The 530,000-nt window shown below is 37.6% G+C and overlaps 30 protein-coding genes and 2 long non-coding RNA genes across 79 annotated transcripts in view; 11 read left to right on the top strand and 21 right to left on the bottom strand.

Annotated features, from left to right (window-relative positions):
- mgat4a (alpha-1,3-mannosyl-glycoprotein 4-beta-N-acetylglucosaminyltransferase A) overlaps positions 1–16,198 on the bottom strand; it is an 18,177-nt gene extending 1,979 nt beyond the window's left edge. The window contains exons 1-11 of the mRNA XM_046845246.1: positions 15,906–16,198; positions 9,317–9,484; positions 8,940–9,080; positions 5,827–5,960; positions 5,333–5,379; positions 4,926–5,039; positions 4,050–4,125; positions 2,123–2,237; positions 1,901–2,031; positions 1,171–1,278; positions 674–867 (exon numbers count right to left, since the gene is read on the bottom strand). Coding sequence (XP_046701202.1) covers positions 674–867; positions 1,171–1,278; positions 1,901–2,031; positions 2,123–2,237; positions 4,050–4,125; positions 4,926–5,039; positions 5,333–5,379; positions 5,827–5,960; positions 8,940–9,080; positions 9,317–9,484; positions 15,906–15,999 — 1,322 coding nt within the window. The 5' untranslated portion in view covers positions 16,000–16,198. The remainder of the gene's footprint in view (positions 1–673; positions 868–1,170; positions 1,279–1,900; positions 2,032–2,122; positions 2,238–4,049; positions 4,126–4,925; positions 5,040–5,332; positions 5,380–5,826; positions 5,961–8,939; positions 9,081–9,316; positions 9,485–15,905) is intronic.
- On the bottom strand, positions 16,006–24,018 carry cracdla (cracd like a). The gene is made up of 9 exons (XM_046843268.1): positions 23,922–24,018; positions 20,060–20,124; positions 19,808–19,944; positions 19,527–19,656; positions 19,314–19,436; positions 18,880–19,092; positions 17,406–18,759; positions 16,377–16,418; positions 16,006–16,139 (listed from the first exon to the last, which is right to left on the bottom strand). Exons 3-9 carry the CDS (start codon positions 19,894–19,896, stop codon positions 16,006–16,008), a joined length of 2,085 nt encoding a protein of 694 aa, XP_046699224.1. The 5' UTR covers positions 19,897–19,944; positions 20,060–20,124; positions 23,922–24,018.
- A 15,036-nt stretch (positions 24,019–39,054) lies between these two features.
- Positions 39,055–46,662, bottom strand: LOC124382892. 4 transcript variants are annotated; one of them, XR_006925133.1, is made up of 10 exons: positions 46,626–46,662; positions 46,399–46,503; positions 46,258–46,287; positions 45,196–45,282; positions 45,040–45,096; positions 43,477–43,698; positions 43,193–43,263; positions 40,662–40,980; positions 40,380–40,534; positions 39,055–39,712 (listed from the first exon to the last, which is right to left on the bottom strand). It is a non-coding gene; the product is annotated as an uncharacterized LOC124382892 (long non-coding RNA). The 4 variants fall into 4 exon arrangements; XR_006925132.1 differs by lacking the exon at positions 40,380–40,534; XR_006925134.1 differs by lacking the exon at positions 40,380–40,534 and having other exon boundaries at positions 43,193–43,258; positions 43,575–43,698.
- A 1,134-nt stretch (positions 46,663–47,796) lies between these two features.
- Positions 47,797–71,196, bottom strand: LOC124382894. 6 transcript variants are annotated; one of them, XR_006925138.1, is made up of 16 exons: positions 71,018–71,196; positions 69,359–69,527; positions 69,076–69,208; positions 68,520–68,618; positions 67,472–67,541; positions 67,298–67,369; positions 66,926–67,157; positions 66,691–66,797; positions 65,420–65,528; positions 63,737–64,856; positions 63,509–63,620; positions 55,028–57,330; positions 54,685–54,812; positions 54,474–54,550; positions 52,122–52,225; positions 47,797–48,514 (listed from the first exon to the last, which is right to left on the bottom strand). It is a non-coding gene; the product is annotated as an uncharacterized LOC124382894 (long non-coding RNA). The 6 variants fall into 6 exon arrangements; XR_006925140.1 differs by lacking the exon at positions 68,520–68,618 and having other exon boundaries at positions 55,028–55,133; positions 55,874–57,330; XR_006925141.1 differs by lacking the exon at positions 68,520–68,618 and having other exon boundaries at positions 55,028–56,602; positions 57,165–57,330.
- Positions 71,197–75,040: 3,844 nt separating this feature from the next.
- Positions 75,041–77,919, bottom strand: mitd1 (MIT, microtubule interacting and transport, domain containing 1). Its single transcript, XM_046845437.1, has 7 exons — positions 77,379–77,919; positions 76,798–76,899; positions 76,468–76,604; positions 76,284–76,370; positions 76,075–76,187; positions 75,937–75,997; positions 75,041–75,834 (listed from the first exon to the last, which is right to left on the bottom strand). Exons 1-7 carry the CDS (start codon positions 77,521–77,523, stop codon positions 75,739–75,741), a joined length of 741 nt encoding a protein of 246 aa, XP_046701393.1. The 5' UTR covers positions 77,524–77,919; the 3' UTR covers positions 75,041–75,738.
- A 142-nt stretch (positions 77,920–78,061) lies between these two features.
- mrpl30 (mitochondrial ribosomal protein L30) lies at positions 78,062–80,706 on the top strand. Its single transcript, XM_046845438.1, has 5 exons — positions 78,062–78,325; positions 78,408–78,485; positions 79,378–79,524; positions 79,742–79,815; positions 80,530–80,706. Exons 1-5 carry the CDS (start codon positions 78,278–78,280, stop codon positions 80,657–80,659), a joined length of 477 nt encoding a protein of 158 aa, XP_046701394.1. The 5' UTR covers positions 78,062–78,277; the 3' UTR covers positions 80,660–80,706.
- A 203-nt stretch (positions 80,707–80,909) lies between these two features.
- txndc9 (thioredoxin domain containing 9) lies at positions 80,910–84,923 on the bottom strand. The gene is given in 6 exon segments (XM_046845436.1): positions 80,910–81,469; positions 81,472–81,488; positions 81,576–81,830; positions 81,913–82,031; positions 82,441–82,631; positions 84,777–84,923. Coding segments are annotated over 6 exon segments (783 nt in total). The 5' UTR covers positions 84,886–84,923; the 3' UTR covers positions 80,910–81,377.
- Positions 84,924–89,331: 4,408 nt separating this feature from the next.
- rev1 (REV1 DNA directed polymerase) lies at positions 89,332–103,757 on the bottom strand. The gene is made up of 22 exons (XM_046845618.1): positions 103,378–103,757; positions 101,141–101,207; positions 100,004–100,136; positions 97,028–97,196; positions 96,442–96,690; positions 95,634–96,322; positions 94,817–94,924; positions 94,570–94,686; positions 94,043–94,169; positions 93,817–93,945; positions 93,570–93,724; positions 93,347–93,466; positions 92,958–93,178; positions 92,619–92,791; positions 92,276–92,508; positions 92,018–92,193; positions 91,696–91,908; positions 91,488–91,578; positions 91,204–91,412; positions 90,843–90,993; positions 90,596–90,698; positions 89,332–90,484 (listed from the first exon to the last, which is right to left on the bottom strand). The coding sequence occupies exons 2-22, from the start codon at positions 101,195–101,197 to the stop codon at positions 90,373–90,375; spliced, it is 3,735 nt and encodes a 1,244-aa protein (XP_046701574.1). The 5' UTR covers positions 101,198–101,207; positions 103,378–103,757; the 3' UTR covers positions 89,332–90,372.
- A 34,748-nt stretch (positions 103,758–138,505) lies between these two features.
- sox1a (SRY-box transcription factor 1a) lies at positions 138,506–210,357 on the bottom strand. Of its 6 annotated transcripts, XR_006925229.1 has the most exons (4): positions 209,242–209,288; positions 209,090–209,152; positions 180,175–180,333; positions 138,506–141,643 (listed from the first exon to the last, which is right to left on the bottom strand). XR_006925229.1 is itself a non-coding variant. In XM_046845572.1 (2 exons), exons 1-2 carry the CDS (start codon positions 146,299–146,301, stop codon positions 141,632–141,634), a joined length of 861 nt encoding a protein of 286 aa, XP_046701528.1. In that variant the 5' UTR covers positions 146,302–148,000; the 3' UTR covers positions 138,506–141,631. The 6 variants fall into 6 exon arrangements, 1 of the variants encoding a protein (XP_046701528.1); XR_006925228.1 differs by lacking the exons at positions 180,175–180,333; positions 209,090–209,152; positions 209,242–209,288 and adding exons at positions 150,542–150,684; positions 150,776–150,874; XR_006925226.1 differs by lacking the exons at positions 180,175–180,333; positions 209,090–209,152; positions 209,242–209,288 and adding an exon at positions 145,453–148,000 and having other exon boundaries at positions 138,506–139,192; positions 141,451–141,643.
- A 2,778-nt stretch (positions 210,358–213,135) lies between these two features.
- On the bottom strand, positions 213,136–237,566 carry arhgef7a (Rho guanine nucleotide exchange factor (GEF) 7a). 5 transcript variants are annotated; one of them, XM_046845130.1, is made up of 22 exons: positions 236,861–237,566; positions 232,131–232,214; positions 226,382–226,466; positions 225,938–226,071; positions 224,773–224,974; positions 224,556–224,644; positions 222,003–222,097; positions 221,796–221,891; positions 221,205–221,327; positions 220,973–221,111; positions 220,829–220,888; positions 218,474–218,620; positions 217,708–217,794; positions 217,517–217,595; positions 217,260–217,399; positions 216,422–216,643; positions 215,908–216,001; positions 215,739–215,828; positions 215,215–215,385; positions 213,535–213,634; positions 213,371–213,425; positions 213,136–213,282 (listed from the first exon to the last, which is right to left on the bottom strand). In XM_046845130.1, exons 1-22 carry the CDS (start codon positions 237,023–237,025, stop codon positions 213,160–213,162), a joined length of 2,580 nt encoding a protein of 859 aa, XP_046701086.1. In that variant the 5' UTR covers positions 237,026–237,566; the 3' UTR covers positions 213,136–213,159. The 5 variants fall into 5 exon arrangements, with proteins under 5 accessions (XP_046701086.1, XP_046701082.1, XP_046701083.1 ...); XM_046845126.1 differs by lacking the exon at positions 215,215–215,385 and having other exon boundaries at positions 224,767–224,974; positions 236,861–237,565; XM_046845127.1 differs by lacking the exon at positions 215,215–215,385 and having other exon boundaries at positions 236,861–237,564.
- Positions 237,567–239,688: 2,122 nt separating this feature from the next.
- Positions 239,689–259,466, top strand: aff3 (AF4/FMR2 family, member 3). Of its 6 annotated transcripts, XM_046845116.1 has the most exons (21): positions 239,690–239,766; positions 239,864–240,250; positions 240,625–240,909; positions 244,608–244,808; positions 246,230–246,307; positions 246,434–246,467; positions 246,666–246,714; positions 248,150–248,201; positions 249,508–249,545; positions 249,798–249,981; positions 251,503–253,467; positions 253,560–253,681; positions 254,066–254,201; positions 255,218–255,351; positions 255,449–255,512; positions 255,673–255,809; positions 255,992–256,063; positions 256,338–256,431; positions 256,723–256,772; positions 256,912–257,108; positions 258,683–259,465. In XM_046845116.1, the coding sequence occupies exons 5-21, from the start codon at positions 246,233–246,235 to the stop codon at positions 258,802–258,804; spliced, it is 3,525 nt and encodes a 1,174-aa protein (XP_046701072.1). In that variant the 5' UTR covers positions 239,690–239,766; positions 239,864–240,250; positions 240,625–240,909; positions 244,608–244,808; positions 246,230–246,232; the 3' UTR covers positions 258,805–259,465. The 6 variants fall into 6 exon arrangements, with proteins under 6 accessions (XP_046701077.1, XP_046701072.1, XP_046701073.1 ...); XM_046845121.1 differs by lacking the exon at positions 244,608–244,808 and having other exon boundaries at positions 239,689–239,766; positions 255,221–255,351; positions 258,683–259,466; XM_046845117.1 differs by lacking the exon at positions 244,608–244,808 and having other exon boundaries at positions 239,691–239,766; positions 240,630–240,909.
- Positions 259,467–260,711: 1,245 nt separating this feature from the next.
- mphosph8 (M-phase phosphoprotein 8) lies at positions 260,712–270,133 on the top strand. Of its 4 annotated transcripts, none has more exons than XM_046845123.1 (14): positions 260,712–261,006; positions 263,675–263,824; positions 263,986–265,023; positions 265,104–265,179; positions 265,443–265,889; positions 266,642–266,764; positions 266,856–266,944; positions 267,568–267,708; positions 267,851–267,949; positions 268,075–268,229; positions 268,333–268,490; positions 268,590–268,714; positions 268,861–268,944; positions 269,043–270,133. In XM_046845123.1, exons 1-14 carry the CDS (start codon positions 260,905–260,907, stop codon positions 269,082–269,084), a joined length of 2,829 nt encoding a protein of 942 aa, XP_046701079.1. In that variant the 5' UTR covers positions 260,712–260,904; the 3' UTR covers positions 269,085–270,133. The 4 variants fall into 4 exon arrangements, with proteins under 4 accessions (XP_046701079.1, XP_046701078.1, XP_046701081.1 ...); XM_046845122.1 differs by having other exon boundaries at positions 260,713–261,006; positions 263,983–265,023; XM_046845125.1 differs by having other exon boundaries at positions 260,714–261,006; positions 267,863–267,949.
- Positions 270,134–272,006: 1,873 nt separating this feature from the next.
- On the top strand, positions 272,007–293,258 carry zmym2 (zinc finger, MYM-type 2). Of its 5 annotated transcripts, XM_046845112.1 has the most exons (24): positions 273,277–273,394; positions 276,646–276,684; positions 278,312–279,165; positions 280,910–281,198; positions 281,295–281,454; positions 281,609–281,821; positions 282,510–282,654; positions 283,771–283,886; positions 284,064–284,186; positions 284,279–284,429; positions 284,969–285,141; positions 285,341–285,506; positions 285,584–285,609; positions 285,777–285,918; positions 286,000–286,127; positions 286,237–286,387; positions 286,562–286,699; positions 286,842–286,942; positions 288,157–288,322; positions 288,758–288,909; positions 289,583–289,697; positions 289,897–290,139; positions 290,467–290,602; positions 291,834–293,258. In XM_046845112.1, the coding sequence occupies exons 3-24, from the start codon at positions 278,364–278,366 to the stop codon at positions 292,018–292,020; spliced, it is 4,023 nt and encodes a 1,340-aa protein (XP_046701068.1). In that variant the 5' UTR covers positions 273,277–273,394; positions 276,646–276,684; positions 278,312–278,363; the 3' UTR covers positions 292,021–293,258. The 5 variants fall into 5 exon arrangements, with proteins under 5 accessions (XP_046701067.1, XP_046701070.1, XP_046701066.1 ...); XM_046845111.1 differs by lacking the exons at positions 273,277–273,394; positions 276,646–276,684 and adding an exon at positions 272,007–272,127; XM_046845114.1 differs by lacking the exons at positions 273,277–273,394; positions 276,646–276,684 and adding an exon at positions 272,028–272,127 and having other exon boundaries at positions 278,345–279,165.
- An 8,522-nt stretch (positions 293,259–301,780) lies between these two features.
- gja3 (gap junction protein, alpha 3) lies at positions 301,781–308,978 on the bottom strand. 6 transcript variants are annotated; one of them, XM_046845778.1, is made up of 5 exons: positions 308,773–308,978; positions 308,014–308,076; positions 307,358–307,747; positions 306,935–307,005; positions 301,781–306,756 (listed from the first exon to the last, which is right to left on the bottom strand). In XM_046845778.1, the coding sequence occupies exon 5, from the start codon at positions 306,737–306,739 to the stop codon at positions 305,438–305,440; it is 1,302 nt and encodes a 433-aa protein (XP_046701734.1). In that variant the 5' UTR covers positions 306,740–306,756; positions 306,935–307,005; positions 307,358–307,747; positions 308,014–308,076; positions 308,773–308,978; the 3' UTR covers positions 301,781–305,437. The 6 variants fall into 6 exon arrangements, with proteins under 6 accessions (XP_046701734.1, XP_046701736.1, XP_046701732.1 ...); XM_046845780.1 differs by lacking the exons at positions 308,014–308,076; positions 308,773–308,978 and having other exon boundaries at positions 307,358–307,399; positions 307,730–307,747; XM_046845776.1 differs by lacking the exons at positions 307,358–307,747; positions 308,014–308,076 and having other exon boundaries at positions 301,781–306,774.
- Positions 308,979–309,662: 684 nt separating this feature from the next.
- Positions 309,663–313,539, bottom strand: gjb8 (gap junction protein beta 8). The gene is made up of 2 exons (XM_046841929.1): positions 312,941–313,539; positions 309,663–311,981 (listed from the first exon to the last, which is right to left on the bottom strand). Exon 2 carries the CDS (start codon positions 311,955–311,957, stop codon positions 311,157–311,159), a length of 801 nt encoding a protein of 266 aa, XP_046697885.1. The 5' UTR covers positions 311,958–311,981; positions 312,941–313,539; the 3' UTR covers positions 309,663–311,156.
- Positions 313,540–313,675: 136 nt separating this feature from the next.
- On the bottom strand, positions 313,676–326,928 carry cryl1 (crystallin, lambda 1). The gene is made up of 8 exons (XM_046841919.1): positions 326,772–326,928; positions 325,966–326,073; positions 325,263–325,389; positions 322,825–322,986; positions 322,120–322,314; positions 315,148–315,256; positions 314,077–314,183; positions 313,676–313,977 (listed from the first exon to the last, which is right to left on the bottom strand). Exons 1-8 carry the CDS (start codon positions 326,810–326,812, stop codon positions 313,879–313,881), a joined length of 948 nt encoding a protein of 315 aa, XP_046697875.1. The 5' UTR covers positions 326,813–326,928; the 3' UTR covers positions 313,676–313,878.
- A 122-nt stretch (positions 326,929–327,050) lies between these two features.
- ift88 (intraflagellar transport 88 homolog) lies at positions 327,051–340,894 on the top strand. Of its 2 annotated transcripts, XM_046841898.1 has the most exons (28): positions 327,051–327,239; positions 327,694–327,791; positions 327,877–327,939; positions 328,128–328,187; positions 328,720–328,773; positions 328,872–328,935; positions 329,059–329,128; positions 329,257–329,347; positions 329,499–329,603; positions 329,697–329,799; positions 330,072–330,186; positions 330,303–330,534; positions 330,655–330,725; positions 331,585–331,671; positions 331,863–331,962; positions 332,444–332,530; positions 333,301–333,487; positions 333,713–333,821; positions 333,985–334,135; positions 334,233–334,348; positions 336,497–336,549; positions 336,646–336,711; positions 336,797–336,903; positions 337,304–337,364; positions 337,473–337,529; positions 337,930–337,947; positions 339,133–339,246; positions 340,568–340,894. In XM_046841898.1, exons 2-28 carry the CDS (start codon positions 327,708–327,710, stop codon positions 340,687–340,689), a joined length of 2,547 nt encoding a protein of 848 aa, XP_046697854.1. In that variant the 5' UTR covers positions 327,051–327,239; positions 327,694–327,707; the 3' UTR covers positions 340,690–340,894. The 2 variants fall into 2 exon arrangements, with proteins under 2 accessions (XP_046697854.1, XP_046697864.1); XM_046841908.1 differs by lacking the exons at positions 337,473–337,529; positions 337,930–337,947.
- A 136-nt stretch (positions 340,895–341,030) lies between these two features.
- Positions 341,031–342,256, top strand: il17d (interleukin 17d). Its single transcript, XM_046841964.1, has 2 exons — positions 341,031–341,657; positions 341,736–342,256. Exons 1-2 carry the CDS (start codon positions 341,377–341,379, stop codon positions 342,049–342,051), a joined length of 597 nt encoding a protein of 198 aa, XP_046697920.1. The 5' UTR covers positions 341,031–341,376; the 3' UTR covers positions 342,052–342,256.
- eef1akmt1 (EEF1A lysine methyltransferase 1) lies at positions 342,110–345,123 on the bottom strand. Of its 2 annotated transcripts, XM_046841950.1 has the most exons (5): positions 344,718–345,123; positions 343,779–343,861; positions 343,556–343,680; positions 343,382–343,468; positions 342,110–343,277 (listed from the first exon to the last, which is right to left on the bottom strand). In XM_046841950.1, exons 1-5 carry the CDS (start codon positions 344,865–344,867, stop codon positions 343,150–343,152), a joined length of 573 nt encoding a protein of 190 aa, XP_046697906.1. In that variant the 5' UTR covers positions 344,868–345,123; the 3' UTR covers positions 342,110–343,149. The 2 variants fall into 2 exon arrangements, with proteins under 2 accessions (XP_046697906.1, XP_046697896.1); XM_046841940.1 differs by having other exon boundaries at positions 343,382–343,680; positions 344,718–345,122.
- A 1,875-nt stretch (positions 345,124–346,998) lies between these two features.
- Positions 346,999–373,693, bottom strand: xpo4 (exportin 4). 2 transcript variants are annotated; one of them, XM_046845512.1, is made up of 23 exons: positions 373,552–373,693; positions 367,811–367,916; positions 366,233–366,374; positions 365,981–366,119; positions 364,843–364,959; positions 364,596–364,749; positions 361,559–361,671; positions 357,546–357,703; positions 356,204–356,378; positions 355,716–355,892; positions 355,425–355,567; positions 355,200–355,345; positions 354,883–355,060; positions 352,655–352,814; positions 352,321–352,490; positions 351,628–351,802; positions 351,134–351,427; positions 350,529–350,709; positions 350,295–350,413; positions 350,020–350,150; positions 349,026–349,143; positions 348,847–348,939; positions 346,999–348,723 (listed from the first exon to the last, which is right to left on the bottom strand). In XM_046845512.1, the coding sequence occupies exons 1-23, from the start codon at positions 373,615–373,617 to the stop codon at positions 348,526–348,528; spliced, it is 3,453 nt and encodes a 1,150-aa protein (XP_046701468.1). In that variant the 5' UTR covers positions 373,618–373,693; the 3' UTR covers positions 346,999–348,525. The 2 variants fall into 2 exon arrangements, with proteins under 2 accessions (XP_046701468.1, XP_046701469.1); XM_046845513.1 differs by lacking the exon at positions 373,552–373,693 and adding an exon at positions 373,256–373,499.
- A 4,339-nt stretch (positions 373,694–378,032) lies between these two features.
- On the bottom strand, positions 378,033–394,511 carry lats2 (large tumor suppressor kinase 2). Of its 2 annotated transcripts, XM_046845180.1 has the most exons (9): positions 394,297–394,511; positions 391,120–391,245; positions 390,252–391,004; positions 384,454–384,586; positions 382,796–384,333; positions 382,088–382,670; positions 381,801–381,983; positions 381,610–381,716; positions 378,033–381,178 (listed from the first exon to the last, which is right to left on the bottom strand). In XM_046845180.1, exons 3-9 carry the CDS (start codon positions 390,606–390,608, stop codon positions 380,639–380,641), a joined length of 3,441 nt encoding a protein of 1,146 aa, XP_046701136.1. In that variant the 5' UTR covers positions 390,609–391,004; positions 391,120–391,245; positions 394,297–394,511; the 3' UTR covers positions 378,033–380,638. The 2 variants fall into 2 exon arrangements, with proteins under 2 accessions (XP_046701136.1, XP_046701134.1); XM_046845178.1 differs by lacking the exon at positions 391,120–391,245.
- A 3,361-nt stretch (positions 394,512–397,872) lies between these two features.
- On the bottom strand, positions 397,873–400,127 carry LOC124383076. The gene is made up of 2 exons (XM_046845446.1): positions 399,759–400,127; positions 397,873–399,562 (listed from the first exon to the last, which is right to left on the bottom strand). The coding sequence occupies exons 1-2, from the start codon at positions 399,934–399,936 to the stop codon at positions 398,241–398,243; spliced, it is 1,500 nt and encodes a 499-aa protein (XP_046701402.1). The 5' UTR covers positions 399,937–400,127; the 3' UTR covers positions 397,873–398,240.
- A 71-nt stretch (positions 400,128–400,198) lies between these two features.
- On the top strand, positions 400,199–401,902 carry sap18 (Sin3A-associated protein). The gene is made up of 4 exons (XM_046845447.1): positions 400,199–400,391; positions 400,670–400,779; positions 401,369–401,491; positions 401,582–401,902. The coding sequence occupies exons 1-4, from the start codon at positions 400,320–400,322 to the stop codon at positions 401,736–401,738; spliced, it is 462 nt and encodes a 153-aa protein (XP_046701403.1). The 5' UTR covers positions 400,199–400,319; the 3' UTR covers positions 401,739–401,902.
- Positions 401,903–403,889: 1,987 nt separating this feature from the next.
- On the bottom strand, positions 403,890–410,236 carry ska3 (spindle and kinetochore associated complex subunit 3). Its single transcript, XM_046845445.1, has 11 exons — positions 410,078–410,236; positions 409,770–409,914; positions 409,209–409,273; positions 408,948–409,116; positions 407,899–408,355; positions 406,288–406,367; positions 405,435–405,631; positions 405,100–405,282; positions 404,822–404,995; positions 404,428–404,521; positions 403,890–404,020 (listed from the first exon to the last, which is right to left on the bottom strand). Exons 2-10 carry the CDS (start codon positions 409,879–409,881, stop codon positions 404,456–404,458), a joined length of 1,503 nt encoding a protein of 500 aa, XP_046701401.1. The 5' UTR covers positions 409,882–409,914; positions 410,078–410,236; the 3' UTR covers positions 403,890–404,020; positions 404,428–404,455.
- Positions 410,237–410,777: 541 nt separating this feature from the next.
- On the top strand, positions 410,778–413,363 carry LOC124382930 (cytochrome c oxidase copper chaperone). 2 transcript variants are annotated; one of them, XM_046845276.1, is made up of 4 exons: positions 410,778–410,940; positions 411,487–411,609; positions 412,427–412,533; positions 413,212–413,363. In XM_046845276.1, the coding sequence occupies exons 2-3, from the start codon at positions 411,503–411,505 to the stop codon at positions 412,509–412,511; spliced, it is 192 nt and encodes a 63-aa protein (XP_046701232.1). In that variant the 5' UTR covers positions 410,778–410,940; positions 411,487–411,502; the 3' UTR covers positions 412,512–412,533; positions 413,212–413,363. The 2 variants fall into 2 exon arrangements, with proteins under 2 accessions (XP_046701232.1, XP_046701234.1); XM_046845278.1 differs by lacking the exon at positions 410,778–410,940 and adding an exon at positions 410,981–411,317.
- Positions 413,364–415,165: 1,802 nt separating this feature from the next.
- popdc2 (popeye domain containing 2) lies at positions 415,166–419,842 on the top strand. 4 transcript variants are annotated; one of them, XR_006924407.1, is made up of 4 exons: positions 415,166–416,015; positions 417,094–417,202; positions 417,348–417,931; positions 418,801–419,842. XR_006924407.1 is itself a non-coding variant. In XM_046839614.1 (4 exons), the coding sequence occupies exons 1-4, from the start codon at positions 415,522–415,524 to the stop codon at positions 418,871–418,873; spliced, it is 1,122 nt and encodes a 373-aa protein (XP_046695570.1). In that variant the 5' UTR covers positions 415,167–415,521; the 3' UTR covers positions 418,874–419,842. The 4 variants fall into 4 exon arrangements, 2 of the variants coding, with proteins under 2 accessions (XP_046695554.1, XP_046695570.1); XR_006924406.1 differs by having other exon boundaries at positions 418,797–419,842; XM_046839614.1 differs by having other exon boundaries at positions 415,167–416,015; positions 417,348–417,789; positions 418,797–419,842.
- On the bottom strand, positions 419,258–425,585 carry pla1a (phospholipase A1 member A). Of its 2 annotated transcripts, XM_046839576.1 has the most exons (12): positions 425,315–425,585; positions 425,112–425,208; positions 423,244–423,463; positions 422,960–423,137; positions 422,740–422,848; positions 422,334–422,435; positions 422,070–422,162; positions 421,657–421,842; positions 420,746–420,835; positions 420,439–420,547; positions 420,119–420,274; positions 419,258–420,021 (listed from the first exon to the last, which is right to left on the bottom strand). In XM_046839576.1, exons 2-12 carry the CDS (start codon positions 425,188–425,190, stop codon positions 419,940–419,942), a joined length of 1,404 nt encoding a protein of 467 aa, XP_046695532.1. In that variant the 5' UTR covers positions 425,191–425,208; positions 425,315–425,585; the 3' UTR covers positions 419,258–419,939. The 2 variants fall into 2 exon arrangements, with proteins under 2 accessions (XP_046695532.1, XP_046695539.1); XM_046839583.1 differs by having other exon boundaries at positions 421,657–421,824; positions 425,112–425,584.
- Positions 425,586–425,818: 233 nt separating this feature from the next.
- On the bottom strand, positions 425,819–428,565 carry hsd3b1 (hydroxy-delta-5-steroid dehydrogenase, 3 beta- and steroid delta-isomerase 1). The gene is made up of 3 exons (XM_046839628.1): positions 428,306–428,565; positions 427,821–427,985; positions 425,819–426,952 (listed from the first exon to the last, which is right to left on the bottom strand). Exons 1-3 carry the CDS (start codon positions 428,454–428,456, stop codon positions 426,144–426,146), a joined length of 1,125 nt encoding a protein of 374 aa, XP_046695584.1. The 5' UTR covers positions 428,457–428,565; the 3' UTR covers positions 425,819–426,143.
- A 367-nt stretch (positions 428,566–428,932) lies between these two features.
- On the bottom strand, positions 428,933–435,710 carry si:rp71-68n21.9 (kelch-like protein 9). The gene is made up of 8 exons (XM_046839566.1): positions 435,186–435,710; positions 434,747–434,861; positions 433,432–433,717; positions 433,181–433,313; positions 432,872–433,068; positions 431,930–432,773; positions 431,037–431,150; positions 428,933–430,460 (listed from the first exon to the last, which is right to left on the bottom strand). Exons 2-8 carry the CDS (start codon positions 434,749–434,751, stop codon positions 429,964–429,966), a joined length of 2,076 nt encoding a protein of 691 aa, XP_046695522.1. The 5' UTR covers positions 434,752–434,861; positions 435,186–435,710; the 3' UTR covers positions 428,933–429,963.
- Positions 435,711–435,840: 130 nt separating this feature from the next.
- Positions 435,841–450,109, bottom strand: hao2 (hydroxyacid oxidase 2 (long chain)). Of its 2 annotated transcripts, none has more exons than XM_046839642.1 (8): positions 449,952–450,109; positions 438,318–438,458; positions 437,975–438,126; positions 437,433–437,716; positions 437,063–437,281; positions 436,782–436,940; positions 436,581–436,650; positions 435,841–436,471 (listed from the first exon to the last, which is right to left on the bottom strand). In XM_046839642.1, the coding sequence occupies exons 2-8, from the start codon at positions 438,455–438,457 to the stop codon at positions 436,416–436,418; spliced, it is 1,080 nt and encodes a 359-aa protein (XP_046695598.1). In that variant the 5' UTR covers position 438,458; positions 449,952–450,109; the 3' UTR covers positions 435,841–436,415. The 2 variants fall into 2 exon arrangements, with proteins under 2 accessions (XP_046695598.1, XP_046695607.1); XM_046839651.1 differs by lacking the exon at positions 449,952–450,109 and adding an exon at positions 444,057–444,084.
- Positions 450,110–469,591: 19,482 nt separating this feature from the next.
- Positions 469,592–485,201, top strand: wars2 (tryptophanyl tRNA synthetase 2, mitochondrial). Of its 2 annotated transcripts, XM_046845816.1 has the most exons (6): positions 469,592–469,748; positions 480,389–480,646; positions 482,505–482,585; positions 483,153–483,235; positions 483,317–483,435; positions 484,321–485,201. In XM_046845816.1, exons 1-6 carry the CDS (start codon positions 469,644–469,646, stop codon positions 484,767–484,769), a joined length of 1,095 nt encoding a protein of 364 aa, XP_046701772.1. In that variant the 5' UTR covers positions 469,592–469,643; the 3' UTR covers positions 484,770–485,201. The 2 variants fall into 2 exon arrangements, with proteins under 2 accessions (XP_046701772.1, XP_046701773.1); XM_046845817.1 differs by lacking the exons at positions 469,592–469,748; positions 480,389–480,646 and adding an exon at positions 482,031–482,415.
- Positions 485,202–485,639: 438 nt separating this feature from the next.
- Positions 485,640–502,971, top strand: tbx15 (T-box transcription factor 15). Of its 3 annotated transcripts, XM_046845813.1 has the most exons (9): positions 485,703–485,777; positions 487,900–488,177; positions 492,791–492,977; positions 494,674–494,775; positions 496,836–497,007; positions 498,694–498,861; positions 499,017–499,081; positions 500,411–500,508; positions 502,083–502,971. In XM_046845813.1, exons 2-9 carry the CDS (start codon positions 487,976–487,978, stop codon positions 502,916–502,918), a joined length of 1,830 nt encoding a protein of 609 aa, XP_046701769.1. In that variant the 5' UTR covers positions 485,703–485,777; positions 487,900–487,975; the 3' UTR covers positions 502,919–502,971. The 3 variants fall into 3 exon arrangements, with proteins under 3 accessions (XP_046701770.1, XP_046701769.1, XP_046701771.1); XM_046845814.1 differs by lacking the exon at positions 487,900–488,177 and having other exon boundaries at positions 485,640–485,777; XM_046845815.1 differs by lacking the exons at positions 485,703–485,777; positions 487,900–488,177; positions 492,791–492,977 and adding an exon at positions 493,331–493,499.
- Positions 502,972–530,000: the final 27,029 nt, after the last annotated feature.

The raw sequence follows: 530,000 nt of genomic DNA, 5'->3' as shown, positions 1-530,000 counted from the left end.
GCACGCACGCACGCACGCACGCACGCACGCACACGTATAAATGCACATTTTTTAAAAATATAGCAATGAAATGTAGATATAATTAATTTATTACTTAAGTTACTAATTAGATATAGTCTCATGACTTTTTACCTCAACACTCAAACATGACATAATTTAGCTCCTGACTATAGAGTGCCTAAGAACACAAAACAAACATGCAATTCATTTGAGACAGTTGCTGTATCCCTGTCTGTATCCCTCTCATGCTCAGCAAACTCAGCAATAGCTTAGATTGTTTTTTCTTCCTTTTCTGCTGCCACAATACATTTCATTTCCAGCCTTTACTTCCTCTAAACATGATTCAGACCTTTTCACATGCGCTTCCTGTCTGTCTTCTTATCACTGTTTCAAGGCTGTGGGAGGCAGGTTCTTATTTTAGCAAACTATCATTCTCTGAGCCTGTTTCTCTACTGGGAACATTGCATGTCAGTCTGTGTGCACTAGTTTTCTTTATTAGATTTCTTAAAACAAGTGTGAAGCCTGCTTGAAGCATATGTAGAGCCTGCATGAGTATATGCTTCACTGGTCTCTGACTCAGAGTGAACAGAACAAATAAATCCAAAGGCATGTCAGAATTGCATGTGAGATTGCGCTATAAGAAGAGTACTGCAAGAGTGAGTCTCTAAATTACCGTTCTATGCTGACTGGACGGTCAAATTTGAAGAGCACATAGTCTCCTGCCATGGGGGTAATGGCCCAGAAGAAATCTTCTCCCATATAGGTCTTCTCCAGCGTGTGGCCCTGATACACCTTAAGAGAGGTGGACACTTCTGCTGGTGGATTAACATGGATCTTGTGGAGCAGTGGCTTCAGGAAGTCCTTGTCCTGAAACAGAGACACCAAGATAAATTACAAACTTTGCAGCACAATGGAAGGGCAGTGTCACTATGTTTTCTAAACCTAGTAAAAGGTTGATGGTGTATTACTAAACACATTTTACAGCCCATCACTAGCACCATCAGGTACTTAAGATTGTTACCTTAATCAACCAAAGAATCAGTTAATGTCAGGATTAAACAGAGCGAAGATTTTGTGTCTAATCACAAGATATAAAAATTTACATTGAAAAACAAGATGACAAGTGTATAATTCTATTATGCCTTTTTAATGTGTAAATGTGTGCGTTACCGTGAGTTTCTGGATTTTCCCTGGGAGTGAAGAGTGCAGGCCTACATGCTGAAATAAAGATGGCCTGAAGCGAATCCGCAGACTGGATTTCTGTCTCTCACAGTGTTTCTATAAAAGAAAAGATACAACAAGGCAAAGCACACACATACACACATACACACACACACACACACACATACACACACATACATACACATACACATACACATACACATACACATACACATATACACATCTCAATAAATTAGAATGTCGTTGAAAAGTTCATTTGTTTCAGTAATTCAACTCAAATTGTGAAACTCGTGTATTAAATAAATTCAATGCACACAGACTGGTCATTTAAGTCTTTGGCTTTTTTAATTGTGATGATTTTGGCTCACATTTAACAAAAAACGTTCTCTCAACAAATTTGAATATGGTGACATGCCATTTAGCTAATCAGCACAAAACACCTGCAAAGGTTTCCTGAGCCTTTAAAATGGTCTCTCACTTTTGCTCACTAGGCTACACTATCATGGGGAAGACTACTGATCTGACAGTTGTCCAGAAGACAATCATTGACACATAACATAAGACCATTTAAAAATATTTTGTAGTGAATTGTTGGCCTTCTGGAAAATATGTACTCTTTCAGGTATGTAAAACCTTTGGTAGATAATCATAACATACTCAGCACTTAGTAGTGTTTAATAGAAGAATATGGTTTGGAGAAAAAAAGAAAAAGACGTACAGCATCTTTTTCAGGGTTGCAAACTTTCACCCAGAGAATGTGGTCCAACAGCCAGTCAATAGGCTTCTCTTTATAGAACATAAATATGAATTCCACTATTAGATTCAGATCAGGAGCCTGGAACATCTTACCTAAGAGAAAAGAGAGTTTATTTAGCAGTCAAATAAAAACATAAAAAAGCTCAGAGTTTTATTATGTGTCATCTGTGCATCAAGGCCATACCGATGAAACCTAGCTGAGAGAACTCAAGGATCATCCAGTCTTCAGAAGCCAACTGCAGGGCAAAGTTCTTCATAGTGGCAAAGTAGTTGAGCTTTGCAACAATATCATCTTCTAACTGTGAGATAAAAAGCCAAGTGAATGCGATTTGCAAGTTAAAAAGCATTTATCAAGCTGGAACAATCCTATCTGGAGAGGTTCTACAACCATTTATGATTTTAGTCCAGTATGAATTCATAGTGTCGGGTTCTTACAAGTCACAAAAGCTTTCTTTTTTTCCCCCCTTGAGTTTACAGAATACAGAGTATGTATTCTGTCAAAAACAGTAGTAGCCCCCCTAGGCAGACATTCAATTTCACAATTCCTTTTTAATTGTAATAGTAGCAGAGTTTTCGTCATGTGATTTGGTCATAATCTTATTCGTTTGTGCAGTCTAATGTTTCAAAATAACAGTCTTCATTCATTTCTACAGAAATTACAAATGTTCTTTCATACTGTATCTTCCCAATTTCTCCAAGAATCACAGTACAGAACTTCTCCAGGTGAACTAATCCAGCTAATTCAAAATAAGCCACAATTCTGCAATTGAAAATACATTCCTTTAAATAAACAGACACACAGAAAATGGGTACTAACATCTCTCACATACAAATATACAATGCATAGAGCCTAAGGTGACCTAAGGTAAAGACAAAGCATGAAAGTGATACCTTTCCCCACTTGTAAGACAGCATGGCATGGGAGGAGAGGACAGAGAAATGGAGACACTAAACAGATTAACTATTTTGACAAATAAGACACAAAATCCAAAACTGGAAAGCTTGAAAGATAGAACAAAAAGATCAAATAGAACTGCGAAAGAGGAGATCAAAAGTAAAGACAAAAAAAAATAATAGTAATTAAATAATAAAAAGAAAAGAGAGAAGTGCATGGGAATAGAACTTGGACACTGATCAGCCATAACATTAAAACCTGCCTAGTAGTGTCCCCCCTTTAGCCACCAGAAATTGTGCCACAGTTATTTTAAATCTTGTAATTGTGAGATGAGGCCTCCATGGATCAGACTTATTGTCCAGCACATCCCTTTGATGCTTAATCAGATTGCAATCTCGAGAAAACTGGAGGCAGGGTCAACAGTGAGTCATCACATGTTCCACAAATGGTTCCTGAACAAGTTTTGCAGGTTGGTAGAAAGCATTATGCTGCTGAAAGTGGCCACTGCTATTAAAGATAAATTATTCTGTTTTTATAAAGAGGTCTCCCTGGTCTGCAACACTGTTTAGGTAAGTGGTACATGTGAAAGTAGCATACACATGAATGCCAAGACCCATGTTATTCCAGCAGAACATTACCCAGAGCATCACCTTGCCATTGGCTTAACTTTTTCCCCACAGTGAATCATGCTGCCACCCCTTCTTACAGGTAAGCAACACATATGCACCCGGCTATTCACACAATTTCAAACCAACTGATTCTTCAAACCAGAGCTTCCACTGCTCCATGGTCCAGTTCTGATGCTCACATGTGTAGGCTCTTTCAGTAGAGGACACTTTAACCAGTCTGTAGATATTCAATCCCATAGTCTCATCATCCTATTCATATTACAAACTGCACTGGCTAAACAGCTGCCTTGACCAGTTTTGGTCAGTGCTAACCACTGATATACCAGGAACACCCAATAAGATCAGTTTTTTCGGAGATGTTCTAACACACCAATTGTCACCAATTGGACACGATCAAGCTCGCTCAGATTCTTACACCGGCCCATTTTTTCCTGCTGTCAAAACAACTTTTGGAACTGACCGTTTACTTTCTACCTTTTGGCAGGTAATGAGATGATCAATGTTCATTTCAGTGGCTTTAATGTAATAGATGATCAGTTTATTGGTTTCGGGGATTAGACAAGAGTTGTTTTTCACACTGTTGTTACCTGGACATAGTATACTCCTTTGCTGACTGCATACATCATAAGAAATGAATAGTCCAAGTTCTGTTTTGTTCTCCATCTGTAAAAAAGTACAGAAAAACAGGTAAATCTATAAACTGCCTGAAATTGCCACTAATCATTTAATCCTAATAACAAGCATCATTAGCCGATACAGCTTCATGGGGTCAAACTTGAATATCATTAGTTAAACAGCACTCTAAGACAAAGGGAGTTATTAGTCTCATCAACCTAAGCAGGATGTAATTAATGTGTCTTCTGACCACCCAAACCCAAACAATAACCAGTGCTATAATTCTCTTGCTTCTGCATACATCAGAAATATGTACAGTAATGAGAACACATACTCGTGTGTTTTTTTTTTTTATTTTATTTTATTTTTTTTAAGTAGTTCCAATAACAGTTTGCTTCAGAGGGTTTTACTTGTACAATAGTACATTCTTAAGTAAGAAATATGTAGACGACGACTTCTTTCGGCTGCTCCCAGACTGTCATAGAAAATCAATGGTGGACAGACAGACCTTTAAAAGGATCAGGACTAAAATGTCATAGTAAGACAGGAAGACACTAACCCTGAACCCTTTACTTTTATTTTCAGTTTCCCTTTGAACACATATAAAGACAATATAACTAAATCAGAATACAAAAAGCAATGCCCTAGGCATCTTTGTGCATGTGTCTAGTACAAACAGAGGAACCGAATCTTGCTATCAATTTACCATATCGCTCAAACTTTTCAAAGAGAATTTTCCCCACACAGGGAAAAAAAAAGCAACAATGACAAGAAGCACAACAATACTTTAGACCACAGATTTGATTATACTGGATAATACAGATGCAGTAAACATGTATTACACTCACTTCACTCTCTCTTTGGAGTCCCCAAAGGTCTCTCTGAGGTTGTTGAGGTCTGGATAATAACTTGCAGGGGGAGAGATGACCTCCAGCAGCCCTGAATTCAGTTCTGTTGAAAACCTGATTTAAAAAAAATAAATATACACATAATATAACTTGTGGTATGTCAAATCACATTTATTTAAAATGTTCTATCGCTTGGATAATGGTAAACAAGTGCTCTGCAACTGCTTAATAGTCATTATTATTTATATAACAGCTCATTCAGTACAGACAGAATACAAAGAAGTCAAAGTAAAATGCATCAGTCTGTGTTTACTGTGATATATGTGTTGCTGGAGTAATTTATTTACTTTAGGTGTTGGTTTAATTTAAGCTGTCAGGAAGTGCATCATTGACCAATTACCACTCACTCTTTTTCAAGACCTGAGACCACACTATGCACATGATCCATGTCCGTCTAAAAATGAAAAAGAAGCAAAATGCATTACTGTAATAGACAACACTGGTAAACAAGAAACAATGTGCATATTCTTGCCATCTACAATACAACATTTAAAACATGATTTTTTTGTTTTTATTATTCCAATAGATATAAAACATAAATAAACTAAATGTTAACTGTAATTGTGCTTGGATAAGTGAGATGTACTATACTAATGCCCACTCCAGAGCAATCCAAAAACATACTTCTGTTTACATTTTCAGCATTGTTTTTAACTGTGTGTTGACTAGAAAATAAAAGCTCATTTGATTTACAAAACAAACAAATAAACAAACAAACAAATAAATAAATAAATAAAAACTAAATTTATATAACCTGAAAGCAAATTGACTTTGAAGTGGAACATTTACCCCTTCCCAGGATGAGCAAAACCTAGAGAGGCACACTGTTCATTTCACTCACCTCCCCTATGAAGACTATGATTACACAGTCAAGCTTCTCTTCAGGAGAGAGTTTGTCGATGAGTGAATGTAACGTCTCTGCCAGGTACGACTTCACTTTCCGTTTCACAGTAGGAATTCCCATTACAACTGAAACTGCAGAAAACAGGGTGTTAACAGGTAAAAGTAAGGACAGCCTTGATATTGCATTTCATCAAAACAAGTTATAAATTTACAAAAATACTGATATGTCTAAAAATATTAGTTCTTTTCTCTATTGGCTTAAAAGTAAAAAAGCCTAAATTTGGCAAATAAGCCACATTTCATTTTATTATACTCCCTTCCTCTAAATTCATCACACACTTCGTACACACCCATATCCATGATCCAGTCCCTAATGCAAATTCTTAAATATGCAAAAAATGCCAGTGTCCAGTGCAAACTGACAGAAGATGTGCCCTTGAACCGCACAGTTTCTTTCCTACCCGACACTAATAAACTTTATAAACAAGAGTGCTTTTAGGGAGCAGGGAGGAGAGCCCCCGAGGCAAACACATTACACTGACTCTATTATACAGTACTCTGCTGAAGATGGAGAGACAGAGGAGAGAGATGGAGTGAACAGAAGAACCACAGTGTAATGTATTTAGAGCACTCTGAGAAATGCTTGTGTGAGACCTTGGGCTGAGAAAACACAAGGCAGAGTGTATGTGGAGGAGTGTGTGGAGCTCAAATAAGGCAGTCAAAATAAAGAGATTCATTTCTCCTACAGCCTTGCAAAGCCATGACCTAGCTGAATCATACACACCTACATGCAAGGATAAACAGAGCACTCTCTCCTCTTCCACTTAGTCTCTCTCAAACAAATGCTGCTAATGACCATTAATGAGATCTGGAAAATTTTATATATACACACACACACACACACACACACACACACACACACACACACACACACACACACACACACACACACACACACACACACACACACACACACACACACATCCCATTACCTTGCACAGAATCATCTTAATGTTGTGCTAAATGAAAAAATGTAAGTAAATTCTGCATTAGGTGCAAGTGACAGTTTTCATGACTTCAGTGTGTGTGCCTGAAGTGTGATATGCTGACAGAAATATCATCTCACTTCATCAGCACTAAGAGGAAAATGAAAATATGCCCTCATTTCACATCATCTCCTACTGCAGAGGCAGGGACCAGACAAAGAACCGGTAAAGTAGGTCGAGGATGAAAGGATCCGAAAATGTTAAGAAGTTGGAAGAAGGAGCAAAAACAGCGATATGAGCACACTGAATAAGGAGATGTAGATGTCTCTGGAACATAAGTGATTGCCCAGCTGAAGTAACAATGATTTCTAATTCGCATAATTCTCCACACCACTCTTCCTCATCCTTCACCCTGGGAAAAAGTGTGCAAGATTGAATTTCTAGGGGGTGGACAAGTGATGTCCCAATTTACATATCCAAATTTAGCTCCTCCACAGCTAGGATCTAGTATAGAACTGAGGAAGGTGGGAAGTAAACGTTCTTACTGTGGGCGGGAGAGAGTGAAGAGAGCACACTAAGGTACACTGAGGAGAAACCATATGCATAAAAAAAAAGCAGAGATGTATTTCAGTAGCCCAGGACTTCATCTTATCAGGAGAAATAAGTGAATAATACACGCTCATAGTCATCAACTCTAACCCTAAAGAATAACACTATAAACCATTAAGATATGCACTGTACCATATTACACAACTAACGGAAATAATTTTCCCTCCTGGGTACAGTCATCAGTCATGGAAACAGTAAACACACAGTAATTCCACAGTATTAGCAGCAACATTGTGTTGTCATATGGTTTGTAGGTAATATCGTATTTCACAGGCACTTCATTTTAAATACTATTATATTTCTACAGGAGTCAATATATTGTTTATTTTTTTACTGTTAGTGATAAAATTGACAATGGCATCCGAAGCCACAATTTCTGCAAAAATCAACAATAAATTCTGGTATGACTGAGCAGTGTTTCAGAAGTAAAAACTGCTATGAATGTAATTTTTAGAAATAATGTGCAAAAACACTTTAGCAATGTGTAGTAGTGTTGCTTTCAGTTTTAGAGCAGAAGAGTTGAAGAAAAGAGTTTAGCAGGTTTATTTAGGAGGGGCAGGAATCATGAAGTCTACCAAAAGCACAGTTGCAACTTCTTCATTTGACATAAGCACAACATTAACATGTCTTCTGCACATTTACTCTGACAAGATTTGATTGTTATCAGCTTTTACTGTGTACCAAGTAACAATCGTAAAAGACTGGAAAACACTGGAGTGTCCCAGCATAAAAACAACTTAAATAACTTAAGCTAGTGCAAGGCAGTGAATTTGTGATCAATGACATAACTGAAGCTAAAATTAATCTCTAATAAACTCTATTGTAGTGTTTCCTAGTGGCTACAAAGGTCAACATGGTGGCCAGAGACCAAAATGCCCTTCATAGTCAAGTCATTTGTCCTACATTTCTGAAACATGATCCTCATCAAAGAATTCCCTACTGCTGAGCCATGTGTACCTACACTTATCCAGTCATGTTTTCAACGTTTCATATTGTGAAAGAAAACAAAGGAGTGGAGAGACGAACAGTGAGGATCTAAAAAATATAATATAATAAAGAAACAGAATTCATATTTCTGACCATTTAAATTTTCTCAAATAAAAAGCACAAAGCTTCTTGGGTAAACTAAGTATTTTGTAAAGAATATTTAATACCAAATTGGCAGAGAATGTTATATGGTTTACATCAAATAAACACCATTATGCTGTTATCACAGTCTTGAAAATGTTAAACCACTGAACGGAATAGTAATTATGGGTAATGGTTTCAGGCAGTATTGGTCACTGGTCAAATAGCAACGTATAACCACTTTAAACTAATGTGTCTATTTATAACCAAATGCTAGCTGCTTACCTAATCAGTTTATAAATTGGCTAATTAATTGCGCTAAAAGGTAGGATTTGAAAATTGTGCTAAATCACCTCGACTGTTGTTTTAAGCATTAGTGTGCAGCCATATATTAATATGTAACATGATTATGGTGTTGGGTGTCCGCTGCAGTGTTTACACATCTTACCTCCTGTCCGTCCCTGGCCCACCTGCACTGCAGGGTGCAGGCCACCCTCATTGTTTAGCAGGTGTGGCAAATGGTGGAAGATATTTGGCACTTGGAGGGGCTTCCTGTGTGCCAGGTCCTTCAACAGCTTCTGGGTTTCATCTGTGTGTTGGAAGTGGAGGGGTGGAGGTCATAGAGAGTGTTAATGAGAAGAAACAATGGCTTTTCTTGATTTGATTAACAAAATCAACATCAATGGGCCTTTACAGAATAAAGCAGTTGCTACAGGTGAATAAACAAATGTTTTAAATTATAAATCATTGACCTCCGGATGCAAACTTTTATAAAATACTGTATCTAGTGCTCACCTGAACCATTATTTGAATATATGAACTTGCCTGAGAAGTTGGTGAGGGCGTCCTTGCTGCCGTTGGTCTCTGCAATGGCACGTCTGAACTGTTCCAGGACGGTGTTGAGCTCAGAGGAGCGCTGCAGTGTTCGATGCTCAGCTGCACGCAGACGCTCACGCAGAGCATGAAACTCCCGCTGATATGCTACTAACTTCTCTACACAGCAAGAGAATAAAGAGAATAAAATGTAATTCTTCTGCAGGAGAACTAAAGTGTCTGTCAAAAGCCAAAGGCAGCACAGTGGATTTTTCTGGATTAGTGACAGGCCTGAATAACACTCCCATTACTTTAGGCGGCATTAGAAAAATGTCCCTGTCTCACTCCACACTACTGACAATTTAGGTATGTTATATAATCATTAATAAATCATGAAACAGATATTTGTGATAGAATTCAATTTAAATTTACATTTACATTTCTAAAATGCCTTGGAATGTGCCATATAATCAATCACTAATCGTTCAAATCGATAATAAAATTTATTGTCAGCGAATGGAGTTTTGATTTTGGTAAGATAACACCTGCACTTGAAAATGCAGAGTACAGGTCAAACAGCAGAAGGGAAAAAGTGTGCATTCCAAGTCACGGATGAAGGCGAAACATCAGCACAATATGCAAAAACTGTAGAATCCTCATCACGTGAAAATGGTGTAGTTTAATAAAGTGCTATTGTGTAAACTGTTTGTTTGTAACTTCAGGACAGTCGCACTGGATCTTGCGAGCATCAGGTTGCGTAATCAGCTCGCTCACGACATAGTGATGGATTCAATTAAAACGGTGCGAACAAACACTAAATCTAAAAGCAGCAGAGAAACCATTTTTAGTCACTGTGGTGGTTTTCATTTGTACACCAATGCATATTTTTTTCCTTTCTTTAATCGAGCCTGGTAGCTTGCTACGCGCATTCCTCTGTTCCATTCATTTTTTTATAGTATTTGTCTACTACAACAGTTAACGTATCTGTTTTAAAACGTGATTTACTGCAGCTGTACTACATTCAAATGCATGTTTTCAATGTTTGTATATTTAATTTATGCATACATCATTTCTTTATTATATAAAATTCAATTAAAAAAATAAATATATATATATATATATATATATATATATATATATATATATATATATATATATATATATATATTCTAGATGCTTATATCTTTAAAGTAATACAGACATAAACAAAAAAAAAATCTATTTTGTTATTTTTTGTAAACAAAAAATGTGAAAACAATGCTGCATTATATTTTATATTGATTATTTGAAGTATGGTTGTCAACTTGCCATCTATAATTATCATTAAAAACAACACACATGTTCATTTACACAAATTGCTTACCCATGCATACTCAAATGCTGTTTTGATGTTTGTTTGTATTTTTGTTAACAGAAACAACACAACATGGGGGAATTTGTTGAAAGGAGAAATCCCCCATACACTCCTCAACAAGCAGCTACTTTAAGCTTTAAAAATTGTCAAAATTGATTATAGTTAAACACAATGTCTTTTGCATTTTTTTAAAGTACACTTTTATACAGAAATACTCTGAATTAGGGTTTTATATAGTTATAAGAAGCAAAACATCAAATTAAAAGTTTTTTTTAATCGAATTATTCGATAGAGAGGGAGAGAAAGAGAGAGAAAATCGTCTAATTAATCGATTAATCAAAATATACAGTATATAGAAAATGGCTTCCTATATTATATTATATATTTCACAAATCACATACAGCACAGTGAAGACGAAGCAAATTATTGAAGGCCCATAGCAGATGTCTTGTTAGTGGTAAATGATGGAAAGGAAATTGAGGATGCTAACAACAGCTGCTCTTTCCCTAGAGGTCCTTAAACCTCGAACCACAAGAGGAGAGATGTGTTTTGACTCTCGCTGTCAGCCTTACTTTCATATATGCATGCAGACACAAACATCACTGAAAGAGGATTGTATTCAAATTCCTGGAATAAATATTATAATACTTAAATACCAAAATTAGAGTCATTTTATTACTTCCAAATACTCTCAAAGAGCATATATGGGGATTTGTCTAACCTTCAGGTTTTTTCGTTTGTTTCTTTGTTTTGTAACCTTACAAAAGAGGGTCAGAGAGTCTAAGATAAAAGGCCAGTCATGCATGAATGAGTATACATATTTTCTCCTCTGTTTCTTCTCTATTATTTTGACAGTTTTAAAACCAGAAGAAATTGAAGGCCAGCAACCCTTAAGGTGAATGTTTATAATACCTAGACAGCCTGGAGCTTTTGTAAAAACAGAACACAAGCTTTTGCACAGCTTCATAATCTTGTTATTGCTCCTCGCTTCTCTTACACCACTTGTGCTGGTCCAGGGACCTGGTGAAAATCCTAGATTAGGGTCCTAAACCAAGCAGACAGCTGACAGCGTCCAGATTTGGAACCAATCTAGTTTTTTTTTTGTTTGTTTGTTTTATAAATAAATAAATAAATAAGAATAAAAAACAGAGTACAGTATACTGTTAAAGACAATTTGTTTGTATAAAGAGGAGGCATTACATTTAATGTGTTCCATGTGTGAACACATTTGAATATTATGTAACAAGAAGATAAAAATACAGGTCATTAATTATGATTACTGTCAGTTAACTGCCATTATGAGAGGTCTGACCTAGCACACTAAGTAGGAAATTCTGAAATAATGATTAGGTCTCATGTGAGAAAGCATCATAAATAAAGTGGTTAGTGGTAAGAGTGCTTAAGAGTGTCATGACTGAAACAGGACAAACAAAGACTCCCTGACAGTGGTCCAGCTCTCTGGCCTAATATGGAGGAAGAATGTCAGAGAGGTGGGCAGTGCCTCTGTAAGCAATCTAGTGCAATTAATGACAAATGAACTCCTTTTATTTTGAAATGAGGAAATGGGAGAGAGGAAAGCAATACATTGGTGTAAGCCATTTAGCAAAGAGGTTATAACTTAACAAGCATCTAACATAGTTGTATCTTAATGCCCACTGAAAAGTCTATCCTTCCTGTGATCTCCTAAGAAACATAAAAAAAACCTTTCTACATCCTACTCTCACACTTCATGCTCTCCTCCCTCTCCTCCTAGCTAAATCTGTTTGATAAAATCTTTGTGCAAACTGGCACAATGGGAGGGTTTCAATAGAAGAAAAAAATATAAAGAAAAAAGGAACGAGATTAGCACCATTGCACTGGTGGTGGATTATATAAGGACTCATTAAAAATCTCAAAACACAAATATTCTTGCATCCCTTCAGTATTATTAAATTCCATATTAAAAATGATGACACTGTACTGCTTAAAAAATAAGACGTTAAAAACTCTCTCAAACTTGACTAGGAATGAATGGGCTGTTATGCCCTAATTTAACACAGCCAACACTTTAAACCACAGAGCAAAGTTAACGTCTTACTGTGCACTACACATTGGCCCGTACCTCCCTGTTGTCCAAAGGCATGCTTCTTATCAGTTTTTCTATTGGAAGGATAATAGCACGTTTAATCAGTCTGCTATTTTAGGCCCACCGTGTCTCACTCAACCAGGGGAGCGTTAAGGGCAGAGCTAATCGTTCTGCAGAGGAAAGGGTGGGGACCTCACTTGATTTCCTGTTTATCGTTTACAGCAGAACATGAGAGTGGGATCAGGTAACAGCACAGAAAGTGATATTTCATAAAGTAAGAACAACATTCTTAGTGCAGAACAAACACGAACCTGCAAAACGTGTATTCCTAAAATAAAAAAATTCTAAAAGGTGTTTAATCCAAAATAGAGAAAGATCAGTATTTCTTTACTAAGCTTCTTTCATGCCCGTGCCTAGCATGGGTTAAATGCTGTATCATTAAACAGAGGAGAAATGGAAAATGATGGCGATCTTAATAAACTCTAATCTTATCATACCATAAAAAGCAGCCTCACATCAAGTTGTTAATGTTTATCAGATGTTCAAGACAGGACAAGGAAACAATCATTCAGATGCAGAAGTTATTTTCCATTCATTGCATGTGTGTTATGTTAATCTTAAATTGATTGCCGAATCTCAACCATGTTAAACAGTCAAACAAAGGTCACGAGTGTCGGTGTTAACAGCATTGCCAATTCTGTTAGCTATGTCATAATTCTGGCTAACACTTACAAAAGTTCCTGCTGGTCAAAATACATGCTTTGCCTTTTTTCTTTTAAATGTCCCCAAGATGTAAAAGTAGTAATAGCATATATCTGTTAGCACACTGCTATTAGTAAATGCCTAAATGTAATCTCTAGCTTATTTTTATTTACACATGATTCTAAGGCGTTTGTGCAGTTGTTTGTCATTTCAAGACTGGACTACTGCCACATGTTCTGGGCAGGGCTGCCTTTTTTTGCCCCACCCTCTATAACAGATACAAAATGCAACTGAACAACTTGTTTTCGAACTTGGCATGTTCTTTAACAGCACTCCATTGACCACTGCTACACTTTCTCTACTGGCTTCCTTTAGCTGGGCACATACGATTTACACATCTACTTTAAAAGGACCTAATCACACCATACACACACCACAAACCCTTCAATCCTCGAGCACTGCTGCTGAAGTCACCTACAGTAGGTAGTGGACTGAGCTGATAAATAAATGACCATCATCAGTTTCTTGAAGTACTTAAATTAGTGTTATAAAATAAATAAATATAATTGTGTTGTCTGTGTGCTCTTCTTACTATATTACCTCAACAGGGTGGTTTTTTTGGACTAAGTTTTTTTGTTAATGATCTAGTGATCCAGTATCATAATGAATTTATTCATCAAGATTTGAAAACAACATTTTGACAAATGAGAAAAAAACGTAAACTTAATTACATTGCATGTAAAGGTTAGTGGACAGAATGCCTCTGTTGAGTTTTAAATAATGTTTATTTATAGTGACCCTGAACATTCTTCCAAAAATATCTGAAGAAAGCAGTTTTGTGTGTAATGGAACAGCTGTTCAAGCCTGACTTTAACCCATTTCCTCTGCCTTTGATGAAATAAAAGTTCTAAGCAAGTGTCCCAAGCTGCAACAGAAACTTCTGGAAATCCCAAAAGGAAGGAAATAAGGGTGTGTACATCTAACAAAGCTGATAAGAATTGTTTCTTTTTTAATGAAAGCATAAAAAGTTACTTTTTGTGTAGCACTGGTGCATATTTAATGTGCTAAAAAACACCAAAACTAGAAACCGGTAAATGCAGTAAAATCACTGATACTATTTTAATATTTTAGGATGAATATAAACTAATAATGTGCATAATAATGCACATGTGCAAATATCTAATTGATTATATTCCATGTGTAATCAGTAGTCAAGCACAAGGCACTACCAACAAAAGAATGTTTATTGACTTCTCAAACAACAGCAGATATCGTGGCACGACTATACAGTCGGCAGATCATTACACAAATAATGGTAAAAATGCCTCAAGACAGAGTGAATAAAGTCAATTAAAACTAGCTGTCCATTTAAAAACAAGCAAACCATCGTAATAGCAATCTAAAAAAGCTTTACAATATCTAAAACAGTCGTGCAAAACCCCTGCTGCGGAAACCGGAGCCAAAACAAATTGCAGTGAGACGACTAATTTTGTAATTACATTGGGAGTCTAGAGATCTCCAAACCCATTAGATGTTTATTATTACTATGATCCATTACATATCATGTATGTAAATGTATCATCCAGTATGGCTCAGTATTTCGACTGCAAGCCACACAGAAATGGATGTAATTTGAAGGGAAACAACAGCTGATCAATAGTCTCAGAAAGTGCACACTGCTGATTGATCTCAAACTAACATTGCAAGAGTCATCTTACACAACACAGACCAACCCAGAGCATCCAACCAACCGGAAATCAGAGGTTACTCAGACAGTTACTCAAAAACACCATTTCTGCCAGCTCTATAGATAAGATCATATGCATAATAAAGTTTAAGGAAAAAGCCTTTTTGAATGACTTCCATTAAAAATCTTAATTACCAAATATAATATGCAGCACTGTCCAATATCTATTTTGTTATGAAAAATCTGAGTGACATTTGTCACATGAAACGCATTTCTGCAACATGCAGTCCATGTTCACAATGCTGTTTGACTACCTGGGTGATTTTCTTTCACTTCTCACAGTCAATCTCACTTCGGGTCAATTACTCTACCCAGATCTTTCGCCTCTTTGCCATTTTCAAACATCTATTAAAGATCAGTGATTATCAGAGTCCCACCGCATCACGTAGCTGCATTATATTCTGGGCCTTTGTTATAAAGAAGACTAGGAGCATCAGTGCAAAACAGTGAGCGAGGTGCTTTTCATAACAAAAAAAAAAAAAGGAAGCTCTTGCTCTTCCACAGAAATGCCTTGAAACTCTTCTAGAAGTGTGTCGCCCAGTGACGTCAGAGTGGCACATCTCGAACGCATTACATAAATATAACACTGACAGTAGCAACAGCAACATCTCATCCCATATTTATACAGAAATCTATTTGACATGCTTCAGGGTGGAGTTCCTGTTTCCGTTCCCTTAGTCTATATGCAAAAAGATCCTCTGTGTGGTTAAAACTGTGGTCATCTGTCACTCACCCTTTCCGTTCTGCCAGGCGGTGTACCAGGACAGACTGAGAAAAGAGGTGAAGAAGATGAGGGCAGTGGCAACAGTTCCATTTCTGAGCCTCATCTCATTTCAGCGGCTGTCCGCGGCGGCCGTGGCTCTCCTCTCCCCTCCCGCCTTCACGCTCTCCTCCTCCAGCGTCTCTCCGAGCTTCAGCGTGCCCGAAACGTGCCTTGGCTGAGGCGAGCCATCATCTCTCCACACGACTGCGTAGTTAGAAGCTAAGCTCCTACAGGAAATAGCACGGCAGCTTCCTCTCCAACTTCTGCAACGAACCCAGACAAGAAACGTGACCTGGGAAGTCATGATCGAGCTTTTATGGCGACAGGATATGTCTTAATTACCGTATAGCACAAAAAACAGTAGTAAAGAAAAGCGAGCAGAGTGCCGGGTCTGTGGCGACAAGCAGCTGGAGATGCAGTGGAGCTAATGAGCTAATGTACTCCTAGTGATGTTAACAGGTGAACCTGCTGAAGCCTGAAAATCTGTAAAATAAAATGGCATTTAATATGTGCTTAATGTATATATATTCAAATTGCAGAAATGCACAAACGCACACACACACATTTATTATATATATATATATATATATATATATATATATATATATATATATATATATATATATATATATATATATATACATACATACACTTTTTTTTTTTAGGCAAACTGAAGGTTAAGACAATGTGATTTACTGTTCTTAAACAGACTCACAAACTCCAGAGTGCACTGGGAAATAGCTTCACTATCTGCAGTATGTTTGTATAGTTGATTAAGAACTAATATGAGCAGTGGAAACAATGAGTAAGGCAGTTTAATGTGAACTAAAGGACACAAATATGATAGGGCCAATGTCTGAATCACATTTGGCTCACACAAAGGACATTTTCACATTTGGCCGGAATACTCAAGTCTGTACCCTGGATAGATTAGGGGAAGAGCACTGAAGGTAAATAGACTGAAAAAAAGACTGAAATTCTATACTTCTTTGCTACTGTGCATGCAACGTTAAATTGTCTTATGAGTGAATGAGGTTGTAAATGCTTGTGTTTATGGTGCTCTGAAATGATCTGGCAACCCATCCAGATGCATTTCTTTGTCTTTTAGTCCAAACAGCTGGTTTTCAATTACCTCTCAAAATGAATTTTGAGTTTGTAACCAAATTAATTGTACTGAATTAAACACTCTATATGTCATTAAGAAAGTCATTTTATTTTTTGACTCTTACATGAAACAAATCCAGTCATTTGTAGGAGGCACTGAGATCAGTTCCTTGGATCACACTCATGTTAAAAATCAGTTTTCAGCTTTCAACTTGAATAAACACTTCACTGCAACACATTCTTACTGCAAATGATCTCTGGTCCAGAAAAAAGTTGGAAGTACAAGTTTGTACTTCCTGCTCCATCTGAGAAATATGTCATTATAAATATTTCTGAAAGGAGTTTTAAAAAACACTAAAGACTTACCAGGAAATCTAATTAGTTCAGCTTTCTCCTGGTCCATTCTGGCACTCTGAGGTCGAATACTGGGGAATACTGGACACTCAGCAACAATAAAGAGCTCATTGTTATATAGTGGAGGACTTCTGAGAACTGTGTAAGTTTCTCTTTCTGGCCCAACTTTGCTGTCATTCTGGCTTATAGCTGTATGAGTAGTAGATTCTGTCAGCCAAGGAGCAGTCTTGACCTTAGTGTTATGCTGTTTGACATTGATTTCTGCACTAATTTCCTCTTTCTGTTCTGCACTGACCTTGTTCATTTTCATCTCCTTATTTGCCTTATCTACCTCTTCAACTTCTCCTTGAGTCTCCACTGTCATGTTACAGGTTTTATTTTCTAGGCTATCACCACATTCTTGACCAGCAGACACAATTATTTTCAGATCTCTCGGTTTGGTTGATATCTCTGATGCGCCTGTCTGTGATGTAGCATTCCCTATAGCTTTTAATTGTGCATTCTTGTGTAGATCCAGTGTTTTTAGGTTTGTTGAAGGTTTTATGAGTGAAAGGACATGTTCTTTATTTCCTCCTGCTTGCTCCACCTGTTCATTAAAGCTTCTAGTTCTTTGCCTCTCGTGAATATTCTCTGAGGAAACAGAAAAACTTAAAGATCGTTGTTGGGTTGTGGACTCATGTAGGCAGCCCTCTCCACTAGAATGTTGCATTAAGGAGATTAGATGTATATTTCTGCCCTCATATTTGTTATCTAGAGGTAATGCATTTCTGTGCTGTAAAAGGGGTTTAATTGGCTGGCTTTGAAGTTGATGTTCCTGTATTGTGTCTTGGACTCTGCTTCGGTTCAATGCATTGCTCTTAGCATGAGTTGCTACTGTATTTTGTTCCTTGTCAATTTCAGGATGAGACTGCTGAGTACCTAATGAAATGAGGTGCGGAGTATATTCAGTCGACACAGCACTGCCTTCAACACCCTTAAGTTTGGAGCTATACAGACTTTCTTTATGGTTTTCATTCCCCTTAAGTCTGGTTGGCCCTGCTGAGTTAGGACGTTTAGCAGCCATTCCTACATCTGACTTCAGTATCTGTTTAGTTCCCACATCTGCAGAGATGCTCAGAGCAGACTCTTCCTTTTCCTTAGATTGACATACAGCATGTAGGTGATAATCATCAGCTCTCTTCAGTAATTTTAGTGGAGAAGTGGGACATTTGATTGCCGGAGTGGTAAAACCCTTTCCTGGCCTAATGATCTGTGAGGAGTAGGAGCGAGCATTGGGCATTTCCTTGGGGTCATCTATCCCATCCTCTATTTTACTCTCAGGCCTTTCCAGGATGATCATCCTCTCTGAGCAAGGTCTGCCTCCATCCTGTCCAGGGAGACAGGTGTAGGAGGTTTTTAGGCAAATGGAACTCAAACATTAATTAAACTGCTTCCTAAAAAATAGTTTAATTCGAATATTAAAATCATTGGAATGATTCAGACTTACTGAGGTGGGTATTCTTCTACTCTTAGTGCTGGCTCGCTGATTCCGCGGCTTAATGGACATCCGATGACGGGCAGCAGAGTTGTCCAGGCAAGGAATAAACTGAGGAAGGGTGTTGAAATCTACTCCAGGTGAAGGTGGAGAAGTACAAAACAGTGGCAGTATGGGGTTGATTGAAAGGGGTAAAACTCCCTGTGAGGAAGACTTCAGGTGGAACTGAATAGAAAAAATCATAAATAAAATGCAAATAGATGATTGTGTGCACTGGAAATGTGAATGAATGAATGAATGAATGAATGAATGAATGAATGAATACCACTTCCTATGAATACAAGTTTATTTGGTAAATATCAGTGTCTAAACTTAAATAGTTTTGACAATGAAGGTAAGAGTGCATTAGTTAACGGGCATATGGGTGGTCTGTGTATAAATGTTACCTTGTGTGGCAGGTTTTCCGACAATGTCAGGACTTTAGAGGGGTGTTGGTGGTCTTCCATTTGTTTAATAGCAATCACCAGAGGTGGTGGGCCTAGATGCATCTTTTGTGTCTGTAGCTTTTTCTAAAACCAAGGGACAGAGAAAGTAAGTGCTTTTTACTCTATTTTTTAAATTCAACTGTACATCTCGCTTTGTAACTGTAGCATACTCACTTGCAGTGCTTGGATTTTTCCATGGACATTCTCTTGGGAAAGAGCCCGTATTGGTTCAGAGTCTGATTGATGCTGTTCTGACAGAAAGTCATGTGACAATGACCTGGTTCTTAGTCTGCCCTGGAAGCAGCTAAGAGGAGGATTTACAAATTTGATAACAATGTGAATGGTTTTAAATTAATTACAAAATCAAAATACATTACAAAAAGTATCTAAATATAACTATATATCCACTTAATTTCTAAAACAAAACATGACATGTTAGTAGCATCATTTCTCACCAAATATCCTCTAGGTCCAGAATTCCTTGTGTAATGTCAATAGCTGACTTACTCTGCTTCATCACCCCTAAATACCCCTTTTTCTTCATTTTTCCAAACTGTGTTAACTTGAGTACCTTCTTCCTTGATAGTGAAATCTACAGAATTGTAAAACACATTAACACATTAGGTACCAGTTTATTTCATTTTATATTTAAAATAGATATATTTCAGTACTAACTAGAGTAAAAAATATTCTTGGGACATTCTGACCTCTTATATTTTCACTGTTCTTTCCCTCTCGATCCCATGTGGCCCACATATAATTTTATTCATAGCTATCAAAATTAAAAAAGAACAAAATTAGATAGGCAAGACAAGGTGTAAAACAGAGACATGCAGACATGTGATGTAGAAAAACAATTTCATAGAGAGTGTAGTTCTTTTACAGCATTGTTATATACTTATTGCCTGACAAGATATACTTTGTCATGTGTCAATATACCGCCAAAGTTTCTGTTGTAAATGCATTGCTTTCCATTTTTATAATAAAAAGAAGGGTTGCACTATTTTTTCTTGTTTTCTCCAGAATGCATTAAAACCAAGTAGATGTCTTTTTTCCAGGTGAAGATGTGAGCTGCAAGTTACTAATATCACAAACTTTATGTCTATCACAAATATGCCTGGTAATGGTACTCTTAATCATTCTTTTCCTTTTTGGTTACATCTTTGGTGTGCAGCTAAATGCAGCTCAATGCATCTCATTTGCTGGGAGATTAATTTATATTAAAGGCCATATTTTCATACAACCTAACTAGATTTCTAACATTTTCAACATGTAGGATGTTTGAAAGGTAACTTGGCACAAATCAATTGACTCTGTTCTGAAAAAGTGGGTCAGCACTCCAAAAGTGACACACTGTGATGTAACTCTATAATGCATTGTCTGTTCAAATGTGGTGAAGATTGGACCAACTACATACATAGACCTTGTCTCCTTAAAGAGTAAAGAGCTGCATGTGTCTCTAAATCAGGGGAGCCCAATACGTCAATCGCAATCTACCGGTCGATCGCAAAGGTAATGTGGGTAGATTGCATGACATTTAAAAAATAGATATTTATTTATGCATTTTTATAGTAGGTAGATCATTTTGACCATTTTTGGTCATTTTATAAGTAGCTCGCATGCTGAAAGTGTGTGCATCCCTGATCTAAATAGCTCATACTCCTATTCCATAACTGACATGAAACAGGTGTGTATCAAAATGCATGTCCAGATTGAATCAGGAACATATATACATTAATCTATTTATGATAAATCTCAACATATAAGAGCAGGCTTGTCTTATTTCCATAACTGTAATTGAATGTAAAAAGCTGCATTTACAGTAACAGTTTTTTTTCCTTTTACTAAATATTCATACACATATGGTCCATCTCTTTAATGTTTGTTTTAATAAAAAAAGAAATAATACATGCCTCGGTTAAAAGCACTGAATTCTAGTGCAGGAGAAGGCATTTTTTAATTGACAGGCAGCATGAATGACAGAGACAGAATGGTTAAATATTATTACTTTTTGGGAGCCACAGGACCTGGGGTTTATCCTCTGAATAAATATTGTATTGACTACAGATTTAAAATTGCTGCATTTATCTTTACCTGCTGGACCACATTACAAATGAAAAAGTCACCACCACACACACAAAAAAAAATTTAGAATTTAGAATGCATCCACACTCAAACCTTTTTCATTAATACTGACCAAATACTGACCAACAGACATAAGCTTCTTATGAATCACTAAACACATTTAGAGCACATGCATGGGCAAGATCATAGCAGCTCTTGTGGCTAAGGTGATAAATAGAGCATTATTTATAACTACTACAACACACTATATATATACAACAGCCAGGCATAACATTATGACCAACTGCCTAATATTGTGTTGGTCCTTTTTTTGCTACCAAAACAGTCTTGACCTATTGAGCATTAACAGCATTATCTTCTTTAGGAATTTAAACTACAGTAGCTGGTTTGTTAGATCAGACCCACACGGGCCAGCCTTCGCTACCCACATGCATCAATGAGCATTGGCCGCTTATAACGCTGTCCTCGGTTCAATACTGTTCCTTCCTTGCAGCACTTTTGATAGATATTGACCACTGCAGACTGAGAACAGCCCACAAGAGCTGCAGTTTTGGGGATGCTATGACCCAGTCATCTAGCAATCACAATTTGGCCCTTGTCAAACTCACTCAAATCCTTATGCTTACCATTTTTCCTGCTTCTAACACATTAGATTTAAGGACAAGATCTTCACTTGCTGCCTAATATATCCAACCCACTAACAGGTGCCATGATGAAGAGATAATCACTGTTATTCACTTCACCTGTTATAATGTTATAATGCCATGATATTATGCCTGATCGATGTATCACTTTACTTCTGAAGGACAGAGAGGTTAATTCAGCAGAAATAAGTTATTTAGCGTTGTGAGTTTTTTTACTTTCAACTTCTGGATTTTTTAACCCACTGTCTTAAATAAACACCACAATATGATATTATTAGTCAATAGGATTTTTTTAAGGTGCAAAGCATCCTTCTGTTTTTATTCACTATAGAAAAGGTTTTATTGAAATTCCATAAATGTAAAACCTCATATCCCATTTAATCAGAAAAGCTTCGTGAGCATAAATTAAATAATGTGTGTTTAATCACTGAATACATAAAGAGTCTTTTAGTATTTTATTTTATTAATTTTAGCAACATTTAAAAGCTTGCCAGTAGTGATTACACATATATTTCATGTTAGGATTTGATCTGTTGTTTCTCTAAATTTTGTTAATTTTCAAAGTAAGACTTATGATTATTCTAATTGGAATAATGATTAAGCACTTAATCTACTCTGTTAATTTAAATAGAATGAAACAATAAAAAAAAATAAAGAAGGATTTGGGTTAACACACAGGATTCCAGTGGGTTAAATACAAATACTAATGAGCAATTAGAATATTACACACATACCTTTTTTGACATTATGCAACCTATTCCAAAAAAGCAAAATACATAACCATAACATGCAAATAGTTAATCCATATAGCATAGACATGTGTTAACCTTTTACCAAAAAAGGTACTTGCTTTCTCGTTCACCTTTTTCTACAGGATGGAACATCTTATATTTTAAGCACGGCACAAAGCGCAGAGCGGCTTTGCCCCAGATACAAAGTAGAAATCTGTGCCATGATCAGGAGTCTGCAAATCCCCTGTTTTCTTTCTCCTACTAGACAAAAATTCAACCTGACATCTTGGTGACTTTCAGCTAACCTACATTACAAGCTGCCATTTTATTACATTTCACACTGAAGGTCCAGTTAATATGGACCAATATTCTTTATTATAATGACACACTTGTATTTAAGTAGGCTACCCTACTGGGAGCTCAGTCTCAAGCTTTAACTCTTTTCACAATCAGGCTTCCTACAAGTCGCTGAATACAAACAGTGTGCATAGCCTTTTTTCCCCTGTCTTTTTTTGGACATGACACCATAAGGATAAAGATATATCCTTATATAAAGAGCTTGTTTCAGCCTTTTAGTCTTAATTCGACATTGATGTATGTTTAATAGTAACATAACAGGGTTATTTGTTTGTTTGTTTGTGTTCTCTTTTCTGAATACGTGTAGCACGTGAGCTCTTCATTGCCCTTTAATACACTGACGAATAAAAAACAATCTGTGATGATGAGGAGTTGCAGAGATTAAAGGCGATTATAGACAGATTTAATCCTCTTCTAGGGACACTGGAGCAGTTATTTCCCTTTTTTTATTACAAAAGAGTTATGAGTTATAGCAGAAAGTGGGACATGGGGATTTCATGATTTATAAAGATTTAAAGAAAGCGTTTGTTTCCGTAAACTATAGGATTCTATAGACTGTAAATAAAAAATGACAAATTGAATTACATCACAACCCTGGTCGCATTCAAATTAATTAATTGTATTTAACCAGCCTTATGTCACACACACACACACACACACACACATACACACACACTCAACTGTGTGACTGATCTGTACAACGTCATCATTAGTACAATAATAAAACAGTTTGAAATGTTCAGATTACTCACGTCCACCCACTACAGCCGAACTTCTATCTAAATTCTGAAGTCTGGATCTCAGCTTTCAAGCTCTCTGCCTCAGCACCGCTGTATCAGTGGAGCTCCGCGTCCCAGATGTTGCTAATTGGAAACCAATGAGAACGAGCCGATGCTGTGTTACTCCGCCCACAACTTTCTTCTCAGGATGAACAGTATGTGTTTCTTCACCATAATGTCCACTAGATGGCGACTAAAAAGAGGAAAGACTTTAATATCCGAACACCTCAGAAACCAGCGCCCCGTTGTGTTGTTCAGGCACATATGCAGCCTTTTTTATTATTATTATTTTTTAAATAATAAATAAACAAATAAATACATTAATAAATTACTACTACTACTACTAATAATAATGTCATTGAGTAACGCAATTGTGCATGGCTTGGTGGAAACAAATTGTTTCACCAAGTAAAGTGACAAAAAGATTGATTATTCATTCTGAAGCATTTATTATTCATTCAAAACCTAATAAAATATAAAAACAACAAATTTCATTTCGCTTCTACATGCATATAATCCTTCATCATGATCACTTCAAGACCTTTAGGCCTTTTAGGCCTACAACCATCATCAAACATAACAATATACAAAGTCCAATTCCATCAATTCAACATAGAATATAACATAATAATATATTTATTTTTACGTTCTTCGTTCAACTTTGAGATGCTAATATTTCTCAGTGCTTGTTCAATAATATGTATATAAGCATCATTATCAGGTATATATGTAACAGCTTCCCCTCTCAGAATAATGTGTTAACATAGAATAAGGAGGAGTTGGAGTTTGATTAAAGTTATGCACAATTTCAAGTCAAGAAGTCAAGTCAAGAAGCTTTATAGTTATTTCAACCATATATATCTGACGCAGTACACAGTGAAATGAAACAACGTTCCTCCTGGTGCTACATAGACAACATAAAGCTACATAAAAGAAAACACAAGGCTAAGGACTAGTAAGTGTCCTCACCATATAAAGTGCATTGTGTGCAACCTGGTGCAAACAGTGCAAAACAGACAGTGCAAAGACAACACAAGACAGTGTAGGACAAACACACAAAACACAAAATAGTGCCACCAGTAAACATGCTGTATATTACACAGTGCGGGTGTAAAAGAGAACTGAGTACGAGAGTGAACATTGTAATTAAACAAAATTTATTTCTATAGCACTTTTCACATCAGAAATTGTCTTAAAGCAGCTTTACAGAATTTAACAGTTAAGGTGAACAATGTGTATTAATCCCTGATGAGCAAGCTGTGGCAACTGTGACAAAGAAAAACTCCCTTAGATGTTATGAGGAAGAAACCTTGAGAGGAACCAGACTTAAAAGGGGAACCCATCCTCATTTAGGTGACTGAGTGTGTGATTATAGTCTTTAAACAATACAGAACACGGGAGAGTGAGAACTAACATGAGCACTGGAATGTAAGATTATGAGTAATGTTCTTTCTACAGTCTTATACAGTCATTTGTGGTTATAAAACTAGGAGCTACTGATCAACTCATAAAATAGCTCAACATTTGCGATCATCGTAGATCCAACACCAGCTTCTCCATGCCAGAGCCTTTAAACACTCAAGGAGCTCAAAAATGGTTTGTGCAAAAAAGCAATAGCAGCATTCAAAAAAGATGTGCAAAAACAGCATGTAAACAGTTTGTAGTAATGAAGTGCTATAATATGGGCATGGATGTGTGAAGTGAGTACGAGTGTGTGTTTGGGTCCGGGTTGTACAGATCAGTCACACAGTTGAGTGTGTGTGTGTGTGTGTGTGTGTGTGTGTGTGTGTGTGTGAGTTTAAGTTCATTTCTGTGTTGAGAAGCCTGATGGCTTGAGGGAAGAAACTGTTGCACAGTCTGGATGTGACGGCCCGAATGCTTCAGAACCGCTTTCCTAATGGCAGAGGGTAAAGAGTGTGTGTGTGAGGGATGTGTGGGTTCGTCCACAATGCTGTTGGATTTTCTGGATGCAGCGTGTGGTGTAAATGTCCATGATAGAAGGGAGAGAGACTGTGTTGATCTTCTCAGCTGTCCTCACTATCCTTTTAACCTAAAAGGTTCTTCAATAAACATTTCAAATTCAATTAAAATGTTTATGGACACAAATTTTCCTATTTTTTCGTGTCACTCAGCACGACTGCCTCCATCGGGCTCTGGCTCCATAGCGACGAAGGCAGAGGATTATGGGTAATGCTGACAGAAATGCCAATGGTCATCTTTTTTCCACCCATTTTTAATCAGAGAATAAGGCAGAAAATGTACAATTAGGTTTAGGATTATGGTAAGGGTTAGGGTTATACTATAATAAATGTGTGTCTTTTATTAACACAGTCTTCTTAAACAAACGGGAGAATGTATTTACTGTATCTTGACTGGAGGGAACCACTGACAATGTCTCATAATAGCGAGTAGCTTACCAAATATAAAGCAGTAAATACAAGAATAAAATCTGCTGCTTAAATATTGAGTAAAAGTGCTTGAAGATTAAAATAACAATAACAAACGTGAAATAAAAAATACAGCGTCTGTGATATCCAGTGGCAGAAAACTATGGAAGAGGCACCAAAATACTTCCTACTAAAATACAGTGGAACCTCGGGATTCGAACATCCCCGAATACGTAAGATTCAGAATACGAATCGTCATTCGCCAAAATTTTACGTATCGGTTTACGCATAAAAATTCGGAGGGGACGTTGGTTCTTCCGTCACGCAACCCGCGCGTTTTCCCGCCTCAGAAAGTTTAGTTAGCATCTTGAATTCATTGTGAGAGCACCGTGTTACCGCTGTGTGTTTGTTTCGTTAATACTACAGTTCAGTAGTCATTACTGAACTGTATCATTCACACGTTTATATCGTCCGTCCAAATATTCTCCTCCAAACAATAATCCTCCTCCTCCAAACTGCATCTCCATCACGCCAGCATTCGCTCTTCTCAAAGGTAAAGTATAGAGTTAAGCTACTGTTTTCCTCTTTTAGAGTTAAGGCACCATAATTAAATGCTAAATACTAAATAATATTAGTCCATATTGGTTGTATTTTTATATTTATATTAGGGATGCACCGAAATGAAAATTCTTGGCCGAAACCGAAACACCGAAAGAAATTATGCTAATTATTATTACCATTGCATTTATGGCTATGACTGTGTACTAACCTTACTAAAATCAAGGCATTTCAATTGCATAAATTATTATAAAAGTGTCAAAGAATAAATCAATTACAAATTATGAAAATATTTATTTATAGTACATTGCAACAATGCACAGGATAAAATAAATTAAAATTCAGTCTTAAATGTTAAACTTAAATGCACTCATGTGTACATTAAATAATAATGTACAGGCCCTCTGGCATGCTGAAAGGTTGTACAATTAAACATGTTCTTTCAAGTGCAAGTGCATTCAGAACAAGTGCAACTGCTTAAAGATAGCAATATTTTCACTGTAGGCCTACAACATAATAGTGTATCAAAACAAAGACTGCCATAGCCCATATGTTAACTGTAGAACCTTAACAACAACAAATGCACCAAGAATTGCAGATGTGCAAAATGGATAATAAATATTTAAAAACTAGACAAGCCCATTCTACTTCTTGAGGTAAAGTGGCAGGTTTTTCTTGATGAAGAGTAGCTTCTCTGCTTTATCACAGTGAAGTCTGTTCCTCTTCTCATCGAGAACATGGGCTGCTGCACTGAACAGTCTCTCGCTGTCTGTGCTTGCAAATCGCTGTCCGTGGATCTTTCTCAGATATACTGAAAAACGTCCACACCGCAGACATGTTGCTTCAGACAAGCACGTGCAGGCCGCGGTTTCTGTTTGCGTCATTACAACAAACTGTTTCGGCCGTGTTTTTTCGGTGATTAAATTTCAGTGGCCGAATATTCGATGCATCCCTAATTTATATGAATATTTGGGGTGGTTCGGAACGCATTTTTGCTTCTTCTTCTTCCGGCTTCCCCCATCAGGGGTTGCCACAGCAGATCATCCGTCTCCATACCCTTCTGTCCTCTACATCTGCCTCTTTCAAACCAACTACCTGCATGTCTTCTCTCACCACATCTATAAACCTCCTCCTTGGCCTTCCTTTTTTCCTCCTTCCTGGTGGCTTCATCCTCAGCGTTCTCCTACCGATTTACCCCATGTCCCTCCTCTGCACATGTCCAAACCATCTCAATCTCGCCTTCCTCTCTTTGTCCCCAAAACGTCCTACATGCGCTGTCCCTCTAATAAACTAATTTCTAATTCTGTTCATCGTCGTCACTCCCAATGAAAATCTCAACATCTTCAGCTCTGCTACCTCTAGCTCCACCTCCTGTCTTAGTCAATGCCACTGTCTCTAAACCATACAACATTGCAGGTCTCACCACAGTCCTATAAACTTTCCCTTTCACTCTTGCAGATTCTCTTCTATCGCAATCGGATCCTTATGGGGAAATTCGTATTCGGTATACAAATTTTTCAGGGTGCGAATGGTGTTCCGGAACGAATTAAATTCGTAACCCGAGTTACTACTGTACATTACATAGAAAGTCAAGTCAAGTCAAGTCAAGTCAAGTTTATTTGTATAGCGCTTTTCACAACAGACATTGTCTCAAAGCAGCTTTACACAAATCAACAGTGATGGTGAATGGTGTGCATTTGTCCCTGATGAGCAAGCCGTGGCGACTGTGGCAAGGAAAAACTCCCTTAGATGTTATGAGGAAGAAACCTTGAGAGGAACCAGACTCAAAAGGGGAACCCATCCTCATCTGGGTGACATCAAGAGTTTGATCATAAATCTTTCAACAATACAGAACACTGGAGAGTGAGAACTAACATGATTACTGGAGTATAAGATTATAAGTAATGTTCTTTCTGCAGTCTTAAACAGTCTATATGGTTAGTAGCTCCGAGTTTTATAAGCTCAGCATTTGTGATCACCACAGATCCAGCATCAGCTTCTCCATGCCAGAGCCTTTAAACACTCCAGGAGGTCCAATGTCAAAACTCCACACATGTAGCGGGATCCAAATGGCACTGGTACGCCTCTAGATGGTTCAGGATGTTTGTGAGTTCGGCATCTACTTTAAAGGTCCGTAATCATCACGAGGTGGGAGGTGACTGAGCTGGAGCAACCTCAGGATGCCTCGGGATGGGGAGAGAAAGAGAAGCAGTGGAGAGGAATTAGCGTAGCTGCTGTTCATGATATTAACAGCACAAGTTGATAATGTGCATGTGATCAGATGTTCTGGAGCACAAGGTTATGATGTGATGTGTGTTATGTGTAGGCTTTGCTAAAAGATACGTTTTAATCTACACTTAAATTGGGTGAGTGTGTCTGAGCCCGAACACCGTCAGGAAGACTATTCCAGAGTTTAGGAGCTAAATGTGAAAATGCTCTACCACCTTTAGTGGACTTTGCTATTCTAGGAACTACTAGAAGCCCAGAGTTTTGAGATCTCAGGGAGCGTGGCGGATTGTAGCGTGTTAAAAGACTGGATAGATACACCGGAGCCAAACCATTTAGTGCTTTATAAGTGAGAAGTAATAGTTTGTAGTCTATTCGAAACTTAACAGGAAGCCAATGTAGGGACGATAAGATCGGGGTTAAGTCATCCTGAGTGACAAGAAAAAATGTTTTGAGACTGGACAGGTTGTACAGGTCAATGTATGTTACTTTTGGCACAAGTCAAACACAAATCCAACACTAGCTTGATTGTTTTTAGCTACATCAGCAATACAGTATAATGGGTTTATAGCGTTTATGACTTTGGCTTCGTTAATATGTAACTAAACTTGCCTAAAACTAGCCTTAATAGTGTTTTGGTGACGCATTATCATGGGATGTAGATTGTAGATTCTACACGATGGCAATCATGGGATTAATCGTGATTAAATGTTTTAATCGATTGACAGCCCTAATACTAATATAACGTTGAGGTCCAGTTACCAGTGTGACTCTAAAACAGGTAGTAGTAACTGCTACTTTTTTACTTAAGTACATGTCAGAGCCCAAACGTCTTTACTTTAACTTGAGTAAAAATGTATAGTCAGTGCTTAAATTTTTACCCAAGTATTTTAAAAGCTTCGCTCAGAAGATTTATTTCCTGATAATACAGAACATTTGCCTGATGAAGCAAAATTAGATGATGTTTGGTTTAATCCAGTGACACATAGGTGTAAAAAACAAAAAAAAAAGATCTTAATTTTCTTCCTAAAAGGTTCAAAGGCAAATTTGGAGTTGAGCTATGATAGAAACTTGTATGAGTCAGAGTAACAACAGGCAAAGGGTGAGTTACAGGACATGAAATTGGAACTGTATCTATTCCCCCAATAAATGCACTTTCTCTCCTCCTTGAGTTTTCATTGCTGAGGCTTAAATGCGCCACTTCGTGAAGGGCATAGCGGATTAAATAAATCAGGAGCATAGTAGAAACCTCTAGGTGCATATAAATCTTTAAGAAAATGAATGTACATGTTACATGCTTTCACTCCATCTTGCCAAATTATCTATCTATCTATCTATCTATCTATCTATCTATCTATCTATCTATCTATCTATCTATCTATCTATCTATCATCTATCTATCTATCTATCTATCTATCTATCTATCTATCTATCTATCTATCTATCGATCTATTTATATAAATGTGAAATATTGGGCAGGATGAATGTACGGTGTATATATAGATACACATACAGTACATATATGTGAAACATTAGTGATCTATGTAAGGCACAATATGTGTAGAGAATGGGGGGTGTATTAATTTACAATATGCAATACGTACATTGTATGTACAACTGTACAGAAGTTATACACAGTGTTCATATAATATTCTAATGGTCTAGTGTAGAGTTCAGTAGTGTGATGGTGGATGGAATCAAGCTAGCCCTGAATCCACTGGTTCTGGTGTGTATGTTCCTATATTTTTTTTCTTGATGCAAGTAGGTTAAACAGTTTGTGACTCTGCGCAGACATCTGCTGTGGTTTTGACCACCCTTTGCAGGGCTTTACGTTCACACACAGTGGAGCCTCCATACCATACAGTGATGGATTTTGTCATGATGATCTCCTATCCTAAACGCCGATTCTTTGTCGTTGCTGATCTAGCCAACCAGGTTGGTGTCATCAGGGTAGTGGGCTCAGAACACAGCCCTGTGGGATGGCGGTGTTTAGAATGAGGGCAGGATACCTTTTTGACCAACCTAACAGACTGAGGTCTGTTGGTGAGAGTCTAGAATCCATCTGCATGTGGAGGTGCAGATACTCAGGTCACTGAGCTTGGTGATCAGTACAGTGGGGATGACTGTACTGAATCAATGAACAGCATTCTAATGTATGTGTCTTTTTTTTTTTTATTCAGGTGGGCGAGGGCTGCATGAAGAGAAATAGAAACTGCATCCTTTGTTGACCTGTTCGGGCGATAGGCAAACTGGTGGGGGTCCAGTAGAAGTGGTAGGCCCGCTGTGTGGTTATTCCGAACCAGTTTTTCAAAGCACTTCATAACAATGGGGTAAGTGCAACCAGGCAAAAATCATTCAGGCATTCTGACATCCAGATCAACTGCCTTGTGTGCATCCAGTCTGCTTAATGCTGAATAGACATCTGTTGTGGAGAGTAATACTGGACTGTGATGGTCTGGATGCCTTTCCTGAAAGACCTCTTCTATGTGTAGTTTGTATGTGTGTTTGGCTCTGCTAATACCCCTTTTTAGGTTGGCCCTGGTTCTGTTGTAGCCTTCTGTGATGCCAGATTTAAAAGCAGCAACTCAAGCTTTCAGTAGGAGACGGATCTCAGAGTTCATCCACGGCTTCTGATTAGGAAGTATGCATATACAGTATGCTTCAGGTATGTTTGTGCCAAATTATATTTTTAAGCGGCACACAAGAATGAACTTTATATGAAATGAAAATGAATGAATAAATTAAATTTATAACATTTACTTCTAGTCATCCTGTCGTGTGTACATCTGCCATCTTTTTACAGCATGGCCTGGGAACTGAAGCGATCATATAGGCGGTGTTAAATTTTATTTTTAGCTCTTTCCTTTCTTTTTTGGCACACAGTCCGCAATCATGAGACACTGCAAGCGCTACCGGTGTTTTCTGTGGCACACTTTTCATGATTGTGATCACGAGCATTTTTATGCTTTTTTTATTGCCATGTTTTACGTACTGTTTTTTTTATTTTTTATTTTTTTTATTTTTATTTTTTATAAATGATTTGTTCCGGTAATTAAATCAGTTTTCTCCACACTTTCTCTGCCCGCTTTAGAGAAGAAGTCGCAAAACGGTTTCTGCGTCTCGTTATCATACCGCAGCAATGAAAACTCTTGAATCCAAGAAGTTTTTTTTTTAATGTTTGTGGCATTTTTATTTAGGTTTTCACTGACTGACAGAAAGATGGTCCTCGGTTTATTTGTCGTTCTGCCTTTCTCTAACGCTGGCACAACAGACCTCCACCCTTGCGCTTATCACTGCATCATGTTCACCCGGAACGCTGTGACCTCCGAGCTCAACGGCGCTGCTGGGAATGTTGAGCCGTGTTTCTGTAAAAATCATGACATTACATTCCTTAATCTAATTGCGTTACGTTATCCCGAGCAGCAGTTCATCTGCAAGAGACCGTGTATTAACAAGGAAGATGCTTGGGAGAGATGGTTGATGTGGGTTTAGCCTTAGCCTAGCCCTAATGTCACCTCGATTCCCCCTCTTTTGTTTATAGTCTCAGGGCAGACGCTGGAGTTTCACTGCCGGCTGAGCTGGATCAGCGGTCCACGGTGTTCGAAGGAATTTCCAGAGGGAGTTCAAAGTTCATTGAAAGTCCTGTTTCAGCAATATGAAAGGCTATTCTGAGTGAATAAACTTGCAGTTGGTGGAGAAATTACTACCAAAACACTGGTAGTAGGGCCACTCGGCCTCGCTTTGTGCACACGCCGCCGTCTTGGTCGCCATAATGTTATGTACACACAGAAAAATCAAGGTACAGTAATGTACCTAAAAGAGTACAAATGCTTTGTCGCCCCAGCTGTACCCTAGCAGTGTACAGAAATGTACCTCTGAACACTGGTAAATTTTTGTACCTTCTTGTTTGTACCTCTAAAAGCTAAAATTTTGCACCCTAAGTGATAGAAATGTATCTTTATGTTACCGTTTAAAATTACATCCTGGTATTCTCCCAGGGCCCTTCACTAATATCCAGCTGAACTGATTTGTCCTAAAAAAAAAAGAATAATAATAATAAAGGACACTTGCATGGATGGGGGGGAGACTCAATTCCAATTCATTCAGAAGCATTAGGCTTTGAGCATTTTGTTACCTGTTTAAATACAAAACAGAGGCAGTGCATTTTTCACATTTTTTTTTAAATCACAAACGAAACACATTTCTGAGTATAAAAGTACAGAACATTCTCAATTCAGTTTTATAACTCATACTGGATATTCTGTACCACACATTAACAATTCAATTACCATAGAATTTCAATTCCTTCAGAAATGGAAGCATCATGACCACTGAACAGTTATTTAATCAGTTTTATGTGCTAAACATAGATAGTGCATGTTTTACAAGCATTTAAACAAAATGTAACAATTCTTGAATAAAATACAAAACATTAGCAATTCAACTCATATACTGGATGTTCTGTATAAAACCGCTTAAAATATTTCAAATGAACATGTACAATGCATTTCAATTCCTTCAGAGCATAAACACATTAATTAGTTTTAAATACTAAACTCTAAAGCATTTTAACACATCCTGTCCTCGAGCTTTTGCAACTTATTATTTTTTTTTTTTTTACTTCTATCCCTCTTTAGACCAGCCATCGCTAATATATCAGTATTTTGAACATTAAAACCACATTTCTGACAATCTGGACAGAATACTTAAATTAAACAGACAGTTCACCCAAAAACTTAATTTCAATTAAAACTTAGTATGTTTCAGTTCCTTCAGAATGGGATATCATGCCCAATGAACAATTAATCAGTTTTGTGTGCTAAACACACATGTAGTTCATGTTTTACAAGTGTTATACAAAATACAACAATTCTTGTAGAAGTATAAATTACAAAACATTAGCAACTCAAATGTTACTCATATACTGGATATTCTGTATTAAACCTGTTAAAAATATTTCAAATGAACATGTACAATGCGTTTCAATTCCTTCAGAGCTTAAATACAAAACTGAAATCATCGGGCCCAATGAGCAGTTCATTAATCAGTTTTATACTAAACTCTCAAGCATTTTAACACATCCTATCCTCACTTTTGCAGACTTGTTTTTACTTTTGTCCCTGTTTAGACCAACCATCGCTGATTATCAGTATGTCAACTTGTATTTTGGACATTAAAACCACATATCTGATTAAAATCTGGACAGAAGACTTGCATTAAACAGACAGTTTACCCAAAAACTTAATTCTGTCATTTACTCATCCTCATGTAGTTCCAAACCTCTAATCAAATGAAGATATGTGGGTAGCCAGACAGTTAATGGTAGCCATTGACTTCCATATTAGAAAAACAATAAAAATACTACGCAAGTCAATGGCTACCAACAACTGTCTGGATACCAACATTCTTCAAAACATCTGTGTTCAATTGAAGAAAAAAATCATATAGGTTTGGAACAACATGAGGGTGAGTAAATGACAAGTTTCATTTTTGGTTGAACTATGACTGTAATGGCAGGTATAAAGGGGGGAATAATTCTCTTTATTAATACTTGTACACTAAGCATCCTCTTCATATGACCTTGCCAAAAACCTACAAGCATTTATACAAAATGTCTTAATCCAACATACAGATTACCATCAACTGTATATGTGTCAAGTGATGTGTGGTCAAACTCATCTCCATGTTTGAGCAAAATCCAGTCACTGTCTACTCTTACACGGTGCGTGCGTGTGTGTGTGTGTATGTATGTATGTGTATAATTATATATATATATATATATATATATATATATATATATATATATATATATATATATATATATATATATATATATATATATAGCCTCTGGTAAACAGGACGGACCACACTGTGATCGGACACTCCCAAAGACGAGATAACTGCCATACTATACATGTTTTTAAAAGTCTTTTTCATTCGTGTGAGACAGTGAACATAGTGATAATATGTGCCAAAACTCTTCTTAACATTACAGTTGTTAAAAGTCTACTGTTAGACTCAGATAGTGAGAGGCAGCTGTGCGCTTGATCAGGCACCAGCCTTGTTCTTCCGCAAACAGAGAGACTATGTAGAGTAAGATATAAGAATGTGTTTCATATTGGTCTTTCCTTTTGGTTTCTTAAAGTAATCCAGCCCTTTGCCAATCTTGATAATCCACCCGTTATCAAATCTGAGCAAATAAAAAAAAAAATGGCTGTTAATTTGTATTAAAGAAAAATCATAACACAATATTTCATATGATGTGTATTACTTGATCTCCCTGTCATGGATCTAGGGTTAGTATTTGACGTCGACACAAACACCCTGATTCAGCAAAGACTGGTGGATTTCTGTTAATGCATCCTCTTGCTGTGAGGAGCAATTCTACACAAATGACATATTGTGTTTAAATTTATTTACAGATTTATCATAATTACAGTATTGTATATCTCATACAGAAATTAATCAAAACTCACTTCATCTCGTGAGGTCAGGAGGTTTTTTTTTTTTTTTTTTAATCATACATTTTGCCTTTTGCAGGAAGTACAGTGGAACCCGGGTTATGTCGATGTCCTAGGGGGTCGCCAAAAAGCATCGAGGTAACCGATGATCGAGATAAACGAAAATCAATATGGCGGCAATATATTAACGTGCTTGAAATTTCTTTATGTACATGATGTGCGTTAATAAATGAGAATGTGCATGCACGTGTTTTTGGAGGGGTTTTTACACAACAGCATTGCCGCGATTTGTTTGATAAAGGCATACTATAAAAATGTACATACATGTTTGTTAACTGTCAGGAATCCACCTGCCACGCCCCCTTCAGCCGCTTTCTCTGAAGCTCCCGGCTTCAATCGCGCACATATGGTGCTCCTTTAGCATCATCACCAGCTCCTATTTAAACTTCCACACTCTCACCGTCCGTTATTGTTGGTATATGTTGGTTCACGGCGGTCGTTGTTATCGCTAATGCGTATCCCGGTACGTGCCTTCCCACGTTCTGTTCTGTGTGTGCTGTTCAGCGCCGCGCTTCTACTTTCGCCTCCCGTTCATCGCATAACATTTAACAACAAAAGGCATATGTGCACTAACTAACAGCAGAGATTCACCAGTATACAATACAACACCTGTAGCAGCTTTAAGCCTTGATTTTTCCGACACTTTCGCGAGTTCTTCTGCGGCTGCACCGAGATAACTGACGTTAAATGGCAATATCCCCCCCCTTGTGCTCGAGATATTAGGGTTCGGCGACATAAAAAAGTCGACATAACCAATTAAAAAATGCTTAGACAAAGCGAGATTTTGTCGGTTCCACTTCAAAAACGTCGACTTAATAGGGTTGTCGAGTTAACCGAGGGCGAGATAAGTGGGTTCCACTGTATATTCATACAATAATTAAAAAGAAACTTATTAGAATTTCAACGCTGGTTACATAGGCAGATAATAATAAATCATGTAATTTATACACTACTACAACACTAGTGTCAATACCAAAAAATGACATTATGGGTCAAGTGTTTTTTTTAGGTGCAAAGCATCTTTGTTATTATTCTCTTATTATATAAAAAGGTTTCAGTGAAATTTCATAAACGTAAAACCTCATGGCCTAGTTAATCAGTAAAGGTTTGTGAACAAAACGAACACGATCGTTCACCCGATCTCATTGACGAATGTAAAAAAGTGCTTGGTGCATGTATCAGAAAGAAAAATGTAAAAGGGTTTATCTGTTGACACAGAATTTTGCTTAACATTAGCACAAGAACACACTCAGCGTATTACTGAACTAGAAGAGCAACACAAGGAATTACGTGTTGGAGCATCTTCTTTCAATAAGAAGTTAGATCACAAAAAGGCTACAAACAAAGTTGATTTGAAAAACACCACAATATCAAATAGCCTATATCCTGGTTTACAGTCATTCTTTCATCCTGAAGGAGATTGTGCCGTTTGATGATGCTAATGAACCAATTGATCAGGCAGATAAAGCATTTAAAGTATGTTTTGCACCTCCCTTAATGCAAGTTCAAACAGTCATTAAAACATTAGGTCCTAAAGCAATAGAGACAGCCAAAAGATGTGTTGTATACGAACAGAATAATGGCGTCCCAGCAACAGTCACATGAGCAGCACAAACCCCAGCCCCACTAGGGCCTTTTCGGCATCTACAGGTAGACTACATCTCAATGTCTCCATGTAAAGGAAAGACTGATGTCTTAGTAGTTGTAGACAAATTCTCCAGCTGGCTTGAGGCTTATACTACAAAGCGAACCACTGCCACACACACTGCCAAAAGTGTAATTAATGATTTCATCCCTAGAGCGAGTTTGCCTGAGTCAGTTGACTCAGACCAAGGTACACATTTTACAGTAGAGGTAGTGAAGGAAGTAGCTAGAATGCTAATCAGCATCAGGTCAAGTAGAATGGGCAAACAGAAAGATTTTAATGAGGCTTAGCAAAATGCACCAGGAAGTTGTACCATGGGTGGAGGCCCTGCTAGTGGTATTATGTAGCATGAGGGCATACCCTAATCGGTCTATTAGACTAAGTCTACATGAATTCATTACAGGGCATGTAATCTCTCAATGTCAATGCCAGGTATAATTGATCTTGGTGCCAATATACACATAGCCTCGGATGCTCTAATAGCTTACTGTGAAAATCTTGCCAAACCAGTACAAAGTGCTAAAGACAAAATGCATGGACTCGTGTATCACACTGTAAAGTAGTTCCACCACCTACAGGGAAAGATTAGGACACACGGACCAGTGAGGAGCCCCGGGAAGAACCGAAGTGCAATAGGCCTCGGGGGCCAACCCTGGGGTGAAGATACCCTCATAGGTTTTCCCTTTTAAATAGCTTACCCCTACCTTAACTGGTCCATAGGTGTCAGACCTCTCTCTCTCTCTCTCTCTCTCTCCCTTTTTGTAGATTAGGGCTAGGAACTACTCCAATACATAAATATCCACTATACGATCAACTGAAGCAAAACTAAGCATCCTATATGTGAAACATGGCAGTCCTTTTCTCTTTTGTTTATTATTATTTTCCTTCTTTTCTACTTTTCTTCTTTTTTGTTCTTTTTTCTTTTGTGCCCACGTGTGCACACAAAGTGTCCCAAACCCATCATAGCAATGCTTGTGAGTTGAACTTCACCACCTACTTCTACAGAACAACCTATTCACTTTTCATTTTGTCACGCAATTTTTTTATCATCAACTGCTGCATACGGCAGGTTGCCACCCCTACTCACAAAGAAGTCATTGTAGATTCTATAGAAACAAAGAACTATTACCCGTAAAATCTCTTATCTAAACAGAACTGAAACAAAAATCATGCCTGTAAGTTAAAGTTACACGTCTACTTTGTTTAATTACATAGACAGGATTATTTTGTACGGAAAGTTTGAAATTTTGTATATAGTGTTGTGCTTACCTCAAAAATTACCATATTTTTGTGGGACTGCCCCACCCAAAATGTGTTCAAAGTTCTTAAAGTTGGACTTGATGACTAGGCTCGTCTGCAATAAAGACTATTGTCTTTAATTTCCATGTCTACTCGTCTTCGCTGGAAAAAAAAGGTTCACAGAACAACCTTTGGGACATTATACAAGCTATTCCAAAAGCTCATGTTCCTCAAAGCAAAATACATACATTTACATTTACAGCATTTAGCCGACGCCCTTATGTGTAATGTGTAGCATAAATGGCATATTATTTTCTTGTGGAAAAAACCCAAAACAATCACTGTGCACTAAAGCAGGCTGGTTTTGTAGTTACCTGTTGCTCATAGCGGATATAAGGGTCTTCAACCCAGACTTTATTCAGTTCTTCACTAATGTATGGCTCAAAAAGAGTCTCATGAAACATGTGTTGCTGTCAGCAATTTTAATTTGCTCATAGTAGTTCCCTTCTGAAAAAATTAAGAAAATCACATTGATTTTTCAAGAATTTATTTGCAAATTATGGTGGAAAATAAGTATTTGGTCAATAACAAAAGTTTCTCAATACTTGATAGCACATATCTAAGTCTTTTTCATTCGTGTGAGACAGTGAACATATGTGCCAATACTCTTCTTAACATTACAGTTGTTAAAAGTCTACTGTTAGACTCAGATGGTGAGAGGCAGCTGTGCGCTTGATCAGGCACCAGCCTTGTTCTTCCGCAAACAGAGAGACTATGTAGAGTAAGATAAGAATATGTGTTTCATATTGGTCTTTCCTTTTGGTTTCTTAAAGTAATCCAGCCCTCTGCCAATCTTAACTGTTATAATACTGTTATATTTTTTGTTAATTTTTTCTGTAAGTCTCCACAAGGTTTTTATACACTGTTACTAGTAGTTTGGCCTATTCCTCCTTGCAGATCTCCTCTAGAGCAGTGATGTTGATTACAGTTCATCATCAGAAATTTCAAAGTCACTGTCATAGTCTTCAGCTGACGATTTGTTTAAGAAGTTGATGTTCTCTGCTCCAAACAATACGTGCAGGTGACAGTCTCTTGCTTGCACCCTCATCTCTCTGATTTTACGTTGCTTTCTGTGGATGATGCTCTGCAGACTTTTCAAACCTTCTTCACTTAGGCCACATTGAGAATCTTAAAAGAAGAACAAAATAACATTAAACTTCCCTTCGATACTTTAAAAACAGTCATCATTGTTGTGTATGTTTATGGTTGCCTCCTAAAAGTAATGCAAAAATGTTTGTCAGAAGTTAGTTATATATAGTTATATACTCATTTGAATTGGTTGTACAGTTGCAGAAAAAAACAAACTCCACAGCACGTAGTGACACTCGCGTCCCTGTCGTTATTAGAGAGTAATTACATATTTGGGGTAGGAAATTCAAAATTGGAACACTGAAATAGTTTCAAGGACAACAAGCAAGATTGCAAAAAAAAACACTTACCAATTGGTGAAAGATTTGTGCAAAGTGTAATAATGGCTTATACAGCTACAGCCACTTGCGGTGCAATAAAGTATGTTTTAATTAATAGGCTACTTTTTACTTTAATGATTAGACAAGACACGTCCTCTATGTAGTTATAGGAACATGCACTTTAGTAAAAAATAAACTCTCTCTAACTAGTAAAATAAAAAATAGTCTGACAGTTGTGATGGCTGACATAACTTACTTATAACATTCTTTCTCACCCGTGGAACTGAAACTGTGTTTTGTTAGTTTATTTTCCAGAAAAAAATATTTCAGTTAGGAGCAGCCCTATGTTTATGCTTATGTTTGTGCCATATATTACAAATTCTTACTTTTTAGTCTCTCACTGGCAATCAAACCAGACAGTTCTCTAAGGGTCTCAGCACGAGTTGAAAGATATTTCTAATGGTGGTCCATTTCTGCAACAAGAATCGTCTCCTCCTGAAGTCGCCTTAGTGACATGATTTTGAATACCTTTCTTTTTGTCCTTAGATTGACAGCATCAGAAACGCATGAGAAAAACTTACATCATATGGGGTTGCAGATTGAACATTGTGGTATTGTGGGTAATGTGTCTTTATGTAAAAGAATTGTCAGAAGACTAGTGTACATACCACTGTGTGGTAGCTGCTATGGCCAAGCTGTCTCACCAGACAAAATGTACACAGTGGTAGCTGCTATGGCCAAGCTGTCTCACCAGACAAAATGGTTTACATGCACAGAGTTTCTGTGTTTGGAACCATTAAGTTGTATTTCTCTACAGCTGATGTCAGGATCCCCTTCTTTTTCCTGATCTTGTGGCGGATCCTGGCACGACCTTTGTTGCCATCTGTATCTTTATAGAGATGCTGGAACATCTCTTGATACTTGCCACCAGCACCTCAATTTTGCTGGCCATGGCATCAACATCATTTGTGGTGGTGGTTGTTGTTGCTGAGAAGAAATAAGTGGTACAAAATTACAAAGAGAGTAACAAGTACAATTATTCACAACTAAATGTATAACTACAGGGAGTGCAGAATTATTAGGCAAGTTGTATTTTTGAGGATTAATTTTATTTGAGGATTTAATTTGAACAACAACCATGTTCTCAATGAACACAAAAAACTCATTAATATCAAAGCTGAATATTTTTGGAAGTAGTTTTTAGTTTTAGCTATTTTAGGGGGATATCTGTGTGTGCAGGTGACTATTACTGTGCATAATTATTAGGCAACTTAACAAAAAACAAATTCATACCCATTTCAATTATTTATTTTTACCAGTGAAACCAATATAACATCTCAACATTCACAAATATACATTTCTGACATTCAAAACCAAACAAAACAAATCAGTGACCAATATAGCCACCTTTCTTTGCAAGGACACTCAAAAGCCTGCCATCCATGGATTCTGTCAGTGTTTTGATCTGTTCACCATCAACATTGCAGCAGCAACCACAGCCTCCCAGACACTGTTCAGAGAGGTGTACTGTTTTCCTCCTTGTAAATCGCACATTTGATGATGGACCACAGGTTCTCAATGGGGTTCAGATCAGGTGAACAAGGAGGCCATATCATTAGATTTTCTTCTTTATACCCTTTCTTGCCAGCCACGCTGTGGAGTACTTGGACGTGTGTGATGGAGCATTGTCCTGCATGAAAATCATGTTTTTCTTGAAGGATGCAGACTTCTTCCTGTACCACTGCTTGAAGAAGGTGTCTTCCAGAAACTGGCAGTAGGACTGGGAGTTCAGCTTGACTCCATCCTCAACCCGAAAAGGCCCCACAAGCTCATCTTTGATGATACCAGCCCAAACCAGTACTCCACCTCCACCTTGCTGGCGTCTGAGTCGGACTGGAGCTCTCTGCCCTTTACCAATCCAGCCACGGGCCCATCCATCTGGCCCATCAAGACTCACTCTCATTTCATCAGTCCATAAAACCTTAGAAAATCAGTCTTGAGATATTTCTTGGCCCAGTCTTGACGTTTCAGCTTGTGTGTCTTGTTCAGTGGTGGTCGACTTTCTGCCTTTCTTACCTTGGCCATGTCTCTGAGTATTGCACACCTTGTGCTTTTGGGCACTCAGTGATGTTGCAGCTCTGAAATATGGCCAAACTGGTGGCAAGTGGCATCTTGGCAGCTGCACGCTTGACTTTTCTCAGTTCACGGGCAGTTATTTTGCGCCTTGGTTTTTCCACACGCTTCTTGCGACCCTGTCGACTATTTTGAATGAAACGCTTGATTGTTCGATGATCACGCTTCAGAAGCTTGGCTATTTTAAGACTGCTGCATCCCTCTGCAATATATCTCACTATTTTTGACTTTTCTGAGCCTGTCAAGTCCTTCTTTTGACCCATTTTGCCAAAGGAAAGGAAGTTGCCTAATAATTATGCACACCTGATATAGGGTGTTGATGTCATTAGACCACACCCCTTCTCATTACAGAGATGCACATCACCTAATATGCTTAATTGGTAGTAGGCTTTCCAGCCTATACAGCTTGGAGTAAGACAACATGCATAACGAGGATGATGTGGTCAAAATACTCATTTGCCTAATAATTCTGCACTCCCTGTAGTAATATATTTCCAAAGGTTTTACAACTCTGAAAAATCCGGCATGACCAAATATAATTTATAATCACAAATATCACTTCAATTTAATAAAATTCTAAACTTTTTCAAAAAAGGATTTTGTCCCCTTGTGGGGCTCGATTTCTAGCGTGGTATCCTTGTGATGTCCACTTTCTCTCACTCACACACACACACACACACACACACACACACACACACACACACACACACACACACACACACACACACACACACACACACACACACCTGTTTTTGCTACTGGGTGGGGACACATGGCAAAATGCATGGCAAAATGACACATGGCAAAATGCAGCCTGGTGGGAACCACCCTTTATGAGTGGTCTACAGACAAGGCAGAAACTGATCCAGTGTCAATTTACAGCTGTTATAACGGCCATCACTTGTAAACTTGAGTCTGACCCCCATAAGACTGACCTGACATTTTACTAACTGCTGGGGACCCAGTCATGTAGAAGACCCTCCTGGGGGCCCGTGATGTAATGTTTTGATATGCTAATTAATGACGTAATTGTGTGTGTTTAAAAGGTTACCAATGGGGACCTCACCTCAAACTTCTTAAATCAGCATTCGGACACAGGTCAGCAGGTGCTCCCTGCTACCTCTAAACACAACTGTACTGCAAAATACATTAAAATTCAAATAAATTGTATTCAAATAAATTATTCTTTGGCAAAGTTAGTTCTGACAACTTTGTCATAGCTTTTGAACAAAGTTATGAAGTGCAACAGTTTTATTTAAATTTAAATGAAACATGGGTGTGGATGGACAAATGCATTTACATAATATCAGAACAATGTGAACAAGGAGTGCAAAACTTTTCCATGAACACCTTTATTTTCTTTTATCACACTCCCCTCTTGAGTGCTGTGATTTATGTAAAATTTCACGGCTTCCCAGGTTCTATTCTGGAGCAACACCAGAGCTGACCTGATGCAGTCTTCACACTCTCTTTTCCCTGGTACCCTGCTAGATGTGATGAAATGTAGAAGTTTGTTCTCCACCGCCTTCACCTCATCTTCAGTCCATTTCCTCTTTTGGTTTTTTGACACACCTAAAAATGTAAATAATTTTACCTCAACTTTCAAAGAGACAATCTTTCACCTCACTTTAAAAAGCTGAGTGCAGAGTACACCAGCAACCAATACCAAGTAGTACCAGACCATTACTACTGAGGCCTAGAATACTTTAATATTCAGTACATCTGCAGGAAACTAGACTCCATTTAATGCAGCTGCTGGCTAGGTCGCCATATGTCACTTTCAGGCTATGTGTTTGGTTTAAGTTATTTAAACAGGCACGATCACCTATTTCATCTGGACTTATGCAAAACATATCAAAAGAAATTTAAATATTTGATGTAGTTTTGATTTTATGAGTTGTAACTCCCAGTTCCCGTTGCCTGTTTAGGGTATAAAAAAGATTATCCACAGTATTGACAATGAATTGTGTTTCATGGTAAACTGGGCTCCCTGTACTGGTCATATTGCAAATTCTGGGGTGACTGACGGGTGAAAAGTCGGTTGTGGATGGTGGAGGGCCAGTAGACATCTCGTTCCAGGACCAGGGCCCCTAGGGAAGACCATTATAGGCCCTCCAGGCCTCTGGGCCCACTGCACACGGTCCCCCTTCTCAATCTATGTATTTTGAGTTAAAAAAAAGTTATGTTCACATGTAAAACTGATATTACTACTTTTTGTTGACTTTGTTGATCTTTGCATTTTTAACTACTTGCAGAGAATTTTTCTTCTTGCAACGCTGCAGGGTGGTAGCCCTCCAGGAGCAGGATTGGACACTCATGTTCTACCATAAAATGAGCATGTGTAACTCTGCAAGAAAATATCTAGTTAAAAATGCAAAGATTGTCAACAAAATATATAGATATAGAATATAGATTTACTTATCACAAAATCTGAATGTCCAGCACCAATGACGCCCATGTTGGGTTTAGGTCAGGCTGACTAATTGATCACAGAAAACTTTAAACGAATCATGTGACCAGCATACTCAAGACTGACCAGGTTATGATAAATGATACAAGGATTTAATGAAAACATCGTTCTTATGCCCCAAACAAGACACTAAAGAGTATGTAACTTGTGGTTCACATTGCCTGTTTTAGGGTTAAAGGTTATGTGGCAGTTGTAGTTGTTTATCAAGTCTAAAGGAAAGTAATTGTAAGGAATCGTATGAAGAGGAATTGGTTAACCTCAGAAATGCATAGAGACAAACATGTTAATGTTTGTTCTTGCGTTTCAGCACGCGTAACAGAATATATCCAAAATACCAAGAAATACTGTACATTTAAGTGGTCTCTAATAAGACTTTAAATGTAAAGTCGCAATAACTGTAACTAGGCAACTCAGTTATGAGCGGTGCGGTCCCGACTCTTTACCTGACTTTGAAGGCAACTCCTTCTCCTTTACTGACTTGTCGCCAAATGAAAGTTCTTCTGGAAGATAAAGCACTTCAACATTTTGGGGCACTGTAAGCAAATGCATCAATATGATGACTGTTTAAGATCATCCTCAGAGGACAGGTTTGACTTTACCTGTAGTTGTTGAAGGGGAATGATGTCGCTTCTTTGGCTGAGGCATGTCACTCTCCCCCGAAGACTTGCTGCCAACCGAAGATTCGTCTGAAGGACAGAAAATAAAAGGCTTTCACCGTACACCATAACCAAAAGCAAGCAATTAAAAAATACATATGAAATACAGGTTGTTCTAGGCAAGATAAGTCCAGACCAATCTATTCTCACATTGTATCGTTTATATAAACAGTCAAAGGCAGAGATAGCGATGGCCATGGTCTGAATTGGGCGGCATATTGACGTGGTCTGAGAAAGACAACTTGTCAGTCAGTCATGAGTCATGACACCCAGGTTTCTCACAACTGATTTGGATTCAAGTTGTCATTCTGTGAGAGGAATTCAGAGACCTGTTTAAAAACTGCTCTTTTCATAGCCTCAGATAAAAATGGGAAAAGTGAAATCAGACAATATTTTCTCAACTCAGCAGGACTGAAAGAAGGTTTGAGCAGGGAAGTTACCCAAGCCTGTTTGAATGTGGTATGAAATGTTCCAGAAGCCAGTGAAACGTGATTGTTGGCACAATAGTAAAAGTTATGGCTTTGATAAGGGTCAGTATGAATGGAGTCCATCAGAAATGCAGTATGATGGCCAAAAGTCAGTGAGCGAATGGTGGAAGTGACACGCACTTGACAGGGAAGGCAGGTTGTTTCCAAGTGGTTCAGAGAATTGGTTACTAATGGATTGGTTACTAGAATTCTGGCATTTTCTCTCAGCAGCTCTGAGATCAGTATGCATGTTTGATAGATAGAGGACACAACATGTCCAGACATGAGCTTAGTGTAGAGCAGAGAGACTCTATGGCATCATGGACCTCCAGTGAGGAAAATGTGTCGATGTAGAGTTAAGGTGACCAATGAGAAGTGGGTGGGAAACAAACAGGTTGCAGTAGAAATAGTGGTACCAGTAGTGGTGTAACAAAGAATGAAATTAACTGAATGAAACAGTGGTTCAGAGATGTGCAGAGGCGTGACCAGTAGGCATTCAGTGGAACAGCTTGAGTGAGAATGAGTTAAAGATCCTTACCTGCTTATAGCAAGTCAAAGGGCTGCAAACCTGTTTTATCAGGGACAGCCATACAAATTTTTATAATACAAATAGCTAAATCAATATTTTCTATCGTTCTTTATCCACCAGGAATTCACATCAGATCACAGCTGACCATACCTGTAGATGCTAAAGAGGAGTGACATCGTTTTTTCGGCTGGGGCATCTCACTCTCTTCATCCTCACTTTCAGACACATTACCATCACTACCTATGTTCACTTTCTCTGCAGAAAAGCGTGTAGAAAAGCATTTGTTGTCATGCACCATGTAGAGTTTCTTGTAAATGAACTAAATGTCAATATATAATACGTATAAGAGCAAACATTTTTATGCCACGTTTTCTTACCATAAGGCTCAAGGTGAATTTCATCAAGGTTTTTCCCCATGAATTCTGATACTCTGCCCTGTTCAAGGGCTATCAGCACCTTGCTGATCTTTGCTAACTGTAACGTCCCTTCAGGCAACCGGTAAAACTTTCCTATGGACTCTTATATCATGTCCCAGAAAATCTGCTAACTGTTCATCTTAGTATCTGTCAGATTAAGCACTTTAGATAAAGTTGCAATATGTTTCCACAGCTTTGTGGATGACAGATTCTTTGGATGTTTGGCTCCACACTGGTGGGCAACCTTCCTGATGCATTCTGTGCCATGGTAGAATGAGTTCTCAGTCATGGGCTTTGCAAAAAAAAAAAAAAAATTTCATCCAGTACACCACATGTTTGACGATTCTTTACAAGTAGCTCCATGGAGTCCATCATACTTGGGGTCAGGAGTATTGGCACCTTTCTGTATCCCTTGCCTCTAATTTCGATGCATTGGAAATGCTGACAGAGCTTCTGCTCAACTTCAGATAAAGCATCAGCGACATCGGAATGTAAAAGATGTTTCGGAGAAGATATGAATTCAACCTCATTTTTGAAACTTCTGCTCTCCTGCGATTAAACAGAATTACTTCACACAGAGTTATTTGGGCAAGAATTGACCAGTTCTTCTGACTTTTCTCAAGTTTGAGCTTTTCTTGGTACAGATTAGTTTGATTGCTGAGATGCATGTGCATTTTTTTTTTTAACATCCTCAGTAAAAGGGAGAAGTCTTCAAGGCTGAGGCTGACACACATTCATTCCATTTTGTGGCATACATTTGCTTAAACATTTTTACATGTTGGACATCATTTTCCTCTCCTGCGATCATTGCTTCACATTCTGCAATATCCGACATTTTTTTAAGGTTGTGGCCCAGTTTCAATGCCAAAGATGGAACTGTGAAGACCTCATCTTCATCTCGGAATCCTGAGGTATCTTTAACAGCCTTGATAACATGATAGAAGTTTGCAGGTATGAAAAAGTCTTTAATACTCTGTAGATGTCCCAGTTTCCTAGCACACACCAACAGCTTTCCAGCCTCACGCATTTTAGTTCTGATGTATTCGTGCTTGGTTTTGTTGCTCCCCATTTTGTTGCACAAGTGTTCTCCAAATTTGATGATACATGTATCAGTTTTAACCGCCTGTGTTACTTCATCTTGTGTCATGTCGCTGATCAGTTTTCATAATTTTTTTGTTACCCCTTCAGGAACAGGCTGTGCGTCAGCACAGAGTGCTTGAACTCTGGATCTACCTTGTTTTGTGACCTCGTACTTCTTAGCCAGGTTGCACCTTTTGCATATGCCTTCAAAGTGCTTTTCGTCTAAACAGCCCTTCGCAATTCAAACAGTGCATGTAGTCCTTGACATTCAAGTGTTTAGCTGTGAATTGCTGCCGTGGCACCAACACTCCTTTGCCAGCTTTTAGAACATGTGTGTTGTGTGCACGGTTCCCTTTATTCCTCAAAAGATCCAAATTAATCCTCCTTTCTTTAGAACCCTTTGGAAAAGAAAGAGCCTTTGCTACCTCCACCTCATTCTTATGAACTTGAGCCAAGTGTCTTGCCATTTTGCAGATTGGTTTGAAGCAGTAAAAGCAATACTGCTTTTTGTTGAACATTCTTTGGCCTTTTGCAGTCTTTTTCAGTTTCATCACTGAAACCTCTTGACTGCAGTCATTGTCTGAATGAGATGAGGAAGTACCAACATTCCCATCTAATGTCACATTGGGAGATGAGGGACTGGACGAAGGCTGTGGAAGGCTCTCTTCAGAACTGCTCTCAGATTCAGGCACGTAATCATCTTCGCTAATGTCAATGCTGCTAACTGTATCATCTGAAGTGGAAATGATGCTTAAGGATTTTTTGGTAAGCTGTAAATAAAAAACATAGCTTTAGTTAAACACCATAATCAAAGTGGATTTCTGTATGCAGGGTTGAATGGGAGTTCAGAGTATATCTAAGATTAAAATAAAATAAGCCTAAAAAAATGTACAATAAAACACTTTGTACCACCTTCACTTTTACAAACATAGGGGCCTTAATTAGTAGTAACTACTACATTCTAAAAAAAAAACAAACAAACAAAAAAAAAATGGACACACTGGACAAGCAAGCAGTATGGAGAGCGGGAGCAGCGCACGCCCATTGTGCTTTCAGACTGGCAGCATTTGCAACACACAGCTGAACTGTGACATGTGTACTGCAAATACAGAAGAGTATCGTCCATTCTAGGGCTGAAATGATTCCTCAATGATTCAAATCATTGAGGCAAAGTCATTTGCTTCAACACCTTGTTTAGTCCATTTAACTACACGCGGTCATGTTGCAGGAAGACACATTTTATGTCAGGATTAGGGGGGGGTAAAGTAATAAAAAGTAGCATTCCAAAAATTGTAGGGGGATCAGAGATGAATCATTAATTTGTTGATTTTAATAAAGACGCGGAACTTATTACATGGTAAAACGCAATGAATGAGTGTCATTCTTTAACTTTCAGCTCATTTCAAGATCTTCAGGATGCGACACTGCACATTTAAGTTTCTTTTGCGGCAGTTTGCACATCAGCTTAAGAGATACGAGCAACTCAATGAAGAAACCACAATGAATGGAGTTTGTACATGCATTACCATCTTGTAATGTGTATGCGAAATGTTTAATGGGACTTATATATATATATATATATATATACACTTGATATATCCGAAATACACCATTAAAATGTTAATAAAAGCTAATAGCGTAACAAATGGCAGAACGAGCTGTAACTGTGCGCGTGATGTGCAGCAGGTTCCTCACAATTCAATACGATAATGATTCATAGTCAGCGAAACAATACTTTCCAATACTTCAAAAAGGTCTGCAACCAAAATATGTAACATGAACATTTTTCAAAATTTCACATCCTGCATCCTGATAGTAAGTAGACATTGTATTTTAGGCTTATGTGCTAAAATGTTAAATGTCAAAAAACTAATAAACAGACATATGTACACATACATGTATATATTTTATAGGGGTTAAACAACTTCAGATTTTTTTAAGTTGACATTTACGTGATGAAATTTGAGTCGATTCGTCGCTGATGACATTAATGAACAAATAAGCCTGAGCTGTGATGCGAACACAGGTTTTTTTGTGCACAGGACAGCTGTAGCATACAAGACAGCAATACTCAACAGGTTATTACTCCTCCTAAATAACAGCTTTCAAAAATCTGTTCTTTTGTCTTTGGGTCGTTATATTTCTCACAGATTTCTGCTTGTTCTGAATCAGGTACAATAGAGAGCCATTGCATGTAAATTCCACCTTCTGTTAACATGGGCAGCGTAAAAAATATTCGCTGCTTACGCTCTGCCAACGCATGCGGTATGAACACAAGAAGCATTTTAAACATTATGTAAAATTAATGATACTAGGCTATTCATCATAAAATTGCTATAGAGTAGGCCTAATTAGGGAAAGTTGTTTACTATAATAGGTTATAAATTACCATAGTTGAGTATGATTTACTTATTGACTAGTGACAATAGTAAACAAAAATGCACTTGCATTTATCTGCACATTTACATACAGGAGCTTTCAGCATAGTGTTAATGTACACACACCTAAAGGAATTTTAGGAACACCTGTTCAATTTCTCATTAATACAATTATTTAATCAGCTTCAATGCATTTAGGGGTGTGGTCCTGGTCAACACAATCTCCTAAACTCCAAACTTAATGTCAGAATGGGAAATAAAGGTGATTTAAGCAATTTTGAGCGTGGCATGGTTGTTGGTGCCAGACGGGCCGGTCTGAGTATTTCACAATCTGCTCAGTTACTAGGATTTTCACACACAACCATTTCTAGGGTTTACAAAGAATGGTGTGAAAAGGGAAAAACATCCAGTATGCGGCAGTCCTGTGGGGGAAATGCCTTGTTGATGCTAGAGGTCAGAGGAGAATAGGCCGACTGATTCAAGCTGATAGAAGAGCAACTTTGACTGAAATAACCACTCGTTACAACCGAGGTATGCAGCAAAGCATTTGTGAAGCCACAACACACACAACCTTGAGGCGGATGGGCTACAACAGCAGAAGACCCCACCGGGTACCACTCATCTCCACTACAAATAGGAAAAAGAGGCTACAATTTGCAAGAGCTCACCAAAATTGGACAGTTGAAGACTGGAAAAATGTTGCCTGGTCTGATAAATCTCGATTTCTGTTGAGACATTCAGATGGTAGAGTCAGAATTTGGCGTAAACAGAATGAGAACATGGATCCATCATGCCTTGTTAAAACTGTGCAGGCTGGTGGTGGTGGTGTAATGGTGTGGGGGATGTTTTCTTGGCACACTTTAGGCCCCTTAGTGCCAATTGGGCATCATTTAAATACCACGGCCTACCTGAGCATTGTTTCTGACCATGTCCATCCCTTTATGACCACCATGTACCCATCCTCTGATGGCTACTTCCAGCAGGATAATGCACCATGTCACAAAGTTCGAATCATTTTAAATTGGTTTCTTGAACATGACAATGAGTTCACTGTACTAAAATGGCCCCCACTGTCACCAGATCTCAACCCAATAGAGCATCTTTGGGATGTGGTGAAACGGGAGCTTCGTGCCCTGGATGTGCATCCCACAAATCTCCATCAACTGCAAGATGCTATTCTATCAATATGGGCCAACATTTCTAAAGAATGCTTTCAGCAGCTTGTTGAATCAATGCTACGTAGAATTAAGGCAGTTCTGAAGGCCAAAACACAGTATTAGTATGGTGTTCCTAATAATCCTTTAGGTGAGTGTATAACTGGTCGTCTATTTTTAAGATATACACGTGCATAAAAAAAACTTCCAAAGCGTCATTGCCAAAAGTTTTTGCACAAACGTCAAAGATCTGTTTAAATGATTAAAACTACAGGCATAGCTTAACTTTAATGTTACTGTAATCATGTAAACTACCTATATACGGCATGTTATGCATGTGTGTTTGGGACAGAGGGGAACGACCGCATTTGCAGCAGATATACGCTGCCCACAATGAATCAAAGCAAGAGACATACTGGGGTCGGAGGAGAACACCGGAAAATATGACAGAATGGACAATATTCGTCTGTATTTGCAATACACTCGGCATGGATCAGCAGCGTGAGACAAACGCTGGCAGTGTGAATGCACCATGAGCGTTTGCGGCTCCCGCTCTCCACACACACACACACACAAACACACACACCTTTCGCCCTGTTGCCGCACTGCATGTGTCTGCAGTGTGAAACCGGTGTTACAGAGCAAACAAAGCACTGTTTTATTCAGCTTCTGTTTAAAGTACTCCCACACTTTTGAATGTCGCGGTCTGGCTTTATATGACACATTATCACTTTCACTGTGCCCGGAAGCAGAAGCTGCCATTATTCTAGAGAAATTTAAATAATGTGACGCGTCAACGCATTTCACGTACGTTGACATCGACTCGTTGTTGCAGCACTACTTACAAATACACTGTCTGTCCTCTTTAGCTCCGGCGATCACAGGCCCTTGGTGATAGAGAAGAACTGGTCAAATCAAGAATTACTGTCTCTGCATCACTGTCCGTGTCCTGGCAAAAGAGATAAATATAAATCAAACACATGTATGCGCAGATCAACAGTGGCTGCAAGGTATATACAGAAGTTGAATTTAAAACCTTTTACTACCCTTTTTTTTATACCTTCAAAATATTATTTTATACCAGCACAACTTCAAGCTGCAACTGTAGTGGCGTAAATGAATTATCTTTCCAAATGGAATAATATATTGCATCACAATGTAACACGGTCATTATAACTTAACATCAACACTGGACTCAAAAACCGCCCACAGAGAATAAAAATAAAGACAGAAGAGAAAGGAGACATCTTCATAGATCATTAGTTAGTAAGTCTGATGTGTGAGCAATTTAAAAAAGAATTGACCGTGAAGTAAGCATAGGTGTTATTAAAATAAATTTAGCTGATACATTTAAGTAAAGCAGAGGGATTAATCAAGATGTCACAATGTGCCTTTGTCCATAGTTTTTAATCAATGTCAAAAAGTAACAATTGCATAACAATGTTGGACATTTGAATGAACAGCTACGCATCAAAATTTGAACCAAATTTCCAAGTGGAAAATAAAAAGAGGAAAAATAAAACGTGGAAGCAACCAGATAATAATAAAGTGCAACTTTACACTGTAATTATGTAAGTATGTGACAGAATTCATTGCCTGTAACATTGGGCCTATGTTGAATGTCATTGGTTAATTCTGTTTTTGTCAGTGAAAACTTTATTAATTGACTGACTGATTGCATTATTAATATAATATGTCCTTACCAGATACTCTAATTTGTTAATATCTAATGTTGCTCAGTTTAAGCAAACTATGTCCCTCTGCAGCTAATTCTGAAAAGGCATTAGATACTAACAAATTATAGTCATCTTAATCATCTAACATTTTTGTAATAATCAGTAAAAGTTAAGTTGAAAGTAAGTACAGTGCACAGTATGAGTACACCTGACCACATCTGAACATATATATAAAAAAAAAAAAAAAAAAACTAAATGTAAGATATAAAAATTGATTTCTAAATTGAGTTTGATCATTCATGCTGTGTCCTGTAACTGCAACAGCAACCTTTCAGCGGGTTAAAGTGCTAAAAACACTTTATACTGTATTTCATAGAAAATATATTAACCACTCAAAACTGACAGTATGATAAAAAGCTTGCTTACTGATATGAACAAGTGATTTATCTATCATCCAAAGCCACATGAAGCAATATTAATTACATACAAATATTTAATGGACACTTGTCACATTTTCTCAAGTTCTCAGAACTGATATGATAGTGGCTCATTTCCCCCCAGTAGCTACAGCTAAATAAATAAAGCTTATATAGTATCTGGTAATGACATATTATATTAATAATGCAATCAATCAATCAATCAGTCAGTCAGTCAGTCAGTCAGTCAGTCAAAGTTTTCACTTGTATCCTGTCCTGGTGAAGCCATGTCTAATCATCCAACACAACTGAAAAACAGAATTACCCAATACATTTGAGGTCATAATGAAATAAGTAAAGTCCCGCCCCACGACTACCAAAAATAAAAAGTTTTACCGTGAGCAAAATAGAAGCTTGAGCGCGAGTGTGGGGAATGATGACGCACGTTGATTTGCATGCAGAGGAGATGTCATGGGCGCGTGCTGGTTTAAAATAAGCTTGCAAGCACCCGTTTCCTCGCGTGTAGATCTGTTCTCTCGCGGAAATGATTTATTGCGCACACAAGCATCAGTTGTGTGCTCGGTTATTAATGCCGTTAAAATGCCCCATGTTTTAATTACAGAATTGAAGCATATAAATAAACATATAAATAAATCTACACGAATTTTAGAAGAAAGGCCTGCACTTAACACAAATTGAAAATGTATGTAAAAAATTGGGCTCGAAAATGTAATACCTCATCCAATGACGTTTATTACTTTTTAATGCCCTTAATTTTGGCTAATTTCATTTACTACCTTTTACAAACCCCACGGACACCCTGGGCTGAGACTGCCAGCCACCAGCTCGCCACTGGCAGGTCACGTGATCTGCCAGAATCAGACTGCTAGCTGCCACCAGCCACTGACAGGTCACGTGACCACATCATATGGGATTTTGTGTAAAGGCGGCTCCTGCTAGCCAGTGTAAGTTTAAACCCCTACAGTCTCTCTGTCATCGCCTTTTGTGTTGTGCACACTGTAGCTCCACGAGATCTCTCTTTGTCTCTCTCAACAAATAATTATCATGAAAACATCTGTATAGATATTATAAAATGAATACTTACCACTGATTTCTTTGTAGACAATGACTGTTTCGTAGCATCTGAAGGCAGGAAATGTCCATATTTTCCATTGAATCCTCCTGGTCAGGTTGACAGTGTTTTGTCAAATTATTTTATTTATATATATATATATATATATATATATATATATATATATATATATATATATATATATATATATAAAATTTATTATTTTTAACATGCACAAACTTACCGAGGATTGTTTGCTGCACATCAACTGTAAGGCAAGGATGTCCTGCTTGAGGGGAGATTGGACCTGATCATCTGGGGTCTGGTGAGGCATGATTGGGCACTTGGTGTCTCCTCTGAACTTTCCTTAGCCTGAAATAAGTTAATATTTGATTTTATATTAATATTTAGTTTATACAGGCAATGTTTTTGTACTAATAATCCACTAGATTTCTATTCATTTTTAGGAGACACTCTTAACAGAATACAAGAACAATTTAACTACAATATTATACAGACTAATGAGTACAGTGATTTAGGCTACTTTAATTTCCATGCATGAAATTTCAACAAGAAAATAGGCCTACCTTCTGTCTCCTGGCACATTCATCATGATGCTTTCTCAGTCTTGTGATGCGACGTTCAAACCTGCCTTTGGTCTCCTTGCTAATCCTTTTGTTGGGTTTATTTGGTCTGTTAGAAAGGTGTAATATACTCAATAACTGTACACATACATCAAACAGTACACATGCTTTTACACAATGTCCAAACCGCAAGCCATCGTTGTCCCAGCTCATGAACTCACGGTATTACACGACAGGTGCGACATTCACCAAGATGCGGAAAATGGCTATCAAATTAAGTGAAAATATGTACTCTGTCGACACGGGATTTTATTGTCTTTTGGATCACGAATACGATGACTGACGAAATAATTAATGAGCCCTTGTTCCTATAACGTGCTGATACTGTAGTGCAGGCCTGAACTTGTGATTACCACCATCATTAACTTATCTCTCCAATGTTAAACTTTTCAATTATAAACAGGACACGTTTTTCTATTATTTTCCATCTGTTTTGAGGTAACATTAACGTTCAGAACAAGTGTCGTTAGGTTAATGCCCTCAAATAGGCCGTTAGACTAGCTATGTCCATTAAGTAGTAATGTGAAGACGATGTCCATTACTGTCTAAACTATAAATCACATTATATAATCAAGCAAATTCTTACCAAACTTAATTTAAGATGCAAACCAACAAGCTTGTTAGTTAGGCCTGCCTAAATCTATGTCCTTGCTACTTACAGCTAAATTACCTTTTAATTAAAAGCAATCGGTTTACTTGACGATATACCTCCTCATAGTACTAGTACGACTATAATTAGCCAGAATTAAGTTTACCATGGTATTTATGTTGTAAAACAAACAGTCTTACCTTTTTGTCCATGATGCGTCCATTAGAATGATGAGTCGTCACATGTCGTTGTCATCTCAAAATAGCTGTAAATGACTCCTGCATCTGCACTCCAATTAGTCTCTCCACATCGGACCAAACTTTTTACAAACTAAAATAGTGGCCGCAGCTGCGTGATGTTAATCTTAATAATTACGAAATATATATCCTTTAATAAAATTAACTATCTTCACAATGATGACTATATACTACTACTATTTCTACATTTTGTTTGAATGCATGTACTGAATTAAAAAAATGATTTATTAAATGGGGCAAAATATTTTTTCGTTTTATAAACTACCAATTTTGCCAAAATTATAAAATAAATAAATAAATAAAAACTAGTTTCACATGATGCATGTATATTAGAGGCCATATAATTTTAATATGTCGATAATCCTTTCATAATGATCTGAGCAAAATTAAAAGAAGGGGGGTAGTAATAGTAATTCCTTTGTTTTCAGCAGAACAAAGTAATGTATACAGGTTTGGAACTACGTGAGGCTGAGTAAATTATGAAACTATCCCTTTAAAAATACACACACAGTAGTTCCAGCATTGAACATAGAGGGTGCACTCTAAAACACAGTTTATACACACAAACACTTTTTGTTTGGTGAAACCTACCCCGTGGGGACCTGTGGCAGTTTCAGGGGTACCCTGCCAAACTTGTTAAATGGCTATTTCTATCATATGCAATGGATGTGCCTGGGTTCAGTTCCCCAAGGTTCAGGTCCCCACCGCGCATGAGGTCCCAACGGGTTTGTGTGCAGTCAGGTCCAAGTCCACACCGGGATATAAAAACAAGTACATACACACACACACACACACACACACACACACACACATTTCTAATTCTATCTGTTTTTATAGCTTAACAAGGACAACAGTTTATATCTGGAGATATTAATGGTTTCTATATTTTAAACTTGAATAATTCAAAGACTGAATCAGGGATTTCCATTGTTCTCTCTAAACACAATGCCACATGAAGTTTGAAGGACTTTAGTCATCGATTCTGCAGAAAGTTGGCCACTTCCCCACACAGTGTGCCTCAACATGCACTGACCCCATCCTGAAATTTAACCTGGCCAACCACTTTGTGGCCGAGTTGCTGTTGTTCCTAATTGCTTCCACGTTGTCATAATACCACTAGCTTTCAGAACAACCGTGAGAAATACAAAAAAAACAGAACATCAGTAACACTTTTGTTTTGTTACTGAAATGTTCTCCTGTGGGAAGAAATGTGGTTTTTAAAAAAATATTTTACCGCTTTCCAGTCTCCGCTTCCAAGGGCTTCAGGTTCTGCAGCAAGGCACTCCTGATAGTCTTTTTTTTACCTGGTACTTCATTCATCACCAAGAACCTTCTCAAATGCCTTTTAACTGCAGCACATTCCTCTGTTGCCCAGCTTCGTTTTGCAATAGGTTGTTTACCTGGGTAGGCAAAAAAAGAACATATTAACCCATTCTTGACTAACCACCAAAAATAGGCATGTAAGGTATTTTGTTCTGCAACATAATTTGCTGTGTAGACTGTGTGGGAGAGTGGTAGCTCAGTGGTTAAGGCTCTGGGTTACGGATCGAAAGGTCGTGGGTTCCCGAGATTTCCAAGCTGCCACTCTTAAGCCATTGAGCAAGGCCCTATAAACATTATAGTATTTATGCTGTAATTAAAAGAATCTTGATCATTATTATCGTTATTAAATTTTTCAACGCCAAAATTCAGATATAAACTTTTTGGAGTCTGTTGTTTTTTTATAAACTTGACATATGGATGATAAGAGAAATGTTTCTCAATATACATCCAGCCTATTAAATGAATGTGTAGCAAAAAGCACAATTACTAAATACATATTTACTTATAAAATGCACTGAAGAATAAATATGAAGTAGCAAAATAAATATATTTAAGTGATTTTTCATTATTCCAAATTTCCACCCATGATTTGAATATTTTTTCCTTGACGTACAGGAACAAAAAAAGAAAAAATTGGACAATGACAGTTATGTTTACTGGATTAGAAGGATTCAGGTGATTGATTCTGTATTTGTGCCTTCTAGGCATTTTATATAAACATCACTGGGGACAAAAGAGAGTGGAGTCCGGAAGGAACGGAACGCATAGAGTCCTGCATAAAACAATGAACACATACAATAACGGACAGGAAGTGAGTGTGAGTGAGGGGTTTATGTAGGAGCATACGCGTAAATTTCATTTAACAGTACGGGGGGACAATAAATATAAAATTTCTCATGAGCAATTTTTGAGGGGGGACACAAATAATACAGTCAAATTGTACTTATAAAGACACAGTGTCCCCACAGTGAAAAACTTTGCTTTTATCATTATTATTGTAGCATGGAGACTTTATGGTTATTTTTTCTCAGGTTCAATGACAAAGCAGATTTTTCTTCAAAAATATTTATTGCATTGTGTGTGTTGTTTACAGTTAAGCCATCAACATACAATAAAATTACTGTTATTGTGAAAAATATATATAAAAAAAGTAATGTTTTGTAACAAAATCAATTATTAAATAATCAATTTACAGTAACTGCTCTATGTATAAAAAACAACAAAAAAACCATCTGCAATTTAAAGCAAACTTACATTAATGAATAGACACTAAACAAAAGTACCAAATGTGTTTTTCCTGGTATCACTGGGCCCCACAAACTCTTGGCATATGTTGTTTATGTTAAGGTTGTCGAGCTTGTCTTTGTGCACATTGCAGACTACCAGACTGTTAAGTCTGTCTTGGCCCATAGTAGCCCTTAGCCACGTCTTTAGTCTCTGCAATGCACTGAAGCAACTCTCAAGCTTCACATGAGGACACTGGAACCACCAACAAAATTCTGACAAGGACCTCAACTTGGGTAAACATCCCACGCACCTCCACTGGCATTCCCCTTAGGACCTCTGCTGCCTCTCTACTGCTGCTATAGGAGAATTTCTAGTGAAAGAGAGGCAACTGTACTGCAAGAGTACCTCTGTGCAACTCTGGGTTAACAATACAGTCAAAAAAACATTCTCTAAGCTTTGCAGAGACTTTAGACTGTCTTGGTTAAAACGCTCACCAAACTGAACCTCCACACAATCCAATACTTTGAAGAACCCTGCCCTGTAATGGTCCACTGCTTTGCCAGCAAAACGCCTTGCATTTGCTGTCTCAATAGGGTCAACTAATTTCATGGAGTTTACCAATGATGTAGCTTTCTCAAATAATTCAAGATAGCTCTTGTCATTTCTCTTTCCCTGAAGGTAGGATCGTACACAATCTACTGCATCCTGCATACCAGAGACAGTCTGGGTCTTCTTCTTCAGTGATATGTTTAGGCACTCAAGTTCTCCAACAACAGCAGAAACAAGTGTAAGACCCAACACAGTCTTACTTTTACTAAAGTGCTCAAATAAGCCACTGGCAGTTGAAGCTGTCCTAGATGCACTTTTTGCCATCTCTTCTGGACTAACAGGGACCCGCTCATACTGCCCTAGCACAGCTATTATAGCAGAATTACGCACAGTCCACCTGGTTGGACATAGAGGTTTCAGTGTGGTGATGGGTTAATTTTCAGAGGTAACTATGTTTTCAAACATTCTCTTAAATTTTCCTGACTGGTTGAAATGGATGCCCAACTGATGGACCCAAGAAAGGCAGTCCCGGATTATTGGGGAGACTGAGCAGCCAGCCTGTATGATTAAATTGACAAAATGTGCCCCACAATGCACATAGAGGGCTGATGGCTGCTGCTTCCTCACTACTGCCTGTGCACCATTGTACTTTCCTGCCATGTTGGAGGCACCATCGTAACTTTGCCCACATGAAGCAGACATTGGCAGATTTAGCCTCAACAACACATCAGTAACCATTTTGGCAATGCCTTGGACTGTTGGCCAATAAACTCCTTGTGTGGTATAAGGTCATGGTCCACATAGCGCAGACAGACACTTTCCTGCTCAATACCAGAAATATCCTGGATGCCATCAACTATTACAGAAAGCTGAACAAGGGCTGGAGACCTAATCTCACTTGCAATCCCTCGGAATATTGTATTGCCCATAATGTTCAGGATTTCATTCTGCAATTTAGGGCTTACATATGCAGTGGCACGATCTGTTAACCATTTCAATAAAACTGGATCATCCTCTTCTGCCCTAAGTTTTATGAGCTGATACAGATTTCCACTTTCTTCAGTATGGCCTCTTAACGATTGTCCTTGCCTTGCCACATGCCGCATAGAGCTAACAATTTCTCAAGCAATGTCTTGCCACCTCCTGCTGTTTATGCCATGCACTAGATAACTGGGCGCTGACTGGGTTTGGCTGAGGTGCAGTGACAGTCACATAATGTCGGTGGGCTTGAGAGGTCTGGTGTGATGTAAATTTTTCAATGGCCTTCTTCCAATTTCTAAAGCGTGTACTAACGAAAGCAGCATCAGGTCTATGACCTAAAGAGGACTGGTTTGAAACACCTTTGTTGCAGTAAAAACATAAGACCCCTTTCACTGTTGGACTGTAATGTAGCCATGGAAAGTCTTGATACAATTTCTCTTGAAATGTCAATGACTTATTTGAAAGTATTTGTTTTTCGATACACTGGGGAGGTGGTTGGTAGGGCTTTGTGCAGGCACTAAGATGGAGACTAAAAACTGTGCTCCCTGTTCTGGTGCTGGCAATACCATCTCTTTGTTCTGCTGTCTCCGGCTCCATTCCTGGTTCTGAATCTGCCCCTTCCTCTACTCTCACTGTCGCAGAACAGACTGACTCCTGAAGCAGAAAAAATGCAGGAAAAGATGTTTTCCATACTCATAATAACTAACTTGTTTACATTACACTTGTTAAATTGACGGATCATACTGTAAATTAGTGAGCCTGTGATGTTCATCTGCTGGACAGCCACAACTCCGAAAACATTAAAGAAATGGTTCACCCCACAAAAAATTCTGTCATTATCCCTTCAATAAAAGCACAACACACTTACCTGACACTGTACATCTGATTGACCCTGCTCTACCTGTCCCTAAATAATTTTTGTCTCCTTAATTTTTGAATTGGGGGCATGTCCCCTCCGTTCCCCCGGGGATTTACGCCCATGAGTAGGAGCCGGGGATGAGTGTTTACGAGTCCCAGGTGTGTGTGATTGAAGCCGGGAGCTTTAATGAGAGAGCAGAGGCATGGCAGCCACCGAAGGGGGCGTGGCAGGTGGATACCTGACACAATCTTTTTCACTCTTCTAAACTCATCTCTTTTTCTTGATGACTTGGTCTTGTTTTGGACAGAGGAGGGAACTTCTGCCTGGGCACACTGGCACAGAAAATAGTTTACACAATACAAGATAGAAATGTTGGATACTATTTTAAAATGTTTTAAAAACAACATTGCAATTACTTAATAGTTTAATTATGCCATTTACCTAATAGTAATTGATTATTTATAATATTGATTAATAATAAGATACGTTATTAGTCATTACCAATCATCAAAAACTATCAAGTAATTATTAAGTCTTCTGTGTCCTGCCTCAATGACTATCGTCCCGTTGCACTCACACCCATCATGATGAAGTGCTTCGAGAGGCTTGTCATGAGGCACATAAAGACCCAGCTCCCACCCACACTGGACCCCATGCAGTTTGCGTATCGTCCAAACCGCTCCACGGACGATGCCATCTCCACAACCCTCCATCTGGCCCTCACCCATCTGGATAACAAGGACTCTTATGTAAGGATGCTGTTCATAGACTTCAGTTCAGCATTCAATACAATCATTCCCCAGCACCTGATCGAGAAGCTGAGCCTACTGGGCCTGAACACCTCTCTCTGCAACTGGATCCTGGACTTCCTGACCGAGAGACCTCAGTCAGTCCGGATCGGGAACAGCATCTCCAGCACCACCACACTGAGCACTGGAGCCCCTCAGGGCTGTGTGCTCAGTCCACTGCTGTTCACTCTGCTGACTCATGACTGTGCACCAATGCACAGCTCGAATCATATCATTAAGTTTGCTGATGACATGACCGTGGTGGGTCTAATCAGCAAGAACGGCGAGTCAGCATACAGAGAGGAGGTGCAACGGTTAACAGCCTGGTGTGGAGCCAACAACCTGTCTCTGAACGTGGACAAAACCAAAGAGATGGTTGTTGACTTCAGAAGAGCACAGAGTGACCATTCTCCACTGATCATCGATGGATCTTCAGTGGAGATCGTCAAGAGCACCAAATTCCTTGGTGTTCATCTGGCGGACAACCTCACCTGGTCACTTAACACCAGCTCCATCACCAAGAAAGCCCAGCAGCGTCTCTACTTCCTGAGAAGGCTGAGGAAAGCTCATCTCCCTCCCCCCATCCTGACCATGTTCTATAGAGGGACCATCGAGAGCATCCTGAGCAGCTGCATCACTGCCTGGTTTGGGAACTGCACCGTCTCGGATCGCAAGACCCTACAGAGGATAGTGAGGACAGCTGAGAAGATCATCGGAGTCTCTCTCCCCTCTATCATGGACATTTACACCACACACTGCATCCGCAAAGCACACAGCATTGTGGATGACCACACACACCCGTCACACACATACTTCACGCTCCTACCATCAGGAAAACGGTTCCGAAGCATTCGGGCCGTCACAACAAGACTGTGTAACAGTTTTTTCCCGCAAGCCGTCAGGCTCCTGAACAAACATCTGGACTGAACTCTCTCTCTCACACACACACGCGCACACACACACTTACACACACACACACACTTACACACAACTGAGTGACTGATCTGTACAACCGGACTCAACACACATACACTTCACTTCACACACCCAGGTTTCAGTACCATTCACACCTCTCATTATAGCAAAATGTTTACATGCCGTTTGTTGCTGATCTTCCGGGACTTGCTCTTTTTGCACAATATTCTGTCAATCCTTTGGTCACTGATCACTTTATTTTGATTGCTGCTATCATATTTTTATACTATTATAGAATTGCAAAATTCTGTTTACATTTCTGCTACTGTGCACCTTATCCTGTGACGACAGGTTTTACTGGCGGAGCTACTGCTATTTTTATATTTTGTGTATTGTCTTGCACTGTCTTGTGTTGTCTTTTGCACCGTCTTGTGTTGTCTTTTGCACTGTTTGCACCAGTTGCACACATGCACTTTATGTGGCGAGGATCTTAGTTCCTGGCCCTGTGTTCTTCTGTTCTGTGACTGTTGTTTTATGTTGTTTTATGTAGCACCTGGGTTCAGGAGAAACGTTGTTTCATTTCACTGTATACTGCATCAGCTATATATGGTTGAAATGACAATAAAAGCTTCTTGACTTGACTTGACTTTTGACTTGATTAAAAATCTTACTACAATCAACTATTAGTAGTTGACGGCTACTTTTCGATTTACTGCAGCTTTTTAATATGAAGTTTAAAATATGAAATTTTGTATTAACAAAGTGGCTTTAGAAAATAGGCTGGATGAAGATTATTTTGATGAATTACTTTTCTTCTTACTATAAAAGAAATCAATTTGCAGTGATCCAGAATATAGATTTTATAAGATTATAATTCAGTGTATTGCATGTATTACTATTTAATACACTGGTCACCAATCTACTTATTCCACTAACCTTTGATTTACTCTGATTTTGGGCAGAGTGTAGGTACCTTCTAGCAGGGGCAGCACTGTAGCCTCATCTCCTAATCCCTGTGCTTCTTGCATAACTACATTAGTAGGGAAACCTGCAGACAAAAACAAGGCACAAACAAAATTAATATGCAGTAGTAAGAATTATCATCCAATAACAGACCATTTAATCAATAACCAATAAAAAATAGATTTAAAAAAAGACACAAACCTTAAATAATATCTTGTGAATCCTCCTTGTCAACAGTCTCTAAAAGGGTAATTTATAGAATATCCTTATTCCAAAGCCAGAAGTACTTTAGTTATTTTCGCTATTTGAAGCATGCCTTCTGGAAGATAGTAGTGCTCTTTATGGACGTCAATGTTATGCCCAAAGAAATCTGCTAATTGATCGAGTTCATTGTTCTTGTGATTCAGAACGGTCGAGAGGGTTGCAATATGTTTCCTGAGCTTTGTAGAAGTTAAAACTCTTGGATTTTTTAGTTTTTTACATTCTCCCACAAACTCCTTGAGGCAAATGTAACCCCTGAAGCTGCTACGAGAATGTGGCAATGCAAATAAAATTATTTTTTCCTCAGAACCCCACATTCTTCTCGCTTCTTAGTCAACAGATCAAGCGATTCCCTCATGATTGGGGTGAAGAGAAGAGGAAATTTCCTTCCTCTCTATCCTAAAATGTTTGCACAGCTTCTGCTCCAGTGGTGTAAGAGCCAGGTTCTCCTCTTCTTGTGTTTCTGATGCGTCTCTAGATAAGTAAGCAGACAAGGAAATTCTGGATACTTCTCCTTCTCTCCGACGGTTGAAAAGGATAACTTGTGCCAGCGTCACTTTAGCGAGGTCTTTCCAGTTTGAGGGTGAAGTTTAGGATAATTAAGTATTGCTGCTGTTTTACAGATAAATGGAAATGAAGATTTTGAACATCCTGTGTTAATGGTAGCAGTTGAGGAGCATTCTATTTGGCTTGATTAAGCTGAGTTAGGGCCTGGCTCGCCATATAAAATTTCCAACTTTCTTTTAAAGCTGGATGAAATCATCAGCATCTTGGACAGTTTGTTTATCAAAACAGTTTGTTTATTTTCCTTGGACCCAAACTGGCTGGAAAATTTGAAGTGTGAGCTCTTTCTGGGAGACTTGCTTCTGCTCTTACCAGGAGACTTGCTTGCGCTCTGACCGGAAGACTTGCCTGTGCTCTTAATGGGAGACTTGCTTCTAGTCTGCGTAGCTATTTCCAAGTTGCTGTCACTGTCTGTGCTTTTGTCCTTGGGATTTGGAATATATTCCTTTCCACTATCCACACTTGAGTCATCTGATCCTACAAAGCTCATTTAAATCTAAATAAGATAAAAACAACAAATTACTCATGCAAATTGTTTGTTTTCTTACTTACTAACTGTTTTCTCAATAACTATATTGTGTGTAAGGATGGTGTGCATTCTACAAGGGACTGAGTAAAATTCATAGTACTCTCAGACTGTAAATTTAAAATAACTTAATTTTATTTTAATTGTATTACATTTAATTTATTGAACCTAATTTAAGTGTGTTAAATGATGAGCATAAAAAGGCACACTTTAGCATAAATCAACTAAAATATCTGGGGAAATATTACTGCAAGACTCAAAAAAGAAAAAAATTCAATAAAAGCCACAGAACACCACAGACGCTAAGTTTGCATGGTGCTATGCTTTAAGTTATAATATATATTAAAGAATAAAAATAAAGCTTACCGGACGGAAACAGTTTCGCCATTTTAGAATTCAAAGTGGAAATGTTCTCAGGATTGCCACTATTACTTGTATCGTACAACTTATCAAAGAAATAATTCTTTCTGCAAATAGTGAGTTACTTCAGTCTTTCAACTAATTATTGATATTAATAGTGTGAAGGGTCATACCAAAATGCTTTTGGTTCTTCTAAGCTTTAGAACATCATCATCTGTTTGCACACTGGTCTTTAACAGAATCTACTTCATCAGTATCATTATAAGCCCACTTATTTGTCACCTGAAATACAGAACAAAACTAAAAATGTACAATAAGCTAATAGTAATCATGAATGTGGAAATACATAGACAAAGTAAGCTCATGCAAAAACATTTCTGTGACTCGAGAACATGAGTTTATATAGTCTAATCTTTAATGAGCCACAGCTGTCGGCATTCAAGGGAGGCACGGGATAACGAGGCAGCGTGACTGCTACCGAGGGGGGCGTGGCAGAGTGAATACCTGACAGCTACCGAGGGGGGCGTGGCAGAGTGAATACCTGACACCAAGCCTGGCCAGCCTATACCATGATGAATCTGGTTGAATCCTGCTATTATTCTTGATAATTTAAAAAAAAAAAGGGTGGAAAGGACACAATTCGGTTATTAAACGTAATGTACCAAAAATTTTAAAGATAATGGTGGCAGACGAGGTAACAGTTGACAAACTGTTATATAGACTGTAAAAAAAAAAAGTGTATTAAAAGTCTGTTTTTCCTGTGACTTCCTGGAAAGGACTGTCTTTGTTTCTGCAGGCATAATGACATTCTTTAACATCACAACCCTGGATTCTGCATCTGGATAGTTAATTTCTGCAAACTTTCAGCTGAAATACTTTGCCATGCCTCCTGTAAAATTTGCCAAAGTGTTGTTCATCACAAATTAAAAATGTATTTCTTGTGGTAACTGGCCATGATAGATAACATTCCAGCCAACTGTTTTCTCTCTAAAAAATGATTACAGAGCTCGGTTCCAATAAGCCGCATTCCAGATGGAATAGCATGATGAAAATGTACGTTGGTATCCCCAACCCTCCATGCTCCAAAACCAGAACCCATTACAACTTCCATCTCCATGTTTGACTATGGAATTGAGACAGTCCACTATATTACATTTCCTGTTCTCTGTCTTACATAACATACAGCTGTTAAATACAAATATTTCACATTTGGACTATTCTGTCTACAGAACATGCTTTCAGCGATTCACTGTGAAATTCTTATGTGTTTGTGTTATTCACCTCTTTTGTTGAATTTAAACAAAAGGAACATGCATTCATCTAAAAAACATCAAGGCCTAGGTGTTTCCTGAATCTAAACAGGTACCATGTATAGAAAAACAAATTAATCTTATGTAATTTTTATGTTCTTATGTTTATTAACTGTTGTGGATGCATTCTTCACCTCCGTAAAGTGCCATTGAGCCTCTCCACCAATCCGTTGGTCTGAGGGTGGTATGGGGCACAAAGACTTATTTTTATGCCAAGCATTTTGCAGACCTCAGTGTTGATCTACAGAAGATATTTATTCATATTTATATAATATGTTAAAAACCGTTTTTTGTCATTTTATCTAAAAATGTTTACACAACAAAGAACATTCCATAAATAAAAATATTTGTGAAGCAGAATTTACTTACTGTGTTGACAAACTCTCTGCCTAGATCTGTCAAAATTCGTTTCAGCACTTCAAGTTGCTAAACAAATTTTTATATGGATTGTGTAACTTCTGCAGCAGACTTTGATTTAAGGGGATATGCCTGTGCCCATCTCGTGCAATAATCTATTATCACATATATACTGATTTTCCTGGTCAGATTCGGCCAACTTTCCAATTAAGTCCATTCCAACCAGTTCGAATGGAGTCTTGACCTGCAAAAACAGACATGAATTGAAAATGGTTATGATTATTAGGAAATTAAGATTTTACATATTTTATAAATATCAAGAAATAAAGTGTAAAAATTATTTTATTATATTATAATTTAATTTAAAAAGTTTGCTCTTCTTACCTTGATCAGTTTGCGGTCTGTTTTCAGCTTTATATCTTTCTTATGATTCTGGCACACTGTACACTGTGATACCTGGACATTTAAATTATATGAATTTCTTATTACTATATAATTAAAAAGGTATTGAATTTATGAAGTCAGTAAGGGAAATGTTGATACAGTGCATAAGCCTACCCATTTCTCTATGTCTGCTGACATGCCAGGCCAGTAGTTTGGATAGTACCGTATCCAAACAAATTGTCATCTGGGGGGAAAAAATTTATAATAATAATATAAATTATCATAATCGTAAGATCCTTTTTAATAAATAGTATGAAAAGTCAAACTCAATTAAATCCTTGTGCTTGCTGTTTTTTTTTATTTTATTCTAATACATCAACTTTGAGTACAAAATGTTCACTTGCCTAATACCTTATTTTCCGGACTATAAGCCGCTACTTTTTTCCCACGCTTCGAATCCTGCGGCTTAAACAACATAGCGGCTTATTTATGGATTTTTCCTGGGTTTTTCCCGGTTTCACAAACTTCAAGCCAAAAAACTGAACACCAAAACATTACACTAATGAAATTGCCGAACTGGTTCAGGTAAACCAATTAAACTCTTTATATTAAATCAGATGCGCTCCCACTGAATCGGGCCGCACCACTTCATAAATATGGATGCGGTTCCTCTGACGTTTGCCTGCCGCTCATTTGGACTGTCAACAGGAAATGAGAATTATTTGTCATGCTGAAAACAACCGGGCATTAAAAAACACTCTTCACCTGTGTTCTGAGCTGCACAGCATCGGGAGAAAAACTTCACCGATGGTGATTTTTAAACGCACGACGATGCCAAAAGAAAAACTCCCGAGAGAAATAATTGTGAAAGGAAGGAGGAAGACAGTGAACAATGACTTTCATGGTGGGCTACTGTTTAGTTACAAGCCGTTCTAACACGTTGAGTCTGGGTCTGCAGCTTATTTATGTTTAAAATAAAAATCTTTGTCAAATTCAGTGGGTGCGGCTTATACATGCGCTTAATAGTCCGGAAATTACGGTACTACAAACCTTTTTTTTTAATTAAGAATAAAGCCTTGGTCCAGTATGGAAAGTTCCCATTTTTTAACTGAAAAAAAACCCCTAACATTTTTAAACAGTAAAGAACTCAAAATAATTGGCTTCTTTAAAACAAGCATCAAATAAATAAAAGCAATGAAATAAAATAAAATAAAAAAACAACCTGCACTTAAAACCATCAATAGTGCCAACCAACAAAACACTTAAATTCCTTCCACGGGTTCTCCTAGTCCAACGCTGGCTCATATCATCCTCCTAGGGTCTAGAAAACATATATTTGTTGACAGATGATAGAGATGCTTTCTTCTTACCAAGATGGGTGTGCACAGTTTAACTGATCATCTGTCATTTTCTGTTATGTTTATTAATGCATGCCATTTTCGTAATGCTGGTTTTTACTTGATATGGTAGTGCCACAGGGGCAAAGTCATCAAATCCAAAGTGTTTGTGTTAAGGATCTTTGATAGCTGTTGCAATTTACAAAAGTAACACTGATGATAAATAATGGTGCACCTTTTATATATTTTACACATGTCGTCAACATTTAACATGTGATCTGTTCATTTATATAAATTACACTGTTAAAAGTACAGTATCCTATATTTAATAATATATTAAAAAATGTACTTGTGCCACTGCAGTGTCTACGCTGAGTGTTTATTTTTCAGTTATGTACAATAATGTAATAGAAGAAAGCAAAGTGACAATAAGCAACTTACCAACTAAAACCTCCATTTAAACTCAGAAATCCGGGTTAAAAGGGTCAGGACCTTCGGGTTCACTGCATTGCACTTTTTCTATTCCAGACGCTCAGTTTTGGAGCCCTTTTCAGGATTGATCTTAAATATGCACCTGTTTGTAAAGGAGTAGTACGAAATACAAAAATGTTTGATATCAACAAAACATCAACTCGCTGTAATACAAATAAAAAAAAACTGGGAAAAACAGAAGAATCTAGCTTAAAAAATATTCCCTATCACAAGAGACTTAGGGCACATTTACCTTTGAAGGAACTCCAGTGTGGACCCAAGTTCCACTGGGTAGTGCATGTTGAAAATGTAGTAGCAGATGAACATGCTAACCAATGCATCAGTGAAGCTTTTCAAATTTTCCATTATCACCACCTGGTCTGCTGCCACCATGAAAGCTGCTGCAGATACTGGACTCGTTCCTGTAGGGAAAAATAGTCACACAGGCAAATCCATTACTTTAAATGTTTCAGTTTTTGCATGTAATGCACACAAATACTATTGCCTCTAACTTATTACATACAATAATGCATGGTGTGGGTGGCAGTCTTTCAGTCTCCACCTCATTTGCAATGCATGCTTTGTCAACAATGTGGAACATTTTGTATGCTCCTCTTTGAAGTGTGAAAGTAGCATCAACACTGCCCCAGAGGGTCCACGACTAATTTGGATTTCAGCTCTGTCTTCTGCAGGCATAGCTAACTTCTTAATTGGACGAGACTGTAAGTAGTCAAGAACCTTTGAAAATGTAGTTGTCATGAAAAATGCCTTGTTTAGATGGACACCAGTTAAAAGTTTGAAGTGTTTCTTCATGCCAACAAGTGAGAATAGGTACGGCCATTCTTCTTTAAGGAGCTGTGTGTCTTTACCAGATTCTCTGAGATACCAAGGTGTCTGACATTAACGTCTTAATGTTTTTCATTCCTGTCATTTGTCATGAACATTTCTTGCATCTCTTTTTTTTCCCATCATCTGCACATCCATATTGACAGGCACAGATTCCAATATAATACAGCCATAGAAATCTTTTCGTTTCTTCTTATTTTCTGAAACAGTGCTTGTATCATCTGCAGAAGTACTGTTGCGCTTCAGCACTTTATTTCGCTTGTAATTATCAACTCTGCACTGAAGTTGTTTTGTGAAATGGGGGTGGGGCGGGGGGAAGGGGTGTTATGGGGAGTTATGCATCACTAGAATGAATATGGAGAACAATAATGAATTCCACTATATTATTCAGCAATTTATTACCGAATAACAATAATTCAAATGTTTTCCGAATTCACACACACTTTCATACATAATGTTAACATAATGAATAAAATAAAAATATATACACAATTAACAGTCTTAAGCATCCACATCTGACTACATTATATTAGCCTTAATTAATAAATAACTTTTAGGGTAGTTTTAAAAATAGCAGTCAAGAGAATAGCGAAGGCAAAAGCATTTGAATAGCTTTTTTTAAGTACTGTAAATGAGTCTTTTATGAACAGTTAATGGCGCATGCAACTGTTTCTTTGCAGCACGAGGGCACTGTTCTCCACGCGCGTTCAAGGTAACGTGCACAGCGCTAAGCGCGTTCTCGCAACAACATTTAATGAACAGGGGATGCCGATGTTTGCATTTACGCTGTTTGCGTAGCGAACTTCTCTAGACGATCTATTTTAAGCTGCATTTTAGCAACAGCGCCCTCTATGGTCACAACATACGATGGTCACAGAATCTGGTGTGCCATTAAACCGGTCCGTGGCGCAAAAAAAAGGTTGGGGACCTCTGATTTACTGCATCACGAAACTGCTACCTTGCACTTCTAAAGGTTCTAAACACAACTTTTTGACCTTAATAAACAGTTTTTGTTCCGTAAATTTAAGCATTGTTCCCATCTATATTAATGAACTGTTCTACTTACCGAGTGGAAAATCGCAATGGACCTTGGGATCTCCATACAACGACGTCATCGCCACTGATTAATTGATTTATTAATCAATGAATTAAAAAGTCGCAATAAATAAATAAATAAATAAATAAAGCAATCAATGTGGTGAGTGAAGACATGCAGGTAGTTGGCGTGAAAGAGGCAGATGTAGAGTGCAGGGTGGAGTGGAGCCTGATGATCCGCTCTAGCGACCCCTAACGGGAGCAGCCGAAACAAGGAGAAATATATAATTAATAGGTTGATTGCATCCCACTGCGCTGATTATTCACTGATTAACCAAACATATTTACAACACATTAAATACATTTATCAACATCAACAAGACTCCGAAAAAAAATACCAGTATTAGAGTGAGTTCTAGAAAGGTGACTTGGTGAACCTTTGCCTGTCTCTCATTTTTCCAGTTAGTTTGTTAGTGTTTAATGCATATTTTGTTTGTAAAGTGTTATTTATGTTCTGTTCCCCTTTCCCCCCAGATAACCATGGTTGATAAATGGTCAGTAGATAACACGTCATTTCAACTAAGTATAACTTTTTGTTTAGATCAGGCAAGTTTGCTGGCCAATCAAGCACATAAATACCATGGTCCTTAAACCAGGTATTAGTCTTTTTGGCAGTGTGGGCAGGTGCCAAGTCCTGTTGGAAATTGAAATCAGCATCTCCATAAAGCTGGTCAGCAGAGGGAAGCATGAAGTGCTCTAACACTTTCTGTTAGACGGCTGTACTGACCTTGGACCTGATAAAACACAGTGGACCAACACCAGCAGATGACATGACTCTCCAAACCACCACTGACTGTGCAAACTTTACACTGGACCTCAAGCAACTTGGATTATGTGCCTCTTCTCTCTTCCTCCAGACTCTGGGACCTTGATTTCCAAATGAAATGCAACATTTTCTTTCATCTAAAACAAGGACTTTGGCTTACTGAGCAACAGTCCAGTCCTTTTTGTCCTTTGCCCAGGTAAGACACCTCTGACATTGTCTCTGGTTCAGGAGTGGTTAGACACAAGAATGCATCAGTTGTAGCCCATGAACCAGACTGAGCTGCCATTTAAAGGCTCAGAAAACCTTGGAAGGTGTTTGGATTTAATTTGCTGATTAGAGTGTGATACTACAAGTCTCCAATATTGAACTTTTTCACAATATTAAAATTTTCTGAGATTATATTAGCTGTAAGCCATAATCATCAAAATAAAAGAAAAAAAAACACTTTAAATATATCAGTCTGTGTGTGATGAAACTATATAATGAGTTTCTCTTTTTGTATTGAATTACTAAAATAAATCTACTTTGCATATGAGTAGCATTTACATAAACATATCGATAATCACTTATTCGGTATTGTAGCAGCTGGACAGAATAACATTACGTCATTGAAATATCTTTAAGAACCCATAACACTGATTTACATCATTAAACATTTACATTATTTCAGAGTGCAAAATGTAGAAGAGAAACACTAGATATAATGGCATATAATGATTCTGCTTGTTCACATGAGGTATTTGGTTTAGTTTTCCTTAAGTTATAAATTAGTTTGATGTTTCAATCTTAAATATTTTATTCTGTGAATTCGATTAATCATGATGTACTGCACAATACCGTATTCCTTTCACAGATTGTGTTGGACCTGGAAGTAATAATGAGGATAAGACAAGTTTCCAAGAACACCTTAATGCCATCACCCTGGAGTTGTATAAAAGCAACCACAGGTAGCCTCTGAGGTCAAGAACCGGATAAAGGGCAATCTTTTCTAAAGAGTACAGATTATGAAGAGAGGCCTGCTAGCAGGTTCCTTTTCTTGGAATGCCACAGCTTGGGTGTAAACACTTTACATTTTGTTGCATTTTGTGCAAGTCAGATAAAAAAAATATTATACATCGCCTTCAGTTCATGCTGACTTTAGGAACTTGTTTGGCTGAAAGTGTGTAATTTGAATATATGCACCTGAAGTAAACAAATGTTTTGTATTTAAGATGCTGCATGAAATGACAATGATTTTTAACAGACTTGGCAATGACATGGAAACATATGTAAATGAAATGGCCCCAAACATCAGGATTCCAAAAGAAGAAATAAAAAAAAATCTCCACACCAGTCTCATTGGACCAGCAGAGGAAACCGCAGAAGGTAACTACACCATATATTTTTCCCCATCGCACCTTGCTATGCCCAGTGTAAAGTTCGTGTAAAGTCTTAATTGTCAATGTAAAGGTTTTAGCACCTATAAATTGTATTAGTAAAAACATGTATTAAAATAATGTTAGTATTAAAGGAAAAGTTTACAAAAAATTACAATTCTCTCATCATTTATTCACCTCTTGTCATTTCAAAACTGTATGACTTTCCTTTTTAGAACACACAAGATGATATTTTGACGAAGGAGGGTACAACGGTAGGATCCTTTGACCTGCATTGTTTTTTGTCCATACAATAGAAATGAATGGGTACCAGCAATGTTTGGTTACCAACATTCTTCAACTAAATATTTTTATGCTGTAGAAAGAAAACCATATAGGTATGTAATGACAAAAGAGTGAGTGAATGATTTAATTTTTGGGTAAACTATCCTGGTGGAGAGCAGTTTGGACTACTAGGTTTTGTGAGGTACTGGATAAGCAAACCCAGCTGAGTGTTGGTCTAAAAACTAATAATGAGGAGAGAGGTGACCAAGTTTAGACTGTGTATTGGCAGAGAAAAGTAGAGCCACAGAGGTACAGACAAATTTGTAGACTGTAGTCTGCAAAAATAAGTACAATAAGGAAATGGTTAAAAAAAATGTTTTTTAATAAATTGTGTACAAAAGCAAAAATTCACTGTACATAATGATGCCAAAATATTCCCAATTTATATCAGTGATATTTCTCTAATAACATACAGCTTAATGAAGGAAAGAATGTATTTCACAGAGAACTACAGGCCAGAAGGAGTTGCATTGTGTATTTGTAGATTTAGAGAAAGTGAACGACAGGGTGCCGAGAGAGGAGTTGTGGTATTGTATTAGGAGTCAGGTGTGTAAGAGAAGTATGTGAGGGTGGTGCAGGACATGAATGAGGACAGTGAGACAGCAGTGAAGTGTGCAGTAGGAACGACAGGCTGGTTTAAGGTGGAAGTTAAACTGAATCAAGGATCAGCTCTGAGCCCTTTCTTGTTTGCAGTGCGGATGGACAGGTTGACATACATGGTCAGATAAGGAGTCTCTGTGGACTATGATGTTTGCGAATGATATTGTTATTTGTTGTGAGAGTAGGGAGCAGGTTGAGAAGAGCCTGGAGAGGTGAAGGTATGTGCTGGAGAGAAGGGGAATGAAAGTCAGTAGGAGTAAAACAGAGTACATGTGGAGGAGGACAAGAAGAGGTGGAGAAGGTGGAGAAGTTCAGGTACCTGGGGTCAACAGTGCAAAGTAATAGAGAGTGTGTTAGAGAAGTGAAGAAAAGAGTGCAGGCAGGGTGGAGTGGGTGGAAAAGTTTATAGGACTGTTTTGACACCTGCAATGTTGTATGGTTTAGAGACAGTGGCAGTGACTAAAAGACAGGAGGCGGAGCTGGAGGTGGCAGAGCTGAAGATGTTGAGGTTTTCGTTGGGAGTGACGAGGATGGACAGGATTATAAATATGTTTATCAGAGAGCATGTAGGTCGTTTTGGAGGTGGAGGTGAAGAAGGCACAATTGAGATTGGTTTGGAAATGTGCAGAGGAGGGACATGGGATATATCGGCAGGAGAATGCTGAGGATGAAGCCACCAGGAAGGAGGAACAGAGGAAGTCCAAGGAGGAGGTTTATGGATGTGGTGAGGGAAACATTCAGGTAGTTGGTTTAAAAGAGGCAGAAGTAGAGGACAGGGGGGGTATGGAGACAGATGATCAGCTGTGGTGACCCCTGATGGGGGAAGCTGGAAGAAGAAGCAGCAGGGAAAATGCGTTCCGAACGACCCTAAATATTCATATAAATTAGGGATGATCATCTACAGGTTAATTCATTTTTGAGAAATTAATCACTGCATTTAGGCTTATTATTTTATTACAAATAAGGTAATGACATTGCATCATATCTTATATAAAAGTCCATAATGTAAGGCTTTATAGTAATTGAAGCTTTAAAAACAAAATTAATAATTATATACATGGCACTTTCAGAAACATGCATGAATGGTTTTAAGCTGATTCTCAAAAGAGCTAAAAAAAACCTTTGCAAACATAGTTACCTGAGATCACAGTGCATGGTCTCAACTTTGTGGTGTCTCCTATGTGTATAGGGTCACAGAAGATTTATTTATAATGAAGTGTTGGGCAGATCTATAAAATATTTACAAATAATTAAAAGTCTACAGATTTATTTTGACCATTTCGTTAGACTTCTTCCAGAGCCACATCCATCACACTTTTTTGTTGCACAGCATGGTCATGGTTTATGGCAAGAAATACAAAAATGCCCATTCTTCCTTATATTTATAATTATGAGCCTTTAAAATTGGGTTTTTGGCCGAAAAAGTGAGCTGTGCAATAGTAACTGTGGTGGTCAGTAAAATGCAAATTAATATATTAGGCACTTAGTGCTCAGCACTCTGAATAATTTATAAATAGCAAACCCTTAACAGAGTTTAAAATAAAATACAGGTATAAACCTTATAATCCAAGTAGTATATAGTATAGGGCAACTAAAATTCCCTAAATGCAAATGCATTTTTTTTGGTTATGTCTTCTTTGTGTGTTTTGAATGGAAGACATCCACTGTAGTCTCATGACATTCTCTCAGGTCATAATCACAGTAGCCAATGGGGAATCGACCCTTTAAAGAAAAAAAGATTTACATTACTATTTACCACAAGATACTAAAAAGAGAAACTATATAGAATAAGATATAGGAATATGTGTTTCATATAGGTCTTACCTTAGGTTTCTTGAAGTAATCCAGCCCTCTGCCAATCTTTATTATCCAACCGTTATCAAATCTGAGCAAATAAACAAATGCTTGTTAATTTGTATTAAATAAAAATCATAACATAGTGTTTCGTATGATCTGTATTACCTGATCTCCCTGTCATGAATAGTGGAGGAGTATTTAACGTCCAGACAAATATCCTGACACTGTAAAGACTGGCGGATTTCTGTTAGGGCATTCTCTTGCTGTGAGGAGCAATCCTACACAAATTACATATTGTGTTGAAAAGCATAACCTGTAATATTTCAGATTAATAGCATAATTACAGTCTCATACAGAAACTAATCAATACTCACTTCATCTTGTGAAGTCAGGAGGTTAATCTTCTTAACGTTACATTTGGCCTTTAGCAGCATTTCACAAAAACGCAGAAAGTTATACAGCTGCAAAGTAGAAACATAGAACGCTGCAATGTTATTTTCTTGATAAAAAAAATAAAACTAATTAATGTGCACTAAAGCAGGCTGGTTTTGCGGTTACCTGGTGCACATGGCGGATATAAGGGTCTTCAACCCAAACTTCAGTCAGTCCTTCTCTAATGTATGGCTTGAAAAGAGTCTCATAGCTGAAACCTGTGTCACTGTCAGCAATTTTAATCTGCTCATGGTATTTCCCTTCTGATAGAAAAAAATAAACAAAAAATATTATCAGTTGTTAAACAACAAACATTCAAAACAGTCCATGTGATGGTCTGCAATGAAATGGTTTACAATCTGCTTAAAACATACTACAGAACACCGTGGTCTCAGATAGCTTCTGAGACATGCTCGAAGCATGCATCTTTATTTTCTATTCATTTATTTATTTTACCTTCTTTCACTTTGTTTAGGTGAACTTTTATCTGCTCAGCTCGGTCCATGTAACCCTTTATCTTTTCTCTGTAGTGGACCTTTTTGGATTCATCCTTCATTGCTGGGGATAGGACATGTTTGATGAATGAAGGAAAAAAAAAAAAAAACATTTATCACACTCCTTCAATATATACTGTATTTGTGACTACTATAACAAATAGTTTCCCCCCCATGTCAATAATGAGCTACTATAACAAATATGGAGGATATAAAGATTCAAATGGTTTTCGCCATTTTAATTCCTTCCAATTGTATTTATTACATTTTAAATTAATTATGAATTAAATCAGTTACCAACACATAAATGGGTTTGTTTCTTTCTTTTACTGAAATCTGATCTGAATTTGTATTATAAGAGGACAGATTTCGATAGATTATGACACTTCATTCAGAAAACCCAACAGTTAGAACATATGACATAAAAATCAGTCTCACCATAGTTATAAATAAATACTCATACATTTGAGTAATTTAATGGGTTTTTACAAATGTTACTAATGTTTGGCGGATGTTTATGCTTTAAATGGGGATTTTGTTTACCTTTCAGCACGTCTATAAGTAGCTGAATGCCCTCCTGGTAGCACACGAGAGATTCCTGAAAGCGTGAACTCTGATCAAGCTCTACAGCTCTCTTTAATACAGACACGGCTGATGTTTCCATGCCAGGCAGAGTGTTCTGTGCCATGACTGTCTCTCTTCCTCACTTCTTTCCTGAATATCTGCCGCTTTATCTAATTAAAATCTACTTGGAAAAGATTCTCGAACTGAGCACTTCCTGATATTCATTTAGTCGTTAAGATCTCCTTCTTCTTCTATAAATTGAGGAGAAATTAACAACGCTATTGTATTTTAGCGCCACCTGCTGTGTTGTTTAATTTATTTGAACTTTCCGTTTCCTGTTTATTTGTTTATTAAATCTAATTTCGTAACGTAATCGTGAAAATGTAAAAAGTGTTTTGCTAATCCTGTGTGATTCGTATCACAGATCCTATAACAGATAGAATACTTAAGTATTTCTCTGGTCTTCTAGGTGTACTGTAAAATAACTTTCTTAAAATTACATTACCCTTAAAAGTACAGTTATCATGTAGATTGTAGTAGCAAATTAATATTTCGTATCGAATAAGTGTTTAATATAAATAAAAAGATATGTTTTTTTAAGCAACGGAACCCAAAATACTCAACGCGGACTCCTAATACATGTTATATGGAGGGACCGATTTCCGCTTCCGCTTCGTCTTGACGCACTTAATGTGTTTGATTTGTGCACTTGACAGTTTATAGTTTCTGTAATCTTGTTCATTAGTAGATTTAGGTGAAGTAAATCTTACGATATATTTGAATGCAGTGGATAGTTTCGTGTTTAATTTTCCGGGTAGCACAAGTGAAAACACTAATAACCTTGGTATACATGTGAGCCTCCATCATCCAGAGCAGAAATGGCAGGATTGGGTCGAGTCCTCATGTCTGTCAGTGCTTTGGCAAAGGTACAGATACAACTGTGTTTTCTTACATTGATTTTGCTCTTTTCTTCAGGTTAACAAATACACTGTCAACTTGTTATTGTAGAATGTGTCAGAAGCTACTACACTTCCAGTATACATGGTGTGCCGGAGCAAATTTACAAGATCTCGCATTCCTCCTCAGGTAGGTCTATAAAAAATCTATTGTTTATGCAGATTATTAAGCATTAGGTTCTTAATAGTATTTATAAATGATTATGTTAAACACTTCTACAGCACGATTTCTGAGCGTTGTATTCTGCATATAAATGTTTGTTTGTGACAAATACAAATATTGAATCTTGAGCTATATACACGCCAAACAGTTATCTAATTAGTCAGTCATCAGATTCGGGTGATGTTCACATCAGCCACCAGGATGGGGAGGTGAAAATCTGTGGTGATCTTAGTGTTTTTCACTATTAAACAAAAACATTGTGTGTAAAGAGTTTGCAGACTGAAGCATCTTGTTATTAAGAGAGGTAAGATGAAAATGTGCCAGAAAGACTTCATAACTCGAGTATGCAACCTTTACAACTGTGCTGAGCTCAAAAACATTGTGCATACACCAGAAAATAAGATGGATGGAAAACAACAGTCAACAACTGTCTAGTTTTGGTAAGTCTGTTCTCCCAATAGTCCTAAGATTCATGTTTTTATGGTAAAAAGGTTTAAAGTCACAGAGATCACATTTTTCATTCATTCTGGTGTATGTGAACATGAACTGAAGCTCTTTGCTTAAAACTGTAATTTTTAGTTCACAAAAGTTCCTATTGTGTATACGGATGAATGTCTATTGTACAACAAATATATAAATGAATACGTATTTATTATATAAGGCCGTTATTTACTCTGTATTAAAAGTATCATTTTCCATGCTTATTGTAGTTTAAAACCACAGTTTCCTGCCTTAGTGGGAAGTTCTGGGGAAACTAGAGCTAAATTATTCAGTTTATACTTCTGTGGTAAATGTTTAATTTGCAAAGATTCTTTGATCATGTTATTTTATCACCATTTTAAATGTCTCTACAATCTAGGTATTTGAAGAGTGTTCTAAGGAACATGAAATCTATGGAGGTGATCCAGAGCAACCACATAAACTCCACATTGTGACTCGGGTCAAGAGCACAAAGGGGCGACCTTACTGGGAGAAAAAGGTGGTGAAGAGTTTGGGTTTACTGAAGGTGAGCTACTTTACATCCAGGATTTTTTCAATTTTGCTTTAGGCAGCATAACCACATAAATAAAAGTTTAACTTTCTTGTGATTTCATTCCAGGACACTTTCCCAGAATTAATCTATTTATTTTATCACATATTTAGATATGTTTCCACTTTAAACTCAGAGGTATGAATGACTAATGCACACTTATTGTTAATTAATTTTTTTGCTGCTTCTGCAGTCTCATGAGCCCAGACTACATAAGAACACACCTTCAGTGAATAACCAACTGAAAATTATTAAACACCTGGTTAGGTGAGTTTTCTTACACTGTTTTAATGCATTCTTTAATTTATAATCAAAGGGTTTAGAGTAGTAGTGCATTTATATAATGTCTAGTATTACACAGAGCTTTTATATCACATAACTGCCATATATTTATATGAACCATATTGACATGTGAACAGACATCATAATCATATGATAAAAGCATGACTATAGGTAAAAAAGTATATATATAAAAACCCACTAAAAAAAGAATCAGACACTTTGGCAGTTACTGCAATAGCATGTTTCACTTGGCCAGAAGGATTTTTGTGCTGCTAAAGAGGTATTTTAACCACTCTGTAGTACCACTGTGGTACCTTGGTTTAGAAGTAGCCAGTTTAAGCAGCACAGATACACAATAGTGGAAACAGGTAGCTTGGTGCTGAAATAGGGACAACATGTGTAACTTGATTAACCTAGTTGCACTCTCCAGTTAAAAAAAGAAAGAACGAAAAACCAGAACTAAATGTATTCATTTTCAGAGCTGCAACACAGTTCAATGACAGAATTATTTAGCCAAATTAGCAGCCTTGGAATAAGAGTGAAAGCAAAGAGCACACTGCCTGTTTTAACACACTAGTGATACCATGTACCAAAGTTCGATAATTGCTTTAAAAAGACAATGAAAGATGATCATGTCTTCTTTTGCAGAAGGTCACATCAGTGATGCACTACTGATATTATTTTTACTTTGTTATGTAGGATCCAACCCTTGAAACTTCCTAATGGACTACCTTCAGAAGGAGAAATGGCAGGTTCATATCTGAACAGTAAAGGAGAGCTGGTCATAAAGCATCAAATGTCAGCAACACAAAAATCTGTAGAGTCTTAAGTCTTCTACTTTACTCTCATCTTGTTTAATAAACATTAAAAAACTGAGAATTTGTCTTCAAATTTTTTTTTTTCCACAACCATCCTATTAGTTGTGACTGTACGATGGTAAAATATCTAATAGGTTTTTCCTGTCAGTGCGTATAGGACCTGATATAATACTGTTAATAAAATAGCATTTTGAGTGTAAAAGATGTGTAAAAACAATATTGAGATTAAAAAAATGTAAAACAGGACAAGCTGCACAACAGTGATGAGTAAAGTTTCTTTTAATGAGTGCTACAAAAAAATCAAAAGTTTCTATTCACATGGATCATACAGTAGCAATTCTGGTAATGGTAGCTTCCTTGGCACTTGGGGATATTCATAAGTCCCTAGAGCTAAATTCTATGTTTTAGCAAATGTGAGGTTAATATTCAGAGGGGCATCTGAAAAGATGTAGTAAGTTAAATACATCAATCTAAGAACCAAATAGAATTAGTGTTTTTAGAACTATAAAAACACAAGTATTTCAAGAGTCCCATCTGTACTATCAGCCTGATAAATCTTTCACTTTTAATTTAAATAAACTCCCCCAATATGTGATCATTACTATTTCCAGAATTCAAGAAACTGAGTAAAACATCTGTGCTGATTGCTCTGATCTGTACATATGCAGTTAGTCATTTTTATGCTCGGTCTATTATGCTTATGTAATAAGACATGAGGAAAAACATATTCTAATCGTCATCAGATTCGGAGTCATAGTCTTTTCCTCTGATGGTCTTTTTCTCCACTCTGGTAAACATTGTCGATTTCTTACCAACTGCAGGGGCTCAAAGCGATTTCCACTAAAGGAAGGAAAGACAGCTTTTCAGACTTCAGCCACAAAATCATTTATCAATTACACAAATATATTTAGAGAATCTTTTGCCTACCTGTAGTTGATGATCTCTGAACAGCCCAGCCTCCACTCCAGCATTTCAGTTGTGAAGTCATCTGTGTTACCTAGATCAGTGAAGCCTACTACATAGTCCTTAGTCTTCCCATCTTTCACCAGTGCTAGTGTGGGAAGGACTTTAATCTTAAGCCTTTCTGTTAGGAATGGAGCCATCTCTGCATTTAGTTTGATGAATTTGGTCTCCAAATGCTTCTTTGCCAAGATACTTAAGTGTTTGTCCAGGATTTTGCATCTTAAACAAGAAATAATACAATTTGTTTATCATTTTAAGAAACAATGAGAGAACAAATGTCACCTATTAATACAAAATGTACCTTAAAGTGGTATCCCTGTAAAAATGACAAACCACATTCTTGACGTCTTTAACTTCAGCAAAGAAATCTTTCTCACTTGGAATCTCTCTGTATTCACCGTGGCCTTTAGAGATCCATTCCTAAGCAAAAAAACAATGAATGTTTACCTAGATGAGTTCATTCATATTCAGCCAGAATATTACAATGGGCCTAATAAAAGATTTTATGAAAATGATTTCACATATTCCTGTACATTGCTAATATACACTCTGGGGCAAAAAATGTAATCCAAGAAATTGTGTATTCTTTATTGAATCCAGACTGACTGCCAACCCCCCGATTAGCCAGACATTGTTCCATTCAATTAACAGCCTCCCACAAATACCACACATGCGGTGATGAAGTTTTATAAGACACAAATTGGGTTCAGACTCTGACTGAGATGCAACATTTGTTAGATAAAATAATCTTTCCACATTTTGCACTAGAGTATGAGACATACTTTAAAATGAGTGTATGGGTGGATATTTATACATTCTGAATGCCTACCTGCTTCTGTTTCTGGGATTTCTTGAGAGCCTCTAGCCTCCTCTCGTGGAGACGCTCGAGTTCATCCTCATCCAACCGCTCTAGCTTCTGCAGCTCAGAGTCTATCTTATCTTCAACAATTCGTGCTGTTTGCAGCATTTGCTGCTCCAGCACCTTTGCTACGATATCCATTGACTGATTTGCCATCTTTCCTTAAATGATGCAAAAGACAGATGAAAGTTTCATGAGACAGGCTGTTCCGATGCAAAAAGTGTTTAACGGTTTATGTGTTTTATATAATGAACGTAAGATGTTGACTCCAATTCCAAAAGCCAAGTGCTCGCCATCTCACTGCATATGTTTCACATGACCGATTAAGCGAAAAGCTGTAGGGTCACTGCTCTACAACATAAATGCACTTTTTGAGAATTAGGATGAATCATCTGACTAGATAAAAATATTCAGTTTTTTCCTGTATCTATTTATAGAGTTTATGCACCATAACACTATTATAATCACCTCTGTTTGTAGTCTATGGAATCTTCCTGCTTATATTCACATCCAACACTGACATTCTCATTCAAAAAACAGCTGTTACTTTAGTTATTGTCTCTTTTGAAAGCAGTCTTGTGCACAGTTTGCAACCATAGCTCCTGCCATCTGTTAACTTTGAGATAAACCTACTTATTTTTCAAGCAAAACCATTTTTACACAAAGGTAAATTTCAGTGTGCTTAGCCCTATTTTTCTACACTTTATTCAAAAAACGCTAACTACCACTAGCAACCACAAAGTCCTTAATTCAATTCAATTAATTTTTATTTGTATAGCACTTTTAACAATGAATATTGTTATTTATACATGAATATTGGCTTTACACAGATAATGTGGTGATTAAAAGTAAATATGTTCTTTATAAGTAAGTTTGTCCCTGATGAGCGAGCCAGTGGCGTCTGTGGCAAGGAAAAACTCCCCGAGATGGCATAAGGAAGAAACCTTGAGAGGAACCAGACTCAAGAGGGAACCCATCCTCATCTGGGTTGCACCAATACGATGTTGTGAGGTACAGTGATGATGATCAGAAGCGAAAAGTAGTCCTGCGTCAGCGTAGCAGACATTATTGTTGACATTAACTACAGTCCAATCCATCCTCAAAGCGCCCGTTACTGTATTGTTATGTTTTGTATCGGGTATGTTACTGTTTTTATAATAGTTTATAATATGTAACAAGCATTTTATACATGACAGACAGCACCTTAATAGGATTTTTCTTGCATCTAAATGTCATTTTCTGTCACAGGCCAAATTGTAATGTCTTTTATGCTTGGTCATCTATGTGCGTCTGGATGTGATATGGTGGTTGTACTAGTCTTTGTCTTCAAATATCATAACCATGTGCAATATACAACTTAGCCAACTCAACATTCACTGCACTATTATATCAGGCTAGTGTGTATTATCTTCTACATTTGGTTATTTAGTTGCGTTTCTTGTACTCATGTTATCACATTTTATTATTTCCGCCCAAAACTGATCTGCAGTTGCTGTATGTTAACTGTGCGATGATGGTTTACTCTAAACTGGACATAAACTCTTTGTATACTCGGGCATATTTTGGCCAATTAATTCTGATTCATTGTTAATTACAGTATCTCCCATGCAACCCACCCGTGCTGATTTACACCGTGTTGATCTAATATACGATTTGACCAGGGTGGAGTCTCATCCTGTCTGGATCAAACGTAACCATGGAAACCAACCAACAATAAAAACGCAGCGAGAAAGAAGAGGATCCACCCAAACCAGCCAGAACAATACAGCAGCGCTAGCGCCTTATCGCTGTTGCCGTGGTAACAGCGCGTCCAATTTTATCCTATATGCTACTCATTAGCAAGTAAAAATAATGTCTCAACAGCTCAACCATTTCAGAGGACAAATTATTATGTAGCAGAAAGACACCTCCCACAGTTGTCAGACAAATGCGTGTATTTTATTGAGTGCAGTGCCGCTGCCTTGCTCGCTAGCCTAGCCTAGCCGCCTGAAAAAAAAACGGCTAGAACAAAAGAAGATAGATAGCAATCATTAGCACAATGTTGATGTCCTTAGAGACCAAGACAGCAAACATTCACTCCAATATGTTTCAACTCAATCTGCCATTGCGCTAGCAAACCGAGACGAGATTTAGCCAAGATAGATTGCTAGGACATTTTATTTCTGGAAGAAAGATATGAAAGTGGATAGACAACATTTCCTGTCAATTGTGACAAATGCCAGAGTATAAAACCTGAAGATGTGTACAGTATAGTATTATACAGAAGAAAGATATCTTTATAAACGGAGTCGGTTAAGCTAACTTACCGGTGCGGTGCGTGTAAAGGCGGGACGCAGGCGTTGTGACGCAGCAACATCGACGATTCCCATAATGCCTCGCGCGGCACATGCGCGCAAAGGTAGTAGGGCGACACATTTTTGCCAAATAGTATGCGCTTAGTGGCAAAATAAAATAAATACATAAATAAACAACGCCAAGTACAGCAAGCGAATTCGGTTACTTTTCGGTTCATTGTTAGAGCCTCAAAGAAATATCAACTCTGTGTAACACCAGTGATTTGTGAAGTCTTTTATTACTGAATCCTGTTCAGTATTTTACTATCATCTCACTATTACTTAGTATTACTATTAATTGGGAAAAGATGAGATTCTGAAACTGGGTCTCTGTTTTTTCTGTTTTAGGTATGGTGGAAAATCTCAACCCACCTTATCAAAGTTAAATTTTTTTATAGTTTTATACATAGATAGATAGATAGATAGATAGATAGATAGATAGATAGATAGATAGATATATACATATGCCTTTATATACATATGCCTTTCGGAAGTGATGGAGAGGAGAAGCCTTTGTTACAAGAGGACGAGGCTGCACCCACATCCGTCAGGCATAACTCAAAGCTTCAAGACCTGGAGAAGATAGTTAGGCAACTGTATGAAAATCAAGTGGCCTTTCACGAGGAATTCCGACAATTTAAAACCCTTTGTAAGGATATGCAGAATTTAACAGTAAATCTAAGGCAGCTCTGCTAGCTCCTCTACTCCCTGCAGACCCCAAGTGCCACGTAGTAAGAGTCCCTTTAAGTCAGAAACAGATGCATGTGCCTGCGGGACAAGACCACAGTCCAATCTCGATCATAATCTACAATATCCTTCCTTGATGGGGCGGCTTCAGAGTGCTGTATCTCCCGACACATCATATAAGGGCCCGCATCCAACAATTCCATATTTCACCAGTCCAGACCCTAGAGAGTTCACTCATCTAAAGTTAGCCCTTGATAACATCCTTTCTCCCGATGCAACTAAACTCTTCAAGTATCAGATTCTCCTAGGACACCTCAAGTTTAAAGAGGCTCACCTAATAGCAGACTCATTCCTGAATTCCTCTCAGCCATACACAGACACTATGACTATGCTTAATGATAGATATGGACTACATTTTCAGTTAGCCCTAACTAAGATAGCAGAAGTCATGAATGCCCCTAATGAAGAGCCTGGAGATATAGCCAGTTTTAATTTGTTCGCCCTCCAAATTCAAGCTCTCGTGGGTCTCCTAAACTCATTAGGCTCAGAGGGAGATGGCGAACCACGGTGCGCCTCACATGCAGCACGCTTACTCACCAAGTTACCTCCGGATTTGTGTGTTTTATTCAAACAACACCTGCCTCATCAGAATTCCTACACTCTACCAGATCTGGCAGAGTGGCTCAAGCTTAAATCCCGGGGTCAAGACTGAGAACTCAAGTCAGAGAAAGGATCAGAGAAGTAAGATGGTGTGGCCCAAACCAGGCCCAGTGGCAAAGCATAAACTCACTTCTGTCCTGCATGGAGCTGACGGCCCCCCAGAAGCAGTTACTAGAGTGCTGACACCCTCACATCAGTCAGAGCCAGCACGGGGATCTGAACAGAGCAGACCTCTGTGCCCATACTGCCATAGTACCGAAGATTATTTAAGCCAGTGTACCACTTTCCAGGCGTTCAGTACAAATCAGATGATCAAGTGGATCAAAGACACTAAGCGTCGGAAATGTGGACGATCACACTTAGCTAAAGATTGTACCCTTAAGAAACCCCGTCGTCTGTGCGGTGGGAAACATCTTCAAATCCTTCATGAGGTTAATAGCCGACCTCAAAGGGAGCTTTGCTTAGCTGCAGCTAAGAAACTAGGGCTACAAGGACAGAAGGAAGCATACATTACCTACTACACCTACTACTGTACGGAAGGCATTTTTAATAGATCGGATCTCCCTTTTCCAGCTTCTACTAAAATTAGGTGGGTTGAACCGAAATTCAATCTTTTGTTTAGCAAGATGCCATTGAAGTTCCTGGCTGCAATTATTTAAGGCATCTTTTAACTCTCTCCACCCTGGAAGTTAGTGCCTCGGTCAGATATTAGTTCTGAGGGGGTGCCTCTGCGTGCTATAAATCTCCTCAGAGCCATGAGGAAGGAATCAGTGTCTATCAGTGTCAATGTGTACACATCGAGTTGTAAGACACAAAGATTATTCCCCATCTTTTCCCCAGGTGTCTGCCTATTTTGATTTGGAAAGTTCCAAAACAATCCATACCAGTACTGTAGAAGGGTGGTTTGTGAAGTTTTAAGCGTGCTGGAGGAAGATCAGCCATTTTAGGGTTCTCAGGATTAGCCTTCCACTTACGACTTTCAATGCAGTTATGTTGGGATTTCCGAATTGCTTCATGACCTCTTAGTATCCAGACACTCCTCCTAATTTCAGCAAATACTCGTTCTGGTCCTGGGTGACACAGCTTACTATCATAGTCTTAAATGAGTATTTTGGTGGCTCGATGATGAGGGTCTAGGACAATAGGGTGAACTGTTTGGAGTTCTAAGCCTTCGGCACGTCGTAGGCGTCCTCCTACCCGTATAAGCTGACTGGCTTTGTCGAATTCTGGAGCTAAAGTGAGTAATCTACTTGTAGTGGATACGGGTTTACCAGAGTTTAGTTGTTTGTATTCCTCTGGAAAACTGTCTTGTTGAATGTTAAGGAAAAGGAGATGTTCTGCTGTCACATAGTCCTTAGCTGTAGGTATACTAGGTTGATCCAAATCACTTTGGTGTTGAACTGTGGCTTCAACAAGGTCTTTCCAAGAATTGTACTCACTGGGATCTAAGGGCTTTGATGTTTGTGTGACACCGCAGAATATACTGGCTCTCCTTTCCACTTTATCTTCAGGGGTTTTAAGGGATGGCAGAATTGGCCAATCTGATTCATCTTGAAGTAAAAAGGGTGGACCTTGACTCCACCTGTTTGGTGTAGCAAGCTCTAGTCTCTCAATCTCTTCATTATATGCAACTGCCTTCATGGAATCCTTAGCCAACCGCCTCTCTATGCTTCTTAATTTGAGCATAACGGAGTTCTTAGAGGCACAGAGTTGTGGCATATTAGCTTTCCTCAAAGGAGGAGTTGCGTAATGATACACTCCATCTACCATCACCCTGGTTGTTCTGGTTCTGGTAGCGGTTGCTGAAGAAAGCGTGTTAGACCTTGTAATGTCCAGCCTGGTCTAGTTCTGATAGCTGCTGGACCTCCAGGGGGCCCTAGGCGTACAGGCATAACGGGTGTTATAAGGTGAGGATGGTCTGCTCCTATCAAAAGTAGGGGTTGTACTTTACCAATGGGCTGCAAAGGAATGTCTTTTAGGTGTTGGTATCTCTTCTAGAGTGTTGCAATGGGATAAGAGTGTTCAGACAAACCTTGTGTGTGCTTAGAGGTAAAGGCATTCTGTATCCAGTAACTCTGTTGGGTCTGCGATATAGAGCGTACTCTAAAGGAAACTGCTGCCCCATTGAGTTTCTTGATATCTTGTCGAATAGTTCTTAATGTTAAATCTTCCTTCTGTCCTTGTAGCCCTAGTTTCTTAGCTGCAGCTGGGAGTAACATAGTCCTTTCGGACCCATCATTGAGTACTGCATAAGTGTTCAGGGCTTGATTGTTGTGTTGTAATACAACAGGAATCACTTTCAGCAGAACACGCTTTGAACCTTCTGGCCTGTCTAGATACAGGGTTTTGTTCGTGGAACTCACTAGACAGGTACTCGCTCTTTGAGGTCGGCTATTAACCTCATGAAGGATTTGAAGATGTTTCCCACTGCACAATGGCAGTATGGGCACAGAGGTCTGCTCTGTTCAGATCTCCGTGCTGGCTCGGACTGATGTGAGGGCGTCAGCACTCGAGTAACTGCTTCTGGGGGGCGGTCAGCTCCATGCAGGACAAAAGAGAGTTTATGTTTCGCCACTGGGTCTGGTTTGGGCCACACCATCCTACTTCTCTGATCCTTTCTCTGATTCGAGTTCTCAGAGTCTTGACACCGGGATTCAAGCTTGAGCCACTCTGGTAGAGTGTAGGAATATTTAATTTTGAGGTTTTATAGTTATTAACCAGTTTGTCTGGTCACTTAAATGGAATAGATTTAATCCACCCAAACCCCAGTACCTCAATATGTGATGTCCCTGTAAGTAATGTCCAGGTGGACCTTATGTGTTAGTCATAAAAAAAAAAATATTCAGGAATAGAAAGCTCTGTGACTCAAACACCACTAAATATTACTGTACACATTTAAATAATAAGCCTAATATGTGATTTAATATTCATTATGTAAATTTGTGCTGAGTGAGTTCTGGGATTACTTCTACAGTTAAAATGGAGCCTGGCTGGAGGCTTGAGAGCCCCTGCTGTAAAATCTCAGGTTCTACCTGCATTAGAATGAATCAGCTACTGAAGGCTGGTGATAAAGTGCACATCTTTGTGAGGGCAAAAATAAGACATTTCTGTATTTGCTCTCCTACAATCATGGCACAAATGTTATTTAATTGTCAACAGTTAAATAAAAAACTTGCATGAATTAATAAGAGCAGATATCCAAGTTTATTAACAAATCTTTAAAAAAAAACATACAAATGGTGTCACAGCTTCAGGTCTTCAGGCACAGGTCAGTCATTTGAGACAGATTTTGCTGACCAAATAGATTTCCAGGCCTTCCCTTATGTATATTCGTGGCAGAATAAAAGATTACAACAGGTGCACTATGAGCAGATTAACTCTCATATAATTTTTGTGACAACAAGTCTTTTAAAAACATCCAAATCGGCTTAAATTACAGTGTTCTGGAGATGATAAATGCCTTTGTAGGCAACTCAAAACTCTATGCTGGCCTATGGGCTTATCATACAGATATATAATGAAATGGACTAAAAATCTGAAAAGGACTTTGGCAAATGATTAAGTACAATTATATTATTCTTCATTTCTCTCTCTTACACAAGACAAAATGTAAACATTATATACACAAAATAAAAGTTATCTACATACATGTATCTACATAATATACTTACAAAATCTGGCACTTGAGAGTTACAAAATGCTAGCTTTTTTGTCAAAACCTTGGGTTTGACGTATTTTAGAGGAAAAATCATGTCACCTTTTACTTTGCTATCATGTTTGCCATACATTTCTGGTGTTAATATAGCACTCATCGTGAAATGAATAGTCCCTCTGAAAGAGCATGTTGACCTGGATAGTTTTGAAGATCATATTATAACCAGGCTAAAATGTGGTGTCATTCTGTACTCAAACATACATCTTAAACTTCTCCTGATACATTATTCTTGCCATAAAACCATGCCATGTGTCTTGTTGCTACAAAAATAATCTGTTGCTGTACCAGTAGAAATTGCTGTTGAAAATGTAGTTTTCTACTACACACTGTATATATGTCCTTGAAAAAGGCTTAATACAAAGAAAAGGTTGCATTCATACAACAGCAACAGGGAGATGCATGGAGGCAGCCCCTAGTGCTGAATCTTGCTTCTATAATCACTCTGGGTGAGAGGGCAGGTTCGAGCTGTCACAGTGTCAGAAGCAGGAACATATCTCACAAATGCTTCTATGTGATTTTCAGGGTGCTGCCATAGGTCTGCTGCACCACCACCTGCACATTATCCAGTATAAAGTCAAAGGCCATGCTCCACACAGACTCCACTGACCGCTGCATCAACCTGAACAAAAAGCCAATATGTGATCATGCGCATATTGAGCCAAAGGTTCATTGAAATTCCCCTCATAAAATCAGACAGGTAAAGACAAAAAGCAGAGAAAATGAGTTTTACCTCTTCATGTATTTGATGACCAGATCAAGTTTCTCCAGGTCTTTGTCCTCTACTAGCTCTGTGCAATACTTCACTACCTGCAATATGTCCTCTTCCATAGGCTCTACAATGATACAATATTGACATCAGCAGTCCTCCATCTTAGCTACTCATGTCAGGCAGTTAAACAATATTGCTCTGATTAGCCAGAAATGTGATCCATGCATGTTAGAGCCAGGGAGTTGTGATGCATAATCCATTGCTTTACCTGAAATGGTTGTAACCCATTCCTGCAGCAGGGCTCTGACATCAGCAAGTTCAAAAGCCCCGGCCAGGGTGGGGACAGAGCGAGGAGTGGACTTGGATAGCACTTCATGGGCTTGATGGCTCAAAGAGGGTGCAGGTGGTCCATTTTCAATCTTATCACAGACATTTGGATTAATACCATAAAAACAAGTAGAATATGTAATAAATAGTATATTTGCTTGAAATCATAAATAAGTAGGTATTGTGACTTAAGTCCAAACAAAATATACATATTTAATGCAATTTACTGTAAAACACTACTGGGCCATTACACTGAGAAAATGTAATATGCAAAATTAAAAGGTCTTAAATTAAAGATCTACCTTGAAGCCAGAAAGGGCATCTTTGCCTTTTAATAAAAGAGGGATGGTTTTAGAGGGACTGGATTTGGCAGGACTGTTTCCTGATACAAGTCTCTTTAACGGACTAGCGCCTTTCTTGGCAGGACTGGCATTTTTCCTCTTGTAGCGCCGCTTTGTCTTGCTGACTGCAGTCTGCTTCAGGTGAAGAAGCGGGTTCCTATGCTCCACTCCTAACACAATTAAGTAAGTAATAAGTCGGTTTTCGTGTAAACGTTTATAATGCACGCTCTTTCATAACTCATTACCTTGAGCCTGAGTATTTTGCCTGCGTCTGTAAGCAGAACGTAGCTCCTCCTGTAATTCCCTGGGTAGTGCCGCAAAAACATCTGGATCGACCTGTCAAAGCAAACGATCAAAAATAGGTACTGCATACAAAGTCAGGCACACAATATTATTCCACTATGGGCGCCTAATCTGAGCATGAAATCCTGACACACGTCAGCTAAAAGATACCTGCGAGAAGTCTGGAAGTTCCAGTATGATGCCTGTGCTGCCTGCTTGCCCAGGCTGGTCAGAGAGGTGCAGCAGCACAGAGGGTGCTACAGTAAAGGTTTGCCGTGGTGTGGCTGGGTGAAATGAGGTATCTGGTACCAGTTTGTGGTTCCATGCTTGCTCTACCTGTTCTTTTAACTCTGAAGGTAAAGCATCCAACACAGATCGATCCACCTAAAAAAAGCAAGGCAAATTATTAAGAGTTCTTTTGAAAATAGACTCACTGTGGATGAATAGTGCCCTAGAGACATAATAAACTACAATTAGAATACAACGTTCTAACCTGAGATGGAGAGGGCACTTCTATGCTGAGGTTGAGGTCTGCTCGAGAGTGGCAGGGTGAGTGTATGGCATAAGGTCCCCCTTTACTTGTTCCAGGCATCGAATCTGAAAAAGTACAGGAGGTTGTGGCAGGAGAGGAAATCTCCTTTTGACTGGAAGACATTCTAGACAAATTATCTGAAAAAGAAGCCATTGATCATTTAAGGTCAGGTTTTTAAAAAAAAATCTAAATAAAGACATACATCCACAGCACCCAGACCTGCTTTTTGAGCATCTTTGCTATAGTTGAAGGTCGGCCGTCTACTTGTGAACAGTTCTCTAATAGTACGAGAGCGAGACTGGAGAGTGTCTGAGTGCGAGCTCTCCAGCAGATGCACCTGCAGTCCCACTCCTCTCATGTCTATAACAGCCAGTTTCATGGCACGGAAGAGCTTAATGACCTCAGCTGCTATGAGCTGCCCGCAGTCTGTGGGATGAGGTAGCAACATAGACCTGCAGCAGCAGAGCAGTAATACTTACAGACAACCCTCTTAAACAAATAAACCACAAAGATATATATATTTTTTTAAATGCAGAAAATGACAAAATTTGATTCAGGCCACCTTGCCAGGTTGTCACAGATGCCATGGCCCCCATACTTGGCAGGCTCCACAGGAGCACCTGCTTTGCGCATCATAACTTTCAGAGTAACCCGGCGGCCTCTAAGACCTGCCCCTTGCAATCTTTTTTGCAACTCCATAGACAGGTTTGTCAGAAATGTTTCTGCCTCCTCTACCTGAAAGGAATACATATAGAGTAGAGATTTACCACAAGTTTCAATAATGAGGCTTGAGATATCTTAAAAGAAAGATAGAGAGTAAATTAAATATCTAGGATACATGACAAGTAAAAATATATATGAAAGAATTTTACAGGTGGATAGACTTCATGTCTGATCTCACTTTTGTAAAGCGGATGTTGTAGTTCATCTCAGCAGACACGGACTTCCTTTCCTTCTCACTTCGTACAGGCCGGTCATCCAATCCTCTGCAGAAGCGGAAGAGTGTTTGTCCTGTCCGTGGGCCAAACTCCTTTTGCAGGCGCACTATGGACAACTGCTGCAGGTCCCCACAAGTACTTACTCCAAGAGAGTTTAGCTTACTGCTCATAGAGCGCCCACTCCTACACACACACACACACACACACACACACACACACACACACACACACACACACACACACACACACACACACACACACACACAGAAAGGAAACAAGGTTCCAATGATTGTCTATAATAAATTAAGATTAATTCAAGCAATGGAAATTCATATGTCCACATTGCATTTACCAGGCAGGCTAGTGACAGGCTGGTCTCTGATAAAGTCATCCACTTCCTCCGGTCTGAGAAAATATTGCCCATTTGGTTTTGCTTTTCGGGTTGCCATTCTAGCCAAAAGGATGTTTGAGCCTGATATGAGACACAAGGCATCATTTTAATTATGATTATTAATAGGGCATTAAAAATAAAGCAAACATGTTCAATCCTCATTTATTAAAAACAACTTGCTCACTCATGCCAATGGAGGCACAACAGCCAGTCTTCTCCCACACATCAGCACGGATGGCAGTGGCCAGTTCATCAGGAGTGATCCCCAGCTCTGCCAGGAGGGATGTGGCATCCAGTAAGGCCTCGTCACAACTTAGAGCCTCAATCTTATATGTATAACTACACAAACAGAGTCAGCATTTACTACAAGAAATCTACAACTGAATGCTGATATGTCAGAGATTAGCATGAGCTAGGTCAGTGTTGTATACCTGGCCAGAGTTTCATACATTGCCATTGCCACCTCTTTGTACTCATAGAAATCATAGGGAACTGACTGCAGTTCAGGACACAGCTGTTTAGCCTGACCAAAAAACATGCCATTCCTCACACCAGATTGCCTGTAAAAACAAAAAGATGTCCATCCTAATGTAATAAATTAACAAATAAATAGCAACAGCTACTTACAGCTGTATTCTTTATGGAACCATTCTTTACCTGGCCTCATAGCTGCAGGATGCAATCTCTGCCATAGAGAGAGCAGCCTGGTCATACTCCACTCCGTTACTGCTGATCTCCTCAGTCTCTGGCGAAGGGGTCAGCTCAATGTCATCACTGTTTTTTCCTAACAAATCAGACAGCAAAAGAATCATAAACACATCTTACACAATAAACATATGTAAATAAATAAATTAATTAATCAATCATTTAGCCTAATTTACCAAGCCCTGATTTCAGCATTTAATCCAATTTTCTTTATGACAAGCATCTACCAGTCTCTCCCCCTTTATTTCTGACTCCATTCTAATGATTCAATCAACTAAAGATCTGTTTTTGCATATTTTTGTTTGAATAAAAACAGCTATTTTCCAAAAGGAAAACAAAGGGTTCCTTTCAAACAAATGAAATCAATTAACCAAACTTTTGCTGATATTAAGATGTTATTGAGCTGCAATCTATTGTCTATATATATATTTGTATCCCTTTGCTAGTCACTGCTGAACTTGCACAAACAGGTTTGTCACCTGTTCTGTGCTGGTTCCGCTTCATCTTATAATATTGAAACTCCAGTTGGGGGTTGGTACCAGGACGCTGAGCAACAAATCCCCGGCCACGATTACTGGTCACAGCCACTGGTTTCCCTAGAGTGAGAAGAGTATAAATTAAATGTAGACTCGATGCAAAAAGGTAATTATAATTCCACAACATAATTAATACAAGTGCAGTTAATATACTCTGCTGCATTTGCTGATGTGTGTGTGTGATAGTTACCTCTAAGTTCAGGTCGATGTCTAATCCCCACAGATGCAAAGAAGCAGTCCATGTCCACATGCAGAATACAGGACTGACATACCTGAGGAGCAGGAAAAAATGATGTACCTAGAAAAAAAGCGCAAAATGATTTACTCAGCCCGGCCAAATATCCACTGCCTGACAGTGACTTTTCCTACAAATTGAATCACAACAGCATACAAGAGTCTACAAGAGAGCAGCAATGAATCAGTCACACATCAAGGCATTGAGATATAGAGGTATAAACTTTAGACTTACAAACAACCCAATTTAGATTTTTAATGCAACTGTGTGATATTTAACAGGAACACTATAATGTGATGCATTTTTGTAGCATCTGCTTAATATTAAAGCAAATCTGTTTATAATCCGGGCTAGGCCAGCAATGCAATGTTCTTTTGATAGCCATTGAGTATAATAAAGTTACAAACATGTTCGATGTGCAAGCAGAGTTGACAAAGCAAAATATTTTTATATGAAGTGAGTATGAAACATGGAGGTTGTGCAGTATTCACTTTGGGTCCAGAGAGATGGGGTTGTGAAATCCAACCACATTATGAGCTTTAACCAGACACAAATACAATAAAATAAACATTTAAAAAAGAACAGTCACACTAAACGAATTGTAATCAGTATTCTGAAAAATTCCAATCACAGACTGCGAATCAAACTAAGACATAAACAATAAGAAGTCTAGTCTGAGTAGATGCTGTTAAAATGAGAATGATAAAAGAAACAACACAGGCACAGTAAGCTGGTCACTTATGAACAAATTAAATATGTAAAGGACAATTACCTGCACAGTGGTCATTTCTAAGCTTCTTCAGCTTATCTTTTCCCGAGAACACAGCACCCCCAGCAGCCCGGCGCCTGCTCTGAAGGGTATTCACATACTCTGAGAACTCATTCCGCCATGTAGATATATGATGGAACCGTGAGTGAGAGAAGAACTCTGAAATAATTCCGGTCTCTGGGCCCTCTACTGACTGTTTGCCGGTTAGGGTGACATTGTTAGCAGTATGGTGACTCCCATTAAGTTTGACTTGGCCGAGCAACCTTTCTGAATCTACTTTCTTTTCCTGAATAGCTGTGATTGTGGCAGAGGGTGGCTCTAAAAGCTGGAAAGAATCAGAGATTCGCTCATGATGAATTGCCCTTGATGGACTGGGTGGTGGTGAGGTACTGGCTATGGATGCTGTAAAATCTGAAGCAAGAACACTAGAAGAACCACAACTGGATGTCTGTATTTCTTCAGACTTTGGTTGAGGGCAGCGGAACTCCAGTCCTTGATGTGTAAATTTTGAACAAGAAACATTGTCTTGATGTTTTAAGGCACCATTCAGATGATGAACATAGCCATTTTTTTGCAGATGATCCTTTGATGCTTTTAGAACAGGAAAAGAGGTACTGTTGCAAGTGTACCCATCATAAACCCCGTTAAGTTTGGGACCTTCCTCCTTCGAGTAATCTGTGTGTGAGCCATTCCTGTAGCAAAAAAGAAGAGTTTAGAAAGTGATAAAATATTCCACAGCCAAGAATACCGTACATAAATAAAGCCTCTCAAAGCATGCACATATATAATAGATATAAAAGTTTCTACTTACAATCTGTTTACCTGCCGACTGGTTTTCTCTGTAGATTTGGATGGCACGGACGGAGTAACTGCGAGAACTGGGTTTAAGATTTTATGGAGGTTGCTTGGTTGTGGCAGGTTCAGATTAAACTGGGATGACACTTGACCAGACCCAGCTTGCTCCTGCACTTGCCAAGGCCGCACACTGGTAAAATTTAGGCCCTTCTGCTTTGCATATAGCTGATATTGCACATATGAGAGCTGCCGCCCCGCCTTTATGCTAAAGATGAGACAGTATGACAAAAACAAGGCTTTAGTGTGTGCACGCACACACACACCCTAAATAGCAGGGCTCAAACACTACAACACTACAACAAGAACAGTAATAAAACGCTTATTTTATGACTTATTTAAGTAATAGACAAATAGACAAATAAAATGCCTATGTGTGGGTAGACATAACCAAGTAAGCAAAGTACTGGTTTTATACCCCAGGACATGCTCCTAAATGTGCCTAATGTACTTGGCTAGTTATCTAAAAAGCCACACACAGAGAAGCTGAAAGTTACACACAATTTAACAAGTTATTTGAGAAAAGAAGATGCATTTAACCACACCTGTCAGTGATCCACTCTGGCCGTACTACTTTCTCCCCTCGCAGTTCCTTTATTTTACAATTAGGCAGGTTGGTGGCGATGATGTGCGTAGTTTTGGCATGCGAGTAATACACATGAAACTGTCCACCATGTAGCATCATCAGTCTACGCAATTCATCTGCACTAGGGTCTGCACAAGAGAAAAATCTACGTGTTTCATAAGTGAGTCTGCAAAGTCTTGTAGGTTCAAAATTCACAGGCAAGTGTCAAAATAATTACTACATTAAGCAATAAAACCAGTAATTTAAATACTAAATAATTCTCTGCTACAATGTCATGCAGTTTTTTTTTTATTAAATTGGCATTAAGTTTGAAAATCAGTTTTTGCTATTTTTCTACAGGCACATAAAAGAACATTTGTTGCATTTAGGGCTGAAACGATTCCTCAAATAACTTGAGTAATTCAATTACAAAAAAAGGCAAATTATTATTAACCATTATTACTGCCGCACTACACGATAAACTTTTAAGCGCTCTGGACAGAAAACACAGGTGATGATGCAGAATGAAAAAAAATGGTGGAACGAGGACAAAACAGAGAGAAGAAAAAAAAAAAACAAAAAAAAAAAAAGAAAGTTTCTGAAGTTTGAGATCATTTCAAACTAAAACAAAGAAAACACTCTAAAGTGTGTTTACCTTTTTAAAGTAATTTGAAACAGATTTTTATATTTATGATTTTTTTATTTATACATTTCAATTTACAATTTGATGTTATATGGCAATTAAATCTACTAACTGGGTTCCGTTTTCACAGATATTCAGATATTCAACAAAAACGTAAATGTTTCTAAAAAGGAAACAAATTATTTATTTTTAAGAGACCTGGCTTATTTTCTCATATATTTAGTATTTCTCTTTAATAAAGATAAACTTAATTAATTACTTAATTAATCAATGGAATAATCGATAGAATTCTTGATTTTTAAATAATCGATAGCTGCAGCCCTAGTTACATTTATATAGTAATTTATAAATGACTTTTGCACAGTATGTATATATACACACAGGCATATGGCAGAACAAAATTCTCCACAGTCTTCTTAAAATAAACATTTTACCTCACAAAAAAGTCACACCAACAACATTAAGTGAAAACCAAATTAAAACATTTTAAGGAGAAAAAAAATAAATAAATAAAATCAATTTGGTTGCACTCTCATTTATACTGAGATATGCAAGTGTTCTCAGAATTAACCAATCACGTTCAAACTCATGTAGAAAAGTAATTATCATACAGATGTCAACAATTAAATGATTCTGATGAACCCCAAATAAAGATCGGCTGTTTCTGTTGGATAGTCTTGGTATGTTTTTGGTTTCCATTAACAAAAATATGACGTTCCACCAAAATCAACAAAAGGATAAGGATAAAACGTATCAGGGAGGCTGCCAAAAGACCTAAAGCAACTTGAACACAGATGCAGAAATGTATGCCAATTTGTAAATTTTCCACTTGGAGGGAGGGAGAAATGGATGGGTGGAAGAAAGTATGTATGTATGTTTGTACAGTGGTGTGAAAAAGTGTTTGCTACAAGACTTTTAGGAAAATACTCTGTGGACTGACGAGACAAAAGTTGAACTTTTGTTGAACACTGTTGAACACTACATTTCAGAAAAAGAACATCATACCAACAGTAATGTATGGTGGTGGTGGTGAAATGCTTTGGGGCTGTTTTGCTGCTTCAGGACCTGGAAGACTTGCTGTAATAAATGGAACAATGAATTCTGCTGTTTATCAAAAAATCCTGAAGGAGAATGTCCGGCCATCTGTTTGTGACCTCAAGCTGAAGCGAACTTGGGTTCTGCAGAAGGACAATGATCCAAAACACACCAGCAAGTTTACTTTTGAATGGGTGAAGAAAAACAACATGACTTTGGAGTGGCCTAGTCAAAGTCCTGACCTGAATCCTATTGAGATGCTGTAGCATGACCTTAAAAAGGCGGTTCATGCTCGAAACCCTCCAATGTGTCTGAAATATAACAATTCTGCATATATGAGTGGACCAAAATTCCTCCACAACGCTGTAACAGACTCATTGCAAGTTATCACAAACACTTGATTGCAGTTGTTGCTGCTAAGGGTGGCCTAACCAGGGATTAGGTTTCGGGGGCAAACACTTTTTCACACAGGGCCATGTAATTTTGGATTTTGTTTTCCCTCAATAATAAAAACCTTCATTTAAAAACTGCATGTTGTGTTCACTTGTGTTCACTTTTACTAATATTTAAATTAGTTTGATGATCTGAAACATCAAACATTAACAAGTGTGACAAACATGCAAACAAATAAGAAATCTTTACCACTGTTTGTGTGTGTATAGTAGTAAAAACAGGTCCACATACAAATTATTGTCATATGTAAAGGATGAGCAGTAAGGTTATTCAGTAATCAGCTTAATCTCACACAGAATCACAAAAAATAAATAAATAAATAAATAAATAAAATACTTATTGAAACATTTTATAATGTGTTTATTGCTATTTGAAAGGCTTCCCAGAAAAAACCTTTTATTAAATCTAACCACGAAAGTAAGTAACAGGAGTTTGCTACACAATACTTGAACTTTGACAAGAATCAGGTTTTTGTGCTGAGTTACAAAGGATTGTCCACAAGACAGAACTGAAGACCCTGGAGGATCTGGACAGATTGTGTATTGAGGCCTGTTCTCAGATTCCTTCCTCTGTATTGTTCAAACCTCACCAAACATTGCAGAAAAAAAACCCTGTGCTGTATGTTGGCGAGGGAGTTTGCACAATGTACTCACTTGTGGAGTGACTTTAAATATTTGTTTTATTTGGTTGTGTTTATTTGTTCATTTATTTAAATGCAGTTATATATATTTCTTTTATCTTTTTTTTTCCATTTCGTGACATGAAAATGCTTTACCCATCATTAATAAAGATGTCTTTTGGAAATTAAGCAGTGTTTTATCTGACCTGTGTATCCATTTACATAGATCGCCACTCCGCTGAAGATGCTTGACGAAATCCCCTGTTTTTCCTTCTCCCTGGGAGCATCCCTCATAAACTGCTCCTCCAGCTTAGTGACCTTAGCCGCCATGTAGCCCCCCTGAATCCATATACAAAGACACACATACACACGCTCATTCACTGAACAGTATCAACTGATACAAAAGCACTTGACAGTAGACATTAACCAAAACCCCTTCATGTTTAAAGAGAGACGTGCAAATCACAGCTCCAGAAACAATCTGGCTGAATCAGACAGAAATGCACACAATGAACAAACTGGGCAGTGTCTGGCTGACGAGCGTCTGATTACGCCTCACACATTCAACGCGCTTGGAAGCACGAGCCCGCTGGCACGGCGGCTCCATGTTGCTATGGTAACGGCAAGAACTCAGGGATTCAGGAGTTGAGTCTGAAGCAATAATAAACAGACAAAAGAGGGAAAAGCCCAACATTCAGAGGCAACCTCTGCCTGTACCACCACATTCATGTGGACATTTTGAAATATTCCATTATTTGCAGAAAAATGAGCACCTAAGAACAACAGCAGTCTCAAAATGAACTTAAAAACCATGCTTGATAAATACGTTTTATGTATAAACATGGTTTTATATGAACACAATTTACCATTACCCTGCATTACATTCTAAACAGGTAATGATTCTGGACGTATTTGAGACAGACAACAGAGACAAAACCTAAAATAACATTTTTTTAAAATAAAGAATTTAAAGAATGAGTGAAATCTTGTTATGACTCCAGACACAAGTACCCAATCCGCCTTCATGTTGGTTTTAATCCACAAAATCTAATTGTATTACATGTCCAGGATTTTAAAGTTTTAAAACCAGACACAAAAGTGAATTGAATTTCATCTAAATAAGTGACATTGTAAAAAGTCAGTGTGCGTTTTTGCTCTGCAGACTGCAGAATGGTTTTCTACTTTAATCGATGCTCCAAAAATGGATTTGAGCAGGCTATGTGGAAGTTGCTATTATGAGAATCATTTAGCAACACAATCTAGTTTAAAACATGGCAATTAAATGTGTAATACATTTACATAAAGCAACCTGTCTTTTCAGAAAATCTACAATGCAATCTTACCCCTCCTCCCCAACCATCATTTTCACTGGCTTTTTTCCTCCATCCATCTCGACTCATACTGAGGAACCTGACAGGTAAAGAAAGTAGAGTGGGTTAAGTGATCTTGAAGCAACTCCAAGAAACCAAAGAATATGACTTGTGTGTGTACCTGTCAAGCCACACACACACACACACACACACACACACACACACACACAGACACAGACACAGACACACACAGGCTTTTTCAATACAGTATATTAACTTTATTATACCATATGGTCTTGGACAAGTCACTGCTGAAACAGAATGAAGTAGTAATAGACATAGGCTCAGTTGAAGGTATTTTTTCTTACTTATATTTAATGCAGGAATAAAATTATTAAAAAGGATTAAAAAAATATGTTTTACTGTGCATGCACAACATTGAAATGGTGACTTTTTCGTTCTTCCTAATGCTGAAATAAAGATCCGTTCTAAAGTCCAAAATAATTTTAATCATTTGGTATATCTCAATGAAATTCCAATGAAATGCTTTTACACTCGCAACAAGAAGAATAAGCAGCATCTCATTCTTTCAGTTTATTCTCTTATAAATGCCTCTACATTAAGATTGTTCCATCTGCTAGTTTGGTGAGGGGGTGTTTAGCACACTGATCCCTGAAGCTCATTAACAAAGACACACAATGAGGTTATGCCAAAGGGGAAATTTCTCCATCTCTTTCATTTCATTAGTCTATATACTTTGATAAAAATATCATCATTTGCACTCACAGAAAAAAAAAACGTGCACACAAACAAAACTTAATTCACAACAGAAAACCTCTCTGACTGGCCTGCACACACAGAAGAGACAACTCTGTATAATCATTTATGAAAATACATCCCCTCTGTTCAATAAAATAGTACATCCCACCCTGACAAAGAGTCTGCCTCTCCATCAATCTGTTCTTTCCCACCAACACACTTATTGAACTTTTGCAGGAGATAAAACCCTGAAAGCAGGTGGAAGCAATTTATAAAGTGCCGGTCAAAGATGGTCATCTGTCAAGCATTTGTGAATGCCACATTTGCATTGCTAATACACAGAATAAGGTATTCATAAACTCTGACACACTCAACCTTAAAAGAGCAGTTTGTAAATTTGCAAGCTCTAAGCTGCCCACTAGGCGAATGTGAATCACAGTGAAAGCTTTGACACATTCACTTCTTCCTCTGGACAAACTGCAGTCTCTCTGGTGTTACAATTTTTGAACCTTTTAAGTAAAAAATAAATAAATAAATAAAAATTAAAAAGCTGGAACAGAGAGAACTACTTAGCCTGTAAAGCGTAAACAATAAAAGACTTCCAGCGCAAGACAACATTCTGAATTAAAGTTGTTAACACTTTAAACGTACATAATTATTCTTACAAATTACAGACTGCACCCTGGAGCATCCAGGCTGTACAAGCACAAACGAATAAAGATCTACAATCATCATACAGACCTCCAAGGGCTCCATGTCTAATGTAATTCATTCATGGGGTTTAAACAGGCCTCTGTGGCTCTGAAGGTTAAAGGTGAAAGTTGAAAGAACTGACATGATATCAGTGTGTAGGTCCATGTGGTTTGGCTCAATGCAAAATAATCCTCTACACACCACCATGCTACATGTGGGAAATATGATCAGGCCAGAAATCAGTGTGTTGATCTGCACTCCTCTGCAGCACCCAAGCAGCTCAACACTGCCACTTCTTACTGGGTCACTGAGGTCATCCAAGTTCACTCTCAAACAATTTGACACCTGGCACCATGATTTAGGGGCACGTTTTTACCACCAAGCCCAGAAGCACACGAATAAATAATACAGCACAATGGGTGAAAGCCTGGTGTGAGGTGGAGTGGTGAGTCTGGGCATGTTATCGTGTTCGCTTCCTGCAACATGCAGACATGTATTTATGAACGTGACATGAACGATAATAATGCAAACTAGCAAGAAGTAAAATGATGAAATAAACAAACAGCACAGAGAGCGATTAGGTTAGCTCGGTCATAATACTGTGGCATTACAAACTAAGCTCCAATCAAGCACTGCAGTAAACACGACTTACAGACATACAAAGAGAACAAAAAGCCCAGTTAAATCAACCTGGGGAAAAGATTTCCTTATTAAAAACACAATGATACATACACACTATTTTTGTGTGTGATCCACAGTGCGATAGCTGGGATTTTTTCCCCTCTTGGAAACCTTTGAAAGCGAAAATGACTGCTCACCTAATTCTCCCCCTCTTTTCTCTTACTAATGTTATGATCTGTCCAAACCAACGCGCCGTTTCTTCCAGAGATCAGCAGCGTCGTCCACTTTAATCCTCCCTACGTGTGTTTCAAATGATCACTAAAGGAACAGTGGTGCAAACAGCGTCTCTCGGTATCACCGACATGCTCTCGTGGCTCCACAATGATCCCTCTCCCTGTACCATCCCCTCTCTCCATTGCCATTCGCCCGTCCACCGTTCACTGGAAGCTCTTCTCCGAGTCTGTCACCACCCGAGTTGCGTCTCCTGCCCGCCACTTACCGCGCATGCGCACCACTTTCGCGCATGCGTCTCGGCCTACTTAGGCTGGCGCTCACCGCGCATGCGTATTGGAAAGATTTATTCAAGAAAAAAGAAAAGGAAAGACAAAAGAACTTGAACGCCTTCTAGCGGTCCAGTAAGAGCGCGCGAGTTTTAAATCCCCACATCTTAATTACACAGAAACGCTGCAAATTTCTGGAGTTAGTTAAATGAAGTGGTGGAGAGTGCACCAAGAAATAAACAGAGGTGATGAGGAGGTGATGGGATGAAGGATGAGCATAGGGTGATGTACAGTATAAGAGTGGAGGAAGGTGCACACAGGTGGACTATATACTATGCAGGAGATGCAACCTGAAGGAGATTGGAGACCGTAAGGTGTTTGCAGTGTGGCTAGAGAGCATCGGATGGTGGTCTGTAGGATGGTTTTGGAGGTGAAGAAGATTAGGGGGAGAGTGAGAACTAGTGGTGGAAACTAAAGGAGGAAGACTGTAGTGTGAGATTCAGGGTAGAGGTCAGACATAGGCTTGGTGGTGGTGAGGTGGTGCTGGAAGATTGGGCATTTACTGCAGAAGTGATAAGGAAGACAGCAAGAAAGATACATGGTGTGACATCTGGAAAGACAAAGGAAGATAAAGAGACATGGTGGTGGAATGAGGAAGTGCAAGAGAGTATAAGGAGAAAGAGGTTGGCAAAACAGAATGGAGAAGGCATTAGTACAAGAAGATGTGGCAGCAGGTGAAGAGGAATGTGGCCAAAGCAAAGGATAGGGCATATGAGGAGCTGTATGAGAAGTTGGAAACTAAGGAAGGAGAAAAGGATTTATACCAAGGCCTGTGGCATGTGTGTACAGTACAGACCACACCTTGTGTGTCCAAACTTTTGGTCTGTACTGTATATATATTATATATACCGTACAGACCAAAATTTATATATATTATATATACAGTACAGACCAAAAGTTTGGACACACCTGCTCATTCAAAGAGTTTTCTTTATTTTCATGACTATGAAAATTGTAGATTCACACTGAAGGCATCAAAACTATGAATTAACACGTGGAATTATATACATAACAAAAAAGTGAACTGAAAATATGTCATATTGTAGGTTCTTCAAAGTAGGCATCAAGAGAATGCCAAGAGTGTGCAAAGCAGTAATCTAAGCAAAAGGTGGCTACTTTGAAGAACCTACAATATGACATATTTTCAGTTGTTTCACACTTTTTTGTTATGTATATAATTCCATATGTGTTAATTCATAGTTTTGATGCCTTCAGTGTGACTCTACAATTTTCATAGTCATGAAAATAAAGAAAACTCCTTGAATGAGAAGGTGTGTCCAAACTTTTGGTCTGTACTGTATATGGCTGGGCAGAGGGTCCAAGCAGGTCAGAATGTGCTTCAAGTGAGAGAAATAGAATGTAGATAAAAATGGGTTGGCTAGTGAGGAGAGTGTGTTGAGAAGGTTGAGGAAGTATTTTGAGCAGCTGATGAATGAGAAAAATGAGAGAGAGAGAGAAGGGTGGATGATGTGGAGATGGTGAAGAAGAAAGTGGATAGAATTAATAAAGAGGAATTAATTGAGAGCAGTGATTAAGAGGATAAAGAGTGACAAGTCAGTTGGACCAGATGACATACCAGTAGTAGCATGGATTTTGAAAGGTGAGAGGATGCCTAAGGAATGGAGAAGAATTGTGCTGGTACCAATGTTTAAGAATAAGGGAGATGTGCAGACCTGCAGTACCTATATTACACCATGAAGTTATGGGAAAGAGTAGTGGAAGCCATGCTGAGAGAAGAGGTGACCATCTGTGAGCAACAGTATGGTTTCATGCCGAGGAAGAGCACCACAGACGCAATATTTGCTTTGAGAATGTTGACTGAGAAGTATAGAGAAGGTCAGATAGAGTTGCATTGTGTGTTGTGGATCTAGAGAAAGCGTAGCAGAATGCTGAGAAAGGAGTTGTGGTGTTGTATGAGGAAGTCTGGTGTGGCAGAGAAGTATGTAAGGCTGGTGCAGGACATGTATGAGGACAGCGTGACAGCAGTGAAGTGTGCAGTTGGAACGACAGACTGGTTCAAGGTGAAGGTGAAACTGCATTAAGGATTAGCTCTAGGCTCTTTCCTGTTCACTGTGGTGATGGACAGGTTGACGGACGAGATCAGAAAGGAGTCTCCATGGACTGATGTTTGCGTATGATATTGTGATTTGTGGTGAGAGTAGAAGTCAGAAGGAGTAAGACAGAGTATATGTGTGTGAATGAGAGGGAGGGCAGTGGAGTGGTGCGGTTGCAGGGAAAAGAGGTGGTGAAGGTGGAAGAGTGTAGGTACCAGCGGAAAGTAATGAAGAGTGTTTTAGAGAAGTGAAGAAAAAAGTGCAGGCAGGGTGGAGTGGCAGGAGTGACTTGTGATAGAAGAGTATCTACAAGAATGAAAGGGAAAGTTTATAGGACTGTGGTGAGACCTGTGATGTTGTATGGTCTAGAGACAGTGGTAATGAGTAAAAGACAAGAGGTGGAGTTGGAGGTAGCAGAGCTGAAGATGCTGAGATTTCATTGGAGTAACGAGAATGCAGGATTAGAAATGAGTTTATTAGAGTAACAGTGCATGTATGACGTTTTGGAGACAAGGTGAAGGAGGCGAGATTGAGGTGTTTTGAACATGTGCAGAAGAGGAACATGGAGTAGGGAGGTCAAATAATAATGAGGATTGAGCCACCAGGAAGGAAGAAAAATAGGAAGGCCAAGGAGGAGGTTTATGGATGTAAGGAAGGAAAACATGCAGGTAGTTGTTTTGATAGAGGCAGATGTAGAGGACAGGGGGATCCCTAACCATTTTTTTTTTCCTGCTGCCGGTTGACCTGTCCTGTCTGAAATTTTGCAAGTGTGTGTGTTATCTTGACATCATGATCACCCATAACTTGAGCAGCCCAACTAATAGATAACGACACTCGTTGACAACATGGAGGGGTCCTAAATTGTCATCGTAGGTGCATGTCCACTGTGAGAGACATAATCTAAAAAGAAGAGAATCCAGAAATCACAATATATGATTTTTAAACTATTTATTTGTATGATGCAGCTGCAAAAAAGTATTTGAACACCTGTCCATCAGCTAGAATTCTGACCCTCAAAGACCTGTTAGTCTGCCTTTAAAATGTCCACCTCCACTACATTTATTATCCTAAATTCGATGCACCTGTTTGAGGTCGATAGCTTCATAAAGACACCTGTCCACCCCATACAATCAGTAAGAATCTAACTACTAACATGGCCAAGACCAAAGAGCTGTCCAAAGACACTAGAGACAAAATTGTACACCTCCACAAGGCTGGAAATGGCTACGGGGAAATTGCCAAGCAGCTTGGTGAAAAAAGGTCCACTGCTGGAGCAATCATTAGAAAATGGAAGAAGCTAAACATGACTGTCAATCACCCTCGGACTGGGGCTCCATGCAAGATCTCACCTCGTGGGGTTTCAATGATCCTAAGGAAGGTAAGAAATCAGCCCAGAACTACACGGGAGGAGCTGGTCAATGACCTGAAAAGAGCTGGGACCACCGTTTCCAAGGTTACTGTTGGTAATACACTAAGACGTCATGGTTTGAAATCATGCATGGCACGGAAGGTTCCCCTGCTTAAACCAGCCCATGTCCAGGCATGTCTTACGTTTGCCAATGACCATTTGGATGATCCAGAGGAGTCATGGGAGAAAGTCATGTGGTCAGATGAGACCAAAATAGAACTTTTGGGTCATAATTCCACTAAACGTGTTTGGAGGAAGAAGAATGATGAGTTCCATCCCAAGAACACCATCCCTACTGTGAAGCATGGGAGTGGTAGCATCATGCTTTGGGGGTGTTTTTCTGCACATGGGACAGGGCGACTGCACTGTATTAAGGAGAGGATGACCGGGGCCATGTATTGCGAGATTTTGGGGAACAACCTCCTTCCCTCAGTTAGAGCATTAAAGATGGGTCGAGGCTGGGTCTTCCAACATGACAATGACCTGAAGCACACAGCCAGGATAACCAAGGAGTGGCTCTGTAAGAAGCATATCAAGGTTCTGGCGTGGCCTAGCCAGTCTCCAGACCTAAACCCAATAGAGAATCTTTGGAGGGAGCTCAAACTCCGTGTTTCTCAGCGACAAGCCAGAAACCTGACTGATCTAGAGAAAATCTGTTTGGAGAAGTGGGCCAAAATCCCTCCTGCAGTGTGTGCAAACCTGGTGAAAAACTACAGGAAACGTTTGACCTCTGTAATTGCAAACAAAGGCTACTGTACCAAATATTAACATTGACTTTCTCAGGTGTTCAAATACTTATTTGCAGCTGTATCATACAAATAAATAGTTAAAAAATCATACATTGTAATTTCTGGATTTTTTTTTTTAGATTATGTCTTTCACAGTGGACATGCACCTACAATGACAATTTCAGACCCCTCCATGATTTCTAAATGGGAGAACTTGCGCATATATATATATATATATATATACCAGTGTGAAATGTGAATACTTGGAATGTTTCACCCGGTCTTAAGATTTTGTGTATATATATATATATATATATATATATATATATATATATATATATATATATATACACACACACACACACACACACACACACACACACACACACACACACACACCTTGGTGCCAGAACAGAGAAGAGCCTTGACCTGGAGGTGAATCACCTGGGATGACCAGCAGTTCTGTTTTGCTGGGGTTGAATTTTAGTTGGTGAGCACTCATCCACGAAGATAGGATCTTTTGAAACTTGGCAGGATTGTTGAGCTGCACAAGCAAGGGCTCTCGCAATGCACTATTGCTGCAGAGGTAGGACGCAGTAAGACAGTCATCTAAAATTTCTTAAGAGATCCTGAATATTGAGACAATCAAGTGAAAAATATTTTACTTTCACTGAGCAGGAGGATCTGATGGGTTTTCTGTGAAGAGACAGGCTGAACCTCGACCCAAATAAGGACCCTTTCTGATGCTGATGTTGGAGCCCAATAACCATGAGACGGCATCTGCGAAAGATGGGCTTAAAGAACAAAAAACTTATTTGAAAGCTACGTCTCCTCCCACACCACAAACTTGCCCATTTGGAATTTGCAAGAGGGCACCAAACATGGGACATTGAAAGATGAATGAAAGTTACTTTCTTGCAAATACTTGGAATGTTTCCCCCAGTCTAAGGATTTTGCTCAGGAGTGTATATACACTGAACAAAATTATAAACGCAAGACTTTTGTTTTTTCCCCCATTTTTCACAAGCTGAACTTAAAGATCTTAGACTTTTTCTATGCACACAAAAGGCCTATTTCTCTCAAATATTGTTCACAAATCTGTCTAAATTTGTGTTAGTGAGCACTTCTAGAGTAAGCGCAGTGTTACTGTGGATACTCACTCTATAAAGAAAATAGGATTTGTTTTGCACATGCATAAAACGCTAAAGAATCCATAGCGCTAGGGTTAGCTGCTAACCAAAAAGAGGCTAATGTCTGACCCTAGAGCTATTGATTCGTTTGGGCTTTATGCCCAGATTTAAGAATTTCTCTTAAACGGAAATTCGGACAATTTCGCATATCCAGAGAGTCAATTAATGAACAATAGGAATTATGATATTGTTAAAGTATGCTAAAATAAGTAGAACATTTAAGATCATAGATCATATCTATAGAAAAATTAATATTAAATGTAAAATACACACACACACACACACACACACACACACACTTACATACACATCTATATGATGTGGTGTAATAGCAAATAGGGCATAACAAATGTAAACTATTTAATTAAATTTTGCCATTTATTTGATTTAATTTGTGCTAATTTAATTGATTACTCATTTTAATCAATATAATAAAAAAGTGTATTTCATTAATTGCATTATGTTTTATTTTTTATTAAACATTTACAAATATTATTTTATATATTATTTAACCAAGCAGGCATTTAAAAAATGTCAACTCTTCAAATGTTGATCACAAATGTTAATAATATTAAATTGCGTTAATAAAAAACGACAAGCAATTTTATGTTTTGCTAACTCTACCGAAATTAAACAGAAATAATACCTGGCTGCATCACAGACAGATATCTCATGCAGTGAGTTTGAATGCCATTACTAAAGCAAAAAAAAAAAAAAAACAATTAACACAATTCAACATGTCTCCTTTCACTCCAGTCACAGCTGGACCCACATACACCTCTAATAGAAGCATCAATATAACCTTATAAAATAAGACTGGATTTTTCCATGCATTTTTTTGTGCATTTTTTCTGTGAATTAGATTTTTTTCTTGGGGTATTAAAATTAAGTTAAATTCTGTGTTTTTGTCCAAATTCTACAGGAAAGAAAATGCAAAAGTATAAATGGTTAATTAAAAAGCTGTTTTGAACTGTGTTGGCTGACCTTTCCTCATGAAGTCCATTATGAAATGTGTATCTTATAAACGTTAGTATACGTATGTCTGCAACCAAATCCATTTCTTCTCCTCTGTCAGCCATTGTTTAATGAAAGAACAGCTATAGAATCCACATTAACATGTTTGAGCTTGAGCATTTTGCTACAGATGCGGGTTGAGAGTTTGATTAGTGCTCTCTCTGACCATCCAGTTAAAGGATGCGAAAATGCAGACAAGCCTGGCCACCAATTAAATGGCCTTTGTGTGCCCAAATTGCAATTTAATTGGTTAAAGCAACAGCTTCATGTGACATGGATTTTAATCTACCAAAAGCCCAATCTGTTCATTTCTGCTGGCCGTATGGCAAAATGTGATGTAATGGCTAAAATCTGATTGGATAGAAACTCAAACCGAAACTTTCACTCGGATACGCTGCTCCTGGCAGCAGTACACCTGAGAGAAATGCTATGAAATGAAAAGAATAGACTATTGGAAATAATTTAATACACATTCATGGACAAAAATATAATAAACCATAAGTCAGTAGTTCTGAAAGTGTTTAGGCCAGCAGAAAAGGTGTTTATGGCCCTGACAGCTTGGTACTGATATATACACTACCAGCCAAAAGACACTACCAGACACACCTTCTTGCTCAATGTTTTTTTCTAAATTTTTATTGTTTTCAACTCTGTAGTTTAATACTGAAGACATTGGAATTATGACAGAATAAATATGGAAATATATTGTCAACAAAATTGTGTTAAATATCAAATATCTTACATAACAAAGAAATGTATTTGGAGGTCATTGTCCTATTGGAAAAAAAATAATGGTCTCATTAAGTGCAAACCAGATGGGATGGCATGTATTTGCAAAATTCTGGTTAATTGTTCCTTTAATTTTTACTAAATCACCAACAGTGTCACTAGCAAAGCACCCCCACACCATCACACCTTCTTACCCATGCTTCAAAGTGGAACTGTCAGGAACACATTCAGGAGCCATCCGTTCACCTTCTGCACGTTCCGTGACAAAGATACGGAAGTTCGAACCAAAAATCTCAAATTAGGACTTAACAGAACAAAGGACAGTTTTTCACTGATCTGTTGATCTTGTGTTTCTTGACCCAAGCAAGTTAGGTTTTTATATTGTTTTTTTGAAGTAATGGTTTATTTGCCGCAATTCAACTATGAAGGCCTGACTCACACAGTCTCCTTTGGACAGTAGATGCAGAAATATGTCTGCCACTTGAACTTCGAGAAACATTTATATAAATCATTGGTGCTACTGCACACTAACCCTACCCATCACCTACTCATCACCTCTGTTCCCTTCACCAACATGGCCATTGAAGTTTTCCTCAATCACCAATTGTTCTTTCCTAAGTACACCTTCTACCACTTCATCTAACTCGCTCCAGAATTTTTCCTTCTCCCCTATCTCACAGACCACTTGTGGAGCATAAGCACTGATTACATTTATCATCACCCCTTCAACTTCCAGCTTCACGTTCATCACTCTTTCAGAAACTCTTTTCACCTCCACTACACTCTTACTAAACTCTCCGCACCACCAATGTTCCTGGCCTTATTTCCCTTCCACTTGGTCTCCTGAACATACAACATGTCTACCATTCTCCTCTCCATCATATTAGCTATCTTCCTCTCTTTACCAGTCATAGTACCAACATTTAAAGTACCAACCCTAACTTTCACTCTCCTACACTTCTCCTTTTCCTGCTGTCTTTGAAGATGTCTTCCTCCTCTCCTTTTCCTCCTTTTGCCAACAGTAGCCCAATTTCCACCGGTACCCTTTTGGCTAACGATACCTGTAGCGGTCGTTAATAGCCTGGGTCTCGACCGATCCAGTATGAAATTCTCAACCCTATTGGGCTGGTTTAATGTATAATGTTGCAAATTAAATGTAAAATAAAGTTTTTTTGTAGATGAAATTCTCATTCATGTTCTCATTCAGCATCTCCACAACTGCAGGTATTTGATTGGATTTAGTTCTAGGAAGGCCTGGAAAGAACTTGACCCACTATCATATTTATGTAACTAGTCTAAGATGGTCGTTGCTTTGTGACTGTAACATGAATGAAGAGATGGAAGGCAGGCTTAAAATGGCACACAGGTTCTTCATTTCTTTTGTTTCTCTTTACTTATCTTTTTAGCGACTTTTTTTTAATTAATACATACACATAGCTTTTCACTGCTGAGCTATCGCACTTATGGCATTCTTCTCTCTGTTCTTTTTTCCTGCTGCCGCTTACTGATACACAGAACATTCGCCATCCCAAATTACTTTCCTTACCTTTCCTGGCACTGCCCTCCATTTACAAACCGACACTAGCACTTTCAAAGTGACATTGTGCAATAGTCCTCATAATACTCAAATTGGTTGAAAAATTCATACAATGATTGATGGCCATCTGCCAGATTTTATGTTTTTTAATGCTGCTACATGAATGGCCGATTAGCTAAATGCACAAATGGACAGGTGTACAGGTTTCCCTAGTACTACTACTAGTATAGGTGTAAAGCAGAGATGAAGCTCATTTAAGTAACTGTGACTAAGCTTATCTCATTAGTGGGTCACCTACCTAGGTCATATAAGCTTTGGGCACAAGGGCTGAACTGCACCCAAAGACCTTTAGCAGGCTTAGTAATTCTATGAAAGCCCACAGAGTAAGACAATGGCAGATAGGTGCCAGTGGGGCACTTCACTGCCAAAGCATTGCACACAGACAGAAACCACCTCAGACCAATTGTCAACAATTTTGCAGGAATACAGGACCCACTTTTGCCAGCAGCCCTCCACCATTTTCAGAAATACAATAGCAAGAGTTTTACTCCCTCAAGGGCAAATTTTTCACACTTGTCCCTTGAGCACTAGGACAAATTTGACCCTATTGTTCAGGACCAGGAAAAAATTGACATATTTCATAATGGATGGTTCTGTTCAATTCCAGGTTTAAGAGGAATTAACCAGTTCTTACAAATTTGCCATTTAACATGAAATTATAAAATGTCATTATAGCAATGCAAACACAGCACTGGTTCACCTGTCAATCTTTTTAATGTTCCCATTTCTCGACAACGCAGACATTTTCGCAGATTGCTTTCTAAGGACAAGCATTCCAGGTAAAAGTTTTACACTTTAATTTCTTTCTAGCACAGACAATACAAAAGCTCTCTAACCTTGAGACAGACTGCACAGGTTATTGACGGGAAGCTAAAGAGAATGCTAGCTACCTTGACACTCAGGAAGAATAGAGACAGGGATTCTGATGACAAAACTACAGGGGTAAAAACTACAATTTGGCCATCAATCCAGCTTTTGTTGCCTAGGGGCAGCTAAAATCCAGCCTCATTAAGAAAACATTTATCCCAAGAAAGTAGTTTATTCCTCTGTGCAATAATAAGCATAGTTAGAACAATAGGTCCCATGTTCGGGCCAAGGTATTCTACTCCATATACTTCCAGAATTGCCCCTAATCTTAGATTTGAAAACCCATCTGTTTAATTGATACACGTACACTTGTCACAGTTCCTTCAGGATTGCCATTCCATGACTGGCATTTTAATGTCTTAACCTCTGTCTTTGCTAGGTGTTCAGGTAAGTAACTTAAAAAAAAAAAACTAAGCAAAAACAAACAATTAAATTCCATCATAGATTCTCAAAAGTCTTTAAATGTCACATTTACTTGTATGAATTAAGTTCAGAAATTAAGTTACTGAGTCAGAACGTAGTACCTAGACAATGTTTAAATAACTAAAGCAGGGGTCACTAATGTGGTGCCTGCGGGCCTTTTCTAAAAAAAATAGCTGTTTCCTACTTTGTTAAATCATTGTTGATAATTATTATGAGAAATCATTAACATGATCAGTGTCTTGAATAGCATTAATTATTAATAATAACATATAATAAATGGTAAATTGAGCAAATTTGTTATTTTAGATCAAACTGAAAACTGTGTATATCAAACTGGTAGCCCTTCACATTAATCAGTACCCAAGAAGTAGTTCTCAGTTTTAAAAAGGTTGGTGACCCCTGAACTAAAGTAACTGAGTAACTGTCAGGGAACCACTTCCCTGAACGCACCACACGCTCGTAGTAATTCACCATCATACTAATTACCTGCACCTGGCGCTCATCACTGTGCTACCCTATTTAAGACCTGCTCTGCTCCAGTGTCCTCGTCCATTCTACAGTTAACACTGGGGAACTCTCTCCGACTACCTTACATTGGATTTACCGGTCCACGGACGTTACCTTTCCTTAAGGATCACGCTCGTGTTCCATGGACTTTGCCTTTCCCTAGGACTATCTGGTTTTTATGGACTTTGGGGATTCTATTGTGGCTTTCTGTGTCGGACTCGTGTTTCTTTATTAAACTTTGTGCATCGTCACTTTGCTCTCCGGCTCTGTGCATCCGGCCTGACAGAAACTACATTCATCTATGAAATCTTAAGAACGCACGAATCAAATAATGCTAGTTTAAACCTAGACCGACGTTTTGTTATGTAATGAAGCGCAAAGGTGGATGCAAGTGTGCATAATTATAACAAGGTGCAATGATACACAACAGAAAACAAAGAAACATTATACAGAAAGTAACAAAAAAAAGCACAAAGATAAGGACCATAAACAAATAACAAACAACCAATCATTACAATCATGAGACAAAGAGTGTTGTGAAAGGTTAGTCTATATACAAGATCTAATGAGATGTGAATGTGATTCAAATGCACAATCATTTGACATTTATGTGTCTTTATGAGGTGCAGTGGCTGATGAGAAATATATTTCTAGTCCCACATTTTGACAAAACCCTGGGCATCCCAAGACAATGTCCCAGATCCTGTGTGGGTCCTTGGGAGCAAAACATCAATGGATGAAAATGAAAGCATGACTGTTCTTGCAAAATATGTAGAGGGACTGAAATTCAAGGTGGAACACAAACTGGAGAAATGCTTTCTGTAATGTGAGAGGGGGAGCGGCATTTTTTGTGATGCCAGAGGGGGGAGTGACATCAAGTGAATGTGATTCAGGTGTAAAAACAACTATGTGACATTATTAAGTAAGCTTCAGTGGCTTTGGGGAAACATAGTTCCAGCCTGTAATCCTTCTTCTTTCAAATTTCTTTATAACATCATTTATTTATTGTTACATTTATTTCAGTGAGTTAACAAAATTATTATTAAATTAAATGAGCAAATGTCCAGTTTCATAAAATCCCTTCTTTTTAAAAAAAGTTTCAGACAAGTGACAATAACACAACTGGTGGTTCAACAGTAAATAGATTGGCTAAGAAAAAATGGCCTCAAGATAAAGCAGTTACTGAGAGTGATTGAGCCATAACATAGTTTTATAAACTAAAGTGCATTTAAAATTGAGCATTAATAACTTATTTACTTCATTACCATTAACTTTTAGGTCATTTAGATTTTAGGTAAGTGTGACAAAGTATCATTTAATGACAATAAACTTTTAATTTGTTAGGTGTACTCAAAGCAATCAAGGCAAATGCTCCTGTGAATAAACCTGTTGTTCCCTGCTATCCAGAGACATATCTTGTTACATTGTGGACAAGTTGGCAAAAAAGTCTGCCTATTCTGGAAGAAACAAGTCCAGTAAACAATATTGCTTACCAGCAGAAGGCATTGTGATTCTAAGTCAGCAGATGAAAGACAGAATTTCACCTACTATATCCGAAGCTGAATGTGATTGCTTTGAGAAATGCAGATGTGGCCAGTTGGGGTAAGTATTGCCCTTCAGCACATAAGATGATCCACAGTCACACACAGCTGGGATATGACCCCAACATACCTCCTAACCTGCTGGGAATGCAGGCTTCCTCAACTAACACGTATCAATATTCCTACTTTAAGAAAGAAAGAAGTATGACCTTCAGGCTTTCGAGTCTGCACATTGATCCATAGCGCACACTGATGTACACATATATTAAGACTTTGAAGGCCAGTCTTGAATAACATTTGTGCTCTTTCATCACGCCACTTGAAGGATTTATCGCATGTTATAAAACTTCGATTTGTGCTCTTCTTTGATCAGGGGACAATTTCAATGGAGCTCAGTATGAGCACAAAGCAAGCATGTGCAGCTGGCCAATTTGTTTCCAGTGCAACCCACCTAGCACACCTCAATATGGCACTACATAGAAGCACAAGACCAAGTCAATCAAATATAAGATCGGTGCCACACGAGGACTGAAAAATGTATCAGGGGAAGTACAGTACTTCAGACAAGACCAACAGAAATAAAAATAATGTCAAAGTCATTGAGCTGTGTCAGCATATGTGGTTAATGTGAAGCCAGTAACTTTATGACGGGGTGGGCTGACTCTTTCCTCCCCCAGCATAAGACTAATATTACTTAGATAGTAGCAGGACAAGAGCTTTATTGTAGGTGACAAATTAGGTAACTGCTTTGTTATTGTGTGCATGGCAAGAAAAGAAAAACATTTATGGAGACAAAAAACATTTTAACCTGGCACACTGCCTAAAGAACAAATTATTTTGATTAGATTAGATTAGATTAGTTTTGATTAAATTCGATTCGATTCAACTTTATTATCATTGTGCAAGGTACATGTACAGAGCCAATTAAATGCAGTTAACCAGAAGTGCATAAGTGGCTTATGTACAATAAATAAATAGCAGTGTGAAAATAAGGGTATTACGGTCCATATGTACAGCGCTGAGGGTGAATAATGTACAGAAGGTGCAGTAGGTAATTATATATGTATATATACAGTAATATACAAAATACTGTGCAGAGATTGTGCATAGGTTTCAGGATAACATGCTTAAATAACATGATATAGTTTTGTACAAGTATGAATGTTGTATGATACAGTATATACAGAATAAATATGGGTGGAATATACAGTAGTAATAAACAAGTTAAGGATGGTGCAAAAATGCATAGTGTATAAGCAGTGCAAAAAAACCCCAGAAAGGGACAATGCAGTAGTGTATTTTGACATCGTATGATGATTAGCTGTTCAGTGCAGTAACAGCCACAGGAAAAATGCTATTCTTCAGTCTGTTTGTGCAGCTCTAAGGCACCAGTAGCGTCTGCCCAATGGGAGAAGGGTGAAAAGTCCATGATTGAGGTGAGAGGTATCTCTGATAATGCCCTTCGCCCTTTTTGTGAATGTTCCCCAAGGTGGGTAGCTGAGTGCCAATGATTCGTTTCGCAGTTTTCACCACCCTCTAAAGTGCTTTACAGTCTGATGTAGAGCAGCTAAGATGCTCTTAATGGTACAGCGGTAAATGTTCTCCAGTATCCTGTAGCACAGATGGTACTTTTTAAGTCTCCTCAGGAAATGCAGGCGTTGTTGTGCCTTTCTGCTCAGGATAGAAGAGTTCAGGGACCAGATGAGATCCTCAGAGATGTGGACTCCAGGAAACTTAAAGCTGGGTACACACTCAACAGCAGCTCCGTTGATGTGAACAAGAGCATGAGTGTGATTGCCGGCTCATCTAAAGTCCACAATTACCTCCTTTGTCTTCTTGGTGTTGAGTACCATCACACCATGCTAAAAGTATTTTTTCTCTTCAAAAATATATACTTTCTGTGCTGGAATAAAAATTATAAACAAAAATATTGTTTATGGATATTAACATTGCACATTTATAAAGATAAGATCTCAGTGTCAACGACTGAAGATTAAGACAGATGCAAGTGCAGAGAATTTTAATTACAAGGAAAGATGTAAACAAAGATTAGAAGTACATAATTAAAAAAGACAAGCATGGAACATACATGTACATGGCATGGATTTGACAACACAAACCCATGCTAATCACATTAAACCAAATGTCCAATACAAACTTAAACACTAATGCTTATTGTGTAGACACATGTTTCAGGTGTTGTGATCATGTCACTTAGTGAGTGACTTGTGCAGTGGCTGTAGTTCCGCACCATTATCGATGGCAAACTGACATTCAGGACAAACATTAATTTTAATGTTTGTTTGAATGATTTTTTAAATAAACAAATTTAACAAGCATAATTATTGGCTACTCAGCATATCCCTTAAACCAAAAGCCATATAGTGTGTTCATAAGGTATTAAGGATAAACTATTCCACCATCAGCAGCAATGGATACAACAACCTCAGAGCTTTTTTAACGTTCATAGTTTTCATGTCTGACATCTTCATTGTTGTGAGTTTTTACTTTAAACCACAAATAGAAAATATTTATCAGTTGTTCCATCAATCTTCCTTCTATGCAAACAAGCCTGTCTCGGCCAATTCTATGACTTTACACCTGTTGAAGAAAGTTATGTTGAATAACTACATATCAGTACCACCTGGAACTGATGCCTACTAAATAAATAAGAAGCTGTAACATTAAAATCACTTACCTTATATTGTATAGGTCTTCCTTGTTTCTTGCTAAATACATTTGACCCATAAAGGCATGGACTCCAGGACATCTGAACAGTGTTCTGGTATCTGGCACCAAGACATATCCTGCAGGTCCTTTAAGACCAGAAAGTTGTTATTGCACATTCTACAGATCCTTAAATGCTACTTGCATTTCAATGGCTCTGTACATGTACACTGCACAATTACAATAAAGTTGAATCTAATCTAATCTAATCTAATCTAATCTAATCTAATCTTGTTGTCTTCTTCAAACCATTCCTGACTAATCTTTCTGCAGTGTGACAGGGTGCATACATGCTGAAATCTTTCAGGGTACACTACAATCTGTGCTGCACTGTTTAGACACCTTTTAATTATAGCCAATATTTATTATTTCAGCAATTTGTGCTACAGAAGCTCTTCTGTGGGATTGGACCAGACAGATGAGCCTTCACTCACTACACGCATCACTGAGCAAATGGCATCCAACAATATAGTAGTTGTTGTAGTAGCAGCAGTAGCAGTAGTAATAGTAGTATAACAAAACTAAAAGGTATTGAGCATTAACCAGTAGTGGACAAAGTACACAAACCATGTAGTAAAGTAGAGATACACTATGTAAAATGTACTCCATTAAAAGTAAAAGTGTAAAAGTGCCCCACTTTATTTGAGTAAATATACAAAAGTATTTGCCTTCAAATGTACTTAAGCATCCAAAGTACTATGACATAAATATTTTTTAATAGATTATGAAAAAATAAATAAAATAATTGATTTATTATGGCTATAATGTCATATTATCATTTTTGTCGCAAGACTCTTTCTTAATAAACTAATTTTATGTGAAAAAACTCTTAGAACACCAATCTATTAATAAAATGATATTAATTAGTCAAACACTGATTGATATCTATTAAATTAGTCTTGAGCCCAAAATCTACTTAAAAAAGGAAATCACTCAAATAAGGTCACGGGTGTTGTGGCAAGTTAGAGTCAGGAGTTTCTTACATCATTTATTACTTTTTAATTGTTTTGCTTGCTGTTATACTGTATGTTGGTGATAAGTAGATATCAAGCGCCAATCAAAACGAGTTCAAAACCGAGCGCACTTTACACTGATTGGTGGCTTGCTGCGTGTTTTACCAGTTACGTTTTTATCCACTAAATAAAAAAGGAATCGCAAAATGTAGTTGAATTAAGATATTTCTTACTTAAACGTGTCCCCAAATAGAAATACTTCAGTAAAGATATGCGAAAAAGCTACTTACATATAATTATATTTACTTCGTTACTATCCACCAGTGGCATGAACATGAACAAAGAGTATACAAGTAGTAATTTTAAATGTTAGACATAATAGATAAGGAGGAGTTTAAAACAGAATACAAATGAAGTTAGTATGTAAAAAGCCCTTAATTGGATGACATTTGAAGTGACAAACTTTTACACTTCAAATGGTTACAATTTTGATTATAGTTAATATATATGAAAAATGTATGTAAAATAAGTTAGTAAATGAGAAAGTATGTAAACCAACAAACATAAAACAAAAGCATCAGCAATAAAAGACTGACTCTTCTATTTTAAATGATTCATGTGTCCATTAGATGGCAGCATTGTCCTGTAAAGTGAAGTCTTCTGTCTAGAGTCAAGAGTCCGGCCAGGTACCAGCCAAACCATGAATAAACCGTCAACTGGTACTTTTTAATAATAATTTATGAACTGTATAAGAATGTATGAGTTGTAATATGTATAAGTTAAGCACAAGTTAAAGAGATGGCAAGTGACTGGTTTAATAGTTAGTGCAGTATAAGAATGAAAATGGATATTGGTTGTTAACTGTTTGACATTAACGGCAAGGCCAAGATGTTGAGGAACCAGTGGCTGCTGGGGGTAAGCAGATTTTACATCAAATATAGGAGAATGAGAAAAACAGAAAGTAGAAAAGAATGCAAGGGAATGTGACAATAACTGATTCGGACAGGAAATTGAAGTGTCGCTTAAGTGATTGTTCATCAACTGGGAAGACAGCTGGTGTCTGACTGAGCTGAACTGGGGAAGTTGACATCATAGATGTGTTTCCTTAAAACATCTAGTATTTTTAACCACTATTATACTAGCAGTTACACATTCACAAACCAAACAGAGGATGGTTTTGATCTGCAGTGTGACTAATTTTCTACTCTACTAACTACTACTACTAACTACAACTACTAACTACAACTACTAACTACTACTAACTACTACTACTAACTACTACTACTAACTACTACTACTACTACTACCACCACTACCACTGCTGCTGCTACTACTACTGCTGCTACTACTACTGCTACTGCTACTGCTACTACTACCACCACCACCACCACAACACCACCACCACTGCTGCTGCTGCACCACTGCTGCTGCTGCACTGCTGCTGCTGCTGCCACCACTGCTGCACCACCACCACCAACAACCACCACCACCACCACTACCACCACTGCTACCACCACCACCACCACTGCACCACCACCACCACCACCACTGCACCACCACCACCAATCACCACCACCACCACTGCACCACCACCACCAACAACCACCACCACCACCACTGCTGCTACCACCACCACTGCTGCTGCTGCCACCACTGCTGCACTGCTGCTGCTGCTACCACTGCTGCTGCACCACCACCACCACCACTACCACTGCTGCTGCCACCACCACCACACCACCACCACCACTGCTGCTGCCACCACTGCTGCACCACCACTGCTACCACCACCACCACTGCTGCTGCTGCACCACTGCTGCTGCTGCTGCTGCTGCTACCACCACCACTACCACTGCTGCTACCACCACCACTGCTGCACCACCACCACTGCTGCTGCTGCTACCACCACCACTACCACCACTGCTACCACTGCTGCTGCACTGCTGCTGCTGCTGCTGCTGCTGCACCACTGCTGCTGCTACTACTGCTGCTACTACTACCACTACTACTACCACTACCACCACTGCTACTACTACTAACTGCTACTACTACCACCACTACCACCACCACTGCTACTACTGCTACTGCTGCTGCTGCTGCTGCTGCTGCTGCTGCTGCTACTACTACCACCACTGCTACTGCTACTACTACTACTACTACTACTACTACTAATAATAATAATAATAATAATAATAATAATAATAATACTTTTGGTATTATGTTTGTTTAAAAGAGGTGATTAAGTTGAATTGAAGTTCACTGTAAAATCCTTATTTATATTAAAACTAATTTATTTTACTACAAGGCTTTTTTTCCTTCATTTCTTATTGTCTCTATTGCCTAAGTCGGGTAACTTGGATTTACTTAATAGATTTGCATCACTAATTTTTACTGTTTGGAATTCAAGCAGTACATGCACATGTCCGTATCAAATGTTATGTTCTATTTGTCTTGCAAAAATGACCAAAAGAAACACAATGTTCGATCTTTGTTCAATTTGATCTAGAGGTAAACTATTGTAAATGATTCAAATATTTAATTATTAAATATAAAATTAAATGCAATTTCTTTAAACAAGCAAAACAGGCCAAGGAATGTAAAGAGCATATAGCATGCTTACAGTATTTTCAAAAGCTTTAGGAAAGGTACAGTTACATCAGAGACCACCACCAGACTTAGATTCCATTTCAATAGAGCACATATTTAGGGGTGAACAGACAACTTTAACATCATTAACCTTGGTCCTGATTGAGTAAATTGCCCAGAAATTCCATCGGTTGAGTCTGTGTGTCCTATTCATGTCCAGTTCAAAAATACAATGGCATGGGTATTTATCACTATGATGAAAATAGATTGACTTTATAAACTCTGACACTCCCTTCAACAAGAAAGGTACACACACATTTATCATGTCACGAATACTTGGATAATACACACATGTACACATTCATACAGCCGCACTTTAATTCCTGTGTCATGAGGGGGGAATGATGGTTGGTGAGCCAGGAGCACACTTAGAGACAAAGATAGAAAGAGGCCAAAACAAAAATAAAAGCCTTGAAAAGGGGACTGAATGAAAGAAAGAAAGAAAGAAAGAAAGAAAGAAAGAAAGAAAGAAAGAGACAGAGTCACAGATAGAAAGAGAGGGTGAGGGGGGTCTTTGCCAAGGATTGCCATCTTGTCACTCTCTCGGCATCTAATGGAGATGATTGATTTTCCTGCTTACTCTTGTTGAAGGGAACAGCCAGTGTCAATAATAACATGGTATCAGAGGCATGGACTCTCTCACCAGGAGTGAAGCGGACTGGGTGTAGGAGACACATAGCTCATTAGGACAGAGAACTGCAGAATGGAGTTTGCTTGCATTGGATTTGTGTGTGTGTCTTAATAAGTTATTATTAAACCAGAGATTACACACTTTGCTTTTGCGGTGCAATAAGGGCATGCTAGTATTAGGCTCTTCTTCAGTGTGGAATTCTTGCCTGCTTCTTAATTTTAAAGTCATCATCATGCGCAAACATTTCAGCAGAGCAGCAGGGAAAAGACCTAGAGGAAAATCTTTAAGAGTAATGCCATGAACTGGAGTGTGTTTCATTCATTTCTGTGTAATAATAATCCATGATTGGTGTAGCCTCTGTTCTCTGCATGAGAGGCACTGAGAAAGACGGAAATTACCATGTTTCTGAAATGTGGCTGAGCACAGAAAAGGATCTCTGTAATTGAATACTTTCACCAGACAGATTTCCCATTTTCCAATTTCCTGCCAAGCATGCTGGTAATTTTGCCATTTCATCTATGATTCTGTTATTCCAGAAAGCCACACATCCTGAGACGTAGTGCAATTCTTGGGAGGTAATTGGACAGTACAGGTGCAGGATTCATTTACATTCAGAACTTCTGCATAGCTGCACCACTCAGACTGGCTACACATATAGTATCAGAGTCACATGGAAACCAAAACATATGTGCTATAGATCATATAAAGAGAATACTTTTTTTTACAAAATAACTAATTTAAATGGCTCACTGAAGTGCTTTATGCTTAATAAGTTACAAAGAGCAAGAGAGAGAGAGAGAGAGAGAGAGAGAGAGAGAGAGAGAGAGAGAAAGAGAGAGAATATGAATTCTCTGTCTAATGTCTGATTTTTCTTGTTTAGTTTTTGCTGTCTGCTCAAACATCACATTTATTAAATATTGCAAATTGCATTATTTTCTCATCTATACTCTATACCTTCTATATTTCTGGCTACTCCAAACTTTTTCTATATCATTTTTTGTAGCCTGGGCTATTATAAAGGATGAGAATGTAAAATCCAGTCACCTAAATGTATGTATTTTCCTATACCCCTTGCAGCTCCCTTAATCTTAGCATGGTACATAAAAAAACCCTATCTATCTATCTATCTATCTATCTATCTATCTATCTATCTATCTATCTATCTATCTATCTATCTATCTATCTATCTATCTATCTATCTATCTATCTATCTATCTAGTATGCACATTTGTGTAAGAGACAAGATAAACATTAATGTGACTAATAGCTCCGACAGAATAAACAATATAGTCAATAAATCACTAAATACAATCATTACAGTCTTATAGTCTTTAATGGAAGGACTATTATTATATTGTCATTATATCCAGTCTATATCTATATCTATGTCTATATCTATATCTCTATTATTATTATTATTATTATTATTATTATTTTATCTGAAAAGTGAACACAGACATTTAAAAGATATATTTGCCTAATATTAATGGGACATCTGGATTTTATACAGAATTAACGTTTTTGATAGATTTTTTGAGGACATGAAAAGATTACTTTTGTAGTCACAAGATATTAAATCTAATACTGACCAAATGACATATTAAGGTGGACAAGATTAAGTTTAAGCCTGTCTGACTGTAATGGACTGTTAACAGCATTTTTATAGGCCAATTTAGAGCAGGTCACCCTGGCTATATAATGGACACATAGCTGGTACTCTCTGAGGAAGTAAAATAATATGGATGATAAATTAAATGAATGAACAATTTATATATACATATAGACACACACAAATATATATATATATATATAAATTTATTAAAAAAAATATTATTAAAAAAAAATCCTTTCCTTTGTCATAGATGATTATGAGAGAGCATAACAATGTAAGAATGTAAGACATCTGCTATTCTGCTATATTTTACAACCAGCAAAAATGTTCATATTACTGTTAGAATGAAATGATTTTTTTATTTATTAGATGAAGAATTATAAACATAGTTGTCCAAATCCTACACCGTATGACTTAATTTGATCCCCCACCCTCCACCCTAAAGCTCAAGACAGCTCACTGCTGGAACCCCTGGAGAGCAGGCATGTTGAAATACTTACCCATCCCGACTTGATAAAGTGTGCACAGACACACACAGACACACAGACACACACAGGCACACACAGACAGGCACACACACACACACACACACACACACACACACACACACACACACACACACACACACAGAGTTACCATGCAGTAACCAAACAGCACAAACACCCACCCACACATACACACACACACACACACACACACACACACACACACACATGCACACACATGCACACACAACACAACACAACTCACAAAGGCCATCTTTGTTCACCCTGCTGTGCTATGTGTCTTTTGAGATGGGTTGAAACTGCTCGTTAAAGTCTGTGACATCCATTGGGGAGATCGACCCCCTACTGATCATGGTTTACAGCTTTTTTTCTTCCTCAGAAAAGCAGAGCACAATCTGCCTTGTAAGAAAAAGGGCTAAGAATTCCTTGGAGAACGAGATGACTTTTTGAATGAGAGAGCTTTATTAACAGTCAGGTTTTGAGCGGACCTCCCTTGTGTAAGTTGACAGTCTCAGCAGTCTTTCTCAAGAGGAGCAAGCTCAGCACTGGAGATGTTCTCACTACTACCATCCATCAGAGCAGAGACTGAGAACCTCAGCATCATCCCATTCCCATGCCTGCACTGCCAATCAATGCATCAATCATCAAGTCAACTCGTTAACCAACAGGATCAAAGAAGGGTGACTGTTAATTCAGTGCCTCGTTAGGCATCTGGCAAGATTGTTATCAGGATCAATGAGGAAGGCTGTTGACCAATGCTGATTAACTCAACAATCAACTGCTAATGAGAAGCACAAAGATTGCTTCTTACATTGATTTCTATTCAACCTGTAAAAAAGCAGATTATCCTCCACTGAGAAACTGGTCTGCATTTCTTTAAACGACATGAACTATGCGCATCTGAATTGCCATGATCAGTACAGTTTGCTTTATAATCTATTCGTAAGGTGAAGCAGAGACAGAACTGTTGTAATGAAACCAGTGGGGTTTGCTTTAGTTTGGTTGTGAGGGGTGGCAACATGACACTGACATGTAATCAATGGTTAAGGTCTTTCTCTACTGCCATCAAAGTACTGTACATTTCCTAAAGGCAAATAGTGCTCTCATGCAGCACTTACAGCTAGACACTGGAGCACAAGGCTTTTGTCAGGAAGAGATGAGTTCAAATGAGGAAAAGGATGCGGTTAAGAGTAAGTCTGCTTTCGGCTATAGCTGATAGTCTATCAGAAAGAATTGAGGGAGAAGAAGGGAAAAAAAGAGCAAAAGAGGGAGAAGTCTGATGGAGAGACGGAGAAGCAAAGCAGGTGTCTCATGGGAGACCAAGAGCCCAGGGCACATGTACCTGGCTGACCACACCTTACTTGCTTCCTCCCCTCTGTCCTCCCTGCAGTCATCGGATACAACATGAAAGATTGCTCCTTGTCCTTAACAAGCAGGAAGAAAGAAAACACTTCCAAAGTTGGCAGAATAGACAGCTGTGGGTTAGGAAGAAATGAGGCTGAGTTACAAATAGCCTGCACTCATATCCACACTGGTATCAGCAGGTAAAAGGCATATAAACACACAAGGGACCATTGCAAGGGCTTAATTACATGTTGATACCTATAAAACATCAATAAGCATCCAGGATTCTATATACTGAGCACAGTTGGGTAAAAATGACTAACCTGGATATTATATGTCTTGGTTCAGCATCTTTTAAAATGCTTATTTTGGTATCTACAGTTAAAGCCATTGTAATGTAGTTGTGTTTGCTTCTCTTAAATTCCTTGCTGATGAATAATAAATATGAACACAGTAAAATTTCAGTTGGTGTCTACACTACACTAAAATATTCTTCACGTGTCTTTGTGAAATGTCTTCGCAACCTCAGAGGAAGAGTGGTACTGTTGTTGGCTTACTGTTGAGTGCAGGATTATTATACGATTAATGTTGTTATTTCCACTGAGAGCACATAATCAGTTTATTCATGCTCTGATCCCTTTAGACAAAGGATAGTGAGTTAACAGTCTCAACACCGAAACTGAGCAGGAACCATTTCTGAATGATTATTTGTAAACCTATAAGGGTTTGAGTGTTTGTCAGAGGGTTCTGGTGTGCAGGTAGGTGGGTTCGTGCTAAAGCAGCTACAAGAGAGTGGCAGCTCAGTTTTCCAGATGGTTCCTCTGGAGGCAGATTATCTGCACCATCGCGGAAAGCTGAACCTGAGACTGTTGAAGTGTGTTTCGGGGGGCTGTAAATACTGTGGGCACTTTGGTGCCACACTGATGCTCCCACCCTGCGGCCTGTAAGTGATCCTTGCCTGGCCTGTGTTAGCTATGAGGTAGACTTTCTGCCCCTCCATAGGCTTGGCTTTGGGAGAGGTCTGTTGCTTCCAACCCCCCTTAACTTCTCCAGCCTACCACAGGATTGACTTACTGACAGGCTTATGTGTTTCCAAGCTAACTAATGCACTAGGAGACTTAGGCAGATAAAGTTAGTACCATAACTGTGCAAAAGTGTTTTTTTTAAATGGATTATGGATATTGATGTAAAAAAAAAATCTGATAGCCCATTTACTGTTTTGGAGTTGCACAATAGACAAAATGAAGTTGAGCAGGTGCCTTTTTTTCAAGAATGCATTTTAGTGCCCTTATAAATGAATAACTAGTTTGTTGATTTGCAGTCTTGAATGCCTTATCTGACTCCCTGGAGTTCAATAATTACACAGCGTCTACAGTTACAGCGGCCATGTTTGATATGAGTTTATCTGAGCTGTCTGTCAGGCAATTAAGGTCAGCATTCAGTATTCTCCCAATAGCACAGTCACAGCCCGAGCAAGCAAGGGAGCGGATCAAAACCAACACAGATCAAATTAGGTCACTCAGTCTCAGTTTCCACCTTCAGCCCCCCTCCCCACCAAGGCAACAAACAATGCCTCTGATAAACCTTTTCCTAAATGACTCTTCACCCTGTGTGACCTATACATGTAACACCCACATTATCTGAGTTGTCTTGGAAAAATCTAGAATCTAAAGACAATTTAAAATAATTGTTGTTATTTCTCAGTGCAAAATACATTTAAATTTACATTTATGTACAGTATAGGGTATTTTGGGGCTGTGTTCGTGATTTTATAATCATTTTCTTGACCAAATAAAACTTGTTTGTTTTGCTGAATGAACTGCCACTGCTTACTGTAAGAGAAATAGACAGTACAAATAACTGAAACTTTATCCAGATGAAAGCATGCATCAGGCAGATCAGAGCAGTAAACAATAGAGATAGTAGACACTGAAGACTAACATGAGAAACTGGTCAGTTTCACTGTGTAAGAACCCACACCTGATACTTTGTAAATATGTGTCTTTGCATGCTGTGTGTGTGTGTGTGTGTGTGTGTGTGTGTGTGTGTGTGTGTGTGTGTGTGTGTGTGTGAAACCCACATGTGATCTGTGATATACTATACTGAACCACAGACTAACTGTTTGACACCATGATAGCTTGGTAAACATACAGTCGCCTTTTTTTTTAAGTCATTATTCCTCTGCCATTCAAACTACATTGTTAACAGGAACGTTTACAAATTTACAAATACACATTTAAAGTATTTGCAAAGAATGAACAAAAACATACAATGTGATTTTTTTCCTTTTATTTTTCTTTTACTAAATGTTGCTTATCCTCCTGTATCTAAAAACTAAATTTGTAGCAGCTCATTTAATTTCTAATTGTTATGTTATTCACACACTACTTTGTTATCAAGCTCTTTACCCACCTGTGGTTTGATTCTACTGATTTTGTTTGGTTTATAAAATAGCAGTGTATAATGCAACAAGCCACTCTGAACAATAACACGCCATGTGTGTAAGGGTGGAGGGACTGTTTGATATAAATAGTAAGGCTCCACAGTATGAATACCTCTGTCTGAAATACAAATTCCTGCACTTGTCCTCCATGATCTCATTCTCATTTTTTTGTGTTCCATAGATCTAGGACTCTAAACTGAACTCTGTTAGGAATTAGGGAGGAAGAGATTTGCTTAGAGCAGAGGATGAACAATCACACCCCTCCACTTCCACACATTTAGAGTTCTGAGAAAATCAACAACCTGAATAATAATGTATCAAATAGGGGAACATTGCAGGGAGCATGTTAAAAGCAAAGTTAATATTCAGAAAATAATAGACTAAAAAGCAAATGTCACCTCATGTGCCATGAGCACATGGTGTGAAGCTTAAATGAGCCTTGATTGCACAAGGCAGTTTGCATCTCAGCATAGCGCACAATTAAGCGGAGCGATTAGCATTGCCTATGACTTGTCCAGTTCTATGTCATGTCATAAGTCTTGGAGTGTGGCCTCATAGCAGGAGTCTGATTTGACCAAAGCCCTGGGCAGCAGCTTATATCACTAATGAGGCCTTCCACATTCAGCGTTCCACATATATGACTAATGGGGCCTTCAATACTCAGTAAGAACTTAGACCTGCAGGCAGCTGCACTGAACACAAGCTATCAACAGTGCAACTCAGACTACTTTAGCCATTTACTCCACATGAGCCTTTCCTGCTTCGCTTTTAAATATGAATGTAAAAGGATATTCCTTAATGAGAGTCCATACCTGAAAGCACCATGTAATCTGAATGAATACTGGTGTAAGTAATTATTTTTTCTAATTAGGAGATCTGTTTTCCGGTACTATTTATTGAACAGGTTGAATTTTGGGCATTATACTGCTGTAACAGTTATACATTAGACAATTACGTATTTCTTTGTTTTCCCACATAGACAACAAACTTTTATAATAGCCTACAAGTGTTGATTTTTGATTTCTATTAACCATATTGTGACATTTATTTAATATCACATTTGCTCTTATTTCCAACAGGCACTTAGGCATTAACAGAAGTCAATAAACGCTACAGTAGCTGCAGATGCAAAAAAACAGCTCTACACATCTTTCACTTTGTATGCTACTTTGTGTGTGTGTGTGTGTGTGTGTGTGTGTGTGTGTGTGTGTGTGCAGAAACTTGTGTGAAATGTCTCTAAATGTGTGTGCACATTGCAGAGAGTGAAGCAGTGTGCACTGCATCTCCTTCAAACGTCTTCCCAGTCAATGGCAAAAACAAAGGTCAGGACTTTGGAAATGTCATTCAGTCTTTGGCTTGGCACTTAGAGGGCCAAGGGAACCTGGGGGGGGGTTTGGCCTGGCTGCAGGTTCCGGGGGGACGGAATAATGTGTTGCGCAGTGGCTGCTGCTTCCTCTTCCCCTGGTGGCTGGGGGCAGGCAGCGAGGCGCAGTGGGGGCTCATTGTTCCGCTGCCTTTTCCATCAGCTGCCAGAAGGGTAGGGGGCCTGACTAAATGGGCACTCTAAAATAGAGCACAGCCGGGAGGGAGCCCTCCCAAGTATATAAAGTACACCTAGAAAGTGTGGAGAGAAATTTACAGCCCTAGTATTTAACCATACATATGACACATATATAGCATTTGAAACAGTCATGTTTTATTTCCGTTTCACACATATGCTATTGATCCCAAAGAGGCTACTTCAAGCATTGTGTAGGTTAAAAGCAAATTTGCCTTAGTCTCTTTCTGTTCTAATTAAAAAAGTTACAGAAAATCTGAGAGATTATTAGTAAGCAACATTAAAGATACGACCAGATCAAGAATGGTGTAAGTTACGGTTTTCAATTTTATTAAAGTAAAGTTCAGAAAACTTGCAGTACATTATAAGATACTCTTTTGTAATCTGATAATACACTATGATAGCATTGTTAATTACTGTACACCAGGGATGCACACACCTTTTCAGCATGCAAGCTACTTATAAAATGACCAAGTCAAAATCTACCTACTATAAAAAAAGCATTAATAAATATCTAATTTTTTTTTTTGTTTTATGAGATCTACCCACACTACCTTTGCGATCGACCGGTAGATTGCAATCGACATTTTGGGCAGTCCTGCTGTAGACATATTTATGAGTTTTGTAATGTAATGTTAGACTAAATCTAGTATTTATATATATATATATATATATATATATATATATATATATATATATATAGTCTAAATCTTGCATCATTTAAATATATTTAAATTTAGGTTTAGTCTAGTAAATCTAGCATCAGCACATGACTTTTCACACTTAGGGTATAGTTGACTTAAAGCCTTGTAGATACACAAGTAAAGAACCTCAGCAGTATCATTCAGTGTTCAATTCAGTGTGATATTTTAAGTTTTATATTGGGAAAGTTTATATATCACTTGTTACTGAATTAGTGGATTGCTATTTTAACTATTCAATTTAGATTTTTTATTTCTTTCACTTTGCACAGCTTAAATTCTTTTTTGCAAAGCAGTGTAAACACATTGTTTAAACCGGATGTAATACTATGTATACAGCACAATATATTGTTAGACTAAGCATGCAGGTAAGTTTGCTAGTTCTCTCAAATGTTAAAGAGATAAGCCATATAAGGGTTTTTTTTTGGACATCTTTTCTATGATATTCAGGATTGTGACCCACTGATTGTTCCACTATTTTGCTAATTTTGCTTAGTTTCTTACAATTTATTCTTAGTTTGATATCTCCTGATATTTGTGTTCTTATGTGAACTGAACTGAAATGAATACTCAGAAGGGGAGGGTGACTGATTGCTGATCAGATGATTATTTTAGGACAACTAGCTGAAACAGAGCCATGCTTGTCGCTGGCCTGTGGGTGATGAAGGCAAGAAGGGGAAAAGGAGGAGCCATGGCCCTGAGCACACCTCAGCTTGCATTACCTGCCATCTCTCAAGCAACATACTGAGAGCGTGGAAACCTGAGTGCAGTCATGGGAGGAAATCTGGCTGTCTGTCAAGTGCCTTTGTTTGTGGTTCTACGAACAGGTCAGATTGAGTTTCCCTGCACATGAAACAGGGCACCTAACCACGGACACGGCCAGGCAGCACACACAACGCCTACAGTATCTGTCAATACTACACCAATAACAATAACCTCCATAATACGTTTTCAGTAAAATATACTGTAACTAACAAATACAATAAAATATTGTTTACTTCTCATACTACAGGAATGTATCTGGATTTACTTTAAGTTTTTTTTGCCATGCTAAGAACTGGCAGCCATGTGTATCTTTTATATTTTGTTTTAAAAAAGGAAATAATCATTGTCAAATCTCAACTGAGTCAAAAATAAGGCAGAAGAAGCTGTCTGGATTTAGTTTTTATTTGTAATGTTAAATTCAAAAGGTGAACATAGAACACTACAACAGTATGCTTTCCTACCAAAGAGGCTTCTGGGTAGTGGTTCTTTAAGAAAATGTGTAGAAGACAAAAGACTAAAAAATAATGTAAGCTCAGTAACTACAATTTGCTGCTTCAGAACCACAGCAAAGATTTTCATGTTTTATTTAAGAAAAAGTTTTGCTAGACTAAATTGAGGCACACTAATAAATAGTTAATATGTATTTAATTCTTCACCATCTGAAAAAACATTGTAAGGCCATTAGAAGTTTACAGAAGCTTACACTTCACATTTTAACATCATCTTTAACTGAAACTATTTACACCTAAATTCAATAATGTACCATGTCTGTACATTAGCATGGATAGGCCAAGTAATATGTAAACACTCAAAGGAATATTTGGAGTACTGGGAATTTAAACCATACCAAAATCAGGATGCAATCTTACTACAATTTACACTCAGGTGTAAGAGTTTTTTATTCAGATTTTTTGTGAAATGACTTTATCAAGAGTGAGTGAGTGAATACATTATTATCGAGGGCCTTAGTTCCTTAGGCTTCTAATTAAAAAGTATGAGAAAATCAGGGTGTTTATTAGGGAACAACATCAAGGATAGAGTTGGATAGTAGTGAGCTTTTGAAGGGGTTGGATAATGGAATAGATAGCATGTGCACAGTAAATAAAGAGTTAAAGATTAAGAGATTAAGAAGGTATGTGTATATCTGATGTAATAGGCAAGATTTTTTAAAGTCCTTCTTCATGTGGGAACAACTTACTGTCATATATTTGCACATTTTCCCATCTTTTACTCTCTGAGGTCTTGTTTATACAACTTGTTATTGTGGCTTCCCTTCTTCCTCCCCATTTCTGTCTTCTGCTCCCCTCTTCTCTTTGTCTTTTCTTGCTTGAGGGAAATCTGCAAGACTGCCAGCAACAGTTAATCCTCTTCCAAAGCACCTTAACTATGCTGGGAATTCTGCAGATGCTGAAGAAAACAACAGGAACAGCCATGCACTTAACACTGGCTTACTCTGGCAGGGGTGTCTCTGTCTTCAGAGGCTGTGTTTTTTTAATAAGTAGTTCAAAACAATCTGCTGTTGTGTGATAAGTGTGTGTCTCTTGAGTGAGCAGGGAAAGGGGCCATGCTGAGTTCAACAGCAGCATCTCTATAATCCCATTACAGCGGTTCACCTGAGATTACACAGCCTTGAGTGGAAACAAGACCTTACCTGACAGGCTGCATAGAAAACACAATGACACTCAAAATATTACATAACTACTTTCATGATCAAATACAGCCTATCTTCCAAAGATATTAATTTAGCAAATAATAACATGGCAGAGCTTGGTGTAAAAGGAACCTTTTTTTTTTTTACAGAAAATCTTTATTCATATAAATCATTTTTGCCACTTTAATTTGAGGGATGGAAAAAACACAATTAAAATAAAAACTATAAGCCAAATTTAAATTATAGTCATATAAATTTGTTAGTTTTGGGATTTAACATTGACTCTGAATAAATAAATGCAGTATATTAATCAACAGTTTCTTCATGTAAAGAGTTTAGCAAGAATATAGTGTATAGCTAATTTATCAAAAGATTTGTGTAGATTTTTAATTTGAACTTAAGTGTCTTATTTAATTCAGTTTTACCCATGTTCAGAAACTGCCACCTAAAATCTTTACAACCAATCTCAATGACCTTAGATACTTGAATTACACATCTTTTCCTGGATATGGAGGAGACTTTGTAAACTACATAAAAATATCTCAACAACATACAAACAAGGTCTCAGCAATAGTTCTTTATTGCAATCAGCAAAATCAATCAAATAAGAAAATGACATGAGCTTTTTTAATGTGATTACATATTCCGTAAGAGCTCCAGTCGTTTTTTATATTTATCATTCCAGTCATACACTTATCTTATTCTTCTTAAAGAATGTAAGACACATCTTCCCTCAGAAATATAATGATTAGTCAAGACAGTTATTTTGAAATCAATAAGTTGTCATTAGCACACCTTAATGTAGATTGGGTTGGTGAAAAGAATGGTGAGCTCAGGTGGAGTTTCAATGCACTGTTCATTATGCCTGAATGGTGACCTTCAGGAGTGCACATCTCTGTAATCATTCTTCACTCTCCGTCTCTCTTGCTAAATGCTAACTGGATCTTTTCAAAGCAGCCACTGAAAGGCAAAATTGTACTATTGAAGAAGTTTATTAGAAATTGATTTACTCCTTTCAAGTAATGTAGCAGACAGAAGACTTCAGAAACTTCCATGGACATGAGACAATCTCAGCTTGGTTGTATTCATACTCATGGACATGCTTCGAGACGGAGACACTTTTGGAAGCCAATGAAGGGGAAACTGGGGTCAGTAGACTGAGCCATGGAAAAGGTGAATTATTGATGCCTTAGTGGCACGTGCTCACGGGTGAATATGGTGCTAATCTAGTGTTGGTAGTAGTCATGAAATAGTTTGGCAATAGAACCACTATGGATATCTGCATTATCCACGGTCATTTCCAATTTTCTTATCAACAAAATTTACTTGTAGATAAAAGAATGTACTAAAAATAGGTAAAGGAAAACATTATATATATATATATATATATATATATATATATATATATATATATATATATATATATATATATATATATATATACTGTATATATATATATATATATATATATATATATATATATATATATATATATATATATATATATACTGTATATATATATATACTTTAATTTGTTTTTTCTTTCATTCTATAATATTAAACTCTACAAAAAATATTAATGAGATGCATAGCACAGCATAACTGCAGATTAAGTTGGTTGGTAAGAAGTGCAGAGAGCAATTTCTAGGAGACGTTTTTACAAATCCATGGCAACAAGTGTATGACTGTCAGCAGAGTTTTTCCAATAGTTAACTCTGAAGCAATTTCTGTGTTGCAAAATGTTATGTTTTATAAGCCACAGAAAACATGTTTGTATTGTTCATTTTATTCTTGTCTATTTTGCGGGGAATTTATCTCTTGATACCTTGGCATAAGGTCATATACATTAGACTGCATGCCACTAGTGCCATCTGGACATACTGTACATTTGCATCCATTTATCTATACGATGCTTTTATTTACTGGTTTTTATACATAAGGAAATAGGCAGCATATTACTGAGCACTGCTGAAAAACTAAATACACCAACTGACCAAAGGCAAGTGCAATGTTAGGGAATGTAAGGGTTATAGGTATAGGTTTTTTTTGCAACTAAACTTTCAAATGATCTCTTTGCATAATTAGCATTCACATTTTACTCATTTCATTTCATGCATATCAATATGATCTTTTTCTCTATACTTTTATATTATTTTCAGTATTGTCACATCTCACCCCAAAACAGATTACACCTGACAATGATTATGTTTTTTTTCTGACTGGATAACTGTATTTGGCCAGAGATCATGTTGTACCAGATATTCTGTGTTGGTCTGGATGTTTTTTTTTTTTCAAAACACTAAGTAAAAAAATGTTACAATCAGTCCACCCTACCTCAAACACATAGACATATGACAATGAGACAATGAGACTAAGAGAGATAACTGTGTTTTGATACAAATGTGTCTTTTAGGATGGGCTAAGTATCCATGTGTTTCTTGCAGTTGGGGACTGAATCTGCTGATCACTGGGTGCATTTGCTGGTACTTTCCCCATGTTAAGTAGTGGCAAAACACAAAGGGTAATATTGAGCATTCATGTGCAGTATGACTACTAATATATATATAATTAGTAGTTTACAAAATATTACATTTACAAAATATTTTTGTAAATGTTTTAAAGTAATTACAGTGTTTTAGAATTATAAATTTTCAGGACACCAAATGGAACTTTTGCTATTTTTCCACAGAGAAAACTTTAATTGGCAGGTGTGTGCATCCTGGCAGATTTGGGTGCGTGATTTGAGACTTGGTGTTGTGAATATATGTGTGCTCCGTTGCTTTTTTTATATTTATTTATTTATATTTTTTTATAACAATGATCAATAAGAAATTTACAGTGCATTAATAACGAGTTACCAAAGTGTTCATTTTGACAGCCCTAATATATATATATAAATGTAAATAAATAATGTAGAATTAATGTAAAAAGAATTCATGTAAATTTACTTTTAGAAATGTGTTTTATAACTGTAATAGGCATTTCATCCCAAAAGCAAAGAACAATAATTTTAGTCACATTTAAATGCCTAATTTCAAATTTAATTGGCATCTTTCTCAACAAAAAGCATGAATGTTTAAAATAAAAGTGCATTTTTCAAAAATTCTCCATGAAGACTTTAAGAAAGCATTCAAGTAGAACCTTTTAAAGTAGAAGCCATAATTATTTAAAGAACCCTTAAAATCTTTGAAGAACCTTCATGTCTATTTAATAAATGTATATGATCAAATACTCCATTGACCACACTAATCTCTTTAAGCAGAAAATAACCCCTGATATTCTATAACTACTGATACAAATAGATTCTCTTTAGCTTTCAATTAGATAAATTTCTGCTCTCCATTACAAACCCAACCATGCCATAATTTAGCTTTCTAAAACCCTGTGTTTGCTGATCACACACTGTAAGTGAGGTCAGAGGTCAGCAGTAGTAAGTGACTATCAGTGACACCCAGAGGAAACAAGCCAGCTGTTTCTATCATCACCTCCTGACCTCTCATTTGCCTAATCTCGATTCAAAATAATAATTTACAACAAAGAAAGCAGCAGTCCAATGTTTGTTACTGTATGCCAGACAGATGTAAGATTGTGTTACGTTATTGAAGTATTTTCTTTGCAAAAGAAGCAATGTTAATAATGTTAATTTTATGGGTGTGTGCATCTGATCGGACCTGACCTGCCTCAGAAATACTGTCACATTAGCAGTTTGGGTTTCAGAAAAGCAACACAGCCTAGCAACACACCACAGCCAACCATATCACACCTGTCTTTGTGTTTATTGATGGTGACTTTTGCTGACACCAGCATCACTCAGCACTAGATCAATAAGCTGAAGCCCACTGAGCATTGAAAAAAGTTCCAAAAGGTCTGAAGTAAAAACCTTCATATCATATATCATATATATATATTTCGATCTGCAAAAATGATGTGTTGTTTTACATAAAGAAATCTGCATGTTTTATATTCTCATTATTAAGTATAGCTCAATCCTATCCTAAATTAACTGTCTACAAATTGATAACATGGAAAACATTTATTCTTTTATGTTTTGCATTATTATATATTATATTATATTATATTATATTATATTATATTATATTATATTACTTATAAATTGCATTTCATGTTTTACTGAAAGCTGATCAATTTAAAGTTGCTGTGACACAGAAATAATATTACCAAGTACAAAAAATTATATTGGTATATGATTCGATGACTGCAGTAAAAGTCCACTAGCACTGATGTTTAGGATTAGGGATAGGGTGCTATCTGAGATGCTACATTCGACATTCATCCATTAAAGTCATGTTAGATGTTCATCCTTTTAAAAGTCGATATCAGCTGTATTATATTTCTCATACTTGTGAATGCTATATTTCCTTTTGATATCAGAGATTTTCAAATACGTATCTTAAGCTATGTTGTAAAATTCACAAATGCATTTTTTGTTGTTGTTGTTGTTGCCAAGAAGCCTAGCACTTTGACAAAAGATTATTTTAATATATAATTGCAAAATTTGCATGCTTGCATTCCATGCTGTAAAAAATCATTGCAATTCCAAAAAGTAATTGTATACTGTATTATTGATTTATAAGGACAAACAAATTACTTAATTACATATGCAAATAAATGGAATAATAAAGGAAAAGAACAATTTGACAGAATACATATGTACAATAAATATTTCAATAATAACAATACTTCTAATACATACAATGAATAATACATACAATAATATAATAATACTTTTGGTTTTAGTGGACTAGCATTCGCTATTTGACAGTGGGGAATCTAGAAAGTGTCTTTTGCAGGCATAGAACCCCACATGCTCCTTTGCCTCATATGTGGACACTGTGAGACTGATTACTGGTCTGATTTGCATCAGGGTAAAGCTGTCTCTCAAACATTTTTGAATTTAAAAGAAAAGTGCCTAGCTGAGCTAATGATCCTTTGTGTATGAGTCCAAGGTGTCCCTCCACACATAAGGCCTGAAACAATTATGCAGGAAACTACTTATTACAAACAGCATGAATTTGGCCCTCACCAGGGCCTGGCTACTACAAACCAGGTTCTCTCTCTCTCTCTCTCTCTCTCTCTCTCTCTCTCTCTCTTTGCTCTCTCCCCTCTTGATTTCTCCTCACACACACACACACACACACACACACACACACACACACACACACACACACACACACACACACACACACACACACTCACACTTGTTGCTTAACTATACACTTTCTTGGTTATCTCCATGACAGATCCCCGAATTATAAAAAAAGTATAAAACAAACAGTGGGGAAATGAATCAAAATAATGGACACTAAAGTTTAAAAACATATTTCAGAATTTTCAGAATTTTAGTTATTGTCATGAACCCGGAATCACTAAAAGTATTTTAGCATAAATACTCCTAAGGATTAGACAGTATAAAAGAAGAAGAAGATGAAGAAGAAGAAGAAGAAGATGAAGAAGAAGAAGAGGAAGAAGAAGGGGAAGAAGTAGCGAAAGAAGAAGAAGACAGCGAGAGAGCAAGGGGAGGCTGAAGAGCTACAGGAGACAAAATGGGACAAAGATAAGCTGTAAAGCAAGAATACCTAGTTCCTTGCAAACAGGGCATAAAGTACCCTCCCATTACAATGTCATTTCATCCCAGCACAGTCTTTAAGTAATAACTCTCAGTGGGGTGTGCCATTATCACCCCAACCCCTCTGCCCTCCATCCGCCACACTGTCTTCAAGCAGGTGCTCCTGTTGTCAGCAACTGTCCATGCAGACTCCACTTCCCCTGTGCAACATCTCTTCTGATGGTCTGTGTGCTTTACTATTCCACCTTCCATGCACTCCTCCTTTCAAGAAAACTCACAAAAATGGACACCACAAAATCAATAATCAATCCATGAACATCAATTTTTTTGTTGTCGTTTCTCTCTATCTGTCTCCCTCTTTCAGATGTAAAAGCACAATGCAATCAAACACAAAGTTTATCCCCTATCAGAGAATAGAGGCACAGTGCATCCCTAAGAAAGCAAACAATTCAAAAATCCATTTGTGGACCCCCGCTGAGAAGTTTACAACAAACTATATGAGAGTAAACACGCACAGTTTTTAACCATCTATAGAGATGCGTGCAAGATCATTCCTAATGAACTTACACTGTTTTGACTTTTACATTTGCCCTTGTCCAGAGGCGTTACATTACAAACTTAACATAAGTCAGACTATAACTCTTGATTTTCACAAAGCAAACTTGGAAAGGGAAAGTTGAAGGGAAAGGTAGAGTTGACAACCAACACGGGGAGTGAAAATATTGTTTTGTGGTGGATTTAGAAGTGCAACAGCAAAAAATAACCCGATTGTGCAAGGTACAATTTTTGTAATTAAAACCCGGCAACCTGCCATTATCTATCTTAATACATGTTTTTTGTACGTTATGTAACTACATAGAGATTGTCCGTTAATTCGTATCTCAGCAAGAGCTAATAAGGTCAATAAACATTCTAACATAATTAATTTGACATATACACATGCACTAAATGTTTTCCACCTTTTTATTCTTGTTACCACCAGTGCTTTGTTTAGCCTCTCCTCGGATGTACACTTTGAGAGGGGTGTGTGGTGGGACGCATAGTTCCGAGTGCTGGTGGTTTCAGAACTAGGACAGCTCCTCAGAAGAGGATGAAATGACCTCGCGCGTTTGAAACTTGAATTCGACTTTCTCTAATATGTATCCTGAATTGTTCAGATGCTCAGAGATTAGAGGAATTGCAGTTGGAAAGGGAATGAGTATACAGAACAGAGGCGTTGCAGCTGCCCTGAGTTCTGAAGATCTCCGCAAAAAATCGGGATCAGTATTCGCAATTTACTTCAATTAGCATAGTCGGTCGCGCTTGAATAACGAGCCTGGGCGCTTTTGTCCCCTCATCACCCGAGAACGACGGGGGTGACAGGACCCAGGTGAAGCCAAAGTTACAATAGATTAACGGCTTTTTTAGTGGAAAGCTTGAATGCAAAAGCACGCACATAGGGCCGGGACCCCCAAAAGAAATCTCTGTTTGTGGAACTGAATTATCATAAATTATATATTATTTATAAAAGAAAATGCCGAAGAATGGGTTTACTGGCCTGCATACTTTGTAAGGATGGAAAAAAGTATAATCAATGTGTGTTCCGTTCTGACCCATCCATGGCCCTACGAAGTATGGGGACTTTGAAAAGTCGTATAAATTGGTATATTGTGTCCTTACTAAAACATAATCTAAACGCTGGCGGATGACGTTGACCCCACGTGTGGGAAAACTGCTTTCCAAACTCTTATAGAAACAAGACGTTTTACGTATCATAGATTTTAAGGCTCACTGGAGCTTCGGTTATTGCATTGTTTAAGAATAGTAGCTTATTATGATCACAGTTCAAATTGTTAATCAAGACAAATACAAACAGAGCGTCTTGCGTGAGAATTACGTTAGGGAAGTTGTGAATGAGAATATTCAGATACAGCAAATGAGGGTAGCGCAGGCAGATGCGGTTGATTATCATTGCCGGGTGTAGTGATGCCGTAATGAGCAAGCAGACCGACTGTTCGGGTGCTGATTAGCGGCCCTTAGGGAGCCTCTGTTTTTCTTGAGTAATTGATAGTTAGACTCTGCTTTAATTAAATACGCTGCCTGGTCCACTGATGTCATATTTTACGGAGCAGAGAAAATAAAAGAATGGATTAAGCAGCAAAGAGAGTGCGCTTTTGTATATGATTCACTCTCTATCACCACGACTTGCGTTAATAAGCTACATCATAAAAAAAAAAAAAGAAACACTAGTTGACAGCAGCTTATGAAATTTCCACGTGCAAATATTAATATGCCACACATTAGTAATTATGTGAACTATAACATGCAATGTATTTAGTACAGACAATAATCCAAATGAGTGGCTTTAATAAGGGTGTTATAGTGTGTCCCTCTGTGCACTCAGTGATGGGAGCGGGCAGCGTTTTTCCTCAGCTAACACTGTCTTTTCCCACCAAATTCCCGGGCCACTTTAGCTTTTTGTGTGGTCGTCCATACCCCCCACCCCCCCGCCCTGCCCAGCTCTGGAGGGCTGCCCCCTATCTAACGCACACCTGTGTGACTGGCCTGCTCCCTTCACGAACTCGCTGGGGCTTGTAATCAGCTTTGTGAAGCTATTGAGGCCACGGCTCAGTGCAAACTTCCCAACCACACAGCGCGCTCGACCACTGAATGGCAGCGCAGCGTGGGGGCGCCTCTCCAAACTCCGAGCCTGCCAAATTCCTGCAGAGTCTCTCACAACCACCCCTACACAGACAAAAAAAGTGAGGAGGAGGAGGAGGAGGAGAAGAAGAAGAAGAAGAAGAAGAAGAAGAAGAAGAAAGAAAAGAAGTTAGATGCGATCATTAAAAAATAACCCATATATCATAATAATATAATATTGTTAAAATAAATGTCAATTAATAATCATTCGCTTAGTGGAGAGAGATCAGGATTATTTGAAGTCAATTACAAGTTCAATTTTCCCTGATGTATTTGACTGCAGGTTTTAGTGAGGTGTTTCCCAAACAGTCTGTTGGAAAACCATTGCATATGAATGGCCCACAGACTGCAAGCAAGATGTAATTTTAAAGTTAAACACTTTAAAGCTGAGCACGTTAATTCAGCATGCAGGACCCACTAATAAAGGGCTATGCTAATATTGGCGTACACCGCAGAATCTGAACAGCAAAGAGCAAAACATTGGAAAAATAAAAACGTGAAACTAAGTTGATGTTAGGGGTGGTGGAGGGTGGGTGGGGGGCTAGTTTAGGGGAGCATTGAACGCCAAACCGCATTTTGCACCTCAAAGCCTGCTAGAGAGTCGCAAGCAGTAGAAATTGCGGCGCAGCAGCATCTCTCCTCTTGGAAGGGCGCAGGATTAAGAGGCCGCAAGATTGTTAAACATGTCAACGTGTAATTGCACGATAAGGCCCTCGCGAGGAATTTATTGGCCCAGTTGCTATTTCTATTCCCCCCTAATCTCGTTCAGCACATTCGTTCCGTGCAATCTGTCTCCGTAATCTTCTGCGACAGAGCAGCGACCAATAGCGGCATACCGGCTTTTTTTGGTGAAGGGGGAGAAATATGCAGAGGCGTGATAAAGTGATGCTAATTATCCCCATTTAGGACAGTGAGTGCGAGAGATCGGAGGGTGCACGAGAGAGACAGAGAGAGAGAGAGAGAGAGAGAGAGAGAGAGAGAGAATAGAGCCAGCAGCAGCCAAGGCTCTCCCAACGCAAAATATATCGGCGGTTACAAGATAAGGACATCGCGCCCTGAGACGATTTAATAGTCGGGGTTCACCGCCATAACCAGCAGCTCCACCACTTTTGCTCCCACTTCCAGCCCCATCCCAACGTTTTTTTCACGCACACCCACCCCACCGTTTTGGCGGAGGAGTAAATTATTTTGGTGAGATTTACCAGAACGCTTTGGCTTTAACCTGGCAACGTGCCCTAAATCGTACTCCGCCTCTGTGCTTTCAGCGCTAATCCGTGTCGCTTTTCGGGGGCACAATAAATACAAAGAGCTGCAGAGAGGGCAGTCCCTTAGCCCCCTTCTGCTACTCCACTACGCAGGAAAAAAGTGTAGGCCTATTAAGAATCAGAAGATTATACGGTCACCATGACCAGTCGTTATAAGAAACTGAATATGTATGTTTGTTGAGTAAGAAGTGAAATGCAGGAGAGGAAGAAGAAAAGAAGAAGAAGAAGAAGAAGAAGAAGAAGAAGAAGAAGAAGAAGAAGAAGAGGCAGAGGAGGAGGAGGAAGAAGAAGAAAAACGAAGAAGAGGAGGAAGAGGAAGAAATATCTAGATTTTACACAATATCTTTACATATAGAAAAGAGTAATAAAGTGTTTAATAATTGTTAACCATTTAGGCAACATTTATTTATTTACCTTCAGTTTCTTTCTTTTTCTTTCTTTTTTTTTTGTATATTGTAGTTAATTCACAATTTCTATTTTAACTAATAAAATAAGTATGCTTCAAAGGTGGTTAATAATTTTTTTTTAATGCCACCACCATTTATATACTGGACATTATTGTTATCCTTCAAACCTTGTGTATGCGATGCTGAAATGTCTGAGGGTCTGACACTTGTTGCTGAACTTCCTGCGGAGTAACAGGGAATAATAGACTCTGACCTGCCTCTGACCCAGAGGTCAGTGAGTCTGCTAGTTAATCCCACATTCTCTTACAAACTCCATCCAACTCGCTTTCTGTGACTCAGTACTCAAAAATACATGAGCACAAAATGGTCCACAAACTCGTCTCCCATTCAAATGATTGCATGTGACAAATAAAAACAACACCTATAAACTGAATATCACGTTGTCAAACTCAAATAATTAAAATCACATTATGCAATATAATTAAATGATAGTTTTCTAATAGAAACGCTGTCTGAAAGATTTATGGTTTTCAAATTGCTTTTTTCATGTCCAAGATGAAATTTAAGAGAACGATGTTTAGCACACTTATCTCAACATTTAGCACATTAAACCTTTTGCTTTATTGTAATTGTAATTCTAAATTATTTAAACAGTATAAATTGACTCAAAATGCCACAAAGTCATTCATAAACATTTTGGGCTTAGCTTTAAAGCCACGCATTCATATATTATATTAAACGCTTTTTTATTTTATTTTTATTTTTTTAAGTTAAATCGTTTAGACCTAAATTATGAAATAAGCTACAATGGTAGTTGCTAGATTTATGTTTGCCTTTATTTACCATAATCGATAGCATTTACACGTTTTTGTGCTATTTAATTAATTGTTTTTCGGTCTTTGATAAATGGGTCAAATGTGATATAAGAAAAAATCAAGAGTGCTGATCAGATTTGATAGATTATGGAAAGACAGCTGCCTGCTCCTGTTAGTGCATTAAGAAGGCAATAATAATAATAATAATAATAATAATAATAATAATAATAATAATAATAATAATAATAATAATAATAAATCATTAGTACGATGTATTTTCTATAATTGAAGAAATCTCCAGAGTGAATTTTCCCAAAATGTTTCCACAAGAAAAAACAAAACATATTTGTTCAAAACCAGATGTTGCCTAAGGCTGGTTGAATAACAACTAACGACTGAATTATAGGATGCAATTAAAGGTGGCCCTTTACACTGAGGAGCAAATAGGTGCACATTATTCTCCAATAAATATGTGAGAGTGCAACAATTACACAATGTCATGAACAAAGCAACAAAACTAAACACATTTTAGAACCATAATAACATTCTTCCAAATTTTATTAGACAATGAGTCAGCGCGAAGTGAGGATGTAAACTGGCAGGAATGCATTTCATAAATTATATACAGCAGCAGTAACGTGCCAGTATTTTCAAATATTAAAACTTATTCACAATTTACAAGAAATGTTACAGCATATTTCAGGTACATAGATTCACGTGTACAAATGTTTCAAATGTAATAAGCTATGCAAGAAACTCTTTATAAATTCCCAGAAACATTTTGTTTCAAGATATCCAAGTTATGCTAGACGTGATCTTAATAAACAAAACAAAACAAAAAAAAAAAAAATCAAATTGCACAAATAAATATGTGAACAGAAATAACAAGTTCAGTCAGTGGGAACATCGCGGGATTTTTTGGCATGGCCAGGAAGAATGTCAAATTAGAATTCATGAACAGTATAATTTATATAAAATAAAAAAAAAAAACATGTTTAGTCTAAGTGACATATCGGCTCTCGATTTCCTCTGAACTCAAACCGAAATGATACCTGTTTTTTATCTTAAATTACAAGGACATTTTTAAAACATTCTGTACAAAAGTAGTTAAATGGCCATCGAAAAGAGGTCAATATTTGGTGGTGTGTCTGATTCCCCCCTCCCTTTCTTCAACAATTTCAAATGTGCGTGAGCGGGACAGTCCCGTTTACTCCGGCCGTCGTGCTCTGATAGTGTTGCGGTAAAGCGTGCAGTCTGCTCTGAACAGACGGCTCTCCGGACTCTCCAGCCGGTAAATACATGCTAATCATCTCCCTCAAGTCTCCCTGGCACGGGCCTCTGGAGTGCGTGCTAACTGGAGGACTTACGTTCGGCTCGGACTTGACCAAAGAGCTCAGCGTGCCGATGGCGGCCGACGACGCAACACCTGCGTTTTGGTGCTGTGAATAGGAAATCCCTCCATAGCCGGTCGGCGACGCGCTCATGTAACTCTGAGAACTGGATATGGGGCTGTACTGCAGAGCGCTCATGTCGTAGCGGTGCATTGGCTGCGGGTTGTGTGGATGATGGTGATGGGCATGGGGGTGGTGGTGATGGTGTGCCCCGCTGCCAGGGTGCTGCCCGTAGGCGAGCTGCGCCTCCTGCATCATAGCAGCGGCGGCGGCGGCGGCAGCGACTTGCCCCGAATACGCGCCGTTTGCCCAACCGTTCATGTGCGAATAACCGGCGCCGGCTGAGCCCCCGTGACCTCCGGGGCTTTCTAACCTCTGGCCTACTCCGGCTGCACTCATGCCCACACCGAGCCCAACTCCCGCTCCCGCGGCCGCTCCGCCGAGCAGACCGCCAGCCAAAGAGTATTTGTCCTTTTTCAGCAGCGTCTTGGTTTTGCGCCTCGGTCGGTATTTGTAATCCGGATGCTCTTTCATGTGCATGGCGCGCAGCCTTTTTGCCTCGTCGATGAAGGGCCGCTTTTCAGCTTCTGACATCACCTTCCACTCTGCGCCGAGTCTCTTGCTGATCTCAGAGTTGTGCATTTTGGGGTTTTCCTGAGCCATTTTCCGCCGCTGGCCGCGGGACCACACCATAAAAGCGTTCATAGGGCGTTTGACGCGCTCTTGGTTGGCTTTGTTCCCCGTGTTCGGACCTGTCTGTCCCGGGTTTGTATTAGTCTGGGGTCCCGGGGAGTGCAAGTCCGTCTCCATCATCATGCTATACATTCAAGTGGTTTTAAAGACTTCTCAACCAATACGAAAAAGCATGAACTTTCGGTGCTGGTCCGCCGGACCAGGTGCAACACAAGCAAGGCAAAGGAGAACTCCGGAATCAAGTGGACTTTAATCCCAACAGTGGCTGTGAGTTTGAAGTTCTGGTGTTGCGGGGCTTTTTATTCGTTTATATCTTCCGGCAGCCTGTTTTGTCTTGTTCCCAACAGCGGTTTTACATCCACGCTAATTGAAAGCGCATTGGAGCTACTTTCCCTAGTGGAGCTGAGGACTTAGTTAAAGTGGCGGCCATATGACGGGTTTTGACAGCGATTAAACCGAGCCTGTGGCCAATGGCGTGCAAGAACACGACAGATTTGCATGGTGATCGGTGCAGTGACGTAGGAGCGAGGACAGACCCGGTAGGCGGGGTGCTGCAGGGGTCAAACACGCCCCTCTAACGGAAACCAGAGAGCGGGAGACCCTGACACGTTATGGAAGTCTCGTTTTTTTCCCCCAGTAAATTTTATAACATAAAAAAAAAAAAAACAACAAAAAAAAAACTTTATCCTATTTAAAAGTTGACATGCTTAATCGTGTTTAATATTCACTCGAAAAAAACTTTGGAAATAAAGTGTATATGAGCTCTAAAATAAATAGTTTTTAATAAGCGCGTTTTCTTGCTGTTTATATTTTATTGCAAGAAAGAGAAAAGGTGAGTTTAGACCTTTTTTTTGTGATTTTATGATCTAACTGATATGATGATGTGTACACAATTAAAACTTTAAAGCCTTACAAAATATATATGTGAAAATTGATGCATGCAAAAAAAGAAATGCTAAGAAAAAAGTGTTATAAGTAATAAGTAATTATTATTTGGATGCGCTTGTCCTCTACACACGTATAAAGCAGGACACGTGTGCGCACTTGGTTTAATCACACAAGCGTAACACACTCTACCTGTCGGCATCTATTCTATACAGGATCCCAGACGCCGGACATATTCACCAAATATTGACTATACGTATTCAGCAAATACGTTTAGTATAAAAAGGGGATTGCGATTCCCCTGACGTCTGAAGGAGTCTTAGTGCCGTCTGCTGGTAGTTCAGTGTTTGGAATATGTCATGGTTTTCCTGAAAACAGTTTGATATAGGACGCACGGAAACACACAAAAAAGCGCTTTACACTGAAAACAACGTATTTTTACTCGGTGCATTGTTCACAGGTCAGACTGAAGACGATTTCGAAACCAAGGGCATGTTACAATCTATTGCCAAGGGAAAAAATCTCACACTGTGCACAACGCAACACATGTGTAATTCGAATTTCACAGCTGACCTGCCCTGAAAACACCAATCAGCCCCTAATTGAAGGCAAAACAAAAATATTCCTGCCCCGCTGCGCAGCTAACGATGCCAAGCTGTATGGCTTTTAATTAGGTTAATACCGATGTGCATGGGAAGAAAAAAAAGTCACCGAACGTGAATCACACACCAAATTATGTAATTGTGCTTCACCATATGACAGTGGTAAATATCATATCTGTCAATGACTCCGAGATCATTTAAATGTCAGGTAAGAAGAATGAGGGGCTTGAAGAATATGAAGGATTTTCTCGGTGTGCCCCACTAATATTACACAATACCTGTGGAAAATGATACAGAGTTATAGTATTACTTCTAAATATTTGATGTTGTCGTGTACTCGCATCTCACAGCAAAGAGCGGGGCATTTTAAAGTTTTTTTTTCCATTGTTTATAAAGCAAGACGTAAGGATTTATTCTGATATGAAGATATATATTTTAGAATATATTACAATTTATGACAATATTCGACAATACATACGATTTTTTTTCTCAAAACGAAAGTTTCAATTAATCAATTATATTGTATGTATGTGTGTATTACAGTTTCTCATATTTTTCATTTAAATAAAAAAATGTATTTAATGTATACATTTATTATAATTGTTATATATATATATATATATATATATATATATATATATATATATATATATATATATATATATACGATTCTTAATTCATCTTATTTCATCTAAATATAATTATTTAAAAAATGCGTTACCTCGCAGTAGAATAATACAAACAGAACCATTTTTTTTTATTATTTCTACTTTATTATTATTGTTGTTATTATTAGTTTTTATTTATTATTATTTATTACCGTTGTGGGATTTTTATTTATTTATTTGTATTACCGTTGCTCATAAGGACAAGCCATACTTAGGTTGAACGCCGATTAATTTACAATTTATCTTTCCTTCAAATGTTTTCATAAAACTGCTTGACGAGAGGATTAGTAAGATTAGGCGTTTCCATTTCGCTTGGATTAAAGTCAATTGGAACACACCGTAACCCTCGTGGGACACATTTACTTTGTCCTTGTTATTTCTTGTCCCTTACTGCGCGCTTTGGAGAAGCGCAGACTGCGCCCGCGGGGGGACACTGGACGGGACGAGACAGGACGAGATGGCGGTGGTGCGCGCGCACGCGAGTGCAGGGGTCACATCATTTCCCCTGAACAAACAACGCTGACCCTCATAATTGTTCAAGGGTTCTTATTTGTTAGATTAAGATGGATGCGCTCTCTTTATGGAAACACAAAAAGATTTAGTACAGAGCCCACAATGGCACTATATAAATTAATAAGCTTTTTATTAGAGCTATACTTTGCTCTCAGGACCAGAAAGCAATAATATAGAAGTTAAAGCGTATAAGCGCATATTTGCGAGAAATGATGCGTAAATTAAATCACCAAACATAGAGCCGAGCTTTTTTTTTTTTTTTTCGAAAAACGGATTATAACCCCTCGGTTTATCCTCTCCCTCCCATTGCTAAACTCCCAAAACTGGAGAGTCTCTTGAACTTGTGAGCAGGCAGTTTAGCATCACCATCTGACAGGTGGAAGCGGCCGCACGCCTCAACAAACATAATTACGCAGTAGGCAGAGTGGAACAGTAAACATCTCCTGGCAGAGGGGGTTTGGGTCTTAGATAAAAGATATTTCATAATCTATAGGACAAATGTTCCAAATCCAAATGTCCACTAATTGAGTGAAAAAGTCTATAGACTCTACAGACTATAAGGTCTGTATACTTTCTGTTAACTGCCCCCACATGTGCATGATTCTGGTTCCGAAGCCTACATGTGTAAAATAGTGTCTGTCTGAATATATTAGGCACGTGCGTGTTAGCATATTAATATATGTCTTAAAAAAATATGATTCGTCAGGTTTAAAAACAAGATCGCATTTACAAAATCTATGACGACAAAACAAACTACACTGTCAATCCCCTTTGTTATTTGATGAGACGTTTCTATTTAACCTTGAATCTCGTGTCGTTGTTTAAGACCATTAACAGTGATTTGAAGCTACAGTTTTATTACATTTACTATTAAAACCTGATGGTTCACGTTTATATATATATATATATATTTAACAGAGGGCAATGCTACTCTGTAATTGTTGATTATTGGCTTTCAGGGTGGGTGTGAGTTGAAATTATGTTACCATTGCAAAACTGTGTGATACAATACTAAAGAAATCATGCAATCCAAATATACCTATATATAATGGATCGGAAGCATATTTATAAACTTTGATTCTACTGTAAACAATGACAGTATAACTAGCTACAGTTATTACTTATTTATAGTAACCTTAAACAACTTTTTTTTGTAAGTAATCTGTTCAGATTTGTATTTAGGAAATCTGTTACTCCTGTCTCGGTGGAATTAAGGACGCTTTCCTTCGTCGCGCGGTATCTTTGACATCCGATCTCTGATACAATAGCGTTAGAAATTCACACTGCAAAATGTGTATATCTATAATTCATACAATTTATCCGAAGACATTTAACTATATATATATATATATATATATATATATATATATATATATATATATATATATATATATATACACATATATATATATATATATATATATATATATATATATATATATATATATATATATAAAATCAGACTAAATATGATACTGTGGGCAGCGGTTTATCCGATATTTTTTTATTTTAATTTTTTTTATAATTTTTTTTTTTACAATGATTAGTCCTTTAACACAACGCGCGCTCGTATCTAAATAACACAATCTACTTTGCGATTGTCTTCGATTCGTGTAGTCTACAAGTTATCCGGTTTAATCCGAATTCCCCTCCCCTCTCTCTAAATGAATCCGAATCATTGCATTTCAGATCAAGTAAACTTACGCGAGTTCCACCGGTGCCGTTTTGCTGTGCTGGAGAAATTGTTGTTGCTCGAGACTATCGCTCCATCCCTCTTACCAAACTAGTTTAGTGCGCCAAAGCTGCGCGAGCGCGGCTCCCCATCCATCCCCACCACTCACTACACACTGAGCAGAGAAGCAAGAAAATGAAATTTATTATAGACTCGAAAGACAATTTCAAGTCATTGTTTCTCCCGGCGAAAGGGCTCCTTCTTACATAATGAAGCGCCTTTTGTGTAGCGCGAAACAATGGCAAACAAGTATTCTAATAAATAGCCACTTTTTTTGTTCCCTCTCGAGGATGAATGGAGTCGAGCAGTCGGGTTTGAAAGCAGCTGCGGCGCGCGCAGGAGACGCGTGGGGGCGGAGCCTCGGCGCGCGGCCACTCCGCTCTAAAGAAGCGGACTTGAGGAGCGGAAGCAGCAGCGGCAGCAGCAAGTCCGCAGCCTTGATCGCCTCAAAACTCTCAGCTACTAGAAGGCTCCGGAGAGCACTACAAAAATTATATAAAAGAGTCCCTAAACAGACATTTTGTCATTTTACTAGGCGCTCACAATACAGCACTTATGCGTATAGGCTCATTTGGACAATAAAAAGAAAATGTCTCAGTGGGTGCCTCTGAAAAAAAAAAAGAAAGAAAGGCTCAATAATAACCTCTCCTCCAAACTGGAAAATGAGGCACGCATCATCCAATTTCTCGCTTGTAGCCCACTACAAAAGTACGTCAATACACGGTACATTCAAGATTCATTACAGACCAGAAATGCCTGTTATATAATGAAGTAGTGCATACCACTTTAAAGTTTAGGAAACCAACAGCATTTTTCTACAGTTATCAACTCTTGATATGGATTGACATGGATCAGAACTTACACCTGGGACATATTCAGACTAAACCTGAAATACCCGTGTTAGATGGATTTTCTTCATAATGTTGTGAAAATCTTGTATGTGGCTGCTTACAGCTGGAACAGTTTTACCCACAACTCAAATTCACTACTACTCCTCCTTAAACTGGACCTCGTGTTTGTTTGTTTTGTTTTTAACATTTTCTTACATGTCACAGACGCTCATGATCAGCTAGGATCACCCTAATTGACACAGAGAAAAGGCCCAGTTTTGCTCTTTTGCTCATCAGGATTAAAACCGCAAAATGTTTCAGTTTATTAATCTGAAAGAAACGTCAAATCTCACTTTTATGTAGCATTTACCTCGAAGCACAAGTGAGTTAGAGCTACAAATGAAACCCAGTGAGTGAAGAGAAGCAGTTTGCTATGCTATAGGGAAAATGATCTCATGTGTACTGCAGTTGAGCTACTTTTTCACGGTGTGTTTCTTATTAGACTATATAACAATAAATGAGTGTGAGGAGTGAATATGTATCGCAAAATTTTAGTACGGGTCAATAACCACATTCTACCAGATAGCTGAACTAGCAATATTGCAGCATACTAGTCAAATGAACTGATATTGATGTCACCTTTGATGTATTACCTTGGCAGGGCTCTGAAAAATGCATTTTAATTCTTAACCTTTGAACAACCTTTGAATGTTTTAAAGTCACATCAAGTCAAGTCTGCTTTTATTGTCATTCATACTTTATACAGTTCAGTGCAAACTTTTATTGAAAAAAGAATAGCAGAAGACAGTGAGACAGTAAACACAGTAACACTGAAGCTCCAACCAGTATAGTACAGAAGATTTGTCTTAGTGCTGGTGGATATGTAATAAACTGTACTTGTAAACTCCAAATTTGTTTTAGCAACAATTTGCGCAAAACAGCAATTGCATGCGAACGACATTATACAGTTAATGACTATTATACATTAATATAATATTATAATATAGAAATATATATTATCCTCTAATACTACTATACAGTTATATATCAGTAATATATAATATATTATATTATAAATTAATATATTTTATAGTAATATAATATGAAATAATTTAATAATAATGATGTTTAATTATAATAATAAAAATTAAGACTATGATGATGACAACAATAATAATCATAATAAGCGATAAACGCACAGAACATATGCTGAACATTTGTTCTATAAAGTAGTCTCCATGAAAGATAATGTAATCAAATAATCCTAAATGCAGTTAGACAATAAAAACGTTTCCATGTGCAATATTTTGTATGTTATTCTTTAAATATCTACTATTGCTAAAAATAAATAAATAATCGTGCTGTATAGAACTCCTTTTTGCTAAGAGTGTACCATATGTCTTTGACAGTGTAATGAAGTGAAAGCCATTATACAACAGCTTTGGCAGGCCCAGTGGGAACCACATCATCTCCATCTGATACTTGATGCTTGCAGTATGTTGTCCATCTCCTTTGGATCAGTGGTGAATGAAGTACACAAACTATGTAGCCGAATTAAAGTAGAGATACACTAAGTAAAATATTACTCCAGTAAAAGTGCTCCCTTTAAACGTTTAATTAAGAAAAAAGAATTTTCCCCCAAATTTACTTAAGCATTCATTGTGATATGATTTATTATAGATTCAATGTCCTATTATTATTTTCATCACAAGACTCTTGCATATCAAACTCAGTTTATGTGAAAATACAGTACTGTTACTCTTAGCACACCAATTTATTAATAAAATGATTAGTATTAGTATTAAAATTGATTAGTTAAACACTGATTGATTCTATTAAAATGATTATGAGTTTAAAGCCCAAAGCTACTTAAAAAAAAATCAAAGCAATAAGGTGTTGTGGCAAGTTAGTGTCAGGAGTTTCTTTCATCATTTATTACTCTCAAAATATTCTGCCTTAATGGTTGCTGTTGAACTGATGCTGAACTGTATGTTAGTGATAAGTAGATACCACCAAGCAGCAATCAAAACAAGTTCAAAACAGAGCGTGCGCTTTACCCTGATTGGTTGCTTGCTCTGTGCTTGACCAGTTAAGTTTTTATCCATGCATAAATAAAAAGGAACAACTGATTTTGTAAAATGTAAAGTAAAAAGTCGAGTAAAAAGAAAGATATTTGACTCTGAAATGTAGTGAAGTTAAAGTAAAAGTCTTCCCAAATAAAAATACTTCAGTAATGTACAGATACGCAAAAAAGATACTTAAGTAAATTAACAAATTACATTTACTTTGGTACTGTCCACCACTGCTTTGGATCTGGGATCTGAAAAGTATCTGGAATAGCTCACAAACTCTCACTATAGATCAACACGATGATCAGTGTGATGATGATGATGATGATGGTGGTAGCTATGGTTGGTTTACACTACTTAGTTATTATATTTACTAGGTTTCTATATTTACTATAAAGGCTATACATTTGAAGTACCTATGTTAGATGAATACAGTAAAGAAGAAGAATATATTACAAGCATTCCAAAATAATTGATCTGTTCCTTGTGACAGGTAAAGATATATTGTACAAAGCAAAAAAGGCAAAAAAGTAAGAGAATGCCATTTATTACCAGAAAAAAATCTCTAAAGCCTACATGAACATGCAGAGGTTTAAGTGTGCATTGTAAGTTAGACTGAAACAGTTAAATGCACCGAAAGAAAATGCCATACACTGTTTAATATAATTCCTAATAAACTTTTAAAAACCTATCACATTCAAATATTATTGCATACAGAAATGGCCTTCTATATGAGAAATACATTTGCTAAACCATTCTTGTATACTCCCTTGCAATTAATCACACTCTCAGTCTGAATTCGTTAGTCACAAAAGACATGATTTTTACAGCTCTATGTGAAATACAAATAGCCTAGACAATTCAACTACCTTCATGTTTTGTGAGATGAGAGGAAACAAGAAAACTCCAAACAAACTTTAACCTGAGATTAATTTCAAGCAGGGACCCTATAGCTGTAAGGCATTAGGCATTGGTAGATGAGTAAAAAACGAATTATACCTAGCACCCAGTTCATATAATGGCCTTATGTTAATGCGGCAGTATTTAATCAAGCAATTAAAATATTAAAAAAGCTAAAAACAAACTGAATAATTGGTTATTATATCTGGCTTGAATGTGTTAAAATGTAGTTTGTTGGTGTGGTATAAATTCAAAGCTTTTTTCAAATTGCTTACTAAAAATGTTCTTTAAAAGCCATTTAAGTCATATCTACAATATTAGTTTAAATATGAACTGACTTAAATTTGACTACATGGTAGTCAGACTTATGAATAAAGCAACAGTGTATACAGTTCATCATGGGATCATTATCCCCAGCAGAGTCTTGTTGAACCCCATCATCATCAGGACTCTGAACCCGATCACTACACAGTTCATTAATCTCTTACTATGGCTGTTTGGGCTGCCAGTGGTTAAACATCTCTCAGGGTACAGCACTTCTTCAGCAGGATACCGCTGTGGTAATTTTCTCAATCTATTAGCAATGCTCAGCTAATCAAGTCCCCTCTCTCCAAAACCGGTGGGAGCCAAGGAGACATGAGCAGGTGTCAAGCCTGTCTCTGTCATTTACTGCTGCAATCTGTCTCCCAACTTTGTCTCAGTGGGATAATGGAGGGATCATATGCGATTGATTCTCTCACTGCTATTGTGCCCAATCTGGTGCATTAAACACTTGGCAGACATTCAATTACAAATAATCAAATCATTGTTTTCCCCTCCCACAGTTCATCACATGCACTCTCTCATAAACATAAACAAACAGAGTAACCTTTCCCTAGCAGGCCTCATTAGTAGCCTGTTACACTATACCACTGTTATTTACACTCTGAAGAACTCAATGTTCCAATAAGATTGAAGATCCACTCATCTGGGTGCAAGGAGAGGGTGGTAGACCTAAGGAGGAAGAGAACCCCTAACCAGCCATAGGTCAGGATGTTGGTCAGGATACCATCATAGGTTAGGATGCTGAGCTACATGACAGCTGTTGATACCTTGGTATCAATCTCAACAAGAAGTTGGATTGGAATATTAACACAGAGGTTAACACTCAAGGTTTCTTCCTCATAAAATCTAAGGGAGTTTTTCCTTGCCACAGTAGTAATGGCTTGCTCATCAGGGATAAATACACATCGTTCACCTTAACTCTTAACTTAAATTCTGTAAAGCTGCTTTGAGACAATGTCCGTTGTGAAAATAAACTTGACTTGACATGACTTGACTTGACTGTATAAAGAAACAGGATTAACAGACTCTGCTTTCTCATGGAGCTCAGTTTCTTTAATGTTTGCAGTAGGATGTTGGATAATTTCTACCAGTCTATGGTAGTCAGTGCAGTATTCTATGGAGCAGTATGTTTGGGAGGAAGCATCAGAGCTGGAGATGAAAAAAAAGCTCAAGAAGGCTGGCTCTGTCATGGGCCACCTACTCGATAGTTTAAAAGTAGTGATGTAACAGATACACTCAGTAAACTCACAGCCATTCTGGACAATAAATAGCATCCCTTCCTAACCTAATGAACGGCAATGTAGAAAGGAGCGTTGCTTGTACCAACAATGATCACACTGCACAACAGCTCAACACCAAGTTGGAAAATTACACTTCTTTGAGCCAGGCTTAAAATCAGTTCAGTGAGCGGTCTGTCTATCTAGATATCAGACTATTCCATATATATTTGATATATAAAACATTCAATTTAGTTCAACAAACCTTTTTCCATTCATGCGTTTTGTTGTTAAACAATTATAGAACCCTAGTAACTATTTATTTTAGGAATGTTGATTCGCATATTGTTCCAGCCAAGGACCCCGAAAATATGAAACAAATTCCTATGGACCCATTCAGTACAGTTTCAAATATTCTAATATCTTTTTCTTTATTTCAATGCACAAAAATTATTTGGGCTTTTTATTAGATACATAGAGTTTGTATTCCCTCCCACACCATTCCATTGCAATGCTGGGTCCACTGGCTTCCTTCAGCTGCCCACATCAGATTTAAAACTGATGCTTGCCTACAAAAGACAAAAATGAACCATAAAGCATCTATCACACCAAGCTCACTCCAAACCTCTAGCACTGCTTGATTTAACCCACCATCTCTCAGGCTACAAGGAAGATATAAGAAAGACATCAAAACTCTTGTCTGTCCTGAATGTCCTAGCATCCACATTGTGAAACAAGTGTTCCTTGGAAGTCTGAACAGTTGAGTCAATGCCAGTCTTCAACAATAAAAAAAATATGGTGTTTTCATAGACACACCTTAACAGGCCATTTTAATGGATGGTACCACTAGTCCCTGATCTGGTTATTAGGATGTGTTTAAAAATAGAGACTTAGAAACAGTTATTTGAGTCAACCTGAATAAGGTCTTATGCCAAACATCAGAAATGTAAACTTACAGTAAAGTCCTTTCAATTCGAGTGGCCAGTTATACAGGCTTATATGATAATGATAAAGAACTCTGATAATGGTGTATTGCGTTTTACAAAAATGTACCTAAATAAACTGTGCACTATGCCTCATAGACCTCACTTTAAAAACTATTTAATTTTTCTGTTAATTATCCTAATTAAATATATTTATTAAGTGCCATGGATTAATCAGTATCTAGTTTAAGGAATTAACTAGTAGCCACATCACATGTAGTCACTACCACAGCACGCATATTTAAAGCAATGCCTCTTATGTCTGTTTACAGATTCACATGGCATCACGGTTCTCCTGCAATCTGTTGATTTATGCATCATTAGCATAAATGCAAAATGTACTGAAAGGCTGAACACATTTCCATGTCGCTCTTTGTACTCAGATGAAACGGCAGTCACAACACTGCTTTGAAGGCTCCCCATATCTCTGTCCAGAGCTGTCTGCAGCCTCATATGTTTTAAAGACAACGAAAAGAGAGCAAGAGAGAAGATGGGCCAAAACGAGAAGTGTGAGGTCAAGTCTAAAAGCCTTGTGTTACATATGGACTCAAAGGCTTTAAAGCTCAAAGGGTTCTCCCCCTCCCACAAAACCTGCTTGGTTTCAAGCATCCAAACTTCAGCAGGCCTAATAAGCAAGCAAATCTTTCAAAAATAGAATAAATGTTAGGAAGGAACAGGGTATATTAAATTAATATCATACTTGTACCACCCCCTCCCCGTTTTAATGTAGCAAAGTGTAAAAAGGCTCATGACTGCATGGTAGGTTTTGAGAAGCCTGCAGATCTGAGTTTCATCTAGTGTGTTAAAATGAAATACATCAGTAGCAACAACAGATCCAATACTGAGAAACACTTTATAAGACAGTCCCAGAAATTTCCGTTGCATTAAATTGCACATATGACAGCGTCTAGTTTTGTAATGAATTTATGGTTTTACAGGAAAGTAAAAGAATATTTTTCATTTATTTTGAATAAATATCTTTGTGCAAAATATAACAACAAAATTTTTGCCAGTTAAAATAGTGCTTAGCAGTATTGCCAAATGAATGTAATAGTTTAGTTAAATTTTTTTAAATAATTCATCTGATTTTTTTTTTTTGACAGAATGAGGAGAAGCTTTGCTAAAGATAATTTCATTAAGACATGGTATATTCACTAAGACATAAATCATCCATTATGTAAGAAAATCTATCCATCATAGCAAGAGCACATATGACCATTATCCAGACATTGATGGGGTGTTTTTCTTATTTTCCTTTTTTACCCATCAATAACGGCAAGATTTTAAGCATTGTTCCCACTCCTCAATTAGCAGCAACACCTTTCCTTTGATTGATATATAATGAATGTAATGGTTTTAACAGTCCACAGACAGATCACTTAGAGCAGCTCTGTTAATGGCTGTGGCGGCTCCGGGGTTGGAATAATGTCAGCTTCTCCAGGCCCCAGCTAATTAGAGACTGTGTAGCTCATTACCCAGGTAATAAGCCCTAACGCTAATGGGTATCAGACAAGACCCCCAAACACTAGAGAAGGAGAGTGAGAGAAAGAGCAGGAGAGAGAAAGAGAGAGACAGACAGAGAAAGAGAGAGAGAGAGAGAGAGAGAGAGAGAGAGAGAGAGAGAGAGAGAGAGAGGAGCCAAAAAAAAGAAGGGGGGTGTAAGTGTTGAGGCGAGGAAAAAAAAATATTCAGGGAAAATTTAGGCAAAAGAAATAGCAGGAAAGGAAAGAAAATAGACAAAATGATGTGGAGGTTTTAGTGTATTGTAATTGAAATGCTATGCAATTTAATGTAGCAGCTTCACTGTTTAGGAAGAAGCAGGGTTTTTACTTTGGGCACAATGGTTGCTATGCACAAGGCAAAGCGAAGAGTGAAGGAGCAGGAAGAGGGGGAGGAAAAGGGCAAGCATGTGAGAGGGAGAGAGAGCGATGGTCTCCTTGTTAACCACTTTCCCACTTAGGCCTCGTTAGGACCAGAGCTCCCAGCTGCACCTATTATTGGGCTTGGATGCTATGCTTGAATTTACAAGGCTCACACAGATGCTCTACGCTCCAGAGAGCACATGCCAGTTTCTAGCTGAAGAGCATGTGAGGAGAATCAGCAGATGACGGAAAGCCAAGTGACACATCATACTAGACATTATTAGAGACTATAAAGACAACTGGGCCCAAAAAAAGTCCACAAAATGTATTCAATTTTTACTTTCTCTTGCTGTCCAATATGTCACATTTTTATTTATAGAATGCTCAAGAAATTTTCAATAATTTTCCTCTCATCTTCTCATTAAGTTATCCAAACTGTTGCAGTTTCTGGCTTTAGTCTGAGAGAAGCTATGGAGATAGAGAATGTCTGTGTGTGTGTGTGTGTGTGTGTGTGTGTGTGTGTGTGTGTGTGTCATGTGTAAAAAAAACTGTTTAGCATGCCCATGAGCTGAACAGCAGGGTCTGTAAACTGTGTAATCTCATTTAACCTCACTACACAGCACTAATTAGAGGTGACATGGTAACAACAAACACCAAAAAGCCTCTTGGCATAAAAAGTCAAAAGCACCCCCTGACCCAGTGCCCACAGTCCCTCCCTGTGCCCAAGTGGCTGGTCTTCTCAGAGAGGTGGCACAGCTCAAACCCAGGAGCTAGCATACAGCCACAGGGCAGCAGCCCTCCCGGAGCCAAATTAGCCTAAAAGCTTCTTTCGTCCCCCTGTCCGATCCCCCCTTTTTTTTTTTGGGATGAAGGGTCAATGAGGTACCCTGCTGATTAGTGTGTGTGTGTGTGTGTGTGTGTGTGAGAGAGAGAGAGAGAGAGAGAGAGAGAGAGAGAGAGAGAGAGAGAGAAAGAGAGAGAGAGAGAGAGAGAGAGAGAGAGAGAGAGAGAGAGAGAGTTGGTGGGCACTGGGCACCCCCTCTCACCCTATCCTGGCTCCCAGCATTCTAAATGAGGTCATGCTTTTAAAAGAGGTCTGAGTGGATCAAAGTCTCCAACCTACACCTGCCCTTTTCTTTCTTCGCTGCTCTCCCTCTCTCTCTTCTCCCCTCTCTCGTTTATGTCCTGAAGTTTCCTATTGACTAGCAGCTTCTAAGAAGCCCCCCGATGCCTTAAGATGCCCAGTCCTCAAAAGCTCCCCCTGAATTTTGCTTACTGCGGTATTTTCTGTCTATTGGTTAAAGCTGAAATTGTGGAGGGGAAAATCCACTAATTCACTTATATTCGATTACCTACTCGCCATTTTTAATGCATCTTTTTTTAAATGAAGCAGCCATTGACAGAAGTGATGAGACGGTCCATGTTGCCAGATAAGGCCTCTAATCAGCATATTTAACTTTGCTGTGCATTTTAAAACCACAAGCGCTTCGAGCAACAGAAATGCACATCCAATATCAGCCTGCATTCATGACAATAACATACCATTGTGATGCAAATCAAGGGGCCCATTAATGTTTAAATTCATTTCGGTCCTTTCCAGGAAAAAATACATCTATTTCCCGCAAACTCGTATAATTACTTCTCCCCAAATTGCATATTCCATTAACTCAGGTGAATATTGCTCATCAAATTCAGGTTTATTTCTTTATGATAATGCAATTTAAAGTTAAATGACATTCTGACCATTACAGAAGGACAAAATGAATGTTAAACAACAACCAATCCATAAATTACAAGCAAAAAAAAAAAAAAAGTAATACATTGTGAATTAAATTACCCAGGTATACTGTAGCTTTATAAGTAGTTGTCAAACATAAGTTACTGAGTCCCTATGAGTACACTTTCACTTAAACAGCTCACAGGAGCTTAACAGCATAAACCCTGTCAGACTTATTAATTCTAACACTGGACCAACATGACAGGTCAAAGGCTTGCTAATCTCTTCAGCCTTAAAACCACAGGGTGCTCTGTCATGCAAGAACTCCATATTACAGAACATCAGTCCCTTCCATAAAACACAAATCACAACCATTATATGCATAGTGGACATTGCAAATGTGGAGGAATTTCTATACAATATTACAAACTGCCAACACTAATGGCATGGCCAGAATGTATATATATATTACTTTTACATGGAAAAAAGAATATAGAAGCTCCCTAATGAAAACAAGTGTACTATAGTGTTAGTAGATAAAAATATGTGATCCTCAAACTTATTCTAGAAGCAATTCAATAGACTCAGATGACAACAAAAACAATTATGAGATCAATATATTGCATTTTTCGAAAAATCTGTTAAAATAAGTACATCCTATAATTAAGCATCACTAGGACCATCTTTAGGGCCATCAGTCTCCCACAAATTATTGGAGAAATTGTGGTCTACAACATTGCTTCAGTTCATTGATGTTTGAGAGGATACATTTATGTTCAGCTCTCTTATGATCCTGCCACAGCATCTCATTGGTGTTATTGTTCAGATATTGATTTCGTCATTCTAACACTTAGATTTTTTCTTTGTTGCCATTCAGATTTCGATTTGCTGGCATGCATGGAATCATTGTCCAGTTGCATGACCCTAGTTTGGCTTACCTTATTCTGCACAGATGGCCTCACATTTATCAAAAGGTTATTTTAATATAAAGTAAAGTTCATTATTATCTCAATGGCTGCAAGTTTCCCAGGAGCTTTTGCTGCAAAATAAGACAAAATCACCCCTCCTCCATCACCATGCTTCATGACAGTTGGCATGAGGTGTGGAGATTCTCTGTGATTGGTTTTCGCCTGACATGGCACTGTGCATAATGACCAGGCTTTTCCACCTGTATCTCATCAAGTCTTAAAACTTCTGTGTATTTTTCTGATGTAATTTAGCAAACCTAAATAATGCTATAATTTTCAAAAATGTAGGATAGTAAATAAATCTGAAAAAATTGTCTGACAAGGTTCCTTTCCTGTTTCATGTAAACGCATTTGGTACCTTTATTTACAATAAACTTTCTTTTTCTTTTTATATTTAATGTTTAATGTAAGTAATTGTTTGGTTGGCTGGTTGGTTTAGGTGATAAATTGATTTATTGATTTATTAGTTTATTGCTTTATTGATTAATACATTTATTTATTTATTTATTTATTTATTTATTTATTACTATGGAGTACAATTTTAAATACATTGAATTCTGAATAGCCTGAAATTGAATTGTTAACATTTTCACATTTTTTATGCAACAAATTTAACATGCAGGCCACAGCAAAACGCACATTCCCTATTCATGCATACACATCTACACACACACACACACACACACACACACACACACACACACACACACACACACACAGTATAAATACACAACACAGGAACTGCGGTCATCAGGATGGTAAATGCACTCATCACTGAGCCACACAGCCCTATGATTTGGAGGCAAAACCAGCAATCGAGCAATCATGGATGTAGGGCTCTCTAGACTCTCCACACAGAGCACGTACATTCATACATTCACACACACACACACACACACACACACACACACACACACACACACACACACACACACACATATACATACATACGCTTAAGCACTGAGATTCCATTACTTTGTGCTGTCTCACTGTTCCCAGAGATGCTCAGTAGAACCCAACACTCACCATTACGCTGATAAAGCAACAGTAACATTTATAATTTGCACAAATATCTCCAATGTATCACATATAAACAACCATGTTGTAGCTTGTTCTATTTCATAGAGACACAGCATGCAACACACACAATCATTCTCATTTAACTAACACAAACGTCCAGGATAAGGTCACTGAAAACCGATAGCAGCACAGTGGATGTTTCAGAATAGGCTGGCTGCATCAGCAATCCAATGACTGAACCGGCATTACCTACTGACATAATGCTACATGCACTCTCCCTCTCTCTCTCACACACAATGTGCAACCCAGCATAGTAATAAAAATTTAACTCCAGTTCTTTAAGCCAAGACATTAATTTAGCATGTAGCTCTAGAGCGCACAGCAAAACCCATTACATCAAATATCTCCATATTTCCCCAGCTCCACACTGTATCATCCTGTAATTATGAGCAGAGAGAGCAGTTTAATTAGCTGCTATGCCTCCACCTCTAACAGGGATTTAATTAACAAGGTGGCTGGCATAATTAGCTGGAGATGGGATGCTGATTCTCACACAACACCCTATGTTGACACTGTAACCTGCAAAACACACACACACACACACACACACACACACACACACACACACACACACACACACAAACATATATTGGCATTTCTATACTCTCTGTTTTGATCTCCTCTTTCCCACTCTCTCACACATATACATTAACACATACACACACCAACAACAACACAAACATACGCACACACAAACTGCCCGTGGTGACAGCGTAATGGATAGGATCTCTGTGGAGGCGACTGTCAAACCCGACCACCCTAATCAGAGAGGAAGATAAAGGAGAAAATAATGAGTGTCGGGTCGGGCCTTTCAAAGAGCAACAAAAGAGCTGAGGATCAGATAGGCCAGCACAATGTGGAGAGAAAAGGGGAGGGCACAAGAGGAGAGGAGAGGAGAGGAGAGGAGAGGAGAGGAGAGGAGAGGAGAGGAGAACTGGAAGGGAGGAGAGAAAAGTATATGAGATGAGAAAAAAGCAGTGGATATGAGAGTAGGAAGCAAGAAGTTGAGGAGAGATGAGGAGAATATATTAGAGAAGGAGAAAAGATTTGGAGAAGAGGAGAATATATCTGGGGATGAGAAAGGAAGAGAGTGGCAAGAACATGAAGTATTAATCTGAGAATCTAATCATTTTTTTTAAATGTGGCTCTAACATGACATTTTTGACTTTTGGACTACAAGAGAGTCCTTGCTAGGTTAGACATGTTCAAAGCATTTCCCCATGAGGCCCACTTCCAAAGTGTTTGGGGAACTTCTGCCCCCCTCTGTCACTATCATCAACAAAAACAAACTTGCCAGCATGCTACTTAAACTCCTGCAGTGTGTTGAAAATTAAGTCAGGACAAGTTACCAGTTTGGCTAAGGGCTTCCATTCCCTATTACTAACTTGTTAATAAAATAAAACAAAAACACAAAAAAGAGTCTTATAATACGCCAGATCTAGCAATCCAAGAATAAGGTACAATGTCTATTTCCACAAAAAAGCGAAGCAAACAAACTGTATTTTTAATATTTGCCAAATTATCATTACCATGCAGCAAGTGTAAAATTTGACCCAAATGTAAATAATTAAGCCATTTTGGTCATCCTTTGGTGAATTCCAAACATTCCCTATACCTCTGACAAAAAGTATGTCCCGTCAGTGCATCTTTCGAACACCACAATCACACAGATCAAAACATAACCAATGGAAAGTGGATGAAGGGTGGGGCTTCTAGAAAGTGTTAGTTAATATTTGTAAGTTAACTTTTCAGTTGTTGATGGGCTCATCTGATATTTACAAAATATAATAGTAATAGTATAATAGTAAAAAAAAAATAAAATAAGTGAATTGAAAGACAGCCCATTTAGTGCATTTTAAAGTACAGTACAGACCAAACACCTTGTGTGTCCAAACTTTTGGTCTGTACTGTATATATATTATATATACAGTACAGACCAAAAGTTATATATATTATATATACAGTACAGACCAAAAGTTTGGACACACCTGCTCATTCAAAGAAGCCAAGAGTGTGCAAAGCAGTAATCTAAGCAAAAGGTGGCTACTTTGAAGAACCTAGAATATGACATATTTTCAGTTGTTTCACACTTTTTTGTTATGTATATAATTCCATATGTGTTAATTCATAGTTTTGATGCCTTCAGTGTGACTCTACAATTTTCATAGTCATGAAAATAAAGAAAACTCTTTGAATGAGAAGGTGTGTCCAAACTTTTGGTCTGTACTGTATGTTCTCTTACAACGTTATTTAAATGCAAGTCAATATGAGGAAACAGTTTGCAGATCTGATCCAGACATTTAAACAGTTAAGATATTTTCCTTAACATGTGAATATTTACAGACTGAGTAATACAGTAAGCCACAATTTAATTATTTGTATTTCTGCAAGACAAAGTTGGCACCTTTGAATTAAGAGGGTATGTTTGTAATGATCTGACAATGTTATATAGAGGGCTATGCAGTTAACAAAAATTAATCAACAGAAAAAAGCAACTCACTGGTATACCAGCAAAATGCATAAAAAATACTCAGGCTCAGGTTTGTTTTGTTCTCAAAACTTTGACTTCCTTATAAGTGAGCATGAGCTGCGAGGAGCTGAGAATATGCCAGGGGTGAGCGGTGGCCAGAGGCTGCATGAACTCCAGATGAACAGCAGAGTGGCACTGTAAGCTGAGCTGATGGAAAATAACCCCTAATTAAATACATGACAGCCAGCACTATCATATTCAGCCACCTGCTTAATAATACACAAAAATTAAAGGGAATATGTACCACCTCTTCCCTTCTCTAATTCATATTTAATAACCTGTTCACTTCCCCTGGGAGGTTCGGCAAAGAGCTGGGGGGGTTAGAGGAGTAGTATGAACACCACACACTACTCTGCATCTGCTTATCAAATAATTCCATATTTGGGGCAAGAGAAGAGCAGAGCAGAGCAGAGCATAGAAGAGCAGAGCAGAGCAGAGCAGAGCAGAGAAGAGAAGAGAAGAGAAGAGAAGAGAAGAGAAGAGAAGAGAAGAGAGAAATGAAATTGGCAGCTATACACAAAAGCATTTAAACTCTCCAGCTTTCTCTTCTGACCGAGAAGGGTCATTATCTGATAGATTTCAGGGCCAGGCCCCTTATTATTGTTCGGAAAGACAGTAACAACCCTAGAACAGCCTGGGAACAGGACACACAACACCGCCACAATCATCCCTGAGAAAATGTTCAGAAGCATAGGACAACACTCCTAATCTCTCTCTATCATCCACTGAATCAGGTACAAACAGCTATTCAGCTACAGACTAGACATAAGAGATCATCATCTTTATTATTAATGTATCATTATCAGTCATGATTACATGAGTCAGTATTCATGCACACACTACTCACCTCAAAAAGGTGAAAAGATAAGCAGACCTTTTAGATCAGCACAGCTAACACATCCCTGAACAAACATGTCCCTGGTTAGAAAAATGGCACTGTGTATAACAGCATAGGCACAATATGCATATAATTATATGCGTAACATAATCATGCAAAAAGATAATATACAGGTCCCTCTGAAAGTATTGGTATTATAATGCTATTGCTTTGTTTTTGTTATACACTTTTTAATCATTTTCTAAACCACTCATCAGTACTTATCACCACTCTAATGTTTGGGAATCAGGATTAACCTATCCAGAATGATGTAAAGGCCAAAATGTGTAGAAAGAAAGGATCTGTTTATCAGCCAAAACAAACAAGCTAATTGCTCAAGCATGTTAGAGGTCATGTCATGGTTTGGGCTTACATGGTTGCTTCTTAATCTTTATTAGTCAGGTAAATCTTGATAGTAGCATCAAAATTATTTTGAAGTTGACAGAAACATTTTGTCTGCCAAATTTCTAACAAATGCATTTAATTTAATTAAGAGGAACTGTATTGTGACCCAGAACACACTGCCAAAGTCAAAGATCTTAGACTGGCCAAGTCTAACACCTTAACCTTTTACGTCTTAAAAAAGATGTCTGAAGGGGGAAACACCCTAAAACAAATAACAACTGAAAGAAACAGTGTTACAAGCCTGGAAAAGCATCCAAGCAGCCAAATATGAAGAGTTATTTAGTTGAATTCACTTTAAGACCATGTGTTCCAGTGTCTTTACTCACCTAAAATACCGTTGGTGTGTTCTGACACCAAAGGTGATGTATTGCATCATTTCCATCTATAACCCTATCTGGAAACTAAAGCTAAAAATGTGTATCTTTAGCAGTTATAAAAAAAAGTAAAAAAAAAAAATATATCAATAAATTCAAGTAAAAGACCTCCATGCAATAAAGACCAGACTTCACAATGTTATAACAGCTTTATCAACAAAAACAGCTGGTGGGTGAAAAATATAAAAGCTTCCCCAAAACAAGTTCAGAGTAAAAAAAATAATGATGTTTTAAAATGCAGGCAGTAAGAATTCATGATAAACTGAATAAATTATTTTCCTTTCTTCTTTGTTTTGCCTTAAGGGTATACATTAGCTGTTCAATTGTAAAATCAGACATATCTACAATGTAGCTAATGACATATGATAACAAGGGTACTAAGGGAGGGATTTGTTTCTGCTTTTCCTCAGTTGCAAAAATATGCATGCAGCCATTTCCTTTATATTACTGCTTTCTTTACTCATTAAGACCGGGCAGCAGATCTATAAAAAATAAAAAGGTAACCGAGGGAGCGTAAATGCAAAAAAAAAAAAAAAGAAAAAAACACCCACAAAACCACAACTGACACCTGATCTGCTTGGTGAGCAAAAAGTGACACTCAATACTAAGGACAGGCTGTTGACCCTTAACACTCACCTCACTAATACAAAGTAAATAGTTAATGAATTTCCATATATACACATTATATAACTGCAAATTGCATAGGTGTTTAATATATATATATTTTTAAACAAATTGGTCAGAAACATCCAAGTAATAAGTTACAAGTAAATCAAATTCCTAATAATGCATCAGAGCCAACAAAAGCAGGCCTCAGGTCACTACACAGCAGTGGCCTTCTCTGGCTTCTGTCTAGCTCAGTCATCCTTGAATGGCTTTATTAGCTGCAGACTTTGGACAACTGATTCTGCCTGTGCTCTGATGACTAATTGATTGCTGTTAATCTGTGACTAAATGAAATATTCAGATGATTCAGGGAAAGGCACACAGGTTCTGGTTGGTCATGTGACCCTTGAGGTCATGTGATAGGGCTGTGTGAGAGAACTCATTAGTTGGCCTGATGAGCAACGGGTGCCCGGCTCGTTAACCCTACACAGACTTGGTTTCACTCCCGACGTGACCTGGACATGATCCGCAGAAAAGGATTCTGGTAGCTAATTGTAGTAAAACAGAACATTTAGATTGCTACATTAGTTAAAATCACCACATTCAATTTCAACTATTAATATACAAAAAATGTTCATCAAAAGTGTGTAGGTAAGCTCCATTTGAAATTCCCTGTGTCAATAATAACTGTATGACCTCTGCCCCTCCTCCAGCACATATACACAGATATGTTGCTCTTCATCTCATCTACACAAATGGCCTTGTGCTCTGTAGCTGGGATGGAAATGCACTCTGGTCTTTCAAAAAAAAAACACCTTCACTCTGCTTTCCGTGCCAAAGCCTTTGAACTGCTGCTTTCAAAATACTGCCCTTGTACCTATGAATAATATTTGCTACGTGTCAGGGAGAGCAAGAGAAATAGTGCGAGAGCAAGAGAGACAGATAGAGTGTGAGTGAAATTGACAGAGGAGAGAGAGAGAGAGAGAGAGAGAGAGAGAGAGAGAGAGAGAGAGAGACAGACAGACAGAGAAGGACAGAGAAAGGGGGAGAGCCATCTTGGGTCTATTCTTGTGGTAAAGAGGGCAAAAAACCTTGTTAGCCTACATTTATTAGCTTCCCATCACACATGCATAAACATGCGCACACACACGAGTCACACTTATTACCTGAAGATGAAAGGTTTGGCTTTACACCATACCTTTAATTTTTATTTGAAAAGACAAGGTATAAGGAGGTGAATCAAATTTATAAATATGGAGGGAACTATGTGGTGCAAAACTCTGCATAAATAACTACAATATTCTTTAAAGACCATGTAACCAAATACTGTTACTTATGTGTTCTCTAATATGCTAGATGTTATTATCAAGAAAGAAAAAAAGAAAGAAAGAAAGAAAGAAAGAAAGAAAGAAAGAAAGAAAGAAAGAAAGAAAGAAAGAAAGAAAGAAAGAAAGAAAGAAAGAAAGAAAGAAAGAAAGAAATTTTAGTGGAATGGCCAAACCCTATTCAGTTCACCTCGCCTTAGTCTGTGTTTGCCAATTTTGTTGCAGAGCTGTATAGAGACCTTCTTCTCCTCTGATACAGGCTCAAGGTGTCTTTCATGAGCTAAACACAAATTGAAAGCTCAGGTGGTTTGAATGTGAATTCTGAGTGAGATGTCTTAATGGAGGTTGTCCTTGGGCCTGAGCTTCCAAAGACCAAGCAAAGGGTTGTGAAAGGTTGTGCCTGTGTGTACCCTCTGGTTGACGGTTTCAGCCAACACACACTTACAGTCATGTAGCCTTGACTAAATCTCCATTATTCATTAGCATGACCCTATAATGAGTTTCGAGCCCTGGCCTTGAGAGCAGTATGAACCACAATAAAGATGGCCATGGTTAAAAAACACTCCTGCTTCAGAGCGTGTCTTCCCCACCCACCCTTTCCTGCTCCTTTGGCACTGAGTCTACTGTGGCTGCTATTTTCCTCAGCACCATTCTACCCTGAAATACAAAGCTAGTCTTCAGAGAGTTTGAAAGGAGAGTAAAGGTGTTGGCCTCCTTTAGTGTGGACAAACACACCTATCTTAAACATGCCGACCCCAAAAATGTTTAGCCACTATCAGCCTGCCGGGTCTGCTGAGTCTGCCTCAGAGTCAAACAATAGAAAGAAGATAATTAATAGATCACGTAGCTACATTACAACCAGAACACCACTGCTATTTTCTGTCGCTTCTTTTCTCTCATATGCATGTGTGAATGCAAAGTTTCATTAAAATAAAAAGAGATCGATATTATGACTCAAAAATAGCATGATAAATACCAGATTCAGACATTTCTCATCTCTCGCTATTCATACAGACACAATGAAACCTTAGTGTTGAGCTCAGAGATGTAGCAAGGGAAGCTTTTGGTAATTCAGCTATTGTGAATAGTCATAATAGCGATGTTTATTCAAGATGAAATTGGACAAAATTGAGTGAAAACACAGACCTCACCAAATTAAACTGCTATCAAGCTATAGACTGTGTGCATGTGTGTGCGTGCATGTGTTTTTGCGTGTGTGTGTGTGTGTAAGTGTAAAACATGCCTATGTCTGTGCATATAATGCATATAACTTTAACAGTAAATATTTAATATACCTCTAATGACAATATATAAAATATAGACATTGAATATAAAACCTTTTTTTTTAAGATACCAAAAAGCTGATTTCAGTTACCACAATCATAATTTTTACAATGGGTTTAATAGGAGGCAGTGCTGGAGGTGTCAGGGTTTAAAATGTTGATATTTTCATTGGGAGTGACGACAATGTACAATATTAGAAACGAGTTTATTAGGGGTAACAGCGCATGTAGGATGTTTTGGGGACAAAAGGAGACTGATTGAGTTGGCTTGGACATGAGCAGAGGAGGGACATGTGGTATATCGGTAGAAGAATACTAAAGATGGACCTGCCAGGAAGGAGAAAAAGAGGAAGACCAAGGTGGAGGTTTATGGATGTGGTGAAGGAAGATATGCAGGTAGTTAATTTAGAAGAGGCAGATGTAGAGGACAGAGTAGTATGGAGACAGAGGATCCGCTTTGGTAACCCCTAACAGAAGCAGCCGAAAGAAGAAGAAGCAGAAAAAGAAGATGAAGAATATAAACCTTTTTTTTAAGTTACCAAAAAGCTGATTTCAGTTACCACAATAATTATTTTTACCATGGTTTTAAAAAAATAAATCCTCTCCAAGCACATATGTGCCTTAGACTAGCTTGAAATGATATTAATGTATATTTTAAAGAAGTTCCATTAATGAAAGTGGTTATTTCTGTCACAAACAGTAGCCAGATAAAATAATTCTATTGCATTAATGCACCAGTTCGCAAGACACTTAAATAGAGGAAACTGTATGAGCTGTGCCTGCAGTTGATCTTATGTTGCAAATAGCACTTACAAACCTACACAGTCAGTGATATAGCCAAAAAAAAAAGGGGCGGTAATGGAAACACGAGCGTGAAGGTTTTCAAAAGGATCTCAACAATCTTCATTTAAGATGGGTACGCAATGCAACTAAAATTTATGTCAAAGGTTATTTTCTCTCTTCTAGCATTCACTACCACTCATGCCTCACATTCTCCCCCCTTTTTACTTTCCCCTTATTCATTTTCTTTGAGATGCACCTGGTTCATAACCACATATGTTATTTTGATTTGCATTAGCTCTTAGACACTTGCTATCTTCCAGGCTCTGAATACTCTGCACAATAATGGAGCCTCTTCTTGGTACTGCATACCTTGTACTGCTGCACTAATTAAGGCTGGACAATTAGCTATATAGTATTCAGCACTGATGCTTCCTGAATGACATATGCAACTTATAAAGCTCAGGGGAAGTGGCTATTTTGCAATAATGATAAACAAAAAGCTCTTATTAGCAGTGCAACTCCTGAAATATTGCTACACTTACTGGTATTTTTTTTAAGACATGGAACTTTATCCATAACAAACAGCACAGAAGCAAACAAGTAAGTTCACTATGCTGGAGTAGAACACAACAGATGTCTTACTTAATTGGTCCAAAGGTGCACTAAAGAGCACAGGGGCTACTAATGCAATTTGTACAGAATGCCTTCAGGTTAAAGGTCTCAAGTAGACTGCTGGGCAACAGCAAAACAGATGACAACTGTGGAAACTAACTATGATAGATGAGAATTCAATTGACTGGCTGAGCCCAGACAGACCTCATGTCAGCAACCATGTTCTTAGATTCTATAAAATGACATAAAAAAAAAACACACATAATACATTCTGATTTAAACAGCATGCATTCACTGTTTGAGTGTGCTTATGTGGTATAACCAAAAACAGGAAATCATTTACACAGAACTTAAATAATTTTTTTATTTTAATTATTACATTAAAAAGTGCTTTTGATCTCTAAAACCTAACCAAGATTGAAAAGAGTTAGGGTTAGGGTTTATGGTAGCATTAGACAAGGACATTTTCCTCTGTATCTTTTGTATTGTCTCTTTTAAGAAATACTGCATGTGCATCTTAATGTAGCTCTACTAGAAATGAATGAATACACATACTTTCTTTTTGAAAAGATGCTCTTGTCTTGTTAAAGCTTAAATGACCTATGCTTTGTGGAAAAAATGTTCAGAAAACAATTAAAGACAAAATCCAATGAAATATCAGCTCGCTCTGCTTGGTACTCTGCATTAATAGCAGATGAGTGAGTTGAGAATTAAAAGAAGATTAAACAAATAGATAAAAAAAAATATATATATATATATATATATATATATATATATATATATATATATATATATATAAAATAATTATTTTATATACATAACAAAGAGTCTATTAAAACAATCGAAAAAAAAAAAAAAAAATTTCAGTGGAGTAAATTTTTTTTTAATATCTGGTTAAAGAAAGGATGTTGTGAAGAAATGTGTGTTGTGTTATTAAGCCATTAATTTCAACTGCACTATTATATATATATATATATATATATATAGATATAGATATAGATATAGATATAGATATAGATATAGATATATAATTATATAGTATAGTATATATATAATAGTTTTGATAATTTTTAACATCATGGAAAATATTCAATGCATACCAGATATCACCATTCTTATTTTATACTGGAAAGATACAACAACAATCAGTTGGAATGCTACCATATCATTTATATGTTCAATCATCAGCTAAAAACATTTCACACATCGCTGCTTGTTAATAATATTATTTAATTGATAGACGGCAGAATTACAGTTCACACAGATTCATTGGAAATGCAAGGTCCTGCAAATCCTGGATGCCTTTTACAAAACCAATGTCAAACCACTGTGAGAGTGTGAATAGAATGAAAACTGGAAGCATACTGAGAGTTGATGGGTTTTTTTCCCTCTATATATTTGCTGTGAGCCGAGAGTTTGAAGTCACTCAAGATGAGCATGCTTAGGTATTGTGTTCAAGGCCACATAACTGTTCTGCTGTGTGTTCTTCCAAAATTGTTCCACAAGAAGAGAACACACGTGCATTTGTCTTTTCAAAAGTTGAAAAAAGACATATTTTGTGCATTTACTCCCTCACTACGCTCCATAATGGCATAACATTATTTTGATGTTAGGTTATTGAAACTCGAGTTTCTGTAAGTGGTGGGAAATTGAGGTTTAGTAGAATCTCTTTTTTAAATTTCTCTGTGTTCTTTTGAAGTATAACCAATAGAAAATAAAAATGTACTGTAAAAACCGACATTTTCTATATATTATTTTGATAGTGAGGCACAGGAGCAGGGAAGAAAAGAAAATGAATTGAATAAAATAGAGGTCCACTTAAAGGGTTAAACGTAAGTCTCTGGCTATTATGCTATCATCCTTAGTTAAAGTGAAAGAGAAATTAACAGAAGAATTAGCAAAGCAATTACCACCATAAATTGGACTAATTCCTCTGCTCTTGTCACAGCTGTATTCCAAAATATGCATTTTTTTTTCTTCTTCATCCTGCACGCTGTTATTAATTTTTCTAATTTGAATCTCTCTTTTTCACCAAATGACACCTGGGGTTGCTGAGGGTGTGCTTCTGTCAGATTCCACTCATATTTCCCCCTTTGCTCCCCCTTTTTCAATTGCTCTCTCTTTCTTGCACACACTCTCTATCTCACTCTCTCTCTCCCTGCATGTACAGAATTTGTCTCTACATTCTTCATGCCATCTCTGTCTCTCTTGGTTTTTGTCTCCTTAATCTCACATTCTTTCTTCATCCCAATTTTTTTTTTACCTTACTCATATTTCTGTAAATGACATAACACTGATAATCAGTTGAGAAAATTATTATTAGTCCAGTACAACAAAAAAAATACATCTACAATAAAAAGAGACTAAAACCTTCATCTATCTGAAAGGGCATACACCAATTTGCACAAAACGATTAAAAGAAGGACATGTTGCATTTATGCAATGAATTATAAGCATATTGTCATTAACCTCGTATATACTGATCGACTTCTCCTAAGAGGGTTTGTGGTTTTGATACCTTTTGTCTGAAGTCCAGTGGAACAGGATTAGGACTGACAGCTTATTGTGTTTGCTGACTGAGTCTAGATCCATTCACTGTCTCTTGTTGTTCTTCTGTATATAACTAAATCAATCAGATTGATTAAGAGTGGTTTAGCCTGCTCAAGGAGGGAACAGAGCATCTGTCACTCCCATGATACTTAGCAGAAATGCAGCACATGCAGTTAAACATCAAGCAAGGTTACATGTACTGAAAACACTGATCATTAATTCCCTGCTGCATTTAGAAGTGTAATTACCATTGGACTGAACAACTTCCAATCAATCACTAAGAATAGACCGCTGTTTATATGTGTTGCCAATGGGACTATTTCCAACATGGTAACATACTCATAGTACACAAATGAATTAGATTTAATAATTTCTTCTCATAATAATTGATCATATATAAGCTATGTTGGTCCTTAAAACAAAAGAAACAACATCTGTGGCTTCCATTCCTTGTGCGCTGTAGTACTGTCAGCTGGAGGCTTGTTTGCCATTTTTTCAGATTAGCAAGGATTGCAATTTAATTCATTTATACCAAAAGACTGACTGACAGAGTTTGAATAAATATTAATTAATAACTTAGAGTGCAAGTTTTATCTGTCAAACACAAAGTATTAATTTAATTATTAATGTCTAGAAAAAGACCACCGTAATAAGTACAAAGAACCCATGGGCAATAATAATTCTTCTCAACAATCTAAACAGTTTCTTTAAGATATTTATCTCTATTAAAAATAAGTACCTGTTCTCTAAATTTCAAATGCTTTTGTGTGTATACACTGAAGCAAAACAATTACTTTTACAGTCATGAGAAACGAGTGCCTCTCAAGAGATCTACACCTACTACATTTACAGCATTTGGCAAACACGCTTATCCAGAGCAAATTACAATTATATCATTGATACAACTGAGCAGTTTAGTGTTAAGGGCTTAGTGGCCATTAGTGGCAGCTTGGTAGAGCTAAGATTGAAACACTGAACCTTCTGAGCAGGCCTCCAAAGTCTTAACAACTGAGTTTACTTACCTACTATAAAGCAAGTCTCATGCCACCTACAATCAGGTGCATGTGAATAAAATGGAGTTAACATGAAGAAACCTGGTCTCACAGTCAATTCGCAGACATTCAAATAGGAATAATGATTAAAGTGGGTTTAAAATCCCTTGCCTTAATTACTGTCTCTTATAATTGTAATAAATGTATGAATAATAATAATAATAATAATAATAATAATAATAATAATAATAATGATAATAATAATAATAATAATAATAATAATAATAATCAACAGTTTCTAAAAATAATAATATATTACACCTAAGGCTGTTGGAAATTTCTGGAATTTTTCAGTCTTGAGTTGTGTTACATTTACCTTTTAATGTGTAATCTGGTAGATAGAGTGATCAAATTATTATTTTTTTAGCTAGACCTGTTAGATAGACTGTCTAAATAATTAATTTTATTGTTTATAATCATGTAATCATAGCTAATATATACCAAAAGTGTGTGTGTGTGTGTGTGTGTGTGTGTGTGTGTGTGTGTGTGTGTGTTATGCTTTCTGTAATTATTATGCATAGGAGGCATATTATTTTGTGCTGTTCTTATATTTGGAGATGAGATTACACCTGCACACAAATGCCTTGAAACCCCCGCCACACACACACACACACACACACACACACACACACACACACTCTCTCTCTCTCTCTCTCTCTCTCTCTCTCTCTCTCTCTCTCACACTCACTTAGCATCACTCCCTTCATAGATTTTCTTAAAGAAAGCACCTGTGCATCTGCGATTACACTTGTACACAGACAGAGCTCACTGTGGGAGTACAAAAATACACCATGTGTCAATACAATAAAAGTTGAAGCTGTTGATGCACAGGATTAGTTCATCCTGAATTTTATAACTATGACTCTATTTGTGTGTTTGTGTGTATTTTATTTCCTTCACCCCGTTACAAAATTTTGTGAGGAGTGTGCTGGTGCAGAAGAGTGAACCGAGGGTATTTACTGTCAGATGGAGGGTGGGCACTATGTCATGCCTTTAACCTCTATTCCAAACGGAGACATGATTTGAAGTACAGGAAATGGAAAAAAACCTCTGACACAAGCACATGCACATACACACCCACCCAACTCACACACACACACACACACACACACACACACACACACACACACACACACACACACACACACACAAAATCAATAAGTGTACAGAGAGAGCCTGAAACGAAAAATGGAAATACTGAGGGGGGGAAAAACATTTGTAAAATATAGAGCTGCAAACCTCTCCTATGGCCTGAGTGATCTATCCTAGAGCGAATTCTCTGTGCCTCAGGAAGCTTATCAATTACAGAAGAGCATCTTAAAAGCTTACATGGCTCAGATGTGCCCACAGCTATGATCAAACACAGCATCATACAACAAAAGAAAATAAAAGATGGATTACTTTTTCCTGGCTTTTCCTAATTCCCTGTCAGCTTTCACTAAAGGTCCTGTAATGCTAATCTCTTTAGCTACAGAGGGAATATGTCAGTTACTCTAACCTCTTTATTTGAAATTGTACAGAAATCCAAACAAAAAAAACTTAGTCAGATAAGAGTCCATCTGCTCCTTCTTGGAAAGAACTTTCAGCTGTCTGTTTCCATATCTGTGAGGAAGATATTATAGTATCTGGACCAGTAGCAATCAAAACGATGTCCCACTCATTACAGCATATTGCCGAACCTTTTCTTGCTCTAACCTCTCAATCACGCTTTCTCGCTGCCTTTCTTTTCTAATTCCCATTCCATCTCTTGTCAGAGCAGAGGCTCCTGTCAGATAGCAGGAACTTACTGGACATGTTATCAGATGTCTCTGCTGATTTGGGATGGTTTCATTCAGTCCTCAGTATAGAGTAAAATGCCAGTGTCATAGGCAGACAGCAAAAAGATGATGGTGCAACACTGAATCTCACTCTCAAACTAATTCTGTCTCGTTCTCCCTCTAACACACACACACACACACACACACACACACACACACACATACACACACACTTACGCACTAAAATGCCACTCTTAAGTTTCAGATAGGGCAAGGATATTTTCCCCCTCTTTCTTTATCATAGTCAGATCTTAATTTATAGCTGAGTCCTCATTATCACGTATGTCAGCCTTGTTTAACCTCTCCTGATCTCTCATGATTCCTGGCCAGCTGACAGGCATGATTGCTTGCCTTCTGTCAGCTAGCTGATAGGAGCTGAGTGATTAGCCTGCCTCCTAAATCTAGACAATGATGCATAGGATTCAGGAGTCTGGACCCCATATTAATGAGAGTGGTTGTGGGACTTTGATAAGACAGTCGGGTTACACACTACAGGAACATTACAGAGGAGGTAGAATTACATTATTAAACATTTAGAAATTGCATGAAAAAACATACAATATACAAATAACAGAATTCCTTAAATAGGGACAACACAATGTGCCAGAAAAAAAGCCACATACACATTACACAATTGATGAAAAAAATTAAAATGTATTTAGAAAATACTTCCTTATCACCTTGGTTTACATAAACCAAACTGCACTTCCCATGTAGCTGGGTTAATAACATCAGGTTGGACCTAATATCTATTTGATTTGTAAATAATTTACAGTGCATAATATATGACCACTACTATTACATTTTTAACCAGTAAATGTAAAAAAAAACATGCACCCTCAATGATACAACTCAGAGACCCTGAAAAGTATATTTTATAATATTTCTAAAATTATTTTATGACTCTATGATGATGAGGCACCGAGCCACCACGAGATAAGTGGGTACTTATAAATTCCACAAATTGAGTTATGCCTTAAGAAAGTGAACAATGAGCAACAATCATAAGAAATCAAGAAATCGTCTACCCAACATTGGATAGCTGCTTATCTCTCCACTTAAAGGGGCTCTATTATATGTGAGAACTAAATAACAGGCTTGGGAGACAGTTTGCTTTGGATAAGGATTTCCCAAGCTCAGCTTTCCTCGTTCTACATGAGCCTAAATACTCTTACAGGTGTAACCTCAAATTATGTGTGCTTGTGTGCAAGCAGAGGGTAAGAAAGCAAAAGAGGGTAGACAAAATAAAGGAAGGAGAAATAGATTGTCCTCACAATTATGTCAAATGTCACATCAATCCACATCTAGAGAGAGGGTGGGTTGTGGCATTTAAGCAAGGGGGTCACTATGTTTCTGTGGGGCTTTTGGAGAGAGGTCAATATCTCTTCGCCATGGTCACCTGATGTACCTCCCTCCTTCATCAGCTCTCTTTTTCTACTTCTTTATGTGTTTATTGGAAGTCTGGAGAACAGGGTGCAGAGATCAATAAGAATTCAATTTATGATACAAACAAACTGGATCATCTCTGTCCAGTTCTCTCCTGGTTTATTCAGCTTCAATTGTGAAACTAAATCAAAATGTATTGCATGGCGCAACAGGACAAATCCATAAAAACAAGTCGGGGAGGAATCTATGCAACATATTTCTAGATCCTTTTCTTGTAAGTTAATATGGTAGTGATGACGTTTAATTTTTCAACAACAGCATGCTATTTTTTGTGTGATGCCTTTACCACATGCGATGAAGAACCTCCATGTTTACATAGTGAAGGGATGGCACTGGGTTGGATACCAACACAATCACAAACACATGTACACGCACACCTTCAACAGCCCCCTCATCCTCATCACGTTAGCAGGGCTGTATGGCAATGATTTCTTCCTACTTTTGTGTAGGCTCTAGTTAAACCCAGGCACTAATGGGCTTTTTTTTCCAGATAAGAAATTACCAGCGCAGGCCGCTCTTTTGTCTCTCCCTGGGAGCTCAATAGCCTTCGGTGTGGAGAAAGGCCTCGGTTACCAGAGAAACAGAGAGTGCGCTCCCCTCGTCTCCATGGTAAACAGCAGAGCATTTTGTCACAGCCTCCCGTTCAGACCCTGAACACGATTTAGCAGTTTGGTAACAATCTATTGCCTTCTAATAATTACAGAATAAACCGTCGCTGGCACGTGTATGTATATAAGGTAAGCACACATGACAATGGCAATCTAACATTCACAAATAGTGCAGTGTTTTATGCAATGTGAAAGAGATGAGACAATAATAATGTAAAAATTATTCATCATCTCCTTTTTCCTGTTGTCCAATTAAACTTGTTAGATTAGATTTACATAATAATAGCAATACTACTACTACTACTACTACTACTACTACTACTAATAATAATAATAATAATAATAGTTAGAAGAAGGAGAAATAAAGAGAAGGAGGCGAACAAAAAATATTATTCAAAGCTTTATTATTATTATTATTATTATTATTATTATTATTATTATCATTATCATTACTATTTTACTGCAGCATTGCATATTATTTTCCTGCAACACTGCATCATATTCAGTGTTCAGGTTCCACTTTGCATCACGTCTATTCTAACTTTTGAATTGAAAAGAATTGAATGAAACGGGAGGCGGAGGGGGGATACTTTTGTTGATAGAGAGAGAGAGAGAGAGAGAGAGAGAGAGAGAGAGAGCGCCAGTAGCCTCCATTTCACTTCAATCAGGACGAGGGAAACGGGCAAATTACAGCGCACACAAAGACACTGGCGTAGTAATTTCAGGGATAGACAAACCCTGCAATAAAATTACCCAAATTACTGGCGCGCTCAAACTTGCCGCCGGAACGCGCACGGGCACGCGCTCCAAAGCGCGCTCCGCTACCAGCGCTCCTGATACTGTACAGTGGTGTTCAACACAGCAAACTTCATCTAAAAAATGCAAATCCAATAGCCTCATCACACACACTCACACACACACACACACACACACACACACACACACAGTTATATATATATATATATATATATATATATATATATATATATATATATATATATATATATATATATATATATATATTGTATATGAAAGCAAAGGTCTGAAAAGAAAGATTGATTTCATTGGACAAGATATATTCCTTGGACGTCTACATAAAGGTCAATATACTGTACATACAATACATAAATTGGCAGTAATACAAAATAGAAACATTTATGTTATTACAGATATTGTCACTGTTATTTTCATATGCATTTAAATAATTTGATTAACTAATCATTAATCAATTAATCAGCTCTGCAGCAAGGTTTCTACCAGGTGTTACTTCAGTTCTTTAGGTTCTGACAGAAGTGGAATTTGATGATATGGTCTTTAGCTCCTAGCTTGCATCTAAGCTGTCCCAAAATTTGACATGTTGTGCATTCTGAGATGCTTTTCTGCTTACCATAATTGTACAGAGTGGTTACCATCAGAGTTACTGTCGTCTTTCTGTCAGCTTGATCCAGTCTGGCCATTTTTCGCTGATTTCTCTCATCAGAAAGGCATTCCCATCTGTCACTGGATGTCTTTCTTTGTTGCACCAGTAATTTTAGAGAGTAAACTCCTGAATGAAAAAGAAGGTCAGCAATTGTATAGAATTATAAATAGTTAAACTAACCTATATGACACCAGCAATCATGTCATGATCAAAATCACTGATTTTGATACTGATGTATTTTTTGTAAGCATTACCCGAAGCTGCCTGCATGCATCTGCATGATTTTATGCCCTGCTACCACACAATTAGCTGATTAGATAATTGCATGAAATAGTAGGTGTACAGGTGTTCTTAATAAAGTGCTCAGTGAATGGAGTGTTTTTGTAGTTGTGCATATTATTTCATATTATATATTACTTGTAACAAAGACATTAGTTCCACCACAAGCAGCCCCACAACAAGGATACATTTCTGAAGTTGTAAGCATGTAAACTTGGCTAATAGGGTAACTCGTGTCAATTTTAATTGGAGCAGAACTTTTTTAATTGGTATTTATTAGGAATTTCTGCTTGTTTTTATGTGTATAACTAAAAGCTGGTTAGACAGCAGAATGATAAATTGACTCCAGTGTTGTTCTTTATGAGATGGGTTGCAAAGTCAAATCATACTTTTCAAATGCATCACATTTTATTTTTCATTTTCTGTTAGATGCAGTTAGATGACCTTAAAGTAGAAAGCAACCAGTGTTTCAGATATTCACATGAATGAAACAAGAATTGCCGTTGTACAGAATTAATTGTTGTCTTATTCATTTTAATCTTGGAATTAAAGGAAGGAAAGATCTATTAATGAAATCAGTATTAACCATTTTTAAATATAACTTTGATTTATAATATATGCAAAAGAAATTCTCATACATTTTATGATGATATGATATAACACCGATGATCTGAAAGAATTTAATCTCTCCACCCACTTCTGATGCAGTGGGACAAGATTAACATCCACATGGTTTCTTCCCTTCCTGCTGGGGAACAGGATCTTTTCCAGTTGCCTCCAGCAGGAATTTACAGTAAAGCTAGCCACACAAAGGAAAGAGCTACAGAAAGAGGTTGCAGTGACACCATCTCTACCTCAGTATCTTATCCAACATACAGAATAGCTATTGACGTCTTATGACTGAGAAACTGGTACACATTATAAGACTAAGCTCAGAATAAAGAAATGTAGGCTGTACAGTATATGTCTTATATCATGCAGTGGTCCAATAGCCATGCACCATGTTCTTATGTATCCAACATGGAGTAAATACAGACGCCGTACAGTAAGCATAATTTTCCATAAACAGGCCATGAATTATGTGGTGTTCTGTAACCTGAGACCTTGTTTTTTTAGTTAGGCTGAGAGGTCAGGTTACTTCCTCTAATAATGAAGAGGCTACTGTGATCCTGCACCTGCAAAGATAACGTGCTCCAAATTTGATTTAATGAATTCAAGCAAAATTCACTAATCCTTAAGTCCCATACACTGGAAAACACGTCATACTGGTCTAATGCAATAGTTCTTTACTGTTTTTAACCTGTTTTTAAGTTCATATCATAGCATGAGTTGGGTGTCACAAAGGGATGCAAGTAATTGGAGTGTGTGAGTGTGTGTGTGTGTGTGTGTGTGTGTGTGTGTGTGTGTGTGTGTGTGTGTGTGTGTGTGTGTGTATGAACTCATGCCCAAGGCCTCACTGGCTGGCTGTAGGCTGGGTTTATTTGTTGAGGAGATACTGCAGAGCTGCACTAAGAGAGCTAATCACCAGGAGGGGGAGAGACCATGACACATACTGTGATTGACACACAATAGCCATGGATTCCCTCGCTCTGCTCATCTCCTCTCGCTCTTTCTAAAGAAAAGGGAGAATGGAGAGACAGGGAGGGAGGGAGGGAGGGAGGGAGGGAAGGAGGTAGAAAGGAGGGAGGAAGGAAGGGTGTGATGGAGGGAGGATGGAAACAATGGAGGGCAGAAGGGTGGAGGAGCGGGAGGAAGAGTTGAGATCAGCCAAATCTGTAACTTAAGCATGGCATGATACTGGTGTGGTGTTGCACGTGCATTCGTGTGCACACACAAACACAAACACAAATCAGAGACACACTAGGTAGCCTTTGACTTTTTCCCTTTCTATCAACCCTCCATGTACAGCAGCTCCAACTCTATGTCAGATCTCTAGCTGAGTTTAAAAAGACCACAGACATATCAGAAATGCGCCAGTAATGACATAGAAAAACTCTTCAGGATCTCTATCATTTCGATCACACTGTATGAGAGGAAGGCCAGAGTCAATGTGATGAAGATTACAGAGTACTTGAACAGGTGCTTGTCATGGTGCCCCATTTTCAGAGATTAGTATTCTAAAGCAGGCTAAAAGCTGCCTGGACCAGTAACGGTGAACTGACCTAGCAGGAAGAAGTGTACTGCAGAAATATGAAATTTAGCTGTGCTGAGCTCCAGCTGATTCACATTAACCAGCAACAAACACACACACACACACACACACCATACACAGAGAGCGAGAGATGCCTATACATATATACAGATTAGTTCTGAGCCAGAGTGTAAAGTTTCAGTGGTAGACCACACAAAGAAAAAAGCTACAGAAACAGGTTCTACTAACACCATCTTGTCACCTACATTTCATTCAGCAATTCAGTCACACAGCTTCTAAAGAAAAATGGTCCTCACCACAGACTAACTCCAACACTTAGCAGACATGAAAGGGTTTCTTTGCTTCACAACCAAAACATAAATTATTTCTATGTTACAAGAGCACACATTCCAAAACTAGCACAATAACCACTCCTATTACTACGAGGACAAACACATAAACCCAAACGGTACAGCACAACTGATTAAATAATTTACTGTTTCACTGCAGTGTGTTTTTGCAGCATATCATCAAATCTGGTTTCAGATCGTATAAATATTGCTTAAGATGGAGAGTTGGAGGGTTACAGAGCTCCCCCTGTTGATCAAATTGCCCAGCCTTCATTACATTCCACCTACTTGTTAATTTGTAAAGAAAATGTATTATATAGTGCAAGATTTTAATAACCATGGGAAACACAAACAAAGTTGAATACTTAATTTGATACAGAGATGATTAGTCCATGCTTAAATAGAGTAGAACAGGTAACTCCTCATCATCAATTAAGCATCAGGAGAACCATAAAAAAAACCTTGGTCAAGAATAAGTACAGATGTCGATCTCTTCCCTATCCAGACTCTCTCTCTCTCTCTCTCTCTCTCTCTCTCTCTCTCTCTCTCTCTCTCTCAGCTAATTAACCTGGTTGCTCTGTGGTAATGAGTTCTCTCTGGTGGCAGTCTAGTTGTGAAAAGGGAGGCACAGGGTACCGATCCTCTCTGGCCATATCATCAGAACATTGTCAGGCCAAACAATGGGCTTATCTGCCTGGTTTTCAGACCCCCCTGATTAACAGGGAGGAATGGGTGAGATGGAGAAAAGGGCATGTCCTTGCACAGGCCCAATAAATGTCAGCAAAAAGGCCATGAGACCAGTCATAGCCTTGAATACATAAAAATTTAGAACAAAGAATCCAGGTCAGTATAAACAAGACCAAAGGAGGGAAGAAACATGCCACATACATATTTAATCAGTTATCATGAAGAACACAGGTCAAGACCCAGGAAATAACATATTTGTCACATTGCTCATTAGTAAACCCCAAACAACAATAAAGCAACAACTTGTATAGAGAATAAACCATTTGCAGTACTTTCTTTTTTACTTTCAACAGAAGTTAGACTATTTTGGCTAAAATAAGTCTAAAATAAAAATTAACAGAATCGGTAGGTGAATTCTGAATGACTTAAATCATACTTCTCAAAAGTATTTCAGAAGTGTCACCACCTTTAATGAATCCAGCGTGTGTCCCTCATTCTTTTTTCTCTCTATTTTATGTCTTTCCCAATTTTTTCTAAAGCAAGTATGGCATAATGAGAGGGTGGGTCAATCTAAAGATCCAGAGTTCACCTCACTTCCTTCTTATGCCACATGAGAGGCCACTTAGAACTGCACTGACTGGGAGCACAGAAAGAGAGAGAGAGAGAGAGAGAGAGAGAGAGAGAGAGAGAGAGAGAGAGAGAGAGCAGAGTAAGAGGATGTAAGTAAAGTGGGCTTGGAGTGAGAAAATAGGACAAGAGGAGGAAGGATGAAAGAAATTAATTGTAGACAGATGGCATTCAGCTACTGTCTCAAATCTTGAAAACATTTTAGATAGACACACAACACATAGTAGGGTCTATTAGAAGAAGCGACAACTATGATGGCTGGGAATTTGGGAGGATGGGAGCATGAGGGAGGACAGCTATTGTAATAGGTTCTGTTTATTTCATTATCTGGTTGGAACTGAATGTGTCTTTCTACTTGCATTGGGACCACCCACAGATCTACAATTCAAACAAAGATGCCTCTGTCTGGGCCTCTGCCTGCTACCTCAGGTCTCCTTGAGTGGCTCAAGGTTCATAACAAACTTGCTAGACCTATTTACACATCTATATTCATTCAGTCAGATGAGCACACACATACACACATTATACACTATATGGCTTAAAGTATATTCACACCTGATAATCACAGCCATAAGTGAGCATTCCAAAAACTGTCTCCTCTAAATTGAAAGCACAATTATCTATAATTTCTCTGCATGCTATGGATTTAAGATTTCCTTTTACTGGAACTAAGGGCCCCATACTTAGGGCTTGTGTACTGAACATCTTTGTGATGAAATGAAGCACAAACTGTTCACCAGGACTCCTCACCTGACTTTAGAGCCAAACCTTACTAACAATCTTGGCTAAAGATAAATCCATGGAGCCTTCTTCTTCTTCTTCTTCTTTCAGCTGCTCCCATCCGTCTCCATACTTCTCTGTCCTCTACATCTGCCTCTTGCAAACCAACTACCTGCATGTCTTCCTTCACCACATCAATGCATAGTACCATCATTAAAAGTACCAACCCTAACCTCCACTCTCCTACATGTCTTCTTTTCCTGCTATCTCTGTAGATGTCTTCTCTCCTCTCCTTCTCCTCCTTCAGCCAACAGTAGCCCAGTTTCCACCGGTACCCTGTTGGCTAACAATACCTGTTGTGGTTGTTAGTAACCCGGGCCTCGACCAATCCGATATAAATTTCAGGTAGTTGGTCACTAAAAGTGCACTGGCTTGTGCAACCATAATGGCTGGGTTAAAGACAAATCAATGGAGTAAAAAAAAAAAGACCTTCCCAGAAAAGTGGAGACTGATGGAGAAGTAAAGGATAGATCAGCTTTGGAATAGTATGATTAACAAGTATATATTTGTATGATGGTATGGTGATTTTGGCTAAAAAGTGTAGGTTTGCTTGATAATTGTTAAACAAGTCTAATAACTAAACAAAAGTGAAATCCATTATTGTGTTTATGAGTACGATTCATTCTTTCATCTTTTGTAACCGCTTCATCCTGCTCAGGATCATATATATATATATATATATATATATATATATATATATATATATATATATATATATATATGGGTATATATATGGGTATATATGGGTATTTTGCATAACTAGTAGGTTTTTGAAAGTAAATGTAAATGTATTACATTTAAATGTAAATGTAAATGTATTACATAAATATCTACATTTACAGTAACCCAGACTCAGGACTGAACTAGAGACCCTGGAGCTGTGAGGATGAAGACAGTACCACTGTGCAACCCTGATACTATATGTTTTATGCTTCAAATAACATTTGAAGAAGAGATATTTAAAATTTGTGAAAGTGCTTTATTAAAATTAAATCCAACTATTCAGCCAGCCAGCCAGCTACCCCCACTTTCATGTTAACTAATAATAAAAAAAATAGGAATAACTTTCACAAAATAAACAAGAATACCCAAAAGATAAACTAATAAACATCTAAGAAATGACACTGTCCATACCTGAAAACATACGCAAAGTTAACACCACAGACATACCACAGTAAGACACATAAATCCAAACTTAAAATCTTTCAACCAAAAATAATCCTGTCAACTACAACAATTTCAGGATTTTTAATCTTTCAAAACAGCACCCTCTGTTCATCCCTCTTTCCTCACGACACACTCTCTCATGCACACTCGCATGCTCTCCCTCTCTTCACCTATTGGAGATTGAGTGTGCCTCTGAGGGATTGCTGTTCAGCGCTTGTCAGGCTAAATTGAAAAGATGATCCACTGAGCCATGGGGTAAACACTGAAGCCTTTTAATCTGAAGAGTCCACAGTTAAATAAATAGCGGAGTGTTCGCTCGCTGCCACCCAGCCCCTCAGGGCTTCATTAGGCTCCAATTACAGGTTCATTCAGCTGTGAAATACAGAAACGCAACAGCTGTATAAACCGCTTATGGAGTAGCAATTTGTGTGCCATCCATAAGGCTGATGTTATCACGCCCTAATACGACATAGCATTTACCGTTACATAATACTTACTGTGCTCATTAAAACAATTCAGGTAATTAATTTAAATTTGTTTTTTAAAGCTTTGCTGTGTGGATGCTTACTTCTGCGCTCCATAGTTCAAACTGACATCCTGCTCACATAGTAAATGTATACACCAATACAGTGGTGGGCAAACATCTATTTTAAGCTCATGTTTGTAATGCATATCTGTCAGGCTTCAAAGCACAGGTGGAGACAGGAGAGAAAAGAAAACTTAGAAGATTTCTGGCATTGATCTGAAAGAGCAAAAGACAGAGAATGAACTGAAGGAGGTTTAAAAGACAACATGTAGGGGACATGGAGTTTTGAAGAGGGTTTTCTTGAAAGCTGCTGTTGAAGATAGTGGAAAAGAGACAACAAGAGATTGGGGGAGGGGACTCTACAATGCACACACAGTCTTTCCAAAACGCACGAAACATTAGTGTGATTATCATACACATGCAAACACACACACACAAACACATCCCCTTGGACTAAGGAATAATGGTTGCATGAAAGTCATCAGCCACATCCTTCCCCCAGGAGTCTGTTTCATCATTTTAATTAATTTCTAATCAGGCGACACTAAACTAATCAGTGGCTGTGTGAAAACAGGAGCTGTTGTGCTTAGCTGTGGAGACGCCACAGTTCTGTGTCCTGCCGGGACTGAAAAAATCGTTTTTTATTGAGACTTGAGTGTAAATTATAGAATTTCATGTCTTAGGTTTAGCACAAAAAAAAGGCTAGTGCCATATAAGGACTTGTATGGTATAGTAAGGAAAGGTATGGTACAGTATGATACATTCAGGTTGTATAATCTAGCACATTGATCACCTAAAATACAATTTTAATTTTAATTTAATTTCAAGTAGCATTATGGTAAATATAATAATAAGGTGTCCAAAGAGAATTCATTATCAAATTATCAGAACACAATTAGAGTAAATTTTCTACAACCGCTTTATTAAATGTTGGCATTATTTCTGTTGTATTTTTTAAATTGTAAATATATTCACATTTGTATCCCATTAATACAAATCTATAAAAGGTGAAAAATCAATAAAAAACACAATACTTTGTGTAAGAGCCTATATGTCATGCTCTGTGGGTTATTCTTTTTTTCTAGTTTAAATATCAGGGCACTGAATGCATTTATCCAAAAATATAATTTAAATTTCTTTTTTTTTTTTTGTTTGATTGAGATCAGAAATCATATAAAATAATCATAATTTTAAAGTTTTCTAAGTTTTTCTGTTTTCTAAGTGTTTTTATGTAGAATTGCAGTTGCTTTAACTCTTGTTTAAAACCAGACACGTGGATACCAGTCCTATGAGGAAAGACTTATTTATGTCATACGATGCAAATTCCACATCCATTATCCTTAGTGGGCAATATGTATGAGTAATATATATGTAAAGCCAAACTAAAAAAGCAGCAGCATATGCACACTCTTGTAGATTCAACCCGAGTGGATTATAAACAAAATCTGTAATCTCTTTTAGACTGCTTGGATTAGAGTGCTCTCTCACTCTCTCTCTCTCTCTCTCTCTCTCTCTATGATCGGACATGTTTACCCACGGTGAGTATATTTAGACTCTAAATTCCACTGCTGCCTCATCTTCCCACTGGCTGGCACTGGTAGAGGCAGAGGAAGGAAGCCAAGACGCATATAATAATGCAGAATGAGAGGGAGGGAGGGAGAGAGAGAGAGAGAGAGAGAGAGAGAGAGAGAGAGAGAGAGAGAGAGAGAGAGAGAGAGAGAGAGAGAGAGAGAGAGAAAGAAAGAAAGAAAGAAAGAAAGAAAGAAAGAAAGGGATGAGAGACTCCCCTAAGCAGAAAGAGAAAGGGAGAAAGGAAAGAGGAGGATTAGGCTTCTCATCTCCCTATGGATCATCGACTCTCTTCACTGATGGTGTTCTCTGATAGCCAGCAGCATGGAGGGATGATCTCATTACACGCCAATGAACGCTCCAACACCAGTATATGCGTGTGCTGCAGTACACAACCAACCAAAACATAAAATGTGAATAGTGTTATTAATGCATATCAGAAAGTTGTTTATATCCTACAACATATATAATACAAAAAATAAAATCCATAGTTTACAACAACTACTAAACCACTAAAAAGTTATTAGTATAATAAACTGTATAAAGTTACTATAGAACAAGATTCACCAACTGTTGGAACACAGTGTGGATCAGAAGTCACCAAAGTATTTCAGCTGACTGAAAACTGTACTTAAGAATATATCCACTTCTAATTGGCTTATATATAAACATAAACTACACAATAATGCTTAAGCATAAAAGGTAACTTTTAGTCATGTTTAAATTAAGTCATATTCCTTATGTCCATATTCTGGACACTTTGTAAGCATAGAATTTTATATAACAAGTCCTTTATACATTTAGTTGAATACCTATGCTTCACAGCTTTAGAGTAAACTACCCAGAAAAAAATGTCTTTTAAACTTTTACAAATTTCTGGCTGCTGATTTCGTAATTGAATATACATTCATATAATCCGAGGCATTTTAAAAACCTATTCAAGATTGACCGACAACAGAAATAGCCTTTTCTGATGACAAGGCTATTTCTGTTGTCGTATTTCTGTTGCCATATTTCCCTTTTGATATTCTTAAACAATGTTTTATAGGAAACAAAATGTCTCAGTGATGCCTGGGGTGAGGGTGGAAAAGGGTGGGGATGCACTCAGCACAATCCTCGAACAGTAACAGGTGTAACTCAAGCTGACATTGCTCCTCCAACTGTCTCCATAATGCTCACTCTGAAGGGGCCCTTTAGGTAACGGATGACCTGAGACATAAACTTGAGATCACATATCAGCTTTACATCCTTCTCTCAATGATGAAAGAAAAATGACTGGTTAAGTTTCCTGACATCTAAGAAAGGAAATCATCCAAGAGCATGCAACGAACTGACCACTGAGCATCAAAGACTGTCTTAGATCATTATATTAGTAAAATAAGATCAGTAAAAAACAAATATATTCATACACAAGATACATTTTATATGATTATTAAATTCAGGTGTTTTAATCAGATCCATTGCCACAGGTGTATAAATTCAAACATCTAGCTATGCAGTCTGCATTTACAAACATATGTGTAAAAAAAAATAATGAAAAAGAGTTGTTCTTATAGGTTCATGTAAGTACATTGATAGGATTCCACAAGTCAGGTTCATTAAATTTCATCCCTGCTAGCTATTCCACAGTCAGCTGGGAAGTGAAAGAATTTAGGAACAGCAGCTATTCAGATAGCATGGGGAAGACCACAAAAAGTCACAGAGAGCAAGGGTCACCTGAGGCACATGGTATGTAAATGGTCAGTTGTCAATTGTCAATGGTCTGTTGTTTCCATACCTTCCAATTTCAAACTTCCAATTAATATCAGTACAAAAACTGTGTACAATGCCAAGCATCGGATGGAGTGGGGTAAAGCATATCGCTACTGGATTCTAAAGGGTCTGGAAATATGTTCTGGGAAGTGACAAATCACTCTTCTCTGTTTGTCAGTCTAAAGGGCAAATCTGTATTTGGCAGATAGCAGGAAAACATTACCTGCCAATTGTACTGTAAAGTTTGGTCGAATAACGGTATGGGGCTGTTTTTCAGGAATTGGGCTAAGCCCTATCCAGTGTAACTAAGTCTTAATGCTTTAGCATACCAACATATTTTGGACAATGCTATGCTTCCATATTGTGGGAAGTTTGGGTAAGGCCCTTGTCTAATTCAGCAAGACCGTGCCCAGCATTAAGGTATATGCATTTAGACAACTTTTTCATTACAGTCATTGTTGGTGTAATGGTCAAGTGTCCCAGTACTTTTGTCAACGCTTTGTAAGTGTAACTGGTCGTTATTTATTTTGTGTTTTTGGTGGAATAAATAAACAGACATTTGCTGACAGGTCGACTATTTAATCTTGTTTCATTTAATCTAAAAAGTAAGTATTAAAAAGTATTTTTTACATTGTGTGTATTTTTTTTATATAGTGTGTCCCATATAGATCTTCCATATAGTGCACTAGGCAAGAGAAAAAGCATTAAAGCAAAAAGTTCCTTTTTTTAACATTAGTAACAAAACAGCATACCTGATAAAACACGGTATTTTGTGTAAATTCACCCATTCCTGTGTAATGTGCAATGCAATTAGCACATGCTTCAAGTTCATCGAGGACAGAAAATCGGCAGAATACACAGAAAATAATTATTTGGATGAAGAATTTAAGCATAAAAGTTATTTTTAAGACAAAGATGTAATCTGATTAATTAGAGTTCATTAGCTCTCCCCTATAGACTAAAAGGGAAGAGGAGGTGCAAAGGCAGGAAATTAAGATTAACCCGCAGTCAGAAAATTAAAGGAGAAGTTGCACGCATACAGGTAGGCATATCAGATACACATTTAAATGTTTTTCACTTTTGTTTAATTCTACATATGCAATGAACATAACACCTGTTACATAAGCCATTTGTGAACTTTGCTTTAATTAATAAACTGATCTATAAACTGGTATATATTTTGCAAGTCTGACTTAGGAGCACACTAGAAAACAAACTTTTCTTGCACGACATATTACTTTGACATCATTCATTTTTTTTAAAACAAAAGTCTATATTTTTTTTTTTCAATCTTTTCCCACAAGCTGTACTGTATGTGAAAAGTATGCTAACTACAATAAATTCTTAATGGTCATCTGAATGCAACCCTGATATTTTGCCATGGATGTGGGAATCATAAAGTCATAAACTGAGCCAGTAATTAAAATCCAATAAATACTGCAGTCATTGAACCGTCAATTTTTTCACAACCGATTTTTTTCTTCTGAGTCACACTCACATTTGCACCATACCTGTTGACAGTGGTGGACGAAGCAAACAAACAATGTACTTGAGTTACAGTAGAGATACACTATGTAAAATATTACTCCAGTAAAAGTGCTCCCTTTAAACTTTAACTTGAGTAAAAGTGCAAAAGTATTTGCCTTCAAATGTACTTAAGAATCCAAAGTACTATGATTTCTTATGGCTATACTGTTCCTATTACCATTTTTGTCACAAAACTCTTGCTTAATCAACTTAGTTAATGTTAAAAGACTGAAATTTTACTCTTAGCACAACAATCTATTAATGGAATGATATAAAATTTTCAAACACTGATTGATATCTATAAATTATCTTGAGCCCACAATCTTCTTTTTAATACATTATATATATATGATATGTATAATGATATAGCTGTATATGAAAACAATGGAGCATTACCAGAAAGAAATCACGATTGTTTTATAACCATTATTCAATAGCAATCTATAACATAGGAGCACATTGCAAGAGATGCAGTTACAACTTCAATCAGCCTCTTCTTGAGCAAATTGTCTTGGATAGTAAAGCATGATATTGCCTGAAACCATTACAAAAATAAACTACTTGCTGCTGTGAAGTTTTTTCATAGTCATAAACAATGCAGGCTTCCTAAAACCACTGTCCTTACCAGCTGCAAATAGACTAAACACAACATTGGAGCCCAAAAATATAACAGCACAGCCATCCCAAAAATATTCATGGATCAATTTCCAACTAAGAGAAAAGCTGGAAATTAACAACTTACTGAGCAACCAACCAGCCCAGCTCATGCGCAAGGCAGCACAATGAACTAAGCCTTTCCAAAAAAAAATACCATTGGTCATTGATTCCAAAAGAATATATTGGTCTCGAATGCAAAACGTGTTTATGTTTAGAAAAGCAATAACCCAATTGTTACATTTTGTTTTTACTTCTGACGGTTTTATCGTGCTACTAAGCTACTAATGCGGAGGCAGAATATGGGCAACCATGAATCTTGCCTCCAGCATTTATGTAAAATGGAGAGAGAGAGAGCGAGAGAGAGAGAGAGAGAGAGAGAGGAGAGAGAAATACATGAAGCTGACCAAGGAAATCCTGTTCTTGAGATTAGCAAGCGTAGAATCAGCATTAGAATAAAAAGAAATAATAAAAAATGTTTAAGGGATTTGGGTTTTTACCAAATACAGCAAGCCTAGGAGGAACCGTAATTGTATGCTTCCTTTTTTTAATTCTTTAAAACTATTTTCACATACCTTTGCAATGAGAAGAGCCTGCAGGGTCAAATGTATTCGATAGGTAAGCATGTCACAGTTTCAGTTTAGTGGAAGAAACTGAGTACCAAAGGAAAGTCCACTCCCTTCAAATGAATTAACAGTCAATACCAAATTAACATGCAGCTTAAAAACCAGTCATACACTGATTCAGCATCAAACAACCTTAATTATTTTTCATATTCGCTACAACGTCATAAAACCATAAATGCTAAATATAACACTTCCTCAGCAATTATGTTGCATTTTCCATGGAACCAAATTCACTAATAAAGTCATGCGATAAAAAAATAAAAATGGCTTTTCATTAACTGAAATAAGCGACAAATTAATTAGAATTAGCATAGGCGACAAAAGTGAAAATTGTCAATGGCACAGTCAATTTTGCATGATACAACAGCATAATTGCACATTTTGCATCAAAACTCATGCTTTGCCAATCATAACCATAAGCATTAAAGCCTTATGAGATTCCAAATAGTTATTGCTAGTTTAAAAAGGAATGTAATAATGCAATTGTCAGCGAAAGAATCATCAGAACTTTTTTCCCCTAATGCTTCTACCCCACACACCATGCAATAAAAACCAAAAACAAGATTATTTTCTGTCTCTGCTGTAACATAGAACAGACATGGAAAAACCATCTCCTGTCCACTGCAGTCCACAATATTACAAATCTTTTCAACTTCACAACTAATATACTAAAAATATTGACAAGTAATTTCTGCATGAAACAGTATGGTGCTTTTCGAAGTTCGATGCCATTTGGCTTATCTCAGTCACAAAAATTTTTAGTTCTTTGGTGCAGCTCAGCAAATTATGACTTGCTTTTCTATGCTGTTCCATCAGCTGTATTGGTGAGAGAAATTAATTAAGTGCTACTAGGTCTATTGAGCCTCACACCATGAATGTCTGTTGAATTTCTTTAGAAATGGTACTGTTATGAAGTAGGCTTAATAAAAGCTTATTCAGGCATTTTATCTCACATATTAATTTTAGGATTTAGGCTGTGCATTGTGTTAGTATCAGTAGTTTCTCACCATTTTATGCATATGCTCACAGCATTATAAAACCTAATCAAATATTAGAGTATTCACTTGCACAATGCCTCACAGCCATTTCAAGTATGGAAAGCTTTATGAGGGGATCAATTCTTCAAAAATTTTCCTTGCTATTACGAAATTTGGCAATGGATGTCCGAACGACAACATTTACTGTTCTCCTGTGCATGTATATGTGCATATTCAGAATGATGTGCTTCTTAAAAATGCACAAGTCTTTAGAATGGTTGAATTCTGCTCATTATTGTGATTGTTCTAATTTGTATGGTAATTAACAAAATATCAAATGATCAACGCAAGAGCTACAGAATAATAAACTGTAAATATATACGCCAAAAAAGGGCACAAATGTGAACTAGATAATGAATGAGCATTACTTAATCAATGTGCTAAAATGTACCCCCTGCATATTGTTATGTGGAGTTACCATCATTATTTCCATTCATCCAAATAACAGATGATACAATTTAGAAAGGTACTAGATACTAAAACATAAAAAATATCTGATTTCGGTGTCTGGAATGGGAGAATGCCATCAGAATTTAGAATATATTTAAGAAACACAACCTAAAGCATCTTACCAATATTTGGCTCTATACTCATGCTATCTTAGTGAATGGAGAAAAATGGATATGGGCTGTCTTCCAAATTCCAAGTTCTTAATGTTCTTGGTTGCACAGGTCTAAGTATGGATTTATATAAATTAGAACATTTTAGATCACCAAGTCTGTTCTGTTCATCTCTTTAAATCCATGCCTGATTGGCATTTTGTGGAAGGGAATGTATATACTCCAGTTTAGCTTTTGTGGTGGAAAGCCTAAGAGATATTACAGAGGAAGCTCCCAGCCACCTGTCAATCTCCCTTTTCCTCCCCCTGGGTTACCCACCCATCACAGCTAAATTGCAGTTTAAAGCATGGGGGGGTGATAGAGTGTGTGTGTCTGCGCATGTGTGCTAGAGAGGCTCGAGGGACAGCACACAAAAGAGTAGAGAGCTGACCAACGCTCAGGTGAAATTGACTTGGAAATCTTCCATGACTCGTTAGCATAAGAAAGGAGCTTGTGGCTTTAGACAAAGACTTCTTTTCTCATGCAGAAAATCAATCTCTCCTGGGGCCCAGCCATTGTTCAGCACCACAGTACAGGTGTCCCTTCAATGGTCCTTAATCAAAAGTGTCAAAACAAAGTTAGAAGTTATCTCACCACTGCTGTCTTGGAGTGTGTGTGTGTGTGTGTGTGTGTGTGTGTGTGTGTGTGTGTGTGTGTGTGCGCGCATGTGAGTGCCAGCATGCCTAGGTTTGTGTATAAGTTGTTGGTATGCATGAAATATTTTTGGAATGTACAGGATTCATGTTAAGGTGAACTTCAACGAAGGTATGTGTACATTTAAGTGTGTAACAAATAGCTTGTATATGTTTAACTGCTGAGAATTTCTACCCTCCCCAGAACTGCATGCTGAGTTCTCAAACAAAAAGGATATACTTTTTTTGTCTGTATCCCATAAAAGGAGCCAAACAAGTATGAATACAAGTTCTTGTACACAATGAAACGAAGGTCTGTTAGAAAGCTTTCACACAAGCTTTAGCTGCTCCTGTATTGAGCCTTGCACTGCAGCTGGTGTAGTATCAAAGCTTTGTGCAATCTCACCACAAATCTAAAAATGTAATAAGTAACTTAGCAATGCATGTTATAAATCTCAAATTAAAATTGTACTGAAATATTCAATGTATTACTTAACATAAAAATGTAATTCAAAAATGACATTTATGTTTGCCATTTAGTCTATTCGTATTGACATTTTGAAGCCCTCTTCTCCATTCAGCGTGTTATGACTCTGTACTGATGAGCGGATTGACTGGTGACATACAGAAGAAAATTAATATCTAATCAGCTCCAAATGAACTTCCAAATCTGCTTTGCTGCTGAATCAACAGGAAAGGTGCTGCTTCTCTCTTTACCTTTAAAATTGGTCAAATTCTGTGTGAGGTCTTTGATATTTTGATTTCAGACAAATCAAATAAATGAGCTGCATATGAAGTGAAAGACATATCACTTACTGCTTTGAGAACATTGCAGCATTTTCTATTTCCACTATATTGAGTGAACTGAAATTTCAGAATGTAATAAACGAATAAAAAAAAAAAATAATAATAATAATAAATTCATAAAATAAGTGGAAATTCCTAATACAGGCTGGGCAATATTCCAAATCAAAATCATATTAATTTATGTCACAATACACTTTTTTGATATATTTGATTATGATTATTTTTTTTTTTTTGTCATACAGTCATTACTAATCTCTATTAGTAGCTTTCCAAAAGGCATGTTCTTCAGCCTGGGTCAACCTCTCCTCCCCAAGGTCCAGCACCCCAAACAAAACCTTTTCATCCCCAGGCTATCCATATGTAAACAGAGGGTTGATTAAGAATTACTTAGCAGAGCAGAGAAATAAAGCCATCTCATTTATTCAAAGCCCAGGGGAAGTCGACGCTAACCAACCCAAAAATGTAACAGATAACTGCAGATACACCACACGCATCATTGCTCAGTGATGTTTTAGCAACAGCTTGCTTTAGCTTTTTCACAAAGACAGTGGCATGTGGTTTATAATAGATAAGAGTGGAAATATGACAGTCTGGCTTTCTTGTAGTTCGAGATCTCAACAGAGGATTTAGGAAATCTATTAATGTATGTTACATTTGCTACCTTCTGCCATAGTCCACTGCACCAGGGTGAAATCTACTGCTATTTGAGGTGCAAAGAAGCTTTTATAAAGCAACTGACTAAAAATATGAATGGGAGAAGGTTTTCAGGATTTTTTTTTATTGAGGGGTGGGACAGGAGCTACCAATTAATCATTTAGGGATACTAAGTGCATATCTAAGTGCAACACCATTTCTCTATACTAACATGCCATTCATAACAGTTTGAAAAAGCTAGCAAGGCAACTTTCAGGCTAAATCCATAAGCACTTTAAAGAAATAACTTTGAAAAAATACAATTGTAGAATATAAATTTTTTAAGCCAAGTAGCACCTGTAAAATACGAAAAAATTAAAAAATATATATTAACTATTGTTAATTAAGTGAGACGTCTGAGTAGCTGCTGATCTGAATTGACACCGTTAGGGATAGATTAGCGAGTCACTGTGGCTTAGTGACAAGCAGCATGTGAGAGTGAGACAGGTGGGGTAATATGCAGCTGGAGATGACAGAGGGCCATGTTGTCTTGCTAAAGCCTCCAGACTGTCACTTTCAGATGGCAACACTGGTAAACATCCTACAGCACACTAGCACAGCAACATTTACACACACGAACACACACACATCTTTTTTTGACATTACTATTAATTACTGCTACAGTATATCTACACCGTTGGCTCTTTTAGTTATGTAAGTTTTTAAAAAATGATATAGGTACATGCTTAAAAAAAGAATTAGTAGGTTCCTCATGGGGACCAGCCAAATGTTTTCTCAAGGTCAAAAAAAGAGAAAAAAGACAGACAGACAGACACACAGAGAGAACTTACTGGACAATTACATGCTCTACGTACATTTAATTAATTCATTTCTCTTGAGCTTTTTTAAAATTGTATTTCATATTTTACATAATTATTGAAATGTATAATATTATAATATATTATAATATTGAATTTATTGTTTTGTCCTACATTGGCAACTTGAAATCTTGTCACTATTTTAATTATTTACATTTTGCATTTTTACTATTATTAAGTTTATTTTAATTTACTTCTTTAATTATTTTCTACTGATGATTTGGCACTATTGTATTTAAACATTTATGCCAGTAAAATACTTTGAAACTGAAATTTAGAGAGAGAGAGAGTGAGAGAGAGAGAGAGAGAGAGAGAGGGAGAGAAAAAATCTGTAAATGACCTGTGTTCACCTGTGTTTCTTAATTAGTTTTCTCAGTTATTGCTTTAGATTTGTTTAAAAATCCTATGAACAACAGTCTCACCCATATTAAGTGTCACTAGGAATACTTCAGGCGCCATGGGTGCGCAACTAAGCAGCCGTCAGTTGATTCAGCACCCAAATTTAGAGTCTTAATATCAATAAAGATGTGATCTGTTTTCCATTACACTCAGACATCTGACACAAAGCTCAGGGGGACACTTGAGAACAAAAAAAGGGATCAAGGGGCATGACAAAACCATAGTCTCACAATAATCCCTTAGGGAGCCTACTGGACAAGCCCTAAGCTGCATCTGAAGATGAAGAGTCTACTGTAGCACAGAAGGATTAAAACCTTCTATGTATGTCACCTTCCATCTCTGACTCCTGAGCCTAGAGGGCCATCTCTCAAACACCTCTGAGAGAAATGAGAGGTGCATCTTTTATGTGTCAGACAGTGTGCCCTCCATGTTATTTAAGCCAATTAGAGGTGAACAGGAGTCACCATCAGTGTCTGCCCTTCACTGCTGCACTGATTTCAAACTTACACTATTGGTGAAACCAGACTAGACACCATTACAAATGTCATTTCCTTAGAGGTCTTTCTCACAATGTGAGCCTATACAGATTAAACATATGTCTAGAATTTGGACAGGGCATGTACTCTAAAAAAAAAAAAAAAAAAAATATATATATATATATATATATACACACACCTGACCATAAGATTTGTATTTGCTTTTTGAACATCCCATACTACATTTAGTATCTTTAGTATAGTAACTTGATTTGATTGTGATTGTGGAGATTTAGTGGTCAGGTAGTAATGTAGGGTGACAATGCTGTGTTGTAGTCAGTGTTTTAATTTATCCCAAGGATGTCCAACTGGATTAAGTTCAGGGCACTACAATGGGCCACTCAAGATCAATTTTAATCCAACCTAGGTAAACCATATCTAAATAGAGTAAGCTTTGTGCACAGGGGCATTGTCAAGCTGGAACAGGTTTAGGTTTTCTAGTTCAAGTAAAAGGAAAATTTTTTCCTACCACATCCAAAAACATCCCATATTGTGTGCCTCCAGTTTAGTTGTAATATTTTTGGGAAATAACCACATTTGGGTGGAAAAGTCGTGTCCCAATATTTTAAAGTGACTCTTGGCACTACCGTAGAACAGGTATGAAGAAGAGAAAAAAGACATGCATTCGAAGAGACAGGGAAATTGACATTTGCAGCACAACCAGATGCACAGCATAGGATAATTGCATATCACTGCAGAGCATTTACACAGCATGAGATGGATTTTTCTTGAATGGAAGAGAGTCATAGAAAAGCTAATGCATGTGGTGGGACTTGTAAACAAATATTTACATATTTATAATTGGAGTAAATCAAATGTTTCAATTTCATCAACTGTTCTGGAGAGTCTAGCACAAAGATACACAAGTATATATATCTTAGCACATAAAGATATATTCAATACCGGAATATTCATGAAATATTTCTCATTATGAGATTTTAATTCAATACTAATAAAATTATCTCTTAGTTCTATTCATCTTATTATTTTTAACTATTTCACATTTCAAATCGTCTTGTCATATGGCATATAATTGAGTAATTTACAGCAAATAAAATACAATCGAAATAAATCTCTATAAATATTTTTAGACTCCACATACTTGAAACCTATAAAAACCTATATAATTTCTATAATAGATATTTATTATATTATTCACAATATATAAACTGTTAGTAGTGCTGCAATTAAAAGCAGTTTAAATGAGTTTAATGATGCCCTTAAAGTCTACAGAAAAACACTTTAGTCTTTAAATCTTTAACTCAGCTGCTTCAAATCAGTGAACAATAATACATGCTAGAAACTGATCTCACTATGCAGAAAAATATCAGAAAAGCATATTGTATAATTAATCACAATATAATTATCAATATCAGCCCTAGAACACTTAATATTCATTAACTATATACTTTTGTAGGTAGTACCTACATTTGTTTTACAATCATCTTTCAGAAACATATGTTCAGTACATCCACAGTAGGGACTCCTGCTACAGCTTCTACTACTGAAGAAAAAAAACTAAAATGCCTAACCAAAAAACATTCTGCTTCTAATTTCCATTTTCTGTGTAGAAACATCGTTTCTTGGTGTGTCCACTATTCAGACTACACCCACCTCTATGCAGATCAGACTGCAACCACAGAGTTCAAAATGGTTTCAGCACTGCATGCTTTTAAATGATTCATCTTCGTATCAGAAACACCCCACATTTCTCTAACGTGAACATGCTATTTGCATTAAAAGTTATGCAAAGTATCACCAACTTTAGGCATTAAGTTAGATGTGATATATTGCTGAACTTTTCCTCAATCTTCTAATGAAGCAGTGAAAGCGGCTCTAAACTAATAGCTGCACATCACATCATGTAGCAGTGTGCAGGAGAGGAGGGGAACAGAGCCTCACAGCCTGTTTGCTTTTCCTGATTATTCTCATGTCATATTGACATCTGAAATGACAACTTCACGGGTTGACATAGATAGACAGGCAGCTCTGACAGCACTACAACGTTCAACAGATGTCGAGTTCCCTCGGTCCTTTGAAACCAGCATGACTGACAGGCAACAAGTAGCAATGTGTTGTTTCCATTCACAGAACTTACAAAAGAACAGGAACAATGGGATAAAACTGTCAGATCCCAAAAAGCTCCCCCCAAAAAAAGCTCCCAGGAAAACATCTAGGGGTAGTAATCAAGGTAGCAAATGAGACAAAGGCAACAGTACATTTCGACAAAGCTAACGAAAGTGTTTATTATCTGCCCAAATGGGCAAGAACCTTTTCAGTTAAAGATTTGCAGTTGTATATAATGAGCTAGAAGCCTGCTGACCCTTGCATGACCTGTATTTCTTAAATCTGAACAGAGATATGGTGAATGCAAATACCACTTCCATGAACAGTAACTCAAGGTGAACAAGCCTCACGAGAAGGGTGTATCTATTGTAAAAGAGGAAAAGGGAAAGTCAGAGAGAGAGAGAGAGAGAGAGAGAGAGAGAGAGAGAGAGAGAGAGACAGGACAGGCAACTTCAGTCAATGTCAGAGGACAATGTTATGTCTCAAACACAACACACACCAGCATATAAAAAAGCTTCGGTATGACCACAAGCTGAGTGACAAACCATAAGCATGAGGAAGATGTAGAACACAATCACTAGTGTAAAAAGGAAATAAGGGCTGTAAGTGGTAGTAGGATGAAGGACAGAATGGCAGGAATCGCTGAAGAGAGTGGGTGGAGGTACAGAGGACAAGGAGGCAGAGACAATTAACTTCTGATAAGAATAGACAGGTGTGTTGGGGAAAACAGAATTCAATATGACTGTGACGGTGGGAAAAGACGGATAAAAGAGAGAGATGTGGGATTGAGAGATAGGGCTGATTTAAATGAAGATGGCCATGACTGTAAATGAGAGGCTCCTCTTGGGATTCCAACTAATTAAAGCGTCCTCTCTTGGAGAGACAGAGATCACATTGACAGGCAGCTGTTGGTAAATGCTCAGTGTCAGAGGAAATGTCCCACAATGCATTGCTTCCAGAGGGGCTCTGATCAGACCACTAATTACAGTCTGGCCCTGTCAATGTCATTTAGATTTGCTTCCACAAACTATAATGTAGCTTTAAAAACTCACAAGCATTCAGGCACACACATGCACACGCAAGCACACCATTCCAAATTCAGGCACATTGATAGTAGTGTACACAAGCCTTGTTCACCATGTTATGATTCTTCATCTTATTTTGCTGACCTTTGCATGGAGTGGGTTCAAAAGGACCTGCACACAATCTAGCCCAATCTCACAGTGCTGCACCAAGGGGGGAATTGGATCACCTCTGCACTGACCCAACCACAGTGACGCCCCACTCTCCGTGGCCTCTGGTGTTGGGGTGAGCATTCAGGACGTCCAATCCTGACCCTGCATTTCACCCCACTCCTCTTTGCTGTCTCTAGAATTTCCATAAGTCCCTGTCACGGTCTGTCCATTTTTCTCCCTTTCTTACAAATACAGGATGGACTAAACTGCCATTTTTCTGCTTCAAATACACATTAGATAACTGTAAGATGTAGATGTGTACTTGCACATACATTACGCTATTTTTTATTTATCATGGCTTACAGGCCAGCTTCATGCACTGTTTTGGCCATGTTATGCGTCTGTTCAGTGCTGATGAATTTTGAAAATAAATTTCTAGACATTTAGACATCTAGACATTTTAAATATAGAGAGGCACAACATATAAGGAAGCAGGTCACTTGTCTTCCACAGAGTGGTGCATTTTAGAAGACACCCTGCTGAGATGGTCATGCTCAAAGAAAAGAGACAGAAATGACTGATCACACATTTCTCATCCTGCTTTCACTCAGACTTAGAGTGATACTCCCCCCATGACCACCAACAGAAAAACTGTCAAACACAGAAATTATTCTGTAATATTTATTTTGAATAGCAAGAATAGAATAAAACAGCATGTGGTACAGGCAATACAGTAACCTTGGGGGTCAAAACACTGTTTTATTCTATATAACAACAAACCTTTCTGAATGACAGTGACCTAGAGAGAGGAAGAGAGAGAGAGAGAGAGAGAGAGAGAGAGAGAAGGGAGAAAGAGAAAGAGAAAGAAGGGAGGGGGGGCAAAAAAAGACGCATCTTGAGTTCAGTATTCATTTAAATGCCTATGAATGCAAGCTATTGATGAGAAATACACATCATTTTAAAAAGCCCAGCTAAAAACCAATTCTATTTTAAAAACAATTACAGCTTCGAATTCATGTTTCATGTCTGAGGTCGTACATGGTGCTCACCTCTCCATGGTTACTGTCCGCCTGTGTTGGAGTAATTATGGGCCGTTTTAGGCGAGACCCCCGTATTTGTGTAGCAGGCCACAGTCTGTGCATCTGCATGCTGCCATGGCTACCCTGGCGTTTTTGTCTTACTATGACCTGTATAATGAGTGTCACATTAGCAACACAACAAATCAAAACGCACAGCTGTCGACCATATCGTGTCATCCGATTTTAATTAATATGATAAGTAATGCTTATTAGACAAGCCTGCTTCTCTATCACTTTTCAATTTGCAAAAAATTTAGACTGGGATAAAAAAAAAAAAAAAAAAAAAGCGACGAGGGAGTTCTGTGAATAAAAATGAATATGAACTGATGTTACACACCATCCATTAGGCTTTATAAATAAAGAACACTTGCCAACATTAGCTCATATTCAGACCTTCCAGTCAAGTGAATCTTCCAATTTCCTGTAAATCGGGAAATTTTCTTCATGAACCAGGAAAAGTTCCTGGCACTAATCGCTGCTCTCTTTTTCTGGCTAACATCCTCACTTCTTTGAGGCAACGGAAATGCAATCATTGGCCTGTTTCACCTCCACATTGCCACCCAAACCTTGCCCTCTTGGAGGGGAGTAAAGAGTGAACCCCTACTGGCTGAAGCATATGAGCTTATGAGATTCTTTGATTAAGCTAACATTGCTAATCAATGGAACATTCAATGTGTTTCCTGTACCACCGCTTCTTCCCTGCTAGGTCCTAATTGGCCTATTCTCTAGTAAGTAAGAGGAATTCACTTCAGCAATTGCCAAAATCATCCATATCATACATACAAAAAACATACAAACAGATGTGTTCCTTCATTCACATGTGTACACACACAACTAGGAAGAAACAGATAGAAGGAAGAAAATTGTGTGCAGAAAAAAAGCTGCTTATAAAAAGGACATATTTCCTTTAACGACCAAATTGAATTTGATTGACTTAATGAAACTGAGGGCCAGTGAAAATAACTACATCTGCACAAACAATAGAGCGAATATATGATCCAGAGTAAGGACAAAAAACCCTGACTCGCATTAAGGTCTGCTCAAAATTAGATTTCAGTTGGTTGAGGGTTAGATTATGGTTTATAATAGAGGTAATTGTAAATGATTTTTCAAGCTAGAGTGAATACCACCTATACACACAAAATGAGAAATGCCTATCAATGCTAACAACAAAACTGCTGAATGTAGAAACACTTAAAGACAGGTAGTGCAACAGTGATCTACAGGAGGTGTTTATATCATGAAAGGTCTATAGAAAGCAGAGTTTATTTCAAAAAAGAAAAAAAAGAAGAAAAGAAAAAAAGCTACCACTGCAACAATTTTTTTATTTAAGTCTCTGGCTGCAGTTATGCCCAGTTTACAATCACTAGAGCATGCAAAAACAAATAAACTAATAAAAAACCCAGCCAAATCCTGTAAATTGTGATGACCATGTCCCGGTGACAGTGCTGACACATTTGTAAGTGTCATTCAATTGAAGAGAGCAGCACTTCTGCCGAAATAGACGCCATTACCAGCCTCTCCATGTAGCACTACTGACTTGGAGCATCCTCTTTGACAGGGTTGTGTGTGTGCATGTGTGTATTTGCTCTGACAGGTAGAGTGATCGCAGCACACACCTCCACTCCCTCTGTCAACAACACTCAGCACTCAAGAGCACACTAAAACACCACTGCAGATAAAGTACATAAATATTAGTGCAGCATAACGTGTGTGTGTATGTGCGCTAGCACGTGTGGGTGCCTAAATGAGCTTGTGTGCCAAAGTGTGATATAAATGTACTACAGTGCAGCAGAACAAAACACATTTGCTAAAATACAGCAACATCTCATTTCATGCTAGCAGTATACCTTAGTTAACACACACGGTCAATTGTTCACGTCTCTGACTGTGACATATCAGACAAGTGTCAAGAATTGCTTACTTTTACCACAACCTGAGCATTATGCAATATCAGCACCTCTGTTCCTGAAAAGTGGGTTTTAGATGCATGTATTTATTTTGCATACATTTTCAACCACATAAAATAAATCTGAAAAAACAAACCTTAGTTTGATCTGTCTACAAATATCTCCATTTTAAATACAGTGGACATACATTACACAAGGCTATATGTAAGTAATGTAATGCTACATATAATAATAAATTGATAATTTATTTTGCATTGCATTCATTGCAACTGTTCAGAGAAATTGGAGGACTAAAGGACTAAAAAAGAATAAAGAAATTAAAACTGGATGAATATGTATAATGAGTGAAAATGCCAAAAGGTCATGACAAAATGATCACAGAATGTGTAAATAATTACATTTAAAATAATTAAAAAAATAATAATTAAAAAAAAGATTGATTCAATCACAGACAAGTACATACATACATTTTTCACCCTGACCATTGATTTGGAGCCATAGATCACCATAGAAAGCTTTATCAGCGTCATTGACTGGTTTTAGCAATCATTAGCATCATTAAGAATAATTAATTTAGGGTTATTTAAAATCAATTAAAAGCAGATCCCACTGAAAATTAGAGCTTTTCCACCAGAGAACGTTTGTTCAAAATGTACCGATAATCTTTTTATTTTGTTAATATCCTACATCTTACGGCATCTTAAAACAGACACAGCTGTATATTAATTGCCTTCCACCAGCAGTTTTTAACACTGGTATATACATATGAGAACACAGTATAATTATAAAAATAAAAAAACACATAAATTCATAAAACATGAATGGATTAAATAAAGTGCCAAATTTCATTATCAATATCAGACAGATGACATTCATAACATAAAGATCACTGTGCTAGTTTAAGTCAATTCTTTTAGATAGAAAAACATTTTATTGTGGTAAATCTATATATCAATCTATATAGAGTATAGAGATTATATAATATGTTAGGCTTTTCATATACAAATATGATGTGAAGTAATATACAAAACCAGCTAACATTATAGTTCGTACTGCAAAGGTTGAAATGAAAACATTATAAGTTAGTCATTATGGAGCATAATACATATGAATAAAAAGCGAGAACATGACTTTTATTTACAATAACAGACACATCAGCTTTCAATGCTGGAACGATGCTTCATAACATCAGCATTTTTCCTGAAAACACACACAAGCTGAGGTAAAAGAGTAAAATTCCATTTTATTCACAAACTCACAAATAAAATAAAACAATCTCTCTGCCCAGTGTGCACACAAGAACTGCAGGTCTTATCACTAATCACTAGAATTAGATAAAACAATGGAGGTTAATGGTCCATGTGGCCCAGCAGCACATGAAGGATCTAGATAAGACTCAGGGCTCTGTATCATGGCCCTCAATAGAGCCATTACTCTCTCCTCCTATGAAAAAGAACAGATGGGAATAGCAAGAGGACAATCGATGCAAAAGAGAAACACTCCCTCACAGTTAAAGATGGAAAACTTATTGTAAAGTCGAAGACAGAAAGGGCGAAGATCTCGTTCTAAAACACAACCTTTTGTGCCCCCGTCACCTTCTCCACTGATGTATAATGGTCTATTACAAAAGTGTGAGGCCAAGTTCTATTCAATTAGCCTATCAAATTCTTAATGACCAGATCATGAATGGGTTATCAGCAACCGAGATAAAATGAATTTATAACCCTAATAATGATTCACAACAAAAGAGCTTGTGTGTGCTGAATATCTGGGTTTCTTTCATTATTGTCTACACTTTCAATAGAATACCCAGTAAAAAAGTACAATGAAAACAAATGTACGTTTTATTGTTGCAGTTGTTATTCTTATTGCAAACACTGCTAAATGTATGTTTTCTTTCTTTATTTATTTTTTTTCCTTTTTTTGGGGGGTGGGGAGAGAGAGAGAGAGAGAGAGAGAGAGAGAGAGAGAGAGAGAGAGAGAGAGAATATCCTGCATAATTTTAATTTAGAACCTGTGTAAGTTTAGTGCCTCACACACTTCCACTACTTTATTCTTTTTTTTTTTTAAATCAGGACCCCAGCTGGAGTGTATTCCTCGCTGAATAGACGCAGAGTAAGAACATGAAGGAATTTTAAATAACTGGCCAAACTGTTCAAACTATTTATTAAAAGAACATATGCATTATACCTAAGTAGACAAATGGATACTGGCATGCAAGCAGGCATACAAACAAGGCGAGTCTTAAAATTCAAATTCAGGCCACAGAACAGGATGTTCAAATACTAAATGACAAATAGACTGTGACGACTAGAAAATAGCACGCAATTTCCTTTTCACTAAAGCAGCCAATACAATGTACCAAGGATCGATACAAATGCACTGTGAGACTCTGACCATTACTCTGATTGAATCTCTGCTGTTATGCTCTCATATGACAGAAACTCAGGTAGAGCACTCTGGGATATAGGCTGCAGGGATGGATTAATACAGTCTTAAAGCTAAAACTGATGGCCTGCCATCTCTTCATTGGCCTCTATAAAGAGTGCCTGTCACTGGTAATGTGTATCAGTTAGAAAAGAGCACTGGATAAGTAAATGAATAAGCAAGTAATCAGGTCAGAAATAAAGTGGAAGAGAGAAGGCTGGCACATACACGCACTAAAACACATGAGTAGACCGAGGTCCTCTAATACACACGGAAAGTGAAAGGAAGTGGTCAAAAGAAGCGAATAAAGATTGCTTATAAAGGTGACATCTGGGCACCTGTCAGTCAAATACTCAATGGCTGAGTCTGAGAAAGGGCAATGGGAGGGTGGGGTGTCATCATGGATACAGCTCAGCCAAAAAAAAAAAAAAAAAAAAGCACAGTTTAAGACACATATGGCCTGATTTCTTATTTAGGTAGTTATTTAGAGTGTCCAGTCAGGACTCCTGTACATTACAGATTCCCAACCTGGGACCTGTAGTACCCCTGTCCTGCATACTTCATCTCCCTTCTCAACATTACACCCATTATAGATCCTGGGAACATTTCATCATTTAACATGTGTAACTCTTGTCTCTTCATCTAAATTTAAATGTACTTCAGCACAATCAACATAGAGGACAATGTATGACGTGAGAGCTGGTGCTTCTCTTATGATGCTTTATGTTTTACCTGGAAACATTGATGTTGTTTACTTTTATAATGATTTAAGGTACATAATTAAAAAAATACCGCCCTGTAACATTGAAAGATTTTTTTTTCCCCCATGAAATTGTTCCTAATTGCATTTTCCAAGCATACTTGTGTTTCTATAGAAAGTTCCACATTTTTTTAGGTAACCTTTAATATATATTTACTCCCTGACAAATAAAAGGGGTGTCACAAACGCATTTACATTATCGAGCAAACCCTCTTGAGCTCAAAAGTATGGCAAACATTTTTCATATGTATCTGGTCAAGGGATAAACTGGGATTACACTGGCAAAGGCAAACAATTACCAGGCTTTTCTAACCTCCATCAGCTTCATCCAAACATAAATCTTCACAATAGCATTAGACCACATGAACCTAATCATGATCTTCTGTGCTGGAATGTAAAGCAGTGTGTAAAATACACCAAACTGCCCAAAAACCTTTACCCTTTGCAAAATGATAGTAATAAGAAGGCTTTCATCCTTACTGTTTGTGAGTTTTAGTTGCAAGTGGATTTTATTAGGAGACCAAAATGTGTCCAAAATCAAATCACTGTCCTGCTGGAAAATGCACCAGGGACCGTGTTAAGTGTGTCAACAACGGGGGGGAAAATGCACCAACATCGCCATCTAGTGGTTCGTAATTTAAATATGGCGTTCACAATGAGATGTTTGGCAGCGGAAGTCAGTCAGTTACTCTATAACAATTGTTACAGTTACAAGTTTGTTTCTGTCACATTGTTTAAAAAGACACATATTGGTCCATTCTCGGGAAGACTGATTAAATAAAAATAAAGTTCTGTCCGTTTGTCACCTCGGTAGCCGGACATCATGTTTCCCAGTACAACTCTGCCCTCTGCTGTCCAAATATTCACATAACAGATTTGGATTTTTCTGCCCTGTGACTCCTGACATGATGGTTATTTAGAAAACACAATTTTCCTTCAGATTACTTACTCACAACAGACGTTAATACATTTTGCTGCCCTAAGAACCCCACCTGAAAAAACTGAAAAATCCATATCTCGTCTAACCAGATGCCAGAACAGGTTGGATGGTCAAGCAGGTAGAACATCAGTGCAGGCTGATAATTTGTTTAACATATTAGACCAAGCTTGACAAAAAAACACCTACATGTTTTGAGTTTTCATTGTATTACAATCTTAATATTAATTTATCCAAGAGGTAGAATTATTTGTTATAATTCGGAAACTGTCATTTGATTGCAGACCAGCTACTACTGGTGTAGATGGTCTGCTGGTTTGAGGAGCATTACCTGTGTTTTGCCAGATGGTAGCAGATCAAAGTGGATTTCATAGCAAGGAGAGCATCTTTGATACTGTTTTAACATGTCGAAAAGTAAGAAAGCGGTTCCGTACGTTTCATTAAGTAACAAATATAATCTGGAAATTTTTCAAGACTACTTACAGAGTCGTTTTAATTTTCTAATCTAGCAGTATGGTCTAAGAATCCGGATGTGAGAAATAACTTTCGTTGTGTTTGTTTGTTTTTTTACCATAAAAAGCGGCTGTGGAGGTCCCTGTCGACCCCTGGTGTAGACAATAAACCACATGCAAACATGCATTCAGATTTTCCAGACTCAGTCTAATGAACGTCTCAGTTACTGACCGAAATGAAGGTGAAATGACCGATGAGATCCATTAGCAAATGTTTCCTTGAAATCAATACACTCTGAAACGAGAAATTCTCACCTGATCCTAAACAACAGGAAACACACTCTCACTTACTTGTTTGCTGATTTATTGATGACATGTCACAGCCTGAAAAGAGATTTACTTCCAAGAAAAATGCTCCTGAGAATCTTAGATCTTCTTTATGGTGTAAACTATATTGTTTAGCAGATATGTGTACTAGTTGCTGGCTTCATAGAAGCACCAGAAAACTAAGGAAAAATTACTCCATATTAGGTGTTGATACTGATATACAGAAGAAGTATAATTTCCTTAGGTGGACTTCCACTCAACTTCATGCTTCCTCTTCTTATGTAAACAATATGGGAATTTTGACTGGAAACATAATTCCACTGGAGAAAGCTGCTAACTGGTCCCAATTTCCTGTCAAGTAGTTCCACCAGGTAATCACATACTAGTACAAAACTCTCTCAATAGAAAATAAATATCCTCAAGGTTTAATTCCATCTTCTTGCTTTCTTCTACACAGTCTGTTCCCTATGATCCATCTGCTCTGTGATGACAGGCATCAAATAATCCCTCAGGACACCAGTCACTCTTTCCACTTCTGCAGTCACATTAGTCCATTAGGATCCCTTAGGGAGGACAGATTAACAATTATGAGACAAATCCAGCACTACATCTAACAAAGTGAAAGAAAAATAAATGAAACAGGTCCTCTGACTTCCTGACTTCAAGAGAGAGTGGGAGGAGAGTTCAACGCAAGCTCCAATTTATAGACAAACTGCTGGAATGTAAAAGCAAAAAAAAAAAAATAATAATAATAATTATGAAGTGGGAGACAAGAGAAATACAGAAAGAACCTTGAGGGCAAGAAAAAAAAAAAAAAAGAAAGAAAAATATGGAAAGAAATCAAAGATAAGCCTGGGAGCCAAGTGAAGAGAAGCACTCACTGAGCAAGCTGTTTATAAAGTCCAGGAGTAATCCATCCCTCTTCTCTCCTCATGCACAGAGCCATAGTACTGCCTTCTAGCCTCTCCAGCGCATGAATATATTACTATGCACACAATGACACTGCTTATTGTTTATGAATTACTGGCCTCCCCGCCAACAAAGGCTATTTTCATAAGAAAACTAATTCATTTCAGTTCCTATTTGATTAGAGGCAGAGGAAAAGAAGCCCTTTGGTCAAAGCCCCAGAGGACTGTTTTTATTCAGTCCTTTTCAATAGGGCTTTATTGCTCTTCTTTTCAAAGCTGACGGGGAAAGGCTTTTAGAGTTAAACATTGACGAAAAATTATTGGGCGGCTGTTTTTTGTGCAATAACAAACCCTTTCAAAAGGACACTGAGCTCTTATCCATCCATCCATCCCTCACTCTCCTTTCTCTTTCTTTTTGGCAAATTGTAAAGCCTGGAAATTAATGACAGACAGTAGCAAAAGAGGGAGAGAGCAAAAGAGGAAGACAAGCTCAGCCACAATGCATGTCAAATCTAAATGATCACAAGCTACTGAATAGACCCAGGGAAAGAAAGGGTCTTAGAAGTGTGTGCGCGCGCAAAAGCGTGTGTATAGGTTGGTCAAAAGCTAATTGATTCAGTGTCCACAGAGTCCTGCTGTCCCTTTCACTCAGGCCTTCAAAGACAGCCATTATAGTTCACTGTCAGTAACAGTGCAGGAATTAATACCTGAAACTTAAGAGTCAAACCGAGCAACACCACACTCTACAGGTGTTACTAGCATTGTCCTCAACTGTCTGCTCTTCAGTCTACACCCTTAATCTTTAATGATGCTTAGACTAATGCTAAAGACTAAAACGACAGCTAAAATTTGTTTCGTTGCTGAGAAAAAGAAGTAAACACATCACATCTGCTGTGTTTTAAAAACAATAATTCTTGTTATTTAGTGTAGGAGACAGTTGTCTCATGAATAATACAAGCACACCACTGAAAGCTGTGGCTACATCAACTAAACTGAATAAAGTTAAAAAAAAAAAAAAAAAATGCATAAGAAAAGAAGTGAACAAAAAAATGAAAAGGCCAACCTGGCATTTATCTGCAGGTTTTATCTACGCAGTAAAGGATAAATCGGGATAAATCAGGGCTCCAATTTAATCGGGATGGCATTATGCCCCTTTGTATTTATGCAGGAATATTTAACAGAAGACAAAAGGTGACTTTCTCCTCATTCATCCACGAACAAGGCAATGCTGGCATTCTGAAAAGGCTGACATTTGAGCTTTTTGCCAACACCAGCAAAATTATATCCTTTCCATTGTAAATCAATGAAGTAGAATCATCGCCCACAAAGGACCTAGATTGCCTTGTCAGTGTAATAGGTCCTGGTGTATGCACAACCTTCATCCTGCACTGCTGTACAGGGAAAAGAGACAAAGGCACAAAATCATCCTCATCATCATTGGTCTCCCCGATCATGACCTAAGTGCAGAAATTCCATTAGTTTGAACTCTGATATTACTTTTTCTTTTGCACTTTAATCTTGCAGGTTTATATACTTTAAGTGACACCTGATCCAAAAAAAAAAAAAACAGTTGCAAAATATTCAGTGCCAAAGTATAGTACATTCTTTGAAACATGCAAAGATGCTACAATGAAGCCTCCAAAAATTATCACCAAATTGTAAGAAAAAAATCTTTATTTACAGAATTTACAGTGACAAAATGGTGCCATGTGGAGGTTAAGGGTTATCAGTAAACACGTTGAATGTGTTTTGAGGTAATTCCTGTCATGAGTGTGCACTCAAAAAAAAAAAAAAAACAGATCAGTCCACACATAATTGCAGCTACTAGTAGTAGAGATCATGTTCCAAGGACTGTTAGTAACATTTTTATGACACAATTACATAAAATGGTCCATAACTGCTTCTTGAAATGTAGCATGCATTATAACTTTTTTAAAAGTTTGTTTATTGTGTTCATTATATAACGAAGAGCGTTACCTCGCTGAACGAGTTGTTATAGGGCTAAACCCAGGTCACTCTTTAAATGAGAATTAAAAGAATAGACTAAGACATTTGGAGTAAAAGTACCATATCTCTGTAGTATTTATAAATTACACATATGCACAAAACAGTAATATGTACAATTCCCAGTAAAGTTCCTTGCATTAGTAAAGCAAAGATGCATGGTCAAGCCAGTTGTAAGGTCCAATTATTAATTAGAAGAGAATATGGATTTTGGATTAAAATTTAAAGCGATGAACAGTTCTGTGACTGAATGGGCAAACCCTTACAGCCACACTCTAAAATCTAGTGGAAAGTCTTCTCAGAATGGTGGAGGTATTACTAAAAAGTGGAAATAAATTGGGAAGCCATTTAAAAAGATCATACAAGTGTGATGGTCAAGTGTTGACAAACATCTAGCCATGCTATGTTCATCCTTTGACATGCAGATGCATTAATCCATGTCAGAGACTGCAGAAATTGCAAGATAATGAGCCATAAGTGTTAATAGGGAGGCTATATAGGTGGAATGAACACTTGCAAAACGCAACTATATTTTCAAAACATAAAGAATAGAAAGTTTTGGAAGAAATTGTGTTAAAAAGTTAGTTTGACCTTTGTTTGGTGACTTTTGGGACACCCTGAATACTTATAAGAAATTTGGTTCCACATTCATGGGAACATTTAAAATCCCTACAAGTGCTACCATAGTTGGAAGACACTTAAAATTTATTTCACAAATTGGTCTCATCCCAAGATGGGTCGTTCATATTCTTTAGAACTTTACGTACAATTCTCTCCAGATCTTTATGAGCTCGGTGCTCCTCTTCCAGAGTTCGTTTCATTTTCTTACTGTCCTGTTGATGAATTAAATCACATGACCACATCAAGCTGTAAAAAAAGGTAACTATCAAAAATATAAATAAATAAATAGTTCACACGCACCTGCTTAAGCACCTGAATTTCATCTCTTAGAGAATAAACAACATCTACAAGACTCCTGTAAAAGTCAATTTAGTTATTTATTTATGGTAATGAATAGAATTTTCTATACACAAATATAATTAGTCTGTGAAAATTATTTTATATAGCAACACATGTATTCTTACTTCTCTTCCAGGACAGTCTTTCCATTGCTTTTGATCTCCTCCACAATTCTCTTCTCCTCTGCAGGTAATATCAGAGCTGGAGCAGTGTCTCTCCTCGGTCCTGTTCCAAAAGAAAAGTCCTGCAGTTTGGTTTTCACATATCTCTATGTGAAGGACTGAATGGTGAGAATAGTTAAATAGGCACACGTGCTCTGAAGCAGTGAAAGCATCAGGCTAAAAGAACAGTGCGAAGACAGGTTAGTCATGCAGAGAGGAAATGTCAAGACATTCCAAGAGCATTATGAAAGACATATCTTCATCAAATTTCCACGTTTCCACCAATAAAAAATACGTTTAGATAAGTAAAAGGCACTGAAATAACATAGTCCAAGAAAAAAAAAAATTCCAGAGAAAGGACAAAAATATTGACAAAAGTCTAAGAAAGCCAATATTTATTGAAAATGTATATTACAGTAACTGCTCCGTCATACTGAAATCTGTATGTATATACTGCATGTATGTACTATATAATATTATATAATTAATTATATATATATATATATATATATATATATATATATATATATATATATATATATATATATATATATATATATATATATATATATATATAAATGGACAATTATATTTTATATCTGAACCACATAAACATCACTGACTTCTGAGTTGTACAGGGAATCAGAATACCAGCACAGTACAACAGACAAAAGGGCAGCAATTGTTTAGAATTTCTTGTCTATTTTTTTGTTTTACCACAGCAGAGAACTTGGTCACAAGGATTACCACACAACATGAAAGAGTTATATTCTTATTCTTTGTTTTAAGTACTTTTCTAACTGGCAATATGTATTTCTCTTTTTGTCTGATAAAACAAAAAAAATCATACATAACAGAAAAAAGTTTATCTTAAAACACTACAGGTACTCACAGAGCTTTAAATGAGTAACAAAGAACCACAAACCTGGTTTAAAATCAAACAAATGTTTGATGAGACATTACATTTCAGCATATTTTGGCAAACAATCATACCATATGTAGACATTATTATGAGAATACATGTAACAAAAAAAAAAAAATGCATGTACTGTACAAGTCAAAAATAAATACATAAATAAAAACAGTGGTACATCAACTAATACTGTCCATAGTAGCAACTTGTGATTTTCCTGTTTTTTTAACAAAGTATTTTGTTTTCAACTCTTCTATCGTCTAGCATCCTGAAAAAAAAAAAAAAAGCTGGAATTCTTGTGTCCAATGCTTCCCTTAGGTAAACCATAATACTTCACATTAAAAAAAAATGACAATACTAAAATATTTACAAAGATGTGAGATCTTATAATTTCTAGCAGGGAAACTCATCCACAAACGTATGTCCTTCGTTAATCTTACAGATGAAATACTAGGTCGAAACTGAGAAAGGCATATTTCCACCCATCACATGAGTGGACATCAAAATAATAGGCAAAAAAGGTGTCAAGGCAACAAGGACCAATTTAGATAAGTGCACAAAGAGGACAAGGAGTGAGGTTTAACACAGGCAAGTGAAAAGACATAATAAATAAAAAATAAATAAATAAACATTAAAATAAATAAAATAAATAAAACTAAAGTGAATGAAGTTAAACAGTACATGTGAGGGAGTTTAGTTCTGGTGGGAGATGTAGGAGCTGCAGCTCTTACGGGAAACCGGCCCCATCCTGTAAGAATGAGCCGTCCATATACTGTCATAGTCCGAGTCCTCTGAAAGGTCCGAGCTGCCTTCAGGCCGAGAGATGCTGCTGCGGCGGCCCATACACTCCATGCTCGACTGATCCAGCACATGGTTATGCATGAGATCAGTGCCCTGCCATGCTGATATGGCCATAGCAGGGGAGCACAGTCCAATCATATGAATGAAGAATGGGAGATTTTCCGAAAAACCCAATAAACGGGATGGCAAAAAACATATGGATAAAAAGGTTTAAAAAAAAAAATAAAAAAAATAACAAAAGTGAAGCAATGGAAACAGAAAAATGGTAACGTGAATGTTAACAAAAGTGGATAGAAAAAAGAGCGAGTGGGATTAAGAATGAATAAATAAATGATGTCAAAAGGAGTGAATAGAAAAGAGAAAAAGAGAATATTGTTAACAGAGTTCCAAGAGTGTTAACATCAAAGAGACAAAGCGCTATGTAGCCTTAGTCCTATGATGGACATAATCTTACTTGAGTTGAGAGTCTGTCTGGTTTTGGCACTTGTACAGTAAGCCTCTATCACTTTCAGGATCTGAGCATCCTCTTCCAGTGCTACAGTACCTGTTGAGAGTTACAGCGTACTTACATTTGTGTCACATCATAACTCTCAACAGATGTACTAACAAATCCATGAACTTACTTTTTCTCAGTGCAAACTCCTCATCAGAGGGCTTCCTTTCTGGTTTCCGCTTGGGCAGCAGCTTCTTCATACTTTTGGGGCTTTTACTGAGATCCTGGAGCAGTGCCAGGATTGAGATGATCGGGATGAATGAGAAAGATGAGTCAGATGAGTCAGTATAATAAATACAAGCGACAGTCTACACTTCAGTTGCACAGGAGTTTTAAAGCACATTTTTCAATATAAAAATAATAATTATTTAAGGAATGCTGTCTTGCACTCACTATAAACTCCTTCAAAACTAGCCATGTCCATATATAATTTCATATACAAGTTTTTTAAGTTATCATTGAAGTACATTAAAGACTTTATATTGTGGTGCTCAATGCATATAAATGGACATATGACCACCTGAAAAAATAGTAGTATGTAAAAAGTAGTATGCCTGTCACTAGTCACACAACGTAATCAACAGGGAAGATGTTGCGCACACACACACACACACACACACACACACACACACACACACACACACCTCTTTATAGCAGAGAGCAGCGGATGGTCTAAGTGGGGGTGCTGGCCTTAGGCAACTAAGACTCCAAGGTTTCTGGGTTTTAGGAGGTTCCAGAGGTCCCCACATTACAGTGCTGTGTGGAGCGCCATGAGAAGAGGAATGAGGGAGCGTGTGGTAGGCAGGAGCAACAGTGAGGCCTCTGCTCTCTGCATGTCTGGATGGAGTTAGAGGGTGGGATGGGAGCTATTGTAGGAGAGAGAGATACAGACAGCGACAGAGAGAGAAAGAGCTGTTAGGGTTTTTTTTGTTTAAAGGGGCAAACTAAAGCTGTATTGTTGTACAGTGAGAGTTTGTCTCATCATACTTGTATCATATTATTGATGTGGCCCTTTGCTCATGGCCAATTTTGTAAAATTCACCGTAGCGTCATCAAGTACTGAATTGTGTTATAGGGAACAAGACATGCACACAATTCAAGTCAGCTTTCAAAGTCATTTCAGCTAACTATATAAAATAACAAGGTAATACAAAAACACAAAATTAACTAGGACACTTCATAAAGTATGTGTGCAAGCATTTAGTGCAAACACAAGACAATCCTGTTTGGTAAAAAAACAAGACCACAAACAAACTGGCAAGTGGCAAAGTACCAGGATAATGTAGCCCAAAATCTGGTTACATCTGCCAGATTGTTAATAAAAACCTGAATTCAAAACTTTTTCCCATATATCGAAACTGAGGACTTCTGTATTAATAATGCAAATCATATTTGAAAATATATAGAAATTTGTAGTTACTTCAGCCTTGATTTGCTGATAGCTAGACAAAGCCAATTTAAGTCGTGTAATCAAAAACTCACCGTGTGGCAAGGGACTGCGAGTGGTTTTAAGCTTGGGGCAGTCATGGTGGTGTGTTTAGTCTGGCGATTCAGGTGCTCCAACCAATCCTGTTGATCATGTTTATTAAAACAGATGACCTGCAACCTCTCAAACATGCAACCTACAAAGATAGACCACACACACAGAGAAAAAACAAAACAAAAAAAAACACCCAATGCATTCACCTCTGTACTGTCTGTTTTCAAATAAATTATAAAAATTGCAGCTGCCTTTTTACCTGATAGCTCAAAAGCATTTTTGTGGCTTTCGCAGTCCTCTAAATGAGTTACTGTCATTCCACTCAAAGGCAGCTTGCCCTGTGAAAAACAGAGTGGACAACTTTACTGTCTAGTATTAGGCGAGGAAATGGAGCTAAACACCTTCATTCTGCTTATTAAGTAAGACATAGCAGTGGAGACATAGTCCTACCTGGTAGATGAAGCCACTCATCCTTGGGCTGGCCGAGAGGATAACCAGAACATGAGGGAAAAGCATGAGGTAACGTTCATTGCTTTCCTGAGAAACATACAAGTGCCAAAAAAGTTACTTTGAGCAATCCGGTCACATATGAAGCATACATATGCTCACAACTGCATGAATAGTGATGACACTGTACTGACTAATGTGTCAGTTACTGTTAGAGGTAAATTTCAGTGAACAATGATATGATACAAAAAAATAATAAAAAATAAATAAATAAAAAAAATGATTTTTCTCAATGCAAGATAATATTCTACACTATTAAGTTCACTTTATTACATCACCTGCTTATTTTTCAGTTCTTTAATCAGCCTACCATGTTGCAGCAGCACAAGTGCATAAAATTATGCAGACACAGGTCTAGAGCTTCAGTTAATGTTTACATGAAACATCACACAATGTGAATAACAAAATCACAATTGTGATGACTTTAACCATGGAATTGTTGTTGGTGCCAGACGGACTGGTTTAAACATCAAACTGGGTAATCTGGAAATTTCACAACACAATGGTACAAAAGCCAATTCTATGCAAACAAAAGTTTTCCCACCACAACCACACCAAACCACGTAAAAGCGTAACTGTTGATATTCAGTATAACAGCATAATTGCGAGTGATGTTGCTTTTATACAACAGTTTACTAAGGAAATGCCTAAAAACACAAAGAGTTCCCATTTTGAAAATGGGACCAAAATGAATGCTTTAAGGCCTCACCTCACAGCCTTGGTTCTGTACCATGGCCTGGCTCATGTAGATCACAGTGCCAAAAGTCTTGATGTCTTCACCCTCCCACAAACGAATAGATTCAGTGAGAATTTGTAGCTCCAGCTCCTTCCGTTTCCGCACCTCTTGACACTGGGCCTGTAGCCATGGAAACATAAGGTGCAAAAATGGTTGCCACAGAAACAATCCACCATTGCAATATGACATGGGACATGTGTCACAGCAAGTAAGTAAATAACTAGACCCTGCAAATAAATGTGATTCATCATATTACTTCTTTCGACTGCTCCCATTAGGGGTCACCACAGCGGATCATCCGTCTCCATACCCCCCTGTCCTCTACATCTGCCTCTTTCAAACTAACTACCTGCATGTCTTCCTTTACCACATCCATAAATCCACCTCCTCCTTGGTCTTCCTCTTTTTCTCCTTCCTGGTGGATCCATCCTCAGCATTCTCCTACCGATATACCCCTTCTCTGCACATGTCCAAACCATCTCAATCGGGCCCCTCTCTCTTTGTCGCCAAAACTTCCTACATGCACTGTACCTCTTAAACTCTAGACACGCACATCTCACCACAGTCCTATAAACTTTCCCGTTTACTCTTGCAGATACTCTTCCATCACAAATCACTCCTGCCCCTCTTCTCCACCCACTCCTCCCTGCCTGCACGCTTTACTTAACTTCTCTAACACACTCTCCATTACTTTGCACTGTTGACCCCAGGTACCTAAACTTCTCCACCTTCTCCACCTCTTCTCCTTACAACCGCACCACTCCACTGCCCTCCCTCGCATTCCCACACATGTACTCTGTGTTACTCCTACTGACTTTCATTCCCCTTCTCTCCAGCGTGTACCTTCACCTCTCCAGGCTCTTCTCAACTTGCTCTCTAATCTTACCACAAATTACAATATCATCCGCAAACATCATAGTCTACAGAGACTCCTGTCTAAACTCGTCCGTCAACCTGTACATCACCACTGCAAACAGGAAAGGGCTCAGAGCCGATACTTGATGCAATCGAACCTCCACCTTAAACCAGTCTGTCGTTCCTACTGTATACTTCACTGCTGTCACACTGCCCTCATACATGTCCTGCACCACCCTCACATACTTCTGACACACCTGACTTACTCATACAATAACCACTCTCGGCACCCTGTCGTACGCTTTCTCTAAATCCACAATCTTGTTGATCAACCTGGTTAAAAACTCCACTGACATGTCTCCTAAACATCCATGGTTCTACTGGTATGTCATCTGGTCCGAACGACTTTCTACATTTCATCCTCTTAATAGCTGCTCTCACTTCCTCCTTACTAATCCTATCCACTTCCTGCTTCACCATTGCCACATCATCCGACCTTCTCTCTGTCTCATTTTCCTCATTCATCAGCTGCTCAAAAGCCTCCCTCCATCTTCTCAACACTCTCTCCTCACTAGTCAACACATTTCCATCTCAATCCTTTATTGCTCTAACTTGTGGCACATCCTTTCCAGCTCGGTCTCTCTGCCTGGCCAATTGGTACAAATAATTTTCTCCTTCCTTAGTGTCCAACTTTTCATACAGCTCCTCATATGCCTTTTGCCACATCCCTCTTCACTTGCTGCTGCATCTCCTTGTACTCCTGCCTATTTTTTTTTTTATTTCTTTGCAGATCTCAATTATGTTTTGCCAACCTCTTTCTCCTTATGCTCTCCTGCAGTTCCTCATTCCTGTCTCTTTATCTTCACTTCTATTTCCAGGTTTCACACCAAGTACCTTTTTAGCTGTCCCCCTTATCGCTTCCGCAGTAGTTGCCCAATCATCCCGCACCTCTTCATCACCACCAAACCCCTGTCTGACCGCTTCCCTGAACCTCACACTACAGTCTTCCTCATTCTGTTTCCACCATCTTTGTCTTCTTTCAGTCCTCACTCTCCTCCTTTTCTTCTTCACCTACAAAGTTATCCTACAGACCACCATCCGAACCATGGTTCACCACTGCTATTTCCATCCTTTTGGCAAAATCTACCACCATCTGCCCTTCCATATTCCTCTTCTTAAAGCCATACCTACCCATCACCTCCTCATCACCTCTGTTCCCTTCACCAACATGGCCATGGAAGTCTGCCCCAATCACCAATCATTCAGTCCTAGTTACACTCTCCACCACTTCATCTAACTCACCCCAGAATTTTCCCTTCTTCTCCATCTCACAATCCACTAGTGGAGAATAAGCACTGATGACATTTATCATCATCCCTTCAACTTCCTGCTTCAAATTCATCACTCTATCAGAATAATCCATCATATTATTACTAATATGAATAATAACAAAATATCAATAATAAAACTCACAGAAAGATTCTTGAATGTAGTCATGCACTTCTGAATTTCAGTTCGATCTGGGTGACCCTCCTAAAAGCAAAATGAGCACAGTTTAATGACTTAAATTCAGTTAATAATTAATATTCATATAATTGCTAAGAGTTATTTCCTTACCTCCATGTGTCGCTCGAGTTCTTTCAGTAAAGTTGGATATTTGTCTAGTCTCATGAAAGGTTTGCTAAGGCCTGTGGTCAAAGTCAGGATGCCTGGTGAACTTGCTCCTCTACTCTCCATGAAGTCTCCCAGCACCTCACTATGAGACAGGTAAACTCTCAGTGTGAACACTATTTTATAGAATCCAGTGGACTAATAATATTTAAAAGTAGGACAAAGTGCAGTGGCATACCTGTGGTCAGTGAGAATGTTAACAGCTGATGGATGGTTTGAGCAGTAACCTGTATACAATGCTCTCATTTTGGGCATAAGGTTTAAGAAAAAGCCTCCTACTTTCTGCTGAAGCTCTGGAAGTCTGAAACAGCCAAATGTCAGAAACATTTTTAAAATCACAAGTACCCCATTTAAACATCTTTCTTCTAACTGAGATTTTATCCAAAACAGAGGTAGAAATAATGATCAGGTATTAGAAAAATAAGTAAAAGAACAAAAGGAGTGATTCTGGCTCTAGATAGGTGAACAAAGACAACCTGTACATTTCTATATTACAGAGATTATTTGACTTCCTAAAATTAAATCTGCTCCTCTTTCACAAACATCATAGATTTGGTCTAATTTTAGAAATTAAGGCTAGATCGTGACATTTAAAAATGACAATTATTACAAATAAAATTACAAATAAATATAAATTATGAGTACATACATCAAATTCTCTCAAAAACTGCTGTATATACTAATCTTTAATTAGTTAAAATATCATTACGTTTGACAAAGTATTGGTTATAATTGATTTACAGAGTAGCCAGTTATTAAAAGTACTCACTTAGTGCAGTCCTCAAGTGACTGCACAAGAGTTTGTTGGAAGGTGCTGATTTCTTCCAGGTTCCCCAAAATGACACTGATGTCTGAAAAGCTAAGTCTAACATGAAATGAGATACATATACATATTTATTAAGAGAAATGATTCAGGCACAACAAGAAATGCAGAAGTGAGGTGGATGCCATTTAGACATCAAAGTCAAATAATTACTTTTCTGTGTTCTGAAGTGGCCTCAGGTAGTTAGTAAGGAGATTCTGAAGCTCTTTTGAGTACTCGGTCTCGGTTTCTAAAATGTTCTGTAGCACCTGTTGAAAGAGATGGTAGACAAGTTAAACGGATCTGAACCTACTATTGTAATACATACGGCTATTTTTTTTTAATAGCCAGGAAACAGTTTTCTGCTTCTAAAACTAACACACACACACACACACACACACACACACACACACACACACACACACACACACACACACACACGACACTCCTATATTTAACTCAGGTGCTAGCCATTTCTTCTGATCATCCTTGAGATGGTTCTACACCTTCATTTGAGTCCAGCTGTGTTTGATTATACTGATTGGACTTGATTAGGAAAGCCACACACCTGTCTATATAAGACCTTACAGATCACAATGCATGTCAGAGCAAATGAGAATCATGAGGTCAAAGAAACTGCCTGAAGAGCTCAGCGACAGAATTGTGGCAAGGCACAGATCTGGCCAAGGTTACAAAAATATTTCTGCTGCACTTAAGGTTCCTAGAAGCATAGTGGCCTCCATAATCCTCAAATGGAAGATGTTTGGGATGACCAGAACCCTTCCTAGAGCTGGCCGTCCGGTCAAACTGAGCTATTGGGGTAGAAGAGCCTTGGTGAGAGAGGTAAAGACGAACCCAAAGATCACTGTGGCTGAGCTCCAGAGATGCAGTCGGGAGATGGGAGAAAGTTGTAGAAAGTCAACCATCACTGCAGCCCTCCACAAGTCGGGGCTTTATGGCAGAGTGGCCCGACGGAAGCCTCTCCTCAGTGCAAGACACATGAAAGCCCGAAAAAAAACCTGAAGGACTCCAAGATGGTGAGAAATAAGATTCTCTGGTCTGATGAGACCACGATAGAACTTTTTGGCCTTAATTCTAAGCGGTATGTGTGGAGAAAACCAGGCACTGCTCATCACCTGTCCAATACAGTCCCAACAGTGAAGCATGGTGGTGGCAGAATCATGCTGTGGGGGTGTTTTTCAGCTGCAGGGACAGGATGACTGGTTGCAATCGAGGGAAAGATGAATGCGGCCAAGTACAGGGATATCCTGGACGAAAATCTTCTCCAGAGTGCTCTGGACCTCAGACTGGGCCGAAAGTTTACCTTCCAACAAGACAATGACCCTAAGCACACAGCTAAAATAATGAAGGAGTGGCTTCACGACAACTCCATGACTGTTCTTGAATGGCCCAGCCAGAGCCCTGACTTGCCCTGAATGGCCCTGACAGAGCCTGAACATCTCTGGAGAGACCTAAAAATGGCTGTCCATCAACATTTAGAGGATCCCCCAAATCCAGGTGTGAAAAACTTGCATCTTTCCCAAAAAGACTCATGGCTGTATTAGATCAAAAGGGTGCTTCTACTAAATACTGAGCAAAGGGTCTAAAATCTTAGGATATAACAAAGGGTGAAATATGTAAGGGGGTCTAAATACATTCAGTACCCACTGTGTGTGTGTGTCACAAAAGTGAGTACACCCCTTACATTTCAGCAAACATTTTAGTATACAGTATAAGAGAATTGAACTCAAAGCACTACATTTTAACTGTTTAAATACAAGATACACAACTTGGTATGGTCCAGTCAAGCAGACAAAAACATGAACATGATGAATAGGACATTATTTAAACAATAATGGCTGCATGTTGCACAATCTGCACATTAACTACTCGCAAATATATCCAAGTTTCATTTCTGTAGTATTGTCCCTTGAGAAAATTTAATAAAACGGTTTGCTGCAATGCGAGGGGCGTATCTAATTTTTGTGAGATACTACATATTGTGGAATTGTACATGTACTGTACCGTAAACTCAACAAAAATTGCTGGTCATAAATTTTTTTTTTCTACATTAAACGAATAACACTAATAAAACATTTTAAAACATTATATAATTTATCAGTACAAACCGTTTTAAATGTTACTCCTAACTTTCGAGCCACTTGCGGCTTCTCACGAACTATCAGTTTTTTCAACAAACAGCTAATGTATGAGCTGTAGTAGAACCATGTTGAACATGGTTTGCATAGCTACAAAAATGGGGTTTAACTCTGGTTTCCTCACAATTGAAGAGATAATTTGTCTTTAGCTTTACTTGTAATTACATCAAAAAACCAAAAATGATGTGAGATGTGCTTTTGTTCAAGAGGACAGAATGAATACGTAAATGGGCATACGCTGATGAAGCTCCATTTATAATCTATTTCAGCACTTATATTTAATATAGAGATTGTTCCTTTTCCCCTCCCGGACTAACAAGAAGCAGAAATGAACATTAAAATGTCAAAGGAAAAGAAAGGAGTCTGACAGAACCAGGACAAGCTTACATAATGTTCATATCCCTTGGGCAACTGAAACTTCACCATTACAAGTGGCCAGTAATGACATTTCACAAAATTTACTTCACCAACATGAATAGTAGTTTTATTAGTCACTGTGTTATAAATGCTAGTAAAATGGAAATAAAAAGATTTAAAGAATTGTAAATAAATAGCTAAAAATTCTCACCAGGTTGTAGTAGGTTTTGCTAAGGGCAGTGGTGTCAAAACCTTTAGGTGGGCTTTTAAGAGTTCCAGATTTGGGGGAAACTTGTTTGTCTGTGACCAAGAAAAAGAAAAATTCAGACTTGCACACAAATATGAGTCCCTACAGTATCAACACAAATAAGAGTTTAAAATAATTGCTTTCAACAGAATTATGTTTATTTAACATAACTAACACTTGCCACAACCTTTGACCTCTCTGACATAGTTGCTTGGAAACCAGCCAGTCTTTCCATTGAGGTTGCCCTCCCACCATCCGCCCTCTTCCGTGCGGGTGACTGTGATGAGGTCACCCTTGGTGAAGGAGAGCTCATCCTCATTGGTCTGCTGGAAGTTGAAGCGAGCTTTCACCAACAACTGGCTGTTACTATTCTCGGTCATATCCTAAAACAAGAAAGATGACAGAATGCAGACAAATGTTGCAGGCAGTAACTGCTACGTTGCTAATTACAACAAATTGACCATGCTAAACCTTACACTAAAATGGTACTTCTGGCTCTTTTAAAATACAAATATTTATCTAGTATAAGTTGTTAGTGCACTTTAGAATCAATTAGCTGTTAATTTCAACAGAGCAGAACTTATTAATCAGTTACATAGGAACCATACAGTTTTTGGAATATGGTATGGGCTATAATCTGTATCAAGATTTAATTTTACATTTTAATTCTGTTTATGAAGCCTATGCATTTAAAATAATTATAGGTTCTATTCTCCTTCACACATGCTGCTGGTAAGTTAATAAAATTTTTTGTGTCATTATACAATGTATAATATTCTCTTTTCTCACTAAACAATATTTTTTTAAGTTAACAAATAGAAAGTTCTTCACAATGAAAAATGATATCAAAATATCTCTAAATCTGAGAGAAAGTCGTCCTACCTAATGATTTGCTCTTCACTAATGAAAAGCATGCTACCAACCAGGGAGATTGAAAACGAGCATGTGCTCCCACTTACATGTTTTTCAAACAACGGCTCATTTTGAGTAACAGGGCAATTGAGGGCACTTGAGGGAAAGTACCATCTACCTTCTTCCACATAATTGAGCCCAAAGACACAGATAATTGGTATGAGTTAAATCTGATCTCTGACTCATGAACATGGCCAAATATAGCCCTGTTGCCTCCCGGCCATAGATGGCTGTGGTATCATTGTGATTCAAACTTGCATTAATCGAGAGCACTTTCAAACACCTTTATATAGGCTGGGTGTGCCAACGGGAAAACTGATAAATAAGAAAAGGATAAGCAAAGAAAGTGCCTGTTTGTGAACTTGTTTTATGATCAGATTTGCTAGTTTGGTACTTGACAAATGTGAGTCATTATCCAGCCTCCCACTACCCACCAGGCTTCGGAACTGGTTATGGAGAAGTTTGGATGACCGGCTCAGTGAGGTCTGTGAAACCAGAGATTCAAAAGACTTGATGCGATGAGCGGTAGAATGACGGGTGCATACAGAATCACTGCCAATGCCAATATCTGGTTCAGAACAAGCAAACAAAAAAATTATGTCGAAGAATAGCCAAGGCTGGTCAGTAGAACATGACATACAACATTTCTAACAGTGGTACAGAGGCATGTTATAATTAATAGGGATGATGAGAAGAGGCAAATATTTAAATAAAGGAAAATTGTGTGTTTTAATCATAATAGATATTGATATCTGGCATGTTAACCAGCCATCAAGTTAAAACCATCCTCAACAACTTGCCATGTCACAAATCACTTTTAACAGTTTAAACATTCATGAACACTGCTTGCATAGACTACAGTAATGTATGAAACCCACCTGCAGTTACTTTGTTGAGAGCCACCAATGTGGTAAGAACTTTACTTAAGTTCTGGCCTTGCAGCAGGTCACTTGTTTCAAATGGCTACAGAGACAGAAAAACAGATGTGAATCAGAAACTATCTAGACTACATTTATATTGTGCATATATAACCTTTAATAATTATAAAAAAATTAATAGAAAACAATATGTTTAACCAGCAGGTCAGAAATGTAGATTTATTTCCGACCCACACCTTGTCAACAATAGTGCCTTTCAACTTTTCAACATTTTCCAAATTCAACAATTTATTTCTTTTCACAATCTAGAAAACATTATACATGCTTTTTTATATGATCCCATCTAGACTACTAGAGTATAATGTGTTATTCATCCATTTTTTTTTTTATTATTATTCTTTTTTTTTTTTTTTTACATATATTCATGTACACATACACTGCGTGGCAAACACCCAGTCTTTTATCTTTTTTAAAAAGACACATGCATGTTCCTTTTGTTTATATGCAATGAACCAGGTAATTGTGTCTGTATGGAGGTTTACTTTGACCAAACACACACATATAAAAAGGTACAGATTATAAACTTTATTTTCTTTGAAAAATCATCTCTTAGAATGAATAACAGCACTCTTGGCATCCAGACAGTTACGGTAGTTTCTCTTAACATTCAGCCAAAATACTTTGCTATGCCTATTGTAAAACTTGCCATTTGTAAAATGTTGCATTTCTTTCTGACACTGCATTCCAGTTCATCCCAGAGCAGTTCAATAGGATTTAGGTCCAGTGACGGAGCAGACCATCCGCAATAGATAACAATCCAGCAGACTCTTTACTCTAAATAATGCCAACAGTGCATGTACATGCATGAACATGTACTTAAGGTCATTGGTATGTTGTATGATAAGTTGGGTCTGATTAGCCGCAGGCCAGATGTAATTGTGTGGCACTGAATTATGGAATGGTAGCCATGTTGGACCGATATTCCTCACACCCGGATTAAGTCTCCACCTTCCCTGCTCCATGTTTGACTGTGGCTGTGAGGTAACATCATCTCTCCTGTTCCCTATTTACATAAGTTTTACTGTTAAGGGCTAAAAATGTCAATTCGTTTACAGAAATGTATTCCAGCCATTCACTGTTATTTTTTTATGTTTTTGACGACTTTTACACAAAAATAACAATAGGGGGAAAAGCGGATCATCCACATGTTTTTACGCTGGATGCCCTTCCTAACGCAACCCTCCCCATTTATCCGGGCTTGGGACCGGCACCGAGAGTGCACTGGCTTGTGCAACCCTAATGGCTGGGGTTGGTTCCCTGACCGGGGATCGAACCCGGGCCGCAGCGGTGAGCGCGCCGCATCCTAACCACTAGACCACCAGGGAACCTCATTCAACCCCAACTGTTGATCAACAGTAAAAAAATATAAATAAATAAAAAACATTGTACATTAAAGCACAGTGTATTCTGTGGATATTCTCCAATGTGACCAGGACCCAGAAAAAATAATTACTGAAGATTGATTAATTGAGGAGCGGATGGGTAAATGGATAATGGATGAGCAATTCAGGGTGAACTACAATCCGTACCTTTAGGCTCTGGAAGCTGTAAAGTGTAATTGAGCAAAACAAATTAATTTGCAGCAAGCTTTGATGGGAAATGAAGAGTTTAGTCGTTGTCTTGTTCTCAGTCAGATCACTCTAGATGGTGCAGCTACATTTTTGCCTTTACCCACATCATCCATCATTCTGCTTAACTTTCTAATGCTGGGAATAAGGAATCAAATCTCCTAGCGTATAATATTAATGTAAGCCCTTCTGTACTGTTATCTAATGAAGTGAAAAGCAATGCCTAGACTATGAGGGGTAGTAAAATCACCATACAGCCCAATGTCTGCAAGCTCCTCTGATTGATTAATATTGTGAGGATCTTCTGATGTGTACATGCATTGTTTTCCTCTAATCTAGTTATGAAGAGCAATGAACTTCCTGTGGTCAGACTAGTCCTTGAATTTACTTTTAAAATGTTGGTCCTAAAGATAGAACCAAACTTGGGCAAAAGCATAAGCAAAGTGAGGTAAATAATTTCAGCAAAGAGCACATCTCATCTGAGAAAAGCAATGCCTTGTGAAACAGCTACAATTTCAACACAATCACTATTTTAATCATTTTATATTTGTCCCTTTTGACTGTGGTAACCAATACAGTGTTTCATATTAAAACAAACAAAAAAAAATTATTTCATAGAGGTATTGCGGACTAAATGTTTTGCAATCTTTGTGAAATTAAAAACACAGTGCATCCGGAAAGTATTTCCACATTTTATTTGTTATAGCCTTATTCCGATTGTATTTAATTCATTATTTTCTTAAAAATTCCAATACCCAATAATGACAATGTAAAAGAAGTTTGTTTGAAGTTGTTGCAAATTAATTAAAAAGAAAAAATAATAATAATAATAATTCACATAAGTATTCACAGCCTTTGTCGTGACACCCAAAATTGAGCTTCCTGTTTCCACTGATCATCCTTGAGATGCTTCTACAACTTGATTGGAGTCCACCTGTGGTAAATTCAGTTGATTGGACATATATGAGGTCCCACAGTTAACAGTGCATGTCAGAGCACAAACCAAGCCATGAAGTCCAAAGAATTGTCTGTAGACCTTCAAGACACAATTGTATCAAGGTACAGAAAAATTTCTGCAGCATTTAAGGTTTCAATGAGCACAATGGCCTCCATCATCCTTAAATGGGAGAATTTTTTCACCACCAGGACTTTTCCTAGAAAAGGCCACCTGGCCAAACACATCGATTGCAGGAGAAGGGCCATAGCCAGGGAGGTGACCAAGAACCCAATGGTCACTCTGAAAAAGCTCCAGCATTTCTCTATAGAGAGAGAAAAACCTTCCAGAAGAACAACCATCTCTGCAACACTCAACCAATTCGGCCTGTATGGTATAGTGACCAGATGGAAGCCGCTTTTTCCAGACCATGAGAAACAAAGATTGAACTTTTTGGCCTGAACAGAAAGCATCATGTCTGGAGGAAACTAGGCACCACTGATCACCTGGTCAATACCATCCCTACAGTAAAGCATGGTGGTGGCAGCATCATGCTGTGGGGATGTTTTTCAGCTGCAGGAACTAGGAGACTAGTCAGGATTGAGCGAAAGATGAATGCAGCAATGTACAAAGACATCCTTGATAGAAACCTGCTTCAGAGCACTCTGGACCTCAGACTGGGGCGACTGTTCATCTTCCAACAGGACAACAACCCTAAGCACACAGCCAAGATAACAAAAGTGTGGATACAGGAAGACTCTGAATGTGCTTGAGTGGCCCGGCCAGAGCCCAGACTTGAACTCGATAAAAAATTATCTGGAGAAATCTGAAAGTGGCTGTGCACCAACGCACATCATCCAACCTGATGGGGCTTGAGAGGTTCTGCACAAAAGAATGGAAGAACCTGCCCAAAAATTGCCAAGCTTGTAGCATCACACTCAAAGACTTCAGGCTGTAATAAGTGCAAGAGGCTGTGAATACTTATGTATATGTGATTTCTTTTTGTTTGTTTTTTTATAAGTTTGCAAAATTTTAAAAATACGTCTTTCATATTGTCATTATGGGGGGGTTGTTTGTAGAATTAAAAAAAAAAAAAAAAAGGATTTTTGGAATGAAGCTGTAACATGACAAAATCGGAAAAAAAAAAAAAACACTTTCCGGATGCACTGTATAACTGCATTAATACATAACTACTACAATTGGACAGAAGCACAGACCTACAAAGATGTGTTTTTCTTCATCTAGTGTTCTTCATCTAATGCTCTGTTGAATAAACTGATTATGTCAAAAAGCAAGGTAACTTCATAAACCAGGCTTATTTCAAAATTGTTCATTTAGATCAATTTCAGCTCCACAAAGGAAGCTGGTCTTCAGCCCTACTCACTTACTAAAGCTACATGTATATTTATTCTGATATGTATCAGGCTAATCTTAAAAGAATAGTTTGTCAATTCAAACAAAAGGTTTAGCTCAAAAAGCTTCATCATGTATACAAACAAAAAAAGGAAAGTAATGTAAAGTATTTATCATACAAACAGATGAGGAAAAAGAACAAGAGGAACTTTTCTTACAATGGATGTCTGGATTCCTAAACAGTGTAGCCCAATCAGACTTTTGACCTTGCTGAAGTCTTGACCTTGTTCAGATCAATTCCAAACTCAAAAACAGTTTGTTTTCTGGAAATGATGCCAAATCTATACAAATCTTACATTGTCTGATAGTCGCACTGATGTTTAGACAACCCTACAAGATAATGTACTTTGTTTAATAAAGCATTAAAAACAAAAAACGTCAACACACATCGCAATATAATCAAAGAGAGGTTGAAGTGACCAGCAAGTATGTAGAATTGTCCAAATTGTCCGACAGCCCCACCGTACAAACTATTTGGTTCATTTGATTATAATGTGTGATTAATGCTACATATACACTCAGACAAATCTGGAGTATAGCAAACAACCTAGCAAGGTATGAAAACAGAAGATGAGTTTTTTTTTCCCCAAAACACACGACAGCAATGATGCAGAGCCGAACACACTAGATTCTCAAAAACAGCGTTCAACATGGACAAAGAGGGGCTTGTGTATACATGGCCCAGCTGCCCTTATGCAATGCCAGGACACTGCAACTTGTCAGCACTCAACATGCATTTGAGAATCCTCCCGTATCCTGCATAGTGCATGTTTAAAAATGCACCAGGTACTCACCAAAGAAATAAATGATAAACATTGAAAATTTGGTTGCATCTTGATTTGTGGCCAAATTGTAAAACATGTGCTCCTCAAGGAGCAATTTGAAAGCAAGCCAAAAATAGTGTCATTAAACATTTACACTGCTATTTTTCGGTCATTACACAGTTAAGAGATGAGGCAGTGATGGACTAAACCCCATCTTCTTTCAACACACACACTCAAGTATATAGGCTACATCGGAACCCATCTGGCTCTGTAATAAATGCGCATAATTCAGCACGATGCAATCTGGCCCTTTGTACTCTGGCTTAATGAAATATATAGGCACATATATCCCACAAACAACAGTTTCACCTGGCAGACATTTAACTAGAATTCATTATACCAAATGAAACAATGGATGTCTTCCAGAGTAAAAACTGCAGCAATGTAGAGCGTTGTTGTTGTTGTTTTTGCCTGATTCTGGGCAGTGTTTAGTGATTTATTGCTGAAATATGCATGCAGGTAAAATTGATTAGCATGATGCAAAATGATTGAATGTGGTTTTATGAAACAGTGATCACCCAGTGAGCAATTTGTGTTGTGAAGGCTGAGATGAGTAACATTTTTTGTAACTGATATGAGAACATTTGAAACATAGGATCTCAGTGAGCACAAAGCAGATGAAATATCTACATGATATCAACCTTAGAACGATCCACAGTAGCATCATCAGTATTGTAAAGACCAAATGCACAATATTTTAACTATTTGACAGAATTAAATTACATACATACTGAATCTTTAGAGCAACAAAGCCATGTCTTTGGCGCTCAGCTTATGGCTGTGCCTCCTACTGTCAGCCTCCGACCTCCAGACTCCTTTGTTAATTGTTTGTTTTTTTTTCTACAGTAACATGCTGCTATTCATAACGTTTGCCGTTACACCATCTCAAATCTGACAATCCTGATATGTGGCTGTTATTGTTGCACAAATGAAAATCTAAATCAACTCACCTCGACCCGAAACGCGGCGCAACCTTTCAAAAACTCCTTTATGTTGCTCAGACATTCGCTGTCGTTCTTGGGCTCCTGAAACACCTGGAGAAAAAAAGAATAGAGCAAGAAGAGTGAGCCCGGAGCGCGACTTTCTCCCTCTTAGGTTGTGTAAAATCTGGAGCGAAATGCGCTTCCGATACTCTATTATTCCTCATGAGTGTCCCGGGATGAGCTGACTCCTGCGCGTCCAGCGCTTACCTCAAATAAATACCCACTCTAGGAAGTGAGGGGAGGGGAAACGGAAGTGACGTTGAAGCGTGGAACCAAGAAGACCCGTCCATGGGTTATCAGGCGGGGAAAATAAAAAAGAGCGCTCTGATTCAACCTGGTTTAGTTTGCTGAAGCATATTTCATTGCCAAAATTCATACAGAAATGCATGTAGGTTTACAAGGCTAACAACAAACCATTAATAGTTTTGAGAATGAGTTTTTGTTTAGAAAAAGATCAATCAGTTGTTCAATTCAATTCATTGAACATTGTCCCAAAACCAGAGGTGGGAAGTAATGAAGTACAAATACTTTGATACTGTACTTAAGTAGCTTTTCTTTTGTATCAGTATTCTACTTTACTATTTATTTTTCGGACAACTATTATTCACTTATTAAGCTTTTACACAAATATCTGTACTTCTAATATTTACATTTTCAAAACAGGCTCATTACTTTAGTTTATTTGCGATTTGGTGAAACGTCAATATTTTGTCTTCTCGCACCGTTTCAGCCCATCAACCTGTTTCCTGTCATTGAGCAGCTTTTTCAATTCAGTGGTGTATCATTTCCTGGCTCTTACACACCACAGATGTTGACTAGTTCACGAAGCAAACCGTGAGCAAGACAGAAAGCAATAAGAAGTATGGGGTTAACGTGGATGAGACAGAGGGAGTCAGTGATGTAAACCTGACTCAGAACAGAGACATTCCTGATCATCATTATCTTTTCTCTGCTTTTGTTTTATATTGTGTCAAAATGCAAATTAATTTTGACGGCACCATATTATTTATTAACGCGCGATTAATGCAGCACGCATTTCTATTTGACCATTTTTATTCAAAATATAAAAAAATATATAAATATAAAAGAGGCGAAACTAAAAGCTTTAGCACAACACACGTTTATTAACGACGTTCGTTCTTTATTTAGATATGATAAACAAATAAACTCAACAGGAAAAAAAAAATTTAATCAGTAAACATTTGTTATACATACTGATGCACCAAGTCTCAAATCAGCACCAAAATCCACCATGAAGCACAAATCCGACAATTTACCCTCCGAGGTCTACAAACGCGCCGCCGTGTTTTTTATATTTATTTATTTATATTTTGAAAAAAAATGGTCAAATAGAAATGAACATTAATTGCACATTAATAAAACCAGTGTGCATGTGTCCAGGCTGAACAACCACAATATAGAACACAAGCAGATAAAAGATGATGATGATCAGGTAATGCCAAAACTATTTTCTACTATATTCTTTAGACTTTTTTGATTGTATAGATAAGAGCAATCATCATTTGAATCTTTAGAGGGTCTACTTTTATTCGTACACACTCATAATAACAACAAAACGCTGTGCTTTTGTTTCTGCTGTCTTTGTCATCTCTCTTCACAGACACACAAATAAAACAACTTAAATCTCAGTGAATACTTGCCTCACAGACATAATAAATATATGTATAGAAAGCATTTCTACATCGCATTTTACATCGAATACAAATATTCTCTGATCATGTAAACCATATTAAAGTTATAAGAGGTACAGGTCCTCCGGTATCACCTCATTAACCGTCCGTGTGGAAACATAGCAAAGGTTCCGTTTGGTGTCCTGATAATATTTACTTTAAAACATTTACAATAATATTTTGTCTTAATGCTCTATGTTGAGTTTGTTTTACAAATAATAAACATACATTGCGTAAAGCATCAATATTTGTCCATGCCCATGTTGAATAGAGTATTAAAAATTTGGGAAGTATTAATTTAAGGTACATTTAGAACAGATCAAAATGTGAATCGTGAGTTAACTCATGACAATAATGCGATTATTCACGATTAAATATTTTAATCGATTGACAGCCCTAATATTAATATGACAAAATACATTTTGCTTAAGTACATGTCAGAGCCCAAACTTCTTTAATTTAACTTGAGTAAAAAAGTATAGTCAGGTATTTTAAAACATTATCTGTACTTCTACTTAAGTGAAGGATGTGTGTACTTTTGCCACCTCTGCCCAAAAAAAGCTTTACAGAAATAAATAGGTAATAAAATATGAATTAATTTTGTTTGTAGCCTATAAGTTTATTCATAATGAGCAAGCCAGTGGCGACTGTGGCAAGAAAAAACTCCCTGGTGGTAAGAAGAAACCTTGAAGAATCCAGACTCAAAACGGACCCCATCATCATCTGGGTGACACCTAATTTCAATCCATTATAGTTTTATCTTTGCTGAGGTGTGCTGTTAAGCGATGTCAAACATGAAGCATGTCATTTTCCAAAGGTTACCTACAAGCTCTGACATCATACATTCACAAGATTCCAGTTATATTCCAATTATAAATTATTACAAAAAAGTACACTCAAATGGCTGTGCTTGTTTATAACAAGGTGTGGAATGGGACCCATTTTCCTTTTTTCCTGTTATTATAACTAAAAAATCGTTTAGCACTGTAAACCTGTTCACAACATTTAAAACAAGGACATCTATTTGTATGCTTTTTTATTCCATTTTGTAAGGTTATTAGCAGGTTAATGGCAACCACACGACTGTCAGTCACGATGACTGTCATTTATGACAGAGCAACTAATTTCCTAAAGCTTTAGACAAAAACACCAGATGTGTGGTGTCAGTTTGGAAGTCCATGACAGTCTATTCTATTAACTTTACAGCAATTAGAATAGGCATATTTCTGTCTTACATGTCCACAATTCCAAAAAATAAATAATAAAATAGGATCTAATTAAATGGCCAACTGTATAATAAAATGTGTATCTTGAATATAAGTCCTCTCTTTAATACCATCCTTTCAGCCTTACAGACGTAATAATTGCGGAAGTGAGGTGTCCCATTTCCCATTATAGATTTCAAAAGGTGCTCACAAGCGCCCCCTTTACCCTCTGCTGCTCACTTAAACGGATCTCGTCTCCATCATTGGTCTCTGCCTTCAAACCCTTTGTGATTATTTGCAAGTATTTGTTTTAATAAATGGGTTTGTTGTTAGAAAGGCAAGGCAGGTGCAACAACATTAGATCTAGTCATTGACAAAATATTATTGAAATAATGGTGGGTCCCTAATTTTACCTATGAAGTTTGGTCTCTAGACAGATGTGCAATCCCACAGTTAAAAACAAACAGACCCACACATCATGCCTTTTGTTCAAAAGACAGATAATGTCATCCATCATTGCTAGACTTCAGGGTGTTAACTGGCTCCTAAGAACCTTATCTTTGCATACTGTAAGATTATTATCAGAAGCCACAGGACGGCTTTACAAAAGATTTGAAGAAATCTTATGTGAATAAAATACACCAATGGATCGAATCAGAAAATATGACATATATAGTCCAAGATCAATTCTGCATTTCGGTACATACCAACCTGATTACAATTCTTAGTATAGGATCAGGGTATTCCCATTTTGCAGTGTAACATTTTGAGAAAATTATTTAATGATTTTAGCAACATTTTGTCAATGTCTCAGCGAAAGCATTTGACACTTTTACAAAATATTTTATCTTTATTTTAACCCTTGCTTAATGGTCAAAATGTTTGCACACCTATAGCTAAATGATGTTGTTTTATCTGTAATCTATAAATGTAACAATTTAAGTGTTACATGTGATTGTCCATGAATCCTTGAATGTTTTGTGTAGTTTCCCTGTCTGAGTGGGCTCGGAAGTAGAAAGCCATACCCTTTAAAAACACAAGGAGAGGTGTTTTTTTTCTCTCTAAAAGAAAAGAGAAGTCTACAGTATGTCCTCTAGCCCATTGCAGTCATCACGCTGTACTCGTGCATGGCTTTGTCTAAATGTGTGTTATACAGGCAGGATGAAAAATGAACAAGGTGTCAGATCACTATAATGTGCTCATAAACCACCTGCAAAATACTTGAAATAGCACAGCGGTTTTTAATAGTCCACCTGTGACATTTACAGCTATGAACAGCAAATTGACGCCGGTAATATTCAACGTTTTGTATGCTGTTATAGTCTAGCTCTTAATCTATTGAACACTGACATTGTCAATAACAGTCTATTCTTAAAATGTGGACTAATATTGAAGATCAACAGACATGGCCTAGCCTGACTATCACCAGTCGTAGCGCACACGTCTTTCTAGAACAAAATGTGATCGTATTGACTAGGTTTGTTCGTGCCAATTTTTTTTTTACCTTTCACAGATGACCTACATCGCAACATAATGCACACAGGCCTGTTTTACTACATAACAAGAATATAAAGGTAAACGCGCAGGCCTGTAGAAATAAGACTGGAGCGCAATTTGCTTTAACGCGTCCGCAGGATTCAGGTGCCATCTGGATGTAAGAAACGTACTGCGCTTATCATCTTATCGAAATGGCTTATAAAACAGGCACACACGCAAGTCAGTGTGTTTTTGCGGAGTGTAAAAAGAAACACAATACGATTGTATAGAAAGAGTGATAATTAACGGGCATCCCGGCGCTTACTTGCTCGGTGATACCGGGGCGCAGGCGCTCGATCAGCCTGCAAAGCACGACTCCGTCCTTCAGCGCGCACTGCAGAAACGCGGCCGGGTCTGATACGCTCTTCTTCGGGGACTCCATAACCCCGAGCGTTATGAGCCATGTAACCGTCTGCTCTGCCGGATTCATGATCCAACGTCTCGAATATCCTTGTCCCCAGGCGTTATTATGAAGGGAATATAATTAAAGGAATGGTTAGCAGCCGGCCGTTGCGTTAAGCGTCACCATTTTCCGTGCAGCCGCCCGTCTGAATGTGGCGCATCGCGTAGGATGTCTGTCCTTCAGAGCGCTGAAGAGCTTCTCGAAATATCATCAACGATGGGACTGTCAAAACGCTTTTAGCAGGCAGACACTGCTCTCCACCTGCTTCGTCTGCTTCTTTACCTTTCTTCTGCCAAATGACATCACTGACTGTGTGTGTGTGTGTGTGTGTGTGTGTGTGTGTGTGCGTGCGTGTCAGCACCTATGCCTTCACATAATTTGCTTGTTCATTTACTGGGTTTTTACACGAATTTACATAGATATAACAAAGTAATCTATTGCAAATTCTGCTGTAATGTAGATATCGTCAAACCCATTAAGGTCCTGAGAAAAAAAATTATAAGGCTATTCCACACCTAATGTGCCCTGCGCATGGTGTTATCAAAATCCCAACCTCGCTCCTCCTACAAGAACATATTCTATAGGCTCCATTTCTTTTCTTTCCTTTTTTCTTTTTTTTTCACCGCTATTTCACTAGGTGACCTCAGGGAGGCGCTATCTAACCTACAAAATAAGCGACAGCGTAAAAATATATACTTTCCATTAAGCTAAATAACCTAAACAAGAGGTAATGATTATTAATTACTACTATCGTTTTTGTTACTGAGTCTGCACTAATCATTTAAACACTTTTCAAGTTAAGATATCGAAAACAAGTTATTTTAGTAATATTAATGAAAATATCTTTGAATTGTTAGAACCATGTGAGTTAAAAAAATTCATTTTTTGAATATTTACTGTTTCATTTACTGTTTCAAATATTACATAGTCTACATATTCAATACATCCATAAATTACATGACTGATGTAGATACAAAAGAGAGCATGCATTCTCTATGGCATCACCTGCCAAGATACCTGGAGGAATCTTAATTCCCATTGGGTCACCATGGATACTAGTAGAGGTTCAGGATTCTCTGGAGTGTTAGGATGAGAGAGCTTGCACTCCTGTGGTTGGGAGCGCAGAATAGCAAGCTTGTCATGGGAATAACCAGGATCCCACAGGTCAATCAGCAGGAGTTGTAACCAAGGCAGCTTCTTCAAAGACTTCCTCCTAGTATATTTACTACATATTCCCTTTTATATTTATTGTATACCATATATATACATCATTGTATCTTCTAACATTGTGTTTGCCTCCGATATTTATCACCAGACACCATATCTTTATTTTACCATTTGACTGTCAGACTATTTACATGTAATACTACTGCAATATTACAGTGCCAGTGATGAATGCTGGAATGTGCTTTGGTTATATTTGAGAATCTATATCTCTGCAATGAGCATGTGTGTGTGTGTGTGTGTGTGTGTGTGTTGGGGTGTATTGTGTATGTGTGTTAATGTTTAAGACATTGAGAGGTTTGTTGTGGGCATTGTTATTGATTTTTTTTATCACTAGATGTTCTTTATTGATTTATGGCAATGCAGTATGCATGCATCACACTCCTGCAGCCTCATGTGTAGGAGACATAATAACGCCATAACTCAAGATATTATGTTAAGATGTGACATAAACAAACCGTCAGACATCATTAAACACAAACGCCTTGCTAACACAATGCAATCTCTCTGGTGTGGTTGTGTCACCCGGCAAATCCACTTTGCATTCAAATGAGCTTCACTCCTCAAGTCTCATATCTAAAACGTGTAAATCCCTCATTTTGCCCCCTCACTCCCTTTTTTTTCTCTTTTCAGTTCTCTCTTTATCTCTTTTGCATTTTTTTATATTTTGGTATGCACTCTTACTCTCAGTCATTTTTTTGCCCAATCCCAAACATGCAGGTTCTTGGTTTCAGTGATTATGATCATGCCCAGGTGTGTTTCCACTCAGTAGAGTGATTAATGCTTCAGAGGTCACAATTTGCACATGCTCTATCTGAATTGTGAAACCATGATGAACAGAGGGGAGTGAAAACTAGAAACGCAGCTGCACAAATGGGATAAGAGTGAGCTAAAAGGTCACATTCTTACTATGTACTAAGTAACTCTATCTCTGACACATTATTTCCTTTAAAATATATTTTATTCATTCTGGGATTTACACGATGAGTGTGTTCAGAATGGGTGGTGTGAATTGAATAGCTGTATTATTATTCATTTGTATTGTTTAGATGTCACCACTCAAAAGCTATCAATGCAATCATGTGATAAATAATCGTAATAGAGTAAAACAAGTGTAGAGCAAAAGAGATGTGATCTTGTAGTTTACTTATTTATGCAGACCTTACTAGCACAGTGTAGTGACTTTATTATTAGACTCATCAAAGTCTGATCCTATTTTGTCTTAATCCTTTCACAACTTGATTTACTGAGTAATCAGTATGCAGACAAGGGAGTTCAGACAGTTGTATCTCTATAAATCGTATGACACATTAAAGTGCATAACATTTTTTTCTTCTTTTGAGTTATTCATTAAGTGCTGGTGTCAGACAGCAGCCTTCCAGTATGAGGATAGATAGAAATAGAGTGGTTTATAAATTCCCAAGAGGAAAAGGAGTAAGAAGACTAGACATTGGTGGTATCCACATGCTCCTGCTTTAAGTGAAGATGTGTTTTTGGCTATCCCTCTCAGTGTATTGACTGTAGATTATCTACATGGGACATATGTAAGTATCTAAAATGGCAGTGCATGAAAAAAATGTCATCTGTAGATTATGTCTACATCTCCAGGAATCTGTTTTGTGATTTTTTTTTTTCTTTCAGGAAACTAGGCTGTGTGTAGGAGACAAGAGTCACCTAAATATCTTCCAACAACCTTTTTAAAAGTAGTAGAGTTTTCTTGGCTGTCGCCTTTTCGCATTTAGACCCGTTCCAGCTGTGACACTGCCGCTGCACAGGGACTCAGTGGAGTGTATCTGTAGCCCTGCCCTCGCGCGCTCCCCGCGTTTAAAATGTGTGTGCGCGCGCGCGTGTGTGCGCGCGAGCACGCGCGTGACCCGCTAATTCTGTTTACCGCGGAGCAGCGGAGCAGCGGAGCGCACTAGCACCATGATGGATTACTGAAAGGACTAAAACAGAACCATGCCTACTGTGTTTTATGAAAAAGAGGAAACGTGCAGGAATTTTTGCATGCGTTGGTACTCATCACGCGTAAGCAAAAAAACAACAACTCTAATTAATAATTTGTATGTAAATTATATGTAGCTAGATTTTCTTTGCTTTTTTTTTTCCACAAAAATCTAACATTGCATTAAGTTGTTGATGCAGGGTTTCTATTAAAGCTTTATCCAGGATATGAAAGTTTTTATGCACCAAGCTGTTGCTCAGATTCCGTGTTGTGCTGATTGAGTTGGGACAATGCCGGTGTTGGGATTGCAGTGTTTACCGCAGTTTTGTCAGTTGAAACTGTTTTCCGGTTGAAGGTGCGCTCAGCGCAGTTCTTGTGTTTTCGGTTTTGCTCTGTGGCTGAAGTTTGAAATATTCAAATGTAAACATTCAAGCCTAGACTTCCTTTGCTGTGTCAGTGCAGGGCTGGTGCACTCCGTCATCCGAATCTCTCTGTGTCCCCGCACGGCTCTCAGCGGGTCTCCGTGCCGCGTATGGAGCAGCCGGTAACGTCCAGAGGAGCCGCTGGAACCGCAGTGGTCTGAACCGATAGCGTTTGCGCAAACTGATGTCGGCAGCTGGCTATGCACACACATCAGCACCTGCTCCGAGGAAGAACAGTCTGAAGAAGATTGGAAAGGTGGTGAATCACAACAACCCCCTTAGGCGTTTTCGAGCAGAACAGAGCAGATCTGCTTGGATCAGTAAGTGATCAAATCACCATCAGTGAAATGCACAAGTCGGGTTTTTTTTCTTTCTGTCTCACTCTGTCTTGTACTTATAGTCTACTACTCACTACAGCAAGTTGAGTCATGCTTTCAGACAGGAAAACATACAAAGAGGTGTATAAAACGCAGGTGTTGGGGTTGTTGAGAGAGTGAAATGAATGTGATGAAATGAGATGAATTATAGTAAGAATCTGTGGGATACTTTAAAGTATTGTGGTTAACTTCCATAATGCTTTTCTGTCAGTCTCTCAGTTAGGTGTGTGTGTGTGTGTGTGTGTGTGTGTGTGTGTGTGTGTGTGTGTGTGTGTTTGAGTGAAAGAGAAAAGAGAAACATTTTAATGAGGCCTACCTATTGCTCTAAAAAGATGATGTACCAGTTATTCAGTGTTGTAATAATGGATCTAGAGGATAAAGCACTCCTGCTCCTGTCCTTCCCCTTATAAATAGATGTTACCTACAATGTCATCTACAATGGAAACCATAAACACTTCATTCGTTCATTCATGTAATGTTTAAAAAGGTTGAAGACACCTGTGCTGGTATTTTTGGTCAGCTCTTCAATACAAAACTCGGCTTAATCCACTACTCCTGCAAAAACATGAATTAAAAAAAAAATGAACACGTTTGACTCGTCTTGTTAGAAGCTCTTTGTTATGGCCTGTCCCCAAAGAGCTCCAATGCACATCAACCACCGTATTTTACAACAGTTTAATGGGCCTTTGAAAGTGCCCTATCTTTTGCAACACACAATGATCTAATCTAAACACAACATGTGATTTCAGTTGCAGTTAATATTTAGGGAATTTTAAGCTACATGTTTTGTGATGCTCTCCGGAAGGCCTTCTTTGTGGCACCACCTACAGACAGCTTGTTGTTATGAACATTATGTTTGAACAGTTGATTATGAACCTCTAAAACCACAAGATAATCTAAACCAGAGGTCACCAACCTTTTTGAAACTGAGAGCTACTTCTTGGGTACTGATTAATGTGAAGGGCTACACACAGTTTTCAGTTTGATCTGAAATAACAAATTTGCTCAATTTACCATTTAGTAAATGTTATTATTAATAATTAATGATATTCATCTATGTGAAGACACTGATCATGTTAATGATTTCTCATTATAATTATCAACAATGATTTAACAAAGTAGGAAACAGCTATTTTTAAAAAAAGGCCCACGGGCTACTCATGTGGTCCTTGCGGGCACCACGTTGGTGACCCCTGATCTAAACTTTATAGTTCTAAAGATATGTGAGACAATTTTCTCTTTAGGTGGAGGTGTAGTTTATGCTCACATGTGACACTAATGAACCTACCTGCATATTTCTTACAACTATTCTTATTATTATTACAACTATTACTATTACAATTATTACCTGCATGTTTATTACAATCATGTGCCTTTTTTGTGTTGTGGGTTCTTTTGTTTTTTTCCCTATTCTAATGAATGACAAACAGATTTTAACTGGGTAAACATTTTTTTAATCCAGGCTCTAAAATTATCTACACTACTCTATACAACCAGAACAGGATTCACTAGAGTCCATCCTGTAGCCTCACCCACAACATGCTCCCTAAGGCACACCTGTGTGTGACCTGCCAGTGCTGTTTACCATGGAGCACACACTCATATGCACACCATTAAAGTTAACTAAACTGTCTAATTGTGGTGTAATTGCAAGGTGATGAGTTGGAGAATCGAATTACAGAGGTTTTTACAGGAAAAGAATACAGCAACTTTTACTGGATTAAAACAGGATTTTTTATAACACTCTACTATTAATTAGGGAGTCAAACTTCATGTTCTATAAATATATATAGTGTTGAATCCTTCAGTAACATTCCCAAAATACCTTTAGTTGCAGACGCTACAGCCCTGGTTCAGTCATGTTTGTTTATAACATAATGTTACACAATGGCAAGTAGGAGTTGAGTGGGAGTGGAAAATTCTAAGTTTCCAAATGATAATTACATTTCATACGAATGCATTGTAACAGCGGAAACATGCCTACTGAGGATTTATGTGAGTAAGAAGTAAAACTAGAGCAAATTTTAATGTTGCATTGTGTTTTTGTTTCCCTAGATGTGTTTTGCAGGTAAATGTGGTTATAATTAATGCCTTAATTCAGTACTCAAATCGGAGCTGAAAACTGTATTGTTATTGTGGTGTTTAAATTATAAGGATATTAATACTAGAGTTGTCTTCACTAAATGAGAGAGGCATATTTGCATAGTGACTGTGACGGGCCTGTGGCTGCAGTCAGCTAGAGTCCCAAGGTAACAACCAAAATTGAAAATCTTCATTCTTGATTTTCGGTACCCTGGAACACTGGGCACAAGACAGGAAAACATAGACTTGGATGTGCTGCTGAGCCACCCAACCCCACATCTGCTGTTCTAAATTGAATTTCATTATATGAAACAATTGCAGAGTCTTCTGACATATTTTTAGTACATTGCATGCCATTTGAGATGATGCACACTGCCCTGCAGGAAGCTAAATCTTGCTAATGAACGCAACGTCATCATCATTGCTTTGTTCCTAACAGACAGAATTTTCAACATTATAAAAAAATCCCTGATCATTATGTTTGCAGTAGATTAGTTCTTATTTGGCACTCAAGTTTGGAACACAAAAATATATGTATATTGACTTTGGCTTATATTGACATGCATCATTTTCTCTGCCATCTCCGAGCTTTGAATTAATCAGAAAAGCTAGTTTAAAAGATATACCCTTGATGTATTTTTAATTACATCTGCTACAATGATAAACTGTGAGCATGCATACACACACACACACACACACACACACACACACACACACACACACACACACACAAACACACACATGTTTGTCACTGACCATGATAATGTAATTCCTGAAGATATATGAATGAAGAAATGAATGAAAGTAAAAGAGTCAATTGACTTTCAAAGAATATAAACAATGTATGCCTCTGTGTGTATAGTAATATTTTTCTGGGGGACAGTAATATGTTTTTTAATCTAGTTAAAGCTGGTATTAATTCTCTATTTGAATTAAAGTGACATCCTTGCTGACCTGTATCACATGTTGGCCAGAAGAGCTTAAATCTGCTGTACATTTCTGTCCTCCTCCTATTATTGCTAGATTACTGTGTGTGGCAAAAAAATCTTACAGGATGCCATAAGATGCTGAGGCATATGAGTGCCAAATGTGTGTGTGTTGTACATGTGGGTCTTTGCCCTCAGCTGCAGTCAACCAACACTCACCTGCATGCACTCATGCTATCTGCTAGTATTTGTGTGTGTGTGTGTGTGTGTGTGTGTGTGTGTGTGTGTGTGTGCGCGTGTGCGCGTGTGAGCGTGAGCGTGAGCGTGAGCGTATGCATGGGTGTGTGGTTTTCTTCTCTTTTTTTCACGTAGTGAATGTTTCTAAATTATGCCTATTTCTGAAGTAGACATTTGATCACAGGTAAAATAAGAGCATCCTCTCCCACTCAAGATATTCTTAACACAAGAGCTGTAAAAAAAAAAAAAATAATAATAATAATAATAATTTCATCTAAATTAATTTGTGGGGGCAAAATGTCTTTGTCAAGTAAATTTGTCTTCTTTCATGTGTCCTTTTGTCTTCTTTTGTCTCCTTTTCATTCTCAAAACCCTGGATGATTTCTGTGTAAACAGTCACACTTCAGAAATACAGCACATAGGAGCAACCTCACCTGGGAAGCCTTGTTGTTAGAACAGAGGGACGAGTCGGTCCTTAGTGACTGAGAGAGCAAAGAGTGAATAATGAATCCAGAGGACAAGTGGAAAGAGGAAAGCTTGTAATCCACAGGGAGGGAGTGTGTTTGTGTGAGATGCTGGAAAGATAAGCAAAAGAAGGTAGGAGGAAATGGGTTGTCTTAACTGTGGCCAATACTAAGTGTGTCAGTGATTTAATCAGTGTTTGTCATTGGCAAATGATTTCCATTTAAAGGAATATCACATGGTTGGTGTATATGAAACATTTGCATGAATATCTGTGGTCATTTCTGCATGTGAGTGTGCACTGATGTTAGTATTTAGGTAGCTGGATACATATCTGTAACATGTCTTGTTAAATAGCGTGACACTGACCTTCTTCCTTACTGTCATAGTAAATGTTTCTAATGTAGGTATCTGTTGATTAGATTTCCGGAATGTAAGACAGGCAGGATTCTATTCTTTTCCTAATGTCTGTCCTATCACACATCCTCATCTTTTCCTCTGACAACTGTCACAGCAGATAACACCTGACCTTTTCTGCCAAACTACTTCCTGTTCATCACACACAGACACACAGACACAGACACACACACACACACACACACACACACACACACACACACACACACACACACACACATATGTTTGTACTTTTGTCCTATTTTATTAGCAAATAATTTTGCTTCTTTCTAGAAATAAACTCTCAGCATATGCAGAATAACCAGGCATAGACCACTGAAGATCATTTTAAGATCGAAATTAGTAAAATATCTAGAAATTAAGAATAATGTTTTTATTATAGAAAATTATAACAAAGGCCTTACAGGTCCTGCATATTTTTTCACTATTCTTCATGTTTGCTGCTATTCTGATTGTTACACATAATGTACACTGGAAAAAATGCATTTAGAGTATTAAATTCACATTAGATTAAGATCACAGCCCCAGTGGTATTTTTGTTACTCCAGGGAAACAAAAAAGAGAGTACTTGCACATCTTAAATGATCTGCTGCTCTATATTCATAAAAATTATATATATATATATATATATATATATATATATATATACACACATATATATATATATATATATATATATATATATATATATATATATATATATAATCAATTACACCCCCACCACCACCACCAACCACACACACAAAATCCTTATTACAATATTATATCTTTACACATGTGCTACATTTTTTAACAAACCTTCTTTACTTATATTAGGAAATTTCCAATAATGTAAAACATCCCTGTACCTCAGACCCCATCAAAGACCCCCTGCTCATACTGGCCAGATGCTTTGGATTGTAATTCAAACCACCTGGTATGGCCTCTAGTGGTCAACAATCATAATGACGTGGTGTAAATGAAAAAGAGCTAAGCTATGCAAGCTATAAAATAACATTAAATACCAGTAGGTCATCTCTGCCGTTCACCTCAGACAGCAAAACTCCTGCATTTCCACTCTGCATGCATTTCACCAAAAGTCCTTAAATCTATCTGACCTCTCACATAAAACCATTGACCTTTTCTCCTTTTTGCCTCAGGACATGACCCACTCCTGGCCTTCCCAGCAGCACCCAGTTGGAGGGGGCACAGAACGGTTTCTGTATTCAGATTCAAAAGTGAGTATAAGGGATATGATAGTGCTCCCTTTAACCCTGCCCCAGAGGATCCACACTTACCTCACAGCATGGTGTTTATGTATTTTCCCACTGAGTAAATCGTATGTTTTATTCTGCTTGCTGCAGGAGGGAAAACGCCGCAACACTCAGCACAAGCAAGGTAATGCTGTGTGTAACTACCACGGTCTATTGATGTCTGCTTTTGGTTCTTTAAATCATTATTGTAGTAACATAGATGTTTTAATAGTTAAAAACTTTAAATGTTGTTATTATGCCTTCATATGCTCATTTGCATAACAATACATAATATAGTTTTCTAATGCTAATTCTCATACAGTCATTTGTTTTTTTTCTTTAGTAAGGAATGATGCCCCTATAAGGATGCCACGTGTGGCTCCTCACAAATCGTAAGTGGGAGACAGGATACCTGAACTGGCGGCATATCCAGGCACTAGCACTACATGCCTGGATTGCCCCAGACTGTGAGCTTTATTATCCAGTGCACACACACACACACACACACACACACACACACACACACACACACACATACACACACTATCTTACTAATAAGCAGCTAATAATTGCACTGCCTCCAAAACCTAAACCAAATCCAACCTTAAATTCAAGTTCAACCACTCAAGTTCAAGAGGCATTATTGTCATTTCAACCATACACCGTACAGCACACCATGAACTGTCTCTCTAGGACCACGGTGCTACAAAAACATAAATTGACACAAGACACAAAACTAAACAGACCTACAGTATACACAGGGCATTACATAAAGTGAATGTTTGCAAACCACATTTAGTGTATCAACACAACACAACACAGCACACGGTAACCTAGTTTTTTCACACTTAGGGAATTGCTGGTTTGATTCCCATCAAGATAGAAATAATTTACATTCTGCTCATGTATTCATAACTGCTCGTGCATGTGTAAATTGCCAGTAGATTGAAAGTAATATTCTGACTAAATTGATATGTGTAATGCCAGAGTATACCCTAAATAGAGCCAACTGTTTAACTGAATAGAACTGAACTGTGTATATAGTATACACTTGCTAATATGTGTATTTGCAAATACACTTTAGGTCAAAGAAGTGTGCATGTTTTTACATTTATGGCATTTGGCTCCTTTATCCAGGGCAACTTACGTTTACATCTTAATACAATTGAGCAGTTTAGGGTTAAGGGCCTTGCTCAAGGGCCCAGCTATGACAGCTTGGTGGTGCTGGGATTTTAACTCGTGACCTTTAGATCAGAAGCCAGACATCTTATCCTCTGAGCTATCATATGTGTGTGTGTGTGTGTGTGTGTGTGTGTGTGTGTGTGTGTGTGTGTGTGTGTGTGTTTGTGTGCATGGTGTAACCTTTGTAACCATAATCCAAAAATTATGGAATCAAAACCATTAAATTGGTTAGTAATTTTCAATTGTTTAAAATGATCAAACCTTATTTTACACATACATAAACATAAAGGAATGAATGAGTATAAGAAATAGACAGAGAAAAGGGGAGGACAGCAAGAAATTTACAGCTTGAGACCAAGGCCATTTTGTTCATACAGAAAGTTATGGTATGTACTCTGGCTTTGTCCTCCCCCAGTTCTACACACACAACACTGAATGCAAAAAAAATCAAGGAGTTATTATAGAAGAGATTAACACATGCAGAGTGAGCCCAGTCACACACAACAAACCAAACCACAATGCAAATTAAAGTCTGAGGGGTGTGTTTATAAGTGTGTTTTGGGATGGCACACATTATCCACCCTCTCAGGTCATAACTGCTCAGATTTTTGCTCAGCTAAGTGTTTGTTATTTTGCCTTTTACAGCATGCTTGCTGATGACCTGAAGCTCAGTAGTGATGAGGATGAAAGTGACAAGGTACGTTTTTCAGATGCCTTTAGAACAGTTTAAAATAATGTAGTATAAGAGCTGTGTTTGTGTTTTTGCGCATTCCCAGTATTAGCAAACTGTTCTCATTCGAATAGCAATTTATCCAGTACCAGCGATAACTACAGTGTATATATATTGTTATTAAAAGAAGATAAACATCACGAGTAGGGGATTGCATCACTGTCTATTGCTGATTGTCTTTTTACACAATGTGTGACACCATCAAAGAATATTTCTGTAGGCCTTTTATTTTTATATGGATTGAAAATGGTGGAAATTGAGCCCCTGGAGTAAAGAGGACAGTTTTGTTCATAGGTAATATAAATCTGTTAACCAAACAAAACATATGCAAGTAATTCTGTCATGAAAAAAAAAAACAATGAAGTAAACACGGTGTGTAAAAGAATCCCAAGTTACTTTTTACTCCCATTTAGTTATGTTTTTAAATGCAGTTAAATGAAGTGGGAAAACACCCTTCCACTGCTGAGTGTCTGGCCAAGTAATGTGGCATTCATGGTTTTTCTTTTTTGTGCATGATCATTTGTGGAAAAACAACTGATCATTTGTCAGTTGTAGTCTGTCCATATTTTACTTGAGTAAAATGAGAGAGATGAGAATGTGTTTACTTCATTCAATGTGTGATGAGAATGTGTTTATTTCATTATTTATGAGAAAAGTAAATAAGTTAGAAGAGTGAGTGTGTTAATTTGTAATCAGTCTGCAGAGGGTCAATAACAGTTCAGTTGCAGCAGTTCTAAGGCCTGTCTGTGAGACACAAGGAGTGTCCCATGTGTGGACATGCATATTATCTGACTCAAATGCGTATTTCACATACATTTTCCAGTCTTTGCCTTGACTTAATTCCTGTGGAGTGGCAATATGGCACCTACTCTATTTTATTTTAAGACTGCTCTCAGTTTGTAACAGCATGGGTGATTACCTTTAAAGCAAAACTATTAACTCTAGTTGTTTAGGTGTATGGCTTACCCAGTTAATGAGAGTGTGTGTGTGTGTGTGTGTGTGTGTGTGTGTGTGTGTGTGTGTGTGTGTGTGTGTGTGCATGTGTGTGTGTGTGTGTGAAGCCAAGTTTAATAGTTGTGCATGTGTGTGCCTTTAAGCATATGAGTCACAGGACATTGATTCATTGCCATATTATCCTCAAAGTTATGACCTTCTAAAAAATTCTTTAAACCTTTAGTAAATCTTAATGTTCTGCTCTTGTTAGTGACCTGTTGGCTTAGTGCTCGTGAATATCTTAACTATTTAAAACAATATAATTTTCTTTTTTATGAAGGGACCTCACCAAAATACATCCTGGTCAGAAAATCAAAAGTAAGTGTTCATGTTTGTGTTTTTAAACTAGGACCTAAATAAATTTAAATCAAATATGTATTGTAGTTTAATACAACAAAATGTATTCACTGTATATGTGCACAGAACAGGTTGAATAGTTAAAAAACATCACCAGCATGTTTTTTTTTTTTGTGAACATGTACACAAACAATGTTTACATGTACATTTTGATGCACTATATATGTATGACGATTTCCTTACTCATGACTGTATGTGGGTGTTATATGACAGCCTGTCAGGGCAGCACACACACACACATGGCAGGAGGGCAAGACATTCCAGCTCAGGCTCCTCAGGATCTGATTCCTCCAGTGAGTCTCGGAGCAGTAGCCAGCGGTCACGCAGCCCAAGCCCAGAAGCAGAGACTCAACCTGAGATCCCCAGCCAGCCACTGCCTCATGCCTTCAGCAAAGAGGTAACTTTACTTTTCGTTTAATGATTCCTTTGTCTTTCTCAATTTTTCTATGAACTGAACAGCAGGAGTTATTTTGCGTTGGAGGTGTGGATGGTGTAGAGTGGAGGAGGAAACACTTGGAGAAGTGAGTGGTGTATAAGGAATGTGAGGAAAGGGGGGTGAGGGGCTCCAGGCCACTGAGAATTTCGAGTTTCGGTGTCATGTCAACATGAAGAGTCTCCCAGGACTAAATAGGTACAAGATACACTAAAAAATCCCAATTGTTTTGAATACATTGGGTGTGTTGAAGCATATTAGACTGGAGCGTACATAAAGTGATTAAAGTGTATATCACATGAGTGACGTTTGTATGCATTTGTCATTTAAAGCAGAAGTGTATGGTTATACTGTTCAGATCATTAAGGACTCAGAGTTAATTGTCAGAGGGGGTGGGGAAGAAATAAGGATCTGCTACCCTGCACACTCCAGGTTCCCGAGACCCGCTCAACTGTATGAATGAAAGTGCCTGTGTGACATAGCTTCCTTTATATGCTGAACATGCTGTATACAGGAGTGCATGGAGCAGAGAGGAGGGGACACCATGTGTTTTTCATCTATGTGCAGCCATAGACTGTCTCGGAGGAGAAAAGCTTGGAAACAGTGTGCAGTTCCAGGTAGAGCGTGGTTGGAGAGGACGGGTGGGGGGAGAGTGAGAGAGGGTACAAGAGATGCAGTGTCTTTGCTGGAAAAAGAGCAAGGGATGAGGAAGGGGGGGGTGTTTGAGTAGAGCAGTGGACGTTTAAATTAGCACAGGTCAGCCACCAGAGGAAAGCAGGGAAAGTAGACTGCCCTCATTTCTGTGTTTGCTTGCAAGTAAGTATTGTCATTGCCATTATATTGATTTAGAATAATTCTTTCTTTATTGTCCATTCAGATTTAGACAGGAGATATTTTGGAAAATAATATTTTAGAAAACATTTTTTTATTATTATTAGGATACAATTTGTTTATATCATGTTAAGAAGCTTGTAGTTTGAAGTCTTATGTAAAGAGTACTAGTCCAAATGTCTTGTTTTTATGTGCTATTTAAAGGCTTATGTAAGAAATAGATGAACAATATGTTATGCTCACTTACTATCTCTGGTCCTGTATGCATGGTATCAGCTGTTTGCATAGATCCATTTCTATCAATAAGTTCAATGTTACTAATTTTACTCATACTTACTCTCTCTCTCTCTCTCTCTCTCTCTCTCTCCCTCCCTCCCTCCCTCTCTCATCTCATCTCATCTTAGTCCATTCCTTTTGCACGATTTAACACATGAAATCAAATGCATTTTGACATGTACAATTAAATTGTGATTATGTTTAGTTAAGTTATGAGAATATCAAATACATTTTGTTAACAATTGATCATTTTATCAACATAATCACTGTCATCTCAATATAACGATTTCCATTCAGAACCATTCAGATATTTTTGAAACTAGATTTAATATACTCTTTTGTTTTATAAACTAAATTTGTCTATTGTTCTGTGTCCAGAATCAGGATCCCTCCTTGACACACTGGCAGTTGGACAAGTGGCTTGAGAAAGTTCACAAAACCCAACTGTCAGATCAAGACCCAGGAGGAGGTCACAGCTCTGGTGCAGGCTTTGATTCTGATAGAGGACCATCTCCAGGAAGATACTGGGAGAGAGATTCTGGCTTGGGAACAAGAGAAAGTTATAGCCCAAGCCAGAGCCCTGTCCCCAGCCCTAAGTTTGACTATAGTCCCAGGCACAGTCATCGATCTAGTCCGGGATATAGCCCTTGTCCAAGCCCAGGAACTAGCCCTGTGCCAAGCCCGGTGCCAAGTGTTTGTCCAAGCCCAGGTGCTAGTCTAAGAATAAGTAGAAGTCCCAGTCCGTTACCTCTTCACCCACCCAGAAGCCCTAGCCCTGGTCTCACATCTGCTCCTGCCTCTCCAAGAATTACGTCTTATACTCAGGTTCACCAGGAGCATTCCAGACTTACTACACAGACTACATTTACTTCTTGTCCTGAGCGTCAGCCTAAGGTCAGACCATGGTTGCCACCAGACCATAACACTCAACGTATTAATGAGTCTAGACAAAAAAATTCTAGACAACCTGTTTTCTCACAGCATCATTCCAAACAAAGCTCAACTATCAAAGAGACTCCACACAAGCCAAAATTCCAAAGCAGCGAATCTAGATCAAAACCTAGGTCTAGTCCTGCTCCACATCAGTCTCATTCTAGCTCCAGGTCCCACCTCAGCCCCAAAACAAAGGCCAGGCACTTGTCTTCCACTGCACATATCCAAAGATCCAGTGATCATAACAGCAAATTGAGTCAGAGTTTAAATTCCCAGTCAAAGCCCAACCCCACATCCAAACTTAGGACTGAGACAAGCAGTCACTCGGCTCACAGTTCCAGTTCTAGGCCAACACCTCGGTCTGCCCTAGACATTTCAGGTAGGTCTCTCTCAAAACCTAGCTCAAGACTTAGCCTTAGCACAAAACCAAAACCAAAATCCAGAGAAGAATCTGTGCCTGGCACTAAGACTTCTCAAAAGGAGCAAAAGCAGAGGGAACGAGAGCCAGATTTGAATAGCCAGGGTAAGGCCCAGGTAAGAACTCACATCCAATCTACAGAAGTTCAAAGACATAGGAGACTGGCGGAGGAGCAGCTAACAAGGCAACGCTGGGTTCAGAGTTCTGGAGAAGAAGAGGAGGAAGAGGAACGGAGAAAAGAGCAAGGAGAGAGAGAAAGGAAGAGGAGGAGGAGGAAGGAACATAATACTGAATGGCAAGCAGTACAGCCCAAGCAGAGACCCCACACTAGTCACAACAGTCAGTATCAGCCCCGACCTGAAAGCAGTGGACCTGAGCGGGAAGACCAGAAGAGGAAGAAGAGGAGGAGGAGCAGTGAAGAACACTCATCCAACCCTGGAGTTATAGAGTCCAACCCTTCTCCTCCATTATCCCCACCCTCTCCTACTCCAGTTGTCCGACCTACACGGCAACCTGTTACCTCTTCTTCTTCCTCTTCTTCTTCTTCGTCTTCGTCTTCATCTTCCTCCGAATCCGACTCTGAGCCCAGGCTGCCTCCAAACGTTGCCAAAGTACCAGCAGACTCTACATCCAGCCAGAGACCGGCACCAAGGCAGAGGCATCAGGAGCAGTGCAGACCCTCTGTGCTGAGATCAAATGACATTTCTCCCGATGAAGGGCAACAGCTTCCAGGCAAACACAAACTCTACACACTGGTGCCATTTGGCCGTACTGAAAAGTCCACCGCTGTATCTCATCGAGGACTAAGGAACCTTGTAGTCAAAATAGACCTCTCACTTCTGTCCAGAGTTCCTAACACAAGTGAGGTTCCACACAGAGGATCTTCATCATCATCATCATCATCATCATCAGCTAAAGCTAAAGAAAAGACATCCATGAGGCATCAGTACCATCAAGACCAAAAATCTGGAGATGCCAAAATCAAACGGAAGGTTAATATAAACTTAATTTAGAAGATCAAAATAATGTACAGAAATAGAAAAATATTACTGTATCTCTGATGTGTGTTCCTTTGTTTATCTAGGCTGAGAATGGAGAGACTCAAAGGGAGAGTAAGAGAAGCCATGTGCACACCGAAAAGCTCGCAGTTTCCATGCACTCAGCTGACACTGAAAAGCAGGACGCTCATTCCAACAGACAGAATGAGTAGGTTGCCACAAACACATATTTTGTATGTAACTTGATAAGGCATTGACATGTATGTCAAACATATTGTAAAACATTCCCAAACCATTTTAGATAAAATAGAAACAGTAAAGTATTCCATTTATTTGATTTCGTGTTTTATATCTTGAGTGCCAAATTGACTGCAGTTGTGAAAATTTATTCAACTAATCTGTAACAGCTATTGGAAGAATATCTGATGGAGGATATTGGCTGTATATAGCAAGTAACAGTTCAGCAATTAAGTCTTTGGTTCTCACTTGGCAGTCTCAAAATAACCTTCTTGCTAACAAGGTCTTAGCTCAACTCCCAGATTACTGTGTCTAAAGTTGAACTAGACCTAAAGCCCATTTTTTCTATTCACAGCCATCATGCAGATTATATTTATACCAAGAAGCCACTGTCACCACTCTCTCCTCCATCTGCTTCAAAGATGGCACATTCAGATCAGCAACACACAAACCCACCAAGAGACAGAGACTCCACTGTGAAAAAAACACAGGTACACTAAGCAATTTGAATCTTGATGATTTACTACTTATGACTAATGTCCTAGTTGTGTATCCTATCTGTTAATCTGAATGTTATTAATCTAATTGTAATTTCTCAAAGAAATTGTTGATTTCTCTTATTATGCCAGCTTTCATAAGAAAATGGTTTGGTCTCTATGGCTTCTGTGATATGGTAAATGAAAGAAAACAAATACATAATATGGACCACCAATTAAAAAAACATTCCAGACAAGGAGGCATTCCTGGTTATTAAATTTTAATTCAGGAAAGTCTCCGTTATTTCAGAGCATTTAGACCAGAGGTCACCAACCTTTTTGAAACTGAGAGCTACTTCTTGGGTACCAGTGTGAAGGGCTACCAGTTTGATACACACTTCTGAAATAACAAATTTGCTCAATTTACCTTTAATTATATGTTATTATTAATAAATAATGATATTCGTCATGTTTGTTAATGATTTTTTAAAATAATCAACAAAGATTTAACAAGGTAGGAAACAGATAAATATCAATATGCAAAACTTTATTTCTATAAATCTCTGCAAGTATTTACATTTTCAAATGATCACTTCTACAACATTTTCACAAGCCACTAACAATTTTTAACAAATCATGCACTATGTTGTATCATGTTTGTACAGATTATCAATTACATAACATACAAGAATTAACTTGGAGACCAGATAGCTCTAATCTAATATAAAACTTTTTTTTTTTTAATATTGTCATTTTTAAATTTACACCAATGCAAGTGTGATTTAAAAAAGAATAGCAACAAAAAAATTAGATGCAGCTCACTGGTAAGTGCCGCTATGTTGAGCTATTTTTAGAAAAGGCCCGCAGGCACCATGTTGATGACCCCTGATTTAGACATTCCATCTTAGGAAATATTTGTTTACGTACTTCAGGGTGTGGCAACAGAGTGGACCATGAATTGAAGTACTGTATTTGTTTAAATGATAAATTTTGATACAGAAAGCTTCAGCTAGTGCCTTTATACCCTGTAGCAGATACAAAAAGCTCGGCCCAAGGTTGAAGTGGAATGTGCTGGAGTGTCAGGAAACACACAGCCCCCTTCTGGAAACTGGGCTCCATCCTCAAAGGAACCATCCTACAGAGGAACTGTGCCTTACACTGATGTGTAAGTTATCAATATTATCTGTTAGCTTCTTTATCTGTATAAACATCAGTAAATAACCACAACCCTAGAGATCACTATTCAATCGTTTTCATTTTAGCTCACACCATGCAGAGTACTACATGCATGAAGCGAAAAGACTGAAGCACCGAGCTGATGCTATGGTATGTTAGCAAAACAGACACCGTGACCGCTGTTTGGCATGTATAAGCGCATTGTGGTTTAAGGAAAACATCTGGTGATTAAAGATGTCTCATGGGTCATTTAAGCATTGCACCATCTATAAATTCAGTTGTCCTGTTCTTTTATTCTCATTGCTGCCAGGTGGATAAACTAGGGAAAGCTGTGAATTATGTGGATGCTGCTTTGTCGTTTATGGAGTGTGGCAAGGCCATGGAAGAAGGGCCCCTGGAAGCTAAGTCTCCTTATACAATGTATGCAGAAACTGTGGAGCTTATTAGGTAATTATGTGTTTTTTTCTTTTGCAGCTCTCTCTTTTGATTTTTCACTTAGTTTCTTCAAAGTACACTAAACTAAGAGCACACACACACACACATGCACACTTACACATGCATGCACGCTCACACACATGCACGCACGCACACAGACTGTTGTTAACACAAATATTTTCTGTCTTTGATAGATATGCCATGAGGCTAAAGAATCACACCAGCTCTGGAGCCAGGCAGGAGGACAAACAGCTGGCTGTACTTTGGTAAACACGTCTCTGTAATCATCTGGAACTAAGTATCTGTGCCATGTTTAATCTTGGCTAGGAACAGTACCACCTATCCATAGTGATGGTTCCCACATGCTGTCTTGTGAAGTGCTTCATGTTATTACAGGCATTTAGTATCTAACTACCTTACAAGTTTGATCTAGAATAGCTGAGTCATTACTTACATTAAGTGGGACCGAGAAATATCCAGGAAGTGTATTTCTATACAGCCAATTTCAATGTGTGAAACGTTTATGTGTCTTTATTGTAGTTTCCGTTGTCTTGCTCTTCTGTATTGGCAAATGTTTCGGCTGAAAAAAGACCATGCCCTGAAATACTCCAAAGCTTTGACAGACTACTTCAAGGTAGGCTCTAGCACATGGAGACCGTCCTGAAATGCAATGTTTAACTGCTGATGTTGGCAAGAAAAATGCTTTAATATTATATTATATTATATATATATATATATATATATATATATATATATATATATATATATATATATATATATATATATATGTGTGTGTGTGTAAATAAATAAATAAAATATATAATTATCATATTTTATTGATTATTGCAATTAATTATGATTACAAATTCATCTGCAATGATCTTAAATTCTATCTGCACTGATTTTCTTCTATCTGGTCTATCAGACTTTACCAAAACTGCCTGACATGCCACCTCCCTGGAGTGATACCAAAAAGTATGCATTTATTGATGAATAGATATAAATTAAAAAAATTAAAAAATAGAAAAGGGTTTAATTCAGAAATCAAACTAATACCAAGTACAATTTGTGTTTGTGTGTCTGCCTGTGTGTGCTTGGGTGTGTGTTTCTCTAGGGGAAATGGTCCTCCAACTTGCATATCCCCTGGTGGTTTAACTGGGTCCCAACCTGCCACCACTTTCAACTACCCTTTCATTAACATTCCCTATCGTATCCACCAGATGGCAGCAAATCACCTCAATATCACCAACAGTGTGCTTTACAGTTATGAGTACTGGGAGGTAGCTGATACCTTGGCCAAGGAAAACAAAGGTGAGTTAAACATCAGTGAGAGTACAGCACCCTCTATAGACAAGGCATTTTACTGATTACACAATTATTTAACTGTTGGTTGGTGGGGTATTTAGGTATATTGCATTTTGGTGTTGCAGTATGCCCTTAATTTTATAAAAAAAAAACCCAGGCATAGGTCCAGAGTAGTATATACAATTATTAAAATGCATATCATATAAAAAACACAGTGGTGGGCCGTCAGGGCCAGCAAGGCCTTCTCTTCTGGCCTAAACACTATCAGAAGCACTGATCTACATAAATTCCTAACCTAAATTCTAATATTTGTTTCATGAAATCTTATTAATTTATTCCCAACAGTCTATTCTCTTCATTTCTCTTGGCTGCACTGCTTCCATTATGTGTTTGTTAGATTTTTTTGTCCAATCAGATTTCAGACTCTATGTGCTGCCATGTCAATCTAATCTGCCCAGGGCCTTCAGAATCAGTAGTGCTGGCCGTTGTACATCTATATTAGTAATAGGTCGGGTTCTTTAACCAATCAGATTTTAAATTCGCCTCACAGGAGAATAGCGTCAGCATTTTTCTGTTCTCTGATTAGTTGGTCAGAGTGAAATAGTAACAGCCAAGTTTGACTATCAAAACACGTCTGTATACACATTAATACATCGGATTTAGACTTTTTTATGCCCACAATGGCTGACGGAGGAAGGGAAATTTATTTGGTCTCTGACATACTTAAAAATACATTTTCTAGAAAAGTTAGACATGGTGAGGAAAGGGTTGGCCAACCACGAAGCTAGCTAGCTTGTCTCATCCTGAAAAATAGTTTGTTCGCCACTTCCAGACCAGTGAATACAAGCGATACCACTTTTAAAGTTTTTGTCATGTTATTAGACAAATATTGATTGTGAACTGCTCCAGATGATGTAGGTGCACAGTTGCGGTTGTAGTGTAGAGGTTTGGAGCTTGCTTTAGTAAAATGGAATTCACCCACCATATGCGAAATGCCTCTCTCTCTGTAATGCCACACACTGTTATATTGCGTTTTTGTATAGAATTGATGGTTTCTATAATTGCAGTATAGTGGTGGTATTAAGAGGTAGATTAAGTCGGATAAGTCCTCACTAAAGGCCCAGGTACCAAATGCACAGCTCGCTACTGAAAAAACATCATATAAGAATTTAGTATCCGGGTTATTGTAATTTCACAAATACAGTTAGATAAGCTACTACAAAGAAATACATTTGTTGCATTTATTAAGCTGCTAAATATAAACTAATAATATATTTATAGTTGCCAGTATATAGGTAAACCTACATACAGTGACATCACAGTGACATCTCAGGGAGCATTAGAGGCCATTTGCATTTAAAATGTAATATTTTAATTATAATTTAATTAAATATTATCATTATTATTATGGTTGTTGTTATAACAGCTACTACTACTACTACTAATAATAATAATAATTTTATGTATTAATTACTGAGCAATAAAAGATTATTTTTCCTGTGCCTACTTCATATACACATACATAATTTTTTTTTTTTCTATTTTTCTCCCTGTATGTCTGTCTCTTTCTGTATATCTAGAGTTTTTTAACTACTTGAACACACTGACTGGACCTCTGACGCTACACAGCAGCATGGCTCATATTGTCCAGTACACAAGACAAGGGCTACAGTGGATAAGGATTAGTGCCAATTTGTCCTAGCTTTCAGACTCCACCACATCGATGGCTCTACTGTATTACCCACTGTAACTTGAACCGACATTCAACTTTTACCTGCCAGTCTGAAAGAGAGCAAAAGACAATTCACTCACCTTTAAGCCATATTAAGAATCTATTTCTCAAGAAAAAGAAAATCCACATTTACAGTATAACAGGACTTTAAAAGCCCTTGTGGGGATGTTACATAAAATTCTTGTTTTGCTATCTTTTTCTTACTACAATTACGGGTCATCAGAGAAGTCATTTTTCTTCATAACAGCCCACAATCAAAAAACAGATTTCTTTTTTTATTAAAATGGAGATGATGTTCTATAAGAAAGTATGAATATCTGTTATAATGTTACACATTTGTACTAATTGTACTTAGTACTAAGATTGTTACTTTGCCAAAACTGCCACATTTTTATAAAATGTGGTGAAGAAACCCTTCTTAATGTGTAATAATATATAAAATGATGGTTTTATGGTTAATTATTATGGTTATTTCATTAGATTTTGGCATTTGCTGGCATATGTACATAAACAGGACATTTTTTATGTTGTCATATTTTTGTATTTTAAATGTTATTTTTTAAATGTCCTTAAAGCACTGTGAATGTTGTCGACATTTTTCTAAAAATGAATTTTATAAAGATTTTTTGTGCATTTGTTGAGTGACTGTTTTTGTTTAGTAGGTCCTGCTATATAGTCAGAATATTGTCCCAAAAAATAAAAAAACCTCAACTGAAGTCTTGGCACATTAATATCCAAGACTAAAATCTGAACAGTTTTTAAATGTAAATAAAAAAAGTAATAATTAGATACAAGTAAATTTCTGTCGCATTGAACATAATGATCTGAGGTATATCAATTTCCATTTGATTGTAATATCAAATTGGAATGACTTCCAATGCATTTCTATTAAGAAACAGACAAATCCCTTAAGCTAATTCATGATCATCTGATCACAACAATGCAGAACTAACAGATATAGATGAGCTCAAATCTTTTTGAGTTGTATTCAATACCAATGGAGGAGGTGAAGACACTTGTATGCTATTTTAAACATACCCATGTGATGCAGCAGAAATACCACATAGCAATTTGAATTTAACTGTACTGTTGATTATTTTGTACTTGAAATTATTATTTTTTTTTTTAATCAACTCATTTGGTTCATCTTACGAATAAGAGATGACTCTTTTGACTTATTTGACATATGGCTCATATGGCCCATACATCATGTTACCTCATACACACAGCTGAGGGTCAAATCGTCACAAGATTTATATAAACGTATTAATTAGAATTAAATCATTAAAAAAAAAAGAGTCCACTCACAATAATCACATAAAAAGCGTCGACTTACAATGGTCACATAAAAAGAGTCGACAGCGCTCACCTCAAAGAGTCGGCTCACAACATTCAGCTAAAAGAGTCGGCTCACAGCGTTCGGCTAAAAGAGTCGGTTCACAACGTTCCGCTAAAAGAGTCGAATCACAGCGACCCCCTAAAAGTGTCGGCTCAGAAACGGCTTACAAATTTCACCCAAAAGAGTCTAATCTCAACATTAACTAAAAGTGTCGGCCAGAGTCAGCTCACAATGTTCACCTAAAAGGTCTGTTTATATTAGGCTAACAACGGTCACCTAAAAGAGGTGGCTCAGTCTCGGCTCAGTCTCGGCTCAGTCTCGGCTCAGTCTCGGCTCAGTCTCGGCTCAGTCTCGGCTCAGTCTCGGCTCAGTCTCGGCTCAGTCTCGGCTCAGTCTCGGCTCAGTCTCGGCTCACGGAAGGACAGATGGACTATTTTCTCCCCTGACAATTTGTGTGTTCACTTCGAGGCATAGGGTATTAATGGAGTGCGTGATCCGGACTACATAGGCCACGCCTACCAATACAAGCCGCCCCCCCAGGCCTCGCCTACTTTGTGCCCCGCCCACAGACGCTCCACCCGACTGCGCGCCCCCGCGTCCACCTTCTGCAGCCCAGCTCCTGCAACTCTCTCCAGTGGAGGTCCATTAAGGCGAGGTGTTTCCGTGCAATGCAGTTAGTTCCAGTATCAAGTAAAGAAGGCTAAGTTTTGTTTTACCTTGTACATATCGAAATGGATCCCGGTGCAGAGAGAGCGGAACCTGGGGACAGCGAACAGGACGAAGAAGAGGATGTATTCGAAGTGGAAAGGATTATTGACATGCGAGTGGAAGATGTGAGTGCTGGACTACAGCTAGAAGGCTTAGCCTCTTATCATGCTAGCTAGGATGCCATCTTGTTAGCTGGCGCAGCAGCTCCTTCAACACGGAAAGCTTGTTTGAATAAATAAGCCGTGCATGACATTTTTCTCAGAAGGAAAAGTGCTGAAATTGCACAAATAAACCAAAACTCCAACACTCTTTTGTGCAGTTATGAGGCGGATAATGGTGATTAGCACTTGCTAGGTTAGCTTAGCCAAGGCTAACTTTTCTAGAAGGCTATTTTCAAGGGTCATTTTACTGCACACTGACTTCGACAACATTGTAGCAGCAGATTAGTACGGGAAAAAAAGCTATGCGATGCCTATTTTTGGTTCTTTGTGCGTGTTTTTAGCGTGAATTACGATGTTATTTATTGAAAAAAAAGACCCGTTAATCGTCGTTTTTCTTCTCTGAGATATAAAAATACCGTGTCTCTTTTTTTTCCAGTCAGGATTTGAAGTAGAGAAAAAGTAAAAGATTTAAACGTATATGATTCGTCCATCTCTGAGGAATCTGGTGTTGTAATAGTGACAGCTATCACTCAGAGACCACAGTAATGATTACAGGGTAGTTGGTGAATGTTTGCTACCAGACTTTGTAAAGGGAAAAGAAAAAAAAAGTCCTCCCAGTGCTCATGTTTGTTTTTTGGCTTGTAAAGTGATGATGGCCAGCAGCTGCATTTCTGCTCAGAAAGTGGCACTAATGCAAAGTATGCAAAGCAAACACACAGCAGTGTGAGATTAGTTTAGAAAGCACATGCATCATTGCATTTGTACTGTGCACTTCGACTACCTCGCTTTTAATACGCGCAAAAGGGTGAATCAGTGCTTTCAGATAAGACCTATAATATATATATGAACCAGATGTGATGTGTTTACATTAAAAAAAAGTGTGTTTGTAAGTCACTGGAAAGTAGAGAGCGCTTTATACGGCATTAGTTGTGTTTGACAGGTCTGTTATAATTGGCCGGAGTGTCTCTCGTCAACATTTTCCTTTCCTGTTGAGAGGCTTTATGGACTGTCTGGCTGGCACTGTCGGCTATCACATTGCAACTTGACACAATGCTGCAGACCAGAAGTGCTCTGGTAAAATTCGAGCTTATTGCTATGGACTTGACAGCAGGCCTTGTTCTTATGTTGGCTGCCATGTTAACATATTTTTTGTGTAACTCCATTGTGCACTTCTTCAGTCTCTGATTAATGCAGTGTTGCAGTGTTTCCAACATTAGTAACAGTCTTGGAGACATGTGAGTGTGAAGCGTCTGGAGTTTTTGTGCGTGTTGTTGTAGGCCGTATCTTGTTGAGTGTTGTTAATCTTTCTAGTGAAACGGGGAAAGACAGATTGGAATGAGAAAGAGTTAGTGAAGAGGGAGATTTCTTCCCTTTATCACGTGAGCGCGTTTAACTCCTCTGGATCCTCCTGCACGAACATAGGTGCTTTAGAGTCAGGTGATGTATTGAATAAAATTTAATAGTTTACACACAACACTGATAGTCTTCAGTGCAATTTCCTTCCTATTGAACCAGTGCCTGTTTACAGGCATTGACTGGGAGTGATTGGCTGTGTGTGCGTGCATGACCCAGGTCTGTGTTCCTGCTTTAATGTAAATCAGGGCGAAGACAAAAGCAACAAAGATATGTTAAGGACTATGAATGGCAAATTATTTGCACTAATGTTCTTTTAATAATAGCTATATTAGACTGTAACATGCCTAAGTACTAATTTTCTGTCTGAATGGTGAAAGATTTGTATTTTTAACTCTTCTTATAGCAACCACAATATTGCAGTGTCTTTAATTATAGTCTGTGAAACTGGTGGCTGATAATATAAAAATACACTGTGGAGAAATGCATGATTTGGCATACCTTGTGACATAGATAGCTGCTTGTGTTATCTGCTGTGTTTGTTGTCATTGACCCAGTCGTCTCTAAACAGAGTGGTTGAGTAATGAAACCGGAGACAGCCAGTGTGGGCTCTGAGCCAGTTCAGCCATTCTAGTTTCAACACATTGACTCTCTGCAACTTTTTTATAACATCATGTGACAAAGATCCAACACAACACACTTAACTTTCAGTTTTATAGCTTGTACGATATTTATTCCCACACTCAGTCTCTCTTGTCTATAAGATACATACGCTTATACACACGAGTACACCGTCAGATGGAAGAGGATTAATCTGTGAGCATGTCACTCCGAGTAGACGGCAGATGTTGGTGCTTACCTTTGATCATTTAACAAATGACAATGAACGCTGCCAATAAAGGAAACGATTATGATGCATGGCATAAAAGAGTCTAGTGAGATAAGCAGTAAGAGGAAACCATGGTGCAACTGACAGGGAAGTGGGCCCACCCACTCCGATCCAAATGAATGTAGAGCTTTGTGTTCAAGCTGTAGTGATTATTCAAGTGCTGCCCAGAAACACAGACAGACCAATTGGTTTCTGTTACTAAGCGACAAGGTGAATAATGACAGTCTGACATTCACACGTGTAACATAATGTCTGCTTAATATTAATTGCATTGTACAACTTATTATTTCTGTGTTTGTGAAGAATTAGAATATGAAGCTAATGCTCTTGCTATTTGCTTTAAAATGCACCAGGATTTAACCGACTCCTCCTTTGGGATTATTTTTTAAGGGAGAGGTGCTATACCGTGTGCGGTGGAAGAACTATTCATCTGATGATGATACCTGGGAGCCCAAAGCTCACCTGGAGGACTGTAGCGAGGTGCTGCTAGCCTATGAGAGGTCTTTGGCGGAGAAAAAACTTAAGAAAGACTCCAGCATGGTGAGAATAATAAAAAAAAAACTTCTCCCACACATCTTAAAAAAATAATTTTGATTTATTGAATGTCTCACAAAATGTTACATTGTATTACATACTAAAATGTGGCTAAGTGATTTGACATTTTGGAACAGTGTAATATTGTCATTGTTTCTCCTCAGAAGCTGCCTTTGAAGAGTGACTTATTTGATGCAAACTCTGAGAGTGACAGTGATAAGGATAAACCGAAAGACTCCCCTAGTAAGAAAAAGAAAAAAAAGAAGAAACACGCAGAGGAATCTGAGGACGAAAAGTCTGAGAAGGATAAAAAGAAAAAGAAAAAGAAGGAGAAATGGAAGGAGGACAAACCGATGCCTGCTCCTGAGTCTGATGAAGAGGAAGATAGGGTTCCTACACCACCACCTTCTAAAAAAGAGAAGGCCACAGATCCCAAGAAGCGAACTATTGAAAAGGAAGAAGACGAAAATGAAGATGCTCCTGCAAAGAAACACAAAAAGGAACACAAAGCTAAAGATCCAGGGAAGCAAAAGAAAGAAACTGTGGACGAAAAGAAGAAAAAAAAGGTGAAGTCAAAAAGAGAGATTGAGACCTCAGAAGAAGAGACAGACAAAAGTGATGCACTATCAGAATTATACACTGATGACACTTCCTCAACAGGCAACCTGAGTATCACAGCAAAACCTACAACTCCCAAAAACACAGAGAGGCCTGCTCGGAGTGAAAGTGGGAGTGACCAATCCAAGGCAAAACAGAAGAAAAACAAACCTGAATTGAAGCCACAAGGTTTAAAAGACTTGGCTCAGGACAAAAACCCCAAAAAGACAGACAATTCAGCTCTGTTGCTCAAAGAGAGTGGCCTAAATAAATTGAGAAGCCTTGCTAACAGTAAGAGCAGCAAGTCATCACGCAGTGAGGATGAGCCTGATTCGGTTGACACAGGAGCCACAGCTAAAGCAAAAAGCAAGACCAAAGGTCCTGACTCTAACTCGACTACTCAAAAAGATTCATCTGTAACTCCCTCCTCTTCATCCTCTATAGTTGTAGCCACTCCCAGCAAGCCAAGAGAGGAGGAACTGAAGGAGCCAAAGGAAGACTCTGGAGAGAAAGGTGGAGCTCCTAATAATCTCTTCGAAAAGTTTTTGCTCAACTGTGAGGCCAAGGATCGTGTGCATAGAAAACAGGCACCTCACACAACACCAAAGGTACAGGGCAGTCATTTATTTATTTGTTGACAAAGGTACTTAGAGGCTTTGTTTATTTTGGCTTTTGTGTCACGTTGCAGAATCCAGTGAAGACGGACAAAAAAACGAGAAAGGAGTCTCCAGTTCAGAAGCCAGAGTTTGAAAAGCCAAAGGAGGGTGAGATAGACAGATTTCTCTAAACTTTAACTTATGTTTTGAATAATTGTTTTACTATTAATATTATATTAATATATAACTGCTCACCTGCTGAGCAGTTATATATTACTAGTCCTTAGCCTTGTGTTTTCTGCTTCTGTGATTGTTCTTGTATGTAGAATCAGGTTCAGGAGGAATGTTGTTTCATTTCACTGTGTACTTCATCAGCTATATATGGTTGAAATGACAATAAAAGCTTCTTGACTTCTTGACTTGACCTCTAGGCACTACTATCATGGAAACAGACGAAAAACTGGAAAAGGTCATGCAGGAGTCAGAGAAGAGTGACTGGCCAAATGAACCTGTGACCAAGACAAAAGAGGATCTACAGCGTGAACAGAAAGAAGAAGAGCAGCGAAGACGGAAAGAACGGCTCGAGGAGGAAGAGAGAAAGAGGAAAGAGAGGCTTGAGGAGTCTCAGAGAGAACGGAAGGTTAGGGGGGAAGAGGCACAGAAAGAGAGACAGAGACTGGCAGAAGAAGCCCGGTTAGATCGGATAGGAGATAGGAGACCTGTGGTGGAGGCTATGGCATCTACTGAGTCTAACGAAGACCTAAGGTGGAAGGAGAGACGAAGAAAGAGGCGCGAGGACAGTGAGTCCCGCCTCCTTATCACCTGCGATGACAATCAGGACTCTCAGGACCCCCTGGAACGCGCTGACAAAACGCCTGGTGTGTATCAAAAGGGTTACACTACATTTTTTTTATTCTCATAATAGAATATGATCAAATAATGATTTAAAATGCAGGTCCCTGTAATTCCTGTATAAATCAGATCTCCAAGAGCCTAGTAGGAATGGGCAGTATGAAAAAACAACATATAACATTACTAGTTTACAGACTTTGAGCAGATTTTATCACTTATAAAAATGCATAACCTCAAATTGAAATACAGAAGTAATACTCTAGAATTATTATAGTTAATAGTAGAGGGAGTGGCCTGGTTGTGCAGTGGGTAGTGTTAGCCCACTCACAGCTCCGGGGTCTTTGATACAGTCCTCAGCTCCGTTTTCTGTCTCTGTGGAGTTTCAGTGTGTGTTCTTGCCAAAGCCCATGTGGGCTTTCACTAGGTTCCCCCCATTTCCCAAAACATGCTTATTGGCTGTGCTATAATAGGCTCTGGACACACTCGATGAACACAGAATGGTTACAGGAAATTAATGACTTTAACATTTACATTGATTTTTAGATCAACTCAGCTGTTTGTAAACAATCTGGCGAACTGTACAACCTATGAATAGCCCAGATTGTAACGTACAGACTCTGTGTAAATGCTATGTTATGTCTTCTCATGAAAATGTTGATGAGTTGACAGGTTTCAAATCAAACCTAGGTTCTGTACAGTTCATTGTGAATTCTGTGAATGTCTTTCCCTAAAAAGCGCACTATTAGCCATTCTCAGGCGCCTTGGCTTTGTTTAACAGACAGGGGCCCCCCTTCTCTTAATCTTGGAGTTGAGCTGAAGCTAGACTGGATGACACTGGAAGACTTTCAAAAACACTTGAATGGAGAGGATGAGAATCTTTTCCCGTTAGCCTTAACTCCCAGTGAGTTTTACACACACCACACAACAGTAATAATTTTTAAATATATATTCTAATTCTTTGTCATTGTTTTTTTTCCCCTCCCCAAATAAAGCTGAGTTGCGGGATGCCGTAAAAAATGGGAATTATTTGGCTGTTAAACGTGCACTCAATTCCAAAGAGGACTATAGTCTGGACCAGGAGGTAAGATGTTTACAGTATATGAGTTTTTTTTTATTAATTAAGAGCATTATTAGTAAACAATATAAAATGCATATAAATTAAATGGCAATAACATATACATAATAAGTAATAAAAAGTTGGTGGCTGGTAGATAATACAGCTTTTCCTTTTTTTTTTTTTTTTTTTTTATTTACAAAAATATATGTAAATCTGTTTTTACAGCTTAAATGCACCACCAATAAACAGACATTGTGGCCTTAAATGCTGGTATCACTGGCTCTGGTGCCATTATTACCACGAATCTCATGTTTTTTAAATGTTGAGAAAAATTACTGTAGTCTTATTGTGACACTAAGTGTGATTTCTATAGTATTCTTGCACCGCTGCATTTCACTACTGGGTTACTATTTTAAGCTTGAAGTACAATTCATTAACTGCTGAGAAAAAACATACTGGAAATCTAGTTGAGTCTCTGCTTAGCTTCTGTTGCTGTGCTCTGTTTGGTTGTGGTGTCTGCATTTTATATAATGTTTTTTCTTGCTTATAATATTGCATTTTGGGTGCATGGATGATTTTGGGGGCAAAAGAAAATGTCAACATACAGTCATTTCTCTGTGCATGTGTGGGCTCACTGTCCCCTGCAGGATTCCAGCGGTATGTCTCTGTTCATGCTGGCCGCCGCAGGCGGACAGGATGATATCCTTCGGCTGATGATTAAGAAAGGAGTAAAGGTTAATGGGCGGCAGAAGAACGGAACCACAGCCCTTATGCATGCTGCTGAGAAGGTAATTATTGCTTTGCTGCTAAAACCGTTCTGCAGCTGTTCTGCTGCTTTACACTCACCATAGAAGACATCTGTTCATGTTCTCTCAACTTGTCTGACAGTCATATGGGGGTAGAAAGAAGGTCTGCAATAACCTCAATTAGTTCTCTTTTCAGAATTTCCTCACCACTGTGGCCATTCTTCTTGAAGCAGGATCTTGCTTGAATGCTCAGACACTGGGTGGTGAGACAGCACTTATGAAGGTGAGGATAGGAAACTGCATTTCCTCGTTTGTGTGTGGTAAGAAATCTGCTGATAAATGCATTGTTCTGCTTAGACAGCTTTTGTGAATGAGTGGTTTCACATTTGTTATTGTTGGCTTTGTTAGGCATGTAGGAGAGGAAATGCAGATGTAGTGCGCCTCCTACTGGAGTATGGAGCTGACTGCAACATTCTCTCCAAGCACAAGACAACAGCCTTGTACTTTGCCAAGCTTAGCAACAACATGATGGTGTATGACCTCATCAAAGACCACATCCAGACGTGAGAGTTTTTTTTTTTTTGTTTGTTTTTTTTCTATTGTCAAAAGATTTCGCACAACCTCTGTAACTGATATCCATTAACACCTTTTAAATGTAATTCCCAGGTTATCAACAGTGGCAGAGGAGACAATCAGAGCTTATTTTGAAACGCGCTTGGCTCTGCTTGAGCCTGTCTTTCCGTTGGCATGTCACCGCCTATGTGAGGGACCAGACTTCTCACTGGAATTCAGTTACAAAGCGCCACAGCACACGCCTGGAGAGGGTAGGACTCTATGCACTAGAGCACTATGAAGTCAGAGAAATGACCAAACCATAAACAGTATATTAGCACTGGTAATACAAATGTTGTTTCTTCTGTCAGGGTCTGGTATCCTTCTCTTCATCTTCCATGCTAATTTCATGACTGAGATCACAGCCAGGCTCTGTGGGCCCTGTAGTGTCCATGCTGTCATTCTTAATGACAAGTTCCAGCTGCCTATATTCCTTGTAAGTAAGCCTATAATCCTTGTAACTTTATTCATAAGAGCATGCTTTTATTGGTTTGTTTGTTCAGTTTTTGCCTTGCCACTTAAAAGCGTATTATCTTTACAAGAAATGGCGATAATTGTCTAATTGTTTTCTTTCCCTGACAGGATAGCCACTTTATTTATTCCTTCAGCCCTGTTCAAGGAGTCAACAAACTGTTTATTCGCTTAGCTGAGTCACCCACAGCTAAGGTGAGGGCATTAATACAGTGCCAAACATGCAGAGTGTGTCTTATAAATAAATAAATATGATCAATTATTTTAATTAGTTCCTTTATGTATTCCCACAGGTTAAACTACTCATTGGTGCATATAGAGTCCAGCTACAGTGATGCCCAACCTTCCGCTTTGGGTCAAAGTTCAACAGAGAATTTTTCTCATGCCAGGAGCCAAGAGTATTTGCTCAAACCTGTCCTCAGTGTGTCACTAGACATGCCAAGACAAAGATGGGTTCATGTTTAGTTGAATGGCTTGGAAATGAAGCCTAAAGCCAGTCCCTCATAGCAGACATTGGAGTGTGACTCCAGGATACACATTCATTCATTCATGTTTTATGAATTTTACACAATTTCTGATTTTGTTTTATCGTTCTAATTATTTAGATAGTCTGTGCCTCCAGACATGCAGGGAGGATTGGCATTTGTAAATCTTGTTTGTAAAGGATTTTTTTCTTGTTTTAAATACAATAATTTATCACTTCAGATTTACCCATAGTTTCTTTATGTTATCATCTTATCACCTTGTACTTGCCTTCTGTGTGTGTGTGTGTGTGTGTGTGCATGTTTGTCTGAAAGAGAGAGTTAGTGTGTGAACTAGAGAGCAGGTGCCAATTGTCCCTGCTGGGTTGTTTGTTTGTTTGTCTGTTTTTGAGGGACCAAGGGAGTGGACCTTTTTAAACACCAGAATTAATTCCCTGTGTACTGCTTTCCCATCCAGCTGTTTTACACTGAACTTAGATCTCTGGGGCAAACTGTGTGTGTAGGGTCATTTGTGTAGGAAGTGTACAGGGGGAATTATTTTCTACATATGTGTGTGTGTGTTGGGAATGTATGTTTTAAGGGCTAGTATCTTCTTAGAATCTGGAGGAACCAGGTCTAGCAATGCCTTTTGTTTAAGACCTGAACATCTTGCCTTCAATATAGATTTTGATTAAACTAGGTTATATTGGGAATTTGCAGTCATGATTAAGTTACTATAGTACAGATTCTTCTGAAAACAGTGTGCTGGACAACATGGTTTTTAATTTATTTTCCCCTGACTGTTAACAGTAACTTTTTGACAGGTTTTGTTTGCTACCTTACTGTGTTATATAGAGAAAATAAACACAGCTTGGCATCCTCTTCAAATAAACTGTACATATGTTTCCATAACATTTAAAGAAGGAAGATTTGTTTGTGGTTTTATCATTTCAGTTTTATTTATAGGAATGATTTGGAGCAAAACTATATTCTACATGTATCTTTATATAATACCCCTAGGATATCTGTATTAATGCTGAAAATTGTGTAAGGAAATATTGTTGGATGTTGCATATAAACAATCACCTGGCATATCAAAGCAAAAAAGCAAACCAGGTTTAATACTATTTAATAGACCTTCAGCAAATTCCCTCTCTTCTCTTTTATATGGCATCTTGAATGGACATTTGACTTGGGGGTTGTACAAGCTTATAATTTCCATCCTACAAACAAAAATCACAAAGACAAATATTTATATAAGAAGAGAGAGAGAGAGAGATCATCCCTGAACTACACTAAACAAAATATAAACCCAATACAGTTAAACTGCACAATGTATAGTGGTCTTTTTTTGTTGCCAGCCTGAGGCACACCTGTGCAATAATCATGCTGTCTAATCAGCATCTTGATATGCCACACCTGTGAGGTGGATGGACTATCAAGGCAAAGGAGAAGTGCTCACTAACACAGATTTAGACCGATTTGTGAACAATATTTAAGAGAAATAGGACTTTTGTGTACATAGAAAAAGACTGAGATCTTTGAGTTCAGCTCATGAAAAATGGGGGCAAAAACAAAAGTGTTGCATTTATAAGTTGGTTCAGTGTATATGTTGGGTGCAGTTTTTCTTACGAGTACCAGAGCTTGATGGATCCTCTGGATAATATACAGACTCTAGTAAATCACCTAATGCATTCATTACCTAATTTTTTATCCAATTAGTCAGTCCTGTGCAATAAAGAAATAAATACAGCCACTTGCTCTACCCACCCTTAGATAACAAACAGCATTCTGTTACAAGGTCAGGGATTTTTTAATGTTCAGCTTTTAATATGCTTAAACAGAAAAAAAAAAATGGTTCTGAGAAATGTAGTTTCAGAATAACTGTGAGGACAGCTAAATCTAAAGTCTCTAAATCCAATAGAAACCTATGAATACAGGATTCCTAAGTGTTAATGACAAACAGCAGAGTTCAACTGGGCCTTTACTTGTTCTAAAAAAAATATGGTGATAAAGGCTGACCATGAATACTCAAACACATACATTCACACCTAAACCCCCCTCTAAAAGATTTTAATAATTAAATGGCTGAAATAGGTTGCAGTGTGGTCCTGGGTGGTCATTGTGCATTGCATACTTTGTGGCCTCTGGTCTGAGTACAGTATATGAGTAAATAACAAAAAAAAGATCCTTGAGGGGTACAGGTGTTCCTAATAAAGTACATATAACTGCATTAGAAAAACACATGCATACATTAAGAATGGAAGATTCATGCTAAATGTTTTTTTTTTTACATTTTATATATACATATATATATAAAAAATCTGGCCATATTAATGGCCATTTCAGATCGGAGTCGGTTCTCTTGGCTCCGAGTCGACTCTTCGGATCTTTTCCAACTTTGGTGCTTATAGACCGGTTTAACCGAGTTCACATTAAACAGGAACATTTAATCAAGCAATAATAATCTTAAATATATGAAAATGGATGAAATGCCACTAGTTTTCTGTGAGAATTCTGCTGCTTCATGTCTCTTGTTGTAGGGGCCTCGAATCGTTTTGATGGAGCAGTTACAACAAGGAAATGCAGAAAACAATCCTGATTACACACGAAATAAATATAAAATCCTTATGACATTATATAGAAGTAATCCTATAGCAGAAACACCTCCATCACTCACTGCTCTCAGCTCGTAAATCAGCCATCATGGAAAACGTGCAGTAAACGTGGACGCACCCTGATCATCATGAGTCACGGCTGTTTCAAAATAAAAGCTCTGCACGAGCCCAATCATATCTACATCTACTAATGTCTATGTCGAAGTGCTGCGTTATAACGTTAATAGAAATCAGTGTCACCTAGCCGAAAACGAAACCTGTGGGACATGTCCATCTACAAGGGACAGGATGCCAAAGCGGTAGGATGTTCTTATTTCTGTTAAACAGGAAAAACAGTTTCTTGAGTGCAATCAGTTCATTGCTGTACATTTTTAAAGTAAAACCCGATTCAGACTTTGTTGTAATGCGTGATTTGATTTTGAGTGGAAATCAGCCTTTTTAACTTTCCATATGAAACCATGGAGGTTTTCAAACCGTCTTGTGTGAAGAATAAATGATCAGGTGTTTACACGTGATATGTAGACCAGAAACTTCTCTGGAGACGCATTGAGTTTGCATTGCTTTATTGGATTTGTACGTGCTCCGCCATATTTTGACACCTCTCAACAGATCAGTGATGTAGTGCACGTGGTGTGTGTGTGTGTGCTCCTTTACCAAACATCCTGTAGATTTCAATTCTGCTCGACTTTTACAAGTCATGTAGTTCATCCTTGATTTAGCTGTAGAAACTGCCAACATAGTGTGCATTATAAACTTGCCATTTTGTGGACATCCTGTGAGCAGGAATAATCTTACAGAAGCGTGGACATTGCACTCAATCAGTGTTACGTGTCATTGACCTACAACGGTTGTGTGTGTGTGTGTGTGTGTGTATATATATATATATATATATATATATATATATATATATATATATATATATAATATTTAAAATATACTGTGTATAAATAGCTATATACAGCTTCTGCACATTCTACCCAGAGGGCTTTTATTTTTGTACTTTTAACAGCCTGCTTTTTTTGTTTGTTTACCGCAATAGCCATTTTTTGCTATACATATATTTACATATTTATCTGCACTTGTCAGTTTGCACAATGCTATTATTTGCACTTCTGGTAGATGCTTAACTGCATTTTGATTCTATCTATCTATCTATCTATCTATCTATCTATCTATCTATCTATCTATCTATCTATCTATCTATCAATCACAAAACATTGATATATTTTGCACCCAATATGTAACATTAGAAAACTCGGTTTCGAGTTCATGGTTAGTAATTTCATTGTACAAACTCGTTATCGCGGCCCTGGAATGTGGATGGTGAGGTATATGGACGACGCACGTGACAGGCCGCAGAAACGTGCCTCCGTGCCTTTTGTCGGATTTCAATTTTCGAGTTGATCGCGGCCGCATTGCGCACGCGCGATAACAGAGCGCCGAAGACCTCGTTGGCAGTATCCTCCTCCCACGCGCCTGGAACGTCCGTACGTTTTCGCGCATGCGCGTTCGAATTCATGTCACGGCACAAAACTGGCGCTATATCGTTTCCCAGGCTCTACTCCGGTAAGGGTTTTTTTTTTTTCTCCTCAATAGCGGTTTTGATGCTATTAGCTACTGGGTTTAATTGGCCAAAGTTCTCACAACTGACTGTAGTATGTAGCTCGTCCTAAAGACATGATTCGGGTCACCTGCGTGGGTCTTAAATCTAATTTAACCAGGAAAGAGGGACAGGCATTTTTTTTTACCCCGCCTGAGATTTTCTCCCCCTCTCCGCCGTAGTAGGGTGCTATTGCCTCTACGCGTCCGCGTATTGTCTCTCTGCCTCTCTAATGGCGGACAGGAGGCAGTACTACCCACTGAGGGGGGGAATAACTGCTCATTTACCTCTTCTAATTTACACCCGAGGATGATTATTGTGCATGCTTGAATGCTCCCAATTGATTTCAGTATCTATTGTCATGATCTGGTCATTTTTTGTCCATTTGTGTACCAAGAGTTAGTTGATGCTCCGGGCTGTAGAGCGCCCCCTCAGGTAGCCACGTGTATGTCCTTTTGATTGCCCCCGGGTAAAAGCTCAGGGGTATCTTCCGAATTGAAACTGTTCACCCAAGAGTAATGGGGTTCGATTAAAACTCATTGGAAGTCATATATAGTGTATTATGAGAGAAAAAAATCCTGTTTTGGTGCTTATTTGTAACATTTATTAGTAATCGACCAATATGGCGATTATACCCTAACAAAGAGGGTAAATTGGGCATGCTTTGGGAGGGAGGGGGGGGGGGTATGTTACTGCTTGGACCCCTTTTCATGGGCATTTGTGAACTTCGACGCCACGACTATTCGCGATTAAGTTGCGACGTTTCTCCGTAGCTCATAACAATGGCGCAGTCTCGGAGCGGCTCTCCTCCCTCCACTTCCACACTAATCCAATGGCTGCATGCGCCACCGAGGCCCGGGGTGGGAACACCGTCAACTGAACACACACACACACACACACACGCAATCTACACTCTACAGACTTCAGCAGAGTCCGTGGCTGTGTTCATACTAGTCATGTAAACGGTGGATTTTTATCCCATCTTCAGCGGGAACGATGAAGGACTTGTGTGAACCGGGCCCTGGTCCAGTCCCAAACCCAAGCACTGAGCTCTAAACGAGTGCACAGTGAAGGGTACAAGCCCTAGTGGGCCTTACTCAGTTTACTTTTTTTTGTTTTAAGACAAACCCAGAACCTAGATTTGGTCTTCTCTTGAAATGGTGCAGAGCAACTTCAGTGCAGATCTTTGACCTACGTTGTCTGAGGCACTTCACGTGTCACGTGGCGTGATCATGACTCATTATTGATTCATTTTCTTCTTCCCTCATTCCCCATTAACACGTGTGAAGACTTCACACCCAGAGCACATGTTCCGCCAGCTGTAACAATAGATTTGTCTGTTTTAAAACCTTGGAGATGAGTAAAGCATCTTGTGATTTATCTCAAATATTATGATTTTTTTTTCTGTTGTGTGGACACAATGCAATAGCTATTCAATAACACAATCTGTGATCATAAAAGTACAATTCTAAGCTTCTTTTATAATCACGGTTTTAATATCGAATAGTTATCACATGCCCCTTGAAGGCTTACAACAACGCTTTAAGCTTAGCTAGAAGTGAAACTAGCACGCAGTACAATTGATATTTTGTTGACAACAAACACTTGCATGGGGCGGTTACACTAGACGAGACACTGCAAATATGGCCAACAACAGGATAGGACATCAAAGATTTTTCACGTGTGTTTGCTTAAGTTTTTAAATATACCATCTGTTCCTGTAGGCACTGCTATTCCAAACCAGGCAGCTTCCATTTTAATGTTGTTTTGATATACTTTTCATTGTGTGACCGTTATCACACCCTGACGTGGCGATCTTCTGTTGGTCACACTTCTGCAAGATATAAATTCGCAACTCAGAGTTGGACTTTTGAACGCTGTGAAATGCGAACGTTCTTCGCAATAAGCTTGCGTTTCCAGTCTCCTGCTTTCACATGCGAATGGATAAAAGTTGCTGGAATGAAAACTGTCGTCGTCACGTCTTTAGGCTCTTAAGTACATTCAAATTAATAAGAAAAGGGGGCAGTAGCTGTGGGGTGAAATTTAAATTTGAGCTAGCTCCAGAGAAACATGACGGAACAAACACGGAACTCACCTCTGATTGGTTGATGTGATGTGATTGATCTTGAGAAATTTTTTCAGCATCATCTATTGAAGTATTTTTCTTTTTGTATGCCACTTTGAATTGCAGTAGTATGTTTCTTGTTTACTTCTGAACGAGGCACTTCTGTTATCTCTTACGTTATAGTAGCTTTAAACAGTAGTTTCCTCATCTGCCCTGATGACATTCTGTAAATGCTATATAATTTTTATTAAAAACCTATAAACCATTATATGCCTTTCATTGGTAATTAGCTCTTTTTTTGCCTACAGATGATCTTAGATTAGATTAAGTAGACAGTCCTCAATGCAAGTGCTAGTGTAAAAAAAAGAGATTGAGCGCATTAACATGAACAATATTTTCACCACCATCTGACCAGACCCAAGAAATGAACAATGGGGAGTTATAATGCTGTTTACATCAATTGTTTTATACCACAGTAGATTTAGTTAGGGGATGTCTGTCCTCCTGTATTATTGCCAGGGTGTTGCTTTACTCGAGTTGAAAGACCATTTGGAACAGAACCCATTTTGTCACATTCGTTGCTTGTATTTTTATTTCTTCTCTGGGTTTTTTCAGGATATTTTGTTTAGTGAAAGTTCTTTGTCATTTTTGACACTAGCTATATAAGATAAGATTACATTTACAGTATTTAGTATGGGGCCCAGCAGTGACAGCTTGGTGGTACTCGGATTTGAACTCATAACCCTCTGATCCAAGTCCAACATCTTAAACCCCCGAGTTACCACTTCCCAGATTATCCACCTAACTTCCTTTGTTGTTTCTGTGTGACGTTGAACTTGTGGTTAGACCCTGATGACGTTTTAAATATCTGCAATAGCATGCGATGTATAAATCTGAAATGTGCCTTCAAATCTGACCGGACAGCTCTGACTGATGTTTTGACTGATCCGATCTGAATTAATCCTACTGATTTCAGCACGCACTTTAGGGTACTTTTTGTGAAAAGAAAAAAAAAAAAAGTCTTGTCGTTTTCTTTGCCATTGCAGTCCTGCCTTTTGGATATTTTTTAAAATGGCAGATGTTTGATGTAAAAAAAATAATGATTGAAAATACAGTAATTGAAAATTATTGGTTTGTTAATGTGTTTTTCAGGAAGAATACAACGCAGAGTAGTGAATAAAGCCGCATCTGGTGCGTAAAACCACTTGGGGTGCCATGTTTGTGCATTTTCACCTCTCAAAACCAAATACGTATAGGTGGTCTATACGCAATACGTATTGCGATCTCTCGGCAAAAACAGATCAAAGAGAACTTTTCATATCGTTATTCCCTAAAATGATTACCCTCTAGTCAATGTCATTTCCGCATTCTGTGTGGCTGTAAATTAAATGAAATATAGGTGTACTGTGCAATATAGTGTACAACCAGTAAAACTCCCTTGGAATTTCATTCATTTTATTTTTTGTGTCACAGTATCATTTCTCATGAAGAGTGTTTAGATGTTTCCTAAAGGTGCTTCTAAAAACAGATTTCCGAATAGGTTAGCTCTCTGATGTACAAGCTCATCTGACTAGCCTAGCATGTCTTAACATATAGCCACGTTACAATAATTATAGATTCTTTGTTAGCTGACCCCAACTACTACGCTGAAGAATGATTAACCAGTTGTAGCTTAGCAACCGTAACCAGGCACATGCACCATTTGCAGAGCTTTATGGATTTTTGCCGCATGCTGCAGTGTGTAAAGTGGAAGTGAAATTTTACTTATTTCCTTTACCATAGGCAAATGAGATGTGAAGCTTCTGGACTGAACTGGGTGTAACAGTTAAACATGTTAAAATCACACACAAACCGATCTAAGCTAACGAGCTAGCATGTCAGGGTAACCGATTTCTTCTTATTGATAACACGTTAGACTTAAAACCATGTAATAGAAGAAAAAGAGTGTAGTTACATTTCTGTAAAGAGCCGTGTAGGCAATGTTATGTGTGTAGGTAATCATACATTTCTGAACCCTGCAGTGCAAGACCAACACTGCATTTCAGTTTCCAATCAGCGTGTACAGCGTGTACACCACAACCACACGCGAGGCAAGAAAGGACTGTTAGTCAATCCTCTGTATTATTATGAAATGGGGAAATAACATTGCTTGATGATTAATAATATCATATAAATGGAAAGGCGGGCCTCAATTACAGCCCTTTAAATGTATTTGTTGGCGAAAGCCTTCAATGCATCCATTTCAGCATCCTGTCTGCTTCACCCAGACCTAAGGATTAAGTTTAATTTATGGCTTTTATTGAGGCTTTATAATGTCGACTTAACATTGGAGCCATTTTAGTAATCATACAGGATATTTCAATGTTTTTTGGTAATTTATTAAACAGAATGTATATATTTTTCAATCTCTGCAGCTGCGTAGTGAACAGTGTTACAGATTGCATTGACAGGAACTGTCCCTTGATGCTTTTATTGCCATGGTAACTATAGATGCGAAGTAACCAAGATACATACACATGGCGTTGCAGGAATGATTAACACTGGAAGGTCACAGCATTCTGAACGTGAAATTCAAATATAAAAGAGTGTCTGAGATTGTAATAAGGCCAGTTCATGATTATAAGCTCTAGATGAAAGGAGATTGCTGTTTAATTGGTGCTCTTCATGTTATGTTCTTTTTTTTTTTCTTCTCTCATTAATTCATTCAACCATATTTCTATGGCTGGCCATATACTGATTTTTTTTCTTCATTAAATTAATATTTAAAAAATGCAAATCAGTATACGAGTCATCTCTTTGTCTTTTTTTTTTCCCCCAGGTAAATGCCTCACTCCTTTATTTTTGGTAACAGGTGGTTGGTTACCTGAGCGATGGATGGGGAGTTAGAGCCAAGAACAGATGTTGAGGAGGGATTAAATAAGGAGGATGAGCCCATGGAAACCACACCCTCAACAGAGCTGAGCTCAGATGGGCAGCTTCAGGGAACTGATGTCATGACAACAGGGGTATCCAAGGCTCCAGAGGATAACGATGACGACGTTGTGTTGGTGGAGGGGCCTCACTTTCAGGAGGGGAAAAAAGAATCAAGCCCCTCTAGCAACCCTGCACCTGCTGAGACCACAGACGATACTGAGCCAGCCACCACAACAGCAGCATCCTCCAACGCTCCTTCTCCCTCCTCCACAGCTGCAGCAACCATGGCTCCCAAAAGCCAGACTGAGCCCATTGTTATAGACGATGAAGAAGATTCAGAACATAGAGACACTTCCTCTTCCTCGCTGGCATCGAGTCAGCCTAGAGAAGCATTAAGCAGCACAGAACCAGACTCAGAAATTAAAATTGCCAGCGTCACCACACTGGGAGTGTCATGTTCATCAGAGGTTGCTATGTCGACATCAGCAGAGGCATCCACAGCCCCGTCTGATGAGGAGAGCATGAACCTTAAAATCACAAGTGTGACATCGTTGAAGGGCAGCGAGGAGGCAGAGGCTGGGGAAGAGATGGAAGCGGCAGAAAACGGCTTGCAGATCAGTAGCACATTCAGCCTTAACCCAGAGGCCCAGCAGAGCCCCGGGTCAGCTGGCAAACCATCACCAACGTTCAACCCAGGACGTGTTAATTCAACTACCCAGCCAGTTCAAAATGGTGAAACTGGAACTCACCAGAGATCTGGTAATGGCTTATGCAATTATTTTTTTATTTATTTTATTTTATTTTGTATCATTTTTGGTTATTTTATAGGCAGATGAGTTGATTAAGCAAATGCTTTATTGTTGCGTAGGATTGTATTTAACACCATAATGTTAGCATAGGCTGAATATAGTCCTCTCTCTGTGCCTAATTGAGGGGTTTAAGCATGTAGTGCAGAAACCCTATTGTAATTTTAGGGATTATCGATCGTGCAGACCAAAGCGTAAGGCCTAGAGACTTGATACTTGGCCAAATGGTGAAGCTCAATTTTGGGAGAGGTGGACAAAGTATGAACCCAGTTTAAATTCAAAACCAAAGTATCAAGGTGGGCACTACATTTCAAATAAAAAGTAGCTCGTATATTGTCTGTCGTTGACTCAAAAGTTTTGTATCCTTGCAATCCTTGGGTTTGCTCTATGAAGTCCTTTTTTTTTTCTGCAAAATTTAGTTATGTCCAAAACCTACTTTTGCAAACTAATCCTAGGTTTTTTTTATTTTTTATTTTTTATTTTTTTTAACCCTATCTGAAACAAAGCAGTGCAGAAATGTTCCCTGGGCAGTGAATATCAATAATTATTTTTAAAAAAAGTTTAACTTCCGTATCATCATTGCAAAGGGTAACTAAAATGTTTCTAAGGAGGAGGGGCCGTGACCAGAACGAGATGTCTTTACCAAACTTGGTAAACGTGTATGAGCTCAATCTTTGGTCAAAAAAAAAAAAAAGTGTAGCTTTGCCACTTGGTGGTGCTAAACAAGGAAAAAATTTAAATATGTCTTTAACTACGCAACCATTCATCCAATCGACCTGAAAATTGGCATGAAGTGTCTGGCATGTTTAACCCACGGCCCTAAAGGGCTTTAAGAATTTTAAAAGAAACTAGACACTTGGGGACAATATCAGGTTTTTATGGTGTAATTGTAATTCTTAATTATGATGAACCTCCACTTTTGCGAACTAGTCTTAGGTATTTTGCCCAAACATAACCAAACCAGTAACTATAAAAGAAAAAAAAAAAGAAAACTTTCGACTCTGTCACAAAGGTGGCACCAAATAGCAAAAATAAAATGGGTGGGGCCACTTTCACTCAAATTGCTGTAACCCTTGAATGGAATAAGATTTCTTCAAACTCGGTAGACATGTGCAAGAGCCCACTCTAGTCAAATTGCAGAGCTCGACCACTTGGTGGCACTATAAGATGAAAAAATGGCTATAACTGCACATCCGTTAGACACTGCAGGCCAATTTGATAAGACTATGTCCAATGCTACAAGAGTTTATGAGAGAATCGTGTATCTCAAAAAACATGGCCGCCATCGGTCTGTGAATTTCGAGCACCCATTACACAAGGTTACCCGAGGCCAATCGGAATGAAACTCAGTGGGCATGTTCCTAATTTAATTTAATTTTATTTTTTTTTAAACTTCAAACTCTGGTAATCAGCTATATTTTTCCTTATGTCTGGATTTGGATTGTTGCCTGTTTTTTGCATGCACATCTAAGTACACTTATATTTCCCAGCATAATTAATCATTAACGTCAAGAACGTTGCAGACATGCCTACTAACCATCTAGATTTTTAGCATTTGAGTATACTGTCCAGTATATCAATAGAAAATTTTCTGTAAAAATTAAACCAATGGAATTAACCCTCGAAGTTTAGTTTTACTGTTACTGATTCCTTAATACTAATAGCTTCTAAAGTCTAAAGATTTGCATTTTTCTTAGATTCCTGGATCTCTCAGTCCGCGTCTTTTCCCCGCAATCAGAAGCAGCCAGGGGTGGACTCTCCCTCTCCTACTGCATCTCTTCCTAAAGCACCAGGCCAGTCTTCCTCAGGCTCCCAGCAGCCACCACGCACCATGAAGGTCACCTGTGCTAACTGTAAAAAGCCTTTAAAGAAAGGTCAGACTGCTTATCAGCGCAAAGGCTCCTCCCACTTGTTTTGCTCTACGACTTGCCTTTCTGCCTTCTCCCACAAACCCACACCCAAAAAGAGCTGCACCATGTGCAAGAAGTAAGACTTGTTCTGTGAAATATGTTCTGTTTATAACACTCTCTTACCTGACTATTTTGTTGATAAACATGGCAAATGTAATTTCTCTTAAACTAGGGACATTAGTAGTATAAAAGAAGCATTTGTGGCTCAGGTGGACTCAGGATCATTTCAGGAGTTCTGCAGCACCGGTTGTCTGGCGGCATACGAAAATAAACAGAATCCCCCGAAGAACACCCTCAAAACCAATTGTACTGTCTGTGGAAAGCTCACAGAGGTCAGTGAAACAAACATTTGTTTCAGTGCTATATACCATCCCAGTCTTTAATGTTCTACAATATGAGATCATTGGCATTGTTTACTTCCCTGTGTGTACCGTCTGTTGTCTATGTATGTTTAGATTAATATTTGTGTCTCATTTATTTCTGTAGATTCGCCATGAAGTCAGCTTCAAGAACATCACCCATAAAATCTGCAGTGATGCATGTTTTAACCGTTACCGTATGGCTAATCGCCTGATCATGAATTGTTGTGAGCAGTGTGGGAACTACCTGCCCAGCCGGGCCACAGCAAATCACTTCTTGCTTATCGATGGGCAGCAGAAACGGTTTTGTTGTCAGAACTGTGTCAGAGATTACAAACAGGTAAAGCCTACTGACATGTATCTATTATTGAACTGTGACATTGTGAGTTTATTATTGTCCTTGGCTCTAGAGGTGTACAAAAGGTATTTTAATCCCACTTCAGACAGCTTCAAAAGGTTTTCTGACCAACATGACCTGCATTTATTTTTGTTTCTACATGTCTGCAGTCTATTCTAAGGAAATTAATTTGGTTTTATTTCCCAGAGTATGAACTAAGCCATTTAAACCACAACGAGTAAAAGTAGGATAAAGGGGTTACTGATGATGAATGAACAAACAAGAAACATTGCCGTTCTTTGTTCCACAATCTTCATATCTGACCACTAGTTTCTGCCCCGTTGGGGTAAGAATTGCACACTTCCACAATGTTTGTATTTTGGGTCCTTTTGGATTCCAGTCCCAGTGAACATCTCTCCTTGGAGGTGTAATTTGACCTAAACTCTTTTTTTTTTTTTTTGTGATTTTTTTACCAAAAATAATTGATTAATCTGATATCTTTCTAACAAAACCACTTATCTAGTTTCAACAACATTTATGACCGCCTTAAAATAAACAGAACAGGAACTCTGCTTCAGAGCCACTGAGAACACTGTCCTCTCAAGAATGTCAATAATATAAGTGAATATCTTATCATTGAAATGTTAGCCTTAAATGACTAGTTTTTTATTTTGTTTTATTTTTACCCTAGACACATGGAAAGATGACCCAATGTAGTGGATGTAAGGCAATGTGCAGATCTTTTGATGTAACTCATGGTATTGAACCTTCTGGTGTCATGGAGCCTTATTGCTCATCTTGTATGAATAAAAGCAAAGTCACAGCTGCAGCACCAAGTAAGTACTCGTATAAATTCTGGGGTTAACCACCGGTTGCCTGTTTTTAATCATTTGTCCTGTTTTGTTTATCTTACGTAAAAATACGTCGGAAAAATGACGGCTATTTAAATGAAATTAGTACTATTGACTGTGTGTGATTTTTCACAGTTTTTAGTCTTGCCTATTATAAATCATCTTAATGAATAAACTTGAGGACATATATAAGTTGATATTTGTATAGCACGTGGTCACGGCATCGTTTTTCTATTTGTAACAATCTTAGAATTGTATTTTTGGGAAAACATAATGTATAAGGTGTGCCCCTTTCTGGATGCAAGAATCAGGATGTTAATTGTTCGAATCTTTCTTTTACACAAGTCTCATTTATGCACCGTAACACAATGAGCAGTTTACACATGCTGTAGTCATTAAACTATAATTCAGCAACACTCGCCTTTGCCTTTTTCTGATAGATGATCAGTAAAGAAATGTCTCTCTTGTAATTAGTGTGTCTATGGTTCAGACAACACGGGGTCGCATTTAATCTTTTAAAAAATATATAATAAGAGAGTAATAAGCTGTAGTTTAGCACAATGATCATGAGCACTGCTGCTGTTGGTTTGCCTTCTTACAGAAGTCATTAGGGATCACTCCTGAATCCAGCGGAGCTGATTATTTGGAGCAGGTGTGCTGGATTTGGGTTGGAACTGAATTCTGTGGGAAGTTAAATCAGTGTTGATTACTGACATTATCATAATCACTGGAATGCAGCAGTAGTTTAGGGTGAGACTGGGATAGAAACCCTTGTGTTTTTATGGTAAAGTGCTTAGACATGCTCATAGGCAGGTTGTTAGACATTAGAAATGTTTGGTTTCAATTTGCTTTTAGTGGCAGCTTGATGCATTTTATTTGCGAAGGTTTGATTCATCGGCAACTGTGCACCTCTAGTAAATCAGACAAAATCGTCGCCCGATGATTCACACTTGTACCACAAGTAGCACTGAGACATGTGGCTCTTACACAGTACAACTGATTTTCTATTTGCACTTTAACAGTTTCTTTGTTTCAGAAATGGTGTCAACTGACATGTTTACAAGCTCTGTAGCTTGTATTGATACTTATCTGTGTTTGTAGTTGCTGAACCTTCCTGTCATTTCTGTAAGAGAAATGCATTACCTCAGTATCAGGCAACACTACCTGAAGGAAAGGTCTTAAACTTCTGCAGCTCTCAGTGCGTCACTAAATTCCAGGTACATGCATTGCAAACTGTATAACCTGTAGACATTTGCATGGCATGCATTGGGTCAAAGCACTTCTGATACATGTAAGGGTCTTTATGGTCATAATAGCACTTCTAAATGCAAGATTATGCCTTTGGAACATCCAGCCGATTTTTGTGTCTTTTCACATTTTCCTGTTTTTTTTAGAACGCCACTATACAAACATCAGCCAATGGCCAACTTCCTGCCCTAGCTTCCAGCAACGTCCAACTGAAATGCAATTACTGTCGTGGCTCTTTCAGCCTGAAACCAGAGATTCTGGAGTGGGAGGTAGTGTTATCCAGCAAATCCGTTTTTATTTTATTACTCTATACCTTTTTTCTTTAATCAGATTTAGATATGTTCTTCCTTGTTGCTTTCAGGATAAAGTGTATCAATTTTGCAGTAAGACGTGTTGCGAGGACTATAAGAAGCTCCATTGTATAGTGACCTTCTGCGAGAATTGCCAGGAGGAGAAGACACTTCACGAGACAGTCAAGTTTTCAGGGGTCAAAAGACCTTTCTGTAGTGAAGGTATATTTGGGTTTTTTCTCCCTTTGGATGAGATCCTGTGATTAGAACACTATTGCGGATCAAAAGCAACCAGGCTCGTTAGTATTACAGGATAAAACTTTCAGTGTATAGATTAAAGTTGCATAATGATTTTTTCACCACACTCATTAACTGTACTGCAGGGGATCGCAAACTTTCTGCAGCTGCAGACTTTTGAAAGAATATATTATGGCACTCTTTGAACATAATCCAAATGTTCAACACATCGCTTTAAATGTATACAGTAAATTATAAATGGGTAGATATTGCAATCGGAGAGCGATCTATCTTTAGATTGTTAAATTTTTTTCATTGTACTTAGTTTTTTATAGTTTTTGGATTACATCCATCCAAGTCAAATAACCTAAGTCAAGAATGATTATAAATTTGAAACGGGTGAGTGTGATTTCCATACCTGTAAACAAAAAAAAATCTTTTTAATTACATAGTCTGCTTCAATTGCTTTAATCACTTTTTTGAAGTATAAAATAACGGTCTGCTACCTTTTTTTTTGGCTGCAGGTTGTAAGCTGTTGTTCAAGCAGGACTTTATACACCGTTTAGGCCTCAAATGCGTCACCTGCAACCATTGCACTCAGATGTGCAAAAAATCGGTTACCAAACTGATTGATGGTCTTAACAGAGACTTCTGCAGTGAAACTTGTGCTAAGAAGTTTCATGACTGGTATTACAAGGTGTGTGATTTATTAATAATTATGTTTGTGTCAAAAATTGTCCTGTGATTATAACCTTATTGCTGTTCACATTCTGAACCATAGTGTCGATACCCATTAATATATGAGGACACAAGGCCATGTACCTTATACAGTCATAAGTTAAGTCCTGTTATTCATTTTGCTTTTTAAACATGGTCTTCTCTTGTTTGTCCACCAGGCGGCACGCTGTGACTGCTGTAAAGTGCAGGGGAACCTGACAGAGTCTGTGCAGTGGCGTGCTGAGATGAAGCACTTCTGTGACCAAGAGTGTCTCCTCCGTTTTTACTGTCAGCAAAATCAGCCCAATATGGCAACTCAAAAAGGGCCAGAAAACACAGCATTAGGTAATAAACAATTCTAATATTCTTAAAAATGATGTACTTTTGTATGTAATTTAATAATTGTTTTGTTTTAATAATAGGACAGACACCGGCACCAAAATTAACTGTGAGTATTAAAGTAATTCGTTTTTCAAATTTTATAATTACTGTGTGTTGTTTCTGGAAGAAAGAAGCATTAGAGCCAGTCAGCATTATCTTCCTCTATCTAAACATCTGTGTATAGCAGCAATCTCAGCTGTCTCTCACTCTCACTTTCCCCCCCCCCCTGTGCAGCTCCTTAATCAGGTACCCATGTCATATGCCAGTGGAGGGATTGTTAAGGATGTGAAGAATAAAGCTGTTCTTTGTAAACCGCTCACCATGACTAAAGCCACGTACTGCAAACCTCACATGCAGAGCAAACAATTGCAAACAGGTAGATTGTGTCACATACATGCTGCCTGAGTAGAGAACCTGTACATATACACAGACTAACACGTTTGTTTGGTCTTTACAGAGGAGGACGGCTTGGAAGGCTTGGTGAAGGAGTATGTCCCTGTACCAATTCCTGTTCCTGTTTATGTTCCAGTACCCATGAATCTTTATGCTCAGGCTACACCCTCTTTTTTCCCGATACTTCTTCCTGTAAGAGCTTCCCTCTTAATTGACGAGGCATCCAGAAACGCTATTAAAATGGTCTAATATACACTGAGTGTATGATGAAGAAAATCATGTTTGTTTATGTTGTTTTCAGATACCTGTGCCAGTGATTCTGCCCACCACACTGCAGAGTTCTGAGCATATTGTGAAGACCATAGATGAACTGAAAGCAAAGAATTGCCCCAATCCTTTCAAAGCTGTTTCAAAAATAATTTCAGAGGAGGATAATAAACCTGACTGCTTAGGTGTGAAGCTATTTCTGAAAAACATTTTTTTTGCCACAAAGAACTGACTGTAAGATGGAATTGTCATTGAAGGAATGTTTGTTTGTACATCTTTTTTGTGGGGAGGTGAAAGAGTGAAATGGAAAAGGTTCAGTTAAGCGGCTTAAAAAAATATTTTACTTCCATCTGTTTCAGATATCAAATGTGAGGAGAGTGCAGAGATTAAAAGGGAGAGAGTGAATAGCATCAGTGGTGAAAGCATTTCAGAAGAAGAGGAAGAGGAGGAAGAGAAATTTGAACCAGAGCTGGACCTAGAGAAAGATCTTCCACAAGGTATAAAACTGCATAACGCTCAAAACAGACAACGTTAGTTGTATAACATACTCGAGCTGTATTTGTAAAATGTAGTGTTTAGTTTATTAGTTTGGATTGGTCAGGTTTTAAAGAAATAATTTGAAGGTATAATTCTCCTCAGCCTCAGCGCCTGTTCCCACCTTGGAAGAGATGGGTTTCACGCTGCCGCCCATCCTCACTGAGGAACGAGAGGAGACATCCTGGACCAGAACCAGGAGGAGGGTACTTAACACACACATCATGGGATTTTTACACAAGTGGGTCTGTTGCAGATGTGGAAATTGACTACTTATGTTTACTCATGTTACTATAATTAGTAGTTTTTTTGTGTACCTTTATTCTTTAAATTATACAAATATTTGTACAATATTTAAATAATATAATGAAAGGAAGAAATTGTGCTCTGAAAACTACAACCACCAAAATAAATTTATTTAGGGATATGACTTTATCTACAGCCACATCAAAATTAGCAACTGTGTGAATGTTAGTGATTTGAAGTAGGTTTGCATGTGGTACTTCTGCCTAGTCAGTGTATTACCTGTCATAGACAATGCTCAGCACTCTTCAATTCGCAGCAGCAAAGCACAGTGAGAGAGAGAGACCATGCTGAACACAGAGACAACACAAAAAAATCAAGTGATACTTCCTTTAGGAGAATAAAATGTTTTTTTGTTCTGTGTACAGTCCCTGTGCTCAGCAGTGTATCTTTCTGCTCCTCTAAACAGGGAGAGTGCTGAGCGCTGTCTACTACAGGTAATACACTGACTAGTTACAAGTACCTCTTACAATCTCACTTCAAAATACTATCCCTGTTATAGGAATATGACATTGAGTATAGTAAAGGCATACCTTCCACTAATTCTGAAAGTCATGTTCATGAAGATGGTCTACAGAATCTCACTTTTTATGACACCTTCAACGGTTGTATTGTTTAAAAAATGGTTTTTTTGGGATGGTCTGAACAATATATATATATATATATATATATATATATATATATATATATATATATATATATATATATATATATATATAACTAGTTTGATTTTTATCTCCCCTTGTCCTTTTGCCCCACACTGGAGAGACCCACCTTGCTTTTTTAAATGAATAAAGTAACTAGGTAACCTTTACCTAAGTCAATTATAAATGAACTACTTTTCACCTGTGTAGATTTGTAGCCCTGTAATTTCACTTGTACGCAAGTCAAATTTTAATAACGTAATAGTACTTTTTACCTGAGTAGAATATTCAGTAATCTTTCCACCTGTGGTCCAGTGATTATAAACACTATGCTGTTCACATGCTGATGTGCAGTGATTGCTAATGTTTTATTATGAGGACTTTTATACGAATAGTATATACGAATTCTATGCTCTTAAATTTGAGCTCCTTATCATTAACACCCGTCACGTTTATGTCACTTATGGTTTTAGGGCATCAAGAGGAGAGCCACAGAAGAGGAAACTTCTATGGAGTCATCTTCATCAGCAGAGCCTTTTGCAGCTGATGCCTCTTTCCCCCTGAGCTCCAAGTATGGCCTGAATGCCTGGAGGAGATGGGCTGCCTCAACTGCACAGTCCAGTAACCCAAAAGAGAAAGGTGCCTGCAAACAAGATGAGAAGAATTTTGTTGAGGTTCATTTATGAGTGAAAATGCAGTAGGGACTATTTGAACGATGTATGCAAAATGTGTCCAATGATTATAACTCATCTGCTGTTCACATCCTGAAACATCTGGTGTTGATCAATTGAAGTTATGAGGACACATAATAATAAATGTTCATGAAAGTCAGATGATGAATATTAAATAAAAATAGGGATACATTGATCCCCTCTGCATCATCCTTATTAATCTGTCTGGAGGAAAGATGCTATTGGAAGTTACTCATGACAGAACTTCGAGGAGTGTTGCAGAGTGTAAATTGCTATAGAATTTTCTGTCTGTAGTCACTCAGGAACATCTTGCTATTTAAAGTATTCTTTCTTTTAGTGAGTATATTATATACTAACTTTTTGCTTTTGTGTTCGTGTCCAGTGAATCCATCTCGGAAGAAAAACACTCTTATTTCCCTAAGTGCAGCGGATCTGAGCAAGGCTCTAAAAGAGTTCGTCAGAGAGGTGCGTCGGCCCAACGGTGAGCGCTATGCTCCAGACAGCATTCTCTACCTTTGCCTCAGTATACAGAAGGTATGTGTGACTTCTTCATATGCATGTCACTTCTGTGGCATTGTAGTTTAGAGGATTTGTTCAGAATGTTTTTTCAACGTTTTATCAAAGTTACCGTGAGCTTTTGCAGAGTCCACACACGATAGCATTAATTTGTTATAAAATCTATGTACACGTTTCGTTTCTGTGTATGTTTACACCTGACACCAAGTCAAATTCCTAGTACTGTAAAGTACCTGTACCTGGCAATAAAACTTTTTCTGATTAAATCTGTCCATATGGAAACATAGCAAAAGTTCTGTATGGTCTCCTGATGATTACTTTACACCATAATTACTTTAAGACCGTTAAAAGAATATTTTGTCTTAATGCTCTGTGTTGAGTATGATTTTACTAATAATAAACATACATTTACATACAGCATCTATATTTGTCCATGACTATGTTAATTGGAGTATTAAACACTTGAAAAGTCTTAATTTAAGGTACATTTAGATAGGTTAAAAATGTACCATTAAGTTGCGATATATCCCTAGTTAACACGACAATCATGAGATTAATTGAGATTAATTATTTTGATTTTTTTGATAGCTCTAATATTGTTATATATAATATATAATACTCTGATGTTTTAGAGGTATACCAAGCGCAATACAGTCAATTGTTTTTTAATGTTATGTTGATATACTTTCAGTATCTGCAGGAAAAAGGAAGGACAGATGACCTGTTTAATGATCCCCACTACAGTGGATTTGAGGAGGAACTTAACAAGGTCCTCAAAGGCTGGCAGCCCAGCGTTCTTCCTGATGGTAAAACTTTTGACGTCCTAGTCGTTCTGTTAATTAAAAGTGTCCCATGATTAGAACCACTGCTGTTCACATCCTGAAATAATGTTGTTGAATCACTACTATGAGGACATTTTTAGTAAATTCTTACTCTGTATATAATATATAATATGCATGTATGCATTTTTTGGTGTGTATGTTCATGTGGTGTTACTGTGTTCAGGTTCTCTGTGGGGTCGTGTAGAGGAGCCTTGTCTGTGGAGCAGCAGGCAGCTAGGAGAACATTCCTCCTCAGTTCTCCTGCGTTCTCTCGTCTATCTCAACACAAAATATTTTGGCCTGCGCACTGTTGAGCAGCACATGCGCCTCTCTTTTAGTAACGTTTATGGTCCTAGCACTTCTAAACCTCACAATCACGACACCACTGTCTGTATTCATGTTCCGTCCATCTCACAAGATCAGCAAGGTATGTTTCACTGCAGTCAATTAACACCTGTCTAAGTTTACAAGATTTCTGTAAATTGTCTGCTGTGTTGTGTAGTTACTTTTTAGTGATTTATCAGTGTTGCTGTGTTTTTAGCATCATTTTCAGCAAAAGTTTATTTAAAAATCCTTGAGGTTAGACAGCTTAGTAAACAATGTAAATAAACTTATTTGTTGATCCACATTGAGGACTCAAGGCTAATGTTAGGGTTTAGATTTCTCACTTTCAATCCTGTTGCTTTTCTTTATTGGTGTTGGTTTCAACTATCATTTTTGTATGTTAATCTCTGTTTCTTGCCTATGCGAACAGAACCAGCACCAAGTAAGAGGAGGCGTAAAGAGGCTACTGATTCCAGCATTGATCAAAGCGATAGTTCGCGTGGCTCCACTCACTGTCCTGTTAAGAAACACGAGTGTCGCTTGTATGAACTCTACCTGTCTAAGTGGTGAGTGTCGCCTGAATCCAGGTGTATAGTACTTTTATAAACTATACACTATAGCAGGTGTGTAAATTTTTCCCCATAAGCGTATTTCATTTCATAATTAATTTTTCGTATGATGTCTGATAAATCGATCAGTTAAATAACATGCCTGTCTAGTGTTAGCTAAATTGGACGAACACTGTCTGATTTGTATTTAAAATTAGTGAACTCTGAACAATATTCATTTACTGTGGGGACGAAAAAGCCAGGCTGTCACATCATTCAAGTTAGAGTCAAAAGAAAAGATTATACTTAGACATGGGGAAGGTGTGTGACTCATACAGGGAGTTAGTTACAAAACACCTGAGCAACCGAACATGGAGAAGAGAAGACCTTTTGCATATTAATACAATTTAGCATTATAATTTAAAGAATGCATCACAGTTGTCAGATCTGTTCTGTTATTTAAAATAATACCGTATTTTCAGGGCTATAAGACACTACTTTTTTCCCACACTTTGAACCCCCGGCTTAAACAACAAAACGGCAAATTTATGGGTTTTTCCCGGTTTCACAAACTTCAAGCCAAAAACCGAGCCCCGTAACATTAGACCAATGAAATTGCCAAACGGGTTCAGGTGAACTAATGAAACTCTTTATATTAAATCGCGCTCCCACTGAATCGGGCCGCACCACATCATAAATATGGATGATGTTCCGCTGACATTTGACCTGCCGCTCACTCGGACTGGCAACAGGAAATGCGAATCATTCGTCACGCTGAAAACAACCGGGCATAAAAAAAACGCACTTCACCTGTGTTCTGAGCTGCACGGCATCGGGAGAAAAGATTCACCGATGGTGATTTTTAGACGCACGACGATCCCAAAAGAAAAACTCCCAGGAGAAATAGTTGTGAAAGGAAGGAGGAAGACAGTGAACAATGACTTTTTTGGTAGGCTACTGTTTAGATACAAGCTGTGTTACAGACACTGTCTTTCGTTAAAGCCTGTGTAAAGTTCATAAGTTTGTAGGCAAAGTAATGTAGGCACCTGCGGCTTATAGACAGGTGCGGCGTATTTATGTTCAAAATAAAAATCTTTTGTCAAATTCAGTGGGTGGGGCTTATATTTGGGTGCGTTTAATAGTCCGCAAATTACGGTATATAAAACTTTAGTTTTTTTGCTGGAAATACTGTATATATTTTGGATATAGTTTTAAAAAATGTCTAAGATGAATTGTTTGTTTTTCCTAGCCCTGAGGCAGTGAGGCAGAGGACAGATTTCTTCTATATGAAGCCAGAGGAATCCTCCACATCAGACAGTCCTCGATGGTTCAGTTCAAATCCCCTAGAAAAGTATGTGCTGGAGAGCCTATTAACTCAAGTCCTTCTGGTGAGGGATATCTACAGAGAAAGTGGTCATGAAGAGGAGGGAATTTAGTTCAAAGTGGAACTGAGGCCTTGTATGCCACCATAGCACCCTCTGCATTACATGTCACTTTCCCTTTAAACACTCTGATCCCATTACAGTTATAAGCAAAGCGAATACTGTATACTTGAGGGGGTTTCAGGCTTAATACTGATTTCTTAGTCAGTGTTTCCAGAAGACTTGGTCTGATGATTGGTGCTTTACGTGAGAAGCAACCCACAGACTGCTGCTTTTTTTTTTTTCTTTTTTTTTTTTTTTTTTGTATACAATTTTTTGTTGTTTTTTCATTTGTTAGGAAATTGTGTGTATGTGATGTAGCATTAACTACGATGCCCAGATTGGGCTGCTGTGGTCTGTAAATATTTCTGAAAATATTGTTAGAAAAAGGTGAAGTAAGTGTGTGTGCGTGCGCGTGTGCCCGAGGGTGTGTGTTTAAAACAAAAACCATTGAAATACTATAGATAAATAAAATAAAGGAAACCATCCTCAACACAAATCCAACAAGGCTTGTTAAGAAAAAAAATATTTATTTATTGCGGTTTGTGATATATTGGAGTCCTTATGGCAGGACTCTGTGTGTGTGTGTGTGTGTGTGTGCGTGCGCGCGCGCGTGTGCGCACGCTTGTGTGTAAGTTGTGCCATTTCTCTCAATTCATTAATAGCATTAAAACCTGCCGCAGCCCTTGACCACCCATCTGTGTCTGTCTTTCTCTCTCTCTCTCTCTCTCTCTCTCTCTCTCTCTCTCTCTCTCTCTCTCTCTCTCTCCACCTGTTCTTTTGGAGGTTGGGTGGCATGCAGAGCAGGTTTAACTGAAGCAGGCTTTCTGTTGGTATTAAACGTTTAGTGTGACTATTCTTTTCAACAATCCATTCTCTAAACCTTTGTTTGTTTTTTTTTATCCCAATGTGTATCGGCTTTTTCCCCCCCCCTTCCAACTTTAATGACGTTTGGATGTTTCTTTATTACATTTGAAATAAACAAAGCACTTGACGCAAAGTGCGGTGTCGATTCCACGGTGGCATTTTGTTAATGGTAGAACAGAACATATGTACTGTACACTAATGGAATTTGTGATTGGAAAAATTTTATATCTGCAAAGGGGCAGTTTTGATCATTGAAGAAAAAAAACTAAATATTTCTTATAGATGGAAGGAAGAAACAGCTTTATATGTTAAATGGTTTTATGTTTTCATTGTCTGTTTTTATAAATTCTATTTTTTTACCAACCAATTAAAAGTCATTTTCTTTATTTTGCAATGACAACCTTTTGGAATTTCAGTGATTTAATGACCCTCATACTGTATAAAAAATCAGTTGTTTTGAAATTTGGCAAGTTTGCTTCAAACCAGAGGAACCTGCACCTGTATTGACTGATCGGATACAACACATGGTTCAGAAGACTTACAGCCAATCTCCTCCTGCTCTGATAATCAAACATCACAACTGAAGTAGATTTGTTTTACAATTTGGCTTGCAAGAGTACCTCAATCACCCCTTTTTGTTTTATTTATTTAGTTAGAAAAAATGTAAATTCAGATATTTAAAAAGATAAAATATTCCTGGGAGTCAAAGTAAGAAAAGAAACATTTTAAACTGTATCTCAATTTTCACTATATGTATTTACATAATTTAATAAAAATGGACAGGAGTTCCAGGGGGTTTGTAGGTAACATGCAGCACTGGACATTTGGACTAGACTGAAATTCGCTGTACAGCAATATGGTGAGTAAATTTTGTGAGCAGTGTAATTTGCCACTTTTTTGATTTATTGTATCCATTGGCAGTTTTGAATCTCATAGGATAGATAGAACATGCGCAAACATTCAGAGATTAGTTTATTGGCCACTTGTTTCAGTCTATATATAGAACACTATTTATGGCCAAAAGTATGTAGACTTTGTTGAACATTTTATTCTAAACACATGAGGACCTGAATATGGCGTTTCTCCCCACCTTTGCTGTTACAGTGACCTGAATGTCTGGTAAGGCTTTCTATTAGATCTTCGAATATATAATCAGAGATTTGTGCTTATTCAGCGAGATGTTCGGGCTATATGCGGGCCGTTTAAGTTCTCCACATGAACCTTGGAAATCAAGATCCAGTGAAGGCAAACCATGATGGTGCAGCACACAGACATCTTATATAACAGTGTCCACCAAATGTGGCAACAGTTTGGAGAAGGTGCAAATACTTTTGGCCATATAGTGAACTTTGCTCTCTCACTGAATAATAACCTCTTAATGTATGTAATGTGTATAGAGAGGGAGGGGGAGCTCTGTTATGTAAAGCACATAAAGAAATGAAATGTTATTCAATTAAATAAGACATTTACGTGTTGGCACCAAAATAGACCATCTCGAAGTTAATACATACCTAAACCCATCAATCACTAATCAGCCTTCTATTATCTTAAATCTTTGAATTGAGTTGTGTTTTCATGTATTATGTATTAAAACTAAACATGGAGATACCAACCGTAGCAGTTTTATAAATCAATTTTCCAGTTACACAACTGGGGTTTGTTCAAAATAGTGCTTTAGGAATTTTTACCCAGAACAACGAGAAAAGATCACTTCAGATCTAAAACACGAACTACATAATATATTATAAAGTGTTCCATTTACTCTGTAAATCACTAAATGGATAAGCCCAGTATATTTTATTAACATTCCTTAAATGCTCAAAGAATATAAACCTCATAGCTCTCAAAAATACACAGGTACAAGACAGCTAATAATAACTATACTCATAAGTAAACACAGTGAAACAGTATTCAGCTTTTATGCTACACATAATGAATTTAAAAATCGTAGAATGGCCGCAAATGTTGCCATTTTTCAACCCATTAATATTCTCTTGTGTCTACATATGATCAATGGTTAGGGTTGAGTTGAGACTTGCTTTTTACTGCATTTTTATATTCTAATAATATAAAATAATATTAATTCATGTAATCTTTATTTCTGTTTTCATTTTCTTTCATGTAAAGAGTCTTGAATGACCTTGGTGTACGAAATGTGTTATAAAAATAAACTTAAATGACCTTGCCTTGTGATATTTCAAGGTTAGCATGGGCTTTATTATGATGCCATATTTAATCACCTCTGGAATACCTCATGGATATCCAATGAAATGTTGGAGGTTTGCTTAGATTAATTTCTAATAAAAAATTATTTCCGTTGGAAAATCATACAATATTATTTACTGCAATGTTAATAAAATAGGAGTAAATTGTGGTAGCTGTAAATGATTTTTGCAATGAAATAAAAATTATATGCATGAATGCATCACAACTCAATACACAATATGCACTAAATGGACACAAGCCATCTGTTGTAATAATCTATGTTTCTCATTTCTATCTCTCCCTCTCTCTCTTTCTCTCATTAAACATGGTCCTGATGTATCAGTGACCGTGTCCCTTTTTCTTTTCAGACCTGTGTGATTCATTCTGATGCCCTTCCTCTAAATGGAGTTTTCTGCATTTAAAGACCACTAAGTGCAGCTGAGGATGTTGCCACTTAAACAGTCTAAAGATCCATGAAGGTACTGGGGAGAGTTTTGACTCAAGAACCATTAGGATGAAAAAGAATAATAATAATAATAATAATAATAATAATAATAAACAGTTTGCTCCAATGACTTAGGGCTGCCATTGCAGTTAACAGTTTTCTATTTAAATGGCCATCACTGAACAATATGGGAACTGTAATAAATTTGTATCACCCAGATGAGAATGAGCTCTTTTAAGTCTAATTCCTCTAAAGGTTTCTTCTTCATACCATCTCAGGGAGTTGTCCTTGCCACTGTTACCTCTGGGTTGCTTATTATAAATAGATATATAGGGACTAATTTTAATGTTTTAAATGTATATTCACAGTATGTTTATTTCTGACTATGTCCATTGTTAAAACACTGTACAAATAAAATTTCATTAAAAGCTCATCTTGTTTTAAACTGAAAATATCAATCTAAGATATGCTATAGCACCTGGCTTAACAGTAAAAATATATTATGAAAAGAGAAATAACATTTGATTATCTCAGAAAATATAAGAGAATATCAGAACTGTTCCTATGTAAGTGACCGTTTGTCTTATAGTATTTTCTTTTACTCTTTTCTCTTTAGATAGATTCATTGACAAATCATTTGATTAATTGAAATATCAATAAACCTGATGTATATATGTTGGACCAAAAGGTTCAGTTCCAAGATATCACCAAACTGTTCTATTATCATTAAACCTGCCAGTGATGTTTATATTGTACTCAATATACAGTGTTACTGCAACCTCGTTGGTTACCTTTATGGTGTTCTGAGTTCCCTGTGTGTTATTTATAGATGGTCATGGAATGCTGAAGAGTGTGTGAAGAAGGAGCAAGAGGTGTGGAAATGCTTGTGCAGGCATGTGACCTTGATGTGGTGTGTACAAATGACCTTTAAGTCTTTTTGTTGTGTATTCACTAAAACAAATTTTAAAAGACAATATACACACTGAGTTTTTCCAGCAAAACGAATAAAAACTTTAGGTATGTTTAGATACCTTTCTTTACATTGGCAAACTGTAGAAATCCTTTTATCACACCATACAACAACTGAAAACTTGGTTCTTTATTAACTCTACATCTTAAATGCTGATTTGGTCTTTTTCTCTCTTGTGGTCCAGACTTTATTTATTCCAAAACGTTTTAACCTGGGGATTGTATCAACTGATATCTGAATTGCAAGTGGTGAGCCTGAGAAGTGCCTGAATTCTAGTCTATGTGAAGCAATGTGCAAGTGTGAGAGACCCTCACAAATCTCCAGCACATTCACAATACAACACAAAATGGACAATCCAGTTTCAAAAGCAAAACTAAAATGTTCAGTAATATGTAGTGCAGTGATAAAGTTTTTACTTTATCAAAGGCTTAAAGCTGTTTGCTATTTTAGGCATTTTTATCAATAATGTGGAGTTAGTGTGTGTGTGTGTGGGGGGGGGGATGTTAATGTACCTGTGTAATGCAGATCTGGGGTAGCTGTTGTCCTTCACATCGGTGAGAGACTCACAGTGTCAGAGTGCAGAATTTGTAAAGACAGTATAAGAAAGCTGAATGATTGTGTTTGTACATTAGTACACTGTTTTAACACTTTTTTGGCCAGACTTCAATAACTTGTTCTATTGATTTAAAGTTAAAGCGAGCACACAGCCAGGTTTGCATGAGGGCGGGTGGGAGTAAAAACATTTTTTGACCCTCATAGGTTTTTTTTTGTCTGGGCTCAATCCCCAAACCTTTCATGGCACATAAAGAAAGTGCTGCTCTCAGCAGGGTCAACTGGGGACAAGCCATGGCTGAAACAAGGGCAGACTATAGGGGGCGATTCAACCTGCTCCTATTTAATAAATCCTTTCAGAATCACATATGAACTAACCTCACCATTTAAATATAAAACAACAGAAAGTGTGGGTGAGGGAGGGAGGGAGGGTTGCTGTGTGTGTGTGTGTGTGTGTGTGTGTGTGTGTGTGTGTGTGTGCGGGTTCAACTGAAAAGAAAGTTCAACTGCACAGTTCAGAGAGGGACCAGAATGGTTGACAACTGCATTTCTCACATTTTTTGTTACAACACTTTTTGGTAGTTCCTGCATTTCAGATCAATAACATTTAAATTAACAATATTAGACATAAAAATGATTGCCCATGGCTACATAAATGTACAGGATGCATGGTAGTGCAACTTGACCGTATAATGAATCACTCTAATGACTTACTGATTACATCACTGATTGCATGTGACCAGATTTTAAATTGAACACAGAGTAGCAAGAACAAAAACTGGTATAACAAATGCAAATGCTGTCACTGCTAACAGGAAACTTTAGCTAACATTCCATTCAAGTTTGGTTGAAAAAAAACATTTAAATGTAATATTAAAAGAATGTTTTAAGATGTCTTTTTTATTATTTCAAATAATGATCCTATAATGTTAAGTGTAAACAAAGATATCACATTTTAACTAACATTTTAAGGATGTTTTGTAAATGTTCTTGAGGTACAGAGGTTTGGAAGTGATGAAGTACAAATACTTTGTTACTGTACTTAAGTAGATTTTTCTGGTATCAGTTAAAATTACTACACTATCTTTCAGACAACTTTTTACTTTTACTTATTGCATTTCAAAACAGGCTTGTTACTTTAGTTTTAATATATTTGGTTAAATGTAAAAAAAAATTCTTCTCATTGTGCACCATTTTCAGCCCATGAACTGATTTCCTGTCATTTTCAATCTGCCACTGGTGTATCATTTCCTCTTTCTCACACACCACTGAAGTAGTCTAATTTATGAAGATAACAATGAGCAATGCAGAAGGCAACAAGAAGTATAGCTCATGTAGATGAGACAGAGGGAGTCAGTGATGTAAACATGACAGAGCAGGGACATTCCTGATCACCTGATCATCATCATATTTTCTCTGCTTGTGTTCTGCATGGTGGATGTTCAGACTGGAGTTTAGATATAAAACAAATAAAAAATTTAACTCCACTGAAAATAAAAATTCATCAGTAAACATTAGTTTTACTGATATGCCAAGTCTCAAATCTCCAGTGGTTAAGGTGCTGGATTCTGATCGGAAGATTGGGGGTTCAAGCCGCGGTATCGCCAAGCTGCCGCTCTTGGGCCCTTGAGCAAGGCCCTTAACCATCTGTGCTCCAGGGGCACTGTATCATGGCTGACCCTGCGCTCTGACCCCAGCTTCCAAGCCGGCTGGGATATGTGAAGAACAAATTTCACTGTGCTGTAATGTATATGTGACAAATAAAGGCTATTCTATTATATTAAATCAAACACCAAAATCCACCATGATGCACATAATGAAACGTCTGGGGTACTCAAACGCACCGGCACATTCTGAGGCATTTTTTCCTAATAAACGCCTAAATGTTCAATTACTCTATTTTTTATGATCGTACAGATAAGAGCAATACATAATTTGAATCTGTAAAAGGTCTATGTTTATTTGTATACACCCATAATAACAACAAAATGCTGTGCTGTTGTAAAATTAAGAAAATAGACAGGGGGCGCTCTCAGACGTTTCTGTCGTCTCTCTTCACAGACACATACATAAATAAAACAACCTGAATCTCAGTAAATACTTTCCTCACAAACATAATAAATATATGTATAGAAAGCTTGAAATGTCTACTGAAAATTTACATCAAAAACGAATATTCTTTGATTATGAAATCCGTATGAAAGTTAGAAGAGATACTGTTTCTAGGGTATCATCTCATTAACCCACTGTGTGGAAAAGTTCAGTTTGGTGTCTTGATGATTTCCGTTATTTAAAACACCATAATTACTTTAAAACATTTATAGGAATATTTTGTCTTTATGCTCTATGTTAAGTTTGGTTTCACTAATAATAAACATACATTTGCATAAAGCATCCATATTTGTCCAGGCCTATGTTGATTAGAGTATTAAAAACTTGAAAGTATTATTCAAAGTTTAATTTAGAACAGATAAACATGTTTTAATAATCATGCAATAATCATGCGATTAATCAGGGTTAAATATTTTAATCGATTGACAGCCCTGATAGCAATATGATGTAAGGTTCAGTTACCAGCGTGGCACTAAAACAGATAGTAATAATGGCTACTTTTTACTTAAGTTCATGTCACAGCCCATAATTCTTTACTTCAGTAGAATCAGTACTTCAACTTTTACCAGAGTATTTTAAAACATGAGTATCTGTACTTCTACTTAAGTGAAGGATGTGTGTACATTTGCCACCTCTGTTGAGGTAACATACAATACAGTATTCTTGTAAAATGTATGTGTATGTTATTCTATACAATATTTATAATAAACCATTAGCACACTCATGATAACAAAGAAGAACATTATCTCAGCGACATTAGTAAAACTTTATAAGAACATAAATGAGAAAGGACATGACGAATGTATTCTTATAAAATTTACTCATAATTCGATATGTTTAACAAAGCTAGAATATTTTAACCGCATTATTTTGAGGATTTTGAAGTAACAGATTATACAATGTTCTTAATAAAACTTTAGCAAACTGTTTCATGGTGACAAAGAAATAACAGTATCTCAACTACATTAGAAAAATTTAATAAGGATATCGTTGAAGCGTGTACATTCTAGGAGGCCCCCGAAAACTTAATTCCCCAAAAATCATCACCAACTTTCTATATGATTTCACTGTAAAAGCCTTGCATAGGACACAAAGACTGCTGAATACAATGTTCTGTATTGATGGTTTCAGAGCAGCAATAGCATACCACTCTATTTACTCCATTCATTCCACTGTGCAGTGGATAAATAAATTTCATATAAAACACAATGCAGTGGATTCTTTGTTAAAAATTTTGCTACAAAATTCACACCCAGACCTGCCAAGGACAGCAAAATCACTGCTTGCCAGTAGCAAGAGTGTTGAGTTTGAGATGAAATTAGGAATGCAGTATATCTACATTGGTTGCAAGTTCATTAATTTATTCTTTAATTTCCTTATTTTTTTAATACATTATTTTTTTCTATACATGAATGACATCATCTACTATTTATGCATAGTATGTTGACAAATCATTATTGGATCCTTCAGATTTGAAACTGATAGGCAGTATCAGTGATTTGTAGTATCTGGTTGCAGATTTAACCCAGAATCAGAAATAATTCTGATTTTAAATAATAGTATTGTATAATAGGCTCATAATAATAGGCTATTATAGGCTTTTGAAGTTTCCTATGATCTTTATTATAGGAAAGCTAATAATAATAGATGAACATTTTAGACTAGTACAGATAAAGGGTTTATAATTTGAAAAGCTTTCCTGGAATAAACACAGGGAGGCAGGGGCCTGGACTGAATTTGCTTGTTGATTAAAAGCTATAAATAACTTGTGTTCTTCCAATGTGTTTAAATCTTAGGGCTGGAGCTACACAGCCCCACATGGACACTTCTCTTCATAGCTATCACTAACAGACAGGTCATCGCATGACACACTGCAGCTACTGAATACAACACCCCCTACTTATCATCATCTATCCACAGCTCAGGTCCTTATCCCCCACCCGACATTGATAATTTTGCTTCACTGTTCTCTTTCTAAATGAACTTTTTGCTCTTTCCTAATTTTTTGGGGGTTTCCTGTTTTCTTTCATGGTTTCTCATACATTGTTTGAAAAGTCAGCAAAATATGTAGCTATATGTCCGGAAGAACTATGATTCACTACTCTTTACTATGAACATCGTTGTCTTAATCCAGCGGTCTTAAAATAACTGTGGGCTCTTGTTCTTTCCTAGGTGTCTAGACACTGACCACATGAAACATGGGAAAGAGAGGCTAGTACTGAAAACACTAAGAAATATCATGTATTTTGCAGTAGCAGCTCATGATGTCTCTGTTTGTATTGTTCTCTGTTGGGTTATGATATTTAAATCCAGTGAAGTTGTTGTATGAGTATATGTGAGTGAGCAGATAACTATGTAGAACATAGTCATATGTTGAGCGGCACAAAGAAGGGGTGGGTGTCAGTATAGGCGCATCCTCTGGTTTAATTAGATAACATGATCAGAGATTGGATAACAGTATGGTTTCCAGCAGTTGGAATAAGAAAAAGGTTCTGAAAAGATCCAAAGGATCCTGTGCATTACTGTAAGATGAATTAATACTTATTTAAAACCAAATTATTAATAAACTAATCATTTATTAAAACTCAAATTGCTGATAACACTACATCAAGTTGCCTGAGGTTAAATTACATAAATAAACTTATTTTTAAAAGTCCAGGACAAAATAGAAAATGATTAAACTCTTATCCAAATCCAAAACTTTAGATTTTCTTTAATTGATAAATAGAATATGGCACTACTGTGACATTGACCTGGTAAGAAGGACTTTAGTCAGAGAAATAACCAAGAGTTATGAGTTAGAGTGATGTTCAGCTTACTATAGCTCAGACACAAAGCAAGGTTTAATCTAAAATGGCTTTACCAATTGTGCCAAAATGAACAGGCATCAATAAGGGTCAAGAAAGCTAAAAGAATTTTACAATCATCAGTTGGATAAATGTTAATAAAATGTATTTTAGTTCCAGGTTGTAAGAGTATAAATAGAGAGGCTCATTAATGTACAAAGTAAGATTTTCCTGTGTCGGGTTATACAATGTTAAAACTTTTGCTACTTGATTTCACTGATTTGCTGGCACATGTGTGAAGAGCAAAGTGTGTGATAGTACTGTGACATATTTGCCTCCTTCCCAATTTACTATGATGACCTTAACCCTCACATCGCCTTGTGGAATTTGATGTCATGTAATGATAAGTCTAACAGTTATAGGCTGATGAGTGCCTGCTCTTTAAAAAGATGTATTCAAATGGCATGTCTATAACTTCTGCTATTATGTAGAACAAAATCAAACAAGGAATATTTTTTTATATTTTGACTATAATGTACTATACTTTAGCCATCTGCGTGATGACCTGCACTTAATGCTTTTGAACTCTGAGTTCATCCCTCACTCTGTATGCACTTAAATATAAGCTGATAGGTTCTATCTCCCTTGACAGTGTCATTGCATGGAATCCGTTCCTCAAAGTCCGAACATGATCACTTAGCTACTTAAAAATTGCGTCGAACATCAATTTGTATTGTACAAAAAGTTTATTCAGTAAGAGTTTTGTAAACAATTGAGGTAAATGTACATTTACATCAACGTGTTTGTATATCAGAAAGTATATCTCAAGGCACTTCTTTTAAATAGGCTACTGTTCTGACTGTATGTTTGGGGTTCATTTCCCTGACTGGTCAAAGTAATCTTGCTCTGAATGAGATAATCCAATCATTTACAAATGAACGGTAAAGTAAAATGCTGCAGCTAAGTATAGTGCTTACTGGTTTAAATGGAAATTGGTGGTAACCTTTGTAAAAATCCATTTTTGTGTGCCTTTAAGGCTAACAGTTTTAAAACTAAAACATGCTAAATGTATGGCTGCAACCTACGAGATTGTTTTAACCCCATTTGAAGTCATTTAATTTGAGAAATACTGTCTGTAACACAATATTATTAAGACATTTTCCTTTAAGGATCCTTTTTTTTTTCACTGAACAGTGTGTTTTACTCATATGTGCAAATCTTCAAATATTTACTAAAATGTAAACTTTAAGGACCAAGAAATAGCAACACAGTACATTGTACATTACAGTGGGGCAAAAATAAATTACATACATCTGGAAATGCTTTGATTTAATAAAAGTAAAATGCTTTTAGTGCTGCCATAAGTAAAAGTGTTGATCAGGCCTTTTATTTTAATATATCATTTTTGTAATTATTTATTTTAAGTTTATGTTTAAAAGGTAATGAATATAGAGTTAGAGATTCAGTCCTTTAAATGTCTAAGTGTTTTTCACTAGTTCTGAGTGATGGCCATATTTGTCAGGTTAATAATTTAAAGCATTTAAACAGCTGCAGCAGTCACTAATGAGTAGGACAGTAAAAGTCCTTTAAGCATTTTTTCCCAATTACAAAATGCCTATAAGAAAGTCTGAAATAAATATCATTTTCAACCAATTCCTTTTAAAAAACAGCATTTTGTCATAAATAAACTCAAAAGGAAATGTTAAATTGCATGTGTACCACTGTATTCACATTACATTGTACATTAAATGCAGTAAAACTATCATGTGTATCTGAAGACAAACTGAAAGATATGTTAAAACTCTCCAAACTAATCTAGAAGTGTAGCATCAAATTTATAGATCAGTTACACTGTGCAAAAAAACAAAACAAAAAAAACCAACGTGTTCTTATTCAGACAGAAAACTACAATTAACTGAATTGTCAGTTCACAAAGCATTCAAATGCAGAGGCAGATGCTGGCTTCAAGAGATTATAAACAGGTCTTCTACAGTAAAAGATTTAAAAACTAAAAGCTTGTCGTGTTCCATATATTTTAACCTGAATGTAATTTTATCGTACATTGAATTGAAATATAGTTATATTTCAATGATCTAGGGCTGAATAATGTACTAGGTTTAGCAATAGGTAAGAATTTTGAAGAAATAAGTTGAAATGTAGTTTAAAAGATTGGTATTTAGTTATTTTTCATCTACTGAAACTGTGTAGCAGTGCTAATTAAATTAAAGCTCTGAAACCATTAAACAAAAGAAAAAGACCACTGGTATTACTGACAATCAGTTTAAAACCAACTCTTTTAAATGAAATATCCTATTTAAGCAATGCAGTAGATCATTGCCTCTTATCAATTCTGAATACCAAGCTTTTGATTTAAAGTCTGGTAAATGATTTATATTTCCAAGATTTCGCTCCAAAGCTTCATGCTCAGATGTTATAATACACATATACAATCACAGTCAATAAACTGGGGCAGAACAAGGTAAAGGTTGTGATGCCAGAGCGGCTGCAATGAATATTTAAGAAATTGTGATGTGAAAAACAAATGACATCAAGTGTGTGGCAATTAGGCATGCAGAAATGACTTGTTGTTGAGAGTAATCAGAAGAGAAGTTGTTTGAAACTGTTTTGCACTGACAGAAAGGCTACAGAAACTTAGCTACTCTTTACAACCATGGTGAGCAGAAAAGCATCTCAGTTCATCCCAGTGTTACAACAAAGCCTGTTTATGTTCAACAGTCACCAGAATTAACACGTGAAAATCAGGTATCTGAGGCTATGGTGGGTGCAGGCTTACCAACATTTTTCAATCCTCTAATTTTTTTTGCAGTTTTTTAATGTAGCCTTAGATAGCTGTCCTTGTCTAATAGGAGAGAAGCCAATATGGGGTTTTTTTTGTTGTTTTTTTGCTTCACATCATTCTCATTCTAATCAAAACATTCTCATCAAACCAGGTATTTTTACATGCAGATCTGCTGCTCACTGGAAGTTTTTTTTTTTTACAGCATTCTATGTAAACTCTTGAGACACTTGTATGCGAAACTCTCAGGTGATCTGCCGTTTCTGACATATTTAAACCAGGTCATCTAGCATTGACAGTCATGCTGTGGTCAAAGTGGCTGAGATAAATGTTCTTCCTATTCTAATATAAACACTTAATTAGACTCTTAATCTGCTGCCACATGATTGGATAATTGCATTAATGAGCAGGTTTACATGATTAATGAGCAGGTGTACATATATTACTATTGAAGTGTTTCAATGTTTTAACAAAAAACGTGAACTGAACAAGCTCTCTTTTATCATATCACTGAACTGCCACATAACATCAGACACCATTCAAGTGCTATATATCAACACCACAACTCACTGATTGCACAGCTGTCAGGGTTTTATGTTTGTTTAATCCCCCTAGATAACGTCCAGAATCCTGACTCTCATTTATATTTTCACATTATGTTTTTTGCATTTCCTGCATCAGCTTTGCAATTAGGGTTATTAGACAGCCAGATCATTGTGCCTTGCTCTAATGCTGCTTGTTTTGCTTGCTCTGCTCATGCACCGGTGCTCAGTAAACATGCTTGGTGGCTCGTGCATCTCCACCGTAGTGGTGACGTGAGTCTCCTCTGGCTCACACATCCCACTACTCAAAAGGCCACCACTTGAGCTGGGAATGCTGGTAGCGGCTGCAACGTCTCTGGGTCGCTGCTCGTTATCAGAGGAAGAGGCAGAGAAGGAGGAAGAAGTAGAGGGACCAATGGCCTTCTTTTCCATGGTTTGTTGTTCAGTGGCCAAATTGGCCCAGTTCTGCTCAGCAGCCAGCCTGTGGTTGTTGCTGCTGATGTAGAAAGAATTTGGCTCCTCATGCAAAGGATCAATCTTATACTCTGTTGTTACAGGAACTGACCCAGGCTGGAGGAAGGTTGCACTACCTGCTGCCAAACTGGTATATTTGGGAGGATAGGAAAGGCTAGCAGGGTCAGTTCTGGAGGCAGCAGGCATGGCTCCTGTCTCCACCATGTCAGTATGGGCTAGTGACTCTTGCCCAGGGTTGTATTCACTGCTGACACCCTGTTTAATTTTCTTCCATCCTAGATGATAAATTTCTAATAAATTCAGCACAAGGGACACGCAAGCCACCACAAGCATGAACAAAATGAAGATGGTTTTCTCTGTGGGTCTGGACAGGAAGCAGTCCACAGTGTTGGGGCAGGGCCACCGTGCACACTTATACAGTGGCTTGAGCTTGAAACCATAGAGAAAATACTGACCTAAAATGAAACCCACCTCAAACAGAGTCTTGAAAATGATGTTGAAGACGTATGTGCGCAACAAGGCACCCCTGATGCGGATTTTGCCATGCTCGTCTCTGATTGGTGTTTTTTCCTTTTTCGCACCTCCTCTTTCACCCTCCCCATTTCTATAAAGGTTTTTCTCGTCAGGATGTCCTAGTGCCTTCAGCAGCAACTCCTCCTTCTCTTTGTGCTTATCCTCCATACGGATGATGTGCAGTATGTGTCCCAGGTAAATGAGCGTTGGCGTGGACACAAAGATGATCTGCAGCACCCAGTAACGGATATGTGAAATGGGAAAGGCCTCATCATAACAAACATTTTCACAACCGGGCTGCTGAGTGTTACAGGTAAAGTCCGACTGTTCGTCACCCCAGACTTCTTCTGCTGCTGCCCCCAAAACCAGGATCCTAAAGATGAAGAGGACAGTCAGCCAGACTTTGCCAATTACCGTAGAGTGTTCTTGTGCATTCTCCAACAGCCTTCCAAGAAAGCTCCAGTCACCCATGCTTCACGATTTCTAACCTAAAAAGAAAGTACAGTCTGGAGTGAAAATGCCCAAGGAGAGAGGAAAATAGTCAGGAAAGGGAAAAAAAAGTCAAATGAACCTGTGTTAAATTATACATGAATATGAGCTGAACATAAACTTAACTGATTGTGCTAATACTAAAAGCAGTGAATAATTTCGGCAAATTGGACTTACATAATCATTCCACACTAATTCACATAGCATTTCCCATCTCTGCATAAATTGTGGTTCTGTTCAAGCAGTCACTGTTTAGACAACCAAACAAAGATTAACAAGTCCAAAAGAATAAAGATATACAAGTCTATTTTTTCTATTTCATTGTCCTAAAAGAGTTTCAGTAATTAAGAGTAATTATAAGTTTGGCATGCACTTTCTCTCCTTCTCCTGCATGCTTTCTCTTGTTTTTTTCCACACACACACACACACACACACACACACACACACACACACATATATATATATATATATATATATATATATATATATATATATATATATATATATATATATATATATATATATATATATACACACACACACACACACATACGGATATTATATCATCACAGACATACAGACAGTGCACTACTCTCTCACCTGCTCGCCTCACTGCTCAGCAGGTATGTGCTGAGATCGACACTATAATGTTCGAAAACATGTGAGCGCACTGAATAGACATTGCTGTGGAGAGCCATACAGGACATTCCTCCCAGAATTATATGCACTAATAGAATTTAGTACATTTTAAAAGATATTACACAATTATGATAATTATGATGACATACCTACCCCTCACTTACACCACTATATTGTAAATATTTCTCAAACACCATCCTCTAGTATTATTATCTCAATCTGAATCAGCATCAACATTTTATAGTTGTCAAACAATTTTAGAATAAAATAATTTATATATTTATATATATATTGTATATTTGAGAATATACAGGGAAGCACTTTGTTACTTACAGAAGTCTCTGAATATTGCTGAAAAAATATATAAGATCAAATCAACTATGCAACAAGCAAATCTATCAACTAAGTTTTGCAATGTAGAATGCAAACATGCAGCCTTTCTTTAATTTCACTTATTCTTTTACATTTTCTTGCTTGGTGTCAGTATAGACTGTATATTGACAAGCCCTGAAAACTATTCTGTGTTCCTTTAATATTTGAAGTGAATCATAGTAAGAACTGCATTAGAAATGTTTCTAATGTGAATTGAGGCATCTTTCCAAAGCAGACTTTCATACCTCTGGACTTGAGTACCCTCCGTCTAGCAAGGAATAAAACTGCTTAGATCTAGTTTACTTTAGCTGAACAGAGCAGAACAGAACAGAACAGAACAGGGTCCTTTAAATAAACGAATAAAGCTGTAAGTGTGTATATTAAATCAATGTAATTATTATTATTATTAATAAAAGTGGTGAAAGTAGTAGTAGTATTAATAGTAATATAACTAGTAGCTATTTTTATCTGTCTTTAAAATATTTTGTTTCTAAACAAGCAGAAATACATTTATTTATATTTAAATAAATCAATAATATTTTGTTTGTTTTAATTGATTGCTGGACTCCACAAAATCATTTGCCAACAATTTAGCATTATTAGTTTTGGTAATTTAATCATTACATCAATTATAAAATAAATTATAATAAATCAATAATACCAAGAATCTAGAAGCTTTTTCACAGTAGAGATGAAACAGAGCTCGTTATGTCAAAACGGACTGTGCTAGATTTCCTTTTGTTCCCTTTCTGTATGGCGAAAATATAAATACTTTTCTATCAATTTTTCTTTTAGTGGCATTCAACTAAACATGGTTAAAAGCCATGTAGGCCACGGACTTAAAAATGATTCAGAAAGTAACTATGTGTTTAGACATTCTTGAAGTTGGAGATGCCAAAAGGAGCTGCAGAATTTCACTGATACTAACATTAGACTGAGCAGATGCCCCCCCTCTCCCCCCTCTTCCCTCTCTCCCCCAAACCCAAATTACAAACCCGGCTTACCAAACTGTTAAGAAATGAGTCGCTCAGTTCATTCTTGCACACACTTTTTCAGGCGTGGACTCGAGGTCAGATGTGAGCGGAACCATCTAATGTTTAGTGAAGAGACGAGTGAGGAGTCGGTGATTAGTGAAGCGCGGCTGAGTCCCACTGCAGGCCATCGCGCCCCTCTCCTGCCTCACTGCGCACCACCACCAGTGACCAAGAGAGCCAGGAGCCCCGGTGCGCGCGACCACGCCCCCTGCCACACGCGCTTTATCTCACACACTCACGCACGCACACACGCGCGAGCAAAAAAAAAAATTTGCTATAAAAATGTCATAAGTATTTTCAGTTCATGTGTTAAAGTCTGCATATCGCCATTTACTGAACAGGTGAATATCAGGATACCTTTCTATTTATAGAAATAAAGCGCACATAATAACTACACATCCAACTAAGTGCACGTCCCAATATAAGTTGAAGGACATCGCCCTCCATTGGTTTACCGATGAGTTCTCAGATCCACAAAGACCACCGGCTGTAGAACAAATTCCCACTGTTTCTCCCCCAAACGCATTCTGGAAACTGTTATAACTGGATTGTTTGGATAGATTTGTTTCAGATATTACAGTTGCATATGTTTTGGAAATGTGATGGTACTGGTGAATGTAAAACCACTGTAGGATTCCAAATGTAAAATGATTGCTCTTCCCTGTATGACTTTATTTAAGACCATTCTGACACGTGTATTTATAAAATTCTCTAAAAAAAAAAACCCCTAACACATTAGAAATAGACTTATTAGGATTTTATATAGCTGTTAATAGGAAATGTTGGCGAGAGACCCAATGGTGCAAATTTTTCAACAATGTCATGGATATGCAAATTAATTCAAAGCAAAAATAAATAAATCGGAATGAAATTGAATTTATTTCTGCAAACATTCATATACACATATATACTGTGGCAAACACTGGCATGTTCACAGACCTCTTTATGTTATAATAAATCTATCTGCGCTCGCGAGACAAAGTGTCTTCAGGTTATTTGGTTGTACATATGATTATTATTTATTGATAATTTATGACTATGATTTCTGAGGATTATATATAATATTAATGCTCCATACACACACATACTCCAAACCTGCCTGTCACTGTTGCAAACCATGTGAGGCTAATTATTTAAAAATCAATTTTTTTCGGTCTGTGAGAAACAAAACCCATCATACTCACACATCCAGCATGCAAGTATTTTTTTTATAATAATTTGATAATTTTTAATATTTTTTTATAGGCTACACAGACTTGCTCACTTGTATATAAAATATAATAATGGTTTGTATGCAATTGTACAACACAAGGCAAAAACTGTCACATGTTCAAGTTCCACATTATAGTGTTTTTATCTGTACAGTCATTAAGGTCCACTGGCCTAAAGCTTTGGATTGTCCCTGAACCCAAAAACACTCAATCCAAATGATGAAAGGCTTTTCATGTGTTTTGAGAAAAGGGAAAACAAACCAGGGATGTGATAATGTACCTTGCCATACTGGAACCTCCAGTCCACTGCGAGCCTCTGTTGTTGTGGTTAGAAGAAAGCACAAAAGCTTGAAAAACATTTGACAAAATACAGTATGTAGACACAATCATTCACTAAGGCAAGTTGTAAAAAGGTCAGCAAAACTTACAACTATTAACAAATGTTGTTTTCGTATGCAATAAAAAAAAATGCAGCTTGTAATACAATTGGCAAATTATTTCAGCTTATTACAACTTTTACATAAATGTTTATGCAGATATAAAACCCACATTCATCACCTGCACCAATGCAGATTAAAACAAAACATGATGTTATATAAGATATAACTTGGTGCCAATATAATGATATCTAACCAAGCATGGAAATTACAAAAAACAAAACAAAAAACACTGCATTTGAAGTTAAAATGTAAGCAAAAAATGCTCTCAAAATCGTCCAATCGGTCTACAAAAGTTATGCTGCCTGCAAAAAAAGACTGGATTGGTATAAGAGCATTTTAAGCTGTCTGTCTGATTAGACAATAATTTTTTTTTTTTTTTTTTTAGACAATATTAAATCTACACACTGAATAACCAAGCCGGCATGTTAAATGTAATGTATTTAGTGACCACTAGGGGTCATTGATTTTTCCCCAAATGAGAATACAAGTGTGTAAACAAAAAAGGTAAATAAAAACAAGGCCACACTTTAACCAGTACTAAAGGTGTTTAAACGTTCATCACCAAACGCCTAATACTTTTTCTCAAGAGATCAAACTGGAATATTACAGAAATAGTACAATTGCATTAATGTTCTTTAATTTTTGCGCTGTTCATACAATGGAAAAATAAATCGAGTTAAACCTGTGAAAAACACTGGAAATCTTATACAGATTTGCTATTAATTGACTCAGAGACTGATGAAAGCAACACCTCATTCTTTTTGTTCTGCAAAAGAGCCACATCTTTAGACATGTCTGATGAGTGGGCATATGAATGCCTCCTCTTGGTTCTAGATAAGCATCTCATCAATGCCTTAATGACCAGATAGACCAGCTCTGCTACATTGAGCACAATACACAAAGCTGAAGATCCCACCATGAAAATTGTGAAAACTGTCTTCTCTGTTGGTCGCGATATAAAACAGTCAACTTTATTTGGACAAGGCCACTGTTCACACTTGACAAGACGTGGCATCTGGAAGCCATCGTAAACAAAGTAGAGGGCGTACATGAAGCCAGCTTCAAAGAGGAGCCTGAAAAACAGGCTACAAGTGTAGGTCCACCACAACGAGCCTGTAATGGGCAATCGTCTCTTCTTCAGACCCTCCAGGTCTTCCTCCTTTGCCTTGTCACCCTTGCATGCAATGAGTTCTTTTCTGACACCACGCCTGCGATACGCCACGTGCATGGCCACCATTAGAGCCGGGGTAGAAACAAAGATCAGCTGTAGGCACCAGAGACGGATGTGAGAGACTGGGAAGAAGTGGTCATAGCAGACATTTTTGCAACCTGGCTGCTGTGTGTTGCAAGTAAAGTCTGACTGCTCATCTCCCCAGACGCTTTCGGCGGCCAGCACCAGGATGGTGATGCGAAAAATGAAAAGAACTGAGAGCCAGATCTTTCCCAGACTAGTGGAGTGTTTGTTCACTCCTCCTAGTTGGCTATAAAGTGCTGCCCAACTCATCTTGCTTGCTGCTGAACACTAAACCTGCGGGCAAAAAATAAATAAAATGTCATGTAGGCACACTAGTGTGATACCTTCCCTTTCTTCTCTAGAAATCATAGACAACAATTACTTTAACAGTGACTGGTTAATTACCTAAATGTGCGTTAATTGTATGTATAACATATATTCATTTTATGGTGTTGCACTGTGGGACTGCAATTCTTAGGCAAGGAGAGCATAAAATGAATATACATATACACATATATATATATATATATACACACACACACACACACACACACACACACACACACACACACACACGTGTATATATATATATATATATATATATATATATATATATATATATATATATATATATATATATGTATGTATGTATGTATATATATATATATATATATATATATATATATATATATGCGCGCTTAGGAATGACAAATCAGCTAAAGCAATGATAAAATAAGTATAGAACATAAAATAAAATATAAACATAATACGTGTGTCATGCTTTTAAAGGAAATTTTGAACTGAAAATGGGGCCAGATTAAGTACTTTCCGAAAAAGTTTTACACTCTCAGATAAAGAAATTAAAGATAATACAAAATAAATAAAGAAAATGCGGTCTGAAATCTTTTCCGTCTAATCTGATGAGACCCCAAGTGTAGAGCTGCTCTGAGAAACTTGCCGGATAAAAGAAACATCGGAGAAATTTTATCCGCAAATATGAACCCAGTTAAGCCGAATTCACTGTGCACTTCCATTTTATATTTAATGTTATTTCGATTTTTTAAACAAGTGACAAAACTGAATCTCAAAAAAGTCAAGTGTTCAGTTTTCAGAGTTGAAGAAAATAGGTCCCCAATAGAAATTAAGGTTTTAAAGGTATAGAAAAACAGAGTTTAAAGCTTTTATATATTATCAGTTTGCTACAAACAGAAAGCAGTATAAGAATGCAGAAGCTGTACTTAGTTTCCTCTTACCTGTGTATAGACACTTCAGTAGAGCGCACACATCTTCAGAAAGCGCAGAAAGCGGGTTAATGAGCGGCGGAGTGAGCGCCTCTGCTTTAATGCCTCTCAGGCTGCACCTGCACTCTCGGGGTGGAGCCTCAACCATCGCTCTTTCATAGCTTCGCTATCAGTTCTCTTGTACACACCATTAATACCTTTAAACCCAAATGCCTTTACATAACAAAACATAGGTGATACTTAATATATAGTAAAGGATCATTTACAGTACAGGGTAAACCAACAACAGGCCTGTTATATAACTAATTCCTAAATGACATAGGAGCTTAACATTACTAACATGGCTCGATATTAGACATGCTTCAGCATCTTAATGACATTATAAAAAAAAAAAAAACTTTATGTACCCTTCTTTTCTATACACTGCAAAAGGAGTACTGTACAGTGTGCTTATCTTCATAAAATGTCTAAAATAAATACACACATTTTGCATAACTATGGCTATTCACAAAATATTTTTCTTTTCTAAGAAAATAACATGAAAATGTCTGATTCGAGGAATTAAGGTCTGAATTGGTTTGACTTTTGTCAGATTTGTGGTTGAATTATCACAACTTTTATTCACTGCAACTCACACTTAAATCATGTGGCAGTTTCAAGTCAAGGGAGATAAAATGTAGCTAAACAACACGCTTGCAATTAAAAAATGCTAACTCACCATATAAAAAAACAATTTACCAACACACATCAGTTTAGTTTTTTTAATTGTAAGAAGGGTCAGGTTTGGGTTTTAAACAAAACATCATATTAAGTCTTTTGATAGTCATAGTGTCCGTTTTCAGTTTCAAATGTACCGAATACAGACGTCCTGGTGGTTAAACAGTATTCCTGTCTCAGTTAAACTTTAATGCCTTTTTTTGTGAGACTATGAGTAAGGGACCAGAAGTCATTCATTTCTTAAGCTTAGCCAGACCCATCAAAAACTGATCCCGTCTTTCTCGTCTGGCAGAGAGATGCTCCTGGTCACTTGGGATAAGCTCACAGATCTCCTGAATGGATAAGAAAGGCAAGGTTACAACAAAGACTCATCTAATAAAATGGAAAAATAAAAAAAAGGTTTTGTCTGTAAAAACAAAGACTACACATACTTGATTGATTCTAGTTGCTGCCTCTCCATCAAACTCAGGAACAGGCCCAAAACTAGATAGAACTCTCTTCATGCCCTGCCGATAGCGAGTAAGGTAGTCTTCAAGACCTAAGGGTACAGAGAAGATGCATATTACACGCCTGCTATAATTTATTGCATGTTGAACCAAACGTGTTTTATTAAATAGTTTCACATTTCATAATACACAAATGTATTTAAAAGGTTTATATTATAAAAAACTCCCGTATTTTAAACTAAAAATGTCAACAAAAAAAAATAAAAAATCTTCAAAACTTTTATTACCCCAAATAGCTCTAACCTGTTGTTCGGTCTAGACTGACTTAGTTGAGAATGACTTAGCGGTTTTACAAACTTAATTCTTAAGTGTCTTGTATACTTTATCCTTGTTGCACAGAATTCTGAAGTGCGACTCAAATGACTATCAGATGGGCTTGGATGCTTACTGGAGACTCTAACAGAAAGACAAGAATCTGGTCAGTTCTTCCCTTATAAGCAGCAACCTGAATTAACAGACTTTTACTGGAATATAAATGTTTTATTTTAATATGAGACTGTAGTTTTCAGGGCCATATTAAAAAACAGACGAATCAAAATCCATGTTACTTTTACAGACTGACCAACTGCAGAGAGATCAGTATTTAAACAGCCATTAAAAGAGGGTCTTGTTTTCACATGACTTTACAGAGCAAGGCTAACCTGCATATTTCACACTGCCTTCTGATATTCACCACGAACATGTGGCGTACACACACACACACACACACACACACACACACACACACTATCCTTTGGGTTTTACGTTTTTTAAATATAAAAAATGCCAAAATGTCCCCACAATGTCTCTTTCTTTCTTTCTCTCTCTCTCTCTCTCTCTCTCTCTCTCTCTCTCTCTCTCTCTCACACACACAAACCATGTGAGTCACACAGTAATGCAAACTGTCACATGTATGAAGTTCTTAATTCTTACCTGAGATCCTACAGGAAAGCAAGGCCTCTTTCTGCTATGATTTGTCCATTATACTTTTACATAAGTACGTTTATGGATACTTGCCATTTGGTGCATTCAGATGCATAGTTTCAATTGGACCAATGAAAGCGTAGCGCATGCCCAGCCCCTCTGACATCACCAGATCAATATCCTTTACTGAGATCACATTATCCTGAGACACAGAAACATCACAACTCAGTTAAAAGTTAACCTTTATTTGACAATGGTGTAATTTAAGGACATGCTGGTTTAGTGATTATCTGGGTCTACACATAGTACTTTCAGTTTATCAGAGTCTACATTCAGAACTTCCTTGTCTTTTCTCTGTATGGCAAATTTATTCTGATCCCACCGAGTGAGCAGAAACCAGTGACAGTCTTTCCTTTTTATCCCAATAGAAGAGCACTAAAACAGGTCCTGATGTATTAGATTTCCCTCATCATCTAATTCTGTGCCATGGGAACAATGGGACGGTATCAAGGGAAGTGTGGTAGTGCCAAGCTCTGGGTTTGCTCTGCACTCAGATTACCTTAAGCTACAGATACCTGCTGCATGACCGGCTTGAAATCAAAGCTTGGACACAGACCTAGTAAAAGTGGGAGAGACTGGGAGGGGGACAGGGTGGTCTTTGTTCATTTCCTGTAGCCAACAACGAACCCGTTATATCACGGGTGCTGGGCGACGGACTGACTGTGGGAGTCGAGAAAAGAGGCAGTAATCACCGTAGGCAACCGGTAGCTTTCTCAGCTGCTCCTTTTTCCAGTACTGGCGCGCTCTCAACAATTCTTGAACTCTCTATGCAACTGTGTATAGTTGGTAAATCCTTTGAGTCAACTGGATAACCAAATGAATGTCTCTTAAAATGCAATTTGTTTATGTAAGTCATTATAACAGAAGTATTTATGAACCCCCACCACACGGTTCTTTTTTGCCAAACTGCTTGAAGATTTATTTACTAAAAATTTTATCATTATTGGTACCCAATATTGTGTTTCTATGCTGTGTTACTTTAGCTCATGTGTTCTAACCTGATTACAAATTTTACAGTGGGCTAGTATTTGTATTTATGCAACTATACTGTATAGTTTTTTTTGACAGTTTGTTTCCACCCAGCATAAAGGTTTGTAAATTTCCAATAATGTTTTCCAATAATGACGACTTCTAATGTAGAACTAAGTGTTTCTTTCACAGTAGCTTTACAGGAAAACCACTCATTCTTAATATAACGGAAAAGCTGGAAATGCAAAGATGCCACATACTTTTTCAATGAGTGACCTTGACTGCTTGTAAAATATTGTTTTCTCTACATTTTTATTTTTACATTTTAATAAACCAAAGTCTATATTTTGTGTATGTTGCAGCCATCAAATTACCTTATTTTTTTCCTAAAAATGGTAAATTTTCTAATTCTAAACATTTAACATGCTTTCTCTGTTCTGTGTAAATAAAACATGGGTTTATGAGATTTGCTAATTATATACATTGGTGTAAAAAAAAAAAAAAAAAAAGTGTTGGCCCCCTTCCTGATTTCTTATTTTTTTGCATGTTTGTCACACTTGAAAGTTTCAGATCATCAAACTAATTAAAATATTAGTGAAGGATAACACAAGAGAACACAACATGCAGTTTTTTAAATTAAGGTTTATATTATTAAAGGAAAACAAAATGCAAAACTACATGGTCCTGTGTGAAAAAGTGTTTGCCCCTAAACCTACATTTAGCAGCAACAACTGCAATCAAGCGTTTGTGATAACTTGCAATGAGTCTGTAACAGCGCTGTGGAGGAATTTTGGTTCACTCATCTATGCAGAATTGTTGTATTTCAGACACATTAAAGGGACTTTGACTAGGCCACTAAAGTCTTCATTTAGTTTTTCTTCAGCCATTCAGAGGTGGACTTGCTGGTGCGTTTTGGCTAAATGTCTTGCTGCAGAACACAAGTTTGCTTCAGCTTGAGGTCAGGAACAGATGGCCAGACATTCTCCTTCAGTATTTTTTGGTAAACAGCAGAATTCATGGTTCCATTTATCACAGCAAGTCTTCCAGGTCCTGAAGCAGCAAAACAGCCCCAAAGCATCTCACTACCACCACCACCATATTTTACTGTTGGTATGATGTTAAAAAGTTCAACTTTTGTCTGGTCAGTCCAAAGAGTATTTTCCCAAAAGTCTTGGGGATCATCAAGATGTTTTCTGGCAAAACTCAGACGAGCCTTTATGTTCTTTTTGCGCAGCAGCTTTTTTCGTCTTGGAACTCTGCCATGCAGACTAGGGATGCACCGAAATGAAAATTCTTGGCCGAAACCGAAAACCGAAAAAGGAGGAAAGCAAGGCCGAAAACTGAAAAACCGAAACACCGAAAGAAATTATGCCAATTATTACTATTATTGCATTTATGGCTATGACTGTGTACTAACCTTACTAAAATCAAGGCATTTCAATTGCATAAATTAATATTAAAGTCTCAAAGAATTAATCAATTACAAATTATGAAAATATTTATTTTTAGCACATTGCAACAATGCACAGGATAAAATTAATTAAAATGTAGTCTTAAATGTTTAACTTAAATGCACTCATGTGTACATTAAATAATAATGTACAGGCCCTCTTGCCTGCTGAAAGGTTGTAAATTTAAATATGTTCTTTCATAAAAACAAAGTGCATTCAGAACAAGTGCAACTGCTTAAAGATACAATACAACAATATCACTGGGAAACTTCCTCGCCTTTTCAAAAACGTCCACCACAGACGGAGTGCGCATGCTCGGAGGGGTTTTGCTTTTCTGTGCCGCGTTCCTCTGATATTCAGCATAGCGATCGGATGTTTGGATTTCAAATTAAACCCGACGTGGAGAAAGTTTTTGCAGACGAAATTTCGGCATTACATGTTTTGCAAATCGCTGTCCGTGGGTCTTTCTCAGAGATACTGAAACACGTTCACACTGCAGACATGTTTTAGACAGGCACGTGCAGGGCCGCGGTTTCTGTTTACTACAACAAACTGTTTCGGCCGTGTTTTTTCGGTGATCAACGTCTTTCGGCCGAAAACCGAAAATGCACTTTTGGGCCATTTACGGCCGAAAATTTTCGGTGGCCGAATATTCGGTGCATCCCTAATGCAGACCATTTTTGCCCAGTCTCTTTCTTATGGTGGAGTCATGAACACTGACCTTAACTGAGGCACGTGAGGCCTGCATTTCTTTGGATGTTGTTGTGGGGTCTTTCTGACCTCTTGGATGAGTCGTCGCTGTGCTCTTGGGGTAAATTTGGTCAGCCAAATGGGAAGGTTCTCCACTGTTCCATGTTTTTGCCATTTGTGAATAATGGCTCTCGCTGTGGTTTGCTGGAGTCCCCAAGCTTTAGAAATGGCTTTATAACCTTCTCCAAACTGATAGATCTCAATTACTTTTTTCCTCATTTGTTTCTGAATTTCTTTGGATCTCGGCATGATGTGAGGATTTTTTTTTGGTCTACTTCACTTTGTCAGGCAGGTCCTATTAAGAGACTTCTTGATTGTGAACAGGTGTGGCATTAATGAGGCGTGGGTGTGGCTAGAGGATAATAAAACTCAGGCGTGATAAACCACAGTTTTGACAGGGGGCAAACACTTTTTCACACAGGGCCATGTAGTTTTGGATTTTGTTTTCCCTCATAAAAAAAAAAACTTTATTTAGAAAACGCACGTTGTGTTCACGTGTGTTATCTTTTACTATTATTTAAATTAGTGTGATATCAAACATTAAAGTGTGACAAACATGCAAAAAAATAAAAACTCAGGAAGGGGGCACTTTTTCACTTCACTGTATAAACGCACACATATCAATTCTAACCTTAACAGACAGAAAATATAATGTCAAAGAAATACAGCATTAAAAAAAGAGTTTACACAATGCATTGTTAGAATGTTTTTCAAAGGGTTACAGTAACATTTTCCTGCCTATAAACTGTGTGCTAAACACAGACATCACATTTTCATTAGAAAGACTACCTTTTTTCAGACAGCGCTCTTCAGTGAATTTGTAATAACTTCAAAAGAAACACTAAGCTTTCTTTTGCAAACCGTCAGGCTAAACCAGATTGCTCATGCTCCCATTGCACAAGTCAATGCACCAAGTCTGATAATGCTTCAGGCAAACAAGCAGGACAATAAACAAAAAGTAATGACATCACAACATTCCACACCTTGATGCAATCCCTTTCTTTTGCTAATGCACAATGCTATGTGTAAGATTATACCATGTAATCAGTTCAGTGTCTAATATTAAGAGCCTTGCTAAGAATATTATCGGGCATGGGATTGTGTTGCTGTGCCGTGCCATGCCATGCCATGCCTATACAGTTAATAAAAAAAAATAAAATCAGCATGCCCCTGTTTGGTGATGTAAAAAAATTAAAATAAATAAATGTCCAACTGATCTTTTTCCAGCTGTAATGTGTTGCCAAAAAAATACAAATAAAAAAAAAATAAAAAAAAGGAAAAATACAATAACCTGTCTGCAAAAGTGCGAATACCCCTTTATAATGGGGGAATGTGATTATGCTTAAAATGAACATATTAACAAATTACATTCAATTCATACAACTACAATCACTGAACCAATTCTGAGTAACCCCAAATTCAACATTAAAATTAAAATTAGCAACTTACAGACGAAGTATAGGATGTCATTTTTGATATGTAAAAATCAGGACAGGGGCACGAAAGAAATTTCAAAAATCTGATGTACTGTACCCTAAAACCCTGTACAGTTCATAATCAGGAATGACTTTAATAACTGTTGAAAAAATGTGTCAATTTTGATCACTCATATTTCTTGTATGACTGGGCCATGGAGAAGGGTGGCCAGTGGGGGGTCCTTTTTCTTAAAAAACTAACAAAAACCATCCAAACTTGGCTAAATGCATTATCTCTAGTCGAACGTTTGATGTACGGCTAAAGATAAAGAAAATGTTCACTTTCCAGTGGGAAAATGACCCACAGCACAAAACAAAAAGAAAAGCTGGGTAATTACTTGAATAACTGTGGAATGTGCCAAATCAATAAGTTCTCTATTGATAGATTCTTGCCACAAATACTGAGTGCTCTATTGCAAGAGAAAGATGCGATAAAGAGCTATTAGTTTAGCAGTATGCCGACAAGCAGGTTATTGTCATTTTATATTATTTTTATCTAAACAATTCTATTTTTCTAGGTTGCTATTTCACATTACAGGTTGTTGAAAAAAAAGGTGAAATAATTGATCTTGGTTTCAGTTTTGCACGAACCCCAATAAATATTAACATGAGTGTGTAAACCATTTATATTCACTGAAGGGGAACAAAATCTGTCACTGGTTTGTCTAATGACATAATCTAACAGACATGATTTGTTGAAGTTATTAGTTTTTACTGTGAGTGGAATTACTGCTATTATAAATAAACAGCTGATAGTCTTTCCAAGCTGGTCACTCAGCTTTACACTCAGGTTCATTAGCATGACTGGAGTTAAGCTCAAGGGCTTCTTTGATATCGGTTTTGCACACTGGATAGGTTATCTCATGCAGCACATCTTGACACCTGTTTACTGTAAAAGTTGGATGCAAATCTGAGGTACAGAAATGGTTTTTGGTTAAGGATTCTTTTGAAACTCTTGAGCTAAGAGAAAGAAATGCTTTCTAAAGTATTCTTTAACAAAATAACCCAATTTATTAGCTATACAAATGTATATTAGGATGACACGACATAATAAAAGAACCTGAGAGAATTAGCATGCATGCATGCTCACAAATAAGCCAAGATCACACTTTATCTGATCTATAACCAGAGAAGGCTGTGTCCATTTAACAGTAAACTTTGCACAGTCCAAATGTGAACATCTAAATGGAACTACTGGCAAGCAAACACAAGCTCGTATTCCACGCCCTGATGACAAAAGATCACAAGTTAAAGCCCTGCTTCTTGAACAGCGTAAGTAAAACACAAATAAACCAACCATTCTGATTTTGATTTGCCGGTGTGTTCGGGATCATCGTCTTGATTTATGATTAAATTTCTGCCTACCTTCAGCTGCTGGACAGAAGGCCTCATATTTATCTCAAGAATATTCTAGTAGAAAGTGAAGTGTATTATTGTCTCAAGTTTTTCAGGTCTTGTGGCTGCAAAACATCATTCCTTCACCCACCATGCTTGACATTCGTGAGTTTATTGTGGTAATATGCAGTGCATTGTTTTTAGGTGCGGTGCATGATGACCCAAACCCAAGTGATGCCTCCGAATTCTTTTTGAAGAGAAGGGGATTTTACTTTGCTGCTTTTTCAGGAAGCAGTTTCTTTCTGATTGTGCTGTATTTAACACAAATGTGTTTACAGAGGCATGTAGGATATATGATGTAGTTCTTTGTATTTTCTTCACATCTCTTAGGGTGCTTCTAATACATGTTAGCCTGAGACAAAAAGCCCCAGTGGGAGCAAAGAAAAGTCAAGTGCTTGGCAAATTTTACTTCAAGTAAAAGATAGTTAAAAGATTGGTATCTTTAATCTCTAATGTTACATGATACTCTTGTGTCCTTTGTAACAAATTGAGTAGGGTCTGTGAGGTCCCTTCACTACTATTTCTTTTGCTCATCCTTTGAAGAGCACATAAATAGATATAAATCCAAACGTATTACATTTTAACTCTGTATAATCAGGAATTCATTACATCATTAATGTGTATATCCATATACACACTAGAACCAACATCAATCAATCATAGAACAGCAGTGCAATGCATAAAATTATGCAGTTACAAGCTTCATTTATGGTTCTCATTTTTGTGATTTAGGAGGTGACATGGTTGTCTCAAATATTTAAGAATCTGCTAAACCCCTGAGAATCTCATGCAAAACTACCCTCAAGAGTTTTGGCTCTTTGCATATTTGCATGAATGCGCAAGGGTAAAGGTGGTGCTTAAAATTAAAATGATACGCTGGTAAATGAACATGATAGACTGAAAGATACAGACACTGCAAAATATCTGTCTGATGTAATGCTCAGACCACTTCTAATTATACTTACTTTAACCAGTCTCCAGCATTCCGCTATAATGGCATACTGTACTCGATTTAGTGCAAAGCCATCAATCTCCTTCCTGAGGCGTACAGGTGCCTGCCCCACCTCAGTCATCAAGTCGAATGCCACGTCCATAGCCGTAGGAAGGGTCTCAGGGTGAGGAACCAGCTCCACCAGACGAACATAGTAGGGTGGGTTCACCTGTCAGTTGAAAAATGCACACTAATCATAGAAACACAAACCTTGCCTCAGGGAAAATGCATTTGAGACATTGTTGTGTTTGGTGTTGGGAATGATAATATTTAATGCTCTGCATTAAACAATGACCCAGTAAACATGTAACTGTAAACCATTCACATTTTGGTACACAGACACTTTAGTAGCCCTGAACTCTGTACAAGATGGAAATATACTCTGGATGCAACAGCAGTCACACAAACATTATGCATGTGCACACTCCTTTACACCTAGGATAAATTTATCATAACCAATGAACTTTCTGGCATGTTTTTGGAAAGTGGTAGAAAAACCACCTTCAGAAAACTTTTACTGACACAAGGAGAACAATCAAAATTCAGCAAGAGCAGTAATTCTAGCTTGGGATTAAAACCCAGACATTGGAGCTGTAAAGTGACAAATCCTAGCCGCTATCATACATTCCTCTGAGGACTCCTGTACAAATAACTGTGTTACAGTGCAAACTTCACTGACCGGGTGGGATATAATACAGCGTTTTGGGTTCTGGACTAGAGAGAAGACGTCGCTGGGCATCAGACACGAGGTGGAGCTGCTCAGAATAGTGTCCTCACACACGTGATTTTCCACGGCCTGGAAAACAGTCTGCTTGGCTTGTAGGTCCTCAAAAACACACTCCTAATAAGCAACCATACACAGATTACGGAAAAACATTTCACATATTTAAAAAAAGCATAACTAGAAGGAATAGCGTGTGACAAAAACATCAGTGTTTTTAGCCAATAAATGTAATTTCATAATATTACAAATTTTACAACAATATTTTTTTTGTTCTGATTTTATACTAAAACCATACATGCTGATAAGATTTAGCTGCCAAAATAATTTTCTCGTTCTAATCACATTCCTTGAACTGTCATAAGTGTAAAGGTTAAAAAACCTAAACTCTTCCCTGTGTGGTTAATATGTTAATTATCAAACCACACAAAAACAGAGATTGGATATAAGTCTGACATAACATTTTAAACCATCGTTTAAAGTTTCATTTCCTGTTAGAACTTGAACTTATTTTGATACTCATTCACAACCACACAAACATGATTAAGAATGAAAAGCTCCCACAGATATATGGAAAGCTTAGTCATGTAACCTTGCACATCTCTCTGCGTTGGTACTAGCCAGGGAAAACAAGAAGTCACTGATTCATACCTATTCTATCAGCCATCTCTTACAGCAGCATACACCACTTTGTACATCACTACTATTTTCGCTTTGTCAGTACTTGTGTCCACGATTAAAGCACTCAGTTAAAGCTATTTATTCAGACAGTTGCCGAGAAGTGCAAAACACGTTAACAAATCAGAAAACAAATAAACAAATTCGAAAACACTAAGAAATGCAAAAACAAAAATAACAAATGCAAAAACAAAATAACAAATCTGAGAACAAAATAACAAATCCAAAAACACAAACAATTTAGACAAACCCGGAAAAGGTAGGTATAGTTTGTGAATGGAACACTTACCGATCATTGGACGAGACACCTGTCATTCAAAATATACAGGAAGTATGAAATCTTGTAACTTTGTTTCTTATACATGGGTAAAGTTCTTCGTTTACTTTCAACTATTTTTTATTTCGATTAGTGCACCTTTAAATATAAGAAAATACAGAAGTAAACATAAGCAAGCAAGGAGAAACTGGAATTAATTCAAAGCTACTTTGAGGAAGGACATTCATATGCAGTGATGTTGGAGATGCTGCAGTATATCATGACATAAAGATTAGTTTGTACACATTTACACATACGTTCCAACTCTCTCCTGCTGCAGATTGTTACTTCAGACACTTTATGGTCTGATATCCATAACTTGCTTTACCCAAAGGTTTCCCATCGAAGACATTTCACTGTGAATTACATTATCTTTGGACTTGTAATAAACAATAACAAAGACGACTTTCTTGTTAATAATATACTTCTGATGGGAACATTTTATATCACAAATCTAAAATGCAAAGTTGTTTGCATTTTATAATGAGTTTATTTCTTTCACCAAAGCCCTTAAAGTGATTAAAAAGAAAAATGCAATTAAACTTTTGTCCTTTATAGAAAAATATGATTTACAGAATAAACCATAGCCCTGTTTATTTTTATCCTTTTTTTATTAAATTTTATTATCATAAATGTTATTTATTTATCTATTTTTTCCCCTCTTTCCCCTAAATATATGTTTATATATTTGTATTTTCATGCACCTGTTCTGTCTATTGTAATGTAAATTGTATTTGTTATTGCCACGTTGTTTGTATATGGCTGATTGCTTAATAAATTTTTTTTTTAAAAAGACTTGTACTTCCTGTATATCTTGAATGACAGGTCTCTTGTCCAATGAACGGTGACTGTCCCATTCACAAACTATACCTACCTTTTCCGGTTTGTCTGAATTGTGTTTTCGGATTTGTTATTTTGTTTTTGGATTTATTAATTTCCTTTTGGATTTGTTATTGTTTTTTGGCTAATTGCTTAATAAAAAAATAATTTTAATAATTTTAAATTTTAATAAATTAAAAAAAGACTGCTGTACTTCCTGTATATCTTGAATGACAGGTCTCTTGTCCAATGATCGGTAACTGTTTGATTCACAAAATATACCTACCTTTTCCGGTTTGTCTAATTTGTTTCTGTTTTCAGATTTGTTAGTGTTTTCTGATTTGTTAATGTGTTTTGCACTTCTCGGCCACCGTATTATAGTCATAGTACTCACAATAAAGTAAGTTTCAAATATTAACGTGTAACAAAAGTGGTGATTGACTACAAGTTAGAGGTTTATACATTTTAAATCTCCTGCTATCCATAATTTTTTCAGTTGTTCCCTGACCAGGATTGGCACACCAGAATAACTTGCATAAAAAGAGAATACTTGACGGATTTGTGGTTTAAATAAATAGTGTACCTGAACAAAAAATGCTCCCTCTAGTGCCTGGGATAGGTCATCATGACTGCTCAGTAGATTCAACTGCTCTGTAGCACTGAGCTTTCCCCTAAGCATGTGAGCTTCCTGAAGCTCTTCCACTTGCTTCCTGCACAAATACAAAGACAAGGTTTTTTTGTGTTCATTCTGCCCACAGGGTAATTTTATAGGGGACAGGGGCTCAATTTATTTCACTTCACTTTATTGTGATAAACATAATGTGTTATGGCCTTCACGGATACCAGTTCTCAAACCCATCTAAACAGCTATATGGGGGTGATGTATTTCATAGTGCTCTCCACAAAGACCATCACAACACCAATTAGGAGAATATTGTGTAAAGAATTAGTGTTTATGAATCTATTTGAGTTCCAGAGTCGTGTAGACTCTTTGCTATGACACATTGCAGCTGTACTGATAGCTTCTGGTGGCTCAACACTTTAACACACTGTATGTCATTTAATAGTATCTTTCATTTAATTGATTAATCTTTCTGATCATTGTATCAAACATTAATTGACAGGCTAGGATTGAGACTTCAAACCAATTTCGCAAGACATTATTTTGTTTTTTTTTTAAATATCAAAGCCAGTGTATCCTGAAAATGATTTATGTGCTGCCACTTCAAAAGATAATTAATTCACGTACAGCTTTGGCTACTGATTTCTACCAGTTTGTCACAGACCTGATTTCTGCAATGGCCCCTGACGCTTGTCCTGGCTGATTGTCATAGATTTTAACCCGGTAGCCTCCGCTTAAAAACACCATGGCCCAGGAGCGGCCAATCAGCCCACTGAAACAGAAAACCATCAAGCCTTGTGTTATTTCAAATAATATTACATTAGCTGTAAGATCCATGGGTAATGAGTGGTGTTACTTGCACAAGCCTTAGGACTACAGTTGCCATGAACAGTTTTTGTGTCAATTAGTAAATAGAGGATGATCCTAATGATAGACTGTGTTTGTTTAGGGTCAGGTTCACTATCGAATCTTAGCCTAGACAATAATAACAATGATAAAACTATAATGATTGGACATTCAGTATCACCCAGATAAAGATGGGCTCTTTTGAGTGTGGTTCCACTCAGGGTTTCATCCTCTTAATGATTTATTCATTTAAAAGATATATTCATTATCTATTTATATACAAATAGAATTTAATGATCTTATAAGCTTAAATAATTGCTCCAGGCTATTTTTTCCAAGTGAAAACCAAGTCTGCCAAAAACCTCAACAGGTATTTATGTATAATGTATAGTAGTCTAGCAGTGGATGCAAGAAGTGCAATATATTATTCCATCATGACCACACGATACTATTAGGAACATGCACATAACACACACTTATTTGGTTATCAGTCCAATTGCAAAATATTCATCCATATCAAAGGTCAAGGGGGAAAAAACACAAATGGGGCAACTGCAACTCGACAGATTGCACTGTTACTATTACTCGATATTGTTAGATTTAAAATGCTATTAGATTCCTCACCTTCCTACCACTGTAATAATGTTCCCTTTAGATGAAGACATTGTGTTAACGCTTTTACAAACACCGCTAAACACACTGTAAATTCAGCTGCACTTCACCCCAAAGCAAAACTCCAACACAGTCTCGTGAATCATGTGGTCAAAGGCGGTACTTCCAGGCGTCTACGGAAGCCTACATGTGGCAAATTAGTTTAAAATACCCTGAACGTCTTTAATTATTATTTATATATATATATTTTTGGTAGTGAGTTTTGTTGTTGTTGTTATTGTTTTTGCTGCTGCTGTTTCCACAGAAGTCACTAACGATGAGAGTGAAATACTGAAGATAAACGCGTCGCTAGAGCGCGTACTCACGCGCACGCGCACGCACGAACGCCGTATCCTAGCAACGACACTCCGCGTTCCCATGTTAGCTAGCATGCTTTGGGCATCGTAAGCTAATAAGCCGCACTGTTAACCAAAATTGCAGGTAAAACACATTAACACTATATATTCTCTTTTAAGTCTCTTTTAGCTGATGATAGATGATGATAGACCATGCTTGTTTAGTGTCAGCGTCTATCTAGTATGCTATCCGCTATCAAACTTAGCCTAGCAATTTCGCTAAGCTAATGTAGCTAACTATTATGATTATACAGGAGTCTCTATATACAATGACTATAGATAACTTGTGTGTTTTCGCTGTCAAATCTGACTCTAAATCGTCAAAACCTTTAAAAAAGTTACTTTCAGCGATATTTTACTGTTTGTTGAGACACAATTGTAGATATGCGTATATATTGTTGATAATACTCTTTTTGGTGCCTTATCTTGACTGTGTACTAAGTGCTGATGAATTTGGTTTTTATTAAACAGCTACCACACATTGACTCTGTCTCTGTTTCTTGCCTGTCTTCAGATTAATTGATTATCTTTTCTTGTAGAAAAAAAAACTGTGATGGAGAATGTTCACCTTGTGACCGAGGATGAAGATGATCTGTATTCAGGTTACAATGACTATAATCCCACATTCGACCCAGAGGTATGTGCAGCATTTCATATCCCTGTCTGCAGAGATCATAACATAAATACTTACTATATTGGTTTTTTTTATCTATCGTCTACAGGATTTGGACAATGATGTTGGCTTTCAGCAAGCTGTGAGGACGAGTCATGGCAGAAGACCACCTGTAAGATTCACTGTGTTCATCAACCACTTAAATACTACAGTTACAGATATTAAAACATTTCAATGATGCATCCAACAGTAACGATTTGCAATTAAAGATAATGTGAGATACAAAGCTAAATCTATATACTATCTATACAATATATCGATATTTATACATAAATAATTTATTACAATATTTTTTCTTAGATGACTGCAAAATTTCCTGGCACTGCTGTTGGAGGAAGACCGATAGAAATGTCTTTTGGTGTAAGTAACACAATAAAAACCTATATAAACAGATTCATTATAAACAGTAAAAGATGTTAGGCAATAGGCACTGTCACCTTTTGCAAGAAACAATATATGTTTTTAAAAAAAGGAAATGCAGTCAGAACAAGACTTCAAAAGATAAGAAAATGATTAGAATTGCTTACGTGTCAGGAAAAAATGCATTTAAAATCTATTTAACAAATGAATCGTGGAATTAGGGAATATTGTATAAGCAAGAGTGCTGTACTGAATATTGGCATGGCTGTGGTTTGCCCATATGCATGAGGCCGTAGGTTATTCCGATATTCAGTGCAACAGTCTGATTGCAAGTGTAAAATAGCTTTAATACAACAGTTATATAAACAAGAAATTAATATTGACTATTTGACATCTTAGAAACATTTTAGTCAAATATTTTGTTTACTTATTTCTCCGTCAATAAAAATAGTTTTTAAAGATGCTGCTGCACTACAGAGCAGTGTATATATATGAGCTGTTTTGTTATGGTCTTCATTTGTTGTTTTATTAGCTACGGACAAGTATGGGTTCTTCAACAGGAAGGCCTATGACTGGGGCAGTGCAGGTGAGCACATCGCACTAAAGTTATTTCATGTCATAAAATACTTTTGCACAAGTAGAAGGGCATACATTTACTGATAGTCTCTTTATTTTTTTTACAAGGATGGGGCTGCACGTCCCATGACTGCAGTGCGAGCAGCAGGATACTCATCCTCTTTGACTAGAGGTAATTGTGCAAATGCCACATTTTACTTCTTAAACTAATGTAATATTTAGTTTTGTCTATCTATCAGACATTCTATACATTTACTTGGTTCTGTTGTAGAATACAAGTGTTTCTGGTTTTCAGGATCCACATTTGATCCACTTGGACAATCAAGAGGGCCAGCTCCTCCATTAGAAGCAAAAAATGAAGACACGTGTGTTTCCTGTTTTGTTTTTTATCTTGCCCGATTCGTGAGATATTAGCATTTCATATGCAGTTTATATTATATTTATGTAACCCAAAGACTGACAAGCTTCTAAAACATTTCCATGTACAATCAAGGCCAGAGGAGAAGATTAAGATATTGGAAAAGAAGGTGAATGACTTGATTGAGGAGAGCTGTATGGCCCACGCAAATGGTGATCTACAGCTGGTAAGAAAATGCTAGCTTAATTAAGCTGAGTGAGATGTGCAAATCTAAAAAGTGCATGGACTAGACTTTTAAAATACTATGACAATGTGTTAACTTTTGTGATATGAACTCTTTGATGATCTGTCTATTTCTCTTTATGTCTTTTGTGCAGGCTCTAGAAAAGGCCAAAGAAGCTGGTAGAAAAGAAAGAGTGTTGCTGAGACAAAGAGAGCAAACTGGCACTGCAGAGCATATAAATCTGGACTTAACTTACTCAGTAAATACATTTGTATTAATCAAAGCCATTACTCAGTTATGTTGAAATGAATATAATTAAAGTTTGGTTTTTTTTTGTTCCTCTGCTGTTCAGGCACTGTTTAATTTGGCAAACCAGTATGCTAACAATGATATGAACACAGAAGCCCTGAACACATACCAGGTCATTGTGAAGAACAAGATGTTTAACAATGCAGGTGATGTTATGACTAGTGTTTTGACATGTAACTACTCATTTAACAATACAGAGCGTGAAATTGCTAAAGTGAGCAATCGCTAAGAAATAAAGTGCACTGCTGCGATTGTAGTGTCAGTAATGTTGTTGCTTACAGATAATGATGGCATTAATTTGTCATAGTTAATAGTTTATAAGAACAATAATTCTAAATACTTATTGCTATGTAATGAGAATTTTCAAAGTGGAAATCAGAAAAAATACTACAGAATATTTGTTCTTTTTCCTGTATAGGACGACTGAAAGTGAACATGGCTAATATTTACTTTAAACAGAAGAACTACCCCATGGCAATAAAATTTTATCGTATGGCTTTGGACCAAATCTCTAATGTGCACACAGAAATGAGGCAAGTTTCACAAAAGATCAGTCAATATGCATGCAATATCATGTAAGTTAATATGGTACTTTTTTCAAATGTAGTGTGACATCTGTTTGATGTCTGTTTGTTGCTGCTTCCAATAGGATCAAGATCATGCAGAACGTTGGTGTCGCATTCATACGCATGGGCCAGTACTCGGATGCCATAACCTCCTTTGAGCACATTATGAGTGAAAGTCCCAACATAAAGACAGGGTTTAACTTAATTCTATGCTATTATGCCATTGGAGACCGTAAAATGATGAAAAAATCATTCCAAAAGCTAATCTGTGTGCCCTTGGGCATTGATGAGGAAGACAAGTACATTCTTTCAAATGTGAGTTTAAAAGGAACATGGAGCCTATCTTGCAACGCATTTTAATTAGCACAAGCGTCATTCGTGGCCAGTAATTTTTTTCCTGATTAAATTGAACAGTGTGATTCCATTTGTTGTTAGGATGACCCCCATGCAAGCTTACTGATTGAAGCTATTAAAAATGATCAGCTTCGCCAAATGGAGAGAGAAAGGTACTGGGAAGGTTTTACAAATTATTCATTATAATATAATTTGTAATCAGTGGTGGACAAAGTAAGCAAGCCATGTAGTTCAGTTGAAGTAGTGGTACACTAGGTAAAACTTTAATCCAGTAAAAAGTGCTCCCTTTACACTTTTACTTGAGTAAAAGTACAAAAGTATTTGCCTTTAAATATACTTATGTATCCAAAGTACTATGAATTATTATGGCTATAATGTTCCTATTATAATTTTTGTTGCAAGACTCTTTGCTTAATCAACCTTTTAGCACAACAATCGATTAATAGAATGATATTAATTAGTGAAACACTGATTCATTTTGTTTAGAATTATCATGAGCACAGACCTTCTTTTCAACTACTTACAAAAAGTACGCAAATTTGTCCAAACAAGTTCAAAACAGAGTGTGCGCTTTACCCTGATTGGTGGCTTGCTGCGTGCTTGACCAGTAACATTTTTATCCACTCATAAATAAAAAGAAACGACTGATTTGGCAAAATGTAGTTGAGTAAAAAGTAGGATATTTGACTTTGAAATGTAGTGAAGTTAAAGAAAAGGCTCCACAAATGGAAATAATTCAATAAAGTACAGATACGGGGAAAAAGCTACTCAAGAACAGTAATGAATTACATTCACTTTGTGTGTCTGTCCATTATGATTTGTAATAAAACCATTTGATGGCATTCACTACATTAAAACTTTGGTATCATTAGAAAAGAACGCCAAACCAAAAATTGTTTTCCATAATAGTTTCAGACAGTATACATAACAGTATCTTCTTTAAGATAAAACTGCAGGTTGTTGTTATTTAAGGCTATTTTTTTCTGAAAGGAATTCTTTGCTTTATTGTAGAAAAGCTTTGGCTGAGAAGTACATCATGACTTCAGCAAAGCTTATTGCTCCAGCCATTGAGTCCACTTTTGCAGCTGGTTTTGACTGGTGAGTTTTCATTCTACAGATGAGTACAGGGCTGTGGAGAGATAATTGAAACGAACTTACTAGCTAAAAAAACTGATAATAACAACATATCAATAATTTATATGCAAACTAAATGTAATTAGACAAATCTTAATTATTGAGGGGGAATTTGTGATTATGCCTGAAAGTTGAACATAGTACTATGGTTTTAGGTGTGTAGATATGGTCAAGGGTTCGCTGTATGTGGAGCTGGCCAATGACCTAGAGATTAACAAGGCTATCACCTACCTGAGACAGAGGAACTTTAACCAGGTAAGGAAAGTTTTAATACAATTCTGCTATCTTGCTGTTGTTTATCCTGTTTGTGTGTAGTGAATGAATGAATATTACAAATTATCCCACAAGTCCGTTCTTTCCCCCTTTTTTTCCCCCAAACTTCATTGTCTGTCTCAATTTGTACATTCATATTCCACCTTTTTTCTGCTTTTGCATTTGCTTGCCTCTTGAGGCTGAGGTATGTGTGTCTGGTCACAGTTTGTGTCTTTGAATGGCTGAACTTTGTGGTGATAATTGTACCTCTCACTGCTCCTGTCATTCGTGCCAAATAAAATACAAGTGGAAACCTAAATCCAATGACATTTTTGTTTCTCAAATTCTCTCTCACTTTACAGTTAAGTTATAAAATATCTTTTTGAAGCCTTGTAACCTACTTCTACAGTTTTAGTAGAGTTTGACTGTTTGCAGTAAAAGCTTGTAGACAGGCTTTTCTAAATAGAACTTGGATGCTGTGCAGGCAGTGGAAACGCTGAAAGCCTTTGAGAAGAAAGACAGCCGGGTGAAGAGTGCTGCTGCTACCAACCTTTCCTTTCTCTACTTCCTGGTATGTAGATATGTAAAATCTAGATTTAGGTAATCTAATATTTTCCCTCATTATGGTGCAATATACAGTACCTTTTAAATAGGTCCACTGAATATAAAATATTTTACTGCTTGTTTTGCAGATGACTTGGAGTTTCATTTTGTAGAATCCATTCAGAAAGTGTCTTACCTTTTCACTTTAATTTCCCCTGTTTTGTTTAGTTGCAGCTTTACTCCAAAATGGATTAAGTTCATTTGATCGAATCAGTATGAATAACGAATTCTCAATAGCGTTTAACGATAACCCATGCGGAATAGTTTAGTTTAAAATCAATTTAAGAAAATTAACAATAATCTTCACATAATTATTCAGAACATTTGAATTTAATCAGTATTTTGCTAAAGCAATCTTGACATCCTCTTAGTATATCAGCTTTTACGTTTGATGAAAGAATTTAACTGGGTTCAAGTCCTAATTGAATCCACAAGAGAAGCCACTCCTGTCCTGTCTCGCTTGCATTTTAGCGTATTGTCATGTAGGAAGGAGAAACAAATCTCAAATCTCTATTTATTTATGTAAATCTGATATTATTTATATTTTATTTTGGTTTTTTTTTATAATTATTTAAATCAATTTGTGAATTTTAGTGAAGCCCTAATTATCCTTGTAATTTATAGAAGTCATTTTTTGAAGATTGTTTTTTTTTTCAATTAAAGAATCCAAAAGTGTTTGAAAACATATTGTATTATATAAAAAATAAGAAATAAATACTGCTGTTTTTATTCTAACAGGAGAAGGATTTTGATCAAGCTGATCGCTATGCTGAATTGGCCATGAATGCTGACCACTACAATCCTGCTGCCCTCATAAATAAAGGCAACACGGTGTTCGTGAAGCAGGACTATGAGAAAGCAGCTGAGTTTTATAAAGAAGCACTGCGGAACGACTCATCCTGCACAGAGGCTCTTTATAATTTAGGTATTTTAATACTGTTATTAGAAACCATACTGCATCAGCAGACTTTGCAAATTTTCTTTCATTTACCCCCCCCTCTTCTGATGGTTATACACTTTGGTATAAGATCCTTTTGAATTACAGCGCTAATAACATTTTTTTACAGTCGCATGCTTTGTTGTGCATCCATCTGTATTGGTAGATTTGTGTTGGCCAGTGCTTGATTTTGACCTTGCTTTTTTCCTATAGGGTTAACCTATAAAAAACTGGGGCGGCCTGAAGAAGCCCTCGACTGCTTCCTGAAACTCCACGCCATCCTTAGGAACAGCGCTCAAGTTATGTATCAGCTGGCCAACTTGTATCCTTGTTTAAGAACATAAATGATGTATTCCAAAAACACCTAATACCTAAGCATGAGGCTTCCATTAAAATATGTGGCACAATTTAATGTAGCACTGCAAGAATTTGTTGTATTAAAATAATTTTGTAAAAGCTGGTTAGTGCTCTTAAACAGCTTTTAGATATGAGATTTTGGAGGATCCTCACCAGGCTATTGAGTGGCTCATGCAGCTAATCAGTGTCACCCCCACTGACCCTCACGTCCTGGCCAAACTGGGAGAGCTATATGACAATGAAGGCGATAAGTCACAAGCCTTCCAGTACTATTATGAGGCAAGACTTATTTAACAAACCAATTGTTTAATGCATTAGATTTCTATTTTTCTGATGCATTATATTTCTTTATATCTAACTGTAGGTGTTTTCTTAGTCTTACAGATACTTTCCGTCAAACATTCAAGTCATCGAATGGTTGGGAGCGTATTATATTGACACACAGTTTTGTGAAAAGGCAATTCAGTATTTTGAAAGAGCAACACTCATCCAGTAAGTTATTATGTGCATTTTACTGAATATATATATATATATATATATATATATATATATATATATATATATATATATATATATATATACAGTACAGACCAAAAGTTTGGACACACCTTCTCATTCAAAGAGTTTTCTTTATTTTCATGACTATGAAAATTGTAGATTCACACTGAAGGCATCAAAACTATGAATTAACACATGTGGAATTATATACATAACAAAAAAGTGTGAAACAACTGAAATATGTCATATTCTAGGTTCTTCAAAGTAGCCACCTTTTGCTTCGATTACTGCTTTGCACACTCTTGGCATTCTCTTGATGAGCTTCAAGAGGTAGTCACCTGAAATGGTCTTCCAACAGTCTTGAAGGAGTTCCCCGAGAGATGCTTGGCACTTGTTGGTCCTTTTGCCTTCACTCTGCGGTCCAGCTCACCCCTAAACCATCTCAATTGGGTTCAGGTCGGGTGACTGTGGAGGCCAGGTCATCTGGCGCAGCACCCCATCACTCTCCTTCTTGGTCAAATAGCCATTTTCATAGTCATGAAAATAAAGAAAACTCTTTGAATGAGAAGGTGTGTCCAAACTTTTGGTCTGTACTGTGTATATATATATATATATATATATATATATATATATATATATATATATATATATATATATATATATATATAGTAGATCACTGTGTATATAGTACATCACATGCTGGATTAAATTTCCAGTCATTATTGTATAATTAACAAACTTTTTAAATCCCCAAATTTTAAATCCCAACATATTTATTTGCACTACAATACAGAAGATTATATTTTTGCATCTAATCTTTTGCAGTGTTACCTGTTAATATATATTGAATATTATACCTTTGTGTATTGTACTGTAATGTCTTTTGCTGCAGTAGACACAGTTTTCCCCATGGTTAACAATAACATCCATCCATCCATCCATCCATCCATCCATCCATCCATCCATCCCTATACACATCCATCCATCCCTCCATCCATCCCTATACACTTCTATCCATACCCATCAACCCTTAACAATAACATAGAACATTACTGAAAAATAAAATTACACTTTTGTTACTTATCAAACCTAAAAATGATAAATTACAGTTTTTCTCAGTTGCTTTGTAGCATTATTCAGATGAGTAATTTTCAAAACTACTTGTTTAACCTGCACATAATTTAATCACTTGTGAACACCATAAAAGCAATTCTTGTTCCTTTGATCAAATTGTGAATGCTTTTGTACATTCATTCAATTGATTGTGTACGATTGTCTGCTTTTCCTACATTTTCAGTTGTTTATGTTGATCAAAATATATTATACTAGTTTTACCTTTAGTCTTAATCCCCAAAACATCTCAGTCATTGAATGCAAATTGTCATCATCTGTCATGCTTAAATTTCTGTTAAACTTTTTTTTTGGTAAATGTTTCTTGAATTGATGAATTGTGCAGATGAATCTTGAATTTCATTCAAGAAGGTAAGTGAAGGGTATCTGATCAATGATCAACTGGTTCTCTAAAACAGGTCAAAGGTGAATCTTGTGATCCTTCATTTGTCAACAAAGCAAAACACAGAATTACAATTTCTGAAAATGGATGTGAATAACTAAGAAACGAACAGACACTATTACAGTACAGTAAAAGTGTGAATCCTGTTCGGTCTCTTAAAGTCAATATGCAATCAAATAAATACATTTGTGCTACTGAAATTCATAGATGCCATACAGAAGAAATTCAGCCTTGTGCATTTTCAGTCACTGTAATCCAAACCGTAGTTTACACCAGGAAATACTGAAATTGTGCAGAGTCATACCGACAACGTGACTAAACATTTTGACGATCTTGTTTACTGAACAATGACAAACGGACTTTTGTTCTGATGGGAATGACATTTTTATTGACACAAATACTTACTTTTAAGAAATGAACTAAGGATTTTGGGAAAAGTATAGAAATCCAATGTGTTGTTCTGTTTGTACACATTGTTTTCAGAATGCACTTACTGCTTTGCAAATATTAAGGATGATTCGAGAAACGCTGAGAAAAATTGTATTCAATAAGAATTTATCATAAATACTAAATGCTTTTTAAATCCTTTTATTTACTGATTGTTATTTATGTGTTCCTGTGTATTTCAGGCCAAATCATGTTGTATGGCAGTTGATGGTGGCTAGCTGTTACAGGAGAAGTGGTATGACAGTTGTGAAATAATTGTAAAGTTAAAATTACAAATATTCTCAGTATTTTTCCTTGAGTCATATATTGTTCCTTTTATCGTGTTATTCAGGAAATTATCAGAGAGCACTTGAGATCTATAAGGACATTCACCGCAAATTCCCTGAAAATGCAGAATGTAATTTGCACAATTATTTTCTGTTTTTTATTTACCTCTCAACATTGCAATCTTTCAGTTTTATGTGAGCCTTTGTGTTGGTTAGGTCTCCGATTCCTTGTGAGGTTGTGCACAGATATGGGATTAAAGGAAGTACAAGATTATGCTACCAAACTCAAAAAAGTGGAAAAGATGAAGGAGATCAGAGAACAGGTACAGTGTCTGAACCTTTTGTCAGAGGGTCATGCTTTAGTTTTGACTTGACAGAGAGAAATAAAGTCTAGAGAAAATGTAGTTGAATGAAAAACAGCTGTTTCCAAATCAACAACCGTTTTTTTGGATCAGTAAGCGTGTTCAAAGAAAGGAATTGTGTCCAGTGTCAGCTCCTTTCCTCTTGAACATTCTGTTCCCCTCTTTTTCTATGTCACGGCTTTGTTTTCAATGTACTGTGCTTGCTTTTGTATAGGAAAAGCTTTTGAGCATTTTTAGTTCCTTACTGGTATATTTGTCCTGCTCATTGTACATTTATGTCTTTGTATTAGTGTATTAGTCATGCTTCACATATTTTTCCTTTTTCCACTTTTATAGTAGTGTTTTTTTTTCTTCCTTGCAGAGGGTGAAGTCAGGGAGAGAGAACAGTGCTCGGGCCCGTAGAGAAGGAAGTGCCAGCAGTGGTAAATCGACTTTTCTTTTTTATCCACGTCAATTTATTTATTCCACAGTGTGAAATGTTTACCATTTATATTTTCTCAGATTTCTTTTTTATCTGCTGTCCAATGCAGTGAATCAAAAAGAGGGTAGTCCAAAGCCCATGCACATTCCCCCTAACAAAGTCAATGGTATAACTTTTACTTCATCATTGATATAGCTCCTTGAGGGCTTGAACTGAAATAGTGTTTTAGTTTTCAAATGAAAGAAGAAAACCTAGAGAAATAAATATTCACCCTTAGAATACACACCCTTGTTCTCCAGATCTGCAACTGTAGTCTCCATAGTATGTAAAAGTAGTTGAATCTAATACTAATATCCTTCAAAATATCATATTCTTATATATTATTGTAAAATCATTCCGTAATCCCCTGAGTGCTAATTTCCTTTTTGTCAGCTGAGAGAGATGTTTCCCTGTGTGGAAGTTTAAAGTCCTGTAGATGTCACTTTACATTTTTGTTTCATTGTGTAGTTTTTTCCCATATTTTTCCATTTTGAGTATGTAATTTTTGGCTCTTTATGTGACATCAGATTTGGATATCAATCCAGGTGAGCATTACATTCTGTTCACAGGACTTTAAGCAATGTAGTATTTTTATTCAGTCCAAAATGTTTTAGGAATAGATTCTAGAATGTTCTATTTTTTATTTTTTTATTAATGTTATTGCAAGTTGCTTTCGTTATGCCATTTTATAATGCATACGTTTGCATTATCTGTCCTAGTTAGCTGTGTATTACATGAACATTGTAATTGTAGCTTATTGTAAATTTAGTTACAATTATATTGAAACAGCAGCAAATCATTTTCTGTCCTGAGCCTTTGCTTGCCAAGCTTTTGTGGCCTCCCCTTTTCACACAAACACATAGTTATGTATGTATTTTTGCTCTGAGATGAATCACAGCTCTACACTGAAGTGTATTATGTGCTGTGCCGTAAAGGTTCTCACTCATTTGCATGGTACAATGCAAACAATAAACAAACACCCCCTATCCTGCCATCACTAATTTCCTGTGAAAGGCTTGAAGAAAACTAAACAACACCCTCCAAAACTTACAGACCTGTCCCGGTTAGCCTGGTCAATGTCTTATGGAAACGGCTGTAATTAACCGAATCATAAAACAAGATCCAGACATGATATGCAACATTACGTAAAATGAAAATATTGCAAAATGATGTATTGTGTCTACCCAGAAAATACTTTCATGTTTTTTTTAACCAAAGTTACAAATCAGATTCTTAATTGCTTTTGTTTAAACTGTTAATAATCATTCGTTTTCTTAGAATCACAGAAATAAAATCCAATAAACTAATGACTGAATTCCATTTGGTATGGATGGTTATGTAAACAATATAAAAAAAAAAAAAAAAAAAAAAGCCAGACTAAAGAGATAATGATTTTCCTTTTTTCTTTACTTTGTTTTATTACTTTGAGGACAATTAAAATTTCCACTGTTGTCTGGTTTTTGTTCTGAGGTTTGTTTTAGTACAACACAGCCAGGTTATGTATACAGTGGAATGGCATAGTTTGCCACGTGGTCTAGTGTAATTGCATTTCTCAAGAAATAGTTATGTCACGTTTAATGGGATGGTTGTTGTGGACGAGCATTGACGTGACAGAAAATTTTAATTATAGTTTTTTAATCCTGTCCCTTCCAATAGGTTCTTGAAAACTTTATTGATTTAGTTATTGTGCTTGTTTTCATGCTTTCAACGTCTCTGGGTGTGTTTGTTAGACAGTGGACAGAGCAGCCACGGTACAAGTGCCAAAGGGGAGCGGCTAGGTGTCAAGTTGAGGACACTTCCAGGGCCCCATGAACCTTATGAAGCAAGCACACCAGGGGACATAGGTGAGCAATAACATCTTTTGAACATAACATTAAGATTTTTAATTTACATTTTTTTCTCCAGACATCTCAAACAGCAACATCGTGGGAAAAATAAGTGGGACAAATATTGTACATATGTACATATTATTGACTAGTGGTGCATATTTACTGGAAGCTACCCTCTTGTACTTGCATTTATTTTTAAGATTTTGATCCTGCACTTCCTGAGTAATTTATTAGGAACACATTACTAATGCTGGGTAGGGCATCCCTCTGCTCTTAGAACAGCCTCATAAGATGTTGGAAACATTCCTTTTAGATTCCGATCCATGTTGACGTGATTGCATCACAAACTTCCTGCAGTTCTATTCAAATGGATTCAGATCCAGTAACTGGAAAAGATACTGAAAAAGATTAAACTCATTGTAATTGAAAATATTTTTGCATTGCGACATTTTCATACTGGAAGAAGCCAATAGAAGGTTGATATATCATGGCCATAAAGGTATGCATGTGGTCATACTCAATTAGGCTGTGCTATGATTTATTGATATTATTATATCGTGAATTGTTTTATTCAGGCGTTTCCATGTGTGCATAAGTACAAATCCATATTCATCAGCTATGTTTCTCCAGTCTTTAATTGTCCAGTTTTGGCAAATCGAAAAAAATCTAAATTCCTTGGCTTACAGGAAGTGTAGCCCGATGTGGTCTGCTGTTGTCCTGAGAAGCTTTTCTGCTCCACAGAATTTTACAGAGTGGTTATCTGAGTTACTTCATCAGTTCTGTCAGCTCAGTCCAGTCTAGCCATTCTCTATTGCAAGGTGGTTTGTCCTCTGAACTCTCGTTTACTGGATTCTCTGCTGCCACACGATTAACCGATTAGATGAGTGCATGAATAATAGGCTATAATAGATGAAAAGGTGTTCCTAATAAAGTGTTCAGTTAGTGTAATTCTAATACAAACTGATTATATCATAAAGATTTTTATGCCTATGCATATGCTGACCCAGTTCTAATGTAGAGGCCTGGTGGGTTAGTCATTCTTTAACCGAGTTTTCAGTAAGTGTCCATTATTCAGTCTTTACATTCAAAAGACTTACACTCTTTGTACACAGGAGTCTGTAAATTCTGTCAGGCTTGCATTCTTTTTCTAGCCCAGCTATAACACATTCCTTGTTACACCGTCACATTTTACAGATTAATGTTATCCTGTTAACATGTGTGTGCAAGCTTTTCATAGGATAGATGTGATATGGGCAACACCTCAGTATAATGCCAAAGCTATATTACTCTTTCTGAGAATGTACAAATAAACAGGCCACTGCGACCATATTTCCAGATGCTTCTTACGTCGACCCTTTGGGGCCACAAAAGGAAAGACCAAAGACTGCAGCAAAGAAACGCACAGAGGAAGACGAGTTTGCAGACGAAGAGCTGGGGGATGATTTACTGCCAGAATGATGGGCTATTTGTGTTGTATTTATTAAAGATTTGCAGTCATACATATGTAAGCATGTTGTAATTAGACATTTGTTTGAATTCTGTTTCTTTAAAAGGATAGGCTTGTTCCAGTTTACTGAACACACTGATTTTCCTAAAAAAAAAAAAAAAAAGTAATTTGTTATTTTTGTAACATGTGGAGCTAATAAATATAGCATTACATTTACAAGTTTGCCATTGTGGCATAGTTGTTTCCTTTACTCTTTTTTTTTTTTTTTGGTAATTTTTGCTTTATGTGGTTAAAATTAGTCTGAAACCAAAACTTTCGCGTTAGACACTAAGCATCTCAGTCTGACTCGAAGACCTTTTCTAGATCCTCTCCAAGAGAACTTGGCAGTGAGGAACCTGGTGACGCGACTGACACAAACTGACGGTAGTCTGGGAGTTTTCACGCAGCGATATGAGCGTTTGGAAAACAGATACTTTACACCATTCATTTTTCAGATAACGCACGTCAATTTGAGGATCTCGCGCTTTCTTTTTAAACACAACGATTGTCATAGCATTTGAGAAGAAACCACGGAGGCGCAAGAAACACCATCAGCAGAGAAAAAGCCACGAAGTTAAGAAATTAGATACATCACAGTGTAACTCCTTGGCGTTTTTTTACGCGTGCTTTTGGATCGGGGGAGTGTGTCTAAAGGAAACATGCACGGGGGCGATGTCGTGGTGGCGCTGCTCGTGACTGTGGCGAGCTGCGCGGCGCGCGGAGGGAAAGGGAATCGGAGAGTGTGTGCAGATCTTCCCGAGGAGATTCTGGAGCAGAGGTTCGGTCGCCTCTCTGTCGGAGTGCTCGGCGCTTTCCATCACACACTCCAACTCACAGCAGAACCTCAGAACCTGAGCTGCTCATCAGCAAGTCTCCTGCAGCCTGCAAAGAGATCGAGCATTCCGGTCAATCTGCTCAGTCTCTCACCATGGGCGTACAGGTAGCGTGCACTCACGAAGTATACTCATTATGATGAAATATCTGCATGCGTGCATTACGCTTTATTCTCTGCGTCCAGATTGAAACACGACCCAGCGCGCTATCCCCGCTTTATTCCTGAAGCCTACTGCTTGTGTAGGGGCTGCCTGACAGGGTCGGCCGGTGAGGAGAGTGAGGAGTACCGCAGTGTTCCGGTGTTCGTGCCCACCGCCGTGCTGCGCCGCTCGCGCTCGTGTGTCGGAGGCCGCCGCTCTTACACTGAGAGCTATGAGTCCATACCGGTGGGCTGCACGTGCGTACCTGCGCTGAAGCCCGAGAAGAGCGCGCGCAGGAGCAACCAGAGCACTCAGAGAGCCGTGCAACCCCCCAAGAAACGTAAAAATGTCTCAAACTGAAACGTTGTGACGCCTTTTTGTCACAACGCTAATGTTGATCAAAGTTTGTTTTTGCTTGTTTTTTTTTGTTTAAAGTTACAAAAACATTTATTATAATGCACCTTAAAGAGAAACATATGTGACTGCACTGTATTGGTGGCCCAAGACCTTGCATATTGTTTATTAAAATGACAGAATGTGTGTGTACATGCATGCATATGATTAAGCTGTTTTTGTATTATTATTATTGTTTATGCTAAGTGCAATAATATACCCCGATCAGGCATATGACCACTGAGAGGTGAAGTGAATACCACTGATTATCTCTTCACCATGGCACCTGTTAGTGGGTAGGATATATTAGGCAGCATGTAAACATTTTGTCACCAAAGTTGACTTGTTAGAACCAGGAAAAATGGGCAAGCGTAAGGATTTGAGTGAGTTTGACAAGGGCCAAATTGTGATGGCTAGACGACTTGGTCAGAGCATCTCCAAAACTGCAGCTCTTGTAGGATGTTCCCGGTCTGCAGTGGTCAATATCTATCAAAAGTGGTCCAAGGAAGGAACCGTGGTGAACCGGAGACAGGGTCATGGACGGCCGAGGCTTATTGATGCACGTGGGGAGCGAAGACTGGCCCGTGTGGTCCGATCCAACAGACGAGCTACAGTAGCTCAAATTTCTAAAATAGTTAATGCTGGTTCTGATAGAAAGGTGTCAGAATACACAGTGCATCGCAGTTTGTTGCGTATGGGGCTGCGTAGCCACAGACCAGTCAGGGTGCCCATGCTGACATAATGTTATGCCTGATCAGTGTAGAATGGCGTAGCTTTAAACGTTTCAGAGTAATGGGTTTAATTTTGCTTTTTTTCACTGCAATGCTGTATTTTCGTATTAATCAGCACAAATGTATTCAAAATCACACAGCCAAGATGATGTTGTTTATAATATGTACAATTAATGTTAATCTTGATTTAAAAAAAAAAGCTGGTCATGCATTAAACTATCACACAATGCAGGTATGATACTCCAGAGAAAAAAAAGATCCCATAATAAATGGACCGATTAAGATTTCTGAACTCTCAGCAGTCCTTAACAGGTTTAAAATTCCCACTCGAAGCCTAGAGAAGACCGGACTCATAGTTAACATAACACCTGAATTCATTGGCAAGGTTATGATTATGTTTGGGTAGATAACTGCATATCTTCACATCCATGAGTTTTCTTGCATGCTCTTCCATAATAGCACCTGCAAATACGACGAAAACAATGTTAATGTTAGAGACTGTAGTCAGACTGTAATTTGGGAGAGCTTTCTTTTGCTGAGGCTTTTTCAAGCTCTAATCCACCTACCTGTGCACAGCAGGATTTTACTCTTGGTGAGGTATTTAACTGTCACGGCCACCTTGCTCAGGCACTCCTCAGATAGGTATGGAGGGTCTGCAATTACAATGTCAAAGCTCTGTGGGAGGACATCTTCAGGCAAACACAGCGGATTGTTGTAGTCGTAGAAGATGAACTCATCACCGTATGCAGTGAATCGTCGGTCAAACTCAAGCAGCACAGCTGATACGCAGTGCGACCCATCTACGTTCTCAGATTCCAGCTGCTTCAGCTTCTGGTAGACACTGGGTGCACTGATGCACGCTATTCTGAAGGCCGAAATAAAAAGAACCGAGACATTAGTCAATGCCTCAGCATGACAACGATCAGAATTAGGCAAAGCAAACTGGTTTACAACTGCACATACCGCCCCTGTTTTCCTGCTTGCTGTATGGCTTCCTCGGCCAACCGTGTCGCTGTCTCATCACTGTACCAGAACTGGCTCATCCGCTGGATATATAAAACATAACATCATAACAAATTAGCCTGTTCCAGGACCTTATCACTTTCCTTGATGTTAAAATTGCAACACAGATCACTAACTACATTTATTTTGCACTTTGGAACCTCGTTTCTTCTCAAATTGATACAATTTTACTATAAACACCGTTATATCACATCGTCTCACTTCTGATTGGTCAGAAAATGTTGATTAACTGTATTACAGCAGCTCTGAGAGCATCTTTTGCCTGCAAGGTTGATCCTCATGTTCTCTTCAGTTTAAATTATTAATAAGGTGAATGCACACAGTTTATTTTTGATATGGCAACTTTTTGCGTGAGTTGACATTCATTTTGCCTTTATGGAAGGAGTCTCCAATGTCAGCCTTTTTAAGTCTTAATGCCAAAAAAAAAAAAAAAAAAAAGGTGAGCCTGGAGCAGGGATGACTGTTTATAGCTTATATCAAGTGTGATCAGGTCACGTTTTGCTTCAGTGCCACAACACTAAATATAAATGAAGAAAAAAAAAAAAAAAACGTAATTTTTCGAATACTAAAAAATTGCTGTTGTACTAGTGGGAAAAAACTTTTTTATATGTGCTATAATTGTTACTTTTACAACTTTTGAAGTGGCAACCAACCAATCACTGATAGATATTAATAATAATAATGTTAATAAGAAATATATAATATAAATAATATACACATTTTTTTTTTAAATATATGAATAAAATAAATAAATAAATATATGTAATATAAATATATTATCGATTTTTTTTTTATAAAATTGTTATTATTCTTCTAGAAAATAGGTCATGAATACCAGGTTGTCAGTGCCCATGTGAGCAGTGAAGCTCTTCCACTCACCCAGTCCTCCTTAATGGCCCCCACAGTGTAACTGTCTCTGTGTGCTGAGTCTCCTGCTTCATTCTCAGCATAAAACTCGTGCAGAGCCGCCAGAGCAGCATCTGAGAGCTGAGGTACATCATCATCTTCATCACTAGCACAGCCACTCATGATGAACCCTTCAATAAAAACTCAACAGACCTCCTTACACACTTCAGTGCAGCTCTTATTCAGCTCTAAACTCAACTCAACACTGATAACAATTTATTGATCTATTTCTAACATCACAAACGCGCAATATACTTTTTGTCCAATATAAATAAATATATTTGTATATATATTTAAGTCCCATACAAGTAAGTCTCACATGCTACCCTACAGGATTGTAGCCATGTTTGTAGCCTACACGCGTTTAGCATGTACGGCAGACGGTAAGGGACAAACCCGATCACCAACTCGTGTGAGAGTTTGTGATGCTCGCTAGTGCACAATTTTCCCCATACTAAATATGTCCATATTTACTAGCACCGAGGACACGAGCAGCATTGTCGTGGCCAATTAATAAATGTGTGTATATACATGACAGAAGTACATAATAAAGCAAAAGGTTTAAAAGGTTTGAAAGCATTATAGCAGCTTGCATGTCACTTTGTGTGTGTTTTATTTCTTCAATAAATTGACCAATTTGCTCATGGTAAAAAAACAAACAAAAAACCCCCACATTAATTCAATACATTATTTTAATGTTGACAGCCAAGTCAGACATGTACTCCAGCCACTAAAAAGTTACTAAATTATCGAATGAATCATTTTAAAAATACAAACATTCGTTTTTTTCCGACATATTCGATCCTCATGAGAACCCTAACCCTTTCCTTACGAGGACCACAAATCCCCGCACCAAAAAGAAAACCACATATTTTCATATATATGTGTATATTTCATAAAAAATATTAAATAAAACGTGTATAAAGTATATTACAGTGCAATTAGGAGTGAATGATGGGTGGTGGCAATACAGGCCACTGTCTAGTCAATATTAAAGAAATACATTTACATTTAGCAGACGTCCTTATCCAGAGCAATGTATAAAAAGGCTTTGAGTCTCTAGCAATGAGTAAATCTACACTGGTACACCAGTTTACAAACTTCATAGAAATATAACTCTTGAATTCTACAAATTAAACTTGGAAAGTGCTCATTTAAGTGTTTCGGGAAGAGGTAGGTCTTCAATCGTCGCTTGAAGATAGTCAGGGACTCCGCTGTACAGACATCTGGGGGAAGTTCATTCCACCACCTTGGTGCCAGAACAGAGAAGAGCCTTGAAGTGTACTTACCTCTTAATCTGAGAGAAGGTGGTACCAGTCGAGCAGTGCTGGAGGATCTCTGACAGCGTGGTGCAGTGTGAGATGTGATGAGGTCTCTGGTGCTTTTTTAGCCTGCTATCTAGTATAGTTATATAATACGGTTGATGTAATGATTGAGTCTTTTGACGTGAAAAAGAAAATTTATTCACATTGTATGACACAGTGTCTGTAAGCAGGCAAACATTTATCTGGCATACACCAACTATGTACAACATTAAAACCCCTGAGGGAAAATTTTGCAAGGGAACGGCCAATTCTTGGAAATGACATTTTGAAAGCAGGAAAAATAGCGAGAACTCTACCTTAAACAATGGCTTTATTGTGGATGTTGCTTTGAGATATACCACCTATCTAAACATTGTCACAGACCAGGCATTACCCTTCATAGCAGTGATCTATCCAGTGGCCAATTTCAGCATGATGTTCCCAGCAAAGAGCTGAAGGTGTTGTATGGCCTCCAAGTTCACAGATTTGTATTTCGATTGTACATGGGTAAAATGTGCTGGAATAAGTCTAATCGATCACAACTTACACAACTTTACTGATTTGCTACTAATGTCTTGGTTCTAGACACCACAGCACACCTTCAAAATGTCTTGTAGAGTTCATGCCCAGAAATATGAGCCATTTTGTTAAGCAGAATATTAGACTATTGGATTTAATGATTCTTTACGTAAAGATTTTACCTCTTTATTAAGCTACAAATCAATATATTCATCCTTTCAGATATGGCACATATTTAGTGAAAATGATTTAATGTTAATCAATGTTAAAGTTATCAATGTAGTCATGTGACTGGAGTGCTGCTGTGGTATGAATTTGATCTAGTCCAGACACCGAAGATAAACATGAACTCTATTCACCAACATAATATTGATGAACAGAGCATAAGTAAAATTTTAATAAGCCAGGGAAAAAAAAATCTACACACAATGTTTATATAATAACTTTATGTACATTTTACAATACATTTCAGGCATTCCAAAAAGAAAAGGTAACAGGGTTAGTGCTCTAAACAAATGGAAACAAATGAATCTTTCTTTAGACAAAAAAAAGTGACTTATTTTTGGTATTTTATTGCTTTAGCAATGGTTTGGATGTTTGTGCTAGTTTGTGTTGCACCATGAGGTTACAAGAGTAAAAAAACAAAACGACAAAAAAGTTAACAGCATACAACATTTACTGACCCCATGTATTTTCTGGAACCGTTCATCATCTTGTTTTTATAATGACTTTCACAACAACTGTGAACAGGGAGAACTGAGGGGGGAAAAAACAAAACCTATAAACCGAACTTGAGCCATTCAACACCAGGTGAAGTCATAAAAAGCTTCAACAGCTGTAATCTACAATCTTATAAAACATCAGTCCCTATTGTTTTTAATCATACATTTGTCTCCTTTTTGAAAATATATACATACACATTAATGAACAAACTGATTTGGTTTCTTTCCATAACGGCTTTCCATATTTCAGGTTTAGTGAGAAAAGGCGCTCGGAGCTCATATTTACTTTTCTAATAGTTCAGATCTCCTAAGGCTTCAATGCCCATTGAGGTTCTATATAATGTCACTCATTTGCACCTGGGACTTCATCTCAACTTTTCATCCTATTCAGAAGCAACAGTTTCCACATAGTTGGACATGTGGCTCCATTTGGACGCTATAAAATTTTAATACCAAGCGTCCTGCCACATTAATGCTTTAGAAGATGATGGTCTTGAATATAAACACATCTGCACCATGTCACAAAAATGCAGTACTTGTTGGGACATGTGGAACATGAGTCTTATTAGCACAGAGATGAATTTAGGTGTGTTTGTTGACTTAGCCAAACTTAGTGAACGTCTACAGTCTTATTCCCTTGCTGGTGGTTGCATGTTTGTGTGAATGCATTTTAAATAAAATGAGCAAATTTATCTAGAGCTTTACAGAAAAACGACTGATAACTAGACAAACCAGACCAATTCTATCAGAGCCCCACCCTCAGTGATGAGAGCGTAGGTTTCGCAATAAGACACAGTTCTACCCAATGCTGTACAGACAGCTGGATCCGAGACATTAAAAAGGCACTCAAGGAGAGGCATTATGTGACTGTATGTCTAGAGTGGCGAGGAGAATTGACCCCCGAACGCTTTCTATGTCCCATCTGACAACCTCTCATTGGCAAAGCAACGCCATTGATCAGCTAGGACTGAGTTGAATGTAATGAGTTTTCCTCTCTCTGCTTTCCCCAACTTCCATCCTCTGCTTCCACAGGCTTGCTGTTTACAACGCGAGAGAATAAGAGCAACATTTCATATGATTCAAAACACAGATGCTCCTCTCTCTCCAACAGCACAGTTCTGCTACGATTGTTCAGAGTTTGTCACGGCAGAGAGTAAAGTTTTTCTTTCAATGGTGGAGATGCGGCTGGAAATGAGGGCGCATCCAGAACACCAAACAGGATGCGGGAGGCAGAGGTTATTTGACACATAGCAATCCGCCAACATTGGCCACAAACTCCTCCAGGCTCTTGAGGAAGGCCACTTTCTGCTTTCGATCCATCGTTGGAGGTGTGCTGCTAGCTGCGAGTGTGTTGAAGGCATCGGCAAGACGCTGGTAAATCACAGCATCTCTCTGACTGGAGAGCAGGTTCTCTACCAGCTCGGAGTACTCCGTCTAAAACAAACATGCCTTTCAGATACAGTTTTTAAAAACAATACTAGATCATCTAGCTTTGACATGGATGTACTCGATTCAAATTTTTTCTTCATCGGATCTTTGTAAAACAGCAATACTTACTTGATGCAGGCACACAAGTGTATACAGAGCTTCTCCAGCTGCCACAGTCATTTCAGTGTTGTGCTTCTGTAGTACTAACATATCAAACACCAACTGGAAAAGGACAGACAGAAGATAAATGTCAGATACAACAAATAAAATGTAAAAAGATTAAAGGTAGACTTCGTGATAACACTGACCTTGAGGAAATGTCGAGTAGCAATAAATAAAGGAGTGTCTTTCTCCTGTGTTTTGGCACACTGCTCTGCCAGCGGGGACAGAGACTCCAGACACAACTGACTAATCTCTGAGCTCATTCTGCACAGAAGTACGTCAAGGTGAATGCATGACCATGATTTCAGTTCAGCAAATGAAAACTAATTACATACAATAACTGCAGTGCCAAGCATACACCTGCTGCCACTACTGTTTTCTGAAGATTTTAAAGATAATCTACACAGAGCAGGAATAATATTATGGCCACCTGCCTACTATTGTGTTGCTTTTCCTTTTGCTGCCAAAACAGTTCTGACCCATAGAGCTATAGCTTGCTTGAAAAATTTGAGCTACTGTAGCTCGTCTGTTGGATCGGACCACACGGAGCAGCCTTCCCTCCACACATGCACCAATGAGCCTCAGCCTCCCATGACCCTGTCTCCAGTTCACCACTGTTCCTTTCTTGGACCACTTTTGATATGACACTGACCACTGCAGACCGGGAAACCCCACAACAGCTGCAGTTTTAGAGATGCTCTAACCCAGTCGTCTAGACATCACAATTTTGCCCTTGTCAAACTCGTTTAAATCACGCTTTCCCGTTTTTCCTGCTTCTAACACGTCAACTTTGCGGATAAGATTTTCACTTTCTATCTAAAGTATCCCACCCACTAACAGGTGCCATGATGAAGAGATAATCAGTGTTATTCACATTACCGGTCATAATATTATAATGTCATATAATGTCACTGATCCGTGTATACATTTGCAATATACTAATATAAAAGAATGTCGCATTAGCTGGTCAGGAATAGGGGATCATTGCTAACCATAAAAAGCAGTATGCAGTGGCATTCATTATGGGAGACATTTTGAAGGAACCTGGACCACCCACAAAGAGAGCCTGCTACCAGAGAAAAATGACCATTAGCATAAAAAAAGTTTTTAAAACAGATGCACACACAAGTGAAAGGATACAAGGTCATGCCCAACTCAAGAGAGTACATTAAGCTCTTGAAGAGCTCTTCAGGCAGCTGTGGGATCTTCTCAGGAAAAATCTCACAGATGAATGTGATGAGCTTATAGTACTGGTTACATAAAGATGGGAACTAAAAAAAAAAAAATCCAAAGAAAAAGGTTAAATTACAGTTTCTACAGTACAGGCTTACATAAACATACAATACTAAATAAAACTAGTTGTGGTCATGTGCACAATGGAATTCATATTATAATCAATGAAATATACGCCTCACCTTTAGAAGGTCCTGAGACATGAGAGGCAGCACAATATTGACCCCAAACAGCACCACGTCTGCCGCTGAAACAGTACGACCAGCTCCTGAACTCTGCTCTTGTCCTCGAAACACCTCATCTGATTTACAAAAGACAATCACATAAGTACACAATTAGACATAATACAATTTTAGTGTTAGTTATTTTGTCTGTTGAGGAACTGAGAGCTCAAAACCCAGACCAAATGTACTTACCAGTGTCACTGAAGTCTATAAACTCTTTGGAAAGCAGGTTAGTGAGGAGCTCCATGATGAGCAGTAGGTCCTGGTATTGGTCTTCTTCTGCTGCTACATCGAGTCTCTTTCGACCGAGGTTATTCTTCGAATAGACTTGGAGCAGTGTTAGACACACCTCATACAGCTTCATAGACTTAGTCTGTAGGGAAAAACAAAGATTCTTTAAGAAATAAAAACTACTCACAAACACCAAAATGATATGTAATTATTGTATACGTGTGTGTCAGTCTGGGAAAACCACAGAAAACCAGACTAAACCTGGCTACGGCTTTGTGGTACTTTTATCACACAGTGAATAGCAGACTAAGTTGTTAAAAATCTATGTGCCATAGCAAAATAGATAAAAGGCCTAATCAATTTAGTGTGTTATAAGATTCTGTATAATGCCTCTGATGTTTCTGCACCACAGTCAGAATAAAATCTCTCTCTCTTTCCACTTTTGGTAGTAACCAGATTTTATGTCTGAGCCACCAGATCTTACATTTTAAAAGTCATCATTTCATGATGTGCAATGGTTTTGCAGACCACAATGAATATAAAAAATATAACACCCTTTAACTCACCTCTCCCAGGTAGCAGATTTGCTTATGGGCCACCTCAACAAACACCTCAATGATGAGATTGACTGTTTCTGGTGAATTCTGGTAGACCTCCATTAGTCCAATGCAGCTAGACAGGAAGTCCATAAGGAAGCTGAAAAGAGAAGCTACATTGTCTATCTGAGTAGCTTCTGCGATGCCGCACAGAGCTTCCAGAGTGGCCACTATCTCCTGCTTTACTGTTTCCTCCTGGCAGATCTGCGCAAAGTTTTCCTGGTTAATAAGGTTCAGGAAGCGTTGCTGGAGTGGATGAAGCACCTGGAGCACAGAAACGAGCCAAAGTGAAAAACAGTACATGTGAAAATTCTACCCAATCACAAAAACAAGTCAATCATTTAAGCTCTGCAGATACACCACAGAAAGAACGGAAGTTGTTTTTGTGCCTTCTAGTTTTGCTCAATCACAGTAGGCACTAATACAATAATAACCCTAAATAGACAGTGTAGAACTGCACTCACCTCTGCCCAATACTGCTGTTTAGTATCAGAGTCCATGTGTGCAAAGCCGCCAAGAACCAGCGCCTTCATCAGCGTGCGCTGGATTGGGCTTGACAGCAGGTGCAGTGGGGGACTGCGGCTGGCGAACTGCTTGGCCAGGCTCCACCAGCTCTCACATTGCACCACGATGTTTGCTCTGATCAACAGAATGTGACAGGAAGTAAAGGCTTGATAAAAATAAATTAAACTTGTGCAGTGGATGACAAAAACAAAAGCCGTGCTATAGGCTGGGACCTTACACTAGTGTCGCATTGCATTAATCACAGAATAATTGTTATTAGAAATAAACAATCTGCATTATATGTTCAAATATGCCTTCATAGTTTGTGGATTTTGTATTAAACTGTATGTCCTTAGATCTCTCAAATGTCTCTACATCACTCCAGAGTCAGTATATGAAGGAAAATAACACGGGGAAAATACCCACAGAAAGAGGACAAGTGCACTAATATTCACTAGTTATTATGACGAGAAATGTCCACACTGTGGGACGAATAAAGGTATATCTTATCACTCACGCTACTTTCTTACGAGTACTACCATGATTTCACCAACAGGTGGTGCAAACATACAGAAATAAATACACAGCACAATGAATCCAGTTATCTCAAAGATTAGTTTTGAAGTTCTCCTCACATGAATATTCACACATACCGCTCTCTCTTTTCCACAAGAGTGACCAACAGTTCCACTGTGTCATTTGCCAGGTCGGGCTCAGAGCTCCATACAGACAAATTATTTATCACCTTCTCCAGCAGGTACCCCACAATCCACTGAGCCCCCTCAGTGTCAGCCCCAAATGCTGTGCTCAAGGGCATACTGATCTAAATGCAGAAAGTGGGGGGGGGGGGAGAAAAACATACAGTACATCATGAACAAATACATTACATAATTTTGAGATGTGGTGTTGGATTTAACGTCTTTACACAGTTACAGGAACCTCAAAATACTAAGATCAGTGAATCCCTGTGTTCTGTTAAAAGCTTACCTGGCCATACAGTTTCTCATCCACTAGAAGGTATGTTTTGGCCCAGCGCCGCAGAAACCACATAATGTCTTTTCCCATCTGAGGGCTCAACAATTGTGTTAGACTTGCCCGTGTTGCCCGAGACTCCACCTCCGATGTCCTCAGCACTGCTGATAACAATCTGAGAAGACATGTTATGACATACAGCTCTTATAAAATCTTGAAACATGACATTCTCATGAGAATCAGAGGTGGGTTTGGGTATAACACAGTTCTTTTCACATTCCTACTACTGTCAAAATCTATTCTGAGGAAAATATTTCTTTCCCCCTCACCGTCAACTGAAGAGGTTCATCTTGCACTAACATTCAGGCATTCTAGTCTAGGGAGCACATGTGCATGTGTTTTGGGGTGTGGCTTTGGAAAACACCAAAGTCCGGGGTTGCATTCGTTTGTCTTTTGAGCTTCAAAACCGCTAATTCAGCCAAGTTGTGCCAAAATCGCTGACTTTAATACAGACAACAGTGGCTTGAATTGTTTATCCCGACACAAACCACTGCTTGCAAACAATAAAGACCACTGTTAACTATTGAGGAACGCAAAGGTTCTGTCATTTACGATCTCAAACTGTCCAGTAAATAATGACACTAATTCAATGTTACTAGAACACTGTTAAACATTATAATGGGGGATGAAAGTAGCAGTGTTCCCATGAAAGTACTAAGCAAAAGACTTCTGGGAACAGTGGTCCTAAATACAAAGAATTCGGATAAAACTCATACGATAAGACAGGAGCAAATCTTCGATTCGTTTGATCAATTTACAGGAGTGACTTTTAGCTCAAAAGGTGATCTATAAATACTGGTCCAGACTAAAAATAGTACTAATTATTACTAACAATAACAATAATTATTTTCCATGAAGTGTACAACCTTAATAGTACAAGGCTAAAGGGAAACAATGCACCATTTCTTTACAGAAATTCAAGTCAAAAGATAAAACAATTCAAAGGAACTAAAATCTAAAAATGACTTTTGTTCCACCTCTGATGGAAAAAACCAAAATGATGCGTAAAAAAAGCTTTCAGTAAATTAATGAACTGCAAAACAGATAAGCCTTCTCTAAAGAGCGAGGACAGTACAGGCGAATGGTTTACATTGTTTGCAAAAACAAACCCCACTGACATTTCAGAGCTGTGGGGTCAGGACGCTGTTATTAGGAAACTTAATCCTACAGCCACTGTCTTTCCAAATCCTACATCCAAGCCTGAGTCACCAACCTACTGTCTCTCCAAATCCTTTACCCCTCTGCTATTCTCTTTCTGTACCACAGAGCTCTGCTACTGCTGAACTCATCACAACCCCATCAACACATCATTTCAATTCCTCGGCCTTGACCTCTATACTCACTCTCCTATTTCCACATCACTGACAGAAAGGTCTGTAGATAAGGCTTTGAGCCCCTATCGCAATACACAACATAGCGCAAAATAAATTAGACCCAATAAAAAATCAAATACATTTATCAAAAAACTATTGTGGTTTCCGTCCATTAAATGTCTTCGAGACTTCTAAAAAATTAGAAAACAGGCCAGACAATTAAAAGTATATTTATTCAAACACTACACACCACATTTTACCCTTCAGTCACCTCAAACCCCTCCACTCATTCATAAACCGCTCCTCTTTCCCCTCTATCAGCACCGCACCTGTCCTGGTTCTAATTGAATAATGAATGCAGCGTGGCTGGCGCCAGGGCCAGGCTGCTACTCGCGTGGCCATTCTGCCTGGCACAATGCCAGGACATTCTCCACTGGGCAATAGAACTGCTGCTACCATGGCAGATCAGAGACGATGTGCTGCACCACCCTGTGCACCCTTTTTTGCTGCAAAAAATCTGCATGTTTTCTGACCACTGCTACAAGCAGGGTTAAGGGTCTGCTGAGGCTTAACTGATCATCTGTCTGGCATAGAAATAGCATTCATCTGACATCACACCGAGTTTGGCACCTGACAGTCATAACCGATTGCACTTAGGACACATCACAGTATGGATTCTAAACGCCGCATATATAAATAACAGTCATCAGGCCTGGCAGCTCACTAAACCCGGACAAACATGTGACCACTATTATTATTGCAAAAACCATATGTCCTAGTCACTGTCTTTAGTTTTTAGTCACACTGATAAAGGATCTCTAATGTTTTTAACCACTCATGCTAACCGAGTCCACCCCTTGACCCCTTTACCTGATGACAGAGTCTGTCCTGTTGCAGCCTGGGATGGAGGAGGCTTTCTCCCCAGGTGAGCCAAGGATCTGCAGTGTGGTATTGATGTCCACCTCGGTGGAGTGCTTTATAGAGAAATCCATCACCTCTGTGGGGATCATCGGCGTCTCCCCCTGAGGGTCATCAGCTAATAGGTAGCCTGTTACAACCCCCACACAACTGAGTATTATGACTTGCCCTTTTCAGCAAAGTAGGGTTCAATATAAAGTTATTTGATATTGTTAATGTGTTCACATGGGAAAGAACATTGCAAAAAGAAATGTTGACTTGACACAAACCTGAGACTAATATTAGCCAGTGAATGTCTTCGTAGAGGTCGTCTAAAACTTTTCGGTCCACTGAGTCTGGCTCTGATGAGGCCATGAGGTGCTGTTGGTGTCTCTGGAGCTGTCCATGAAGCCGTGTAACTCGGTCCTCCAATAAGCTAATAAGACACAAATCACTGGTTAGTATGAATTCTTTTAGTATTTAATAAACACAAGGTGTGCAGCATGAGCTCCTACCTTGTGAGTAAAGGGATGCAGTGCTCTGCTGCGATTCGCCCCAACATGCCGATACTTGCTAACTGATCTGAAAACAGTTCTCTGTCGTCCTCCTGCAATTCATTTATCTCCTCCTCTTCATGTGATGCAACACCGTTTGCAGTCTAAACCAAAAGATTCAAAGATGAGTCATTGGATCACAAATGCCAGTTTACATTGCAAGTTCCAAATAAAGCAGTACTACAATAAAAATGAGAAAAGATGAAAGTGTAAAACATCTAACAGTCGGTTGAAATTATGATTTGCGCTCACCAGGTTTCTGGTTCCATCAGGTGCTGCAAGGTGACATTGAATGTAGGAGTTGAAGACCTGTACAGCTGGCTGGACAAAGCAGCCACGAGGGAAATGCTCATCCTCCTGCACCAAAGTGAGCCACGACTCCAACAGCTTGTCATATGCTTCCATATATACCATGTCATCTTTATCCAGCTAATGAAGAAGGAAATGTATTATACTTATGTGCATTAAGTGCAGTTTATTTTATATATATTATATCTATATATATCTATATATCTATATATCTATATATCTATATATATATCTATATATATATATATATATATATATATATATATATATACATATACATATATATATATATATATATATATATAAAATCATAATCGGTTGATTTTAAAGATGACTCATATGCATGACTGATACACTGAAAGGAGTTCAATCCTTAAAGAGGATAAACGTTAAAGAAGTTAATCCATATGGAGACGGCATGTTGTACTCACCACCTCTTCAAGGGCTGCGCTACGTCCAAAAGAGCAGGTGAGTAATGTCAGACAGTTGATGAAAGAGGAGAAGAGTTCGCTCGGTAGAGCAGTAAGAACACTCCGAGGAAATGTAGCAATCAGATTACTGATGATGTTTGCGATGCCCACTGCCTCAGAGTCTTCAATCTCAATCCTGCGCAAACCCGTACAAAAACAAAATGTTACTTCTACAATAGCGACAATGTGATGTCACAAGGTGCTGCTATTAATGCAGCCTGGATTTAGAATAAAGACTAATCAGTAAAATAGTTTATAAAAAAAATAAATAAATAAAAATTAAATAAGAGACTCCATGGCTACATTTTACTGTAGCCAAATGCAAAATGATCAATCATTAAAGTTAATTTTACAACAAAACTACATTGTGTAGACATTACATACATACACACATTAGTGAATGTAATATAAACAAAATCTGTATACGTCAGGATAATTAAAATAACAATAAAACAATGCTTTACTTAAAGGTCTAACCTTAAGTTTTATAAGTGGAGTTAGTAATTTATACTAAACAATTGCATAAAATTTAGTAGGAGAATATTTTAGATACTACTAATCTTTAGATCTTTTCTACTAGATTCAATGTACAAACATCTGCTTCGCAGTGTGAAAGCCAAAAAAAAATAAAACTTCAAATACTCCATAATAAAATGTACCACACATTGTAGAGCACAATGTGTGGGAATGTTTCAAATCACCAGAACTGCTTTCATATTTTCTGATGCTTTCAAGTTTGCACACAAATCGATTCCATCCACATCCACCCAAGTGCACACTTACTGATTCGTCCGAATTCTTCTCATCAAAACCAGTTGAAAACTACTATCTACGAAATCTGCTTCCCTTGTGCTTACTACTACAGCTCTAACCCGTATCAGATGGATTTAAATTGCAAGCAGAACAATTCAATCAGAACGGACCTGCTGCATGGCTTTTCGATGATGCAATTGGAAAATAAAAGCTACAAAAAAAATAGGTGATTACAGAGTGGCAAGTGAAGCAGAGAAGTAGAAGGAAGGATAGAGGAGAAAGACCCTGATTTACTCCACTAGCAACGGATCACATTTCAGGAGCCTGTGTGCACATGCTATTTGCTATTATCCTTTACCTATTTAAGCTTAAAAGTGAACACCAACATAACGCATGACCATTTATTCAACACCAGACTTTAAATTTCCAACTGCACAAACACAAACAAAACCATAAATGATTTTACAAGGACGGCCTATCAGCCGATTAATGCTTTTATACTAAATAGACTTGTTAGTATCAAATATAAGGTCATTTATTTCTCACTTACCCATTGATCATGTTAAGTAGCCCCTCCACAAGATGGGCCAAGTAGGTGACCTGAGCGCTCTCATCTGGGAAAATGGGCCCGTGCATGGATGCCAACTGGGCCAGGCACTGCAAGGAATCCTGGGCCATGTCAGAATCTTCACGAATCTTCCTGTGCACCTGACAAAGCCAGAGAGAAATCAATAATGAAATAAAAAAAAATAAAAAGTCTGTGTGGGTTGCCGGTTTTTTTTTTTTTTACTATAAAGTACACCAAGCTAAAACAATCATATAAGGCACCTGGAAAAAAAAAACATCCTGAAAGCAGCACAAATTCTTCTGCTTAGTCCATAAGTAAAGTCCTCTCAGATTAGGAGACATAATATTAAAAAAAAAAAAAAATATATCAAATGATGTCAATTAAGAGAGCGTGTGCTTGAAAGAAAAAGCAGGAGAGCAAACGGAGAGCAAACGGAGAGCAAACGGAGAGCTAGGGAGAAGTGAAAGAATCTAAGGGTATATAAACCCTGTAGGCATTCTGCAGCAGGAGGAACTACAGACTGGCTCACTGGCAGCTGATCAAACACACAGCTGGGGAGCTCACACACAGTCTTTCTGAATTACACAGAAAAGCATCTCTCTCACATAAACACCCACTTCCCCTGACTTTTTCCCTCTGCCTAACTTGAAAAGACAAATCTGTCTTTAATTTTGCAGTCATGCAAAGTACGAAAAAGCCGTCTTAAAAGCTAAATGTAGAGTGCACGAAGAATCGGAAAGTCCGCTCACCTACTGAAGCAATACTCGTCCTCGATGTCACTTTCCTGATAGACAATGCTTATCTCAAAATCTAATTCAAATTGCAGTCTGAAGATGGCTTAAAGTAATCAGGCTGTCCACGATTTGTGAATTTGTGTGGAGCACGAGATCGCCGGCCATAGCGGCACCATGGCTAGAAGTGTGTGTTTAGTTCAGTGCCCTGCTCTCCCATACCAGAAGCACATGTGGTTCCACTGCAGAGCGGATGTTTGGCACAAAATCCTCTTCACTTCTTATTGGGTCTCTTTTTTTTTATTCTTGGCTTAGCTTTTTTTTCTCAAAGCCTTACACTGTCTCCCCACCAAACATTCTGGCAAAGATGCTTCAAGTCAAAATTAAACAAATTCAAAGTCCATAAATACACATCGCAATGAAAGTACGATTCTTTTTCCGAAACCCCGTAGTACACACTACTTCCTATCTTCACCAGCTGGACAAAAGAGCTGGAGAGCCAATACTGTTAACATGGTGTAGCACTGATCTATCTAGGGGAGGACTGGACTCTTTTTTTCACAGTGTGAAATCGTTTGGTGAGCCGATACAGAAGAGAGGGAGGGAAAGAAGGGGAGGAGGTGAATGAGAGGTAGATGAAAGACAAAGCCAGAGAAAAAGTTAGGGGCTAAATAGAGAGACCGAGCGCAAGGCCAAAGTTACGTGGGCAGCAAAAACAGCTGCGCTTACGAACATCCACACCACGCAAACTATTCCAACTGCCTTGAATCCAACTATAGTTAGACTGACATATATTCATTTAGATGCCTCTTGTCAGACAGACACAACCATTTTTAGGAGGAAGACAAAGCAGAAGATAACTTTTGTCCATCTCCCCAGCAGAGCTATTGTTCTCGAACAGATCACTACTGTGCCGGTGTCTACACAGATCCAATTACTGAAGCAAAGGGCAAATTATAATCATCATTACTGTAGCCATCTCAATCAGCTACAACAAAACATGAAAACTGTTTAGGCCATAAACGAACCCCACACACACACACACACACACACACACATACATACGTGTCCTGAAAGAGAACATGGACTGATCTGATTCCAACATTCCCTGGCTGCATTAAAAAAATTGCAACCAAATTATATCTGCCAGTTGCTAATCACAAGTATGTGTCCGTGTGTATGAGGGACAGAGGGTGTATGTGTGTGTAAAAATAAACCTAAACCACAAACAAAAACACTCCTTGCTAGTCTTTAGTTTGAGTAGGAAAATGTTAGTGTAGCCATAGCTTTATTAGGTGTGAAACGAAGCATGCGAGTTTATTTTTGGCTGTACTTCATTCTCTCATCCTGTTGTCTTTTTCCAGGGCATTTAGAGCTACATCAAAAAGTCCGTCCCCTCAGATGGGAGGCACTCATGCATCCCTGTCTGCCCAAGTGACAGGCCAAAGGCTTCAGTGTATGTTAACAGGAGTTCTTCATTCAGGGGTCAGAGTCTAATCCAGCCAGCCGTCTACGCTCACCTCTGACCTCTGCAGCGCATGGCCACATGTCCCACCTGCCCCTGTCACAGTTGAGATTATAGCACAATGTCAGGTATGAGCACAGAAAAACAAACTACACACAAAGATATGGAGAGAGACAGCTGACTAAATTTCATCCCTACAAAAACAGTCCTTTGACCCTTTGCAAATAAAAGCAAATGTCACACAGAAGAAGCAAAACAGTGTGAAGGGAATTGATTGACAGTAGCCACTTCCTTTAGCCCAAACAGAAACCTCTCTATTCTTTTATACCCGACCTGCTGTACTACGGATTAATACAGCTCTTGATATTTCTGTTCTCTACCAGAGATTTCACAGCTAGTTGGGGTTTTATTTAAGATTTGATTAAAGAATGCAGAACCTCCACACAGGTTGAACACAGGGGGATTTCCCTTGACCCATCTTAATTCATCTGGCAGCATAACCTGCTGGTATTGATGAAATAATTAGAACAGTATTTGGCAGCTGAGACTATGCACATGTAATGGAACAAAGGGGAGGAGCCTTCGGAAAGTCGTGCTCTGGATAGTGACGGAAAGATGGTGGATTTGTTCCACACATCAGGATCTTTTCGATCAGCCAGCCCTTCCTATGATTTCTACCCCGATATAACATCATGAAACTCTTAAGCCGTCACTTTGTTTCAACCCACTTGACTGCTCTGGCATCTTCTTCGCTGTGAGTGGCTCCCTCATTATTTTATTCTGAGCCAGTCACATTCTATTATGAATACAGATTATCACTCCAGACCTGTGATAAATCAGCTTGTTACATAGAATACACCAATTGTACTTTTTCAGTCAAAAAACAAAAAACAAAAAAAACCTATTGACGAAGAATAATATCTTTTTTTTTTCTTTTTTTTAACTCTTAAGGCTGTTTGCTACTTTAAGAGTGACTACAGTGGATTAAAAGAGAATTACATTACCATTTGGGCTATGAAATAACTTATGCACATTAAAGCCAATAGCAATACTGATGTTTAATAGTCAGAATATCTATTATATGAATTACAGCATTTTTTATGTACAATACAATCACATAAAAATTACAAACATTCCTGAGATTCAGCATGCAAGGTCACAAGAGTCTAATCAGCTGTTACTTTAACTGCATAAAATTCATTCATCAGCATATCAGGAGGCCATTACTATTAACATTAATAACATTTAAATTATTTAGAATAAGAACAAATCACTAATCAAAAAATCTAATCAATGTTTAAATAAGAAAAGTCAGTAAATCATATGAAAGTGTAATGAAACCTTCACAAGTATGCAGCAGAATCAGATGCATACTAATACATCTTTCCTTACCAAAAGTATGTTATGAATCCAACCCAGATAATGTTCTTTAGTTATGTATCTGTATACTGACAGACTTGCAATTTCAAGTACAGAGCTCATACATTACTGATGGAGTTCTTATTTGGTTATTATTGTGTGTATTATAAATAAAGTAACAAATAATGATGGATAGTTGAATGTATGAACAGATGGCAGTATGGATGGAGGTGCTGATAAACGGAGAAACAGATGATAGTAGAGAGCTTGTGAGGTCAATGCACCATCAACTAAGACACACAGCATCCTTTCAAGTGAATGAGAGCAGGAGTGATAGGAAGTGAGTGAGTAAGGAGAACAGCATGCAGCGATAACTCTGAAAAGGTTTGCTTATAAATCTACATCCCAATAAAAGAATGATAAAACAGGAGATTACTCACAGTAAAAAAGAGGTCCATAACTCTGTGGTCCAGAAGAGCTTCCCTCCATGACTCTGTGGGCTTCAGCATGACATTCTGAGTGGCTTCAAACATAGCGATGTAGTGTCTGCCCAGTGACGACTTAGTTAAGGTCACCAGCATTACAAAAACACACACAGGTCCTGAAAAGTGAACACTTCGCTGCCTCACTAGTTCTGTCAAATATCTCTGCAAGGAGAAGCTACTCTGACTAACTTCCACTTTCTTCAAGCTATCCCTCTTCCTGCCTCTTTCTGAGTGTTACTACAGTTAAACTCAAGTGTCCCCTCCCACATAATCTGTACCTCAAATCATCCACTTAATAACCCACTGGAAAAAGAAGGAGACAGGGAGGGATGGAGAGCGCGAGAGAGAGAGAGAGAGAGAGAGAGAGAGAGAGAGAGCAAGAGTCTCCCACAGGAATGTATGATCAAGGCCAGTTACCGGCAAAGGCCAAGCATTCCTCTGGGTTGGATCTACAGTCACTCCCAGCACACACACACACGCACACACAAACAATATAAGAACTAGATAAATGTGAGGTACGGTAACAAACAAGTCAACCCCGAACACACTCAAAATGGTGTCAGTTTAAAAGTACTATTTCTGTGGGAAAGTTTGAGCAAGCGGCGAGCGCATGTTGTCGCCGTCTCCCCCAAACCAAGACTGTCCTTATGGCTTTTTAAATATAGCACTGGGGCAGTAGAACTCTGGGTGACCCATGTAAAGGAGGGATAAAAGTGCAGAGCTGGAGCCAAGCCTTCAACACCACTGCCTGCCTGTCTGCTATATGAGCAAAATAAAGAGGGAATCAAGTATGTTGCTACTGACCTAAATTTGTACATCACATTCAACAGGATAAAAATAAAATAATGCTGCTCAGGGCATTTAGCACTCATGGAGCGACATGTCATTTCCTTTATTTTTTTATTTGCCAAAAATTTAATACAAATCACAATTATATTTTTTAACCAGTGTGTTTGATACAACAACTGCTGGCCTTCGAGTGCATTTTTGAGAAAGAGAGAGAGGGGAAAAAAGAAAAACTCCTTTAAACTTGCAAATTGTTTATTTACCGGTTTAATGGCTTTGATAAAGAAAATGAGTAGATTTTAAGTCTTGTACAGGACTTACAAACATAATTACAAACAAAAACAAATTTACAAGGATTTGTCCACAATTCCCTTGCAGGCCAAATAGTAAAAAGTGGTTATGAAGAAAAAACTACCTCGTTACTATCTAGCAATAAGACTGTCTTTACACTGCCCATAAGAGGAATAAAGAAGTTGTCAGGTGCCCAAGTACATTCTCTTGGGCTTTAGACAGATAAAGATGCACACATTTTGTTAACATAATTTTAAGAGTGCTGAGTGGCACTCAATGACAGCCAGCCAAGAAGTGCAAGGGATATTACAGTCTTTAAGTGTCACATCCTCCCATTTAAGACTCCATCACTACCTCGGTGTGTGTACTAGCACTTTAGGAATGCCCTCTCTACACACTCACCCCTCCCATCTAATAACACATGTCTTGGAAAGCCACTCCTGTTTTGTGTGTGTTGTCTGTCATCCCCCTCACCCATTCAGAGCACCTGATTGACACGAGGCCCAGGCTTTGACCTGCCCTGCGGCAGCTAAAACTGAGGAGAGACATGGAACGATCGAGGAGCAGCAGGAGCCGTGTCTAGTCTCACATATGACACCTACTCACACACTCCACGAGCAGAGGGAGGGGGTGTGGACAGATGCCACACATGCCGGAGCGGAGACTACATACACACTGCGGCACTTTGAGGGGAATAAGGCAGACACGGCTGTCAGGAACACATTTTTGAGCACAGGCCTTAAGTTAAACACGTGTGCACACACATCCATTCAGCACACATACTGTCCCCATGAGTGCCCTTAATAAATGCTCTTCGTCCCAGAGGAGCATCTCCTCCACGAACCACCCAGCCAGCAATTACTGTGATCTCAGTCTGCCTATACAAACACACAGACACATGCGCCTGCTCAACATTCCTGGCAGATCCTCTGCAACTCGCGTGTTTAAAGGCACACTTATCGTGAGTGATAAAGGCACAGGCACTCTTTGAAAATGATATGTGACCCTAGCTGGTGCTGCCGCCAGCCCAGATCCCTGTAAACAGACAGAGAGGCACACGGCCTGCCTGAGTAGGATTAGCACCCAAAAGAGCTAACACACCCATATACAATCACTAGCACGTGCAGACCATGAAGGATCACAGAGCAACATAAAGGCAGATGTCAAATCTAGCAACAGCAGAGAAGGAATTACAAAGCATGAAACGGAATAAGTGTATACGGAAAAATAAATTATTTCAGAATTTCTAAATATTGTAAACAAATAATGATCAACTGTGAAATAGATACTACTTTCCCCAAATACCACGTTTCCTAATAGAAGAGTAACATTTTAATAACAATAACTTTTTTTGTTACTTTATTACCTGCATCTTTTAATGCTTTTATGTTATTGTTTTTATTGTCTTTTGATCCTTTTTTGCAGTGAAAATTGTGCAGACAGGCATTGCTGATTTTCGCCTGATTGCAATTTTCCATTTTAACATTTACACTGTTCAGTGCTGAACTAGGAGAATGCAGAACGCTCTGTGACTGCATAGAGAATAAAACATTTCAGCCAATAAGACAAAATGTACATTTATGACATTATTCGGTGTGACCTACAGTTATCTTGTGCATACAGTTGAGCAGTTAAGAGCCTTACTCGAGGGCTCAGCAGAGGCATCTTAGTGGTGGGGGGATTTGAACTAATGACCTTTTGATCAGAAGTTAAACATCTTAAACACTGAGTTACCCCTATAATCAATAGACATCAAATTTGTGAATTTGGTTTATACAGTGAATTGTTAAATAGGATAATAACACTGTTTTAGCAGCCATTCCCAGAAGCATTATGCATTCCAGCCCAGAAGTTACTTCAGTTCCAAATTAAGCACAACAAACCATGAACGCCCACTCTTTCTATAAAAGGATATGATTAGGTGGGAGAAAGTTCCAGCTGAGCACCTGATTGGACAGTGCTAGGTATCGCTGGAACACTGACGACATCTGGGCATTAAGGTTCTCCCTACGACTGAACTCCTGTAAAACCTCCATGATGAGTACAAAGATCTGCTTCAGGTCATCCTCCTAGGATATAAAAACACATGCGTTAAAAAACTGAACAATGAAACAAACAAACAAAAATATAGAAACGATCAAAACGTAGAAATGAGTACTTGCCTGAAAGATACGCTTGCAGCTGCCATGGAACTCCATACTGAGGCCAATATTGCTGGTTTTATTGGAGCTAGAGAACTCACTTAATAAAGCTGTCAGGATGGAGCAGGCCAGTGTTTGCTTCAAATACGAAAAACAAAAAGCCATAAATACATAGAAATTATATTGCTGAAAATTACTAACCACATAATAACAAAAGATTAAAAAGATATAACATACACTGTAATTAGTCAAAAATAAATCATTCATGCTCCTATTTTTGGCATTATACAGTGTCCAGAAAGTTAGAATCAGCAAGAACATACGAGCAGAATCCAAAACAAACATGATACAAATAACAGCGTAGAGTGAGATATATATATATATATATATCAAATTGTATCATTAAATTAAATGTTGCAGTGAAGTATGAATACGTGGCATATTCCAGAGAAACGTTTGGTTTTACACAGGTGATAATCTAAACAGTTTGTTAATTCTTTCATGATCAACTAAACAGCAAAGCACTCAAGGAGTACTCAGGTGGTTGAAAATGATCTGTTATAAAACGTTATTTACATAGAGATATTTAGGGATATTTTCTCTTCACAAATCATACCTCTAGGCATTGTTTACCTGCATAGAGTCTGATAGAAACAATATTTAAAAGGCAGAAGATAAATAAAGAAACTGGGCCTCAAACATAATTCAGAAAATTTGCACCATATAAACTTTCAATTACAGTCAACCCTCGATAATTTGCGGTTCGGAAAATTTGCGGGTTCTCATTTGGAACGTTAGGAATAACATTTTATACTATGTTTTCACTAACAAATTTAATAATGTTTAAAACACATTATTGTATTAAAGTGACAACGTCTAGATTAATTCACTAAGGTACCATAGGGGTTGCGGGAGTGCGTCCAAAACTCGTGGACTTTCTGAACTCGTAGAGGGGAGGGTTAGGGTTAGAACGTAACCCCCACCACTGTACTGTACTTATTTCTTTAAAATCCAGCGGACATATAGCACCCTCTAGTGACCAAAATGACAAGTTGTCATTCTACATCCCAAAAGCTATATAAAATGACCTGTTGCTTTTTTTCTATACTTCTCCATGCCTTCTTATTAGTCAAGATTTCAATATTTTCTTATAGCTTACCACAGTAGGATTGCCACTGCTGATAAGATGGCTGACCTCATGGAAGATGCTCTTACAGCTGATGGATTTGTCTAATGAGCCACGCTTCACTATAACCGCAACTGCCAATAAAATCTGTTCGCGAACATACTTCTGCAGACTGAGGATGAGGGGAGTACAACAGTTAAAGAGCAAAAATATTAACAATATATTAAGAAAAACCATCTGGAGAAATTTAGGACCCAAATCGGTCGTTTTTTTAGTCACACTTACTTGGGTCTTTGTAAGACGTAGGTGAGAAGGAATGTTCGGAGAGACTCGATGCTGTTTTTCTCCAGCAAGATCCATTCTCTGACCACAGCCTCCATTATGGCCGTTGCAGCCTGGAACAGCACATAGTCCACCTTACTGGTCTCTGGGGAAATAGAACCAGGAACACCACTCGGTCAAACACTGCTCGGGTACTTCAGCTAAAGACAACCAGTTTGTTATATTGTAATTATTTATTAAATAATTTTTCTTATTGTGGCAGACACGTTTATCCACTGATCCACAATGCAGATTAGCAGTCGAGCATACAGGGTTGTCTAGTGGCTGCTTGGTGATGGAGGGATTTGAACACACTTCCTTTTGATCGATAACAATTGAGCCACAACTGGCAACAACTAAGAAAAATAAACAGCAGAAATTCTATCCTACATAACATTATTTAAGTTTAACAGTTGCTATTTTATTGCCAATTAACCATCCTATTAAATGTATACAATGGCAAATCGAACACAGACTGGAATTTTTATTCAATTCATTTTTATTTGTATATCGCTTTTAACGATGAACATTGTCTCAAAGCAGCACAGATATTGTAGTGATATAAAGAATATATTAATTTTTAAGTGTATTTTCCCTGATGAGCGAGCCGGTGGCGACTGTGGCAAGAAAAAACACCAAGATGGCATTAAGAAATAAACCTTGAGAGGAACCAGACTCAAGAGGGAACCCATCCTCATCTGGGTTGCACCGAATGTCCATTTATTACAGATAAACAATGTTGCGAGATGCAGTGATGGTGATCAGAAGCAAACTGTAGTCCTGAGTCAATGTATCAGACTGTTGACTGACTACAGTCCAAATCCATCCTCAAAGCGCCTGTTCTTACTCAGTAATTTCATGAAACCCCAGGGCATTGATGAGAAACCGTCCCCAGCTGCACAAAGTGCCTTCAATCAGAGAGAACAGTACCCAGAGGCAGGCCAGGACGAATTTACATTAATTGTGTATTTTTTTGCAGCGTTTGGGGTAAACTGCACTGTGTAGAAGGACACAATGCTGCAAAATGTGTTAAAATATTCATCCACTCAAAGCTTAGATTAGCATTTTTTTTTTTTTTACCAGAATTCAAAAATCATTATTTTATGCCTTTTTTTTTTTTTTTTTTTTTTAGGTTAATAAAATCTAAAGGAGATGATCTTTGTGGTAGAACATACCTGCTCCATCTGTATCATGAGCCTCTGACTCCAGCTTTTTTTTTTAAACTGTCCTCTACATCTGCCTCCTTCTCCCCAACTACCTGCATGTCTTCCCTCACCACATCCATAAACCTCCTCCTTGGTCTTCCTCTTTTCCTCCTTCCTGGGGGCTCCATCCTCAGCATTCTCCTACCGATATACCTCATGTCCCTCCTCTGAACATGTCAAAATGTTCTCAATCTCGCCTCCCTCACCTTGTCTCCAAAACGTCCTACATGCGCTGTCCCTCTAATAAACTCGTTTCTAGGGTTATATTTATATATAATTAAATCAATAATAATAATAAACTGAAAAATAAATCTCAAAAGGGGGAGTTACTACTTACCAAGGATGTGTTTACAAATAGCGAAAGGTGATTTGGATTTGCGAAAGGAGAGGAATATGTGCTCTGCGTGCTGTCTCTGTTCTGTGCTGACCATGGATGGTGGTGCCTGAAAACACACAAGACATTAAAACACATGATTAGACACGTTCAGCATTAAAACAAAAAACACCACACTATAAAGAAATGTCTTTCTTTAAAAGGTGCTGTACGGAAGGACAGATTCACACTGTGGGAAGGCAAACATTTCATTACTAATTCCATACTTTAGAAGAGGTGTGTGAAATTTAAACAAGTCCACTAATGCCAGAGTTTTACATGCAATGGGACGACACGACAACTCAGGAAGAATAATTCACCTACTTATCTTTGTACATGTACATCTGAAAGATAAAGGTATTATCTACTAGATAGCATATTAAAACCAAACATTTATCACTGTAGGGCCTCTATGATGATCTGTAGCCATCTAATGACTGTTGAAGGCAAACAAAGCCTTCACACAAAAAACACAACCACATAACAAATTCATTCTGTTTAAATCAAGCATCATTACATCAGAGTGCTTAAGACAGTGTATTAAGTTTAATCTAGCAGTACATGGACACCCCCAACACACACACGCGCGCGCACACACGTGCACACACATGCGCACACACACACGCATAATAAACACCAAACATCTAAACTTAATCTTAATAATCAGATACCATCAGTGGCATCTCTGCTATTCTTTAGAGAATCTTGGATTTTTCTCCTGCTCTGTATCAAGTTCTTTCTTAAGAAACAAAACAACATCTTATCAGATTCTCATAAAAAAAAAAAAAACAAACAAAACAAAAAAAAAAAAAACATGCTGTAATGTAAAAATACTACATTAATTAATTACCAAAGGCTATTTTAAAGAAAATGAAATGAGATTGTCAATAAACAATTCACACAAACATTTATACACTCACTGCGCACTGTACAAGGAACACATCTATATCTATTATTTCATAACATAATAATAATATAATTATATATTGCAATTATTTATTCAATTATTTATCCACAATACAGATTAGCAGTCGAGCATACAGGGTTGTCTAGTGGCTGCTTGGTGATGGAGGGATTTGAACACACTTCCTTCTGATCAATAACAATTGAGCCACAATTTCCTTACTGCCCTTCTATATTAATTAAACAAAACACATTGGCAACAACTGAGAAAAATAAACAGCAGAAATTCTATCCTACATAACATTATCAAAGTTAAACAGTTGCTATTTTATTGCTAATTAACCATCCTATTAAATGTATACAATGGCAATTCGAATACAGACTGGAATTTTAATTCAATTCATTTTTATTTGTATAGTGCTTTTAACGATGAACATTGTAGCCACCGTTTTTTTTTACTGCTCTACTATATTTATCTATCACAGAAAAATTTGGAACAACAAATTGATTTTTGAAATTGTTGATTCCTGTTCTCTTATTCTGCTCAAACACTCACTGGTCACTGTATTAAGAATACTCGTCTAATAACTCAATCATTCTGCAGCAGTGCACTGTACAGAATCGCAGGTACGAGCCAGCAGCTTCATGTAATGTTCACATCAACTATTAAAATGCAGAAAGAGTGTGAGCTCAGAGATTTTGACTGTGGCATGACTGCTGGTATACTTTAATATAAAATGATTAATCATCTAATAATAAATCTAAAACAATTCTGCATTTTCTTGCACAACTATCCGTTTACTCAGAATGGTGCAATATAGAAAAAAGATCTAGTGGGCGACAAGTATGTGGAGGAAAAAAAATGCTATGTTGATAACAGAGATTAAGTGAAAATGGTCAGAGTGGTTCAAGAGGACAGAAAGACTACAGTAGCTCAAAACCACTCTGTAAAATTGTGATGAGCATAAAAGCATCTCAAACGCACGGAAACTTGAGATGGATGGGCATTGTGGATGACCCCACACACCCGTCACACACACTCTTCACCCTGCCATCACGGAAGCGGTTCCGAAGCATTCGGGCCGCCACATCCAGACTGTGTAACAGTTTCTTCCCTCAAGCCATCAGGCTTCTCAACACAGAACTAAACTGAACTCTCACTCACTCTCGCACACCTGTGTGACTGATCTGTACAACCCGGACTCAACACACACACACACACACACACACACACACACACACACACACACACACACACACACACACACACACACACACACACACACACTTACTTCGCACATCCATATCTTCAGTACCACTCGCATTACATCACTTCATTACCATAAACTGTTTACATGCCGTTTTTGCACATCTTTTCTGGATTGCTGCTATTTGCTCTTTTGCACAACATTTTGTTCACATTTTTGCTACCGTTCACTTTGTCTCTTTACAACAGGTTTACTGGTAAAGCTATTTTGTGTTTTGTGTATTTGTCTTGCAGTGTCCTGTGTTGTCTTGCACTGTCTTGTATTTATTTTTGCACTGTTTGCACCAGGTTGCACACAAGCACTTTATGTGGCGAGGACATTAACAGGGTTCTGGAGGAACGTTGTTTCATTTCACTGTGTACTGCGTCAGCTATATATGGTTGAAATGACAATAAAAGCTTCTTGACTTGACTATGACTGCAAATCATGTCAGATTACTGGGCTCCTCAGTCAAGAACAGAAAACTGATGCAGCATTGGGGATGGACTATTTAAAACTGGACAGTAGACGGCTGGAACATAGCCTAGTCTGAACTTAAATTTCTGCTTAAATGCACAGATGATAGGGTCAGAAATTTAAGGGCAAACTGCCTTGTGCACACAATGGTGCGAGAATGTTTTTTGGGGCTTTTTAATACTAATTAATCCTGACAATGTTTTGTTGCTAACTATGTGTATGCCTTCATGGCCACAATTTTTACCCATTCTAACCAATTTGAGGATAGCAATGCTCACCATTTTTTGACTCATTCAACAAATTACCCTGGAAACAAACAAAATTGGAATATGCAATCAAATGGATAAATATTCATTGTGTTTTCCTGCAGTGGAGTGGAGCTGCAGAAAAATAGAGAACCTGAGTATGAACGCTATATCTGGAGAACAGTACCAATATTTCACTCCTTTAAACAAGTACAAAAATAAATAAATAAAAATAAATTGCTTAGAGCCACTCATTGCAACAACTGCGAATAAATAGCCTATTCTTTCAGCCAGAAAAGAATATATTACCAGCCCTAATATACTGCACAGCTCCAATACAAACTGTTCTTTAAACAAACTAACAAACCTGATGACAAAGCAACAACATAATCGCCTCCATGTTTCTGCTTGTCTAGTGGCGCTTAAAGCTAGAAAAGCAGACACACACTGGTTAAGCCCAAATATGCTTAGTCTATTATTGGGAAAGGTGGGAAAAATTATAATAATACAAGAACATAGCTGTAATTTTAGGATCCAAACAAATCTGTCGTGTCAGTGTGGTTTTTTTATGCACTCTGTGTCATCATGTCTGGAAATTTATCAAACGACCTGTAGAAATAACCTCAGATAATACAGCCACTGACTATCATTTTGCAATAACAGTCTCTTTGGCTCCCCCCCCACCCCCTCTAAATATAAAGACTGCCCAAAAAGAGCACACAGGAATGTAGCCTAATATTATCAAACTCAAATAATGAAGCCTCAAAACAAGTGGTTATAATCAAAATCAAAGCAGCAGAATTGCTTTTAAAACATGTGATGAACCTGGGAATGGTACCTACAAAAGCACTATTCAAAAACCCTTCTATTAGCTTGCACATTTTAAAACCTCGCTGTATTCCTGAAATGTTTATAGCTGCTGAAGATGCTGCTGATGATTGATATGTTCAGACAGAACAGCGGATTTTTTTTCTAGTAAAATTAACCCAATAATTAAATATGATTAAATTAGGGTGGAAAAGGGGCTGCATGTTTTTTTCCAATACCGCACCGAAATTCTTCTCAAACCACAGAGCTGCTGAATTCTTACATGTTCATTAAACTTCAGTAACAACACAGTGTTGACATCAGTCCCAGCTAAAAACATTAATGATGGGTTTATTTTAATGAATTTGTTCTATGGATGTGTCAGACGCTTCACATAAAATATCATTTCAAAATGAAGAAATGTAAGAGAAAAATGGCTAATTGCATTTGAAGCTTTCTGTAAGCAGGGTTTGCTTGATATTTTAAGAGGTATTGTGTCAACTCTTTGCGAAAGTCAATACTATGTTTTACAATGGAAAATCATCTTTTTTTCATGATACTGTAACATAAGTACCAACAGGAACTAATTTTTTATGCTGTATCACATGAATGTATTTAAACAATTACATGTGGTTCATTAATGAATGAAATATTTTAAAAGTGGGTATAAGGAATAGGACACCGTTTTTAAAATAAATATATAAGTTTTTAAATGCTCACCTAAGTAAACATCTCAAGAAGTTGTTCTGATTTCCCGAAAGCACTTGCCGACCTGCTTTATGGTCTCTAACCACCTCAAGCTTTCAATCGTACAATTTCATTAGTGTTATTACCCATTTTTCTTATGCATGTTGTACAAATCTTATGCGAATCATCAAGACTGATAAAATACAAGAAACAAAGCATTCGGTGCCAGCCAGATGATGATGGGTTCCCCTTTCAAAGTCTGGTTCCTCTCAAGGTTTCTTCATCTCATCATCTCAGAGTTTTTTGCTTTGCCACTATCACCACTGGTTTGCTCATTACTGATACATTTATAGGAACTTACAGAGAAATTCATATTTTATAATCTCTATCTGTGTGAAGCCACTTGGACGATGTCCATTAATAAAAGTGCACTACAAATAAAAGTGAATTGAAAACACAATACACACTGAATGAAATGGTATTACTCACCATTGCACACTGGACCACTGATTTTCCAAAAGTGAACAAATACATCAACGTAATCTGGAGGTTCTTGAGTGGTCTGTTTTGATACTGTGGATTAATTTGATAATATTTCTGCTTTAAAAACCCCAAACCCCTATAGTACAATAAGCAATAATGTGACAGTGTGACTGGGCCTGGAGTGATCTGAACCTTCATACTACTGCAATAGTAAACAGAGGACATGCTCTTCTTTAGCTCTAAAAGACGGTATAGGAGTTTAAATGGAAAAAGGAAAATGAGTTTAAATACACGAGGATAAAGACTTTAGGGTTAAAGCTAAAAAGCACATGCAACTTGTTTTTTTTTTGTGTTAAGATTAGCAAACATAAAGCTCCTGAGGCTAGTCAGCGAGAGCAAGTTGTTAAGCTGGTAAACCGAGCAGAAGTTTGTCCTTGACTAGTTTCCCTGTAGTTAGAGCAGAACCTGGAACATCTCACCATCAACTGTTCACACACTTTACATACATGGGAATAAAGCAGGTCGATAACCGTCATTTCAAACTACAATATAGACTCAACCGTAGCCATGGTGATCTACCGAGCTGCTGTTTTTACTTCTCCTGCCCTCAACAGGTAGCACTGAGGACCTGTGGGGTTTTCTTTCCTCTCTCGAGAAAGACGGTTGTGGATGGTGTGAGCGCCGTTTGTGCGGGATGGAGAGAGAAACAAGCGCGGCGGCACCGCCACGCATCGCGTCTCCGCCAAGTCAGCCTTCCAACCCGAAAACCTCCATCTCCACCTCTCGCGTTCACCACCACACTCGCGTCGAGGCGTACCAAAGCCACTACAGAGCGAAACAGAGCCGTATTTCTCACCATTAAAACTTTGGCAGCGCTTTCCAGCTGTGAAATCACTTCTGGTGCACCGAGCGCCGCCATCATGGTCTCCGTTCAATGACGCGCCGAGCGCTGCATTGTGGGATCGAGCTGCAGCTCGGGCCAATGGCTACGTCCAAAAGCTCAGCATACTACCTTACTGAACAGCATGACTAAAGTAGTACACATCCGAGCCGCAACAATATACTCATATACTAGTTAGTATAGTAGTGCTCAGTTTCACGTGTGCACAGACAGTTGTATTAAGTGCATGCGAATTATGTAATGTTGTCTCTTCTTTAATGTGCACGATCAAGATCTCTCTTTCAAACACACACACACACACACACACACACACACACACTTTAGCTTCATTAGGAGCACGTGTGCACTCAAAGAACATTCATGCACTTTGTTATCAACCGATCAGGAAAAAAAAACGTGGGTCATGAACAGATCAACAGGTCAACAGCTTTAGTTCATATTTGCATGAAACATGGGAATAAAGGGGGGTAGTTGATATGTTACTGTTAGGTGGTCTGGTTTAAGTATTTCAGAAATACACTTTCCTTCTATGACTTGACAGGGAATGGTGCAAAAATATATTACAATAATAATAATAATAATAATAACAATAACAATAATTATAATAATAATTATTTATATTATATAATAAATTGTGTGTGTGTGTGTATACATAATAATAAATAATAACATGTAAATGGCAGATGGCGGCCATGTTTTTGAGATACGCAAATGTCCTCATGGAACTTTATAGGAGACTAGACAGACCAGTTGCGTAGTATGTTTGAAAAATCGTGCAATATGCAATAATTTATACACTTGAAAAACACGAAATCGCACCCTGTTTGCCGATATCGTTTAAAATTCGTACAGACGTTTAGGGCTATGGCTCGAACATGCCTACAGAGTTTCGTTTTGATCAGCCTTCGTTAACCTTGTGTAATAGGTGCCCAAATGTCATTGGTGACAAATGTCCTCCTAAGAGACTGGCCAGAGACTCTACATGCCAAGTTTCAAGTCAATTGGACGAACAGTTGTGTAGTTATAGCAGTTTATATTTGTTTTCTTTGTTCAACACCACCACGGTGGCAAGACTATGCATTTTTTTTTACCACAAATTGAGCACATAGATTCATATACCAAGCTTCTTTTAGATATCTCATTCCGTTCATGAGTCATTGCCATTTTTGTCAAAGCAGCCAAGCCTACTTTGAAAATTTTTGGCAACCCTTTAAACACTAAAAAAGAAATACAACTTTTTTTTAAATAATTATTGATAGGCTCTGTCCAGCGAACATTTCTGCACTACTTTGGTTCCGTTCAGATGAAAAACCTAGGACTAGTTTGTAAAAGGTGTTTTTTTAACATAATTAAGATTAATTAATAAAGGATTTGATTAAGAGCAGTGGTCCTTGATGCAAAGTTGCTCAACACAAGGTCATATCTCAACATATCAAACCATATGAAAATTTAGTGTATGTTTGAAAATTTGTGCAATATACAACCTTTTATAGACTTGAAAAAACACGATATCGCCCCCTAGTGGCCGATTTCGCTCAAAATACTTACAGACTTTTAGGGCCATGGGTCAAACATGACTACTGAGTTTCATTTTGCAGTTAACCTCGTCTAACAGGTGCTCAAATTCATTGGCAGATGGTGACAATGTTTTTAAGGTACGCAAATGAGGTCCAAGTTTCAGGTCAATTGGACAAACAGTTGCATAGTTATAGCCATTTTTCCTTTTTTGTTTAGCACCACCAAGTGGCAAAGCTACACTTTTTTAAACCAAAGATTGAGCAGATGGATTCATATACCAAGTATCATGAAGATATCTTATTCCGTTCATGAGTTATAGCCATTTTTGTAATAGTGGCCTTGCCTACTTCGAACGTTTTTCCAAGCCTTTGTGATGGTGAGTTAAAATGTAAAAGTTTTTTTGATATTATTAACAAACCCTGTCTACACTGTGATACACTAGTTCGTAGAGCAAATATGTCAATAGACATTTTCCTTGTTTTGACCCAACGATTCCAAGCATCTGAAAGTTTTAAATCAACGATAAATCTTCTACGAGCTATGACCAAAAATGTGTAAAATTAGTTTTTTTCGACTGTAGTGCCCCCTTTGACCAACTGGGTGATACTTTGTCCCCAGATTGAGCTCTACCATCTTAAATTAATACTTTTCAAGTTTTTAATTCTCTACTAAACATGGGCATGGACAAATATGGATGCTTTGTGCAAATGTATGTTTATAATTAGTACTCAACATAAAGCATGAAGACAAAAATGTTTTGTAAAAATGTTTCCACTTGTGAGGCAAGTATTCACTAAAATTTAGATTGTTTTAACTGTCTGTCATTGAAAAGAGATGACAGAGAGCGCACCCTGTCTGTTCTCTTTACAAATGCACAGTGTTTTATATATATATATATATATATATATATATATATATATATATATATATATATATATATATATATATTATATTGTATAGACCTTTTACAGATTCAAATAATGTATTTCTCTTATCTGTTAGATCAAAAAAGAGAGAGAAATTTAAGTTTGTTTCTGCTTTATGAGAAAAAAAATGCTACAAAACATGCCGCCACATTTATCGACCCCCAGATGGTTAATTGTGTGCATCATGGCGGATTTTGGTGCTGATTTGAGACTTGGCATGTCAGTAAAACAAATGTTTACTGATTACAATTATATATTTCGGTGGAGTTTTTTTTTTATCTGAGAAAGAAAGGACGTTGTGAATAAACATGTGCTTCGCTTGAAAATTTTGCCTCTTTTATTTATTTATTTATTTATTTATTTATTTATTTATTTATTTATTTATATCTTTAATAAAAATGGTCAAACAGAAATGCATGCTGCATCAATCGAGCGTTAATAAAATTAGTGCCGTTAGAATCAATTTGTGTTAACCTGTAATTTTGATAGCCCTAATTAATATATTAATACAAAAAACTAATTTCACATTTTGGTAATTGTTAAATGTATCCAGGCTGAACATCCACGATATGGAACACAAGCAGAGAAAAGATGGCCATCAGGAATGTGTACGTCTGTGAAACCCAGGAGGATACACCAATGGAACAAAAAAAACGTCACGCAATGAGAAGAAAAATATTGACATCAAATTGATTAAAACTAAAGTAATGAGTCTGGTTTGAAAATGTAATGAGTGAAAGTAAAAATATGTCCGAAAAATAAATATTGTAGAAAAATGTACTTTAGTTCAGTAACTTAAGTTATTTGTACTTAATTACTTCCCACCTCTGGTCTGCACGATCAGTTTTAGGGCAGAATCTTCTTCTTCTTTCGGGGGTGTGGTCGCCACAGCAAATTATCCGTCTCCATACTACTCTGTTCTCTACATCTGCGTCTTTCAAAACAACTTCCTTCACCACATCCATGAACCTCTTCTTTGGCCTTCCTTTTTTCTTCCTCCTTCCTGGTGGCTCCAGCCTCAGCATTCTCCTACCGATATACCTCATGTCCCTCCTCTGCACATGTCCAAATAATCTCAATCGGGCTTCTCTCACTTTGTCCCCAAAACGTCCTACATGCGCTGTCCCTCTAAAAAACTTGTTTATAATCTTGTCTATCCTCGTCACTCCATAAGAAAATCTCAACATCTTCAAATCTCCACTTCCTGTCTTAGTCAATGCCACTGTCTCTAAACCATACAACATCGCAGGTCTCACCACAGTCCTATAAACTTTCCTTTTTACTCTTGCAGATATCCTTCTATCACAAATCTCTCCTGCACCTCTTCTCCACCCTGCCTGCACTCTTTTCTTCACTTCTCCAACACACTCTCCATTACTTTACACTGCTGACCCCAGGTACCTAAACTTCTCCACCGCCTCTTCTCCCTGCAACTGCACCCCTCCACTGCTCTCCCTCTCATTCACACACATGTACTCTGTCTTACTCCTACTGACTTTCATTCCCCTTCTCTCCAGCGCATACCTTCACCTCTCCAGGCTCTTCTCAACCTGCTCCCTACTCTCACCATGAATTACCGCAAACATCATAGTCCATGGAGACTCCTGTCTGACCTCATCCTTCAACCTGTCCATCACCACTGCAAACAGGAAAGGGCTCAGAGCCGATCCTTGATGTAATTTACAGTTTCCGAAACCACGGAAACTGGACAGTTAAGAACAGTTTCCATGATTAAAAACAAGGATTACCAGGTCTTTGTCTGATCTGATAGAATCAGATACTTGTTTTTTCTGACAGAAGTAGACTATGGTTTAGTCTTCTGCTGTTGGGTATTGGTATGATTTTATGCATTGTGCTGCTGCATGCATATGTTTCACTTTAAATGAACTCCAATATAATTGTAAAGATTTTGTCTATTATGTAAAAGAAAAAATAAATTTACAATGTTCAGGCTCTCCTGGTAAGCCCATTTTGAGAAACAATGACGACAACAGGGTTTATTTATTTTATTTAATTTAGGAATATACATTTACACATGGTAGAACAGTGAAAGCATATTTACCAATTTCTTGGTTCATACATGTATGCAAAAAGATATTAATCCAAATATTTACTGTCTGTAATACTGAAGACATAGTAGTTCAGAAGTTAGCTCAGAAAAAAAAGAAAAAAAGAATAAAGATACAAAAAATATGTATATCTGTATATATATATATATATATATATATATATATATATATATATATATATATATATATAAAATAGTAGCTGTATTACATAATACATTAAGGAAGATCACAGAAGTCGAAAAAAAAGTCCCACCTGACTCAAGCACTGAAATACAAAAGGCACACAACAGTCCAATATCAGTTATTCTTAACCAAAGATTGTCAGTCAGCACTCTCATAAGTGAAATACAGAAAATTCATCCAAAAAAAAAAACAAAACCAAAAACACTCTCACATGACACTCAAACTACTGTATAAAATCTGATTACTGAAATCTGAGTCTTCATTGTGATTAATATGAGTCAGCAGAAATGTCTGACAAATTTACTATATTTTATGTCTCACTGGGATTAATGTTGAAGTATATAAATGTGTGTGTGAGTATAAACTCAACATTAAATAATAAAATGTATTAAATGCAATACATTTTGATATAGATGTTCATTATTCCTTTAAATATCAGTTGTGATTGAATTTGAACTACTTATGAGATGCCATAATGGTAAATTTAATTAAGGTCTTTCAGTCAGGTGTCCTATGTCAAGTTTAAAACACCAGCTTACAAAATGTTTTAATGATTGTCAATTAGCATAAAATATATCGTATTTATACAGTTACTTATCGATAATTCTTAAAATCACAAGAAAGTGACTCAATTCAGCTGACTCAGCAATTCAGTTCAATACAATTACTTCCATGTCATCACACTTAAGAAACAGGCATATCAAAGTCAATCAAATCCACACTGTCTTGGTATGTCTAACATATAACACATTTTCAATCCAAACTTTATTTTCTACTTTCCCACTTTCTCCTGAACACCCTTTCCCAAACATTTAGGACCAGCCTGAGTGAAGGGGAAAAGCATGTTTTCATCTCCTTCTTAAATACTGATCAGCATGTGGTGGACACACCCACACATTCATTAGAAGGCACACAGTTTGTCACATCTTGTGTCAATAACACCGACAACCAACAGCATGCTTTTTACAAAGGTGAAAAAAAGAAAGAAAGGCATTTATGAAAATATGTTGATAATGTTACATTAATAACAAAGAGCAGCACTGGGTCAGGTATCTATAATGGGGGGAGGGGGAGGATTCTAAAAGCTAAAAATATTTTTTTTACCTTTACATAATATATATCGGAACTGATTTAAAAAAGCTGTTTGTGTGATTAGAAAATTACATAATATATTTTTTTATTGCACATAGTAATCCCATACAATTATATTCTTCTGACACTTTTTCTCTTAACATGTTTACTACTATGTTATTAGATATTGATTATATTTTAGTCAGAGACTTCATTGTTGACACTGTACAATGTATGTGTGTGGTACAATTATAAAAAAAAAAGGCCAAATGTAAATATTTTTGGGTACTACTATTGCCAGGGAAGCTACATAAAGATGATGATTAAAAGTAAGTCCTGATTGTTAAAACTCCTTATTGAGCAGAACATATCCATATATCTCTATATATCGATATTCAGCAGAATATGCCTAGGTGCTAACATTAAAGCAGTGTGGAAGGTAAAGTATCAACTAAGTAACTGTTACTCCTTAAAGAATTGTGTTGCATGAATCGTTACAGATAAATGACCAGCTGGTACAATAACCTTGTAACTGTGAAAGCTTTGAGGTGCAGGTATATGCAACACATATATGGGACAAATAAGTCTCGTTTTTTTTCCTCTCCAGGTTGAGCGTTATTTTGTGTTCTTGAAATCACTAGGAGGCATTGTAAAGTCACAAACAGGAAAACAACCTGAGCCATATCTTCACATAGGTACATTTTCTTCTGTTTGTTGTATAAGCCCTTCAGCGTTTAAAATGAGTCCATGATCTACCAGTCATGGCAGACTCACTTTAGTGTCTCTACAGATACTTGCAGAAGGAACAACATCTGAGAGCTTTTGGGCCCATATATTCTTAGGGAAGAAGGAGTTTGATTAAGTTGTGTGGTCATGTGACACACAAATAACACCACCAGCTCTGGTTCAGCCCTGCACTGGGTCCAGTGACCATAATCACAGTTATTCACCTGGAATTAGGAATTGATGTGTCACCTTCACTGGCAAAGCAACTTCCAAAGACACATCAGATCAGTCTCAGTCTATTGGTCCCAGATTGCAGTTTCCATCAGATGTATATATGTGAACGGGCAAAATATTCTGCACAATAATATTAGAGTAATAAAATACATTTCACATAGCAACATTTTTCTCTTTCTTTGACCATACCTCCTTAATTCCCTTCTCTCCTTTTCATGCAAACTTTAAAAAGACTAATGTCATGTCTATTGTTTGTTATTTAATAAAAGCCATACTGGAGAAGCTAATTCAGCAAGTGAACTCATTCCCTATGTCTCACACATACACAGGCTCACAACCCTCTCCTTGCTCTTCTTCTCCCCCCTCCACTTCTTCCTCATCCTCTTCCTCCTCGAGCCCCAAGCTGCTAGCTCCACTACTGCTGGGAGGCCCATGTGTTTCTTCGAGGGGCTTGGGGTAACGGAAAGGACAGCCGTTATCGTCAAAGAATCTGCGGAAGGTGAACTCATAGAAGGCGTGTTCAGGGTGTTTGCTATTTGGGGAGCAAAGGGTATCCCAAGCGCGAGTGCTGTCTCCACTGTCACTCCATGCCCCTGGACCACCTTCTTCTTCCACTGGATCAAAGTTGGAAGTGTCCATTGGATGAGCAATTTTAGGCCGGTATGGAGCAGGCTGAGTGCGAAGGTTGCTGGAGAAATCCACCTGAGCGAAGAAAGGGTGGGCCTTTATCTCACCAGCACCATTTCCTCCCAGACGCTCTTCTGCCGAACAGCACAGACGTCCTATGATGTCAATGGCCTCGGGGCTCAGCTTGACTTGTGGAGGCACCTGCAGTGTGTTCTCCCAGTTTATCACCTGAGAAAAGTAAGAAACCATGTCTTGTTAAGTGAATCCTGATATCTAGGCTTTGAGAAAAACATTATTAAAGTGCCATCAATCTTCAACAGATTGAAATGAACACATGAATATTGTTTGGCTGTGTAAAGCACACTGAGTGCTGATAAAGATCACTGCTGCTCTGAGACAAGATTTGTATTTGTTAAGGCTATTCTGTGCATTTCACATTTTTTGGTGAATACGTCTAGAAAGTTGTCTAGCAGGCTAGAATTACAAAAACCTTACTGAGATGAGTGAAGAAATGTAGTGTAGTAGGACACTTTCTGATGTTTAAATTTGAATCAAATATTTTTGGACAAATATAATTAAGAAATAACCAAACGGACTGCATGTAAATTAAGCTGTCTTTTTAACGAAATCACAATTTCATTACAGAAACATATCCTGACCTTGAGCTGTGTTTCCGTAGGGGTTGGCGCAAGGAATGGAGGCTGGCCTACTAGCATCTCAAATAGAATCACTCCCACACTCCACCAGTCACACAGCTGAGTGTATCCTGCAAACAATACCATAATAAGTGGATAATATTTCTGCATAGGCCATTTTTTATATACTTTTCTACTTTTGGTTCACGCTTTACCTTTCCGCAATAGCACTTCAGGGGCAATGTAGTTGGGAGTACCCACTAGGGAGTGTGCAAGGCAGCGCTGATGTTGACGGTTTGTCCGTTGTTCCAGTGTTATTAACCGGTCACCACAGTGACAGTTAGACACATCATCCCAGAAGTCACTGGGTTCCATACTATCCTGGCGAATGTGGTTCCCTGTTAATGTTATGTGTGAAAAAGAAAGAAGATAAAACGATTGATGAAAACAGAGTTCTCTGTAGGAATTTAGCACATATCACGAATGTTTTACATCTACTAACCTTTCTGATAATACTTTGAGTTATGTGTCCAGCGGAACCCTGTGCACAAGCCAAAATCTGTAAGCTTGATGTGTCCATCAAGGTCAATAAGGATATTATCAGGTTTGATGTCCCTGTGGATAAAACCCATCTTATGCACACTCTCGATAGCAAGAGTCAGTTCTGCCACATAGAACCTGGCTAATGGCTCAGGGAAAACCCCCATACGAATCAGCAGGCTCATCATATCTCCTCCAGGAATGTAGTCCATAACAAAATATAGACTGTCACGATCCTGAAATGAGTAGTACAGTCGAACTACCCATTCATTATCAGCCTCTGAAAGGATGTCCCTTTCTGCTTTAACATGAGCCACCTGGTTACGGTTTAGGACGTCTTTTTTTCTGAGAGTCTTCATGGCATACAGAGCTTCTGTGTCCACCTTACGGGTCAGACACACCTCTCCAAAGGCCCCGATTCCAAGTGTTTTAATTTTCACAAACATAGATTTTTCCATCTTGGCACGTCGTAATCGATTGTAGTTGGACTCCTTCTGGTTCAACATCTTTCTCATCTGTTCCTGCTCTGCTTCTGACAGACCAGCCTGGGGGAGAGGTGGAGGATCAGTCGGAGGTGAAATTGAGGAGAAGACAAAGGATGATTTAAAAAAATGGGTTGTGTAAAATAGGATTTGAACAAATAATATACGGTAAATATAGAAATTCTTACCTTAGACATCTCTTGCTCCAGCTGCAATCTGCGATTTAATTTTTGCTGGTAGGTCTTCATAACATTTTCTATATGCTGCTCCATGTAGAATTTAAAAGCAAAGGGAGAATAGCTCTTGATGCGTGACTCCCTTTTTTCTTCATCACGTGCATTCTTCCGCACTGGTACTGGTGAAGTCTGAATCTGCTTCTTATCCTTTACAGTTTTCTCCCCTTTTCCTGGCTTTGCTTTGTCTTTGGTGGCACGCTCTTCTGGCTTTCCTGCTGGGGCAGTTGGGACAGGCCTACCCTGGGTACTGTGGTCTGGAGCACTAGCTATGCCTCCAGCCTCCAAGGGTGTGGTTTCCTGTACAACCGTGGCTCCAGACATAAGCAGCGTTTTGGGGTATGGAGGTGGCGGACACCGGGGCTCCTGGGAGGATTCCAAGGTAAAACTTTCATCTGGCAAGTATCCATGAGTCTCAGGAGTATCCTGGCCCTGTGCAGCTAACCAGCCTGGGTGGCATGGTCCAACTGCCGTTTTTGGCTCTGGTCTCATCACTCTCATACTCTTCACAGGCTGCTGGATTGGAGGAGAGGTCACTGCAGTGATGGTGTTGGAAGGCCCCATTCCAGCCTCCTGTTTGCTAGATACATTAGTTGCAGGGGGCATTGCTTGTCTTACATTTACCTTTTGGTGATTGTTAAAAGAATTTGTCCTGCTGGGGACACGAACCTCTCCTCTGAAGGGTCCTTGTGGCTGCCTGGCTGGAGGTGTTGCCTCTGGGCCTTGAGCTCCAGCCCAGTGGGAGTCATATAAGTCAAGATTGAGGCTAGCCCTGGAAGGTGTGAGAAGACCTTGAGGAATATCTGAGAACTCGGGACCCATTGCAGCTGCTGCTCCTCCAGGAGAGCGTGACATCATGTGGACTTGGTGTGAAGTCGGGCTGGCCTGGCGGGGGTGTGAGTGAGGAGATAGGTAAAGGTTAGGAGGGTATCCACCACTATTTTGTCCTATAGCTCCTTTTCCTTGCATATTTACATAGTTGTCTGGTGCCAGAGGGGGCATTTTGTTCTGAAAAGAAGCACTCCGTTTAACACTATAGCTAGGGGGCTCCATCATATGAGGTCTGTAGTCATAATGAGGGGTGGGGCCCCCTGGTGGTTGGGACTGGATTTGCATGGGTGGACCAGACACACTGTAGCCCATCATAGCCTGATCCATACCCCCCGTGTAACCTTTCTGCTGAGAAGGACCAGAGGGGTAGATTGCGGTTCCTTGGGCATTCTGAGAAGTCATGGCTGGCGGATAGGCACCCATGCTGGGGGGTCGAGCCATGGGGTTCCCCATTGAAGGACCCTGTGCTGAGTTGGTAGGTGGCATCATGTATTTCATGACTGGTGGTCCACCCATATATGGATGTGATATCTCTCCCTCTGACCCATAGCCAGCTCCCTCATATAGCGGTGGTCCCATCTGGTGGTAAGGAGGCATAGCACTTTCATTGGAAGTCTCCATTGCTTGCCGGTGATCTACTGAATTGGCAATACCACCTTTGCCTTCAGAAGGTAGAAAGTTTTATTTAGTTCAGAGGGAGTTTACATAGAGAATAAGACTGATTTACAGCTCTGTTTTATTGTATTTTTAAAAAGCTTGTGCATGGTATACACTTCACCAACCTGGAGAAGTCTGTTTGATGACACGAACAATTTGCTCATTGCGAGGGTCAAGGTAGCCCATCTTACTGATGTAGTCTAATGCTGCCTCAATGTTACGACTGCCAGTTTGCTTCAATGCACGTATAGCCATTTCCTGTTATACAACAAAAAAAAGCATAGATTATGTTTGCATGCTTTTTTAAATTCGCATTCTTAGAATAAAGGACACCCACATACACCAGGCATGTGTAGAGGCATCGATGTAATTAAGGCTAGCCATACATTTCCCATATTTCACCACACTTGTTGAGACAAACAGGATCTTTTCCTCTCTCTCCTACACACACATGCAGACACACCAGGTCACAGACCAGCCTCATCCTGTGTCAGCACAGAAACAAAAGCTGGCAGCTCCTTAAACATAGGAAGGCATCATGCAGGCATTTAAAACTACAGAGTAGCCTGCAGTCATTCATTCTGTTGGTAGAGACTTGGAACTCTAAATTCAAAGATGATAAACACACATTTTATGCATTTTATGGCCATCTTATTTGCAGACATGCATTTGCAGATAGGTTCACTCCAGACATATGTACAGAGTAATAATTTGCCAGTTAAGTACTCTAAATAAAAACAACTGTACACAGCAACCCACACCTATATGAGGAAATCCCCCTGAATGGCATATGAGCTCATTCAGAAGACATTCTGTCCAAACCTCACTCTAGACAGACACAGTAAACTTTCTGTCTGACAATGCCTCTGGTGGTCAGAAATACTAATGCACATTGATATGGCAGAGTAAAAAAAAAAAGAAAAAAAGAAAGATAAAAAGATAAAAATACCTCTAAACAGCACTGGATTTCTTGTGGTCATGTAGTAGTAATGGTCAGTCATAACAGGCCTGGGTGCACAGGGCACACAGTCTGAAATGATACATATTTGATAGCCACAAAGCTCTAGATGCTCAAAGTGAAAGTTAGCACACCCTTGTTACTGTATGTGTGCCTGTGTTTGTGTCTGAATCTGTCTGTCTGTCTCTCTGTCTGTTTGTCTTCCCCATACAGGCACATGTGCAAGACAGGAAATAAAAAAGAGTCTGTGCTCATTGTTCTCAAAACTTCCGGGGTTTATGTGTTAAATTCCAGTACTGCTACTCAAAAAAAAGAGGTGTGCCATTGACCACACACACACACACACACACACACACACACACACACACACACACACACACACACACCCCAATTGATAAAAGGATTTTGTTTGACCCATTCCCGACCTCCACGGTCATGGTGACAGATGTTTAGGACGTCCCACAATCCAAGAGGAAAAATATTTGAGCTATGAGTAAAATGTCTGTACTTACTATCTATAAAGCCACACCTTTTTGTTTATTTTTGCTATATTCTTCTCGTATTCATAATCCATTGTACGTCTCACACTACGTAACATTTCTCACTTTGAAAAGGTCAAAGTACAGGGATGCAAGGTATAATCAAGCACAGAAAATACTCACATTATACATTTGGGATTAAAAAATAAAATATATAAAAAGTTGTTTCTTTTATTGAGCTTTATATCAAAGTTTTTCATCTCTTGGTGGAATAGCCACATTATGAGGTTTTGTTTTTGCCTAATTTCTGAAACACTTTCTCATCACTGGATCATCACTGTTCTGGCTACTTGTCAAATAATGTATATCCATACACTAACCAGAAGAAAAGTGCACAAGGATTTATTGAATCTGCCCAACTAACTGCATTCACATGTACTTCTTGGTGATTCTTGTCTCCACCTTATGTCTCAGAACAACAGAGAGTTAATGGCTCATCTTAACACACACATTCCTGACTGGGAAGAGCTAGCCTTTAACTAGTGGGAATATTTATAAAAACAAACTGTCTCCATGGCTGGAGTGACATAACAATTGCTGGCTACAATGCAGTAAGTCAGTGTTAAAGTGTTGCTTTTTTTCTTATGAGCTTTCACTTTGACCTAATTCTGAATAACATTCCTTCATAGACTGTGTAAATGAATGCCATATGGAGGACCCTTAGAAAGGGACACAGAAAGATGGACATCAGTAGTCCTTAGAAAGTTTCATCGCCTGTTTAATATGTTTATATAATGTTGTTCTTTCAGTAGTAATAAAAAGGATGCCAATTTCTGGTCAAACCTATAATGACTAAACACAGCACACTGCGATTAAAAGAATCTAAAAAAAAAAGTAAATAATTATGGGAACTTCCATATAAAAATGTGTTGTGGTTCTACTACGGTTATATAATGGTATCTGAATGTACCCTGGCATATACCATGGCATTCATCACCACAATTAAAAATGCATCAGGCTATTGTCAAGATCTTTCCACAAATACCACTGTATTTTTGAGGAGTGTAATTTTGTGTAATGCACATAGTACACAGTAAATCAGAACAGGCAGGGTTGCCATAAGGCAACCTGGATATTGATTCATTCTGACATTCCTGTAGACTGTATTATCATACTTATGTATATCAGTATGAAGGTGAAACCATACTAACAATATACAGATTGATATTTTGTCTATTTATTTTTCTGCTGTTATGTTTTGTTTGCTGAAGCCCTGCTACAGTTCTAATTTGTCCCCAAGTACATCACAATCTAGATGTCATCATGCAGAAATGTTATTACTAAACCCAAAAAAAAAAATTTTACCTATTGTTTTTCTGACCATGATACAATAATGCAATTTTTACATTTTTGCTATTACATTTGTACCCATATAAAAGCAGTATATGTTCCCATACTGAATTTGACAAAATATGGGATTTAAAGTGTCCTTCAACCCCTCCCTTCAGCCCCCTCCACTTCCCCCAACAAAACATTTCCTTTTTAAAGGTGATTATATAAGCAGCTGCAGCATTGCTGCGTAATTTGTAGAGCCTCGATAAATATCAGGCAAAAGTAGCCCACTGAAGGACCCAAGCCAGCCAGGACAATCATTACTTTTTTTTAATGTAGTGGGGGAATAAAATAAAAGTGAGTGGCATGGGCTTTGAAAACAAAAAACAAAAAAGAAAAATACCAAGTGATATACCAATGATGAATCATTACATAATAAACCGCTAATAATAATAATGAGACATGGTGAAATGTATTGTACTCTGTTGTAACAGCATAGCTGACAGTTCTTCAAGTCAGGACATTGCCATTCACTAATGAAACTAAAAACATTATAAAAAGAAAAATAATAATAATAAAAATGTGTATACTTTAGTATAAAATTGCAATATGTAATGGCTTGCTGAAAACATAAACAATAAAAAAAATCGGTTATATTCAAGGAATCTGTTTTGTCAGGCGAATATGTGAAATGCACTGGAAAAACTGTTCCACCCAGCTGCTATTGAATGGACACGCTTCCTCTTTATGTTCATAATAGTTCAGTCTTACGGGTGTTTTATCAATACATTGTAACTAATATTGGATGTAAGAAATAAACGCAGAATATCTGAGTGTTATTCAATGACCAGACAGTAAATGAGTCAGTCCAGACTCTCAGAATGTATGTATACTTAGAAATATTTTTATATATAAATTGTTTTTGAGCCAAATCGATCCTGAAATAATATGCCATACCAGCAGTGTATATGGTTAATAAAAGGAAATACTGTATGTATATTTACGGATTAATGTAAACAAGAATAAACCAGTAGTAGTAGCAATTAATCAAATAGCTTGGGATTTCCATTTTTTTACTGTGATCATACAATCCAACACATTCTGTCACAAAGATAAGATAAGATAAAACTTTATTAATCCTGAAGGAAATTATTGTACCAGAGACTGCTCTAGCAAAAGAATGCAAACACCTAATAGTATTGCACATTACATTAAACAGTGTTATACTGGTGTAAAAATGATTACAAACTTATGTCTAATCTATTTTTAGTTTTATAACCCAAAAACTGACTCGATGTTTTTTCAAAAATAGACAATTTTCATTATAAATAAGGATATAGAAAGTAGATTATGTATCAAATCAAGGTTGTGGTTGGTACCAAAAAGAGTCATGAATATATCCAGACAACTTCATTCAGACTACGGTCCTTTTGATAAAATGGTTTAGCTCCCAGAAAGCAGGAAAAAAATAACAACAATAACCAAAAAAGCCCAGTTCCATTTTGCATTTAACCATACCCTAAAGCCTGTGACAGAGGCAGCTCAGGCTCCCTCAGGCTAGGCCTCATAATTCCACTGTGCGGTGGTGGATTTCTCAGTGGTGTTGTGCATGGGCTTGAGCATAGCATTCCTCACATGCCTAACAATCATAGAGCTGCTCTCAGGCCTGTAGCTGAGGGTCTATTCCAGATAGTGTGATATACAGCATAAAGTAGAGCAAAAACTTAAGTGCAGAGGCCCAGGATCTATACTAACATATTGTGGATGTACTAGTTAAAACGGGAAAATAGAACACTGGTTCGGTTAGGTCTAGTAAAAGGACCACTAAAAGTCATATCATATGTAAATAGTCATTCGGCCCAAAGGTCTGTGAATGCCTTTGGTGTGCAAATGTTTTTTTTTTTCCCCTTATCAAAAGAATTCCTTGACCTCATCTTTTTTCTGTAGCTGGCATGTTCCACAGGACCCTCAAAGACAAGGAATTTCAGGTTGTGAAACTCATCTGCCATTTCAATGTCACTATATCAGATTCTGCAGCCACGTTTGTAAATTGTACCACAAGACTAAGGCGTACCTAAAGACATAATAGACATATAATAGGTACACCCAGCAATATGAAAGGATATATTCATTAAAAGACAATAACATTTGTTGCTTCTGGAATGCCATACATTGTGCACATTATTATACAATAATACCCTGGGAGCAGATCACTTTTTAAAAGACAGAAATTTCTGCTTTTCCCTTTCACTTACATAACCTGGTTTGCGTAGCCTATTTAACAAGCTATGAAATGAAAAAGATAATTATGTTTGTTGGCGATTAGTCGAATCGATTAGAAAAACAGGTCAGTGTCTTCTTTTGCTGGCTGTGGGTCAGTGTTTAACTATGCTGTTTATATGTCAGTGTCCCTATCCAAGTGAGTTGCGTTCTTTCGATCTTTATTGACAACCTTCAGAGGTTTTTTTTCTGAGAAATGCTCCCCACCACATTGCACTTTCCTTGGACTCGGACAGCTGTATAGCAATTATAGACAGCTACTATACCATTACTGCTACTATGCCAGTACAATACAGAAAAACATAACTCAGTGTACATCTGTAATAACACATGGGGAAACTCTGTGCTGTAAAGTCACTTTACAATTTTTCTATAGACACTGTTCCTCTGAATTACCAATAGGCTTTCTTCATGTTGTTTTGCTGGATGGCGGATATAATCATTATTTTTTCCCAAAAAACTGTCAGGGATCAACAAGAATATACTGTTAATATGAAAAATACCAATCTATTCTAAATAGTTTAATGAAATTTAATTTATCAGCAGTACAGTAGACAGCGGTCTTATTGTGCTTGAAACTTGAAATTAGTATAAGCCAATGAAATAAGAAAAATATGTAAATTTACACAATCATTAATGTTTGCATGAAACATTAATTAGCCTAAAAGTATATATAAGCTTAAGTATATATATGTGTATATATATATATATATATATATATATATATATATATATATATATATATATATATAGTGTTTTAATATGCATATTATTGCATATTATTATATAATATGCAAATTCTCACTGAAAAACACATGAGAAAGGAGAAGAAAGACAGTAGAGAGAAAGAGAAGAGAAGACAGAAGGACCATACCTGATCACACCCAGCTTTGACGAGCTCCTGCAGCATCTGCCTGTTTACGTCTCCACCTGGGTGTGAGGAGCTGGATCCTGGACCGGACTCGTTGGCAAAAGGCATGAGCGACCTGCGAATCTCTCGAAGGGCATTCTGGTAGTTGTTGAACTTCTGGGGTTGACGAAGTTGCTGCTGACGAGCAGCCTGGTCTTTACCTTTGCAGTCTCCCCCTCTGCTCCCTTCTCCTCGGGCACTGCCTCCATGCAGCGCCTGGCTCACCAGCTTAGCTGGCTGTTTTAGTCCTTCCTTAATTTCCTGGAGCCGTTGGCGTGTGTTGCCCACATACGGGGCTGCAGGGAAAGTTTTCGGCCGCATAGGTAGACCCACCCTAACCTATAGTGCGAACTCACAGACACCCCACCCCTGCACGCTGGCAAATTCACTTACTTACACATACCAATTCAACTGCAGAAGCAAAGAAAAAAAATTACAAAAATAAATTCACAGACCCTCTCTCTCTCTCACACACACACACACACACACACACACACACACACACACACACACACACACACACACCCCAAGGTTGAACTATGAATGGCAGCTAATGAAATGCCCCCACCCAGATCTACTCCTGTGTAAAGTTAGTAGATCTTCAAGGTCCTACTGGAGCGCATGGTTCTTTTAGGGGGTACAACCCCCCTCCTCCCCTAACATAAAAGGGGTTATGCATGTATGTTGCTTCCACTCCTGTCTGGTCTGCATCTTTGCCTGTGGAAACAATGGCATGAAGTGAGATAATGTCATTTGGACCATGGTTCAGTCTACAGTTTGATTCCTGCATTGCTACTTGCCATAAAATACCAGTGTGATCAAAAATTAGCACCTTGATACTGGTTTATTTCAAGCAACATCGACGACATTCCAGCACTGCGCTGATATTCTCCTGAGGCAGTGGACAGGACAAGGAGAAGAAGCACATGTCTTACTGACGCAAGTAAGGCTCTGTGTTCTAAACAGAGAATCTATTATTATTATTATTATCCATATTCAAATCTGGAATGTGCAACCAACCCAAAAACAACAATGCTGACCAAGATGATCTTTACAAATAAATTTGGTACAGGTTCAAGATTTTCAGGCCTGGTCTTCAGCCCTGGTCTTTATGCCACAGATGATCTTAGCATGTCCGACACTACAAAATCAGCGAGGTGACAGAATTCTTAGACAAAAACAGACACATAACCACATGCTCACTGGTATAGCCATAAGAATATTACTTGGCCATCCTTTTTTTAAATATCCTTTCCAGATTATTCCAGTGCCTCCTGAATAATATTGCTTCATATCTGGAAAAGGACATTTCTGGCCATGTGTTCACAAAAACAAACAAAAATTCCAACCACAAACAGATTTTCAATGTAAATATAATGCTGAACGCTCGATCATGCAATTGATGCAATTGCTCTCTAGAATCATTATCATCTTATGTCAAACTCTCATTTCTGGAATATTTATCCTATTTATCCTTTGAAGTAAACACATGAATAGCTACACATCACAAGAGTACCAACCCAGAGAAAACTAATAAATCAATATACATTAAAGTCTCATTGAAGAGAGCAATTAACTGCTAAAAACTCAAATGTACTGGCTGTTATGGTTCACTCTATGGTGCTGTTTGTCACAGGCTGTCAGCATAAAACCCGGCTCTATACTTAATCCTTTTACATCACTGAGCCTCGTTTTAAAGCTACAATTTGAGATGACATTGAATGGATTGCTTGCAAAACAAGCTTTAGGTAAACAATACAATCATACTAAATGACATTTTCCATGCATAAACACTACACAAACGTGGAATATATATTATATATAAGGTACCACAAGGATAAAAGTATTAAATAATGTATGTATGTGTCATATGCTGTGGAAACCTCATATTACTTTATTTAAATGTATTTAATTTACCCAAGCATATTGTTTGACATTGTGTCATACATTTTTGCTAGCAACTTTTGTAATTTAGAAACTTTAGTCTCAAAATTTTATGGGGGGAATTTTTGCACTAAGGTACTTTCTGCTCCTGGTTGCTGGCTGCTTCATTAGCAGTGCCACAAACTATAGCCAGAACCTCTTCATCTAAATATTTGGATGTCTTTTATTAAGCTGTAGCTAGATCCTTTCACTCATTAAATAACATGTAATTATCACAATTATCACAAATCAATTATTATAATGAATTATAATTCATTTCAATTTGCTGTCATAGAAACTTTATTAAATGTATTCTAGGAAAACTATATCCCATATGGTATGCTGAATCTCAGATATAAACAGATTGCTAATTTTTCAATATTAAACCTACATAGCTATGAATAATATAATACATGTAGTTCTATGTATAAATGTCTTTCATGGCCAGTATCACTTCCATTTATTAATTTGTTTGTTTGTTTGTTATTCTCTTAACACCGCCAGCTTTCAAGACGTTTTTTAAATCAAGTTCCTCAGTTGTCTTAAACCAGAAAAGTCACATTTTTTTGAAGAATTCACGACAGATTAAAACAAGTCCATGAATAACAATTGGCTCAAATATATCACTACCTTATACTTACATCTGTATTGAATCTATTAATCCCATTTATTTCCAACAATAAAACAGTCAAGAAAAATGATTTGCTATACACTGTCCCTACAGCATGTGCGATCCAGATAAAATAAATAAGTTCCTGTTTATTCAATTAGATAAAATCATTCTACATTTTGCAGCTACAAAATCAAGATGTCTTATACACAAACAACATGAAGAAGATGTGTAAGAGAATTTGTTGAGATAAAAAGGCAAACTGCATGCATTAGACTGCTGGCTGAGCACTCAAGCGAGGGCTGGAAGAGACAACCTGCTGCACCATGTGACTGTTACCTGCCACTGGAGTTGAACACGTTCCAAATGCATTCATGTTTTAAAGGGTGATGTGTATCGCTATAATAGTTTTTTTCGGATGGCAGGGTCTGTTTGTCAAATTTTTACCTGGTGAACATCATAACACTTTTTTTTGCAGAACTGATAAAAAAAAAAAATGTAAAAAATAAATAAATCAAAAATCAAAAAGATTTTATATATATATATATATATATATATATATATATATATATATATATATATATATTATTATTATTATCAGTTATGCAAAAATAATAATAAAAATATATATATTTTTTGTATTATTTTGTTATTTTATTCAATTTTTTTAAAACAAAGTATTCTTATGTAAGATATTAGATATGCAGATATTAAATCAAATATGTTTATATTTATTAAATAAAATGTTATATTTTGCATGTTAAAAGAAAACAGAATTTTTTTTCTTTATTCAGGGTATATAAATTTGACAATTATAGATTCATAATAAATAGATATAAACACAATCTTATAGTTAAAATTATTATTTGATTATATTTTCTGTTGATTCATAATGTTGTTGATGATAATAATATTAATAATAATAATAATAATAATAAATTATATAAATACTAGCAAAGACAAGCATTTAATTAAACACAAAAAACTTTAACGGCTACATTATTGCGAAAATAAAAATAAAAACGGAAATATGTTCAGATCTGTTACTCTGGTGCTGCTGCCAAACTTTTTTTGTAATAAGAGATGCGATAAAATGGGAAAGCACTGAATTCTTTAGATTCTCAGGCACATCTGCACTAAACCCTGAGTGGTGTTACCGCTGCAGTCTGATACTGACAGTAGTTTTTACGGTGTAAGAGCAGAAAGCGAGTCTCAAGGCCTTTTCCTGCACACTTTCCTGGAGTTTGGAGGTGTTTGGAGGAGGAATGGAGCGAGAGGAACGCACACTGAGCTCTCGGCATTCCAGCGCAGCGTCTCGCGCTTCAGACCTTCTGCGGTCAGTGTGTCCGAACCCCCCAAACCCCAAAAGCAATCATTCACATCCACATCTACATCTACATCCACACTCCCACTCCCACTCCCACTGCCTTTTCCTTTCCCTGATCCCCCCGGAGAAAAGAGCTTCCAGCCACTTACCATGGAAAGAGTTCAGCGTTAAATCCCGCACTTCAGAAGATGTGTGCGCTTTTCCAAGAGTTTATTTCATTCACCGACAGCTTGTCCCGTTTAACAGTTACAGACAACAACTAACCCACACAAATACAGTTAGAATAACGCGAGGCTGTCCTCCATTTTCTCGTTACTCACGGCACAAGTAGAAATGCAGTACAAAGTTGGACACTTACTGCATTGTTAACATTCCACAGGAGTCACGTGATGCGCCCATGAACGTCAGCAGCGCACATAGTCCAGGGCGGGGCTTCCTCCATTTACAACCCCATTCTTATTACACACACACACACACACACACACAGATTCAACTTTCATTACCACTCTTCTATCATATATATATATATACACACACACACACACACACACACACACACACACACACACACACACACTTTTACATCATCTAATCTGAATTTTCTTTCTGTTTCTAAACTAGCAGTCTGTTTCTCTTTGGCCTGCATCTCAAACAAAATTAGAACAAAAAACGAAAGTTTGACAATTATGAATTCCCCTAAAGTGAAATAGGAGTCTCTTTTTTTCACTTTCCACAGTCCACACTGGCTTGTTCATTAGGGATCAACTTAAAATGCTAAGGAACAAACTAACAGGCCAAGCTGCTTTGAGACAATGACTTGCTTCTACCAATAAAAAATAATTGAAATAGAAGTTTTTTCCATCCATTAAATGATCTCATTGTTTACTTCTACATATAAAATATGCATTAAAATCTGCTGCGTTTGTTAAAATTGACCGTACCCCATTATGAGCTTTGAAGGCAGACAACCAAGGAAAGATAACAAAACTAAAATCATTTCCATTTGGTTTTACTACGCTGGATATATTCCTGTATTATTGCAATGCATTTAAATAAAAAATTGAGTCCACTAGTGAATATGCTTCTCTGTTTGCTATTACTAAGGTAATACTATATTTTCATTGCAAATATCAGCAAAAACTGATAAATCAAACAATAATTGTTGTTGGGTATATTCTTTGTCCACCTTTTGCTTGCAGCATGAACCCAAGCTGGAATCTACTCCAGAAGTTTGTGTAAAACCTCTATGATCCCTGTTACACCAAATCCATCAGTATCATAAAATTGAAGGGACGAGTCAAAAAATATCTGTCCTTCTGCACAAGGGGATTGACATTTTCTATAGAACAAATTTGCTTGAATTTAAGTAGTGGCCTTGAAAGTTAAATACTTGCTAACAAAGATATTGAACATTTCCTCTTGTGTTGCAATTCTTAGAATGTCTGTTTATTTCTCTGTTTTAAAAGAAAAAACAAGGTTTAAAGTGGTCTTCTATGAGCTAACAAACACATACATGGTTATTGTATGCATTACTGGATTGCAAAATCTGCACAACAGGACAACATTTCTAAGTGCACCATAGATATTTTCATAGCAGTCATATAGCTTAGCTGTATTAGCAAACGCAATGCTAATAATGTGCATTGGCTTTTAATTCCCAAACCAATTATATGCTAAACAAACTTATAGATACTATAAAAACAGTGTATTGGAGCCTATATAAGGAACAGCAATACGAATATTTCACTTTTAACTTGTTGATAAAGCAAAATGACATCTTAATATGATCGTGGTTTGTTTACATAAAACTGCAACAGCTTGATGCAAAAATCCATTTTCCACATATATTTATTCCAAATTAATAGCAGTTGCTGTATAGCCATTAAAAAGCAGAATTTATCAAATGTTTTTGCAGTTAGTCACAGTATTAAGTGACCTTCTTGACACGTATTTTTATTTTCTTGAAATGTATTTTATTAATGTAATTCATCCATTCACTATATACCACATGTAGGTGATTGTTCAAAGCCATAGAGTGTATTGAATCCTGAGATGTCAAAATCTTTGCTGGCTATAGCATATATATTCTTGAGATATGGTGAGATGCTTATTTAATAAGGGCTGTATGTGAAGTTGGACATTAAGGAAGGAGAAAAATATTTGTACCGATTGGCCAGGCAGAGAGACCGAGCTGGAAAGGATGTGCTGCAAGTTAGAGCAATACAGGTTGGAGATGGAAATGTGTTGACTAGTGAGGAGAGTGTGTTGAGAAGATGGAGGGAGTATTTTGAGCAGCTGATGAATGAGGAAAATGAGAGAGAGAGAAGGTTGGATTGTGTGGAGATGGTGAAGCAGGAAGTGGATAGGATTTAGTAAGGAGGAAGTGAGAGCAGCTATTAAGAGGATGAAGAGTGGAAAGTCGGTTGGACCAGATGACATACCGGTGGAAGCGTGGAGATGTTTAGGAGAGATGGCAGTGGGGTTTTGACCAGATTGTTTAACAGGATTTTGGAAGGTGAGAAGATGCCTGAGGAATGGAGAAAGAGTGTGCTGGTACCGATCTTTAAGCATAAAGGAGATGTGCAGACCTGCAGTAACTACAGGGGTATTAAGTTGATCAGTCACACCATGAAGTTATGGGAAAGAGTAGTGGAAGCCAGGCTGAGAGAAGAGGTGACCATCTGTGAGCAACAGTATGGTTTCATGCCGAGGAAGAGCACCACAGATGCCATATTTGCTTTGAGAATGTTGATGGAGAAGTATAGAGAAGGACAGAAGGAATTGCATTGTGTATTTGTGGATTTAGAGAAGGCGTACGACAGGGTGCCAAGAGAGGAGTTGTGGTACTGTATGAGGAAGTCAGGTGTGTCGGAGAAGTATGTAAGGGTGGTGCAGGACATGTATGAGGACAGTGTGACGGCAGTGAAGTGTGCAGTAGGAACGACAGATTGGTCTGACCCCCATATCTGTTTGCAGTGGTGCTGGACAGTTTGACGAACGAGGTCAGACAGGAGTTATGATGTTTGTGGATGATATTGTGGGGAATGAAAGTCAGTAGGAGTAGGACAGAGTACATGTGTGTGAATGAGAGGGAGGGCAGTGGAGTGGTGCGGTTGCAGGGAGAAGAGGTGGAGAAGGTGGAGGAGTTCTGGTACCTGTGGTCAACAGGAGAAAAATAGTGCAGGCAGGTTGCAGTGGGTGGAGAAGAGTGGCAGGAGTGATTTGTGATTGAAGAGTATCTGCAAAAGTGAAAGGGAAAGTTTATAGGACTGTGGTGAGACCTGTGATGTTGTATGGTTTAGAGACAGTGGCATTGAGTAAAAGACAGGAGGTGGAGCTGGAGGTAGCAGAGCTGAAGATGTTGAGGTTTTCGTTGGGAGTAACAACGATGGACAGGATTAGAAATTAGTTTATTAGAGGGAAAGCGCATGTAGGACGTTTTGGAGACATGGTGAGGGAGCCGAGATTGAGATGGTTTGGACATGTGCAGAGGAGGGAAATGGGGTATATCGGTAGAAGAATGCTGAGGATGGAGCCACAAGGAAAGAGAGAATAGAGAAAAAGAGAAAGGCCAAGGAGGAGGCTTATGGATGTGGTGAGGGAAGACATGCAAGACATTAACATTCTATGTTTAAATCAATGCTTCGAATAATACTTAAAAGATGGCATTAAACAGCTTGGTCCATGGGATGATTTAAATAACAATTCCGCAAATGCTGGAAAGGTGCTATGTACTAGTTGCATTTATTTCACAAATAAATAATAAATAATTGCTAACATATTCAGTGGCTGGTTTGAATATCAGGTGCTCAGCACATTGTTGTCAGAAGCTCTAGAGAATACATATTTTAACTGTGATGCATGTGCCAGCTGCTAAAGGTTCATAGATAGTTCACAGATAGTTGTTTGGATAGCTGACAAGCTAGGGTTTACATGCAGTGTGCAGTCTTGATGATAAAACTAGAGGCTCTACATGAACTGAAACAACTGAATGGCTACAATGTGTTTCCATACGCATATAAAGTCTATCAATTGTGATCCTTTGAGAAACATTGTGTATCCTCCTGATGCTTAATATATTCTACGATGCAAGTCATTCATGAGGAACAGCAGAAATACACAGGTTATTTAAGGCACATGCAACCTGTACCATCTTGTCAAAAGTGTTCACGCTGGTGCTACGATCTATAACTGTAAAAGCATTCTCCACTGGTCCAGCCAGCATAGAATATCTCCTTTTCACCATTTGTATTATCCGCTCCACATGCTTATGCACATTAACTCTTTGCGAGGCAGCCAGTGAAGGTTCATCTATTGTGTCAAGATTACTCTGTTCAGTTTCATGAAGTTCACTACGGGGAATCAGGATATCAGCTCTGTGAGCTCCCACCAAGTCCTTAATGCCAAAATCATGTTCAGCCAGAACCACATCTCCAGGCAGGAGCTTATGAAGGAGACCACAGCTCTCGACCAAGGTCTTATCGCTAATGTTACCAGGTGCTCCTCTGGAGACAAACATGACCGCCCCCTGTGGGGCAACACCAATCACGTATTTGAGCTCACTGCTAAAACCAGTTGCTCCTGAGCCATGATAATGCGTATCAATACTGACTGCTTTTTCAAGGGATACTGTAAAGCAGTCTATAATCACAGCGCAGTCTGGATGTGCACACTTCACCACTTCTGGCAAGTTTTTCCGGAGTTCCACTCTAGACGGCCAGAATATAGCAGTGGGTACCAGCGTGGTGAACATTATGTCGATGATTCGATGAACAGTCCTGGTTACTGTGGGGACTTTAACTCCAAAACGGTAAGCCAAGTCCTGATTCCTAAGATCAAGTCTGAGTCTCATTAAAGTCAAAAGTAATTGCTGGAACACTGAAAGCTTGGCATTTTTGTCCCCTTTCATATGCGGCACAAGAAGCCACATGACTGTTTCGAAGACAAAATAATTTGGTAATCCTGTGTAGAACTGAACCTTTTCTGGATCGTTCTTAAAAGATGCTTCATTGAGAGACATCTTCTCTATGGACTCCTTCAGTTTCATGTTCTCTTTTCTGAGCGCATTTACTTTGGCCTCATAAACAACAGATTTTGTGAAACAGATTCTTGTTGCCTCTTCTTGTTTGCTCTCGTTTTGACATCCTAAAACGATTTTTTCCATCACTTCATCTTTCCTTTCATCATCACTGTTCAGACAGGATGAAGTGCTTTTAGGCTCACCTTCACACTGATGGCCTTTAATTAAATGTCCCTGACCTTGTAGGAAAAGTAAAGCATTTGCAGCCTCAACTTGTGCTTCCTGTTTGTCACATGGCTCAAATGCATTGGCTTCTTTAATGTTTTGGGATAGTGCATCAGAAGAGAACACTGAAGGGACGTAGTCTGGAGATCTGGGATTCTTCACTTGCTTACCTGTGATGAAACAATGAAAATGATCAGCAAGTTCAGAGTAAAACAAAAATCAATAAAGAAACGTGCTGTGAGAAGACGTTTCATTCTGTCACGTGGATTGTACTTACACGTGATCAGTTATGAAATTCTGGATGACCGATCACCTGTGGATTGAGCATAGGTTAGACTGAGCAATAACTTACTTTCTAGAGACTACCTGAAATGAAGTGGTTACTGCAGAGTCTGCTGCCCTCGTTTGGCACCCAGCCCTTACGATTCACAGCAGCAATCCAGCGCTGCTTCCTCTCCGGATCGCGAGGAAACCTGTAGAAGGATAAAGCAGTACCGGGGGTGCTCCTGTTCCGACATCCTGCAACCACACACGTGTGAACCATATTAAACACACCAAAAACACACACAACTGAAAGTGAGAATATTTATATATTCCGACTCCCAAAATGTCGATGGGAGTTCTACTGTGGTCGTAATGTCAAACGGCCCTTTTTCCCCTACACAGTGTACTAAGGGGCAACACGAAGAGAGGAGCGGACTAGTGCACTACATGTCCACTAGGCCGCCATTTTTTAACTCAACCACAACTCGGACGACGCTGAGCTATGGAATCATCCGCTGGTGACATATACTGAATGCTGATTGGTCAGAGCGTTCGACGTCATCACAAAGCGCCCAGGTCTCGACAGTAAGGGGAACGCTTGAACGCCTTTTGCTCCGGTTTTCGTTTTTAATTTGAAAAAAGATTTCAAATCAAAGCATCGCTATGGCGGTAGAATCCAGAGTTACACAAGAGGAAATCAAGAAAGAACCAGAGAAGCCAGTCGACAGAGAAAAGGTACACTAGAAAATGCTTTGTGTTTTAGAATTAGCTTGTTAGCTAGACGTGCTATCGGAGAGTGCCTGTTTGTATGCTAATAGCAAAAAGGGCTAGCACGCACCAAATCACCGCCACCTCGGTACTGTGTATTATAATAATATATATAATATAAAACGAAAATGTATTTCGAGTGTATGTTTTCTTATATTGGCCAATTGCAGAATCGTGTGCACTTATAGCTGCAAGAGCAGAATGTTGGTGTTGTTCGTGCTGATTGGCTGGTTGTTGTGTTGCAGACATGTCCGCTGCTGCTACGAGTTTTCACGACTAATAACGGAAGACACCATCGAATGGACGAGTTTGCCCGAGGAAATGTTCCCTCGAGCGAGCTTCAGATTTACACTTGGTAGGCTCACTGTTGGTCCCTGTCTCAACAAACTCACACATTTTCATAAAGTCTTAAACCTTTTTATATCCACAGTGTTGTTTTTCTGGAGTCCTGAACTGTTAGTGGTAGAAAAAACACTGATAGGCTGGCATAGTATCTACTAAATATTTCACTGTTTTAAAGATCTGTGCTTAAAGCTCTGGTTTACTAATTGGAAATCAGAGGTTCAAGCCTCAGAATTGCCAAACTGCCACTGTAGGGTCCTTAAACAAGTCCCTTAACCCTCTGAGCTCCAGAGGCACTGTATCATTGCTGGGATTTCCAAAGAAAGAATTTCACTGTGATGTAAAGTACATGTGAAAATTATTAATAATATTTTTTTAAGCCTCTTTCTATTATACAACCTATTATCTACAAATATTAGAATTCCTAAAACATTTTCCCTGTACGCCTGATTTAAGCTTAACACATTGCATTACGTTGTTGCAAATTCATTCTATTATAATTTTGAGAAGGCAATTTATCCCCCTAACCCCCAAATTTCATAATAGTTCAGAGCCACTGCACTGTGAGAACTGTAAATGCATGTTATTTTTTCACACGACAGGATGGACGCCACTCTTAAAGAACTAACCAGCTTGGTGAAAGAGGTTTATCCTGAAGCTCGAAAGAAAGGCACACATTTTGCCTTTGCCATTGTATACCCAGATCCAAAACGACAAGTGTACAGGTAAATGAAAGAGTCTGTTATCATCATAAGACATGTATGTATGTGATCAACTTTTGCTTACTCTTCTCTCGTGTATTTGTTTTGTTGTAGAGTCAAGGAGATCGGGAACACGGTGTCTGGTCGGAAGGGGGCTGATGATTCCATGACACTGCAGTCTCAGCGCTTTCAAATTGGTGATTACCTGGACATTGCCATCACACCTCCAAACCGTGCTCCTCCTCTGCAAGGGCGTATGAGACCATACTGATCTTTAGAAGCTGATTATAACTGAAGATAGCATACTTTTTTGTTGCATATTTTCTTTGCCATTTTGTACTTCCTTTTCGTTATCAGATCTGCTCAGAATTTTTAAATGACAGTACCTTCATTTATCATGTTCGTTGTTTGATGGAATAAATTTTTCCTACAAAACTTTTTGCTTGACAAAGTTTGTTTAAATCCCCAACATATACTTAATTGAGTAAAAAAAAGTCCTATTTTGAGATTTTAGACTGTCAGCCTCAGTTTTTTTTTTTTTATAAAAAAAAAAAAAAAAAAAAGTTCTCCAAATGAGTGTTAATCTTATTGCATTAAACCAAGTGTTGCTCCTGAGATTATTTTATAAGTTCTTATGTGGCACAAGATCGTAGAGTTGTTCTGTCACATGTTCAGGAAACTGTTACACTATACAATGGAATTTTTACTCTGTCAAATTCTCCAGCAGCCTGAAATGAATTATTAAGGACATAAGGTGAAGAAAGAAAAATGACATAAAAATTATACATTGTACGTTTACACAAATACAATAGTGCAATGTCAAGAAGAGCGCTCTTTACAATGTGACTAATCATTTATCTGCTGGCCATACACTAGTATTTACATAGAATATTTACCAATCTACACAAATAAACAAATAAAGAATTATGAATTTCCAAGCCATTATCGAAAATTGGTGTGATCTTTTAATAGGATTCCCAAAAATGACATTACAAAAACTGTAGCTTTGTAAAATAAATAACTTGCCAGAGTAGTGAAGGAAAAAGCTTTGAGCCGTGTTTTCAGACACTGCAATGCATCATACACAACATAACACAGAATGGCCCAAGGCCAGTTCATGTCTCTAAAAACATTTTGGACATCATAGGACTATACATAAATGGAATTCAATATCTTAATGCATCAAATGATGAAAAATCTCACCGATTTCATTCACAAAAGCAAAGGAAGAACACACTCGGCTAAGCCTGTGGGTCTCTGACTGTTTATCAAAAATGGAACATGTGTTGAGTCCTGTTCAGACTCAAGCGCTTTACTACATTTAAGGTATTTGTTAGACACAGTTATCCAGAACAAATTACAATGATCTAGTAGATACAACTGAGCAATTGTGGTTTAAGGCCCTGCTCCATGGCCCAATGGTGGCAGATTTGTGGTGCTGAGATTTAAACTCGCAACCTTCAGATAAGAAGTCCAACATTTTAACTATATTATTTTAATAACTTTGCTACTTTGATAGGGGTGAAGAGCATGTACACAGGTGCACATACACAAGCATCATTTATCTGGCCAGAATGCATGGCCTCTCCCTGTGACCAAACACAGTGTGAGCATGACTGACATCTCAAATAAACTTACATTTATGAAGAGAGCCTGAATATTAAACAAGAAGGTAGACCAAGGAGAATATTTTAATGCATAAGTCAAGCTGCAAAAAATATAATTTTGATGTCTCGGTACAGTAAAATTGCCTGGCTGTGTTTCTTAGTCTTATTAGAACATATTAGACTTTAAGAACCCTGCAAAAGAAACTGTTGCAACAGAAATAAAGAATTCACAACAAGCACATTAATAAATGCGTATGGTTTATGTTAATATAAGTGATTCTAAAATATATGTTTATAAAAAAATGTAAGGGGAGCAAAATTGTACACACTTTATTTTCAGCATAATATACACTTACTAAATAACAACATCTACAGGTACTAAGGCAAAAATCTTCATGGACGAAGTGTCACTAAAAAAATGTGAAAATTCTGCATCGTATTGTGTTCATGTGACAAAATGTTGCAAAGCGAACCCATATCTACACCATCAACAAAGAATTATATGTATGCATGTACAGGAATGAGCCTCGTAAAGCATTTGTTGAAAGTCTTTTTATGCTTTGGTTAGGATCTTAAAAATGGCATTTCTTCCGAATCCCTGCACATTCGCCAACCTTTTCAGCTCAATAAGACACAAGATGTATATGGGAGTCTGAGGCCCCACATCCAGCATCTTCCTCAGATCTTCCATATGGAATTCTTCAGCGTTCGGCTCACCATCTACCAGGAAACATATTAAAAATATTTGACAAATTGAATTTGATTTAAACGAACACTTCCTGACGTTGTGAATGTAACGCTGAGTGTCCACTGACCTGTGTGCCGTCTTTCAAGTGCTTGGTTAATTTTGTTGAGTGCTAAGTTGAGACTGGTAAGTGGGATCTGTTTCATGCAAGATGACAGTCCTTGAAACTCTTTTTCAGATACTTGAGCAACACAATGAGTTCTGTAAAGAGGTTAAAGTAGAAGAATAATTGAGTAGGTTCTTAATCTAATTCACATCTCAAAAAAGATAAGCAGACAAGTCAGTAATCAGAAAAGATGAGTAGGTTATCTCCATAGACAGAGACAAAGTGGGGAAGTGCTAGCTCAGTATTTAAGCTGTTGGACTGATTGGTTCTGATCGAAAGGTTGTAATACGTTCAAATCCCAGGTTGTATGAATAAGATAAGAACGTTTGCCAAATGCAATAAATGTATATAAATGTAGGATGGGCATGCCTGTTGAACATCCTTTGTTGTATGTTTTGTATTAGTTTTATCCCCAAATGGTATTGAGGTTGATTTCAATTCACAATCTTCAAAGCAGCCATAAAAGTGCTTATATGTGAATGATACTCATAAACGGTCCTACCTGTTCTCCTTCCCAGGGGCCAGTGTGTTCAAACTAGCCTTTGAGCCTGTGTGTATTGATGTAGTGGTGGTTTTTTATTAGCCTGAGACACAAGCTATGAGAGTAAACAATAATATATATTAGTATACATAAATAATATTTGAATGAATAACAATATATATAATTACATGAATTTCCATGATGTTTAAAATACAAGCTTCTAAAAACCAATGTGTTCATTTGCATCAGCAATATTTTTTGAACTATCTCAAGTTATAGGTGAGGCACAGTTCATCTAGACTCGTCATGTGATTTGTTTCTGAAAGACCCATTCGTGTTGAACCTATTATTACAACAAATGTGGCTGGTCAGAGTGGTCCAAAGTTCAGATACAATTAATCTGGTAATAACTCACTTTAAAGATATCCTGTGTGATGGAGCTCATGTCGGGCATCTCGGGGGTGCGAGGCTCAGCATCAAACTCCATGCGGATGCGTGGTGTGGCCAGACACCAATCCTGAGTGTGTTCGTCAGCTGGCAGCAGAGGACCTGAAGGTTCAGTCACCGCTGACCGATTACTCGCCCCTATCTACAGTCCATAAAGTCACAGACCATTCATGGGGTAAATTGTACAGTCTTTTTGGCCTTAATTGTATTAAGCTAAAGTTCTTAAACAGGTCAGTATCTACATACACATGGTAAAGTGCTGCTAAAGAAGGACTGCAATCTTGGCATTTCGGGGGTGGTTTCTTCCATCTGAGAAAGGCTGCCTGGCATTTGTGGCATCTCAGATGATAAAACGCTGACAGATGGGCCTTCAGCACTGTAAGAGGTGCTGTTCTGTGAGCCTGTGAGACCCTCCCCCTGTTTGGTCTCCTGAAAGTAATCAATGAATTTACTACTATGTGACCATGTATTTAATAAAAATACAATAATAATACAAATTCATTCACTTTACAGTTATTAGTTAACATGGTTTAACATGTTCATCCAGTCAGGCATCAAATCTTCAAAATCATGGCACACACCTTTCTGGCACTGATGAGCTTGCTGATGTAAGGTGTCTCGAACGTGGGAAGTTCAGGTGTTGTGGTGCCAGCACTCGGCTGAGGGGGGGAATCAGGATCACTTACTCCCTTTGGCAGAGAACATGACTGACCCAGTTGTTTATTCATTTTAATCTCCAGAGTAGAGAACACAGGCAACTCTGGGGATTCCATGCTGTCTGTCCAACAAAAACAGGAACAATTAGGGAACAACCATGTAATTGTGTATTCTGCCTAAAGATTAGATTAGATTCAACTTTATTGTCATTACACATGTACAAGTACAAGGCAACGAAATGCAGTTTAGGTCTAACCAGAAGTGCAATAGCAGCAAGTGCAGGATATACAGTGTTAACATGAGTTATATAAATTAGATAAAATGGTATTATAAGAGTAATTTACAGATGTGTATGTACTATGAACATAATATACAGATGGCTATTATTAAAAACTGAAATTTACAGAAGGATTTGCAAAAAAGAGCAAGTGTGCAAATGAGCAAAAACTAACACGTACAGAATGAAGACATTTAAGGTGTCTAGTCTTGATATTTCACAATGAGGGAAAAATAAATAAAAATTTTATAATCAAAATTAATACTGTACTTTCCTTAGCCCAATCTCAAAAATAGTCCAATACACTTTAACACATTGAGGGTAAAGCTCAAAGTTAAGATAAGTTAAGAAGATAAACATGCAGCATAAGAATATTTTTATTCCCACAAAATGCATGTTATAATTGTATATACTTTAACAAGTTAAAAGCAAATTTAGGCAAAAAATTAATAAACTGATTTCATAACAAGTGGAAAACAGAGGAATTAAATGTTTACTACCAGAAAATCTGCTATGAGAGGCACAAGATGGAGCTGTAGGCAGGCTGTGTTCTGGTCTCTGGTCAATCTCTTCGGTTGTGCTTGTAAAGATACAACATGCATACATCAGGGTAGAGCTGAAACGATTCATCGAGTAACTCATGCAATTCGAATACAAAAAAAAAAACCTATCGAGGCAAATTCTATAAATTATTTTGTTTGGTTCATTTAACTACACACGGAGCACTGTGTTTCACACAGACCATTATTACTGACGCACCACACGCTAAACTCTGGAGCGATCTGGACAGGGAACACAGAAGAGCTGCAGAATAAGAAAATGGAGGAACGGGGAAAAAAATTGCGAGGGCGAGAAGAAGTGTCATATGGAAGTCCGTTTCCACCACAATTAAAAAAAAAAAAGTTAAATAAATAAAAAAATTCAATACAATCAATAGAATTGCATAGTATCAAAGTCAGCCTCAGATCCCTGGAGAGAACTGCAGATAGAGAAGACAGATGAAGCAGCCTGGCTTATTCACCAACAGCTTCAAATTTCAGGCCGACAACATGGTTACTGGTGGATGCACAGAAAGTCTGAATTGAGAGGAATGAAGTCAGAATGACAAGAAATAAACTCGGGATTTCGGGGGAAAAAAGTCGGAATTAGGCAAACTTTTGTGGCCGAAACGGGCTTCCATATGAATCAGGCAAAAGAAAACGACAAAGTTTCCAAAGTTTGCGATCATTTCAAAGTAAAACATTGTACAGTGCGTTTCTTTTTTTTTTTTGCCAATTACCGTATTTTCCGGACTATAAGCCGCTACTTTTTTCCCACGCTTTGAACCCCGCGGCTTAAACAACGAAGCAGCTTATTTATTAATTTTTCCTGTTTTTTTTCCGGGTTCACAAACTTCAAGCCAAAAAACTAAGCACCAAAACATTAGACCAATGAAATTGCCAAATGGGTTCAGGTGAACCAATGAAAGGTTAGTCAAAGAAACTTAGAAATGAGCATCAGAAAATAATAAGGACATATTCCTCGGTCTTGCACACATTCAGCAATAGCGGAAAAATGCGGCGGCAGGCAATTCCCAAAATGCCGCTCTGCTCTTAAAGGAGCCACAACATATTTCACCCATTACAACGTGTAACAGACACTGTCTTTCGTTAAAGCCTGTGTAAAGTTCATTAGTTTCAATGTAGACACCTTAGGCTTATAGACAGATGTGGCTTATTTATGTTCAAAATAAATATCTTTGTAAAATTCAGTAGCGGCCTATATTCGGGTGCGCTTAATAGTCCAGAAATTACGGTAAATGGACTACATGGGTATAGTTTTCACAAATATTCTTGTATGCAATTTCAGCAATAAAATGTAATTTTTTGTATTTCTCTTTAATAACAGAAAAAAGTATTTCATATAAGATTGCTCGATTAATCACTTTGATAATAGTTAGAATACTCGTTTACTAATATAATCGAAAGCAAAAGCCCTACATCAGCGTATGTCCATGTTAGTCATATTGTACGTAAAATTTAAAAAAATGCTTTTTTTTTTTTTTACACAATTAAAATTATTTTATAACTGTATATACACACACTGTTTTGGAAGTGATTGATATATTTTACCTGTTCGTCTGCCTGTCTTTGGGTGGTTTCTTGCAGAACAGGTCCATCGTGAAATCATTATTAAAACACATTGTGCTTTCTGTGATGCCAAAGTCTTCCAATCGTGGAGTCAGGGCTTCCTCGTCCATACGCAGAGAGCACTTTGGCGTCTTTGGCTGGGATTCGTGCATTGTCATGATAAATGAGGGTGGAGTGACAGCCAGAGGGGGAACAGGAGGAACATCTTGAGACATTTCTGAATTGCCGAGCACCATCTGCAGGTGAAGCGCTGACAGACCAAAATCTGAGAGCTGTGGAGTGCGCATTGGGTCAACAGCTGGACATGCCATCTTCTCAGGTGTTTCACACTGTGGAGCTTCAACCGACTCATCATCATCTGCTCTCTCCTCAGAAAGCTCTCCCTCAGGCGAATCTTCTACAGAAGATCCTACATTTGCCTCACCTTTGCAATTAGTTTCTAGAAAGAATAATAAAACACATTAAGTATTGTGCAGCTACACAGAGTTGCAATGTTATCGAGCAATGCTATCATATAGCGCTCTTTGCAGGTGCTCTCCATAAGTATTAGCACCCTTCATAGAAATGCAGTCAGATAAAATATAACACTGCATGCATTATTTGTTTAACTCAAAAATACAGGGGTTGCAGTTACACACAAGTCAGATAAACATTGCTGGGATTAAAAATAAATAAAATCTCATCTGAGACAAATTACATTTAATCAGTTGATAAATGTTAATTTCACAAAATATCCAGTCAGAAACAGTCAAAGACTCTGTGATCAGAACCTGAATACCACAGAACAGCTAAAATAATTAAACATTACAATGCCAACAGCTAAATGATGATGTGCTAAAAGTGTTACATTTTTAATACTGGACAGGATAAATAATCTAAAAGTGTGCATAGCAGCAGATTAGTATCTAGAAAGTTTACATATATGGTTGGAGTGTTTATCTGGGAGTAAAGATTATTAATAAATAATAATAATAATTGAGTTAGAATCCTAGCAAGTAGACAGAAAACACTACAATGGGTTAAATGCACACCTGGCTTAAGGGAGGCTTTATGAGGTTTGTAACCGTATTTTTCATAGTGTCTCTGAATTCTTTCTATGTCTTCTGTAGACCGCTGTTTCAGCACCATGCAGGCTTTGATGAAGCTCCTCAGCTCAGTACTTCCGTCCTCCTGAGATGCCACTTGGTTTTGGACTTGTTTCTGCAAGAATTTTGTTTACCTTCAGTCAGTCACAGACCCCTGTTAACACTTTTAACGGGCTAAATTATAATAAAGAAGATTCAGTTACTTACCTTAAGCCCTCGAACTTCGGAATGGAGCTCATGTAGGGCTTGGACAGCGCCACTTTCTGCATCATCTAGACGAGACAGAAAAAAACAAAACAAAAAAAACCATCCCACGGATTCACAAATCTTTAAAAAAAAGACACATCAGGATGCTACATTAAATAACTAATACTCTATAGGACAGGTTCCCAGCAATGGTCCTGTGATACACCCATTTGAACTCAATTAGGGCTGGTTCATTATCTAAATAATTAGAAAATATCTGGGGGGGGAAAAAAAGTTAATGGGGCAGGAAGGTGCTCCATAAACTAACTTCTACATTAACCTTGCCAAAGCATATCTTCATGTAGCTCGCTTTTTGCACAGGGCGCAATACCAGTGATGGACAAAATACAAAAAACAGTGTACTATAGACATCATATATAGGGTTATAATAGGGCTGTTCAGTATGTATTAATTAGATAATGTCTGTCGGAAGCAGGAAAAACCAAAAGTATATACGACAGGAGGGTACTTCAGAACCTGAGGTCTATATAAAGATTTTAAAGGAGAACCAATATAAGTTACCATCTTCCAGGCTCAGGTTTTGGCTCGCGGTGTGTTCCAGGTTGGTCCTTTCCGAGTCGAAGAGCACAACCAGACTCCGCAACTTGGCGAAAAAGCGTGTGGACGTGTCCATGTGGACTATCCTGGCTAACTACACTCAGAGAAGCTGGAGTGGAGAGAAATGCATAGGAGTTAAAACTCTCATCCCAATACAACATCCCAGTCCGCCATTAAGTGTCATTAAGTGGCAAACGGTAGCAAAACAAAACTCATTTGCACGTTATTTAATATATAAGGATAGTCGAAGGTTCATTCATTAAAATCATTACCTTTGTTTAATTAAAACGAACTAAAATTTAGATGGATCGGAGATCATTAAACATGACCTCAAGATATGCAGTAAAACGAATACACCGTTTTCAAATTTGGCGGGTCTTCCGGCGGAAGTCAACATTGAACGCCAATAAAAGTCTCACCAAATAAAATTGACAAAATACAAAGTAAGAACTTATAAGTTAACCCACCCAGCTAAAATATTTCATATGTTTTAAAAAACAAAAAATCAGTCATATAAACCGCACCATGTGTTAAAGAAGCTCCCAGAGACGATGTATTTTGGTACAGTCAGTTAGGAAGTGGTGGCTCAGTGATTAAGAGTTTAGATTTCTGACCAGAAGCTTGTGAGGTCAGATCCCAGAACAACCATACTGTTACTACTGGGCCCCCGAGCAAGGCCCTTACCTCCTATACCTTACTTCTATCTATCTATCTATCGATCTATCTATCGATCGATCGATCGATCGATCGATCGATCGATAAAAAGATAGATAGATCGTTTTTTTTTGTTTTTAAATAAATGTTTTAAAAAAATCAATTCTACCAGTTTTAATAAGACACCAATAAAGGACAGCATTAAACAGAATCCTTGTAATCCATAAACGTCGTAAGACTTTTATTTGGACAAAAGTTTTTACTTCACTCCTAGTTCCTGGGTGTTTGACAGACTCGTGTGTTACGGTGGCATGTATACTAGCGTACTAAACAGTACGCCCAATCCTGTCCTGTTGCACTACATAGGCATGCTCTGTAGTGCGGTAGTGCGCGGTTTAGGACGCAGCGTGGGTCCCGCCCACTAGCGCAGCAGCACGTTGTATAAGGAAGGGAATCATATAGAGCCGCTACTGCTGGTTATGTAAGTGAGACATGCGCTTAATTCTTTGGCCTGATAAATGTTAATATTTGATTAATATTTAAAGGTCTCATTTCATTAAGCTGGAGCTTTAGAAGCGGGAGTCCGTGTAACATGTTTTTAAACAGATGCTAACTAGCTAGCGAGCTATCATTAGCCTAAGTATGATATTAGAGGGTTAGCTAACATAATTATTATAAAGTTGACACTGATTGCTCACTAAAAGCCGAATAACTATCAATACACCTGGTTGCTTACTGTTCGAGGAAGACGGGGAAAGAGCCATTATGCTAATATGATGATACAGAATGTCCGGTAACAGTTGACCTTAGATTCCATTAAAGGTCACGCGCATGCGCACTCCACTGATATTTTAGCCAGTAAGGCCAGTCACGTGTTTGTGTGTGTAACATTTATGAGTGGATGAATGAATTGATTGATTGGTTAATTGTATTAGTGGGCTCATATTGCTGTGAATGTACATAGATTAACAATCAAATAATAAATAAATGCAAATACCTGACTAATATTGGTGTTCTGTTGTTACAGCTGATTCTAAAGGACAATGTCGACCATAGCTGCTGCCAGTGTGGAGCCTACAGCTGCTGAGGAGAAGAAGCCACTGAAGCCATGCTGTGCGTGTCCTGAAACTAAAAAAGCAAGGGATGCCTGGTAAAGAGAGCTGACAAATTATCATCCATATTATATATCTATTAAAACTGTGGTCCTCAAAGCTTTTTTGCACCATGGACCAGTTTCAAGGAAAATGATTTTTCCTGGTCCCAGTCATAACGAAAGTCAATAACATGTCAATCATATTACTACATTACCATATTACTATTCATATATGATCTACTACATACATATGTGCTACAATCATTTGGAACCGATCATTAAATCGGGACAAAATGTCCTGCATTATTTAACATTTTTGAGCTGCTGTTAGTCAGCCTCTGTGGTGATCTGTGGTGAAGTGTTGGCACACATTTATCATGCCTTAACTTGACTGATTTCACAGTAACTGGCAGCTGTTCAGGAGTCTGTGTTTTAGAGAGTTATGGAAAAAGAATTTCTAGCTGATGCAAATGTAGCTGTACATATTTATTCTTATTTACATTTTTGTGGTTTAATGATCGATAGTAATCTAATTTATCCTTGTGATATTTGCTTCATGGGGTGTGTGTCATGGCTTGTCTGTTTCTTGCCACACCAGTTTCAGGCTTAAAAAAATGTGATTGCTGCTTGCGACAGATGATGATTCACTTCACATTGCTGGTTAAATATAAATTAGATGTGTCTTATACAAACACAACTATAGTAAATGAAAGAAAGTATTAGCCACCAGTGTTGAGTGAGTGAGTGCATTCACATTTGACTTTATAGTCAAGCTTTGATCAATTTGCATTTGTTTGATTTTGAGTTTCTAAGTTCTAAGTGGTCAGGTTGATTTATTTTTTTGAATTTTTTTTTTTTCCCCTCCTGCTACCAGTATAATTGAGAAGGGTGAAGAACGCTGCATAGATCTTATCGAGGCTCACAAGGAGTGCATGAGGGCACTGGGCTTCAAGATATAATTGCAAAGGACTGGATTATAAGGTAAGCAACAGTTGAGCCATATGTAACTGATGAAGTCTGATGAAACTTCAAATTTGAATAATCACAGCAAGTTTAGATTAGATTAGATTCAACTTTGTCATTGTGCAGGGTACATGTACAGAGCCAATGAAATGCAGTTGAATTGTGATGCAACTGAACCATAATAAATGAGTACATTTTTTAAATAAATGTATTAAGCCATGCTGCATCTGAATAATGTCAGTTTGTAAACATTTGGGGTAATACTTTAATGTATACTTTAATGGGTCAACTTTGTAGGAGGTCAGAACATTTTGGGAAGGTGGTAGCCTAGTGGTTAAGGCATTGGATCCGGGGATTGGACCCTTGAGCAAGGCCCTTAACCCATGAGCGCTCAGATGTGGGAATGAGGATAAAGTACTCCATGTTGTGCCATAGATGGTCCCAAGCCCGGCTGCAAAAGGAGGAGTGGTGGGCGTTGGGCTAGCAGCCTGACCCTGTAATAAAACTGCTACAATGCACCCCTCATGGTGCATGAGGAATAAAAAAAAAAAAAAGAACATTGTGCTATCCCAGAACAACAACAACAACAATAATAAATTAACCCTGAATCATGTTTCTTTTTTTTTTATGCTCACATTTAATTTCTGTCACAAATTTATGACGACAAAAATCTTAATTTCTATCTTGGCCTTTCAGGATCACCTGTGGTGGAGTGTGTGGACTACTATTTATACTGCTGTGAGAAGAATGTTTTTTGTTCAGTTGTTCTTTGGAATGTGATGTGTTCTTAGTTTTGTGTGAATGTTGCAAAATTTATTTTGAATAAACATCCTATGCAATCCTATCGATTTCAGCCTCTGATTATAGACTTAAAAAAAATCTTAGCAAACATTATTTATTTTATATATATAATAAAATACACACAATATTTTAAATTTTAAACAATATATAATTTATTTTTTCCTATTAAAAATGTTTACAACAAAAAAAATATATATTTCCTTTTCTATTATATAAAATCCAAGATTTTATAGACTCTCAGTCACATATGCAGCTAGTATTATACTAATATGCTTCTGTAGTGGATTTTCTTGAGGGGTTTGGTTTAACTAATGTCCTAGAGAAGAAGCACGTTACAGCAGGGGCTTAGTTATTCACCCTGCTTATAGGACATGGAACACTGCAATGGCCAACAAAGAAACCTTCAGCATTGTTAAGGACTTGCCCCTACTATAGATGTAGGCGCTTAAAAATGTTGAAGCAAACCATAATGACCTAAAGGTGCTGCAAGGCAGAGAGATTTCACTCAGTACAGCCATTAAGAGATGACAGGAGACAGTTGAAATCTATAACCAACTTTGGAGGATGGGTTACCTATAGCTTAGGTCCAGAATTGATAAAGACATTATTTATAAATGTCTTATCTGGGTCTATTTTCATTACAAGTATATATAGGAAAGCTTTAGATATGGAGCCAGAACACTTACCTTTTCCATGTGTCTATGCACAGATTTAGCCTAGCTAAATTAATCAAAAGTTTAAACATTTAATAATAATAATAATAAAAATATTAATATAATGGTGGTGGTGTATTTATTTACTGTTACTAAATGTTTTATTTTTAAATGCCCCTTTTCTTTATTATTCTTTTACCTTTAATCTAGACTTAGACTTGATCTAAACTAGTTAGCTTTACACATGATTTAAGAATAAGATTCACAATTGACATGAAGATTTAGCTGAACAGCTGCATGAAATCTCTCCAGGCTCAGTATATCATAGTACTTGGCTGCAGTATATGAGCCACGCGTGTGCCCTCACATTCTTTCTGGCTGAGTGCCTTGTATGGATGAGAAAGTCTCCTACTCTGAAGTGCAACATTCGCTGTTTATCAGCCTCTGCCACAGAAGGGACTCCATTCACAACACAGCTCAGGAACACAGATTGGAAATTGAAAAACAAAACATAAAAAAAAAGACACCCACTAATTATAAATCCATATTGGTGACAAAAACACATTTCAAATTACTTACTAAATGCAAGAATAACAGTCAGAGAACTAAACATTAAATATCATTAATTTATTTTTTATTTAATTATAAATGAATATGAGAAATGACATTTACAAATGTAGTATACTAAAACACTAAAGTACTTTTTACTACTAAGACTGCAGGGTGTTAAGTTATTATAAAAGAAATCATAAAATAAAAACTATTCCTAGCTGCTGCACCCCATAGGGAGGCAGAATGGTACAACCTTTTGGTGGTAGCTCTTAGACTAAAATATGTAGAACTACGAGGACAGACTGTCAACAAGGGGAGGCAGTAAACAATGTAACATGACCTCTAGTTCTATTCAAATAAGAATTTCCTGCATTACTACAAGCCAAAACCCAGCACACATCTCCTTTAAGAGTGCCAATTATGCTAAAGAGAATATTTTTACTGTACAAAAAAGTAGCAAGCCCGTGTAACTTGCAAGCCTGCTGCAAAAGCTGTTGCTTTTCTCATTTGTTATCATGTGCTCATCTCACTCTCCCTGTGTTATGTTAAGTAGCCGGTCTGCTTTCTGTCTTTGACTCTTTCCTCCTTAGATTTCAATTCCAAACATGGTTATCCTTTCCAGGGGTGTCTCACTTCCCACCCCAGCCCATTCCTTTCCTGCTTTGTGTTTCCAGCAATGCTCACTCCACTGTAAGAGAGAGTTGAGACACGGGGAGACGAAACATAGCAGGTGATACAGTGGGAATTAAAGGCAGAAGGGGGTGCAAGAGAGATGAAGAAGCTCACAGAATGAAGGCAGCTACATTCCACATGTTTGATTTTACCAGGGACAAATGGAATAGAGAAGTCGCTAAGATGGAACAGGGGAACATTTTGTAACTTCATATGTGGGTTTAGGTTCTAAAGAATATTTATGACAAAGCAAAAAAGAACAGTCCTCTAAAGGTTTCTCCTGGACCCGAAATAAATCTCTTTCATGTGGAGGCTGTGCGAGTAGAACATGACCAGCGCCAACTTTAGCTTGAATACAATAATCTATGGTCATTCACTATGTACAGAATGGACCAACAGCACAGAGGGTGCCATCTACCATCTGGGTAACACAATTCTTTTTTTAGGGTATATGGGCGGTAGTGGAACTTATGGAGCACTGTACATCTTCAGTTTCCTGGCTCCTGCTTTCCTCTGTTTGGCGTTATGGGGCTGGCTGTCAGTGTTTGGCCTCGATGTCTTTGTCTGGAACATCCTGCTGATGCTGCAGTGCTTTGCGCAGGTGTGCCACCTGATATTTCGGCTGATGCGGGATGGTCTGGCTAACGAGGAGCTTTCTGCCCTCTACTCTGCAGTCTATTTGCCACTTGAGGTACCTGTGCAGGTGTTCAAAGAAATCACTGCTGTTTGTGAGAACAAGGTGTTCACTCTCAAGACTGAGGAGACTTACGCTATAGAGGGAAAAACACCCATTGACCAGCTTTCCTTTCTGCTCTCTGGAAGGTTAGTAAGAACATTCACAATTAGAATGGACACATTGATTAATGACCATTATTCTTTAAATCTGCATAGAAACAGGCACATCCTGTGTTTAAGTGCATAAAAAAATTATTAAATCTATGCAGCTTCAGCTGTGTGAATGTAAGGTCCCTCTAACTAGCCATCATATAATTTGCATAAAATGATGTATTTGTTGCACATGTTTTGAGAGTGAGTCAATAATATACTACATTTATCCAATATAAGAAAATTAGTAAATGGAGAGAGCAAAAAAGGTTTATATAGTATATATATATATATATATATATATATATATATATATATATATATATATATATATATATATATATATATAACACATTCTCAGTGTATAGCTCCAGAGGTTTGGCTTTTGCTATGCATTCTTCTTATTGAAATGTATCTTATATTTTTATATATTTCTGTAACAATTATTTAAAAAATTGTTTAAGAAATAAAATCTCCAATAGGAAATTATATGAACTATAGAATACAATAAAAAATTTGTATATTATAAAAACATTGTAGAAATTGATTTATGATGATGATGTTGATGTTGATGATAATGATTAAAAGCACTTATTACTCTACAAATGACTGATATTGATCCAGATCTGCAAATTCTGATACATGTTTATGTTTACAAGTTATGTGTTGACATTATACCTACATTTTTGAACAAGGTTTCATACAAATATGCTTATAGTGTATGACTGTACTTACTATAGCTCTAATTACTGATGATATTGATTATGATTATTTGCCTGCAAATCAAGCATTTAGTTTAATTATTAAATGATATATCGAAGTCTAAGATGAAATGGATAAATTACTGTATACAGCTTTAATGAATAAGAACCATTGTCTTGATCTTAAATTACACTATTTTGTAAAGAGGATAAACTCACTTGTATATTTGACTAATCATTGTGTTTAGTTCAATCACTGAGTATTTATTTTTTTAGGCATATTCATTTTAACACAACATTTACAACATTTTTTTATTTTTGTCAAGTAAGATTTTTTAAACTTTTTCTGTGTTCTCTTTTTCTATAATTCATAGGATTCGTGTGTCTTTAGAGGGTCAGTTTCTTCATTACATATTCCCCCACCAATTCCTGGATTCTCCAGAATGGGAATCCCTCAGACCAACAGAGAATGGCAATTTCCAGGTGCCATAACAAATGCTTTTAGAGTCTCTTAAACTTAATATGGTGTAATGCAACCTCTTTTTGCCTTTAGAATAACCAATATCTTGAATTCACATCCAACATTTAACTGGCATCTCTTGAACACTCTGATTTCCCCCATTCTTAGGTGACACTAACAGCAGAGACGGATTGCCACTACATCTCCTGGCGCCGCCGTCGTCTTTATCTTCTTCTGTCCAAAGACCGGTACATTGCTCGACTCTTCTCTGTCATGCTTGGCAATGACATTGCAGACAAACTGTACGCTCTTAATGACAAACTCTTTGTCAAGAGTGGGGTACACCTCGACATCCGTCTGCCCAGCCTCTACCACGTTCTTGCCCCAACACCACAAAGTAGTGAGGGGGGCAGTGGCAGTTCCGCACCCAGGGGAAGCCAAGGGAATCAGATAGCTGTGCCAATAGACGCAGCACTTAGCAAGCAGCATGTAGGTGCACCAAGCTCTCAGCAAGGACAGAAGAAGGACCCGCTTGTCAAAGGTCAACCTTCGCTTGTCAAAGGTCAACCTTCCCAGCGACACTCTTCCACGGATCCTGAGATGCCCTCGGGTGAGGACTCAACCAGCCTAGTCCTCGAGGACTTTGCTGATATGATAGGCTCTCTAGTGGACTATGGGAGTGAAAGGGATTATTTGAAGTAAAAAAAATAGTGTGCTGAAGCTAACACACAGGGCCACTTCTTAAGTTACATGTAAGTACACACAAATAGGTTAGGTGTGGGGAGCAACGTGTGCTTTGCAAAGTGTGTTTTGAAGTGGCATGGTTGCACTCATCTGGCATCAAGCACTTGACTAACTTAAGAGAATGCAGAAGTGGAATGTGTTTTAAAGTGAATGTGCATTTGACATTTAACTCTTTCACGAGTGATACTGAATGCATGAAAGAGGTTCAAATAGATGTATTCTGTGTGGCAAAACTGAGCTGAAATTTTGCAAGTTTGTGCAGTAAATTACTGTTTCTTTGAATGTATCTGTGTGTTTATGTCTACATGGACTGCTGTGAGTCAGAGGAAGGAGAAGTCATTGGGCTCTTTCCTTGCCTCACATGTACTAAAATGAATACATTACACATTTTCCTATACATGAAAAGTTTAAATATAATTAGTGAAAAGGAGTTACTCAATATTTTCCTTTGACAACTGTCTCATCGCCCTGCATATTTGTTTAAAGGCTGGAAATTCATGATCAACCAGCCAAAACAGTAGACTCTTTTAATCCACCTCTTGCTTCTTTTGAAATACATGCTTGCACCATCTGTGGGTGATATTGCATTTCACAAGGGGGTAGAAAGGGTGGTATTGGATGGCATGCATGACAGCTGATGGAAGTAGATAAGCTTCACTGTCATTGAAATGCTGACCTTGTGCACAAGGCCTTTGGAGGAATGAAAGGTATGACTTGGGCTGTGTGGACAGATAGGTGACACCATACTTTGAAAAGCGACTTGTAGTTATTCAGGATAGATTCAAAACATATTTTAATATAGAGGGTCTACTTTAATGGTAAATGACCAAAATGCAAATGACCACTTGTTAATTTTCATCATATATTCGACAGATAGTGATACTCCTGGAAGGTTTCGATATCAAAGAGGACGTGCTCCACTGGCTCCCACGGATACCCCGAGGCTCTAAAAATAATCTAATCCATAAACAAAGCCAAGAGTGAAACCAGGGTCTCAGCAAGTTCACTGCATGCTTCTCATTTCCTTTGCTGTTGTAGGTTGTATTTCTATAGTACAGAGATATACTGTAAATCTTAAAGAGGTTTTAGAAAGGATTATACAATACTACTATAGAAATACATTTTCCTTCCACTGGCCTTTATCAACTTGTTAATACCATTTATGTTTTTGCTTTAATATTGCTTTAATGTCTCAGTATTTTTGTGGATCTGAATATAAGTAAATGTTCCACTTCACTTTTTCCTTCATTTCCTAGCATATGTGTTTTTGCCTTTTATTTTTTAACACAAAGGATAAATAACAAGTACAGGGAAAACACTCAACCGGCAAATACTACTTTATGTAAGTCTTTAATTCACTATACAGAATGAATGTATTTTCATGGGGCCAATTTTATCCATAATAAAACCTCAGTGAAAAATCAGTTCATAGCTGATATTAATCCCAGTCTGCAATGTGCCTTCAGTAGAATAAGCTTTAAACTACATTTTAATTACCAAATGTTAAACATAAATATGCCTGATCATTGTTATTAACAAATAATCTATACATTAAATATAAACAAATCGTCAAGCAACTGTATATCAGAACTTATATATGTTAGCTAATAAAGCACTTGAGATTTCAACATGATCAATTTAACAGAAATGCATAACATTTTTGCATTATTTTGTATTAAGAGGAACAATATCATCAAACAGAACTCCAGTAATTAAACAGTGCTAAAAAGTATAACTGTATAATTGCTCTGTAATATCTGACTGAACATCTTGAATACTGAATAATACATTATTATTATACATTATTAATATTATATATTATTATACTAATAATAATACATAAATGGTATTTTTTACACTATCCATGATTTATATTTGCTTATTAATGAAACACTATTAAATGATGATATCTTTACATATGCAGTTCTTATGTGTGTGCTTTGTTAATTGGTGGATTTATAAGATGCATCTTCCAAATGTTTCCATTCCATTGGGTTCCTCTGTCCCCTGTGGCATTCAGCATGCCTGGATAAAGTCATGTGACCAGGGTGCACTCCTGCCAATCTTTATGTTCTCCACACACAATGTATCCATCGTTCTAATGACAGAAAAATCACAGACACACCCTCGCATTCACATTATGCACTGCCAAAGAGTTATGTTTTATACTTTGTGGACATCTTTGTTGATTTTACCTCGTCTTGGGGATTTTAGAGATACAGATGTATTCAAAGTGAATGTTTCCTTGTCGGTATAAAAATGCTCCAATATTCTTTAAATGGATGGACTCAATCTTGCATAGATGCTCTGGGTGTCCTACCACGGTTTTATAAATGGCTTTGTAGGTCTGTCTGCAATATATATATATTAGAAGAAAAATCTAAATATACAAAACAAATTGTATTATTTTGTTTAAACAGCATCACACTCTTTATATATACCAGTAACATGATTTAAAATTACATCCCCAAAGTTGCAGTTAGTAGTGGATAAACTGGAAAGATGTTATACATACAGCTGGAACTCCTTCTTTGTCTTGATGTTTTGCATAGTGACCAGAGTGACCTGCACCACTGCACTCTTTGACAGTGGGGACACTTTCAGCTCAATCATTATGTGATTAACTATAAAGAAATACAAAGCACAGATGAAATCAACAGGAATCCGGATTTCTGATGCAAGTATGTGTTTTCATTTGTGAGTTCTAACCATGTTAGTCTAAAAGGTTCTTTTTAATCAGTGGCCACATACTTTTCCAATCTTATTCACACTTTTAAATCTCAGCTGAAACATGATGATTATGTAAGCAAAAACACGCCCACCGCAAAAGGGGACTCCAGACGTAGTCAATAGGTAGACTTTTTCATGGATGGGTAATGATGATTCTGTTATCCCACTGTTCTTCAGCAAGCCTAAAACACACACACACACACACACACACACACACACACACACACACACACACACACACACACACACGAACAGGATGGGAGTTCACAAGGAGTTTATTTAACTGTCTTTGAAAAAGACACTAGACATAAAACAATTTTACACCAATATACAAATGCTATAAGCCTTTATAACCTTAAACTTAAATCCAGGAAATACTAACATTTGCTACTATGGTTCTGTTAACCACCAACAGAGAACATAGTGTTTTGGTTTGAAATCATAGCAATAATGATTTAAACAGATTTGAATACATTATCTATTTATTTTCCTATTTTCATTTGTAGGATGTTCATTAGGCTACTCAGTGGATGAATAATGACATATTGGCCTAAAACCAGCATTCCATAAGGCACAAATGCTTTTCATCAGGACTTAAGTTACATGTGGAAGGAATGTTGAAGTCCATTGCATGGTATCATGCACACGCATATTCACACTCTTTTACACCTAGGTGAATTTATCTATCGGCATGTTTCTGGAAGATGAATAAAAACTTGAGAACAGAGTGGAATCCCATACAGATTACTTTCCACATGGAGAAAATTCACACAAATTTTGAGAAATCAATTTGTCACTAATGTTGCTTATTATTAAGTCTTAATAAATGTTTATGTATGTGATAAAAAAAAATGAAGGTGGTATTTTTCCTATATTCTGGTTTTAAATAAAACTTAATATTTTTTCATATGACAAAAAGCATAAAATTATCAAGCTTTTATAATAAACACTACAGAGACTGTATATTATATTATAGGATCAGTGGACAGAAAGCTTACTTTACCTATCTGAGGGCAAACGTTGTTAAAGGGACCATCACAGCTTGTACATTGCCCGGCCAGGAAGTCTTCATAACTGGAACAAGGGAATCCAGTGAGCTCACATGAGCCATTTAGTGCACTCATGTACACATGCAGCGCCCTCATATGGTCACAGATTACATAGCCATATACTGGAAAATAAATAAAAACTGACAACAAACCAGAATTCTCAGCTACTGTTTTTAACTTCATAATCAGCTACAAAGTTTTCAAAGTTTTCAATAATTACTTACTAAACTGTTAAGACACAATCTTGATTTGCTGGTTTGTAAACACAAATTGCAAACACGACTGCAAGACAATGTACATAAAGCAAGATATATTTTTTTATCCTTGTTGTTGTCACAGAGCAAGGCAGAGCTTTTTGATCAATTACCTGATGCAAAACTTGACCGTACACAACCAGTTTGGTCCAGTCCACCATTTACAAAAAAATCCACATGTCCAACAGGAATAGAAATGCCAAAATCTGCCAAATGAAATTGAAATTATTGGGAATTGAACTGATAGTATTGGTAAAAATCAGGAGCATGAAAAGCAGCAGTTTATTATGCAGCTAAAATAACAGAAGATATAAGGCACTTGTGTTATTATTCCCATTTTACAACAGACTTAAAGATTTGTGAGATTTTATTCTTACAGTCAGAGTCGGTGTGTATAGCCTCAACAAACATTGCATCTGAGGGATCCAGGCGGTCAAATGGGTCAGCTTTTTTAAACATGGGCCCTGCTGGGTCCAGTCCTGTAGAAAAAAAAAAGAGAGAGAGGAAAATTGTACCAAATTTAGCATAATAGTAAAATAACCACAAAATTGAATGTTTAAGACAGAATACAGTGTTAAATATTGTTCAAGAATAAAAAAAAAAATTAGTTCTAACCAATTATTATTGTATTATTATTGTAATGCTTACTAGGAAACCACGCAAAGAAAATGTAAGACATCAACAAATAACACTTTAGAGTTAAAAAATCTGCACCTTGCTTAGTTTTTAGTCTGATAAAGTAGGCTTTAGCAAATATTAGCTTACCATGTACAAATGACTCACCTGTAATTCGGCCCAGTTTGCCTCCAAATAAAGTTCCCACAAATCCTGCTACATGTGCTCCCACGCTTATGCCAATGAGATGGAATGATTCCAGATTGATACCACTGGTCTACATTAGCAGCACAAAAAGCACTGTTAAGTATCTAAATTAACACGCAGTGATAACTGATTGTGTCTTGTATATGCTTGAAGAAATAAGATAAAAATATAACATACTAACCTTAAGCTGATTTATAAGAACTGATATCTGCACAGCCACCTCCTTGTAATTATCCACAACCTGGTTGTAGGCATAAGAGGCTCCACATAGCCAGTCTACCACCAGGATATTGGCATCCTCCTTCTCTAACAAAGCCTGGGCTAGTCCACTCACCCAGGAGGGCTTCCTGCCTAAGGCACTAAACGAGATGGCATTATATTGGGACAAGATTTAGAAATTGATCTCGGTGAAACAAAGGGTACAAAGGAATACAAGTTATTCTCGGAGTGCAAAATATTCCCTACCTATAGCCATGAATAATGACTTTAGTGGGAAGTGTACTGTTAAAGTGTGAAGTATGTTTCTGTGTATGGCTGAGACAGTGTTGGGTGAAAAGACTAGCGCAGTCTGCATTCTTCCGTGTTAGCAGCAGGTACTGAACATGTACACCTTTCGTTCGTCTGTATTTTTGCCATGTTGTGTTGTTGAAGTCTGCACAGTTTGCGTTGGGTTCTTCATCACTAACTGTGATCATAGAGAGACAAAGGGATTGGGTGAGAACAGCACTTTGAAGGTACATTTTATACAGTACTGGAGTTTCATTTTTAGTTATAGCCCTCAGAATTAGTGTACAACACACTATGAACTGACACAGGTGAAGAGATGTCTTCCCAAAAACCACCACAGTTGTTTTTTCAGACTTATTACCAGAATTATTATATACAAGGTGGTATAAAATGTTAGTTGAGAATGCGGCAGCCAGAGTTCTCACAAGGTCGAGGAAATATGATCATATAACCCCAATCTTATCGTCCCTACACTGGCTACCTGTTAAGTTTCGAATCGACTACAAACTACTACTTCTTACTTAAAAAACACTAAATGGTTTAGCTCCCATGTATCTATCCAGTCTTTTAACACACTACAATCTGTCACGCTCCCTTAGATCTCAAAACTCTGGACTTCTAATAGTTCCTATTACAGTTCCTGTAGAAAGAACATTACTTATAATCTTATACTCCAGTGATCATGTTAGTTCTCTCTCCAGTGTTCTGTATTGTTGAAAGATTTATGATCACACACTTGATGTCACCCAAATGAGGATGGGTTCCCCTATTGAGTCTGGTTTCTCTCAAGGTTTCTTTCTCATAACATCTAAGGGAGTTTTTCCTTGCCACAGTCGCCACGGCTTGCTCATCAGGGATAAATACACACCATTCACCTTGACTGTTGATTTCTGTAAAGCTGCTTTGAGACAATATCTGTTGTGAAAACCGCTATACAAATAAACTTGACTTGGCTTGACTTGACTTGACCTTGACTTGATTTAAAAGACGTTTTCGTTACACTTGAACAGATGGCAGCACAAGGATGGATGCACAGTCACAGGGAGCACCAAACCTTCATAATTCAGTTTGCCAGAAGACATTGTTCTGTGAACGGAAGCTGTGTGGCCGGTGCTATTCTCACTACATGCCTTACCACGTCTGCTTTTCTGACCACAGGCGCATCCTGTCACTGAGCTCTCCTCACACATGAGTTTGTTGGCAGAAATAACATGATCTCATTTCTGCAGCCACTCTACTAGCCAGATTTGGCTCCTGCGGACTTCGCCCTTTCCCCGAAGATAAAAATCCAGGTCAAAGTTTGCTGTTTTGACACAATTGGGGAGATCAAGTGCGAATAGCAGAAGGTGCTTAACATGCTTCGAAAAGAAAAATTCCAGGACACATTCCAGGAGTAGCAGGAATGCCGGGAATGCTGTATTTCTATGCAAGGGGACTATTTTGAAGGTGATAGTGTGCAAACATAGATAAATAAAGTTATTTCTTGTAAACAGAACTAGTTTAGAATCTTTTTTATACCACCTTATATGATATCTCTTGTAAATCTCCTGTTAGTAGAAGCATAGCTACTAAATTGTAATTACTGAATAATATGCTTTAAAATTATTAAACTCAAATAAAATAATCCAGAAGAGAGGGTTTTAGCAAAATAATAATCTTAAACCAACATTAAACATAATAAAATGTAATAATATTAACAGTAATTTAGGTGATACTTTTACATGATTTGTGTGTCAAATACAAGCAGTTTATATTTTATGTTTAAGTGTATATCAGATGGGTAAAAGTATAGTTTATAGTATGTTATTAAACATCAGCACACTTACCTACCACTGATGTCGCGCAGAGTGACAGAAGGCACAATAAGGTTATTTGCACGATAAGGTTTATCCGATTGAAGGTCATATTTCACAAAACTAAGATCTGCCAAAAGGATGAGGCAAAGATTTTATACTGTTTTTATGATGATGTGGTTTCTCGATTTTTTGTATGTCGAGTATGCATTTGTCTTCATAAATCCGATAAAAACCTGGTCTGTTCTTCTTATTCTGTAGCCAGCACTCCTGTAAGGCTTGAAATCCTAAAAAAATCCATTGAAAATTAATAATTTCTTTAAAATATTAAATAATATGAGATGAGAGATTATCCAGTTTTTCTGATTTGCAGCAACAGTTAGGTTTGTGTGAGAACAATCCTGTGAGTCAGAGGCAGCAAAGTTTCAGATGATTAAAAAAACCCAACTCAAGTAATGTGAAACAAATGTCTTGTGTTCATTGTGGTGCAGCTGGTTCCATGACCTCACTAGGCTTTAATGCTTGTTTGTGTTGTGCCGCTGGACTCTGCACTTTGGCACTGCTCATTTCAAACATCTGAAATTTATTTTTACTATGGGATTGAAGAGCTGTGGGACAATGGCTTAAACTCTTGATTTAATCTATTTTTTGGTGTATTTACTGTTAATGATTCCAATTAAAATGCAGCAAATCGTGTAGATATACTTAACCCAGAACTTAAAAAGTGCATAGACAGTAAATACAGTGTTTATCTTTATTGATTGCATTTTTGCACTGATTACATTATGTCAAATAAAGGTAAATCATTCAAATAACAAAACTGATTACACATTTTACATAGTCCACATTTTGGATCAAAATAAAACAATCATGGTAAAAAAAAAAAAAAAATCTTAATTTTGTTTCTTTGGTTTCTTGATATGATTTGAATAATTCTTTCTTTATTTATTTTTTATTAAGTTTCTGCAGGTATCTTCTAAACAGGAATGAGATATAAAGCAGTCAAATTCTATTTTATTCTATCAAAACAAAAAGTAGATAATTACCGAACTCAATTATGAATTTTTATTTCATATTGATTTTTTGTCTTTCTCCGGGTAAGACAGATGCTAACCAATCAGTAGTACGTTTACGTGCCTCTGCCCAGTTATAACGAGGAGTGTATCCCAGATCTCGGTGGGCCTTTTGATAAGAGAAGGTGAAAGGTGTGTTTAGCATTATCAGGAGCTGCCTATTCAGTGGTGGAGCGAAGCGAAGAAAGGGACGGAGCACAAGTTGGACCACCTCCATGAGGAAGCAGAGGAGGTACAGAATGGAGAAAGGTAGAAGGAGTCTCTCCTGTATGCTGAAGCCAAGTGGTAACAGGACAGCATGGTTGAAGTCAGAATAGCTGACAGGTGGAGTGTCATCTGAGATGTAGTAAAAGTTTCCCCCAACCACAGCTCTCTTCTCTGGATCTCTCAGTGCTCGTGCAGCCTGCAGATGTGCAAGAGTTGCGTTTCCCACATAAACAGGATTGACTACAGCTTCACGTCGTGAAGTCCTCAGTAACACATCGCCATTCTGAATTCCATCCCTCATATGGCCTAAAGTAAAACGGCAGCCCTCTCCATATATATACATTGGCCTGAGAACACAGGTAGCCAGCCGGCCCCCATTTTGAAGTATTTCATCCTGGGCATTAAGACAAAGCTGCTCAGCTTCTTTTTTGGTCTGGCTGTAGGGAAACTTTAAGTAAGAGTTGTACACAGTGTCCTCATTGCCATTGATGACTGGGTCACCACGATGATTTGGACCAGCAACCTCAATGCTACTAGTGTATATAAATGAAGCAACATTCTCCTGGATACATGCCTCGAGAAGCAATTTGGTACCTAAAACAAAAGAAAATGATGTATTTGCATTCAGACACTTAAAACTCGGTTGCCTCTGTATTAGAGGTGAAAAACAGAGGTATCATTTTCTGAATCTGCTTCAAATATTTTTATAATTACATTTTCTTTTATCTCTATTCAGATTTAAGCAAGAGGTAAAAAAAAATGTAAACCTTTTTTCTAACTTCCTCAGTGGAAAAAAACAAGTACAAAAGTAGAACCTGATGTCACTGCTACCAACAAATATAGTTTTTTTTGCTGAGTTGTATGGCTAAAAGGTCTAAAATTAAAATCGTACAGAACTAGAAGTACTGAAGTACTGACTTTGCTGTGTATATAAATAATTTCAAAACCTACAAACTCTAATCAGTTCATTTGCTGGATAAAATGTTAATTCCTTATATATTCTACAAACAATTGATCACTTTTTGATATATTGACCTAACAAGAATATCTATTTGACTGATGGACATACAGATTAATCAAAAAAACAACAGTTCCTCAACCACAGCAGCAACACTCAAATTCATAACTGGTGGCCTGTCTACAGTTTGAGCATTCATTCAGAGTAACTATCAGATCGAGCTCATAGTTATTTAGGATTTAAATTGTAGATCTATCCTGAATAATGCATTTATATATTAGTTGGCTTTATCTCTAATCATTACAGGCTTTCTCTATCTCGTGTATAAGTTACTTGTAGCTTTCCATCATTAGAATTCAAACATCATTCAATATGATTTTTGTTAATTACAACATATTAAAGGTATAAAATTGTCCATAAGCATATGTTGTTCAGTTTATGTTTATAATATGCTTATGAATAAACGCTGGGTAAAGAAAACAAATCGGCGTAATAACTCCTCACCTTTGACATTTATTCCGTGCAGTTCACTGTAGCTCTTAGCTCCAGTGACATCGATGAGAGAGGCAGTGTGGAAAATGATAGATGCTCCTTTACATACTTTCTTCAGTAGGTCACTGTCCCTGATGTCGCCTTCAAATGTACTCAGTTTTGTTTCACCCTGGCATTCTAACAGCCACAACCATTGAACGTTACAACTTATTGCTTGTTCTCTGAACATTTTATTCAAAGCCAAACATTTACTTTACAGGAACACGTGATTGATCTTTATGTAAATTTTATTATATTAATGCAAGCAATAATTAGCATTTTTACATATTACTTCTAAGAATGTATTTTATATATATATATATATATATATATATATATATATATATATATATATATATATATATATATATATAAATCAATACAAAAGCGAAACATTTCAAAGTTCCATAGAGAATTAAGAAGAAATTCTTAAAAGAAATATAAGGATGCACATTTACCTTCTAGTGACTGTATGAGTTCAGGTCGAATACATAGGTCTAACAGTCGAATCTCTGCCAGATTCTCCTCCTCTAGTAAAAGCTTAACTAGCTTTCCTCCAAGAAAGCCACATGCCCCTGTTACCACACACACATCGCCAGTAAAAGACATAACTACAGGTTTTGCTGCCTAGAATGTTTCAGAGACAAGGAGAAAAAGATTGCTGAGACACCCAGTGATGAGAACCGCTGATGTCTGAAGGCAGAGCGATAAAAAGGGAGGCATGTTTTTAAGCTATCTGCCAAGGACAAATCCAATGCCACTTTAGAGATAAGAGTACTGGAAGAAAAGCACTCTACGAGGACTAAACTGTCAAGGGCATATTGGTCAGAGGTCTGCATTTTTCTTTTAGGGTCTGTTTCAAGAGAACAGTATGACAAATAAAAGGGAAAAAGTCTAACATGCTGGGCCACCATGAGACAATAAAACAGGGGTCAATACATTTTCCCATAGATTTCCACACATCTCTGGAACAATACAGAAGTGATAAAGACCATTCTGACCAAAGAATAATTCACCCAACTGATGTTTTCATGATTGTGTGTGCTGCAATAGATATCCAGAGTGTATTTCCACATCATAACAAGTGTTTTTGCTATTGCTTTAATGAAACATTTGAGCAAATGAAAACAATATACATACAATATACAATATACATCATCACTGCTTCAGCCAGTTCTGTATATTGTCACAAAGCCATGTGTTATTTGCAATAAAACTCCAGAATAAAGCACATTTGAGCCACATTCAACTGTCCAAAATATAGCAAAAGAAAATTAACATTGGCTAAATATAAACAATAAATGTACAATATACAGTATAGCAAAATGGACAGCATAGTTACCATTTAGATAAGTTATTCCTGGTGAGAATTTACTTTAAACATACTTAAACAAGTTTTTAACTTAAAAAAATAATAATTTAAACAATCCAGTCTTTGCACTTCCCTGCACATCTGGAAAACATGCTGGTATGTGAACTGGCAACACAGAATTGCCCAGGGTTTTTTTTATTTATTCTATTGCAACTTCTACTCTTCTGTATTTTACCAAAGTAAGCTCTAGAGCATGAACTGTATACATTCTTTCCTAATAATTCTTTTCTGAAGTGGCATATTAAAGTAACAGTTTAAAAACCATTGTTTTTACACCACAGTCTGTGGTCAGCAGAATGATACACATTTGGTAAATGTGTTTTAATCAGATATCATAGTATGTCTGGAATGCTTTTCAACTACTCTGAGCTTGTATAAAAAGTAGGCTTTATGTTTTGTTAATGCTATGCAAAGAGTGAAAAGAGTAGAATAATACACACAATGCACACAAACAAAAAAGACAGTTTCCACTTTTGTCCCTCAATACTCTATAAGCATACTGTACTCCTTAGCAGCAGTAGGTACAAAAGCAAGAGTGGCCATAAGACTTAAAAGGCCACATGAATCAAATTAAATGGAATTTCATAGGCCCATATAATGTAAAGTATATTTTATATGGTGTTTATAGAGAGGCCCCGTCTAATTTTTCAAAATTCTCCACTCTCCATTAAAATGTAAAACAAATATAGTATATACTTTACTTGTGTATGATTTAGACATGCCAAAAAAAAATTTCACTGTTCCTCAGTTCTTTGTTGTTTGGAGAGGGCATTCCTGTAACTGTACTTCATCTACAGACCCACTTGGACGATGTACAGTCATGGTGCAAGCACGTATACCCCCTAAAGGCTCTAGCACATTAAAAACCCTCTCCCACTCATCTTTTTCAGGGTCATAACACTGCACAATGTCGACCATACAACGACTGTTCCAAGAATAGCCTCCTACCACATAAATTCTGCCTTTAAACACGGCCACGCCAACATCACTCTGACCACGGGGCATCGGAGCCACCACTGTCCATTGGTCAACTGCAGGAGTGTAGTATTCACAGCTGAGAACATCATCATAGTCATTTGTTCCACGGAAGTGGTTTCCACCTATAACGTAGAGTCGGTCTTCTTGTGTGCACATGCAGTGAAGTCCACGAAGTTCCATCATGTCTGCACGACGACTCCACATGTCTGTGTCTGGGTTATAACAACACAACTCTTTCTGGAAAGCATCTCTCGTTATTCCTCCTAATGTAGGAAAATAAATATTGACAAAAAGGTTGTTGTGTTAAACACTATGTTGATTTTGCATCGGTGAAGAGATGTTTTACTTGTTCACTGGTTTGTCAAGCCTTTGTAAGTTTGTAATAACTGTCAGCAGGAAGGATGTGGTTAGGAGTGCAAACTAAATGACCTCACTTGAATACCAACCCCCCCACCCACTTCTTTCGGTCTTTCAGGCTACTCATAGCTCTCACGCATTTGAACAAAGGTCAGTATTTTTTAAAAGAATCCAGTAACCAATATATTCCTATTAAATGAATGTTTTTAACAATCTCATTCTCAGTATGAAGGGTTTTATGTGAGAGTTACTAGGTACTGTTAATACTGTAGCAATAAACCTGTGTAAAAATACCTGTATGGGATCATTGGTTACACATTTAATTAAAGTGCCTAGGCAGACTAAATGAAAAGAAATGACACTTTATGGGTCTAAATTAGCTACATAAAGTACTCCATTTATATCCCTACTATATTTTTTTTTGTCATTTAACCAGACATTGTTGTATAATTTGTCATCTTTTATAGACCATTGTTACTTACCTGACACATACATTAGTCCTCCGTGTACTGTACCAGCATGGCCATAATGAGGCTCGCTCATAGGTGCAACTAAGGTCCACTCATTCTTGCTCAGGTTGTAACACTCCACCGTGTCTGTGGGGAAGATATTTACTAGAAATTTATAGTTTGCCGTATTCCCAAGACTTTTGTATATAAATAGACAAACTTATTGTGAAAGTGTCAATCAAGATTAACGTCAGTTTTAAGTACTTAAAGTCTCAATTATCATTCAGTTACTTCAGGCATTTAATATATTAATAAAGATATATTAATAAAGATATATATATATATATATATATATATATATATATATATATATATATATATATATATATATATATATATATGAGCACCTAATCATCACACTCATATGTGTCCATTTCAAAAGCATGGCACTAGTATAGAGCTGATGTCCTCTTTCTCCTTGCTCCTTGCTTGCTAACTATGTCTATATGGGCCTCAATTTGTGCACATCAGCATTGTCATGATGGAAGAGGTTTGGCCCCTTCTGTTCCAGTAGAGGGAAATCATAATGCCGCAGCATACAAACATTTCTAGACAAATGTGCATATGGATGTGATGGTCAGGTATCCACATAGTTTTGGCCATATAGGTATTATTTAGGAACTACTATGATGGAGGGTAATAGAAACATATATATTTATGAGAGCGAGGAATGTGATTCTTGACCTACCAACTGACCAAAGATATTTAAGCATTTATTTATTTCATGCATATAACCTTATTACAGCAAGAATGGGAGTGCTATGGGAGTGCTTTTGATGCATTCTTGGGAGAACTTTAAATCATGTACAAAATGATCTACTAGTTAGAGTCAGATTTGAAGATGTATCCAAATTTCTGAAACTTACCAATCTCACCAGTGGCATTTCTCCCCCCAGCAGCATAGAGCTTCCCCTTCAGAGCACTCAGATGGAAGAATGTCCGCTTCTCATTCAGAGAAGCCACCTGCAGCCAGCGATCAAAACGAGGGTCGTACCTGTATGCACTGTCCACTGCGGTCTTACCCTTTGTGTCATAAGTGCTCTGCCCTCCTACAATGTACAGGAAGCCCCCTAAAAGAGCCACACCATGCTGGTAGCGAGGCATTTCCATTGGCTGGAGGGCTCTCCAGATGCCTCCAGCTTCCTCATCATACAGCCTAAGCTCCCTGCTCACAACTAGCTGTTGCCTCATTACCCCACCCAGAGCCAGTAAGTGTGTTGTATCTGAACGAATGCGCGTCCTCTCTGTCTGGAGCAATGGCTGAAGGAACGGCAACATCTGGTAGTTGCTAGCCTCCAAGAGTAGGTTTACGCAAGCTGTGTCAGAACGCATGAATGGCTCCTTGCCTTCCTTTTCCTCTATGCTTCCCTCCCCAACCTGGTCCTCCTGAGATATCTGTAGGAGTTCAGCAGGGCTCATTAGAGGAAAGCGAATGTGGCGCATCAAGGTGTAGGCTGCAGGCCGGCGTTCACTAGATTTATGTGCTAGCCAAGCACGGGCAGTGCGATAGAGTTCCATCTCGGAGAATCCCTTCAATGAATCACTTGAAAGGGCATGTGCAATACTGGCCTCAGAAAGCTGCAGAAAATGACCACTCTGCACTAGAGCTGAGAAGTTCTGACAGACAAAGTTGTGTATGTGGGTCTGGACGTCCTCCAGAAGAAGATCGTTAGCAATGCGTTCAACCTCTGTACAGTTTTCTATGGTGACCTGACATATAGGGGGGTGGGGGGGATACATACTTTCAAAACAATATCAGATTTTGATCGAGCAATTTCAGAATTCTGAAAAATATGAAAGTCACATACCTCACTGCTAAGTAGCTGATTGCAGAAGTTGAGAACTGGAAGCACCTGGAGGAAACTGGCAGCCTCCAGAGTGTCTTGGAGGGTGCTTAAGTTCAGACTTAGCTGAGAGGTATAAATAAACTCAATAATGTTCTTCAGGCCTGTGCTGCTCACTCCATGTAGTTTAATTTCAGTCAGCTCCTGTTCTTTCATTCCACCTGCCAGATAGGGAGCCATTCATTAAAGTTTGTGTTAGAAAATGTATAATCTAAATAATTTATTTGAGCACTAAGGACATACATAAGTTTATTTAATATAATCAGGATTCACCTGTAAACATGGCTTTAAAGTAGTCGCTGGCTGAAGCCATGATCACTCTGTGAACTGGAAAGGTTTCAGTGCTATCGCCAGGCATCAGAGTGACATCACACAAGGTTTCATCACAGCGAAAATGATACAGACCCTGACAAAACATTACACTCAAGGTTGGTACAAGATTATTAGCATACTGTTTTATTCTATCCTAATAAAAATAGGGCAACACAAATTTTAATTAAATCAGAATTAGTAATATTCTTTACCTTAAGTATGGCATTTCCATGCTCTGTGCTACTGAACACCTGTATTTGAGGCTTGGGAGGAATACTAGGCTTTAAGGAGGCATCAGAGGGCTTTGGAGAGACTTTGGGAGCAGGACATATAGGTTTTGCTGCACCCTCAGGAGGTTTTGGAGCAGGTTCGGGTTGTCTGGGTGGAGCAACAGGTGGAGGCCTTTCCACTTGAGGTGGGGGCCTTGGAGGTTCTCTCTGACTCCTGCTTCCTATGCGAGACAGTTTTCGGTGTAGTTTTCCCTCCTCTCCGCTGTTTCTAAAAGAAAGCTTTTAAACTGAATACATTTGGATTTCTTTCATTCTTGTACTCCAAAAATTGTTCACACACCCAATTTTTGTTGTTCACCAGTCTTATCTGACAGGCATGACAAAGTAAGTAAGTATTAATGGTTTCATGGGCTAAACAAAAATGCAATACTCTGCACTTGGGGCTTTGACCTGAAAACCTTTACAGAACATGGGAAAAAAGATCGGCATGTATCTGATCTTTACCAGAAGTCAAACATTTACTATATTTTCTATAACTAAAACACATTACATATTCAAAATGTTATCCTTTCTTACATTTTAAAGACAGTTTGGTCCATGTTTATGCTGACCTCACACAATATTTACTGTTCAATGATAAATGTTCAGTCCACAAAGGTAAGCATGTGGAGTTTTTGGAAGGAAAATATTAGGAGGTTCTCTTGGCTAAATTTAACCAGAATATTTGATCAAAAAATAAAAAACAAGACCAAAGATGTATGCAAAAAAACTTAAAGGGGGTGAATATATAATGATGTCAAATTGCAGAACCTTTCTAAATGATCCAAAAGACAAAAAAACAAAAGCTCTCCGTAACATCTGCCCTGCTTAGCTATAAGTAAGGGATAAGCAAGGATCCTTGCACAACTAATGCATAGACTCGATTTACTTATTTCATAAGCAAGGATCAATTAGACAGTGGCATCTAAAAATACTCTGCATGTTCTCAAACTATGCATACAAGTACACACTTAACCAACCAAGCGTACAAAGAACCTCATTTAACATTGTCAAAAAAATGTTTTTCTAAATAATTGTATTTTTAGTCAGTCCTATATAATCTATACAACAGTTAAGCAGCATTGAGCAGTTGGCATTCACATATAGATTATGATCAGTATATAGTAAATAATCTGTATTTACAATGCAAAGTTCAATAATATTACATTAATTTATGCCAATTCTTTTTAAAGCTTCGCTGATAAAAATACCTTATAATTTTAAAATGAACAAAAGAATTAACAGAAAACAATCTTACCCCATGTTTGTGAAGTTAAAATAACAATCGCTTGTCACTGTATTCACTTCAGGCAAAAGAACGTTTAAATGTCGTTCTGGGATCACACTGAAAACACTTTCATAGAACTGAGTGTCTAAAAAAAGGAAGTGAAACGAGGTTAGCAAGACCTTGTATGCAGCCTATATAAAAAAAAAAACCCACCAGAACAGGTGTAACATAGCATAACACAAAGTACGTGTCCAAAACTTTCAGATACAGTCATTTACATACTTACATAAACACATCATTTACACTTAAACATGCAATGACCTTTGCACCACTCATAATTAGATGCCCCCCAAATTTATAGATCATATAGAACAAAGATTTTACAGCAAATAAATAATTAAAAATGTTCATAATATCATAGCATTTCCTCAAAAAATGGAAGAAAAGGGTTTCCTATACAGGAACTTACCGAACACTGATACGTTCTGTGAAGGTTCAAGGCCTTCTTTGCATCACAGCACTAAGCATCCTTACTGCTACTGCAATGTGCTGTTTACCACAAGCCACTCAACTTCCTGTGTCACTTCTCTTTTCTTATTTTTTTGTCTGTGTCTTACTAAGTCACATGGACACATTTCTTCCTCTTTTAAATGCTATATTTCTCAATCAAGGGTTTTAGCAATTTTCTATACAGACATTAAGGGACACATGGATACACTGTGACCTGGGGTTTGTGTGCTTGTATGGGTGTATTTGCATATACATCCACTCTCATCATCTAATCCCAATGTCTCTTACATTACAGTGGTGTTTCCCTATTCTTTGATGTCTTGCCTTTAGTGCTTTTTTAACACTGCAAAGAATAGCAGACCACACCAAAGATTACAGTTTACTTTAAATAGTTGTGTAAGAAAAATTGTGTCAAGCACCACATATATATGTGCTATACCTTCACTCATTATACCATTGTGGAGTTGACATGAAATAAGTAAATCGAGTCTATGCATTAGTTGTGCAGAATGTAACTTTGTAGAATAACTTTTGTCCTTATCATAAACCTCTGACTTATTTTTTCACCCTTAAAAAAGATATCCCCAAGACAAGACATTTAATCATCAATCTGAGCCGGCTCATGCAGTAAAGTTTATTATTCAGTATTATTGTGTTTTCTTTTTTCAATTTAGCAATAAATGCCAGAAACTGTATAATCCTGTTTTACAAGACAGTATTTTATCCTTCTTTGCAATGACTTTCCAAACCCTTTTTGTCACCAGACCCTTCCATCCACTTGTAATACACTGCTAAATCCAGTGTTTCAGTCTGTACTATAAACAATCCATAAAGCTCACCATCACGTGGTCAAACTTAACAAACCAGCTAACCCGACCCTTAGATATTAAAGTTTGATCATTTTCTCCTTGACTTTCACTGTCATTGAAAAAGAACTGTGTGTAAGTAAGATAACAAACCTGCATTCATTTACAAACACATGAAATACCTCTTCAATCATATTAAATTATTCTTAGTGTTAAGGATCTTTAATATAATTAAGGATTATTATAGTGTTATAGATAATGTAATAAGAACCGGTTTTCAACAACTGCGCTCATCAGCCCTTTAGAGTTATTAATTATGCCTGAAGGAGAACATTCTTTATTGAGGCTAATCTTGATCTTGTCCCTTATTTTCTTTCATTTGTTCAGAGTTTAGAAATATGAATGAGGTTCCTGTTGATTTCAGCCATGTTTCTGCAACCTAAAAAGAAAAGAGAGATTTTAATGAGCAGAATGATCTATGACATACAGTACATTTTCTATTAAAAGAGAATGCAATGAGATACATGAGTACTCCGACTAAGAAGTACCAGATAAGCCCATGGATAGACGGAACTCCTCATTCAGAATTTGCAGAACTTCTTTCACACCCTCTTCACCCTATCCAAAACAAATTTAGATCGAAAGTGACAGTAGTCATTAATATTCATAGCTACATTGCAAGTGTTCAATCCAACATGGACATGCACACAGACACAGACACAGACACACACACACTTTGTCACAGTTACCTTGTAAGCAAGGCCCCAGATTGCAGGTCTTCCAATAAACACACATTTGGCTCCCAAAGCCAAGGCCTTCAGCACGTCACTGCCTGTGCGAATCCCTCCATCCATGTACACCTCAATCCGGCCTTGCACTGTATCCACTATCTCAGACAAACAGTCAATCTGTTTGGAAAAATGGAGGACAAGGGCAGAGTGCTGGTAAGAATAATAATTTCAAAACATGGTGCAGCATAGAGTAAAAGTTTTATAAGCTATGGAATCCAATAAAACATGCTGTTTCTCACTGTGGCTGGTCCCCCGTCTAGCTGTCGACCTCCATGGTTGGATACAATTATCCCTTGAACACCATGTTCCACAGCCAGCTCTGCATCCTCTTTAGTGAGGATACCTTTAATAATAATGGGCAGGCGAGTGAGAGACTGTAGCCAGTGTATGTCTTTCCAGTTTATGGATGGGTCAAGTGTGTTGGATGGAACACCATACTCTTCAGTTTCTGCAGTTTCCTGTAATAGGAAGCATTCAGGCTTATCAATACACATAACCCACACACCCACACAAAAAAACACAAGATAAATTGGGTCAATATCATGTAATCACATTCACAAGCAATGTGTGTGTGTGTGAGAAACATTTTAGCTCTATGTATATAATTACCTGAAACATGCCTTCAAAGTTCTTCACTTTCAGATGAGGGGGGAGTTTAAACTGGTTGCGGATGTCATCACGCCGTTTACCAGTGTATGGCACATCGACAGTGAGCACCAAGGCCTTGTAGCCAAGCGCTTCCACTCTGTGCACAAGCTGCTCCGAAAGTTTGCGGTCACGATACACATAGAGCTGGAACCAGCGGTAGCCATTTGGAGCTGCTGCACATATCTCCTCCACTGAGCATGTGGAGTAAGTGCTGGTAATGTAACAGGTGTTCACAGATTCTGTGGCTGCAAGAGCAGATTAAAATAAAATCAGGATAGAGACATCAAAATAATGCACCAACTCAGATTTCCAAAATGACACCACATTCCAATCAAATGTTAATTGTTCTTACATAACAGGAACAAGATGTACAAACACATATATCAACTCCTTATGTAAAATTATATAAATCAGTATGTATTATGTACACTGAGTAGATTGTAATGCATAATATAGTATCAAATCCTTGCTTTACTCAAGAATGTTAGTATTTTCACACTTACCCCTAGCAGTGGCTAGCTCTCCCTCATGCCAGGCCAGACAGTGGAAAGCAGTGGGTGCAATGCCTACAGGAAAGCTGATCTCAGAGCCCAAAATGGTAGTTCGTGTGTCAATCACTGACACGTCCCGCAAGATCCGTGGCCTTAAACGAATCCTGGTTGTGATATCAACCAAAAATGTATTTTTTAAAATTTATTTCTGAATGATCTTGACTGGGTTATTTACTTAGATAGTTATTTAGTGAGCTAGAGGGCCAATTAATATTAGATAGTCTCTTATATGGGCATTTGTGAACACAGAAGGGATTACTATATTAGGAGAAAGAAAAAACTGGTGTGATAAAACCTTTTGTAGGCCTGTAGGTTGTCATCTCTGGTACAGCACTCATCTGCTCCAGCTGCATAATAATCCCAGGTAGGTTTGGAGAGATGCTGTCTGGCATACTCCTCAAAATCTGTCAGACACACCTTAGCAATAGTATTCATCCTGATACAAAATAGAGCACACAGGTAGACACACATTATCCAGGTTGGGTGAGGCAATATTTAATTTCATATTTGCTCTTTGTCACTTAAATCTAACATGGAAATGGAAATCATCAGTTGTGTAGAATGTGAGTTTTTAAGGTCAATGATAAAGCAACTTTTATGGCTAAACAGTTCACAATATTGCCAGTTTGTAACTTGCATTACTTTTATTGCACATTTTTGAAAATAAACACAAAACAATGTGTTGTACATCTTTAACATGTACTGAAGCATGTTAAATTGCTTTAAAACCCTATCTAGCGCGACCGATATCCCATTGTTTGGAGGTGTTGATGTTTAACAATAGATTAAATAAAAAGGGGACAAGAGTAACCATGACTAACTATACATCATTCTAAAGGTCTAAGCCTCAAGCAGCGATTTTAGATCAATGTTTTTCAATAGAAAACATATAATGAATGTATTTGCTGAATTTGTGTAAGCAGTACACACAAACAACATGCAAAAAACATGTGCCAAATCAAACATGTGGATCACGAATCAGAATTCCAATGACCGCCACAGGTATTGTTAGCTAACAGTGTACCGGTGGAAACTGGGCTACTGTTGGCCAAAGGAAGAGGAGGAGAGGTGTAGCTAACCCCCAGCCAGACAATGGTGAAGCGTACTGATGTTTCAAAAAGCCTTTATTTTGTGTTCAGCCGTCAGCCTTTCCTTGGGAAACACAAAATCTACCTTTCCTTGATGAGAAACCTTTTCTTAGTGAAACACCGTAAGAGCTACAGAACAGATAGATAACAAATAATACAATCAGCTCTTACAAACATAAACATGAATAGCCATCTAAAAGAAACCCTTTTGTGATGTCACACGATTATGTCACAGATGTGGCAGTGATAACAACACATTAAAACACTTCTTCACAGTTAAATAGATTAACCCAGGATAGGATAGGATTACCTTATTTACTCTTTTCTGAAAGTTAGTTACACTCCCACCAATCATGAGTGAATAATGGGACGTACACAGACTACATTAAGCACGAATGATTTAAACTGAAAATTTACCTTTCCGGAACCCGTATAAGGACAAAGACAACTTATGCCAAAGGATAAGGAAACTTAGCAACGACTATGTACTATTATGCACTATAGAGGGAAGGAGCAGATTTAATTAGACTCCAGCAACAGAACGAGCTTCTGGATTGGGCGCTCGACTTCCGACAACTCGTGAAGACACTCCCCTTTTTTGCCAAGCTTACGGTCACCAAGCTGGAGTTTAACTCTCCGTACAAGTCCGTCTTTGTCAGTAGTGACTTTTGAAACTCTACCCAATCTCCACTCATTCCTCTGCAAATCCTCTCCTTTCAGGATTACGATATCTCCAACTTGTAAATTCCTTCTTGCCAGCGCTGTCTAAGAGCTATGTTGGCGAGGTATTCCTTTCGCCATCGACTCCAAAACTGTTCTGCAAGGTATTGAACATGTCTCCACCTTTTCTTGCCATACATATCTTCCTTGGCAAGCTGAATAGCATCTTCAGTGTTTTCGACACTTGCGAGCCCATCGTCCACATAAAGGTCCCTCGTAACAAATCTCAAACCTTGAGGGTAGATGTCACGATTCTCCTTAGCTAGATTTAAGTGAAGAACTCCACTTAAGTTGTTTAACGTTTTGGGCCCAGAGTTGAGGTGATCATTTAAGCTTGTTCCTTTGGATCTGGCTGAGCAATCAAACACTCCACGAAGTTTATCTGGCTTCTTCGCGTGATGCACACCATGATGGGGAATGTACCGTCTCTCCCCTTCACTCCCACCGTCATTGACCTGCTCAGCATCTCCCTTCCCAATGACTTCCTCCATGAACTCAACATAATGTTCCTTATACCTTTTATCCCGTTGTAATCTCCTTTTAAGGTGAAGGAGGCGCGTAATAGCTGAGCCTTTGTTGTCAGGCAGGCTGGGTCTATTTTTGAAGGGCAGAGGCATTTCATAATGTCCAGACACATTCTTCCTTATTCCCTTATCCAGTATGTTAAGAAATGTGATGTCGTCTTGTGACACAATTTTGCTGTCGTCATTGCCATCTTTGAAGTCAGACTCTAGAACGTGAATGATGTCGGTAGGAGTTAACGGAGGTAGCTCTTTAACTGCAATTCTGTGACACAGATGATGTGTGCTCAACGCATCATGGGTTTGTAGTGAGCGCCCTACAATACTCCATCCTAAATCAGTCTTTACAGCATAGGGTTCCTCGTCGTCTCCTAAAAGGACCTTACTTGGTGCCATAGCTCTTGAGCAGTTGTAGCCGATCAAAAGACCTACTACACAGTCCTTAAGTGGCTGTATTTCATCCACTATTTCTGCCAGATGACTCCATTTTTTAGCCGTCTCACAAGTGGGAATGTGAGAGCGGTTGACAGGTATGCAGTCCTTTGTATAGGTGACCGGAAGATCGACTTGAACTGCAGAACTATATCCTCTAACACGAAGCCCAGAGACACCTTCGCTTGTGATCACCGTGTCTCTGCCGCTCATAGTTGTCAACTTCAGTTTCACTGGATACTTGTCAACATTAAGACCATCACTCACTTCTTGGTCAATGAAAGTAGTATCGCTTTGAGTGTCGAGCAGTGCATAGACGAGTTTCTCAGTGGTTGGATCATTTTTAGATGAAACCCAGACTGGTATCACCATAGAAGTGTTTGATGAGCTTTTACCTGCTACACTGAGTGACGTTGCAGCAGCACTTTGATTTGTTTCTGGTTCTGATGTAGTCCTTTCACTTTTATAGTTGTCATCATGCAGGGCTGTAGGATGCTTTCCTTTACAGCGGTTACAGAAAAGACGATGACGGCAGTCTCTCACACTAGCTTTGGTTTTCTTCACATCTCTGAGGTTTCTCTTCTCAGTGATAGAATCTGACAAATGAAGGGCATGAAAGGACGTAATGGGATTACAAGCAATCTCGGCTTCATCTGACGTGAATCTAGCAAACTCTTTGAAACTTGGGAATTCTTGATTTTCATTTAGGCTTTGCGTGACTTGTCGGTTCCAGCGTAAAGCTGCCCAGTCTGGTAGTTTGTGAACGAGCTTCTGATTTTCTTCACAGTCGTTTAATATGTCGAGACCCTTGACATGAGGCATGGCATCTTGACAAGCATTCAGAAAATCTGAGAAGCGTCTCAGTCCTTCAGCATCCTTCGATGGAATTCTCGGCCAGTTGTTGAGCTTCTCTCTAAACGCTCTCTGAATGGCGAATGGTTGGCCAAAGCGACGATTTAGTTTGTCCCACGCCTCTTGGTATGCTTCATTGTCATTTCGGTAAAAGTTGCCATCTAAAGCCTGCCGTGCTGGGCCACCAATGTACTTTTTTAGGTAGTATAGTTTTTCGGCTGGCGTGATTGCCCTTTGGTCTATGAGTGAAGTGAATGCTGCCTTCCATTCAATGAATTGTATGGGATCGCCATTGAAGACAAATGGCTCAGGAACAGGAAGCCTATTTAAGGCTATGTTGTCTTGAAAGAGCTGAGTGAGAGAGGAATGTCTGTATGATGGGCGTTGCAACTTGAGAGAGGGGCACTGTAGTTACGGGTTTATTCTTTGCTTCCATGTTCCTTTCCTTCTTGAGATAAATAGCATCCTTGTGATCTGTCTCCCTTTCGTAGATCTTCAACTTGGCTTGAGCGGCCCTTATCTCTTTCACTGCCTGTAATCGCTCCAACTTACGCCTTTGTGCCTCTAGTGTCTTACGTTGTGCCTCTAGTGTCTTGCGTTGTTGTTCCTCTAGCTCCCTTATAGATTCCTTTTGCTTTTCTTCTTCCAGCAGCATCTGATAATTTGCTTCCTTTACTGCTAGTTCAGCTGCTGCGTCCACACGTTTTACTATCATGGATGAAGTTATGAAGTAGTGATCCGACTGGCTGTGACTTGCACAAGAAGCTGCGGATCCATAGACAGACTTTGCATAATCGTGGCGGAGCAGTTCGTGAAGGCGGTGTCTTTCCTGTGGCTCATCAAACCCGCTTTCCTCATTTATAGCTCTGCTGTATGCAATTTTGATGATTTCTGTGGTCACAGCTTCACACGTATCAACTCTTCTTCTTATGTCGGTAGAGGGTGAGGTGAGATTTCGAATTTCATAATAAATGTTCATCATGTTATCTTTACTTTTCTTAAGCTCGTCAATGAGAGGCCAGAGCTGACTCTCTGACATATAAGTCTTTAGCTGCCTCTTGCCTTCCTTGCGTGAAGCTTCCACTGTTCGTACATGGCAAACAGCCTTTTCTCTTTTCTCTTGGCCTCTTCATATTGGTGCGCGAGCATCTTCTCTGTAGGATGGCGTGTGCGTTCAGAGCGTCTTGGACCTTCAAGAGCATTATCATCCTTATTAAATTTGACTTGAAGATCAGTTAGACATTGTTGTTTAACTTCATTTGTTTCCTTCAGACACGGTCACTCTGATTGGTCTACCATTATGTGGGTTTCACCTTGTAAATCTTCATGCTGGTAACTAGCCATCTGCTCCTCCACCTCTATCTCATTTCCTGACTGTGACATTATCACTTATAAATTTTAACTCTAATGGCGGAAGATGACCCCCTTAACAGATATGGAAAAGCCCTGAATATGAACTGTATAAACATAAAATATCAGAACATCAATTTAAGCAGCTGACACATATGCATTAACATATAGACACTAGAATTATTGTAAATGTCAGTGTAAATACTACAATGAACAAGTTATCAACAATAATAAATCCAAATGAGAGAAACGTGAATGTTAAATCCTCAATAAACACTGTAACTAAGTGGATAAATGCAAAATAAAAAAAAACTAAAATCTATGTCCTTAATTAGACAAAGTCCATGTGGATGCCTACAGGCATGGGCACAAATATAATCACAGTTTATATTGTTGCTCTTGTTGCTGAGCCGGTGAGTATTGAATGTTCAGTCCAAGAAGCCGTTCATCCGTTGCTCGTCGTATTGTCGTACTAGAGTAGATTAATACTCACGGTCTTGCATCAATGTCCGTAAGTGTGGTTGTACTTGACCATTGCACCGAATCTGTGAGACCGCTGTCCGAAATATATGGGTCAGGCGCGAGGAAGCAGCTTGATGAGTCCACGCTGATACCTTGTGACGGTGATGTAGCAGAAGCTGTAACTGGCGCTTTGAAGACCCTCCGTGGCCCGTTGTAGACAACAGTTATTGGAATCGATGCGGGTCAAGCTCTTACTGTAGCTAACCCACTGCCAGACAATGGTGAAGCGTACTGATGTTTCAAAAAGCCTTTATTTTGTGTTCAGCCGTCAGCCTTTCCTTGGGAAACACAAAATCTACCTTTCCTTGATGAGAAACCTTTTCTTAGTGAAACACCGTAAGAGCTACAGAACAGATAGATAACAAATAATACAATCAGCTCTTACAAACATAAACATGAATAGCCATTTAAAAGAAACCCTTTTGTGATGTCACACGATGATGTCACAGATGTGGCAGTGATAACAACACATTAAAACACTTCTTCACAGTTAAATAGATTAACCCAAATATTAATGCATATACACATTAAACAAATCAATCATAGTACCTTGTTCCCGTTCCAGCTAGGTGCTTAATTATCCCTTACTTTCCTTAAGAACCTTGTACGATTTCAGAGCATTTAAGCGACATGACTTTCCTTTACCATGGTGTGCGTCAATAACTAGTGGGGGCAGAGTCAAAGGATTATACTGTATGGGGGCGGGGTTAAAAGACTATACCGTATGGGGGCAGAGTTAAAGGACTATACCATATAGGGCGGAAGAGACCAAACAAAATGGAGCTCAAAAGGATTACCTTATTTACTCTTTTCTGAAAGTTAGTTACAAGAGGATGAAGACATCTACAAAGACAGCAGGAAAAGAAGTGGAGGAGAGTGGAGGTCAGGGTTGGTACTTTAAATGTTGGTACAATGACTGGTAAAGGGAGAGAGTTAGCTGATATGATGGAGAGGAAAAAGGTAGATATGTGTTCAGGAGACCAAGTGGAAAGGGAGTAAGGCCAGGAACATTGGAGGTGGGTTTAAACTGTTCTTTCATGGTGTGGATGGAAAGAGAAATGGTGTAGGGGTGATCCTGAAGGAAGAGTACAGTAAGAGTCTAGTGGAGGTGAAGAGAGTTTCTGATAGGGTGATGAACGTGAAGCTGGAAGTTGAAGGGATGATGATAATTGTCATCAGTGCCTATGCTCCACAAGTGAGTTGTGAGATGGAGGAGAAGGAAAAATTCTGGAGTGAGTTAGATGAAATGGTGGAGAGTGGTGTACCTAGTAATGAATGATTGGTGATTGGGGCAGACTTTAATGGGCAAGTAAAGGGGACAGAGGTGATGAGGAGGTGATGGGTAGGTATGGTCTTAAGGAGAGGAATGTGGAAGGGCAGATGGTGGTAAATTTTGCTAAAAGGATAGAAATGGCAGTGTGGAACACTTATTTTGAGACGAAGGAGGATCACAGGGTGACGTATAAGAGTGGAGGAAGGTGCACACTGGTGGACTATATTCTATGTAAGAGATGCAACCTGAAGGAGATTGGAAGAATGTTGAAGAAGTGCAGAAGAGTGAGGACTGATAGAAGAATAAGATGGTGGAAACTGAAGGAGGAAGACTGTAGTGTGAGATTCAAGGAAGAGGTCAGACAGGGGCTCAGTGGTGGTGAAGAGGTGCTGGATAATTGGGCATCTACTGCAGCAGTTTTAAGGGAGACAGCAAGAAAGGTACTTGGTGTGACATCTGGAAATAGAAAGGAAGACAAATAGACATGGTGGAATGAGGAGGTGCAGGAGAGCATAAGAAGAAAGAGGTTGGCAAAACAGAACTGGGATCTACAGAGAGATGAGAAAAGTAGGAGCTTGAGGAAACAAGGAGATATGGCAGCAGGTGAAGAGGGATGTGGCAAAAGCCAAAGAAAAGGCATATTAGGAGTTGTATGAGACACTAAGGAAGGAGAAAATGATTTATACCGATTGGTCAGGCAGAGGGACTGAGCTGGGAAGGATGTGCTACAAGTTACAGCAATAAAGGATGGAGCTGGAAATGTGTTGACTAGTGAGGAGAGTGTGTTGAGAAGATTGAGGGAGTATTTTGAGCAGCTGATGAACTAGAAAAATGAGAGAGAGAGAAGGTTGGATGGTGTGAACATGGTGAAGCAGGAAGTTATATTGTTAAATATTAACAAATAAAATAACTTTCTGTTTTAATATATGTAAATATCAACTTATTTTTTCGTCTTCAGTGTCACATGATCCTTCAACATTCATTCGAATATGCTGATTTATCATCAGTGTTGAAAACAGGTTGACAGGGAACATACTCATGAGAACGCTGAGTAAAGTGTATACAATTTATTGACAAATGTGTGAATGGTAGATGAGAAATATAACCAACAACAAACAGAGTGGTTGATAAATTAAGTAATAAAGTCCAAACAGGTTAGTAGCACCACACACACACCTGTAAAAAATATTAAACAGCAGAACTGTTTTCCAACTAAGGGATTGAGTTACACTGACGACTGGAGTAACAGCTGAAGAAAATTCAGCTTGAAATCATAGAAATATTGGTACATTGTTTTAGTTCTGCAAAACTTTCTCCCAGAGGATCTAGGAACAAAGCGCTACTTTGAGATGGCAGCAGAACCTTTTAAGATTAAATTGTACAGCAAGGACAGAAAGAATGAAATAACATTGTAAAAAAAAATCTGTTTTATTAGTGTTACATTTTTATAGTTCTGCTTTGTAAATAATTTTTGCTTAATACATTGGTAAACCTTCTAGAGTTTTAGAAAATCTATTATTCAACATTCTAGCCATTAATATTCAATTATTAGCAAACAAATTATTCATTTTCCCAATCACAAAATCATATTTAATGATTTGCAAACTAAGACAACACACAAATAAAAACTTATAAAAAAGTGACAAAGAGATTTGTCTGTTGACTGATTACATTTACAATGTTTCTACTTACTGTAAACTGTGTGTATAAAACAACCTAATTTAATTACATGAATAGAACGAAATGTAGTATTTTATGCAAAAAGTATTTAGTCAGCCACCAATTGTGCAAGTTCTCCCAATTAAAAAGATGAGAGAGGCCTGTAATTTTCATCATAAGTACACTTCAACTATGAGAGACAAAATGAGGAAAAAAAAATCAGAAAATCACATTGCCTGATTTTTTAAGAATTTATTTGCAAATTATGGTGGAAAATAAGTATGTGGTCAATCATCTCAATACTTTGTTATATTCCCCTTTTTTTTAGCAATGACAGAGAACAAAAGTTTTTGTTTTCAGAGAGAATGAGGAAGAGCTTCTTCCTGCCATTACCAGGAAACCAGGAAACACCCAGGATCTAAAAACTGGCCCACTCTCGCCATCATCACACTTTTTCTCTGCACATATCTCACTTTTCGCACTACGACACTTTAAACTCTGGACTCGCACAGCACAGTGCACTTTACATTTTATTTTATACCACACCATACCGCACACGGACACTTTATGGACAATCACAAAACCGCCTTAAATTGTTTACTGTTTTACTGCTTACTGCCATAAGCATATTCTGTATATACATCTTTTCTCTCATATATATCTCATATTTATCTTTATATATTCTTATATTTTATATAGTTTTTATGCTTTATTTATCTGCCTTCTTTATCTTTATTTTCTTTTTCTCCCCATCCTATTCCCTCATGCCGGAACGTCGTAAAAAGCAATTCACTGCATGTTGAACCTTGTATGTATGTGTATGTGACAAATAAAATTTGATTTGATTTGAAAGTTTTCTGTAAGCCTCCACAAGGTTTTTACACACTGTTGCTGGTAGTTTGGCCCATTCCTCCATGCAGATCTCCTCTAGAGCAGTGATGTTTTCGGGCTGTCGCTGGGCAACACGGATTTTCAACTCTCTCCAAAGATTTTCTATGGGGTTGAGATCTGGAGACTGGCTAGGCCACTCCAGGACCTTGAAATGCTTCTTACGAAGCCACTCCTTTGTTGCCCGGGCGGTGTGTTTGGGATCATTGTCATGCTAAAAGACCCAGCCACGTTTCATCTTCAATGCCGTTGCTGATGTATCTCACAATACATGGCCCCATTCATTCTTTCCTTTATACGGATCAGTCGTCCTGGTCCCTTTGCAGAAAAACAGCCCCAAAGCATGATGTTTCCACCCCCATGCTTCAGAGTAGGTATGGTGTTCTTTGGATGCAATTCAGCATTCTTTCTCCTCCAAATACGACAAGTTGAGTTTTTTTTTAAGAAGTTCTATTTTGATTTCATCTGACCATATGACATTCTCCCAATCCTCTTCTGGATCATCCAAATGGTTTCTAGCAAACTTCAGACGGGCCCGGACATGTACTGGCTTAAGCAGGGGGACACGTCTGGCACTGCAGGATTTGAGTCCCTGGCGGCGGAGTGTGTTACTGATGGTAGTCTTTGTTACTTTGGTCGCAGCTCTCTGCAGGTCGTTCACTAGGTCCCCCCGTGTGGTTCTGGGATCTTTGCTCACCGTTCTTGTGATCATTTTGGGGTGAGAGCTTGCGTGGAGCCCCAGATCGAGAGAGATCATCAGTGCTCTTGTATGTCTTCCATTTTCTAAAAAAAAGTTGATTTCTTCACACCAAGCTGCTTACCTATTGTAGATTCAGTCTTTCCAGCCTGGTGCAAGTCTACAATTTTGTTTCTGGTGTCCTTTGACAGCTCTTTGGTCTTGGCCATAGTGGAGATTGGAGTCTGACTGTTTGAGGTTGTGGACAGGTGTCTTTTATACTAATAACAGACAGGTACCATTATTACAGGTAACAAGTGGAGGACAGAGGAGCCTCTTAAAGAAGAAGTTACAGGTCTGTGAGAGCCAGAAATCTTGCTTTTTTTGTAGGTGATCAAATACTTATTTTTCACAATATTTGCAAATAAATTCTTTAAAAATTAGATTTTCTGGATTTTTTTTTCTCATTTTGTCTCTCATAGTTGAAGTGTACCGATGATGAAAATTACAGGCCTCTCTCATCTTTTTAAGTGGGAGAACTTGCACAATTGGTGGCTGACTATATACCTTTTTGCCCCACTGTAAAATCAGCATTATTTATTACTTGTGCAACCCATACATTAAAAAAAAAAAAAAAGAATTGGCCAAAATATATTTCATTTAAACCAAAATATGTATATGTAAAACATATAATATATATAATTTAGGTTCAAGAAAATACATTTCCTCATTACAGTAGAATGAGGATGGAGATCAAACTATCCATAAAAATGTATATATATATATATATATATATATATATATATATATATATATATATATATATATATATATATATATATATATATATGTGGTAGAATCAAGGATGTGGGTTAAAAAAAAAAAAAGCAAATGATTACTGAGTTTATATTCCCATATACAGGAAAATGTACAGTTTCCGTCAAATTCAATGTCTGGTGTGAGGACACAAATAAAACAACCTGAATCTCTGAATACTTGCCTCGCAGACAATAAATATGTGGATAGAAAGCTCAAAATGTCTACTTTTAAAATTCTCTGATTATATAATCCATATGAAAGTCAAAAGAGGTACAGTTTCTCCGGTATCACCTCATTAACTGTCCGTGTGGAAACATAAAGATTCCTTTTGGTGTCCTGATGATTTACGTAATTTAAAACACCATAATTACTTAAAAATCTTAACAAGAATATTTTGTATTTATGCTCTATGTTGAGTACTAATAATAAACGAATATTTTAATAGATTGACGGCCCTAATATTAATATAACATGAGGTCCAGTTACCAGCATGACACTAAAACAGGTAGTAGTAATGGCTACTTTTTATTTAAGTACATGTCAGAGCTCAAACTTCTTTACTTTAACTTGAGTAAAAAGGATAGTCTGTGTTTCAGCTTTTACCAGAGTATTTGAAAAAGATAAGTATCTGTACTTCTTCTAAAGTAAAGGATGTGTGTACTTTCGCCACATCTACTTGAAGGACAATCTAGTTTTCAGAGCAAACTGAATGTACTGAATCAAAGACAAGCCACAATGGAAAGAGTAACACGACGTCTTAAGTATATGAAGCATAATACAGCTTTCATCGCAGTGTCACGGTTAGTTTTGTGTTACTTTTTCTTCATTTATTTTCGTATGGTAAAAGCCTACTGACACGCAGAAATGTTGTTCCTCATATCGACCGCTAGATGGCGCACATAGAGAAGATATTACAAACTCGGAAAAACAATGTTTTTATAAAACGAATGAATATAAAAATCTTGTGTAGCGTTCTGCAGCATTACTACAACCAATACTACTGCTTCTTCAGCCCAGATTCTACACAAACTCCTCAACCACTTGATTCATTAAAAACAAATAGGGCATAATAAATGGCTCCGTGCCCAGTCCAAGTACACATAACGATTATAAAGTTACCAAATATTACCTCCGATTTCTTTACCCCGCTTTTAAATAAGCACGTTGATGAAAACTCTCTGAAAGTGTAAAGATCTTCTGGAGAAAAAGTCCAGCTGAAACCCCGAGCACAGCAATCACAATGTTGTTCACTAACAGGAAGGTAAATATTCGAGTGCACTATGAACTCTGACATGAAATCTTTGTTATACAACAGCAAAAAAAAAAAAAAAGCATTCATTCCCATAGACTTCTGTTGGATCTTAAAAATGGGAAAGTCGAAGCGTGGAAACATATTTAGAACATATTTGGAAACACACACACACACACACACACACACACCTACTGGTTGGTTGACACAATTACAGCATTTCTTTTCAAGTCAAGTAGCTACCTTCTTGCTTCTACATTTTAACACATTAGTTGGTTAGAGACTTTTGAAATATTGCTTAAACATATAAACTCTCCTTTTTTAGAAATAATGCTGGCATAATTAAATTTTTGTTTTTTTTAAGTGTTGTAGGTTGTTACAGGGTTTTTCCTATGTACAATGTTAGACCTCTTTATTCTGCCAGTCAGTGGCTAGGAGCCACCACAGGACAACCACTGGTTAGGTATTAAATGAGTAGCTGGTAGGTCAGTAGATAAGATGTTGGACTTTGGCTCAGCGGGTCACGAGTTCAAATTCCAGCATCACCACCACCAAGTTGATGCATGACAACCTTTACATTTCAACTGCTTAGTTGTATGAATGGTGTAACTAAGTTATTATGGATAAGGGTGCCTGACAAGTGCCGTAAATGTAAATGGGTAGATGGTTTGTATCACAGCACTGAAGCTTAGCAGGTGTTTTGTTGGTCAATTCATCCAGAATCCCAAAGGTGTGTTGCTGTCTGATATTTTATATTTGCTTAATATTTTCTCAAAATCCAAAATCTGTAAAATATTTTGGCCTAACCCTCACAGATTTTTGTAAACTTGAAAGACATAATATATTTAAATGTAAAACCATCTGATCTGGAAAGAGATGTTTACGATTTATCTCCAGGAATATTTACCATAATCACATGAATTTTACCTGATATATAGAGAATCTTATTTTTTATTTTTTTTTTTTCTGTGTAAAGATTCAAGTGTCCCACAATGAAAAAAGGGCAAGATTTTCATATGTGAGTGATATTGTTGGCTTATAGATCTTAGTTTAATAGACACATATAATAAAAGTAACATTTTGTGGACAAACTACAATTTTTATTTACTTTGTGTCGAAGTATGAGATGTAATCACCCAAATAAATTGGAGATAAGAAAACAATTTGTGCTATTTTGCACTAGGGTTATCTATTTATCTGTAGAATCATGAAAAATGTGTGTGAAATATCTTGAAAGAATTGTGTTGCTTTGTTCCAAGTTGCAAGGTCTCTTCATGTCCCTATAAATCCAGATATAACTACTATTTTTGCCTATACTACCATAGTTATTCACTCATTGAACACTTTAGGAGAAACACTTGTATACCTGCTCATTCATGGTATTATCTAATCATCCATTTGTGTTACTAAAGTGCAATGCACAAAATCATGCAAATACGTGCCAGCAGCGTTGGGTAATTGTTTGCATGAACCATTAGAATGGGCGGAAAATGTAATCTCAGTGATTTTTACCATGGACATGATTTTTAGGGTTTGAAATTAACTGCTTTAAATATTTGTATAACTGCTGACTATCTGTAGATTGGTTGAATAAAGAAAGAACATTCAGTGAGTAGCAATTCTGCAGACAGAAATACCTTGTTGATGAGAAAGGTCAATTAAGAATGACCAAAAATGTTAAAGCTTTAACTAAGATATTCATTTTAAACAACTGTTGTGAGCAGAAGAGCATCTCAGAATGCACAAGTCAAACCTTTATGTGAACAGGGCTAAAACAGCAGAATGTCAAACCAGGTTCCAGTTTTGTCTGCCAAACACAGAAAGTTTTCCTTTGGCACACTTTGGGCTTGTTGATAGCAATCAATCATTACTGGAATGCCACATATTATTGGAGTATTGCTGCTGACCATGTGCATGTCTTTGTGTCCACAATTTACCAATGCCTTAATGGCTAAAATGTGCATGATAATGCACCATCTCACAGAACAAAAGTCGTTTCACACTGGTTTTACGTCCTTAAAGGCCTTCCCAGTCAGCGGACCTGAATCCAGTGAATGAAGAACGAAGAATCCATGCCATGAAGAATTGAAGCTGTTTTGAGAGCAAAGGGGGGGCCCTACCCAGTATTAGAATAGTGTTTTTAACAAAAGGGCTTTTCACACTAAAATAGTTAACCCTAGGTCATTCTAAACCTGAGTAAAATCAATTGTGGGTTACCTTGTTTCATGTTACACACTGCTCATACTACACCCAGGGTTAAAAATGATCCAAAATTATGGGAATTCATAATCTGACATTTCACAATAACCCTTAATTTTTAAACCATAGGGTTAAGGTTCTTATTTGCATATTTGTGGTGTCATCAACTATATTGGTATAAATACATTTCCTTGAATGCTCAGTTACTACAATCAGCCATCCAGGTCCATGGCTGTACACAGAAACATGCTATAGTGTTTGCAGCATTTCGGTTAGTCTTGTGTCATCAGGCAAGATTCTGAACAGATGTAAAGACATGAACTCCGAAATAATAGAGTAACATGAAGGGAATAAAGTCAAATATGTTTAGTTTTCAGTCATGAACTGTCATAGAAGCCTATTGAAGATGGCTGATATTTAACTTATTTAAAGGTTTTGGTATATTTTATGTAGCAACATATGGAGTCATACATTATATTAATAATAAATGGGTACAGTTCATTCTGAAAACATGGGCTAAACCCACTAGCGCCATAATAATACTAAATATATTACTACTATTTTACACTTTTACATGTTGATGTTGATTCTACATTGATGCGATATATATATATATATATATATATATATATATATATATATATATATATATATATATATATATATATTAGGTTCAATATATATGTGCAAGTCCCTATTTAAAATTATAAGGATTTTTAAGTAAAAAAAAAGAATGTATATGAAATGCCCTGGATTGTTTGTGTGTCTAATACGAGTCAATTTCTTTGTCTATATAATCAAATTAATATTCATTATAATAGCAGCTGTTACAACATATTTGTTTGAGTATTATACAAAATGAAATGTCTTGCTGTACTTTAGTCAGCGTGACTTCATGAGCAGTTAACAGTGTATGAATGGTGAGGGCATCCAGCTACAGCACACCACATGCACACCATTTAGCTGCATTCACACACTTTTAAAGGCACATTGTATAAAGAACATTTCTAGAAACAAAACATTTTTCTTTCTGTTTACAAATTATTAAAAATACACCTGTACTAAAATATAAAATAGTGAAGAATAACCAACATAACATTGATAATTCATGAATGATTTTGAGGATGCTCAATCATGATGTAAGTGAAATGAATTAGTGTTATAATCATTACTTTAATATCCAATAGTTGATATTATATATATATTTAAGTAATCCCTGTCACCTCACTGTCTAAGAGGAAATAAATATAACTGGCAGACGTAAAGTAAGAGGGTCCTACCTTATGGTTTAAGCTCTTGCTTAGCCTTTTTCCTGCTACACGTGTGTTTTTAGGGTTATAACACAGTAGTCCCATGCACACATACACACATACACGCACGCACACACGCATGCACACAGACTGAGCTGAGCTCCACTGTCAGCATTGTGGGCCCTGTCCTCACATTGTATATGGCTGAAAAGGGGTCGATGCCACTGTTTTGTTTCAATTGTGTTTAAATCCCTGCCATGACACCCAAGGGTTTTTTTGTATTTTTTTTTTTTTTTTCAGCCTTAATTTTTAGTTTTAGGTTTTTTTAATAATGTGCAGTTCTTTAAGAATACTGTTTAATACCATACAATGTCAGTCCATGTTGTGCTAGTCTATTGTCTTAGATCAGTAACATTTGTTTAATAATAAGGAAAATAGAAAATTGCTTTAATTTTGTGAGAAGATCATGTAAAGACCACACAGTGTTTTAGTAACAATCTGTCAGTATCAGAAATCTGTTATTCAGATTTCAGAAATAAAATGTTAATAATTTCTTTGGATGCTGGATTATATATAGGATGGACTTGATTCAGATGTAAATTTTAACTTTGATTTGATGTGGGCTGGTCTGAAACTGAAAACTTTTTTGTTGGCTTTTCGCATGTGTCATGGGTGAGGATATCACTGAATGTAAACATTTTTGTAACAAAACCTTAAGCACAGTGGTTATGCCAAAGCTAAATTAGATTTTCGTTTTCTATTTCATTATAGTTTTGTATTTTATTTATTCGACCTAATCAGTTTACATTTGCTCACCCCGGTGACCCACATGATTCCAAAAGGGTGTTATTTTGGTTTGCAGTTGGTTTGGGAGAGGGTGAGTACTGCGTTCAGGTTTAGAGGAAACTCTTTGATGGTCTTCTCAGAAGAACACATGGAAGTGTTGATGGACCTGTTTTTACTGAGGTGGAAATTGGGTTAATACACAGCTGGTTTTAATGCTGATCATATCTTCATATAACCCTTTTCTCTGTCTCTGTCTCCTTCTCCCACCTTTTTCACACACACACACACACACACACACACACACACACACACACACACACACACACACACGCATTTCTCATCTTTGATCACCTCTTCTCAGTTCACATTGCCTTTCAAATTGTAGCCTCTTTTAAAATTCCTGTTGGAAAACCCCCCACCACCCACCTCCAAGCTGCTGTTGCTGCTTTTACCCTCAGGCTACAGCACCATCGGGCCACAACATATGTATTGGATTGTGATATGTGATATAGATTTCTACCGACCTGGTCAAAATATCTCTGCCTTTACCTCAACCCCAAACCCCCCACGTATACACAACAACACTACTAAAACTAGATTTAGTTCCCTCTGCAAGGTTGAATGATTTTCACTTTTGTCTCTTTGTTCCACATCACTCTGAGCCAAAATAACATTGGCTGCTGCTCAATAATGTATGAATCAGGAACACATCTTCTCACTTAAATGTGATTCCTTACCCTTCACTGCTGTGTGGTGGGCATGTGTCTGTGAATAGCCTAAATCAAATGTCTTTTTTGAGCTCTTAGAATTACTTGACATTCTCCTTCTTTTTCTTCTTCTTATTTATTTTGGTAGATTACTCTATTTGAAGAACACAGTCATGACCTCAACATCCAACATTTTATAAAAAAGGAAGTTCATAAGAAAAACACGTTGTTTTGGTGCAAATGTGATTACTAATGTGCTCCCAGAAACTAATAGTTGGTGTAATTGTTCAATTTTTGCTTGTTGCTGAGCTTTAGCATATAAGGGGAATAATATTTAGTTGAAATGTTTATTAAATTTCATTTAATATAGACAGTATGTGAGATGAGTCTACTTAAATACGTAAATAATAATAAAAGAAATTGGTATTAACTCAGTCTAGGTGCTCACACTCATCACTAGTGAAAATTACTTTTAATCAACTTATACCAGCTGTGTCTCATGTTGCATAATAATTTATTTAATTAGTTTACCAAAGTTTTAATTGTTAGAGACACTGGCTAATTTTTCAGTAGTTTGATTTGTATGAAATAAAATTTTAAACACATCTCCCTTACCCTCATGTAAATTTATGTAGATGTTTAGCTGAATTCAGCTTCCATCATGTTCATTTGTATAGAGAAAACAATAATCTGTAATACTGTGGTGAATTTGCATAGAATTTAACCTAATTTCTAACCTAAGCAATTTTTTAAAAATAAATTTAATGTCATTGGTGATAGTTCAGCACTCTGGACAGCTCTTCTAAAAAGTTTTTTAGCTTTATTAGACTATGTAATATTTCTAGTTAATAAAGAAACGTTTGCATTTTCGTTATTTACAAAAAAAAGCAACATAGTGGATATAATTACATGAGTGTAACGTTATGTAGGTAATTATGTTGAAATAATAGTTAGTGGAAAGTACATACGTAATTCTACTTTGGGGTTTTATACATGTTTACGGTATGTATTACAATTAATACTAATCATTTTCATAGAAAAAACATAATTATGTTTCTTACATTTTTATTTAGACTCACAAAATAGTTTGTATACTAAATAACTAATAAACTACTAAGTAATACAAAATAAATATGACATGTAATAATTTGATTCACATGAAAAGATGGTATTAAATTTCACTTGATTTCATAATAATTAATATTCATAAATCATTTGAGTCTCAACTGAGTTGCATAAAAATCTCTGACTATTAATCATCTAATTCTTATTTAATAGTAATTAAGTACATTTAAGTATGGATATGTTTAAAAAAAAAATTACTCATGTATAGCGTGTGTATGTGATTGCTAAACAAGATTAGAGGAAATATATTGTTATATTGGAAAAGGAAACAAAGTAACATTAAATGTATTGTTAAAAAAAGCCTACATTTATTTTAGGCACATAAGATAAAGTGTTAAAATACCAATGTCAAGATAGTAAAACTGGCATTTCATTTACACTGATGAATGAAATCTTTCCAGCGTGTGTGTGTGTGTGTGAGAGAGGGTAATAGCTGATTCTGTTGTCTGCTTTGTATATTTTTAAACAAGGTTTCCCTGTAGATATGTTATGTCTTGTAAATTATGCCTACAAATATTTTTAGCGATAAATGTTTTAAAGAGGGAGTTTAGATTATCTTCCAATCAAATGTCTATATGACGTCAGCACTGAAATTTTAGCTTGAATGGAATTCTTTTTTTTTTTTTTTTTTTTTTTTAATTACAGTGGCCAGGGTCCAAATCAAAGTCATTCATCCAAAAAGCCAGGTGTTTTCTTTTCTGCATGATTAAAATTGATGTCAAAGCAATAAACCAATACATTGTGTTCTGATCAGAAGACAATGAACGAACATCTCTCTTTTATAAAAAAAAAAAATTGGACTGCATCTATATTGGGAAAGAATGCATTAGATCATTCACGTTTCAGTGAAATTGCTAAAACGAACAAAAGAATGAGCTCAGTATTAGTTGTGAGTATATGTGTGTGTGTGTGTGTGTGTGTGTGTGTGTGTGTGTGTGTGTGTGTGTGTGTGTGTGCATATCCCTGTCCTGATTTTGAATTGAGTTGTTTGAAAGACTGCAGAGGAAATCAATCAATGCAGACTAAAATGTCCACATGCACTGAACAATAAGTTGTATATTGCACTTATATAACCTGACAGAGAACCTGTCCAGGAAAAGCCATTAAAAAGTGTGCACTTGTGTGTATTTAGGATCATGAAAGGAAACCATGAAAGAGAAGTCTTGATCAAAAGTTGACCACAGACCTAACTGTGTGTTAAAGAGTGCAATGGAGAGAGAGAGAGAGAGAGAGAGAGAGAGAGAGAGAGAGAGAGAGAGAGAGATTAATCTGACTCTGGCATGTTTTTGAGTTGCTTTAGTGTTATACACCCTGCTTTCTTGCTGATGCAAATTCCTTTCAGCTTTTCAGCTCTCTTGCTCACATTTAATTCATTAGAGAATTAATTAGTCATGTATCAGTGCATAATTATTTATCACTTGTGTAAATGTTTGATTCTTTTGCTTTCTCTTCTGCAGGGATTTCGAAATGGCTGGTGTTTTCATTGCATCCTTCTCCTGATGTGTGAATGATATGTGATCATAATGCAGCACAGAGCTTAGACAGCACCCCTGATCAAAATCAGACACTTGATTTATTACAGCTGCACATAAAGAGACAAGATTGACATTTTTTAGGACCTCGATCATTCATTTTTTTCTTTATATGTTGTGTGTAAAGAACAGAGTGAAGCAAAGAGATTGTTTTTATTTGGCTTTTGCTTTTTAATTTAATTGAATAGCAGATGTGACCATTATGCGTGTAAGTATGAGAATGTGTATTGTAAAGGAAAAGACCCACTGAATCCCCCTTATTGGGCTGTATCTTTCCACTAAGGAGAGCAAGTTTTTGGAATTTGCTGGTTTTATGATAAAACAATGAGAGAGAGAGAGAGAGAGAGAGAGAGAGAGAGAGAGAGAGTTTAACATCACTAACGAGTACTGAATTACTATTAAATATTAATGTTACCTAGTTATTAACTAGAGTGGAGACTGTAAAATTCTGGTTTTATCTGTTTTCTTGAACATAATCATATTACATTTTTGAAACAGAAGTTAAAAGATGCAAGTCTTCTTCTTATATTTTTAGAGCTACACTACAAACACATGATCCCTCATCACTTAGCTGATTTTTTTTGTACGCTTTATTGAGCTGTATTAAGGAGAGAACCTGGAACCACACATATTATTCAATTCAATTCAATTCAATTCATTTTTATTTGTATAGTGCTTTTAACAATGAACATTGTCTCAAATATGTTCTTTATAAGTAAGTTCGTCCCTGATGAGCGAGCTGAAAGGAGGAGAAAAGTAAATGACCATCGAATTAATTGAGAAACTGTCACTCAGCCTCAATCTCACCTTTATTCTCTTGTACATTTTCACCATTGGGTATCAGAGCAGTGAGAGTGTAGACACAGGTGACATATGACTTCCTTTGGTGTGTACAAAATCAGACTTTTCTCCTAGCATGTGTGTGAGAATGTGTTTCCTTAAACCCCAGGGGTGCTTTACACCTGTTTTCCGTTAACAGCAGGAGCTTTCTCCTACAAAGATGTGAGCAAAGTAGTAATGAACAGACTATCAGCTTTCCTGGCCTTTATTATGTACGATTATAGTGTTTTGCTTTAAGGCTTAGCTCCTTCATCAGCTGCTCAGGATTGCATCACTTTGTAATCCCCTTCCTCTCTCTCTCAGTACATGCACAGACAAGAGATTTAAATGAAGTTTTTAAGCCTTCTGGGAAACAGAGCAAACCCAGCCATTGCTTCCAACTGTCAACTTATGCAATTTTCATTGTAAATGGAGAACTAAATAGTTATAATATGCAGTTTTAAATCTTTAACTCCAATATATAAATAAAACTAAATTGTTAAATATGTTATCATATACACCTCTGGGGAAATAAAATTAGCCTTGCTTAAAATATTAAACTTTAATGGTCTTACCAACAAATCATTAGCCAGAATTACACTAATGGTTTCCTGAGACCTCATGTGCAATCATTTGCTCATTTACTATTGCTGCTTGAACTGGTCAGGAAGATCTATGTACATGGAAAATTACTTACATAATCTTTTTTTTACCCAAAAGTACAGTCATGTACTTTTGCATAAGATTCAAGCTAACACATGAGTGAATGAACAAGATATTTAAACTCATCAACTGTTCGAAGCCATTTTTATTAATCTTTTAAAGAAATCAATGGTTATCTCATACTATCTATTTGTTTATTTCTTGCTAATTTGATTGATTCCATGATTTATTGTTAAGACCATTCAATATTGGCCGATTTCTATAAAATTATTAGCTTTATTACCAAGTGTGCTTACACACAAAGAATTTGACATGACATCAGAAGCTTCCAGGGCAGGAGAAAGTACAGACATAATGTAAACCAGACAAATAAATAATGCAATATATACAGGGTAAAAATATTGTTTAATATGGGAAATATAGAACTAAGGAATACAAAAAATTATATAAAGGTTTTAAATCAACACATTGTGCAAATCGTTCATATTCAGTACATTATATGTGCTGTTTCTATGTTCTGTGTCCTCTTGAGAGCTCATATGTGACCACAGCATAACATTCATTCATGAGTTGACCAGATCTGCCTCTGTGAGGATGAGAGATTTTATTTAGTCATTTGGTATTTATGAGAGGATGAAAAGGGCCTTTGACAAACTAGCTCTTCTCTCGCCTTCTTGATCACTTGTACTCATGTTCCAGCCTTATTGTTTCTGTTTGCCTGTACCTTCACGCTCTTGTAGCCAAGTTCTCAGTATAGACAATGAGTGAGTGTTACTGGAGAAACAAAGCTGAGGGGACATAACAAAGTCTCTGATTTATATTGCCCAAGACTATTATTTACCATGACCTTCAATCAAGATTAGCATTTGAGGGTTTTAAGCCTTGCTTGCCCTTTCATATGTTTTGTGTCATCCATCACTGACTAAAATCTAGTCCTACCCTTTTTTTATTAAAACTTGATCACAGACTGCTCACATTACTCTGTGTGCAGCATCAGACATTTGCTTTCCGCTTTAAATATAGACTTAAATGCAAAGATGTCTTGCAAATAAAAAAAACTGTTATTATTATTAGTAGTATTATTAACAGTTATTTTTCTGCAGTAAGGGGACAAGATGAAAATCTTTGGAGATGAAAAAGTCTGTATTATGTGATTCTTACTAGCCTTAGGATTAATCCTTGTGTCGCAAACCATTTCTATTCCACAAGCCTAAATTGTGCTAAAGATTTCCAGCATCTCTTGGACCAGACCTACTTGCACTAAACATGTTGTGTGAATATCTGTTTCACCAAAGAAATAACAAAATCCAAAATAATCCCTATGTTTTTATTTACTGTTATTCCTGAATATGAGAGTTCTATATGACATTGACAGTATGACAGGACGCTTGATGTTTATCATCAACTGTTCCTACCTAAATATACAGTAGGTGAGATAAAAGTAGAAACAGAAACCATTAAAAACTAGCTCACATAAAACTATTAACAACGTTTCTTTGATATACATGTCACTGTCCACTTATTAAAAATCATATTCAGTCTTCTATGTTGGATATCTAATGCTGGAATAAAAAAAAATTTAAAAATGGGGACAGCACAGTAGACACTTATTAGACCAGGGAGGTGGTAGCTCAGTGGTTAAAGCATTGGACTTTGGATCCCACCACCAACAAGCTGCCACTGCTGGGTTTTTTGAGCAAGGCCCTTAACCCTTCCATGCTCAGTTGTAAGTCGCTCTGGAATAAGAGTGTCTGCCAAATGCCACCATAAATGCAAATGTAAATGTATTACATTACACATGTGCTTATCTTGTTGATTATGTTGTATGCCTGTGTGGATGTTGTGACAAAAATGTCTAATCTCTTTTAACATGATGGCTTACACTAAGGCATGTGCAAATGATCTATTTTAAAAATATATAGTTGAAATAATTTTATTAGCATGACAACAGAGAGAATAAAGAAAGAAATTTGTAAAGATATTTTATGTAGACAAAAATGCATCAAAATCATAGCCTGAATAGGAGTATTAATGTATGTCTGTATATATAGGAGTAAATGTAGTACTCAGACTGACTTCAAATGCATTTAGAAATAGAGCATTTTATTTGCTCAATTGTATATAGAAAGATTTGTATAAAGGTCTTCCTGAGGTGATAACTCTGTCCTCTTCTTATTCTCAGTTTCCCTCCAAGCACTTTATGGCAAACCTCACAAACCTGTCAGCTCAGCCAGTTAAAGCATGCTGTCGCTTTTATCTGTTTTTAATGCGCTCAGATAAAAATGTGAACACCACTCATAGCTGGATTCTAAATCGGCTTCACATCTGCACTGCACATTGCACAAAGTGCATAGGTACTTTTAAAATTGATGTGCAAAAGTCTGAAAGACATTACTGAACATATTTGGGAGAAGTTGCTCTTTCTACACTGTAGCCTACAAATGGACAGGACTTATGAGTTAGGTTATGCTAGCAGCATGTGAACATCTGTCAGGTGTTTGTTTTTATATGCATATTTCATACAGTTGCTGGACATTGTGCGCTCTGTATGCATTTATGTTCATTGATTTTCAAGTTTAGGAATATTACTGACAAATTGTATTTAGGACCTTCTCTTGCCTTTATGAAAGAAAGTCAGATTAACAAGTCAGCACATAACTCAAGACAGGACTGTAATCTTGCCTCTTTTAGACAAGCGTGTGGAAAAACATCAACCTGAGATCTCCCTCTCTTTCTTCCTCCACTGTCCCCCAGCAAAGCAGGACTCCAAAAGAAGAGAAGAGAAATTGGGGATATTGGACTTGGCACCTCACACTTGGGGAGCTCCAGTGAAGGGGGCCAAGCCCCAGGCGCTCTCAACACAGCCACTATGAGGAATCGCAGAGGAAAGCTGACCTGGCAGCCCCACTTCCTCTTGGCTTTGTAAAGGATCCCTAATTAGTGCAGGCTATCCCTTTCACTTTGTGTCTCCCTTTCTCCTCTTACATTCTCTTGATCTCTGTCTGATCTTCTGCTTCTCTCTAATTTTCCCTCTCTTTGCTTTGCTTCTTTCCTCTTAGCACTAGTATGGAATAGTTCCAGTGGTTGAAGGCTGACAACTTAGAGAAATCAGTGCCAGATGAATGGCAAGACAGCAGAGAGAGAAAGGAAGAAAAACACTTTATAAGATTACAATCACAAATTCACATCATACCTTTACGTTTTCATTAGACCAACTAATTTGACTCAGCAATCTGCCTAAGCAGTCTCAGCTGTTAGGATGGCACTGCATGCACTCTTGGAGGAAGTATGATTAGTCCAAAACTGCCTTTGGATGTTCAGAAGCTGACCACTGATTGAATATGACTGCTGAGACCATGTGGATTCAGCAACTCTCCATCGATCACTCTCTTATCACTCATCTATGGTTACATGTCAGTATGTCAATGTTGCTTCTGACTTCTCTCTGATCCTAGAGCCCATCACCTGGTCTTTATTGGTTCAGATGTGTGCAAAGTCCATGACAGACAGCACTATTCCAAGAACCCAGGCTTTGTATACCAGAAAATTACCTTCTGTGCCTGCATAGAATCCATATACATTGTTTTTTTTGACTGGCAAAAGCAGTATTTTCTCTAGTGGGCAACAGATCAGTGAAAACAGTATGAGATGGTTTCAAAGGCTTATTTTATAAATATGTTTGGCATGTGTCATTGCCTGTGTGTGACAAAAAAATATTTTAAAACACACATGGACAGAAGTGGGTCTGGAGTAAAAATGGGTTTTCAATCGAGTCAATGAAAAACATTTTGCTTACTTTTAATTCAGTCACATAACTCTAAACATTGTAGGTTTGCTGCCTCACAGCTCTAGGTATCTGGTTCAACCTTGACCAGGTTAAAACAGATCCTGAAGATATAATGTACATAAGGCTTGTCAAATATATATTGAGGTTAACTGTCTGGATTACAGGAGCTGAAAACTAGTGCTAAAAAGAGAAGATAAACAGGAAGCCTGATGAACAGACGGTTGTAAGGGGTCTCAAATGGGAAAAACAGGAAGTGGGACTGAGGAAAGGAAAGAGTGTTCAGGCCACTCAGGTTTTTCCAGCTGTTATTCCCAGCAGAGATATCCCCTACTTAATCAAGACATGAGCTTGACATGTCAGTGATACACATTGGTTCTTGGTACTTTGTTAAAATCTTATAGATTGTGACAGGGAAAAGATGCAAACATTGTTTAGCAATTAGGACAGTCTGATAGTCTGCATTCAGTGAGACTGAAACAATAGGATAATGGGAGCCATCAGGTGTCCATATGAGAGCCAACAGTTGACAACAGTAACAAATGCTCTCAAAAAGTCTCTGCAATCAAACATCCCTGCTTGCATTGCTGTCTAGGTTCAGTATGATGGGAATCTTGGCTGTTTTCTGCTTCACTTTGCCCCCCTTTCTCGATTCTATCCTTTTAAAAATGATGGTGGAAACCCTGGCCAGATCCGACTCCCGCAGAGCTGTGCACTCACCCCCTCAGACTAGTTTCAGTATCTGGAAAATTAGAAAACTGTAAAAGGGATTAAGACTTGTAAATCCATTATCGTTTAAGCATATATTCCTAATCTACATTTAGTCGTGCTGTTTATTTAGAATACACTCTCAGCTCCACACTACATAATCTCATTCAGATTCCAAGGAAGTACAAATGAATACTATAATGAAAGCCCCTCATGTATCAGGCACCCAGACCCAATCTTTTCCAGATGGCACTAAAAGACCACATTATTTACATTTAGGTTCTATAGTACTCTACTTACAATGTTACGAACCTCCACTGTTTTGCAGTGTTTTTTTTTGTTTTGTTTAACAGACTCTGATTATGCAGGAATGATGATTGTTTCCATTGGTGTGTCGTTGTCCTTAACGTGCACCTCCTGATATTCTTTAGTACATGTGGCCTATGATATTTGATATCCTCATTCACTGAACATTAAAGGCTAATCACTTATATCATTTCCATTAAGCTGGACCATTCACCCGTGGCTCTGTGGTTTTGGTCTGATTCATTATGTACCAATCCTCCTAGTGTGGCTGCGGATGGTCTGCTGATTTCATTATGCCTAATTGTTTCTGTCTGTGAGGTTTTAGCTAAACCAGGATGAAACTGATCGTCTACCACTGTCCACTAGAGGGTGGTCTGTACTCAGGAATAGTCAGATATGCTAACCCATGAAATTTTGAAGTCTTGGACGAGAGTTATGTAAAAGACAGTATATGAAATGATTAATATATTCAACGTTAAAGACACCCAAAACATTTATGTAAAATAATAAATTGCAAACTAAAATGATTGATCACAGAAGGCAATGAGGTGTTTACAATTTATCCTAGTCAAGAAGTCCAGATTTTATTAATATGTACATTATATATATATATATATATATATATATATATATATATATATATATATATATATATATATATACAGTGTATATATACAGTGTATATATACAGTGTATATATATATATATATATATATATATATATATATATATATATATATATATATATATATATATATATATACACACACACACACACACACACACACATGAAAGCATCACTAATAATATTGGGGCATATTCAGTCTCATCATATGTTTGTTAGGTGTAAGTACACTGTACCAATTTACCATGCAAATTGGGAGTTTTTTATAATAACAATAATAATCATGATTTACAATTCAACACAATTAACATTTAACAATTAATTACGAATTGTGAGCAGAATAACCAACTCGTCAGGGACTCCTAACATCCCAGTCACAAACTGTTTCAAGACCAAATACCATCACCCAAGTGAACTTTACTACACCGTTACTGATTTTGCTTCAAGTAATCATCATGCACTTCTGCTACACTCTATACATCCTGAATCATCTCTGGATAATTATAACTATATATAATTCTAAATTCATAGCAAATGCTGAAAAATGAAGATAAAAGATATTGTAGCATTTGCTATGAATTTAGAATTATATATAGTTATAATTATCCACATTTTTCTTTTCTCCTATATATCAAATGAATATATGTATATTCTTAGTGTAGTTGCACAACAGCTTCTGCTTATTATTCAGCATATTATAATTTGTTTGTTGTTTATATATTTATATGGTTATCTGCGCAATGCTAGTATTTGCACTTCTTTGCTGCTGTGTACCTGTATTATGACAATTTAATTGCATTGTTTCTTAAACACAAGGAACTGCAAAAATCTTTCATAGTCCTAAAGATAATCTGGTCTAAATCTTTATATTTTGGCTTAGTATATTTATGTGGATATGTTGATATAATAATACAAACAGAAGACAAGAAGTTCAGAATTTTCTTCTTTTTTCACAAAAAAAATCCATTGTTTATATATAAAAACAGGGCAATCTGTATAAGCAACAACCATTATGTAGTTATTCACCTAAAATGTTAACAGTTTGTTAAAAAAAAAAATAGACTAATTTCTGAGCAGCATTGTTAGGATACAAAAGGAGATTCCAGCTGTGCTGTGTATGCCTGGACTTTTCTCTTCTTTGTTATTGAGAAACAGAGCTGCTAACAACAGGCCATAAAATCAGATCCTGCCAGTCTCCAAGCAATCTATTGTGTACTTTAATTGTCCTCCTAACTGCATGCAAATGCTAAAATGTTTGTTCTTGGCTGTGTTTATGCCACTGAACCTTGAGATTTTGCTGCTAACCTACAAATCAGCGATGTATTGACTTCACATATGCCTCTGACTAGAATCATGTCTGTAAAAGCTCAACAGCCAAAAAACAATTGCATATTGACTATTTTGATGATACATAATCATTAAATGTGTAGGTATACTGCACATTCATAGAATGTTTATCACTTGCATGTGTCTGTTTATGGTGCTTCAGTATCGTGGTATATAGCGTATAAGACTGCATTACAATTGTCATGTTCAGTGCAGATGTTTTCTGATCCGATGCTGTGGTGCACTTAATCGAATTGTTGGCCACTGAAGTCATGCTTTGGCTGCAGTGTACATCATAAACCCCCAACAAACTCTGGTCAGTTCAGAAACTCTACCCTCTTCTTTGTCTGAACATCGTTCTGCCTGCATCTGCTTATTGAAACCCGTTTTGTTTATGAACACAAAAAGATAACACTGAAATTACATTCAATGGTTTTCACTGATTTCTGGGTGTAATACAATTTGCATTAGAAACACATTGTATACAGTACAATGTGTAGTGTATTGTATATGATGGCACACGAGCAAAGGAAGTGTATAGAAAAAAGCAAAATGATGCACAGTAATGAATGAGGGTACAAGCAGCGTTAATCAGTTAATACTGTCCTGCTCTGTCGCTCACTCGCTAATATATCAACATCTCATATACTCATCTCAAAAACACGTTTTGTGACTTTAGTGCTCTAGAATGTTTCTAGACTGCAGTTTAACTTTCTCCCTACTCATCAATGATGACTGTGCAAAGTCTGAGTGACACAGCAGTCATTAATGTTGCCCAATGTGCAGATGCTGGGTAATGATATCCTAAACCAATAAATGACTGAATGATAAATAATAATCCTACAACTACAAACTCGTAAAAAGTAAACTAAATTTGCTTGGTTGTACTGGGACCTTGGTGCCTTTCACTCTCACAAGAGGTTCTTAAAGAGTTTGAAGCTTGTAGGAGCATAAAATGTACATGACCTATCCTTCTTTGTCTTGTGTGTGAATCAAACTGTGTTCTGTAAGCATGGACTGAAACATTCCTAAGTGATAAGTGCAACACTGCTGCCTTGCTACAGCCACAACTATCAACTTTAACCCATTCAATTATGAATATATAATGGAGAAAAAGTGAAGACAGTGGAGGAGAGTGAGAAAACAGAATACTCTCCTCCCTCCTGCACTCATTCCCTCCCGTTCTGTCAGCGCTATAACAAAAAAGGAGACAAGGTGCTGAAACACGGCTCTCCTGAGGGACCCCCCCCACCATCGCCATACTTAATATACACACCTACACACACACAGAGCAGTCTAATTCCAATACATAGTTGTGTATGAGGGTCTGCTGTCTCGGAACATTTTGGCTATGTGCTGTGTGGCATTAAAGAACAAAGACCTAGATAACTCTATTACAGCCCATGCATAGTCCAATCTTTTGTGTTTGTTTCTTGCTTTCAGCTGAAGCCTTGCCAGACATGGCACAGCCATAATGAAAAACAGACTCTCCGCTGAGAAGCAAACATTGCTTTACACAAAATACTTGTCTCAAATTGTTTATTTTCCTTAACAGAGTTTCACACTAAAGCAGGAGGGAAAATGAGTTTATGAGTTTAAGCCGTGGAAATTTCCTTAGGCACTCCTTGCATTTTTTTTCAAACACATGGAACCATCCATCCGTCAAACTAGCTGATCCATCCATCTTCCCATCCATTTCTTCATCCATCCACTTGGGTGGCAGGAGCCCTGTGGGCTTGGCAGGCTGCAGTGTCAGAGGGGAAGGCCTGTCTGTCAGTGTCAGGATGGAGAGGCATATCAGGGAGTCGTTGATGCAGGCTGAGGCCCAGTGCTCCCCAGACCCCCTGCCTGCTTCTATTATCACAGGTGGACTGTCGGTCACCACCAAGCAGCCTATCCAATCTTCAGCTCAGGAGGTGCAGTCAATAGGCCCTGATCATAATACTCTCTAGTGAGTCATGGGAAGGAGACCTTGCAGGAACTTTTAGAAGAGCCAAAAGGGTGGTCATGCAATATATCTGTGGTGAGGAGATGAACAATTAGTGAGCACACAGAGTGACGAAAGACATGCATGTTGAAGATAAACAGTTTTCTGCCTGCACGGGTAGTGAGATATTGTTTTTACTAGACAGTTTGAGCAGACGGACATGTAATATGGTCTCAATAACTGGTTTGAACTTATGTCAAGTCAAGTCAAGTTTATTTCTTTAGCGCTTTTCACAATGGACATTGTCTCAAAGCAGCTTTACAGAATTTAACAGTTAAGGTGAATGATGTGTATTTATCCCTGATAAGCAGCCATGGCGACTGTGGCAAGAAAAAACTCCCTTAGATGTTATAAAGAAAAACCTTGAGAGGAACCAGACTCAAAAGGGGAACCATCCTCATTTGGGTGATATCAAGAGTGTGATTATAAATCTTTAAAAGCAACACCAAACACCGGAGAGTGAGAACTAACATGAGCACTGGAATGTAAGATTATAAGTAAAGTCCTTTCTACAGTCTTATACAGTCATTTGAGGTTATGGAACCAGGAGCTACTGAGCAACTCATAAAATAGCTCAACATTTGAGATGATCATAGATCCAACACCAGCTTCTTCATGCCAGAGCCATTATTACTATAAAAACTAATGACTAACTAATGGCTGAACAAATATAAACAATAGTCTGGTTGTAGTTTCCTAATAGCTAGAACATAGCCAGACAATCCAGAAACAAAAGTTTTTTTAGATTATATTATTGTTTACTGTTAAACAAAAACTCAGTACCACCTTTTTTCTAATTATTCTTCATATTTCACTATTTTTGTACAATAATAAAGACATAAGTATCATTAAACAACACGTACTCAAAGTATTAAACAAATTAAAAATAATCAATTCTTAACAGTATTCCTGATAGAATAGGACCACCAGATTACTGTACAAAAAAGTCTCTTCCAGGAATAAGTGGAGGAGAACGTGAGAAGAAGCTGGAATTAAATTAAACCACCTTTCCTGCACAGGAAAAGCAAATGACAAGGGAAAGAAAGAAAAACAACCTGAACTTTTTGATGGAAAGAGCTTCATAATGGAGGTGCAAAGTAAAAAAAAAAAAAAATCTATTTGGTGGCCAGGAAACAGAGCCTAGGGGCTATGAGTCTGAATAAGAGAAACTCTACATAGCACTGACAGTTCCCTTTGCGATATCTATATACAGATATCAGAGTTTCAGGAGACAGAATTCTGAATGCCGGAGGAGATGATCCTGAATATGAAAGTATAAAAAATGCAACCAGATGTAAAGGTGGGAGAAATTAACAGCAGATGTTATTGAAGGAATAATAAAGGATCTAAAGGCCCTTAACCATCTATGCTCCAAGGCCATTGTATCATGGCTGACCCCAGCTTCATAACATCGATAAGATATGCAACAAAAGAACTTCACTGTGTTGTAATGTAGATGTGACAGGTAATCAATCACATCAACATACAGATTTAGAAAAAAAAACCCACACATATATATATATATATATATATATATATATATATATATATATATATATATATAGCGCATTGAATAGTATTGTTCGTTCTTTCATCCATCTTTCATCCATCTTTGTTTTCCTTAAGTTAATTCTGTCACATATTACGTTCTTATGGCAGAGAACAGATCAATGCACTATTAAGTGGTGGTGGTGTAACGAGTTTGGAGAATGGACCTTATGGGACACCGTACAAGCTGTGTCGTGTAAATTCAAGATGGCGGTCTCCATGCGAAGGAACATGAGACCTCTTTTAGGTTTCATTCATAAGAAAACTTTTAATACAAGGTCGTTTTGCAACCAAAAAGTGTCCGGAGTGAAGGTATGAATTTATTTTAGGGCAATAATGTATGTATCGGAACACATGAAATAAACTGACACAGTGAATTTGTGCCTAGTATAACTACGGTATCCTCCAGAAAACAGTCAAGACTTCTTTCCTGAGTGTTAGATGCACAATGTGAAAATTGTTTTGCTTTATGAACTTGGTGTTAATTAGTTGTATTGATCAGTTTTCTCAGCCCAAAAACAGCAACGCTCTCGTTATACTGTACAAGGTTTACACTGTAATATTAAGCATGTCCATTTAGTCTGATGTTAAAAACATGTAAAAAAATCTTCGTAAAAATCTAAACCAAGAAGTGATTCTTCAAAGGATGCAGAATTTCTGTGCAGATCTACAGGTGGTGTCATAGCACATGAGATGGTGTGAAGAGTACTTTGATAAAGACATTAGATCAGAGAACATTGTACGTAGGAGCTTCTGTAAAATTCACACTGCTTAGAGAAATAGGTAATAACCATGATAATCGGCGTTCTCTCTCCTTCCCTCTTTGTATATATATATACATTATAACATTATGACTATTGAGTAAATAACACTGATTATCTCTTAATCATGGCACCTGTTAGTGGGTGGGATACGTTAGATAGAAAGTGAACATATTGTCCTCGAAGAGGAGAGTTAGAAGCAGGAAAATGGGCAAGTGTAAGGATTTGAACAAATTTGACGGAGCCAAATTGTGATGGCTAGATGACTGGGTCTGAGCATCTCCAAAACCGCAGCTCTTTGGGCTGTTCCTGGCCTGCTGTGGCCAGTATCTATCAAAAGTGGTCCAAGGAACGAACAGTGGTGAAGCGGAGACCCTATGGGTGGTCAAGGCTCATAGATGCATGTGGGAGCAAAGGTTGGACCGTGTGGGTCTAATCCAACAGATGAGCTCCTGTAGCTCAAATTGCTGCAAAAGTTGGCAGAAAACGGGGGAACACCACAATATTAGGCAGGTAGTCATAATGCCTGATCAGTGGCCATAAATGCCTGGTTGGTGTGTATATATACTGCATATACTGTGTGTGTGTGTATGTATATATGTATGTATGTGTGTGTGTGTGTGTGTATGTATGTATGTATGTATGTATGTGTGTGTGTGTATATATATATATATATATATATATATATATATATATACACACACACACACACACACACACACACACGCAATATATTATTACATTTTATTTTTGTTCCAACAAAGTCTTCTGTTAATTGGTTAGACTGATCTAAAAAAACTAGAGATAATTCACTGTTGTCCCCTTGTGTAGTAGTTCAGATTAATATTATATTGAAATAAAATGTATATACTATTCAATTCTAATTCAATGCCATGTAGGCTGCATCAAAAATTATTTCAATTATACTCAAGCACTTTCATTAAGCACTTGCTAATGTATATCAGCAGGCAGTATTTCTACAATATTATGCAGCAAATGATTCTTGTTGCTGTACAAATACTTTAGTTAACTTTATTTTCCCCTTAGTATATTTATAGTATATGGTTGCAGTATTTGTGATGGCAGAATAACTACGTACACACAATACATATTTATACCCATATTTTGCACGTAATTAGAAATTCTGTGTCTGCATTATGTTAGTGGCCACCACAAACAGTTTATTACATACACCTACAATATACTGCACTACTTGTTAGTGATTCAGTATCTGACTGTAGCCAATCTCATTTTGTACAAGTTTTCTTTTTTAAACGCAGTCCAAGCAAAGGGGCCACTTTTGTTCAGGCATCATTTTATTAGAGGGTCAGTATTTTATTTTCTAATTGTGTACATTTTCACCTCGCTAGAAACTACCACTTTAATAAATATATAATATAATTAACAAATTAGTATATAATAAATAAACAAATAAAACTTGCACTTTTTTGTCTGCCAGTTTGTTCATACATATGTTTTATTGTTTATTTCTTTTCATTTTGATGATTATCGCTTACAGCTAATGAAAACCCAAAATTCAGTATCTCAGAAAATTAGAATATTGTGAAAAAGTTCAATATTGGAGACTTGTGGTGTCACACTGTAATCAGCAAATTAAATTCAAACACCTGCAAAGCCCACCTGAGCCTTTAAATGGTGTCTCCGTCTGGCTCAGGCTACACAATCATGGGGGAAGACTGCTGAGTTGACAGTTGTCCAGAAGATGATTATTGACACCCTGCACATGGAGGGTAAGACACAAAAGGTTATTGCTAAATAAGCTCGCTGTTCACCGAGTGCTGTATCCAAGCGCATTAATGGAAAGTTAAATGAAAGGGAAAAAACGTGGTAGGAAAAGGTGAAATGAAGCCCATTCAAGAATTTGCGGGAGATACACAAAGAGTGGACTGCAGCTGGAGTCAGTGCTTCAAGAGCCACCACACACAGACGTATCCATGGGCTACAACTGACGCATTCCTTGTGTCAAGCCACTCCTGAACCAGAGACAACGTCAGAGGTGTCTTACCTGGGCAAAGGACAAAAAGGACTGGACTGTTGCTCAGTGGCCCAAAGTCGTCTTTTCAGATGAAAAAAAGTTTTGCATTTTATTTGGAAATCAAGGTCTCAGAGCCTGGAGGAAGAGAGAAGAGGCACAGAATCCAAGTTGCTTGAGGTCCAGTTTGCACAGTCAGTGGTGGTTTGGAGAGTCATGTCATCTGCTGGTGTTGGTCCAATGTGTTTTATCAGGTCCAAGATCAGCACAGCCGTCTAACAGGAAGTGTTAGAGCACTTCATGCTTCCCTCTGCTGACCAGCTTTATGGAGATGCTGATTTCAATTTCCAACAGGACTTGGCACCTGCCCACACTGCCAAAAGTACTAATACCTGGTTTAGGGACCATGGTATTCATGTGCTTGATTGGCCAGCAAACTCCCTTGACCTAAACCCCATGGAGAATCTGTGGGATATTGTAAAGAGGAAGATATGAGACACCAGACCCAACAACGTAGACGAGCTAAAGGCTGCTATCAGAGCACTCTGGGCTTCCATAACGTCAGCAGCATCACAGCCTGATCACCTCCATGCCACACCGCATTGCTGCAGTAATTCATGCAAAGGGAGACCTGACCGAGTATTGATTTCTGTACATGTTCATACTTTTTCATGTTCATTAGCTGTATGGCATAATCATCCAAATGAAAAGAAATTAACATTGAAATATATCAGTCTGTGTGTGATGAATCTATATAATATACGAGTTTCACTTTTTGTATTGAATTACTAAAATAAATCAACTTTTTAATGATATTCTAATTTATTGAGATAGCTAACACCCTGATTGTATACTACTGTGCATATGTCATAGGCATCCTAAGAGTTTATGAGGTCAGTAACTTGTGTTAGGTAAAGAGGCCTGACACTCAACTTTTTCACACAGGTGTTGACTTGGGTTTAGGTCAGGACTGTGCATGACTTTCAAGTTCTTTAACTGCAGCCTTAACAAACCATGAACCATGCTTTGTTCACAGGTCACTGCTAGAACAGTACTGTACTAACATTTTACTTCATTTTATAATTGGTAATTTTATTTGTATTAATAAATTCCATTATTTCAACATAAAACTCCATAAAAAAAATCTAGATATATAGATATAGATAAGGTAGGAGCACTTTACCTCATATAGTTGCTCTTAAGAATATTTGCCTCATGTTTCAGGCAGTTTTTAAAAGATGAATGTGTTTTGAATAGCGGAGTTCCATATCAATATAAGTCAAGTGTTTGGGGAACTCCGTTAGGTTGCAAAGTGATAATCTGTGCCATATTTAAACAAAGAATTATTGTACTGAATACAAGAGAATATCGGCCAGAAAATGTGTTATCCTAAGAATTCTTTTTTTGGCTTATTTCCACCTATTTAAATGGCTCACACATTCATGAACAGAGTACAGCTTGAGTGTTTTAATGCACTGTTAACCCTAGTCACTTGTTTCAGTTACAGCTGAGATTAAGTACAACAATGGCCTAATTACAGAGCCTTAATTGTGCTCTGGAGTGTTTGAAGTGCACCTTTGCAGCTCAGGCCTGTCTCTGTACATGATTGACGAGCTGAGTTCCTTGATGGCTGCTGCGCGCTCGATGTGATGGAATGTGTGCTGACCGCCAGCCCGTCTGTGTTTTGTTAGGCAGCATGTCGCTAGGGATGCTGGAGAGGTGTGTGCCGTGACGGCAGGGGGTGAACACTACACAGATCTAGTGGCAAGTAATAGTAAGCTCTCAAAGCCATCACATCACCCCTTCATTAACAGCAACAACATCAGAAACGAGGTGTTTTCGTTTGTTTTAACGTCTTTCAAATGTGTGGCGACTAAACACAAGCGTAGACATTCACAATGCCCCGAGGTGTTGCGTTCGTCAAAACATTGAGGATATTCTTGGCAGGGAAAGTTTATGAAAAGACATTTTAGCCATGGTAAACTAATATTGAGGTGAACTATAGGCTCCATGTTCAAAATGTCTGGATCTGGAAACCTAACCTAATAAAATCTTAGTTGATGGTATGTAAACGTTTGTGGGGGAGGAGGGAACCTCTGCAATCGGTTTTGATTTAATCATACATAACCTTACATAATTTATCCACTTTTTAAGGATTTCATTTCTTTTTTAAAGGCAATAACAAGTTGTCAATCTCTCCCAGTATCAAAGATTTGCTTACAGAAAATTGTACTTGGTTGAACTAGCTGTAATCTATAATTTGAGAGGGGATTTAATACTCCATTAGCTTGGCCTAAAGTCATTTTCACTTTTTTTTTTTTTTTTTTTTTTTTGGTGCTAAGTGAATATTTGAAATTGTTCTGTTTGGCCTTATGCATGTTGTATTGTGTGGCAGTGTTTCTCTGTGGGCTGAGATCTCTGACTGTGTGATAAAACACAGAATTCCCTATGCAGCTCTTAATCGCCTGTGGTCTTAATGGCTGATATCAGTCATGTCAGCTTTGTGCCTTAACACAGAGGAAACATCCTAATTCTCCCATAAGCTCCCAATGTACTCACTCTCACGTCAGTTAAAACCATTAACTCTCAGCAGCATGCAGGAGAATGAACAAGGGGAAGAGAACCGTACACCATGCAGGCCTGATTAAATGAGTTCTATCATTTATATAATCATTTGTTTTTACATGTCACTTAAGCACTTTAACTCGCATTGTGTTGTTATTTTTAGGTTCATCACAATGAAGAATGAACGTGCATCCCTTAGATTTTGTAGACTTATTACTTTTTTTTTTCCCAGATAATTCAGTCATTGTGTTTTGGCTCTAAACTCCAGTGGAGTCTTAGTAGTATCTTGCATCATCCTCCATGTAGACTTGCACTTTCAGGAAATTTTAATTAAGTTGTACCACGAGACTATCTGGTATCACACTTTTGGGCTGTGCTCAAGTCAACATTCACTGCTTGTACTGGAGGAAATTAGACAGTGTGAGCAATGAGGAAAGACGCTGAGGGGGAGAATAGGATGTTGGCCAGAGCTACGCCTGAGCATTACCATAATTCTATATTGATAAATTTATGAGGTGTGTGTAGGTTGTTTCTGCTTAGCTGCATGTTTTACGTGATTAATGTGTTATTAGTTGGGTAACACCTCAGTCCATTTTTTTTTTTAAGTAAAAAAAAAAACAACTAATTGCCATTAATGTAAAGGCAAAAATATTTTATGGTGATGGTCAAAACCTGTATTTTTGTGTTCTTGTGCTACTACTGTATGTGTCTTTAGTGTCGTTTGCTCAGGAGTGATTCATAATGCTCATGTTTTATTACAATGCAATTTTTGTGTCTTAATAAAAAGCCTTCACAATAATAATAATCTATTTAGTGACTATTGTAAGGTTATTAGCAGTGTGTGGATGGTATAGTAATAAAAGTCAGTGGTGCTAAACGGCTCTGACTGCTTTAGGCCTCTGGCCCCATGGGCTTTCGAGCAGCGGTGCGTAGTGGTGCAGCTGTCCTGGCCTGGTTATTTTTGGAGAGCGGCACAGCCTTTTCTCCTGCAAGCGCTGTTTTTGAAGGGACTTCAGCGCCATTAATCAGATTGGGGACCCCACGGTGCGAGAGGGCCCCTGGCCCTGGCTCTCCACACTGCACGTTTCTGTTCTTTTCCCTGCACTCTCTGCACAGTGTGAAGTGCGGAGGAACCTCATCAATCTCACCTGTCCGAAATGTCAACCGCAGATTTAATCAAACGTTCCCCCACCCCCACACCCCACCTCATGAACACTGCCCTTCTTCCCCTAAAATACCTCGACTCTCTCTCTCTGTCTGTCTCTCTCTCTTTCGGCAGCTTGTTCATCCACTGCTTTCTCTGCATCCCCCTCCACCTCCCAAATGCCTTCCATTCTGCTCGCTCTGTTTTTATTTTAGGTCATTCGCACTTTGCTTCAAGCTGAGTGTGTTTCAATGCAGAGAAAACACATGGTGCCCCACTGTATTAGACCTTTTAATGCAGCATTAGGACCACTAAACTTTCTCTCATGTTCAGTATTTCACTTGAACAGGAGTCTGATAGTAGATCCAGCAGGGCCGGGTGAGAGGGTGTGGGAGCAAGACTGCATGAGCGGCCTAGTTTTTCAGCCTGATGCCTGTTTTAACTTGTTAAATGGCAGATCAATTGTAGACTCTGTGTAATTAGTGCTAAATGGAATTCCTACAGAGGTGGACACTTGGAGAATTAGCAAGTAGGAAATAGATCTGACAGGATGCTGAAAATGCTGAAACTCCACTTTAATTATCCAATTCTGATACATACAAGACGTATCAAATAGTTTGATATTTCTTTAATTTTAAATAGGGAATAAAGCATAACAAAATGTGCTCTGTCTGTCTGTCTTTCTTTCTTTCTTTCTTTCTTTCTCTTTCTTTCTTTCTGTTTTTCTTTCACCCTTTGAAGTTAATAATATAAAAAAAATCCCTGAGCTTTTTATGGAACTAAGAAACCACAGCGAAACCCTCCATTTTAAAGATTTTTCTTCTGTCTGAATCCTTACAGGGACAAAGTTACAAAATTGGCAGTTAAAATGTAAACTTAATGTCTCTTTACAGAAAATTTCAACATACCAACAAGTACACAGTTTATTTCCCCTTATGTTGAGCATCCATGTTACGAGCCTCTGTTTTAATGATTACAGCAGAAACATAACATAACAGAATGAGCGCATGAATGTAAAACCCTGTCCTTTGCCCTGCCACCAGAACTTGTCAGCTGCCGTTGTAAAAATAGATTCAAAATAATACTGATAATAAATTAATCACAAATAATAAATAAATCATTATTATTAATAATAAAACTTTTGAACAACCAGAATAGACAATTCTGTTGTGCAATGTTTTAATTCTTAAAACAGTCATATTCTTTTCTTTAAAAATAAAATCTCCTGCATTTGAGGACCTGGAATTAATTTATGTTCTAATATGAAAACCTTTCAAATGATTCAGTCTGTCAGTGAACTAACACAAGCAAAGGAAACAGAATCATGTTTTGCCTTCGAAAGTACAATAAATTATAGTGTCTGATGTTTTTTTCCTAACTAGCAAATCCAGTCTGTAGCGTTCTGAGGAGCTGTTTTTGGAGCTTATGCTGTTTGCATAGTGGTGGATCTGACGCTGGTTTTCCGTCCCCTTCGCTAATGTTTCCAGCGTCTTCAGTGTGTGGAAATGAGCCATGCATTACAGATGTATCTGAAACGCTACAGTGTCTTCTGGACTTCTCTTTTATTAGAAATGCAGGATAGATTGATTGATTGATTGTATGAAACTTGCTCTGACCGCTGTAAAATCTCTCAGCAGTAGACAAGTGTACATACAGGGTATCTACATATACACATTTTCGCAATAATAAATTGCACAAGTTCAAAAACCTTTCAGATTATTTGGTGTCAAATACTTATACATACAGTTCGGCTAATGTATGCACCATATGCTATATGCTGGTGGAGAAAATTTTCATCACCTGTTTCGGTACAGTACCGTCATGCTTGTCTGTGTAAAATACGAGGAGAGAGCACACAAAATTGTAACTATAAACCTGCCACGTGTCATCAGGCACTAACCGAGGGAAAGGAAGTGTCTGGTTCAGTCAGACTGAGCAGGACGATATAAAGGTAATGGAAAATTAGTCTTTTTTTTAAACCTAGAGTTTAATTGTCTCTTAATATAATAATAGGGCTTATTATAAAGGATACGTGAGCAAATAGTTGTACTCCTCCAGACAGGTAAGTTGACAAATCTATGGTGGTCTATATTTGAATTTCAATTTACTGTGCCTGAAAATGGACATGTTGTCTTTTAGGTAATTGGATTTATTTAAATGTAGTACATATTTCACAGCTTTACCTTTGTCTTGTTTCTGAATAGCAGTTTATAATTCATTAGATGACATGGTGTTTAAAATTGTTACTGAGGTCATGCGGAAGAGCAGCAGCGTAATGAGCTATGACACTCTTAGGTGACTGTACAGAAACAGTATGTACCCCACCTGCCCGATGAAGCCTTGGGACTCGGAGTACCATTAATGTTAATGAGCTTATAAAAAGAAAAAAGTGTGAGTTTCCATCTGCATCTGGTCCACTCTGTGTGAACACCTCTGAACATTTCGCCATCGGAGAAATAGCACCTGGCAAGTTCTCCCTGGTTTTTTAGACTGGTCAGTGATGTAAATAATGAAAGACACAGGCTTGTTAGTAATACGTTTTAAGCCCCTGCTGCTTTGGCATTCAGCTTTGTAGGGACTATCGTTGAGGCATTTGAAGCTTTAAACTAATTGTTACCAATTTCTCATATAGTAGTGCTAAGGTTTTAGTAACAGAATCAGACTTTTGCCCTCTTCATCAAGTTCAGACATGTCTAGGTGTTGGTAGATTTGAGGTCTGATAGTATGATTATTCCTCCCGGTAGTTGGAGTTTAGCCTTGTTTCAGCTTATGCATGATTGTCTCAAATGACACATTACCATGTCTGAGAGGGTAATAGCTGCCTGAAGGGGAAAGGGAAACATGCGTTTGGTTTGTCAGAGTGAGGTGAGAACACATATTAGCCAGACTCAGGCTGTGTGCCCTAAAATCACTCCTGACACCTCTGAGAGGCCCTCTGCATCCAGGCCACTGCGCAATCACATAGCATTAATAAGCTGTTCTTTTCTTCAGGCTGGCTGCTTAATAACTCTCAATTAGTTGTCATATGCTGGGAGCTGGAGACTAGCCTTGAGCCGAATCTGGATCATACGATAATATCAGAGTTAAACAAGCCAAAAAGCTTAAAGCTATGCTCATACAGTTACATCCAGTCCCACAATATCCAAAATATAATATGGAATGGGCAACTTTACCTAGCTTGAGTTTGTTATCATATAAAGAATGGACGTTAAGTTTGATTGTTTTTGATAGAATTTAATGCATCATATTTGAATTGGTTCGGTATTTTGGTACGTTACCTTGACTAAGCTTTGAGGTATGTGATATACATGGCACCCAAGGCATCTCATAGCATTCCAACTTACCACATATACTACAATATTTATTTATTTTATCATTTACCAAAATATGGGCAGCAGGGTCATTGATTCAATCCTGAGCTGGGTGTATTGAACGTGTTGTTTTTCATGTTCTCTATATGGGTTTCCTCTGAGTCCTTCTAAATTGCCCCAGGTTTGAATAAGTGTATCTGTGTATGTGTATAGTGCATGTAATAAACTGGTGTCCTGTCCAGGTGGATTCGTTCAGATTATGACTGTTGTTCTTTAAATGGACTGAGGATCCACCTGCTCAGGATAAAGCAATTAATAAAAATGAATGAATTTACCAAAAATGTATTATTTAATGCAACAAATTAAAATGTTTTGTAACACCCAATCCTTCACTGCTTGACTGAAGGTATTTTTTTGTCAGTCTTGTATGTTTACCATGCACATTTCCCTGTGCCCTCTTCACCTCAGCTCACTGTGCTTAAGGATGGGCAAAGTGCCATGGCAACATGGGATCAAGCTGCCTAGCCTGGCACTCTCTCAGTACTCAGTGCCAGACCTAATGCAGCCTGGCTGAGTCAGAACGATATTTACTAAGGAATACGCTCGTTAGTAAGCTTCCTCTCTTGAAGGAGCCCCGTGTCATGTCTGTGTTTTTGAAATCAGTTAAAAGTTTCCTATTTGGCGATACAATTTGTAATCTGCAGAGCTTTTTTTTTTTGTAGATTTACTGTGTTGCGTTGTCACAGTGAATGTTAGCCCTTAGACTCGCAGCTCTTAAAACACTCAGTGGCTGTGGACCGTGTTTTCATTGGCCATGAACTGCTTTTGCTCTGCTGCTCCTTCAGCAGTTGGACACAGTCTGTGTGTGAGACGTGCTTTAGATGGATCGTTTTGATAACAGCCCTAAACTATTGAGCAGAATTGTCTGTATTTCCTAAGCTAATCATCCAGGCTTGGTGCAGGTGTCTTCTCATTTACTTCCTCTTATTTGCTTATATTCTCATGCATTGTCCATTCTCCCACTTGTATATTTTATCAAGTTTTAATTTCTCTGTCATGTGTAGGTGTAGGCTCGGAATATTCTCACTTGTGTTGTATCTGATTTTGATATCTCTTAAGCACAGTGTTTTATTGGCTCATACCTATCCTTACACACTTCTCTCTCTGTCTCTCTGTAGCGCCTCCATGATGGGCGAGTGTTCTCAGGAATCCAGCCCACTGGGATCCCTCACCTGGGAAACTACCTTGGCGCGCTGGAGAGCTGGGTGACCATGCAGAATGACTACAGCTCAGTGTTGTACAGCATTGTTGATCTGCACTCCATCACCCAGCCTCAGAACCCAGAATTACTACAGAGCAACATCATGGACATGGCAGCCAGCCTGCTAGCCTGTGGCATTGACCCTACACGCTCCATCCTTTTCCAGCAATCTGTGGTCAGTCACACACAGCAACTTTTTGTGATAGCATAATAACAGTGAATACATTTTTTTTCAAAACAAGATTTCAATATTTTCTTCTTAACGAAACTCAGCAGTATTGATGTCAGAACACGAGGAAATCAAACCATCTCAACTTCACATCTAAATGTTCTTGGTTAGTTTTCATGACTTCTTTATACTTAATCTGACAAGAAAATGATAAATGGCTTGTTGTTCTATAAGGAATGGCCAAGGATTCATTTATCATAGTCACCAATCAAGAATCAGTCGAGAATCCTTGCCACCAATAAATGTTTATTTAATTGAGGGTTGTTTCCATGCTTATTTTATTAAACTGATGCCTATCTTAAGTGTGGGCTCAACAAATCTCTCTAGTCAGTGAAAATATTCAAAACCATTTCCATCGGTCACTTCAAAGTAAGCCACATGAAGTGAGCAGAGATGATGATAATAATAGACTTGCAGTGTGCAGCAACTCAGCGTCTAACCTTCTTTTCAAGGATGAGCTTGAGCGGATTGTGCATTCAGATACCTGACACGTGTATGTGTGTGCTTACAGAAGTTAAAAGACACAGAGTTGATGAGTAGGGTTGTGTTCTGTCTGCATGGTGTTCTTACACACACACACACACTCTCTCACACTTCTGTTTTTATTCCAGTTTAACTTCATGCCACATATCTTGGCAGGGCTAAAGACCTCCCATTGAACACACTAGCACAGGACTGTTCCACATGTAAAAATAAAAGTTCTGTCCAAAGAAAACACTTGACTTCATTGAAAAAAATGGTGACAATCTGAAATCAGTCAGATCTAAAGTGTGTGTGCGTGTGTTGAGGTTACACCCCTTTTTACGGGAATAATATCCACACACCAGAGAGTAAGATTTATGTGAATATTTCTGTCAGTTTGGACTTACTGAAACTGGCCCATAAATCTAAATGTATATAAAATCCAACCTCTCATCTCAATTGAATGCTGATATGGATGAAGAATAATCAGTATTTATGGTTTTTTTTTATTTATTTTTTTTACTCTGGAGCCCTACTAACACTTTACCAAGTTATGTAACCCTGTTGCCGAGTTGCAGGCTACTGAGTGTTTTGCAGAGAGTAATCATTTCGCCGTCTGCTGTTTTGTGTTTGTAAATGGAACCTTATAATTTTCTGCAGTTCATTCTCCTCTTACACCTTCTCACATTTATTAGCTTGGCTAAACCCAAATACTTCACAATGTGGTGTTAAATTGTGCTTAATGTTCATTCCTGCCACGGTTTACATCAGGGTCTTTACAAAGCCTTTTGTAATCGAGGGAGATGGCAGCCACGTCGCCAGCACCCATAAACTTTAATTCTCTAAAGCAGAAGAGTTTAGTGCCTCTTTTCTTTTCAGTTTTTGGCAGGATGTACACTGCCAAAAGCCCTGCATGAAAGTTCTCTCACATGGTTTTAGCATGAAGCAGATTTCTTTAAGTGTCTGTACTCTTTAATCCCCAGAGGATGTGCCAGTTAAATGGCATTAGTGTTATTAGGCCAGATAAGGAATACAAAGAGGCTGCTTACTGGGAACAAGTTGCCTGTGTGCCATGTCTATGTGCTGTCTGGGTTCCTGCCTGTTTCTCTGCGTGTGCTCATCTGTTTGTCTGTGTCTTTATTTTTCTGTGTCAATGTGTCTGTATGCTGAACGACTACTGTTCTCCTCACTTCATACAGAGGCGTTATCCTAATGCTTATTCCACTATGTGGATATACACCATAGGTTTTGAAGTGAGCAGTATAGACCTAAAAGCATATTGGTTATTATCTGTGGTGCGTTTGTGTAAGGATTTTACCGGAATGCATTATGTCCTGTGCAGGTTTCAGAACATGCTGAGCTCTCCTGGATCCTGGGCTGCCTGACCAGCATGCCTCGCCTACGCCACCTACCTCAATGGAAGGTAACAATTCTGCATACTTGGGGGAAGAATTATTTGTGTTTAAAATGCAAAACATAAAAGGCTAGACAAGAATAATATCTAGTAGCAGGTCTAAAATTTGGGTTGCCTTTGTGTTCTTATAAGAACCTGCAGTACTGCATTTCTGCACCTGGCAGGGATTGAGTAGTGTCTGATGCTCCTGAAGCACTGCTCAGTTTTATAATGTGTGTGTGTGTGTGTGTGTGTGTGTGTGTGTGTGTGTGTGTGTGTGTGTGTGTGTGTGTGTGTGTAAGAAAGCTCAGGCAGCAGCCTCTCATCGCTGCAGGGAAAAGGCCTTGCTGTTTACTCAACAGCTGAGTGCATGTTAAACGTGGCGGAAAACGGCCTTTGAATGCAGCCTGCACGTGTTAACGTGTGAAAGAGAGAAAGATCGTTGTACAGATGAACAAATACACAGTTTCTACCAGGAGTTTCATTGTACTGTGGTTGCCTTACGATTTCTTTCATCTGTGTATTTTTATCCACATAGATTGCTCTTAATAATCTCTTTCTCTCTCTTTTTCTTGTGTTGTTCCTCTCTCCTTTTAGATGAAGAGTAAACAGAAGAATGAAGGAAGTGTGGGTTTGTATACCTACCCAGTGTTGCAGGCTGCAGACATATTGCTCTATAAGTAAGACCTGCTGTATTTGCTGCACACTGAATAAATAGTGCTGGTGACTGCATACTATTTAGATGTTTAATGTTTTTCCAGATCCACATATGTACCAGTAGGGGAGGATCAGATCCAACATTTAGAATTAGCCCAAGACCTAGCCCGTATTTTCAACAACAAATATGGAGAGCTTTTTCCTGAACCTTGTGCGCTCCTTAGTAAGTGACTGTTTTTTTCTTTTACTTTAAATCTGTTCACTTTATACTCACAAATTTTTTTTTTCTTTTAGGTCAGAGCTATGGTCTGAAATGAACTTTAAAGGCAGAACATTAGACATTTAAAACGAATCACTCACCGAGATTGTGAACGTGAATATTTGCAGTCAGCTCTAATAAAATGTGTGCTTGGTTGCTTAGGAGTTCTCTCTGTGACTCGAGCAGTGTGTGTTGCATGCACGCATGCACAGTCAATCAGCCGAACAGGGGGAAACATATCCTTTTACTGTGTCAGTCAGATGGCTACGTTAAAATAGCAGCAGGAGAAGCTCGTCTCGGAGCCTCTTTTACGTTCCTCAATTATCCGCATCATACGAACACAATATGAAACCAATCATACACGTCATGGCACTTTGATTAAAGGACTTTCCTCTTCCTCTTCTTTCAGCATGACGGAGGGATAATAGATTGCCAATTTCTCCGCCTAATTTTGATGGGGGTAATGATGGGAACTTGGTCTGGAACAGTGCTCTTCTTTTTTTTGTTTATTTATTACTTGACAAAAATCTCTGCTTTTATTTTGTGTCTCAAACCGGACCAACATGTCAGTGCCAATACCAAAGCAAAAAAACCAAAAAACCCATGCTATTAATTACACACTATATCAAATTATTAGCTGTCAGGATTCATCAGTTTCCTGGCACCACTAGGGTGAGAAAACAGGGTAGTTTAAAATTAGTAAAAACATTTTTATTCAACCTTGTGTCCAATATTATATTTGTAAATGAACAATTATATGTCCTGTGTTTACTTTAAAAGTAAACACAGTTGTTCGTTCATTATTTTGGTACATTTTGTAGATTTGATCTTTTGCTCTTTCCCTGTCAGGTTCTACACGGAAAGTGAAGTCGTTAAGAGATCCCTCCTTCAAGATGTCGAAGTCAGATCCACAAAAATTAGCCACCATATTCCTCACCGACACCCCTGACGACATAGTATTTAAAATCCGCCGAGCTGTGACTGATTTCACATCTAAGGTCACCTTTGACCCAGTAGGCCGGCCAGGCGTGGCGAATCTGGTGTCCATCCATGCAGCTGTCTCAGGCCAAACTGTAGAAGATGTGGTCACGTTAGCCAAAGGCCTGGACACTTGCCAGTACAAGGCTGTGGTGGCAGATGCTGTGGTGCAGAGACTAGAGCCTATCAGGCAGGAGATCCAAAGACTCAAGGCAGACAGGAGTCACCTGGAGAGTGTGTTGGCCACGGGAGCTGAGAAAGCCCGCAGTCTGGCTGCCCCAATGATGCAGGAGGTCAGGAAACGTGTGGGCTTCTCCTAATTGTCAAATGGCACAATTTGTTACAGATGGATGTACAGTACAGTGTGAATAAGATTTTAATAGGTGATACATTTCTGTAATGTTTAGTTAGTGTTGTCAGTATTATAAATTGTCCATTTATTTGTTTGTGTTGTCTGGTTTTCTACTACAGTTTTATTTTAGTTCATGCTTGACTTTTCTGTACATGTTCACAAAGAAGATACAAACCTTTAATGCTTATATATGATGTCTTATATAACACTAAAAGGTTTTTTAGTAGTTAATATATAAAGGTCTCTATTTAAGAACAGGTGACATTAAATAGACTTTACACGTACGAATGAAATGACATTAACTTAAATATGGTTAGGATAAGGATTATTATATTTTCTGATTGATGGGCACATCTGCAGACTTTTTCTTTACAGTAGATCAAATAAATTGAAAACTTGACAGCGGTTGTCTTTTTTCTCTCTCTCTCTCTCTCTCTGCTTAACAGTTTCATGGCCAGGGAAGGAAGTTCAAAAGTGTGAAGCAAAAATAGAAGCTATATCAATGTGCGGTAGATGTTTTTCGACACACACCCACACACACACACACACACACTATCTAAATTGAACTCTGCACCAGTTTAATTTAACAATAGACTGGAGTGTAAATCAGGAATAAGGCCATCGGTTGGTTTCCCCTCTTGTGGTGAGAGAAGTCGCAGGAATCTTGCACTTTAAACCAGCACTGGTGCGTATTTGTGCAGAAAGAGCAGAAAAGCAGCCTGTATTTGACCAACGTTTAAGTAAATGTTATTCTTAAGCGTTGCCATATTTCTCCTTAATATTATAAAACTGGTCAATGAAATAACAGCTATAAAATGTGTGTGTATGCACGCAGCGGTGCAGGTGTGGTGCGGAAATCTTACTTGGAGATGAAATACCCTGTGCTCTGCCCCCAATGTCCAGTGTAGTGAATCAAATGGGGTTTTTCTTTACCCCGGAGCAGACTGGACTGCAGCTTTACATCCCTTTATTACAGGTAATGAAGTGCTGTACAGAAATGTGCTGTCGCTAAAAATAGCTTCTTTCACATACAATAAATATGCAATAAAATATTTCTCTTAAAATGATTTAGTGTTAGGAGGTTAATCTAAAAGAAATTATGACAGGTGCTCTGAGAAGCAGCAAGAACATATCGAGATGTCTTGAATGCTCCAGGCTTTAGGCCTATTCATTCATGGTGTGCATATTTTTTGCACCTTTTGCTACTTTTTTCTACGTGAAAAGATTTTGGTACTTGTTTGATTGTTCCTAATGGAGTAGTGAATTAATTTCGAGTTTTATTTATAACAGACTAACGCGAAATCACGTTTTTAGTTCGTTTATCGGAGTCGTTGTGAGATTTGTCTGAGCTTCAGCTGTGTGTGTGTGGGGAGTGTGAGGCTTCTCTTGAAAACACACAAACGCACGTTTGGTTCTCTGACTGGCTGGCACGACAGGGGGCAGTGTGAAAGCTGCTCTCAGCATTGCAACACGAAAACATCGCACTTTCTTTACACCGCATCTTTTCTTTATATTTCTTAAAAGTTCAGTTTTTTCCATGTTTATAGGATTTAGTAGTTTTGGGGAGGTGGGTTGCGCATGCCTTTCTGACTCTGCCCGTATTTCACTGTACAGCCTTGAGGTTGTTTTGTAAATAAAAATTATTAATTTTGGCCAAACGAAGTGTCCGAGGACATCATGTCCATCATGTTCTTCTCAAAGCGCTTCAGAAGCCTCCAAATTTCAACCGGAACGAAAAATCCATTTTAGCAGTGCAAGGAATATTATATTTATAATCTATCGAAAAATATCGAAACAATAGATTATCCACTGATGATGAACGTTTAATTGAATAATAATAATAATAATAATAATAATAATGATAATAATAATAAGCGTGTGTTTTGATCATCTATTGTTTAGTGAATTATTATTATTGTTATTGTTGTTGTTTTGTCTTCACCTATTATTTAATTCCACGTGTGCAGCTTTAAATCGATGTTTCATATGAAGTGATTTAATATATAGTGAAGGAAGTTATAGTTTTTAGATCGAAAGATCGCTTTATTCGTTCCAGATGGAAATCCGCATTCATGATCTATTAGTTTATTCTGAATAATATCGAATAAAAGTGTTATGATCACATTTAAATCATTAATAATGATCATTTCATGCTGAAATTGTTTTGCCTTTTTTTTTTATTTTCACCGATTTGTGTGCATTTTAATGATACGCTTTACATCGCGTTCACATTGCGTGGAGTTCATTATTCATTACACAATGTTTATTTTTGACTTTAATAAATATAAAATCTTTTTTTTTTTTACTGTGTCACCAGTTTAATCAGATTTAACCCTAAATATGCGAGCAGCTTCTTGTCATTATTTGACTTGGGAATTGTAGGAAGCAGATTGTGTGTGAAAGTGTGTCAAAATCATCAATAACAAACCGAAGGAAAAACCTTTGCTAGATCAATAACCGCATAAAGTATTTGTGATAATGTAAGACTGAATGTTCTGTACATTTATATTCATTTTAATAATGAATGAATGAATTGATCAGTCGACAGAGTTTAAAGGCTGATTGTTTTCCGTAGCTTAATTCATTAAATGACGTCATCAAACAACTTTACAGATAAGACATTGTCAGATAGTAAGCATAATTTCAATAGTTTTATTTCATATTTTTATTCCCTATACCTTTTCGCAAGATCACTATTTACTGGTTGTGTTGTGAACCCCACCTCGGGTGAGCTGTGTGTTTTTTGCGCTGCTTTCTCATTGGACGGCGCATTTTGGCTCGTGGCGTTTCCGCGTGTGTGATTGGCTAAACACAGTTTGACAGGGAGGCAGAGGATTGCCCTCGAAAGTTCTCCAGAAGCGTGTATCAATCAGAGAGGAGAAAGAAAGACAGAGAGGCAGAGGATTGGAAAGTGGAGGCGCACTAGAAGATATCTGAGTAAAAATACAGCTCGGAGCAAAGTGATTTCACACTTTAGGAATGGCCTCGCACGTGCCCAGGATCTTTAAACTTGCGATTTAGATGTGCGTTTGGATTATTATATATGTTTTTGGTCATTGGAGAACTTTTGGTGAACTTATACATCCGTTGTGCGTCAGTTCAGCAAGTCGTGCGCTCGGTGCTCGAGGGAGGCATCGATAAGGTTCACTCTCGGCTGGATTTGCCGCGGGAGACATGAGCGAGAGGAGGCGATCGGCCGCCGCGCTGAGCTCCAGAGCGCACGCCTTCTCGGTGGAGGCCCTCATTGGCACCAACAAAAAGCGAAAGCTCCGTGGCTGGGAGGAGAAGGCGCTCGAGCTCTCTATGGAAAACCTCGCAAGCAACGGCCAGCTGGAAGACGGAGAAGACGCCGGTCAGTGTCTGGATATCGAGCCGGGTTAGTGCGCAATCACGCCTTCACCTGCGCTCCGGCACAGGTTTCTGGTGTAACGTCAGTGCTCACGGACACTTATGCACAAGTTTATAAATAGTTGTTACAACACAGTTGCAAGATGGACTTATAATAATAATTGTCAGAAATAAATTGTTTGCCTGGGCGTTTTTTTTTTGCTTGAATAATTTATGCCATCCGCATAAAAAAATACATTCAATATCATGAAAAAAAATAATAAATAGAATATGGAATAGCTCTGCTCACATTTCTAACCTGGCTCCATTATGCAAACTGCCTTATGGTGAAGTTCTTCATTTTAAAAACGATCAAATTCAATGCATTTTAGCGTAAAACAATTGTGTATTTATACAAACGGCTTGTGAGTGAGGGCTGAAATTCTTAAAAAGGAATGACGCTTAAAAATCTTGTTCTTTTCCCAAAATCTGTGTAACGTTTGCTATTTTTTTGACGGTGTTTCAGGGTGAAAACAGAGTTGCGATGTTTTTGTAGAATTGATTTCAGCCCTCATTTAACGCTAATGGACCTCAATTGCTCAATGACTATAATTCCTTTACTGTTTTAAATTAATGACACTTCACTCGAAACGCCCTTCTTCAATGCAGAACCCATAGGCTACAACATTTGCGCCAGAATTGCAGTGACCGCAAAAACAGAGCCTCTTAAATCTGACAGCTACTATAGACATTCATATATCTGAACTAGCAAAGCTAAAGTTTTAGTTGTTTATTCGAGTGTGAAAGTGTTCAACAGCAGGTGTGTGTGTGTGTGTGTGTGTGTGTGTGTGTGTGTGTGTGTGTGTATGTCTGGCTGTCTGGCTGTCCGGCTGTGAGTCTGTGGGGAGGCCTGTTTTCGGAATAAACTGATCAGCTGCATCACTTGATTAGTCTCGCCAATGAGATGGTCAAACACAGCACCTCCAACACCATTTTTCATTCCAAAATATCCTATTATTCCTTATTCCTTAAATCCCTTCGATTGAAACCATAGTCTTTTGGTTCTTTTGTTTAGTGATTGTTTTGTAATTCTTTTTTAAAAGACACATTCAAGGCATTTGGTCAACTGAGAATAAAGGAGCAATTCTTGGTGTGCAGGAATAATTGTTTGTTTGTTTGTTTTTAAAATATAGATTATTATAGACTACATTCCCCGTGTTTTAAGACAAAAATGTAAAATAATCGATGTTTTTGTAGGCTACTAAACTGTCACAAAAATGATGTATGTATTTAAATGATATATTACATTCCCTATCGTTCATATAAAAAAAATAGTCTGTACAAGATGTCCAACATAATAATCATATTAAATTTTTTGTTTACGTTTTCTGCAGTTGGGTGCGTTTTGATAGGTTATATATTTTCCAACATGCTGCATATATACATTTTTATAATTTCTGTGGTATTGAGTGTATACATAAACATGGATAAATGCAGTGTTGCACTGAACACAAAGATGAGGGAACTCTGGGAAAAGACGTTTTAGTTTGAAGTGCAGAATGAAGTAGATTTGGGTGGTTTTATCGCCTGGTAGATCTGCAGGTCATTTCATGGTTCGGCGTGTTTGTGGCATATCCTCCCGGACAAATAATCCTACAGCCATCAGAAAAAAAGTATAAAACACGCTCCTGAATAACACGCTGCTAACGTTCAACGGGAAAATATAAATCTTGTGTTTTCAGTGGTGTGTGTAATTCCCTTCACATTGTCCACACACTTTTTATAGGCAGTCTTCCTGTGTAAAGTATCTTAAATCCCTTGTAAGCATTTATTATTGTTTCTATATATGTATGATTTTTTTTTCTGTGCGTGCATCTATTTCGTTAGGATTTTCTGAATTTTCTTGTTTACATTTACATTTTACAGACGCCCTTTTCCAGAGCGACGTACAAAAGTGTTGACACATTTAATATACTTATGCGCTTATCTTTAAAAAGCAAAAGTATATTTTCGTTTTCCCAGTGAATTTACGTTTTAATGTAAGTCACATTAACAGGACTTTGCTCATTATAAAATGCGTGCTATTTTTTTATTATTGTTTTTTAACGCTTGTTTTCAAACTTTTTTTTAATACATGTAAGTATTTTACTCAATTACTAAATACACCTCAATATATATGTTTTAGCATTTTCATCCTTCTTTAGATTGTTTTTAGAAATATAAATGTACATTATATTCTTAAACTCTCACAGGCCTCGGTTAATTGGCAATACGCTGCAAAACAATACTTAAAGAGCCTAAACAAGAGATGAAGATTTTTTTTTGCTACGGTTTTTTTTACGATTTCATTTTGGTTCTGAATGACCTACACTTAAACTATCCAATATGAATAGAACATAAAATTAGTTTTTAAATATACATTTATTATTATTATTAGTAGTAGTATTTGGTGGTATTGTTATTGGTATATAGTATTGGTAGTATTTATATATAGTATTGGTAGTATTGGTATATAGTATTGCTAGTATTGGTATATAGTATTGGTAGTATTGATATATAGTATTGGTAGTATTGGTAGTATTGGTATATAGTATTGCTAGTATTGGTATATAGTATTGGTAGTATTGGAATATAGTATTGGTAGTATTGGTAGTATTGGTATATAGTATTGGTAGTATTGGAATATAGTATTGGTAGTATTGGTAGTATTGGTATATAGTATTGGTGGTAGTATTAGTAGTATTTCTTTAATTTTCACAACAATGCAAATAGGTCAGTTTAACACAGCACATTTGTATTGCATGAAACATGATTGCGCGCTCTCAGTGACGTACGTGTGTGTGTGTGTGTGTGTGTGTGTGTGTGTGTGTGTGTGTGTGTGTGTGTGTGTTTATCCACGACATCAGAATATTGCGTATGTTTTTATCTTTAAATAATCTGAACTCAATTGGCCCTGTGCGTCGCATTGAAAGAAGTTTATAACGAAAGGCGACAGATGTGTGTGTGCTTTAAAGGGAGGTTTAATCTTTATCTTTATTGCCTCCCTTTCACGTGGGATTGAATGAAATCCAGCGGAAACAGGTGCTTCTGTTCCTGCTGCATTGGGTTACTCTAACATTTCATGCTTAATGAGTCGCTTTATACCCAAGTCCTTCTTCACTGAACTAACTATTCCGTTCATGGCTTCAGATACCGAAATAATTATTCGTTGTTGAAATTGTAAATAAAATCCTCAATTGAATAGTAACTTAACACTGTTGAAAGCCATTGTCCACGTGACTCTTCATGGGCGAGAACTAAGTTCTGCATTTATAAAATAAATAAATATATATAATATATACTGGATATATATATATATATATATATATATATATATATATATATATATATATATATATATATATATATATACCCAGTAATTGATCACAAATCATTTCACTCTAAAACTCTAAATTTAAACACTTTTTACCCTTTTTCATTTGGTCATATTGGTATCTAGTGATCTGTAATACAGTTTCTCTGGTATGGAGTTTGCACGGTGATATTAAACCAGGCGAGTTCGTGTTTGAGGAAACGAGGAGCTGATGACAGCAGCAGTGAAACGGTACCATATGATTGGTTTGGCTTGAGGTGAGACCCCCGGGACTCGTGGACATCCACGGACGGTCCTACAGCGCTCCTTCTTGTGTGAACGGAAGACCCATCGAAACGCTGATAAGAAAAAAGCTTTCAGGAAGGCAATAATTTTCCCCTCTCTAAGTCAAGGCCACGGCCATGGGGCTTTAGGAGGGCTGTCTCGTGTGTGCAATGAGTTATAAAGCTAGTGTTGCTGGACAGTGTCCAGTCTTCCTGCAGCTCTGAGTCCGTGTTGCCTTATTTGCATTGCGAACGCTGCCAAAGCAATCTCACTCATGTGAACAGTCTCTGTGCATGCTGTCTGCAGTAGTGAAACTAATAGTGAAATTCTGCTCTTTCACCTATTGTGTTTAGTGTTGGTCTGTTGAAGTCTGTTTAAATGATACATTTATTGCAAAATCTGAACAAATCATTTGATAAATGGAGGAAAGGCTAGGATAAGAACATACAGAATAGAGTATTTTTGTGTGATGGGTTCTTATAATACATGGTAAATATATATAAAAATATATAACACCTGCCATCTGTGAATATTAATTATTACATTTTAAATCTCATTCCTCCTCGTTGGTTTTATCATTTTTATTTGTGTGATTTGTCATGCATTTATTAAATGTATTATTGCATTAATAACATGTTAAAATGAAATAAAATGTCAGTATCCTAAAATACCAATTCTGGCACAATTCAGCCTTTTTAACCTTTTTTATTTCAATAGAAGAATTTCTGCCATTTGCGTCATTTCTTAATTTCTGAGATTGACAATCCTGTAAATAAACAAGTCAATAGTCGCATTTATACCCTTTCATTCATCATTTCATCATTAGTTGCTTTTGGGACATTAAGCCTTAAATATATTTATTATTTAAACTCACAGTAGGAATGCAATATGTTTTACACATTTTCATTAAACCTTTTGGTTTATTATAAATAAATTCTATATCTTCAGTAAAGGCCGCGCGTTTTCCGAAGCCGTGTTATTTGCATGTCTAGTTTTGATAATCATTTTTATGTTTTTGCTGGCAGATTGCGAGGCCAGTCCAGGCTCGGACGGTGAGGTGTTGGCGGAGAGATCCTCGTGCTCTCTCGGTAGCCCCGCGGATCTGAACCCCGCCGCCTCCATGGAGGAGATCCAGGTGGAGCTGCAGTGCGCGGACCTGTGGAAGCGCTTCCACGACATCGGCACGGAAATGATCATCACCAAAGCAGGAAGGTATTCAGCAACAGGTCAAAGGCGTCCAGCGTGGATAATTAATGTCAAACTTCAGGAAATATGTCAATAGGTCTTTTATATATTACAATATTTTTTTTTGCAAGAAAAAGAAAACGACTTAAAAGTCGCTCCGGCCTCCCAAAAAAATAACAGTCCTATTTGAAGCAAATCAATTATACTTTGTGTTATTAAAGACATATTTTTCACCACAGCAGGGTGGCACAGAGGTGCTAAGATCAGTCACTTTGGCTCGCTCGCGCGCGCGCGCGCACGCACGCGCACACACACGCGCGCACTCGCGAAAGGACGAATTCGATGCCTTGATATTTTTCGGGGTGCTAATGTGTTACACATGGGGGCCGAGAGCTCCGGACACGCGAGAGTCGCGTCCTCTCATCATAAGCCGAGCCCTCAGAGAAACACTGTGACGAGAACTGCTTTTAATTAATAACCCGCAAATATGTTGTTCTTTTTCTTTTTTTTTGTTGCTTTCTCGAGCCGAACCTTCAAATCCAAATCAAAGTGAGCATATAAACTTTCCCTGGTCTGCTTTGTCTCCACGCCATGAGATGCATCAGGCTGTTAGAGTTTGTTCCTCGCCTGATCCTTTAAACTACATGAAAACATGTTTGAAGCAACATTTTCGGGGTTTTTATAATTGTATGTAACTCGCTGTAACACGTAAATTGTAAATCGCTTACACGCAGGGAAGTGTGTGTGCTTCTGATCAAATCTTCAGTCCATCAGAAATGAAATCAGAAATCAGTGTCAAAAGATAGTAACGTAGATAGTTTTTATGACGGGATGAAAATATTGCAAATATTGCGAATATAAACAGCAAAAACAAACCTACAAATAAACAAATAAATAAATGTTTTTTTCTTCCACCCCACTAATAATCTTTTAATTATCTCTGGATGTGTCAGCAGACATATCTCCTTATTTTGCAGAAATAGTTTACAATTTATAAATGTGATTTAACATCAATATGTCAGTTGATGCACCAGAGAAAGTTATAGCAATTATTTGATTTAGGAAAAAAATTGTTGACCATTGAGCATCTAAGCTAAGTGTGCAGTTTGTGAGCTCTTACATATAAGGGAAGGAAATGTAGTGTAGCTTTTTAAATATATTTGTAAAGAATTTCAAGTAGGAAAAACAATGCTCAATAAAGGTACTAAACATATTTGATTGTTGAGACGAGGTCTTTTGCTGCAGGGTGGAAAAGCAGTATTGAATTTTTCTCTTGACAAAAGATTTACGGCGTTTAAATGAAAAGAAAAAACGCAGTTTTGAAGTGTCATTTAAAGGGAAGTCATGGGGTTTTGCTTTCTGCGTCATTCACTGTCCGTGTTTGCAGTCATTTAACCTACAATACTGATATTGACAGTGTCGATTGTTGCCTGCAAAAAAATCCAAGTGTCCTATTTATTTTCACGTACAAATCATGTTTTGTAAAATGCCTGTAACATTTCAGCTGCTTTATCTTTAATAAATTAACGGCAATATTTCTGTTAATGAACTGCCTTATATATATATATATATATATATATATATATATATATATATATATATATATATATATATATTAGGATATATTATTATTATTATTATTATTATTATTTTGTTATTCAAATAAATATTTTTGCATAACTCTGAAGAATTCTCAGTGCATTTCTCTACTATGTGTGTACAGGAGAATGTTTCCTGCCATGAGAGTTAAAATCGTGGGACTGGATCCACATCAGCAGTATTATATAGCCATGGACATAGTACCGGTGGACAACAAGAGATACAGGTGTGTTTATCAGAGTATGTACCTTTTATATTTTAACCTGATCCTAATATGGATAAAAAAAAGTTATACATTTCTGGCCAAGTGAGATAGAATTGTCGCATTTAAAATAAATAAATAAATAAATAATAATGATAAGCGAACAAAGATATGGAGAAGAGTCACATTTAGTTGGAACAAAGTTGGGGGCTTATGATAGGCATGCATGTCTGAAGATTATTCCAAGCTCTGAAACTGTTGCAAATGTGATTTTTTTTTTTTTTTTTTTGGTGTTTTTACCCTCTTGTGCCAGATATAAGTGACAAAAGGTGGGATAGCATTATTGATACTCCACTGATATTTCTTTTCATTTGGTTCATATTACTTTAATTAAACCAAGACATTAAAATAGGTGTGAGACATAATATTTAGATTAGAAAACCTGATGTGACAGGAATAAAAGTGTGTGATACCACAGTACTAGTAAAACTAGTATCCTATATTAAAGCTCATGGCTTCTTGAAATAGGGAAAATGTCATTTGACTCATAGGGCCTTTGATAATTGTCTTTATTCAAATTTCAGTTACGTTTAAATTAATGTCGCATGTATACTCAAAATAGAATCCGCAGTCATTTCAAGACCGTGTTTCAACGCTTGAATATCACGGCGGATTTTAGAAGTCAAAAGATCTTGTAAAATTAAATGGGATTTTCTTTTCTGGCTGGGGAATTTACCACAAGGCTTTGCAAATAGAGCGCAAATCTATCACTGGAATGCTTTATCCGTCTCAAGGTCTGGAGTCTGGAAACACAGCATTTATTTGACTTTACACACTTTACTTAGGCTCACTGCCTTTTCTAAGGAAGGTTGAGGTTATGCTAGATTTGCTAAGTCTTCCTTTATATATTACTTGATTAGATTTTTTTTTTACTTTAATGTGGCAGCCAGCGGACCAAAATAAAAAAAAAAACTTATTACATCTGTGTGCAAAATATACATGTCCATTTGTGCTTTCTTTCACTTTACAATGAGAAAAGCCCTGCATGTTTTTTTTCTTTCTTTCTTTCTTTCTTAATTTTTTTTTACTTGCCTCAGTTGTTTGTGTGCATGTGTGTGGGTATGAGTGTGTGCGTTTTTGAACTTTATGATAATGCAAGAGAGCTGGCTATTTTATTTCCTTTTATTGTTGTTTATATGTAACTCCATATGGACTTTTTCTTCGAATATGAATATGTCCTCAAAACTCTCCAAAGGGTGTCACATAAAGTCTGATCTTTATTGATTGTGTTGGTGCCAGATGGCAGATTTGTGTGAGATGAAAGAAGACTAATCAAATTTCCAGTTCTGTTTGGGGCTAAGGTTTCTCCCTTCTTTAACACTTTCCCTGCTACACAGAGCATAACCCTAAACAGGACTCCAAACAGGAAATTACAGAAAAGCCTGGTATTTGTGAGCGTGTGCGTGTGCGTGCGTGTGTGCGTGTCCGTGCGTGCATGTGTGCGTGTGTCCATGTGGGTTGTTCTTTTTCATGTTTCTGTGTCAGTATTCTTTTGTGTTACTGTGCCTTTATATGTTCATGTACCACGTATCCATGCATATCATTTCTCATTTGCATTCAATATATGTGTGTTTGTTTGTGTCCATATGTGCATGTGTGTGTTTGCTGTAGGCTGCAATGAAATGGATGCAAAGAGGATGTTCAATGATGCCAAGCAATAACAATTGGGTATAATGAGAGTTACACCCATGTTTTAGGGTTGACTGGTAACTTTGGAAAAGGTGCTGCAGCTAAACAGTTTCAGAACTAAAGACCAGAACTAAAGACAACCAGCTGTGAAATAGACAGCAGTGGGTACCGTCTAAATTGTCAGCAGTGTCAATAACAAACCAAGAACGACTAAACAAAAAGGGGTAGGATTAGAGCCACAGCCACATTTCTGGTATTGGTATGGCAATAGGTCATATATAGACTTATGTATACGTACATATAACCTTATGTACTTATTTGTGTATACGAACAATAAAAATGCTTAAAGTCTAAAGTGATATTTGGTGTCTCATATCAAATCGCTGTATTTGCAGGTATGTTTATCATAGTTCAAAATGGATGGTGGCTGGAAATGCAGACTCTCCTGTTCCCCCACGTGTGTATATCCATCCGGATTCACTGGCCTCTGGGGACACATGGATGAGACAGGTGGTCAGCTTTGACAAACTGAAACTCACTAACAATGAGCTGGATGACCAAGGACATGTAAGTTTATCTTATTGCAATAAGGTCTCTAGTTATAAGAGAGGTTAACCAGGCATTGGGGTTAGTTTTATTCACTATTACAATTGTGTTTGGTGTCTGTATATATTTCATAACTCTATAGCTACCAATAATGTAACTAAATGTATTTTATTATAGACTCTCATTGTATATGTAGCATTTCTTTTATAATAAACCTATATTATAAAATTATTTACAAGACAAAATCTTCTTCAGTAATGCTTCAATATTTTACAACCAAACAGTGACTGGTTCTGGATGTGATCTTTCTAGATGTGATTTTGACTTATGAATCGTGTTCGGAAATGACCCATGTTACACACTACTCTAGATATAATTCTTTGTTGTTCCTTGCAGTTTAGTATGAATGTACAAAGAAGGAGTTTTTGTTTAGAGCTTTAACCGACTCTTGCTGACATTCAACATGCTCTGCTTTGTCGTCATGGTTATGAGTTAAACAGTCAAAGCAAGAACAGGGTTATAGGAGTGATATGTCAGCATGCCTAATGCTAAATCATTTAACTAGTGCTTAATATGAACAGCTTTAAAAATCACTAGCGAAAACATTTTTTGCTTTCTGTCCCAAATCAGACTTCCCTTTTCCAGGTTTTAGATGTATAGTATATGTGCTCAAAATGGCCATTTTATTCCAAGTTTATGGTAAGCACTACTTTGCTGGCATCGTCTGTGCATGTAGAGATGTTTTTGTTTCAATCGGTGATGCTATCACTCTACCATTCTGACAAATGTAATAACATATGGGTGTTAAGAACTACAGTGGGCTGGTGTTTTTATGGAAAAGGGAGAAGGGCCTTTTTTTCTTTTTTTTTTACAACAGCCTTATAAAAAGAAACTTTTATTTTTTGTTCGCCTGGAGCCAGAGTGGAAGTTAACAGTGGAACGTCCTGTGTGAAATGTCTTGCTATGGTGGACAATTCAACCCTTTTATTAATTCAGTTTTCTCCCCCGTGCTCACATTAATCTTAATGCCATTGAAAAATAGATTTATATTGTATATAACTTTTCAAATGTCTAAAATTGAACAATGTAACTGTATCTCCAAAATACAGTTAAAACCATAAATTCTGTGGTTAGTTTCAAAACACCATTTTTTTGTTTATTGGTTATGATAGCTTAACCAGTGAAATAATAATAAATTCAGTTCAATATGCTTTTAACTAGATAGTGTTTTTAACATTGGACTTTGTCACATTGCCACTTGTTGTTGCTGTAATTTTCTTTGCAAAGCAAGTAGTCGATCTCTTAAAATGGTCCATATTATTGTTTTGGCTGCTGTGGGATTTTGGTCACATTTGCTCTGTTTCTTCTGATACTTGAGGTTGGAAGGTAGAGTCTTGTCCTAAACTCCCATTGGCCATTCTGATGTGTAAAGTCAGAAAGATAAGACATAGGAATATTACATTTGTTGTCACAAAGGTGTTTTCTCACTAATTTGAACTTTCTGGCTCAGGGGAGTTTGTCAGACCCTAAAAATAATTTAAATTAATGAAAGCCAATCCAAAACTGGAAGTTCTGTAGCTCTGATGCAGCACTACGGTACTGAATGTTCAGCACAAGCTCACTCGCAGCTCTGCATTTTTGCCTTATATGACACAGGCATAAATAATTGAATGAAATGGAAAAATAAACGGCATCTTCCTCTTTCAGATCATCCTACACTCCATGCACAAATATCAACCACGTGTTCATGTGATCCGGAAGGACTTCAGTAGTGAGCTCTCTCCTACTAAGCCAGTGCCCACTGGGGAAGGTGTGAAGACCTTCAGTTTCCCTGAAACTGTTTTCACCACAGTCACAGCATATCAAAACCAACAGGTCTGTATCACAGTACAGCACATTAAAGCAAGTCAAACTATCCAGTGTGGCAGATGTCTTTTAAAATACATGTTGATGAATCATTATTTTGCATTTAATATTATTCACATAGATTTTGATTTCTTCCTCCTTTGATTTACTTACTTGTCTTACAGATTACCCGACTAAAGATTGACCGCAACCCATTTGCTAAAGGTTTCCGGGACTCAGGGAGAAACAGGTACATTTTCATGAGTACTAATGTAACCAATCCTTCCACTGTAATCTCCATACTGCTTAGCCAAACAAACATATTTCTCGAATGTTACTTTGACTATGAAAATAATCCTCTGGAGATGCATTTTAATCTACTATGTGTTGTCTCCAAAAAAATCACCTGCTGTTTCTTCTGCTAAGAAATCCTTGTTGACCTGTAATATCCAGGGGCGAAATGACTTCTTTCCTCTCCTTTTCACAATTTCCATTTGTGTTTGTGCCATATCCTCATTCACTCTGTCTTCATTCTCTTCACTGTTCCATCTTCAAAACAACATTTTTACTTTGCTCTTCGGTGCTCCCCGTCAGTATAAGATGTGAGTCTGAATTAACATGCAACGAGAGCGAGGCTGGAACAGACCCTCGGCACATGAAAGCCTGCTGCCATCTGGAGAGCATTATCAGCACAGATATTTGAGACATCTTTTTTCATTTTTTCAAACAATAGAAGGCCTGATTTATGAACTTGCATGTTCATTGCAGTAGAAATACAAATGAAAACATTATTTCAGTGTATGATATTCATAGACAAAAAGTATAATTACTCACACATCTATCCTTATTTAACTCAAATTATGGTTTTAAAGAAATATAGCTCTGTTTGAGTAATAAAGCTCTATATTCACCACTAAGTAACCACAGTTCAATTTATCCAGTCAGGATCATGAATACTGCAGCACATTTTATAATACAGGATCAAAACCCAGCATCTGTTATTTATTCAATATATTTCATAATTACAATAGAAACCTAATTACAGTCATTGCCATTATTGCTGCACCATGTTGGCATGCTTAGCTGTGCATTTATTCATTTTATTTATATTCTTCCTGACGCATTGGTTTTGAGGGATTACTCCGTGATGGAGTGCAGTTCTGGCCAAAGACTGTATTATTAGTGTGTGTGCCTAACGAGCAAGAGTAAGTAGAGACTCACAGCCCCTAAAGGAAACTGTGCTGTGCAGGTCGAGCTGAGCCTGAGGCTGAGCTGCCTCTCTCAGTACAGGGGAGTAAATCACACAGGAAGGAGATTCGTGTTTGGAGCGGAGATGAAACATCACTCAGATTTATGCGCACAGTAAAAAGGCTGCTCTTTTTTACAGGCTTTGGTTTCCTCCAACTCCCTCTTTTCAGTTCTTTTGCATCTCTTCTAATTTTCATGCAAATGATATGACACTTTATACTTACATCTCTTTTTTATTTCTTAACTTATTTTAATTCATCCATTGCTTCCCTTTTATTGTCATCCCTGTCCAAACTTCTGGTCTTGACCATTTCATGCTCTCTTCTACTAGGACTGGTCTGGAGGCGATCATGGAAACATATGCCTTTTGGAGACCACCTGTGAGGACGCTTACTTTCGAGGATTTCAGTAACATGCAGAAACAGCAAGGTGTGTGGATAGGACATCGAAATGATCTTAAAGAGACAAAAAAAAATTACTACAAATGTTCTATCACCATCATAAGAAAACTACAGAACAATAAAGAGACTAAGATGAACTAGAAAGCAGACACCATAGACTTGTCCATGCTCCAAATAAAACTGCAAAATAAATTAAAATTACCTCTGGGCTAGATAGTCGGAACTGCAACCTTTTTTCTAAGCCATAGCTAGTCTCAGTGGCCTGGAAAATCAAATGTTACATCAAAATCTCCTCTCTTAAAGCATAACAGTGACCAAAACCCAATACTTATCATAAACAGACATCTGTTTGGCATTAGAAGCCCTAATAGATTAAATGTTAATTAAAGTCCCAGAAAGCTGATGAACTTTTGGTACTCTGTACAGACGTTCTTCCTCCAGAGAATTTCATCTCTCCAGCAGCTCAGCCAGCTCTCTCTGAGTAATCAGCTTATTCCCTCAGCACCACTGAAGGCCCTCTCACCCCTGCCCGACAATAGGGGGAAAAACATGACATCACCCTAAGATCTCCTCTCACTCAGCCAGCAGAGCAGTACCACGCAGAGTAGAGCTCAGCTGTATTATCGAAGGCATATGGAGCTGGCCCAAACTTCAGCCAAGACGCAGAGTCCTGAATTGTTTTGAACTGACTGCACGATATTTTCCTTCCTTACCATGTGCTCAGTCTAAATTTTCGAAACAATGAAATGACCACTGGCCAGATTCTCATTAATAAAGAAATATGTGATTATAGATATCCCACAGCTATCATTCAGTTCCAAGACTTTGATATATATGCTTTGTATGTGCCAAGTGTCTTTTCCCTTCTATGTTATAAATGATTTTTAATGATGGAAATGAAGGCAAGATCTCATATATATATATATATATATATATATATATATATATATATATATATATATATATATATATATATATATATATATATATATGTATGTTTTCTTGACAACATTTACCTCACATTATTCCGAGGATAATTCTTTAAGGTACTAGTCTAACTTCGAAGAGAATTTGTCACTATTTATGAGTACAGAGATTTTGTAATTATTACTCTGGAGAGATACTATCCATTATATGCCTCCCAGTGGCACTTGCTGCCAAACTTGAACAGGGCTCTCTTGTTCCACATGGAGTTTAAGGATGCATTGCTTGTCCTTAGAAGCCTCTGTGACTGCACGTTGTTCCCAGACTGAAACGAGAGATCACTCTCAGTATGATTGTTGGCTAGTAATTCTGTTTTAAGAACTGGCCCTGTCTTACTTTATCACTGTTCTTGTGTATATATTTAAGTGCTTTTTATTTAAGACATATACAGTGTGTCTTTGTATTTGGTGTTAGTTTTATATCTGTATACAGACTTGTCTGTGTAGATTTTCAATCCTCCAAATCATTTTGAAAGCTGAGGAGCAGTAGGATCCTTGTGCATGGTGTATCAGTTTTAGTTGACACATGTTAAGATGTCTGCTTTTATTACAGTGAGACAGTAGGGTTTTCTTTTTAAAATCTCTTAATGTTTGTTAACTGTAATGTTAATTTTTTTAGGAGGGAGCACTGGCACATCTCCTACTACCTCAAGCACTGGAACACCATCTCCTTCAAGCGCGACTCACCTTCTCTCTCCCTCATGCTCTCCTCCCACTTTTCATCTTGCTCCGAACACCTTTAATGTGGGCTGTAGGGAAAGCCAGCTGTGTAACCTCGGGCTGTCTGAGTATCCTGCCTGTGCCCGAAGCAATATGACAACCTTGCAGGGCTATGGCGGACTGACCGATGGATCCTACGGCCGTCTCCAGTCAGCAGGGGGCAGCATGGCTTCCGCCCAGCCTTCAGACTCTTTCCTGCCCCAGAGGACTTCCTCTTTAATTGCAGCAGGAATGCAAGGAAGCACTCACACCTCATTGCCCACCAGTAGTAATGGCGGAGGCAGCAACAGTGGCAAAATGGATGCTTATGGAAGTCAGTTGTCATCTTTCCCCACCTCTCAGCTTCAGTATGTGATGCAGACAGGGGCAGGTACAGGCTCTGGCTCGTCCTCTTCATCAGGGACTTCCCCTTCCTCGGCTCACATGTTTACCGGGAGTCATCACCACATGCAGCAGGGCTCATACAATGCCTTTTCTTTGCACAATCCCTACAACCTCTATGGATACAACTTCCCAGCTTCTCCACGCCTGGCCACCAACTCAGAGAAATCTCAGGGCGGCCTGCTATGCTCATCCTCTTCTGCTGGTGCCTTTGCTGAGCGTCAATATCTTTCCAGTGGCAGTATGGACAGCATGCACATGATAGGAAATCCCAGCAGTAGCCAGCAGGTGTCCACAGCCTGTGATGGTCGCCAGTATAGCTCTTCCACTCAAATGTCTATGCACATGGTTTAAAAATATGATAAAAAAAGGTAAAACTTTGTGCGTCATCAATGCATTAAGTCAAATCAAACTGTTTCTCAGTCTGTTTTTCTGCTATCATAGAATTTTAACCTTAAAAAAAAAGCAGATTGTTGGTGTGTATTTCAGATGTTGCTGATGGACAAAAGTACAGAGCAAATCTTGAATCCTTTTAAAAAGGGACTATCATTAAATCACTAATTAGATGTACATGGACAACATAAATGTGTTATTTATGTCATTTTTCTTTGATACATGCCAAAAAAATAAGCAATTACATATAAGAGCATATAAACCTGCCTTATGTACTTTCCAATCTCAAGCCAGTGGAGTATTGAAGCAAAAGAAGTCTTTGTCATGAGGGTGCTCTTGAAGGATTCTAGTGAGATTTGTTGCAATAATGACAAATCGAATCATTTCTTATCACACACATCCTTTACCTGAACAATGGACATGCAAAGCTGACCCAGGTGTTGTTTTTGGTAAACAATAAAAGCAGATCAATCTGCTTCACAACAAAGTAATTTCAGAGAAATGGAAAACCTATGCAGTGTTTTAGTGAATATTATTCACCTAAAAAGGTGGGAAATTTGAAGGACACTGATGGGCAGGAAAAAGACTGTTACTTTTGGTTAATCTGTTCTTGCCTATTATGTTAGAGAATACTCAACTACATTTGGAGTGTATCACCTTTTTAGACACTAAGCTTTAAAGTTGATGTGTGGGAAACATAGAAAACCAGAGTAATAAATGTATGTTTTGGAGTGATGTAGAAGTGTAAAGTATTTAAGTGTTTAAGTGCTATGTAACAAAACAAATGTGCAGTAATTATAAGTGCCAAGCACAAAACCTCAGCAATGCAATTCAATTTCTACAACATACATTATTCAGCAACCTGTGTAAGATTTATTCTTTCAACTGATTGCAAAATTGCAAAAAAAACATGAAAAAAGGGATAATCATTTGCTTCCCATACAGTCAGGAAATGTAAATAGTCAGTCATAAGCTTGTTACCAAAATCTATTTTTTTCAACATTTTAAAATGAAATTTGTTAGATCTTCAAATACACAAAAAAATGTTTGTTCTGACATTTTAAAATCCTGTAATAGCCAATTTTACAACTGTTGGAAGATCAATTTTTTTCCCCCAAACTTCTCCAACAATATGACTAAGAATTTGATCTTTTGGACTGGACAGTAAATGTAAATCTGTATCTCCTTTAAACATATGTCTCTACTGTTGCCACATGCATGAGACAGACAAAGTTCATGAGGATATGAAAATGAATATTATTAAAAAATAAATAAACAAACAAAAATAATAATAGTTTAATGCTGCTGTTTGCTTAATAATAAAATCTCCTGTACATGTTACATTTGCCTTTGTTGTGTATGAGAGACATTAACATACCACCAGGTCTAAGAGAGTGACTTACTGGTTTGGTTGGAAATGAAATCGTTTTTTCATTACACAATTTATAATGTCTGCTTTTCATACAGTAATGGTACATATTTATGGTCAGTCTTTTTGCCTTGGTTATACGTCTTATTATCCAGGCACCGAATCCAGTGATTTAGAAGCACAATCAGCATCTATTACATGGATGTCTTCAGAAATATTTTTTTTTATTTTTTATCCTTGCTTTCAATTACTCTTTCTATTCATCTCTCTCTCTCTCTCTCTCTCTCTCTCTCTCTCTCTCTCTCTCTCTCTCTCTCTCTCTCTCTCTCTCTCTCTCAGTCCCTCTCCAATCAATCTAACATTGGTGCTCAGTTTCACCCCTGGAATATCAGGTCTGAATCATCTGACTGGGTAGTGGACCATGAAGACATCCCTATGTATTAGAAACACCTGTTTCCTAAACTCTGCTCTAATATTGATTGGATATTTAGTTGAGTGCATGATTTCATAATTTGGAATATTTCCACCAAATCTGGACATTATTTTCCAATAATCATTCACATTTATTTGTATAATGAAATTCTCTGAAGTCACATTGGCAATCAAGTGAGCCCCATGAGCAACTTTACTATCGTGATGAAGATGTGCCTGTACAGACACACAGAAGAAACACTAAACCATAACCACATCATGTAGTATGTGAACAGCATTGTTGTGGCTCAGAGGATGTATCAGGATATGATTAATATATGGAACTATAGCTTTAAATAGATTTCATGGTTCAACTGTTGCCCTCTTGGATTAATTTTAGAATTTTTTTCCATGAATTTACTAGTTTGTATTATAGTATTATATTTATGATGATGTGCCAGAAAATGCAATAAAAATAGACGTTACAGGTATATTATCGCTTTTACAAATCTCCTCTTAATTCATACAGACAAAAATCAGACCTCATCTGAATCTGGTGCTTTTATCTTATTATCTAGCATGATCAAATTGGTATGATGTCAGTACATAATGTACATTCACATGCATTTTTTGGGGCCGTATTAAACTGAAATCCCACCCACATTCAGTTTGGTGAGACAAAATAATGCCATGCTTTTCTCTCTATACTATTTGTTTTTGCCATGAAAGAGAGAACAAAAGCAATATAGAGAACAGACGTTGAAATAATGTCTTCCACCAAATAAAGAAAAAGTTCAGATCATGAGCGAAAACATTTTGACTTAAACTGTAGATTCATGTATAAACAAATCTGCACTGATGTGTAATAGAGCCTCAAAAGAAACTTATTATTGATCCTATTTGAAAAAGTTGAAAAGTACAGTGTGGATAAAAGTATTAGAGAGAGGGGAAAAGATGTTTGCAATAGTAATTCCCTTGAGCATAGTGACTTTGATAAAGTGATAAAAACAGACGGAAAGTGTTCAGCTCTGGCTTAGACCTCTGTCTCTTTTAGATCAGACCCTGCTGAGTACAGAGGAGTCCTGCAGAGACACTTCCTCCTCTAATGAGAGAAGTCCGACCCAGAGAGATTTTGCAGATCATGTGAGAGACCCTGCTGATAAACTGAACACTGGATCAGTCAGTTTTTTTTTATACAAAAGATGGGACATATGAGAATGCAAGAACAGTGGAGCTGTGGTGTGAATTGTGGGTTCTGGTATGAAGCGGCTGAGTCCTGGCAGTAATGTCTCAGACTGCCTCCTGACCTTATGAAACCACAATAGGGGGAGAGTTGGTCTTCAGAGGGGTCTATGGAGTTGGGGGGTGAATGGTGCACAGATGTGGTAGAGTTGTCTGTTAGGTTGGTTGGACTCTAATGCAGGGAGGTAAATGTCTTTTACAGCTACTTGAACAAGTACAAGAACTTTTAACATTGCTTCGAATAAAGGATAACTGCTATGTATTATTTTAACATGTTTATTTAGCAGGAGACCATAATCTGGCAGTATTTAGTAAATAGTATTTATTCGTCACAATATGGTCATAACCTAAATGACCCTTTATATTAAGAAATAATATACAAATCATTTGCAACTGAGATTTTGCTTACATAAAACTACAACAAGCACATTTGGAATACATGCATCTATAATTATACCTTTAATATTTGTCTACATAAATGCTTAAGTAGTCTCTGTAAATATGAATTAATTAATTACTGACTATTCTTGGGTCAAAGATTGTTTTAGGGTAAAAAGCCATCAACAAGAAACCATGTTTTTGATTTTTTAAAACAAAATAAGGAATATGAACCTTCTGTTCCAGCTACAGTTTACAATGCTCTGCATTAATAATTGTCTGCTAAGTTATTTCAACAGTGAAAATGTTATAGTCTTATATATTTTGGTTAACTGTCTGGCCCTTGGGTGTTATGTGCTGTGAAGCTGAACTATTTACTGTGCACACTCATATCCAGCAAGGTTACATTTTTGACTAACAGAAATTGTCAACAGCATGGCAACAATAAAGCAGATCCCTTAGCCATAAATAATGTAGGCTAGTATAAACTGCCCATTGCCAGAGGCATGCTTTCTCTTTATTGTGTAGAGAGTGGGCCTCCTCTGTCCTTGACTAAGCCTTGGCATTCATATTCTGCTACCCCATCCGATACGCTCGTTATTTTCACAGGAAGTTTGTTTAACGCTCAATAGATGGACGATGAACAGCCATCATTCAAGTTGCCTTATAATGCAGAGCTAATCCAGAGCACCACAAGCCCCCACTCTTTTCAACAGTTAAATATTCTGGGAAATATTCTACCAACACACATGTATATGATAAATCACCTTTATAATGCTTGTCACATAAAATGTTATTATGAATGCTGGCTTAAGACTGTGTCCGTTAGGTTGGGGCTAACATGGAGGACTGTACCAGTGCTATTAAATTTTTTTGTCATGCTATGTATAGAGACCTGTAGATATGCGAAGGGTGCGTGTCTGAATGCAAGTTTGTAGAACAGGCGCTGCATTCCTTCATGGCCTTCACCTGGACCTGAACAATCAAAGCCAAACACTCACACTGCTTTTATGGAAATTCCATGGCAGCATTTCCAAAAAGCCCTGTGGTTAAATACTGTACTGACTGATTACTTTTAATAAAAAATAGCCACATAGCATTATCAGCACAGCTCTAATTCATGGTAACAGGCTCAGTGAAAGCTCTTCTGCTGAAACAGGCCTGCTGAACTTCATTCCCTTGCTGTTCATAACACTATCCACTGGCTAGATCCTGGACTCCCTGGCGACAAGCTTGGACTCAGTTAGAAGCTTTGACTTTGCAAAGAAATCAGCTTTTAGTGGTAACAATAAAGGATACAACCAGCTACATGCAACACATTCAAGTCCTATTTTCTGAGAATGGAAAGCAAGTGTGGAAGGAATCAGGCTGGTAGATTGGCTCAATGCACAGTATAGTACCAGTCAAAAATTTGCACACAACTTCTCCCTTAGTGTTGTTTCTTTCTTTTTATTATTTTCAACATTGTACATTAATACCTAAGAGATCAAATATATGATTGAATATATATTACGAGAATGCTTATGGAATTATAAATGGTGGACAGCAAATGTAATTTTATAACCAAGTAAAAGTTATTTGTTACTGTACTTAAGTAGCTTTTTGTGTATCTTTACTTTACTTAAGTATTTCCGTTTGGGGAGACTTTTACTTTAACTTCATTACATTTTAAAGTAAAATATCTTTTTTTTTTTTTTACATTTTACTCAACTACATTTTGCGAAACCAGTTGTTCCTTTTTATTTATGTATTATTACTATTAATTGTATAATTTTATAAATAGGGTAGTGAGTAAAGCTTTAATTCATTACGGATGTACCGTGACTTTTAATTAGGGCCAGAAAAATACATTGAGAACAGTGCCACGCATTTTGGACTCAAGAGACAGGAGAGTCTCTCTCTCTCTCTCTCTCTCTCTCTCTCTCTCTCTCTCTTTCTCACCCTCTCTCTCTCTCTCTCTCTCTCTCTCTCTCTCTCTCTCTCTCTCTCTCTCTCTCTCTCTCTGACAGCTTGGGACACTCATGCCATTCTCTCATCAATTTTATGGAGTAGTCATCTGGAATTCTCATATGTGCCTTGTCAAAAGTTAATTTGGGACATTACTTGCCTTTTTCATGACCATCAGTAAAAGATCATCACTTGTCATGTGCAAAGTAATAGGTGATGACAGAGTGAATATTTTTGCTACTAAAACTACTTTTCAAATACATATTATGGCAAGAATCACTCAGTTAAGTAAAAAGAAAAGACAGTTCATCATTACATTGAAAGAAAGTTGACTACTTTTTAAAGTCAGTCAAAAGGGAAATCCTAAGAACTTTGAATGTATCCCCAAGTGTAGACGCCAAAACAATTAAACGCTATGAAGAAACAGACTCTTATGATGACGATATAAGGAAAGGAAGACCAAGAGCTACCTCTAAAGCAGAGGATAAGTTTATTAGAATTACCAACCTCAAAAACATTTTGGAGTTCACATGGCAGATGTATTTCAAAATCCACTGTTCAGGGGGGTCGGAGACGACCATCAAGGTCAAATTGCGGCAAAGAAACCATACCTTCGGAAGAACAACAAGCAGAAGAGACTTGCTTGGGCCAAGAAACACAACGAATGGACATAAGATCAGTTGAAGGCTTTAAATTTGAGATTTTTGGTTCTAACTGCTGTGTCCTTGTGGTTCCCACTTTGAAGAATGAAGGAGTTGGTGTGATGGTGTGGGGTGCTTGGCTGGTGACACTGTTGGTTATTTATTCAAAATTGAAGGCACACTTACCCAACATGGCTACAACAGCATTTTGCAGCAACATGCCATTCAATAAAGAATTTTTAGGTGTTGAGTTCTTTGAAAGATTTCTATCCATGGTTTAAGGTGTAGAACAACATGGAGGCAAGGAAGACCACCCCTGTGACAAGGTGCTCTGTCTATCCACAGCTAAATTTAGGAAAACCCTAGAGTTAGTGTTACTGCAGACTTGACCAGACAAATGTGCAGTATAGCTAACGGATGTCTTCACCAACATCTTCAACATCTCCGTGAGCAGCAACGTTATTGACAAGACAACGACCATCGTCCTCGTGCCAAAGAAGTCTACAGTCTCCTGCCTCAATGACTGTCGTCTCGTTGCACTCAAACCCATTGTGATGAAGTGCTTCAAGAGGCTTGTCATGAGGCACATCAAGTCCCAGCTTCCACCCTCACTGGACTCTATGCGGTTTGCGTATAGTCCAAACCATTGCCATCTCCACGACCCTCCATCTGGCCCTCACCCACCTGGACAACAAGGACACGTACGTATGAATGCTGTTCATATACTTCAGTTCAGCATTCAACACAATCATCCCTTAGCACTGGATTGAGAAGCTGAGCCAACTGGGCCTTTTCACCACAGACATTTTTTCAAAGCAGCTTTACAGAGTTTAAGAGTTAAGGTAAGCAATGTGTATTAATCCCTGATGAGCAGCCATGGCGACTGTGGCAAGGAAAAACTCCCTTAGATGTTATGAGGAAGAAACCTTGAGAGGAACCAGACTCAAAAAGGAAACCCATCCTTATTTGAGTGATATCAAGAGTGTGATTATAAATCTTCAAAACAATACAGAACACTGGAGAGTGAGAAATAACATGAGCACTGGAAGTAAGATTGTGAGTAATGTACTTTCTAGAGTCTTATACAGTCATTTGAGGTTATGGAACCAGGAGGTACTGAGCAACTCATAAAATAGCTCAAAATCTGAGATTATCAACACCAGCTTCTCCATGCTGGAGCCTTTAAACACTCAAAGACGTCCAATGTTCAAACTCTACATGAAGTTCGGGATGTTTGCAGAGTTGGCATCTACTTCTTCAAAGGTCCACAATCTTCATGCTTGGAGCACCAGGTTATGATATGTGATATGTGTTATGTGTAGGCCTTGCTAAAAAGATAATTTTAAGTTTTTAATCTGCACTTAAACTGTGAGAGTGTGTCTAAGCCCTAACCACTGTCAGGAAGACTGTTTCAAAGTTTAGGAGCTAAATGTGAGAATGCTTTACCACCTTTAGTGGACTATTCTATTCTAGACAATAGGATGCTCTTTGTTCTCTAGTGCTCTTTGTCCTAACTTGCTGTCTATGATGAAATCGCAAATGTGGTAATGCACCTGGACAGAATAGCACTGGATATCACCATTAGTCTCAAAACATTTTGAAACCACCTTGTATTACAACAGCATGGCTTCGTAGTAGAAGAGTCTGGGTGCTAAACTAGCCTGCCTGCAGTCCAGACCTGTCACCAATTGAAAACATCTGGTGCATATTGAAGCAAGAAATTGGACAGAAAAGACAGAGGACAGTTAAGCAACTAGAATCCTGTATCATATACAAGTGGTACATTTCCCAAAACTCCAGCAACCAGTCTACTCAATTCCTAGACCTTTTTTGGAATGTTGTTAAATGAAAAGGAAATGCTACAAAGTGGTAAAAGTATTTATTTTTTGTCTACACCAGGCAAACAAATCCATCAAAACAGAAATTAGGTCAGGTGAGGAACAAACATTATACATATGTATAACCCCAGGTTAACTTCTTTGTATCTCACCTGCCCTAATTTTTGTTTTTGCTGGTGTTTTCATGTATAAGCCCTAGTTATCTTTTTTTTCCTTTCATTATGACCTTATTTGTGTTTTGATAGATTTGTTTGCCTGGCATTTCATTCAAAATGAACCTCAACTGCATCAGTCTCACAATCTCCTATGGGGAAGGACAGAAAGAAAAAGCGTACAATGTTTGATTCTTTTCTTTGACAGGATAAAATTTTTTATATATCTTAAAAAGGTGTATTCATTCAGGTCCTACTAGAACTGTATCGTGTCTGTTCTGTTGGACAGATACACCTGGCCAGCCCCTGGACCTGCTGGAGACATTATGTGTCACAGTTGGCTTAGGAAATCTGCAGATCCTCTGTGAGGAGCTGGAATTTGTGACTGGGAGTAGAGATGTCTTGGCTAACCTTCTTAGCCTGTTGTTACCACAATTCCCAAAAGGGAAACAAGCAGGGAAGTGAATCAGTAAATTAATTGTGGGTGTGGGGAGTGAATAGGTAGTAAACAAATCAATGGATTTAGTTTCAAAATGTAGAAAAGAGTATTTTACTGTCCAGCCCATGCTCAGCTCCGGCTCTGTAACAAAAGTAAAAGCCACATCAATGCTGTGCCTCTGCCCTAATCCACTAAAAAGTGATTACAGGCTATTACTGTGATCACTATCCTGAAAATGAGACTGGAAGCAGCCCAAAGGAGAAAGCAAGGACAATGGCAGCCATTTGTTCAGCCCTTGCCTGTGCTTTCTTTGCCACTGCAGGAGAATTTGCCACGTGGCTGCATTGCAAGAGACACATTTACTGTTATGATTAGGGGGAAAAGATGTTGACTGATAAGTTTCAAGCCTGTCATGTGAGTTCAGGGCTCAGTGTTTTGGGGCCATTTTCAGGTCTTGACTATTGAGAAAATAGTCTCTCACTTTTCCACCTAGCAATCTTGAACTGTAATTAGATCATAATAAAATTATAAATGCTTCATTTTCATGACTGTTTCTCCTTTGATAGGCAACACTTTTGGTGAAAAATAATTTTACATTTGATTTGGAAATCTTATAAACCCATTTTTTATTCACAGTAGAACACAAAAAAACCTGTCAAATGTTTAAACTAGGGTTGTCATTCGATTAAAATATGTAATCACGTTTTGATCTCTTTTAAATGTACCTTCAATTAATGCTTTTCAAGTTAATAAACATGACCATAGACAAAATATTCTTGTAAATGTTGTAAAGTAATTATTGTGTTTTAAATAATGTACTGTAAATCATCAGGACACCAAATGGAACTTTTGCTATGTTTCCAGATGATGAGGTGATACTGGAGAAAACTGAGTTCTATGTGAATTGGTTTATTTAAAAGTAGGCGTTTCAAGCTTTCTATACATATATTTATTATGTCTGTGAGTTTGGAAAGGCATGCCAAAACATTCGAAGTAGGCAGGGCCACTTTTACGAAAATGGCTATAACTCATGAACGGAATGAGATATTTTCATGGAACTTGGTATGTGGTCAATCTTTGGTAAAAAGAAAATGGCATAGCTTTGCCATTCGGTGGTGCTAAACAAGGAAAAAACAAAACATTACTATAACTAAGCAACCGTTTGTCTGATTGACCTGCAACTTAGCATGTCATGTCTCTGTCCAATGTGCCAGAAGGTTTTATTAGGATATTTGCGTATCTCTAAAAACATAGCCGCTATCTGCCAATTACATGTGAGCACCTGTTAGACAACTTTACCAGAGGCGTATTAGAACGAAACTTGGTGGGCATGTTACTAATGTCTTTTTCCTTATGACCTTCAGTACCTCAGTTGCTTGAACCCCGCTAATTGCTGCTTGCAGCTATATTTATTATTATTATTATTATTATTATTACTATTATTATTATTATTATTATTATTATTATTATTTATTTTTTATTTTTGGGGGGGAAGTTTATTATGTTTTTTTAAATCTGAGTAAAGAAAGGACGTCATGAATAAACATGTTTTAATTTCGGCTCTTTTATATTTATTTATTTATGTTTTTATTACAAATGGTCAATCAGAAATGCATGCTGCATAATCACATTTAAACAAATCTATGCCGTTGAAATTGATTTGCGTTAACCTGTTATTAACGCAGTAATTTTGACAGCCTTAATTTAAAATAAGGAAATCTACGATTCTAAGGGAAAAATAAGGTAATTTTTAATTTGATGGTTTATACATATACAACAGTGTATATGTCTGAGAACTAAGAAACTAAGTAAACTATTTACTTGAGTATTGAGAGAGGAATGTTGTCTAATTTGTGTCTGATAAAGGATTAGCTGCTCAACTGTCATGGGTCTAAGATACTCTTTTTATAGTCAATCATGTTGGTAATTAACCAATTGAAAAACTATATATATATATATATATATATATATATATATATATATATATATATATATATATATATATATATATATAATAAGATTAATTACATTTAATTTAGATTCACAATCTTCTTCTTTTTCTTTTGTCTTCTCCCATTAGGGGTCGCTACAGCAGATCAGCTGTCTTCATACCCCTCTGTCCTCTACATCTGCCTCTTTCAACCCAACTACCTGCATGTCTTCCCTCACCACATCCATAAACCTCCTCCTTGGCCTTCCTCTTTTCCTCCTTTCTGGTGGCTCCATCTTCAGCATTCTTCTACCGATATAACCTATGTCCCTCCATTGCACATGTCCAAACCATCTCAATCGCGTCTCTCTCACTTTGTCCTACATACTCTGTCCCTCTAATGAACTCGTTTCTAATCCTGTCCATCGTCGTCACTCCCAACAAAAACCTCAACATCTTCAGCTCTGCTACCTCCAGCTCCACCTCCTGTCTTTTACTCAATGCCACTGTCTCTAAACCATACATCGCAGGTCTCACCACAGTCCTATAAACTTTTCCTTTCATTCTTGCAGATACTCTACTATCACAATCACTCCTGCCACCCACTCCACCCTGCCTGCAGTCTTTTCTTCACTTCTCTAACACACTCTCCATCACTTTGCACTGTTGCCCCCAGGTACCTAAACTCCTCCACCTTCACCACCTCTTCTCCCTGCAGCCGCACCACTCCACTGCCCTCCCTCTCATTCACACATATGTGCTCTGTCTTAATCCTATTCACTTTTATTCCTCTTCTTTCCAGCATTTACCTCCACCTCTCCAGGTTTTTCTCAACTTGCTACCTACTCTCACCACAAATTACAATATCATCCGCAAACATCATAGTCCACAGAGCCTCCTGTCTGACCTCGTCCGTCAACCTGTCCATCACCACTGCAATCAGGAAAGGGCTCAGAGCCAATCCTTCATGCAGTCCAACCTCCACCTTAAACCAGTCTGTCGTTCCTACTGCACACTTCACTGCTGTCACACTCTCACATACTTCTCTGACACACCTGACCTCCTCATACATATCAGCTACCTCTCTCCCTTTACCAGTCATAGTACCAACATTTAAAGTACAAACCCTGACCTCCACTCGCCTACACTTCTTCTTTTCCCGCTGTCTCTGTAGATGTCTTCCTCCTCTCCTTCTTCTCCTTCGGCCAGCAGTAGCCCAATTTCCACCGGTACCTGGTTGGCTAACAATACCTGTTGTGGTCGTTGGTAACCCGGGCCTCGACCGATCTGGTATGAATTTATCTTTCATTTGGCACGTTCTACGCTAGATGCTTTTCCTAACGCATCCCTCCCCATTTATCCAGGCTTTGGGATGGCACTAAGAGTGCACTGGCTTGTGCAACCCTAATGGCTGGGTTACAATAATCTATATAATTAGATTCATTAGTTCTTTTAGAGGTGTTGCCACCAATAAATGAAAAATTACAGTAATTTTTTTTTTATAGTACATTTCATTAGTTGAAACATTTGACATGTTTTCCATGTTCTATTGTGATTTAAATATGGGTTTATGAGTTTTGTGGTCAATTTAATTGATGGTATATGATTTTGAAAATAACATTTTTTGACAAGATTGAGCGGAAACCTAGTTTTAATTGCTCAACAGCCAAATTTCATTTCAGTGGCAATCTACTGTTATAGCAGCATCTGGATGTAAAGAGAGACACTTATAAGGGGTAAGCACATGCATGCATCAAACAAGGAAATAATGAAACTAAAAAAATGAGTTGAATCCATGTAAAATAATTATTTAATTTTGGGAAATAATGTGATTCTGAATCTGAAAGACTGTACAGTATGTATAGGAAATGTAGTTAGATTTTCTAACTCAAAGTTGGTTTTACAGGTGAATATATCAACACATTATCATGTTCAACCCTCACAAAATGAAAATGGAGTTATGTTTTGTATTTGTGAGCACTGGTGTGTGTGCGTGTTTGTCTTGCATATGGTAGTCACACAACACTGGGTATTCACAGAATCACATAGCACACATTTATTTAATTAGGCAGGAAGCAGACCCTGTGACATTCTCCCACTTATTTATGATGTGTGACGCCCAATGACGAGGCTAAAGGGCTACCAAAAAGGAAGCCCCCGGTTTAGGAGTTTGGTACAAATTTATTCCTGTTAATAAATCTTCATAACATTTATGCCTCACTATATGTTGTAGAAGGATGCAATTAGTTGTGACTCTATGCTACATCTGTTTAGTGGGCTAAATGGTGCTGGGGGTGTTCCTCTGTTAAATCTTAGGTCTGGGTTAGGAAACCATATGGATGCCTTCATTTCAACCATTAGTGTTTTAGCTGACACAGTTTATAATCACAATTCAGCTACATTTTGCAAATATACGTTGTAACATTTTGATTTTGAATATATATGTTTAATTACAGTTTGTGAATAAATGTAGCTGTTCAACCAGCTACATGCATTTACAGTTTAACTGAGTTGACCTCAGGTCAGCACAGTACTTATTAGTCTTTGGTCAAGTGCAGTTGACTAGGTTTATGACTTGCCAGAGTAGTGTAGGTCTGAGAGCACACACAGGTAGCTCTGTCTCAACATAACCTCAGTCAGCGAGTGTGTGTGTGTGTGTGTGTGTGTGTGTGTGTGTGTGTGTGTGTGTGTGTATATGTGTGTGTGTTTGGCATGGGTAGAGAATGTTTGTTGAGTGGAAAATGGACTCTAAAGCTTCTCTACTCACCTTTCGCAGTGGCAACATTTAGCACTCCTATCTATGCCACTCTAGCCTCTGCCCAGAACCCTACCCGCACCCATATTTCCATATTAAGTTTTCACAACCTGTTTTAGAAGTAATAGGAGGATAAAGTGATTTTACAGGAGTAGTGCCCTTCAGCAGATGGTCAGACACAGTTTGGATGTAGGGAGGTATGAAGCTTGAATGTGACAAAATGCAAAGTGGAATTTGCCAGTCCTGCCATTCCAGAATAGGCCCAGGGAAAAAGCTTGCAAGCATACGATGGCATGTCCTTCGCGCGCCTTGCGAGCTTGGTTGACAGCTGCAATGTTTATAGGCCGGCTTCGATGACAGTCAGGCGGGATGGCTTGGCTCTTTTCAGACAGGAATTAGGTTTGTCATCAGATTCTAAAATCCAGCTGATTTATGACATTTCCACTCTTGTTTTCCCACTAGACCTCCTTTCACCCTTCCCGTGAATGCAACTTTATCACCACCCAAGATTCACTCTTTATGATGGGTTGATGGCATTCAGAGAAGGGAGTTTGTTTACCTGTTATTTTTACCAAAATGATCATTTTCCTTGCATGTCATTTTGTTTGATGAATGAAAAGCTGATGCTGAAAAGGTTGCACTTCCCAAATTACCTGAGTCCCAACTTTTTAATGCTCTACTACTTCAGGACTACTTTAAAGTTAATCAATTCGAATCAAATGTAATCCAACAAATACATGGAATGCAGTGGAATGCTTTTTGTTATAAATACTCTTAACCTCTAACAAGTGGCCCTTTTATTTCAAGAGCATAGAAAGATAAATGTTTCTCAGATGAGAACACCACATTGAGCACACGTCCATGATGACACAAGTCTTAATCAAACATATATCTCACAGTAAAAACCTTATAACCACCAACCACCAAGTATGCAACTCAAACACCAGATACAGGAATGTTTTTATAATGCTTCCTTAAATACATATTTAAATAAACCTTTGAGCATTATGCAAGACTAGAATTTTACAGACACTCACACTATCATCCTGCTCTAACATATATAGTGAAATCATATAGTGCTTGTTGATGTATTGCTCCATGTGGACTAAGACTTCAACTCACCAGGGATTCAGTGTCAATTTGTGGCTTTGAAAAAAATGGCCTCATCCATAAAGTTTTATGAAGGTCAGAAAACTTTACGACTTTCACACTATTGATGCATTTAAAAAAAGAAACCAATCTGGGTGGTGTTACCTCTCATCATTAGAAATGCAACAATTTGCATTTAGTTGCAGGTATATAACTCAATTGAGTCAAAAACAAACACACTCCATGTTTTCACTGTTAAAGATATACAATGCGGCCAAAAAGAATCTGAGGCCACACTGAAAATCAGAAATTATTTCATACTGAATACTGGAAATAAATAATGGCTTTCTCATTGGAGATAAACTCAAAACTATAAGGAACAAACTTATAGGCACTAAAAAAATTAAGGTATAAAATACATTAATTTAAACAGATTTATAACCTCTTTATCTCTGTGAAGCTGCTTTGGAACAATGTTCATTGTTAAAAACTATCTACAAATAAAATGAATGAATTGAATAGAAGAAAATATGCAACATCCTCATTATTTAGCCCACAATATGCACATTATTCCATATTCAAATGTAAGTAAATTTGTGATATTGTGCAGTTCTTTTTAAAATTTCAGATTTTTCATTATTCGTATTTTATCTACTGAAGCATGTGTTTATACAACACACTGATGGATTTTGACATGGATCATTGGGAATTTTTATTTTACTTGCTGTGGCTGTAGGACATTCCAAATACGAAGAAACACTTAAATTCATGTAAATATTTTAAAACTTTTACTTCTCAGTCAAGTTGTAAATAAGGTTGTCAATAGTGTAATTTGGCATGAAATTGTTGTATTCATTCAGAAAATAAACATTTTGACTAGTGGCCCTAGAGTTTTGGACCCCATTTTATCTACTCTCACATTCTCACACTTGTTTGAGTCTGTCCTGGCCCCTCATTCCAGATCCTATTGTGCTGCTTACCCCCTGCTGTATCTTGCTCTGTGTTGTTAACTGAGAGGATTTCACATGTTGTAAATTCTGAGCAGATATATAAATCACTGGATGGGGTGGGTAAGAGTGTGTAAAAAGATCTGCAGTCTTTCGCCCCATGGGTCACTACTGCTATTCCAAACCTGGTCAGTTCCTGTTCATCACTCAACCGCCAGTGCAGCTGTTTTGAGAAAAAGGAAACTAGTAGTACTGTATAACAGAAATGAGACTAGTATCTTATCTTTTATGATTATTGGCTTGGTATGGCCAGAATACCATGTCATGTATTTTATAAACATATGCTTGTTTTTTTCATGAACATTAGTTTTGATTAATGTTTTTTGTCTAGAAATTTTACATTCACCACCATTATTAATCCATAAAGTGTAAATTTGCAAGGAAGAGAAATCACTAACATTGCACAGTGTATTCTACATCTTGATTATTTCTGTAGTGTTAACCCGGTATTACTAAGGAAATGCATGAATTTATGCATGCAATGATAATGGCTGTTGAGCCACCTTACCCCATTTCTGCCCTATGTGGCGTGCAAGTGTCATGTATAGTCATGAGGCAGGTGTTTGCTGATCACCTCTAGGCATGTGGCATTCTAGAAGGATGTAAATAACAAACAACTGGTTTATATGAAAACTATGTGAGAAATTTAGCTAAAAAGAGCGTAGGCATGAGCCCATTCTAAGATTGAGCTGGCAGCAGGTGTTTTTGAGCGCTGTCAACCAGAACAGATGACAAACTCATGGACTGCTGTTTGTCCAGGAGTGAACAAGGAAAACCAGGTGCATGGATGGTGAAATGTTGTCCTCAATTCCACAGTATTGCAATAAGGCAGTCCCCCCATCACCACCTCTATACTTCCTCTCCATGATCCATCATTAGCTGACAGAGTGTGCCTGTGGCCGAATTTCTGCTCTGTAAATAGTCCTGCATGGCTTGCTTTTTTGGTCACGGTTGCCTGCAATCCTAGTAATGCAGTCTGTGCGATGGCCCTGGAACACACCTCTACTTGTCAACCTGGGAGCAGCCCTGACTGAACCCAAGCCAGGGTTATTTTTGGTCTGACTCCCCCACTCCGATACTCTTTCCATCTTGATCTGCTGCTGTCTCTCCCCTTTTTGTTCCCTCTCCAGTGATCCCTTCTCATAAATCACTGCCTGTTGGAGGTGGAAAAACCAAACAATACCCCCCTGAGGACACGAGAGGCATTTTTCAAGTGGTGGCAACAACTTTGCAACTTTTAAAAAATATTCTGTGCCCAGCAGGAGTTTGTCCCATGAATCTACCAGCCGCTAAAAGCTCACACTCAACAGAGACTGTCACTAACTTGGTCCTGTCTCAAGCAAAGACATTCACACTAGCAATTAGTACTTAATAAATCAAGCTTGTTTTTTTACACACTTAATCTGTGCACTGTAGGGTGCTGGGGGGGGGTTAAATGTCTCTTCATTAGTTGGACAGTGATTGGATGTATTAGGTTAAGTCTGTGCTTTGTTGAGATGGTTAAATCTATATGCAGATCAGATTGTAGGAAACAAGTGCAAAAAGGAAAATAGAAAAAATGGAAATATAAGAAAAACAAAAAACTAAATTAAATGGCACAAATCATCTTGTCTGATAGGTGATTCACAAGTTTCTGTGGCAAAAACAAAAATGGGCATAAAATCAGAAGGAGTTTACAGTAGCATTTGCGTATAGCCGTAGTTCTGTGAGATTATTTCTTTCAATGGTTTAGTCAAGTTAATGTAATCAATTTATTTTAAAACAGCATGAAACATATAATGGACAAGAAGTAATTTTCTGTGTATTTCAATGAGCAGTTAAAGGTAAACACCTCTACACATGCTCATTTATGCAGTTGTTTAATAAACAAATAGGGTTAGAACTCAGAAATAGGTAAAGAGCTTCAGTTATTATTCACATTAGCTGGTTTGAGTACAGAAACTACTGATCTTCTGGGAATTAACACACAACAATCTTTGTTTACACAGAATGGTGCAAAAAACAAAGACCATCCTGGAGAGTCTTCAAGCTGAAGCAACTTGTTGATGAAAGAGTCTAAAACTTTTTTCCTAATGAACCAGACTGGTTTATTAAACCAGACACTACAATAAAGCACACATTACTACGCTGGTAAGCAAAAAAAGCATCTTAAAATGCACACAACATCAAACTCTGAGGTGAATGTGCTGCAACAGTAGAATACCACACAGAGATTCCACTCGGTTCAGCAAGAATCTGAGAACAAGAATCTGAGGCATTCCTGAGCATAGAATTGTTTGTCAAGTGGTTTTCTACACTTGTGGACCATCCAATGTTTTGTGTATGCTGAGATGCTTTTCTGTACACAACAGTTGTAAAGAATGGTTGGGTCACTATAACGTTCCTGGCAGCTGAAACCAATCTGGCCAATTTTATCTGACCTCTATTATTAACATGACATATACATACATAGTTTTTTCAGACTATTCTATGTTAAAAAAAAAAAACTCTTGATCCCAGTCAGTTTCTGAAATACTCAGATAGCACATTTTCTTTATTGTGATGTTGAATGTAAACAATAAGCACTGTATGATTATTTGCATTGTGCTGCTGCAACAAGTTTGGCTGATTCAATAGCTGCTCGAATGTTCAGGTACCTTATATATAAGATGTTTCTAATAAAGTGGACAGTGAGGGAAAAAACTCTCCATGTTTCCACTTTGAATTCTTTAGTGATTAGGTGGAACACCTCGATGGTATCTATATCACTGTGGTCACATGGATATTTCTTTAATTGCTGTAGTAATAGCTAAACCATAGAGATAAGATTACAGAAGATCATGGCCTTCATGTTCTCTGAAAAAATGTAGGGAATATAGACCAGCTCCAACTGTGCTCCAACAACCCACTCCCATCCTTTCCAGGTCAGTGCATTGGCACTTACGTGCTTGTGTCCACTGCTTCGTTTTAGAACAGGCTAATGTAACCTAATATCAGTTAATATCTTTCCCTCTGTCCTGCTGCCACGTATCTGATAGTTTACACCACTCGTGTGTCACCAGGTCATTATGTTTATTTCGGATGGCAGCAAACTGATGACACTGTTTAATTAATGCATTTTGCACTTCTGTATAGCAGACAAACACAGAAAATGTTTCCTACCGACTGATCATGGGGGATGCGGGATGAAAGATATGAGACTATAGCAAGTCTTTAACTGGTTTACTCTCTTCTACTTGTTTAATAAAGCAGATATTAAAAGAAACCATTCAAATATGATTCCTGCTGTCTAGTTTAATAAGACTTCTGCTTCTGATGTCATAAATAGTGACATTTCTAAGGTCCTTTGATATCCAGTAAAACATGTAGTATCTCTAATTTAACCCTTGCTGTTTACGAATGGATCTCTGTGAGCCACTGCTCGGTGGTGATGAGTGCTATGGTGAGTGTTGAGCTGTGGTCATCATAACCCAGTCATAAGGTTTGGTCGTGTGATGAGGGGGTAATGGCAGGTGTAAGTAGTCAGTATGAGCAGGAAGCTTATCAGTTGTAAATTTTCCCTGGTTTGTTGACAGCATGGACACTGATTTACAATGATCTACTACAATAAGGATGTCAGAAGCAACCTTTAACAACTTGCTCATTATATTAAGATTGGACATGTTTTAAATACTGATGACTTCAGTGATACTGAAAAAAAGGCCACTTTAAACTAATGGAGCATAAATGTGTCTTCTCAGTGACATTTTAATGACCAGACTGAGCACGTAGTGTGTTTTTATAAATTGTGATATGTTTTCTTTTTCCATGCTGTTCTAAGCTCCCCTTGTCACTCAATACATTTTGCAATGTTCTGCTCACACCTGATCACACCTGCTCTCACTTAAAAACCCTGCATATTTTTATTTCTTGCTATCAGTTATGAAGCTTGTAAGACAATGGAAATCCATGTTGAACTGCATGGAAGCATATTGGAAGAGGGGCACGGCTTATTTTGCACGTTTGTTCATTAATTTTCACCCCTTTATCTGGGAAATCAAGTGAGTGCATGAGCAAATACTGTGAGCAGCAGAAAACTGATGAAAGGTTACATTTTTTCTTAATGAACATCCTTACAGTTTCAACAGATTATGGTGGTGGAGGCTTTGCATATGACAATCTGGCTGTATGACCTCTCTTTAAATATGCAGGTCAGCAGTCATTTCATGATATCACATCACATGAAGATTCCACACTATACACATCAGTCGCTCTCAGGAGTGATTTACCGTTGCCTGCTGGCTGTGAGGCAAAACTGCAGTATGAGCAGATTTGCTGGAAGCAGAATTGGTGAAATTCTGTACTTATTTATTATTTGATGTTAAATCAACTTAAATACCGATAAGCCATGATTAAAAAAAAGAAAGAAAACATTTCATGCTTCAGTAGAGTTTACAAATAATGCAGATTGTTGATATCACAGCCATAACAACATATTATAATTTAATAAATGCTGCATTTTATTCTTTATTGCAGACATTTATTTAATTTCCTTTTTTGTTCTTCATTCCCCACAATGGTAGATCTGGAAACTGTACCTGAGTTCAAAGCAGGAATATACCCTGGGTTTCAGGGCACCATACACACACTTTGGCACAGTCATTGTCACAAGGGTCAATTCAGCATTCGCTATTTATTTAGCAGTATGTTTTTGGGATGTGGGAGGATACCAGAGAACATGCAAACCTCCATGCAGACTTTAAGCCAAAGACTCAATAGGGTCCCTGGAGCTATGAGGTGGGAACTACCCACGGCAACACCCCAATGACATTTATATTTATATTTACAGGCTTCAGCAGAGGCCCATGTTCAGAGTGAAGTCTGTTCAGTCTATTCAAGTAAACTAATAGAGCTGGTTGTTTATTGGGCTGTTTATTAAAATGTTTCCACATTTGATTTGATTTCTAAAGTGGGACTTTTTTAAGATTAAGCACTAGGCTTTTTGCAAATATTTAGGAAATATACACCAGATATGCTTAAAGATTTTTGTAATGAATTTCCACATTTCTTTTCTCTATGAAATAGAACGAAATTTATATAAATATGATATTTTTTTAAATGTACAATTTCGAGGATATTTGTGATTCACTAATTCTTTTGGAAGAACAATAACAATTATGTTAACACATTCCATTACCACCCAGAACGGGGAAGAAGTATTTTGAGAGGATTAGGCCTGTGCCATTATGATTCCGATGTGTGACACACAAATAAAAGCTGTGTGAAGTGTTCACGTTATACCCTCTCTCGCAGAGGGTGGAATGATTGCCGCTTAAGATCAGAGTTTGATGTTCTATTTTGGAGTCAACTTAAAAGACCCCTCTATCACATTAATCAGCATGCTGGACCTCTTCACTTGACGTATTCCATCATTCCCAAAGTTCTTGCCCTACCACAAACGATTTATTTAGGGCTTGGCTATATTTGTGGGGCAACCTTTTCTCTTATCCAGCGGCTCACGTCATTTAATTATTTGTCCCCTGAATCTAATACATTTTCTCAGTGCCAAGTCATTTCATTGGGCTTGCTCAATGGTGCAGGGAGAATCAAGACTGTCCTGTAATCCCACCCCCCAAAGCCGGCCGATCACTGTGGAAAATCAGCCAAGCCATCCATCTGCCCATGTTATCCTAGCAACCAAACTTTTGTTGCCAAGGTGAAGGTTTCTCCATATGAACTTGTCAATCAAAGGATCCTAGGCCTGATATTTTTAATCTTTCTTTTTATCTATGAGCTTCACCACAGCATTGTCATGTGACCAAAGTGTTTTGTACAAAATAATGAACAAACCAAGCTTGCATAAATTAGTAAATAATATCAATTAATTAATAAAAAATCCTGTGGTAACTAATACGTATATTAGTCTCTGACCTTCTAGTAGGCATGCATATGACTCATGGTGGACCATGACAACTGCTTGGAATAATGCAAAATTTTATTGAGGCTTAAACCTTCAGGATCAACCCAAGCACACAGTGTGGGGAACTGTCTAAAGCCGGCATAACACTGAGTAATACCCAAATGAAGTGTGAGAAACAAGGGGAATAAGAATGACTTTGTAATATCATAAACCACCATGGTTTACATAGGGATAAATATCAGGTTTCAGCGGAAATGTTGCTGCTTATAAAATGCTTGCTGCATTTGTTGAATTTTGCACGCTGACTTAGGTGTTGGTATTTAAACTGGCCCATTGCTATGCTAGAATTTCAGAAATAAATTGTCATTCACAAGCTGGGTGGCTTTTTTTGTTATATAATTATTCAGTCTTTACTGTGTATTTAGTAGTTATTTCAGTAGTGTTGGTGTTACTTAACAAATTACCTTTAGAGCACTATTTATATTTATATAATGTATAAAACCAGGATAAAGTATAAAGTACAAGGGTACAAGAGTACAAGTGTTTTTGGAGTCTTAGTCATTATCTTTTGCATTTTATTCTTTTTCAACTATACCCTGAAGTTGTGTGTGCATGCAAACAGTAATCGGCTCAAGGCTGCATGGTGTGGTTTTCCCTTTAAGCATGTGAGGTTGAGAAAAGAAGCCACATTGAGTGTGTACATGTGAACCTGTCAGTCCTTCGATGGCCAAGAGGAAAGGGATTAGAGCCATTAGTTCTGGCTACACAGGCACACACTCACATTTGTGAGGAGTCACCAATGTCCTTTCTGCTAATTATAGGTTGAAATCTGACAAGAGAAAAATTAGAGGGAAAAAGGACAGCTGTGCTGTGCTGGACCACAAGGGTGGGTACAGGGGGGGGAAAAAGAGTGAGTAGTATTGAAAAAAAGGAATGTAGAAATAGTTTGGGTTTTGTTTAAATCCTCAAATCCTCTTGTTTTTCCCCTCCAAAAATGTATATTATTTCTGTTCATTACTGCATTATTCCTTTTGCAAACCACCCATCCTAATTATAAGTCAGCAGTCAGGCCCAGAATTCTTGGGATGTCCTTTTAAATGAACTGTATTTCCATGTAGACTTTACATATAACAGGAGTGCTGTTTCAGACTGGTCCAAGCCCCAAGAATGGAGCTGGTCTAAGAATATGCCACAGATTCGTGGATATTTAATCAGCATTTAGGGACACTAAATATTATGTTTGTTTTTTTAGTAGCAACACAACAAATGTTTTAGTATCTTTGTTTAGATTATTGTGTGCAGTTCTGGTGTAGCTGTCACGCCACTACAATGAGTATATGGTTGTTTACAAGTTGCCAAGAAAGTCAGGCATGCTATCAGTGTGTCGTGATCTTATCGTTCATAATGTGCCAGTGTGTGAAATGTTTTCTCAGAATGGCTGTAATATTGTAAGGTCATTAACTTGTTACAGCAGTCTTGAGTAAATGTCATTGTCAGCTCAGCATGATCTTCTAGTCCTGCTTTTCAAGCAGCAGAGATGCAACAGAAACCAAGTTAAAGTGTGATTGACAGGAGTCATGCAATCCCTGCAGATTTGCACCTTAGATACATGGAATCCAGAAAGGGGCCCATGTGATCTAAAGTGACCTTACAGGGCTCATTGATAGCTTTTGTTGCACTCGAACCTGAACAGGTGTACTTGAACCTTTGCCTTCAGCCAGGCTTCAATGAGAGGGCCTTGTATTTTAATGAACCATTAGAGGTTACCCATATACATTTTTTCTCTTTTATATCCTTGTCATTTATGTCATAATCTGCTGGGAGGATTTGCAGAGTACGAATTTCATTGTATTTCCAGTTTCCTTTACACATGACAGTAAAATTTTGATTATAATACTAGTATTAATATTTAATATAGAGAATTATGGGTAAAATTAAAAAAAGTGTCATCTCTGTGACTTTCTGGTTGTTAATGTCATCTCTTGAGTTTTTCTTATTTGCTGTTAATTAGAAAAATAAAGACCTCATCTTTTCACAGTGTTTATTGAATTTTGTGATTCTGTGCCTCAGATTCGTGTTTTTAGCCTGCAGTGGAACCTTACGTGGCCTTCTGATGTTGCAGCTCATCCACCTCAAGGTTTGATGTGTGGTGTCTGGTGAGATGCTTTTCTGCTCACCATGGTTATCAAAAATAATCATAGCGGTCCTGTGAACTCAAAACAGTCTGGTCATTCTCGTCTGATTTCTCTCAAGCTGTTTCAGCCTGCAGACACTGTGTGGAAGGTGGAGGAAGCCAATAGAAGATTGTAAATTGTGACATTGAAGCGCACATGGGCACATGCACATGGTCATCAACAATACTGCAATAGGCTGTGACATTTGAGTGGTTATTGATTGGTTATCAATGGGCTTAAAGTGCCAAAGAAAACATTCTCCACACTATACACTATATAAACTATTTATTGTGTTAATGTATTCATGCTGTTGACCAATTCAGAAATCAAGATTTGCTAGACCAGGCTTTCAATTTGTTGTTTTTTTTAAATGTTTTTTATTTCTGTCCAATTTTGGCGAGCCTGTGAAACCTACAGACTCAGTATTCTGTTATTGACTAAAAGACAAAATAGTTTACTGTTGCAACTCATTCTTTAACATTTACAGCATTTGGCAGATGCCCTTATCCACAGCGACTTACATTTATTTAATTCGTACAACTAAGCAGCTATGGAGTTATGGACCTTGACAGGAGTAATAGCTTGCTGTATACCCTAACTCCCCACCTCCGGATCCAAAGTCCAATGCCTAAACGACTAAGCCACCATTCACCTGATGGTTAGATGTTTTGTGCATTCTGACATTCTGTTTTGCTCATCACAATTGCAGAACTGTAGCATTTATCAGTGAAAAAGCATCCTGGCCACTCTCTCCCGCAAAAACTCATCATCAAGGTGTCTGCAAAAAGGCTATTTAGTGAAGGTTTTGTCTTTATTTCACTATTGTGATTATTTAAAATTTGTTTTTACATTTTGAGGTATATAAATACTCAGAACACCCCATGGACCCTACATTAATCAGTAATGTTTAAAATCAGTGATCACTGTCTTTAAACATTACCAAAAGCCCACATCTCCCATAGCCCATGTTGGCCCATATCTACATGATGTTATGCACTACTCTGCTGCCTCACAAATTTCTGATTCCATAATTGCATAAATTAGATGTACAGGTGTTCCTCATAATAACTTTAGTGAGGATATATTGTGAGCTGCCAAACAGAAGAGGATATAATTATCTTTTTGTTAAAGCTCTAAATGTAAGCATGCTCACACTCAAATCACACAAATTATTCATAAACTTGCAACTAAAGGAAACCGTTCCGTGATGTGCCTTCACATGAACGGGAAGAGCAATACTCCCCCTAGTGGCAAACAATTACTTTTTTTTAATGAAACGAGTTAAAGTATATATATTTTTCTCCTTTTATTTGTGAAATGTTAGTGTGGACATTATATTGGAATTGCTTTATTTTTTTGTTTTTCAAAATGTAATTTGTATAGCACTTTATGGAGGTTAAAATTGTCCTAAAGCAGCTTTACAGAATTAAATTCTTTGGACATTCTTTGGTCTTTAGACAGTGACTGGGTCTGATTTCACTGTGAGCTAATGAGATGACTCAAAGATCTGTTTCTGACATAAAACCACCCAGTTTATAAGACTTGTTTGTGTCAGCATTAAGTGTTAGAGTTTCAATGATTCTTTGTGGCCTTGTAACTTTTGTTGCATCTTTCAGTTGTGTTCCTACTGTAGACTCATACCTGCTGTGAGTGGAAAAGTTTGTCAAAAATGCTGTGTGTGTAATTTTGGAGATTTCCTGTTTTTCTCATTCTGGTAGAGGAAATTAATTTTGCTTTGGCTGTATAACATATTATCTTGGGACAGATGACATAATGGGGACATATGCAAAAGATTACCATCTGTAATACAAATTTTCTAAATATAATTTTAGCATTTGAATGTTTTCTCATTTTGATGAAGAATCCCTCCATATCAGTTGATACTGATTTAAAATGCTTTGATTTAATTTATATAAAAACTATTTTTTTTATATATACTTAGGCACTTATAAATGAAAGCAACAACTAGCTAGAAACAACTTGCAAAAAAAACAGCAGATTCTTTGATTCATTTAAATAATCACACAAAATCACATACATTAAAATGCAGTGAAATGTAATGAAGAAAAACAAGAGGGTTTGGATTATGTCATTATGTATAAAATGACGTAATTTATGCGTATCCTTGACTTTTTAATATTTTTCTCAAAGGTTTGGTGCTGTACCTTTGCAACTACAGCAGTGTATATTGTCAAATGAAAAGAGGAACATATATATATATATATATATATATATATATATATATATATATATATATATATATATATATATATATATATATATATACTGTATATGTTCTCTTTTCAGACAAACTCATCTGAGATCTGGGACATACAATATATATATATATATATATATATATATATATATATATATATATATATATATATATATATATATATATATATATATATATATATTGTTTGTCCCAGATGGTTTGTCATTCATATAACCCCAATCACTTACCTGTTTATTTAAATAAAAAAGGGTCCTCCAACCATGGTACTTATTAACAGTGCACCTTCCTCTTTTACTTTTTCTTTCAAATATACACACACACACACACACACACACACACACACACACACACACACACACACACACACACACACACACAATAACAACTTAAAACTTATTAATATAGCAGATTCTATCTTTTAGGTTTATTTTTTTGGTTGGTTTCAATTTAATTTATTATTTGTATGCACCTGGTAATGCTTAATTTATATTCGCTTATCTCTATGTTACTATGTAAACTCAGTGTTAGAATTAATGTTTATATTATTAACAGTTTTTATGTTTTCTTTAATGCATTGGAATTACTTTCTATGTATATAATCATGCTAACAAAGATTGCTGAATTGAATTGAATGATTTGCAGTTTTGTCCTAAACATGTATTATCTTTAGGACAAAAACTGTAACTTCCACTTAGTTTGTATTATGTACTCTCTCTGACTACAAGATTCTGCATCTAATATTGGAAAATATGTTCATGCAGTACATTATAACTAACTAAGTGTAAAATAAACCCCCCAAATGAGGAACTAGCATCAAAAGGAACTGGATAGCATTCTTGTGCCTGTGTTTTTAGCAAGGGATTAAAACAAATGTGCTTTAAGGTTTGCTCATTAATCCACCTTTATCCATCTAAAGACTACTTGTTTAACGTGTGCAGCCTTGATATCAGTGAATAATGTGATACTGTAAAACCTACTAGCATGGCAGGTTTCATTTGTTCATAAACCACATGATCTTAGCGCTGAAAATAAAATTCCTTTGGCATGTTTCTCAGTGCAGACTAACAATATATTGTACACGGTTTATCATGCGAGAAAGTAAGACTTTGTGCTAATGTGTGGCAAAAAGTTTAGTCTATATGTGCATTTTAACACTGGGATAAACCAGATGTGGAAAGAAATGCAGATCTAAGCTGAGTTGAGATGTCCGAAGAATGTCAGATCAGGCAAGGTCCTGGAATATGACGTTAAATACAGTAGTAAGGTTCTTGCTAAATCCTAATTTCAGCTATGTTATCTGAATTGGGTAATTTGTTTATAGTGCAATATAGTGGTGTTTGGTGTTTTCGTACAACTGATTCGAATTATACTGAGTGCAATGCCACCATGTAACACTCCTTAATAAAGATACCTAAGAAAAATTTATGGTATTTTTTGTTTAGAAACTTCTAAATGCTTAAAACAATTTGCACAAAAAAAAGAAAACACAATAAATAACAGAAAATAAAAAATAAAACTAAACACCATTTTAATAGTTTATACAACAATTTCATG

The sequence above is a fragment of the Silurus meridionalis genome, chromosome 3 (genome assembly GCF_014805685.1).
Source record: "Silurus meridionalis isolate SWU-2019-XX chromosome 3, ASM1480568v1, whole genome shotgun sequence".
Taxonomy (NCBI): Eukaryota; Metazoa; Chordata; class Actinopteri; order Siluriformes; family Siluridae; genus Silurus; species Silurus meridionalis.
This window is presented reverse-complemented; position numbering and strand designations above follow the sequence as displayed.

Excerpts from the sequence above, each read along its gene's own strand:
- cracdla (XM_046843268.1), bottom strand. The coding sequence starts at position 19,896 with ATGAAGAAAAAGGGGTATTTAGGGGTGATGAAGCAGAGTAAGTCAGCT. Across the intron at positions 16,419-17,405 it reads TGAACTAATTAGATTTCCTG|ATTTTCAGGCTTCAGCAGGT; the intron begins GTAAGTCTTTAG and ends TTTATTTTACAG. Across the intron at positions 16,140-16,376 it reads ACCTGTTAACATCACTAGGA|TCGTGTGGAGAGATGATGGC; the intron begins GTACATTAGCTC and ends CTAACTACGCAG.
- mitd1 (XM_046845437.1), bottom strand. The coding sequence starts at position 77,523 with ATGGCACAGAACACTCTGCCTGGCATGGAAACATCAGCCGTGTCTGTA. Across the intron at positions 76,900-77,378 it reads ACTTATAGACGTGCTGAAAG|CAATGAAGGATGAATCCAAA; the intron begins GTAAACAAAATC and ends TCCTATCCCCAG. Across the intron at positions 76,188-76,283 it reads TCCTGACTTCACAAGATGAA|GATTGCTCCTCACAGCAAGA; the intron begins GTGAGTATTGAT and ends TAATTTGTGTAG.
- mrpl30 (XM_046845438.1), top strand. The coding sequence starts at position 78,278 with ATGGCAGGATTGGGTCGAGTCCTCATGTCTGTCAGTGCTTTGGCAAAG. Across the intron at positions 78,326-78,407 it reads CTGTCAGTGCTTTGGCAAAG|AATGTGTCAGAAGCTACTAC; the intron begins GTACAGATACAA and ends TTGTTATTGTAG. Across the intron at positions 79,525-79,741 it reads AGAGTTTGGGTTTACTGAAG|TCTCATGAGCCCAGACTACA; the intron begins GTGAGCTACTTT and ends CTGCTTCTGCAG.
- rev1 (XM_046845618.1), bottom strand. The coding sequence starts at position 101,197 with ATGAGTCGAGATGGATGGAGGAAAAAAGCCAGTGAAAATGATGGTTGG. Across the intron at positions 96,691-97,027 it reads CCAGAGTGGATCACTGACAG|CATAAAGGCGGGGCGGCAGC; the intron begins GTGTGGTTAAAT and ends TCTCATCTTTAG. Across the intron at positions 93,467-93,569 it reads TTGTGCCTCCATTGGCATGA|GCTCAAACATCCTTTTGGCT; the intron begins GTGAGCAAGTTG and ends GTCTCATATCAG.
- sox1a (XM_046845572.1), bottom strand. The coding sequence starts at position 146,301 with ATGTATAGCATGATGATGGAGACGGACTTGCACTCCCCGGGACCCCAG.
- arhgef7a (XM_046845130.1), bottom strand. The coding sequence starts at position 237,025 with ATGAATCCGGCAGAGCAGACGGTTACATGGCTCATAACGCTCGGGGTT. Across the intron at positions 221,892-222,002 it reads CCACTTCAGAACACAGAAAA|ACTTAGCTTTTCAGACATCA; the intron begins GTAATTATTTGA and ends ATTTCATGTTAG. Across the intron at positions 218,621-220,828 it reads CTACATTCAAGAATCTTTCT|GCCCAGTGTCAAGAGGTGCG; the intron begins GTGAGTTTTATT and ends CCATGGCTACAG.
- aff3 (XM_046845116.1), top strand. The coding sequence starts at position 246,233 with ATGACCCACTCCTGGCCTTCCCAGCAGCACCCAGTTGGAGGGGGCACA. Across the intron at positions 246,468-246,665 it reads CAACACTCAGCACAAGCAAG|TAAGGAATGATGCCCCTATA; the intron begins GTAATGCTGTGT and ends TTTTTTCTTTAG. Across the intron at positions 254,202-255,217 it reads CCACTGTGAAAAAAACACAG|CAGATACAAAAAGCTCGGCC; the intron begins GTACACTAAGCA and ends TATACCCTGTAG.
- mphosph8 (XM_046845122.1), top strand. The coding sequence starts at position 260,905 with ATGGATCCCGGTGCAGAGAGAGCGGAACCTGGGGACAGCGAACAGGAC. Across the intron at positions 265,890-266,641 it reads ACGCGCTGACAAAACGCCTG|ACAGGGGCCCCCCTTCTCTT; the intron begins GTGTGTATCAAA and ends TTTGTTTAACAG. Across the intron at positions 268,715-268,860 it reads TCCAGCTGCCTATATTCCTT|GATAGCCACTTTATTTATTC; the intron begins GTAAGTAAGCCT and ends TTTCCCTGACAG.
- zmym2 (XM_046845111.1), top strand. The coding sequence starts at position 278,364 with ATGGATGGGGAGTTAGAGCCAAGAACAGATGTTGAGGAGGGATTAAAT. Across the intron at positions 279,166-280,909 it reads TGGAACTCACCAGAGATCTG|ATTCCTGGATCTCTCAGTCC; the intron begins GTAATGGCTTAT and ends CATTTTTCTTAG. Across the intron at positions 286,700-286,841 it reads AGAGAAAGATCTTCCACAAG|CCTCAGCGCCTGTTCCCACC; the intron begins GTATAAAACTGC and ends AATTCTCCTCAG.
- gja3 (XM_046845778.1), bottom strand. The coding sequence starts at position 306,739 with ATGGGTGACTGGAGCTTTCTTGGAAGGCTGTTGGAGAATGCACAAGAA.
- gjb8 (XM_046841929.1), bottom strand. The coding sequence starts at position 311,957 with ATGAGTTGGGCAGCACTTTATAGCCAACTAGGAGGAGTGAACAAACAC.
- cryl1 (XM_046841919.1), bottom strand. The coding sequence starts at position 326,812 with ATGTCTTCATCTAAAGGGAACATTATTACAGTGGTAGGAAG. Across the intron at positions 326,074-326,771 it reads ATTATTACAGTGGTAGGAAG|TGGGCTGATTGGCCGCTCCT; the intron begins GTGAGGAATCTA and ends TTTCTGTTTCAG. Across the intron at positions 325,390-325,965 it reads GGGGCCATTGCAGAAATCAG|GAAGCAAGTGGAAGAGCTTC; the intron begins GTCTGTGACAAA and ends GTATTTGTGCAG.
- ift88 (XM_046841898.1), top strand. The coding sequence starts at position 327,708 with ATGGAGAATGTTCACCTTGTGACCGAGGATGAAGATGATCTGTATTCA. Across the intron at positions 328,188-328,719 it reads CGATAGAAATGTCTTTTGGT|CTACGGACAAGTATGGGTTC; the intron begins GTAAGTAACACA and ends TTGTTTTATTAG. Across the intron at positions 334,136-334,232 it reads CCTTCCAGTACTATTATGAG|TCTTACAGATACTTTCCGTC; the intron begins GCAAGACTTATT and ends GTGTTTTCTTAG.
- il17d (XM_046841964.1), top strand. The coding sequence starts at position 341,377 with ATGCACGGGGGCGATGTCGTGGTGGCGCTGCTCGTGACTGTGGCGAGC. Across the intron at positions 341,658-341,735 it reads CTCTCACCATGGGCGTACAG|ATTGAAACACGACCCAGCGC; the intron begins GTAGCGTGCACT and ends CTCTGCGTCCAG.
- eef1akmt1 (XM_046841940.1), bottom strand. The coding sequence starts at position 344,867 with ATGAGTGGCTGTGCTAGTGATGAAGATGATGATGTACCTCAGCTCTCA. Across the intron at positions 343,862-344,717 it reads GGGCCATTAAGGAGGACTGG|CGGATGAGCCAGTTCTGGTA; the intron begins GTGAGTGGAAGA and ends TTATATATCCAG. Across the intron at positions 343,278-343,381 it reads TAAAATCCTGCTGTGCACAG|GTGCTATTATGGAAGAGCAT; the intron begins GTAGGTGGATTA and ends TCGTATTTGCAG.
- xpo4 (XM_046845512.1), bottom strand. The coding sequence starts at position 373,617 with ATGATGGCGGCGCTCGGTGCACCAGAAGTGATTTCACAGCTGGAAAGC. Across the intron at positions 349,144-350,019 it reads CTTGAGTTGGGCATGACCTT|AATGAGCTCAGAGATTAGTC; the intron begins GTATCCTTTCAC and ends ACTTCTGTGCAG. Across the intron at positions 348,724-348,846 it reads CACTTGTGTGCCTGCATCAA|ACGGAGTACTCCGAGCTGGT; the intron begins GTAAGTATTGCT and ends TGTTTGTTTTAG.
- lats2 (XM_046845180.1), bottom strand. The coding sequence starts at position 390,608 with ATGCGGCCGAAAACTTTCCCTGCAGCCCCGTATGTGGGCAACACACGC. Across the intron at positions 384,334-384,453 it reads CATCAAACAGACTTCTCCAG|GCAAAGGTGGTATTGCCAAT; the intron begins GTTGGTGAAGTG and ends TACCTTCTGAAG. Across the intron at positions 381,984-382,087 it reads CTCAAAGTATTATCAGAAAG|GGAACCACATTCGCCAGGAT; the intron begins GTTAGTAGATGT and ends TAACATTAACAG.
- LOC124383076 (XM_046845446.1), bottom strand. The coding sequence starts at position 399,936 with ATGGTTCACACGTGTGTGGTTGCAGGATGTCGGAACAGGAGCACCCCC. Across the intron at positions 399,563-399,758 it reads CAGTAACCACTTCATTTCAG|GTAAGCAAGTGAAGAATCCC; the intron begins GTAGTCTCTAGA and ends GTTTCATCACAG.
- sap18 (XM_046845447.1), top strand. The coding sequence starts at position 400,320 with ATGGCGGTAGAATCCAGAGTTACACAAGAGGAAATCAAGAAAGAACCA. Across the intron at positions 400,392-400,669 it reads AGCCAGTCGACAGAGAAAAG|ACATGTCCGCTGCTGCTACG; the intron begins GTACACTAGAAA and ends GTTGTGTTGCAG. Across the intron at positions 401,492-401,581 it reads CCAAAACGACAAGTGTACAG|AGTCAAGGAGATCGGGAACA; the intron begins GTAAATGAAAGA and ends GTTTTGTTGTAG.
- ska3 (XM_046845445.1), bottom strand. The coding sequence starts at position 409,881 with ATGGACACGTCCACACGCTTTTTCGCCAAGTTGCGGAGTCTGGTTGTG. Across the intron at positions 408,356-408,947 it reads TAAAGCCTCCCTTAAGCCAG|AAACTAATTGCAAAGGTGAG; the intron begins GTGTGCATTTAA and ends TATTCTTTCTAG. Across the intron at positions 406,368-407,898 it reads AAAGACAGGCAGACGAACAG|CACAACCGAAGAGATTGACC; the intron begins GTAAAATATATC and ends TATCTTTACAAG.
- LOC124382930 (XM_046845276.1), top strand. The coding sequence starts at position 411,503 with ATGTCGACCATAGCTGCTGCCAGTGTGGAGCCTACAGCTGCTGAGGAG. Across the intron at positions 411,610-412,426 it reads AAAAAAGCAAGGGATGCCTG|TATAATTGAGAAGGGTGAAG; the intron begins GTAAAGAGAGCT and ends TCCTGCTACCAG.
- popdc2 (XM_046839598.1), top strand. The coding sequence starts at position 415,522 with ATGACCAGCGCCAACTTTAGCTTGAATACAATAATCTATGGTCATTCA. Across the intron at positions 416,016-417,093 it reads TCCTTTCTGCTCTCTGGAAG|GATTCGTGTGTCTTTAGAGG; the intron begins GTTAGTAAGAAC and ends TATAATTCATAG. Across the intron at positions 417,203-417,347 it reads CAGAGAATGGCAATTTCCAG|GTGACACTAACAGCAGAGAC; the intron begins GTGCCATAACAA and ends CCCCATTCTTAG.
- pla1a (XM_046839576.1), bottom strand. The coding sequence starts at position 425,190 with ATGACCTTCAATCGGATAAACCTTATCGTGCAAATAACCTTATTGTGC. Across the intron at positions 422,436-422,739 it reads CAAACTGGGCCGAATTACAG|GACTGGACCCAGCAGGGCCC; the intron begins GTGAGTCATTTG and ends TTTTTTCTACAG. Across the intron at positions 420,548-420,745 it reads GTCTGGAGTCCCCTTTTGCG|TTAATCACATAATGATTGAG; the intron begins GTGGGCGTGTTT and ends ATTTCTTTATAG.
- hsd3b1 (XM_046839628.1), bottom strand. The coding sequence starts at position 428,456 with ATGTCTTTTACTGGCGATGTGTGTGTGGTAACAGGGGCATGTGGCTTT. Across the intron at positions 427,986-428,305 it reads ACTCATACAGTCACTAGAAG|AATGCCAGGGTGAAACAAAA; the intron begins GTAAATGTGCAT and ends TGTGGCTGTTAG. Across the intron at positions 426,953-427,820 it reads GCACGGAATAAATGTCAAAG|GTACCAAATTGCTTCTCGAG; the intron begins GTGAGGAGTTAT and ends CTTTTGTTTTAG.
- si:rp71-68n21.9 (XM_046839566.1), bottom strand. Across the intron at positions 433,314-433,431 it reads ATGGAAATGCCATACTTAAG|GGTCTGTATCATTTTCGCTG; the intron begins GTAAAGAATATT and ends ATGTTTTGTCAG. Across the intron at positions 433,069-433,180 it reads CTTTAAAGCCATGTTTACAG|GTGGAATGAAAGAACAGGAG; the intron begins GTGAATCCTGAT and ends CCTATCTGGCAG.
- hao2 (XM_046839642.1), bottom strand. The coding sequence starts at position 438,457 with ATGAATACTATTGCTAAGGTGTGTCTGACAGATTTTGAGGAGTATGCC. Across the intron at positions 438,127-438,317 it reads AACCTACAGGCCTACAAAAG|GATTCGTTTAAGGCCACGGA; the intron begins GTTTTATCACAC and ends TATCACAACCAG. Across the intron at positions 437,717-437,974 it reads AGAGCTAGCCACTGCTAGGG|CCACAGAATCTGTGAACACC; the intron begins GTAAGTGTGAAA and ends CTGCTCTTGCAG.
- wars2 (XM_046845816.1), top strand. The coding sequence starts at position 469,644 with ATGGCGGTCTCCATGCGAAGGAACATGAGACCTCTTTTAGGTTTCATT. Across the intron at positions 482,586-483,152 it reads GCCACCTACCTCAATGGAAG|ATGAAGAGTAAACAGAAGAA; the intron begins GTAACAATTCTG and ends CTCTCCTTTTAG. Across the intron at positions 483,236-483,316 it reads GCAGACATATTGCTCTATAA|ATCCACATATGTACCAGTAG; the intron begins GTAAGACCTGCT and ends ATGTTTTTCCAG.
- tbx15 (XM_046845813.1), top strand. The coding sequence starts at position 487,976 with ATGAGCGAGAGGAGGCGATCGGCCGCCGCGCTGAGCTCCAGAGCGCAC. Across the intron at positions 488,178-492,790 it reads GTGTCTGGATATCGAGCCGG|ATTGCGAGGCCAGTCCAGGC; the intron begins GTTAGTGCGCAA and ends TTTTGCTGGCAG. Across the intron at positions 498,862-499,016 it reads CAGCATATCAAAACCAACAG|ATTACCCGACTAAAGATTGA; the intron begins GTCTGTATCACA and ends CTTGTCTTACAG.